The sequence below is a fragment of the Dendrobates tinctorius genome, unplaced genomic scaffold, assembly GCF_039654945.1.
Source record: "Dendrobates tinctorius isolate UK_male_01 unplaced genomic scaffold, ASM3965494v1 ptg000232l, whole genome shotgun sequence".
Lineage (NCBI taxonomy): Eukaryota > Metazoa > Chordata > Amphibia > Anura > Dendrobatidae > Dendrobates > Dendrobates tinctorius.
The window spans coordinates 20,252,605-20,829,320 of record NW_027361899.1 but is presented as its reverse complement, the minus strand read 5'-3'; the positions used below and the strand labels follow the sequence as shown (position 1 = coordinate 20,829,320).

The 576,716-nt window shown below is 46.4% G+C and overlaps 4 protein-coding genes, 1 non-coding gene and 1 pseudogene across 9 annotated transcripts; 5 read left to right on the top strand and 1 right to left on the bottom strand.

The window, feature by feature from the left end:
- The first annotated feature begins 190,257 nt into the window (after positions 1-190,257).
- TRNAS-GCU (transfer RNA serine (anticodon GCU)) lies at positions 190,258-190,339 on the top strand. Its single transcript has one exon. It is a non-coding gene; the product is annotated as a tRNA-Ser (tRNA).
- Positions 190,340-236,554: 46,215 nt separating this feature from the next.
- On the top strand, positions 236,555-301,487 carry LOC141060136 (calpain-8-like). Its single transcript, XM_073556419.1, has 20 exons — positions 236,555-236,896; positions 256,663-256,732; positions 261,751-261,869; positions 262,584-262,717; positions 263,042-263,210; positions 264,549-264,632; positions 265,263-265,348; positions 267,423-267,497; positions 270,835-270,995; positions 279,139-279,314; positions 282,940-283,151; positions 285,680-285,716; positions 286,217-286,282; positions 286,401-286,458; positions 286,607-286,671; positions 295,247-295,315; positions 295,788-295,866; positions 298,908-299,024; positions 299,649-299,707; positions 300,847-301,487. Exons 1-20 carry the CDS (start codon positions 236,660-236,662, stop codon positions 300,868-300,870), a joined length of 2,097 nt encoding a protein of 698 aa, XP_073412520.1. The 5' UTR covers positions 236,555-236,659; the 3' UTR covers positions 300,871-301,487.
- Positions 301,488-310,434: 8,947 nt separating this feature from the next.
- Positions 310,435-387,835, top strand: LOC141060134 (calpain-8-like). Of its 4 annotated transcripts, none has more exons than XM_073556417.1 (20): positions 310,435-310,579; positions 339,871-340,198; positions 346,452-346,521; positions 347,062-347,195; positions 347,464-347,629; positions 347,856-347,939; positions 348,046-348,131; positions 358,952-359,026; positions 362,833-362,990; positions 368,474-368,634; positions 370,877-371,091; positions 371,280-371,316; positions 373,644-373,694; positions 374,103-374,166; positions 374,691-374,755; positions 382,037-382,105; positions 383,790-383,868; positions 384,238-384,354; positions 386,011-386,069; positions 387,676-387,835. In XM_073556417.1, the coding sequence occupies exons 5-20, from the start codon at positions 347,513-347,515 to the stop codon at positions 387,697-387,699; spliced, it is 1,461 nt and encodes a 486-aa protein (XP_073412518.1). In that variant the 5' UTR covers positions 310,435-310,579; positions 339,871-340,198; positions 346,452-346,521; positions 347,062-347,195; positions 347,464-347,512; the 3' UTR covers positions 387,700-387,835. The 4 variants fall into 4 exon arrangements, with proteins under 4 accessions (XP_073412518.1, XP_073412516.1, XP_073412519.1 ...); XM_073556415.1 differs by lacking the exon at positions 339,871-340,198 and adding an exon at positions 346,614-346,684 and having other exon boundaries at positions 310,445-310,579; XM_073556416.1 differs by lacking the exons at positions 310,435-310,579; positions 339,871-340,198 and adding exons at positions 341,040-341,241; positions 346,614-346,684.
- A 2,396-nt stretch (positions 387,836-390,231) lies between these two features.
- LOC141060156 (calpain-2 catalytic subunit-like) lies at positions 390,232-424,329 on the top strand (annotated as a pseudogene).
- An 8,122-nt stretch (positions 424,330-432,451) lies between these two features.
- On the bottom strand, positions 432,452-570,594 carry LOC141060133 (calpain-8-like). 2 transcript variants are annotated; one of them, XM_073556414.1, is made up of 21 exons: positions 568,482-568,637; positions 475,257-475,326; positions 468,547-468,665; positions 467,987-468,120; positions 465,122-465,287; positions 464,142-464,225; positions 463,968-464,053; positions 460,103-460,177; positions 458,168-458,325; positions 457,880-458,055; positions 457,492-457,503; positions 452,572-452,777; positions 452,440-452,482; positions 451,705-451,806; positions 449,627-449,684; positions 449,465-449,529; positions 441,337-441,405; positions 439,867-439,945; positions 439,580-439,696; positions 438,257-438,315; positions 432,452-433,516 (listed from the first exon to the last, which is right to left on the bottom strand). In XM_073556414.1, exons 1-21 carry the CDS (start codon positions 568,497-568,499, stop codon positions 433,493-433,495), a joined length of 1,920 nt encoding a protein of 639 aa, XP_073412515.1. In that variant the 5' UTR covers positions 568,500-568,637; the 3' UTR covers positions 432,452-433,492. The 2 variants fall into 2 exon arrangements, 1 of the variants encoding a protein (XP_073412515.1); XR_012222667.1 differs by lacking the exons at positions 432,452-433,516; positions 438,257-438,315; positions 439,580-439,696; ... (13 more) ...; positions 465,122-465,287; positions 467,987-468,120 and having other exon boundaries at positions 468,609-468,665; positions 568,482-570,594.
- On the top strand, positions 493,319-511,785 carry LOC141060132 (zinc transporter ZIP9-like). Its single transcript, XM_073556413.1, has 7 exons — positions 493,319-493,569; positions 502,363-502,468; positions 502,800-502,976; positions 503,142-503,210; positions 509,449-509,534; positions 509,694-509,828; positions 511,079-511,785. Exons 1-7 carry the CDS (start codon positions 493,474-493,476, stop codon positions 511,316-511,318), a joined length of 909 nt encoding a protein of 302 aa, XP_073412514.1. The 5' UTR covers positions 493,319-493,473; the 3' UTR covers positions 511,319-511,785.
- Positions 570,595-576,716: the final 6,122 nt, after the last annotated feature.

Sequence of the window (576,716 nt, the reverse complement as noted above, 5' to 3'; positions counted from 1 at the left end):
AGTGTTATCTGTAGAGGACTGGAGATGTCACATAGTGAGGGGCAGTGTTATCTATGGAGGACGGGTGATGTCACATAGTGAGGGGCAGTGTTATCTATGGAGGACTGGTGATGTCACATAGTGAGGGGCAGTGTTATCTGTAGAGGACTGGAGATGTCACATAGTGAGGGGCAGTGTTATCTATGGAGGACTGGTGATGTCACATAGTGAAGGGCAGTGTTATCTATGGAGAACTGGAGATGTCACATAGTGAGGGGCAGTGTTATCTATGGAGGACTGGTGATGTCACATAGTGAAGGGCAGTGTTATCTATGGAGGACTGGAGATGTCACATAGTGAGGGGCAGTGTTATCTATGGAGGACGGGTGATGTCACATAGTGAGGGGCAGTGTTATCTATGGAGGACTGGTGATGTCACATAGTGAAGGGCAGTGTTATCTATGGAGAACTGGAGATGTCACAAAGTGAGGGGCAGTGTTATCTATGGAGAACTGGAGATGTCACAAAGTGAGGGGCAGTGTTATCTGTAGAGGACTGGAGATGTCACATAGTGAGGGGCAGTGTTATCTATGGAGAACTGGAGATGTCACATAGTGAGGGGCAGTGTTATCTATGGAGGACTGGTGATGTCACATAGTGAAGGGCAGTGTTATCTATGGAGGACTGGTGATGTCACATAGTGAAGGGCAGTGTTATCTATGGAGAACTGGAGATGTCACATAGTGAGGGGCAGTGTTATCTATGGAGGACTGGTGATGTCACATAGTGAAGGGCAGTGTTATCTATGGAGGACTGGAGATGTCACATAGTGAGGGGCAGTGTTATCTATGGAGGACGGGTGATGTCACATAGTGAGGGGCAGTGTTATCTATGGAGAACTGGAGATGTCACATAGTGAGGGGCAGTGTTATCTATGGAGGACTGGTGATGTCACATAGTGAAGGGCAGTGTTATCTATGGAGAACTGGAGATGTCACATAGTGAGGGGCAGTGTTATCTATGGAGGACGGGTGATGTCACATAGTGAGGAGCAGTGTTATCTATGGAGAACTGGAGATGTCACATAGTGATGTGCAGTGTTATCTATGGAGGACTGGTGATGTCACATAGTGAAGGGCAGTGTTATCTATGGAGAACTGGAGATGTCACATAGTGAGGGGCAGTGTTATCTATGGAGGACGGGTGATGTCACATAGTGAGGGGCAGTGTTATCTATGGAGAACTGGAGATGTCACATAGTGAGGGTCAGTGTTATCTATGGAGGACTGGTGATGTCACATAGTGAAGGGCAGTGTTATCTATGGAGAACTGGAGATGTCACATAGTGAGGGGCAGCGTTATCTATGGAGGACGGGTGATGTCACATAGTGAGGGGCAGCGTTATCTATGGAGGACTGGTGATGTCACATAGTGAGGGCCAGCGTTATCTATGGAGAACTGGAGATGTCACATAGTGAGGGGCAGTGTTATCTATGGAGGACTGGTGATGTCACATAGTGAAGGGCAGTGTTATCTATGGAGAACTGGTGATGTCACATAGTGAGGGGCAGTGTTATCTATGGAGAACTGGTGATGTCACATAGTGAGGGGCAGTGTTATCTATGGAGAACTGGAGATGTCACATAGTGAGGGGCAGTGTTATCTATGGAGGACGGGTGATGTCACATAGTGAGGGGCAGTGTTATCTATGGAGAACTGGAGATGTCACATAGTGAGGGGCAGTGTTATCTATGGAGGATTAGTGATGTCACATAGTGAGGGGCAGTGTTATCTATGGAGGACTGGTGATGTCACATAGTGAAGGGCAGTGTTATCTATGGAGGACTGGTGATGTCACATAGTGAAGGGCAGTGTTATCTATGGAGGACTGGTGATGTCACATAGTGAGGGGCAGTGTTATCTATGGAGAACTGGAGATGTCACATAGTGAGGGGCAGTGTTATCTGTGGAGGACTGGAGATGTCACATAGTGAGGGGCAGTGTTATCTATGGAGAACTGGAGATGTCACATAGTGAGGGGCAGTGTTATCTATGGAGGACTGGTGATGTCACATAGTGAGGGGCAGTGTTATCTATGGAGAACTGGAGATGTCACATAGTGAGGGGCAGTGTTATCTATGGAGGACTGGTGATGTCACATAGTGAAGGGCAGTGTTATCTATGGAGAACTGGAGATGTCACATAGTGAGGGGCAGTGTTATCTATGGAGGACTGGTGATGTCACATAGTGAGGGGCAGTGTTATCTATGGAGAACTGGAGATGTCACATAGTGAGGGGCAGTGTTATCTATGGAGGATTGGTGATGTCACATAGTGAGGGGCAGTGTTATCTATGGAGAACTGGAGATGTCACATAGTGAGGGGCAGTGTTATCTATGGAGGACTGGTGATGTCACATAGTGAGGGGCAGTGTTATCTATGGAGAACTGGAGATGTCACATAGTGAGGGGCAGTGTTATCTATGGAGAACTGGAGATGTCACATAGTGAGGGGCAGTGTTATCTATGGAGGACGGGTGATGTCACATAGTGAGGGGCAGTGTTATCTATGGAGGACGGGTGATGTCACATAGTGAGGGGCAGTGTTATCTATGGAGAACTGGTGATGTCACATAGTGAAGGGCAGCGTTATCTATGGATAACTGGTGATGTCAAATAGTGAGGGGCAGTGTTATCTATGGATAACTGGTGATGTCACATAGTGAGGGGCAGTGTTATCTATGGAGGATTTGTGGTTTCACATAGTGAGGGGCAGTGTTATCTATGGAGAACTGGAGATGTCACATAGTGAGGGGCAGTGTTATCTATGGAGAACTGGTGATGTCACATAGTGAGGGGCAGCGTTATCTATGGAGGACGGGTGATGTCACATAGTGAGGGGCAGCGTTATCTATGGAGGACTGGTGATGTCACATAGTGAGGGGCAGTGTTATCTATGGAGAACTGGAGATGTCACATAGTGAGGGGCAGTGTTATCTATGGAGGACTGGTGATGTCACATAGTGAGGGGCAGTGTTATCTATGGAGGACTGGTGATGTCACATAGTGAGGGGCAGTGTTATCTATGGAGGATTTGTGGTTTCACATAGTGAGGGGCAGTGTTATCTATGGAGAACTGGAGATGTCACATAGTGAGGGGCAGTGTTATCTATGGAGGACTGGTGATGTCATATAGTGAGGGGCAGTGTTATCTATGGAGGACTGGTGATGTCACATAGTGAGGGGCAGTGTTATCTATGGAGGACTGGTGATGTCACATAGTGAGGGGCAGTGTTATCTATGGAGGACTGGTGATGTCACATAGTGAGGGGCAGCGTTATCTATGGAGGACGGGTGATGTCACATAGTGAGGGGCAGTGTTATCTATGGAGAACTGGTGATGTCACATAGTGAGGGGCAGTGTTATCTATGGAGGACGGGTGATGTCACATAGTGAGGGGCAGCGTTATCTATGGAGGACTGGTGATGTCACATAGTGAGGGGCAGCGTTATCTATGGAGAACTGGAGATGTCACATAGTGAGGGGCAGCGTTATCTATGGAGGACTGGTGATGTCACATAGCGAAGGGCAGTGTTATCTATGGAGAACTGGAGATGTCACATAGTGAGGGGCAGTGTTATCTGTGGAGGATTGGTGATGTCACATAGTGAGGGGCAGTGTTATCTATGGAGAACTGGAGATGTCACATAGTGAGGGGCAGTGTTATCTATGGAGAACTGGAGATGTCACATAGTGAGGGGCAGTGTTATCTATGGAGAACTGGAGATGTCACATAGTGAGGGGCAGTGTTATCTATGGAGGACGGGTGATGTCACATAGTGAGGGGCAGTGTTATCTATGGAGGACGGGTGATGTCACATAGTGAGGAGCAGTGTTATCTATGGAGGACGGGTGATGTCACATAGTGAGGGGCAGTGTTATCTATGGAGGACTGGTGATGTCACATAGTGAGGGGCAGTGTTATCTATGGAGGACTGGTGATGTCACATAGTGAGGGGCAGTGTTATCTATGGATAACTGGTGATGTCACATAGTGAGGGGCAGTGTTATCTATGGAGGACTGGTGATGTCACATAGTGAGGGGCAGTGTTATCTATGGAGAACTGGTGATGTCACATAGTGAGGGGCAGTGTTATCTATGGAGGACTGGTGATGTCACATAGTGAGGGGCAGTGTTATCTATGGAGGACCGGTGATGTCACATAGTGAGGGGCAGTGTTATCTATGGAGAACTGGTGATGTCACATAGTGAGGGGCAGTGTTATCTATGGAGGATTGGTGGTTTCACATAGTGAGGGGCAGTGTTATCTATGGAGAACTGGTGATGTCACATAGTGAGGGGCAGTGTTATCTATGGAGAAATGGAGATGTCACATAGTGAGGGGCAGTGTTATCTATGGAGGACTGGTGATGTCACATAGTGAGGGGCAGTGTTATCTATGGAGAACTGGAGATGTCACATAGTGAGGGGCAGCGTTATCTATGGAGGACTGGTGATGTCACATAGTGAGGGGCAGTGTTATCTATGGAGAACTGGAGATGTCACATAGTGAGGGGCAGCGTTATCTATGGAGGACTGGTGATGTCACATAGTGAGGGGCAGTGTTATCTATGGAGGACTGGTGATGTCACATAGTGAGGGGCAGTGTTATCTATGGAGGACTGGTGATGTCACATAGTGAGGGGCAGTGTTATCTATGGAGAACTGGAGATGTCACATAGTGAGGGGCAGCGTTATCTATGGAGGACTGGTGATGTCACATAGTGAGGGGCAGTGTTATCTATGGAGGACTGGTGATGTCACATAGTGAGGGGCAGTGTTATCTATGGAGGAATGGTGATGTCACATAGTGAGGGGCAGTGTTATCTATGGAGAACTGGTGATGTCACATAGTGAGGGGCAGTGTTATCTATGGAGGACTGGTGATGTCACATAGTGAGGGGCAGTGTTATCTATGAAGGACTGGTGATGTCACATAGTGAGGGGCAGTGTTATCTATGGAGAACTGGAGATGTCACATAGTGAGGGGCAGTGTTATCTATGGAGGACTGGTGATGTCACATAGTGAGGGGCAGTGTTATCTATGGAGGACTGGTGATGTCACATAGTGAGGGGCAGTGTTATCTATGGAGAACTGGTGATGTCACATAGTGAGGGGCAGTGTTATCTATGGAGGACTGGTGATGTCACATAGTGAGGGGCAGTGTTATCTATGAAGGACTGGTGATGTCACATAGTGAGGGGCAGTGTTATCTATGGAGAACTGGTGATGTCACAAAGTGAGGGGCAGTGTTATCTATGGAGGACTGGTGATGTCACATAGTGAGGGGCAGCGTTATCTATGGAGGACTGGTGATGTCACATAGTGAGGGGCAGTGTTATCTATGGAGAACTGGAGATGTCACATAGTGAGGGGCAGTGTTATCTATGGAGAACTGGTGATGTCACATAGTGAGGGGCAGTGTTATCTATGGAGAACTGGTGATGTCACATAGTGAGGGGCAGTGTTATCTATGGAAACTGGAGATGTCACATAGTGAGGGGCAGCGTTATCTATGGAGGACTGGTGATGTCACATAGTGAGGGGCAGTGTTATCTATGGAGAACTGGTGATGTCACATAGTGAGGGGCAGTGTTATCTATGGAGAACTGGAGATGTCACATAGTGAGGGGCAGTGTTATCTATGGAGGACGGGTGATGTCACATAGTGAGGGGCAGCGTTATCTATGGAGGACTGGTGATGTCACATAGTGAGGGGCAGTGTTATCTATGGAGGATTGGTGATGTCACATAGTGAGGGGCAGTGTTATCTATGGAGAACTGGAGATGTCACATAGTGAGGGGCAGTGTTATCTATGGAGAACTGGTGTTGTCACATAGTGAGGGGCAGTGTTATCTATGGAGAACTGGAGATGTCACATAGTGAGGGGCAGTGTTATCTATGGAGGACTGGTGATGTCACATAGTGAGGAGCAGTGTTATCTATGGAGGACTGGTGATGTCACATAGTGAGGGGCAGCGTTATCTATGGAGGACTGGTGATGTCACATAGTGAGGGGCAGTGTTATCTATGGAGGACTGGTGATGTCACATAGTGAGGGGCAGTGTTATCTATGGAGGACTGGTGATGTCACATAGTGAGGGGCAGTGTTATCTATGGAGGACTGGTGATGTCACATAGTGAGGGGCAGTGTTATCTATGGAGGACTGGTGATGTCACATAGTGAGGGGCAGTGTTATCTATGGAGAACTGGTGATGTCACATAGTGAGAGGCAGTGTTATCTATGGAGGACTGGTGATGTCACATAGTGAGGGGCAGTGTTATCTATGAAGGACTGGTGATGTCACATAGTGAGGGGCAGCGTTATCTATGGAGAACTGGTGATGTCACATAGTGAGGGGCAGTGTTATCTATGGAGGACTGGTGATGTCACATAGTGAGGGGCAGTGTTATCTATGGAGGACGGGTGATGTCACATAGTGAGGGGCAGTGTTATCTATGAAGGACCGGTGATGTCACATAGTGAGGGGCAGTGTTATCTATGGAGAACTGGTGATGTCACATAGTGAGGGGCAGTGTTATCTATGGAGAACCGGTGATGTCACATAGTGAGGGGCAGTGTTATCTATGGAGGACTGGTGATGTCACATAGTGAGTGGCAGTGTTATCTATGGAGGACTGGTGATGTCACATAGTGAGTGGCAGTGTTATCTATGGAGAACTGGTGATGTCACATAGTGAGAGGCAGTGTTATCTATGGAGGACTGGTGATGTCACATAGTGAGGGGCAGTGTTATCTATGAAGGACTGGTGATGTCACATAGTGAGGGGCAGCGTTATCTATGGAGAACTGGTGATGTCACATAGTGAGGGGCAGTGTTATCTATGGAGGACTGGTGATGTCACATAGTGAGGGGCAGTGTTATCTATGGAGGACGGGTGATGTCACATAGTGAGGGGCAGTGTTATCTATGAAGGACCGGTGATGTCACATAGTGAGGGGCAGTGTTATCTATGGAGAACTGGTGATGTCACATAGTGAGGGGCAGTGTTATCTATGGAGAACCGGTGATGTCACATAGTGAGGGGCAGTGTTATCTATGGAGGACTGGTGATGTCACATAGTGAGGGGCAGTGTTATCTATGGAGGACTGGTGATGTCACATAGTGAGGGGCAGTGTTATCTATGGAGGACTAGTGATGTCACATAGTGAGGGGCAGTGTTATCTATGGAGGACTGGTGATGTCACATAGTGAGGGGCAGTGTTATCTATGAAGGACTGGTGATGTCACATAGTGAGGGGCAGTGTTATCTATGGAGAACCGGTGATGTCACATAGTGAGGGGCAGTGTTATCTATGGAGGACTGGTGATGTCACATAGTGAGGGGCAGTGTTATCTATGGAGGACTGGTGATGTCACATAGTGAGGGGCAGTGTTATCTATGGAGGACTGGTGATGTCACATAGTGAGGGGCAGTGTTATCTATGGAGGACTGGTGATGTCACATAGTGAGGGGCAGTGTTATCTATGGAGGACTGGTGATGTCACATAGTGAGGGGCAGTGTTATCTATGAAGGACCGGTGATGTCACATAGTGAGGGGCAGTGTTATCTATGGAGAACCGGTGATGTCACATAGTGAGAGACAGTGTTATCTATGGAGAACCGGTGATGTCACATAGTGAGGGGCAGTGTTATCTATGGAGGACTGGTGATGTCACATAGTGAGGGGCAGTGTTATCTATGGAGAACCGGTGATGTCACATAGTGAGGGGCAGTGTTATCTATGGAGAACTGGAGATGTCACATAGTGAGGGGCAGTGTTATCTATGGAGGACTGGTGATGTCACATAGTGAGGGGCAGTGTTATCTATGAAGGACCGGTGATGTCACATAGTGAGGGGCAGTGTTATCTATGGAGAACCGGTGATGTCACATAGTGAGGGGCAGTGTTATCTATGGAGGACTGGTGATGTCACATAGTGAGGGGCAGTGTTATCTATGGAGAACTGGAGATGTCACATAGTGAGGGGCAGTGTTATCTATGGAGGACTGGTGATGTCACATAGTGAGGGGCAGTGTTATCTATGGAGAACCGGTGATGTCACATAGTGAGGGGCAGTGTTATCTATGGAGGACTGGTGATGTCACATAGTGAGGGGCAGTGTTATCTATGGAGAACTGGAGATGTCACATAGTGAGGGGCAGTGTTATCTATGGAGGACTGGTGATGTCACATAGTGAGGGGCAGTGTTATCTATGAAGGACTGGTGATGTCACATAGTGAGGGGCAGTGTTATCTATGGAGAACCGGTGATGTCACATAGTGAGGGGCAGTGTTATCTATGGAGAACTGGAGATGTCACATAGTGAGGGGCAGTGTTATCTATGGAGGACTGGTGATGTCACATAGTGAGGGGCAGTGTTATCTATGGAGGACTGGTGATGTCACATAGTGAGGGGCAGTGTTATCTATGGAGGACTGGTGATGTCACATAGTGAGGGGCAGTGTTATCTATGGAGGACCGGTGATGTCACATTGTGAGGGGCAGCGTTATCTATGGAGCACTGGTGATGTCACATAGTGAGGGGCAGTGTTATCTATGGAGGACCGGTGATGTCACATAGTGAGGGGCAGTGTTATCTATGGAGGACCGGTGATGTCACATAGTGAGGGGTAGTGTTATCTATGGAGGACTGGTGATGTCACATAGTGAGGGGCAGTGTTATCTATGGAGGACTGGTGATGTCACATAGTGAGGGACAGTGTTATCTATGGAGGACTGGTGATGTCACATAGTGAGGGGCAGTGTTATCTATGGAGGACTGGTGATGTCACATAGTGAGGGGCAGTGTTATCTATGGAGGACTGGTGATGTCACATAGTGAGGGGCAGTGTTATCTATGGAGGGCTGGTGATGTCACATAGTGAGGGGCAGTGTTATCTATGGAGGACTGGTGATGTCACATAGTGAGGAGCAGTGTTATCTATGAAGGACTGGTGATGTCACATAGTGAGGGGCAGTGTTATCTATGGAGGACTGGTGATGTCACATAGTGAGGGACAGTGTTATCTATGGAGGACTGGTGATGTCACATAGTGAGGGGCAGTGTTATCTATGGAGGACTGGTGATGTCACATAGTGAGGGGCAGTGTTATCTATGGAGGACTGGTGATGTCACATAGTGAGGGGCAGTGTTATCTATGGAGGACTGGTGATGTCACATAGTGAGGGACAGTGTTATCTATGGAGGACTGGTGATGTCACATAGTGAGGGCCAGTGTTATCTATGGAGGACTGGTGATGTCACATAGTGAGGGACAGTGTTATCTATGGAGGACTGGTGATGTCACATAGTGAGGGGCAGTGTTATCTATGAAGGACTGGTGATGTCACATAGTGAGGGGCAGTGTTATCTATGAAGGACTGGTGATGTCACATAGTGAGGGGCAGTGTTATCTATGGAGAACTGGTGATGTCACATAGTGAGGGGCAGTGTTATCTATGGAGGGCTGGTGATGTCAAATAGTGAGGGGCAGTGTTGTCTATGGAGGACTGGTGATGTCACATAGTGAGGGGCAGTGTTATCTATGGAGGACTGGTGATGTCACATAGTGAGGGGCAGTGTTATCTATGGAGGACTGGTGATGTCACATAGTGAGGGGCAGCGTTATCTATGGAGGACTGGTGATGTCACATAGTGAGGGGCAGTGTTATCTATGAAGGACTGGTGATGTCACATAGTGAGGGGCAGTGTTATCTATGGAGGACTGGTGATGTCACATAGTGAGGGGCAGTGTTATCTATGGAGGACTGGTGATGTCACATAGTGAGGGGCAGTGTTATCTATGAAGGACTGGTGATGTCACATAGTGAGGGGCAGTGTTATCTATGGAGGACTGGTGATGTCACATAGTGAGGGGCAGTGTTATCTATGGAGAACTGGTTATGTCACATAGTGAGGGGCAGTGTTATCTATGGAGGACTGGTGATGTCACATAGTGAGGGGCAGTGTTATCTATGAAGGACTGGTGATGTCACATAGTGAGGGGCAGTGTTATCTATGGAGTACTGGTGATGTCACATAGTGAGAGGCAGTGATATCTATGGAGAACTGGTTATGTCACATAGTGAGGGGCAGTGTTATCTATGGAGGACTGGTGATGTCACATAGTGAGGGGCAGTGTTATCTATGGAGAACTGGTTATGTCACATAGTGAGGGGCAGCGTTATCTATGGAGGACTGGTGATGTCACATAGTGAGGGGCAGTGTTATCTATGGAGAACTGCTTATGTCACATAGTGAGGGGCAGTGTTATCTATGGAGGACTGGTGATGTCACATAGTGAGGGGCAGTGTTATCTATGGAGAACTGGTGATGTCACATAGTGAGGGGCAGTGTTATCTATGGAGAACTGGTGTTGTCACATAGTGAGGGGCAGTGTTATCTATGGAGAACTGGTGATGTCACGTAGTGAGGGGCAGTGTTATCTATGGAGGACTGGTGATGTCACATAGTGAGGGGCAGTGTTATCTATGGAGAACTGGTGTTGTCACATAGTGAGGGGCAGTGTTATCTATGGAGAACTGGTGTTGTCACATAGTGAGGGGCAGTGTTATCTATGGAGAACTGGAGATGTCACATAGTGAGGGGCAGCGTTATCTATGGAGGACCGGTGATGTCACATAGTGAGGGGCAGCGTTATCTATGGAGGACTGGTGATGTCACATAGTGAGGGGCAGCGTTATCTATGGAGGACTGGTGATGTCACATAGTGAGGGGCAGTGTTATCTATGGAGGACTGGTGATGTCACATAGTGAGGGGCAGTGTTATCTATGGAGGACTGGTGATGTCACATAGTGAGGGGCAGTGTTATCTATGGAGGACTGGTGATGTCACATAGTGAGGGGCAGTGTTATCTATGGAGGACTGGTGATGTCACATAGTGAGGGGCAGTGTTATCTATGGAGGACTGGTGATGTCACATAGTGAGGGGCAGTGTTATCTATGGAGGACTGGTGATGTCACATAGTGAGGGGCAGTGTTATCTATGGAGAACTGGTGATGTCACATAGTGAGGGGCAGTGTTATCTATGGAGGACTGGTGATGTCACATAGTGAGGGGCAGTGTTATCTATGAAGGACTGGTGATGTCACATAGTGAGGGGCAGTGTTATCTATGGAGAACTGGAGATGTCACATAGTGAGGGGCAGCGTTATCTATGGAGGACTGGTGATGTCACATAGTGAGGGGCAGTGTTATCTATGGAGGACTGGTGATGTCACATAGTGAGGGGCAGTGTTATCTATGGAGGACTGGTGATGTCACATAGTGAGGGGCAGTGTTATCTATGGAGGACTGGTGATGTCACATAGTGAGGGGCAGTGTTATCTATGGAGGACTGGTGATGTCACATAGTGAGGGGCAGTGTTATCTATGGAGGACTGGTGATGTCACATAGTGAGGGGCAGTGTTATCTATGGAGGACTGGTGATGTCACATAGTGAGGGGCAGTGTTATCTATGAAGGACTGGTGATGTCACATAGTGAGGGGCAGTGTTATCTATGGAGAACTGGAGATGTCACATAGTGAGGGGCAGTGTTATCTATGGAGGACTGGTGATGTCACATAGTGAGGGGCAGTGTTATCTATGGAGGACTGGTGATGTCACATAGTGAGGGGCAGTGTTATCTATGGAGAACTGGTGATGTCACATAGTGAGGGGCAGTGTTATCTATGGAGGACTGGTGATGTCACATAGTGAGGGGCAGTGTTATCTATGAAGGACTGGTGATGTCACATAGTGAGGGGCAGTGTTATCTATGGAGAACTGGTGATGTCACAAAGTGAGGGGCAGTGTTATCTATGGAGGACTGGTGATGTCACATAGTGAGGGGCAGCGTTATCTATGGAGGACTGGTGATGTCACATAGTGAGGGGCAGTGTTATCTATGGAGAACTGGAGATGTCACATAGTGAGGGGCAGTGTTATCTATGGAGAACTGGTGATGTCACATAGTGAGGGGCAGTGTTATCTATGGAGAACTGGTGATGTCAAATAGTGAGGGGCAGTGTTATCTATGGAAACTGGAGATGTCACATAGTGAGGGGCAGCGTTATCTATGGAGGACTGGTGATGTCACATAGTGAGGGGCAGTGTTATCTATGGAGAACTGGTGATGTCACATAGTGAGGGGCAGTGTTATCTATGGAGAACTGGTGATGTCACATAGTGAGGGGCAGTGTTATCTATGGAGAACTGGAGATGTCACATAGTGAGGGGCAGTGTTATCTATGGAGGACGGGTGATGTCACATAGTGAGGGGCAGCGTTATCTATGGAGGACTGGTGATGGTGATGTCACATAGTGAGGGGCAGTGTTATCTATGGAGGACTGGTGATGTCACATAGTGAGGGGCAGTGTTATCTATGGAGGACTGGTGATGTCACATAGTGAGGGGCAGTGTTATCTATGGAGAACTGGTGATGTCACATAGTGAGGGGCAGTGTTATCTATGGAGGACTGGTGATGTCACATAGTGAGGGGCAGTGTTATCTATGGAGGACTCTTGATGTCACATAGTGAGGGGCAGTGTTATCTATGGAGGACTGGTGATGTCACATAGTGAGGGGCAGCGTTATCTATGGAGGACTGGTGATGTCACATAGTGAGGGGCAGTGTTATCTATGGAGAACTGGAGATGTCACATAGTGAGGGGCAGTGTTATCTATGAAGGACTGGTGATGTCACATAGTGAGGGGCAGTGTTATCTATGGAGAACTGGTAATGTCACATAGTGAGGGGCAGTGTTATCTATGGAGGACTGGTGATGTCACATAGTGAGGGGCAGTGTTATCTATGGAGAACTGGTAATGTCACATAGTGAGGGGCAGTGTTATCTATGGAGAACTGGTGATGTCACATAGTGAGGGGCAGTGTTATCTATGGAAACTGGTGATGTCACATAGTGAGGGGCAGTGTTATCTATGAAGGACTGGTGATGTCACATAGTGAGGGGCAGTGTTATCTATGGAGAACTGGTAATGTCACATAGTGAGGGGCAGTGTTATCTATGGAGAACTGGAGATGTCACATAGTGAGGGGCGGTGTTATCTATGGAGGACGGGTGATGTCACATAGTGAGGGGCAGCGTTATCTATGGAGGACTGGTGATGTCACATAGTGAAGGGCAGCGTTATCTATGGAGAACTGGTGATGTCACATAGTGAGGGGCAGCGTTATCTATGGAGGACTGGTGATGTCACATAGTGAAGGGCAGCGTTATCTATGGAGGACGGGTGATGTCACATAGTGAGGGGCAGCGTTATCTATGGAGAACTGGTGATGTCACATAGTGAGGGGCAGTGTTATCTATGGAGAACTGGAGATGTCACATAGTGAGGGGCAGTGTTATCTATGAAGGACTGGTGATGTCACATAGTGAGGGGCAGTGTTATCTATGGAGAACTGGTAATGTCACATAGTGAGGGGCAGTGTTATCTATGGAGGACTGGTGATGTCACATAGTGAGGGGCAGTGTTATCTATGGAGAACTGGTAATGTCACATAGTGAGGGGCAGTGTTATCTATGGAGAACTGGTGATGTCACATAGTGAGGGGCAGTGTTATCTATGAAGGACTGGTGATGTCACATAGTGAGGGGCAGTGTTATCTATGGAGAACTGGTAATGTCACATAGTGAGGGGTAGTGTTATCTATGGAGGACTGGTGATGTCACATAGTGAGGGGCAGTGTTATCTATGGAGGACTGGTGATGTCACATAGTGAGGGGCAGTGTAATCTATGGAGGACTGGTGATGTCACATAGTGAGGGGCAGTGTTATCTGTAGAGGACTGGAGATGTCACATAGTGAGGGGCAGTGTTATCTATGAAGGACTGGTGATGTCACATAGTGAGGGGCAGCGTTATCTATGGAGGACTGGTGATGTCACATAGTGAGGGGCAGCGTTATCTATGGAGAACTGGAGATGTCACATAGTGAGGGGCAGTGTTATCTATGGAGAACTGGAGATGTCACATAGTGAGGGGCAGTGTTATCTATGGAGAACTGGAGATGTCACATAGTGAGGGGCAGTGTTATCTATGGAGGACGGGTGATGTCACATAGTGAGGGGCAGTGTTATCTATGGAGGACTGGTGATGTCACATAGTGAGGGGCAGTGTTATCTATGGAGAACTGGTGATGTCACATAGTGAGGGGCAGTGTTATCTATGGAGAACTGGAGATGTCACATAGTGAGGGGCAGTGTTATCTATGGAGGACGGGTGATGTCACATAGTGAGGGGCAGCGTTATCTATGGAGGACTGGTGATGTCACATAGTGAGGGGCAGTGTTATCTATGGAGGATTGGTGATGTCACATAGTGAGGGGCAGTGTTATCTATGGAGAACTGGAGATGTCACATAGTGAGGGGCAGTGTTATCTATGGAGAACTGGTGTTGTCACATAGTGAGGGGCAGTGTTATCTATGGAGAACTGGAGATGTCACATAGTGAGGGGCAGTGTTATCTATGGAGGACTGGTGATGTCACATAGTGAGGAGCAGTGTTATCTATGGAGGACTGGTGATGTCACATAGTGAGGGGCAGCGTTATCTATGGAGGACTGGTGATGTCACATAGTGAGGGGCAGTGTTATCTATGGAGGACTGGTGATGTCACATAGTGAGGGGCAGTGTTATCTATGGAGGACTGGTGATGTCACATAGTGAGGGGCAGTGTTATCTATGGAGGACTGGTGATGTCACATAGTGAGGGGCAGTGTTATCTATGGAGGACTGGTGATGTCACATAGTGAGAGGCAGTGTTATCTATGGAGGACTGGTGATGTCACATAGTGAGGGGCAGTGTTATCTATGGAGGACTGGTGATGTCACATAGTGAGGGGCAGTGTTATCTATGGAGAACTGGTGATGTCACATAGTGAGAGGCAGTGTTATCTATGGAGGACTGGTGATGTCACATAGTGAGGGGCAGTGTTATCTATGGAGAACTGGTGATGTCACATAGTGAGAGGCAGTGTTATCTATGGAGGACTGGTGATGTCACATAGTGAGGGGCAGTGTTATCTATGGAGGACTGGTGATGTCACATAGTGAGGGGCAGTGTTATCTATGGAGAACTGGTGATGTCACATAGTGAGAGGCAGTGTTATCTATGGAGGACTGGTGATGTCACATAGTGAGGGGCAGTGTTATCTATGAAGGACTGGTGATGTCACATAGTGAGGGGCAGCGTTATCTATGGAGAACTGGTGATGTCACATAGTGAGGGGCAGTGTTATCTATGGAGGACTGGTGATGTCACATAGTGAGGGGCAGTGTTATCTATGAAGGACCGGTGATGTCACATAGTGAGGGGCAGTGTTATCTATGGAGGACTGGTGATGTCACATAGTGAGGGGCAGTGTTATCTATGGAGGACGGGTGATGTCACATAGTGAGGGGCAGTGTTATCTATGAAGGACTGGTGATGTCACATAGTGAGGGGCAGCGTTATCTATGGAGAACTGGTGATGTCACATAGTGAGAGGCAGTGTTATCTATGGAGGACTGGTGATGTCACATAGTGAGGGGCAGTGTTATCTATGGAGGACTGGTGATGTCACATAGTGAGGGGCAGTGTTATCTATGGAGGACTGGTGATGTCACATAGTGAGGGGCAGTGTTATCTATGGAGGACTGGTGATGTCACATAGTGAGGGGCAGTGTTATCTATGGAGAACTGGTGATGTCACATAGTGAGAGGCAGTGTTATCTATGGAGGACTGGTGATGTCACATAGTGAGGGGCAGTGTTATCTATGAAGGACTGGTGATGTCACATAGTGAGGGGCAGCGTTATCTATGGAGAACTGGTGATGTCACATAGTGAGGGGCAGTGTTATCTATGGAGGACTGGTGATGTCACATAGTGAGGGGCAGTGTTATCTATGGAGGACGGGTGATGTCACATAGTGAGGGGCAGTGTTATCTATGAAGGACCGGTGATGTCACATAGTGAGGGGCAGTGTTATCTATGGAGAACTGGTGATGTCACATAGTGAGGGGCAGTGTTATCTATGGAGAACCGGTGATGTCACATAGTGAGGGGCAGTGTTATCTATGGAGGACTGGTGATGTCACATAGTGAGGGGCAGTGTTATCTATGGAGGACTGGTGATGTCACATAGTGAGGGGCAGTGTTATCTATGGAGGACTGGTGATGTCACATAGTGAGGGGCAGTGTTATCTATGGAGGACTGGTGATGTCACATAGTGAGGGGCAGTGTTATCTATGGAGGACTGGTGATGTCACATAGTGAGGGGCAGTGTTATCTATGGAGAACCGGTGATGTCACATAGTGAGGGGCAGTGTTATCTATGGAGGACTGGTGATGTCACATAGTGAGGGGCAGTGTTATCTATGGAGGACTGGTGATGTCACATAGTGAGGGGCAGTGTTATCTATGGAGGACTGGTGATGTCACATAGTGAGGGGCAGTGTTATCTATGGAGGACTGGTGATGTCACATAGTGAGGGGCAGTGTTATCTATGGAGGACTGGTGATGTCACATAGTGAGGGGCAGTGTTATCTATGAAGGACCGGTGATGTCACATAGTGAGGGGCAGTGTTATCTATGGAGAACCGGTGATGTCACATAGTGAGGGGCAGTGTTATCTATGGAGAACCGGTGATGTCACATAGTGAGGGGCAGTGTTATCTATGGAGGACTGGTGATGTCACATAGTGAGGGGCAGTGTTATCTATGGAGAACCGGTGATGTCACATAGTGAGGGGCAGTGTTATCTATGGAGAACTGGAGATGTCACATAGTGAGGGGCAGTGTTATCTATGGAGGACTGGTGATGTCACATAGTGAGGGGCAGTGTTATCTATGAAGGACCGGTGATGTCACATAGTGAGGGGCAGTGTTATCTATGGAGAACCGGTGATGTCACATAGTGAGGGGCAGTGTTATCTATGGAGAACCGGTGATGTCACATAGTGAGGGGCAGTGTTATCTATGGAGGACTGGTGATGTCACATAGTGAGGGGCAGTGTTATCTATGGAGAACCGGTGATGTCACATAGTGAGGGGCAGTGTTATCTATGGAGAACTGGAGATGTCACATAGTGAGGGGCAGTGTTATCTATGGAGGACTGGTGATGTCACATAGTGAGGGGCAGTGTTATCTATGGAGGACTGGTGATGTCACATAGTGAGGGGCAGTGTTATCTATGGAGGACTGGTGATGTCACATAGTGAGGGGCAGTGTTATCTATGGAGGACCGGTGATGTCACATTGTGAGGGGCAGCGTTATCTATGGAGCACTGGTGATGTCACATAGTGAGGGGCAGTGTTATCTATGGAGCACCGGTGATGTCACATAGTGAGGGGCAGTGTTATCTATGGAGGACCGGTGATGTCACATAGTGAGGGGTAGTGTTATCTATGGAGGACTGGTGATGTCACATAGTGAGGGGCAGTGTTATCTATGGAGGACTGGTGATGTCACATAGTGAGGGACAGTGTTATCTATGGAGGACTGGTGATGTCACATAGTGAGGGGCAGTGTTATCTATGGAGGACTGGTGATGTCACATAGTGAGGGGCAGTGTTATCTATGGAGGACTGGTGATGTCACATAGTGAGGGGCAGTGTTATCTATGGAGGGCTGGTGATGTCACATAGTGAGGGGCAGTGTTATCTATGGAGGACTGGTGATGTCACATAGTGAGGAGCAGTGTTATCTATGAAGGACTGGTGATGTCACATAGTGAGGGGCAGTGTTATCTATGGAGGACTGGTGATGTCACATAGTGAGTGACAGTGTTATCTATGGAGGACTGGTGATGTCACATAGTGAGGGGCAGTGTTATCTATGGAGGACTGGTGATGTCACATAGTGAGGGGCAGTGTTATCTATGGAGGACTGGTGATGTCACATAGTGAGGGGCAGTGTTATCTATGGAGGACTGGTGATGTCACATAGTGAGGGACAGTGTTATCTATGGAGGACTGGTGATGTCACATAGTGAGGGCCAGTGTTATCTATGGAGGACTGGTGATGTCACATAGTGAGGGACAGTGTTATCTATGGAGGACTGGTGATGTCACATAGTGAGGGGCAGTGTTATCTATGAAGGACTGGTGATGTCACATAGTGAGGGGCAGTGTTATCTATGAAGGACTGGTGATGTCACATAGTGAGGGGCAGTGTTATCTATGGAGAACTGGAGATGTCACATAGTGAGGGGCAGTGTTATCTATGGAGGGCTGGTGATGTCACATAGTGAGGGGCAGTGTTATCTATGGAGGACTGGTGATGTCACATAGTGAGGGGCAGTGTTATCTATGGAGGACTGGTGATGTCACATAGTGAGGGACAGTGTTATCTATGGAGGACTGGTGATGTCACATAGTGAGGGCCAGTGTTATCTATGGAGGACTGGTGATGTCACATAGTGAGGGACAGTGTTATCTATGGAGGACTGGTGATGTCACATAGTGAGGGGCAGTGTTATCTATGAAGGACTGGTGATGTCACATAGTGAGGGGCAGTGTTATCTATGAAGGACTGGTGATGTCACATAGTGAGGGGCAGTGTTATCTATGGAGAACTGGTGATGTCACATAGTGAGGGGCAGTGTTATCTATGGAGGGCTGGTGATGTCACATAGTGAGGGGCAGTGTTGTCTATGGAGGACTGGTGATGTCACATAGTGAGGGGCAGTGTTATCTATGGAGGACTGGTGATGTCACATAGTGAGGGGCAGTGTTATCTATGGAGGACTGGTGATGTCACATAGTGAGGGGCAGCGTTATCTATGGAGGACTGGTGATGTCACATAGTGAGGGGCAGTGTTATCTATGAAGGACTGGTGATGTCACATAGTGAGGGGCAGTGTTATCTATGGAGGACTGGTGATGTCACATAGTGAGGGGCAGTGTTATCTATGGAGGACTGGTGATGTCACATAGTGAGGGGCAGTGTTATCTATGAAGGACTGGTGATGTCACATAGTGAGGGGCAGTGTTATCTATGGAGGACTGGTGATGTCACATAGTGAGGGGCAGTGTTATCTATGGAGGACTGGTGATGTCACATAGTGAGAGGCAGTGTTATCTATGGAGAACTGGTTATGTCACATAGTGAGGGGCAGTGTTATCTATGGAGGACTGGTGATGTCACATAGTGAGGGGCAGTGTTATCTATGGAGAACTGGTTATGTCACATAGTGAGGGGCAGCGTTATCTATGGAGGACTGGTGATGTCACATAGTGAGGGGCAGTGTTATCTATGGAGAACTGCTTATGTCACATAGTGAGGGGCAGTGTTATCTATGGAGGACTGGTGATGTCACATAGTGAGGGGCAGTGTTATCTATGGAGAACTGGTTATGTCACATAGTGAGGGGCAGTGTTATCTATGGAGGACTGGTGATGTCACATAGTGAGGGGCAGTGTTATCTATGGAGAACTGGTGATGTCACATAGTGAGGGGCAGTGTTATCTATGGAGAACTGGTGTTGTCACATAGTGAGGGGCAGTGTTATCTATGGAGAACTGGTGATGTCACGTAGTGAGGGGCAGTGTTATCTATGGAGAACTGGTGTTGTCACATAGTGAGGGGCAGTGTTATCTATGGAGAACTGGAGATGTCACATAGTGAGGGGCAGCGTTATCTATGGAGGACCGGTGATGTCACATAGTGAGGGGCAGCGTTATCTATGGAGGACTGGTGATGTCACATAGTGAGGGGCAGCGTTATCTATGGAGGACTGGTGATGTCACATAGTGAGGGGCAGTGTTATCTATGGAGGACTGGTGATGTCACATAGTGAGGGGCAGTGTTATCTATGGAGGACTGGTGATGTCACATAGTGAGGGGCAGTGTTATCTATGGAGGACTGGTGATGTCACATAGTGAGGGGCAGTGTTATCTATGGAGGACTGGTGATGTCACATAGTGAGGGGCAGTGTTATCTATGGAGGACTGGTGATGTCACATAGTGAGGGGCAGTGTTATCTATGGAGGACTGGTGATGTCACATAGTGAGGGGCAGTGTTATCTATGGAGAACTGGTGATGTCACATAGTGAGGGGCAGTGTTATCTATGGAGGACTGGTGATGTCACATAGTGAGGGGCAGTGTTATCTATGAAGGACTGGTGATGTCACATAGTGAGGGGCAGTGTTATCTATGGAGGACTCTTGATGTCACATAGTGAGGGGCAGTGTTATCTATGGAGGACTGGTGATGTCACATAGTGAGGGGCAGTGTTATCTATGGAGGACTGGTGATGTCACATAGTGAGGGGCAGTGTTATCTATGGAGAACTGGTGATGTCACATAGTGAGGGGCAGTGTTATCTATGGAGAACTGGTGATGTCACATAGTGAGGGGCAGTGTTATCTATGGAGGACTGGTGATGTCACATAGTGAGGGGCAGTGTTATCTATGGAGGACTCTTGATGTCACATAGTGAGGGGCAGTGTTATCTATGGAGGACTGGTGATGTCACATAGTGAGGGGCAGCGTTATCTATGGAGGACTGGTGATGTCACATAGTGAGGGGCAGTGTTATCTATGGAGAACTGGAGATGTCACATAGTGAGGGGCAGTGTTATCTATGAAGGACTGGTGATGTCACATAGTGAGGGGCAGTGTTATCTATGGAGAACTGGTAATGTCACATAGTGAGGGGCAGTGTTATCTATGGAGGACTGGTGATGTCACATAGTGAGGGGCAGTGTTATCTATGGAGAACTGGTAATGTCACATAGTGAGGGGCAGTGTTATCTATGGAGAACTGGTGATGTCACATAGTGAGGGGCAGTGTTATCTATGGAAACTGGTGATGTCACATAGTGAGGGGCAGTGTTATCTATGAAGGACTGGTGATGTCACATAGTGAGGGGCAGTGTTATCTATGGAGAACTGGTAATGTCACATAGTGAGGGGCAGTGTTATCTATGGAAACTGGTGATGTCACATAGTGAGGGGCAGTGTTATCTATGAAGGACTGGTGATGTCACATAGTGAGGGGCAGTGTTATCTATGGAGGACTGGTGATGTCACATAGTGAGGGGCAGTGTTATCTATGGAGAACTGGAGATGTCACATAGTGAGGGGCGGTGTTATCTATGGAGGACGGGTGATGTCACATAGTGAGGGGCAGCGTTATCTATGGAGGACTGGTGATGTCACATAGTGAAGGGCAGTGTTATCTATGGAGAACTGGAGATGTCACATAGTGAGGGGCAGTGTTATCTATGAAGGACTGGTGATGTCACATAGTGAGGGGCAGTGTTATCTATGGAGAACTGGTAATGTCACATAGTGAAGGGCAGTGTTATCTATGGAGGACTGGTGATGTCACATAGTGAGGGGCAGTGTTATCTATGGAGAACTGGTAATGTCACATAGTGAGGGGCAGTGTTATCTATGGAGAACTGGTGATGTCACATAGTGAGGGGCAGTGTTATCTATGAAGGACTGGTGATGTCACATAGTGAGGGGCAGTGTTATCTATGGAGAACTGGTAATGTCACATAGTGAGGGGTAGTGTTATCTATGGAGGACTGGTGATGTCACATAGTGAGGGGCAGTGTTATCTATGGAGGACTGGTGATGTCACATAGTGAGGGGCAGTGTAATCTATGGAGGACTGGTGATGTCACATAGTGAGGGGCAGTGTTATCTGTAGAGGACTGGAGATGTCACATAGTGAGGGGCAGTGTTATCTATGAAGGTCTGGTGATGTCACATAGTGAAGGGCAGTGTTAACTATGGAGAACTGGTGATGTCACATAGTGAGGGGCAGTGTTATCTGTAGAGGACTGGAGATGTCACATAGTGAGGGGCAGTGTTATCTATGAAGGACTGGTGATGTCACATAGTGAAGGGCAGTGTTAACTATGGAGAACTGGAGATGTCACATAGTGAGGGGCAGTGTTATCTATGAAGGACTGGTGATGTGACATAGTGAGGGGCAGTGTTATCTATGGAGAACTGGTAATGTCACATAGTGAGGGGCAGTGTTATCTATGGAGAACTGGAGATGTCACATAGTGAGGGGCGGTGTTATCTATGGAGGACGGGTGATGTCACATAGTGAGGGGCAGCGTTATCTATGGAGGACTGGTGATGTCACATAGTGAGGGGCAGCGTTATCTATGGAGAACTGGAGATGTCACATAGTGAGGGGCAGTGTTATCTATGAAGGACTGGTGATGTCACATAGTGAGGGGCAGTGTTATCTATGGAGAACTGGTAATGTCACATAGTGAGGGGCAGTGTTATCTATGGAGGACTGGTGATGTCACATAGTGAGGGGCAGTGTTATCTATGGAGAACTGGTGATGTCACATAGTGAGGGGCAGTGTTATCTATGGAGGACTGGTGATGTCACATAGTGAGGGGCAGCGTTATCTATGGAGGACTGGTGATGTCACATAGTGAGGGGCAGCGTTATCTATGGAGAACTGGAGATGTCACATAGTGAGGGGCAGTGTTATCTATGAAGGACTGGTGATGTCACATAGTGAGGGGCAGTGTTATCTATGGAGAACTGGTAATGTCACATAGTGAGGGGCAGTGTTATCTATGGAGAACTGGTGATGTCACATAGTGAGGGGCAGTGTTATCTATGGAGAACTGGTGATGTCACATAGTGAGGGGCAGTGTTATCTATGAAGGACTGGTGATGTCACATAGTGAGGGGCAGTGTTATCTATGGAGAACTGGTAATGTCACATAGTGAGGGGCAGTGTTATCTATGGAGGACTGGTGATGTCACATAGTGAGGGGCAGTGTTATCTATGGAGGACGGGTGATGTCACATAGTGAGGGGCAGCGTTATCTATGGAGGACTGGTGATGTCACATAGTGAGGGGCATTGTTATCTATGGAGAACTGGAGATGTCACATAGTGAGGGGCAGTGTTATCTATGAAGGACTGGTGATGTCACATAGTGAGGGGCAGTGTTATCTATGGAGAACTGGTAATGTCACATAGTGAGGGGCAGTGTTATCTATGGAGGACTGGTGATGTCACATAGTGAGGGGCAGTGTTATCTATGGAGAACTGGTAATGTCACATAGTGAGGGGCAGTGTTATCTATGGAGAACTGGTGATGTCACATAGTGAGGGGCAGTGTTATCTATGAAGGACTGGTGATGTCACATAGTGAGGGGCAGTGTTATCTATGGAGAACTGGTAATGTCACATAGTGAGGGGTAGTGTTATTTATGGAGGACTGGTGATGTCACATAGTGAGGGGCAGTGTTATCTATGGAGGACTGGTGATGTCACATAGTGAGGGGCAGTGTAATCTATGGAGGACTGGTGATGTCACATAGTGAGGGGCAGTGTTATCTGTAGAGGACTGGAGATGTCACATAGTGAGGGGCAGTGTTATCTATGAAGGTCTGGTGATGTCACATAGTGAAGGGCAGTGTTAACTATGGAGAACTGGTGATGTCACATAGTGAGGGGCAGTGTTATCTGTAGAGGACTGGAGATGTCACATAGTGAGGGGCAGTGTTATCTATGAAGGACTGGTGATGTCACATAGTGAAGGGCAGTGTTAACTATGGAGAACTGGAGATGTCACATAGTGAGGGGCAGTGTTATCTATGAAGGACGGGTGATGTCACATAGTGAAGGGCAGTGTTAACTATGGAGAACTGGTGATGTCACATAGTGAGGGGCAGCGTTATCTATGGAGGACTGGTGATGTCACATAGTGAGGGGCAGCGTTATCTATGGAGAACTGGTGATGTCACATAGTGAGGGGCAGCGTTATCTATGGAGAACTGGAGATGTCACATAGTGAGGGGCAGTGTTATCTATGAAGGACTGGTGATGTCACATAGTGAGGGGCAGCGTTATCTATGGAGGACTGGTGATGTCACATAGTGAGGGGCATTGTTATCTATGGAGAACTGGAGATGTCACATAGTGAGGGGCAGTGTTATCTATGGAGGACGGGTGATGTCACATAGTGAGGGGCAGCGTTATCTATGGAGGACTGGTGATGTCACATAGTGAGGGGCATTGTTATCTATGGAGAACTGGAGATGTCACATAGTGAGGGGCAGTGTTATCTATGGAGGACGGGTGATGTCACATAGTGAGGGGCAGCGTTATCTATGGAGGACTGGTGATGTCACATAGTGAGGGGCATTGTTATCTATGGAGAACTGGAGATGTCACATAGTGAGGGGCAGTGTTATCTATGGAGGACGGGTGATGTCACATAGTGAGGGGCAGCGTTATCTATGGAGGACTGGTGATGTCACATAGTGAGGGGCATTGTTATCTATGGAGAACTGGAGATGTCACATAGTGAGGGGCAGTGTTATCTATGAAGGACTGGTGATGTCACATAGTGAGGGGCAGTGTTATCTATGGAGAACTGGTAATGTCACATAGTGAGGGGCAGTGTTATCTATGGAGGACTGGTGATGTCACATAGTGAGGGGCAGTGTTATCTATGGAGAACTGGTAATGTCACATAGTGAGGGGCAGTGTTATCTATGGAGAACTGGTGATGTCACATAGTGAGGGGCAGTGTTATCTATGAAGGACTGGTGATGTCACATAGTGAGGGGCAGTGTTATCTATGGAGAACTGGTAATGTCACATAGTGAGGGGTAGTGTTATTTATGGAGGACTGGTGATGTCACATAGTGAGGGGCAGTGTTATCTATGGAGGACTGGTGATGTCACATAGTGAGGGGCAGTGTAATCTATGGAGGACTGGTGATGTCACATAGTGAGGGGCAGTGTTATCTGTAGAGGACTGGAGATGTCACATAGTGAGGGGCAGTGTTATCTATGAAGGTCTGGTGATGTCACATAGTGAAGGGCAGTGTTAACTATGGAGAACTGGTGATGTCACATAGTGAGGGGCAGTGTTATCTGTAGAGGACTGGAGATGTCACATAGTGAGGGGCAGTGTTATCTATGAAGGACTGGTGATGTCACATAGTGAAGGGCAGTGTTAACTATGGAGAACTGGAGATGTCACATAGTGAGGGGCAGTGTTATCTATGAAGGACGGGTGATGTCACATAGTGAAGGGCAGTGTTAACTATGGAGAACTGGTGATGTCACATAGTGAGGGGCAGCGTTATCTATGGAGGACTGGTGATGTCACATAGTGAGGGGCAGCGTTATCTATGGAGAACTGGTGATGTCACATAGTGAGGGGCAGCGTTATCTATGGAGAACTGGAGATGTCACATAGTGAGGGGCAGTGTTATCTATGAAGGACTGGTGATGTCACATAGTGAGGGGCAGCGTTATCTATGGAGGACGGGTGATGTCACATAGTGAGGGGCAGCGTTATCTATGGAGGACTGGTGATGTCACATAGTGAGGGGCAGCGTTATCTATGGAGAACTGGAGATGTCACATAGTGAGGGGCAGTGTTATCTATGAAGGACTGGTGATGTCACATAGTGAGGGGCAGTGTTATCTATGGAGAACTGGTAATGTCACATAGTGAGGGGCAGTGTTATCTATGGAGGACTGGTGATGTCACATAGTGAGGGGCAGTGTTATCTATGGAGAACTGGTGATGTCACATAGTGAGGGGCAGTGTTATCTATGGAGGACTGGTGATGTCACATAGTGAGGGGCAGCGTTATCTATGGAGGACTGGTGATGTCACATAGTGAGGGGCAGCGTTATCTATGGAGAACTGGAGATGTCACATAGTGAGGGGCAGTGTTATCTATGAAGGACTGGTGATGTCACATAGTGAGGGGCAGTGTTATCTATGGAGAACTGGTAATGTCACATAGTGAGGGGCAGTGTTATCTATGGAGAACTGGTGATGTCACATAGTGAGGGGCAGTGTTATCTATGGAGAACTGGTGATGTCACATAGTGAGGGGCAGTGTTATCTATGAAGGACTGGTGATGTCACATAGTGAGGGGCAGTGTTATCTATGGAGAACTGGTAATGTCACATAGTGAGGGGCAGTGTTATCTATGGAGGACTGGTGATGTCACATAGTGAGGGGCAGTGTTATCTATGGAGGACGGGTGATGTCACATAGTGAGGGGCAGCGTTATCTATGGAGGACTGGTGATGTCACATAGTGAGGGGCATTGTTATCTATGGAGAACTGGAGATGTCACATAGTGAGGGGCAGTGTTATCTATGAAGGACTGGTGATGTCACATAGTGAGGGGCAGTGTTATCTATGGAGAACTGGTAATGTCACATAGTGAGGGGCAGTGTTATCTATGGAGGACTGGTGATGTCACATAGTGAGGGGCAGTGTTATCTATGGAGAACTGGTAATGTCACATAGTGAGGGGCAGTGTTATCTATGGAGAACTGGTGATGTCACATAGTGAGGGGCAGTGTTATCTATGAAGGACTGGTGATGTCACATAGTGAGGGGCAGTGTTATCTATGGAGAACTGGTAATGTCACATAGTGAGGGGTAGTGTTATTTATGGAGGACTGGTGATGTCACATAGTGAGGGGCAGTGTTATCTATGGAGGACTGGTGATGTCACATAGTGAGGGGCAGTGTAATCTATGGAGGACTGGTGATGTCACATAGTGAGGGGCAGTGTTATCTGTAGAGGACTGGAGATGTCACATAGTGAGGGGCAGTGTTATCTATGAAGGTCTGGTGATGTCACATAGTGAAGGGCAGTGTTAACTATGGAGAACTGGTGATGTCACATAGTGAGGGGCAGTGTTATCTGTAGAGGACTGGAGATGTCACATAGTGAGGGGCAGTGTTATCTATGAAGGACTGGTGATGTCACATAGTGAAGGGCAGTGTTAACTATGGAGAACTGGTGATGTCACATAGTGAGGGGCAGTGTTATCTATGGAGAACTGGTAATGTCACATAGTGAGGGGCAGTGTTATCTATGGAGAACTGGAGATGTCACATAGTGAGGGGCGGTGTTATCTATGGAGGACGGGTGATGTCACATAGTGAGGGGCAGCGTTATCTATGGAGGACTGGTGATGTCACATAGTGAGGGGCAGCGTTATCTATGGAGAACTGGAGATGTCACATAGTGAGGGGCAGTGTTATCTATGAAGGACTGGTGATGTCACATAGTGAGGGGCAGTGTTATCTATGGAGAACTGGTAATGTCACATAGTGAGGGGCAGTGTTATCTATGGAGGACTGGTGATGTCACATAGTGAGGGGCAGTGTTATCTATGGAGAACTGGTAATGTCACATAGTGAGGGGCAGTGTTATCTATGGAGAACTGGTGATGTCACATAGTGAGGGGCAGTGTTATCTATGGAGAACTGGTGATGTCACATAGTGAGGGGCAGTGTTATCTATGAAGGACTGGTGATGTCACATAGTGAGGGGCAGTGTTATCTATGGAGAACTGGTAATGTCACATAGTGAGGGGCAGTGTTATCTATGGAGGACTGGTGATGTCACATAGTGAGGGGCAGTGTTATCTATGGAGGACGGGTGATGTCACATAGTGAGGGGCAGCGTTATCTATGGAGGACTGGTGATGTCACATAGTGAGGGGCATTGTTATCTATGGAGAACTGGAGATGTCACATAGTGAGGGGCAGTGTTATCTATGAAGGACTGGTGATGTCACATAGTGAGGGGCAGTGTTATCTATGGAGAACTGGTAATGTCACATAGTGAGGGGCAGTGTTATCTATGGAGGACTGGTGATGTCACATAGTGAGGGGCAGTGTTATCTATGGAGAACTGGTAATGTCACATAGTGAGGGGCAGTGTTATCTATGGAGAACTGGTGATGTCACATAGTGAGGGGCAGTGTTATCTATGGAGAACTGGTGATGTCACATAGTGAGGGGCAGTGTTATCTATGAAGGACTGGTGATGTCACATAGTGAGGGGCAGTGTTATCTATGGAGAACTGGTAATGTCACATAGTGAGGGGCAGTGTTATCTATGGAGGACTGGTGATGTCACATAGTGAGGGGCAGTGTTATCTATGGAGGACTGGTGATGTCACAGTGAGGGGCAGTGTTATCTATGGAGGACTGGTGATGTCACATAGTGAGGGGCAGTGTTATCTATGGAGAACTGGAGATGTCACATAGTGAGGGGCAGTGTTATCTATGAAGGACTGGTGATGTCACATAGTGAGGGGCAGTGTTATCTATGGAGGACTGGTGATGTCACATAGTGAGGGGCAGTGTTATCTATGGAGAACTGGTAATGTCACATAGTGAGGGGCAGTGTTATCTATGGAGGACTGGTGATGTCACATAGTGAGGGGCAGTGTTATCTATGGAGAACTGGTAATGTCACATAGTGAGGGGCAGTGTTATCTATGGAGAACTGGTGATGTCACATAGTGAGGGGCAGTGTTATCTATGGAGGACTGGTGATGTCACATAGTGAGGGGCAGTGTTATCTATGGAGAACTGGTAATGTCACATAGTGAGGGGCAGTGTTATCTATGGAGAACTGGTGATGTCACATAGTGAGGGGCAGTGTTATCTATGGAGAACTGGTGATGTCACATAGTGAGGGGCAGTGTTATCTATGAAGGACTGGTGATGTCACATAGTGAGGGGCAGTGTTATCTATGGAGAACTGGTAATGTCACATAGTGAGGGGCAGTGTTATCTATGGAGGACTGGTGATGTCACATAGTGAGGGGCAGTGTTATCTATGGAGGACTGGTGATGTCACAGTGAGGGGCAGTGTTATCTATGGAGGACTGGTGATGTCACATAGTGAGGGGCAGTGTTATCTATGGAGAACTGGTAATGTCACATAGTGAGGGGCAGTGTTATCTATGAAGGACTGGTGATGTCACATAGTGAAGGGCAGTGTTAACTATGGAGAACTGGTGATGTCACATAGTGAGGGGCAGTGTTATCTGTAGAGGACTGGAGATGTCACATAGTGAGGGGCAGTGTTATCTATGGAGGACTGGTGATGTCACATAGTGAGGGGCAGTGTTATCTATGAAGTACTGGTGATGTCACATAGTGAGGGGCAGTGTTATCTATGGAGAACTGGTAATGTCACATAGTGAGGGGCAGTGTTATCTATGGAGAACTGGAGATGTCACATAGTGAGGGGCGGTGTTATCTATGGAGGACGGGTGATGTCACATAGTGAGGGGCAGCGTTATCTATGGAGGACTGGTGATGTCACATAGTGAAGGGCAGTGTTATCTATGGAGAACTGGAGATGTCACATAGTGAGGGGCAGTGTTATCTATGGAGAACTGGTGATGTCACATAGTGAGGGGCAGTGTTATCTATGGAGAACTGGAGATGTCACATAGTGAGGGGCAGTGTTATCTATGGAGGACTGGTGATGTCACATAGTGAGGGGCAGTGTTATCTATGGAGAACTGGAGATGTCACATAGTGAGGGGCAGTGTTATCTATGGAGGACTGGTGATGTCACATAGTGAGGGGCAGTGTTATCTATGGAGAACTGGTAATGTCACATAGTGAAGGGCAGTGTTATCTATGGAGAACTGGAGATGTCACATAGTGAGGGGCAGTGTTATCTGTAGAGGACTGGAGATGTCACATAGTGAGGGGCAGTGTTATCTATGGAGAACTGGTGATGTCACATAGTGAAGGGCAGTGTTATCTATGGAGAACTGGAGATGTCACATAGTGAGGGGCAGTGTTATCTATGGAGAACTGGTGATGTCACATAGTGAAGGGCAGTGTTATCTATGGAGGACTGGAGATGTCACATAGTGAGGGGCAGTGTTATCTGTAGAGGACTGGAGATGTCACATAGTGAGGGGCAGTGTTATCTATGGAGGACTGGTGATGTCACATAGTGAAGGGCAGTGTTATCTATGGAGAACTGGAGATGTCACATAGTGAGGGGCAGCGTTATCTATGGAGGACGGGTGATGTCACATAGTGAGGGGCAGCGTTATCTATGGAGGACTGGTGATGTCACATAGTGAGGGGCAGCGTTATCTATGGAGAACTGGAGATGTCACATAGTGAGGGGCAGTGTTATCTATGGAGGACTGGTGATTTCACATAGTGAAGGGCAGTGTTATCTATGGAGAACTGGAGATGTCACATAGTGAGGGGCAGTGTTATCTGTGGAGGACTGGAGATGTCACATAGTGAGGGGCAGTGTTATCTATGGAGGACTGGTGATGTCACATAGTGAAGGGCAGTGTTATCTATGGAGAACTGGAGATGTCACATAGTGAGGGGCAGTGTTATCTATGGAGGACTGGAGATGTCACATAGTGAGGGGCAGTGTTATCTATGGAGGACTGGTGATGTCACATAGTGAAGGGCAGTGTTATCTATGGAGAACTGGAGATGTCACATAGTGAGGGGCAGTGTTATCTATGGAGGACTGGTGATGTCACATAGTGAGGGGCAGTGTTATCTATGGAGGACTGGTGATGTCACATAGTGAAGGGCAGTGTTATCTATGGAGGACTGGTGATGTCACATAGTGAGGGGCAGTGTTATCTATGGAGAACTGGTGATGTCACATAGTGAGGGGCAGTGTTATCTATGGAGGACTGGTGATGTCACATAGTGAGGGGCAGTGTTATCTATGGAGAACTGGAGATGTCACATAGTGAGGGGCAGTGTTATCTATGGAGGACTGGTGATGTCACATAGTGAGGGGCAGTGTTATCTATGGAGAACTGGAGATGTCACATAGTGAGGGGCAGTGTTATCTATGGAGAACTGGAGATGTCACATAGTGAGGGGCAGTGTTATCTATGGAGGACGGGTGATGTCACATAGTGAGGGGCAGTGTTATCTATGGAGAACTGGAGATGTCACATAGTGAGGGGCAGTGTTATATATGGAGGACTGGTGATGTCACATAGTGAGGGGCAGTGTTATCTATGGAGAACTGGAGATGTCACATAGTGAGGGGCAGTGTTATCTATGGAGAACTGGTGATGTCACATAGTGAGGGGCAGTGTTATCTATGGAGGATTGGTGGTTTCACATAGTGAGGGGCAGTGTTATCTATGGAGGACTGGAGATGTCACATAGTGAGGGGCAGTGTTATCTATGGAGGACTGGTGATGTCACAGTGAGGGGCAGTGTTATCTATGGAGAACTGGTGATGTCACATAGTGAGGGGCAGTGTTATCTATGGAGGACGGGTGATGTCACATAGTGAGGGGCAGCGTTATCTATGGAGGACTGGTGATGTCACATAGTGAGGGGCAGTGTTATCTGTGGAGGATTGGTGATGTCACATAGTGAGGGGCAGTGTTATCTATGGAGAACTGGAGATGTCACATAGTGAGGGGCAGTGTTATCTATGGAGAACTGGAGATGTCACATAGTGAGGGGCAGTGTTATCTGTGGAGGATTGGTGATGTCACATAGTGAGGGGCAGTGTTATCTATGGAGAACTGGAGATGTCACATAGTGAGGGGCAGCGTTATCTATGGAGAACTGGAGATGTCACATAGTGAGGGGCAGTGTTATCTGTGGAGGATTGGTGATGTCACATAGTGAGGGGCAGTGTTATCTATGGAGAACTGGAGATGTCACATAGTGAGGGGCAGTGTTATCTATGGAGAACTGGAGATGTCACATAGTGAGGGGCAGTGTTATCTATGGAGAACTGGAGATGTCACATAGTGAGGGGCAGTGTTATCTATGGAGGACGGGTGATGTCACATAGTGAGGGGCAGTGTTATCTATGGAGGACGAGTGATGTCACATAGTGAGGGGCAGTGTTATCTATGGATAACTGGTGATGTCACATAGTGAGGGGCAGTGTTATCTATGGAGGACTGGTGATGTCACATAGTGAGGGGCAGTGTTATCTATGGAGGACCGGTGATGTCACATAGTGAGGGGCAGTGTTATCTATGGAGAACTGGAGATGTCACATAGTGAGGGGCAGTGTTATCTATGGAGGACTGGTGATGTCACATAGTGAAGGGCAGTGTTATCTATGGAGAACTGGAGATGTCACATAGTGAGGGGCAGTGTTATCTATGGAGAACTGGAGATGTCACATAGTGAGGGGCAGTGTTATCTGTGGAGGACTGGAGATGTCACATAGTGAAGAGCAGTGTTATCTATGGAGAACTGGTGATGTCACATAGTGAGGGGCAGTGTTATCTATGGAGGACTGGTGATGTCACATAGTGAAGGGCAGTGTTATCTATGGAGAACTGGTGATGTCACATAGTGAGGGGCAGTGTTATCTATGGAGGACTGGTGATGTCACATAGTGAAGGGCAGTGTTATCTATGGAGAACTGGTGATGTCACATAGTGAGGGGCAGTGTTATCTATGGAGGACGGGTGATGTCACATAGTGAGGGGCAGTGTTATCTATGGAGAACTGGAGATGTCACATAGTGAGGGGCAGTGTTATCTATGGAGGACTGGTGATGTCACATAGTGAAGGGCAGTGTTATCTATGGAGAACTGGTGATGTCACATAGTGAGGGGCAGTGTTATCTATGGAGAACTGGAGATGTCACATAGTGAGGGGCAGTGTTATCTATGGAGGACGGGTGATGTCACATAGTGAGGGGCAGTGTTATCTATGGAGAACTGGAGATGTCACATAGTGAGGGGCAGTGTTATCTATGGAGGATTAGTGATGTCACATAGTGAGGGGCAGTGTTATCTATGGAGGACTGGTGATGTCACATAGTGAAGGGCAGTGTTATCTATGGAGAACTGGAGATGTCACATAGTGAGGGGCAGTGTTATCTGTGGAGGACTGGAGATGTCACATAGTGAGGGGCAGTGTTATCTATGGAGAACTGGAGATGTCACATAGTGAGGGGCAGTGTTATCTATGGAGGACTGGTGATGTCACATAGTGAGGGGCAGTGTTATCTATGGAGAACTGGAGATGTCACATAGTGAGGGGCAGTGTTATCTATGGAGGACTGGTGATGTCACATAGTGAAGGGCAGTGTTATCTATGGAGAACTGGAGATGTCACATAGTGAGGGGCAGTGTTATCTATGGAGGACTGGTGATGTCACATAGTGAGGGGCAGTGTTATCTATGGAGAACTGGAGATGTCACATAGTGAGGGGCAGTGTTATCTATGGAGGACTGGTGATGTCACATAGTGAGGGGCAGTGTTATCTATGGAGAACTGGAGATGTCACATAGTGAGGGGCAGTGTTATCTATGAAGGACTGGTGATGTCACATAGTGAGGGGCAGTGTTATCTATGGAGGACTGGTGATGTCACATAGTGAGGGGCAGTGTTATCTATGGAGAACTGGAGATGTCACATAGTGAGGGGCAGTGTTATCTATGGAGGACTGGTGATGTCACATAGTGAGGGGCAGTGTTATCTATGGAGAACTGGAGATGTCACATAGTGAGGGGCAGTGTTATCTATGAAGGACTGGTGATGTCACATAGTGAGGGGCAGTGTTATCTATGGAGAACTGGAGATGTCACATAGTGAGGGGCAGTGTTATCTATGGAGGACTGGTGATGTCACATAGTGAGGGGCAGTGTTATCTATGGAGAACTGGAGATGTCACATAGTGAGGGGCAGTGTTATCTGTGGAGGATTGGTGATGTCACATAGTGAGGGGCAGTGTTATCTATGGAGAACTGGAGATGTCACATAGTGAGGGGCAGTGTTATCTATGGAGAACTGGAGATGTCACATAGTGAGGGGCAGTGTTATCTATGGAGGACTGGTGATGTCACATAGTGAGGGGCAGTGTTATCTATGGAGAACTGGAGATGTCACATAGTGAGGGGCAGTGTTATCTGTGGAGGATTGGTGATGTCACATAGTGAGGGGCAGTGTTATCTATGGAGAACTGGTGATGTCACATAGTGAGGGGCAGTGTTATCTATGGAGAACTGGAGATGTCACATAGTGAGGGGCAGTGTTATCTATGGAGGACTGGTGATGTCACATAGTGAGGGGCAGTGTTATCTATGGAGAACTGGAGATGTCACATAGTGAGGGGCAGTGTTATCTGTGGAGGATTGGTGATGTCACATAGTGAGGGGCAGTGTTATCTATGGAGGACTGGTGATGTCACATAGTGAGGGGCAGTGTTATCTATGGAGAACTGGAGATGTCACATAGTGAGGGGCAGTGTTATCTATGGAGAACTGGAGATGTCACATAGTGAGGGGCAGTGTTATCTGTGGAGGATTGGTGATGTCACATAGTGAGGGGCAGTGTTATCTATGGAGAACTGGAGATGTCACATAGTGAGGGGCAGCGTTATCTATGGAGAACTGGAGATGTCACATAGTGAGGGGCAGTGTTATCTGTGGAGAACTGGAGATGTCACATAGTGAGGGGCAGTGTTATCTATGGAGAACTGGACATGTCACATAGTGAGGGGCAGTGTTATCTATGGAGAACTGGACATGTCACATAGTGAGGGGCAGTGTTATCTATGGAGAACTGGAGATGTCACATAGTGAGGGGCAGTGTTATCTATGGAGAACTGGAGATGTCACATAGTGAGGGGCAGTGTTATCTATGGAGGACGGGTGATGTCACATAGTGAGGGGCAGTGTTATCTATGGAGGACGAGTGATGTCACATAGTGAGGGGCAGTGTTATCTATGGATAACTGGTGATGTCACATAGTGAGGGGCAGTGTTATCTACGGAGGACTGGTGATGTCACATAGTGAGGGGCAGTGTTATCTATGGAGGACCGGTGATGTCACATAGTGAGGGGCAGTGTTATCTATGGAGAACTGGAGATGTCACATAGTGAGGGGCAGTGTTATCTATGGAGGACTGGTGATGTCACATAGTGAAGGGCAGTGTTATCTATGGAGAACTGGAGATGTCACATAGTGAGGGGCAGTGTTATCTATGGAGAACTGGAGATGTCACATAGTGAGGGGCAGTGTTATCTGTGGAGGACTGGAGATGTCACATAGTGAAGGGCAGTGTTATCTATGGAGAACTGGTGATGTCACATAGTGAGGGGCAGTGTTATCTATGGAGGACTGGTGATGTCACATAGTGAAGGGCAGTGTTATCTATGGAGAACTGGTGATGTCACATAGTGAGGGGCAGTGTTATCTATGGAGGACTGGTGATGTCACATAGTGAAGGGCAGTGTTATCTATGGAGAACTGGTGATGTCACATAGTGAGGGGCAGTGTTATCTATGGAGGACGGGTGATGTCACATAGTGAGGGGCAGTGTTATCTATGGAGAACTGGAGATGTCACATAGTGAGGGGCAGTGTTATCTATGGAGGACTGGTGATGTCACATAGTGAAGGGCAGTGTTATCTATGGAGAACTGGTGATGTCACATAGTGAGGGGCAGTGTTATCTATGGAGAACTGGAGATGTCACATAGTGAGGGGCAGTGTTATCTATGGAGGACGGATGATGTCACATAGTGAGGGGCAGTGTTATCTATGGAGAACTGGAGATGTCACATAGTGAGGGGCAGTGTTATCTATGGAGGATTAGTGATGTCACATAGTGAGGGGCAGTGTTATCTATGGAGGACTGGTGATGTCACATAGTGAAGGGCAGTGTTATCTATGGAGAACTGGAGATGTCACATAGTGAGGGGCAGTGTTATCTGTGGAGGACTGGAGATGTCACATAGTGAGGGGCAGTGTTATCTATGGAGAACTGGAGATGTCACATAGTGAGGGGCAGTGTTATCTATGGAGGACTGGTGATGTCACATAGTGAGGGGCAGTGTTATCTATGGAGAACTGGAGATGTCACATAGTGAGGGGCAGTGTTATCTATGGAGGACTGGTGATGTCACATAGTGAAGGGCAGTGTTATCTATGGAGAACTGGAGATGTCACATAGTGAGGGGCAGTGTTATCTATGGAGGACTGGTGATGTCACATAGTGAGGGGCAGTGTTATCTATGGAGAACTGGAGATGTCACATAGTGAGGGGCAGTGTTATCTATGGAGGACTGGTGATGTCACATAGTGAGGGGCAGTGTTATCTATGGAGAACTGGAGATGTCACATAGTGAGGGGCAGTGTTATCTATGGAGGATTGGTGATGTCACATAGTGAGGGGCAGTGTTATCTATGGAGAACTGGAGATGTCACATAGTGAGGGGCAGTGTTATCTATGGAGGACTGGTGATGTCACATAGTGAGGGGCAGTGTTATCTATGGAGAACTGGAGATGTCACATAGTGAGGGGCAGTGTTATCTATGGAGAACTGGAGATGTCACATAGTGAGGGGCAGTGTTATCTATGGAGGACGGGTGATGTCACATAGTGAGGGGCAGTGTTATCTATGGAGAACTGGTGATGTCACATAGTGAGGGGCAGTGTTATCTATGGATAACTGGTGATGTCACATAGTGAGGGGCAGTGTTATCTATGGAGGATTTGTGGTTTCACATAGTGAGGGGCAGTGTTATCTATGGAGAACTGGAGATGTCACATAGTGAGGGGCAGTGTTATCTATGGAGAACTGGTGATGTCACATAGTGAGGGGCAGTGTTATCTATGGAGGACTGGTGATGTCACATAGTGAGGGGCAGCGTTATCTATGGAGGACTGGTGATGTCACATAGTGAGGGGCAGTGTTATCTATGGAGGACTGGTGATGTCACATAGTGAGGGGCAGTGTTATCTATGGAGAACTGGAGATGTCACATAGTGAGGGGCAGTGTTATCTATGGAGGACTGGTGATGTCACATAGTGAGGGGCAGCGTTATCTATGGAGGACTGGTGATGTCACATAGTGAGGGGCAGTGTTATCTATGGAGAACTGGTGATGTCACATAGTGAGGGGCAGCGTTATCTATGGAGAACTGGTGATGTCACATAGTGAGGGGCAGCGTTATCTATGGAGGACTGGTGATGTCACATAGTGAGGGGCAGTGTTATCTATGGAGAACTGGAGATGTCACATAGTGAGGGGCAGTGTTATCTATGGAGGACTGGTGATGTCACATAGTGAGGGGCAGTGTTATCTATGGAGGACTGGTGATGTCACATAGTGAGGGGCAGTGTTATCTATGGAGGATTTGTGGTTTCACATAGTGAGGGGCAGTGTTATCTATGGAGAACTGGAGATGTCACATAGTGAGGGGCAGTGTTATCTATGGAGGACTGGTGATGTCACATAGTGAGGGGCAGTGTTATCTATGGAGAACTGGTGATGTCACATAGTGAGGGGCAGTGTTATCTATGGAGAACTGGAGATGTCACATAGTGAGGGGCAGTGTTATCTATGGAGGACTGGAGATGTCACATAGTGAGGGGCAGTGTTATCTATGGAGGACTGGTGATGTCACATAGTGAGGGGCAGTGTTATCTATGGAGAACTGGTGATGTCACATAGTGAGGGGCAGTGTTATCTATGGAGGACGGGTGATGTCACATAGTGAAGGGCAGCGTTATCTATGGAGGACTGGTGATGTCACATAGTGAGGGGCAGCGTTATCTATGGAGAACTGGAGATGTCACATAGTGAGGGGCAGTGTTATCTATGGAGGACTGGTGATGTCACATAGTGAAGGGCAGTGTTATCTATGGAGAACTGGAGATGTCACATAGTGAGGGGCAGTGTTATCTATGGAGAACTGGAGATGTCACATAGTGAGGGGCAGTGTTATCTATGGAGGACGGGTGATGTCACATAGTGAGGGGCAGTGTTATCTATGGAGGACGGGTGATGTCACATAGTGAGGGGCAGTGTTATCTATGGATAACTGGTGATGTCACATAGTGAGGGGCAGTGTTATCTATGGAGGACTGGTGATGTCACATAGTGAGGGGCAGTGTTATCTATGGAGAACTGGTGATGTCACATAGTGAGGGGCAGTGTTATCTATGGAGGACTGGTGATGTCACATAGTGAGGGGCAGTGTTATCTATGGAGGACCGGTGGTTTCACATAGTGAGGGGCAGTGTTATCTATGGAGGACCGGTGATGTCACATAGTGAGGGGCAGTGTTATCTATGGAGAACTGGTGATGTCACATAGTGAGGGGCAGTGTTATCTATGGAGGATTGGTGGTTTCACATAGTGAGGGGCAGTGTTATCTATGGAGAACTGGTGATGTCACATAGTGAGGGGCAGTGTTATCTATGGAGAACAGGAGATGTCACATAGTGAGGGGCAGTGTTATCTATGGAGGACGGGTGATGTCACATAGTGAGGGGCAGTGTTATCTATGGAAACTGGTGATGTCACATAGTGAGGGGCAGTGTTATCTATGAAGGACTGGTGATGTCACATAGTGAGGGGCAGTGTTATCTATGGAGAACTGATAATGTCACATAGTGAGGGGCAGTGTTATCTATGGAGAACTGGAGATGTCACATAGTGAGGGGCGGTGTTATCTATGGAGGACGGGTGATGTCACATAGTGAGGGGCAGCGTTATCTATGGAGGACTGGTGATGTCACATAGTGAAGGGCAGTGTTATCTATGGAGAACTGGAGATGTCACATAGTGAGGGGCAGTGTTATCTATGAAGGACTGGTGATGTCACATAGTGAGGGGCAGTGTTATCTATGGAGAACTGGTAATGTCACATAGTGAGGGGCAGTGTTATCTATGGAGGACTGGTGATGTCACATAGTGAGGGGCAGTGTTATCTATGGAGAACTGGTAATGTCACATAGTGAGGGGCAGTGTTATCTATGGAGAACTGGTGATGTCACATAGTGAGGGGCAGTGTTATCTATGAAGGACTGGTGATGTCACATAGTGAGGGGCAGTGTTATCTATGGAGAACTGGTAATGTCACATAGTGAGGGGTAGTGTTATCTATGGAGGACTGGTGATGTCACATAGTGAGGGGCAGTGTTATCTATGGAGGACTGGTGATGTCACATAGTGAGGGGCAGTGTAATCTATGGAGGACTGGTGATGTCACATAGTGAGGGGCAGTGTTATCTGTAGAGGACTGGAGATGTCACATAGTGAGGGGCAGTGTTATCTATGAAGGACTGGTGATGTCACATAGTGAAGGGCAGTGTTATCTATGGAGAACTGGTGATGTCACATAGTGAGGGGCAGTGTTAACTATGGAGAACTGGTGATGTCACATAGTGAGGGGCAGTGTTAACTATGGAGAACTGGTGATGTCACATAGTGAGGGGCAGTGTTATCTGTAGAGGACTGGTGATGTCACATAGTGAAGGGCAGTGTTAACTATGGAGAACTGGAGATGTCACATAGTGAGGGGCAGTGTTATCTATGAAGGACTGGTGATGTCACATAGTGAGGGGCAGTGTTATCTATGGAGAACTGGTAATGTCACATAGTGAGGGGCAGTGTTATCTATGGAGAACTGGAGATGTCACATAGTGAGGGGCGGTGTTATCTATGGAGGACGGGTGATGTCACATAGTGAGGGGCAGCGTTATCTATGGAGGACTGGTGATGTCACATAGTGAGGGGCAGTGTTATCTATGGAGAACTGGAGATGTCACATAGTGAGGGGCAGTGTTATCTATGAAGGACTGGTGATGTCACATAGTGAGGGGCAGTGTTATCTATGGAGAACTGGTAATGTCACATAGTGAGGGGCAGTGTTATCTATGGAGGACTGGTGATGTCACATAGTGAGGGGCGGTGTTATCTATGGAGGACGGGTGATGTCACATAGTGAGGGGCAGCGTTATCTATGGAGAACTGGTAATGTCACATAGTGAGGGGCAGTGTTATCTATGGAGAACTGGAGATGTCACATAGTGAGGGGCGGTGTTATCTATGGAGGACGGGTGATGTCACATAGTGAGGGGCAGCGTTATCTATGGAGGACTGGTGATGTCACATAGTGAGGGGCAGTGTTATCTATGGAGAACTGGAGATGTCACATAGTGAGGGGCAGTGTTATCTATGAAGGACTGGTGATGTCACATAGTGAGGGGCAGTGTTATCTATGGAGAACTGGAGATGTCACATAGTGAGGGGCAGTGTTATCTATGAAGGACTGGTGATGTCACATAGTGAAGGGCAGTGTTAACTATGGAGAACTGGAGATGTCACATAGTGAGGGGCAGTGTTATCTATGGAGTACTGGTGATGTCACATAGTGAGGGGCAGTGTTATCTATGAAGGACTGGTGATGTCACATAGTGAGGGGCAGTGTTATCTATGAAGGACTGGTGATGTCACATAGTGAGGGGCAGTTTTATCTATGGAGAACTGGTAATGTCACATAGTGAGGGGCAGTGTTATCTATGGAGAACTGGAGATGTCACATAGTGAGGGGCGGTGTTATCTATGGAGGACGGGTGATGTCACATAGTGAGGGGCAGTGTTATCTATGGAGTACTGGTGATGTCACATAGTGAGGGGCAGTTTTATCTATGGAGAACTGGTAATGTCACATAGTGAGGGGCAGTGTTATCTATGGAGAACTGGAGATGTCACATAGTGAGGGGCGGTGTTATCTATGGAGGACGGGTGATGTCACATAGTGAGGGGCAGCGTTATCTATGGAGGACTGGTGATGTCACATAGTGAGGGGCAGTGTTATCTATGGAGAACTGGAGATGTCACATAGTGAGGGGCAGTGTTATCTATGGAGAACTGGAGATGTCACATAGTGAGGGGCGGTGTTATCTATGGAGGACGGGTGATGTCACATAGTGAGGGGCAGCGTTATCTATGGAGGACTGGTGATGTCACATAGTGAGGGGCAGTGTTATCTATGGAGAACTGGTAATGTCACATAGTGAGGGGCAGTGTTATCTATGGAGAAATGGAGATGTCACATAGTGAGGGGCGGTGTTATCTATGGAGGACGGGTGATGTCACATAGTGAGGGGCAGCGTTATCTATGGAGAACTGGTAATGTCACATAGTGAGGGGCAGTGTTATCTATGGAGAACTGGAGATGTCACATAGTGAGGGGCGGTGTTATCTATGGAGGACGGGTGATGTCACATAGTGAGGGGCAGCGTTATCTATGGAGGACTGGTGATGTCACATAGTGAGGGGCAGTGTTATCTATGGAGAACTGGAGATGTCACATAGTGAGGGGCAGTGTTATCTATGAAGGACTGGTGATGTCACATAGTGAGGGGCAGTGTTATCTATGGAGAACTGGTAATGTCACATAGTGAGTGGCAGTGTTATCTATGGAGGACTGGTGATGTCACATAGTGAGGGGTAGTGTTATCTATGGAGAACTGGTAATGTCACATAGTGAGGGGCAGTGTTATCTATGAAGGACTGGTGATGTCACATAGTGAAGGGCAGTGTTAACTATGGAGAACTGGTGATGTCACATAGTGAGGGGCAGTGTTATCTGTAGAGGACTGGAGATGTCACATAGTGAGGGGCAGTGTTATCTAAGGAGAACTGGTGATGTCACATAGTGAGGGGCAGTGTTATCTATGGAGAACTGGTAATGTCACATAGTGAGGGGCAGTGTTATCTATGGAGGACTGGTGATGTCACATAGTGAGGGGCAGTGTTATCTATGGAGGACTGGTGATGTCACATAGTGAAGGGCAGTGTTAACTATGGAGAACTGGTGATGTCACATAGTGAGGGGCAGTGTTATCTAAGGAGAACTGGTGATGTCACATAGTGAGGGGCAGTGTTATCTATGGAGAACTGGTAATGTCACATAGTGAGGGGCAGTGTTATCTATGGAGGACTGGTGATGTCACATAGTGAGGGGCAGTGTTATCTATGGAGGACTGGTGATGTCACAGTGAGGGGCAGTGTTATCTATGGAGGACTGGTGATGTCACATAGTGAGGGGCAGTGTTATCTATGGAGAACTGGTAATGTCACATAGTGAGGGGCAGTGTTATCTATGAAGGACTGGTGATGTCACATAGTGAAGGGCAGTGTTAACTATGGAGAACTGGTGATGTCACATAGTGAGGGGCAGTGTTATCTGTAGAGGACTGGAGATGTCACATAGTGAGGGGCAGTGTTATCTATGAAGTACTGGTGATGTCACATAGTGAGGGGCAGTGTTATCTATGGAGAACTGGAGATGTCACATAGTGAGGGGCGGTGTTATCTATGGAGGACGGGTGATGTCACATAGTGAGGGGCAGCGTTATCTATGGAGGACTGGTGATGTCACATAGTGAAGGGCAGTGTTATCTATGGAGAACTGGAGATGTCACATAGTGAGGGGCAGTGTTATCTATGGAGAACTGGTGATGTCACATAGTGAGGGGCAGTGTTATCTATGGAGAACTGGAGATGTCACATAGTGAGGGGCAGTGTTATCTATGGAGGACTGGTGATGTCACATAGTGAGGGGCAGTGTTATCTATGGAGAACTGGTAATGTCACATAGTGAAGGGCAGTGTTATCTATGGAGAACTGGAGATGTCACATAGTGAGGGGCAGTGTTATCTGTAGAGGACTGGAGATGTCACATAGTGAGGGGCAGTGTTATCTATGGAGAACTGGTGATGTCACATAGTGAAGGGCAGTGTTATCTATGGAGAACTGGAGATGTCACATAGTGAGGGGCAGTGTTATCTATGGAGAACTGGTGATGTCACATAGTGAAGGGCAGTGTTATCTATGGAGGACTGGAGATGTCACATAGTGAGGGGCAGTGTTATCTGTAGAGGACTGGAGATGTCACATAGTGAGGGGCAGTGTTATCTATGGAGGACTGGTGATGTCACATAGTGAAGGGCAGTGTTATCTATGGAGAACTGGAGATGTCACATAGTGAGGGGCAGCGTTATCTATGGAGGACGGGTGATGTCACATAGTGAGGGGCAGCGTTATCTATGGAGGACTGGAGATGTCACATAGTGAGGGGCAGTGTTATCTGTAGAGGACTGGAGATGTCACATAGTGAGGGGCAGTGTTATCTATGGAGGACTGGTGATGTCACATAGTGAAGGGCAGTGTTATCTATGGAGGACTGGAGATGTCACATAGTGAGGGGCAGTGTTATCTGTAGAGGACTGGAGATGTCACATAGTGAGGGGCAGTGTTATCTATGGAGGACTGGTGATGTCACATAGTGAAGGGCAGTGTTATCTATGGAGAACTGGAGATGTCACATAGTGAGGGGCAGCGTTATCTATGGAGGACGGGTGATGTCACATAGTGAGGGGCAGCGTTATCTATGGAGGACTGGTGATGTCACATAGTGAGGGGCAGTGTTATCTATGGAGAACTGGTAATGTCACATAGTGAGGGGCAGTGTTATCTATGGAGAACTGGTGATGTCACATAGTGAGGGGCAGCGTTATCTATGGAGAACTGGAGATGTCACATAGTGAGGGGCAGTGTTATCTATGGAGGACTGGTGATTTCACATAGTGAAGGGCAGTGTTATCTATGGAGAACTGGAGATGTCACATAGTGAGGGGCAGTGTTATCTGTGGAGGACTGGTGATGTCACATAGTGAAGGGCAGTGTTATCTATGGAGGACTGGAGATGTCACATAGTGAGGGGCAGTGTTATCTATGGAGGACTGGAGATGTCACATAGTGAGGGGCAGTGTTATCTATGGAGGACTGGTGATGTCACATAGTGAAGGGCAGTGTTATCTATGGAGAACTGGAGATGTCACATAGTGAGGGGCAGTGTTATCTATGGAGGACTGGTGATGTCACATAGTGAGGGGCAGTGTTATCTATGGAGAACTGGAGATGTCACATAGTGAGGGGCAGTGTTATCTATGGAGGACTGGAGATGTCACATAGTGAGGGGCAGTGTTATCTATGGAGGACTGGTGATGTCACATAGTGAAGGGCAGTGTTATCTATGGAGAACTGGAGATGTCACATAGTGAGGGGCAGTGTTATCTATGGAGGACTGGTGATGTCACATAGTGAGGGGCAGTGTTATCTATGGAGGACTGGTGATGTCACATAGTGAAGGGCAGTGTTATCTATGGAGGACTGGAGATGTCACATAGTGAGGGGCAGTGTTATCTATGGAGGACTGGTGATGTCACATAGTGAGGGGCAGTGTTATCTATGGAGGACTGGTGATGTCACATAGTGAGGGGCAGTGTTATCTATGGAGAACTGGTGATGTCACATAGTGAGGGGCAGTGTTATCTATGGAGGACTGGTGATGTCACATAGTGAGGGGCAGTGTTATCTATGGAGAACTGGAGATGTCACATAGTGAGGGGCAGTGTTATCTATGGAGGACTGGTGATGTCACATAGTGAGGGGCAGTGTTATCTATGGAGAACTGGAGATGTCACATAGTGAGGGGCAGTGTTATCTATGGAGAACTGGAGATGTCACATAGTGAGGGGCAGTGTTATCTGTGGAGGACTGGAGATGTCACATAGTGAAGGGCAGTGTTATCTATGGAGAACTGGTGATGTCACATAGTGAGGGGCAGTGTTATCTATGGAGGACTGGTGATGTCACATAGTGAAGGGCAGTGTTATCTATGGAGAACTGGTGATGTCACATAGTGAGGGGCAGTGTTATCTATGGAGGACTGGTGATGTCACATAGTGAAGGGCAGTGTTATCTATGGAGAACTGGTGATGTCACATAGTGAGGGGCAGTGTTATCTATGGAGGACGGGTGATGTCACATAGTGAGGGGCAGTGTTATCTATGGAGAACTGGAGATGTCACATAGTGAGGGGCAGTGTTATCTATGGAGGACTGGTGATGTCACATAGTGAAGGGCAGTGTTATCTATGGATAACTGGTGATGTCACATAGTGAGGGGCAGTGTTATCTATGGAGAACTGGAGATGTCACATAGTGAGGGGCAGTGTTATCTATGGAGGACGGGTGATGTCACATAGTGAGGGGCAGTGTTATCTATGGAGAACTGGAGATGTCACATAGTGAGGGGCAGTGTTATCTATGGAGGATTAGTGATGTCACATAGTGAGGGGCAGTGTTATCTATGGAGGACTGGTGATGTCACATAGTGAAGGGCAGTGTTATCTATGGAGAACTGGAGATGGCACATAGTGAGGGGCAGTGTTATCTGTGGAGGACTGGAGATGTCACATAGTGAGGGGCAGTGTTATCTATGGAGAACTGGAGATGTCACATAGTGAGGGGCAGTGTTATCTATGGAGGACTGGTGATGTCACATAGTGAGGGGCAGTGTTATCTATGGAGAACTGGAGATGTCACATAGTGAGGGGCAGTGTTATCTATGGAGGACTGGTGATGTCACATAGTGAAGGGCAGTGTTATCTATGGAGAACTGGAGATGTCACATAGTGAGGGGCAGTGTTATCTATGGAGGACTGGTGATGTCACATAGTGAGGGGCAGTGTTATCTATGGAGAACTGGAGATGTCACATAGTGAGGGGCAGTGTTATCTATGGAGGACTGGTGATGTCACATAGTGAGGGGCAGTGTTATCTATGGAGAACTGGAGATGTCACATAGTGAGGGGCAGTGTTATCTATGGAGGATTGGTGATGTCACATAGTGAGGGGCAGTGTTATCTATGGAGAACTGGAGATGTCACATAGTGAGGGGCAGTGTTATCTATGGAGGACTGGTGATGTCACATAGTGAGGGGCAGTGTTATCTATGGAGAACTGGAGATGTCACATAGTGAGGGGCAGTGTTATCTATGGAGAACTGGAGATGTCACATAGTGAGGGGCAGTGTTATCTATGGAGGACGGGTGATGTCACATAGTGAGGGGCAGTGTTATCTATGGAGAACTGGTGATGTCACATAGTGAGGGGCAGTGTTATCTATGGATAACTGGTGATGTCACATAGTGAGGGGCAGTGTTATCTATGGAGGATTTGTGGTTTCACATAGTGAGGGGCAGTGTTATCTATGGAGAACTGGAGATGTCACATAGTGAGGGGCAGTGTTATCTATGGAGAACTGGTGATGTCACATAGTGAGGGGCAGCGTTATCTATGGAGGACTGGTGATGTCACATAGTGAGGGGCAGCGTTATCTATGGAGGACTGGTGATGTCACATAGTGAGGGGCAGTGTTATCTATGGAGAACTGGTGATGTCACATAGTGAGGGGCAGCGTTATCTATGGAGAACTGGTGATGTCACATAGTGAGGGGCAGCGTTATCTATGGAGGACTGGTGATGTCACATAGTGAGGGGCAGTGTTATCTATGGAGAATTGGAGATGTCACATAGTGAGGGGCAGTGTTATCTATGGAGGACTGGTGATGTCACATAGTGAGGGGCAGTGTTATCTATGGAGGACTGGTGATGTCACATAGTGAGGGGCAGTGTTATCTATGGAGGATTTGTGGTTTCACATAGTGAGGGGCAGTGTTATCTATGGAGAACTGGAGATGTCACATAGTGAGGGGCAGTGTTATCTATGGAGGACGGGTGATGTCACATAGTGAGGGGCAGTGTTATCTATGGAGGACGAGTGATGTCACATAGTGAGGGGCAGTGTTATCTATGGATAACTGGTGATGTCACATAGTGAGGGGCAGTGTTATCTATGGAGGACTGGTGATGTCACATAGTGAGGGGCAGTGTTATCTATGGAGGACCGGTGATGTCACATAGTGAGGGGCAGTGTTATCTATGGAGAACTGGAGATGTCACATAGTGAGGGGCAGTGTTATCTATGGAGGACTGGTGATGTCACATAGTGAGGGGCAGTGTTATCTATGGAGAACTGGAGATGTCACATAGTGAGGGGCAGTGTTATCTATGGAGGACCGGTGATGTCACATAGTGAGGGGCAGTGTTATCTATGGAGAACTGGAGATGTCACATAGTGAGGGGCAGTGTTATCTATGGAGAACTGGAGATGTCACATAGTGAGGGGCAGTGTTATCTATGGAGGACTGGTGATGTCACATAGTGAGGGGCAGTGTTATCTATGGAGAACTGGAGATGTCACATAGTGAGGGGCAGTGTTATCTATGGAGAACTGGAGATGTCACATAGTGAGGGGCAGTGTTATCTATGGAGGACGGGTGATGTCACATAGTGAGGGGCAGTGTTATCTATGGAGAACTGGTGATGTCACATAGTGAGGGGCAGTGTTATCTATGGATAACTGGTGATGTCACATAGTGAGGGGCAGTGTTATCTATGGAGGATTTGTGGTTTCACATAGTGAGGGGCAGTGTTATCTATGGAGAACTGGAGATGTCACATAGTGAGGGGCAGTGTTATCTATGGAGAACTGGTGATGTCACATAGTGAGGGGCAGCGTTATCTATGGAGGACTGGTGATGTCACATAGTGAGGGGCAGCGTTATCTATGGAGGACTGGTGATGTCACATAGTGAGGGGCAGTGTTATCTATGGAGAACTGGTGATGTCACATAGTGAGGGGCAGCGTTATCTATGGAGAACTGGTGATGTCACATAGTGAGGGGCAGCGTTATCTATGGAGGACTGGTGATGTCACATAGTGAGGGGCAGTGTTATCTATGGAGAACTGGAGATGTCACATAGTGAGGGGCAGTGTTATCTATGGAGGACTGGTGATGTCACATAGTGAGGGGCAGTGTTATCTATGGAGGACTGGTGATGTCACATAGTGAGGGGCAGTGTTATCTATGGAGGATTTGTGGTTTCACATAGTGAGGGGCAGTGTTATCTATGGAGAACTGGAGATGTCACATAGTGAGGGGCAGTGTTATCTATGGAGGACTGGTGATGTCACATAGTGAGGGGCAGTGTTATCTATGGAGAACTGGTGATGTCACATAGTGAGGGGCAGTGTTATCTATGGAGAACTGGAGATGTCACATAGTGAGGGGCAGTGTTATCTATGGAGGACTGGAGATGTCACATAGTGAGGGGCAGTGTTATCTATGGAGGACTGGTGATGTCACATAGTGAGGGGCAGTGTTATCTATGGAGAACTGGTGATGTCACATAGTGAGGGGCAGTGTTATCTATGGAGGACGGGTGATGTCACATAGTGAGGGGCAGCGTTATCTATGGAGGACTGGTGATGTCACATAGTGAGGGGCAGCGTTATCTATGGAGAACTGGAGATGTCACATAGTGAGGGGCAGTGTTATCTATGGAGGACTGGTGATGTCACATAGTGAAGGGCAGTGTTATCTATGGAGAACTGGAGATGTCACATAGTGAGGGGCAGTGTTATCTATGGAGAACTGGAGATGTCACATAGTGAGGGGCAGTGTTATCTATGGAGGACGGGTGATGTCACATAGTGAGGGGCAGTGTTATCTATGGAGGACGGGTGATGTCACATAGTGAGGGGCAGTGTTATCTATGGATAACTGGTGATGTCACATAGTGAGGGGCAGTGTTATCTATGGAGAACTGGTGATGTCACATAGTGAGGGGCAGTGTTATCTATGGAGAACTGGTGATGTCACATAGTGAGGGGCAGTGTTATCTATGGAGGACTGGTGATGTCACATAGTGAGGGGCAGTGTTATCTATGGAGGACCGGTGGTTTCACATAGTGAGGGGCAGTGTTATCTATGGAGGACCGGTGATGTCACATAGTGAGGGGCAGTGTTATCTATGGAGAACTGGTGATGTCACATAGTGAGGGGCAGTGTTATCTATGGAGGACTGGTGATGTCACATAGTGAGGGGCAGTGTTATCTATGGAGAACTGGTGATGTCACATAGTGAGGGGCAGTGTTATCTATGGAGGACTGGTGATGTCACATAGTGAGGGGCAGTGTTATCTATGGAGGACCGGTGGTTTCACATAGTGAGGGGCAGTGTTATCTATGGAGGACCGGTGATGTCACATAGTGAGGGGCAGTGTTATCTATGGAGAACTGGTGATGTCACATAGTGAGGGGCAGTGTTATCTATGGAGGATTGGTGGTTTCACATAGTGAGGGGCAGTGTTATCTATGGAGAACTGGTGATGTCACATAGTGAGGGGCAGTGTTATCTATGGAGAACTGGAGATGTCACATAGTGAGGGGCAGTGTTATCTATGGAGGACGGGTGATGTCACATAGTGAGGGGCAGTGTTATCTATGGAAACTGGTGATGTCACATAGTGAGGGGCAGTGTTATCTATGAAGGACTGGTGATGTCACATAGTGAGGGGCAGTGTTATCTATGGAGAACTGATAATGTCACATAGTGAGGGGCAGTGTTATCTATGGAGAACTGGAGATGTCACATAGTGAGGGGCGGTGTTATCTATGGAGGACGGGTGATGTCACATAGTGAGGGGCAGCGTTATCTATGGAGGACTGGTGATGTCACATAGTGAAGGGCAGTGTTATCTATGGAGAACTGGAGATGTCACATAGTGAGGGGCAGTGTTATCTATGAAGGACTGGTGATGTCACATAGTGAGGGGCAGTGTTATCTATGGAGAACTGGTAATGTCACATAGTGAGGGGCAGTGTTATCTATGGAGGACTGGTGATGTCACATAGTGAGGGGCAGTGTTATCTATGGAGAACTGGTAATGTCACATAGTGAGGGGCAGTGTTATCTATGGAGAACTGGTGATGTCACATAGTGAGGGGCAGTGTTATCTATGAAGGACTGGTGATGTCACATAGTGAGGGGCAGTGTTATCTATGGAGAACTGGTAATGTCACATAGTGAGGGGTAGTGTTATCTATGGAGGACTGGTGATGTCACATAGTGAGGGGCAGTGTTATCTATGGAGGACTGGTGATGTCACATAGTGAGGGGCAGTGTAATCTATGGAGGACTGGTGATGTCACATAGTGAGGGGCAGTGTTATCTGTAGAGGACTGGAGATGTCACATAGTGAGGGGCAGTGTTATCTATGAAGGACTGGTGATGTCACATAGTGAAGGGCAGTGTTATCTATGGAGAACTGGTGATGTCACATAGTGAGGGGCAGTGTTAACTATGGAGAACTGGTGATGTCACATAGTGAGGGGCAGTGTTAACTATGGAGAACTGGTGATGTCACATAGTGAGGGGCAGTGTTATCTGTAGAGGACTGGTGATGTCACATAGTGAAGGGCAGTGTTAACTATGGAGAACTGGAGATGTCACATAGTGAGGGGCAGTGTTATCTATGAAGGACTGGTGATGTCACATAGTGAGGGGCAGTGTTATCTATGGAGAACTGGTAATGTCACATAGTGAGGGGCAGTGTTATCTATGGAGAACTGGAGATGTCACATAGTGAGGGGCGGTGTTATCTATGGAGGACGGGTGATGTCACATAGTGAGGGGCAGCGTTATCTATGGAGGACTGGTGATGTCACATAGTGAGGGGCAGTGTTATCTATGGAGAACTGGAGATGTCACATAGTGAGGGGCAGTGTTATCTATGAAGGACTGGTGATGTCACATAGTGAGGGGCAGTGTTATCTATGGAGAACTGGTAATGTCACATAGTGAGGGGCAGTGTTATCTATGGAGGACTGGTGATGTCACATAGTGAGGGGCGGTGTTATCTATGGAGGACGGGTGATGTCACATAGTGAGGGGCAGCGTTATCTATGGAGAACTGGTAATGTCACATAGTGAGGGGCAGTGTTATCTATGGAGAACTGGAGATGTCACATAGTGAGGGGCGGTGTTATCTATGGAGGACGGGTGATGTCACATAGTGAGGGGCAGCGTTATCTATGGAGGACTGGTGATGTCACATAGTGAGGGGCAGTGTTATCTATGGAGAACTGGAGATGTCACATAGTGAGGGGCAGTGTTATCTATGAAGGACTGGTGATGTCACATAGTGAGGGGCAGTGTTATCTATGGAGAACTGGAGATGTCACATAGTGAGGGGCAGTGTTATCTATGAAGGACTGGTGATGTCACATAGTGAGGGGCAGTGTTAACTATGGAGAACTGGAGATGTCACATAGTGAGGGGCAGTGTTATCTATGGAGTACTGGTGATGTCACATAGTGAGGGGCAGTGTTATCTATGAAGGACTGGTGATGTCACATAGTGAGGGGCAGTGTTATCTATGAAGGACTGGTGATGTCACATAGTGAGGGGCAGTTTTATCTATGGAGAACTGGTAATGTCACATAGTGAGGGGCAGTGTTATCTATGGAGAACTGGAGATGTCACATAGTGAGGGGCGGTGTTATCTATGGAGGACGGGTGATGTCACATAGTGAGGGGCAGTGTTATCTATGGAGTACTGGTGATGTCACATAGTGAGGGGCAGTTTTATCTATGGAGAACTGGTAATGTCACATAGTGAGGGGCAGTGTTATCTATGGAGAACTGGAGATGTCACATAGTGAGGGGCGGTGTTATCTATGGAGGACGGGTGATGTCACATAGTGAGGGGCAGCGTTATCTATGGAGGACTGGTGATGTCACATAGTGAGGGGCAGTGTTATCTATGGAGAACTGGAGATGTCACATAGTGAGGGGCAGTGTTATCTATGGAGAACTGGAGATGTCACATAGTGAGGGGCGGTGTTATCTATGGAGGACGGGTGATGTCACATAGTGAGGGGCAGCGTTATCTATGGAGGACTGGTGATGTCACATAGTGAGGGGCAGTGTTATCTATGGAGGACTGGTGATGTCACATAGTGAGGGGCAGTGTTATCTATGGAGAACTGGTAATGTCACATAGTGAGGGGCAGTGTTATCTATGGAGAACTGGAGATGTCACATAGTGAGGGGCGGTGTTATCTATGGAGGACGGGTGATGTCACATAGTGAGGGGCAGCGTTATCTATGGAGAACTGGTAATGTCACATAGTGAGGGGCAGTGTTATCTATGGAGAACTGGAGATGTCACATAGTGAGGGGCGGTGTTATCTATGGAGGACGGGTGATGTCACATAGTGAGGGGCAGCGTTATCTATGGAGAACTGGTGATGTCACATAGTGAGGGGCAGTGTTATCTATGGAGAACTGGTAATGTCACATAGTGAGGGGCAGTGTTATCTATGGAGAACTGGAGATGTCACATAGTGAGGGGCGGTGTTATCTATGGAGGACGGGTGATGTCACATAGTGAGGGGCAGTGTTATCTATGGAGAACTGGTGATGTCACATAGTGAGGGGCAGTGTTATCTATGGAGAACTGGTAATGTCACATAGTGAGGGGCAGTGTTATCTATGGAGAACTGGAGATGTCACATAGTGAGGGGCGGTGTTATCTATGGAGGACGGGTGATGTCACATAGTGAGGGGCAGCGTTATCTATGGAGAACTGGTAATGTCACATAGTGAGGGGCAGTGTTATCTATGGAGAACTGGAGATGTCACATAGTGAGGGGCGGTGTTATCTATGGAGGACGGGTGATGTCACATAGTGAGGGGCAGCGTTATCTATGGAGGACTGGTGATGTCACATAGTGAGGGGCAGTGTTATCTATGGAGAACTGGAGATGTCACATAGTGAGGGGCAGTGTTATCTATGAAGGACTGGTGATGTCACATAGTGAGGGGCAGTGTTATCTATGGAGAACTGGTAATGTCACATAGTGAGTGGCAGTGTTATCTATGGAGGACTGGTGATGTCACATAGTGAGGGGCAGTGTTATCTATGGAGAACTGGTAATGTCACATAGTGAGGGGCAGTGTTATCTATGGAGAACTGGTGATGTCACATAGTGAGGGGCAGTGTTATCTATGGAGAACTGGTGATGTCACATAGTGAGGGGCAGTGTTATCTATGGAGGACTGGTGATGTCACATAGTGAGGGGCAGTGTTATCTATGGAGGACTGGTGATGTCACAGTGAGGGGCAGTGTTATCTATGGAGGACTGGTGATGTCACATAGTGAGGGGCAGTGTTATCTATGGAGAACTGGTAATGTCACATAGTGAGGGGCAGTGTTATCTATGAAGGACTGGTGATGTCACATAGTGAAGGGCAGTGTTAACTATGGAGAACTGGTGATGTCACATAGTGAGGGGCAGTGTTATCTGTAGAGGACTGGAGATGTCACATAGTGAGGGGCAGTGTTATCTATGAAGTACTGGTGATGTCACATAGTGAGGGGCAGTGTTATCTATGGAGAACTGGAGATGTCACATAGTGAGGGGCGGTGTTATCTATGGAGGACGGGTGATGTCACATAGTGAGGGGCAGCGTTATCTATGGAGGACTGGTGATGTCACATAGTGAAGGGCAGTGTTATCTATGGAGAACTGGAGATGTCACATAGTGAGGGGCAGTGTTATCTATGGAGAACTGGTGATGTCACATAGTGAGGGGCAGTGTTATCTATGGAGAACTGGAGATGTCACATAGTGAGGGGCAGTGTTATCTATGGAGGACTGGTGATGTCACATAGTGAGGGGCAGTGTTATCTATGGAGAACTGGTAATGTCACATAGTGAAGGGCAGTGTTATCTGTAGAGGACTGGAGATGTCACATAGTGAGGGGCAGTGTTATCTATGGAGAACTGGTGATGTCACATAGTGAAGGGCAGTGTTATCTATGGAGAACTGGAGATGTCACATAGTGAGGGGCAGTGTTATCTATGGAGAACTGGTGATGTCACATAGTGAAGGGCAGTGTTATCTATGGAGGACTGGAGATGTCACATAGTGAGGGGCAGTGTTATCTGTAGAGGACTGGAGATGTCACATAGTGAGGGGCAGTGTTATCTATGGAGGACTGGTGATGTCACATAGTGAAGGGCAGTGTTATCTATGGAGAACTGGAGATGTCACATAGTGAGGGGCAGCGTTATCTATGGAGGACGGGTGATGTCACATAGTGAGGGGCAGCGTTATCTATGGAGGACTGGAGATGTCACATAGTGAGGGGCAGTGTTATCTGTAGAGGACTGGAGATGTCACATAGTGAGGGGCAGTGTTATCTATGGAGGACTGGTGATGTCACATAGTGAAGGGCAGTGTTATCTATGGAGGACTGGAGATGTCACATAGTGAGGGGCAGTGTTATCTGTAGAGGACTGGAGATGTCACATAGTGAGGGGCAGTGTTATCTATGGAGGACTGGTGATGTCACATAGTGAAGGGCAGTGTTATCTATGGAGAACTGGAGATGTCACATAGTGAGGGGCAGCGTTATCTATGGAGGACGGGTGATGTCACATAGTGAGGGGCAGTGTTATCTATGGAGGACTGGAGATGTCACATAGTGAGGGGCAGTGTTATCTGTAGAGGACTGGAGATGTCACATAGTGAGGGGCAGTGTTATCTATGGAGGACTGGTGATGTAACATAGTGAAGGGCAGTGTTATCTATGGAGAACTGGAGATGTCACATAGTGAGGGGCAGCGTTATCTATGGAGGACGGGTGATGTCACATAGTGAGGGGCAGCGTTATCTATGGAGGACTGGTGATGTCACATAGTGAGGGGCAGTGTTATCTATGGAGAACTGGTAATGTCACATAGTGAGGGGCAGTGTTATCTATGGAGAACTGGTGATGTCACATAGTGAGGGGCAGCGTTATCTATGGAGAACTGGAGATGTCACATAGTGAGGGGCAGTGTTATCTATGGAGGACTGGTGATTTCACATAGTGAAGGGCAGTGTTATCTATGGAGAACTGGAGATGTCACATAGTGAGGGGCAGTGTTATCTGTGGAGGACTGGTGATGTCACATAGTGAAGGGCAGTGTTATCTATGGAGAACTGGAGATGTCACATAGTGAGGGGCAGTGTTATCTATGGAGGACTGGAGATGTCACATAGTGAGGGGCAGTGTTATCTATGGAGGACTGGTGATGTCACATAGTGAAGGGCAGTGTTATCTATGGAGAACTGGAAATGTCACATAGTGAGGGGCAGTGTTATCTATGGAGGACTGGTGATGTCACATAGTGAGGGGCAGTGTTATCTATGGAGGACTGGTGATGTCACATAGTGAAGGGCAGTGTTATCTATGGAGGACTGGAGATGTCACATAGTGAGGGGCAGTGTTATCTATGGAGGACTGGTGATGTCACATAGTGAGGGGCAGTGTTATCTATGGAGGACTGGTGATGTCACATAGTGAGGGGCAGTGTTATCTATGGAGAACTGGTGATGTCACATAGTGAGGGGCAGTGTTATCTATGGAGGACTGGTGATGTCACATAGTGAGGGGCAGTGTTATCTATGGAGAACTGGAGATGTCACATAGTGAGGGGCAGTGTTATCTATGGAGGACTGGTGATGTCACATAGTGAGGGGCAGTGTTATCTATGGAGAACTGGAGATGTCACATAGTGAGGGGCAGTGTTATCTATGGAGAACTGGAGATGTCACATAGTGAGGGGCAGTGTTATCTATGGAGGACGGGTGATGTCACATAGTGAGGGGCAGTGTTATCTATGGATAACTGGTGATGTCACATAGTGAGGGGCAGTGTTATCTATGGAGGATTTGTGGTTTCACATAGTGAGGGGCAGTGTTATCTATGGAGAACTGGAGATGTCACATAGTGAGGGGCAGCGTTATCTATGGAGAACTGGTGATGTCACATAGTGAGGGGCAGTGTTATCTATGGAGAACTGGAGATGTCACATAGTGAGGGGCAGTGTTATCTATGGAGAACTGGTGATGTCACATAGTGAGGGGCAGTGTTATCTATGGAGGATTGGTGGTTTCACATAGTGAGGGGCAGTGTTATCTATGGAGAACTGGTGATGTCACATAGTGAGGGGCAGTGTTATCTATGGAGGACGGGTGATGTCACATAGTGAGGGGCAGCGTTATCTATGGAGGACTGGTGATGTCACATAGTGAGGGGCAGTGTTATCTGTGGAGAACTGGAGATGTCACATAGTGAGGGGCAGTGTTATCTATGGAGAACTGGAGATGTCACATAGTGAGGGGCAGTGTTATCTGTGGAGGATTGGTGATGTCACATAGTGAGGGGCATTGTTATCTATGGAGAACTGGAGATGTCACATAGTGAGGGGCAGCGTTATCTATGGAGAACTGGAGATGTCACATAGTGAGGGGCAGTGTTATCTGTGGAGGATTGGTGATGTCACATAGTGAGGGGCAGTGTTATCTATGGAGAACTGGAGATGTCACATAGTGAGGGGCAGTGTTATCTATGGAGAACTGGAGATGTCACATAGTGAGGGGCAGTGTTATCTATGGAGAACTGGAGATGTCACATAGTGAGGGGCAGTGTTATCTATGGAGGACGGGTGATGTCACATAGTGAGGGGCAGTGTTATCTATGGAGGACGAGTGATGTCACATAGTGAGGGGCAGTGTTATCTATGGATAACTGGTGATGTCACATAGTGAGGGGCAGTGTTATCTATGGAGGACTGGTGATGTCACATAGTGAGGGGCAGTGTTATCTATGGAGGACCGGTGATGTCACATAGTGAGGGGCAGTGTTATCTATGGAGAACTGGAGATGTCACATAGTGAGGGGCAGTGTTATCTATGGAGGACTGGTGATGTCACATAGTGAAGGGCAGTGTTATCTATGGAGAACTGGAGATGTCACATAGTGAGGGGCAGTGTTATCTATGGAGAACTGGAGATGTCACATAGTGAGGGGCAGTGTTATCTGTGGAGGACTGGAGATGTCACATAGTGAAGGGCAGTGTTATCTATGGAGAACTGGTGATGTCACATAGTGAGGGGCAGTGTTATCTATGGAGGACTGGTGATGTCACATAGTGAAGGGCAGTGTTATCTATGGAGAACTGGTGATGTCACATAGTGAGGGGCAGTGTTATCTATGGAGGACTGGTGATGTCACATAGTGAAGGGCAGTGTTATCTATGGAGAACTGGTGATGTCACATAGTGAGGGGCAGTGTTATCTATGGAGGACGGGTGATGTCACATAGTGAGGGGCAGTGTTATCTATGGAGAACTGGAGATGTCACATAGTGAGGGGCAGTGTTATCTATGGAGGACTGGTGATGTCACATAGTGAAGGGCAGTGTTATCTATGGAGAACTGGTGATGTCACATAGTGAGGGGCAGTGTTATCTATGGAGAACTGGAGATGTCACATAGTGAGGGGCAGTGTTATCTATGGAGGACGGGTGATGTCACATAGTGAGGGGCAGTGTTATCTATGGAGAACTGGAGATGTCACATAGTGAGGGGCAGTGTTATCTATGGAGGATTAGTGATGTCACATAGTGAGGGGCAGTGTTATCTATGGAGGACTGGTGATGTCACATAGTGAAGGGCAGTGTTATCTATGGAGAACTGGAGATGGCACATAGTGAGGGGCAGTGTTATCTGTGGAGGACTGGAGATGTCACATAGTGAGGGGCAGTGTTATCTATGGAGAACTGGAGATGTCACATAGTGAGGGGCAGTGTTATCTATGGAGGACTGGTGATGTCACATAGTGAGGGGCAGTGTTATCTATGGAGAACTGGAGATGTCACATAGTGAGGGGCAGTGTTATCTATGGAGGACTGGTGATGTCACATAGTGAAGGGCAGTGTTATCTATGGAGAACTGGAGATGTCACATAGTGAGGGGCAGTGTTATCTATGGAGGACTGGTGATGTCACATAGTGAGGGGCAGTGTTATCTATGGAGAACTGGAGATGTCACATAGTGAGGGGCAGTGTTATCTATGGAGGACTGGTGATGTCACATAGTGAGGGGCAGTGTTATCTATGGAGAACTGGAGATGTCACATAGTGAGGGGCAGTGTTATCTATGGAGGATTGGTGATGTCACATAGTGAGGGGCAGTGTTATCTATGGAGAACTGGAGATGTCACATAGTGAGGGGCAGTGTTATCTATGGAGGACTGGTGATGTCACATAGTGAGGGGCAGTGTTATCTATGGAGAACTGGAGATGTCACATAGTGAGGGGCAGTGTTATCTATGGAGAACTGGAGATGTCACATAGTGAGGGGCAGTGTTATCTATGGAGGACGGGTGATGTCACATAGTGAGGGGCAGTGTTATCTATGGAGAACTGGTGATGTCACATAGTGAGGGGCAGTGTTATCTATGGATAACTGGTGATGTCACATAGTGAGGGGCAGTGTTATCTATGGAGGATTTGTGGTTTCACATAGTGAGGGGCAGTGTTATCTATGGAGAACTGGAGATGTCACATAGTGAGGGGCAGTGTTATCTATGGAGAACTGGTGATGTCACATAGTGAGGGGCAGCGTTATCTATGGAGGACTGGTGATGTCACATAGTGAGGGGCAGCGTTATCTATGGAGGACTGGTGATGTCACATAGTGAGGGGCAGTGTTATCTATGGAGAACTGGTGATGTCACATAGTGAGGGGCAGCGTTATCTATGGAGAACTGGTGATGTCACATAGTGAGGGGCAGCGTTATCTATGGAGGACTGGTGATGTCACATAGTGAGGGGCAGTGTTATCTATGGAGAATTGGAGATGTCACATAGTGAGGGGCAGTGTTATCTATGGAGGACTGGTGATGTCACATAGTGAGGGGCAGTGTTATCTATGGAGGACTGGTGATGTCACATAGTGAGGGGCAGTGTTATCTATGGAGGATTTGTGGTTTCACATAGTGAGGGGCAGTGTTATCTATGGAGAACTGGAGATGTCACATAGTGAGGGGCAGTGTTATCTATGGAGGACTGGTGATGTCACATAGTGAGGGGCAGTGTTATCTATGGAGAACTGGTGATGTCACATAGTGAGGGGCAGTGTTATCTATGGAGGACGGGTGATGTCACATAGTGAGGGGCAGCGTTATCTATGGAGGACTGGTGATGTCACATAGTGAGGGGCAGCGTTATCTATGGAGAACTGGAGATGTCACATAGTGAGGGGCAGTGTTATCTATGGAGGACTGGTGATGTCACATAGTGAAGGGCAGTGTTATCTATGGAGAACTGGAGATGTCACATAGTGAGGGGCAGTGTTATCTGTGGAGGATTGGTGATGTCACATAGTGAGGGGCAGTGTTATCTATGGAGAACTGGAGATGTCACATAGTGAGGGGCAGTGTTATCTATGGAGAACTGGAGATGTCACATAGTGAGGGGCAGTGTTATCTATGGAGGACGGGTGATGTCACATAGTGAGGGGCAGTGTTATCTATGGAGGACGGTGATGTCACATAGTGAGGGGCATTGTTATCTATGGATAACTGGTGATGTCACATAGTGAGGGGCAGTGTTATCTATGGAGGACTGGTGATGTCACATAGTGAGGGGCAGTGTTATCTATGGAGAACTGGTGATGTCACATAGTGAGGGGCAGTGTTATCTATGGAGGACTGGTGATGTCACATAGTGAGGGGCAGTGTTATCTATGGAGGACCGGTGGTTTCACATAGTGAGGGGCAGTGTTATCTATGGAGGACCGGTGATGTCACATAGTGAGGGGCAGTGTTATCTATGGAGAACTGGTGATGTCACATAGTGAGGGGCAGTGTTATCTATGGAGGATTGGTGGTTTCACATAGTGAGGGGCAGTGTTATCTATGGAGAACTGGTGATGTCACATAGTGAGGGGCAGTGTTATCTATGGAGAACTGGAGATGTCACATAGTGAGGGGCAGTGTTATCTATGGAGGACGGGTGATGTCACATAGTGAGGGGCAGTGTTATCTATGGAGGACGGGTGATGTCACATAGTGAGGGGCAGTGTTATCTATGGATAACTGGTGATGTCACATAGTGAGTGGCAGTGTTATCTATGGATAACTGGTGATGTCACATAGTGAGGGGCAGTGTTATCTATGGAGGACTGGTGATGTCACATAGTGAGGGGCAGTGTTATCTATGGAGAACTGGAGATGTCACATAGTGAGGGGCAGTGTTATCTATGGAGGACGGGTGATGTCACATAGTGAGGGGCAGTGTTATCTATGGAGGACTGGTGATGTCACATAGTGAGGGGCAGTGTTATCTATGGAGGACTGGTGATGTCACATAGTGAGGGGCAGTGTTATCTATGGAGAACTGGAGATGTCACATAGTGAGGGGCAGTGTTATCTATGGAGAACTGGAGATGTCACATAGTGAGGGGCAGTGTTATCTATGGAGGACGGGTGATGTCACATAGTGAGGGGCAGTGTTATCTATGGAGGACGGGTGATGTCACATAGTGAGGGGCAGTGTTATCTATGGATAACTGGTGATGTCACATAGTGAGGGGCAGTGTTATCTATGGAGGATTTGTGGTTTCACATAGTGAGGGGCAGTGTTATCTATGGAGAACTGGAGATGTCACATAGTGAGGGGCAGTGTTATCTATGGAGAACTGGTGATGTCACATAGTGAGGGGCAGTGTTATCTATGGAGGACTGGTGATGTCACATAGTGAGGGGCAGTGTTATCTATGGAGAACTGGAGATGTCACATAGTGAGGGGCAGTGTTATCTATGGAGAACTGGTGATGTCACATAGTGAGGGGCAGTGTTATCTATGGAGAACTGGTGATGTCACATAGTGAGGGGCAGTGTTATCTATGGAGGACTGGTGATGTCACATAGTGAGGGGCAGTGTTATCTATGGAGAACTGGAGATGTCACATAGTGAGGGGCAGTGTTATCTATGGAGAACTGGTGATGTCACATAGTGAGGGGCAGTGTTATCTATGGAGGACTGGTGATGTCACATAGTGAGGGGCAGTGTTATCTATGGAGAACTGGAGATGTCACATAGTGAGGGGCAGTGTTATCTGTGGAGGATTGGTGATGTCACATAGTGAGGGGCAGCGTTATCTATGGAGGACGGGTGATGTCACATAGTGAGGGGCAGTGTTATCTATGGAGAACTGGAGATGTCACATAGTGAGGGGCAGTGTTATCTATGGAGGACTGGTGATGTCACATAGTGAGGGGCAGTGTTATCTATGGAGAACTGGAGATGTCACATAGTGAGGGGCAGCGTTATCTATGGAGGACTGGTGATGTCACATAGTGAGGGGCAGTGTTATCTATGGAGAACTGGAGATGTCACATAGTGAGGGGCAGTGTTATCTATGGAGGACTGGTGATGTCACATAGTGAGGGGCAGTGTTATCTATGGAGAACTGGAGATGTCACATAGTGAGGGGCAGTGTTATCTATGGAGGACTGGTGATGTCACATAGTGAGGGGCAGCGTTATCTATGGAGGACTGGTGATGTCACATAGTGAGGGGCATTGTTATCTATGGAGAACTGGAGATGTCACATAGTGAGGGGCGGTGTTATCTATGGAGGACGGGTGATGTCACATAGTGAGGGGCGGTGTTATCTATGGAGGACGGGTGATGTCACATAGTGAGGGGCGGTGTTATCTATGGAGGACGGGTGATGTCACATAGTGAGGGGCGGTGTTATCTATGGAGAACTGGTGATGTCACATAGTGAAGGGCAGTGTTATCTATGGAGGACGGGTGATGTCACATAGTGAGGGGCAGCGTTATCTATGGAGGACGGGTGATGTCACATAGTGAAGGGCAGTGTGATCTATGGAGAACTGGTGATGTCACATAGTGAGGGGCAGCGTTATCTATGGAGGACGGGTGATGTCACATAGTGAGGGGCAGCGTTATCTATGGAGGACTGGTGATGTCACATAGTGAGGGGCAGCGTTATCTATGGAGAACTGGAGATGTCACATAGTGAGGGGCAGTGTTATCTATGGAGGACTGGTGATGTCACATAGTGAAGGGCAGTGTTATCTATGGAGAACTGGAGATGTCACATAGTGAGGGGCAGTGTTATCTATGGAGGACTGGTGATGTCACATAGTGAAGGGCAGTGTTATCTATGGAGAACTGGAGATGTCACATAGTGAGGGGCAGCGTTATCTATGGAGGACGGGTGATGTCACATAGTGAGGGGCAGCGTTATCTATGGAGGACTGGTGATGTCACATAGTGAGGGGCAGCGTTATCTATGGAGAACTGGAGATGTCACATAGTGAGGGCAGTGTTATCTATGGAGGACTGGTGATGTCACATAGTGAAGGGCAGTGTTATCTATGGAGAACTGGAGATGTCACATAGTGAGGGGCAGTGTTATCTGTGGAGGATTGGTGATGTCACATAGTGAGGGGCAGTGTTATCTATGGAGAACTGGAGATGTCACATAGTGAGGGGCAGTGTTATCTATGGAGGACTTGTGATGTCACATAGTGAAGGGCAGTGTTATCTATGGAGAACTGGAGATGTCACATAGTGAGGGGCAGTGTTATCTATGGAGGACTGGTGATGTCACATAGTGAGGGGCAGTGTTATCTATGGAGAACTGGAGATGTCACATAGTGAGGGGCAGTGTTATCTATGGAGGACTGGTGATGTCACATAGTGAGGGGCAGTGTTATCTATGGAGAACTGGAGATGTCACATAGTGAGGGGCAGTGTTATCTATGGAGGACTGGTGATGTCACATAGTGAGGGGCAGTGTTATCTATGGAGAACTGGAGATGTCACATAGTGAGGGGCAGTGTTATCTATGGAGGACGGGTGATGTCACATAGTGAGGGGCAGTGTTATCTATGGAGGACGGGTGATGTCACATAGTGAGGGGCAGTGTTATCTATGGATAACTGGTGATGTCACATAGTGAGGGGCAGTGTTATCTATGGAGGATTTGTGGTTTCACATAGTGAGGGGCAGTGTTATCTATGGAGAACTGGAGATGTCACATAGTGAGGGGCAGTGTTATCTATGGAGAACTGGTGATGTCACATAGTGCGGGGCAGTGTTATCTATGGAGGATTGGTGGTTTCACATAGTGAGGGGCAGTGTTATCTATGGAGGACTGGTGATGTCACATAGTGAGGGGCAGTGTTATCTATGGAGAACTGGTGATGTCACATAGTGCGGGGCAGTGTTATCTATGGAGAACTGGTGATGTCACATAGTGAGGGGCAGTGTTATCTATGGAGGACGGGTGATGTCACATAGTGAGGGGCAGCGTTATCTATGGAGGACTGGTGATGTCACCTAGTGAGGGGCAGCGTTATCTATGGAGAACTGGAGATGTCACATAGTGAGGGGCAGTGTTATCTATGGAGGACTGGTGATGTCACATAGTGAAGGGCAGTGTTATCTATGGAGAACTGGAGATGTCACATAGTGAGGGGCAGTGTTATCTATGGAGGACTGGTGATGTCACATAGTGAGGGGCAGTGTTATCTGTGGAGGATTGGTGATGTCACATAGTGAGGGGCAGTGTTATCTATGGAGAACTGGAGATGTCACATAGTGAGGGGCAGTGTTATCTATGGAGAACTGGAGATGTCACATAGTGAGGGGCAGTGTTATCTATGGAGGACGGGTGATGTCACATAGTGAGGGGCAGTGTTATCTATGGAGGACGGGTGATGTCACATAGTGAGGGGCAGTGTTATCTATGGAGGACTCTTGATGTCACATAGTGAGGGGCAGTGTTATCTATGGAGGACCGGTGATGTCACATAGTGAGGGGCAGTGTTATCTATGGAGGACTCTTGATGTCACATAGTGAGGGGCAGTGTTATCTATGGAGGACTGGTGATGTCACATAGTGAGGGGCAGTGTTATCTATGGAGGACAGGTGATGTCACATAGTGAGGGGCAGTGTTATCTATGGAGGACTGGTGATGTCACATAGTGAGGGGCAGCGTTATCTATGGAGGACTGGTGATGTCACATAGTGAGGGGCAGTGTTATCTATGGAGGACTGGTGATGTCACATAGTGAGGGTCAGTGTTATCTATGAAGGACTGGTGATGTCACATAGTGAGGGTCAGTGTTATCTATGGAGAACTGGAGATGTCACATAGTGAGGGTCAGTGTTATCTATGAAGGACTGGTGATGTCACATAGTGAGGGGCAGTGTTATCTATGGAGAACTGGTAATGTCACATAGTGAGGGGCAGTGTTATCTATGGAGGACTGGTGATGTCACATAGTGAGGGGCAGTGTTATCTATGGAGGACTGGTGATGTCACATAGTGAGGGTCAGTGTTATCTATGGAGAACTGGAGATGTCACATAGTGAGGGTCAGTGTTATCTATGAAGGACTGGTGATGTCACATAGTGAGGGGCAGTGTTATCTATGGAGAACTGGTAATGTCACATAGTGAGGGGCAGTGTTATCTATGGAGGACTGGTGATGTCACATAGTGAGGGGCAGTGTTATCTATGGAGAACTGGTGATGTCACATAGTGAGGGGCAGTGTTATCTATGAAGGACTGGTGATGTCACATAGTGAGGGGCAGTGTTATCTATGGAGAACTGGTGATGTCACATAGTGAGGGGCAGTGTTATCTATGAAGGACTGGTGATGTCACATAGTGAGGGGCAGTGTTATCTATGAAGGACTGGTGATGTCACATAGTGAGGGGCAGTGTTATCTATGGAGAGCTGGTGATGTCACATAGTGAGGGGCAGTGTTATCTATGGAGAACTGGTGATGTCACATAGTGAGGGGCAGTGTTATCTATGAAGGACTGGTGATGTCACATAGTGAGGGGCAGTGTTATCTATGGAGAACTGGTAATGTCACATAGTGAGGGGCAGTGTTATCTATGGAGGACTGGTGATGTCACATAGTGAGGGGCAGTGTTATCTATGGAGAACTGGTAATGTCACATAGTGAGGGGCAGTGTTAACTATGGAGAACTGGTGATGTCACATAGTGAGGGGCAGTGTTATCTGTAGAGGACTGGAGATGTCACATAGTGAGGGGCAGTGTTATCTATGAAGGACTGGTGATGTCACATAGTGAGGGGCAGTGTTATCTATGGAGAACTGGTGATGTCACATAGTGAGGGGCAGTGTTATGTATGGAGGACTGGTGATGTCACATAGTGAAGGGCAGTGTTAACTATGGAGAACTGGAGATGTCACATAGTGAGGGGCAGTGTTATCTATGAAGGACTGGTGATGTCACATAGTGAGGGGCAGTGTTATCTATGGAGAACTGGTAATGTCACATAGTGAGGGGCAGTGTTATCTATGGAGGACTGGTGATGTCACATAGTGAGGGGCAGTGTTATCTATGGAGAACTGGTAATGTCACATAGTGAGGGGCAGTGTTAACTATGGAGAACTGGTGATGTCACATAGTGAGGGGCAGTGTTATCTGTAGAGGACTGGAGATGTCACATAGTGAGGGGCAGTGTTATCTATGAAGGACTGGTGATGTCACATAGTGAGGGGCAGTGTTATCTATGGAGAACTGGTGATGTCACATAGTGAGGGGCAGTGTTATGTATGGAGGACTGGTGATGTCACATAGTGAAGGGCAGTGTTAACTATGGAGAACTGGAGATGTCACATAGTGAGGGGCAGTGTTATCTATGAAGGACTGGTGATGTCACATAGTGAGGGGCAGTGTTATCTATGGAGAACTGGTAATGTCACATAGTGAGGGGCAGTGTTATCTATGGAGAACTGGTAATGTCACATAGTGAGGGGCAGTGTTATCTATGGAGAACTGGAGATGTCACATAGTGAGGGGCGGTGTTATCTATGGAGGACGGGTGATGTCACATAGTGAGGGGCAGCGTTATCTATGGAGGACTGGTGATGTCACATAGTGAAGGGCAGTGTTATCTATGGAGAACTGGAGATGTCACATAGTGAGGGGCAGTGTTATCTATGAAGGACTGGTGATGTCACATAGTGAGGGGCAGTGTTATCTATGGAGAACTGGTAATGTCACATAGTGAGGGGCAGTGTTATCTATGGAGGACTGGTGATGTCACATAGTGAGGGGCAGTGTTATCTATGGAGAACTGGTAATGTCACATAGTGAGGGGCAGTGTTATCTATGGAGAACTGGTGATGTCACATAGTGAGGGGCAGTGTTATCTATGGAGGACTGGTGATGTCACATAGTGAGAGGCAGTGTTATCTATGGAGAACTGGTGATGTCACATAGTGAGGGGCAGTGTTATCTATGGAGGACTGGTGATGTCACATAGTGAGGGGCAGTGTTATCTATGGAGAACTGGTGATGTCACATAGTGAGGGGCAGTGTTATCTATGGAGGACTGGTGATGTCACATAGTGAGGGGCAGTGTTATCTATGGAGAACTGTAATGTCACATAGTGAGGGGCAGCGTTATCTATGGAGAACTGGAGATGTCACATAGTGAGGGGCAGTGTTATCTATGGAGAACTGGTGATGTCACATAGTGAGGGGCAGTGTTATCTATGGAGGACTGGTGATGTCACATAGTGAGGGGCAGTGTTATCTATGGAGAACTGGAGATGTCACATAGTGAGGGGCAGTGTTATCTATGGAGAACTGGTAATGTCACATAGTGAGGGGCAGTGTTATCTATGGAGGACTGGTGATGTCACATAGTGAGGGGCAGTGTTATCTATGGAGGACTGGTGATGTCACATAGTGAGGGGCAGTGTTATCTATGAAGGACTGGTGATGTCACATAGTGAGGGGCAGTGTTATCTATGGAGAACTGGAGATGTCACATAGTGAGGGGCAGTGTTATCTATGAAGGACTGGTGATGTCACATAGTGAGGGGCAGTGTTATCTATGGAGAACTGGTGATGTCACATAGTGAGGGGCAGTGTTATCTATGGAGAACTGGTAATGTCACATAGTGAGGGGCAGTGTTATCTATGGAGAACTGGTAATGTCACATAGTGAGGGGCAGTGTTATCTATGGAGAACTGGTAATGTCACATAGTGAGGGGCAGTGTTATCTATGGAGGACTTGTGATGTCACATAGTGAGGGGCAGTGTTATCTATGGAGGACGGGTAATGTCACATAGTGAGGGGTAGTGTTATCTATGGAGAACTGGTAATGTCACATAGTGAAGGGCAGTGTTATCTATGGATAACTGGTAATGTCACATAGTGAGGGGCAGTGTTATCTATGGAGGACTGGTGATGTCACATAGTGAGGGGCAGTGTTATCTATGGAGGACTGGTGATGTCACATAGTGAGGGGCAGCGTTATCTATGGAGGACTGGTGATGTCACATAGTGAGGGGCAGTGTTATCTATGGAGAACTGGTAATGTCACATAGTGAGGGGCAGTGTTATCTATGGAGAACTGGTGATGTCACATAGTGAGGGGCAGTGTTATCTATGGAGGACTGGTGATGTCACATAGTGAGGGGCAGTGTTATCTATGAAGGACTGGTGATGTCACATAGTGAGGGGCAGTGTTATCTATGGAGAACTGGTAATGTCACATAGTGAGGGGCAGTGTTATCTATGGAGAACTGGTAATGTCACATAGTGAGGGGCAGTGTTATCTATGGAGAACTGGTAATGTCACATAGTGAGGGGCAGTGTTATCTATGGAGGACTGGTGATGTCACATAGTGAGGGGCAGTGTTATCTATGGAGGACTGGTGATGTCACATAGTGAGGGGCAGTGTTATCTATGGAGAACTGGTGATGTCACATAGTGAGGGGCAGTGTTATCTATGAAGGACTGGTGATGTCACATAGTGAGGGGCAGTGTTATCTATGGAGAACTGGTAATGTCACATAGTGAGGGGCAGTGTTATCTATGGAGAACTGGTAATGTCACATAGTGAAGGGCAGTGTTATCTATGGAGAACTGGTAATGTCACATAGTGAGGGGCAGTGTTATCTATGGAGGACTGGTGATGTCACATAGTGAGGGGCAGTGTTATCTATGGAGGACTGGTGATGTCACATAGTGAGGGGCAGTGTTATCTATGGAGGACTGGTGATGTCACATAGTGAGGGGCAGTGTTATCTATGGAGGACTGGTGATGTCACATAGTGAGGGGCAGTGTTATCTATGGAGAACTGGTGATGTCACATAGTGAGGGGCAGTGTTATCTGTAGAGGACTGGAGATGTCACATAGTGAGGGGCAGTGTTATCTATGAAGGACTGGTGATGTCACATAGTGAAGGGCAGTGTTAACTATGGAGAACTGGTGATGTCACATAGTGAGGGGCAGTGTTATCTGTAGAGGACTGGAGATGTCACATAGTGAGGGGCAGTGTTATCTATGAAGGACTGGTGATGTCACATAGTGAGGGGCAGTGTTATCTATGGAGAACTGGTTATGTCACATAGTGAGGGGCGGTGTTATCTATGGAGGACGGGTGATGTCACATAGTGAGGGGCAGCGTTATCTATGGAGAACTGGAGATGTCACATAGTGAGGGGCGGTGTTATCTATGGAGGACGGGTGATGTCACATAGTGAGGGGCAGCGTTATCTATGGAGGACTGGTGATGTCACATAGTGAAGGGCAGTGTTATCTATGGAGAACTGGAGATGTCACATAGTGAGGGGCAGTGTTATCTATGGAGGACGGGTGATGTCACATAGTGAGGGGCAGTGTTATCTATGGAGAACTGGAGATGTCACATAGTGAGGGGCAGTGTTATCTATGGAGAACTGGAGATGTCACATAGTGAGGGGCAGTGTTATCTATGGAGGACTGGTGATGTCACATAGTGAAGGGCAGTGTTATCTATGGAGAACTGGAGATGTCACATAGTGAGGGGCAGTGTTATCTGTAGAGGACTGGAGATGTCACATAGTGAGGGGCAGTGTTATCTATGGAGAACTGGTGATGTCACATAGTGAAGGGCAGTGTTATCTATGGAGAACTGGAGATGTCACATAGTGAGGGGCAGTGTTATCTGTAGAGGACTGGAGATGTCACATAGTGAGGGGCAGTGTTATCTATGGAGGACTGGTGATGTCACATAGTGAAGGGCAGTGTTATCTATGGAGAACTGGAGATGTCACATAGTGAGGGGCAGTGTTATCTGTAGAGGACTGGAGATGTCACATAGTGAGGGGCAGTGTTATCTATGGAGGACTGGTGATGTCACATAGTGAGGGGCAGTGTTATCTATGGAGAACTGGTGATGTCACATAGTGAAGGGCAGTGTTATCTATGGAGGACTGGTGATGTCACATAGTGAGGGGCAGTGTTATCTATGGAGAACTGGAGATGTCACATAGTGAGGGGCAGTGTTATCTGTAGAGGACTGGAGATGTCACATAGTGAGGGGCAGTGTTATCTATGGAGGACTGGTGATGTCACATAGTGAGGGGCAGTGTTATCTATGGAGAACTGGTGATGTCACATAGTGAAGGGCAGTGTTATCTATGGAGAACTGGAGATGTCACATAGTGAGGGGCAGTGTTATCTATGGAGAACTGGTGATGTCACATAGTGAGGGGCAGTGTTATCTATGGAGAACTGGTGATGTCACATAGTGAAGGGCAGTGTTATCTATGGAGAACTGGAGATGTCACATAGTGAGGGGCAGTGTTATCTATGGAGGACTGGTGATGTCACATAGTGAGGGGCAGTGTTATCTATGGAGAACTGGTGATGTCACATAGTGAGGGGCAGTGTTATCTATGGAGAACTGGTGATGTCACATAGTGAAGGGCAGTGTTATCTATGGAGAACTGGTGATGTCACATAGTGAAGGGCAGTGTTATCTATGGAGAACTGGAGATGTCACATAGTGAGGGGCAGTGTTATCTATGGAGGACTGGTGATGTCACATAGTGAGGGGCAGTGTTATCTATGGAGGACTGGTGATGTCACATAGTGAAGGGCAGTGTTATCTATGGAGAACTGGAGATGTCACATAGTGAGGGGCAGTTTTATCTATGGAGGACTGGTGATGTCACATAGTGAGGGGCAGTGTTATCTATGGAGAACTGGAGATGTCACATAGTGAGGGGCAGTGTTATCTGTAGAGGACTGGAGATGTCACATAGTGAGGGGCAGTGTTATCTATGGAGGACTGGTGATGTCACATAGTGAAGGGCAGTGTTATCTATGGAGAACTGGAGATGTCACATAGTGAGGGGCAGTGTTATCTATGGAGGACTGGTGATGTCACATAGTGAGGGGCAGTGTTATCTATGGAGAACTGGAGATGTCACATAGTGAGGGGCAGTGTTATCTATGGAGGACGGGTGATGTCACATAGTGAGGGGCAGTGTTATCTATGGAGGATTTGTGGTTTCACATAGTGAGGGGCAGTGTTATCTATGGAGAACTGGAGATGTCACATAGTGAGGGGCAGCGTTATCTATGGAGAACTGGTGATGTCACATAGTGAGGGGCAGTGTTATCTATGGAGAACTGGAGATGTCACATAGTGAGGGGCAGTGTTATCTATGGAGGATTGGTGGTTTCACATAGTGAGGGGCAGTGTTATCTATGGAGAACTGGTGATGTCACATAGTGAGGGGCAGTGTTATCTATGGAGGACGGGTGATGTCACATAGTGAGGGGCAGCGTTATCTATGGAGGACTGGTGATGTCACATAGTGAGGGGCAGTGTTATCTATGGAGGACGGGTGATGTCACATAGTGAGGGGCAGCGTTATCTATGGAGGACTGGTGATGTCACATAGTGAGGGGCAGCGTTATCTATGGAGAACTGGAGATGTCACATAGTGAGGGGCAGTGTTATCTGTGGAGGATTGGTGATGTCACATAGTGAGGGGCAGTGTTATCTATGGAGAACTGGAGATGTCACATAGTGAGGGGCAGTGTTATCTATGGAGAACTGGAGATGTCACATAGTGAGGGGCAGTGTTATCTATGGAGAACTGGAGATGTCACATAGTGAGGGGCAGTGTTATCTATGGAGGACGGGTGATGTCACATAGTGAGGGGCAGTGTTATCTATGGAGGACGAGTGATGTCACATAGTGAGGGGCAGTGTTATCTATGGATAACTGGTGATGTCACATAGTGAGGGGCAGTGTTATCTATGGAGGACTGGTGATGTCACATAGTGAGGGGCAGTGTTATCTATGGAGGACTGGTGATGTCACATAGTGAGGGGCAGTGTTATCTATGGAGGACGAGTGATGTCACATAGTGAGGGGCAGTGTTATCTATGGATAACTGGTGATGTCACATAGTGAGGGGCAGTGTTATCTATGGAGGACTGGTGATGTCACATAGTGAGGGGCAGTGTTATCTATGGAGGACGAGTGATGTCACATAGTGAGGGGCAGTGTTATCTATGGATAACTGGTGATGTCACATAGTGAGGGGCAGTGTTATCTATGGAGGACTGGTGATGTCACATAGTGAGGGGCAGCGTTATCTATGGAGGACTGGTGATGTCACATAGTGAGGGGCAGTGTTATCTATGGAGAACTGGAGATGTCACATAGTGAGGGGCAGTGTTATCTATGGAGGACCGGTGATGTCACATAGTGAGGGGCAGTGTTATCTATGGAGAACTGGTGATGTCACATAGTGAGGGGCAGTGTTATCTATGGAGGACTGGTGATGTCACATAGTGAGGGGCAGTGTTATCTATGGAGGACTGGTAATGTCACATAGTGAGGGGCAGTGTTATCTGTAGAGGACTGGTGATGTCACATAGTGAGGGGCAGTGTTATCTATGGAGAACTGGTGATGTCACATAGTGAGGGGCAGTGTTATCTATGGAGGACTGGTGATGTCACATAGTGAGGGGCAGTGTTATCTATGGAGAACTGGTAATGTCACATAGTGAGGGGCAGTGTTATCTATGGAGGACTGGTAATGTCACATAGTGAGGGGCAGTGTTATCTATGAAGGACTGGTGATGTCACATAGTGAGGGGCAGTGTTATCTATGGAGGACTGGTGATGTCACATAGTGAGGGGCAGTGTTATCTATGGAGGACTTGTGATGTCACATAGTGAGGGGCAGTGTTATCTGTAGAGGACTGGAGATGTCACATAGTGAGGGGCAGTGTTATCTATGGAGGACGGGTGATGTCACATAGTGAGGGGCAGTGTTATCTATGGAGGACTGGTGATGTCACATAGTGAAGGGCAGTGTTATCTATGGAGAACTGGAGATGTCACATAGTGAGGGGCAGTGTTATCTATGGAGGACTGGTGATGTCACATAGTGAAGGGCAGTGTTATCTATGGAGAACTGGAGATGTCACATAGTGAGGGGCAGTGTTATCTATGGAGGACTGGTAATGTCACATAGTGAGGGGCAGTGTTATCTATGAAGGACTGGTGATGTCACATAGTGAGGGGCAGTGTTATCTATGGAGGACTGGTGATGTCACATAGTGAGGGGCAGTGTTATCTATGGAGGACTGGTGATGTCACATAGTGAGGGGCAGTGTTATCTGTAGAGGACTGGAGATGTCACATAGTGAGGGGCAGTGTTATCTATGGAGGACGGGTGATGTCACATAGTGAGGGGCAGTGTTATCTATGGAGGACTGGTGATGTCACATAGTGAAGGGCAGTGTTATCTATGGAGAACTGGAGATGTCACATAGTGAGGGGCAGTGTTATCTATGGAGGACTGGTGATGTCACATAGTGAAGGGCAGTGTTATCTATGGAGAACTGGAGATGTCACATAGTGAGGGGCAGTGTTATCTATGGAGGACTGGTGATGTCACATAGTGAAGGGCAGTGTTATCTATGGAGGACTGGAGATGTCACATAGTGAGGGGCAGTGTTATCTATGAAGGACTGGTGATGTCACATAGTGAGGGGCAGTGTTATCTATGGAGGACTGGTGATGTCACATAGTGAGGGGCAGTGTTATCTATGGAGGACTGGAGATGTCACATAGTGAGGGGCAGTGTTATCTGTAGAGGACTGGAGATGTCACATAGTGAGGGGCAGTGTTATCTATGGAGGACGGGTGATGTCACATAGTGAGGGGCAGTGTTATCTATGGAGGACTGGTGATGTCACATAGTGAAGGGCAGTGTTATCTATGGAGAACTGGAGATGTCACATAGTGAGGGACAGTGTTATCTATGGAGAACTGGTAATGTCACATAGTGAGGGGCAGTGTTATCTATGAAGGACTGGTGATGTCACATAGTGAGGGGCAGTGTTATCTATGGAGAACTGGTGATGTCACATAGTGAGGGGCAGTGTTATCTATGAAGGACTGGTGATGTCACATAGTGAAGGGCAGTGTTATCTATGGAGAACTGGTGATGTCACATAGTGAGGGGCAGTGTTATCTATGGAGGACTGGTGATGTCACATAGTGAGGGGCAGTGTTATCTATGGAGGACTGGAGATGTCACATAGTGAGGGGCAGTGTTATCTGTAGAGGACTGGAGATGTCACATAGTGAGGGGCAGTGTTATCTATGGAGGACGGGTGATGTCACATAGTGAGGGGCAGTGTTATCTATGGAGGACTGGTGATGTCACATAGTGAAGGGCAGTGTTATCTATGGAGAACTGGAGATGTCACATAGTGAGGGGCAGTGTTATCTATGGAGGACTGGTGATGTCACATAGTGAAGGGCAGTGTTATCTATGGAGAACTGGTGATGTCACATAGTGAGGGGCAGTGTTATCTATGGAGGACTGGTGATGTCACATAGTGAGGGGCAGTGTTATCTATGGAGGACTGGAGATGTCACATAGTGAGGGGCAGTGTTATCTGTAGAGGACTGGAGATGTCACATAGTGAGGGGCAGTGTTATCTATGGAGGACGGGTGATGTCACATAGTGAGGGGCAGTGTTATCTATGGAGGACTGGTGATGTCACATAGTGAAGGGCAGTGTTATCTATGGAGAACTGGAGATGTCACATAGTGAGGGGCAGTGTTATCTATGGAGGACTGGAGATGTCACATAGTGAGGGGCAGTGTTATCTATGAAGGACTGGTGATGTCACATAGTGAGGGGCAGTGTTATCTATGGAGGACTGGTGATGTCACATAGTGAGGGGCAGTGTTATCTATGGAGGACTGGAGATGTCACATAGTGAGGGGCAGTGTTATCTGTAGAGGACTGGAGATGTCACATAGTGAGGGGCAGTGTTATCTATGGAGGACGGGTGATGTCACATAGTGAGGGGCAGTGTTATCTATGGAGGACTGGTGATGTCACATAGTGAAGGGCAGTGTTATCTATGGAGAACTGGAGATGTCACATAGTGAGGGGCAGTGTTATCTATGGAGAACTGGTAATGTCACATAGTGAGGGGCAGTGTTATCTATGAAGGACTGGTGATGTCACATAGTGAGGGGCAGTGTTATCTATGGAGGACTGGTGATGTCACATAGTGAGGGGCAGTGTTATCTATGGAGGACTGGAGATGTCACATAGTGAGGGGCAGTGTTATCTGTAGAGGACTGGAGATGTCACATAGTGAGGGGCAGCGTTATCTATGGAGGACTGGTGATGTCACATAGTGAAGGGCAGTGTTATCTATGGAGAACTGGAGATGTCACATAGTGAGGGGCAGTGTTATCTATGGAGGACTGGTGATGTCACATAGTGAAGGGCAGTGTTATCTATGGAGGACGGGTGATGTCACATAGTGAGGGGCAGTGTTATCTATGGAGGACTGGTGATGTCACATAGTGAAGGGCAGTGTTATCTATGGAGAACTGGAGATGTCACATAGTGAGGGGCAGTGTTATCTATGGAGGACTGGTGATGTCACATAGTGAAGGGCAGTGTTATCTATGGAGAACTGGAGATGTCACATAGTGAGGGGCAGTGTTATCTATGGAGGACTGGTGATGTCACATAGTGAAGGGCAGTGTTATCTATGGAGGACTGGAGATGTCACATAGTGAGGGGCAGTGTTATCTATGGAGGACGGGTGATGTCACATAGTGAGGGGCAGTGTTATCTATGGAGAACTGGAGATGTCACATAGTGAGGGGCAGTGTTATCTGTAGAGGACTGGTGATGTCACATAGTGAGGGGCAGTGTTATCTATGGAGGACTGGTGATGTCACATAGTGAAGGGCAGTGTTATCTATGGAGGACTGGTGATGTCACATAGTGAAGGGCAGTGTTATCTATGGAGAACTGGAGATGTCACATAGTGAGGGGCAGTGTTATCTATGGAGGACTGGTGATGTCACATAGTGAAGGGCAGTGTTATCTATGGAGGACTGGTGATGTCACATAGTGAATGGCAGTGTTATCTATGGAGGACTGGTGATGTCACATAGTGAAGGGCAGTGTTATCAATGGAGAACTGGAGATGTCACATAGTGAGGGGCAGTGTTATCTATGGAGGACTGGTGATGTCACATAGTGAAGGGCAGTGTTATCTATGGAGAACTGGTGATGTCACATAGTGAAGGGCAGTGTTATCTATGGAGAACTGGAGATGTCACATAGTGAGGGGCAGTGTTATCTGTGGAGGATTGGTGATGTCACATAGTGAGGGGCAGTGTTATCTATGGAGGACTGGAGATGTCACATAGTGAGGGGCAGTGTTATCTATGGAGGACGGGTGATGTCACATAGTGAGGGGCAGAGTTATCTATGGAGAACTGGAGATGTCACATAGTGAGGGGCAGTGTTTTCTATGGAGGACTGGTGATGTCACATAGTGAATGGCAGTGTTATCTATGGAGAACTGGTGATGTCACATAGTGAAGGGCAGTGTTATCTATGGAGAACTGGAGATGTCACATAGTGAGGGGCAGTGTTATCTGTGGAGGATTGGTGATGTCACATAGTGAGGGGCAGTGTTATCTATGGAGGACTGGAGATGTCACATAGTGAGGGGCAGTGTTATCTATGGAGGACGGGTGATGTCACATAGTGAGGGGCAGTGTTATCTATGGAGAACTGGTGATGTCACATAGTGAAGGGCAGTGTTATCAATGGAGAACTGGAGATGTCACATAGTGAGGGGCAGTGTTATCTATGGAGGACTGGTGATGTCACATAGTGAATGGCAGTGTTATCTATGGAGGACGGGTGATGTCACATAGTGAAGGGCAGTGTTATCAATGGAGGACTGGAGATGTCACATAGTGAGGGGCAGTGTTATCTATGGAGGACGGGTGATGTCACATAGTGAGGGGCAGTGTTATCTATGGAGAACTGGTGATGTCACATAGTGAAGGGCAGTGTTATCAATGGAGAACTGGAGATGTCACATAGTGAGGGGCAGTGTTATCTATGGAGGACGGGTGATGTCACATAGTGAGGGGCAGTGTTATCTATGGAGGACGGTTGATGTCACATAGTGAAGGGCAGTGTTATCAATGGAGAACTGGAGATGTCACATAGTGAGGGGCAGTGTTATCTATGGAGGACTGGTGATGTCACATAGTGAATGGCAGTGTTATCTATGGAGAACTGGTGATGTCACATAGTGAAGGGCAGTGTTATCTATGGAGAACTGGAGATGTCACATAGTGAGGGGCAGTGTTATCTGTGGAGGATTGGTGATGTCACATAGTGAGGGGCAGTGTTATCCATGGAGGACTGGAGATGTCACATAGTGAGGGGCAGTGTTATCTATGGAGGACGGGTGATGTCACATAGTGAGGGGCAGTGTTATCTATGGAGAACTGGAGATGTCACATAGTGAGGGGCAGTGTTTTCTATGGAGGACTGGTGATGTCACATAGTGAAGGGCAGTGTTATCTATGGAGAACTGGAGATGTCACATAGTGAGGGGCAGTGTTATCTATGGAGGACGGGTGATGTCACATAGTGAGGGGCAGTGTTATCTATGGAGAACTGGAGATGTCACATAGTGAGGGGCAGTGTTATCTATGGAGGACTGGTGATGTCACATAGTGAAGGGCAGTGTTATCTATGGAGAACTGGAGATGTCACATAGTGAGGGGCAGTGTTATCTATGGAGAACTGGAGATGTCACATAGTGAGGGGCAGTGTTATCTATGGAGAACTGGAGATGTCACATAGTGAGGGGCAGTGTTATCTATGGAGAACTGGAGATGTCACATAGTGAGGGGCAGTGTTATCTATGGAGGACTGGTGATGTCACATAGTGAAGGGCAGTGTTATCTATGGAGAACTGGAGATGTCACATAGTGAGGGGCAGCGTTATCTATGGAGGACGGGTGATGTCACATAGTGAGGGGCAGCGTTATCTATGGAGGACTGGTGATGTCACATAGTGAGGGCCAGCGTTATCTATGGAGAACTGGAGATGTCACATAGTGAGGGGCAGTGTTATCTATGGAGGACGGGTGATGTCACATAGTGAGGGGCAGTGTTATCTATGGAGAACTGGTGATGTCACATAGTGAGGGGCAGTGTTATCTATGGAGAACTGGTGATGTCACATAGTGAGGGGCAGCGTTATCTATGGAGGACGGGTGATGTCACATAGTGAGGGGCAGTGTTATCTATGGAGAACTGGAGATGTCACATAGTGAGGGGCAGTGTTATCTATGGAGGACTGGTGATGTCACATAGTGAGGGGCAGTGTTATCTATGGAGGATTTGTGGTTTCACATAGTGAGGGGCAGTGTTATCTATGGAGGACTGGTGATGTCACATAGTGAGGGGCAGTGTTATCTATGGAGAACTGGTGATGTCACATAGTGAGGGGCAGCGTTATCTATGGAGGACGGGTGATGTCACATAGTGAGGGGCAGTGTTATCTATGGAGAACTGGAGATGTCACATAGTGAGGGGCAGTGTTATCTATGGAGGACTGGTGATGTCACATAGTGAGGGGCAGTGTTATCTATGGAGGACTGGTGATGTCACATAGTGAGGGGCAGTGTTATCTATGGAGGATTTGTGGTTTCACATAGTGAGGGGCAGTGTTATCTATGGAGGACTGGTGATGTCACATAGTGAGGGGCAGTGTTATCTATGGAGAACTGGAGATGTCACATAGTGAGGGGCAGTGTTATCTATGGAGGACTGGTGATGTCACATAGTGAGGGGCAGCGTTATCTATGGAGGACTGGTGATGTCACATAGTGAGGGGCAGTGTTATCTATGGAGAACTGGAGATGTCACATAGTGAGGGGCAGTGTTATCTATGGAGGACTGGTGATGTCACATAGTGAGGGGCAGCGTTATCTATGGAGGACTGGTGATGTCACATAGTGAGGGGCAGCGTTATCTATGGAGAACTGGAGATGTCACATAGTGAGGGGCATTGTTATCTATGGAGGACTGGTGATGTTACATAGTGAGGGGCAGTGTTATCTATGGAGGACTGGTGATGTCACATAGTGAGGGGCAGTGTTATCTATGGAGGACGGGTGATGTCACATAGTGAGGGGCAGTGTTATCTATGGAGGACTGGTGATGTCACATAGTGAGGGGCAGTGTTATCTATGGAGGACGGGTGATGTCACATAGTGAGGGGCAGCGTTATCTATGGAGGACTGGTGATGTCACATAGTGAGGGGCAGCGTTATCTATGGAGAACTGGAGATGTCACATAGTGAGGGGCAGTGTTATCTATGGAGGACTGGTGATGTCACATAGTGAAGGGCAGTGTTATCTATGGAGAACTGGAGATGTCACATAGTGAGGGGCAGTGTTATCTGTGGAGGATTGGTGATGTCACATAGTGAGGGGCAGTGTTATCTATGGAGGACTGGTGATGTCACATAGTGAGGGGCAGTGTTATCTATGGAGAACTGGAGATGTCACATAGTGAGGGGCAGTGTTATCTATGGAGAACTGGAGATGTCACATAGTGAGGGGCAGTGTTATCTATGGAGAACTGGAGATGTCACATAGTGAGGGGCAGTGTTATCTATGGAGGACTGGTGATGTCACATAGTGAGGGGCAGTGTTATCTATGGATAACTGGTGATGTCACATAGTGAGGGGCAGTGTTATCTATGGAGGACTGGTGATGTCACATAGTGAGGGGCAGTGTTATCTATGGAGAACTGGAGATGTCACATAGTGAGGGGCAGTGTTATCTATGGAGGACGGGTGATGTCACATAGTGAGGGGCAGTGTTATCTATGGAGGACGGGTGATGTCACATAGTGAGGGGCAGTGTTATCTATGGAGGACTGGTGATGTCACATAGTGAGGGGCAGTGTTATCTATGGAGGACTGGTGATGTCACATAGTGAGGGGCAGTGTTATCTATGGAGGACCGGTGGTTTCACATAGTGAGGGGCAGTGTTATCTATGGAGGACGTGTGATGTCACATAGTGAGGGGCAGTGTTATCTATGGAGAACTGGTGATGTCACATAGTGAGGGGCAGTGTTGTCTATGGAGAACTGGAGATGTCACATAGTGAGGGGCAGTGTTATCTATGGAGGACGGGTGATGTCACATAGTGAGGGGCAGTGTTATCTATGGAGGACGGGTGATGTCACATAGTGAGGGGCAGTGTTATCTATGGAGGACGGGTGATGTCACATAGTGAGGGGCAGTGTTATCTATGGAGGACGGGTGATGTCACATAGTGAGGGGCAGTGTTATCTATGGATAACTGGTGATGTCACATAGTGAGGGGCAGTGTTATCTATGGAGGACTGGTGATGTCACATAGTGAGGGGCAGTGTTATCTATGGAGAACTGGAGATGTCACATAGTGAGGGGCAGTGTTATCTATGGAGAACTGGAGATGTCACATAGTGAGGGGCAGTGTTATCTATGGAGGACGGGTGATGTCACATAGTGAGGGGCAGTGTTATCTATGGAGGACGGGTGATGTCACATAGTGAGGGGCAGTGTTATCTATGGATAACTGGTGATGTCACATAGTGAGGGGCAGTGTTATCTATGGAGGACTGGTGATGTCACATAGTGAGGGGCAGTGTTATCTATGGAGAACTGGAGATGTCACATAGTGAGGGGCAGTGTTATCTATGGAGAACTGGTGATGTCACATAGTGAGGGGCAGTGTTATCTATGGAGGACTGGTGATGTCACATAGTGAGGGGCAGTGTTATCTATGGAGAACTGGAGATGTCACATAGTGAGGGGCAGTGTTATCTGTGGAGGATTGGTGATGTCACATAGTGAGGGGCAGCGTTATCTATGGAGGACGGGTGATGTCACATAGTGAGGGGCAGCGTTATCTATGGAGGACTGGTGATGTCACATAGTGAGGGGCAGTGTCATCTATGGAGAACTGGTGATGTCACATAGTGAGGGGCAGTGTTATCTATGGAGGACGGGTGATGTCACATAGTGAGGGGCAGCGTTATCTATGGAGGACTGGTGATGTCACATAGTGAGGGGCAGCGTTATCTATGGAGAACTGGAGATGTCACATAGTGAGGGGCAGTGTTATCTATGGAGGACTGGTGATGTCACATAGTGAAGGGCAGTGTTATCTATGGAGAACTGGAGATGTCACATAGTGAGGGGCAGTGTTATCTGTGGAGGATTGGTGATGTCACATAGTGAGGGGCAGTGTTATCTATGGAGAACTGGAGATGTCACATAGTGAGGGGCAGTGTTATCTATGGAGGACGGGTGATGTCACATAGTGAGGGGCAGTGTTATCTATGGAGGACGGGTGATGTCACATAGTGAGGGGCAGTGTTATCTATGGAGGACGGGTGATGTCACATAGTGAGGGGCAGTGTTATCTATGGAGGACGGGTGATGTCACATAGTGAGGGGCAGTGTTATCTATGGATAACTGGTGATGTCACATAGTGAGGGGCAGTGTTATCTATGGAGGACTGGTGATGTCACATAGTGAGGGGCAGTGTTATCTATGGAGGACCGGTGGTTTCACATAGTGAGGGGCAGTGTTATCTATGGAGAACGGGTGATGTCACATAGTGAGGGGCAGTGTTATCTATGGAGGACGGGTGATGTCACATAGTGAGGGGCAGTGTTATCTATGGAGGACGGGTGATGTCACATAGTGAGGGGCAGTGTTATCTATGGAGGACGGGTGATGTCACATAGTGAGGGGCAGTGTTATCTATGGAGGACTGGTGATGTCACATAGTGAGGGGCAGTGTTATCTATGGAGGACGGGTGATGTCACATAGTGAGGGGCAGTGTTATCTATGGAGGACGGGTGATGTCACATAGTGAGGGGCAGTGTTATCTATGGATAACTGGTGATGTCACATAGTGAGGGGCAGTGTTATCTATGGAGGACTGGTGATGTCACATAGTGAGGGGCAGTGTTATCTATGGAGAACTGGTGATGTCACATAGTGAGGGGCAGTGTTATCTATGGAGGACTGGTGATGTCACATAGTGAGGGACAGTGTTATCTATGGAGGACCGGTGGTTTCACATAGTGAGGGGCAGTGTTATCTATGGAGGACCGGTGATGTCACATAGTGAAGGGCAGTGTTATCTATGGAGGATTGGTGGTTTCACATAGTGAGGGGCAGTGTTATCTATGGAGAACTGGTGATGTCACATAGTGAGGGGCAGTGTTATCTATGGAGGACCGGTGATGTCACATAGTGAGGGGCAGTGTTATCTATGGAGGACCGGTGATGTCACATAGTGAGGGGCAGTGTTATCTATGGAGGACCGGTGATGTCACATAGTGAGGGGCAGTGTTATCTATGGAGAACTGGTGATGTCACATAGTGAGGGGCAGTGTTATCTATGGAGGACCGGTGATGTCACATAGTGAGGGGCAGTGTTATCTATGGAGAACTGGTGATGTCACATAGTGAGGGGCAGTGTTATCCATGGAGGACCGGTGATGTCACATAGTGAGGGGCAGTGTTATCTATGGAGGACTGGTGATGTCACATAGTGAGGGGCAGTGTTATCTATGGAGGACCGGTGATGTCACATAGTGAGGGGCAGTGTTATCTATGGAGAACTGGTGATGTCACATAGTGAGGGGCAGTGTTATCTATGGAGGACCGGTGATGTCACATAGTGAGGGGCAGTGTTATCTATGGAGGACTGGTGATGTCTCATAGTGAGGGGCAGTGTTATCTATGGAGGACTGGTGATGTCACATAGTGAGGGGCAGTGTTATCTATGGAGGAATCGTGATGTCACATAGTGAGGAGCAGTGTTATCTATGGAGGACCGGTGATGTCACATAGTGAGGGGCAGCGTTATCTATGGAGGACTGGTGATGTCACATAGTGAGGGGCAGCGTTATCTATGGAGGACTGGTGATGTCACATAGTGAGGGGCAGTGTTATCTATGGAGAACTGGTGATGTCACATAGTGAGGGGCAGTGTTATCTATGGAGAACTGGAGATGTCACATAGTGAGGGGCAGTGTTATCTATGGAGGACGGGTGATGTCACATAGTGAGGGGCAGTGTTATCTATGGAGGACGGGTGATGTCACATAGTGAGGGGCAGTGTTATCTATGGAGGACGGGTGATGTCACATAGTGAGGGGCAGTGTTATCTATGGAGGACGGGTGATGTCACATAGTGAGGGGCAGTGTTATCTATGGATAACTGGTGATGTCACATAGTGAGGGGCAGTGTTATCTATGGAGGACTGGTGATGTCACATAGTGAGGGGCAGTGTTATCTATGGAGAACTGGAGATGTCACATAGTGAGGGGCAGTGTTATCTATGGAGAACTGGAGATGTCACATAGTGAGGGGCAGTGTTATCTATGGAGGACGGGTGATGTCACATAGTGAGGGGCAGTGTTATCTATGGAGGACGGGTGATGTCACATAGTGAGGGGCAGTGTTATCTATGGATAACTGGTGATGTCACATAGTGAGGGGCAGTGTTATCTATGGAGGACTGGTGATGTCACATAGTGAGGGGCAGTGTTATCTATGGAGAACTGGAGATGTCACATAGTGAGGGGCAGTGTTATCTATGGAGAACTGGTGATGTCACATAGTGAGGGGCAGTGTTATCTATGGAGGACTGGTGATGTCACATAGTGAGGGGCAGTGTTATCTATGGAGAACTGGAGATGTCACATAGTGAGGGGCAGTGTTATCTGTGGAGGATTGGTGATGTCACATAGTGAGGGGCAGCGTTATCTATGGAGGACGGGTGATGTCACATAGTGAGGGGCAGCGTTATCTATGGAGGACTGGTGATGTCACATAGTGAGGGGCAGTGTCATCTATGGAGAACTGGTGATGTCACATAGTGAGGGGCAGTGTTATCTATGGAGGACGGGTGATGTCACATAGTGAGGGGCAGCGTTATCTATGGAGGACTGGTGATGTCACATAGTGAGGGGCAGCGTTATCTATGGAGAACTGGAGATGTCACATAGTGAGGGGCAGTGTTATCTATGGAGGACTGGTGATGTCACATAGTGAAGGGCAGTGTTATCTATGGAGAACTGGAGATGTCACATAGTGAGGGGCAGTGTTATCTGTGGAGGATTGGTGATGTCACATAGTGAGGGGCAGTGTTATCTATGGAGAACTGGAGATGTCACATAGTGAGGGGCAGTGTTATCTATGGAGGACGGGTGATGTCACATAGTGAGGGGCAGTGTTATCTATGGAGGACGGGTGATGTCACATAGTGAGGGGCAGTGTTATCTATGGAGGACGGGTGATGTCACATAGTGAGGGGCAGTGTTATCTATGGAGGACGGGTGATGTCACATAGTGAGGGGCAGTGTTATCTATGGATAACTGGTGATGTCACATAGTGAGGGGCAGTGTTATCTATGGAGGACTGGTGATGTCACATAGTGAGGGGCAGTGTTATCTATGGAGGACCGGTGGTTTCACATAGTGAGGGGCAGTGTTATCTATGGAGAACGGGTGATGTCACATAGTGAGGGGCAGTGTTATCTATGGAGGACGGGTGATGTCACATAGTGAGGGGCAGTGTTATCTATGGAGGACGGGTGATGTCACATAGTGAGGGGCAGTGTTATCTATGGAGGACGGGTGATGTCACATAGTGAGGGGCAGTGTTATCTATGGAGGACTGGTGATGTCACATAGTGAGGGGCAGTGTTATCTATGGAGGACGGGTGATGTCACATAGTGAGGGGCAGTGTTATCTATGGAGGACGGGTGATGTCACATAGTGAGGGGCAGTGTTATCTATGGATAACTGGTGATGTCACATAGTGAGGGGCAGTGTTATCTATGGAGGACTGGTGATGTCACATAGTGAGGGGCAGTGTTATCTATGGAGAACTGGTGATGTCACATAGTGAGGGGCAGTGTTATCTATGGAGGACTGGTGATGTCACATAGTGAGGGACAGTGTTATCTATGGAGGACCGGTGGTTTCACATAGTGAGGGGCAGTGTTATCTATGGAGGACCGGTGATGTCACATAGTGAAGGGCAGTGTTATCTATGGAGGATTGGTGGTTTCACATAGTGAGGGGCAGTGTTATCTATGGAGAACTGGTGATGTCACATAGTGAGGGGCAGTGTTATCTATGGAGGACCGGTGATGTCACATAGTGAGGGGCAGTGTTATCTATGGAGGACCGGTGATGTCACATAGTGAGGGGCAGTGTTATCTATGGAGGACCGGTGATGTCACATAGTGAGGGGCAGTGTTATCTATGGAGAACTGGTGATGTCACATAGTGAGGGGCAGTGTTATCTATGGAGGACCGGTGATGTCACATAGTGAGGGGCAGTGTTATCTATGGAGAACTGGTGATGTCACATAGTGAGGGGCAGTGTTATCCATGGAGGACCGGTGATGTCACATAGTGAGGGGCAGTGTTATCTATGGAGGACTGGTGATGTCACATAGTGAGGGGCAGTGTTATCTATGGAGGACCGGTGATGTCACATAGTGAGGGGCAGTGTTATCTATGGAGAACTGGTGATGTCACATAGTGAGGGGCAGTGTTATCTATGGAGGACCGGTGATGTCACATAGTGAGGGGCAGTGTTATCTATGGAGGACTGGTGATGTCTCATAGTGAGGGGCAGTGTTATCTATGGAGGACTGGTGATGTCACATAGTGAGGGGCAGTGTTATCTATGGAGGAATCGTGATGTCACATAGTGAGGAGCAGTGTTATCTATGGAGGACCGGTGATGTCACATAGTGAGGGGCAGCGTTATCTATGGAGGACTGGTGATGTCACATAGTGAGGGGCAGCGTTATCTATGGAGGACTGGTGATGTCACATAGTGAGGGGCAGTGTTATCTATGGAGGACTGGTGATGTCACATAGTGAGGGGCAGTGTTATCTATGGAGGACTGGTGATGTCACATAGTGAGGGGCAGTGTTATCTATGGAGGACTGGTGATGTCACATAGTGAGGGGCAGTGTTATCTATGGAGGACTGGTGATGTCACATAGTGAGGGGCAGTGTTATCTATGGAGGACTGGTGATGTCACATAGTGAGGGGCAGTGTTATCTATGGAGGACTGGTGATGTCACATAGTGAGGGGCAGTGTTATCTATGGAGAACTGGTGATGTCACATAGTGAGGGGCAGTGTTATCTATGGAGGACTGGTGATGTCACATAGTGAGGGGCAGTGTTATCTATGAAGGACTGGTGATGTCACATAGTGAGGGGCAGTGTTATCTATGGAGGACTCTTGATGTCACATAGTGAGGGGCAGTGTTATCTATGGAGGACTGGTGATGTCACATAGTGAGGGGCAGTGTTATCTATGGAGGACTGGTGATGTCACATAGTGAGGGGCAGTGTTATCTATGGAGAACTGGTGATGTCACATAGTGAGGGGCAGTGTTATCTATGGAGAACTGGTGATGTCACATAGTGAGGGGCAGTGTTATCTATGGAGGACTGGTGATGTCACATAGTGAGGGGCAGTGTTATCTATGGAGGACTCTTGATGTCACATAGTGAGGGGCAGTGTTATCTATGGAGGACTGGTGATGTCACATAGTGAGGGGCAGCGTTATCTATGGAGGACTGGTGATGTCACATAGTGAGGGGCAGTGTTATCTATGGAGAACTGGAGATGTCACATAGTGAGGGGCAGTGTTATCTATGAAGGACTGGTGATGTCACATAGTGAGGGGCAGTGTTATCTATGGAGAACTGGTAATGTCACATAGTGAGGGGCAGTGTTATCTATGGAGGACTGGTGATGTCACATAGTGAGGGGCAGTGTTATCTATGGAGAACTGGAGATGTCACATAGTGAGGGGCAGTGTTATCTATGAAGGACTGGTGATGTCACATAGTGAGGGGCAGTGTTATCTATGGAGGACTGGTGATGTCACATAGTGAGGGGCAGTGTTATCTATGGAGAACTGGTGATGTCACATAGTGAGGGGCAGTGTTATCTATGGAGAACTGGTGATGTCACATAGTGAGGGGCAGTGTTATCTATGGAGGACTGGTGATGTCACATAGTGAGGGGCAGTGTTATCTATGGAGGACTCTTGATGTCACATAGTGAGGGGCAGTGTTATCTATGGAGGACTGGTGATGTCACATAGTGAGGGGCAGTGTTATCTATGGAGGACTGGTGATGTCACATAGTGAGGGGCAGTGTTATCTATGGAGAACTGGTGATGTCACATAGTGAGGGGCAGTGTTATCTATGGAGAACTGGTGATGTCACATAGTGAGGGGCAGTGTTATCTATGGAGGACTGGTGATGTCACATAGTGAGGGGCAGTGTTATCTATGGAGGACTGGTGATGTCACATAGTGAGGGGCAGTGTTATCTATGGAGAACTGGTGATGTCACATAGTGAGGGGCAGTGTTATCTATGGAGAACTGGTGATGTCACATAGTGAGGGGCAGTGTTATCTATGGAGGACTGGTGATGTCACATAGTGAGGGGCAGTGTTATCTATGGAGGACTCTTGATGTCACATAGTGAGGGGCAGTGTTATCTATGGAGGACTGGTGATGTCACATAGTGAGGGGCAGCGTTATCTATGGAGGACTGGTGATGTCACATAGTGAGGGGCAGTGTTATCTATGGATAACTGGAGATGTCACATAGTGAGGGGCAGTGTTATCTATGAAGGACTGGTGATGTCACATAGTGAGGGGCAGTGTTATCTATGGAGAACTGGTAATGTCACATAGTGAGGGGCAGTGTTATCTATGGAGGACTGGTGATGTCACATAGTGAGGGGCAGTGTTATCTATGGAGAACTGGAGATGTCACATAGTGAGGGGCAGTGTTATCTATGAAGGACTGGTGATGTCACATAGTGAGGGGCAGTGTTATCTATGGAGAACTGGTAATGTCACATAGTGAGGGGCAGTGTTATCTATGGAGAACTGGTGATGTCACATAGTGAGGGGCAGTGTTATCTATGGAAACTGGTGATGTCACATAGTGAGGGGCAGTGTTATCTATGAAGGACTGGTGATGTCACATAGTGAGGGGCAGTGTTATCTATGGAGAACTGGTAATGTCACATAGTGAGGGGCAGTGTTATCTATGGAAACTGGTGATGTCACATAGTGAGGGGCAGTGTTATCTATGAAGGACTGGTGATGTCACATAGTGAGGGGCAGTGTTATCTATGGAGGACTGGTGATGTCACATAGTGAGGGGCAGTGTTATCTATGGAGAACTGGAGATGTCACATAGTGAGGGGCGGTGTTATCTATGGAGGACGGGTGATGTCACATAGTGAGGGGCAGCGTTATCTATGGAGGACTGGTGATGTCACATAGTGAAGGGCAGTGTTATCTATGGAGAACTGGAGATGTCACATAGTGAGGGGCAGTGTTATCTATGAAGGACTGGTGATGTCACATAGTGAGGGGCAGTGTTATCTATGGAGAACTGGTAATGTCACATAGTGAGGGGCAGTGTTATCTATGGAGGACTGGTGATGTCACATAGTGAGGGGCAGTGTTATCTATGGAGAACTGGTAATGTCACATAGTGAGGGGCAGTGTTATCTATGGAGAACTGGTGATGTCACATAGTGAGGGGCAGTGTTATCTATGAAGGACTGGTGATGTCACATAGTGAGGGGCAGTGTTATCTATGGAGAACTGGTAATGTCACATAGTGAGGGGTAGTGTTATCTATGGAGGACTGGTGATGTCACATAGTGAGGGGCAGTGTTATCTATGGAGGACTGGTGATGTCACATAGTGAGGGGCAGTGTAATCTATGGAGGACTGGTGATGTCACATAGTGAGGGGCAGTGTTATCTGTAGAGGACTGGAGATGTCACATAGTGAGGGGCAGTGTTATCTATGAAGGTCTGGTGATGTCACATAGTGAAGGGCAGTGTTAACTATGGAGAACTGGTGATGTCACATAGTGAGGGGCAGTGTTATCTGTAGAGGACTGGAGATGTCACATAGTGAGGGGCAGTGTTATCTATGAAGGACTGGTGATGTCACATAGTGAAGGGCAGTGTTAACTATGGAGAACTGGAGATGTCACATAGTGAGGGGCAGTGTTATCTATGAAGGACTGGTGATGTCACATAGTGAGGGGCAGTGTTATCTATGGAGAACTGGTAATGTCACATAGTGAGGGGCAGTGTTATCTATGGAGAACTGGAGATGTCACATAGTGAGGGGCGGTGTTATCTATGGAGGACGGGTGATGTCACATAGTGAGGGGCAGCGTTATCTATGGAGGACTGGTGATGTCACATAGTGAGGGGCAGCGTTATCTATGGAGAACTGGAGATGTCACATAGTGAGGGGCAGTGTTATCTATGAAGGACTGGTGATGTCACATAGTGAGGGGCAGTGTTATCTATGGAGAACTGGTAATGTCACATAGTGAGGGGCAGTGTTATCTATGGAGGACTGGTGATGTCACATAGTGAGGGGCAGTGTTATCTATGGAGAACTGGTAATGTCACATAGTGAGGGGCAGTGTTATCTATGGAGAACTGGTGATGTCACATATTGAGGGGCAGTGTTATCTATGGAGAACTGGTGATGTCACATAGTGAGGGGCAGTGTTATCTATGAAGGACTGGTGATGTCACATATTGAGGGGCAGTGTTATCTATGGAGAACTGGTGATGTCACATAGTGAGGGGCAGTGTTATCTATGAGAACTGGTAATGTCACATAGTGAGGGGCAGTGTTATCTATGGAGGACTGGTGATGTCACATAGTGAGGGGCAGTGTTATCTATGGAGAACTGGTAATGTCACATAGTGAGGGGCAGTGTTATCTATGGAGAACTGGTGATGTCACATAGTGAGGGGCAGTGTTATCTATGGAGAACTGGTGATGTCACATAGTGAGGGGCAGTGTTATCTATGGAGGACTGGTGATGTCACATAGTGAGGGGCAGTGTTATCTATGGAGGACGGGTGATGTCACATAGTGAGGGGCAGCGTTATCTATGGAGGACTGGTGATGTCACATAGTGAGGGGCAGTGTTATCTATGGAGGACTGGTGATGTCACATAGTGAGGGGCAGTGTTATCTATGGAGAACTGGAGATGTCACATAGTGAGGGGCAGTGTTATCTATGAAGGACTGGTGATGTCACATAGTGAGGGGCAGTGTTATCTATGGAGAACTGGTAATGTCACATAGTGAGGGGCAGTGTTATCTATGGAGGACTGGTGATGTCACATAGTGAGGGGCAGTGTTATCTATGGAGAACTGGTAATGTCACATAGTGAGGGGCAGTGTTATCTATGGAGAACTGGTGATGTCACATAGTGAGGGGCAGTGTTATCTATGGAGAACTGGTGATGTCACATAGTGAGGGGCAGTGTTATCTATGAAGGACTGGTGATGTCACATAGTGAGGGGCAGTGTTATCTATGGAGAACTGGTAATGTCACATAGTGAGGGGCAGTGTTATCTATGGAGGACTGGTGATGTCACATAGTGAGGGGCAGTGTTATCTATGGAGGACTGGTGATGTCACAGTGAGGGGCAGTGTTATCTATGGAGGACTGGTGATGTCACATAGTGAGGGGCAGTGTTATCTATGGAGAACTGGAGATGTCACATAGTGAGGGGCAGTGTTATCTATGAAGGACTGGTGATGTCACATAGTGAGGGGCAGTGTTATCTATGGAGAACTGGTAATGTCACATAGTGAGGGGCAGTGTTATCTATGGAGGACTGGTGATGTCACATAGTGAGGGGCAGTGTTATCTATGGAGAACTGGTAATGTCACATAGTGAGGGGCAGTGTTATCTATGGAGAACTGGTGATGTCACATAGTGAGGGGCAGTGTTATCTATGGAGAACTGGTGATGTCACATAGTGAGGGGCAGTGTTATCTATGAAGGACTGGTGATGTCACATAGTGAGGGGCAGTGTTATCTATGGAGAACTGGTAATGTCACATAGTGAGGGGCAGTGTTATCTATGGAGGACTGGTGATGTCACATAGTGAGGGGCAGTGTTATCTATGGAGGACTGGTGATGTCACAGTGAGGGGCAGTGTTATCTATGGAGGACTGGTGATGTCACATAGTGAGGGGCAGTGTTATCTATGGAGAACTGGTAATGTCACATAGTGAGGGGCAGTGTTATCTATGGAGAACTGGTGATGTCACATAGTGAAGGGCAGTGTTAACTATGGAGAACTGGTGATGTCACATAGTGAGGGGCAGTGTTATCTGTAGAGGACTGGAGATGTCACATAGTGAGGGGCAGTGTTATCTATGGAGGACTGGTGATGTCACATAGTGAGGGGCAGTGTTATCTATGAAGTACTGGTGATGTCACATAGTGAGGGGCAGTGTTATCTATGGAGAACTGGTAATGTCACATAGTGAGGGGCAGTGTTATCTATGGAGAACTGGAGATGTCACATAGTGAGGGGCGGTGTTATCTATGGAGGACGGGTGATGTCACATAGTGAGGGGCAGCGTTATCTATGGAGGACTGGTGATGTCACATAGTGAAGGGCAGTGTTATCTATGGAGAACTGGAGATGTCACATAGTGAGGGGCAGTGTTATCTATGGAGAACTGGTGATGTCACATAGTGAGGGGCAGTGTTATCTATGGAGAACTGGAGATGTCACATAGTGAGGGGCAGTGTTATCTATGGAGGACTGGTGATGTCACATAGTGAGGGGCAGTGTTATCTATGGAGAACTGGAGATGTCACATAGTGAGGGGCAGTGTTATCTATGGAGGACTGGTGATGTCACATAGTGAGGGGCAGTGTTATCTATGGAGAACTGGTAATGTCACATAGTGAAGGGCAGTGTTATCTATGGAGAACTGGAGATGTCACATAGTGAGGGGCAGTGTTATCTGTAGAGGACTGGAGATGTCACATAGTGAGGGGCAGTGTTATCTATGGAGAACTGGAGATGTCACATAGTGAGGGGCAGTGTTATCTATGGAGAACTGGAGATGTCACATAGTGAGGGGCAGTGTTATCTATGGAGAACTGGTGATGTCACATAGTGAAGGGCAGTGTTATCTATGGAGAACTGGAGATGTCACATAGTGAGGGGCAGTGTTATCTATGGAGAACTGGTGATGTCACATAGTGAAGGGCAGTGTTATCTATGGAGGACTGGAGATGTCACATAGTGAGGGGCAGTGTTATCTGTAGAGGACTGGAGATGTCACATAGTGAGGGGCAGTGTTATCTATGGAGGACTGGTGATGTCACATAGTGAAGGGCAGTGTTATCTATGGAGAACTGGAGATGTCACATAGTGAGGGGCAGCGTTATCTATGGAGGACGGGTGATGTCACATAGTGAGGGGCAGCGTTATCTATGGAGGACTGGTGATGTCACATAGTGAGGGGCAGCGTTATCTATGGAGAACTGGAGATGTCACATAGTGAGGGGCAGTGTTATCTATGGAGGACTGGTGATTTCACATAGTGAAGGGCAGTGTTATCTATGGAGAACTGGAGATGTCACATAGTGAGGGGCAGTGTTATCTGTGGAGGACTGGAGATGTCACATAGTGAGGGGCAGTGTTATCTATGGAGGACTGGTGATGTCACATAGTGAAGGGCAGTGTTATCTATGGAGAACTGGAGATGTCACATAGTGAGGGGCAGTGTTATCTATGGAGGACTGGTGATGTCACATAGTGAAGGGCAGTGTTATCTATGGAGAACTGGAGATGTCACATAGTGAGGGGCAGTGTTATCTATGGAGGACTGGTGATGTCACATAGTGAGGGGCAGTGTTATCTATGGAGGACTGGTGATGTCACATAGTGAAGGGCAGTGTTATCTATGGAGGACTGGTGATGTCACATAGTGAGGGGCAGTGTTATCTATGGAGAACTGGTGATGTCACATAGTGAGGGGCAGTGTTATCTATGGAGGACTGGTGATGTCACATAGTGAGGGGCAGTGTTATCTATGGAGAACTGGAGATGTCACATAGTGAGGGGCAGTGTTATCTATGGAGGACTGGTGATGTCACATAGTGAGGGGCAGTGTTATCTATGGAGAACTGGAGATGTCACATAGTGAGGGGCAGTGTTATCTATGGAGAACTGGAGATGTCACATAGTGAGGGGCAGTGTTATCTATGGAGGACGGGTGATGTCACATAGTGAGGGGCAGTGTTATCTATGGAGAACTGGAGATGTCACATAGTGAGGGGCAGTGTTATTTATGGAGGACTGGTGATGTCACATAGTGAGGGGCAGTGTTATCTATGGAGAACTGGAGATGTCACATAGTGAGGGGCAGCGTTATCTATGGAGAACTGGTGATGTCACATAGTGAGGGGCAGTGTTATCTATGGAGAACTGGAGATGTCACATAGTGAGGGGCAGTGTTATCTATGGAGAACTGGTGATGTCACATAGTGAGGGGCAGTGTTATCTATGGAGGATTGGTGGTTTCACATAGTGAGGGGCAGTGTTACCTATGGAGGACTGGAGATGTCACATAGTGAGGGGCAGTGTTATCTATGGAGGACTGGTGATGTCACAGTGAGGGGCAGTGTTATCTATGGAGAACTGGTGATGTCACATAGTGAGGGGCAGTGTTATCTATGGAGGACGGGTGATGTCACATAGTGAGGGGCAGCGTTATCTATGGAGGATTGGTGATGTCACATAGTGAGGGGCAGTGTTATCTATGGAGGATTGGTGATGTCACATAGTGAGGGGCAGTGTTATCTATGGAGAACTGGAGATGTCACATAGTGAGGGGCAGTGTTATCTATGGAGAACTGGAGATGTCACATAGTGAGGGGCAGTGTTATCTATGGAGAACTGGAGATGTCACATAGTGAGGGGCAGTGTTATCTATGGAGGACGCGTGATGTCACATAGTGAGGGGCAGTGTTATCTGTGGAGGATTGGTGATGTCACATAGTGAGGGGCAGCGTTATCTATGGAGAACTGGAGATGTCACATAGTGAGGGGCAGTGTTATCTGTGGAGGATTGGTGATGTCACATAGTGAGGGGCAGTGTTATCTATGGAGAACTGGAGATGTCACATAGTGAGGGGCAGTGTTATCTATGGAGAACTGGAGATGTCACATAGTGAGGGGCAGTGTTATCTATGGAGAACTGGAGATGTCACATAGTGAGGGGCAGTGTTATCTATGGAGGACGCGTGATGTCACATAGTGAGGGGCAGTGTTATCTATGGAGGACGAGTGATGTCACATAGTGAGGGGCAGTGTTATCTATGGATAACTGGTGATGTCACATAGTGAGGGGCAGTGTTATCTATGGAGGACTGGTGATGTCACATAGTGAGGGGCAGTGTTATCTATGGAGGACCGGTGATGTCACATAGTGAGGGGCAGTGTTATCTATGGAGAACTGGAGATGTCACATAGTGAGGGGCAGTGTTATCTATGGAGGACTGGTGATGTCACATAGTGAAGGGCAGTGTTATCTATGGAGAACTGGAGATGTCACATAGTGAGGGGCAGTGTTATCTATGGAGAACTGGAGATGTCACATAGTGAGGGGCAGTGTTATCTGTGGAGGACTGGAGATGTCACATAGTGAAGGGCAGTGTTATCTATGGAGAACTGGTGATGTCACATAGTGAGGGGCAGTGTTATCTATGGAGGACTGGTGATGTCACATAGTGAAGGGCAGTGTTATCTATGGAGAACTGGTGATGTCACATAGTGAGGGGCAGTGTTATCTATGGAGGACTGGTGATGTCACATAGTGAGGGGCAGTGTTATCTATGGAGAACTGGTGATGTCACATAGTGAAGGGCAGTGTTATCTATGGAGAACTGGTGATGTCACATAGTGAGGGGCAGTGTTATCTATGGAGGACGGGTGATGTCACATAGTGAAGGGCAGTGTTATCTATGGAGAACTGGTGATGTCACATAGTGAAGGGCAGTGTTATCTATGGAGAACTGGTGATGTCACATAGTGAGGGGCAGTGTTATCTATGGAGGACTGGTGATGTCACATAGTGAAGGGCAGTGTTATCTATGGAGAACTGGTGATGTCACATAGTGAGGGGCAGTGTTATCTATGGAGGACTGGTGATGTCACATAGTGAGGGGCAGTGTTATCTATGGAGAACTGGTGATGTCACATAGTGAAGGGCAGTGTTATCTATGGAGAACTGGTGATGTCACATAGTGAGGGGCAGTGTTATCTATGGAGGACTGGTGATGTCACATAGTGAAGGGCAGTGTTATCTATGGAGAACTGGTGATGTCACATAGTGAAGGGCAGTGTTATCTATGGAGAACTGGTGATGTCACATAGTGAGGGGCAGTGTTATCTATGGAGGACGGGTGATGTCACATAGTGAGGGGCAGTGTTATCTATGGAGAACTGGAGATGTCACATAGTGAGGGGCAGTGTTATCTATGGAGGACTGGTGATGTCACATAGTGAAGGGCAGTGTTATCTATGGAGAACTGGTGATGTCACATAGTGAGGGGCAGTGTTATCTATGGAGAACTGGAGATGTCACATAGTGAGGGGCAGTGTTATCTATGGAGGACGGGTGATGTCACATAGTGAGGGGCAGTGTTATCTATGGAGAACTGGAGATGTCACATAGTGAGGGGCAGTGTTATCTATGGAGGATTAGTGATGTCACATAGTGAGGGGCAGTGTTATCTATGGAGGACTGGTGATGTCACATAGTGAAGGGCAGTGTTATCTATGGAGAACTGGAGATGTCACATAGTGAGGGGCAGTGTTATCTGTGGAGGACTGGAGATGTCACATAGTGAGGGGCAGTGTTATCTATGGAGAACTGGAGATGTCACATAGTGAGGGGCAGTGTTATCTATGGAGGACTGGTGATGTCACATAGTGAGGGGCAGTGTTATCTATGGAGAACTGGAGATGTCACATAGTGAGGGGCAGTGTTATCTATGGAGGACTGGTGATGTCACATAGTGAAGGGCAGTGTTATCTATGGAGAACTGGAGATGTCACATAGTGAGGGGCAGTGTTATCTATGGAGGACTGGTGATGTCACATAGTGAGGGGCAGTGTTATCTATGGAGAACTGGAGATGTCACATAGTGAGGGGCAGTGTTATCTATGGAGGACTGGTGATGTCACATAGTGAGGGGCAGTGTTATCTATGGAGAACTGGAGATGTCACATAGTGAGGGGCAGTGTTATCTATGAAGGACTGGTGATGTCACATAGTGAGGGGCAGTGTTATCTATGGAGGACTGGTGATGTCACATAGTGAGGGGCAGTGTTATCTATGGAGAACTGGAGATGTCACATAGTGAGGGGCAGTGTTATCTATGGAGGACTGGTGATGTCACATAGTGAGGGGCAGTGTTATCTATGGAGAACTGGAGATGTCACATAGTGAGGGGCAGTGTTATCTATGAAGGACTGGTGATGTCACATAGTGAGGGGCAGTGTTATCTATGGAGAACTGGAGATGTCACATAGTGAGGGGCAGTGTTATCTATGGAGGACTGGTGATGTCACATAGTGAGGGGCAGTGTTATCTATGGAGAACTGGAGATGTCACATAGTGAGGGGCAGTGTTATCTGTGGAGGATTGGTGATGTCACATAGTGAGGGGCAGTGTTATCTATGGAGAACTGGAGATGTCACATAGTGAGGGGCAGTGTTATCTATGGAGAACTGGAGATGTCACATAGTGAGGGGCAGTGTTATCTATGGAGGACTGGTGATGTCACATAGTGAGGGGCAGTGTTATCTATGGAGAACTGGAGATGTCACATAGTGAGGGGCAGTGTTATCTGTGGAGGATTGGTGATGTCACATAGTGAGGGGCAGTGTTATCTATGGAGAACTGGTGATGTCACATAGTGAGGGGCAGTGTTATCTATGGAGAACTGGAGATGTCACATAGTGAGGGGCAGTGTTATCTATGGAGGACTGGTGATGTCACATAGTGAGGGGCAGTGTTATCTATGGAGAACTGGAGATGTCACATAGTGAGGGGCAGTGTTATCTGTGGAGGATTGGTGATGTCACATAGTGAGGGGCAGTGTTATCTATGGAGGACTGGTGATGTCACATAGTGAGGGGCAGTGTTATCTATGGAGAACTGGAGATGTCACATAGTGAGGGGCAGTGTTATCTATGGAGAACTGGAGATGTCACATAGTGAGGGGCAGTGTTATCTGTGGAGGATTGGTGATGTCACATAGTGAGGGGCAGTGTTATCTATGGAGAACTGGAGATGTCACATAGTGAGGGGCAGCGTTATCTATGGAGAACTGGAGATGTCACATAGTGAGGGGCAGTGTTATCTGTGGAGGATTGGTGATGTCACATAGTGAGGGGCAGTGTTATCTATGGAGAACTGGAGATGTCACATAGTGAGGGGCAGTGTTATCTATGGAGAACTGGAGATGTCACATAGTGAGGGGCAGTGTTATCTATGGAGAACTGGAGATGTCACATAGTGAGGGGCAGTGTTATCTATGGAGAACTGGTGATGTCACATAGTGAGGGGCAGTGTTATCTATGGAGGACGAGTGATGTCACATAGTGAGGGGCAGTGTTATCTATGGATAACTGGTGATGTCACATAGTGAGGGGCAGTGTTATCTATGGAGGACTGGTGATGTCACATAGTGAGGGGCAGTGTTATCTATGGAGGACCGGTGATGTCACATAGTGAGGGGCAGTGTTATCTATGGAGAACTGGAGATGTCACATAGTGAGGGGCAGTGTTATCTATGGAGGACTGGTGATGTCACATAGTGAGGGGCAGTGTTATCTATGGAGAACTGGTAATGTCACATAGTGAGGGGCAGTGTTATCTATGGAGAACTGGTGATGTCACATAGTGAGGGGCAGTGTTATCTATGGAGAACTGGTGATGTCACATAGTGAGGGGCAGTGTTATCTATGGAGGACTGGTGATGTCACATAGTGAGGGGCAGTGTTATCTATGGAGGACGGGTGATGTCACATAGTGAGGGGCAGCGTTATCTATGGAGGACTGGTGATGTCACATAGTGAGGGGCAGTGTTATCTATGGAGGACTGGTGATGTCACATAGTGAGGGGCAGTGTTATCTATGGAGAACTGGAGATGTCACATAGTGAGGGGCAGTGTTATCTATGAAGGACTGGTGATGTCACATAGTGAGGGGCAGTGTTATCTATGGAGAACTGGTAATGTCACATAGTGAGGGGCAGTGTTATCTATGGAGGACTGGTGATGTCACATAGTGAGGGGCAGTGTTATCTATGGAGAACTGGTAATGTCACATAGTGAGGGGCAGTGTTATCTATGGAGAACTGGTGATGTCACATAGTGAGGGGCAGTGTTATCTATGGAGAACTGGTGATGTCACATAGTGAGGGGCAGTGTTATCTATGAAGGACTGGTGATGTCACATAGTGAGGGGCAGTGTTATCTATGGAGAACTGGTAATGTCACATAGTGAGGGGCAGTGTTATCTATGGAGGACTGGTGATGTCACATAGTGAGGGGCAGTGTTATCTATGGAGGACTGGTGATGTCACAGTGAGGGGCAGTGTTATCTATGGAGGACTGGTGATGTCACATAGTGAGGGGCAGTGTTATCTATGGAGAACTGGAGATGTCACATAGTGAGGGGCAGTGTTATCTATGAAGGACTGGTGATGTCACATAGTGAGGGGCAGTGTTATCTATGGAGAACTGGTAATGTCACATAGTGAGGGGCAGTGTTATCTATGGAGGACTGGTGATGTCACATAGTGAGGGGCAGTGTTATCTATGGAGAACTGGTAATGTCACATAGTGAGGGGCAGTGTTATCTATGGAGAACTGGTGATGTCACATAGTGAGGGGCAGTGTTATCTATGGAGAACTGGTGATGTCACATAGTGAGGGGCAGTGTTATCTATGAAGGACTGGTGATGTCACATAGTGAGGGGCAGTGTTATCTATGGAGAACTGGTAATGTCACATAGTGAGGGGCAGTGTTATCTATGGAGGACTGGTGATGTCACATAGTGAGGGGCAGTGTTATCTATGGAGGACTGGTGATGTCACAGTGAGGGGCAGTGTTATCTATGGAGGACTGGTGATGTCACATAGTGAGGGGCAGTGTTATCTATGGAGAACTGGTAATGTCACATAGTGAGGGGCAGTGTTATCTATGGAGAACTGGTGATGTCACATAGTGAAGGGCAGTGTTAACTATGGAGAACTGGTGATGTCACATAGTGAGGGGCAGTGTTATCTGTAGAGGACTGGAGATGTCACATAGTGAGGGGCAGTGTTATCTATGGAGGACTGGTGATGTCACATAGTGAGGGGCAGTGTTATCTATGAAGTACTGGTGATGTCACATAGTGAGGGGCAGTGTTATCTATGGAGAACTGGTAATGTCACATAGTGAGGGGCAGTGTTATCTATGGAGAACTGGAGATGTCACATAGTGAGGGGCGGTGTTATCTATGGAGGACGGGTGATGTCACATAGTGAGGGGCAGCGTTATCTATGGAGGACTGGTGATGTCACATAGTGAAGGGCAGTGTTATCTATGGAGAACTGGAGATGTCACATAGTGAGGGGCAGTGTTATCTATGGAGAACTGGTGATGTCACATAGTGAGGGGCAGTGTTATCTATGGAGAACTGGAGATGTCACATAGTGAGGGGCAGTGTTATCTATGGAGGACTGGTGATGTCACATAGTGAGGGGCAGTGTTATCTATGGAGAACTGGAGATGTCACATAGTGAGGGGCAGTGTTATCTATGGAGGACTGGTGATGTCACATAGTGAGGGGCAGTGTTATCTATGGAGAACTGGTAATGTCACATAGTGAAGGGCAGTGTTATCTATGGAGAACTGGAGATGTCACATAGTGAGGGGCAGTGTTATCTGTAGAGGACTGGAGATGTCACATAGTGAGGGGCAGTGTTATCTATGGAGAACTGGAGATGTCACATAGTGAGGGGCAGTGTTATCTATGGAGAACTGGAGATGTCACATAGTGAGGGGCAGTGTTATCTATGGAGAACTGGTGATGTCACATAGTGAAGGGCAGTGTTATCTATGGAGAACTGGAGATGTCACATAGTGAGGGGCAGTGTTATCTATGGAGAACTGGTGATGTCACATAGTGAAGGGCAGTGTTATCTATGGAGGACTGGAGATGTCACATAGTGAGGGGCAGTGTTATCTGTAGAGGACTGGAGATGTCACATAGTGAGGGGCAGTGTTATCTATGGAGGACTGGTGATGTCACATAGTGAAGGGCAGTGTTATCTATGGAGAACTGGAGATGTCACATAGTGAGGGGCAGCGTTATCTATGGAGGACGGGTGATGTCACATAGTGAGGGGCAGCGTTATCTATGGAGGACTGGTGATGTCACATAGTGAGGGGCAGCGTTATCTATGGAGAACTGGAGATGTCACATAGTGAGGGGCAGTGTTATCTATGGAGGACTGGTGATTTCACATAGTGAAGGGCAGTGTTATCTATGGAGAACTGGAGATGTCACATAGTGAGGGGCAGTGTTATCTGTGGAGGACTGGAGATGTCACATAGTGAGGGGCAGTGTTATCTATGGAGGACTGGTGATGTCACATAGTGAAGGGCAGTGTTATCTATGGAGAACTGGAGATGTCACATAGTGAGGGGCAGTGTTATCTATGGAGGACTGGTGATGTCATATAGTGAAGGGCAGTGTTATCTATGGAGAACTGGAGATGTCACATAGTGAGGGGCAGTGTTATCTATGGAGGACTGGTGATGTCACATAGTGAGGGGCAGTGTTATCTATGGAGGACTGGTGATGTCACATAGTGAAGGGCAGTGTTATCTATGGAGGACTGGTGATGTCACATAGTGAGGGGCAGTGTTATCTATGGAGAACTGGTGATGTCACATAGTGAGGGGCAGTGTTATCTATGGAGGACTGGTGATGTCACATAGTGAGGGGCAGTGTTATCTATGGAGAACTGGAGATGTCACATAGTGAGGGGCAGTGTTATCTATGGAGGACTGGTGATGTCACATAGTGAGGGGCAGTGTTATCTATGGAGAACTGGAGATGTCACATAGTGAGGGGCAGTGTTATCTATGGAGAACTGGAGATGTCACATAGTGAGGGGCAGTGTTATCTATGGAGGACGGGTGATGTCACATAGTGAGGGGCAGTGTTATCTATGGAGAACTGGAGATGTCACATAGTGAGGGGCAGTGTTATTTATGGAGGACTGGTGATGTCACATAGTGAGGGGCAGTGTTATCTATGGAGAACTGGAGATGTCACATAGTGAGGGGCAGCGTTATCTATGGAGAACTGGTGATGTCACATAGTGAGGGGCAGTGTTATCTATGGAGAACTGGAGATGTCACATAGTGAGGGGCAGTGTTATCTATGGAGAACTGGTGATGTCACATAGTGAGGGGCAGTGTTATCTATGGAGGATTGGTGGTTTCACATAGTGAGGGGCAGTGTTACCTATGGAGGACTGGAGATGTCACATAGTGAGGGGCAGTGTTATCTATGGAGGACTGGTGATGTCACAGTGAGGGGCAGTGTTATCTATGGAGAACTGGTGATGTCACATAGTGAGGGGCAGTGTTATCTATGGAGGACGGGTGATGTCACATAGTGAGGGGCAGCGTTATCTATGGAGGACTGGTGATGTCACATAGTGAGGGGCAGTGTTATCTGTGGAGGATTGGTGATGTCACATAGTGAGGGGCAGTGTTATCTATGGAGAACTGGAGATGTCACATAGTGAGGGGCAGTGTTATCTATGGAGAACTGGAGATGTCACATAGTGAGGGGCAGTGTTATCTATGGAGAACTGGAGATGTCACATAGTGAGGGGCAGTGTTATCTATGGAGGACGCGTGATGTCACATAGTGAGGGGCAGTGTTATCTGTGGAGGATTGGTGATGTCACATAGTGAGGGGCAGCGTTATCTATGGAGAACTGGAGATGTCACATAGTGAGGGGCAGTGTTATCTGTGGAGGATTGGTGATGTCACATAGTGAGGGGCAGTGTTATCTATGGAGAACTGGAGATGTCACATAGTGAGGGGCAGTGTTATCTATGGAGAACTGGAGATGTCACATAGTGAGGGGCAGTGTTATCTATGGAGAACTGGAGATGTCACATAGTGAGGGGCAGTGTTATCTATGGAGGACGCGTGATGTCACATAGTGAGGGGCAGTGTTATCTATGGAGGACGAGTGATGTCACATAGTGAGGGGCAGTGTTATCTATGGATAACTGGTGATGTCACATAGTGAGGGGCAGTGTTATCTATGGAGGACTGGTGATGTCACATAGTGAGGGGCAGTGTTATCTATGGAGGACCGGTGATGTCACATAGTGAGGGGCAGTGTTATCTATGGAGAACTGGAGATGTCACATAGTGAGGGGCAGTGTTATCTATGGAGGACTGGTGATGTCACATAGTGAAGGGCAGTGTTATCTATGGAGAACTGGAGATGTCACATAGTGAGGGGCAGTGTTATCTATGGAGAACTGGAGATGTCACATAGTGAGGGGCAGTGTTATCTGTGGAGGACTGGAGATGTCACATAGTGAAGGGCAGTGTTATCTATGGAGAACTGGTGATGTCACATAGTGAGGGGCAGTGTTATCTATGGAGGACTGGTGATGTCACATAGTGAAGGGCAGTGTTATCTATGGAGAACTGGTGATGTCACATAGTGAGGGGCAGTGTTATCTATGGAGGACTGGTGATGTCACATAGTGAGGGGCAGTGTTATCTATGGAGAACTGGTGATGTCACATAGTGAAGGGCAGTGTTATCTATGGAGAACTGGTGATGTCACATAGTGAGGGGCAGTGTTATCTATGGAGGACGGGTGATGTCACATAGTGAAGGGCAGTGTTATCTATGGAGAACTGGTGATGTCACATAGTGAAGGGCAGTGTTATCTATGGAGAACTGGTGATGTCACATAGTGAGGGGCAGTGTTATCTATGGAGGACTGGTGATGTCACATAGTGAAGGGCAGTGTTATCTATGGAGAACTGGTGATGTCACATAGTGAGGGGCAGTGTTATCTATGGAGGACTGGTGATGTCACATAGTGAGGGGCAGTGTTATCTATGGAGAACTGGTGATGTCACATAGTGAAGGGCAGTGTTATCTATGGAGAACTGGTGATGTCACATAGTGAGGGGCAGTGTTATCTATGGAGGACTGGTGATGTCACATAGTGAAGGGCAGTGTTATCTATGGAGAACTGGTGATGTCACATAGTGAAGGGCAGTGTTATCTATGGAGAACTGGTGATGTCACATAGTGAGGGGCAGTGTTATCTATGGAGGACGGGTGATGTCACATAGTGAGGGGCAGTGTTATCTATGGAGAACTGGAGATGTCACATAGTGAGGGGCAGTGTTATCTATGGAGGACTGGTGATGTCACATAGTGAAGGGCAGTGTTATCTATGGAGAACTGGTGATGTCACATAGTGAGGGGCAGTGTTATCTATGGAGAACTGGAGATGTCACATAGTGAGGGGCAGTGTTATCTATGGAGGACGGGTGATGTCACATAGTGAGGGGCAGTGTTATCTATGGAGAACTGGAGATGTCACATAGTGAGGGGCAGTGTTATCTATGGAGGATTAGTGATGTCACATAGTGAGGGGCAGTGTTATCTATGGAGGACTGGTGATGTCACATAGTGAAGGGCAGTGTTATCTATGGAGAACTGGAGATGTCACATAGTGAGGGGCAGTGTTATCTGTGGAGGACTGGAGATGTCACATAGTGAGGGGCAGTGTTATCTATGGAGAACTGGAGATGTCACATAGTGAGGGGCAGTGTTATCTATGGAGGACTGGTGATGTCACATAGTGAGGGGCAGTGTTATCTATGGAGAACTGGAGATGTCACATAGTGAGGGGCAGTGTTATCTATGGAGGACTGGTGATGTCACATAGTGAAGGGCAGTGTTATCTATGGAGAACTGGAGATGTCACATAGTGAGGGGCAGTGTTATCTATGGAGGACTGGTGATGTCACATAGTGAGGGGCAGTGTTATCTATGGAGAACTGGAGATGTCACATAGTGAGGGGCAGTGTTATCTATGGAGGACTGGTGATGTCACATAGTGAGGGGCAGTGTTATCTATGGAGAACTGGAGATGTCACATAGTGAGGGGCAGTGTTATCTATGAAGGACTGGTGATGTCACATAGTGAGGGGCAGTGTTATCTATGGAGGACTGGTGATGTCACATAGTGAGGGGCAGTGTTATCTATGGAGAACTGGAGATGTCACATAGTGAGGGGCAGTGTTATCTATGGAGGACTGGTGATGTCACATAGTGAGGGGCAGTGTTATCTATGGAGAACTGGAGATGTCACATAGTGAGGGGCAGTGTTATCTATGAAGGACTGGTGATGTCACATAGTGAGGGGCAGTGTTATCTATGGAGAACTGGAGATGTCACATAGTGAGGGGCAGTGTTATCTATGGAGGACTGGTGATGTCACATAGTGAGGGGCAGTGTTATCTATGGAGAACTGGAGATGTCACATAGTGAGGGGCAGTGTTATCTGTGGAGGATTGGTGATGTCACATAGTGAGGGGCAGTGTTATCTATGGAGAACTGGAGATGTCACATAGTGAGGGGCAGTGTTATCTATGGAGAACTGGAGATGTCACATAGTGAGGGGCAGTGTTATCTATGGAGGACTGGTGATGTCACATAGTGAGGGGCAGTGTTATCTATGGAGAACTGGAGATGTCACATAGTGAGGGGCAGTGTTATCTGTGGAGGATTGGTGATGTCACATAGTGAGGGGCAGTGTTATCTATGGAGAACTGGTGATGTCACATAGTGAGGGGCAGTGTTATCTATGGAGAACTGGAGATGTCACATAGTGAGGGGCAGTGTTATCTATGGAGGACTGGTGATGTCACATAGTGAGGGGCAGTGTTATCTATGGAGAACTGGAGATGTCACATAGTGAGGGGCAGTGTTATCTGTGGAGGATTGGTGATGTCACATAGTGAGGGGCAGTGTTATCTATGGAGGACTGGTGATGTCACATAGTGAGGGGCAGTGTTATCTATGGAGAACTGGAGATGTCACATAGTGAGGGGCAGTGTTATCTATGGAGAACTGGAGATGTCACATAGTGAGGGGCAGTGTTATCTGTGGAGGATTGGTGATGTCACATAGTGAGGGGCAGTGTTATCTATGGAGAACTGGAGATGTCACATAGTGAGGGGCAGCGTTATCTATGGAGAACTGGAGATGTCACATAGTGAGGGGCAGTGTTATCTGTGGAGGATTGGTGATGTCACATAGTGAGGGGCAGTGTTATCTATGGAGAACTGGAGATGTCACATAGTGAGGGGCAGTGTTATCTATGGAGAACTGGAGATGTCACATAGTGAGGGGCAGTGTTATCTATGGAGAACTGGAGATGTCACATAGTGAGGGGCAGTGTTATCTATGGAGAACTGGTGATGTCACATAGTGAGGGGCAGTGTTATCTATGGAGGACGAGTGATGTCACATAGTGAGGGGCAGTGTTATCTATGGATAACTGGTGATGTCACATAGTGAGGGGCAGTGTTATCTATGGAGGACTGGTGATGTCACATAGTGAGGGGCAGTGTTATCTATGGAGGACCGGTGATGTCACATAGTGAGGGGCAGTGTTATCTATGGAGAACTGGAGATGTCACATAGTGAGGGGCAGTGTTATCTATGGAGGACTGGTGATGTCACATAGTGAAGGGCAGTGTTATCTATGGAGAACTGGAGATGTCACATAGTGAGGGGCAGTGTTATCTATGGAGAACTGGAGATGTCACATAGTGAGGGGCAGTGTTATCTGTGGAGGACTGGAGATGTCACATAGTGAAGGGCAGTGTTATCTATGGAGAACTGGTGATGTAACATAGTGAGGGGCAGTGTTATCTATGGAGGACTGGTGATGTCACATAGTGAAGGGCAGTGTTATCTATGGAGAACTGGTGATGTCACATAGTGAGGGGCAGTGTTATCTATGGAGGACTGGTGATGTCACATAGTGAAGGGCAGTGTTATCTATGGAGAACTGGTGATGTCACATAGTGAGGGGCAGTGTTATCTATGGAGGACGGGTGATGTCACATAGTGAGGGGCAGTGTTATCTATGGAGAACTGGAGATGTCACATAGTGAGGGGCAGTGTTATCTATGGAGGACTGGTGATGTCACATAGTGAAGGGCAGTGTTATCTATGGAGAACTGGTGATGTCACATAGTGAGGGGCAGTGTTATCTATGGAGAACTGGAGATGTCACATAGTGAGGGGCAGTGTTATCTATGGAGGACGGATGATGTCACATAGTGAGGGGCAGTGTTATCTATGGAGAACTGGAGATGTCACATAGTGAGGGGCAGTGTTATCTATGGAGGATTAGTGATGTCACATAGTGAGGGGCAGTGTTATCTATGGAGGACTGGTGATGTCACATAGTGAAGGGCAGTGTTATCTATGGAGAACTGGAGATGTCACATAGTGAGGGGCAGTGTTATCTGTGGAGGACTGGAGATGTCACATAGTGAGGGGCAGTGTTATCTATGGAGAACTGGAGATGTCACATAGTGAGGGGCAGTGTTATCTATGGAGGACTGGTGATGTCACATAGTGAGGGGCAGTGTTATCTATGGAGAACTGGAGATGTCACATAGTGAGGGGCAGTGTTATCTATGGAGGACTGGTGATGTCACATAGTGAAGGGCAGTGTTATCTATGGAGAACTGGAGATGTCACATAGTGAGGGGCAGTGTTATCTATGGAGGACTGGTGATGTCACATAGTGAGGGGCAGTGTTATCTATGGAGAACTGGAGATGTCACATAGTGAGGGGCAGTGTTATCTATGGAGGACTGGTGATGTCACATAGTGAGGGGCAGTGTTATCTATGGAGAACTGGAGATGTCACATAGTGAGGGGCAGTGTTATCTATGGAGGACTGGTGATGTCACATAGTGAGGGGCAGTGTTATCTATGGAGAACTGGAGATGTCACATAGTGAGGGGCAGTGTTATCTATGGAGAACTGGAGATGTCACATAGTGAGGGGCAGTGTTATCTATGGAGGACGGGTGATGTCACATAGTGAGGGGCAGTGTTATCTATGGATAACTGGTGATGTCACATAGTGAGGGGCAGTGTTATCTATGGAGGATTTGTGGTTTCACATAGTGAGGGGCAGTGTTATCTATGGAGAACTGGAGATGTCACATAGTGAGGGGCAGTGTTATCTATGGAGAACTGGTGATGTCACATAGTGAGGGGCAGCGTTATCTATGGAGGACTGGTGATGTCACATAGTGAGGGGCAGCGTTATCTATGGAGGACTGGTGATGTCACATAGTGAGGGGCAGTGTTATCTATGGAGAACTGGTGATGTCACATAGTGAGGGGCAGCGTTATCTATGGAGAACTGGTGATGTCACATAGTAAGGGGCAGCGTTATCTATGGAGGACTGGTGATGTCACATAGTGAGGGGCAGTGTTATCTATGGAGAACTGGAGATGTCACATAGTGAGGGGCAGTGTTATCTATGGAGGACTGGTGATGTCACATAGTGAGGGGCAGTGTTATCTATGGAGGACTGGTGATGTCACATAGTGAGGGGCAGTGTTATCTATGGAGGATTTGTGGTTTCACATAGTGAGGGGCAGTGTTATCTATGGAGAACTGGAGATGTCACATAGTGAGGGGCAGTGTTATCTATGGAGGACTGGTGATGTCACATAGTGAGGGGCAGTGTTATCTATGGAGAACTGGTGATGTCACATAGTGAGGGGCAGTGTTATCTATGGAGAACTGGAGATGTCACATAGTGAGGGGCAGTGTTATCTATGGAGGACTGGAGATGTCACATAGTGAGGGGCAGTGTTATCTATGGAGGACTGGTGATGTCACATAGTGAGGGGCAGTGTTATCTATGGAGAACTGGTGATGTCACATAGTGAGGGGCAGTGTTATCTATGGAGGACGGGTGATGTCACATAGTGAGGGGCAGCGTTATCTATGGAGGACTTGTGATGTCACATAGTGAGGGGCAGCGTTATCTATGGAGAACTGGAGATGTCACATAGTGAGGGGCAGTGTTATCTATGGAGGACTGGTGATGTCACATAGTGAAGGGCAGTGTTATCTATGGAGAACTGGAGATGTCACATAGTGAGGGGCAGTGTTATCTGTGGAGGATTGGTGATGTCACATAGTGAGGGGCAGTGTTATCTATGGAGAACTGGAGATGTCACATAGTGAGGGGCAGTGTTATCTATGGAGAACTGGAGATGTCACATAGTGAGGGGCAGTGTTATCTATGGAGGACGGGTGATGTCACATAGTGAGGGGCAGTGTTATCTATGGAGGACGGGTGATGTCACATAGTGAGGGGCAGTGTTATCTATGGATAACTGGTGATGTCACATAGTGAGGGGCAGTGTTATCTATGGAGGACTGGTGATGTCACATAGTGAGGGGCAGTGTTATCTATGGAGAACTGGTGATGTCACATAGTGAGGGGCAGTGTTATCTATGGAGGACTGGTGATGTCACATAGTGAGGGGCAGTGTTATCTATGGAGGACCGGTGGTTTCACATAGTGAGGGGCAGTGTTATCTATGGAGGACCGGTGATGTCACATAGTGAGGGGCAGTGTTATCTATGGAGAACTGGTGATGTCACATAGTGAGGGGCAGTGTTATCTATGGAGGATTGGTGGTTTCACATAGTGAGGGGCAGTGTTATCTATGGAGAACTGGTGATGTCACATAGTGAGGGGCAGTGTTATCTATGGAGAACTGGAGATGTCACATAGTGAGGGGCAGTGTTATCTATGGAGGACGGGTGATGTCACATAGTGAGGGGCAGTGTTATCTATGGAAACTGGTGATGTCACATAGTGAGGGGCAGTGTTATCTATGAAGGACTGGTGATGTCACATAGTGAGGGGCAGTGTTATCTATGGAGAACTGATAATGTCACATAGTGAGGGGCAGTGTTATCTATGGAGAACTGGAGATGTCACATAGTGAGGGGCGGTGTTATCTATGGAGGACGGGTGATGTCACATAGTGAGGGGCAGCGTTATCTATGGAGGACTGGTGATGTCACATAGTGAAGGGCAGTGTTATCTATGGAGAACTGGAGATGTCACATAGTGAGGGGCAGTGTTATCTATGAAGGACTGGTGATGTCACATAGTGAGGGGCAGTGTTATCTATGGAGAACTGGTAATGTCACATAGTGAGGGGCAGTGTTATCTATGGAGGACTGGTGATGTCACATAGTGAGGGGCAGTGTTATCTATGGAGAACTGGTAATGTCACATAGTGAGGGGCAGTGTTATCTATGGAGAACTGGTGATGTCACATAGTGAGGGGCAGTGTTATCTATGAAGGACTGGTGATGTCACATAGTGAGGGGCAGTGTTATCTATGGAGAACTGGTAATGTCACATAGTGAGGGGTAGTGTTATCTATGGAGGACTGGTGATGTCACATAGTGAGGGGCAGTGTTATCTATGGAGGACTGGTGATGTCACATAGTGAGGGGCAGTGTAATCTATGGAGGACTGGTGATGTCACATAGTGAGGGGCAGTGTTATCTGTAGAGGACTGGAGATGTCACATAGTGAGGGGCAGTGTTATCTATGAAGGACTGGTGATGTCACATAGTGAAGGGCAGTGTTATCTATGGAGAACTGGTGATGTCACATAGTGAGGGGCAGTGTTAACTATGGAGAACTGGTGATGTCACATAGTGAGGGGCAGTGTTATCTGTAGAGGACTGGTGATGTCACATAGTGAAGGGCAGTGTTAACTATGGAGAACTGGAGATGTCACATAGTGAGGGGCAGTGTTATCTATGAAGGACTGGTGATGTCACATAGTGAGGGGCAGTGTTATCTATGGAGAACTGGTAATGTCACATAGTGAGGGGCAGTGTTATCTATGGAGAACTGGAGATGTCACATAGTGAGGGGCGGTGTTATCTATGGAGGACGGGTGATGTCACATAGTGAGGGGCAGCGTTATCTATGGAGGACTGGTGATGTCACATAGTGAGGGGCAGTGTTATCTATGGAGAACTGGAGATGTCACATAGTGAGGGGCAGTGTTATCTATGAAGGACTGGTGATGTCACATAGTGAGGGGCAGTGTTATCTATGGAGAACTGGTAATGTCACATAGTGAGGGGCAGTGTTATCTATGGAGGACTGGTGATGTCACATAGTGAGGGGCGGTGTTATCTATGAAGGACTGGTGATGTCACATAGTGAGGGGCGGTGTTATCTATGGAGGACGGGTGATGTCACATAGTGAGGGGCAGCGTTATCTATGGAGAACTGGTAATGTCACATAGTGAGGGGCAGTGTTATCTATGGAGAACTGGAGATGTCACATAGTGAGGGGCGGTGTTATCTATGGAGGACGGGTGATGTCACATAGTGAGGGGCAGCGTTATCTATGGAGGACTGGTGATGTCACATAGTGAGGGGCAGTGTTATCTATGGAGAACTGGAGATGTCACATAGTGAGGGGCAGTGTTATCTATGAAGGACTGGTGATGTCACATAGTGAGGGGCAGTGTTATCTATGGAGAACTGGAGATGTCACATAGTGAGGGGCAGTGTTATCTATGAAGGACTGGTGATGTCACATAGTGAAGGGCAGTGTTAACTATGGAGAACTGGAGATGTCACATAGTGAGGGGCAGTGTTATCTATGGAGTACTGGTGATGTCACATAGTGAGGGGCAGTGTTATCTATGAAGGACTGGTGATGTCACATAGTGAGGGGCAGCGTTATCTATGGAGGATTGGTGATGTCACATAGTGAGGGGCAGTGTTATCTATGAAGGACTGGTGATGTCACATAGTGAGGGGCAGTTTTATCTATGGAGAACTGGTAATGTCACATAGTGAGGGGCAGTGTTATCTATGGAGAACTGGAGATGTCACATAGTGAGGGGCGGTGTTATCTATGGAGGACGGGTGATGTCACATAGTGAGGGGCAGTGTTATCTATGGAGTACTGGTGATGTCACATAGTGAGGGGCAGTGTTATCTATGAAGGACTGGTGATGTCACATAGTGAGGGGCAGTTTTATCTATGGAGAACTGGTAATGTCACATAGTGAGGGGCAGTGTTATCTATGGAGAACTGGAGATGTCACATAGTGAGGGGCGGTGTTATCTATGGAGGACGGGTGATGTCACATAGTGAGGGGCAGCGTTATCTATGGAGGACTGGTGATGTCACATAGTGAGGGGCAGTGTTATCTATGGAGAACTGGAGATGTCACATAGTGAGGGGCAGTGTTATCTATGAAGGACTGGTGATGTCACATAGTGAGGGGCAGTGTTATCTATGGAGAACTGGTAATGTCACATAGTGAGTGGCAGTGTTATCTATGGAGGACTGGTGATGTCACATAGTGAGGGGCAGTGTTATCTATGGAGAACTGGTAATGTCACATAGTGAGGGGCAGTGTTATCTATGGAGAACTGGTGATGTCACATAGTGAGGGGCAGTGTTATCTATGGAGAACTGGTGATGTCACATAGTGAGGGGCAGTGTTATCTATGGAGAACTGGTAATGTCACATAGTGAGGGGCAGTGTTATCTATGGAGAACTGGTGATGTCACATAGTGAGGGGCAGTGTTATCTATGGAGAACTGGTGATGTCACATAGTGAGGGGCAGTGTTATCTATGGAGAACTGGTAATGTCACATAGTGAGGGGCAGTGTTATCTATGGAGAACTGGAGATGTCACATAGTGAGGGGCAGTGTTATCTATGGAGGACTGGTGATGTCACATAGTGAGGGGCAGTGTTATCTATGGAGAACTGGAGATGTCACATAGTGAGGGGCAGTGTTATCTATGGAGGACTGGTGATGTCACATAGTGAGGGGCAGTGTTATCTATGGAGAACTGGAGATGTCACATAGTGAGGGGCAGTGTTATCTATGAAGGACTGGTGATGTCACATAGTGAGGGGCAGTGTTATCTATGGAGGACTGGTGATGTCACATAGTGAGGGGCAGTGTTATCTATGGAGAACTGGAGATGTCACATAGTGAGGGGCAGTGTTATCTATGGAGGACTGGTGATGTCACATAGTGAGGGGCAGTGTTATCTATGGAGAACTGGAGATGTCACATAGTGAGGGGCAGTGTTATCTATGAAGGACTGGTGATGTCACATAGTGAGGGGCAGTGTTATCTATGGAGAACTGGAGATGTCACATAGTGAGGGGCAGTGTTATCTATGGAGGACTGGTGATGTCACATAGTGAGGGGCAGTGTTATCTATGGAGAACTGGAGATGTCACATAGTGAGGGGCAGTGTTATCTGTGGAGGATTGGTGATGTCACATAGTGAGGGGCAGTGTTATCTATGGAGAACTGGAGATGTCACATAGTGAGGGGCAGTGTTATCTATGGAGAACTGGAGATGTCACATAGTGAGGGGCAGTGTTATCTATGGAGGACTGGTGATGTCACATAGTGAGGGGCAGTGTTATCTATGGAGAACTGGAGATGTCACATAGTGAGGGGCAGTGTTATCTGTGGAGGATTGGTGATGTCACATAGTGAGGGGCAGTGTTATCTATGGAGAACTGGTGATGTCACATAGTGAGGGGCAGTGTTATCTATGGAGAACTGGAGATGTCACATAGTGAGGGGCAGTGTTATCTATGGAGGACTGGTGATGTCACATAGTGAGGGGCAGTGTTATCTATGGAGAACTGGAGATGTCACATAGTGAGGGGCAGTGTTATCTGTGGAGGATTGGTGATGTCACATAGTGAGGGGCAGTGTTATCTATGGAGGACTGGTGATGTCACATAGTGAGGGGCAGTGTTATCTATGGAGAACTGGAGATGTCACATAGTGAGGGGCAGTGTTATCTATGGAGAACTGGAGATGTCACATAGTGAGGGGCAGTGTTATCTGTGGAGGATTGGTGATGTCACATAGTGAGGGGCAGTGTTATCTATGGAGGACTGGTGATGTCACATAGTGAGGGGCAGTGTTATCTATGGAGAACTGGAGATGTCACATAGTGAGGGGCAGTGTTATCTATGGAGGACGGGTGATGTCACATAGTGAGGGGCAGTGTTATCTATGGAGAACTGGTGATGTCACATAGTGAGGGGCAGTGTTATCTATGGATAACTGGTGATGTCACATAGTGAGGGGCAGTGTTATCTATGGAGGATTTGTGGTTTCACATAGTGAGGGGCAGTGTTATCTATGGAGAACTGGAGATGTCACATAGTGAGGGGCAGTGTTATCTATGGAGAACTGGTGATGTCACATAGTGAGGGGCAGCGTTATCTATGGAGGACTGGTGATGTCACATAGTGAGGGGCAGCGTTATCTATGGAGGACTGGTGATGTCACATAGTGAGGGGCAGTGTTATCTATGGAGAACTGGTGATGTCACATAGTGAGGGGCAGCGTTATCTATGGAGAACTGGTGATGTCACATAGTGAGGGGCAGCGTTATCTATGGAGGACTGGTGATGTCACATAGTGAGGGGCAGTGTTATCTATGGAGAACTGGAGATGTCACATAGTGAGGGGCAGTGTTATCTATGGAGGACTGGTGATGTCACATAGTGAGGGGCAGTGTTATCTATGGAGGACTGGTGATGTCACATAGTGAGGGGCAGTGTTATCTATGGAGGATTTGTGGTTTCACATAGTGAGGGGCAGTGTTATCTATGGAGAACTGGAGATGTCACATAGTGAGGGGCAGTGTTATCTATGGAGGACTGGTGATGTCACATAGTGAGGGGCAGTGTTATCTATGGAGAACTGGTGATGTCACATAGTGAGGGGCAGTGTTATCTATGGAGAACTGGAGATGTCACATAGTGAGGGGCAGTGTTATCTATGGAGGACTGGAGATGTCACATAGTGAGGGGCAGTGTTATCTATGGAGGACTGGTGATGTCACATAGTGAGGGGCAGTGTTATCTATGGAGAACTGGTGATGTCACATAGTGAGGGGCAGTGTTATCTATGGAGGACGGGTGATGTCACATAGTGAGGGGCAGCGTTATCTATGGAGGACTGGTGATGTCACATAGTGAGGGGCAGCGTTATCTATGGAGAACTGGAGATGTCACATAGTGAGGGGCAGTGTTATCTATGGAGGACTGGTGATGTCACATAGTGAAGGGCAGTGTTATCTATGGAGAACTGGAGATGTCACATAGTGAGGGGCAGTGTTATCTGTGGAGGATTGGTGATGTCACATAGTGAGGGGCAGTGTTATCTATGGAGAACTGGAGATGTCACATAGTGAGGGGCAGTGTTATCTATGGAGAACTGGAGATGTCACATAGTGAGGGGCAGTGTTATCTATGGAGGACGGGTGATGTCACATAGTGAGGGGCAGTGTTATCTATGGAGGACGGGTGATGTCACATAGTGAGGGGCAGTGTTATCTATGGATAACTGGTGATGTCACATAGTGAGGGGCAGTGTTATCTATGGAGGACTGGTGATGTCACATAGTGAGGGGCAGTGTTATCTATGGAGAACTGGTGATGTCACATAGTGAGGGGCAGTGTTATCTATGGAGGACTGGTGATGTCACATAGTGAGGGGCAGTGTTATCTATGGAGGACCGGTGGTTTCACATAGTGAGGGGCAGTGTTATCTATGGAGGACCGGTGATGTCACATAGTGAGGGGCAGTGTTATCTATGGAGAACTGGTGATGTCACATAGTGAGGGGCAGTGTTATCTATGGAGGATTGGTGGTTTCACATAGTGAGGGGCAGTGTTATCTATGGAGAACTGGTGATGTCACATAGTGAGGGGCAGTGTTATCTATGGAGAACTGGAGATGTCACATAGTGAGGGGCAGTGTTATCTATGGAGGACGGGTGATGTCACATAGTGAGGGGCAGTGTTATCTATGGAAACTGGTGATGTCACATAGTGAGGGGCAGTGTTATCTATGAAGGACTGGTGATGTCACATAGTGAGGGGCAGTGTTATCTATGGAGAACTGATAATGTCACATAGTGAGGGGCAGTGTTATCTATGGAGAACTGGAGATGTCACATAGTGAGGGGCGGTGTTATCTATGGAGGACGGGTGATGTCACATAGTGAGGGGCAGCGTTATCTATGGAGGACTGGTGATGTCACATAGTGAAGGGCAGTGTTATCTATGGAGAACTGGAGATGTCACATAGTGAGGGGCAGTGTTATCTATGAAGGACTGGTGATGTCACATAGTGAGGGGCAGTGTTATCTATGGAGAACTGGTAATGTCACATAGTGAGGGGCAGTGTTATCTATGGAGGACTGGTGATGTCACATAGTGAGGGGCAGTGTTATCTATGGAGAACTGGTAATGTCACATAGTGAGGGGCAGTGTTATCTATGGAGAACTGGTGATGTCACATAGTGAGGGGCAGTGTTATCTATGAAGGACTGGTGATGTCACATAGTGAGGGGCAGTGTTATCTATGGAGAACTGGTAATGTCACATAGTGAGGGGTAGTGTTATCTATGGAGGACTGGTGATGTCACATAGTGAGGGGCAGTGTTATCTATGGAGGACTGGTGATGTCACATAGTGAGGGGCAGTGTAATCTATGGAGGACTGGTGATGTCACATAGTGAGGGGCAGTGTTATCTGTAGAGGACTGGAGATGTCACATAGTGAGGGGCAGTGTTATCTATGAAGGACTGGTGATGTCACATAGTGAAGGGCAGTGTTATCTATGGAGAACTGGTGATGTCACATAGTGAGGGGCAGTGTTAACTATGGAGAACTGGTGATGTCACATAGTGAGGGGCAGTGTTAACTATGGAGAACTGGTGATGTCACATAGTGAGGGGCAGTGTTATCTGTAGAGGACTGGTGATGTCACATAGTGAAGGGCAGTGTTAACTATGGAGAACTGGAGATGTCACATAGTGAGGGGCAGTGTTATCTATGAAGGACTGGTGATGTCACATAGTGAGGGGCAGTGTTATCTATGGAGAACTGGTAATGTCACATAGTGAGGGGCAGTGTTATCTATGGAGAACTGGAGATGTCACATAGTGAGGGGCGGTGTTATCTATGGAGGACGGGTGATGTCACATAGTGAGGGGCAGCGTTATCTATGGAGGACTGGTGATGTCACATAGTGAGGGGCAGTGTTATCTATGGAGAACTGGAGATGTCACATAGTGAGGGGCAGTGTTATCTATGAAGGACTGGTGATGTCACATAGTGAGGGGCAGTGTTATCTATGGAGAACTGGTAATGTCACATAGTGAGGGGCAGTGTTATCTATGGAGGACTGGTGATGTCACATAGTGAGGGGCGGTGTTATCTATGGAGGACGGGTGATGTCACATAGTGAGGGGCAGCGTTATCTATGGAGAACTGGTAATGTCACATAGTGAGGGGCAGTGTTATCTATGGAGAACTGGAGATGTCACATAGTGAGGGGCGGTGTTATCTATGGAGGACGGGTGATGTCACATAGTGAGGGGCAGCGTTATCTATGGAGGACTGGTGATGTCACATAGTGAGGGGCAGTGTTATCTATGGAGAACTGGAGATGTCACATAGTGAGGGGCAGTGTTATCTATGAAGGACTGGTGATGTCACATAGTGAGGGGCAGTGTTATCTATGGAGAACTGGAGATGTCACATAGTGAGGGGCAGTGTTATCTATGAAGGACTGGTGATGTCACATAGTGAAGGGCAGTGTTAACTATGGAGAACTGGAGATGTCACATAGTGAGGGGCAGTGTTATCTATGGAGTACTGGTGATGTCACATAGTGAGGGGCAGTGTTATCTATGAAGGACTGGTGATGTCACATAGTGAGGGGCAGTGTTATCTATGAAGGACTGGAGATGTCACATAGTGAGGGGCAGTGTTATCTATGGAGGACTGGTGATGTCACATAGTGAGGGGCAGTGTTATCTATGAAGGACTGGAGATGTCACATAGTGAGGGGCAGTGTTATCTATGAAGGACTGGTGATGTCACATAGTGAGGGGCAGTTTTATCTATGGAGAACTGGTAATGTCACATAGTGAGGGGCAGTGTTATCTATGGAGAACTGGAGATGTCACATAGTGAGGGGCGGTGTTATCTATGGAGGACGGGTGATGTCACATAGTGAGGGGCAGTGTTATCTATGGAGTACTGGTGATGTCACATAGTGAGGGGCAGTGTTATCTATGAAGGACTGGTGATGTCACATAGTGAGGGGCAGTTTTATCTATGGAGAACTGGTAATGTCACATAGTGAGGGGCAGTGTTATCTATGGAGAACTGGAGATGTCACATAGTGAGGGGCGGTGTTATCTATGGAGGACGGGTGATGTCACATAGTGAGGGGCAGCGTTATCTATGGAGGACTGGTGATGTCACATAGTGAGGGGCAGTGTTATCTATGGAGAACTGGAGATGTCACATAGTGAGGGGCAGTGTTATCTATGAAGGACTGGTGATGTCACATAGTGAGGGGCAGTGTTATCTATGGAGAACTGGTAATGTCACATAGTGAGTGGCAGTGTTATCTATGGAGGACTGGTGATGTCACATAGTGAGGGGCAGTGTTATCTATGGAGAACTGGTAATGTCACATAGTGAGGGGCAGTGTTATCTATGGAGAACTGGTGATGTCACATAGTGAGGGGCAGTGTTATCTATGGAGAACTGGTGATGTCACATAGTGAGGGGCAGTGTTATCTATGGAGAACTGGTAATGTCACATAGTGAGGGGCAGTGTTATCTATGGAGGACTGGTGATGTCACATAGTGAGGGGCAGTGTTATCTATGGAGGACTGGTGATGTCACAGTGAGGGGCAGTGTTATCTATGGAGGACTGGTGATGTCACATAGTGAGGGGCAGTGTTATCTATGGAGAACTGGTAATGTCACATAGTGAGGGGCAGTGTTATCTATGAAGGACTGGTGATGTCACATAGTGAAGGGCAGTGTTAACTATGGAGAACTGGTGATGTCACATAGTGAGGGGCAGTGTTATCTGTAGAGGACTGGAGATGTCACATAGTGAGGGGCAGTGTTATCTATGAAGTACTGGTGATGTCACATAGTGAGGGGCAGTGTTATCTATGGAGAACTGGAGATGTCACATAGTGAGGGGCGGTGTTATCTATGGAGGACGGGTGATGTCACATAGTGAGGGGCAGCGTTATCTATGGAGGACTGGTGATGTCACATAGTGAAGGGCAGTGTTATCTATGGAGAACTGGAGATGTCACATAGTGAGGGGCAGTGTTATCTATGGAGAACTGGTGATGTCACATAGTGAGGGGCAGTGTTATCTATGGAGAACTGGAGATGTCACATAGTGAGGGGCAGTGTTATCTATGGAGGACTGGTGATGTCACATAGTGAGGGGCAGTGTTATCTATGGAGAACTGGTAATGTCACATAGTGAAGGGCAGTGTTATCTATGGAGAACTGGAGATGTCACATAGTGAGGGGCAGTGTTATCTGTAGAGGACTGGAGATGTCACATAGTGAGGGGCAGTGTTATCTATGGAGAACTGGTGATGTCACATAGTGAAGGGCAGTGTTATCTATGGAGAACTGGAGATGTCACATAGTGAGGGGCAGTGTTATCTATGGAGAACTGGTGATGTCACATAGTGAAGGGCAGTGTTATCTATGGAGGACTGGAGATGTCACATAGTGAGGGGCAGTGTTATCTGTAGAGGACTGGAGATGTCACATAGTGAGGGGCAGTGTTATCTATGGAGGACTGGTGATGTCACATAGTGAAGGGCAGTGTTATCTATGGAGAACTGGAGATGTCACATAGTGAGGGGCAGCGTTATCTATGGAGGACGGGTGATGTCACATAGTGAGGGGCAGCGTTATCTATGGAGGACTGGAGATGTCACATAGTGAGGGGCAGTGTTATCTGTAGAGGACTGGAGATGTCACATAGTGAGGGGCAGTGTTATCTATGGAGGACTGGTGATGTCACATAGTGAAGGGCAGTGTTATCTATGGAGGACTGGAGATGTCACATAGTGAGGGGCAGTGTTATCTGTAGAGGACTGGAGATGTCACATAGTGAGGGGCAGTGTTATCTATGGAGGACTGGTGATGTCACATAGTGAAGGGCAGTGTTATCTATGGAGAACTGGAGATGTCACATAGTGAGGGGCAGCGTTATCTATGGAGGACGGGTGATGTCACATAGTGAGGGGCAGTGTTATCTATGGAGGACTGGAGATGTCACATAGTGAGGGGCAGTGTTATCTGTAGAGGACTGGAGATGTCACATAGTGAGGGGCAGTGTTATCTATGGAGGACTGGTGATGTAACATAGTGAAGGGCAGTGTTATCTATGGAGAACTGGAGATGTCACATAGTGAGGGGCAGCGTTATCTATGGAGGACGGGTGATGTCACATAGTGAGGGGCAGTGTTATCTATGGAGAACTGGTAATGTCACATAGTGAGGGGCAGTGTTATCTATGGAGAACTGGTGATGTCACATAGTGAGGGGCAGCGTTATCTATGGAGAACTGGAGATGTCACATAGTGAGGGGCAGTGTTATCTATGGAGGACTGGTGATTTCACATAGTGAAGGGCAGTGTTATCTATGGAGAACTGGAGATGTCACATAGTGAGGGGCAGTGTTATCTGTGGAGGACTGGTGATGTCACATAGTGAAGGGCAGTGTTATCTATGGAGAACTGGAGATGTCACATAGTGAGGGGCAGTGTTATCTATGGAGGACTGGAGATGTCACATAGTGAGGGGCAGTGTTATCTATGGAGGACTGGTGATGTCACATAGTGAAGGGCAGTGTTATCTATGGAGAACTGGAGATGTCACATAGTGAGGGGCAGTGTTATCTATGGAGGACTGGTGATGTCACATAGTGAGGGGCAGTGTTATCTATGGAGGACTGGTGATGTCACATAGTGAAGGGCAGTGTTATCTATGGAGGACTGGAGATGTCACATAGTGAGGGGCAGTGTTATCTATGGAGGACTGGTGATGTCACATAGTGAGGGGCAGTGTTATCTATGGAGGACTGGTGATGTCACATAGTGAGGGGCAGTGTTATCTATGGAGAACTGGTGATGTCACATAGTGAGGGGCAGTGTTATCTATGGAGGACTGGTGATGTCACATAGTGAGGGGCAGTGTTATCTATGGAGAACTGGAGATGTCACATAGTGAGGGGCAGTGTTATCTATGGAGGACTGGTGATGTCACATAGTGAGGGGCAGTGTTATCTATGGAGAACTGGAGATGTCACATAGTGAGGGGCAGTGTTATCTATGGAGAACTGGAGATGTCACATAGTGAGGGGCAGTGTTATCTATGGAGGACGGGTGATGTCACATAGTGAGGGGCAGTGTTATCTATGGATAACTGGTGATGTCACATAGTGAGGGGCAGTGTTATCTATGGAGGATTTGTGGTTTCACATAGTGAGGGGCAGTGTTATCTATGGAGAACTGGAGATGTCACATAGTGAGGGGCAGCGTTATCTATGGAGAACTGGTGATGTCACATAGTGAGGGGCAGTGTTATCTATGGAGAACTGGAGATGTCACATAGTGAGGGGCAGTGTTATCTATGGAGAACTGGTGATGTCACATAGTGAGGGGCAGTGTTATCTATGGAGGATTGGTGGTTTCACATAGTGAGGGGCAGTGTTATCTATGGAGAACTGGTGATGTCACATAGTGAGGGGCAGTGTTATCTATGGAGGACGGGTGATGTCACATAGTGAGGGGCAGCGTTATCTATGGAGGACTGGTGATGTCACATAGTGAGGGGCAGTGTTATCTGTGGAGAACTGGAGATGTCACATAGTGAGGGGCAGTGTTATCTATGGAGAACTGGAGATGTCACATAGTGAGGGGCAGTGTTATCTGTGGAGGATTGGTGATGTCACATAGTGAGGGGCATTGTTATCTATGGAGAACTGGAGATGTCACATAGTGAGGGGCAGCGTTATCTATGGAGAACTGGAGATGTCACATAGTGAGGGGCAGTGTTATCTGTGGAGGATTGGTGATGTCACATAGTGAGGGGCAGTGTTATCTATGGAGAACTGGAGATGTCACATAGTGAGGGGCAGTGTTATCTATGGAGAACTGGAGATGTCACATAGTGAGGGGCAGTGTTATCTATGGAGGACGAGTGATGTCACATAGTGAGGGGCAGTGTTATCTGTGGAGGATTGGTGATGTCACATAGTGAGGGGCAGTGTTATCTATGGAGAACTGGAGATGTCACATAGTGAGGGGCAGTGTTATCTATGGAGGACGGGTGATGTCACATAGTGAGGGGCAGTGTTATCTATGGAGGACGAGTGATGTCACATAGTGAGGGGCAGTGTTATCTATGGATAACTGGTGATGTCACATAGTGAGGGGCAGTGTTATCTATGGAGGACTGGTGATGTCACATAGTGAGGGGCAGTGTTATCTATGGAGGACCGGTGATGTCACATAGTGAGGGGCAGTGTTATCTATGGAGAACTGGAGATGTCACATAGTGAGGGGCAGTGTTATCTATGGAGGACTGGTGATGTCACATAGTGAAGGGCAGTGTTATCTATGGAGAACTGGAGATGTCACATAGTGAGGGGCAGTGTTATCTATGGAGAACTGGAGATGTCACATAGTGAAGGGCAGTGTTATCTATGGAGAACTGGTGATGTCACATAGTGAAGGGCAGTGTTATCTATGGAGAACTGGAGATGTCACATAGTGAGGGGCAGTGTTATCTATGGAGGACTGGTGATGTCACATAGTGAAGGGCAGTGTTATCTATGGAGAACTGGAGATGTCACATAGTGAGGGGCAGTGTTATCTGTGGAGGACTGGAGATGTCACATAGTGAAGGGCAGTGTTATCTATGGAGAACTGGTGATGTCACATAGTGAGGGGCAGTGTTATCTATGGAGGACTGGTGATGTCACATAGTGAAGGGCAGTGTTATCTATGGAGAACTGGTGATGTCACATAGTGAGGGGCAGTGTTATCTATGGAGGACTGGTGATGTCACATAGTGAAGGGCAGTGTTATCTATGGAGAACTGGTGATGTCACATAGTGAGGGGCAGTGTTATCTATGGAGGACGGGTGATGTCACATAGTGAGGGGCAGTGTTATCTATGGAGAACTGGAGATGTCACATAGTGAGGGGCAGTGTTATCTATGGAGGACTGGTGATGTCACATAGTGAAGGGCAGTGTTATCTATGGAGAACTGGTGATGTCACATAGTGAGGGGCAGTGTTATCTATGGAGAACTGGAGATGTCACATAGTGAGGGGCAGTGTTATCTATGGAGGACGGGTGATGTCACATAGTGAGGGGCAGTGTTATCTATGGAGAACTGGAGATGTCACATAGTGAGGGGCAGTGTTATCTATGGAGGATTAGTGATGTCACATAGTGAGGGGCAGTGTTATCTATGGAGGACTGGTGATGTCACATAGTGAAGGGCAGTGTTATCTATGGAGAACTGGAGATGGCACATAGTGAGGGGCAGTGTTATCTGTGGAGGACTGGAGATGTCACATAGTGAGGGGCAGTGTTATCTATGGAGAACTGGAGATGTCACATAGTGAGGGGCAGTGTTATCTATGGAGGACTGGTGATGTCACATAGTGAGGGGCAGTGTTATCTATGGAGAACTGGAGATGTCACATAGTGAGGGGCAGTGTTATCTATGGAGGACTGGTGATGTCACATAGTGAAGGGCAGTGTTATCTATGGAGAACTGGAGATGTCACATAGTGAGGGGCAGTGTTATCTATGGAGGACTGGTGATGTCACATAGTGAGGGGCAGTGTTATCTATGGAGAACTGGAGATGTCACATAGTGAGGGGCAGTGTTATCTATGGAGGACTGGTGATGTCACATAGTGAGGGGCAGTGTTATCTATGGAGAACTGGAGATGTCACATAGTGAGGGGCAGTGTTATCTATGGAGGATTGGTGATGTCACATAGTGAGGGGCAGTGTTATCTATGGAGAACTGGAGATGTCACATAGTGAGGGGCAGTGTTATCTATGGAGGACTGGTGATGTCACATAGTGAGGGGCAGTGTTATCTATGGAGAACTGGAGATGTCACATAGTGAGAGGCAGTGTTATCTATGGAGAACTGGAGATGTCACATAGTGAGGGGCAGTGTTATCTATGGAGGACGGGTGATGTCACATAGTGAGGGGCAGTGTTATCTATGGAGAACTGGTGATGTCACATAGTGAGGGGCAGTGTTATCTATGGATAACTGGTGATGTCACATAGTGAGGGGCAGTGTTATCTATGGAGGATTTGTGGTTTCACATAGTGAGGGGCAGTGTTATCTATGGAGAACTGGAGATGTCACATAGTGAGGGGCAGTGTTATCTATGGAGAACTGGTGATGTCACATAGTGAGGGGCAGCGTTATCTATGGAGGACTGGTGATGTCACATAGTGAGGGGCAGCGTTATCTATGGAGGACTGGTGATGTCACATAGTGAGGGGCAGTGTTATCTATGGAGAACTGGTGATGTCACATAGTGAGGGGCAGCGTTATCTATGGAGAACTGGTGATGTCACATAGTGAGGGGCAGCGTTATCTATGGAGGACTGGTGATGTCACATAGTGAGGGGCAGTGTTATCTATGGAGAACTGGAGATGTCACATAGTGAGGGGCAGTGTTATCTATGGAGGACTGGTGATGTCACATAGTGAGGGGCAGTGTTATCTATGGAGGACTGGTGATGTCACATAGTGAGGGGCAGTGTTATCTATGGAGGATTTGTGGTTTCACATAGTGAGGGGCAGTGTTATCTATGGAGAACTGGAGATGTCACATAGTGAGGGGCAGTGTTATCTATGGAGGACTGGTGATGTCACATAGTGAGGGGCAGTGTTATCTATGGAGAACTGGTGATGTCACATAGTGAGGGGCAGTGTTATCTATGGAGGACGGGTGATGTCACATAGTGAGGGGCAGCGTTATCTATGGAGGACTGGTGATGTCACATAGTGAGGGGCAGCGTTATCTATGGAGAACTGGAGATGTCACATAGTGAGGGGCAGCGTTATCTATGGAGGACTGGTGATGTCACATAGTGAAGGGCAGTGTTATCTATGTAGAACTGGAGATGTCACATAGTGAGGGGCAGTGTTATCTGTGGAGGATTGGTGATGTCACATAGTGAGGGGCAGTGTTATCTATGGAGAACTGGAGATGTCACATAGTGAGGGGCAGTGTTATCTATGGAGAACTGGAGATGTCACATAGTGAGGGGCAGTGTTATCTATGGAGGACGGGTGATGTCACATAGTGAGGGGCAGTGTTATCTATGGAGGACGGTGATGTCACATAGTGAGGGGCAGTGTTATCTATGGATAACTGGTGATGTCACATAGTGAGGGGCAGTGTTATCTATGGAGGACTGGTGATGTCACATAGTGAGGGGCAGTTTTATCTATGGAGAACTGGTAATGTCACATAGTGAGGGGCAGTGTTATCTATGGAGAACTGGAGATGTCACATAGTGAGGGGCGGTGTTATCTATGGAGGACTGGAGATGTCACATAGTGAGGGGCGGTGTTATCTATGGAGAACTGGTGATGTCACATAGTGAGGGGCAGTGTTATCTATGGAGAACTGGAGATGTCACATAGTGAGGGGCGGTGTTATCTATGGAGAACTGGTGATGTCACATAGTGAGGGGCAGTGTTATCTATGGAGGACTGGTGATGTCACATAGTGAGGGGCAGTGTTATCTATGGAGGACTGGTGATGTCACATAGTGAGGGGCAGTGTTATCTATGGAGGACGGGTGATGTCACATAGTGAGGGGCAGTGTTATCTATGGAGGACCGGTGGTTTCACATAGTGAGGGGCAGTGTTATCTATGGAGGACCGGTGATGTCACATAGTGAGGGGCAGTGTTATCTATGGAGAACTGGTGATGTCACATAGTGAGGGGCAGTGTTATCTATGGAGGATTGGTGGTTTCACATAGTGAGGGGCAGTGTTATCTATGGAGAACTGGTGATGTCACATAGTGAGGGGCAGTGTTATCTATGGAGAACTGGAGATGTCACATAGTGAGGGGCAGTGTTATCTATGGAGGACGGGTGATGTCACATAGTGAGGGGCAGTGTTATCTATGGAGGACGGGTGATGTCACATAGTGAGGGGCAGTGTTATCTATGGATAACTGGTGATGTCACATAGTGAGTGGCAGTGTTATCTATGGATAACTGGTGATGTCACATAGTGAGGGGCAGTGTTATCTATGGAGGACTGGTGATGTCACATAGTGAGGGGCAGTGTTATCTATGGAGAACTGGAGATGTCACATAGTGAGGGGCAGTGTTATCTATGGAGGACGGGTGATGTCACATAGTGAGGGGCAGTGTTATCTATGGAGGACTGGTGATGTCACATAGTGAGGGGCAGTGTTATCTATGGAGGACTGGTGATGTCACATAGTGAGGGGCAGTGTTATCTATGGAGAACTGGAGATGTCACATAGTGAGGGGCAGTGTTATCTATGGAGAACTGGAGATGTCACATAGTGAGGGGCAGTGTTATCTATGGAGGACGGGTGATGTCACATAGTGAGGGGCAGTGTTATCTATGGAGGACGGGTGATGTCACATAGTGAGGGGCAGTGTTATCTATGGATAACTGGTGATGTCACATAGTGAGGGGCAGTGTTATCTATGGAGGATTTGTGGTTTCACATAGTGAGGGGCAGTGTTATCTATGGAGAACTGGAGATGTCACATAGTGAGGGGCAGTGTTATCTATGGAGGACTGGTGATGTCACATAGTGAGGGGCAGTGTTATCTATGGAGGATTTGTGGTTTCACATAGTGAGGGGCAGTGTTATCTATGGAGAACTGGTGATGTCACATAGTGAGGGGCAGTGTTATCTATGGAGGACTGGTGATGTCACATAGTGAGGGGCAGTGTTATCTATGGAGAACTGGAGATGTCACATAGTGAGGGGCAGTGTTATCTATGGAGAACTGGTGATGTCACATAGTGAGGGGCAGTGTTATCTATGGAGAACTGGGATGTCACATAGTGAGGGGCAGTGTTATCTATGGAGGACTGGTGATGTCACATAGTGAGGGGCAGTGTTATCTATGGAGAACTGGAGATGTCACATAGTGAGGGGCAGTGTTATCTATGGAGAACTGGTGATGTCACATAGTGAGGGGCAGTGTTATCTATGGAGGACTGGTGATGTCACATAGTGAGGGGCAGTGTTATCTATGGAGAACTGGAGATGTCACATAGTGAGGGGCAGTGTTATCTGTGGAGGATTGGTGATGTCACATAGTGAGGGGCAGCGTTATCTATGGAGGACGGGTGATGTCACATAGTGAGGGGCAGTGTTATCTATGGAGAACTGGAGATGTCACATAGTGAGGGGCAGTGTTATCTATGGAGGACTGGTGATGTCACATAGTGAGGGGCAGTGTTATCTATGGAGAACTGGAGATGTCACATAGTGAGGGGCAGCGTTATCTATGGAGGACTGGTGATGTCACATAGTGAGGGGCAGTGTTATCTATGGAGAACTGGAGATGTCACATAGTGAGGGGCAGTGTTATCTATGGAGGACTGGTGATGTCACATAGTGAGGGGCAGTGTTATCTATGGAGAACTGGAGATGTCACATAGTGAGGGGCAGTGTTATCTATGGAGGACTGGTGATGTCACATAGTGAGGGGCAGCGTTATCTATGGAGGACTGGTGATGTCACATAGTGAGGGGCATTGTTATCTATGGAGAACTGGAGATGTCACATAGTGAGGGGCAGTGTTATCTATGGAGGACGGGTGATGTCACATAGTGAGGGGCGGTGTTATCTATGGAGGACGGGTGATGTCACATAGTGAGGGGCGGTGTTATCTATGGAGGACGGGTGATGTCACATAGTGAGGGGCGGTGTTATCTATGGAGAACTGGTGATGTCACATAGTGAAGGGCAGTGTTATCTATGGAGGACGGGTGATGTCACATAGTGAGGGGCAGCGTTATCTATGGAGGACGGGTGATGTCACATAGTGAAGGGCAGTGTGATCTATGGAGAACTGGTGATGTCACATAGTGAGGGGCAGCGTTATCTATGGAGGACGGGTGATGTCACATAGTGAGGGGCAGCGTTATCTATGGAGGACTGGTGATGTCACATAGTGAGGGGCAGCGTTATCTATGGAGAACTGGAGATGTCACATAGTGAGGGGCAGTGTTATCTATGGAGGACTGGTGATGTCACATAGTGAAGGGCAGTGTTATCTATGGAGAACTGGAGATGTCACATAGTGAGGGGCAGTGTTATCTATGGAGGACTGGTGATGTCACATAGTGAAGGGCAGTGTTATCTATGGAGAACTGGAGATGTCACATAGTGAGGGGCAGCGTTATCTATGGAGGACGGGTGATGTCACATAGTGAGGGGCAGCGTTATCTATGGAGGACTGGTGATGTCACATAGTGAGGGGCAGCGTTATCTATGGAGAACTGGAGATGTCACATAGTGAGGGCAGTGTTATCTATGGAGGACTGGTGATGTCACATAGTGAAGGGCAGTGTTATCTATGGAGAACTGGAGATGTCACATAGTGAGGGGCAGTGTTATCTGTGGAGGATTGGTGATGTCACATAGTGAGGGGCAGTGTTATCTATGGAGAACTGGAGATGTCACATAGTGAGGGCCAGTGTTATCTATGGAGGACTTGTGATGTCACATAGTGAAGGGCAGTGTTATCTATGGAGAACTGGAGATGTCACATAGTGAGGGGCAGTGTTATCTATGGAGAACTGGAGATGTCACATAGTGAGGGGCAGTGTTATCTATGGAGGACTGGTGATGTCACATAGTGAGGGGCAGTGTTATCTGTGGAGGATTGGTGATGTCACATAGTGAGGGGCAGTGTTATCTATGGAGAACTGGAGATGTCACATAGTGAGGGGCAGTGTTATCTATGGAGAACTGGAGATGTCACATAGTGAGGGGCAGTGTTATCTATGGAGGACGGGTGATGTCACATTGTGAGGGGCAGTGTTATCTATGGAGGACGGGTGATGTCACATAGTGAGGGGCAGTGTTATCTATGGAGGACTCTTGATGTCACATAGTGAGGGGCAGTGTTATCTATGGAGGACCGGTGATGTCACATAGTGAGGGGCAGTGTTATCTATGGAGGACTCTTGATGTCACATAGTGAGGGGCAGTGTTATCTATGGAGGACTGGTGATGTCACATAGTGAGGGGCAGTGTTATCTATGGAGGACTGGTGATGTCACATAGTGAGGGGCAGTGTTATCTATGGAGGACTGGTGATGTCACATAGTGAGGGGCAGCGTTATCTATGGAGGACTGGTGATGTCACATAGTGAGGGGCAGTGTTATCTATGGAGAACTGGAGATGTCACATAGTGAGGGTCAGTGTTATCTATGAAGGACTGGTGATGTCACATAGTGAGGGGCAGTGTTATCTATGGAGAACTGGTAATGTCACATAGTGAGGGGCAGTGTTATCTATGGAGGACTGGTGATGTCACATAGTGAGGGGCAGTGTTATCTATGGAGAACTGGTGATGTCACATAGTGAGGGGCAGTGTTATCTATGAAGGACTGGTGATGTCACATAGTGAGGGGCAGTGTTATCTATGGAGAACTGGTGATGTCACATAGTGAGGGGCAGTGTTATCTATGAAGGACTGGTGATGTCACATAGTGAGGGGCAGTGTTATCTATGGAGAGCTGGTGATGTCACATAGTGAGGGGCAGTGTTATCTATGGAGAACTGGTGATGTCACATAGTGAGGGGCAGTGTTATCTATGAAGGACTGGTGATGTCACATAGTGAGGGGCAGTGTTATCTATGGAGAACTGGTAATGTCACATAGTGAGGGGCAGTGTTATCTATGGAGAACTGGTAATGTCACATAGTGAGGGGCAGTGTTAACTATGGAGAACTGGTGATGTCACATAGTGAGGGGCAGTGTTATCTGTAGAGGACTGGAGATGTCACATAGTGAGGGGCAGTGTTATCTATGAAGGACTGGTGATGTCACATAGTGAGGGGCAGTGTTATCTATGGAGAACTGGTGATGTCACATAGTGAGGGGCAGTGTTATCTATGGAGGACTGGTGATGTCACATAGTGAAGGGCAGTGTTAACTATGGAGAACTGGAGATGTCACATAGTGAGGGGCAGTGTTATCTATGAAGGACTGGTGATGTCACATAGTGAGGGGCAGTGTTATCTATGGAGAACTGGTAATGTCACATAGTGAGGGGCAGTGTTATCTATGGAGAACTGGTAATGTCACATAGTGAGGGGCAGTGTTATCTATGGAGAACTGGAGATGTCACATAGTGAGGGGCGGTGTTATCTATGGAGGACTGGTGATGTCACATAGTGAGGGGCAGCGTTATCTATGGAGGACTGGTGATGTCACATAGTGAAGGGCAGTGTTATCTATGGAGAACTGGAGATGTCACATAGTGAGGGGCAGTGTTATCTATGAAGGACTGGTGATGTCACATAGTGAGGGGCAGTGTTATCTATGGAGAACTGGTAATGTCACATAGTGAGGGGCAGTGTTATCTATGGAGGACTGGTGATGTCACATAGTGAGGGGCAGTGTTATCTATGGAGAACTGGTAATGTCACATAGTGAGGGGCAGTGTTATCTATGGAGAACTGGTGATGTCACATAGTGAGGGGCAGTGTTATCTATGGAGGACTGGTGATGTCACATAGTGAGAGGCAGTGTTATCTATGGAGAACTGGTGATGTCACATAGTGAGGGGCAGTGTTATCTATGGAGGACTGGTGATGTCACATAGTGAGGGGCAGTGTTATCTATGGAGAACTGGTGATGTCACATAGTGAGGGGCAGTGTTATCTATGGAGGACTGGTGATGTCACATAGTGAGGGGCAGTGTTATCTATGGAGAACTGTAATGTCACATAGTGAGGGGCAGCGTTATCTATGGAGAACTGGAGATGTCACATAGTGAGGGGCAGTGTTATCTATGGAGAACTGGTGATGTCACATAGTGAGGGGCAGTGTTATCTATGGAGGACTGGTGATGTCACATAGTGAGGGGCAGTGTTATCTATGGAGAACTGGAGATGTCACATAGTGAGGGGCAGTGTTATCTATGGAGAACTGGTAATGTCACATAGTGAGGGGCAGTGTTATCTATGGAGGACTGGTGATGTCACATAGTGAGGGGCAGTGTTATCTATGGAGGACTGGTGATGTCACATAGTGAGGGGCAGTGTTATCTATGGAGGACTGGTGATGTCACATAGTGAGGGGCAGTGTTATCTATGAAGGACTGGTGATGTCACATAGTGAGGGGCAGTGTTATCTATGGAGAACTGGAGATGTCACATAGTGAGGGGCAGTGTTATCTATGAAGGACTGGTGATGTCACATAGTGAGGGGCAGTGTTATCTATGGAGAACTGGTGATGTCACATAGTGAGGGGCAGTGTTATCTATGGAGAACTGGTAATGTCACATAGTGAGGGGCAGTGTTATCTATGGAGAACTGGTAATGTCACATAGTGAGGGGCAGTGTTATCTATGGAGAACTGGTAATGTCACATAGTGAGGGGCAGTGTTATCTATGGAGGACTGGTGATGTCACATAGTGAGGGGCAGTGTAATCTATGGAGGACTGGTGATGTCACATAGTGAGGGGCAGTGTTATCTGTAGAGGACTGGAGATGTCACATAGTGAGGGGCAGTGTTATCTATGAAGGACTGGTGATGTCACATAGTGAAGGGCAGTGTTATCTATGGAGAACTGGTGATGTCACATAGTGAGGGGCAGTGTTAACTATGGAGAACTGGTGATGTCACATAGTGAGGGGCAGTGTTAACTATGGAGAACTGGTGATGTCACATAGTGAGGGGCAGTGTTATCTGTAGAGGACTGGTGATGTCACATAGTGAAGGGCAGTGTTAACTATGGAGAACTGGAGATGTCACATAGTGAGGGGCAGTGTTATCTATGAAGGACTGGTGATGTCACATAGTGAGGGGCAGTGTTATCTATGGAGAACTGGTAATGTCACATAGTGAGGGGCAGTGTTATCTATGGAGAACTGGAGATGTCACATAGTGAGGGGCGGTGTTATCTATGGAGGACGGGTGATGTCACATAGTGAGGGGCAGCGTTATCTATGGAGGACTGGTGATGTCACATAGTGAGGGGCAGTGTTATCTATGGAGAACTGGAGATGTCACATAGTGAGGGGCAGTGTTATCTATGAAGGACTGGTGATGTCACATAGTGAGGGGCAGTGTTATCTATGGAGAACTGGTAATGTCACATAGTGAGGGGCAGTGTTATCTATGGAGGACTGGTGATGTCACATAGTGAGGGGCGGTGTTATCTATGGAGGACGGGTGATGTCACATAGTGAGGGGCAGCGTTATCTATGGAGAACTGGTAATGTCACATAGTGAGGGGCAGTGTTATCTATGGAGAACTGGAGATGTCACATAGTGAGGGGCGGTGTTATCTATGGAGGACGGGTGATGTCACATAGTGAGGGGCAGCGTTATCTATGGAGGACTGGTGATGTCACATAGTGAGGGGCAGTGTTATCTATGGAGAACTGGAGATGTCACATAGTGAGGGGCAGTGTTATCTATGAAGGACTGGTGATGTCACATAGTGAGGGGCAGTGTTATCTATGGAGAACTGGAGATGTCACATAGTGAGGGGCAGTGTTATCTATGAAGGACTGGTGATGTCACATAGTGAAGGGCAGTGTTAACTATGGAGAACTGGAGATGTCACATAGTGAGGGGCAGTGTTATCTATGGAGTACTGGTGATGTCACATAGTGAGGGGCAGTGTTATCTATGAAGGACTGGTGATGTCACATAGTGAGGGGCAGTGTTATCTATGAAGGACTGGTGATGTCACATAGTGAGGGGCAGTTTTATCTATGGAGAACTGGTAATGTCACATAGTGAGGGGCAGTGTTATCTATGGAGAACTGGAGATGTCACATAGTGAGGGGCGGTGTTATCTATGGAGGACGGGTGATGTCACATAGTGAGGGGCAGTGTTATCTATGGAGTACTGGTGATGTCACATAGTGAGGGGCAGTGTTATCTATGAAGGACTGGTGATGTCACATAGTGAGGGGCAGTTTTATCTATGGAGAACTGGTAATGTCACATAGTGAGGGGCAGTGTTATCTATGGAGAACTGGAGATGTCACATAGTGAGGGGCGGTGTTATCTATGGAGGACGGGTGATGTCACATAGTGAGGGGCAGCGTTATCTATGGAGGACTGGTGATGTCACATAGTGAGGGGCAGTGTTATCTATGGAGAACTGGAGATGTCACATAGTGAGGGGCAGTGTTATCTATGAAGGACTGGTGATGTCACATAGTGAGGGGCAGTGTTATCTATGGAGAACTGGTAATGTCACATAGTGAGTGGCAGTGTTATCTATGGAGGACTGGTGATGTCACATAGTGAGGGGCAGTGTTATCTATGGAGAACTGGTAATGTCACATAGTGAGGGGCAGTGTTATCTATGGAGAACTGGTGATGTCACATAGTGAGGGGCAGTGTTATCTATGGAGAACTGGTGATGTCACATAGTGAGGGGCAGTGTTATCTATGGAGAACTGGTAATGTCACATAGTGAGGGGCAGTGTTATCTATGGAGGACTGGTGATGTCACATAGTGAGGGGCAGTGTTATCTATGGAGGACTGGTGATGTCACAGTGAGGGGCAGTGTTATCTATGGAGGACTGGTGATGTCACATAGTGAGGGGCAGTGTTATCTATGGAGAACTGGTAATGTCACATAGTGAGGGGCAGTGTTATCTATGAAGGACTGGTGATGTCACATAGTGAAGGGCAGTGTTAACTATGGAGAACTGGTGATGTCACATAGTGAGGGGCAGTGTTATCTATGAAGTACTGGTGATGTCACATAGTGAGGGGCAGTGTTATCTGTAGAGGACTGGTGATGTCACATAGTGAGGGGCAGTGTTATCTATGGAGGACTGGTGATGTCACATAGTGAGGGGCAGTGTTATCTATGGAGGACTGGTGATGTCACAGTGAGGGGCAGTGTTATCTATGGAGGACTGGTGATGTCACATAGTGAGGGGCAGTGTTATCTGTAGAGGACTGGTAATGTCACATAGTGAGGGGCAGTGTTATCTATGGAGGACTGGTGATGTCACATAGTGAGGGGCAGTGTTATCTATGGAGGACTGGTGATGTCACAGTGAGGGGCAGTGTTATCTATGGAGGACTGGTGATGTCACATAGTGAGGGGCAGTGTTATCTATGGAGAACTGGTAATGTCACATAGTGAGGGGCAGTGTTATCTATGAAGGACTGGTGATGTCACATAGTGAAGGGCAGTGTTAACTATGGAGAACTGGTGATGTCACATAGTGAGGGGCAGTGTTATCTATGAAGTACTGGTGATGTCACATAGTGAAGGGCAGTGTTATCTGTAGAGGACTGGAGATGTCACATAGTGAGGGGCAGTGTTATCTATGAAGTACTGGTGATGTCACATAGTGAGGGGCAGTGTTATCTATGGAGAACTGGAGATGTCACATAGTGAGGGGCGGTGTTATCTATGGAGGACGGGTGATGTCACATAGTGAGGGGCAGCGTTATCTATGGAGGACTGGTGATGTCACATAGTGAAGGGCAGTGTTATCTATGGAGAACTGGAGATGTCACATAGTGAGGGGCAGTGTTATCTATGGAGAACTGGTGATGTCACATAGTGAGGGGCAGTGTTATCTATGGAGAACTGGAGATGTCACATAGTGAGGGGCAGTGTTATCTATGGAGGACTGGTGATGTCACATAGTGAGGGGCAGTGTTATCTATGGAGAACTGGTAATGTCACATAGTGAAGGGCAGTGTTATCTATGGAGAACTGGAGATGTCACATAGTGAGGGGCAGTGTTATCTGTAGAGGACTGGAGATGTCACATAGTGAGGGGCAGTGTTATCTATGGAGAACTGGTGATGTCACATAGTGAAGGGCAGTGTTATCTATGGAGAACTGGAGATGTCACATAGTGAGGGGCAGTGTTATCTATGGAGAACTGGTGATGTCACATAGTGAAGGGCAGTGTTATCTATGGAGGACTGGAGATGTCACATAGTGAGGGGCAGTGTTATCTGTAGAGGACTGGAGATGTCACATAGTGAGGGGCAGTGTTATCTATGGAAGACTGGTGATGTCACATAGTGAAGGGCAGTGTTATCTATGGAGAACTGGAGATGTCACATAGTGAGGGGCAGCGTTATCTATGGAGGACGGGTGATGTCACATAGTGAGGGGCAGCGTTATCTATGGAGGACTGGAGATGTCACATAGTGAGGGGCAGTGTTATCTGTAGAGGACTGGAGATGTCACATAGTGAGGGGCAGTGTTATCTATGGAGGACTGGTGATGTCACATAGTGAAGGGCAGTGTTATCTATGGAGGACTGGAGATGTCACATAGTGAGGGGCAGTGTTATCTGTAGAGGACTGGAGATGTCACATAGTGAGGGGCAGTGTTATCTATGGAGGACTGGTGATGTCACATAGTGAAGGGCAGTGTTATCTATGGAGAACTGGAGATGTCACATAGTGAGGGGCAGCGTTATCTATGGAGGACGGGTGATGTCACATAGTGAGGGGCAGTGTTATCTATGGAGGACTGGAGATGTCACATAGTGAGGGGCAGTGTTATCTGTAGAGGACTGGAGATGTCACATAGTGAGGGGCAGTGTTATCTATGGAGGACTGGTGATGTAACATAGTGAAGGGCAGTGTTATCTATGGAGAACTGGAGATGTCACATAGTGAGGGGCAGCGTTATCTATGGAGGACGGGTGATGTCACATAGTGAGGGGCAGCGTTATCTATGGAGGACTGGTGATGTCACATAGTGAGGGGCAGTGTTATCTATGGAGAACTGGTAATGTCACATAGTGAGGGGCAGTGTTATCTATGGAGAACTGGTGATGTCACATAGTGAGGGGCAGCGTTATCTATGGAGAACTGGAGATGTCACATAGTGAGGGGCAGTGTTATCTATGGAGGACTGGTGATTTCACATAGTGAAGGGCAGTGTTATCTATGGAGAACTGGAGATGTCACATAGTGAGGGGCAGTGTTATCTGTGGAGGACTGGTGATGTCACATAGTGAAGGGCAGTGTTATCTATGGAGAACTGGAGATGTCACATAGTGAGGGGCAGTGTTATCTATGGAGGACTGGAGATGTCACATAGTGAGGGGCAGTGTTATCTATGGAGGACTGGTGATGTCACATAGTGAAGGGCAGTGTTATCTATGGAGAACTGGAGATGTCACATAGTGAGGGGCAGTGTTATCTATGGAGGACTGGTGATGTCACATAGTGAGGGGCAGTGTTATCTATGGAGGACGGGTGATGTCACATAGTGAGGGGCAGTGTTATCTATGGAGGACCGGTGGTTTCACATAGTGAGGGGCAGTGTTATCTATGGAGGACCGGTGATGTCACATAGTGAGGGGCAGTGTTATCTATGGAGAACTGGTGATGTCACATAGTGAGGGGCAGTGTTATCTATGGAGGATTGGTGGTTTCACATAGTGAGGGGCAGTGTTATCTATGGAGAACTGGTGATGTCACATAGTGAGGGGCAGTGTTATCTATGGAGAACTGGAGATGTCACATAGTGAGGGGCAGTGTTATCTATGGAGGACGGGTGATGTCACATAGTGAGGGGCAGTGTTATCTATGGAGGACGGGTGATGTGACATAGTGAGGGGCAGTGTTATCTATGGATAACTGGTGATGTCACATAGTGAGTGGCAGTGTTATCTATGGATAACTGGTGATGTCACATAGTGAGGGGCAGTGTTATCTATGGAGGACTGGTGATGTCACATAGTGAGGGGCAGTGTTATCTATGGAGAACTGGAGATGTCACATAGTGAGGGGCAGTGTTATCTATGGAGGACGGGTGATGTCACATAGTGAGGGGCAGTGTTATCTATGGAGGACTGGTGATGTCACATAGTGAGGGGCAGTGTTATCTATGGAGGACTGGTGATGTCACATAGTGAGGGGCAGTGTTATCTATGGAGAACTGGAGATGTCACATAGTGAGGGGCAGTGTTATCTATGGAGAACTGGAGATGTCACATAGTGAGGGGCAGTGTTATCTATGGAGGACGGGTGATGTCACATAGTGAGGGGCAGTGTTATCTATGGAGGACGGGTGATGTCACATAGTGAGGGGCAGTGTTATCTATGGATAACTGGTGATGTCACATAGTGAGGGGCAGTGTTATCTATGGAGGATTTGTGGTTTCACATAGTGAGGGGCAGTGTTATCTATGGAGAACTGGAGATGTCACATAGTGAGGGGCAGTGTTATCTATGGAGGACTGGTGATGTCACATAGTGAGGGGCAGTGTTATCTATGGAGAACTGGAGATGTCACATAGTGAGGGGCAGTGTTATCTATGGAGGATTTGTGGTTTCACATAGTGAGGGGCAGTGTTATCTATGGAGAACTGGTGATGTCACATAGTGAGGGGCAGTGTTATCTATGGAGGACTGGTGATGTCACATAGTGAGGGGCAGTGTTATCTATGGAGAACTGGAGATGTCACATAGTGAGGGGCAGTGTTATCTATGGAGAACTGGTGATGTCACATAGTGAGGGGCAGTGTTATCTATGGAGAACTGGGATGTCACATAGTGAGGGGCAGTGTTATCTATGGAGGACTGGTGATGTCACATAGTGAGGGGCAGTGTTATCTATGGAGAACTGGAGATGTCACATAGTGAGGGGCAGTGTTATCTATGGAGAACTGGTGATGTCACATAGTGAGGGGCAGTGTTATCTATGGAGGACTGGTGATGTCACATAGTGAGGGGCAGTGTTATCTATGGAGAACTGGAGATGTCACATAGTGAGGGGCAGTGTTATCTGTGGAGGATTGGTGATGTCACATAGTGAGGGGCAGCGTTATCTATGGAGGACGGGTGATGTCACATAGTGAGGGGCAGTGTTATCTATGGAGAACTGGAGATGTCACATAGTGAGGGGCAGTGTTATCTATGGAGGACTGGTGATGTCACATAGTGAGGGGCAGTGTTATCTATGGAGAACTGGAGATGTCACATAGTGAGGGGCAGCGTTATCTATGGAGGACTGGTGATGTCACATAGTGAGGGGCAGTGTTATCTATGGAGAACTGGAGATGTCACATAGTGAGGGGCAGTGTTATCTATGGAGGACTGGTGATGTCACATAGTGAGGGGCAGTGTTATCTATGGAGAACTGGAGATGTCACATAGTGAGGGGCAGTGTTATCTATGGAGGACTGGTGATGTCACATAGTGAGGGGCAGCGTTATCTATGGAGGACTGGTGATGTCACATAGTGAGGGGCATTGTTATCTATGGAGAACTGGAGATGTCACATAGTGAGGGGCAGTGTTATCTATGGAGGACGGGTGATGTCACATAGTGAGGGGCGGTGTTATCTATGGAGGACGGGTGATGTCACATAGTGAGGGGCGGTGTTATCTATGGAGGACGGGTGATGTCACATAGTGAGGGGCGGTGTTATCTATGGAGAACTGGTGATGTCACATAGTGAAGGGCAGTGTTATCTATGGAGGACGGGTGATGTCACATAGTGAGGGGCAGCGTTATCTATGGAGGACGGGTGATGTCACATAGTGAAGGGCAGTGTGATCTATGGAGAACTGGTGATGTCACATAGTGAGGGGCAGCGTTATCTATGGAGGACGGGTGATGTCACATAGTGAGGGGCAGCGTTATCTATGGAGGACTGGTGATGTCACATAGTGAGGGGCAGCGTTATCTATGGAGAACTGGAGATGTCACATAGTGAGGGGCAGTGTTATCTATGGAGGACTGGTGATGTCACATAGTGAAGGGCAGTGTTATCTATGGAGAACTGGAGATGTCACATAGTGAGGGGCAGTGTTATCTATGGAGGACTGGTGATGTCACATAGTGAAGGGCAGTGTTATCTATGGAGAACTGGAGATGTCACATAGTGAGGGGCAGCGTTATCTATGGAGGACGGGTGATGTCACATAGTGAGGGGCAGCGTTATCTATGGAGGACTGGTGATGTCACATAGTGAGGGGCAGCGTTATCTATGGAGAACTGGAGATGTCACATAGTGAGGGCAGTGTTATCTATGGAGGACTGGTGATGTCACATAGTGAAGGGCAGTGTTATCTATGGAGAACTGGAGATGTCACATAGTGAGGGGCAGTGTTATCTGTGGAGGATTGGTGATGTCACATAGTGAGGGGCAGTGTTATCTATGGAGAACTGGAGATGTCACATAGTGAGGGGCAGTGTTATCTATGGAGGACTTGTGATGTCACATAGTGAAGGGCAGTGTTATCTATGGAGAACTGGAGATGTCACATAGTGAGGGGCAGTGTTATCTATGGAGGACTGGTGATGTCACATAGTGAGGGGCAGTGTTATCTATGGAGAACTGGAGATGTCACATAGTGAGGGGCAGTGTTATCTATGGAGGACTGGTGATGTCACATAGTGAGGGGCAGTGTTATCTATGGAGAACTGGAGATGTCACATAGTGAGGGGCAGTGTTATCTATGGAGGACTGGTGATGTCACATAGTGAGGGGCAGTGTTATCTATGGAGAACTGGAGATGTCACGTAGTGAGGGGCAGTGTTATCTATGGAGGACTGGTGATGTCACATAGTGAGGGGCAGTGTTATCTATGGAGAACTGGAGATGTCACATAGTGAGGGGCAGTGTTATCTATGGAGGACGGGTGATGTCACATAGTGAGGGGCAGTGTTATCTATGGAGGACGGGTGATGTCACATAGTGAGGGGCAGTGTTATCTATGGATAACTGGTGATGTCACATAGTGAGGGGCAGTGTTATCTATGGAGGATTTGTGGTTTCACATAGTGAGGGGCAGTGTTATCTATGGAGGACTGGTGATGTCACATAGTGAGGGGCAGTGTTATCTATGGAGAACTGGTGATGTCACATAGTGCGGGGCAGTGTTATCTATGGAGAACTGGTGATGTCACATAGTGAGGGGCAGTGTTATCTATGGAGGACGGGTGATGTCACATAGTGAGGGGCAGCGTTATCTATGGAGGACTGGTGATGTCACCTAGTGAGGGGCAGCGTTATCTATGGAGAACTGGAGATGTCACATAGTGAGGGGCAGTGTTATCTATGGAGGACTGGTGATGTCACATAGTGAAGGGCAGTGTTATCTATGGAGAACTGGAGATGTCACATAGTGAGGGGCAGTGTTATCTATGGAGGACTGGTGATGTCACATAGTGAGGGGCAGTGTTATCTGTGGAGGATTGGTGATGTCACATAGTGAGGGGCAGTGTTATCTATGGAGAACTGGAGATGTCACATAGTGAGGGGCAGTGTTATCTATGGAGAACTGGAGATGTCACATAGTGAGGGGCAGTGTTATCTATGGAGGACGGGTGATGTCACATTGTGAGGGGCAGTGTTATCTATGGAGGACGGGTGATGTCACATAGTGAGGGGCAGTGTTATCTATGGAGGACTCTTGATGTCACATAGTGAGGGGCAGTGTTATCTATGGAGGACCGGTGATGTCACATAGTGAGGGGCAGTGTTATCTATGGAGGACTCTTGATGTCACATAGTGAGGGGCAGTGTTATCTATGGAGGACTGGTGATGTCACATAGTGAGGGGCAGTGTTATCTATGGAGGACTGGTGATGTCACATAGTGAGGGGCAGTGTTATCTATGGAGGACTGGTGATGTCACATAGTGAGGGGCAGCGTTATCTATGGAGGACTGGTGATGTCACATAGTGAGGGGCAGTGTTATCTATGGAGAACTGGAGATGTCACATAGTGAGGGTCAGTGTTATCTATGAAGGACTGGTGATGTCACATAGTGAGGGGCAGTGTTATCTATGGAGAACTGGTAATGTCACATAGTGAGGGGCAGTGTTATCTATGGAGGACTGGTGATGTCACATAGTGAGGGGCAGTGTTATCTATGGAGAACTGGTGATGTCACATAGTGAGGGGCAGTGTTATCTATGAAGGACTGGTGATGTCACATAGTGAGGGGCAGTGTTATCTATGGAGAACTGGTGATGTCACATAGTGAGGGGCAGTGTTATCTATGAAGGACTGGTGATGTCACATAGTGAGGGGCAGTGTTATCTATGAAGGACTGGTGATGTCACATAGTGAGGGGCAGTGTTATCTATGGAGAGCTGGTGATGTCACATAGTGAGGGGCAGTGTTATCTATGGAGAACTGGTGATGTCACATAGTGAGGGGCAGTGTTATCTATGAAGGACTGGTGATGTCACATAGTGAGGGGCAGTGTTATCTATGGAGAGCTGGTGATGTCACATAGTGAGGGGCAGTGTTATCTATGGAGAGCTGGTGATGTCACATAGTGAGGGGCAGTGTTATCTATGGAGAACTGGTAATGTCACATAGTGAGGGGCAGTGTTATCTATGGAGGACTGGTGATGTCACATAGTGAGGGGCAGTGTTATCTATGGAGAACTGGTAATGTCACATAGTGAGGGGCAGTGTTAACTATGGAGAACTGGTGATGTCACATAGTGAGGGGCAGTGTTATCTGTAGAGGACTGGAGATGTCACATAGTGAGGGGCAGTGTTATCTATGAAGGACTGGTGATGTCACATAGTGAGGGGCAGTGTTATCTATGGAGAACTGGTGATGTCACATAGTGAGGGGCAGTGTTATCTATGGAGGACTGGTGATGTCACATAGTGAAGGGCAGTGTTAACTATGGAGAACTGGAGATGTCACATAGTGAGGGGCAGTGTTATCTATGAAGGACTGGTGATGTCACATAGTGAGGGGCAGTGTTATCTATGGAGAACTGGTAATGTCACATAGTGAGGGGCAGTGTTATCTATGGAGAACTGGTAATGTCACATAGTGAGGGGCAGTGTTATCTATGGAGAACTGGAGATGTCACATAGTGAGGGGCGGTGTTATCTATGGAGGACTGGTGATGTCACATAGTGAGGGGCAGCGTTATCTATGGAGGACTGGTGATGTCACATAGTGAAGGGCAGTGTTATCTATGGAGAACTGGAGATGTCACATAGTGAGGGGCAGTGTTATCTATGAAGGACTGGTGATGTCACATAGTGAGGGGCAGTGTTATCTATGGAGAACTGGTAATGTCACATAGTGAGGGGCAGTGTTATCTATGGAGGACTGGTGATGTCACATAGTGAGGGGCAGTGTTATCTATGGAGAACTGGTAATGTCACATAGTGAGGGGCAGTGTTATCTATGGAGAACTGGTGATGTCACATAGTGAGGGGCAGTGTTATCTATGGAGGACTGGTGATGTCACATAGTGAGAGGCAGTGTTATCTATGGAGAACTGGTGATGTCACATAGTGAGGGGCAGTGTTATCTATGGAGGACTGGTGATGTCACATAGTGAGGGGCAGTGTTATCTATGGAGAACTGGTGATGTCACATAGTGAGGGGCAGTGTTATCTATGGAGGACTGGTGATGTCACATAGTGAGGGGCAGTGTTATCTATGGAGAACTGTAATGTCACATAGTGAGGGGCAGCGTTATCTATGGAGAACTGGAGATGTCACATAGTGAGGGGCAGTGTTATCTATGGAGAACTGGTGATGTCACATAGTGAGGGGCAGTGTTATCTATGGAGGACTGGTGATGTCACATAGTGAGGGGCAGTGTTATCTATGGAGAACTGGAGATGTCACATAGTGAGGGGCAGTGTTATCTATGGAGAACTGGTAATGTCACATAGTGAGGGGCAGTGTTATCTATGGAGGACTGGTGATGTCACATAGTGAGGGGCAGTGTTATCTATGGAGGACTGGTGATGTCACATAGTGAGGGGCAGTGTTATCTATGGAGGACTGGTGATGTCACATAGTGAGGGGCAGTGTTATCTATGAAGGACTGGTGATGTCACATAGTGAGGGGCAGTGTTATCTATGGAGAACTGGAGATGTCACATAGTGAGGGGCAGTGTTATCTATGAAGGACTGGTGATGTCACATAGTGAGGGGCAGTGTTATCTATGGAGAACTGGTAATGTCACATAGTGAGGGGCAGTGTTATCTATGGAGAACTGGTAATGTCACATAGTGAGGGGCAGTGTTATCTATGGAGAACTGGTAATGTCACATAGTGAGGGGCAGTGTTATCTATGGAGGACTGGTGATGTCACATAGTGAGGGGCAGTGTAATCTATGGAGGACTGGTGATGTCACATAGTGAGGGGCAGTGTTATCTGTAGAGGACTGGAGATGTCACATAGTGAGGGGCAGTGTTATCTATGAAGGACTGGTGATGTCACATAGTGAAGGGCAGTGTTATCTATGGAGAACTGGTGATGTCACATAGTGAGGGGCAGTGTTAACTATGGAGAACTGGTGATGTCACATAGTGAGGGGCAGTGTTAACTATGGAGAACTGGTGATGTCACATAGTGAGGGGCAGTGTTATCTGTAGAGGACTGGTGATGTCACATAGTGAAGGGCAGTGTTAACTATGGAGAACTGGAGATGTCACATAGTGAGGGGCAGTGTTATCTATGAAGGACTGGTGATGTCACATAGTGAGGGGCAGTGTTATCTATGGAGAACTGGTAATGTCACATAGTGAGGGGCAGTGTTATCTATGGAGAACTGGAGATGTCACATAGTGAGGGGCGGTGTTATCTATGGAGGACGGGTGATGTCACATAGTGAGGGGCAGCGTTATCTATGGAGGACTGGTGATGTCACATAGTGAGGGGCAGTGTTATCTATGGAGAACTGGAGATGTCACATAGTGAGGGGCAGTGTTATCTATGAAGGACTGGTGATGTCACATAGTGAGGGGCAGTGTTATCTATGGAGAACTGGTAATGTCACATAGTGAGGGGCAGTGTTATCTATGGAGGACTGGTGATGTCACATAGTGAGGGGCGGTGTTATCTATGGAGGACGGGTGATGTCACATAGTGAGGGGCAGCGTTATCTATGGAGAACTGGTAATGTCACATAGTGAGGGGCAGTGTTATCTATGGAGAACTGGAGATGTCACATAGTGAGGGGCGGTGTTATCTATGGAGGACGGGTGATGTCACATAGTGAGGGGCAGCGTTATCTATGGAGGACTGGTGATGTCACATAGTGAGGGGCAGTGTTATCTATGGAGAACTGGAGATGTCACATAGTGAGGGGCAGCGTTATCTATGGAGGACTGGTGATGTCACATAGTGAGGGGCAGTGTTATCTATGGAGAACTGGAGATGTCACATAGTGAGGGGCAGTGTTATCTATGAAGGACTGGTGATGTCACATAGTGAAGGGCAGTGTTAACTATGGAGAACTGGAGATGTCACATAGTGAGGGGCAGTGTTATCTATGGAGTACTGGTGATGTCACATAGTGAAGGGCAGTGTTATCTATGAAGGACTGGTGATGTCACATAGTGAAGGGCAGTGTTAACTATGGAGAACTGGAGATGTCACATAGTGAGGGGCAGTGTTATCTATGAAGGACTGGTGATGTCACATAGTGAAGGGCAGTGTTAACTATGGAGAACTGGAGATGTCACATAGTGAGGGGCAGTGTTATCTATGAAGGACTGGTGATGTCACATAGTGAGGGGCAGTGTTATCTATGGAGAACTGGAGATGTCACATAGTGAGGGGCAGTGTTATCTATGAGTGACTGGTGATGTCACATAGTGAAGGGCAGTGTTAACTATGGAGAACTGGAGATGTCACATAGTGAGGGGCAGTGTTATCTATGGAGTACTGGTGATGTCACATAGTGAGGGGCAGTGTTATCTATGAAGGACTGGTGATGTCACATAGTGAGGGGCAGTGTTATCTATGAAGGACTGGTGATGTCACATAGTGAGGGGCAGTTTTATCTATGGAGAACTGGTAATGTCACATAGTGAGGGGCAGTGTTATCTATGGAGAACTGGAGATGTCACATAGTGAGGGGCGGTGTTATCTATGGAGGACGGGTGATGTCACATAGTGAGGGGCAGTGTTATCTATGGAGTACTGGTGATGTCACATAGTGAGGGGCAGTGTTATCTATGAAGGACTGGTGATGTCACATAGTGAGGGGCAGTTTTATCTATGGAGAACTGGTAATGTCACATAGTGAGGGGCAGTGTTATCTATGGAGAACTGGAGATGTCACATAGTGAGGGGCGGTGTTATCTATGGAGGACGGGTGATGTCACATAGTGAGGGGCAGCGTTATCTATGGAGGACTGGTGATGTCACATAGTGAGGGGCAGTGTTATCTATGGAGAACTGGAGATGTCACATAGTGAGGGGCAGTGTTATCTATGAAGGACTGGTGATGTCACATAGTGAGGGGCAGTGTTATCTATGGAGAACTGGTAATGTCACATAGTGAGTGGCAGTGTTATCTATGGAGGACTGGTGATGTCACATAGTGAGGGGCAGTGTTATCTATGGAGAACTGGTAATGTCACATAGTGAGGGGCAGTGTTATCTATGGAGAACTGGTGATGTCACATAGTGAGGGGCAGTGTTATCTATGGAGAACTGGTGATGTCACATAGTGAGGGGCAGTGTTATCTATGGAGAACTGGTAATGTCACATAGTGAGGGGCAGTGTTATCTATGGAGGACTGGTGATGTCACATAGTGAGGGGCAGTGTTATCTATGGAGGACTGGTGATGTCACAGTGAGGGGCAGTGTTATCTATGGAGGACTGGTGATGTCACATAGTGAGGGGCAGTGTTATCTATGGAGAACTGGTAATGTCACATAGTGAGGGGCAGTGTTATCTATGAAGGACTGGTGATGTCACATAGTGAAGGGCAGTGTTAACTATGGAGAACTGGTGATGTCACATAGTGAGGGGCAGTGTTATCTGTAGAGGACTGGAGATGTCACATAGTGAGGGGCAGTGTTATCTATGAAGTACTGGTGATGTCACATAGTGAGGGGCAGTGTTATCTATGGAGAACTGGAGATGTCACATAGTGAGGGGCGGTGTTATCTATGGAGGACGGGTGATGTCACATAGTGAGGGGCAGCGTTATCTATGGAGGACTGGTGATGTCACATAGTGAAGGGCAGTGTTATCTATGGAGAACTGGAGATGTCACATAGTGAGGGGCAGTGTTATCTATGGAGAACTGGTGATGTCACATAGTGAGGGGCAGTGTTATCTATGGAGAACTGGAGATGTCACATAGTGAGGGGCAGTGTTATCTATGGAGGACTGGTGATGTCACATAGTGAGGGGCAGTGTTATCTATGGAGAACTGGTAATGTCACATAGTGAAGGGCAGTGTTATCTATGGAGAACTGGAGATGTCACATAGTGAGGGGCAGTGTTATCTGTAGAGGACTGGAGATGTCACATAGTGAGGGGCAGTGTTATCTATGGAGAACTGGTGATGTCACATAGTGAAGGGCAGTGTTATCTATGGAGAACTGGAGATGTCACATAGTGAGGGGCAGTGTTATCTATGGAGAACTGGTGATGTCACATAGTGAAGGGCAGTGTTATCTATGGAGGACTGGAGATGTCACATAGTGAGGGGCAGTGTTATCTGTAGAGGACTGGAGATGTCACATAGTGAGGGGCAGTGTTATCTATGGAAGACTGGTGATGTCACATAGTGAAGGGCAGTGTTATCTATGGAGAACTGGAGATGTCACATAGTGAGGGGCAGCGTTATCTATGGAGGACGGGTGATGTCACATAGTGAGGGGCAGCGTTATCTATGGAGGACTGGAGATGTCACATAGTGAGGGGCAGTGTTATCTGTAGAGGACTGGAGATGTCACATAGTGAGGGGCAGTGTTATCTATGGAGGACTGGTGATGTCACATAGTGAAGGGCAGTGTTATCTATGGAGGACTGGAGATGTCACATAGTGAGGGGCAGTGTTATCTGTAGAGGACTGGAGATGTCACATAGTGAGGGGCAGTGTTATCTATGGAGGACTGGTGATGTCACATAGTGAAGGGCAGTGTTATCTATGGAGAACTGGAGATGTCACATAGTGAGGGGCAGCGTTATCTATGGAGGACGGGTGATGTCACATAGTGAGGGGCAGTGTTATCTATGGAGGACTGGAGATGTCACATAGTGAGGGGCAGTGTTATCTGTAGAGGACTGGAGATGTCACATAGTGAGGGGCAGTGTTATCTATGGAGGACTGGTGATGTAACATAGTGAAGGGCAGTGTTATCTATGGAGAACTGGAGATGTCACATAGTGAGGGGCAGCGTTATCTATGGAGGACGGGTGATGTCACATAGTGAGGGGCAGCGTTATCTATGGAGGACTGGTGATGTCACATAGTGAGGGGCAGTGTTATCTATGGAGAACTGGTAATGTCACATAGTGAGGGGCAGTGTTATCTATGGAGAACTGGTGATGTCACATAGTGAGGGGCAGCGTTATCTATGGAGAACTGGAGATGTCACATAGTGAGGGGCAGTGTTATCTATGGAGGACTGGTGATTTCACATAGTGAAGGGCAGTGTTATCTATGGAGAACTGGAGATGTCACATAGTGAGGGGCAGTGTTATCTGTGGAGGACTGGTGATGTCACATAGTGAAGGGCAGTGTTATCTATGGAGAACTGGAGATGTCACATAGTGAGGGGCAGTGTTATCTATGGAGGACTGGAGATGTCACATAGTGAGGGGCAGTGTTATCTATGGAGGACTGGTGATGTCACATAGTGAAGGGCAGTGTTATCTATGGAGAACTGGAGATGTCACATAGTGAGGGGCAGTGTTATCTATGGAGGACTGGTGATGTCACATAGTGAGGGGCAGTGTTATCTATGGAGGACTGGTGATGTCACATAGTGAAGGGCAGTGTTATCTATGGAGGACTGGAGATGTCACATAGTGAGGGGCAGTGTTATCTATGGAGGACTGGTGATGTCACATAGTGAGGGGCAGTGTTATCTATGGAGGACTGGTGATGTCACATAGTGAGGGGCAGTGTTATCTATGGAGAACTGGTGATGTCACATAGTGAGGGGCAGTGTTATCTATGGAGGACTGGTGATGTCACATAGTGAGGGGCAGTGTTATCTATGGAGAACTGGAGATGTCACATAGTGAGGGGCAGTGTTATCTATGGAGGACTGGTGATGTCACATAGTGAGGGGCAGTGTTATCTATGGAGAACTGGAGATGTCACATAGTGAGGGGCAGTGTTATCTATGGAGAACTGGAGATGTCACATAGTGAGGGGCAGTGTTATCTATGGAGGACGGGTGATGTCACATAGTGAGGGGCAGTGTTATCTATGGATAACTGGTGATGTCACATAGTGAGGGGCAGTGTTATCTATGGAGGATTTGTGGTTTCACATAGTGAGGGGCAGTGTTATCTATGGAGAACTGGAGATGTCACATAGTGAGGGGCAGCGTTATCTATGGAGAACTGGTGATGTCACATAGTGAGGGGCAGTGTTATCTATGGAGAACTGGAGATGTCACATAGTGAGGGGCAGTGTTATCTATGGAGAACTGGTGATGTCACATAGTGAGGGGCAGTGTTATCTATGGAGGATTGGTGGTTTCACATAGTGAGGGGCAGTGTTATCTATGGAGAACTGGTGATGTCACATAGTGAGGGGCAGTGTTATCTATGGAGGACGGGTGATGTCACATAGTGAGGGGCAGCGTTATCTATGGAGGACTGGTGATGTCACATAGTGAGGGGCAGTGTTATCTGTGGAGAACTGGAGATGTCACATAGTGAGGGGCAGTGTTATCTATGGAGAACTGGAGATGTCACATAGTGAGGGGCAGTGTTATCTGTGGAGGATTGGTGATGTCACATAGTGAGGGGCATTGTTATCTATGGAGAACTGGAGATGTCACATAGTGAGGGGCAGCGTTATCTATGGAGAACTGGAGATGTCACATAGTGAGGGGCAGTGTTATCTGTGGAGGATTGGTGATGTCACATAGTGAGGGGCAGTGTTATCTATGGAGAACTGGAGATGTCACATAGTGAGGGGCAGTGTTATCTATGGAGAACTGGAGATGTCACATAGTGAGGGGCAGTGTTATCTATGGAGAACTGGAGATGTCACATAGTGAGGGGCAGTGTTATCTATGGAGGACGGGTGATGTCACATAGTGAGGGGCAGTGTTATCTATGGAGGACGAGTGATGTCACATAGTGAGGGGCAGTGTTATCTATGGATAACTGGTGATGTCACATAGTGAGGGGCAGTGTTATCTATGGAGGACTGGTGATGTCACATAGTGAGGGGCAGTGTTATCTATGGAGGACCGGTGATGTCACATAGTGAGGGGCAGTGTTATCTATGGAGAACTGGAGATGTCACATAGTGAGGGGCAGTGTTATCTATGGAGGACTGGTGATGTCACATAGTGAAGGGCAGTGTTATCTATGGAGAACTGGAGATGTCACATAGTGAGGGGCAGTGTTATCTATGGAGAACTGGAGATGTCACATAGTGAGGGGCAGTGTTATCTGTGGAGGACTGGAGATGTCACATAGTGAAGGGCAGTGTTATCTATGGAGAACTGGTGATGTCACATAGTGAGGGGCAGTGTTATCTATGGAGGACTGGTGATGTCACATAGTGAAGGGCAGTGTTATCTATGGAGAACTGGTGATGTCACATAGTGAGGGGCAGTGTTATCTATGGAGGACTGGTGATGTCACATAGTGAAGGGCAGTGTTATCTATGGAGAACTGGTGATGTCACATAGTGAGGGGCAGTGTTATCTATGGAGGACGGGTGATGTCACATAGTGAGGGGCAGTGTTATCTATGGAGAACTGGAGATGTCACATAGTGAGGGGCAGTGTTATCTATGGAGGACTGGTGATGTCACATAGTGAAGGGCAGTGTTATCTATGGAGAACTGGTGATGTCACATAGTGAGGGGCAGTGTTATCTATGGAGAACTGGAGATGTCACATAGTGAGGGGCAGTGTTATCTATGGAGGACGGGTGATGTCACATAGTGAGGGGCAGTGTTATCTATGGAGAACTGGAGATGTCACATAGTGAGGGGCAGTGTTATCTATGGAGGATTAGTGATGTCACATAGTGAGGGGCAGTGTTATCTATGGAGGACTGGTGATGTCACATAGTGAAGGGCAGTGTTATCTATGGAGAACTGGAGATGGCACATAGTGAGGGGCAGTGTTATCTGTGGAGGACTGGAGATGTCACATAGTGAGGGGCAGTGTTATCTATGGAGAACTGGAGATGTCACATAGTGAGGGGCAGTGTTATCTATGGAGGACTGGTGATGTCACATAGTGAGGGGCAGTGTTATCTATGGAGAACTGGAGATGTCACATAGTGAGGGGCAGTGTTATCTATGGAGGACTGGTGATGTCACATAGTGAAGGGCAGTGTTATCTATGGAGAACTGGAGATGTCACATAGTGAGGGGCAGTGTTATCTATGGAGGACTGGTGATGTCACATAGTGAGGGGCAGTGTTATCTATGGAGAACTGGAGATGTCACATAGTGAGGGGCAGTGTTATCTATGGAGGACTGGTGATGTCACATAGTGAGGGGCAGTGTTATCTATGGAGAACTGGAGATGTCACATAGTGAGGGGCAGTGTTATCTATGGAGGATTGGTGATGTCACATAGTGAGGGGCAGTGTTATCTATGGAGAACTGGAGATGTCACATAGTGAGGGGCAGTGTTATCTATGGAGGACTGGTGATGTCACATAGTGAGGGGCAGTGTTATCTATGGAGAACTGGAGATGTCACATAGTGAGGGGCAGTGTTATCTATGGAGAACTGGAGATGTCACATAGTGAGGGGCAGTGTTATCTATGGAGGACGGGTGATGTCACATAGTGAGGGGCAGTGTTATCTATGGAGAACTGGTGATGTCACATAGTGAGGGGCAGTGTTATCTATGGAGGATTTGTGGTTTCACATAGTGAGGGGCAGTGTTATCTATGGAGAACTGGAGATGTCACATAGTGAGGGGCAGTGTTATCTATGGAGAACTGGTGATGTCACATAGTGAGGGGCAGCGTTATCTATGGAGGACTGGTGATGTCACATAGTGAGGGGCAGCGTTATCTATGGAGGACTGGTGATGTCACATAGTGAGGGGCAGTGTTATCTATGGAGAACTGGTGATGTCACATAGTGAGGGGCAGCGTTATCTATGGAGGACTGGTGATGTCACATAGTGAGGGGCAGTGTTATCTATGGAGGACTGGTGATGTCACATAGTGAGGGGCAGTGTTATCTATGGAGGATTTGTGGTTTCACATAGTGAGGGGCAGTGTTATCTATGGAGAACTGGAGATGTCACATAGTGAGGGGCAGTGTTATCTATGGAGGACTGGTGATGTCACATAGTGAGGGGCAGTGTTATCTATGGAGAACTGGTGATGTCACATAGTGAGGGGCAGTGTTATCTATGGAGGACGGGTGATGTCACATAGTGAGGGGCAGCGTTATCTATGGAGGACTGGTGATGTCACATAGTGAGGGGCAGCGTTATCTATGGAGAACTGGAGATGTCACATAGTGAGGGGCAGTGTTATCTATGGAGGACTGGTGATGTCACATAGTGAAGGGCAGTGTTATCTATGGAGAACTGGAGATGTCACATAGTGAGGGGCAGTGTTATCTGTGGAGGATTGGTGATGTCACATAGTGAGGGGCAGTGTTATCTATGGAGAACTGGAGATGTCACATAGTGAGGGGCAGTGTTATCTATGGAGAACTGGAGATGTCACATAGTGAGGGGCAGTGTTATCTATGGAGAACTGGAGATGTCACATAGTGAGGGGCAGTGTTATCTATGGAGGACGGGTGATGTCACATAGTGAGGGGCAGTGTTATCTATGGAGGACGGTGATGTCACATAGTGAGGGGCAGTGTTATCTATGGATAACTGGTGATGTCACATAGTGAGGGGCAGTGTTATCTATGGAGGACTGGTGATGTCACATAGTGAGGGGCAGTGTTATCTATGGAGAACTGGTGATGTCACATAGTGAGGGGCAGTGTTATCTATGGAGGACTGGTGATGTCACATAGTGAGGGGCAGTGTTATCTATGGAGGACCGGTGGTTTCACATAGTGAGGGGCAGTGTTATCTATGGAGGACCGGTGATGTCACATAGTGAGGGGCAGTGTTATCTATGGAGAACTGGTGATGTCACATAGTGAGGGGCAGTGTTATCTATGGAGGATTGGTGGTTTCACATAGTGAGGGGCAGTGTTATCTATGGAGAACTGGTGATGTCACATAGTGAGGGGCAGTGTTATCTATGGAGAACTGGAGATGTCACATAGTGAGGGGCAGTGTTATCTATGGAGGACGGGTGATGTCACATAGTGAGGGGCAGTGTTATCTATGGAGGACGGGTGATGTCACATAGTGAGGGGCAGTGTTATCTATGGATAACTGGTGATGTCACATAGTGAGTGGCAGTGTTATCTATGGATAACTGGTGATGTCACATAGTGAGGGGCAGTGTTATCTATGGAGGACTGGTGATGTCACATAGTGAGGGGCAGTGTTATCTATGGAGAACTGGAGATGTCACATAGTGAGGGGCAGTGTTATCTATGGAGGACGGGTGATGTCACATAGTGAGGGGCAGTGTTATCTATGGAGGACTGGTGATGTCACATAGTGAGGGGCAGTGTTATCTATGGAGGACTGGTGATGTCACATAGTGAGGGGCAGTGTTATCTATGGAGAACTGGAGATGTCACATAGTGAGGGGCAGTGTTATCTATGGAGAACTGGAGATGTCACATAGTGAGGGGCAGTGTTATCTATGGAGGACGGGTGATGTCACATAGTGAGGGGCAGTGTTATCTATGGAGGACGGGTGATGTCACATAGTGTGGGGCAGTGTTATCTATGGATAACTGGTGATGTCACATAGTGAGGGGCAGTGTTATCTATGGAGGATTTGTGGTTTCACATAGTGAGGGGCAGTGTTATCTATGGAGAACTGGAGATGTCACATAGTGAGGGGCAGTGTTATCTATGGAGAACTGGTGATGTCACATAGTGAGGGGCAGTGTTATCTATGGAGAACTGGAGATGTCACATAGTGAGGGGCAGTGTTATCTATGGAGAACTGGTGATGTCACATAGTGAGGGGCAGTGTTATCTATGGAGGACTGGTGATGTCACATAGTGAGGGGCAGTGTTATCTATGGAGAACTGGTGATGTCACATAGTGAGGGGCAGTGTTATCTATGGAGGACTGGTGATGTCACATAGTGAGGGGCAGTGTTATCTATGGAGAACTGGTGATGTCACATAGTGAGGGGCAGTGTTATCTATGGAGGACTGGTGATGTCACATAGTGAGGGGCAGTGTTATCTATGGAGAACTGGAGATGTCACATAGTGAGGGGCAGTGTTATCTATGGAGAACTGGTGATGTCACATAGTGAGGGGCAGTGTTATCTATGGAGGACTGGTGATGTCACATAGTGAGGGGCAGTGTTATCTATGGAGAACTGGAGATGTCACATAGTGAGGGGCAGTGTTATCTGTGGAGGATTGGTGATGTCACATAGTGAGGGGCAGCGTTATCTATGGAGGACGGGTGATGTCACATAGTGAGGGGCAGTGTTATCTATGGAGAACTGGAGATGTCACATAGTGAGGGGCAGTGTTATCTATGGAGGACTGGTGATGTCACATAGTGAGGGGCAGCGTTATCTATGGAGAACTGGAGATGTCACATAGTGAGGGGCAGTGTTATCTATGGAGAACTGGAGATGTCACATAGTGAGGGGCAGTGTTATCTATGGAGAACTGGAGATGTCACATAGTGAGGGGCAGCGTTATCTATGGAGGACTGGTGATGTCACATAGTGAGGGGCAGTGTTATCTATGGAGAACTGGAGATGTCACATAGTGAGGGGCAGTGTTATCTATGGAGGACTGGTGATGTCACATAGTGAGGGGCAGTGTTATCTATGGAGAACTGGAGATGTCACATAGTGAGGGGCAGTGTTATCTGTGGAGGATTGGTGATGTCACATAGTGAGGGGCAGCGTTATCTATGGAGGACGGGTGATGTCACATAGTGAGGGGCAGTGTTATCTATGGAGAACTGGAGATGTCACATAGTGAGGGGCAGTGTTATCTATGGAGGACTGGTGATGTCACATAGTGAGGGGCAGTGTTATCTATGGAGAACTGGAGATGTCACATAGTGAGGGGCAGTGTTATCTATGGAGGACTGGAGATGTCACATAGTGAGGGGCAGTGTTATCTATGGAGAACTGGAGATGTCACATAGTGAGGGGCAGCGTTATCTATGGAGGACTGGTGATGTCACATAGTGAGGGGCAGTGTTATCTATGGAGAACTGGAGATGTCACATAGTGAGGGGCAGTGTTATCTATGGAGGACTGGTGATGTCACATAGTGAGGGGCAGTGTTATCTATGGAGAACTGGAGATGTCACATAGTGAGGGGCAGTGTTATCTATGGAGGACTGGTGATGTCACATAGTGAGGGGCAGCGTTATCTATGGAGGACTGGAGATGTCACATAGTGAGGGGCGGTGTTATCTATGGAGGACGGGTGATGTCACATAGTGAGGGGCGGTGTTATCTATGGAGGACGGGTGATGTCACATAGTGAGGGGCGGTGTTATCTATGGAGGACGGGTGATGTCACATAGTGAGGGGCGGTGTTATCTATGGAGAACTGGTGATGTCACATAGTGAAGGGCAGTGTTATCTATGGAGGACGGGTGATGTCACATAGTGAAGGGCAGTGTGATCTATGGAGAACTGGTGATGTCACATAGTGAGGGGCAGCGTTATCTATGGAGGACGGGTGATGTCACATAGTGAGGGGCAGCGTTATCTATGGAGGACTGGTGATGTCACATAGTGAGGGGCAGCGTTATCTATGGAGAACTGGAGATGTCACATAGTGAGGGGCAGTGTTATCTATGGAGGACTGGTGATGTCACATAGTGAAGGGCAGTGTTATCTATGGAGAACTGGAGATGTCACATAGTGAGGGGCAGTGTTATCTATGGAGGACTGGTGATGTCACATAGTGAAGGGCAGTGTTATCTATGGAGAACTGGAGATGTCACATAGTGAGGGGCAGCGTTATCTATGGAGGACGGGTGATGTCACATAGTGAGGGGCAGCGTTATCTATGGAGGACTGGTGATGTCACATAGTGAGGGGCAGCGTTATCTATGGAGAACTGGAGATGTCACATAGTGAGGGCAGTGTTATCTATGGAGGACTGGTGATGTCACATAGTGAAGGGCAGTGTTATCTATGGAGAACTGGAGATGTCACATAGTGAGGGGCAGTGTTATCTGTGGAGGATTGGTGATGTCACATAGTGAGGGGCAGTGTTATCTATGGAGAACTGGAGATGTCACATAGTGAGGGGCAGTGTTATCTATGGAGGACTTGTGATGTCACATAGTGAAGGGCAGTGTTATCTATGGAGAACTGGAGATGTCACATAGTGAGGGGCAGTGTTATCTATGGAGGACTGGTGATGTCACATAGTGAGGGGCAGTGTTATCTATGGAGAACTGGAGATGTCACATAGTGAGGGGCAGTGTTATCTATGGAGGACTGGTGATGTCACATAGTGAGGGGCAGTGTTATCTATGGAGAACTGGAGATGTCACATAGTGAGGGGCAGTGTTATCTATGGAGGACTGGTGATGTCACATAGTGAGGGGCAGTGTTATCTATGGAGAACTGGAGATGTCACATAGTGAGGGGCAGTGTTATCTATGGAGGACGGGTGATGTCACATAGTGAGGGGCAGTGTTATCTATGGAGGACGGGTGATGTCACATAGTGAGGGGCAGTGTTATCTATGGATAACTGGTGATGTCACATAGTGAGGGGCAGTGTTATCTATGGAGGATTTGTGGTTTCACATAGTGAGGGGCAGTGTTATCTATGGAGGACTGGTGATGTCACATAGTGAGGGGCAGTGTTATCTATGGAGAACTGGAGATGTCACATAGTGAGGGGCAGTGTTATCTATGGAGAACTGGTGATGTCACATAGTGCGGGGCAGTGTTATCTATGGAGGATTGGTGGTTTCACATAGTGAGGGGCAGTGTTATCTATGGAGGACTGGTGATGTCACATAGTGAGGGGCAGTGTTATCTATGGAGAACTGGTGATGTCACATAGTGCGGGGCAGTGTTATCTATGGAGAACTGGTGATGTCACATAGTGAGGGGCAGTGTTATCTATGGAGGACGGGTGATGTCACATAGTGAGGGGCAGCGTTATCTATGGAGGACTGGTGATGTCACCTAGTGAGGGGCAGCGTTATCTATGGAGAACTGGAGATGTCACATAGTGAGGGGCAGTGTTATCTATGGAGGACTGGTGATGTCACATAGTGAAGGGCAGTGTTATCTATGGAGAACTGGAGATGTCACATAGTGAGGGGCAGTGTTATCTATGGAGGACTGGTGATGTCACATAGTGAGGGGCAGTGTTATCTGTGGAGGATTGGTGATGTCACATAGTGAGGGGCAGTGTTATCTATGGAGAACTGGAGATGTCACATAGTGAGGGGCAGTGTTATCTATGGAGAACTGGAGATGTCACATAGTGAGGGGCAGTGTTATCTATGGAGGACGGGTGATGTCACATAGTGAGGGGCAGTGTTATCTATGGAGGACGGGTGATGTCACATAGTGAGGGGCAGTGTTATCTATGGAGGATTGGTGATGTCACATAGTGAGGGGCAGTGTTATCTGTGGAGGATTGGTGATGTCACATAGTGAGGGGCAGTGTTATCTATGGAGAACTGGAGATGTCACATAGTGAGGGGCAGTGTTATCTATGGAGGACGGGTGATGTCACATAGTGAGGGGCAGTGTTATCTATGGAGGACGGGTGATGTCACATAGTGAGGGGCAGTGTTATCTATGGAGGACTCTTGATGTCACATAGTGAGGGGCAGTGTTATCTATGGAGGACCGGTGATGTCACATAGTGAGGGGCAGTGTTATCTATGGAGGACTCTTGATGTCACATAGTGAGGGGCAGTGTTATCTATGGAGGACTGGTGATGTCACATAGTGAGGGGCAGTGTTATCTATGGAGGACTGGTGATGTCACATAGTGAGGGGCAGTGTTATCTATGGAGGACTGGTGATGTCACATAGTGAGGGGCAGCGTTATCTATGGAGGACTGGTGATGTCACATAGTGAGGGGCAGTGTTATCTATGGAGAACTGGAGATGTCACATAGTGAGGGTCAGTGTTATCTATGAAGGACTGGTGATGTCACATAGTGAGGGGCAGTGTTATCTATGGAGAACTGGTAATGTCACATAGTGAGGGGCAGTGTTATCTATGGAGGACTGGTGATGTCACATAGTGAGGGGCAGTGTTATCTATGGAGAACTGGTGATGTCACATAGTGAGGGGCAGTGTTATCTATGAAGGACTGGTGATGTCACATAGTGAGGGGCAGTGTTATCTATGGAGAACTGGTGATGTCACATAGTGAGGGGCAGTGTTATCTATGAAGGACTGGTGATGTCACATAGTGAGGGGCAGTGTTATCTATGAAGGACTGGTGATGTCACATAATGAGGGGCAGTGTTATCTATGGAGAGCTGGTGATGTCACATAGTGAGGGGCAGTGTTATCTATGGAGAACTGGTGATGTCACATAGTGAGGGGCAGTGTTATCTATGGAGAACTGGTGATGTCACATAGTGAGGGGCAGTGTTATCTATGGAGAACTGGTGATGTCACATAATGAGGGGCAGTGTTATCTATGGAGAGCTGGTGATGTCACATAGTGAGGGGCAGTGTTATCTATGGAGAACTGGTGATGTCACATAGTGAGGGGCAGTGTTATCTATGGAGGACTGGTGATGTCACATAGTGAGGGGCAGTGTTATCTATGGAGAACTGGTAATGTCACATAGTGAGGGGCAGTGTTATCTATGGAGGACTGGTGATGTCACATAGTGAGGGGCAGTGTTATCTATGGAGAACTGGTAATGTCACATAGTGAGGGGCAGTGTTAACTATGGAGAACTGGTGATGTCACATAGTGAGGGGCAGTGTTATCTGTAGAGGACTGGAGATGTCACATAGTGAGGGGCAGTGTTATCTATGAAGGACTGGTGATGTCACATAGTGAGGGGCAGTGTTATCTATGGAGAACTGGTGATGTCACATAGTGAGGGGCAGTGTTATCTATGGAGGACTGGTGATGTCACATAGTGAAGGGCAGTGTTAACTATGGAGAACTGGAGATGTCACATAGTGAGGGGCAGTGTTATCTATGAAGGACTGGTGATGTCACATAGTGAGGGGCAGTGTTATCTATGGAGAACTGGTAATGTCACATAGTGAGGGGCAGTGTTATCTATGGAGAACTGGTAATGTCACATAGTGAGGGGCAGTGTTATCTATGGAGAACTGGAGATGTCACATAGTGAGGGGCGGTGTTATCTATGGAGGACGGGTGATGTCACATAGTGAGGGGCAGCGTTATCTATGGAGGACTGGTGATGTCACATAGTGAAGGGCAGTGTTATCTATGGAGAACTGGAGATGTCACATAGTGAGGGGCAGTGTTATCTATGAAGGACTGGTGATGTCACATAGTGAGGGGCAGTGTTATCTATGGAGAACTGGTAATGTCACATAGTGAGGGGCAGTGTTATCTATGGAGGACTGGTGATGTCACATAGTGAGGGGCAGTGTTATCTATGGAGAACTGGTAATGTCACATAGTGAGGGGCAGTGTTATCTATGGAGAACTGGTGATGTCACATAGTGAGGGGCAGTGTTATCTATGGAGGACTGGTGATGTCACATAGTGAGAGGCAGTGTTATCTATGGAGAACTGGTGATGTCACATAGTGAGGGGCAGTGTTATCTATGGAGGACTGGTGATGTCACATAGTGAGGGGCAGTGTTATCTATGGAGAACTGGTGATGTCACATAGTGAGGGGCAGTGTTATCTATGGAGGACTGGTGATGTCACATAGTGAGGGGCAGTGTTATCTATGGAGAACTGTAATGTCACATAGTGAGGGGCAGCGTTATCTATGGAGAACTGGAGATGTCACATAGTGAGGGGCAGTGTTATCTATGGAGAACTGGTGATGTCACATAGTGAGGGGCAGTGTTATCTATGGAGGACTGGTGATGTCACATAGTGAGGGGCAGTGTTATCTATGGAGAACTGGAGATGTCACATAGTGAGGGGCAGTGTTATCTATGGAGAACTGGTAATGTCACATAGTGAGGGGCAGTGTTATCTATGGAGGACTGGTGATGTCACATAGTGAGGGGCAGTGTTATCTATGGAGGACTGGTGATGTCACATAGTGAGGGGCAGTGTTATCTATGGAGGACTGGTGATGTCACATAGTGAGGGGCAGTGTTATCTATGAAGGACTGGTGATGTCACATAGTGAGGGGCAGTGTTATCTATGGAGAACTGGAGATGTCACATAGTGAGGGGCAGTGTTATCTATGAAGGACTGGTGATGTCACATAGTGAGGGGCAGTGTTATCTATGGAGAACTGGTGATGTCACATAGTGAGGGGCAGTGTTATCTATGGAGAACTGGTAATGTCACATAGTGAGGGGCAGTGTTATCTATGGAGAACTGGTAATGTCACATAGTGAGGGGCAGTGTTATCTATGGAGAACTGGTAATGTCACATAGTGAGGGGCAGTGTTATCTATGGAGGACTGGTGATGTCACATAGTGAGGGGCAGTGTTATCTATGGAGGACGGGTAATGTCACATAGTGAGGGGTAGTGTTATCTATGGAGAACTGGTAATGTCACATAGTGAAGGGCAGTGTTATCTATGGATAACTGGTAATGTCACATAGTGAGGGGCAGTGTTATCTATGGAGGACTGGTGATGTCACATAGTGAGGGGCAGTGTTATCTATGGAGGACTGGTGATGTCACATAGTGAGGGGCAGTGTTATCTATGGAGAACTGGTAATGTCACATAGTGAGGGGCAGTGTTATCTATGGAGAACTGGTGATGTCACATAGTGAGGGGCAGTGTTATCTATGGAGGACTGGTGATGTCACATAGTGAGGGGCAGTGTTATCGATGAAGGACTGGTGATGTCACATAGTGAGGGGCAGTGTTATCTATGGAGAACTGGTAATGTCACATAGTGAGGGGCAGTGTTATCTATGGAGAACTGGTAATGTCACATAGTGAGGGGCAGTGTTATCTATGGAGAACTGGTAATGTCACATAGTGAGGGGCAGTGTTATCTATGGAGGACTGGTGATGTCACATAGTGAGGGGCAGTGTTATCTATGGAGGACTGGTGATGTCACATAGTGAGGGGCAGTGTTATCTATGGAGAACTGGTGATGTCACATAGTGAGGGGCAGTGTTATCTATGAAGGACTGGTGATGTCACATAGTGAGGGGCAGTGTTATCTATGGAGAACTGGTAATGTCACATAGTGAGGGGCAGTGTTATCTATGGAGAACTGGTAATGTCACATAGTGAAGGGCAGTGTTATCTATGGAGAACTGGTAATGTCACATAGTGAGGGGCAGTGTTATCTATGGAGGACTGGTGATGTCACATAGTGAGGGGCAGTGTTATCTATGGAGGACTGGTGATGTCACATAGTGAGGGGCAGTGTTATCTATGGAGGACTGGTGATGTCACATAGTGAGGGGCAGTGTTATCTATGGAGGACTGGTGATGTCACATAGTGAGGGGCAGTGTTATCTATGGAGAACTGGTGATGTCACATAGTGAGGGGCAGTGTTATCTGTAGAGGACTGGAGATGTCACATAGTGAGGGGCAGTGTTATCTATGAAGGACTGGTGATGTCACATAGTGAAGGGCAGTGTTAACTATGGAGAACTGGTGATGTCACATAGTGAGGGGCAGTGTTATCTGTAGAGGACTGGAGATGTCACATAGTGAGGGGCAGTGTTATCTATGAAGGACTGGTGATGTCACATAGTGAGGGGCAGTGTTATCTATGGAGAACTGGTAATGTCACATAGTGAGGGGCAGTGTTATCTATGGAGAACTGGAGATGTCACATAGTGAGGGGCGGTGTTATCTATGGAGGACGGGTGATGTCACATAGTGAGGGGCAGCGTTATCTATGGAGGACTGGTGATGTCACATAGTGAAGGGCAGTGTTATCTATGGAGAACTGGAGATGTCACATAGTGAGGGGCAGTGTTATCTATGGAGGACGGGTGATGTCACATAGTGAGGGGCAGTGTTATCTATGGAGAACTGGAGATGTCACATAGTGAGGGGCAGTGTTATCTATGGAGAACTGGAGATGTCACATAGTGAGGGGCAGTGTTATCTATGGAGAACTGGAGATGTCACATAGTGAGGGGCAGTGTTATCTATGGAGAACTGGAGATGTCACATAGTGAGGGGCAGTGTTATCTGTAGAGGACTGGAGATGTCACATAGTGAGGGGCAGTGTTATCTATGGAGAACTGGAGATGTCACATAGTGAAGGGCAGTGTTATCTATGGAGAACTGGAGATGTCACATAGTGAGGGGCAGTGTTATCTGTAGAGGACTGGAGATGTCACATAGTGAGGGGCAGTGTTATCTATGGAGGACTGGTGATGTCACATAGTGAAGGGCAGTGTTATCTATGGAGAACTGGAGATGTCACATAGTGAGGGGCAGTGTTATCTGTAGAGGACTGGAGATGTCACATAGTGAGGGGCAGTGTTATCTATGGAGGACTGGTGATGTCACATAGTGAGGGGCAGTGTTATCTATGGAGAACTGGTGATGTCACATAGTGAAGGGCAGTGTTATCTATGGAGGACTGGTGATGTCACATAGTGAGGGGCAGTGTTATCTATGGAGAACTGGAGATGTCACATAGTGAGGGGCAGTGTTATCTGTAGAGGACTGGAGATGTCACATAGTGAGGGGCAGTGTTATCTATGGAGGACTGGTGATGTCACATAGTGAGGGGCAGTGTTATCTATGGAGAACTGGTGATGTCACATAGTGAAGGGCAGTGTTATCTATGGAGAACTGGAGATGTCACATAGTGAGGGGCAGTGTTATCTATGGAGAACTGGTGATGTCACATAGTGAGGGGCAATGTTATCTATGGAGAACTGGTGATGTCACATAGTGAAGGGCAGTGTTATCTATGGAGAACTGGAGATGTCACATAGTGAGGGGCAGTGTTATCTATGGAGGACTGGTGATGTCACATAGTGAGGGGCAGTGTTATCTATGGAGAACTGGTGATGTCACATAGTGAGGGGCAGTGTTATCTATGGAGAACTGGTGATGTCACATAGTGAAGGGCAGTGTTATCTATGGAGAACTGGTGATGTCACATAGTGAAGGGCAGTGTTATCTATGGAGAACTGGAGATGTCACATAGTGAGGGGCAGTGTTATCTATGGAGGACTGGTGATGTCACATAGTGAGGGGCAGTGTTATCTATGGAGGACTGGTGATGTCACATAGTGAAGGGCAGTGTTATCTATGGAGAACTGGAGATGTCACATAGTGAGGGGCAGTTTTATCTATGGAGGACTGGTGATGTCACATAGTGAGGGGCAGTGTTATCTATGGAGAACTGGAGATGTCACATAGTGAGGGGCAGTGTTATCTGTAGAGGACTGGAGATGTCACATAGTGAGGGGCAGTGTTATCTATGGAGGACTGGTGATGTCACATAGTGAAGGGCAGTGTTATCTATGGAGAACTGGAGATGTCACATAGTGAGGGGCAGTGTTATCTATGGAGGACTGGTGATGTCACATAGTGAGGGGCAGTGTTATCTATGGAGAACTGGAGATGTCACATAGTGAGGGGCAGTGTTATCTATGGAGGACGGGTGATGTCACATAGTGAGGGGCAGTGTTATCTATGGAGGATTTGTGGTTTCACATAGTGAGGGGCAGTGTTATCTATGGAGAACTGGAGATGTCACATAGTGAGGGGCAGCGTTATCTATGGAGAACTGGTGATGTCACATAGTGAGGGGCAGTGTTATCTATGGAGAACTGGAGATGTCACATAGTGAGGGGCAGTGTTATCTATGGAGGATTGGTGGTTTCACATAGTGAGGGGCAGTGTTATCTATGGAGAACTGGTGATGTCACATAGTGAGGGGCAGTGTTATCTATGGAGGACGGGTGATGTCACATAGTGAGGGGCAGCGTTATCTATGGAGGACTGGTGATGTCACATAGTGAGGGGCAGTGTTATCTATGGAGGACGGGTGATGTCACATAGTGAGGGGCAGCGTTATCTATGGAGGACTGGTGATGTCACATAGTGAGGGGCAGCGTTATCTATGGAGAACTGGAGATGTCACATAGTGAGGGGCAGTGTTATCTGTGGAGGATTGGTGATGTCACATAGTGAGGGGCAGTGTTATCTATGGAGAACTGGAGATGTCACATAGTGAGGGGCAGTGTTATCTATGGAGAACTGGAGATGTCACATAGTGAGGGGCAGTGTTATCTATGGAGAACTGGAGATGTCACATAGTGAGGGGCAGTGTTATCTATGGAGGACGGGTGATGTCACATAGTGAGGGGCAGTGTTATCTATGGAGGACGAGTGATGTCACATAGTGAGGGGCAGTGTTATCTATGGATAACTGGTGATGTCACATAGTGAGGGGCAGTGTTATCTATGGAGGACTGGTGATGTCACATAGTGAGGGGCAGTGTTATCTATGGAGGACTGGTGATGTCACATAGTGAGGGGCAGTGTTATCTATGGAGGACGAGTGATGTCACATAGTGAGGGGCAGTGTTATCTATGGATAACTGGTGATGTCACATAGTGAGGGGCAGTGTTATCTATGGAGGACTGGTGATGTCACATAGTGAGGGGCAGCGTTATCTATGGAGGACGAGTGATGTCACATAGTGAGGGGCAGTGTTATCTATGGATAACTGGTGATGTCACATAGTGAGGGGCAGTGTTATCTATGGAGGACTGGTGATGTCACATAGTGAGGGGCAGCGTTATCTATGGAGGACTGGTGATGTCACATAGTGAGGGGCAGTGTTATCTATGGAGAACTGGAGATGTCACATAGTGAGGGGCAGTGTTATCTATGAAGGACTGGTGATGTCACATAGTGAGGGGCAGTGTTATCTATGGAGGACCGGTGATGTCACATAGTGAGGGGCAGTGTTATCTATGGAGAACTGGTGATGTCACATAGTGAGGGGCAGTGTTATCTATGGAGGACTGGTGATGTCACATAGTGAAGGGCAGTGTTATCTATGGAGGACTGGTAATGTCACATAGTGAGGGGCAGTGTTATCTGTAGAGGACTGGTGATGTCACATAGTGAGGGGCAGTGTTATCTATGGAGAACTGGTGATGTCACATAGTGAGGGGCAGTGTTATCTATGGAGGACTGGTGATGTCACATAGTGAGGGGCAGTGTTATCTATGGAGAACTGGTGATGTCACATAGTGAGGGGCAGTGTTATCTATGGAGGACTGGTGATGTCACATAGTGAGGGGCAGTGTTATCTATGGAGGACTGGTAATGTCACATAGTGAGGGGCAGTGTTATCTGTAGAGGACTGGTGATGTCACATAGTGAGGGGCAGTGTTATCTATGGAGAACTGGTGATGTCACATAGTGAGGGGCAGTGTTATCTATGGAGGACTGGTGATGTCACATAGTGAGGGGCAGTGTTATCTATGGAGAACTGGTAATGTCACATAGTGAGGGGCAGTGTTATCTATGAAGGACTGGTGATGTCACATAGTGAGGGGCAGTGTTATCTATGGAGAACTGGTGATGTCACATAGTGAGGGGCAGTGTTATCTATGGAGGGCTGGTGATGTCACATAGTGAGGGGCAGTGTTATCTATGGAGAACTGGTAATGTCACATAGTGAGGGGCAGTGTTATCTATGAAGGACTGGTGATGTCACATAGTGAGGGGCAGTGTTATCTATGGAGAACTGGTGATGTCACATAGTGAGGGGCAGTGTTATCTATGGAGGGCTGGTGATGTCACATAGTGAGGGGCAGTGTTATCTATGGAGGACTGGTAATGTCACATAGTGAGGGGCAGTGTTATCTATGAAGGACTGGTGATGTCACATAGTGAGGGGCAGTGTTATCTATGGAGGACTGGTGATGTCACATAGTGAGGGGCAGTGTTATCTATGGAGGACTGGTGATGTCACATAGTGAGGGGCAGTGTTATCTGTAGAGGACTGGAGATGTCACATAGTGAGGGGCAGTGTTATCTATGGAGGACGGGTGATGTCACATAGTGAGGGGCAGTGTTATCTATGGAGGACTGGTGATGTCACATAGTGAAGGGCAGTGTTATCTATGGAGAACTGGAGATGTCACATAGTGAGGGGCAGTGTTATCTATGGAGGACTGGTGATGTCACATAGTGAAGGGCAGTGTTATCTATGGAGAACTGGAGATGTCACATAGTGAGGGGCAGTGTTATCTATGGAGGACTGGTGATGTCACATAGTGAGGGGCAGTGTTATCTATGGAGGACTGGTGATGTCACATAGTGAGGGGCAGTGTTATCTATGGAGGACTGGTAATGTCACATAGTGAGGGGCAGTGTTATCTATGAAGGACTGGTGATGTCACATAGTGAGGGGCAGTGTTATCTATGGAGGACTGGTGATGTCACATAGTGAGGGGCAGTGTTATCTATGGAGGACTGGTGATGTCACATAGTGAGGGGCAGTGTTATCTATGGAGGACTGGTGATGTCACATAGTGAGGGGCAGTGTTATCTATGGAGGACTGGTGATGTCACATAGTGAGGGGCAGTGTTATCTGTAGAGGACTGGAGATGTCACATAGTGAGGGGCAGTGTTATCTATGGAGGACGGGTGATGTCACATAGTGAGGGGCAGTGTTATCTATGGAGGACTGGTGATGTCACATAGTGAAGGGCAGTGTTATCTATGGAGAACTGGAGATGTCACATAGTGAGGGGCAGTGTTATCTATGGAGGACTGGTGATGTCACATAGTGAAGGGCAGTGTTATCTATGGAGAACTGGAGATGTCACATAGTGAGGGGCAGTGTTATCTATGGAGGACTGGTGATGTCACATAGTGAAGGGCAGTGTTATCTATGGAGGACTGGAGATGTCACATAGTGAGGGGCAGTGTTATCTATGAAGGACTGGTGATGTCACATAGTGAGGGGCAGTGTTATCTATGGAGGACTGGTGATGTCACATAGTGAGGGGCAGTGTTATCTATGGAGGACTGGAGATGTCACATAGTGAGGGGCAGTGTTATCTGTAGAGGACTGGAGATGTCACATAGTGAGGGGCAGTGTTATCTATGGAGGACGGGTGATGTCACATAGTGAGGGGCAGTGTTATCTATGGAGGACTGGTGATGTCACATAGTGAAGGGCAGTGTTATCTATGGAGAACTGGAGATGTCACATAGTGAGGGACAGTGTTATCTATGGAGAACTGGTAATGTCACATAGTGAGGGGCAGTGTTATCTATGAAGGACTGGTGATGTCACATAGTGAGGGGCAGTGTTATCTATGGAGAACTGGTGATGTCACATAGTGAGGGGCAGTGTTATCTATGAAGGACTGGTGATGTCACATAGTGAAGGGCAGTGTTATCTATGGAGAACTGGTGATGTCACATAGTGAGGGGCAGTGTTATCTATGGAGGACTGGTGATGTCACATAGTGAGGGGCAGTGTTATCTATGGAGGACTGGAGATGTCACATAGTGAGGGGCAGTGTTATCTGTAGAGGACTGGAGATGTCACATAGTGAGGGGCAGTGTTATCTATGGAGGACGGGTGATGTCACATAGTGAGGGGCAGTGTTATCTATGGAGGACTGGTGATGTCACATAGTGAAGGGCAGTGTTATCTATGGAGAACTGGAGATGTCACATAGTGAGGGGCAGTGTTATCTATGGAGGACTGGTGATGTCACATAGTGAAGGGCAGTGTTATCTATGGAGGACTGGAGATGTCACATAGTGAGGGGCAGTGTTATCTATGAAGGACTGGTGATGTCACATAGTGAGGGGCAGTGTTATCTATGGAGGACTGGTGATGTCACATAGTGAGGGGCAGTGTTATCTATGGAGGACTGGAGATGTCACATAGTGAGGGGCAGTGTTATCTGTAGAGGACTGGAGATGTCACATAGTGAGGGGCAGTGTTATCTATGGAGGACGGGTGATGTCACATAGTGAGGGGCAGTGTTATCTATGGAGGACTGGTGATGTCACATAGTGAAGGGCAGTGTTATCTATGGAGAACTGGAGATGTCACATAGTGAGGGGCAGTGTTATCTATGGAGAACTGGTAATGTCACATAGTGAGGGGCAGTGTTATCTATGAAGGACTGGTGATGTCACATAGTGAGGGGCAGTGTTATCTATGGAGGACTGGTGATGTCACATAGTGAGGGGCAGTGTTATCTATGGAGGACTGGAGATGTCACATAGTGAGGGGCAGTGTTATCTATGAAGGACTGGTGATGTCACATAGTGAGGGGCAGTGTTATCTATGGAGGACTGGTGATGTCACATAGTGAGGGGCAGTGTTATCTATGGAGGACTGGAGATGTCACATAGTGAGGGGCAGTGTTATCTGTAGAGGACTGGAGATGTCACATAGTGAGGGGCAGTGTTATCTATGGAGGACGGGTGATGTCACATAGTGAGGGGCAGTGTTATCTATGGAGGACTGGTGATGTCACATAGTGAGGGGCAGTGTTATCTATGGAGGACTGGAGATGTCACATAGTGAGGGGCAGTGTTATCTGTAGAGGACTGGAGATGTCACATAGTGAGGGGCAGTGTTATCTATGGAGGACGGGTGATGTCACATAGTGAGGGGCAGTGTTATCTATGGAGGACTGGTGATGTCACATAGTGAAGGGCAGTGTTATCTATGGAGAACTGGAGATGTCACATAGTGAGGGGCAGTGTTATCTATGGAGGACTGGTGATGTCACATAGTGAAGGGCAGTGTTATCTATGGAGAACTGGAGATGTCACATAGTGAGGGGCAGTGTTATCTATGGAGGACTGGTGATGTCACATAGTGAAGGGCAGTGTTATCTATGGAGGACTGGAGATGTCACATAGTGAGGGGCAGTGTTATCTATGGAGGACGGGTGATGTCACATAGTGAGGGGCAGTGTTATCTATGGAGAACTGGAGATGTCACATAGTGAGGGGCAGTGTTATCTGTAGAGGACTGGTGATGTCACATAGTGAGGGGCAGTGTTATCTATGGAGGACTGGTGATGTCACATAGTGAAGGGCAGTGTTATCTATGGAGGACTGGTGATGTCACATAGTGAAGGGCAGTGTTATCTATGGAGAACTGGAGATGTCACATAGTGAGGGGCAGTGTTATCTATGGAGGACTGGTGATGTCACATAGTGAAGGGCAGTGTTATCTATGGAGGACTGGTGATGTCACATAGTGAATGGCAGTGTTATCTATGGAGGACTGGTGATGTCACATAGTGAAGGGCAGTGTTATCAATGGAGAACTGGAGATGTCACATAGTGAGGGGCAGTGTTATCTATGGAGGACTGGTGATGTCACATAGTGAAGGGCAGTGTTATCTATGGAGAACTGGAGATGTCACATAGTGAGGGGCAGTGTTATCTGTGGAGGATTGGTGATGTCACATAGTGAGGGGCAGTGTTATCTATGGAGGACTGGAGATGTCACATAGTGAGGGGCAGTGTTATCTATGGAGGACGGGTGATGTCACATAGTGAGGGGCAGTGTTATCTATGGAGAACTGGAGATGTCACATAGTGAGGGGCAGTGTTTTCTATGGAGGACTGGTGATGTCACATAGTGAAGGGCAGTGTTATCTATGGAGAACTGGAGATGTCACATAGTGAGGGGCAGTGTTATCTATGGAGGACGGGTGATGTCACATAGTGAGGGGCAGTGTTATCTATGGAGAACTGGAGATGTCACATAGTGAGGGGCAGTGTTATCTATGGAGGACTGGTGATGTCACATAGTGAAGGGCAGTGTTATCTATGGAGAACTGGAGATGTCACATAGTGAGGGGCAGTGTTATCTATGGAGAACTGGAGATGTCACATAGTGAGGGGCAGTGTTATCTATGGAGGACGGGTGATGTCACATAGTGAGGGGCAGTGTTATCTATGGAGAACTGGAGATGTCACATAGTGAGGGGCAGTGTTATCTATGGAGGACTGGTGATGTCACATAGTGAAGGGCAGCGTTATCTATGGAGAACTGGAGATGTCACATAGTGAGGGGCAGTGTTATCTATGGAGGACTGGTGATGTCACATAGTGAAGGGCAGTGTTATCTATGGAGAACTGGAGATGTCACATAGTGAGGGGCAGCGTTATCTATGGAGGACTGGTGATGTCACATAGTGAGGGCCAGCGTTATCTATGGAGAACTGGAGATGTCACATAGTGAGGGGCAGTGTTATCTATGGAGGACGGGTGATGTCACATAGTGAGGGGCAGTGTTATCTATGGAGAACTGGTGATGTCACATAGTGAGGGGCAGCGTTATCTATGGAGGACGGGTGATGTCACATAGTGAGGGGCAGCGTTATCTATGGAGGACGGGTGATGTCACATAGTGAGGGGCAGTGTTATCTATGGAGGACGGGTGATGTCACATAGTGAGGGGCAGTGTTATCTATGGAGAACTGGTGATGTCACATAGTGAGGGGCAGCGTTATCTATGGAGGACGGGTGATGTCACATAGTGAGGGGCAGTGTTATCTATGGAGAACTGGTGATGTCACATAGTGAGGGGCAGCGTTATCTATGGAGGACGGGTGATGTCACATAGTGAGGGGCAGCGTTATCTATGGAGGACTGGTGATGTCACATAGTGAGGGGCAGTGTTATCTATGGAGAACTGGAGATGTCACATAGTGAGGGGCAGTGTTATCTATGGAGGACTGGTGATGTCACATAGTGAGGGGCAGTGTTATCTATGGAGGACTGGTGATGTCACATAGTGAGGGGCAGTGTTATCTATGGAGGACTGGTGATGTCACATAGTGAGGGGCAGTGTTATCTATGGAGGATTTGTGGTTTCACATAGTGAGGGGCAGTGTTATCTATGGAGAACTGGAGATGTCACATAGTGAGGGGCAGTGTTATCTATGGAGGACTGGTGATGTCACATAGTGAGGGGCAGTGTTATCTATGGAGAACTGGAGATGTCACATAGTGAGGGGCAGTGTTATCTATGGAGGACTGGTGATGTCACATAGTGAGGGGCAGCGTTATCTATGGAGGACTGGTGATGTCACATAGTGAGGGGCAGTGTTATCTATGGAGAACTGGAGATGTCACATAGTGAGGGGCAGTGTTATCTATGGAGGACTGGTGATGTCACATAGTGAGGGGCAGCGTTATCTATGGAGGACTGGTGATGTCACATAGTGAGGGGCAGCGTTATCTATGGAGAACTGGAGATGTCACATAGTGAGGGGCATTGTTATCTATGGAGGACTGGTGATGTTACATAGTGAGGGGCAGTGTTATCTATGGAGAACTGGTGATGTCACATAGTGAGGGGCAGTGTTATCTATGGAGGACTGGTGATGTCACATAGTGAGGGGCAGTGTTATCTATGGAGGACGGGTGATGTCACATAGTGAGGGGCAGCGTTATCTATGGAGGACTGGTGATGTCACATAGTGAGGGGCAGCGTTATCTATGGAGAACTGGAGATGTCACATAGTGAGGGGCAGTGTTATCTATGGAGGACTGGTGATGTCACATAGTGAAGGGCAGTGTTATCTATGGAGAACTGGAGATGTCACATAGTGAGGGGCAGTGTTATCTGTGGAGGATTGGTGATGTCACATAGTGAGGGGCAGTGTTATCTATGGAGAACTGGAGATGTCACATAGTGAGGGGCAGTGTTATCTATGGAGAACTGGAGATGTCACATAGTGAGGGGCAGTGTTATCTATGGAGAACTGGAGATGTCACATAGTGAGGGGCAGTGTTATCTATGGAGGACTGGTGATGTCACATAGTGAGGGGCAGTGTTATCTATGGATAACTGGTGATGTCACATAGTGAGGGGCAGTGTTATCTATGGAGGACTGGTGATGTCACATAGTGAGGGGCAGTGTTATCTATGGAGAACTGGAGATGTCACATAGTGAGGGGCAGTGTTATCTATGGAGGACTGGTGATGTCACATAGTGAGGGGCAGTGTTATCTATGGAGGACGGGTGATGTCACATAGTGAGGGGCAGTGTTATCTATGGAGGACGGGTGATGTCACATAGTGAGGGGCAGTGTTATCTATGGAGGACTGGTGATGTCACATAGTGAGGGGCAGTGTTATCTATGGAGAACTGGAGATGTCACATAGTGAGGGGCAGTGTTATCTATGGAGGACTGGTGATGTCACATAGTGAGGGGCAGTGTTATCTATGGAGGACGGGTGATGTCACATAGTGAGGGGCAGTGTTATCTATGGAGGACGGGTGATGTCACATAGTGAGGGGCAGTGTTATCTATGGAGGACTGGTGATGTCACATAGTGAGGGGCAGTGTTATCTATGGAGGACTGGTGATGTCACATAGTGAGGGGCAGTGTTATCTATGGAGGACCGGTGGTTTCACATAGTGAGGGGCAGTGTTATCTATGGAGGACCGGTGATGTCACATAGTGAGGGGCAGTGTTATCTATGGAGAACTGGTGATGTCACATAGTGAGGGGCAGTGTTATCTATGGAGAACTGGAGATGTCACATAGTGAGGGGCAGTGTTATCTATGGAGGACGGGTGATGTCACATAGTGAGGGGCAGTGTTATCTATGGAGGACGGGTGATGTCACATAGTGAGGGGCAGTGTTATCTATGGATAACTGGTGATGTCACATAGTGAGGGGCAGTGTTATCTATGGAGGACTGGTGATGTCACATAGTGAGGGGCAGTGTTATCTATGGAGAACTGGAGATGTCACATAGTGAGGGGCAGTGTTATCTATGGAGAACTGGAGATGTCACATAGTGAGGGGCAGTGTTATCTATGGAGGACGGGTGATGTCACATAGTGAGGGGCAGTGTTATCTATGGAGGACGGGTGATGTCACATAGTGAGGGGCAGTGTTATCTATGGATAACTGGTGATGTCACATAGTGAGGGGCAGTGTTATCTATGGAGGACTGGTGATGTCACATAGTGAGGGGCAGTGTTATCTATGGAGAACTGGAGATGTCACATAGTGAGGGGCAGTGTTATCTATGGAGAACTGGTGATGTCACATAGTGAGGGGCAGTGTTATCTATGGAGGACTGGTGATGTCACATAGTGAGGGGCAGTGTTATCTATGGAGAACTGGAGATGTCACATAGTGAGGGGCAGTGTTATCTATGGAGGACTTGTGATGTCACATAGTGAAGGGCAGTGTTATCTATGGAGGACTGGTGATGTCACATAGTGAGGGGCAGTGTTATCTATGGAGAACTGGAGATGTCACATAGTGAGGGGCAGTGTTATCTGTGGAGGATTGGTGATGTCACATAGTGAGGGGCAGCGTTATCTATGGAGGACGGGTGATGTCACATAGTGAGGGGCAGCGTTATCTATGGAGGACTGGTGATGTCACATAGTGAGGGGCAGTGTCATCTATGGAGAACTGGTGATGTCACATAGTGAGGGGCAGTGTTATCTATGGAGGACGGGTGATGTCACATAGTGAGGGGCAGCGTTATCTATGGAGGACTGGTGATGTCACATAGTGAGGGGCAGCGTTATCTATGGAGAACTGGAGATGTCACATAGTGAGGGGCAGTGTTATCTATGGAGGACTGGTGATGTCACATAGTGAAGGGCAGTGTTATCTATGGAGAACTGGAGATGTCACATAGTGAGGGGCAGTGTTATCTGTGGAGGATTGGTGATGTCACATAGTGAGGGGCAGTGTTATCTATGGAGAACTGGAGATGTCACATAGTGAGGGGCAGTGTTATCTATGGAGGACGGGTGATGTCACATAGTGAGGGGCAGTGTTATCTATGGAGGACGGGTGATGTCACATAGTGAGGGGCAGTGTTATCTATGGAGGACGGGTGATGTCACATAGTGAGGGGCAGTGTTATCTATGGAGGACGGGTGATGTCACATAGTGAGGGGCAGTGTTATCTATGGATAACTGGTGATGTCACATAGTGAGGGGCAGTGTTATCTATGGAGGACTGGTGATGTCACATAGTGAGGGGCAGTGTTATCTATGGAGGACCGGTGGTTTCACATAGTGAGGGGCAGTGTTATCTATGGAGAACGGGTGATGTCACATAGTGAGGGGCAGTGTTATCTATGGAGGACGGGTGATGTCACATAGTGAGGGGCAGTGTTATCTATGGAGGACGGGTGATGTCACATAGTGAGGGGCAGTGTTATCTATGGAGGACGGGTGATGTCACATAGTGAGGGGCAGTGTTATCTATGGAGGACTGGTGATGTCACATAGTGAGGGGCAGTGTTATCTATGGAGGACTGGTGATGTCACATAGTGAGGGGCAGTGTTATCTATGGAGGACGGGTGATGTCACATAGTGAGGGGCAGTGTTATCTATGGATAACTGGTGATGTCACATAGTGAGGGGCAGTGTTATCTATGGAGGACTGGTGATGTCACATAGTGAGGGGCAGTGTTATCTATGGAGAACTGGTGATGTCACATAGTGAGGGGCAGTGTTATCTATGGAGGACTGGTGATGTCACATAGTGAGGGACAGTGTTATCTATGGAGGACCGGTGGTTTCACATAGTGAGGGGCAGTGTTATCTATGGAGGACCGGTGATGTCACATAGTGAAGGGCAGTGTTATCTATGGAGGATTGGTGGTTTCACATAGTGAGGGGCAGTGTTATCTATGGAGAACTGGTGATGTCACATAGTGAGGGGCAGTGTTATCTATGGAGGACCGGTGATGTCACATAGTGAGGGGCAGTGTTATCTATGGAGGACCGGTGATGTCACATAGTGAGGGGCAGTGTTATCTATGGAGGACCGGTGATGTCACATAGTGAGGGGCAGTGTTATCTATGGAGAACTGGTGATGTCACATAGTGAGGGGCAGTGTTATCTATGGAGGACCGGTGATGTCACATAGTGAGGGGCAGTGTTATCTATGGAGAACTGGTGATGTCACATAGTGAGGGGCAGTGTTATCTATGGAGGACCGGTGATGTCACATAGTGAGGGGCAGTGTTATCTATGGAGGACTGGTGATGTCACATAGTGAGGGGCAGTGTTATCTATGGAGGACCGGTGATGTCACATAGTGAGGGGCAGTGTTATCTATGGAGAACTGGTGATGTCACATAGTGAGGGGCAGTGTTATCTATGGAGGACCGGTGATGTCACATAGTGAGGGGCAGTGTTATCTATGGAGGACTGGTGATGTCTCATAGTGAGGGGCAGTGTTATCTATGGAGGACTGGTGATGTCACATAGTGAGGGGCAGTGTTATCTATGGAGGAATCGTGATGTCACATAGTGAGGAGCAGTGTTATCTATGGAGGACCGGTGATGTCACATAGTGAGGGGCAGTGTTATCTATGGAGGACCGGTGATGTCACATAGTGAGGGGCAGCGTTATCTATGGAGGACCGGTGATGTCACATAGTGAGGGGCAGCGTTATCTATGGAGGACCGGTGATGTCACATAGTGAGGGGCAGTGTTATCTATGGAGGACCGGTGATGTCACATAGTGAGGGGCAGTGTTATCTATGGAGGACCGGTGATGTCACATAGTGAGGGGCAGTGTTATCTATGGAGAACTGGTGATGTCACATAGTGAGGGGCAGTGTTATCTATGGAGGACCGGTGATGTCACATAGTGAGGGGCAGTGTTATCTATGGAGGACTGGTGATGTCTCATAGTGAGGGGCAGTGTTATCTATGGAGGACTGGTGATGTCACATAGTGAGGGGCAGTGTTATCTATGGAGGAATCGTGATGTCACATAGTGAGGAGCAGTGTTATCTATGGAGGACCGGTGATGTCACATAGTGAGGGGCAGTGTTATCTATGGAGGACCGGTGATGTCACATAGTGAGGGGCAGCGTTATCTATGGAGGACCGGTGATGTCACATAGTGAGGGGCAGTGTTATCTATGGAGGACCGGTGATGTCATATAGTGAGGGGCAGTGTTATCTATGGAGAACCGGTGATGTCACATAGTGAGGGGCAGTGTTATCTATGGAGAACTGGTGATGTCACATAGTGAGGGGCAGTGTTATCTATGGAGAACTGGTGATGTCACATAGTGAGGGGCAGTGTTATCTATGGAGGACCGGTGATGTCACATAGTGAGGGGCAGTGTTATCTATGGAGAACCGGTGATGTCACATAGTGAGGGGCAGTGTTATCTATGGAGGACCGGTGATGTCACATAGTGAGGAGCAGTGTTATCTATGGAGAACTGGTGATGTCACATAGTGAGGGGCAGTGTTATCTATGGAGGACTGGTGATGTCACATAGTGAGGGGCAGTGTTATCTATGGAGAACTGGAGATGTCACATAGTGAGGGGCAGTGTTATCTATGGAGGACTGTTGATGTCACATAGTGAGGGGCAGTGTTATCTATGGAGAACTGGTAATGTCACATAGTGAGGGGCAGTGTTATCTATGGAGGACTGGTGTTGTCACATAGTGAGGGGCAGTGTTATCTATGGAGGACTGGTGATGTCACATAGTGAGGGGCAGTGTTATCTATGGAGGACCGGTGATGTCACATAGTGAGGGGCAGTGTTATCTATGGAGAACTGGTGATGTCACATAGTGAGGGGCAGTGTTATCTATGGAGGACCGGTGATGTCACATAGTGAGGGGTAGTGTTATCTATGGAGGACCGGTGATGTCACATAGTGAGGGGCAGTGTTATCTATGGAGGACCGGTGATGTCACATAGTGAGGAGCAGTGTTATCTATGGAGAACTGGTGATGTCACATAGTGAGGGGCAGTGTTATCTATGGAGGACTGGAGATGTCACATAGTGAGGGGCAGTGTTATCTATGGAGGACTGTTGATGTCACATAGTGAGGGGCAGTGTTATCTATGGAGAACTGGTAATGTCACATAGTGAGGGGCAGTGTTATCTATGGAGGACTGGTGTTGTCACATAGTGAGGGGCAGTGTTATCTATGGAGGACTGGTGATGTCAGATAGTGAGGGGCAGTGTTATCTATGGAGGACTGGTGATGTCACATAGTGAGGGGCAGTGTTATCTATGGAGGACCGGTGATGTCACATAGTGAGGGGCAGTGTTATCTATGGAGAACTGGTGATGTCACATAGTGAGGGGCAGTGTTATCTATGGAGGACCGGTGATGTCACATAGTGAGGGGTAGTGTTATCTATGGAGGACCGGTGATGTCACATAGTGAGGGGCAGTGTTATCTATGGAGGACTGGTGATGTCACATAGTGAGGGGCAGTGTTATCTATGGAGAACTGGTGATGTCACATAGTGAGGGGCAGTGTTATCTATGGAGGACTGGTGTTGTCACATAGTGAGGGGCAGTGTTATCTATGGAGGACTGGTGATGTCACATAGTGAGGGGCAGTGTTATCTATGGAGAACTGGTGATGTCACATAGTGAGGGGCAGTGTTATCTATGGAGGACTGGTGATGTCACATAGTGAGGGGCAGTGTTATCTATGGAGGACTGGTGATGTCACATAGTGAGGGGCAGTGTTATCTATGGAGGACCGGTGATGTCACATAGTGAGGGGCAGTGTTATCTATGGAGAACTGGTGATGTCACATAGTGAGGGGCAGTGTTATCTATGGAGGACCGGTGATGTCACATAGTGAGGGGTAGTGTTATCTATGGAGGACCGGTGATGTCACATAGTGAGGGGCAGTGTTATCTATGGAGGACTGGTGATGTCACATAGTGAGGGGCAGTGTTATCTATGGAGAACTGGTGATGTCACATAGTGAGGGCCAGTGTTATCTATGGAGGACTGGTGTTGTCACATAGTGAGGGGCAGTGTTATCTATGGAGGACTGGTGTTGTCACATAGTGAGGGGCAGTGTTATCTATGGAGGACTGGTGATGTCACATAGTGAGGGGCAGTGTTATCTATGGAGGGCTGGTGATGTCACATAGTGAGGGGCAGCGTTATCTATGGAGGATTGGTGATGTCACATAGTGAGGGGCAGTGTTATCTATGGAGGAATGGTGATGTCACATAGTGAGGGGCAGCGTTATCTATGGAGGGCTGGTGATGTCACATAGTGAGGGGCAGCGTTATCTATGGAGGACTGGTGATGTCACATAGTGAGGGGCAGTGTTATCTATGGAGGACTGGTGATGTCACATAGTGAGGGGCAGTGTTATCTTTGGAGGACTGGTGATGTCACATAGTGAGGGGCAGCGTTATCTATGGAGGACTGGTGATGTCACATAGTGAGGGGCAGTGTTATCTATGGAGGACTGGTGATGTCACATAGTGAGGGGCAGTGTTATCTTTGGAGGACTGGTGATGTCACATAGTGAGGGGCAGTGTTATCTATGGAGGACTGGAGATGTCACATAGTGAGGGGCAGTGTTATCTATGGAGGGCTGGTGATGTCACATAGTGAGGGGCAGCGTTATCTATGGAGGACTGGTGATGTCACATAGTGAGGGGCAGTGTTATCTATGGAGGACTGGTGATGTCACATAGTGAGGGGCAGTGTTATCTATGGAGGACTGGTGATGTCACATAGTGAGGGGCAGCGTTATCTATGGAGGACTGGTGATGTCACATAGTGAGGGGCAGTGTTATCTATGGAGGACTGGTGATGTCACATAGTGAGGGGCAGTGTTATCTTTGGAGGACTGGTGATGTCACATAGTGAGGGGCAGTGTTATCTATGGAGGACTGGAGATGTCACATAGTGAGGGGCAGTGTTATCTATGGAGGACTGGAGATGTCACATAGTGAGGGGCAATGTTATCTTTGGAGGACTGGTGATGTCACATAGTGAGGGGCAGTGTTATCTATGGAGGACTGGTGATGTCACATAGTGAGGGGCAATGTTATCTTTGGAGGACTGGTGATGTCACATAGTGAGGGGCAGTGTTATCTATGGAGGACTGGTGATGTCACATAGTGAGGGGCAGTGTTATCTATGGAGGACTGGTGATGTCACATAGTGAGGGGCAGCGTTATCTATGGAGGACTGGTGATGTCACATAGTGAGGGGCAGTGTTATCTATGGAGGACTGGTGATGTCACATAGTGAGGGGCAGTGTTATCTTTGGAGGACTGGTGATGTCACATAGTGAGGGGCAGTGTTATCTATGGAGGACTGGAGATGTCACATAGTGAGGGGCAGTGTTATCTATGGAGGGCTGGTGATGTCACATAGTGAGGGGCAGCGTTATCTATGGAGGACTGGTGATGTCACATAGTGAGGGGCAGTATTATCTATGGAGGACTGGTGATGTCACATAGTGAGGGGCAGTGTTATCTTTGGAGGACTGGTGATGTCACATAGTGAGGGGCAGTGTTATCTATGGAGGACTGGTGATGTCACATAGTGAGGGGCAGCGTTATCTATGGAGGACTGGTGATGTCACATAGTGAGGGGCAGTGTTATCTATGATGGACAAATGATGGCATGGTGTGAGGGGCAACATTATGTAAGAGGACTTGAGATGTCACAAAATGAGGCACAGTGTAATCTATGGAGACTTTTGTTGTTATCATGCAATTTTTGGGAAGGTCTGCCCAGATGGGCAAAGCTGGTGAGGATCCCGGGCAGAACAGGCTATGGCAATGCCCGGCCGTCACATTCATAGATAGTGGTGACATATTTTGCGCCACAAATCTTACTCCAGTCCCTGACTGTAAGAAGATTTGCTGAAGTCATTAGGTGGCATGCTCCTCTTAATGATTTTGGTGCATTCTCCTCTACCTTACTGCCCGGACATGGCCCACTGCACAGCGGGTCCCGATTTTTGCAATGGGAGACTCATTTCCTAGATGACATCATTACTTTGGCTTCAGACTAAAGTTTGTACACACATCACCATAATCTGAAAATCTTTCCAGTGATTCCTCCCTATTATGACAATCTTCTAATAAATGGAATCCATAGCGAATGGTTTCCATGCGCAGATGCAGATGTCCATGTCGTCTGTAAGATGTTATTTGATTAAAGTGCCTCGTTAAGAAGCAGCTTTGAGGGTGGGGAGGTACGAGGCGCATGAGGACAATCACTCCCATTAGAGCCACTATTACAGTATACAGTATATTAGTTCCTATAGGACACAATGACCAGGACAGATTTTTACAGGTTTCTGCTGACAGAAAGCAGAGATCTTGAACACCCTAAGGCTACATCCACACGGTCAGTAACCGGCAGCGGTTTAGGCGCAGAGCCTGACCGCTCCGTCCAGAGTGCTGCTGGCTATTGAATGCAGGTGATTCCGCATGTGATCACTGAACCGTACGGAATCACCGCGTCCTATACATTGCATTGATGAGATTTACCTTGTGGAGACTCGCGTCTCTGCAAGATAAATAGACATGCTGCGGTCTGGAAAGAGGTGCCGCATGTGCGTCACCGCAGGGAGGGATGTTTTGGGTTGTCATTATGATTTAAAAAGAGAAAACACAGTAGTCTGACAATAAATGGCTTCACCCAACCACTAACAATGTGTGGAGAAAAAGTTTTATTGTCATCATTCATATTGTCTGAATAAAGGCCAAGAAAGCAAAAATTCTGCCGGGGTGTGTAAACTTTTGAGTACAACTGTATATATACAGTACATGCAGTTTGCTAAAAAGCTTCACTTTTTGCAAAAAAAAATATTTTTGCTTTTACTCTCTGTGCTTAGGAGCCTTAACTGCTGTTTGATTCTTTAATGGAAAGACTATGATTTTTATTGGCACCATTTGGGATGCATAATTTTTTTAAATCTCTTCTTGTTTACATTTTTATAACACAGGATGAAAAACAATAGCTATTCTGGCTTTTTTCCTCTTTTTTTTAACAGTATTCGATATCCAAGATAAATAATGAAATAGTTTTTTTTAGTGCAGGTTATTACAGGTGCAAATATACCAAGTTTTGTAGTTTTTTGGGGGGGAATTTGTTTTTGTTTGTTTTTTTGTTTTTTTTACTATAATAAACATTTTTTTTTAAACTTTAACATGAATTTTTTCCTTTACCAAAAACAGCCATGGACAGTTGTAGGATGTCACTCAAGGTGCTAGGATTCCACTGGAAGTTCAGGCTCGTCTCTTGCTGGTCTTTTAGAAGCTGCTACGGGACAGTTTAGTAGGTATAATCACCTCTGCTTGATGCTGACCATGTTTTTGACACTATATACCACGGGACAGGTTCCCTTTAAGTTTTTCACATTTTTTTTCAAGGTGTTCTATTTCTTTAAAAAAACAAAACGAAAACAGACTTTATACTTTCAGAAACCTCTACCATATGTATAAAGTCTCAAGATACAAGTTCACTTCCATGTGGAAAGGAAGGACTGGGGAGATCTGTCTCTGGATGTTATTAGTCAGTCCCAAGAATTCTCTTCTCTCTTCTTCTAATTGATATTCTTTGTTGAGACTTATGGACATCTTCGAGGGATCAGAACGAGACGGCTCATTCCACAGACAGAAAGCAGATGACCCTTCTTAAAATAAGAAGAACCGTCTGGATCAGGAAGGAAGCTCAGATAAAGTGTGTGGACTGCACGGGGAACCTTGGGATTCTGGGACTAGGAGGCACCGAGTCGTCTTCTGTAACTTGTTTCCTTGTTGTAATTAATTAAAAAAAAATAACAACCCAGTAATGTATAAGGGTGCAGAGGTAACAGGAGTACAGAGGTAACAGGAGTACATGAGTGTAGAGGTAGGAGGAGTACAGGGGTGCAGAGGTAACAGGAGTATAGGGGTGCAGAGGTAACAGGGGTACAGAGGTAACAGGAGTACAGGGGTGCAGAGGTAACAGGAGTACAGGAGTGCAGAGGTAGCAGGGGTACATGGGTGCAAAAGTAACAGGAGTACATGGGTGCAAAAGTAGCAGGAGTGCAGAGCTAGCAGGAGTACAGGGGTTTAGAGGTACAGTAACAGGAGAACCTGAGTGTAGAAATAGGAGAAGTACATGGGTGCAGAGGTAGCAGGAGTACAGGGGTTTAGAAGTAACAGGAGCTCATGAGTGTAGAGGTAGGAAGAGTACATGGGTACAGAGGTGTGTAGAGGTAACAGGCGTACAGGGGCGCAGAGGTAGCAGGAGTATAGGGGTGCAGAGGTAACAGGAGCACAAGAGTGCAGAGGTAACAGGGGTGCAGAGGTAACAGGACTACAGAAGTGCAGAGATAACAGGTGCAGAGGTAGCAGGATTACATTGGTGCAGTGTTAACAGGAATACAGAAGTGCAGAGGTAACGGGTGCAGAGGTGGCAGGATTACATTGGTGTAGAGGTAACAGGAGTACAGGGTTGCAGAGGTAGCAGAAGTACAGGGGTGCAGAGGTAGGAGGGTTTCACAGTGGTAGCAGTATAATTGTTGCCTCCTGAAGGGCCCGATAGCTGCCATTGTAGTTGGGTCGCCCTCCCAGGGCTGTGGGGTACTCGGTACCGGGCCGGTGTCAGCGGGATGTGTCACAGCAGCGGTGACCCGGTCCATGGCCCTGGGCGCCCAAGTATTAGGGGAGATTGAATGGTGTAATGTAGTTAATAGTTAGTGACGCCACCTGTGGTGTTCGGCAAGTGAGATGTTAAGCTGACGCTGCATGCAGATCCACTGGGACTGATGGTATGGTGCAGCAAAGATGTAAAAGCTCCCCACAGGTGAAGCTGTAGTCCCAGGGCAGTGTAGATGTGGTTGGCACGGGGATGTAGCAGTGCCGGAAGGGTAGAAATCAGACAAAGACACAGCGGGGTGCAATTTCTGTACCTTTACTTGATAAATGCAGTCCAGGGTCCTGATTACAGATGGTACTGGAGCAGGCTAGCTTGGAAGTAGCTCAGGGATTCTCTCTCAGCAGATGGGCAGTGCAGTCTCCTTCTTAGAGCTTATTTGAGTGAAGTACTCCTAGTACTGAGTTACACTGAAGTTCCTCCTAATTCTCTTCTACTAGCACTCCTCGTATGGCAGACAGCTGTTCCTCTCTTGGCTCACTCCGTGCTGTTGTGCCACCGAGTCTTAGATGGGGGTAGGGCATTTACAGCCTCCTACTCCTCTGGTGTCTGTTGCAGGACCATTAGTATCCGTACAACCGTGGAGACCAGGCTCCAATTCATGCACTCTCGCTGTGAGGGAGCTCTCTGTTGTCAGCTCAACCTTCAGCTTCTCTCCACATGTCTACACACGTGGCCTTCCTCACACTAACTGACCACTCCTTCCTCTTGGCCCTCAGAGAGCACTCCTCCCTTCAATTCCGGTTCAGAGTCCCCGCTGCTGGCCTGGAGTGGAACTGTGTTGCATGTATAGGTTAACTGCGAGAGAGACCCTTCACTGCTTCCAAGCCTGGCATTACCCTCTTGGGAGGAAGGCAAAGCCACTGTGGCGGCCATACTCCTGGGGGCGCCACATTCCCCCTAGTGCAAGTCAGCACTCCTGGGCTGATGAAAAACATATGAAAAACATATAAACATGTAAACAGTATGAAGGTTACAAGATTTGAAAAGTGAAAAATGTACAAAAACCACAAGCTCCAAAAACAGTCCTATGATGACAAGTCCAAGCATCAATGTCCATGGTCCATTCCTGGGCAAATGGTGAACTATATACAAGTTGGTGACCACACAAGTTCTGTGGTACAATGTCCATAAAGCAAAACTGGCAAATTCCAAAGGAAACTCTTACAGATTACCTGTAGGCACAAAACTTGAAAACAGTTACATATATATACAATTTCAACATTTACATTTGCTTTGCTATATACGATATCTAATGGGCGGTATACCTTGTGTAGTATGGGTAGACCTGCGTAATACTGGTGTAGTGTTTAATGTACTGGATACACTACTGGTGGTTCTGCATGGCACAGGGATACTAGATTGTCTGCGAACTCTTAGACTCACCAGGGGTATAACGGATTCACCATTGGCAGGGCGAGGGTTCTATGGCTCCACTGCTGGTATGGCATCTGCTACCTGAACTTCTTGATTTTCAGAGTTCTCAGGAGTCACTTCTTCTTGTACTACCAGTTGGGGAAATGTCAACACTGGCACCACTATAGCGTCATTTACTTTAGTCCAATTTGCAGGGAATTCTCCAAGTATGGTGCTGACCTTTTCTTCTTCTGTGGGTTGGATGTTATCTTGTTCTTCCATTCTTTCTTTCAGCTGATCAGGGCATAATTTCAAATGATCTCTTGATATTGCTGTTGATGTTTCTCCTCCATCTTTACTAATAAGGCACACCTTGGTATTGTCAAAGTTTGAGAGTAGAATGGTATAGGGTTCAGCTTCCCATTGGTCATCCAATTTATGCAGTCTTCTTTTCCTCTTGAGGACTTGTTCTCCTGGTGACAAGGGAACTGCAGCTGCACGCTGATTGCAGTTCCTTTCTTGCTTTTGCCTTACCTGAGCTAAACTCTTTTCCACACATTCTTGTACTCTTCTGTACTGTTGCTGCCTCTCTGTATCCCAGTCAGCATCTGGTGATGTTACTTCAGGTGTCAGGACTCCCATGTCCAAATCAATAGGCAGTTTACCAGGCCTCGCTCTCATTAGGTAGGCTGGAGTGCAGTTGGTGGAATTCACAGGAATGTGGTTGTAGAGGTCTACCAGATCTGGCAACTTGTCTGGCCACAGATTCCTCTCCTCCAAAGGCAAGGTCTTCAGCAGGTCGATCACCACCTGGTTCATCTTCTCACACATGCCATTGGTCTGTGGATGGTACGGGGTTGTCCTGATCTTCTTACAACCGTACAAGTTACAGAATTCCTGGAACACTTCTGCCTCAAAAGCGGGACCTTGATCTGTAAGCACTTGCTCAGGATATCCATGTGGTCTACAGAAGTGCTGTTGAAAGGCTCTGGCTGCTGTCCTGGCTGTTTGATCTTTGACAGGCACAACTACCAGGAATCTTGAGTAGTGGTCCACGATGGTAAGAGCATAGATGTAGCCCGACCGGCTTGGGACCAACTTCACATGGGTCACTATTGGCTGCAGAGGAGCTCTCTGGCTGTTTCGATCCTTTCTGCGCAGGTTACATTGTCCACACTCCCGGCACCACCTTTCAATGGCTTTCCTCATACCAGCCCAGTAGAATCTCTCCCGGAGAAATGCTTCCAACTTCTTCCATCCGAAGTGGCCAGCTCCATTGTGGTATGCTTCCAAGACCATTGATGCCTCTCTCTTTGGGATTATCACCTGCCAAACCAGCTCATGAGTGCGGGCACTGATACTCCTCCGACACAGCTTTCCTTCATAAATGAACAGCCGGCCTCTCTCTTTCCACAACTGCTGGGTTTCCTCAGGAGCATTCGACTCTGGGTGTGAGTCAGCTTGTGACAGTAGCTTCTTCACCAGGTGGACTGCGGGGTCACCATCCTGCGTTTCTGCCCAGTCATGATGGGGCAATGGATTTAGGGTGACCTCTTTCAAGCCAGACCTTCTGTTTCTCACTCCTTGAGCACGTTGGGCTGCAATTGGCTGGTGGCATCCTGGACAGCGCATCAGCATTGGCATTCTTGTGCCCTGCCCAGTACTTGATGGTAAACTCATAGTTAGACAGCCGAGCCATCCATCGCTGTTCCAGTGCACCTAGTTTTGCAGTGTCCAAGTGAGTCAATGGGTTGTTGTCCGTGAAGATGGTAAACTTGGCTGAAGCTAGGTAATGCTTGAATCTCTCAGTCACAGCCCAGACTATGGCGAGGAACTCCAGCTTGAAGGAACTGTAGTTGTCTGGGTTCCTTTTGGTGGGACGAAGCTTCCTGCTGGCGTAGGAGATCACCCTTTCTTTGCCATTCTGTACCTGCGACAGTAGTGCTCCAAGTCCCACGTTGCTGGCATCAGTATACAACACAAAGGGTTTGTCATAATCTGGGTAGGCCAGAACTTCATCTCCTGTGAGAGCCATCTTCAGTCGGGTGAAGGACCTCTCCAACTCCTCAGTCCATTCAAATGTGGAATTCCTCTGTTTGGCTTTCTTGGACTGCCCCACCAGAAGATTTTGCATCGGAGAGGCTATTTCAGTGAAGCCTTTGATGAACCTTCGGTAGTAGCCTACCAACCCGAGGAATTGGCGTACTTCATGGAGGTTGCTGGGCTTTTGGCCAGTCCTGGATGACTGTGAGTTTGTCCGGATTTGGTGCCACACCTTCTGCACTCACTACATGACCGAGGTACTGTACCTTGGGCTTCAGGAGGTGGCATTTGGAAGGCTTCACCTTTGGGCTAAAATTGGACAAGGCTTCAAACACTTCAGCCAGGTGCTCCAGATGGTCTTCATAAGTCTTGGAGAAAACAATGACATCATCAAGGTACAACAGGACTGTCTCAAAGTTCATGTGTCCCAGGCAGCACTCCATCAGCCGTTGAAATGTCCCTGTGGCAGTGCAGAGCCCGAATGGCATGTAGTTGAACTCACAGAGACCCACTGGAGTGGTAAATGCTGTTTTCTCCTTGTCTGCCTCTGCTACGGGAACCTGCCAATACCCACTAGTGAGATCCAAGCTGGAAAAGTTGTTAGCAGTTTTAAGTGCAGCTAATGATTCCTCAATTCTGGGTAACTGGTAGGCATCCTTATGTGTAATGCTGTTAATTTTCCTGTAATCAACACACATTCTCATGGAACCATCCTTTTTCTTTACAAAAACTATTGGAGCTGCCCAGGGGCTACAACTGTCTCTGATAACCCCAGCTTCCTTCATCTCTCTCAACATCCCTTTTGCACATTGGTATTGTGTTGGGGGTATAGGCTGGTACCTTTCTTTAATGGGTGGATGATCTCCAGTGGGGATATGATGTTGAACCCCTTTTGCCTGCCCAAAATCTAGTGGGTGTTTACTGAATACCTGCTCACATTCTTGTGTCACTCTGTAAACCCCATTTTTCTGGTATGAAGGTGTAGAGTCAGTCCCCACCTGCAGTTGCTGGCACCACTCCTCCATCTGCTTCACAGAGCCGTTGTCCGCCACCTGATCGGATGAGACGAAGGGCTCTGCTGCCTGCAAAGAGTTGTTATTAACAGTGAGCAGCTTCGCAACTGTGGCGTACCAAGGTATTGTGGCCTCCTCCTCCCCACAATTCAAAAGGCATACAGGTACTCTCCCTTTACGTACATCAATCACCCCTCTGACTGTCAGGATAGTGGGCCTGCTATCAGAATATACTGGCTCTACCAATGCCTGGTAATCTTTCCCTCTGAGGCCTATGGCTGCCCGACACCAAATCAACATTTCACATCTGGGGGGTATTGCAATGGGGAAAGCATCACTCACTCTGACGCTACCAATTTCTCTGCCAGAGAGTTCTACCTGCTGTCTTTGCATCAGGGCCTTGATCTCCTTCTGCAGGACTCGTTGTTCACTGGAACCAGCAGTCTCAGCCACCTGTTGCAACAAGACAATAACCTAGGAAAGACAATTTTCAATTACATTTGTACCAAGAGTCATCATGGGATTACATTCACATCAATAAATATCCACAACTATCAAACCTTGAGATTTTAACTCCACCCTTCCCACTTTAACAGTAATTTCTTTACATCCCACTTGTGTTAAAGACTGACCATTACTGGCAACTACTGTTAGTTCACCAGTTGGGCCACGGGTGAGTTCAGAATCAACCCAATACCGCTTGTAGAGGATATAGGGTATAGTGGTCACCTGGGAGCCAGTGTCCAGCAAAGCATTCATGGGGATGCCGTCAATCACCACAGAAAGGACCGGTCTCCCTCCAACATACTTGGCTCGTCAGTTCCTTGGGCCTTGTGGTCCTACTCCTGGGGGTTGGCCCTCTGCCCCAGGGGTTGCTCCTTTAAAGGACAAAATCTTGCAAGATGACCTGCCTTGTAGCAGCAACGACAGATGGGACGTCCGTCCTGGTCATAGCGGTCGTTTTTCCTTCCTCTGAGTGGCGGGGTTCTCCTCCTCCGGAGCCACGGGACATCCTCTGGACTGGAAGCAAGCTGGATCTTCTCTTTGGAGGACACCTGCAGGGACTGCACGGTTTTAGTAAGTGCAGCCATACCCCTGGTCAACTTCTGGACCTGAAGACGCCGCTCTTCAGTTGGATCTTTATCCAGAGCCTGTGCATCAGCCTCCACAGGGATGGAAGGAAAAGATGTTGCTTTCTGGTGGTAGGTGATCGCTGGGCGCCTAGGGGTCGCTGGACGGCTGTCAGTTGATTTTTGCAGGACCCGAATAGCCCTGTCCTTAAAATCAGCAAAGTCCAGATCAGGGTTTTGCAGGGTTATGATGCGCAACTGCCTCCTGTGGGTACTGGATAGGAGTCCTTCAATGATCTGCTCCTTTAACAGTTTATCTTCCTCCTTCACACTGTCAGGATCAACTTGCTTAACTGCTCGCAGCGCCTCCTGCAGGTTACGAGCATAGTCCCTTATACTGTCCTGCGTTCTCTGCTTACATCCAAAGAATCGCATCTTGATTTCAGCTGCAGTGCGAGTGTCAAAGGTGCTTCTCAGCTTGGCTAGAATCTTTTTAACAGTCTCTTTGTCAGTGTCCTGCCAGGCTTTCACCTCTGTCTGTGCTGCACCCGTTAGCTGTCCAATAAGGATGTTCACTTTCTGGCTTTCAGACAGAGGGTATACTTTAAACAAACTGCACAGTCTCTCTTTAAATTCACTCAGGGTATGTGACTCACCCGGGTACTGCGGTAGCCAGGCCGCTCCCGGAAGGTAGGGCATAGACAGCGGCATTATGGGGACCGCTGCAGCGGGCGCTACTCCTTGCCGTGCTGAGGGGTTGGCAACGGCGTCCGCCGCTGCATTGCTGCTTGGCACAGACATTCTCTTCCCCCCCTAGTGACCATTAGCCAGGGCCGGGGGTTGAGTGAGCTTACCGGCGGCCGCTTCGCAGGCCCAATGCTCCGGGCTGTCAGTGGATCGCCCCCCCAGGGCTGTGGGGGTACTCGGCACCGGGCCCGTTGGTCTCAATGGGAGTTGTCACGGAAGCTGTGGCCCAGTCCGTGGCCCTGGGGCTCCATTGCAAAAGGGGGGTGAAAGAACAATGAAATAGAATTGATGAATAGTTTGTGACGCCACCTGTGGTGTTCGGCAAGGGAGATGTTAAGCTGACGCTGCATGCAGATTCTCTGGGACTGGTGGTGTGGTGCAGCCAAGATGGTGAAGCTCCCCACAGGTGGAGCTGTAGTCCCAGGGCAGTTTAGATGTAGGGGTAGAAGAGAGGCACAAGCGGGGTAGTAGCTGGTACCCAGGTGTAGCAGTGCTGGGTGTGTTGGTGCATGAATCAGTGGAGGACACCAGGGCTTGTAGTTCCAAAGCTTTACTCACAGTCTGTAGTACACACAGGTGCCTGCCTCCGTACCCTGTCCTCCGGGTCAGAGACTCAGTCAACCTCCAGGCCAGATGGAATGCTCCCTTCCAATGCTCCGCCAACATGTACCTTTCTGAACATCTCCTTATATAGCGCCTTTGTTGTGAAGTACTCCCAGTACTGAGTTACACTGGAGTGCCTCCTGACAGATGTTCCCAAGAACTCTACTTGTACGGCAGACAGCTGTAGCCTGCTTCGGGGACTTCTCCTGAATCTCGGCTCACTATCAATGTTTCTGTTGTGCCCCCAAGTCTTAGATGGGAGTAATGCATTTACAGCCCACTACTCCACCGGTGTCTGCTGCAGGACCATTAGCATCCATACAACCTCGGGGACCGGGCCCCGGCCTTGCGCTTAGAACTTCTAGGCAGGGTTCTCTCCTAACCCACGTCCTTTGTTCCCTTTTACTCCTTCGTTCCATGCTAATCTCTCCTTCTCCTGGAAGATCAGGTTTCAGTTCAATGTCTTTCTCCTTCTTTCCTTTCCCGTGCCAGCAGACCAAGGTCACTGGGGTCTGCTGCAGCACCTCCTTCCTCCATCCCTCTCCCAGGGATCTTCTTTCCTCACTCTCTCATACTGACTGACCGACTGACTGACTGAAATTCTAAACCTTCCCCCTCTTTTATGCATTCTAAACTCCACCCACCTCCCAGCACGATTCGTGTTCCAAGCAGGGAGCCACCAAAGGTGCTCTGCTACACTCCAAGCAGGGTGCCGCAATGTGGCTTTGCTGAACTACCGTGTTGTGTGGGATGCGAGCGTTGGAGCGTGGTCAGGAGCCTCCAACTCACCTGGATTGTGGGGCACCACACCTCAGGAGGAGGTTCAGTACCTCTGTGGCGACTGAGCCTCAGGGGCGCCACATAGGCCTCAGCTCCTCCCCTTCTCACGTGCTGTCCTCTCTTCCCGCGCGGCACTTCGCTTCTTCGCGCTCTGTGACAGGCTCCGCCCACAAAGGCCTGCCCCTTTTCTTCCCGCGCGCCAATCAGTGGGATAATGGCGGCAATGGCGCCAATTTCGCACACAGTCTATAGCACGGAACAGTCTCTGGCACACAGGGCCCGGGGGGGGTACCGGGTTCCGTAATCCTGTTCGTGACGCCAAGTTGGGCCGGTGTCAGTGGGATGTGTCACAGCAGCGGTGACCCGGTACGTGGCCCTGGGCGCCCAAGTATTAGGGGAGATTGAATGGTGGAATGTAGTTAATGGAATAGTTTGTGATGCCACCAGTGGTGTTCAGCAAGTGAGTTGTTAAGCCGACACTGCATGCAGATCCACTGGGACTGATGGTATGGTGCAGCAAAGATGTAAAAGCTCCCCACAGGTGAAGCTGTAGTCCCAGGGCAGTGTAGATGTGGTTGGCACGGGGATGTAGCAGTGCCGGAAGGGTAGGAATCAGACAAAGACACAGCGGGGTGCAATTTCTGTACCTTTACTTGATAAATGCAGTCCAGGGTCCTGATTACAGATGGTACCGGAGCAGGCTAGCCTGGATGCAGCTCAGGGATTATCTCTCAGCAGATGGGCAGTGCGGTCTCCTTCTTAGCGCTTATTTGAGTGAAGTACTCCTAGTACTGAGTTACACTGAAGTTCCTCCTAATTCTCTTCTACTAGCACTCCTCGTATGGCAGACAGCTGTAGCCGCTATTCCTCTCTTGGCTTACTCCGTGCTGTTGTGCCTCCGAGTCTTAGATGGGGGTAGGGCATTTACAGCCTCCTACTCCTCTGGTGTCTGTTGCAGGACCATTAGTATCCGTACAACCGTGGAGACCAGGCTCCAGTTCATGCACTCTCGCTGCGAGGGAGCTCTCTTTCCTCAGCTCAACCTCCAGCTTCTCTCCACACATCTACACACGTGGCCCTCCTCACACTAACTGACCACTCCTTCCTCTTGGCCCTCAGAGAGCACTCCTCCCTTCAATTCCGGTTCAGAGTCCCCCCTGCTGGCCTGGAGTGGAACTGTTTTGCATGCATAAGTTAACTGCGAGAGAGACCCTTCACTGCTTCCAAGCCTGGCATTACCCTCCCGGGAGGAAGGCAAAGCCACTGTGGCGGCCATACTCCTGGGGGCGCCACATAGTCCTCCTGTGAAGCCCAGCCTGGGGTTACAATTCATAGCAGAGCATCAGTTTCACTATACACCACCGTGCCATAATATTGCAGTTTGCAGTATAAGTGACCCAGCGATCACAGGTTCGTGTTCCCTGAGATTACATAAAAATTAATGATATAAAATATATTGTAAATAAAAAAACTATTTTGTGAAATAGTAAAAAAAAAATGAAAACGCCCAAATTGTTTCTTTTTTTTGTCGTCTTGTTTCCTTCAAAAAATGTCAGAAAAAGTGATCAAAACTGCAAAACATATTTCAAAATCGCATCAATATAAAATGCAGCTCAGCAAAATCAAGCTCTAACACAGGTCAATCAACAAGAGAAGTAAAATGTTGATCAAAACAAAATGTTTTTTTTTTCTTTTGCAAAATTTAGATTTTTTTTTTAAACCACTAAAATATAAATAAAATGTATGTTTGGTAATCGCACTGACATGATATATCATGCTGCCAGCTCATTATTACAGTGCTATGAATAAAAAAAACAAAACCATGGAGGAATCACACGTTTTTTTCTCAATTTGGAATTTTGTTCCCCGATTTTAGTTCATTATATGGTAAAATTAATGGTGTTAATAAAAACTACACGTTGTCCGTCAAAATAAAACCCTTACACTGCTATGTAGATGGGAAAAATAAAAAAAATTAAGAATTAAAATTTGCCAGGTCTTGAAAGATCTGCATAATTTCTGGCAAGTGTATTGAGACTTTTAGATTGGACGTTCAATCTGGATAATAATATTAATCTTTTTTCCTAAGTTGCTGATGTAATCAGAGGAGTGAGGGGAACGGCTCACAAGAACTTACAAGCTCAGCAAATAGTTTTTTTCCAGCCTGGTGACTGCTTACAATAGAAGGGAGCAGATTCTGCAAAAAAAAATTAGGAAGGGACATTAGGGCACAGTAACATTAGTGAGGAAATAGACTGTCTAATGAAATGTGTTTTTAGGGCACACCTAAAACTGTGGACGTTAAGTATGAATTAGATTGCCTGAGGTAGAGCATTCCAGAGTACTGGCGCAGCACGAGAGAAGTCTTGAAGACATGAGTGGGAGGTTTGGATTACAAGATGTTAGTCTTAGATGAGTTGCGGATTGGAGAGCATGTGTAGACTGATATAAAGAGATGAAAAGCGAGATAAATGGTGGTGCAGAACTGTGGAGAAGATGGGTAGGATGGTAGACAGGGATGAGTAGGAGATATAGGGCAGTGCAGATCTGTGGAGAAGTTGAGTAGGTTTGTAGACAGAGATGAGTGAGGAAAAGTTGGAAGGTGCAAAGCTGTGGACGACTTTGTGGGTGAGAGTGATACGTTTATGGTGTATTTTAAAGAGGATGGGTACCCAGTGCAATGACTGGCAAAGGGTGGAGGCATTGGTGTACTGGCTGGACAGAAATACAACCCTGGCTGCTGTATTCAGGATAGAAAGCCCCCTAGGGAATGAATGGCGCATGCACTCAGTGAGTTATTCTAATGTGGATAAAAGTGTCTTGTGCTGCCTAATAGTGTGGATAGGTGACGACTTACCTTCACTGGATAATTCCTTTATATCCTGTGTGCAGCACTGCATTTATAGTTCTAGCTACACAGCATTGTTTTCCTGTACTGCCACCTAGTGGTTCAATCTGCACTAAAGGCCATTGAAGCACTTAGCCCATGGGAAGAGAGTTAGGGGATAGAGAAATACTGCCACCTTGTGGTACAACATGATTTAATGGCCGATACAACTATACGAAACAAAAATATAAGATCTTGAGCGAGGACTTAGATTGTTTGTAATTTCTTTATTTCTATAGTGTATATTACAATCCTACTGTGATCAGTAAGAATAATCTGTGGCAGCACATACAGTCGGTGTGCGCAGCACAAATCACCCAGCTGTATGTCTGTGAGAATGCTGCCAGGGGGAGGGGTAAGAGATGACGAGGTGGCCGAGTGGTTAAGGCGATGGACTGCTAATCCATTGTGCTCTGCACGCGTGGGTTCGAATCCCATCCTCGTCGCAAGGTTTTTTGTTTTTTTTTAAAGTTTATTTTACATAAAACTGCCTAATACAGGATGAAATAGAGATTGAAGCTAAAAACACGGAAGAAAAATCATTGCTAAAGAGAGAAAAAAACAGTCCAAAGGTAGAAAGGTGTTTCTTTCAGGACAGCGTAAAATAAAATTTAAATGAAAATCCAGACGAATGAAAAGTGATCTATAAAATATTAATGGACTGCTGAGGAACATCAGCAGGGATCTGTACCGGAAACAGTGCGCACGGCAGGGATCTGTGATGGGAGCAGTGGGAGCCGCAGGGGTCTGTGATGGGAGCAGTGGGACCACAGGGATCTGTAATGGGAGCAGTGGGACCACAGGGATCTGTAATGGGAGCAGTGGGACCACAGGGATCTGTGATGGGAGCAGTGGGACCACAGGGATCTGTAATGGGAGCAGTGGGACCACAGGGATCTGTGATGGGAGCAGTGGGACCACAGGGATCTGTGATGGGAGCAGTGGGGACAGCAGGGATCTGTACCGGGAGCAGTGGGGACTGCAGGGATCTGTAATGGGAGCAGTGGGGACCGCAGGGATCTGTAATGGGAGCAGTGGGGACCGCAGGGATCTGTACCGGGAGCAGTGGGGACCGCAGGGATCTGTACCTGGAGCAGTGGGGACCGCAGGGATCTGTACCGGGAGCAGTGGGGACCGCAGGGATCTGTAATGGGAGCAGTGGGGACCGCAGGGATCTGTACCGGGAGCAGTGGGGACTGCAGGGATCTGTGATGGGAGCAATGGGGACCGCATGGATCTGTGATGGGAGCAGTGGGACTACAGGGATCTGTGATGGGACCAGTGGGACCACAGGGATCTGTAATGGGAGCAGTGGGGACCGCAGGGATCTGTAATGGGAGCAGTGGGGACCGCAGGGATCTGTACCGGGAGCAGTGGGGACCGCAGGGATCTGTACCGGGAGCAGTGGGGACAGCAGGGATCTGTGATGGGAGCAATGGGGACCGCATGGATCTGTGATGGGAGCAGTGGGACTACAGGGATCTGTGATGGGACCAGTGGGACCACAGGGATCTGTAATGGGAGCAGTGGGGACCGCAGGGATCTGTAATGGGAGCAGTGGGGACCGCAGGGATCTGTACCGGGAGCAGTGGGGACTGCAGGGATCTGTAATGGGAGCAGTGGGGACCGCAGGGATCTGTACCGGGAGCAGTGGGGACTGCAGGGATCTGTGATGGGAGCAGTGGGACCTGCAGGGACCTGTAATGGGAGCAGTGGGGACCGCAGGGATCTGTACCGGGAGCAGTGGGGACTGCAGGGATCTGTGATGGGAGCAGTGGGGACCGCAGGGATCTGTACCGGGAGCAGTGGGGACCGCAGGGATCTGTACCGGGAGCAGTGGGGACCGCAGGGATCTGTACCGGGAGCAGTGGGGACTGCAGGGATCTGTGATGGGAGCAGTGGGACCACAGGGATCTGTACTGGGAGCAGTGGGGACTGCAGGGATCTGTACCGGGAGCAGTGGGGACTGCAGGGATCTGTACCGGGAGCAGTGGGGACCGCAGGGATCTGTAATGGGAGCAGTGGGGACCGCAGGGATCTGTAATGGGAGCAGTGGGGACCGCAGGGATCTGTACCGGGAGCAGTGGGGACTGCAGGGACAGTGGGGACTGCAGGGATCTGTGATGGGAGCAGTGGGACCTGCAGGGACCTGTAATGGGAGCAGTGGGGACCGCAGGGATCTGTACCGGGAGCAGTGGGGACTGCAGGGATCTGTGATGGGAGCAGTGGGGACTGCAGGGATCTGTGATGGGAGCAGTGGGGACCGCAGGGATCTGTACCGGGAGCAGTGGGGACTGCAGGGATCTGTACCGGGAGCAGTGGGGACCGCAGGGATCTGTACCGGGAGCAGTGGGGACTGCAGGGATCTGTGATGGGAGCAGTGGGGACTGCAGGGATCTGTAATGGGAGCAGTGGGACCACAGGGATCTGTATCGGGAGCAGTGGGGACTGCAGGGATCTGTACCGGGAGCAGTGGGGACTGCAGGGATCTGTACCGGGAGCAATGGGGACTGCAGGGATCTGTGATGGGAGCAGTAGGCACTGCAGGGATCTGTGATGGGAGCAGTGGGGACCGCAGGGATCTGTAATGGGAGCAGTGGGGACTGCAGGGATCTGTGATGGGAGCAGTGGGACCACAGGGATCTGTAATGGGAGCAGTGGGGACCGCAGGGATCTGTACCAGGAGCAGTGGGGACTGCAGGGATCTGTACTGGGAGCAGTGGGGACTGCAGGGATCTGTGATGGGAGCAGTGGGGACTGCAGGGATCTGTACCGGGAGCAGTGCGCACGGCATGGATCTGTGATGGGAGCAGTAGGCACGGCAGGGATCTGTGATGGGAGCAGTGGGGACCACAGGGATCTGTAATGGGAGCAGTGGGGACCGCAGGGATCTGTAATGGGAGCAGTGGGGACCGCAGGGATCTGTACCGGGAGCAGTGGGGACTGCAGGGATCTGTGATGGGAGCAGTAGGCACGGCAGGGATCTGTGATGGGAGCAGTGGGACCACAGGGATCTGTAATGGGAGCAGTGGGGACTGCAGGGATCTGTACCAGGAGCAGTGGGGACTGCAGGGATCTGTACTGGGAGCAGTGGGGACTGCAGGGATCTGTGATGGGAGCAGTGGGGACTGCAGAGATCTGTACCGGGAGCAGTGCGCACGGCATGGATCTGTGGTGGGAGCAGTAGGCACGGCAGGGATCTGTGATGGGAGCAGTGGGGACCACAGGGATCTGTAATGGGAGCAGTGGGGACCGCATGGATCTGTACCGGGAGCAGTGGGGACTGCAGGGATCTGTGATGGGAGCAGTAGGCACAACAGGGATCTGTGATGGGAGCAGTGGGACCACAGGGATCTGTAATGGGAGCAGTGGGGACCGCAGGGATCTGTACCAGGAGCAGTGGGGACTGCAGGGATCTGTACTGGGAGCAGTGGGGACTGCAGGGATCTGTGATGGGAGCAGTAGGGACTGTGGGAATCTGTACTGGGAGCAGTGGGACCGCAGGGATCTGTACTGGGAGCAGTGGGGACCGCAGGGATTTGTGTTAGGACTGATTCTTTTTAACCTCTTTATTAATGACCTTGTGGATGGGATTGAGAGAAGAGTGTCAGTCTTAGTCTTTGCTGACGGCACCAAACTATGTAGGACATTAAAATCTGACCTTGACATTACAATATTACAAAATAAACTGGATAAAATGTCTGAATGAGCAAACACTTGGCAAATGGAGTGTAATGTAGATAAATGTAGAGTAATGTGTGGCGCTCCTGAGGGTTCAGTCGCCACAGAGGTACTGCACCTCCTCCTGAGGTGTGGTGCCCCACCATTCAGGTAAGGTGGAGACCCCTGACCACACTCCAACACCTGCATCCCACACAATATCCCCTTAATGTCCAATGACGGACACAGTCCGTCATTGGACATCTCCCCTGCTTTGATGAGGGCTCCGGCGCTGAGCCCACATCAAAGTCGGGACATGTCAGCTGTTATGAACAGCTGACATGTGCCCGCAATAGGCGCGAGCGGAATCGCCGTCCGCCCGCACCTATTAACTAGTTAAATGCCGCTGTCAAAGCTGACAGCGGGCATTTAAATAACATTTCCGTCCGCCGGGCCGGAAATGACCTCATCGCCGACCCCCGTCACGTAATCGGGGGTCGGCGTCATGTTGCCTGGACAACCAGAGGTCTCTATGAGACCTCTATGGTTGTTCCAGGCATATGGCTTTCAGCGCCACCCGGTGGTCGGTGCTGAAAGCACAGCAGAAAATCTGCTACATATGGGCGATCTATCTGTTCATCGCCCATATGTAGCAGAGCCTATCGGGTTGCGCAAGCTTCTAGCCTCCTATGGAGGCTATTGAAGCATGCCAAAAGTAAAAAAAAAAAATGTTTAAAAATAAAAAAAATTAAAAAAACCTAAAAGTTCAAATAACCTCCCTTTCGCCCCAATCAAAATAAAACAGTAAAAAAAAATCCCACATACACATATTAGGTATCGCCGCGTTCAGAATCGCCCGATCTATCAATAAAAAAAAAGCATTAACCCGATCGCTAAACGGCGTAGCGAGAAAAAAATTCAAAACGCCAGAATTACGTTTTTTTGGTCACCAAGACATTGCATTAAAATGCAATAACGGGCGATCAAAGAACGTATCTGCACAAAAGTGGTATCATTAAAAACGTCAGTCCGGCACAGAAAAAATAAGCCCTCACCTGACCCCAGATCATGAAAAATGGAGACGATACGGGTCTCGGAAAATTGCGCCAATTTTTTTTGTTTTTTTTAGCAAACTTTGGAATTTTTTTTCACCACTTAGATAAAAGAGGACATAGACATGTTTGGTGTCTATGAACTCGTAATGACCTGGAGAATCATAATGGCAGGGCAGATTTAGCATCTAGTGAACCTAACAAAAAAGCCAAGCAAAAAACAAGTGTGGGATTGCACTTTATTTGCAATTTCACCGCACTTGGAATTTTTTTCCCGTTTTCGAGTACACGATATGGTAAAACCAATTATGTCATTTAAAAATACAACTAGTCCCGCAAAAAATAAGCCCTCACATGGCCATATAAATGGAAAAATAAAAAAGTTATGGCTCTGGAAAGAAGGGGAGGGAAAAATGAAAATGTAAAACCAAAAATACCCCTGTCGTTAAGGGGTTATAGTAGTGTAGCAAAACCACATTGCGGCTCCCTGCTTGGAACACGAAGAGTGCTGGGAGGCGGGTGGACCTTAGTTAGCACCAAAAGAGCAGGATTTAGTGAGTCTGACGGAGTCAGTAAGGGAGAGAAGATCCCCAGAGTGGGATGGATGAAGGAATTGCTGCAGCCGACCTCAGTGACCTGAGTCTGCTGACACAGGAAAGAGATGTTCAGAAAGCCTGACTCTCTCCATAAGAAAGAAGGATTAGTACGAAACGCAAGGAGAGGAGGACTAAGGACTAGGGTTAGAGCAGAACCCTTTCCAAGTTCACAGCGCAAGGCCGGGGTCCGGTCCCCGAGGTTGTACGGATACTAATGGTCCTGCGACAGACACTGGAGGAATAGAAGTTGTCACCACTTTATTCCCACACAAGACTTGGGGCCACAACAGCAACGAGAGTGAGCCGGGACTTAGTAGCAAGGAGTCCCCGAAGCAGGCTACAGCTGTCTGCCGTACAAATAGAGTTCATAGGAACATCTGACAGGAGGAACTCCAGTGTAACTCAGTACTGAGAGTACTTCACTATAGGTGCAAAAGGGAGGCGTTCAGAAAAGGCACGTATGTTGCCTGAGTGTTGGAACGGAGTATTTCATCTTGCCTGGAGGTTGGCTGAGCCCCTGACCTGGAGGACACAGCACCGAGGCGGGCACCTGTACCACAACAGACTGTGAGTAAAGTTTTGGAACTACATGCCTTGGTGTCCTCCACTTATTCTTGCACCAACACACTCAGCACTGCTACACCACTGTGCCTGACACTGCACCTTCTACGTCTCCTCCCTATCTCTGCATCTACACTGCCCTGGGACTACAGCCCTACCTGTGGAGGGCCACAACATCATTGCTGCACAACACCATCTGTCCCAGAGGATCTGTCTGTAGCGTCGGCTTAACATCTTCATTGCTGAACACCACAGGTGGCGTCACGAATCATTCACTCATAAACTTTATTCCATCACTCAACCCCTTTTACAATGGACACCCAGGGCCACGGACCGGGTCACAGCTACCGTGACATCTCCCATTGAACTCCACGGGCCCGGCTCCGAGTACCTCGCCGCCCTGGGTGCGAGGGCGATCCATTTTTGGCATCACGAACAGGATGATGAAGCCTACAACTTGCAGTAACCACCGATCCACCAAACCGCTGCATGACCAGCTCTACCCTCGCCTACTGTATCCTCACCCATCCCGTTTTAGACTGTGAGCCCTCGCGGGCAGGGTCCTCTCTCATCCTGTACCAGTCGTGACTTGTATTGTTTAAGATTACTGTACTTGTATGTATACCCCTCCTCATATGTAAAGCGCCATGGAATAAATGGCACTATAATAATATATAATAATAATAATAATGGCCCACCCCCCGAGGGGCTCGGATACTGGCTTGGTATGGAGGAGTAGGAAGAAGACGCTGCCCTCAGAAGGAGGAGTGAGAGCCAGTGGCAGGAAAAGAGGCCAGGAAGGAGGAAGGACGCCAGAACGCCATATTGGAAGAAGGAAGGAAGCTTGAAGAGCGCAAGGAGGTTGAGCTGAACTTCCCCGGCGCAATGGCTGAAGGCTCCGACCCTGCTTCCACAATGAACCGCCAGCAGCTGGAGGATGAGGTTGCCGAGCTGACACACCACCTGCAGCTGAGACAGGAGGCTCTCTGGATCCTGAACTGGCAGCGCGCCCAGGAGGGGCCTACGCCCGCGGTACCTTCACCACTGGTACCCACCGTTGATGCGCTGGTCCTCCCTCAGGCAGCATCTGTGGAACCTGCAGCCGCTGCAATGCCATCAGCAGCGCCTGTCAGCATCTTCCTGCTGCAACCACCGCTGAGCGCTGCCTGCCCGGAGGAGTTACCGGAGGGCCCGGGAGCTGAGCAAGATGAAGCTGAACTCCTGCCTGGACCTAGCGCGGCTGCGCAGGTCCCTCCGGAGACCCCTGCGGACCCGGAGACGCCATTCGCTCCACCACCGTCTCCCACCTATGACCGGGCAGCTCCAGTCACCACCGCTGCCATTGGCTGCCTCCCGATGCCTGAACCGGAGCCGATACAACACCACCGGGAAGCACCAGGTATGACCGCCGCCCCTGCAGCTGGGAAGGGCTCGGGGTGCACAGCTGCTGCAGCATCCGGGCAGGTCGTGCTGGACCTGGTCTGGGACCGGGATTCTAGTCCCTGGGGGGAAACACCCGAACCCCTAGCAGTGGTGCCCCTGTTCACTGTGGGTAGAGGCAGGTCCCGGGAGAAGGAGGAGGAAGAAGAGCCCTACTGCCAGCAGACCCTTCGCCAGCTGGCAGCCGAGCAGAGGGAACGGGAACAGCGGAGACTGGCAGTGCTGGGCTCTGATATGGACCGGAAGGAGAAGGTCCGTGCTGGTCACTATGGCCCCTGGGACTCGGCAGGATGGGGTCAGGTCCTGAATGTCCACCAAGAATGGGGGATTGGCTTCATCTCAGACCCCCAGAGGATCTCTGACCTCTTATTCAGCCTGAGGGATGTAGAGTCCCACCTCCGGAGGGGACACCCAGCTCGTGACTTGCACCCGGGAGAATATGTTACCTTCACCTGGCATGAGGGGCTACGTGGCTGGTATGCCCTGAATGTGCGCCGCATACCGGAGGACTTCATAGCGGCCTACAAGAGGGAAAATGCCTATGTTCCCCCGGCAGGAATACCTCCTACTGTGGTAATTGTACCCGCCAAGGTTAAGCAAGCCACCTTTACTCCCGTACAACACCCGCTGGTACATGTCACCACCCCTGCTGTACCACAGGCAGTAGTCAAACCAGTGACCACCTCATCCAATGTGCAACCATCAACAGAAAGAGGAAAATCAGAAGTTCTCCCCTGGAAGCAGCCAAAGAAACCAGCTTCCAACACCCCAGGAGGAGACCACCACTAGAGAAACATTCTCCAAATAATTAACTGTTACCCAGGAGGGTATTAGCACCGTTGTGCCTTCTCATTTATTATGTTTTTTCTTTTTTTGATTCTAGTTTTTGCCTAGTTTTGGCAGCATTTTTATTGAACTGCAGAGATCATGGACAATGAGTGATCCACAAACTGTGTTGTAAATAGTTGCGCCTTTTTAGGTGCCCTCTCTTGGTTTTACATAGGTCTTCTATAGATAAGAACTACCTCATCATGGAACATTGCTCCAACACAAGGACACTGCAAGAAATCTCGGCTGGGAGCGGTGTCCAGCACTTTCAAGAATTATGGTTTTGATGTGAAGTATTATATAATGTGCCTTATAAAAATATTGGCAGCAATAGAACAGATTTTATATAACAATTGGTTGATAGTAACCTCTAAGTATTTGATTAGGAATGAATATTTTGCAGAATTTAGACTAAATGGTAGTACTTTAATAAAGATGAAAAATTTGAATAAAGATTTGAAAATGCAAGTGACGAACCAGGCATCGGCGGTTGTCACCTAGGGTTTAGAAGTAATAGTGAAAAGGTGAAATAAATGTGTTGATGATAATATTTGAACTGGTACCATAGCACTCTAAATTAGTAAAATAGCTTTTGATATATATTAAGCATAGATAGTTAGTTAAATTGTTTGCAACGTTCAAGGATCAGTGCCTCCCAAATTGGGACGTTTAGATAAGTGTTGTTTATCAAGCATTTCAAAAATTTTGTATGTTCCTTATTTGTAATATCTTTGTTTCACTTGCAGCCCACGGAGATGCTGTGTTTAACAGGGGGGGTATGTGGCGGCCCTGAGGGTTCAGTCGCCACAGAGGTACTGAACCTCCTCCTGAGGTGTGGTACCCCACCATTCAGGTAAGGTGGAGATCCCTGACCACACTCCAACACCTGCATCCCACACAATATAGTAGTGTAGCAAAGCACCCTTTGGTGGCTCCCTGCTTGGAACACGAAGAGTGCTGGGAGGCGGGTTGAGCTTAGTTAGCACCAAAAGAGTGGGAAGAGTTTAGGATTTAGTGAGTCTGATGGAGCCAGTCAGGGAGAGAAGATCCCCAGAGTGGGATGGATGAAGGAAGTGCTGCAGCAGACTTCAGTGACCAGAGTCTGCTGGCACAGGAAAGGGATGTTCAGAAAGCCTGACTCTCTCTGGGTCACCCCCCCAGGGCTGTGGGGTACTCTACTCGGTACCGGGCCCGATGAGCTTCAGTGGGAGATGTCACGGCAGCTGGGACCCGGACCGTGGCCCTGGGCGCCCAATGTAAAAGGAGTTGCTGCAGTGTGCTTATGGTGATGAAAGTTTATAAGTGATTCGTGACGCCACCTGTGGTGTTCGGCAATGGAGATGTAAGCCGATGCTGCAGACAGATCCTCTGGGACAGATGGTATGGTGCAGCAATGATGTTATAGCCCTCCACAGGCAGGGCTGTAGTCCCAGGGCAGAGAAGGTGAAGTGACACTTAGATGGTGTAGTGTCGGGCGCAAGGGATGTAGCAGTGCTGGGCGGGTTAGCGCAGGAATAAGTGGAGAACACCAGGGCATGTAGTTCCAAAGCTTTACTCACAGTCTGTTGCAGGTACAGGTGCCCGCATCCGTGCCATGTCCTCCAGGTCAGGAGCTCAGCCAACTTCCAGGCAAGATGAAGTACTCCTTTCCAACACTCCACCAACATATGTGCCTTTTCTGAACGTCTCCTCTTATAGCGCCTTTGAATGAAGTATTCCTAGTAGTGAGTTACACTGGAGTTCCTCCTGTCAGATGTTCCTATGAACTCTACTTGTACGGCAGACAGCTGTAGCCTGCTTCGGGGACTCCTTCTACCAAGTCCCGGCTCACTATCGTTGCTGTTGTGCCCCCAAGTCTTGTGTGGGAATAAAGTGGTCACTACTTCTATTCCTCCGGTGTCTGCTGCAGGACCATTAGTATCCATACAACCTCGGGGACCGGACCCCGGCCTTGCGCTTAGAACTTGGGAAGGGTTCTCTCTTCCAACCCTGATCCTTAGTCCTCCTATTCTCCTTACGTTCCATGCTAATCCTTCTTCCCAATGGAGAATCAAGCTTCCTTTCTCTGTCTCTTTCCTGTGCCAGCAGACCCAGATCACTGTGGCCTGCTGCAGCACTTCCTTCTTCCATCCCTCTCCCGGGGATCTTCTCTGTCTCAGTCTCTGTCCTTCTACATCCTCACTCACTGACTGCCCGAACGACTGACTGAACGACTGACTCAACTCTTCCCGCTCTTTTATGTGAATTAAACTCCACCCACCTCCCAGCACGTTTCGTGTTCCAAGCAGGGAGCCACCAAAGGGTGCTATGCTACAATCCAAGCAGGGAGCCGCTGAAGGTGCTTTGCTACACTACTTTGCGGTGTGGGGTGCAGGTGTTGGAGTGTGGCCTGGTGTCTCCACCTTACCTGGATGGTGGGGTGCCACACCTCAGGAGGAGGTGCAGTACCTCTGTGGCGACTGAACCCTCAGGGGCACGACATACCCCCCCGTTAAACACAGCACGTCCGCGGGCTGCAAGAAAACAGAAGTTGACAAATACAGGAACATACAAAATTTTTGTAATGCTAATAAAGAGTTCTTATCTAATCTTCTCAATATGAGAGGCGCTGTTGTAGAGGTGTGGGCCGACCTGGGGGGTGGTCCCTCTTCTTACCGCGCAGAGATAAAAACAGAGACACAATGGAGGCAGATTCTGGGTGCAAAAGGTCCAAGTTTATTTCACTCGCCGTCCGTCTGACGGCCTCAGAGCACACCGCACTTCCTTTACCTCACGGCCCTCCGTTTCCAGGGCCGCTTCTTACACACCGCACGTTACACTGGGGGACGTGTATGCACACACCGTCCCCTCTTCACTTGTCGACGCTCCTGACAGGTCCGTCACTGTGGCCGCCTTAGGCCCTTAAACCAACAGCGCTTCCACTGATCAGTTGTCGTGACAAATACGGTGTCTCACACCCAGTGCCTCATCCCTTCTGCGGTTCTTCCTATCAGGATCACCCCCCTGACGTTCTCTCTCCTCAGTCCCCCTGGTTTAGATTCTCCTCACAGCGCACAGACTGTCGCAGTCCTCCTGTCACTGGAGCTCCCCCTGGGGACTGGAACCTTCTGGAACCCTCCCTCAGTATTTATAGCTCTCCCGGTCCCCTGTCACTGTAACCCCGCCCCCCATGACCAACGGTTTCTAAAGCCCTAAGCTGATGTCAAGTCCTTTGCTCACACTCCTCCCTGCCATCTAATGGTCAACCCAAGGTACTGCACGTCCACTACACTTTCCTAGCTGTTTCCCCACTGTAATAACTGACACCTACCTACACGGTGCAAACCTTTCCTTCTTCACTCTGACTAGTCCGTCCGTCCGTCAGGTCACCTTCCCTACACTCTCCCTTCCTTTGTCCATTGTCGTCCTCGACAATCGTCATCCCTGCCTTCGTCGTTCTGAAGCTACACCTACATTCTGTTGTCGAACCAGCTGTTGAGCCAAACCCACTATCTGCGGGGGCCGAACCGTACTGGGAGCACTATGCTCTGAGCAGCCTACTGCTACTCACCAGTGCGCACGCCACATGACAACGACTTTCAAATTGGGCTAGGTACACCCATATTCTCTCTATGGCGTGTACCTTCCCCTACTCTCCCCTACTGTCACCTTCCACTATTCGGTACGCCATGATCGAGGTCTCTTACCTTCCAGATCATTACCAGCGCCCGCCTTCCTCCTTCAGGGGTGTCCGTGGTGTTGGGGACCTGACCTAGGACAGCTGTCTTCCTCACGTCTTCCAACTCATTTTCCTTTCTTTCAATAACATGTCATGGTCGGCGTCCCGGTCTCCCAGACCTCCTCAACTCTTAGATCCCCACCGGATCTCACACTTTCCTTTGGTCCCGCAGACCTTCCCTTACCCGGACCTGTTGCATTTTACTTTGGCATATTATACATTAAACAACTTTATAATAGCACAAGTACCCATTTTTATATATTTTATTCATTTTCTTTTGCTCATTTTCTTCAAACCAGCATTTAACAAATAAACATCACATGTTTTTTTCTTCTCCCCCCTTCCTTGGACATATGTACTCCCTCACTTCTTGACACCCCGCTTTGCCAGGCTTAATACAACCAACAACTTTAACTTCTTATATAAAATTTCCATTAACATATACATCAACTGTCCTTATGCTTTGGCACAACGGTGCAACTAAATTTCGAGAGTTCAAACCACTCCCAGACGGCTGGCAGCGAGGGGCCCCACAGCCGTGGAGCGCCCGGGGTATAGGGAGTGTCCTAGGAGTTCTTACTACGGGGGTTCACGGCCCTCTGGCTCAGCAACCACAGCTACCGCGTAGTAGCCACGGGGGCAGTACTCCTTGTAGTACGACACCCAGTCCCCCTCATGTAGAGCCCGGCCGTGACGAATAGATGCCACATTAAGATAGACCTTTTGTGCAGTCTCATCCCGGATAAAACCGTATCCTCTATCGATGTTAGTGTATACCTGCCGTCCCCGGGATCTTTCCACCGCCATGCCAGCCTCCCCCTTTGAGTGGAGCAGGGTCCATACCTCCTGCTCCCGAACTTTCTTTTGTTTGATCACCTCTGCGACCCAAACGGAGGGTGACGTGCCAGTTCCAGAGTCCGGTGGGCGGGACTTCGCTGTAAAAGCGCGTGGGGCAGAGGCGGCCGATGATATCTGCGGCCCAGCAGCCGCTGGGGCCGGGTGGCGGATGAGGACAGCCGGGTCCTTGAGGGCTGGAGTTACAGGGCCTGTCAAACAGGCCGCAGCCGGTTCTAACGCTGGCATAACCGCGGCCGCAGGGTAGGTCGCATCCAAAACTTCTAACGGAGCCGGAGTAACGGCCGGTTCCAACAAGGCAGCTGCTCTTGGCAAGGGGAGCGCAGCAGCGTCTTCTTCGGATGAACGCCGCACTGGTAGCTACGGGCAGGGTAGCTCAGGGACATGAGCGGGGGCCTCGCTCAGTTCCGCATACACCACGGGGCCCGTGGTAACTAGGCCTTCCGGTGCGCAGGGGCCCGCGTGCTGCAGCAGAATGGTGGGGGCCGCCTGCGGAGGCACTGATAGGGCCGGGGGTACTCTCACCTTCCCCGGCGCTGCAGCCTCCGTCCCATCATCACGCGGTGGCCCCCGCAGCCTCCGTTCCTTGCTCCACTGTCCGGCGGGCCTTTCCTCCGGACTCGGGGGCTTCGCTGCGAAGTCCTCTGCTGGTATTGGTGGCGGCCGCTCTCGATGACTCCGCTCAGGCTCCGCTCCCCAGCTCAGTATTCCACTGCTCACCCGTGGCTCTGAGGGCGACTTCTGGCACAGCTCCATCTCCCGCCTCCATTGCCACTAAACCGTCCGTTGGGCAGCAATCGAATGGCGCCAGACAGCTACAGCCAAGCTTTTCTTCTGTGCCACTCCTCCTGCTGGGTGGGGCATCGGCAGGCCTTTCCACCCATCTGCCAGGGTCCAGTACATGGGAGCGTCGGCCTCCGGGCACATACTGCTGTCCACGGGGGTACATTGGAGGGGGTCCCAGTCCATTCAACACGACTGCAAACACCCGGACCTTTCCCCTGCGCTGTAGTAATGTCGCCATCTTGCGCAGCTCCTGATACCGCCCCGGATCTTCTGTCAGCACCACGGAGTCACCACAGCGCTCCCAATTTGTAATCCACAGGTAAGCCAATTGTAATCCACAGGTATTTATTATCCAAGCAGCACAGTCCAAGTCCTTCTCCATCCTTTAAGGCAGGCCTGCCGCAGAAGATGATGTATTAGTGGCGGCGATCCTGCTGACTACGCCAAATGTAGAGGTGTGGGCCGAGCTGGGGGGGTGGTCCCTCTTCTTACCGCGCAGAGATAAAAACAGAGACACAATGGAGGCAGATTCTGGGTGCAAAAGGTCCAAGTTTATTTCACTCGCCGTCCGTCTGACGGCCTCAGAGCACACCGCACTTCCTTTACCTCACGGCCCTCCGTTTCCAGGGCCGCTTCTTACACACCGCACGTTACACTGGGGGACGTGTATGCACACACCGTCCCCTCTTCACTCGTCGACGCTCCTGACAGGTCCGTCACTGTGGCCGTCTTAGGCCCGTAAACCAACAGCGCTTCCACTGATCAGTCGTCGTGACAAATACGGTGTCTCACACCCAGTGCCTCGTCCCTTCTGCGGTTCTTCCTATCAGGACCACCCCCCTGACGTTCTCTCTCCTCAGTCCCCCTGGTTTAGATTCTCCTCACAGCGCACAGACTGTCGCAGTCCTCCTGTCACTGGAGCTCCCCCCTGGGGACTGGAACCTTCTGGAACCCTCCCTCAGTTTTTATAGCTCACCCGGTCCCCTGTCACTGTAACCCCGCCCCCCATGACCAACGGTTTCTAAAGCCCTAAGCTGATGTCAAGTCCTTTGCTCACACTCCTCCCTGCCATCTAATGGTCAACCCAAGGTACTGTACGTCCACTACACTTTACTAGCTGTTTCCCCACTGTAATAACTAACACCTACCTACACTGTGCAAACCTTTCCTTCTTCACTCTGACTAGTCCGTCCGTCCGTCAGGTCACCTTCCCTACACTGTCTCTTGAACGTTGCAAACAAGTTATGCTACCTAATTTAAAGTGCTATTTCAAGCATTATCACTTCTTCTTACACGTCTTCTACTTTCTTTTATTAACCCTAATTGACAACCGTGGATGCCTGGCTCGCCACCTGCATTTTCCAAATCTTCATCTTTATTCAAATTTCTTTATTAAAACATTCCTATTAGTCGTTGCTATTAACTAGATTCTATATAAAAGCTATTCTCTATTAATACTATTGGGACGCCCTCACACCCAGGGCTGTGGGGTACTCGGTACAGGGCCCGGTGGATCTCAATGGAAGTTGTCACGGTAGCTGTGACCCGGCCCGTAGCCCTGGGCGCCCATTGTAAATGTTCAGTGTGAATGAATAAGTCGTGACGCCACCTGTGGTGTTTGGCAATGAAGGTGTTAAGCCGACGCTGCAGACAGATCCTCTGGGACAGATGGCGTGGTGCAGCAAAGATGTTATAGCCCTCCACAGGCAGGGCTGTAGTCCCAGGGCAGTGTAGGTGAAGTGACACGTAGATGGTGCAGTGTCAGGCGCAGGGGATGTAGCAGTGCCGGGCAGGTTGACGCAGGAATAAGTGGAGGACACCAGGGCATGTAGTTCCAAAGCTTTACTCACAGTCTGTTGTGCATACAGGTGCCCGCATCCGTGCCGTGTCCTCCAGGTCAGGAGCTCAGCCAACTTCAAGGCAAGATGAAGTACTCCTTTCCAACACTCCTCCAACATATGTGCCTTTTCTGAACGTCTCCCTCTTAGCGCCTTTTAGTGAAGTACTCACAGTACTGAGTTACACTGGAGTTCCTCCTGTCAGATGTTTCTATGAACTCTACTTGTACGGCAGACAGCTGTAGCCTGCTTTGGGGACTCCTTGCTACCTAGTCCCGGCTCACTCTCATTGCTGTTGTGCCCCCAAGTCTTGTGTGGGAATAAAGTGGTGACAACTTCTATTCCTCCGGTGTCTGTCGCAGGACCATTAGTATCCATACAACCTCGGGGACCAGACCCCGGCCTTGCGCTTAGAACTTGGGAAGGGTTCTCCTTTAACCCTAATCCTTAGTTCTCTTCTTCTCCTCACGTTCCGTACTAATCCTTTTCTTCTTATAGAGAATCAGGCTTTCTAACAATGTTCCTTTCCTGTGCCAGCGGACCCAGATCACTGAGGTCGGCTGCAGCACTTCCTTCATCCATTCCACTCAGGGGATCTTCACTTCTCCTCTGACTCTGTCAGACTGACCAAATCCTAAACTCTTCCCGCTCTTTTGAGTGCAAACTAAACTCTACCCGCCTCCCAGCACGCTTCGTGTTCCAAGCAGGGAGCCACCAAAGGGTGCTTTGCTACACTACTATGTTGTGTGGGTTGCAGGTGTTGGAGTGTGGTCAGGTGTCTCCAACTTACCTGAATGGTGGGGTACCACACCTCAGGAGGAGGTGCAGTACCTCTGTGGCAACTGAACCCTCAGGGGTGCCACATAAGCTGATCAGCAGCACTCAATGTCAGGCAGCAGCCGCAAAAGCAAACAAGATTGTGTTGTGTATAAAAAGAGATAAAATTCCGCGATTCCAATGTATTATTATCCCTTTTTATATCACTTTTGAGGCCACATCTAGAATATGAGATTCAGTTTTGGTCTACACACATTTTAAAAAGGATATTCAGAAGTTAGATTATATGTGATGGAGGCCTCTCCTATATTACAAGGGATGGTGCCGCTCATATGATGAGAGGTTGGAAAAGTTGGGCTTGTTTAGCTTAGAAAAAAGTACATGTATAAATATATGTGTGGTCAGTATAGAGGACGGCACATGATTTATTCCTACCAAGGACCGTACTGAGGACCAGGGGGCGCTCATTACAGGTGGAAGAAAGGTGATTCCAGCAGCTAAATAGGAAAGGGTTCTTTACAGTTAGAGCAGTCAGACTAAAGTTGTATGTGAGTGGCTAACGAGAAAAATTCACATAGTGTACTCCCTCATTAGTTTTCTCAATGAGATCAGAGGGTGCATATAACTTTTACCTATATTTATGGGCACCTTAGCACTTAATTACTTTACTTCTACTTGGTAGGAAATTTTACTTTCTCTCAAAAGTTCAAAAAAGTTCCATTCAAAATTTTTTTTAACTTGGTGTAAACGCTGCTAATCTCCTGAATCCAGCTGGTTTTATTTTGTTCCCACTCCTTTCCATTCCTGAGATATGGCCTCCGCTTCCCTAAATATAAATCTAGTCTGCTTAGCCAATGGGGTGTGGTCCTCATGAAAACTCTAATAGAGGAATGTTAATGACCACACCTCATTGACTATAAAGCATTACTTTTATATACAGGGAAGACAGAGCCATATATCAGGAACAGAGAGGCTCAGGAATAAAAGAAAAACATCGCCGGATTCAGGAGAACAGTAACATAAAGAGAAAAATTTATGGCAAGTGACAACTACTCCATTTTACAAAAATTCTAGCTTTAGGTTTGGAAAAACATGACTGATTTCTTCCAGAAACAGCGCCACACCTGTCGACAGGTTGTGTGAGATATTGCAGGTCATCTCATTTTGTTTCATTGGATCTGAGCTTCAATACCTCATACAGCCTGTAGACAGGAGGGGCGCTGTTCCAGATATAAAGCAGTCATGTTTTTCTAAAGTTGGGAAACCTCTTTAGGTAACAGAGGTGATTTGATGCCAACAGATCACATCTTTTATTATTACTGGGGTCAATGCAGGTTGTAGCTTTCGTGAAGAGATGGGCTTTAGGTGTAAGGAGGGTACAGAGGGTACAGAGACTGGTTTATGCCCCATATTCCCTACAGACGTCCCTGAGAAGCTGGTACATTTAGTATGGTATACTGCGGAATGTAATGTATATTTGATATGTCTGATATATTTATTATTTCTTATAATGTTGTGTAATGCCTAGTATGTATACATATTATTATATGCCTACAATGCTGCTATACTGTGCAACACAATGTGCATATGTTATGTGTAGAGCAAGTGTAGGAATCAGATTAGCCCACTGCAGGGGGCACGATAGGTTAAGATAGGATCTAAGTTAGGAGGGGCCAACTAGGAGTAAGTTAGTGAGCTCCCTGGGTATTAGAAGGGGCTGGGAGCCCGGCCAGGGCAGTTGTGCCCCGCAACATTGAAGCAGAAGAGCCCAGCTCATCCAGGGCCTAAAAGCAACGGTCACACGGGTGATGGAGGAATACAGGGCAGCATTAATATAGTGACAGCTAATTATGTGGGATCAACTCCAAATGTCCAGGGCGAAACGGACAGGAAACCCCTGAAGCGAGTTAGGCTGACCAGACAGAATGCTGCGGTACTGGAGGTGACGGCACGACCCTGCGATATTCCTGGAGGAGTAAGGGACAGCAAAGGGAAAGCAAAGGCTATATTGTGTGAAGGAGTCTTGTGCTGTACCTGGGACTAATCTGGATGAGCTGAGAAAAGAACTGAGTAAAGTTGTTTGTTTAAAAATGGATTTGAACTCTGCCTGTCTTTGCATGATACTTGAAGGAAGAAACCCTCAGCAGACCAGAGAGGACCTATTCTAGGTGTATATATGTATTCTATCTATTCTATTGTAAGCTGTCAATGTGATTTTATTGTATAGCCGCATATGAATTACCGGCTTTTCAAAGGACACCGGTGTGTATTTCTCACAAGTCACACGGATGGTCCATGTGGTGTGCGATTTTTTTCTCGCACCCATAGACTTGCATTGGCGAGTCTCAGCCAATATATGGTGCAAATCGCAGCATGCTGCTATTTCGCCCGCACGTATAAAACGGCCGAGAAAATAACGGATGATGGGAGCTGCACCATAGATTAACAGCCGTCCGAGTGCTATGCGATTTTTTTTCTCACATAGCACTCGTCCTTATTCCTCTCTAGTGTGACTCCGGCCTTAATGTCATTAAGTCATATTGAGTGATTGTGTTCGGGTAATCCCAAATTACAAAGCTGAAGATGAAAGGGTCATTTACAAAAAAAAAAACAACCCACATCTATACCTGAATAACCACAAGGGGGCAGCACAGAAGAAAACACATATAGTCTAGTTCAACCACTACATGATCATGTTTTCTTTAACAATAATAAATTTGAAGTTTCATTCCTTGTATTTTGGCTTTTCTACACACAATTTGGTTTTTCCAAATGTACTCACTTTTCTAAACTTTTTGTCAGGTTAAGTCATATTTTATATTTTGAGTCTTCTAAGTACCTTTCTAAATGGAGTGTATCAGCCCAAACTGACAGTAAAAAGCACACAGCTTTGTAGGGGATATAGTCACTATAATAATCGGACCATTAGTGTTTTAATGGCTGCCTCCGGTCTGGAAAAACTAAAATATAATCTAATATGCTAATTAGAGTGCTCAGTGCACAGTGGATGGGGGACATGGGCTTCAATGGAATGGGCATAAGGTGAGTATAACTTTGTTTGCTATTTTTAAATAAAAACTAATTTGTAAAACAGGGTGTTGATTTTTATTTCAAATAAAGGACTTTATGGACGCCTCTGCATTACTAACCACTGGGCTTGATGTCACCTGACAATACAAAGGTGACATCAACCTCACAAATATGAACCCCACTTGCCACCGCTACAGGGCAAGTGGGAAGAGCAGGGCAAAGTGCCAGAATTGGTGCATCTAATAGATGTGCGCTTTCTAGTGCAGCTGCGGACTGCTATTTTTAGGATGGGAGGGGTCAATATCTATGGCCTCTTACCAGCCTGAGAATACCAGCCCCCAGCTGTCAGCTTTAGCTTGGCTGGTTGTCAAAAATGGGGTGGATCCCAAAGCGTTTTTTAAAATTATTTATTTAAATAATTTAAAAACACATTTGGGACCCCTCTATTTTTGATAATAAGCCATGATAAAGCTGACAGCTGAGGGTTGCAGCTCGTAGCTGTCAGTTTTGCTTGCAGTGGTTATCAAAAACAGAACAGACCCCACGTCATTTTTTTTTTAAAGTAATTAATTTATAATTCAGGAACCGGCTGCTGAATATGTTGAATACACCCATCAGTGCTGGCTGCTCTCGCTGTTATCAGTGACAGCAGGTGTATGCTGATGGGAGTAGTACTCACATCAGCAGGCGCCTCTGTGACCAGCGGTAAACTATTTTACTGCCGGTTACAGCTGCTGACATGCTGTTATCTGTGGAAACTGAAGCTCTCTAACCGATGGTAACAATCTTACCACCAATCAGAGCTGCTGGTGTTTCTTGTGCTGTCATGCAGATGAGAGCATGGGAAACATCCGATTTTCAGGGAGCTGAACCCGAACAGTATCACGGACTTCCAGAAGTCCATGTTCGGGTGTCCGTGCTCGAACAGTAGGTGTTCGGTACATACTCCGAACTTTAGTGTTCAGGTTCGCCCACCACTAATCGCAATAAATGAGACTTTATGAGTTTGTTCAAGGCCAAATATATAGCTGGAGAAGAGTAGAGGTCCCAGGACAGAGCCTTGAGGGACACTAAAAGAAAGAGGGTGGGGTGAGGAGGTAGTGTGGGAATGGGAGATGCTAAATGTGCAGTTAGTGAGGTATAAGGACATCCAGGAGAGAGCAAGGTCTTTGATGCGTAAAGCTAAAAGCGATTTCTACTTGTATAATTTCCCTAGATTGTCCGTAATAACTCAGTCACTTCCAAAAGCTTTTAAGAACTGCAGGAACGTGCCTGTCCTTTTTTTTGGAGAATAATTTTTGTTTCGTTTTGTTTCTTTTTACCTACGGAAACAAAACCTAAGTATGTTTGTATGTGTATCGTATCTGTCAGCATGAAAATTGAGACTTTCCTAAATTGAAAAGCTGACAGATCCCTGGCGCCTGTTATTCCAAGCATCTTAGATATATCGGAAACTTGTTGGTGAGTCCAGCAAATCGTTTCCTAAGGAGGTGACAATTTTGACAAAGGATGGAGAAGACACATCTGGTTAGAAAAGAAGGTGACTGACCATGACAAATTTAAAAATGTGTGGTATAGTCTGCCATGGAAGATGAAGGAGACAGTGGGTTATTGCAGAGGCTGCTCATATGTCAGTAGTGTGGTGGAAGAGAGGCCATTCTGGGTTTTAGGCTTCTCAGCAGGGATGGGTTTTCAGTTTGCTTTTGAAGTCAGTCTTCTAGGGTGGAGAAGAGTCTGGATATTGCATTCCAGAGCATGAGGAAGTGGGTCGCCCTCCCAGGGTCGTGGGGTACTCGGCGCCGGGCCGGTATCTGGGGAACGTGTCACAGCAGCGGTGACCCAGACCGTGGCCCTGGGCGTCCAAGTCAATAGCGGGGATATGGATGGTAGAATGTAGTTAGATAGCTCGTGACGCCACCTGTGGTGCTCGGCAGACAGATCCTCTGGGACAGATGGTGTTGTGCAGCAATGGTGGTATAGCCCTCCACAGGCAGGGCTGTTGTCCCAGGGCAGTGTAGATGTGGAGACACTTAGATGGTGTAGTGTCCGGCGCAGGGGATGTAGCAGCGCTGGGCGGATGGACGCAGGAAGGAATGGAGGACACCAGGGCATGTAGTTCCAATGCTTTACTCACAGTCCGTAGCGCCCGCTTCTGTTCCGTGTCCTCCGGGTCAGAGACTCAGCCAACCTCCAGGCAAGATGGAACGCTCCCCTCCGAACTCCGCCAACTCATATGCCTTTCCTGAACGTCTCCTCTATTGCGCCTTTTAGTGTGAAGATCTCCAGTACCGTGGTACTCTGGAGTTCCTCCTGACAGATGTTCCTAAGAATTCTACTCGTACGGCAGACAGCTGTAGCCTGCTTCGGGGACTCCCTTCTCCTGAGTCCTGGCTCTCTATTCAATTGCTGTTGTGCCCCAAGTCTTAGATGGGAGTAGTGCATTTACAGCCAACTACTCCACCGGTGTCTGCTGCAGAACCATAAGTGTCCATACAACCTCGGGGACTGGGCCCCGGCCTTGCGCTGAGAACCTATAGGCAGGGTTCCTCTTCTAACCCACGTCCTCTCTGTTCTCTCTACTCCTTTGTTCCGTACTTGTCTCTCTCTTTCTTATGGAAGCTTAGGTTTCAGTTCTACGTCTTTCTCCTTCTTTTCCTTTCCCGTGCCAGCTGGCTCAGCTCACTGAGGCAGCTGCAGCACTCCTTCCTCCATCCCTTCTTCCAGGGATCCTCACTCCTGTCTGGGTGACTTCCTACCCGACTGACCTTCTGTCAGACTGACCTGTCATCCTACACTTTCCCACTCTTTTATGTATCTTAACTCCACCTCCACCCACCTACCAGCACATCCAGTGTTCCAAGCAGGGAACCACCAAAGGTGCTCTGCTATTCTCTGAGCAAGGAGCCGCAATGTGGTTGTGCAGAACTACCCTGTTGTGTGGGGTGCGAGTGTTGGAGCGTGGAAAGGAGTTCCCAACTTACCCAGATGGTGGGGCACCACACCTTGGAGAGAGGAAGGTGCAGTACCTCTGTGGCGACTGAGCCTCAGGGGCGCCACAGAAGCACTGGAGAAATCAGCTGTGTAGGGGGCAGAGCAAAGAGGGAGGTCTTGCAAAGATTACCTGTGAGAAGGTGTAACAAGGGGGGATCCTGGGGTGGTAGTTCGGACCGAGCTCACCCACTAAACACAGTCTATATACACCTCGGTCCCCTTGTACATGCACCACAGTACTGACCCAGCCTTTCCCCAAGGGGTTACCATATCTTCCTTCTGATCACAGCAGTCTAGGTAATTAAGAGTCCAGGGATGCAGCTGTATTCCAACAGGGAAAACGTAACTTTTTATTGGATAGGGATGAAGGATGGACATAAAAGACAAATACAACACAGGCTTTCCTGCTCTGTCCCTGACGTTTGCTGCAGTCGTACCCACAACGGCCACAGCAGCCAAAGTCCGCAGTAATCCGCTTGCTGGAATCTGGGCGCCTGAAACCCGTTCAGCAAAGGCCCTTCCAAAGTCCTGAGAGCCTGTGTTGCAATCCTCTAGTCCGTAAAGGTTCTTGATCCGGGCCAGCAGATCTCTCCCATCCAGGAGTCTGGCAATGCCCCTCTTACATTCTACGTCTGCCCTGGTCGACGATCCAGGCAGAACTCCTCACTGACTGGAACAGCAGCTTCCTCTATGCCCACATTTTAACCTACAAATCTCCCTAAGCTAACAACGGTAATTTAAAGGGGAAACGCCCCACATTTCACAATACAATACAGGTGCAACATATGGTGGTATGGGTCGCCCTCCCAGGGCTGTGGGGTATTCGGTACCGGGCAGGTGTTGGCAGGATGTGTCACAGCAGCGGTGACCCGGTCCATGGCCCTAGGAGCCCAATTAATAGGGGAAGTTTGAATGGTGGAATGTAGTTGATTAAAGGAATAGTTCGTGACGCCACCTGTGGTGTTCGGCAAGTGAGATGTTAAGCCGACACTGCATGCAGATCCTCTGGGACTGATCGTGTGGTGCAGCCAAGATGGTGTAGCTCCCCACAGGTGGAGCTGTAGTCCCAGGACAGTGTAGATGTTGGGGTAGAGGAGAGGCACAGGCGGTGTAGAAGCTGGTACCCCGATGTAGCGGTACAGGGTGTGCTAGCGCAGGAATAATTGGAGGACACCAGGGCATGTAGTTCCAAAGCTTTACTCACAGTCTGTAGTACACACAGGTGCCTGCCTCCATGCTGTGTCCTCCGGGTCAGGGACTCAGTCAACTTCCAGGTCAGATGGAATGCTCCCTTCCAACACTCCGCCAACATGTGCCTTTCTGAACGTCTCCTCTTATAGCGCCTTTGGTGTGAAGTACTCCTAGTACTGAGTTACACTGGAGTTCCTCCTGACAGATGTTCCCAAGAACCATACTTGTACGGCAGACAGCTGTAGCCTGCTTCGGGGACTCCTTACTCCTGAGTCCCGGCTCACTATCCAAGATGCTGTTGTGCCTCCAAGTCTTAGATGGGAGTAGTGCATTTACAGCTCACTACTCCACCGGTGACTGCTGTAGGACCATTAGTATCCATACAACCTCTGGGACTGGGCCCCGGCCTTGCTCTTAGAACTTCAAGGCAGGGTTCTCTCCTAACCCACGTCCTCTGTTCCCTTTTACTCCTTCATTCCGTACAAGTCTCTCCTTCTTATGGAAGGTCAGGTTTCTGTTCAATTTCTTTCTCCTTCTTTCCTTTCCCGTGCCAGCAGACCCAGACCACTGAGGTCTGCTGCAGCACCTCCTTCCTCCATCCCTCTCCCAGGGATCCTCTCTCCTCACTCTCTCCTACTGACTGACTGACTGCCCTGAAATCCTAAACCTTCCCGCTATTTTATGTATTCTAACTCCACCCACCTCCCAGCACGTTTCGTGTTCCAAGCAGGGAGCCACCAAAGGTGCTCTGCTACACTCCAAGCAGGGAGCCGCAATGTGGCTTTGCTGAACTACTGTGTTGTGTGGGATGCAGGTGTTGGAGCGTGGTCAGGAGCCTCCAACCTACCTGGATGGTGGGGCACCTCACCTCAAGAGGCGGTGCAGTACCTCTGTGGCAACTGAATCCTCAGGGGCGCCACAGGTACACACATTGCAAACGTAAAATGCATAACATATTTATAAAAATATTCAGAATTGAGAGTCCTCAGTGGTTGATACCTTTTAATGGCTAACTGAAAAGATGGTAACACATTGCAAGCTTTCGAGACTACTCAGGTCTCTTCTTCAGGCATAGACTAATACAAAATCTGAAGAGTCACATATTTATGCACAATACAACACAGAAAAAATGCAATGGATAAGACAAGTGATGTGAAGCAGAACTATCAGTATGGGAGAGGGAGAAACATAAATATTGGACTAGTACATAGATAAGGAGTCCGGATGTTTTATAGTGGTATCAACCACTGAGGACTCTCAATTCTGAATATTTTTCTATCTACTGGCTAACACGGTACAAAGATATACATCTTTCCTGTAACATATTTATAGAAAGTTCATGGGCGGGAACCACACGGATGGAGGGGAGAGCGCAACTGAGAAGACCGGCCACCTCCTTACCAAGGTATCGGGAGATTTGGTCAGACAAGTATGATCATGTGGACTAGAGAGTATGTGTGCAGGGGTAATGGGAGATTAGGTCATAGATGTAAGGAAGGGACAGGTTGAGGAATGTAGATTAGGTGGGTAGAAATATCATCAGGTTAAGTCTGAGATGTGTGGATTGAACAGTTTATGCATCAGAGAATATGAGTGGGGAGGTAAAAGGAGATTAGATCAGAAATGTATTGAGGGGACATGTTATGGACTGGATAGTAAAGAGGACCTGATACTCTGTCAAACGTGGACAGTTTTTGCTATTTTATTTCCGTTGCTTTTCTGAGTTTTCTGTTTTGTTTTTTTTTTTTGTCTTTTATAAATTTGCTATCTGTTTCAAGAGATATGTGCCTTTTCATTTAGAGTAAATCTTTGACCAAGGGAACATGGTTCACTGTGTTATAATGCAGTGTAACCTCATGACTCACCCCCTTGGTAAAAAACATAAAAAGTAGCACTAAATAAAAAGGCCCCTATCTCTGGAACCTTATGGTGGATTTACAACAGACAAGAAAATGGAAAACTCAAAGGAGAAGCAGGAATAAAATAAGAGCAAAAACTGGACATTTTTGATCTGGTGATAGATCCTCGTTAAATGTTGGGAGGAGATGGGAGATTGTGGCAGAAATGTTGAGTTTTAGGATGGAAAAAAAAGAATATGGCTGAGAGATACTGTGAAATTTTGGACAGCAGAGAGTTGACATCTCGGCCACAGAGGTAAATTTTAATGTCATGAGTATAAAAGTGGAAGTGTTTGTAAATATTCTTTAAGTTTTGAACCATGAGGAAATCAGGTCACTCACGAAAATAAAGGATCCCTGATGCACAGATAAATCCTGGTAGTACTGCAAGAGTTCAAGAAGAAAATCCACAAAGGGTCCTAAAAAATCCATCTTTATTAAGTTTACATTAAAATTCAAAAAATTTAAAACCGCAGACGCATTTCTGACATACAACCTTACTCATTGCACACCAATATATATATATATATATATATTATAGTGTACATAGCCATCATGCACTTAGTAAGGGTCAGAGGCCCCCTCAATAGCAACCTTAAAAAATAAAAAAAATGCAAAATTGATGCACATATCAACAGGGTTTGTATATGGGAAATCTTGTATGTTTGCATGGGTTTCTAAATGAGCTGCGGTTTTCTGCTTTCATCTGTCAAGGAGGACTCTTTCCAGGAATATTAGTTGTGTAATGGTCCGGGGACAGTTAATCCATAGATTTCTACTGATATGAAAGCTGAGACGTAGAAGCATTAACCTATGGCATCTGGACTATAATATATGAGGGACTCCTTCCCCGGGGATTGTCACTATAACTAACTGTTCTTGGAAGGGAAATATACTTGGCATCTTGACAGTTATATATGATTTATCAAGGAGTTTATGGGCCGATACTCCTGTTCCCAATGATAGGAAATCACCCGTATCATACTTTCCCATTAGTGTATCGAAAATGAGAAATATTGGAGTACTCATGAAAAAATGCAAAGTAATCCAGGTGCATAGCTCATGCTTGGGACAATAATTGTATATACCCGGGGTGCTGATTGCTAGACAGCACCCCGGGTACACTTTGTCGTGGTCAGGGTATTTAGATATAAAATGGTGAAGCAAAGTAATCTTTAAACTGCTAAGCTCATAAATCAAGACCAGATTGATGTCTATGGTGGTCTCTGATCCTTTGGTGGTAACCCTCACCCTCCCTTTGGGACATGGACACTATTTGATGCTCTCAACATATAGGAGAGGTGGACACAAATGCCCTGGCTTCTACACTGAACTTTATGTAATGGAAGCAAAAAAATGTACAACTCTATTAAAAGTTATAGCAAACATCCAGCAGCCCCTGTGATTACTGCTCCACCTTCAAGAGACGCCCGGATGCCTTTCTTGATAAATATAACATTACAGGTTATGGGTTTTAGATTCTGTGATGGGACATTGAGCAAGGAGACTCATCTGACTGTTGTGAGGAGTCAGCTTCAGCTGAGTCGACTTTTCTTTAGAGTGGACCCTCTGGGTCGTGGCACCCACCCACCACCGAGGGCGAGCTGACCTTGTGAGGAACCACCCCTTATACAGGGAGTGTCAGGGGCAAGACCAAGGGGGTGAGCCACCACAACTGCTGGGACCAGACGGCCAGCTCAAGGAAGACACAATGTGAGTGTCTGACGACCAGGGACATGCAGGAAACAAGACAAGACAAGACGTAAGTTCAAGGTATCTTCATTAAGGAAAACTTCAGGGTAACATCAGGTGCAAAACGTGATAACACAGGGAAAACACAGCAAGGTGCGTGCGAGAGCGCGCCAAGGTCCTTGGCATGGTACGTGCTAGATGGCATGCCTGGGTACAGGCAAAGGCACGATGACGTCGGACTCCGGACAGCAGGCAACGATCAACAGGGTCATCAGGTTCCGGAACTCTGATGGCGATCGGCAGGATCCGGGCATCCAGCAAGCAAACCAGGGTTCAGGCAAGGAGGCACAAAAGTGTTCAAAACATGGTGCGTGTTAGGGAACACACCAGGGTCCGAGGCAAAGTTCAAAGCAGGGTGCGTGCTAGGGGCACACCAGGGTCCAGGGCAAGGTGCAAGGCAGGGTTCAACACACTAGGCATGGTGCGTGTATAGGAGACATGCCAGGGTTCAAGGTCCAAGGCCCTGGGCGCGCTTAGGAAGCCGCCAGGATTCAAGATTCAAGGTCCTGCGCGTGCCAGAGGCATGCCAGGGGCACGGTACAAAGAGTGGTCCTGGCCGTGCTAGGAGGCACGCCAGGGTACATGGTTAGCGGCAGGTCCCACACGTGCTAGAGAACACGTTGTGCTTTGAAGTTCAGGACAGCTGTCCTGCGCGTGCACAGGGGCACGCCAGGGTCAGGGTTCAAGACAAAGAGCAGAGCACAGAGCAAGGTACAAGCAAGATTCAAGACAGGTCACAGAACTCAGAACACGACAGGGAGACAAGGCTCAGGACAGAGCAAGGAAAGCAAAAGACTTGTGCAAGAGTAGCACGAAAACGCACAGTGCGAGAAACATCATGAGTGCAAGGGAGCATGGAAACCATGACTGGGGCACCGGCAGGCGGTACCGGCTGGAGGCACAGGCAGGCGGGCACGACTAGAGGCGGCATGGCTGAGGCACAGACAGGCGGAAACCACAATAGCACTGGACGGCGAGCACAGCTGAGGCACACAGGCGGGCACGACTAGAGGCAGGCACGGCTGAGGCACAACAGGCAGGCACGGGGCCACCAGGCGAGTGCAAGAGGGTACGCAGCCACAAGGCAGGGCTAGGCAAAGGTACAGGACAGAGACGCGTGCGAGACAGCACGGCAAAGCCTGGTACGAGAGGTGCAGGAGCGCACGAAAAACAGAGACTAGACACAGAATTCAAGACATGGTCCTGCGCATGCAGAGGGCATGCCAGGGGCAGAGTTCAAGGTAAGGTCCTGCGCATGCAGAGGGCACACCAAGATCAGGGTTCAGGACAGAGACATAGAACTAGCAGCCGAGCGTAGGCCGAAGCCCAGAGCCGGGTCAAGGCAGAGCCTTGAGACTAGACACGGAACACAGGATGAACAACAAGGCAAGGAAGAGCTTAGGCAAGACATAGCGAAACAGGCTGAGGCAGAGAACAGCGAAAGTACTACAAGGCAAAGCAAGGCAAGGACAAACATGGCACGAGAGACAACACAAGACATGGCACGAGACAAGAGACAGAGTACAAGCACAGAGTGTGTGCAGAGATGCACGACAGGGCAGAGTGCAGGGGCACAGAATAAAGGGAGCGACCGAGCAGACCAAGCAGCCATGCAGGGAAGCAACACGATACTCAGGCCCCGACCATAGGAAAGGGCGTTCTGATATAGCATCATAGCACCTGAACTTCCGGGTCACCACCAGGAAAGGACTTCCGGTTCAGATCCTCCTGGGTCATAGAGAGCGTTGCTAGATCAGACTGGCTGGACCATAGAGAAGGTCACATGATCAGGGGCTCCAGGAATACACAGGATTGCAGAATCAGCCAGTGCTGGAACATAGGAAAGGTCATATGATCAGGGGCTCCAGGAATACAGAGGATTGCAGAATCAGAGCAGAGATGGATGGTTACCTAGCAGCGGCGTGCAGCCATGAGGTAAGGCGCGTGTGCACACTGCTCCAGGCGTCTTGCAGCACAACAGTCACGAGGTGCGTGTGCACATTGCTTCCAGGGGTCTTGCTGCATAAGACATAACGGGCATGATAGCTCAGTGCACGTGCACACTACTCCAGAAGTCATGCTGCATACCAGACATGGCCAGCATGATAGTTCGGTGCGCGTGCACACTGCTCCAGGCATCTTGCAGCACAACAGTCAGGAGGTGCGTGTGCACACTGCGAGACCCGTGGGGCGCCCGCAGGGACCTGGACCTGGGGACAATGAGGCATGACAGGCATGACAATGGGGATCATGCAGCGCAAGCAGCATGGCCGGCATGACGGGCATGACAACTGTCGTATGTGGAGTCTAGAATGAATTTTTCTTCTAATATGGAGATTTTAGCATCGGCCTCCTGGAGTTTTTGCCTTTCTCAGGATCAACATGTTAGGTTATAGGTTGAAAATAATGGACTTTAGTCTACTGTACCTTCAACATTAAAAACTACACTGAAACCTCTTCTGGGTTGGATAGTGTCAACCCAGGGTCATCTCGGAGGGTGGATGGTAAAGTCCCCCTATTTCCACAGGGTGGTGGCATGTAATCTACTTATATTCCTGCATAAAATGACTATTATGGTCTGGGCTCGGGCACAAAACCTATTTTCTTGGACGAGTGCTATCCGTTTTCATGGATAGCACTCGCGCCGATGGTGTTCTACAGGGCTATGCACATGTCCGATTTCTTCCTAGGTCCTAGTGATCTACAGAAAAAATCGGATCAAAATTGGCAATGCAAGTCCATGGGTCCATGAAAAAAAATCGTATCACTCTAAGATGATATCCAAGTGTTGTCCAAATTTCATGGACTGACAGAAAGGACAAGGTGGAAAACTTTTATTTTATTCTCTCCATGTACAAAAAAAATTGATGACACTTGGACCACACTCTAATGAAAGTCTGATCAGAATAACTGGCTCATTTTTCACATTTGTGGAGAAATCAGTTGTGTGAACCCACCGTCTCTCATTACGGATTCATTTATTTCATGCCCATTCTTTGTCTGAACGAATGAATGTGGCATTAAGCTCAAACCTCCCCTCTTTACATATGCCTATACAATTCATTGAGTGCTTGTCTATGGCCCAGTTTACCCAGGTTAACAAAACAGTATGGGGACAGATCAATCGTATACAATCGTTCTATCTAGAGACGGTCAAATCTTTTGAAATTCGCATTCACCAGGCTTGGCCAATATTTATTAAAAATTTGATTTGCAATAAATGCATTTGCAGGTACTATAACTGGCTTTAATACATGTGCACAACTCTCTGAGGTTTCCTAGGACTGTAGCCAAACCCTTACTAAGCCTTAGTAATGTCAAAGTGACCTCACCATACAAACAGATTGTATCACGTAGTAATCAATAATCCATTTAATAGCACAGTGCACTGTCAGACTTTTTCATGTATTTTTTTTTGTCATAATAAAGTACAAAAATGATCTCTCAGTGATTTAAAATTAGACAGAATGTTCTATGCAGAACAGTAACTCAAGCTGACAATGTCACTGTCAGAGGTAACATCATCCTGCAGTAACTGAGAGGAGTGATGTGACAAATATTCCATAACATCCTGAGCTTCTTACTCACTAGTACATTTTCCAGATAGAAAGGAGGCCAATTATGGCCAGCGTTTGTTAGTACTATTGCACGGTTGGCTAGTGATGGTGGTTCTTCTGTTACTGCCAGCAGCTCCAAAGATATTAGACATAGTATGAAGTGGTAAACTAGAGTCCGATGGGGCTGCCCCCTGCATGTTGGTCAGATGTATGGCCCCTTTTAGCATTTTAAATCCTATGATCCCATAACAACATGCAAGTTACACCCCTCCCCCATTATGTAGTAATGTCCCCCATCTTGGGCTCCTTTCTAGTAGATATGTCCCCTATCCTGAGTCCATCCTAGTACATATATATATCTTCCATCCTAGTGTATATCTCTCGTCCTGGCTCCATCCTGGTATACATAAATATGTCCTCCATCCTGGTGTACATAAATATGTCCTCCATCCTGGTGTATGTGTTCCCCATCCTGATATAAATATGTCCGTTATCCTGGGCCCCATCCTGGTATATATATGTATATGCTCCATCTTGGTATTTACAGTTAAGGAAATAATTATTTGATCCCTTGCTGATTTTGTAAGTTTGGCCACTGACAAAGACATGAACAGTCTATAATTTTAAAGGTAGGTTATTGTTAACATTGAGAGATAGAATATCAAAATTAAAATGCAGAAAATCACATTGTATAAATTATATAAATTTATTTGCATTTTGCAGTGAGAAATAAGTATTTGATCCCCTACCAACCATTAAGAGTTCTGGCTCCTGCAGACCAGTTAGACGCTCCTAATCTACTCATTAGGTGCATTAAAGACAGCTGTCTTACATTGTCACCTTTATAAAAGACTTCTATCCACAGACTCAATTAATCAGTCAGACTCTAACCTCTACAATATGGGCAAGACCAAAGAGCTTGGTAGGGATGTCAGGAACAAGATCATAGACCTGCACAAAGCTGGAATGGGCTACAAAACCATAAGTAAGATGCTATGTGAGACGAAGACAACTGTTGGTGCAATAGTAAAAAAAATGTAAGAAATATAAAATGACTGTCAATCGACATCGATCTGGGCACCATGCAAAATCTCACCTTGTGGGGTTACCCTTAATCATGAGGAAGGTGAGAGATGAGCCTTAAAACTACACGGGGGGAACTTGTAAATGATCTCGAGGCAGCTGGGACCACAGTCACCAAGAAAACCATTGGTAACACATTACACCGTAAAGGCATATGCTGCCTATGACCCAAAAAACACCATCCCCATTGTTGAGCATGGAAGTGGAAACATTATGTTTTGGGATGTTTCTCTACTAAGGGCACAGGACTACTTCACCACATCAGTGGGAGAAAGGATGGAGCCATGTACCATAAAATCAGGAGTGACAACCTCCTTTCCTCCGCCGGGGCATTAAAAATGGGTCGTGGCTGGGTCTTCCAGCAAGACAATGACTCCAAACATAGAGCCAAGGCAACAAAGGAGTGGCTCAAAAAGAAGCACATTAAGGTCACAAAGTGGCCTAGCCAGTCTCCAGACCTTAATCCCATAGAAAACTTATGGAGGGAGCTGAAGCTCCGAGTTGCCAAGCGACAGCCTCAAAATCTTAATGATTTAGCGATGATCTGCAAAGAGGAGTGGAGCAAATTCCTTCTGATATGTGCGCAAACCTCATCATCAACTACAAAAACGTCTGCCTGCTGTGCTTGCCAACAAGGGTATTGCCACCAAGTATTAAGTCTTGTTTGCCAGAGGGATCAAATACTTATTTCTCACTGCAAAATGCAAATAAATTTATATAATTTATACAATGTGATTTTCTGGATTTTATTTTTGATATTCTATCTCTCTATGTTAAACTTAACCTACCATTAAAATTATAGACTGTTCATGTCTTTGTCAGCGGGCAAACTTACAAAATAAGCAAGGGATCAAATACTTATTTCCTTCACTGTATGCACCTTTTCCTGGTAAATGTATCTCCCATCCTGCTACGAATGTCCCCCATTCTGCCGCTGTTCTTTAATGCATAGGAAAAAAATGATTCTTTTAACCTTCTTTCCGCTTCCCCCACTGCGCGGCATCCTCTTCTAAAGCTGGCAGCTGACTTCAACGTGCAAGCGACGGGAGCATATGTCACCAGTCACATGCACACCGACATCAGCTGCTGGCCTTTGATTGGCCAGCAACATGCATTGGAGCACACAGACCCAGTGGGTCTCTGCACCACAATATACTTAAGGATGCACACCCAGTTGAAGTTTGCGCTGGTGTCGGCGGGCCCTTCACCCGCATGGGCCTGGTCGTGGTTGTGACCTCTGTGATTGCAATCATTACTCCCTTGGTGGTATGGGTTTTTGTTTGTTTTCAACTACCCCATCCAATCCATTGTTACTTTGTCTTTTACCATGCATTTTGTATACCACTAAAATTAACGTTTGACAATCTATTTTATCCAAATTACTCAATCCCTGACAAAAAGGTCAGAATTAGTGTTGAGTAATACCTTCCGATATCGGGAAATATCGGATCGGATTGGATCGGACCGATACCCCAAAAATATCGGATATCGCCGATCCGATACCGGAAACCAATGCAAGTCAATGGGACACAAATATCGGAATGAAAATAAACCCTTACTTTCCTTGTAGGTTAATTCTACATGAAGGAAAGCAACTAAGAATAATGTAGAATGTATTGGGGGAGGTGGAGGAAACATTAAAGGCATAGAGTTTTAGCCCAATCAAATGGAATAGCAGGAAATAATTTTTTTTTTAAGACGTTCGGAGTTACAAAGATATTGACTATGTTAAGCTTTTTTATATTTTGTCAGATATTTATGTTTCACTACTTCCATGCTCTTCACCTTCATTTTTACTTCTCCCACACTTTCTCCTTCATCATCCTCTTCAGGGTCATCTTTTTGGTCTTCTTCGGGGTGGTCTTCAGGGTCGTCCTTTTCGGGGTCATCATCTTCTTCGGGGTGGTCTTCAGGGTCGTCGTCTTTAGGGTCATCGTCAGGGAGATCCAGAGTGATTACCAAAAACCATTTCAAAAAGCTTGAACTTGGAAATGTAGCAGAAGGTACAAGAAGGCTGAGGAACTGCTGAGAACCAGCTGATGGTACTGGAACCTGGATGGGTAGCCGAAGGTACAAGAGCCAATGGATCTACCGAGGACCAGCTGCTGGTACTGGAACCCGGTTACTAAGCAGGAGGTACCTGTGCCAGAAAGCACTACCAAGGACAAGCAGATGTTGGTGGAACTCGGATACCGAGAAGGAGGCACCTAAGCCAAAGTCTCTGCCTGGAACCAGCTGACGTTACTGGAACCCAGGGGAACATATTCAAGATTGACTTCCAAAGAACCAGCTAATGGTACTGGAACTCATATAGGCAGCAGAAGGTACACATGAAAAAAAAAGTTGCAAGGCCGCGAGCTGGCCGGAGTTACCGAACCCACAGTCCTACAGGGGGAGCTTGTCCTATTGGCACTACGGAACCAGCCTTCATTGCCATATCCCGCAGCCCACAGAGGAAGCACCTAAACTTGCAGGCACCATAGAGTCGGCTAACCCGACCGCAACATGACAGTACAACGTATTGGAGGCAAAGTGACGTTGACACTGCCCGGAAATAGCTGGAGTGCTGGAACCAGGCTGGGCAGGAGGGAGTACCCGTGCCAAAGACACTTCTGAGCAGCAACTGACGGTGTTGGAGCCCAGGGTAAATAATAGAAACCAGTGGAGGCAGAGGACTAATTGGCGCAAGTTTAATATCTGTAGTAGTGTGACTGTGGACAGAGCAGGAGAAATTGCCGGACACACAGCAGGGGATCAGCTGACGTTACTGAACCCCAATAACACTGGAGCATGTGTTGACTGTGCAGATGGCACTTATGAGCAGCAACTGGCTGTGCTGGAGCCCAGGGATTACAGTTCAGGTGGTAGAAACATGAACACAACAGGAGACCTGGATACTGTTGCCAACCAATTATTTAATATGGAAGAGGACTGGCAAATTCCTACGAGATCCAGGCCTTGTTCATTTTCAGAAAAGTAAGCCGGTCAACGTTATCGGAGGATAGACGCATGCGGCGGTCTGTTAGTACACCACCTGCGGCACTAAAGACGCGTTCCGATAATACACTAGCAGCAGGGCAAGCCAGCACCTCCAATGCATACTGGCTAAGCTCTGGCCATGTATCCAGCTTAGAGACCCAAAACTTGAAGGGGGAAGAGCCATGTGGGAGAATACTGAGAGGGCAAGACATGTAGTCTGTCACCATCTGACGGAAACGTTGCCTCCTGCTGACTGGAGCCGTCTGTGATGGTGTAGACATTTGTGGCGGTGACACAAAACTTTGCCACATTTGGGTCATACTGGTCTTGCCTTGTGTTGAGGCACTGCTTCTGCTCCCTCTTTGTGCAGAGCTTCCTCCACTGCCTCGACGCACTGAGCTGCTTTGTAAAGCACTAGCAGCACTGCTCTCGGGTGGAATGGAGAACATGATGGAATGCACCAGTGTGTCTTGGTACTCCCGCAATTTTACGCTCCCGGTTCAACGGTGTTATGAGGCTTTGTAAGTTGTCCCTGTAGCGAGGATCTAGGAGGGTGTACACCCAATAATCAGCCATGTTGAGAATGTGGGCGATGCGGCGGTCGTTTCTCAGGCACTGCAGCATGAAATCAACCATGTGCTGCAGACTGCCAACTGGCCAAGAAACGCTGTACCCTGCTTGAGGCGTCATCTCTGCCTGCTCTGCATCACCCCACCCTCGCTCTACATACTGACTACTAGAGCATTGTGTACCTCCCTCCTCTGGAGAAATGTCTTCCTCCTCCATTGACTCCTCCTCATGCTCCTCACAAAGTGTCCCCTGCCTAGGCCTTTGTGAGGAACCACATTGTGCAGACTGTCCAGAAGCAGATGGCATTTGTGACTCCTCATCCTCCATCTCTTCCACAACCTCCTCCTTTAGTGCTTGCAGTGTTTTTTTCAAGCAGGCAGATAAGGGGGTGTGATAAAACACTCCGGGATCGCCTTTGCTGGGGTCAAAGGTCACATGCGTTCAGCATGAAACTCAGGCGCAGAGCCGGGATTCGGGTATAACTGACACTGGGTCAGGTTTATTAAAGGTGAAAGCAATACATAAAGGAAATAAAACATAAAACAAATCCTTGCCTGTCCGGCACTAACTAAACAAGGTGCAAGCTAACTACCAACTGGCGGGCTTCTCCCATCCAGCCAAACCACAGTTGCAGTGGGCACTGCTTTCACTCACGTGTGTCTCTCACACAGACAGGCTCTCTGTGTTCCCAGGCTGAGACACTCACACAACCACCTGGCATCCTTTTATATCCGCCTCCCATTATTCATTAGTCACCAGGTGAGATACTGACCAGACTAGTCCACATAGGAAAGGTATCTGGGCGAGATATACCTGCCCTCATCCACTATTCCCACATGATTGTTACAGGGGATAGTCATGCTGACTAGTGCATCATCTGCACTCGCCATCCATGTGGAATCATCGAAGGCACGCAAAACGTGGCAGATGTCCTTCATAGAGGCCCACTCAGTGGTGGTGAAGTGTGAACGGCGCGCAGTGTGACTTGTTTGCGCCTGATGCAGCTGGTACTCCATTACTGCTGCCTGCTGCTCACACAACCTCTCCAACATATGTAACGTTGAATTCCACCTGGTGGGTAGGTCAAATATGATGCGATGTTCCGGAAGGCGGAATCGGCGCTGCAGACCTGCAATGCGTGATCTTGCCATGCTGGAACGCCGCAAGTGAGCGCACTCTATACGGACCTTGTGCAGCAGTGCATCAAGACCCGGATAGTCCCTCAAAATGCTCTGCACGACCAAGTTTAGCACATGTGCCAGACATGGGATGTGACTGAGGTTGCCTAGCCCCGAGCTGCCACCAGATTTCAGCCATTGTCACACACACTACCATGCCTGGCTGGAGATTCGCTGGCACAAACCACACGTCGCTCTCCTGCTTGATGGCATTCCAGAGCTCCTGCGCGGTTTGGTTTCGATTCCCCAAAGAAATTAATTTCAATACGGCCTGTTGACGTTTGGCCATCGGCTGTGCTCATATCGGTCGTAACAGGTAAGCGTTCACGGGTCCATGTGGAGGTAGACTGTGACGGCTGCTGCAGCGCTGATTCAGAGGAACTGGAGTATGAGGAGGAGTCAATGTGTACAGACTGGATTCCTGCAATCCTTGGAGTTGGCAGAACACGTACAGCGCCGCTCTCAAGATCTGTACCCGGCTCCACATTTACCCAATGGGCAGTGAGGGAAAGATATTGTCCCTGTTTACTGGTCCATGCATCGGTGGTCAGGTGGACCTTGCTACTGACGGCGTTTAGTAGCGCATGTTTAATTTTTCCCTCCACATGCTTTTGCAGGGCAGGGACGGCTTGCCTGCTGAAATAAAAGCGGCTGGGCACGTTGTATTGTGGGACAGCCAATGCCATGAAGTTACGGAAGGTGTCAGTCTCCACCAGCCTGAATGAGAGCATTTCAAGGGACAGTAGTTTTGCAATGCCAGCATTCAGAGCCTGTGCTCGGGGGTGGTTTGCCGAGTATGGGCGCCTTATCTCCCATGCCTGTGCTACCGATGGCTTTAGACTGGCCTGGGAGTGTGAGGATGACAGGGAATGTGGTGCTGTGGGTGGAATGACACTGTGTCTCTGTACAACAGTGCCAGAGGTTCTTCCATGGCGATCCTGTGAGGAAGCCGAACCAGCTGTGTGTGAGCTGGAGGAAGAGGCTACAACACGAGCTGAAGAGGTGGTAGGTCGCGCTGTAGGTTGGCCTAGGTCTTCAGTGTGTCTTTGTAACTCCACCACGTGCTTGGTCCGCACATGTTTCCACATATTTGTGGTATTGAGGTTGCTGACACTTTTCCCTCTTTTCACTTTCTGATTACACAGCTTGCATTTGGCAAAGCAAATATCATCTGCAACTGTGTCAAAAAAGGACCAGGCACTGCAAGTCTTGGGAGCACCCGTTTTGGGTTTTGGAAGAGGCATGCTCCTAATGGGTGCCGAAGTGGAGGCTACAGGCAACCGAGTCTGCCCCCTCCCTCTCCCTCCTTTTTTGGACTTTCCGGGAATCTCTTCCTCAGAGCTGCTCCCACCACCTTCCTGTACCTCACGCCATGATAGGTCAAGGACCTCATCATCTACACTCCCCTCTTCAAACACCTGCTTCTCCTGGGTTGTCTCGACAGCATAGTACACACCAGAAAGTGGCACCTGAGTCTCATCATCAGATGCGTACTGAGGTGTGCTGACCATAGGCACTGGCCCACCCGCCTCTTCAGATTCAGAGAGACAAAGCTGTTGCACATCACTGCATACTACCTCTTCTTCAAATTCTCGAATGCTGCTTGGCTGGCCCCCTCTTTCCAAGCCAACAGATTCAGAGAACAGAAGTAGAGATGGCTCCTGTCCAGGGCTCTCTGACTGCCTGGGCAATTTGGCAGGTGGTGAAGAGACAGATGGGTGCTCTTCAGTGCTCTGGACCTGAGAGGATCTGGAACTAATTGAAGTCGATGCGTTAGCTGCCATCCATCCGACAATGGCTTCAATTTGTTTGTCCTGCAGCAGTGGGGTACGGCGAGGTCCTACAAATCTGCGCATAAAGGACTGTTCCCTAGGAAAACTGGGGGATGCTGAGTCACTGGTGCCCACAGCAGGCACAGAATCCCCACGTCCTCTCCCTGCTGAAACTCCACGACCACGTGCCTTACTCTCTACCTTTATCATCTTGGTAGACTGATAAAGATAGGCAGAAAAGTACTAAGGGCTTAGTGTGCTTATTCCTGAACAGCTGCTAACAGGTATAAGAAACACTAATTTTATAAAGTGTGGACTAGACTTTAATATGAGCTAATGTGGCCTACACAACTGTAAAGTGGAGCGTTTGGTGAACTTTATTAACTTTTTTTTTTTCACAAAAAGACACTGGATGTGCCCAAAGATGTAAAACCGATAGTATCACAAACTTTTTGTAGCTATTACAATGCAGATTACAATTACAGATTACAATTACAATGTAACCTACAATGCTATAGATGAGGCTCCAAAAAATAGGCTAATACTAATCTGGCTGGGGCTACAGGGCACAAACCAGCAGAAAGGCTCCTCTATCTACTCCTATATAGTGTTTGCAAATATTCTAGCTGGATACGGATGGAACCACACTAATACGAGAAATCTGGAAAAATGAGCAGCACTAATGCAAAAAAGGACAATGTATGAGGCAGTGACGCACACTGAGCGGACTACAACCGGAGGTGGTTGCAGAACACACTACAGCATGAGCTGCACTCACACAGACCTCACAGACAGCCGTAAACAGCGCTGCAAGGCAAAAGAAAGCTACAGCGGTTGATAAAGTAGCCTGGGTAAAGCACAATATAGCAAATCGCTAGGTCACACTGTCCCTCAGAAGAGCAGCGTCCTATCCCTAACTGAATTCACAGCAGAGTGAACCCAAAATGGCGGCGGCGGCTTTTAGAGTGCATCATGACATCATTTCAGCAGCCGATCACAGCCATGCCAGTAGTTACATGCCTAACATGCATAACAGGATGTGCCCATACTTCTTAGGTTCCTCATTGGCTGAATAAAATCAAACTGCCTCATTGCATTATGGGAACTTCCGATTCCGGTATTCGATATACTAAAAGTATCGTAACTCAGTATCGGAATTCCGATACCACGAATATCGGCCGATACCCGATATTGCAGTATCGGAATGCTCAACACTAGTTATAATAAGAATTGGTACATGTACAGAAAACAAAAACTGGCAGCAGGTAACAGTATAGGTGCGGCATGTATGGTTGTTAAATTGGACTAGTAAAACAGGTGTGCAAAAACAGACATGCGCAGACAAGGCTATGTTCATACTGTGCTTCACTTTCATGTCAGTGGCTTTGACGGGGCTTACGTCTGAAGCTCTGGAAATCAGGTTTCGGGTGTATGACCTGACAGGGTCATTGAGTATAATAATGATCCAGAGTTACTGTGTGCTCTCGCTGACATCATTTCTGTCATTCAACTGCGCCCCAGAGACCTACCTCAAATAGGCGAATATGACCAAAAATGCTGCCAGACAGAGAACAAACACAGAGGTTCCATCTGGATCATTCCAGTCAATGGCCCCTTCTGCGCATCCGCTTGAAACCTGTTTTACAGGTCTTCAAACGTAAGCTCCATTTATATGATGTTAAAACATAGTAAGAACATAACCTAAGGAATGCATTTTTTTTTAAACAAATTTCCCTATATTTTCAGCAAAATTCAACTCCTCCCCATGATTGACAATATAAGAAATGCTAGTTAGGTATACAACCAAAAAGCCAGCCCCTGCAATAGAGTTCTATATGGATGTAAAATTTGACTAGTAAAACAGATATGCAAAAAAAATTTTTGAAACATGCATACTATGTGACTTAACGGTCTCAGTCAAATGTCTGGATTTTGAGGAAATATATTTTGCATTTTCAAAAAACAATTAGTCTTTCCTCCACAAAAACTATTCCATAAGAAATGCAAAAACAGTCTCTGACTGACACTTATTTCAGATTTTTATTTCTATAAAAACTTGCTGGCATACTGCTGCTTTCTTGTACATTAAGTTTGAAAAAAAAAAAAAAACGTGTATCGTAATTGCAATTCAAATGCTGCAGAACAGATGCCAATTATACTATATCACTAATTAATCACATTGCTGCTGTTGGCACTTTCCCTGCTGTATCTCTCTTTCCCCTTCCAATGAAATCTCTGTAGTATTCACAGACTATTACACTCATGTTCTTCAGTGCTGCAGTTTTGCTGCATATTTTAGGGCTTTCTCTTTCTACTGCTATCGCTGATCTGTGAACTCATACAAACTCTATCTAAACTAAAATTACCTTAAAATGGCTGCACTCCCTTCCTCAGCTTTATACAGGTTGTAATAGTCCTTCCTGATTGGCTGCACTATACTTTGTGATGCAGTTACGCCTGATGTCATGTCAGTCTTATGTTACTGATGCAGTTGTAAGGAGGTTGACCAGATCACGGGTACTTGCATGCCGGGTCTGGAACTAAAATGGCTGCATCCTCTGTTTCCAGGGGGAAGCCTGAGAGAGGCGGACCTTCCCGTGCTGCAGAAGGGAAGGAGGAGAGAGACAGAGCTTCCTGCTCACCCGGGAGAGATGGGAAAGCACGCACAGCAGCAGAGGGATGAAAGGGAGAAGCGTGCCAAAAAGGTAAGTCTGGTGCCGGCGCAGAGCAGTGCGGAGGACAGTGCAGAGAGCAGCGCACAGAGTAGAGACCAGCGTGCTCTGCTTCCCCCACCAGAAAGTACCAGTGTGGCGATGGGCTGTATAGAAGGAGCCCCTGGTGCCTGCAAAGCGAAGTCCTGCCAGCAGAGCGGAGCCGTGCCAGCAGAGCGGAACAGAGCGGAGCCGTGCCAGCAAAGCAGAGCAAAACCGAGTGCCATACCCGGCATGATAGTGAGTACTGCACACACTCTGCCCAAGAGTGACCGCAAACTTGACAGACCCCTGCATACAGGTCCACCATTTGTGGATAACCGACTGTCAGCTCCCCGTTACCCTCCACGCTAGGAGGTGACCTTAGTGAAGGCAGAGACTGCACTGTAAGTGTGACGCAGAGAGAGACAGACGGCTAGGACAGAGCCTCGCTACGAAGGACTTGTGTACACCGCAGAGCGAAGTCCCATTCCAGTGGTTCCCCACACTAGCATCATGGTGTGACTGGCCTTGCATAACGACCCGCCGATCGGTCAGTCACGAGACCAACAAACACAAACAAGGGGACACCGGGGACACAATTACAATGGTGGGCCCTATGATAGGGAATGGGGAAGTGGACACCTCCTGTACTCTCCTAAGGAAGAGCCCTGAATTCTCACATTCCCTATACAGGTTCTTTCAACCTGTCACCGACCAGCATACCTCAGTCCCTCACTTGCCCTGCACCTATGCCTTACTAGGGAACTGGCAAGTGCAGACACTGGTCCTCACCGCAGGGAAAATAACAGACAGGGAAAAATCAACAAACTTAGCTTGTTCTGCAGTCATGCACCGGACCGCAGAGAAAGGAATCCGAAGACAGCTTCCAGCAGGAAAACCACTTCTCCAGATAAGCTGCAAACACCACTGCTCAAGGTAGCTTCTCTCCTCTGAACGGTTCTCTTCCAAATGACTAGTATTACCAACAAGGAGCTAAGCACCTGACCTCCTTTTATAGGAAGCAGGGGGTTGGTCACCACCTGCTGGCTAATTAAGCATGAAGTAACACCAGCGGCCACCGGGGGGGAAAACCAGCAGCAAAGCAACTACAGTTTTAGTAACCCCAGCGGCCACTGGGGACAAAAGGAAGAAGCTTTCTATAAGAATCCAGACTCTGCCACGGATCCAAAAATAGATTGTGACAACTAGACTCAGTACCATGCTAGATACGTTTGAGCACGGGAAATCATCCTGCCTCCCAGAGACCTTACTGAGACGTCACGTGCCGCTGTTGTCGGTGCCATCTTGGAACCCCGAGGAGCTGTACCCAAGAAGATTAAAGGCTGATAAGTTTCACCTCTTTGTTACTGAACTTTTGTTCATCCCTGACCTAACCTGCCACTCTCCCAGTTCTGCCCCATTCCTTACCATCACCCTACAATCTCTCACTCCCTGCGTGGAGTACATTCCCCTGTAAATAAACCTGTTTAACCCTTGTTCTGCCTCCCCGTGTGTGACTGTATCCCACGTTCCTGCTAGAACATTACATTTGGCGTACTCGGCAAGATGCAGTCTCCGAACACAGGGGTGGCAGACTAAGCGGTTGGGGGAGCTCCAAGGGCCAGTACACCACTGGGGACAATATTGAACAATCTCTCTAAGTTCAATCGGAATAATACTATGCTGTGGAGTTGGATACAAGAAACAAATGCTGCCACACCATGACCAGATTACATATTACCACCACATAGTAAGCAAATACCACCACATATAGGGACAAATACTACCACACCATGGCCAGACCACATAAAAACCACATAGTGACTGAATAATACCATATAGAAGGGAAAAATACCGTCACACCATCACTAGATCACATATTAACACTACATGGTGACCGATTAATACCATATACAAGTGATAAATACCGTTACACCATGATCAGATTGCATATTACTAGTGACCAAATAATACCACATACAAGGAACAAATACCACCACATCATGACCAGACCACATATAACCACCACATAGAGACCGAATGTCACGGGGTCCTTCTCCGATACCACACAATCCACAGAGCGAGGGAAGGGTGAACAATCCCAAGACCTTTATTACAGGCAAAATTAGAAGGTCCATAAACAATCCACCACACTGAGGATGCAATATTCCAGAACAAGAATGCAGTCCAGTAACAGGATAAAATATCCAGGGAGACGAGATTCCAAAACTCTAGCACCAGAGGATAAAATGGGTCCTTCTCTCTGGGGTGCAGTCTTCACGAAGCTCTCCACACAGGAACTGACTTGTCCACCTCCTCTCCTCCCCACCCCCTTCCTTGTGTACAGCTTCTGTCCTCCCCAGCCCCTCCTTATGTCCAGGGGTAGTCAGACAGGTTGAGGAGACAAAGGAGCCTTGGGGATTAAGGAACCACAGGGGGTCATCAAGAGACAGACAAAGTCAGGCTACAGACGCACAAGGCAACAAGAAAAACACTATGAAAATCAGTGAAACAGAAATATGCACAAAATGATATCCACCATCACACCGAATAATACCATATACAAGAAACAAATACTGCCATACATGACCAGATCACATAGTTACCAAATAATACCACATACAGGGAAGAAATACTGTCACACCATGAAATGACCACATATTACCACTACATAGTGACCGAAATACCACCACATACAAGAAACAAATACTGCAACATCATGACCAGATCACATATTAGCACTACATAGTGATCGAATGCCACCACATACAGGGACAAATACCAACACACCATGTGCCGACCACACATTATCACCATATAGCGACTGAATAATACCACAAACAAGGAACAAATACTGTCACACCATGACCAGACCAAATATTGCCACCACATAGTGACCGAATAATACCACATGCAAGGAAGAAATACAGTCATTATAACCAGACCACATATTACCACCACATGCAAAGAAACAAATACTATCACACCATGACCAGATCACATATTACCAACACATAGTGATAGAATACCACAACACCATGTCTGGGTCACATATTATCATCACATAGTGACCGAATAAGAATAATAAGAATAACACCATATACAAGGAACAAATACCACCACACCATAACCATACCACATACTACCACCACATAGTGACCAAATAACACTACATATATGGAGAAATACCACCGCACCATGACCAGACCACATATTACCACCACATAGTGACCAAATAATACCACATATAAGGGACAAATACCACCCTATCATGACCAGATCACAAATTACCACCACATAGTGACCAAATAATACAATACTGATCATTAAAAAAAATCACAATGCTAAGATTTCCGTATGTGCCATTATACACAGGACCTCTGTACATAGTATACAGTGTATAGGATAAGTGTACAGGTAATACAGTGATCACCAGTGACATTGTATACAGGAACTCTGTATATAGTGTAGAGGTAATACAATGATCATTGGTGACATTATACACAGGAGCTCTGTATATAGTGCCAGTATACAAGTAATACAGTGATCACCAGAGACATTATGCACAGGAGCTCTGTATATAGTGTCAGTGTACAGATAATACAATGATCAACGGTGACATTATGTACAGGAGCTCTGTATATAGTGTCAGTGTAAGGTAATACAGTGATCACCAGTGACAATACACACAGGAGCTCTGTATATACTATATAGTGTATAATGGAAGTGTACATGTAACATTGACTCACCAGTGACGTCTCTAGTTGAAGATACTCATATTTGCTTTTTTTCTTCATCCAGCACAGACTGCCACCACTTCTTCCAGCCAGGCCTCATCTCTGCAGAAAATAATGCAGATATCTAGAGCAGCCCTTCCTGTTAAGAATGGGTCACCGAGGAGGATGGCAGGAACAGACTAAGCCACCAGGAAACCAGAGAGGTTGGTAACTGAGCGGATTGCAAACCCCTGATCCTATCAACAAAACTAGCAGTAGCCATGGAGCGTTCCTATGATGCCCTAGACGCTTCGTCACAGCCGGAGAACTAACCAAGCCTAAAGCCAGAAAGGTGAAATCTAAACTGCCCCGGAGCAGATCCCCAAAGGAATAGATAGCCCCCAAACATATATTGTCGGTGAGACAAGTTGAAGCACAGACACAGACAGAAAAATAGACTGAGCAAATGGTGAGGCCCAAGCTGTCTAGATAGGACAGGACAGAAAAGACACTGTCTGCAATCACGCAAAAACCCTGAAAAATCCAACACATCTGATATACAAAAAACCTGAGGCCGCACGACCTCACCCCCACTATATCAGCACTCTGGTGTAAACTGGGAGCAAAGCAAAGAGATACCAATATAACAGGGGACTGAAAAAACACACAAGCTGCAAAATATGGAGTGGTGCCCAGCGCTACCCCCATCAGGGAGTACGCTGAAACCTGGCAGCAAAGCAGAAAGCAAACAAAAGTACAACCAAACTAGATGCAAAGGATTAGCAAAAGAATCACTTAACTGAACATGCAGATCAGGCAGGAGACAGAGAAACTCCAAAAGCACAAGGAGAAAAAATCACCAGCAACCACCAAGGGTAGTCTGCTCAATTATATGCTCCCAGCCAGAAATCCCAGGTTCCCAATTATCATCGTCAGGTGGGGAACTTCCATCAATCTCCACTACTCCCAGTAACCACCAGAGGGAGCAGAGGAAGCTCCGGCTCAGAAGTCCGAGCCAGGGAATTTACAACACCTTCCTTAGTACATTCCCCACTTTTTCCCCAACTTCTACACTACCTCAGATGAAGTCATGGATCTCCAATGACTTTTGCACCCCAGTCGCAGACTGGTCAAACTAGGCGATGGTGTCGTTTTTAGTCTCATGCATTAATCTTCCATTATTGCAGTCTGTGATACCTTTGTCGTGGTTTCTGTGCCTGCTGTGGCTACTGCTGCTGATGTTACAGTTTTTGGAAATGTAGAGACTTCAAGTTGGGTCTCCATCTGGTGGGTTGCCTGTAGTGGAAGGTGTGTCAGAGGCCTCTTATACTGTTTCTACTCTGTGGAAATTAATGCCTCTATAGTGGTGTGTGACAATAATTTTTGAAATGTAGAGACTCCAAGTTGGGTCTCCATCTGGTAGGTTGCCTGTGTAAGAAGGGCTCCCAGACAGGCAGGCCTGAACTTAATTTCACTCAATACCTGTGTTACTTTCCTTACATTTTCCTACCAATAGTACTGTATGAAACTGATGTTTGTGGCATTTGAGTGTGGCTGAAAAAAAAATTTGGAGCTTTTGCATGAGGTATTGGAGCTCCCAGCTAAGAAGGCTTACACCGTTCCCTAAACCACCAGGTCCTCATTGAAACTTCAGTTCCAAGCTGTAGATGCTGATCCAGACCCTAATACCTCATGCATGGCCCATAGCTGACTGATGCTGTGCCATTTGCAAATTTCTACTGTGGGTCAATTAATGCCACTTGTCATGGTGACTGCCCCTAATTTTAGTTGATAGGGAAGCCTTTTGTCACCCCTTAAGGTGTTATGTATACATTTGGTTTGGCCTCCCATTTTAACTTAATGTGGTTCGGGTACGTTGTCGAACTAAGTGGCAAACATGTTTGGCGAATGGAACTGAACCTTAAAAGGTTCGCTCATCTCTAGTTTTGACCAGACACAGCTACTGTATATATAGTTTTTATGCTCCAGGCCCGGGCAGATTTTCCATTTCTTTTGTGTGTATAACTTTCTACTGTACCTGTAGCTCCCATGATAGTGACCTTTTGTCCAGCTCGGTAGTCTTGTGCACATATTTACACTCTTGTGATTAAGCTTCCAGATTTGCAGTCTCCTCCCAGCAGTACAGGAGCCGGACTGACAGGCACCTGGTCCCTTATTTATACCTCCGCCTGCTGCTCACAGCAAGTCACATTCTATAGACTTGACCCTCAAGAGTGAAGGCATCATGTCAGGGGCCGCAGCAAAAGTTGCCAAAAACAGGGCTGTAGCTGACGGTCTCGGTACAAACCAGAACCCGGTCAAGTACTTACATCAGGACTACGAGGAGCTGCGGGCGCAGTGCCTGGCATCCAAGACTCTTTTCAAAGATGACCAGTTTCCTGCTTGTGTATCTGCCCTGGGCTACAATGAATTAGGACCAAACTCTGCAAAAACCAAAGGAATTGTGTGGAAGAGACCAACGGTAAGAAGCACTGATGTCATGTATATATATATATACACATACATGTAATATACACATTTACACATTGTATGTTAGTGCTGTCCTTACAGATGATAATGCACACGGGAATATTATTGTCAAAAGACACAAAAATAGTAGAAAATATGTGCGTGTGACATTTTTTTTTTTTTTACTACATACGGTGTGCATTTTACAGGCCTTTCACCAGACACCTATTTCTAGATAATTATCAGTACTGTAAGAGAAAGTTCACACTGATTTATTTATTTTTTTACATGAATTTTAAGGCCGATCTACATCAAATCCACATCAAAAACCCCCTTCAAATAGACTTTGAATACTCTTTCTGAGAATTTTGAAGTACCGGTAGATCTTCTTCAAAATCCATTTTGTAAAACTGTGTGTGAACATAAGCTAAAGATAGATGCAAAAGAGGTTTTGCCATAAAAAATAATTTCCTTTTTTTTTTTTTTATAATTAAAGCTCTTGAGCCCATTCTCAGGTACATATAATAATTTACATAAATGAGAACAGAACAAACCATAAAAAAGGACTAGGAAAAATGCACGAGAATTGTAACAGTGTGTGAAGATATCTTACGAGTGGTAACATTATTCTATTTTTCTGGTGTTTGTTTTCCGTAGGGAAAAGACCCTTTTACGCTAAGCCTATGTGCACATGACTTCTTTTTCAGATGGATTCCGCCTTGGAAACCACCCATTTGAATAACCCCTATGTGACAATTTATGACGAGAGTGTTCTAGTTCCGGAGACAAATTGATTTTATTCTTACAATTTCTTGTGATACGTGTAAATTCACCTACCAGAATCGACGTCACTGTATGTCTGGGATGGCTACTGCTTGCATGTAAAATGGTGGTACCTGATAAAGGTAGATGTAGAAACTGTCACGTCGCTGTCAGACTCAGGGCCTGCTGTTCCGGCTCCGGCCACTAGGAGGTGCCGGACAGGCACTTCGCCGCCAGACTCGGGGCCTGCTGTTCCGGTCTCGGTCACTAGGAGGCGCCGGGCCGTCACGTCGCCGTCAGACTCGGGGACTGCTGTTCCTGCCTCGACCACTGGGAGGCGCCGGTGGTTCGCCTCAGGGGGAGGGTGGTGACAGAGAAGAGGCCCCTGCGCAGGCATCTGGTGGCTGCAGGCTCCGCCCCCCTGTCAAACATGTAGGGCTTACTGCATGTCTGTCTGGCCTGGTCCTGGGGGCGGTCCTGGTTACATCATCAGTCCGGGAACCTGTGAGGGATGACCTGATCCCTCAAATACCTTGGGACTGGTCTTGCAAGCCGCCGGATATATTCTTGGTTCCCCTGTGTGCTACTGTGTAATTTGCTATAGTTAAACTCTGACCTCAGCCTGGATTTCTGACCATTCTATTGTCTGCCGGTTTTGTACCTCTGCCTCTATTCTGATATTTTGACGCTGACCTGTGCTTGGATTCCCGACTCTCCTTCTGCTGATTTTGTACCTTGCTGCCCTCCTGGTTTTACTGACCCTGGCCTGGAATTTTTACTCTTCTTCTGTCTGCTGATTTTGTACCTCTGCTGCCCTCCGGCCTCCGACTACTGCTTCCTGACTTTGATTACGGGTTTTAGTTTTGACCCCTTGGTGGCTGTCCTGCTCTGGTCCACTGCTCAACCAGACAGCCACCCGGGCCTTGCTACAATTCCAGATCCCTGTATAGGGGTTGAGGGTCTCGGGGTTACTCGGGGTGCTGTTCCTACTGCAGCCCAGATTCGCAGACGGCCGTCACATTATATCCGGCCACAAAAAAACGCTTTTTGTATATGTCCATCATATATAAAAGCAGTCTCCTGAAGTTTTTTTTTCTTCCTTCTTCTGCCTGAGCTGATTGCTTGGCCTAACACCTGCTCCAGTGCACAGCCTGAAGGAACACTCCCATCTTCCTGTACCAGCATGCTGCAGCCTGGAGACTTCAAGGGAAATGCTGAGCGTCAGAAATCCACATTCCTGGGACGTCGGCCTCTGGGCAGCTCTGGTCGTGCTGTCCCAGAGGCTCAGGTATTGCCCGCAAATGCGGCTAAACTTTTGTTACCCGTCTCACTCATTTTCTAAGAAATCTGTGTGTGAAGGCCTATGTGGATTGTGGTTCTGCAGGCAACTTCATGGATTTTTTGCTTGCTAGGAAACTTGGTGTACCTTTGCTAAGACTTAATGCCCCTATTCAAACCACTGCGACTAATGGTACATCCATTATCCAGGGTGGAGTGGAATTTGTTACTACAGAAATTGCTATGTAAGTGGGGGCATTACACACAGAACATATGTCGTTTTTTTGTTATTCACAATTTATCACATGCAGTTGTTTTAGGTATGCCATGGTTGCGCCAGCATAATCCTATTATTGATTGGCACCAAGGGGATATCGTGCGCTGGAGTCCACAGTGTCAGAATCACTGTATGTCGCTGTCAGTGAACTAAATTAAAATTAAAACACCCTTTATATGATATGCATTCAGGGACTATGAGGATGTCTTTTCCATAGTGGAGTCTGAGAAATTACCTCCTCATAGAGAGTATGACTGTCCTATAGACTTGGTTCCAGGTGCTCGTCTCCCTAAGGGGAGAATATTTAATCTCTCTGGTCCAGAGCGTGAAGCGATGAATGACTACATAGCAGACAGCTTGCAAAAAGGTTTTATTAGACCCTCCACTTCACCTGTAGGGGCTGGGTTTTTCTTTGTAGAAAAAAAAGATGGTGGACTCAGACCTTGTATTGATTATCGTGAGCTGAACGCTATTACTGTAAAAAATCAGTATCCGCTTCCACTCATCCCTGATCTGTTTAATCAGCTACTGGGAGCCCGTTGGTTCACTAAGCTTGATCTCCGGGGAGCTTACAATCTTGTCCGCATAAGAGATGGAGATGAGTGGAAAACAGCGTTTAACACGCCCCTTGGTCATTTTGAGTACCTTGTTATGCCGTTTGGGTTAAGTAACGCACCTGCCGTGTTCCAACACTTTGTGAAGGATATCTGTGGGGTATATGCAGTGGTTTATTTGGATGACATCCTGATCTACTCCGCTGATGTTCTTACACACGCGCAACATGTCCGTTCTGTGCTCCAGAGACTTAGAGAACATTCTCTTTTTGCCAAGTTGGAAAAGTGTGTTTTTATGGCTGAGGAGGTACAATTTTTGGGGTACATGATTTCTGCTAAGGGGTTTCGCATGGATCCTGCCAAGATCCGACCCATTAGAGAATGGGTGCAACCCAAAACTCTAAAAGCGCTGCAGCAATTCTTGGGATTTACAAATTATTACCGTAAATTCATCAAAGGCGTCTCTGAGATCGCCAAACCGCTCACGGATCTGACCTGGAAGGGGGCAGACGTGGTTAATTGGAAGCCTGAGGCACTTCAGGCATTTTCTGTTTTAAAAGATTGTTTTTCTGCCAACCCAATATTAATTCAGCCTGATCTAGACTGCCCCTTTGTGGTAGAGGTTGATGCCTCTGAGGTTGGAGTAGGGGCAGTGCTTTCCCACTCAACTCCATCCATGTGCCTTCTTTTCCCGAAAATTCTCTCCTACTGAGAAAAATTATGATATAGGGAATCGGGAATTGTTGGCCATAAAGTGGGCCTTCGAAGAATGGCGCCACTTCCTCGAAGGTGCTAAACACAAGGTTACAGTGATCACGGATCACAAGAACCTGACCTACTTGGAGTCAGCTAAAAGACTGAATCCTAGGCAGGCTAGGTTGGCTTTGTTCTTCTCAAGGTTTAACTTTGTGAACACGTTTCGTCCAGGGACTAAAAATGTAAGGGCTGATGCCCTCTCTCGGAGGTTCTGCCCCTCACAGGCTGAGGACTCGGAACCAGTTCCAATACTGGCCAATGGGATCGTGGTGTAGGCCGTGTCTCTGGACCTTCTGGAGGAGATCCGTAGGTCCTCAGAGCCAGTCCCGGACACGACGCCCCCCCCAGAAACTGTTCGTTCCAGCCCCATTTCATCTACAAGTTCTGAAGGAGTCACATGACTCTGTCCTGGCAGGCCATCCTGGTGTTAATAATACTGCCTGACTAGTGACCAGGAACTTTTGGTGGCCGACGGTCGTGAAGGACTGTAAAGATTACGTTTTAGCTTGCGAAACTTGTGCTCATGCTAAGTCTCCCCATAATCGGCCTGCCGGCTGGCTCCAGTCTTTGCCCGCCCCAGAGAGTCCATGGACCCACATCTCCATGGACTTCATTACTGACCTGCCGCCCTCAGAAGGGAAGACATGTATCTGGGTGGTGGTGGACAGGTTCAGTAAGCAGTGCCATTTTGTTCCCCTCTCTGGACTACCTAATTCAGAAACCTTAAGTAAATTGTTCGTCATTCATGTAATACGACTGCACGGCACTCCTGTGAATATCGTGTCCGACCGAGGTACCCAGTTCGTTTCTAAATTCTGGAAGGCATTCTGCAAACGCATTGGCGTTGAATTATCTTTCTCCTCCGCTTACCACCCTGAGACTAATGGACAAACTGAGCGTGCCAACCAAGCCCTAGAGCAGTATCTTCGCTGCTATGTCTCTGAACACCAATCGGATTGGGTGGAACATCTCCCGTTAGCCGAATTCGCCCTAAATAACCAATACCAAGAATCCATCAAAACCACCCGGTTCTTCTGCAATTATGGTTTACACCCACTTTTTGGTTCATTTTCGGCTAAGATGTCGGAGCTCCCGGGGGTAGAGAAATCCATACATCACTTAAAGACCATCTGGTCGGAGGTGAACTCAAACTTGAAAGGCTCCCAGGTCAGACAGGCTTCGGCCGCAAATAAACGGCGGTCCAAGGGGCCGCACCTGGGAGTTGGGGACAAAGTTTGGCTGTCTACCAAAAACATTAAGCTTAAGGTACCATCTGCCAAACTGGGCCCCAGATTTATTGGTCCCTATGAAATATTAGAGGTAATTAACCCGGTAGCCTTTCGTTTAAAGCTCCCTCAGTCTTTCAAAATACCCAATGTTCTCCACAAATCCCTCCTCAAGATGCACCGCTCCCCAATTCATCCCGTCCAGTCCCCTCCTCCTCCAGTTTAGGTCAAGGGTGCCTTGGAGTACGAAGTCCAGGGTATCCTTGATTCCCGTTTGGTGAGAAAGTCCGTGCAATATTTGGTGCATTGGAAGGGCTATGGTCCAGAGGAGAGGTCCTGGGTCCCCGCTGGTGACATCCATGCCAAGGGGTTAGTTAGACGGTTTCACCTCCTTCATCCTGACAAACTAGGTTTTGAGGGTCCGGAGGCCCCTTTTGGAAGGGGGGTACTGTCACGTCGCTGTCAGACTCAGGGCCTGCTGTTCCACTCCGGCCACTAAGAGGCGCCGGACTGACACTTCGCTGCCAGACTCGGGGCCTGCTGTTCCGGGCTCGGTCACTAGGAGGCGCCGGGCCGTCACGTCGCCGTCAGACTCGGGGACGGCTGTTCCTGCCTTGACCACTGGGAGGTGCCGTGGTTCGCCTCAGGGTGAAGGTGGTGACAGAGAAGAGGCCCCTGCGCAGGCATCTGGTGGCTGCAGGCTCCGCCCCTCTGTCAATCATGTAGGGCTTACTGCATGTCCGTCTGGCCTGGCCCTGGGGGCGGTCCTGGTTACATCATCAGTCCGGGAACCTGAGGGATGACCTGATCCCTCAAATACCTTGGGACTGGTCTTGCAAGCTGCCGGATATATTCTTGGTTCCCCTGTGTGCTACTGTGTAATTTGCTATAGTTAAACTCTGACCTCAGCCTGGATTTCTGACCATTCTATTGCCTGCCGTTTTTGTACCTCTGCCTCTATTCTGATATTTTGACGCTGACCTGTGCTTGGATTCCCGACTCTCCTTCTGCTGATTTTGTACCTTGCTGCCCTCCTGGTTTTACTGACCCTGGCCTGGAATTTTGACTCTCCTTCTGTCTGCTGATTTCGTACCTCTGCTGCCCTCCGGCCTCCGACTCCTGCCTCCTGACTTTGATTACGGGTTTTAGTTTTGACCCCTTGGCGGCCGTCCTGCTGTGGTCTACTGCTCCTGTGAACAGCTACCCCCTGGGCCTTGCTACAATTCCAGGTCCCTGTATGGGGGTTAAGGGTCTCGGGGTTACTCGGGGTGCTGTTCCTACTGCAGCCCAGATTCGCAGATGGCCGTCACAGAAACAAGCTGATCGCATGAGCCCTCCAATTGTGGGTCTAAAAAAGAAATAGAAGTTGTATTGGCAGAATATGTGAAAATCAAATTGCAATGGTTGTTATTAAGGTGTTGGACAAATTCTGGTATGGTAGATACAATACCCCCCCCCCCCCGTCCATATTAGCAGAATATCATCTATGTATCTCCAATACCAGAATATAGAAGGAAGAAACGGGTTATCATGACTAGACAAATAATTTTCCTGCCAGTAAGCCATAACTAGATTGGCTAAAGAGGGCGAATGTTTAGCGCCCATGGAAATTCCCCCTGTGTTGTAAAAAGAAAATTTGTCGTCATGAGAAATTGGGTAACTTGAATCACCTACATGCACAAGTCTTCTGAATAATCTCTGTGTCAGATGATATCCCAGGGCTTCTAATGCTATGTCCTGCAGTATGGAGGTATAAAATGCAACCACGTCGCGGCTCCATGAGAAATCATCTGTCCAAATTATGTTGGCAAATTGGTTCAATATATCTCTAGAGTCTTTTAAAAACCCTGTTTTTTTGGGATAAAGGTTGAAAAAGAGAATCTAACCACTCACTGAGGTGTTTCGATGCATTATTGGAATAATGGATTGATCCTCCATGAGATAATCCCTCTGCGTAACTCCCAAAGAGACACCATCCTGAATGATTTTAGTGATGTCTTTTTGGACATTGGGCGTTGGACCATGCATTAATTTTTGGTAGACAGATATATTCTCCGATAGAAGTTTACCGTAATTAGAGAAAGATAAATGCTGGTATCCAATACTACCACCATATCTCCTTTATCCGCCATTCTTATGGTGATGTCTGTTAATTTTTTAAGATCCTGCAATGGATTTGATTGTTTAGAAGATACATTGGCATGATGTTTTCGAGGTTTGGGATGGATAGACAAATTTTTGAGCTGTCTCTCCTCTCAATCACATTTTGGAAACCTTCCATATAGTCCACTCTTGACTGTATGCGATAGAAAAAGGTTTTTTTTTTTTGTATTAAAATATGTCGCCTCAACCAAAGAGTGGGTTTGTTGTAGATTTTTTAGATTCAGTAATGCCATCTGTTCTGAAAAGAAAAGACCCTGAAATTCATTCACAATGTTATTATTGTCTGCAGCTTTAACAGTCAACTTATCAGATGCAAAAAAAAAATGTTTCCTAACCGTGAGGTTACGTATAAACCGATTAATGTCCATTATAGTATAAAATAAATTGAAATTTCTGTCTGGAACAACGTTCAAGGCCAATACTTAAGTTTGTACATCTTACATTTATGATAAACTTAAAACATTTGAAAAAGTTTTTGTGGTTAAAGGTTCCTTTTGCGGCGAGTCGCCATGCCTATGGCACTTGGAATGTTTGCGTCCGCAACGTCTGTTACGTTTTTTAAATTTCTGTGATTTTTAGTTTTGCGGAAATTAAGAAAGATCACCATGAAAATTTGTATCATTGGAGTTGCCATCAGAAGAGTCCTGGTCAGAGGAGCTAAAGCTTGCGTGCATACCCAATGGAATGGGAGTATGTGGTCTGGTGTTCTTTAATATAGATTTAGGTGTTTTCGATGATGTAGACCATCTGCCCCATTCATAAACTTGTTTTTTAGTATAGTCATTGGTATCCCAGTGAAACTTGGATTTCTTACGAGTCATAATAATATCCTCCAATTTAGACATATTATGTTTGATTCTTTGTATGGAACTGATATAATCTGGATTTATTTTCTATTGTTCCATATTAGATTTGGTGGCAATTTTTTTGCATTCAAGAAACTGGATTCACATCTTTCTTTTCCTTGAAAAATTTTCGCCTGAGTTTAAAAGATGTCGTGTGCACATAGCCTTGTCATGCTGTGATGGTCTTTGGTATGGAAGGGGGGCCTCAAACTGTCTCTGGAGCTGGGACCCTAACTATCCCTGTCCTGGGGTTCTCTTGAAGGTAGAGAGGCCAAAGTCTTTGATCTTAATATGCTCCTGTTAAACCCTGATCTGTCCTCCCCCCCACCCCATGATGGATGGGACAGAATTGTAATGTAAACAAGACACAAAGACAAACCAAGGATAGCAGAAAACCTCTATTATACAAAAGCACTGACCAAAAATCGGGAGGAAGATAGGGACAGGGAGCAATAAACTAAATGGAAACAGGGACCAGGAGATAAACACAACATATTACATCAAACCTCAGATCACTTCTACAGCAACTCTTCGCCAACCACTTAGGTTTAGTACACAGCAAAGGAAGACAAATCTTTCACCGGTGGTGACAAGACAAATTGGCCAGTTTATATAGGAAGAGGAAATGACCAGATCAGAAGCAGCTGAAATGGAGCTGCATGTCTCTGACCAGCATAGAAAGAGTCGTTAACCTCTTCAGCACCAGAAGAAACTAAATGTATTTAATGGGATACAAATCACAACATCTCTAAAGAAGACCTGCAATTCATTACCCAACATGATCATCTAACTCCAAGTCTTCCAAGAGGATGTGACACCCTCATGATAAGCATACACGTTTTTGGAAAAACTCTTTTGCAGTTTTAGATGCAATTTTTTCTATTTCTTTTCTAGACAAAGCCGTAAGCCATAATTCTGGCTATGGCTGAAAAAAGAACTGCATTAACTAGCTTCAGTAAAAACTGCCAGTCTGTTACTTCTCCTTAAGATGAAAAAAAGCATAAAAATTGTGCAATGTGTCCCATGAATTTGGATTCTAATCCCCACATACTTATCATTAGCATCACACCCTCTTACATTGAGCTTCAGGCTCAATTCCTCATGTCATCCTCCCCCTTAGGCCATGTTCAGATGTGGCAGATTTATTTTTTGATGTCGATTCTGCACCTAAAAATCAGCAACTTAGTACAGTAAAAAGAAAATAGTTGGATTTAAAAAACAAAGCCAAACTGTTTTGGAAAAATGGAGAAAACCTTGGCAGATATTAAAATAAAATTTACAAATAGTGATAGTGGTTTGACTCTTGTCTCTCAATAAAATTAATACCTTTTTTTGCAGAGATCTGATGTGCCAGTCATGAGGCATCACGTGTAGAAGCCATATGCAAATCAGACTGGAAGTGCACTTGGGGGGTGTCAATGCACTTAGGACAAGCTATCCACATGCATTAACGTGCCCCCAATGCACATCCTGTCCTTTGCCCTAGTATTCTGATTAATGACACATCGAATCTCTGCAAAAAAGCTGTCATTTTTATCGAAGCACAAGATTCTGTACAGCCATACAACAACTATTTTTTTTTCTTCTGAAGACTAAATTCACACAGGACACATCAGTCGCTTTTTGCACTTTTTTTTTTTTCCGAGATTTTGCAACCACAAATTTATTGTTAGTCTATGACTTTGCATTTGGAATGGATGTTTCATAGCTTTCAATGCGCCTTAAAAACTGGATAAAAAAAACATCTACAAAAAAAAAAGTCTAGGCATTTTAAATATCATAGGCGAACAACTTCAAAAAGCTTTTGATGCAGTTTTATTGGATTTTTTTTTTTCAAAGAGATTTTTGATCCGCTCAAAAAAAAAAAATCGCTTAAAAATACTTGAAAAAATCTTTCTTCCAATTTCTATTGTAAAACCACTTTTGCTGCTCATATGTTCAGTGTTATGAGCATTTTTTTTTTCCTACTTCATGTGCACGTTCAACTCTAATGCTCCAGTAAAACCAAATTCTTCCAAAACTTTAAGGCTGTGTGCACACGCTGCGGAATCTGCTGCGGATTGATCCGTGCGGATTTTCAAAATCCGCAGATAAATCCGCAGGTCAAAAGACCTGCGTTTTATCTGCGGATTATCCTGCGGTTTGGCCCTGCGGTTTTACCATCTCCACAATGGAGGAGATGGCAAACCGCTGCGGAATCCACAGAAAGAATTGACATGCAATTCTTTCTGCGGTTTAGAAACCGCAGAAAATCCGCCCGGAAAATTCCGCAGCTTCTGCACAGCGGTTTCCATTTCTCATAGGGAATAATTGTACTGTACACCGCAGCAGAAACTGCGGATCCGCAGGGCCAAATCCGCTGTGGATCCGCAGCAGAATCCGCAGTGTGTGTGCACACACCCTAAAACTTTTCTGGAAATGGAAAACTCATCAAAAAACTCCCCGAAGAAAGGACATTTCCTTGATTAAATCTTTGTGTGAACTTTTCCACGACTTTTCAATGTTTGCCAGAGCAAAGTGTTACCACTCTCCAATCAGCTACGACAGGAAGAGGTGACGTCCTGTGGATCTCTAAGGCCGCTTCTTGTTGTCCTTCATATGTAAATTTACCTCCCAAGTGCAGAGTTTTTGGTGGACGATTTTGAGAATATTTGATCAGTCCCATCATATTTAATGAACCCCAATGAGCATTGCTGCAGTGTAAAGCATTGAGCAGGAATTCAAGACGCAGGAGGAGGGTTTTTGACTACTTCACACTCGCAAAACAAAGTCAATATATTTTATTGTGATATGCTACAGTACCAAAACACTTGACAGGCGCCATTTCACATCACAGCCACCGGGCGGACACGTATAGCATAAACATCTCCTGACAGAGTACTGTAAAATCACGCTTTTCTTACAAGCTGGCCCTCTTGTTTGCAATCAGCTCGGGATATGCTGAACCAAGAGTAAGGGAAGGAAGGACACTTCTGAACATTTTACTATTGCAGTTTCAGGCGGTGTCTGCAGTGGTAATGTGCCAAGTACAGGATGCAGATAATAGTAGGAGACTGAATTATTGGGTGTTTTTGGGGTGCGGTTGATAGCACAGATTTCCTGCATCCAGTAACTTGATAAGGAATGTTTCTTGGCAGCAGCAAACACTACAATGGAGAAGGTTCTCCTCCTGGTTTTACTTTCATGACTGGTGTATATTGTGGTTGTATCCTCTCATTGATTTTCAGATCAAAAGGACAGGGGGCTCAGTAATTTGAATAAACCTTTTGAGACTAGTGGTCGATTTCCACAACTTCAAGGCTTTTAAATGGCCAATAATCACATTGGACCCTCAGTAGCCTTACTTAAAGGGTTTATTCCCATCTTCATACATGCATCTTTTCAGAGAGAACTGCTAAAAAGGAACACTTTTTCAATTTACGGCTAATTAAAATTTTCAGCCGTTCTTGAGATATTAACACTTTTTTTTCTTTTGTTTATAACTCATTGCCTAGGAGACCGACCGCCGCTGCTGGCTAGCTTGTAAACATTGCGCGGAAGCTGTCTGGATTAGGAGGCAGCGATCCTGACCAACTTCAAAATAGCTTCCATAGAAAAGAGCTTGGAAGCACTGCGCATTTAGAAAAGAGCTTGTAAGCCCAGTGCACGTTCTGCTGGGAAGCAACGGTGGTCGGTCTCCACGGCAACAACCTGTAAACAAAAGAAAAGTGTTAATATTTAAAGAACGGCTGAAAAATTTTAATAAGCAGTAAATTGCAAAACTGCTTGTTTCTAAAAACTCTATCCAAAAATGATCATTGATAAAAATGGGAATAACCCTTTTAAACACACACTAAATTCAGCCGACCAATTTTATCAGGCCGACAGCATGTATGAAGCAGGCTCAGGAGCTGATCCCGCTCCATTCAGTGTCTTGTACAGCCAACTCCTATATTTTAGTTGCTTTGATCATAGCTAGCTGTCATTTGTGACAGCAACATTTAAGAGGCTGCAAATAGGATGCCAACAGCATTGACATGGCAGGAAGGTGCCCACTCCAGGCCCTGGAGCCCAGGATGCCATATTAAACAATGCATCACAATATTACATCTGTACAGATGACCTCAGGTTCACATCTCTTAAGAAACTAACAAAAAGAATATAGAACGCCATGAAAAATACGTGGGGAAAAAAAGGACAATTTCATATCATTGTAATATTCATATCAGGATGTTATTAAAATGTAAAAAATAATAAAAAAAAATAACAAGTTTGTTATCGCCATGCTCAGAACGGTACGAGCTAATAACATATAATACTTATCCTATATAGTAAACGCCATAACAAATGAAAAAAAAAAATCTAAATGTAACAATTTGGTCATTTCAGCTTCCAAATAATTGGGATTAAAAGATTAAAAACTCAAACAGACCCCCAAATAAGTGACGATAAAACTACAGCTCGTACAGCGCAAAAAAAAACAAGAAGTCGTAATGCAGACAGATAAAAAAAAATGGAGCTTTTGGGGGAAAGGAGGAAAAATCAAAAGTGGAGAGGGGCCCACTGGGACTATGTTCCCCAAAGACCCGCATGAACCTCGGGAAAGCCCTGCAAAATGACCCTTAGGCTACGTCATCACAATGAATTTTGGGGGCGTTTTCGACACTGCGTATTTTCACTGCATCGAAAACACTGCGTTTTTCAATTCCAGCAAAGTGGATGTGATTTATAGAAAATCTCCTGCCCACATGCGAGAAACTCGGACGAGTCTCGCATGCTAATACCCGGCACTGCCGCCGCCACTTGCATCGGATCGTGTGGCCGCATAGCAATACATGCAGCGGCACACTCCGCTCCAGAGTGCCGGGTATTAACATACGAGACTCGGCCGTGTTTCTCGCATGTGTGATCCCGGCCTAAACTGGTGTACGGTGCGAGTTTCAGATTCACGACATGTCAATTTCTCTTGTGTCTACCCTGAATTTCATGTGTAGGTTTTCCCCATAAATTAAAATTGCATCAAATGTGGCAAATTTGCAGGTAAAACACACATGTAATCTGCCCATAACTGTATCAATAAAGTTTTGTCAAAGCCAAATAGCGGGAAGTATCAAAAACAAAGCAGCTTTATTTAAAAGATGACAAACCAAAAATAGACAAAAAACGCAACATCAAAAATGCTAAAAAAAAAAAACAAGTGAAAAATGCGATGAAAAAAACACAAGTCACCTAATTTATCTAATAGGTATTTCTGCAACATCCAAACTCATCAAATACAAGGGCACAGGCAGACGTCTGTATAAATCAGACCTGGATGGAAACACAGTGCACGGACTGGCCAGTGGCTCAGCCCACCTGAGCGTGACAGTTTCATGCCTTTCTATGCAGCTGTCATGCTCGGGTCGGGAGAGCTGACGACCAGTCTGTTCACTGCAATCCCATTTTGATCCAATTAGGTACCTAAACGCAGTTCGGCAGGAACGGCCGGCAATCCTCGTACGTAGGTGAAGGTGTAGTCATGAATATCCCAAAATGGCAAATATTTCATTGAGCATGTTGGATTTCATCATGCCCGATCCTTTCTTCTCACTGGAGGTGTCTGGTGTTGGCCAATGGAGTAATCGGTAATCCATAAGATCTGTGTTCGGGGACACCACAAAACTGTCAGAGGTCTCCTTTAAGTCTCTGCACTCTAGAATTCTAGACCTCAAACACATGTAAAGCTGCACTAAGCTTCACTATAGCAATAATGAGCACGGGGAATAGCAGATCCGGTCATAGAGGATTTGTGAGTAATGGCCCTTTAAATCGGGAAACGTTCTCCTTCATCTATTTATACCAGGCATTACTTTCTGTGCATGGACACGGGATATATGGCGGCTCTATGTATAGTTGCTTTATGGTGGGGTATTTCAGGCATGGTACATTGGACAGTTTTACTGGCATGGTAAAGGCCGGTTATAGCCTCCTGTGCCCCCTCCTCCACAACCCACCACTCAGGATATCATTCTGGAAGGAAAGATCAAAGACATTGTGGGGGATTACTGCAGTAAAGGTAACAAGTGCTGGTGGTGTCCGGGTATCAAAGGGAATCGGCCATTGTCTGTTCTTATAATACAGCAATTTGAATTTCCATAGCAGTCTGGTAATGATAGGGTTAAGTACGCTACACCTTGTTATTATTCACTACAGCCCCTCTGGTAATGGGCATTTCTATTTTTGAAGAAACTTAATGTCGGCCATAGGAGTGTGAATCCATAATGGTCACACCCCGAGGCGTTGGCGCCACCACTGATGGCGGCAGAGCCTGGCACCCGTAGGTCGTGACCTCCGTGCAGAAAAATAAAAGTTATAGCAGCTTTATTTGGATATCGTATGGCACTATTATTGGATGGGTTTTATTTGTTTGCTGTATATTGGTATTATTTAAGCTCTGTACGGTATTATTTATTGTGCCTAAGCCATTTACTAACCCTTTAGTGGTGTGGCCAATTAATTTTCCTCCTTTTGTTTTTTCCGCCCTCTTTTTTTTATCTTTCCATCTTTCCACTTGGAGATTCGAACGACGCCATTCACTTTACCATATAGAGTGAGGTGAAATGGTGAAACAAAGGCCATTCTGCTCTGCCATCCATTCTTGGGTTTCGTTTTCGCTGTCTATTAAAAATAAGCTGATAACACGATTCTCCAGTTCAGAATGATTATGCCAATACCAAATCTGTATAGTTTATTATTACTATTATTATCATTATTTTAGTAGCTTAAAAAAAATTCCTAAGCTTTCTAAAAAAACAATAAATAAAAAAATTGGCTTTGTCACCATTTTTTTGAGACCCGTAATTTTTCCATCTTTCCATCGCTACAGGGGTGCGGGTGCTTGTATTTTGCATACCTGGTTTCGTATTGGATGCATACATCATCTTGATTGCTTTGTGTTAGTTTTTTTTTTTTGGGGGGGGTAGGTGAGGAGACAGAAAAAAAAATAGAAATTCTGGTCTGTAGTTTTTTTTTTTACAATGACTTTATATTTTTTACATTTTATTTATTTTACGCACTTATATAGCGCCAATAATTCCAAAACGCTTTTCAGACATTATCATCACTGTCCCCATTTGGGCTCACTATCTAGATTTCCTATCTGTATGTCTTTGGAGTGTGGGAGGAAACCGGAGAAAACCCACCCAAAAAAATCATACAAACTCCTAGCTCATGTTGTTCTTGGTGAGATTTGAACTCAGGACCCCAGTGCTGCAAGGCAGCAGTGCTAACCACTGAGCCGCCATACAGTGCTAACCACTGAGCCACCCTACAGTCCTAACTTCTGAGCCACCGTACAGTGCTAACCACTGAGCCACCCTACAGTCCTAACTTCTGAGCCGCCGAACAGTGCTAACCACTGAGCCACCCTACAGTCCTAACTTCTGAGCTGCCGTACAGTGCTAACCACTGAGCCACCCTACAGTCCTAACTTCTGAGCCGCCGTACAGTGCTAACCACTGAGCCACCCTACAGTCCTAACTTCTGAGCTGCCGTACAGTGCTAACCACTGAGCCACCCTACAGTCCTAACTTCTGAGCCGCAGTACAGTGCTAACCACTGAGCCACCCTACAGTCCTAACTTCTGAGCCGCCGTACAGTGCTAACCACTGAGCCACCCTACAGTCCTAACTTCTGAGCCACCGTACAGTGCTAACCACTGAGCCACCCTACAGTCCTAACTTCTGAGCCGCCGTAAAGTGCTAACCACTGAGCCACCCTACAGTCCTAACTTCTGAGCCACCGTACATTGCTAACCACTGAGCCACCCTACAGTCCTAACTTCTGAGCCGCCGTAAAGTGCTAACCACTGAGCCACCCTACAGTCCTAACTTCTGAGCCACCGTACATTGCTAACCACTGAGCCACCCTACAGTCCTAACTTCTGAGCCGCCGTAAAGTGCTAACCACTGAGCCACCCTACAGTCCTAACTTCTGAGCCGCCGTACAGTGCTAACCACTGAGCCACCCTACAGTCCTAACTTCTGAGCCGCCGTACATTGCTAACCACTGAGCCACCCTACAGTCCTAACTTCTGAGCCGCCGTAAAGTGCTAACCACTGAGCCACCCTACAGTCCTAACTTCTGAGCCGCCGTACAGTGCTAACCACTGAGCCACCCTACAGTCCTAACTTCTGAGCCACCGTACATTGCTAACCACTGAGCCACCCTACAGTCCTAACCACTGAGAAATTGTACAGTGCTAACCACTGAGCCACACTACAGTCCTAACCTTTGAGACACCGTACAGTGCTAACCACTGAGCCAGCGTGCTGCCCTAATGTGTCAAATAATTTTATATTTTGATTGGACGTTTATTGACTCACAGATGCTGGATAGACTTATTTTTTCAATGTATTTATTTTTGGTTGAGAAAAAGGCAATGTGGGATTGAAATGTTGACATTTTCTTATTGTTTTAAAAAGTTTAATTTTTCTTTTTTTCACTTTTCATTTTTTTGATTAGTTACCCCAGGGGACTTAAACCTGTGATTGCTTGGTCTCTTGTACTATATGCTGTAATACTGGAGTATTGCATGTTATAGTAACAATCAGTCTCCTGTGAAGCCCACACTGTGGCTAATCTTCTTGGGAGTACCAAGATGGCGGCGATGGGGCTTTTGACAGGATTAAGTCCCGGGAAGGGAAAAGTGCTAATATTATTTAAGCAAATGAATGGAAATATTATTTTGACCAATGTATAAGATTTTTATTTAAGTTCCATACTTTTAGCGGTTATAATTATGCACTACTTGGTGGGAATATTGTCAGTACAACATACAGTATGTAGCAGCCGCTGACTTGGTGTTTTCGGAGAAATGGGCCTTTCTATATAAAGCTAATTTTTATGGTCTTTACAAGTGGGTGTGACTCACAGGCTAATAATGCAGAGCAGGCTAAAGTCACGCCCCCAAGGAACCCTGTGAGTCACGCCCACGCCTATATCTACGGAGCTGTATGGTGGAATTAATAACAAAACAAAAAAAAACAGTTCTGTGCGCATAAAATATCGTCGGCGGCGGCGGTTAATCACCTCTTTACACAGTACAATGTGCTGAGGAATATGATGATTTTACTGCCGGCATTAACGATCCAATCCCTTGATGAATGTGCGTTTCGCAAATCACTTGTTCATCGGGTGATTGACAGCATGTTTACACAAGCCAAGTGTTCTAACAAACCCTCGTTTCCAATTATTGGGCCGTCTCACACCAAGTATATTCTTTCACAACATACACTGCTTGTTCTCCTTTCATGATAAAGACCCGTTCACACATCCTGATTACTCTGCCGCCTGAGCAGAAAACTTTATGATATTTTTTCCAAGTAAACCACCAGTGATGAGAAAAAAATTGAATTGAAAATGTGAAATTTGATCACCAAAATGTAAATTTATTGTTAGGTGTGAACAGCAGTCCTATAGAAAAAAAATGAAAAGCGTAAGGAAGTTTAGTAGAGTCAGATGTAGCATACTGGGGAGAGATTTACTGAGCAAAAATGTGCAGTATTGTTTCCCAAATTTGTGCCAAAAATGTGCTGCTAAATTCAATATGTAATGTAGACACTTTGATGGAGATTTAGCAATAAGTTGGTAAAATTCATGCTTTTGTGAGATGTTGGAAAAGTCACAATTTGAGCCAAATTGTATCAAAACTAATCAGAAGACGTCCAAAAGCTAGATGCATGGGAGCAAAATAAAAAAAAGAAGAGTTGGTTGAAAAGTTTACAAACCCATTAATCACATAAGAATTACATTTGGAAATTGCATATCCAGAAATATATTCCAAGGCTTATTACTGGCCGTAAAAACGCAATGCTTTACCATAAATGTGAAAAGCCCAAACGCCATATGGGTGCGCAGTCACACTACTACCAGATAACACCCGAGACCAGTCTCTCCCAGAAAGGAGATAGTCCAGTCTTGTTTTTGTTTTTTTTTTAAATCAGGTTCCGAATATACAGTATGTGGGAGGTAGAAGTGTGACACCCCCATACCCACACATCTATGCATTGGATAAGTCCTAACCTCCGGCCTGACCATCAGTGCATCCACCAGGAACAGCCTTTAAAGTGCCCACTACTTGGTCAGATTTGTATAAGTCAATTCCTGTGTCGGTGGGACTGTACTAGCAAAATTTGGACAGTTGGCAAAGTATGAAACTTTCCTTTCCTTCCTCTATTCCTTACATTCTCCATTCCTTCTTTCCTTTCTTATTTCCTTCCTTCCTTCATTTCTCCCTTCTGTCTGGCCGTCTTTCTTAACTTTCTCCTTTCTTCCTCCTTTCTCCCTTAATTCTTCACTTCCGTTTTGCCATCATATTTCAAGGAAGGGGCAAGGAAGGAAAAAAGGATGGAAAGGAGGCTTCCTTCCTTCCTCCCTTTCTTCATTTCTCCCTTCTTTCTTGCTGTCTGTCTTCTTTTTCTCATTTCCACCTTCCTTCTTTTCTCTCTTAATTCTTCACTTCCTTTTTGCCATCGTATCTCAAGGAAGGGGGGAAGGAAGGAAGGGAGATTTCCTTACTTCTTTACTTTCTCCCATCTTTCTTGCTAACTTTCTTCCTTATCTCCTTTCCTCCTCACTTCTTTTCTCACTTAATTCCTCATTTCCTTTTTTTGCCATCCTTGCTTCCTTGCTTCCCTTCCTTCGTTCCCTTCTGTCCTCACTTCCTTTCTTCCCTTATTTCTACCTTTCTTTTTCCTTTCATTTCTCTATTTGTTTCTCCATTCCGTTCTACCTTCTTTCCTCCCAGTTTCCTCCCTCCCTTTCTTCCTCCTTCCCTCATTCCTTCTTTGTTTCTCCCCTCCTCCTTCCCTTCCTCTCTTTCCTCCCTTCTTCCTTTCCTTCATTTCCTTTTCCCTCCCTCACTTCCGTCTTCCTTTCTCTCTATGTAAGGTGAGCAGGTCTGGTAATGTCACATCTATCTATCTGTTGGGTCGCGTGCAGAAAGCAGCAGTGTCATGCACCTGTCCTATTCATTATCTCTAGAGGTGACGTTCTCAGCACCGCTCACCTGCCGATACTGATGTGAGCAGAATGAAATTACCCCTTCATTATGATATTCTGTAGATTCCCCCTCGATATCCTACAGCTAAGGAGTCTCATTCTGTTCAGCCCTATATGTGATTATACACACAAACTAGAAAAAAAAAAATGAGGGCGACACCTAAGGAAATTTGAGCAGTGCAATATATCAAAAATAGTAAATTATTTGGGTCCTTATCTGGTATACAAACTATTAGTAGAAAAAAGGACACAAACAATCCAGGACAAATAAGAACAGCAAAAATTACAATCCGATGAATAAATACTAATAAATGTGAATACTAGTTGTGTGAAAAACATTTTTTCCTCACTTCCAGACTTGTTTGGGCCATTTCAATATTCAGACCAGTCACCTAATATTTGCATTTAAGCAGCTTGCTCTGTATGCCTGTATATAATTTGCATGAAATTTTTGTTTGCATAGTTGGTGGCTATTTTGCTATTAGCGGCTCAAACACTAAAGTCGCCTATTTTGTAAATCATAATATGCCGCTAGTTTACTATATGCAAAATGTTATATTTCTGCAATCGTTTTTGGTTCCAGTGACCAGCTGATGGTTTTTCTGTATTTTTTTTTTTTTTGTATTTTTCAGTAATTTTTGTATGTATGCACATTATTTTTCTTCCTACATACACAATTTTTCCAGCAATGCATTTAATGTTTGAAGAGTTGAGGGGATTCTTTTTATATAAATAAATTTATACTAATTAATTAGTTATCCCCTTTTACACTTATTGGTTATTGCATTTATTGTTATTAATTCTAGATTGTTTGTGTCTTTTTTTTTCTACTGTATGTGATTATTGTTGTGATTATTATGTTTTTATACGTACAAACCATTTTCTTTATAATTTTACAGGAAATACATGAGAACCCTCAATTCATTGTAGATGGAGCGACACGTGGAGACATCCGTCAAGGAGCACTTGGTAAGTATATATAGTAGATACATCTGATAAATTGTGAATACTTTCATATTTTATCTGTTTCCCAATTAAAGGATTGCTCATATAGGGTATTTATCATCTGCTGCTGATTTATCGCTAAAATATTCATCACCACTTTAAAGGAATTGTTCGCCGCTCATCAGTCTGTCTGTGTGCCGCGTGGGGTTAAACATTCTAATTTCCTAATCATATTGAAGAAAATTTCATTGAACGCCAATAAGAAGAACGTTCCAGGCAAAACTGTAATGTTTGAGCAGCAATTAGAATCCGTGTGTCAAGCTCCGCCCCCTCGGAACCTTCAGGGTATTCATTTTGAATTTTCTTCTAATTCCTTGGCAACCTCTTGCGTATGACAGTAAAATAATGTTTCTTCCATCTCCGCTCCCTTCCCTCACCCCAAAAGGAGTAAATCTGTACCTTACAATGGTCTCTGTGAACACTACAGTCCTCTCACAGCTCTTCTTTCCCGAGGCTCAAAATGGCTGAAATACCTGGAGTATCCCACAAAATGGGCAAAAAAATGCTGGTCCTGCCATCATACGATACATATTGTTGCAGATTTCTGACAGCAGAGTGACTTCTCATGTGATTTTATATCCACTACGAAGCAGCTATTACATGTCTATGGCCAAACGTGAGTTTAGATCTGGGCTGGAGTAATGGCCCCCCATAAACAATCACATGAAAGCTGTCAGGACCAGCCAACCATTTGATGTGTACGGAGTTCATCCACCTGTCCCCTACATATGATGTCAGAGAGAGAAGGATCGGGAAGTTTTCAGGGAAGATAGGCCACTGCCAGAGCTACATGGCTGAAGCTTTTTCCTCTCTCCCCGTTAAAAATTCATGAGCGCTCACGCTGGTCAAGAATTCATGTGTATGGGGGAGTCAGATGAGATGGCTGTCTGCTGAGTGAGCGTTCACTCTGGTATTCTCATATATCAGGCCAGATTTAGATGGACCTTTCTGCTACTTCAAGCATCAGTGCCCAGGTGCGACTCTTTCCTCTGAACCCCCCATGCCACTGTCAATTCTTCAAATTCTTTGGTATTATTATCTTCATTTAATTTGTCTTAAATGAAAAAACACAAAAGAGAATGAAGCAAAAAGCAAAACATTGATCATTTCACACAAAACTCCAAAAATGGGCTAGACAAAAGTATTGGCACCCTCAGCCTAATACTTGGTTGCCCAACCTTTAGCCAAAATAACTGCGACCAACCGCTTCCGGTAACCATCAATGAGATTCTTACAATGCTCTGCTGGAATTTTAGACCATTCTTCTTTGGCAAACTGCTCCAGGTCCCTGATATTAGAAGGGTGCCTTCTCCAAACTGCCATTTTTAGATCTCTCCACAGGTGTTCTATGGGATTCAGGTCTGGACTCATTGCTGGCCACCTTAGAAGTCTCCAGTGCTTTCTCTCAAACCATTTTCTAGTGCTTTTTGAAGTGTATTTTGGGTCATTGTCCTGCTGGAAGACCCATGACCTCTGAGGGAGACCCAGCTTTCTCACACTGGGCCCTACATTATGCTGCAAAATTTGTTGGTAGTCTTCAGACTTCATAATGCCATGCACACAGTCAAGCAGTCCAGTGCCAGAGGCAGCAAAGCAACCCCAAAACATCAGGGAACCTCCGCCATGTTTGACTGTAGGGACCGTGTTTTTTCTTTGAATGCCTCTTTTTTTCTCCTGTAAACTCTATGTTGATGCCTTTGCCCAAAAAGCTCTACTTTTGTCTCATCTGACCAGAGAACATTCTTCCAAAACGTTTTAGGCCTTTTCAGGTAAATTTTGGCAAACTTCAGCCTGGCTTTTTAATGTCTCGGGGTAAGAAGTGGGGTCTTCCTGGGTCTCCTACCATACAGTCTCTTTTCATTCAGATGCCGACGAATAGTACGGGTTGACACTGTTGTACCCTCGGACTGCAGGGCAGCTTGAACTTGTTTGGATATTAGTCGAGGTTCTTTATCCAACATCCGCACAATCTTGCGTTGAAATCTCTTGTCAATTTTTCTTTTCCGTCCACATCTAGGGAGGTTAGCCACAGTGCCATGGGCTTTAAACTTCTTGATGACACTGCGCACGGTAGACACAGGAACATTCAGGTCTTTGGAGATGGACTTGTAGCCTTGAGATTGCTCATGCTTCCTCACAATTTGGTTTCTCAAGTCCTCAGACAGTTCTTTGGTCTTCTTTCTTTTCTCCATGCTCAATGTGGTACACACAAGGACACAGGACAGAGGTTGAGTCAACTTTAATCCATGTCAACTGGCTGCAAGTGTGATTTAGTTATTGCCAACACCTGTTAGGTGCCACAGGTAAGTTACAGGTGCTGTTAATTACACAAATTAGAGAAGCATCACATGATTTTTCGAACAGTGCCAATACTTTTGTCTACCCTCTTTTTTATGTTTGGTGTGGAATTATATCCAAATTGGCTTTAGGACAATTCTTTTTGTGTTTTTTCATTTAAGACAAATTAAACGAAGATAATAATACCAAAGAATTTGTGTTTTCAATCATTTTCAGGAAGAAACTGAGTATTATCTGACAGAATTGCAGGGGTGTCAATACTTTTGGCCACAACTGTAATACACATGAACTGTTCCCACTTTCCTCTCTGACATTGTAGGGAAAGGATCAAGAGCCGAGTTAGTCACAAATCAAACACTGATGAAGTGAGGTGGAGAATCTCCTCTTGTTTAATAAAGGTGTACAATACCGTTCAGGAGATTAGTGCTTGGGTAGTTCCTACACGTTGATTAGTGACACGACGTGAATATCTATACATGAATATACAGCTCTGGCAAAAATTAAGAGACCACCACATCAAATCCCTATCATGGCAGCCCAATCTCCAGACCTGAACCCCATTGAAAACCTCTGGAATGTAATCAAGAGGAGGATGGAAAGTCACAAGCCATCAAACAAAGAAGAACTGCTTACATTTTTGTACCAGGAGTGGCCTAAGGTCACCCGAAAGCAGTGTGAAAGACTGGAGGAAAGCAGCCAAGACGCAGGAAAGCTGTGATTAAAAATCATGGTTATTCCACAAAATATTGATTTCTGAACTCTTCCTGAGTTAAAACATTAGTATTGTTGTTTCTAAATGATTATGAACTTGTTTTCTTAGCATTATTTGAGGTCTGCAAGCACTGGGTTTTTTTTTTTAATTTAGACAATTTTTATCGTCAGAAAAAAATCCAAAATTTAAACCTTGGAAATTCAGAGACATGTTGTCAGAAGTTTATAGAAAAAAAGCACAATTTACATTCATATACATATGAAAAAAAGAATTTTTTTGGCACAGCCAGCTCACTGCTTTGAAGAAAACCAGGAAAAAGTCCAGCCTGTGATTGCAGTTCGCACGGAAAACGGATTGGGATAAATCCCTACATGTAATGGAAATAGTATTGTTTCTCCAGTGATCAGTCCATTGGTAGGGCAAGTTATATTTTACCCTACCGTTGGACTGATTGCTGGAGAAGTTTTTGCTGCGGTGTACAGTACGATTATTCCCTATGGGAATTAAAAACCACTGTGCAGATGCTGCGGAATTTTACGCGCGGATTTTGCTGCGGTTTCAAATCCGCAGAAAGAATTGCATGTCAATTCTTTCTGCGGATCCCGCAGCGGTTTACCGTCTCCTCCATTGTGGAGATGATAAACCGCAGGGCAAAACCGCAGGCTAATCCGCAGATAAACCTTTTGACCTGCAAATTTATCTGCGGATTTTGCAAAATCCGCGCGGATGAATCCGCAGCAGAATCCGCAGCGTGTGCACACAGCCTAAAGGCTCATTCAGACGACCCTGACGATTATTACGAACACGGACTGCTAATGCATGGACGGGAGATCCACGGCCAGTCCATGCATTGTGGTCCGATCTCGGACAGGTATGCACAGATGTCTGAATGAGCCTTAAAACGGAGCGTGCCTACTGGCAAAAATTTTTGGCAAAAGTTATCTACACCATAGTATCGGCTAATGTATACGATAGACAGGAAAACAATCTGCACAGGGGGAAGTTAGTAGACGGGGTGTATTAATAAAGATCACAGGCGATTAGAGACATGATGTGAAGATCCATACTATGTTTGGCCTAAAATTTGTCACCATAGTGAACGCATCCTGAGAATTTTCATTGGTTTAACAAACATTCTCCAATATTCTCCAAGATTTTCGAGCATTCTCTAGCATAAGTGAACATTCTGCAACATTCTCCAGCGTTCCCCAACATTCTGTTCCACCCCATCCCCTGGGTCCATATATAGGAACACCCCTACTTGTGGGCATGGTTCGTATAAGCCACTTCTCTCTCATGTAAAGCATATCCTCGAATTATGAAATTATGAACGTCCTTGTAAATTCTGGACTATTGGCAACCATGGTCAACTAACCAACTGACACCAAAGCAGCTTCTAGTTCATCTTCTTTTAAGTAATTAAAGGGTTTGTCCCCTTTCACAAAATACTGACCCTTGGTTGTAGTTTGTTATGAAAAAATAAACCAGGCGTTACTCACCGTCCCCTGGTCCACCGGTGAGTGTCTGGTGTTGGCTGCGGTGCAGATGTTACGTCGACAACACTGCGGTCAATCACTGAGTTCAGAGGCTCGGCCCATGTAGACGGAAGGTTCCGCTCACAATGGCTGCGCTCAGTGATTGACTGCCATGCCGTTCACGTGACGTCAGCGCCGCAGTCAATGCCATACATAGGGAGCAGTGGCTGAGACTCAATGGGGGATCCAGGGATCATGTGTAAAGTGCGATTTCTTTTTCAATAACAAACTGCACCTGGGGAAATGGGATTTTGTGAAAGAGGACAACCCCATTAAAAGGGGTTGTATAGGATAAAGAAGTCAGCAACGCTTTTCCAATCCTGTACAACCTCTTGGCTCTGTATAACGGATTCACGTAAATGTTGGCAGCTTTATGCACCTTCCTGGCACTGAGAATGTGGTCATAATACATTAAATACAATGTCTACACTATACAGGGGACTGCTGGCTCCTGGCTGCCGTTGCCTCTCTCACATTGGACCCGGACATCTTGGCAAGAGTTGTTCCAGAGAACCAAAGTTTTCAAAAGGGCTACGCTGGCATCTTTCACTTCCAGGTAACAGGGTCATGCTCAGGGAAATTTTCTAAAGTTCTTGCACTTCATCTTGAATGAATTGCTCTTCAATCACAGCAACCACTAGGGGGAGCTCACTGCATACTGATCATACATTGCTCCCAATGATAACTCTGTATTCAGTAAGCTCATCTGCTCCACCTAGTGGTAGCCAAGGCATTCAGTGATTCACAGTAATGCTGGCTAATTTTTGCACATGATAGATGGTCTTGTCGGTCGGGCAATCCTCATTGTGAGGTCTGATAATACTTCAGGCAGAATGTCTGACAACAGTACAGTAATGACCACAGACCATCCTGGGGAGCTCACTCAATCTCCTCTAGGCTGCTTTTATTTCTTGTACATACTGAACCTCAAGGCTAAGGCCAACCAGTCATCTCGGCTCCTCTGTACAGGGGGCTGGAGTTTGCAAACCGCTTGTGTGACGCATGCTGCTGCGCAGAGCCCAGCCTGTCGCCTCTCCTGTGCGTTAGATCCCTGTGGCCAGGCTGCATAGTCAAGTGAACCAGCAGGGGGCAGCAGAGAGCCATCAGACTCTATAACCTGAAAACTGATGTAAATGGAGCAGAATTTTGAATACAGCTGTGGATGTGAAAGTAGAACAGCGGAGTCAGATAGTTTTATATAAGATGAATAAAGCATGGATGAAGATTTAAGATTATGTTCTCTTTTCCTCTACTTTCTTCTCAATCTCAGTTCTGGCAGTACGGTGAATGGGTGGATGTTGTCGTGGATGATCGACTGCCCACAAAAAATGGGGACCTGGTGTTTGTCCATTCAGCAGAAGGGGATGAGTTCTGGAGTGCGCTACTGGAGAAGGCCTACGCCAAGTAAGTTCCATAATCATGCCACCAGTTACAAACAGTGCAGAGATGGGAAATTCTTCTCACAGTCATAGAAGAAAACGATACAATTGTGGCTGCCCGTGGCCACCAGTAGGAGGAGCTTACGAGCTTACTAAAGGCAAATTTAAGATTTTCATATGTGTTTAGCTCTCTCTAGTGGTGGCTACAAAAAGCTGGAATTTTATTTACCTCAATGGCTCCATCTAGTGGGGAATTTGAGGTACTGCAACCTAAAATTAAAACACAGGAGGGTGAAAAAGGATTGCTCTACTTATTTCATTTAATTCTACCAATGACTTGTGCTGACAGGTTGAACGGTTCCTATGAAGCTCTGACAGGAGGCAGCACAATCGAGGGTATGGAAGACTTCACTGGAGGAATCTCTGAGCAATACGACTTGAAGAAGGCTCCAGCAGACCTTTACCAAATTATTCAGAAAGCCCTTAAGGCGGAATCTTTACTTGGATGCTCAATCGATGTAAGAAGGAAATATATAATCTATAATAGCTTTAGGGGGTGTTGGTTCTCAATAAGCAGATCCAGCTAAAGTATAAAGTCATGCAGGCAGTGCATCTTGGGAAAAAATATGCAAATTAGGTCTCTTCAAGAAGGAAGTAAAATGTCTCTCTACTGCCACCTAGTGGAGGTGGCTAAAATGTAACTCCATATCTGACCCTTTAATGATGGGCAACATGACTAGATCTAGTATGAACTGCAGTTACAGTAGAAATGGCAGCTTATTACCGCCCTCTTGTGGAAAAAGCTTTGAATTACAACCTTTATAAAGTCAATACAAGTTTGCTTCATTGGCTCCTTCAACTGGACAAACTATAAAACTGCATTCATCATACAGGTTTATAGAGGAGTGAGGATGGTTCATTGTCTCCCTCATGTGGTCAAAGTGAAAAATGCAATATAATATTCACAGCACTAGTGCCCTCACATGGACAAACTATGAACTGCAGTTTGTTATACACTGCTCAAAAAAAATAAAGGGAACACTTAAACAACAGAATATAACTCCAAGTAAATCAAACTTCTGTGAAATCAAACTGTCTACTTAGGAAGCAACACTGATTGACAATCAGTTTCACATGCTGTTGTGCAAATGGAATAGACAACAGAGGGAATTATTGGCAATTATCAAGACACCCTCAATAAAGGAGTGTTTCTGCAGGTGGGGACCACAGACCACATCTCAGTACCAATGCTTTCTGGTTGATGCTTTGGTCACTTTTGAATGTTGATTGTGCTTTCACACTCGTGGTAGCATGAGATGGACTCTACAGCCTCTGGACACTGCACTGACAGACACAGCAAACCTTCTTGCCACAGCTCGCATTGATGTGCCATCCTGGATGAGCTGCACTACCTGAGCCACTTGTGTGGGTTGTAGAGTCCGTCTCATGCTACCACGAGTGTGAAAGCACAACCAACATTCCAAAGTGACCAAAGCATCAGCCAGAAAGCATTGGTACTGAAATGTGGTCTGTGGTCCCCACCTGCAGAACCACTCCTTTACTGAGGGTGTCTGGATAATTGCCAATTTCCATCTGTTGTCTATTCCATTTGCACAACAGCATGTGACATTGATTGTCAATCAGTGTTGCTTCTAAGTGGACAGTTTGATTTCACGGAAGTTTGATTGGCGTTATATTCTGTTGTTTAAGTGTTCCCTTTATTTTTTTTGAGCAGTGTATAATTATCAACTCAGATACCCCAGTTAAAAAAAATAATAAGCAGCTAATAAAATCTTTTATACATTTTTTTTTTTTTACTATATTCTTTGAAATGTATAATTTTTTTTTCAAAATAGATTACAAATGCTTATGAAACTGAAAACATTACAAGCAGGAAACTGGTTAAAGGACATGCATATTCAGTGACCGGAGCTGAGGAGGTAATGTCTAGACAGATAATGATTTTTTGTATGTGTTATTCTGTTATATGGATGCTTTTTACTCTGTAAGAGAGGGATGCATGTCTCATTGCTGCATGCACAGGGTTAGTATGGCTGCATATGGCGGTCATATAGGTTTGCATTACTTAGTGACATCTCCGAGACAGGCATATTACAGACATTCCATACTGTCTTTAACCCTATATTTTACAGGATCATCATATATAACATTAAGGCTGTGTGCACACGCTGCGGATTCTGCTGCGGATCCACAGCGGATTTGGTCGCTGCGGATCTGCAGCAGTTTTTGCTGCGGTGTACAGTAGCATAATATCCTATGGAAAAAGAAAACGCTGTGCAGACGCTGCAGAATTTTCCGCGGTTTCAAAACCACAGAAAGAATTGACATGTCCGTTCTTTCTGCGGATTCCGCTGCGATTTGCCATTTCCTCCATTGTGGAGATGAAAAACTGCAGGGCAAAACCGCAGGATAATCCACAGGTAAAACCGCAGGTCTTTTGACCTGCAGATTTACCTGCGGATTTTACAAAATCCGCGCAGCCAAATCCGCACTGCAGTCCGCAGCGTGTGCAGTGTGCACATACCCTTACCATTCTCTCTATACCGTAGGTTCAATATCGAGGAAAGACAGTGCAGCTGATCAGAGTGAGGAATCCCTGGGGAGAAGTGGAATGGACGGGAGCCTGGAGCGATGAGTGCGTAATTAATTCATCTATAGTTAATAGCTCATATTGATCATAGTCAAATAATGTAAGGTATGACTGCCACCTTGTGGTGCACTGTAGGTACTGCAGATTTGCCACGTCTTGATTTTAGAAAATTCCAAGCAGCTGATGCCTGTATTACAAATGTGTATTCCAATTTACAGAGTGGGAAAATCAGTTACCAAACCTCTGACACCGCTTATCTTCAGTGTAACAAAGTACTGAGCATGTTCTCATCCACCATCGCTGTTACCTCTATACATATTAGATCTAATCATAGAATCATAGAATGGTAGAAGGGACCTCCGGGGTCATAGTGTCCAACCCCCTGCTCAAAGCAGGATTCACTAAATCATCCAGCCTCAGTTTGAAGACTTCCATTAAAGGAGAACTCACCACCTCTCGTGGCCGCCTGTTCCAATCATTGATCACCATCACTGTCAAAAAGTTTTCTTCTAATATTTGCTATGTATCTTCTCGGCTTTGCCCACTTTATATTAACTCCTTCCCGACATCGAGCATACATTTACGCTGATATCTGATTCCATCCCTTTGATCTTTCCTAGAACATGGCAGCTGTTTTTAACAGCTGATAAGTGCCCGGAACAGCCGGAGGTGGAATCGCGATCCACCCGCGGCTATTAATCCGTTAAATGCCGCTGTAAAACTACTGCAGCATTTCTGGCCATCCGGCCCCAAATCTGCCCATCGGTGACGCCCATCATGTGATCGCAGGTCACCGATAGGTTGGCTCCTGGAGACCTCTATGGTTGTCACTGCCGGATTGCTATGTGCGCCACCTGTGGTCGGCGCTCATAGCAAGTCAGCAAATCTGCTACATACAGGTGATCTGATCAACGCCTGTATCTAGCAGAGCCGATCGAGTTGTGCCAGCTTCTAGCCTCCCATGGAGACTATTGAAGCATGCCAAAAGGTAAAAAAAAGTTTTAAAAAATATTAAAAAAATATATATAAAAGTTTCGCCCCATTCAAAATAAAACAACAAAACAATAAAAAAAATCAAACTTACACATTCTGTATTTGACATTGCTGCGTTCAGAATCGCACGATCTATCAATAAAAAAAAGGATTAACCCGATCGCTAAACGGCTTAGCGAGAAAAAATGTCAAAACGCCAGAATTATGGGGTTTTTTGCTCATCGCGATGTTGCATTAAAATGTAATAATGGGCGATCAAAAGATCGTATCTGCACCAAAATGGTATCATGAAAAGCGTCAGCTCGGCGCGCAAAAAATAAACCCTCACCCTACCCGAGATCACGAAAAATGGAGATGCTACGGGTCTCGGAAAATGACGCAATTTTTTTTTTTTTTAACAAAGTATGGAATTTTTTTTTCACCACTTAGATAATAAAGAATCTAGACATGTTTGGTGTCTATGAACTTGTAATGACCTGGGGAATCAAAATGGCAGGTCAGTTCTAGCATTTAGTGAACCTAGCAAAAATCCAAACAGAGAACAAGCGAGGGATTGCACTTTTGTTTTACCATTTCACTGCACTTGGATTTTTTTTTTCCTGTTTTCTAGTACATGACATGGTAAAACCAATGGTGTCGTTCAAAAGTGAAACTCGTCCCTCAAAAAACCCAAGCCCTCACATGGCCATATTGACGGAAAAATAAAAAAAGTTATGGCTCTGGGAAGAAGGGGAGCGAAAACCGAAAATACCTCCGGTCATGAAGGAGTTAACTGTCAGGCGAATATGGCTCTGAGGAAAGTCTCAGGAGTCAGCATTTATTTATTACCAAGCAGTTTAACAGTTCGGAATGATGGCATGCTTACAAAACAATACAGATGTATCCGTAAATTCTAGTAAATAAGCGAGAATTATTGTTTCTCCGAAGGTCAACAAGTCACGGTCTCTTGGAGTACCATCACCTCGCCTGCACATCAGCAGTGCGAATCAGTGCAAGACAGATATTTTTTCAGGAATTACAGATTAGCAGAATAATTTAATAACTAACATCTGTGTGATATAGAGGAAAAGGAATATTGGAAATATGAAAGCATTAAAAATATCCAATATTTTTTGCCTTTTTCTAGCTCCCCAGAGTGGAATTACATTGATCCTAAAGTAAGAGCAGATCTGGACAAGAGGGCAGAAGACGGAGAGTTTTGGTGAGAATTGCAACTTTCTAAAAAAACATTAGTCTCGATGTATCACTGGATTTTGCACCTTTTTCCGGTGTAAAATAAGTGGCTCTAAGGCCGGGATCACACACAGCGTAATACGGCCGAGTCTCGCAGGTTTAAACCAAGCTCTGGCGCCGGCACTCCGGAGTGGAGTGTGCAGCCGCACAGCAATACATGGAGCTGCACGCTCCGCTCCGGAGTCCTGGTGCCAGAGCTTGGTTTCAACCTGCAAGACTCGGCCGTATCTCACTGTAGTGTGACGCCGGCCTAATAGTGAGTCTTCATTTGCACCTTATTCGTTATTTACCGTATTTTTCGGACTATAAGACGCACCGGACCATAAGACGCACCACAATTTTCAGAAGGAAAATAGGGAAAAAAATAATGTGTCAAATGGGGGTCCGTCTTACAGTCCGAATTCAGCTTACTTGGGAAGGGATCCGGCACAGGTGGAGGAGTGGTCACAGGGGTCATTCAGTGGTCCAGGCTCGTGCGGTGGCGGCTCTGTGCTGGGGCAGGTTGGTTGTGCTGGTGCAGCTGGGCTGGGCTAGGCTGTGCTGATGCGGCTGGGCTGGGCTGTGCTGGTGCAGCTGGGCTGGGCTGTGCTGGTGCAGCTGGGCTGGGCTGTGCTGGTGCAGCTGTGCTGGGCTGTGCTGGTGCAGCTGGGCTGGGCTGTGCTGGTGCAGCTGGGCTGGGCTGTGCTGGTGCAGCTGGGCTGGGCTGGTGCAGCTGGGCTGGGCTGGGGCAGCTGGGCTGGGCTGTGCTGGGGAGGCTGGGCTGGGGCAGCTGGGCTGGACTGTGCTGGGGAAGCTGGGCTGGGCTGTGCTGGGGCAGCTGTGCTGGGGCTGCTGTGCTGTGCTGTGCTGGGGCTAGAGCAGCTGTCCTGGGGCAGGTGGGGTGAGGGTGGCGGCTCTCTGTGCTCCGGTGGGACGAGATCTCGTTGCCGAGATTTGAATCTCATCCCCCGATGTTATGATTGAGTCACCGTAGGAGGCAAAAACAGAAATGCTAGATAAGTCCAGAAAACCAGAGAAGTTGGCAGCTATCGGATTGCAGACCCCTGAACCTATCAACACAACTAGCAGTAGCCATGGGGGGTTCCTACGATGCCCTAGACCCCTCGATCACAGCCGGAGAAATAGCTAGGCCTAAAGAAAGAAAGGGGAAAACTAAACTGCCCCAGAGTAGACCCCAAAGCAATAGGCAGCCCCCAACATATAATGACGGTGAAGCAAGATGAAAACACTAACACAGGCAGAAAGATAGACTGAGCAAAGATGGGGCCCTATCTAGCTAGATAGAAAAGGACAGGAAGGCTGCTGTCTGCAATCCGTGAAAAACCCTATGAAAATAGGAGCCAACAGACTGACAGTGAAAAAAGCCCTGAAGACGCTAGGCTTCAAAAAAACTATGTCAGTACTCAGGAATATTCTGAAGACAGAGCTACAGGCAAAAGGAGATTCAGCTCACCCCAGCAGGGAATGGCAGAATCCAGAAAAGCAAGGAAAACAAAAACAAAACACTAATGCAAACAGGCAAAGCAGAAAAACTTAGCTTAGAGGAGCAGGAATCAGACTGGTGTCCTAGAAGTCCACAGAGAAATCACCCGCAGGGCAGAAGGGCGTCGGCAGCCTTATATCCAGTCCGTGACTCCACTCAGCCAGTCATCCTCATCAGGTTCAGGTGCCTGATAATCAGGCTCATTACCTTCCTTCACCAGAATAGGGAGTTCACCAGACCTCAGTAACGAAGGGGAAAATGAACTCACAACACCCCGAGATCTCAGGACGAGATCTGAACCTGCGCATGCGCCGTCCCCGGACTGGCGGCCATCTTCCCGGCGTCCATGTTCCTGGAGGCCACCGCAACATGGCGGCGGCCAGCAAGGGATGTGCGGGGGGCCTCCGGGCTTGGAGGAAATGCCGGCGGAGCCGCCGCCCCTGCATCGGAGCACAGCCCGCTGCCACCACCGCACTACAGAGCCCCGCGGCACCCGCACCAGCCTCCAGCCATGATCGGAGGTTAGTATATTGCGACCATAAGACGCACCCCCCACAATTTTGGGGGGAAAAAGTGCGTCTTATTGTCCGAAAAATACGGTAGTTTATGGCATCTTTAAAATTAACTTTACTCACTTTTGGTTTTCTTCCACGCTGTGGATGTGGTTTCCTTATCAAGGTGCAAACAAAGATAAAAGGCAAAAAAAATCACCGAGAAAACAGCAGCGAATATCAAGACAACAAATGTAAAGTCGCTGGAAATGATGATTTGGGGCCTTTTGGGTTTCAATTCCTATCCAGTAGGCTGAAAACTGGTAGTGACCTAAAATTTCTCACAGCTGAGGGTTTGTTACAATTATATACGGCTTAGTTTCAAAATCGTTTTATTGAAACTTTGACAGCATAGAATATAGACATCAGCGGTTAACGATTTCCTGACACCGGGGGGGGGGGGGGTTAACAGGAATCATGGTTTATACTCTGACAATTAACACACAAAAACAAAAGAAAAAGAAAAGAAACCAAACAAAAAAGAGAGAATTGGAAGAGGGGGAGGGGAATTCTTAATTGGGGATAACATCCTGGTAATTAGTATCTTTATACACTATTAATTATCAAATAATTAATGCCTCTTATATCAGTCAATAAATCAGATCTTAATTGAAACCTCAATTCCAAGCTGTAAATGCCGGATCAGACCCCGATGCCTCATGTGTGGCCCGTGGCTGACTGCCGCAGTGCCGTTTCTACTGTGGGTCAATTGATGCCACTTTTCGTTAGGTTTTGCCTCCCATTGAATTTAATGGGGTTCGGGTATATTTGGTGAACATAGGGACGTTTGGAGCACCAAACCGAACTCCAGATTGACATATTTTTTGCAGCAATCGGCACAGAAAAGAGAATTGTACTAATGAACTACTTCACTCACAGATGATTGATTAGATTGGACAGAACTACAGCAAACCCTCAGCTGTGAGAAGCATTAGGTATTAGGTCTGCTGATATTATTAATCTGACTTTCTCCATTCACTGACAGCAAACAGAGATCATACTTTAGGCCGGGGTCAGACTTGCGAGAAACTCACATGAATCTCACATCTCAATACCCGGCACTGACACTGGCACTCGGACCGGAGCGCTCAGCTGCATAGAAATACATGCAGCCGCAAACTCCGGTCCCGAGTGCCAGTGTCAGTGCCGGGTATTGAGATGTGAGATTCATGTGAGTTTCTCGCAAGTCTGACCCCGGCCTTAGAAGGATACCGTTAACTGAATGGGATGTCCTACACATCTGCATGTGATTCTGTTTGTCACGGTTGCAGGATGGCGTATACAGATTGGGTGGTGCAATATTCTCGTCTGGAGATCTGTAACTTGACTCCTGACACCCTGACCGGTAATGACCAGCAGAAGTGGAATATAACGCTATTCAACGGCAACTGGATCCGGGGGTCTACAGCAGGCGGATGTCAGAATTACCCAGGTAACATATGTCCTACAGGTGAATAGTGAGTGCAGCTCTGGGGTGTAATACAGGATGTAACTCAGGATCAGTAATGTAATGTATGTACACAGTGACTGCACCAGCAGAATAGTGAGTGCAGCTCTGGAGTATAATACAGGATGTAACTCAGTATCAGTAATGTATGTACACAGTGACAGCACCAGCAGAATAGTGAGTGCAGCTCTGGAGTATAATACAGGATGTAACTCAGGATCAGTAATGTAATGTATGTACACAGTGACTGCACCAGCAGAATAGTGAGTGCAGCTCTGGGGTATAATACAGGATGTAACTCAGGATCAGTAATGTAATGTATGTACACAGTGACTGCACCAGCAGAATAGTGAGTGCAGCTCTGGAGTATAATACAGGATGTAACTCAGTATCAGTAATGTATGTACACAGTGACAGCACCAGCAGAATAGTGAGTGCAGCTCTGGAGTATAATACAGGATGTAACTCAGGATCAGTAATGTAATGTATGTACACAGTGACTGCACCAGCAGAATAGTGAGTGCAGCTCTGGAGTATAATACAGGATGTAACTCAGGATCAGTAATGTAATGTATGTACACAGTGACTGCACCAGCAGAATAGTGAGTGCAGCTCTGGGGTATAATACAGGATGTAACTCAGGATCAGTAATGTAATGTATGTACACAGTGACTGCACCAGCAGAATAGAAATGGCCGGAGCTGAGCCTCCCACCCTCCCATACGAGGCGTGGGCGGAGGCCAACATGACGGGGGGTTGGAAGACTTGGTGGGGGAGTAGCCATTTAAATGAGAGGGGCGTTATGGGGTATATAGGGGGAGGTGGGGGACATCCCTCCTTCACAGATCCCGCTCTTTTAACGAGGAAGCAGTCGGCACTCACCATGTCAGCGGTGGACCAGGTACTGGAGCGGTTGCAGGCTGCAGCCTGGTCGCAGCCTCCGGGATGGCTGGAAGTGCATGTGGCGGGAATTATCCCCGGGACCTCCAGGCAGTCGGCCCCGTCGGCGGTGAGGGAGCGGCGCTCAAGATGGGTGAGGCTTCCGGAGTGACTCTCACCCGATTCGACTCCCTGAGCCTCACGTCGCCACAGGAGCCCCTCCCGGGACCCTCCAGACTGGGCGCAGTGCAATTCCCGCACGAACGCGCCCCGCCCTTGGAGGAATCCACAAGCTCGGCAAGGGCCCGCGGCGGTGTCCAGGCCTCCGTCTCGCTCTCAGGAGGGGGCGGAGCCGCCACGCGCCAGGTGGCACAATTTACCTGTCCCATCGGGGGGCCACGGCGGCAGCGTGCCTGCCGCGCGGCCTGCTTCCTCCTCCAGGCTGCAGTCGTCCATCGGTAGAGTTGCGGCCTGCCAGTCAGCAGGGCACACGTCACCATCCCCCAGGGGTGGGGGGCATCGGTTCCTGCGGGGGGCCGCAGCAGCGGAGGGCCCACAGCGCGGCCTGCTTTGTCAGCCGGAACCGGGAGTGTTAGTCCTCACAGCAGCGCGTCAGCGGCATGCAGCATTGCGGGGCAGGTGCCATCGACTCCCACAGACGGAGGCAGGGGGTACTTTCCAGGCATCCAGGAGGCACCACGGGGGGCCATCGACGTCTCGACACAGAATACTGGTACATTAACAGGGGACCTCGGCATGGCGACCTGGGCAGCATCGTCATCCGGGGTCCAGAAATCGGGATCCCCCCAGGGGTTCAGGCCCCATACCCCTGTACTTCCTGTGGGGAGTCTCGGAGGTCAGCAGCAAGCCGGCGAGGTCTTCATCGTCAGGCGGGATGGCGAGGATGCATCCGCGGATCCAGGTTTTCCGGCTGGAGGGCACACAGCCCCCTCGCAGCCTGGTGAGTATGCTTCTGTGTCCAATGTTTGTCATCCACTTTTGTCGTCATAATCGGTAGGGGGGGTGGTCCGTCGGCTGAATCTCTCGGTGTTGGAGGGGGGTTGGCGTTGAGTGGGGTAGCCACGGTCGGGGGTGTTAATGATATGCTCGCAGATGTGCGTAATTTGCTTTTTCGCTTGGAGCGGGGTTTTGTCGCGCCATCTCCGTTAGCAGCTTGGGTTGGGTCGCAGGCCGGGGTGCCTGCTCGGCAGAGCGGGCCAGAGCCGGCGGGGTGCAACGGTGAACCGGTGTCGGTGCAAACTGAAAAGGAGAAGGAGTGCCGTGTTCATTTGGACGACAGGGCGCATGGGGAGGTGTATGTCTGCTTTGAAGGCCCGCTGGGAGCTCATTTAAAGAAAGAAGTGAAAGAGCGCATTTGGAAGGATGAGTACGTGGAGATATTTTCCTTGTTGCCTCTTGAGAAATTCAATTTGGATAAGAGTAAGAAAGAGGATAGCAAGAAGGAGGAGCATGAAAAACGCAGGTGGCGTCTAATCCCTCAGACGTTTGTCAACTGGCAGCAAGTCTTTGCCATTTTGGCAAGCGTCATTGGGGAAAAAGCCCCTGACAATTGCTCTGCACTGTTTTGTTACCTGGACGCTATAGGGGAAGCTTACAGAGTGTATGGGGGTCAGGCGTGGCTGAGGTACGACGAGCAATTTCAGCAAAGGAAGGCCGTTCGTCCTGCTATCCGCTGGGACCAGAAAGATATTGGCCGGTGGATGCGTGTTATAGCACAAAATAAGTTTGAGAGCTCCTTTCATGGGGGGGCTGGGATCACCAGCCTGAGTAGCAGTAACTCCAGCGTTACAAGCGGAAGCGGGCTAGGGCAAACAGGGAGTCACGAGTTGGGGCTGTGCTGGCAGTTTAACGACGGCCAGTGTAAGTTTGGGGCGAATTGCAAATTCAAGCATCTCTGCTCCAACTGCAACGGCGCTTCACACGGAGCGTCCAAGTGTTTCAAAAAAGGGAAGCCCAGAGCCGGTGGTGGTAATTCGCAAGGGGGAGACTCCAGTGAATCTGGAAAGGATGGTCCCTTATCTAAATCGATATATGGACAGGGATGAAGCGGCATTGCTGTACGCGGGTTTTAAGAATGGTTTTGTTATCCCTCATCCCCCGTTCGTCATTCCGCTAGTTTTGAAGAATTTGCGTTCAGCTCTGTTGCATACCGCGGTCGTTTCAGAGACACTTGAAAAGGAAGTTTTGTTGGACCGCATGGCTGGCCCCTTTGTTTCTCCCCCGTTTCCGGACTTGGTGGTTTCCCCTTTGGGAGTTGTTCCGAAAAAGGAGCCGAATAAGTTTCGGCTTATCCAGCACTTGTCTTACCCACGCGGGAGGTCGGTTAACGATGGTATTGATCCAGAGATATGTTCGGTGGTTTACTCCTTCGATTAGGTGGCTCTGTGGGTGCGGAAGTGCGGTCGGGGGGCCCTTATGGCTAAGACTGATGTCGAATCCGCATTTCGTCTTTTACCGGTCCACCCGGATAGCATGAAGCTGCTGGGTTGCTATTGGGAAGGTATGTTTTTTGTGGACAGGTGTTTACCCATGGGATGTTTGTTGTCCTGCGCGTATTTTGAAGCCTTCAGTTCCTTTCTTGAGTGGGTTGTGCGTGATGTTTCCGGTTTCGAATCAGTCATTCATTATTTGGATGATTTTTTTGTGCGTCAGCCCAGCGGATTCATTGCATTGTCACAGTATCTTGAAAGCCATTGAGTGGGTGGCTGAACGTTTTGGAGTCCCACTGGCACCCGGTAAAACGGAGGGCCATAGTACATGCCTGCGTTTCTTGGGGATTGTCATTGACACTGTGGATTGGGAGTTCAGGCTGCCTGAGGACAAGGTAGTGGATTTGCGGGTGGAAGTGGTTCGAGCGCGCCGTTTGAAGAAAATTTTGCTGTGTGATCTCCAGTCGTTGTTGGGGAAGCTAAACTTTGCATGTCGTGTTATGCCAATGGGGTGGGTTTTTCACGTAGGCTGGCAAGCGCTACTGCGGGGATTTGTGCCCCTCATCATTTCATCAGATTGTTGTCAGAACTCAGGGCAGACTTGGCGGTTTGGGAGTCTTTTTTGGAGGGGTACAATGGCCGCTCGTTGGTAATGGCCGAGGTTGTTGGTAACGACGCTCTGGATTTGTTTACGGATGCGGCTGGCGGGATCGGCTTCGGGGCCTACTTCAGAAGTCAGTGGTGTGCGTCTCATTGGCCCGATGAGTGGATTACGGCTGGCCTGATATGCAACATCACGTTGTTGGAGATCTTTCCGATCCTCGTGGCTGTGCATTTGTGGGGGCGGGAGTTTCAGGACCAGAGCGTGCGTTTCAATTGTGACAACATGGGCATGGTGTGTGCGATTGATGGTCTTACCGCATCGTCCCCTCCAGTAGTTCGAGTGTTACAACAGTTGGTTTTATCATGTTTGTCTTTGAATGCGCATGTGACCGCGACGCACGTTCCTGGTGTTAAGAACGAAATAGCTGACTCTCTTTCTCGTTCGCAGTGGGATTGTTTCTGCTCTTTGGCGCCAGAAGCAGAGAACGAGGGTTTAGCTTGTCCGGAGGAACAGTGGAAAGTGCCTTATGGGCCACAGAGTCGCTGATTGAGTCTTCTTTGGCCCCAAAAACATGGGAGGCCTACCGGGCAATATGGCGGATGTGGGAGGAGGTTCTTACAGTCGGCCTGGTCATCGGTCCTGGGCAGGATCGGGAGGGAATTTTGTTGTCTTGGTTAGGGCGTGGCGCTACCGAGGGATGGTCTTGTGCGAAAGTCTCGCGCGTCTTGGCCGGATTGTCTTTTGGTTTTCGCTTGCGCGGAAGTCGGGATTTGACGAAGACATTTTTGGTCAAAATGGCGGCAAAGGGTTTTCGCCGCTTCAGAAGCAGGGGCGATTTGAGGCGGCCAGTATCTTTCAATTTATTGGAGGAGTTGGGCCTCATTTTGGAGTCGGTATGTTCTTTGCGTTACGAGGTTTTGTTGTTTTGTCTAGCTTTTTCGTTTGCATTTTTTGGGGCTTTACGGGTGGGGGAGCTCGTTTCGCCCAGCAAAGAGTTGATAGGCGGGTTATTGGCTAGGGATGTCATTTTGACCTTGCGAGGTGTTGAATTCTGGCTGCGGCGGTCCAAGACGGATCAGTCAGGAAAAGGCCGCCGAGTGGTGTTGGGCAGCATGCCTGGTTCTTCAATGTGCCCCGTTCAGTGCTTACAGTGTTTTTGGGAGCTTCGTCCCAGCTTGAGCGGTTCCCTGTTTCACGTCGACAGCGGTAGTCTGTCTCGGTACCAGTTTGGCGCCGTTTTTAAGAAGTCCATTCGGTTGTTGTGCCTGGACGACTCCCGCTTTGCTCCTCATTCTTTCAGGATAGCGGCAGCTGGGGGTTTGGGTCTGGCTTCTATACAGCGCATTGGTGGTTGGAAATCCAATCGGTACCGTAGTTACATTAGGCCTTAATTTCGGGGGGGGGGGGGTGGCTCGTGTTGAGCATGGGGGGGGACATAGAGGGTTACGTTCACTTGTATTTCAGATATTTTTTTATGTTAGCACTGCCTTTTTAGTTTCAGGTGTCGAGCCTTTGCTGGTTTGGATTTTTGGTCATTCCTTCGTTTATTGGAGAGCATTGCGAGCCGATGTTAGGAACAAAGGCAGACAACTGGGCTTCCCCAGGACCATGGCGGTGGTGTGGTGGCTCGGTTTCAGGGGAATGGAGTGAAGAAGGGTATTGCAGGAAATACATGAGTGCACCCAGTTGAATCGTGCACCGGACATTCTTGTTCTTCATGTCGGGGGTAACGATCTGGCGGTCCAACCTTTTTCGGGAACTGATAAAGGACATCAAGCAGGATTGCTTGCGGTTGTGGTTGTTGTACCAGGGGGTCACTATCGTCTGGTCCGAAATTGTTCCACGTAGGAGATGGCGTTCTATGAGGTCCTTGGCAAAGGTCAAAAAGGCCAGGATAAAAGTTAACAGGGCGATGTCTTCTTTGTTGTTAGGAATGGGGGAGTGGCTGTGCGACATTTTGACCTGGAAAAGGGCGAGGGTGATTTTTGGCTGGCCGACGGGGTCCATTTAAACATTGTTGGTTCTGACATTTGGGCTCTTGGTCTTCAGGAGGGCATAGAGAGGGCCATAGCATGGCGGGTTGGGGGGGTCTCGGGCCGTTGAGGTGTTCGTTGTGGCAGTTTGGAGGAGGGGGGAGTCCTTGAAGTCGGTTGGAAATTGGTTTTGGAGACTCAGTGTATAGGGTCTCCTCCGTTCAAAGGTACATTGGTGGTGATCTGGTGAAAGGTGGATGGGAGTTTCCGACAGAAGTGAGCGGATCCCCAAGTAGCTTAGTGGACAATATATCTCGGTGTGTTGGTGATCCTGAGCCTGTGGGGTAATGGCTGGGAGCAATACGATGGGTTTTGTTCACAGCATTTCGGGCTACTTCACCTAGATCTTGTGGCTTCAAGGACTCCTCCTCAGTGTTCAAGTTATTGTATTTATGTTATTCATAATATATTGTTTATTGTTTGTTGTTTTACTAAAAGGCTGCTGTGGCCATACAAATTCCAAAGAAATTACCCGTCTCTGTGTCTTGGTGAGCGGCGTAACGGTTTTTTTTATACAGGTGGGGTGGTTCGTGATGTGGAGATGCCCTGGTCTCCCCGCAGGCAAACAACTTGACAATACCAACGTCAAGTGAGTGCAGCTCTGGGGTATAATACAGGATGTAACTCAGGATCAGTAATGTAATGTATGTACACAGTGACTGCACCAGCAGAATAGTGAGTGCAGCTCTGGAGTATAATACAGAATGTAACTCAGGATCATTAATGTAATGTATGTACACAGTGACTGCACCAGCAGAATAGTGTGTGCAGCTCTGGAGTATAATACAGAATGTAACTCAGGATCAGTAATGTATGTACACAGTGACTGCACCAGCAGAATAGTGAGTGCAGCTCTGGGGTATAATACAGGATGTAACTCAGGATCAGTAATGTAATGTATGTACACAGTGACTGCACCAGCAGAATAGTGAGTGCAGCTCTGGAGTATAATACAGGATGTAACTCAGGATCAGTTATGTAAGTACACAGTGACTGCACCAGCAGAATAGTGAGTGCAGCTCTGGAGTATAATACAGGATGGAACTCAGGATCAGTAATGTAATGTATGTACACAGTGACTCCACCAGCAGAATAGTGAGTGCAGTAAAAATTTAGACATTCTAAAAATATACCATATTTATCATAGTGTGGTAGGGGCCGGGATTGGGGGGTGCACCACTGCTTACCCTGTCCGCATGACGCAGACACCAGGCGATGCAAGGACGAGGCGGAGACAGATTTCAGTTGTAACAGTTGCAGATTTACTTGTCGTCCTCCTGACGACCACAACCACGCACCGCAGCCTCTTTACAGTTCTCTGTCTCCAGGCCCGGGTACCTGCACCTTTGCTCCAGTCGAAGTAACGTCCCTGGCGGATCTTTCGCTGGGGCTGTCCTAGACCAATCTATCGCCAGTGCTTCACCTGCCCGAGGTCGTCGTCCAATCGGTACCCCCGGGGCCTCGTCTGTCCTGCGCTCCGTCGGGTCAGGGCCACACCCCTGTCTCTTTGCTGTCTGTCCTCTGGTCGAGCTCTTCTCTCTTCACCGTCTTCTACCGAGCTCCTCCCGGGACTAGCCTGTCCGGAACCCTAACCAGTTCTATTTATCCTCTCTCACACCGGGAATTCCCCTCCTGGGTTGCTATCTCCCCGCCCCCCATGACTAAGCATTTCTCAAGCCGTAAGCTGATGTTAAGTCCTAAGCTACTCCCCCCTGCCATCTTATGGTCATTTCTAGGTACTGCACTCTCCTATCCACCTTTCCCAGCTGTCACCCTTCTATCCTGTCAGTGTCCGTCTCTAGTGCACAAACCGGTCCCTCATACTTCCAGTCAAGTCTGTCCGTCAAGTCACCTTCCCCACAATAGTGTGTGCTGTCCTCATTCATGTTAGCACGGTGTGTAGTGAGACATGTAGCTAACCCACCCGTCTTCTTTAAGAAAAAAAGGCTTTAAAGTTGTAACCTTCTTTTATTAATTGTTGATGTGTCAGGAAAGGGTGAAACTATAAGATGCAATAACAGGAGCATTTCAGAATATATAACTGTACAATGCATAAAATACAGATAGTCTGCAATACAGAGTAACATGAGATAATATGCGAGTGGATGATTACCTATTTAATACAGCAAGCGTACTGATAAGCACAATTTCTTCATATACAGCCACATTTTGGACAAACCCCCAGTTTCGGATTAAGCTGGAAGAACCAGATGATGACCACGATGGAGCTTCACATGAACCTTGCTGCACAGTAATTGTTGGCCTAATGCAGAAGAATCGGAGGCGTCAGCGAAAATTAGGAGAGGACTTGCTGTCTATAGGCTATGCCTTGTACAGGGTAAGCAAAATCTGGTAAATTTACAGGATGTAATAAAGTGTCCCTGTCACATAATTTAAATGGCATCCCATCTATTCATGTATCATAACAGGCAACAGTCTGAAGCAACACAGCTACCGAGACCTGTGTCTCAACTGACAGAGAAGCTGTGTTGTTAGCTCATGTACAGGTGAGCTACCAGAGAAGGGCTGTGACAGGAGAAGAAATCTTTTTACTGATTGAGCACAAAATATTTTTTTCTCCATGCACAGTTGGATCGCCCCGTGCCAGGGCTGTGGGGTACTCGGTACCGGGCCCGCTGGTTTCAATGGGAGAGATGTCACGGTAGCTGTGACCCGGTCCGTGGCCCTGGGCGTCCATTGTAAAAGGGGAATAGAGTGGATGATGATGTTTAACGTTTATAAGTGAATGATTCGTGACGCCACCTGTGGTGTTCGGCAATGAAGATGTGAAGCCGACGCTGCAGACAGATCCTCTGGGACAGATGGTGTGGTGCAGCAATGATGGTGTAGCCCTCCACAGGTAGGGCTGTAGTCCCAGGGCAGAGTAGATAAAGAAGATAGGTGGTAAGGGAGAGAGTGTAGTGTCCGGCACCAAGATGTAACAGTGCTGAGTGGGTTGGCGTAGTAATAAGCGGAGGACACCAGGGCATGTAGTTCCAAAGCTTTACTCACAGTCTGTTGAGCATACAGGTGCCCGCCTCGGTACCGTGTCCTCCAGGTCAGGGGCTCAGCCAACCTTCAGGCAACTTTCAGGCAAGATAAAGCAGATAAAGCACTCCCTTCCAACACTCCGCCAACATATGTGCCTTTTCTGAACGTCTCCCTTTTTGTGAAGTACTCACAGTACTGAGTTACACTGGAGTTCCTCCTGTCAGATGTTCCTATGAACTCTACTTGTACGGCAGACAGCTGTAGCCTGCTTCGGGGGACTCTTTGCTACCAAGTCCCGGCTCACTATCGTTGCTGTTGTGCCCCCAAGTCTTGTGTGGGAATAAAGTGGTGACAACTTCTATTCCTTCGGTGTCTGCTGCAGGACTATTAGTATCCGTACAACCTCGGGGACCGGACCCCGGCCTTGCGCTGTGAACTTGGGAAGGGTTCTGCTCTAACCCTAATCCTTAGTCCTCCTCTTCTTACGTTCCGTATTAATCCTTCCTTCTTATGGAGAGAGTCAGGCTTTCCATCAATGTCTCTATCCTGTGCCAGTGGACCCAGGTCACTGAGGTCGGCTGCAGCACTTCCTTCATCCATCCCACTCAGGGGATCTTCACTCTTTCACTGACTCTGTCAGACTGACTAAATCCCAAACTCTTCCTGCTCATTTAGTGCCAACTAACTCCACCCGCCTCCCAGCACACTTCGTGTTCCAAGCAGGGAGCCACCAAAGGGTGCTTTGCTACACTACTATGTTGTGTGGGATGCAGGTGTTGGAGTGTGGTCAGGTGTCTCCACCTTACCTGAATGGTGGGGTACCACACCTCAGGAGGAGGTGCAGTACCTCTGTGGCGACTGAGCCTTTCTACAGCATCTCCAGCATGTGTGGTTACGATAAAGCTCCTCTGTCAGTTGAGACACAGATCATGTCCAAGTACATCAGCCAAACAGCATCATTAGTTATGTTCCATGAAATGGTGATTGTCTTTAAGCATGACTTACAGACATGAGTTTAAAATCTTTCTTAAAAGTGTCCTTTTCAGTTGAATACTAAGCAGAGAACATACCCCCCCCCAAACTTTGTGTTTGAAGCCGCAATCCAAGAGCTATTAGTAGAAATCCTAAAGGCTAAAAACACCTTTAACTTGAAACAAATATTTTAAATATTTTTTAGCGATTACCATAAGGCTATGTGCACACGTAGCGTTTTAAAACGCTTACTAAAAACCGGACTCCTTCCCAGAAATCGCGCGATTTCACCGCGATTATGATCGCGATTTTGCTGCGATTTTCGTGTGCGATATTCAAGCACTTTCCAAGCGATTTGAAGCATCGCTTGGAAAGTGATTGACAGGTTGGTCACACTCATCAAAAATAGTGTTTGACAAGTGTGACCAGGTTTTTACTATTGAGGCCGCCTATGCGGCCTCAATAGTAAAAGATAGAATGTTAAAATGCTAAAAAAAATAAAAAAATCGGTGTATATTTACCTTTCGACGTCCCGCGCTGCCATCCCGGGCCTCAGCGTTCCCAGTAATGCCTTGCGAGACCTGTGATGACGTAGTCTCGCGTTGCTATAGCGATCTCGCGAGACCGCTAGAGTCACGCGAGACTACGTCATCACAGGACCTTGCCGCAAGGCATTACTGGGAACGCTTAGGCCGGGAATGCAGCGCGGGACGCCGGAAGGTAAATATACCCCGATTTTTTATTTTTTATTCTTTTTTTACAGGGGTCTGGTACCCAGGGCCTGGAGGACAGTCTCCTCTCCTCCACACCGTGGGTACCAACCGCACATGAGACGCTTAACTTCCCGCATGGTGGGCATAGCCACATGCGGGAAGTCAGCGATTCTCATGCATTCCTATGGGTGCGGAATCGCGGCAATTCTTTGCGATGCGATTCCACCGCGGAAAAAAGCGCAGCATTAGCACAGCATGTGCGGAGTGCCATAGGAATGCATGGGGGGCGTTCTGTACACGATTTTTAAGCGTTTTCGCGCCGAAAATCGCGGCAAAAACGCTTAAAAATCGCTACGTGTGCACACAGCCTAAAGGTGTTGGTTGTCTCGTACATTTTTTGGCTTATCCACAGGATATGCTGTGTCGGCCCTACTATTGGGACCTTCATCTATCTGAATAAAGGGGCCCCTAATAGTTTCATGTGCTGTCTATAAATACCTTCCCTCCCATCTCTTTGAATAGAGGAAGGTAGGAGTCATTAGCAGCAGCACAATCAGCAATGTGAAGGAGTTGCACAGACTCTACCACTGCAAATTTGTAGAGATTTTTTAAAATTGAAGATTATTGCATGCATATATATAATTTCTACATTTAATGTTAATACTAAAAAAAATTCTAAAAATTACATTTTTGTTTTGCAGGTTCCCAAAGAGGTACTGTGAATTCTGGTACTTAGTCTGGTGATGTGGTGGTCTCTTAATTTTTGCCAGAGCTGTATATCAGAAGGATCTTATCATGTATCTCTGTATACAGGGAGCTCCCCCTAGTGCTGGCTGCAGACAGAATCTTATCATGTATCTCTGTATACAGGGAGCTCCCCCTAGTGGTGGCTGCAGACAGAATCTTATCATGTATCTCTGTATACAGGGAGCTCCCCCTAGTGGTGTCTGCAGACAGAATCTTATCATGTATCTCTGTATACAGGGAGCCCCCCCTAGTGGTGACTGTAGACAGGATCTTATCACGTATCTCTGTATACAGGGAGGTCCCCCTAGTGGTGGCTGCAGACAGAATCTTATCATGCATCTCTGTATACAAGTAGCTTCCCCTAGTGGTGACTGCAGACAGGATTTAATCATGCATCTCTGTATACAGGGAGCTCCCCCTAGTGGAGGCTGCAGACAGGATCTTATCATGTATCTCTGTATACAGGGAGCTCCCCCTAGTGGTGGTTGCAGACACAGTATATTACTATAGTGGTCACGTATTTTGTCTTTTCTCATACAGTTACAAAACCAAACAGATGTCCACGTCAATAAAGAATTTTTCCAGAAGACCCCATCAGCCGGGCGCTCCGACACTTTCATCAACATGCGGGAAGTTTCGAAACGTATGAAGTTACCGGTTGGAGATTATCTGGTTGTACCATCCACCTTCGAGCCATTTAAACCTGGGGATTTCTGCCTGAGAATCTTTTCGGAGAAAGCCGCCAAATCCCTGTACGTATAGTGACTGCACGTGTCCTTCAACTTTATGGATAAATTAGGAATCACTTAGGAGTCCAATTGCGTTAAAGAGAAATAGGGTGACACCTGTCCATAGGGTCTAGAGATGAAAACTAGGGGGAGTCATGTCCGCACATCGCAGATATTACTGGCTCCATGTGCTTTTTTGAATATCGGACGAGTGCAGGAGCTGCCAGCCATTTACTTGCGCTATTGTGGTCCATAAATTGGGCCAAAGTTGTGCACGCTGGGATTCTTCTTTTATTTACAGATGTTCAGAAAGAGACAAAAATTGTTCATCCGATCAGACGTATTGAATAAAATGGGTCAGTCCACGTCCGATTCATATGTGCGCACTGCGAGGATTCTGCAGACTGACTGCACATGGAGCGCCCTCACTCACCAGGGCTATGGGGTACTCGGTACCGGGCTGGTTGATCTTCTCAACGGGGGTTGTCACGGCAGCAGTGACCCGGTCCGTGGCCCTGGGGCTCCATTACAAAAGGGGTTGTTTCAGTGTGCTGATGGTGGTGAAAGTTTATAAGTGATTCGTGACGCCACCTGTGGTGCTTGGCAATAAAGATGCAAGCTGAAGCTGCAGACAGATCCTCTGGGACAGATGGCGTGGTGCAGCAGTGATGTTATAGCCCTCCACAGGCAGGGCTGTAGTCCCAGGGCAGTGTAGGTGAAGTGACACTTAGATGGTGTAGTGTCAGGCGCAAGGGATGTAGCAGTGCTGGACAGGTTTGCGCAGGAATAAGTGGAGGACACCAGGGCATGTAGTTCCAAAGCTTTACTCAGTCTGTTGCAGGTACAGGTGCCCGCATCCATGCCGTGTCCTCCGGGTCAGGAGCTCAGCCAACTTCCAGGCAATATGAAGTACTCCTTTCCAACACTCCGCCAACATATGTGCCTTTTCTGAAGGAGGAGGTGCAGTACCTCTGTGGCCACTGAACCCTCAGGGGCGCCACACACACACACTTTTAGCCTAAGGCCAGAAACTCCCTTTAAGGCTTTGTCATTACAGTCTCAGCTCCTGCTGTTTCCATCCACACGGGGATTAGGCAGGGCACCGCCATCTCATAGGAATGTAGTTAAAAAAACAACGAAATAGTAAAAAATAGGAAAAAAAAAGCGCACCTGAAGTAGAGAATCAGTCCAGGGTATAGATAACCACTTTAATTGGATCAACAAAATCGGGTTACAAGGCTGTGTTTCCTCATCGTATCGAGCTTCCTCAGGTAACACAATTATTTCATAACACAATATATATATTAAAGAAAAAAAATAGAAATCTTGCAATTTTCACACTGGCCCCTGGAGCTAAACTCATATTTCCTGTTCTTTCAAAAAATCCACACGTACATGAGCAGAAATAGACTGACTCAGACCAGATGTTTAGTATTGAAGCATCTAATGAGCATGTGCAAAGGTGGAGGAGAAGCAAGTGTCAGCTGTGACATTGTGAATGGTGGATCCTGTGTTATCAGTTATGTATAGAGGTGGCATCAGTCATTGTACTGGAGGAGGTGAGCTGTGGCATCACCTATTGTGAATGGCAGATTCTGTGGTATCTACTGTATATAGAGGTTATCAGTCATTGTACTGGAGGAGGAGGAGGTAACCTGTGATATCATCTATTGTGAATGGTGGATCCTGTGTTATCTGCTGTATATAGAGGTGGCTTCAGTCATTGTATAGGAGGAGGAGGTGAGGTGTGATATCACCTATTGTGAATGGTGGATTCTGTGGTATCTACTGTATATAGAGTTTATCAGTCATTGTACTGGAGGAGGAGGAGGTAACCTGTGATATCACCTATTGTGCTAGGTGGATCCTGTGTTATCAGCTGTGAATAGAGGTATTTGTCCCATTGTAATCCTGCCTCTGATGATAATGAGCATGCTGAAACCTTCCTGAAAGCACAGGAAGTTTGAGCCTAAAATAACCCTCAGTGGTGTGCGTGAAAATTGCAAAAATGATTTTTTTTTTCTCAATACAAACGGTGATATGAAAAAAATGCAAAAAATAAAGCAAAAAAAATTCATGTAAACCAAAAACCTGATTTCAACAATACGTCCATTTTCTGATCACTAGAGATGAACGAATTGTTTCACTAAACCCTTGTTCAGCGATCTGCCTGCGACCCGTCTCCTGCCGGCATCCCCGTCCCCTCCCCTGATTAGTAAGCCCTACAAATCTGAAGGGGCGTCGGCAATTCCCGTGTGCGGGAGAAGGTTCTCTCCCTGACGTGGCGGCTGGACCAGGGTCCTACCAAATGATCTGCTCCTTTCTTCTGATGACACACTCCCTATAAAGTGTGTAGGACTGAACTTCTGTGCCACGCACAGCCTGTTGATAGATATGGGGCTGTTTTTGGTAGACAGCAGCTACGTTTTGTCCTCCTGCCGGCCATACGCATTAGACCGCCACCTATTGTTCCACGCACACTTATATTGGCTGATCACGCGTAATTATTTTGTAACCTTTTGTAATTTTATTTTCTATTTTGCTTCTACCAGGGAAGTTGGTGATGTGGCAAAAGCTGATCCCTATGAGGTGAGTTACGGCGCGGCTTTATGCGTTTTTTAAAGGGAGCTTGTCAGTCCAAGCAAACAGGATAAACTATTTAAAAAGTCTTAAAGGGGATAAAGATCCTATACAAATCCCATCTTTAGTGTCCTGTCTCTGTTCTACAGAAGTTGAAGATTAATAGAATATGCTAATTAGGCTTCTTGGTGCATCCTGGGTGTGGTCAAGAGGCTTAGCGCATGATCCCACCCACTGATTTTGCATGTACCCCGCCCTCTCAATGGTGATTGACGGTACTGATTTGCCTGGACTGAGCACTGTTTGTAGAAAAACTGATGAAGTCAATGCTGTCAATCGACAGGGAATGCAAAACTGGTGGCGGAACAAGCAACCAATAACCAATGTGTCCACTATTCAGAGCTGTAGGGAAGCCACGTGCCGCCATAAAGGCCCTCGTGTATATGAGACTTTGCCAAAATCGCAGTTTAAGAAATGAAGTTAAAAGTTTTTTTCTCTTCTGTTCTCAGCCTAAAGTATCAGATAAGGACATCGACAATGACTTCAAGAACATCTTCCAGAAACTGTCGGGAGAGGTAAGAAAATCCCTTAATAATAGGGCAGCAATCTAAGCAGCTGATATTAGGCTCACCCGCCCTTTAAGAGTTTACATTTTCTTATGCACAATTTACTAATTCTTGTTTTTTGTTGCAGAAAGGTGAAGTCACAGCGAAGGATATTCAGGCTATACTGAACCGACTTTTGTCCAAGAGTAAGTGCAACGCCCGTCACTGAAAATAAGAGGAGGGTTTATAGATCATTTTATTTAAGGTGGGGATGGGGGTGAATCTCAGTCATTGTTTGGGAGTGTTACCAAGTGTTCTTTAATACACTAAAATGATTTTTTTTTTGCTTTAAAGGAACAGACTTGAAATCCACTGGGTTTACCCTGGCTACATGCAGAGAGATGATCTCCCTCATGGATGTATCCTTTACGGGACAGCAGAACTTATTAGTGCATCAGTTCTGGATTTTTGCCCTGTCTTTAGGGAAAAAAATATTCTAATGCTGACCCTCTTCTACTGCTGACTCATGAGCTTCCATGGTTACAGACTATAAACAAAAACCTGTGTAGTTTGATCCCACAGTGACTTTTTTTACATCATCTGTTTGGGGAGAGTGAGGAGACAACCATATGCGACCAGGTGCTGACAGAAGAGAGAAAATAATTATCAGAAGAGTTATCCAAGAGCCAAGGACCACCTGCGGAGAGCTACAGAAAGAACTGGAATCAGCAGGTACAATTGTTTAAAAAAACAAAACAATAAGCAATGCACTCAACCTCCATGTCCTGTATGCACGCTCACCACGGAAAGCTCCATTGTTTAGCAAAAAGTATGTTCAAGTTTTTCCTAACAACATTTAGACAAGCCTGTGACATACTGGCAGAAGTAGTATGATCAGATGAGACCAAAATGAACTCTTTGGAGGCCCTAATACACAACATGCTTGGAGGCCAAAAAGCACTGCATCGATATCACCCCATAAACACCATACTAACAGTGAACTTTAGCGGTGGGAACATCATGTTGTTGTGCTGTTTTTCAGCATACGGTGCTGGAAAACATCATATGATTGATGAAAGGATGAATGGGCAAATATACTCAGATATTCATGATAAAAATCTGTTGCCATCTACGAGGATAATGAAGATAAAAAAAAAAGGTTGGACGTTTCAGCAAGACAATGATCCCAAACACAAAGCCAAGAAAATTATCAATTGGTTTCACAGAAAGAAAATAAAGCTACTAGAATGGCCCAGCCGATCACCAAACCTGAATCCAGCAGAAAATCTATGGAGAGAACTAGAGCTCAGAGTTCATAGGAGGAGCACATGGGACCTTCAGGATGTGAGTGTTTGTGTGGAGGAATGGGCCAAAATCACATCTGAGCAATGCCTGCAACTAGTTTCTCCATACAGGAGCCGTCTTGAAACTGTCATCACCAAAAAAGACTTTTGTATGAAGTATTTATTAAATTTCAGTAAAGGTACTGTCACACTTAGTGATGCACCAGTGATCCCGACCAGCGATATGACGCGGTCAGGATCGCTGGTGCATCGCTAAGTGGTCGCTAGTGAGCTGCCACACAGGCAGATCTCACCAGCGACATAGCAGGGGTCGGGGGTCGCTACTTACCAGTCAGATGAGGCGATCCTGACGTCTTCCCGCCCGCGTCCACGCGTCGCTCGCTAGCGCCACAGGAAGCCCAGCAGGAAGCTGACGACGAGAAACTATCCAGGACGTAATCGCTCGATCAGCGGGGTTGCCGGTCGGAGGTAAGTATCAGACATAGCGATATCACTAGTAATATTGCTGCTACGTCACAAAAACTAGTGACGTTACAGCAATATTGCTAGTGATATCGCTTAGTGTGACAGGCCCTTAAGAGTGTTTGTGACGACGCAGCATTTTATCTTAATTAACCAGATGTCTATTTTCAGCAAGCCAGGAGGAATAGTGTCATGAACTCATTTTCTGCTCAACCAGTTGGGAGTTCCCCTTCCGTTCTCCCTCTGGTGGTGACAGGAGGTAGTGCGGTTGGTTTAAGTGGTAGTGATCTGCCACCTGATGAGGAAGATAACGATTGGATCTCTGGAGTATCAGACTGGATATAAGACAGCCGACGCCCTATCTGGGTGCTGGTGATCCAGCCTGCTTCTCAGGTCCTGGACTTCATCTCTCTTCCAGTCTTCTCAAGTTAAGTTTGTTTTTTGCTATTGTTCACACTTGCGCTTGTTGGTCAATTCAGTTTTTTGTGTGGTCAGCCTGCCTCTGCTGGGGCTATGCTGATATTCCACTCCTATTGATCAGTATTTGCCAATCTGCTTTTTGTCCCTTATTAGATTGGCCTCTTTTTTGCTCTATCTCAGAATATTTCAGAGTGCTGATATAGGTTTAGAAGTCTGGTGACTTCAGGGTTAATTTTGCTATCAGAAGTGTTGGACAATATTTTTGTAGGTTTTTTTTGGCAGATTGCACACAGTGTCTTTCCTTCTCTGTCCTTTTTAGTTAGCCGGGCCCCATCGTTTTCTCAGCCTATTTTCCTGCCTTTGTTTGTATTTTCATCTTGTTTCACCGTCAATACATGTGGGGGGCTGTCTTTCCTTTGGGGTCTACTCTGGGGCAGTTAGTTTTCCTCTTTTCCTGCTTTAGGCTTATGTAGTTCTCCGGTTGTGACGAGGCGTCTAGGACCAACGTAGGAACGCTCCACGACTGCTGCTAGTGTTGCGGTTAAGATCAGGGATCTGCAATCTGCATAGATACCAACTTCTCTGGTTTTCTGAGACTTAGCTTGTTCTCTTTTTTTCCTCCTTGGTTTCCCATTCATAACAAATAGACTGTTATCTATTTGTTGACTTTTGAATTTATGCGGTTTTTTTTCTTCAGTTGGCCAAGAATCTGAAATGTTGACTCTTCTTTCATTCAGTGTCATTGAGCAATGATGTTTGATGATATGTTAATTACACATTGTCCAGTCCAGCTAGTTGGTTGACTTGCAAAACAGAGGAGGAAAAACTAGACAAATAGATTACATAATCAAGCAATGTGAGTTGGTCTTATCACCATTCTTCCCCTTTACCTGTGAGTGCTGGATGAGGTACAGTTGTTAACTATAAAAAGGATAGATATACCTCTAAATACAGAGATACATCCAAAGAACCAGAGTCTGTCTACAGGACAGCAGCCAAGAAGTCATGGCTCCATCACGAGGGACACAGTTTTGTCATTCTACAGGATGCTATTGTGAGCTCATCTGTTCATTCACATTTTGTGTCCGAGGATCTCCCTCTTCTGGTGAAGGAAGGTAGTGAGGCTGATTTGGATGAAAGAAACCAAACACCTGATCTGGTGGATTGTGACTGGGTAACAGGAACTTCAGACTGGATATATGGCAGCCGACGCCCTTCTGAGTGGCTGGTGATTTCTCTGCTGGATTCTTGGAGACCAGTCTGATTCCTGCTTCCCAAAGATAAGCTTTGCTCTGCTATTGAACTTATTAGTTTTGGTTTTGTTTACCTTGTTTTTTGGAGTTCAGCCATCCCCGGCTGAGGGTGTACTGGATTCTTATTACTTGATCAGTGTTCTCTTTTGCTCTGCCTTCAGAATATTCTGAGTGCTGATATAGGGTTTGAAGTCTAGTGACTTCAGGGTCCTTTTTGCTTATCAGTTGTGTTGGTAATATTTTTAGCAGGGTTTTCTCGGATTGCAGACAGCAGCTTTTCTGTCCTGTCCTTTTTAGTTAGCTTGGGCCTCATCGTTTGCTCAACCTATCTTTCTATCTGTGTTAGTGTTTTCATCTTGCTTCACCGTCATTATATGTTGGGGGCTGCCTATTGCTTTGGGGTCTGCTCTGGGGCAGTCAGTTTTTCCCTTTTCTCTCTTTAGGCTTATTTAGATCTCCGGCTGTGACGAGGTGTCTAGGATCACCGTAGGAACACTCCACGGCTACTGCTAGTTGTGTGATAGGATTAGGGGTCTGCAATCCGCTAGTTTCCAACCTCTCTGATTTTCTGGGCTGAGCTTGTGTTTTGTTTTTTCCTCCTCGGTGACTCAATCATAACACAATCACCAGCCATACCGCAGATTCTAGGGTACTCAAAAGCAGGAAGGAATTGTTAGGGAAAAAAAAAAAGAGTGTCAGAATTTTTTTTTTTTTTGTGTATATTTTTTCCTCTTTTTCTCTAAGGCCGCAGGAGGAATATTTTTTTTTTTTTCTGATGGAATTTAAGCAATTGTCGGATCGTGTGGAGCAGCTTGCTGCTGAAGTGCGAGGAATTTCCGCCTATCTTGCTCATTCACACACTGCTGAACCAAAAATCCCCACTCCTGATGTTTTTTGGGGATCAGTCTAAATTTTTGAATTTTAAGAATAATTGTAAATTATTTCTTGCCTTGAAGCCTAACTCATTGGGGAACTGTGCGCAGCAGGTTAAAATTGTCATCTCCTTACTGCTCGGCGATCCCCAGGATTGGGCGTTTTCTTTAGTACCAGATGATCCTATTCTAACAAATGTGGATGCATTTTTTCAGGCCTTGGGGTTGTTGTATGATGAACCTAATGTGATTGATCAAGCTGAAAAGACCCTGTTGGCATTGAGCCAGGGTCAAGATTCTGCAGAACTGTACTGTCAAAAATTCCGAAAGTGGGCGGTCCTCACCACTTGGAATGATGGTGCCTTGGCAGCTCTCTTTCAGAAGGGTCTGTCAGAAACCATAAAAGATACTATGGTGGGATTTCCTGTTCCCTCTGGTCTTGACGATTCTATGTCATTAGCCATTCAGGTTGATCGGCGTTTACGTGAACGTAAAATTACACAGGAAATGCTGCCACCTGTTGAACAAATGTCTGAACCTATACAATGTGATAGAGTTTTGTCTAGGGCGCAACGTCAGGAGTTTAGAAGACGTAATAAGCTGTGTTTTTTCTGTGGAGATGCCTCTCATATTATTCCTGTCTGCCCTAAACGAGAGAGACGTTTTGCACACACATTTGCTGTAGGTGGTGTACAACCTAAGTTTCTTCTGGCAATTACTCTGATCTGCTCCCTGTCCACATTTTCCGCTAAAGCCTTTGTGGATTCAGGAGCAGCCTTGAACCTAATGGATTTGGATTTTGCTAAATGTTGTGGTTTCCCTATGACACCCCTGCGAACGCCTATTCCTTTGAGGGGTATTGATGCTACTCCGTTGGCGAAGAATAAACCTCAGTTTTGGACCCAGGTGGTAATGCGGGTCGCCCCAGACCATCAAGAAAATTGCAGATTTTTGGTGTTGCATAATTTGCATGATAACATCGTTCTGGGGTTCCCCTGGTTGCAAATCCAAAATCCAGTTTTGGATTGGAAATCTGTGTCTGTGGTGAGTTGGGGTTGTCGTTGTGCTCGTAGTGACACTCCTGTTTTCTCCACCTCTCCCCAGTCGCATGAGGTTCCTGACTATTTGGCTGATTTTTATGATGTGTTTAGTGAGAGTAAGTCTGCGTCTTTGCCTCCTCATAGGAGTTATGACTGTGCAATTGAGCTGAGTCCGGGGTGTAAATTTCCCAAGGGTCGACTTTTTAAGTTATCTGTACCCGAACATGAGGCTATGCGTTTTTATATTAAGGAGTCGTTGGAGAAGGGTCATATTAGACTATCCTCTTCACCCTTGGGTGCTGTTTTTTTTTTTGTGGCCAAGAAGGATGGTTCATTAAGGCCTTGTATTGACTATCGCTCCCTTAACAAAATTACTGTTAAATATCAGTATCCATTACCCCTGATTTCTGACCTATTTTCTAGAGTTAAAGGTGCTTGCTGGTTTACCAAGCTTGACCTCAGGGGGCGTATAATCTTATTCGCATTAGGCATGGGGATGAATGGAAGACAGCGTTTAATACTCCGGAGGGACATTTTGAGTACCTGGTGATGCCTTTTGGGCTCACTAACGCCCCTTCTGTCTTCCAGTGCTTCATGAATGATATTTTCCGGGACTTTGTGGATAAAGTTTCTGATCATCTATTTGGATGATATTTTGATCTTTTCCAGGGATTGGGACTCTCATGTGGAACATGTTCGGACTGTGTTCCGGATTTTGAGGGAAAACTCCCTGTATGTTAAGGGATCGAAATGTCTTTTTGGTGTACAGAGGATTTCATTTTTGGGATTTATTTTGTCTCCGTCAACTATTGAAATGGACCTGGCCAAGGTACAGGCCATTTATGATTGGATTCAGCCCACTTCTTTGAAGGCTCTCCAGAAGTTTTTGGGGTTTGCTAATTTTTATCGTAAGTTTATAGCCAATTTTTCTGTTATTGCTAAACCATTGACTGATTTGACTAAGAAGGGCGCTGATTTGCTGAATTGGTTTCCAGAGGCTGTTTCTGCTTTTCAGGAGCTGAAGTGGAGGTTCACTTCTTCTCCGGTTTTGCGACAACCCGATGTCTCACTTCCATTTCAGGTGGAGGTGGATGCTTGAGACTGGTGCAGGAGCTGTTTTGTCCCAAAAGGTTCCTGTAACATCTAAAATGAACCCCTGTGCCTTCTTTTCCCGAAAGTTCTCTCCTTCGGAACGCAACTATGATGTGGGCAGACGGAGAGAACAAACCAGACTTTGGAGACTTATTTGAGATGTTTTATGTCTGCTGATCAGGATGATTGGGTCTCATTTTTACCCTTGGCCGAATTTGCTTTAAATAATAGAGCTAGTTCTGCCACTTTGATGTCACCCTTTTTCTGTAACTTTGGGTTTCATCCTCGATTTTCATCAGGGCAGGTGGAGTCTTCTGCCTGTCCAGGGGTTGACACTGTGGTGCAAAGAATGCAGCAGATTTGGGACCAAGTGGTGGATAAGTTGTCTCTTTCACAGGAAAAGGCCCAGCGTTTTTCTAACCGGCATAGGACCATTGGTCCCCGGTTTAAGGTGGGTGATATGGTCTGGTTGTCATCAAAGAATATCTCTATGAAGGTGGCTTCTCCAAAGTTTAAACCTAGATTTATTGGACCTTACAAGATTTTGGAGATTATTAAGCCGGTCTCTTTTCGGTTGGCTCTTCCTGTCACATTAAAGATTCATAATGTGTTTCATAAGTCCTTGTTGAAGAGGTTTGTTGAACCAGTGGTTCCTATGGCGGCACCTCCTGACCCTGTGTTGGTTGAAAGTAACATGGAATATGAGGTAGAGAAGATACTGGATTCCCATCTGGCTAGACGGAGACTCCAGTATGTGGTTAAGTGGAAGGGTTATGGTCAGGAGGATAATTCCTGGGTCTCTGCCTCTGATATTCATGCCAAAAGATTGGTGCGTGCTTTTCATCGGGCTCATCCTGATCGGCCTGGTGAGCTCATCTGTCCATTCACCTTATGTGTCCGAGGATCTCCCTCTTCTGGTGAAGGAAGGTAGTGAGGCTGATTTGGATGAAAGAAACCAAACACCTGATCTGGTGGATTGTGACTGGGTAACAAACACTTCAGACTGGATATAAGGCAGCCGACGCCCTTCTGAGTGGCTGGTGATTTCTCTGCTGGATTCTTGGAGACCAGTCTGATTCCTGCTTCCCAAAGATAAGTTTTTGCTCTGCTTTTGAACTTATTAGTTTTGGTTTTGTTTACCTTGTTTTTTGGAGTTCAGCCATCCCCGGCTGGGGGTGTACTGGATTCTTATTACTTGATCAGTGTTCTCTTTTGCTCTGCCTTCAGAATATTCTGAGTGCTGATATAGGGTTTGAAGTCTAGTGACTTCAGGGTTCTTTTTGCTTATCAGTTGTGTTGGTAATATTTTTAGCAGGGTTTTCTCGGATTGCAGACAGCAGCTTTTCTGTCCTGTCCTTTTTAGTTAGCTTGGGCCCCATCGTTTGCTCAACCTATTTTTCTATCTGTGTTAGTGTTTTCATCTTGCTTCACCGTCATTATATGTTGGGGGCTGCCTATTGCTTTGGGGTCTGCTCTGGGGCAGTCAGTTTTTCCCTTTTCTCTCTTTAGGCTTATTTAGATCTCCGGCTGTGACGAGGTGTCTAGGATCACCGTAGGAACATTCCACGGCTACTGCTAGTTGTGTGATAGGATTAGGGGTCTGCAATCCGCTAGTTTCCAACCTCTCTGATTTTCTGGGCTGAGCTTGTGTTTTGTTTTTTCCTCCCTCCTCGGTGACTCAATCATAACAGGATGCCAGCTTAGGGGACCACGGCCCCGGCTGGAAGAATACAGATCTGCTTCATTGAGCTTTGTGAAACCATGGAGATACGGTTGGGGTAGTCATGATTTGGACCCACCGGTTGCCTGAGCCCCATGGATACATTTGTGTGGGATAAGAATGGTACCCGCCGGGTGCCTGGCTCCAGGGAGATGTTAGGAGAAGCCAGGTTGTGGCCTTGTACCTCAGTGGCCTGTCATCTTCCTAAGCTTGTCCTTATCTCCTCTCTGTGTGCATCCCACAGGTGGGGTAGTCGGCTCTGGAAGCTCTGAAGTCACATCTGCTCTTATAACGATGAGTCAGCGAATGGGTAAGACTGTACTGTGCACAATCTTGGCTATTTTGATGGGACTGTTCTATATGCTATTTGCTTATATTGTGGTTCAATAAAGTATTGTCACACCTTTTGTTGTCTGAGTAGCATTATGCCCATGGTAAAAGGAGAGCTGGCGTTTGGTGGGATAATCAATGGTCCATGCGGTTTAGGCTGGTGGACTAGATCACCCACTGACCCCCCGTGTCTCCACAGTGTTCAATACCTTTTTCCCTGTGTCATCTCTCATTTACACATATTTTAATTTCCGAACATCTGTGGTTTGATTTTCTTTGCCTGTGTCGATTTATATGGGTCGTTACCGACATTCTGGTGAGAATTTAATGTCAATAGCACCTTTAGAAATATATTTACTTAGAAAATTGGTGACGTGTTCGATATTTATTTCACCCGCTATAAGTATTCATTCCCTTTCAATGTGACGGTATTATTTATTTATCTTCAATATAAAAATAAATTGCATTTATAAATTGTGTTCTTAACTAAAACTTGACCAGATGGATGGAACCGGAACTCTCAATCTTGTAGAATTCAAAACTCTGTGGATGAAGATACAGAAATACATGGTACGGCCAATTCCTCAACGTAAATTATGCTTTAGGTGCCATTGCCCCGATCCTGCAGCTACATGCGAACTACACATCTACATGGATGAGTCAACCAGTACTAGAACCATTGGGCAAACCTAGCATATACATGTATTACAGACAGGCATTTTTTTTAATGACTCTATGTTTATCCTTCAAGAGTTTTCAGATGTTATTGCCATGGGTTTCTTCAGCCAGATCCACCCTGATAAACTGATCCGGCGGGTTAACAAAATTATTAATTATTTAATCTATTAAAGGGGGTTGTCATAGTGTCACGCAGAGAAAACACCTTTAAGTCACTAAATAATGACCCATGATGTCTCATGCATTAGCCGGAACTCCTAAATATCCCGTAAATTAGACTTTAAACGGGTTGGGCTTATCAATATATGTCTGTGAGGTATTAAGGAAGGTGAAGCTCTTTAATTTAATTTTCTGTATCCAATAGGAAATTTTTGTAAAAGCTGATAATGATAAATCAGGAACAATGGATGCCCATGAAATGAGGACCGCATTACAGGATGCAGGTGATTTTTTTTTTTCTCTACTAAATATATATACGAGGGGCGCCTGAAAACTTCGAGGCGCACCCATGAAATCTTTTTTGCATGGTCTTGTTTTGCAATGCAATATGTTATTTAGTTAGTTGAATGGTCTCATGAGCAATCTGGATTTATTTTGATTTTTTTTGTTTCCGTTACAGCATTTTATAGTTGGGTCGCAAGGCTGAAATATGGAAATGGAGTAGTTGGCAAAGTTCACACATCGGCTGTTGCAATGGCTGCAATTCCACCTTCCACCAAGGTGCTTTTTCATCTGTGGGAATAGGTGATAGTCCGAGGGAGCCAAATCAGGGGAATAGGGTGGGTGCTGAAGCAGTTGGAAACCACAGGAGTGAATTGCAGCAGCCGATGTGTGAACTTTACCAACTTCTCCATTTCCATATTTCAGCCTTGCGACCCAACTATAAAATGCTGTAACGGAAACAAAAAAAACTAAATAAATCCAGATTGCTCATGAGACCATTCAACTAACTAAATAACATACTGCATTGCAAAACAAGACCATGCAAAAAAGATTTCATGGGTGGGCCTCGAAGTTTTCAGGCGCCCCTTGTACATACTAGCTGAAGAGCCCGGCGTTGCCCGGGCATAGTAACCAACTGTGGTTAGTTATAACAAATTATAATTATATTGCACATAAAAACATTTCACATCATATATTCAACACTACAGATTTGCAACACAAATTAACTAAATGATTACCCAAGTATTGATAGTATTTTATTTACAACTCATTCAAGAGCCTTTTGATAAACAACATGTTTGGTTTTTCCTTTCGGCGCAAAGATGAACAGATTTTTGGCAGTTCCAACTCTTGAACAGATCACGTAAAGTTCACCATGAGAAAAGCATGGAGATTGCAAATCAATCCCTACTACTTTCAAGGACTGTCCCTGAGCATTGTTAATGGACATTGCAAATAGCAGTTGAACTGGAAACTGGAGGCGTTTAAAATCAAAAAACAAATCAGATGGAATGAGTGGAATTCTTGGAATGAAAATGCCCACTCCTTTGGCACATCCTGTTTCTGAGCTGTGTATCTAACCCTATCCTGTGTGATAATGTCTGCTAAGCTGTGTACCTAATCCTCTCCTGTGTGATACTGACTGCTGAGCTGTGTATCTAATCCTATCCTGTGTTACTGACTGCTCAGCCATGTATCTAATCCTATCCTGTGTTACTGACTGCTCAGCCATGTATCTAATCCTATCCTCTGTGATACTGTCTGCTGAGCCGTTTATCTAATCCTATCCTGTGTGATAATGTCTGCTAAGCTGTGTACCTAATCCTCTCCTGTGTGATACTGACTGCTCAGCCGTGTATCTAATCCTATCCTGTGTGATACTGTCTGCTGAGCCGTGTATCTAATCCTATCCTGTGTGATACTGACTGTTGAGCCGTGTATCTAATCCTATTCTGTGTGATACTGTCTGCTGAGCCGTGTAGCTAATCCTATCCTGTGTGATACTGACTGTTGAGCCGTGTATCTAATCCTATTCTGTGTGATACTGTCTGCTGAGCCGTGTAGCTAATCCTATCCTGTGTGATACTGACTGTTGAGCCGTGTATCTAATCCTATTCTGTGTGATACTGTCTGCTGAGCCGTGTAGCTAATCCTATCCTGTGTGATACTGCCTGCTGAGCTGTGTATCTAATCCTATCCTGTGTGATACTGACTGTTGAGCCGTGTATCTAATCCTATCCTGTGTGATACTGACTGCTGAGCTGTGTATCTAATCCTGTCCTGTGTGATACTGACTGCTGAGCCGTGTATCTAATCCTATCCTGTGTGATACTGACTGCTGAGCTGTGTATCTAATCCTATCCTGTGTGATACTGGCTGCTGAGCCGTGTATCTAATCCTATCCTGTGTGATACTGACTGCTGAGCCGTGTGTCTAATCCTATCCTGTGTGATACTGGGCTCCCCCTGCAGTCTGTGTCAGAGGGTGGTCTGTTTTGGCACGGTAATAAATTGTGTTATTTCCAGCTTTACAGAAGGACAAGAACACCATAGAAATGATAAGAATAATCGGCCTCAGTTACCACAACTGTCTACAAAGAAAACTGTTGCTGATAGCGACCAATCACAGCTCATTTTTCAGCTTTTAAACACCTCTGGGACAGCGTGGCGAGTTTTGAGTGGCGACTTTTGTGTTTCGACTTTTATGTGGCGAGGTTGGTGGTATGTGTGGTGAAATGTGTGCTGAGGGTGGTAGATGTGGTGATGCACGTGGTAGTGTGTGGCGCATTTTGTGTGTGTGTTCATATCCCCGTGTGTGGTGAGTATCCCATGTCAGGGCCCCACCTTAGCAACTGTACGGTATATACTCTTTGACGCCATCACTCTCATTCCTTAAGTCCCCCTTGTTCACATCTGGCAGCTGTCAATTTCCATCCAACACTTTTCCTTTCACTTTTTCCCCATGATGTAGATAGGGGTAAAATTGTTTGGTGAATTGGAACGCGCGGGGTTAAAATTTCGCCTCACAACATAGCCTGTGACGCTCTCGGGGTCCAGACGTGTGACTGTGCCAAATTTTATGGCTGTAGCTGCGACGGTGCGGATGCCAATCCCGGACATACACACATATATACACACACACACACACATTCAGCTTTATATATTAGATTTTAATCTGACTTTATAAGACCAGTAGATGACCATTTACATAACCCTTGATGACACTGGTTAAATAAATGTGACCTGTTTGGGAGACACAGTGTGGAGCAAGTGACGATAGTAGATATAATGGTCCCAGTCCTTTGAATGGCCAGATGTGGTGCTACATTCCTTGTGTAGTGGCCGCTACATGTACCCATCACCATTTTTGCCCTTTAAGTAGAGAGAGACCTTATAGTATAAGTTCAGGTGTTGGGACTTCAGACATTGAAGTTAATCAATGTTTATAGGTAAAAGATAAAAAAAATGTAATTTTGGTTTTCCTATTACTAGATAGGTGTATATGACTCTCTATCTACAGTACCTTATGTTTATCTTCTCAGGTTTTAGCCTGAACAGTACTATCCAGCATAGCATTGCCCACCGCTACACCTCCAGTGACCTCACTATCAACTTTGACTCTTTCATATCATGCATGATACGTCTGGAAACCTTATTCAGTAAGTGTAATTCTACAGCTCATACTCAATAGACTCAATACTGGATATAAATCTTGGGAGCCGATAAGCACAGATTTTATTTAGACGGCGTCCATCCGGTAAGGTGCACCTTAAGTCATGTATGGCTTTAAAATGTTTGTCTGCCCCTTGCAAAATATGGCCGAATGTTGCAGTGCACTTCTCATATCAGGCTCTGCTCATGTGTTTAGGAACCTCCCCAGTCACTAGAAAAACAATCTAGTGTAAAACAGTAAAATGTGTCTGAGAGACTGCAGCATGTGATAGGGAAAAAAGATCAGAATTGATTTCTGATTTATTTAGTGTTGCGTACAACACCAGTATTGCAGCTAAAAGAGACTAAGTGGATGGGCATGGAAAGAGAGAACATGCATTTTTATTAAAAAAAATATAATTCTGTAAAAGAAAAGTGTAGCCAATATGGTTGAAAAAAAGGAAATCATGTGCTGCGTAATAAGATCGCACAGCTATATCAACCATAACAATTAAGTGCGGTGAGTCATAAATACAAAATGTTGCTGTGTTTCTAATGGGTTAAACTGGTGGATGATGTAAATAATTTCAAAATGCTCCCTTTTAATTTGTACATTTTATTATTCTTTGCAGAAATGTTTAGTTTGTTGGATAAGGAAAACCGTGGAAGAATTGAACTTTCCCTACCGGAGGTACATCGATGATTTGTTTTCCTATTAAGAAAAGTAATGCCCTGAAACCACTTTAATGGGCTTTCCAAAAATAACATTTAGCAAATGGCCAATGCATAATCCACCGCCCACGAGATTGCATACACATTGCTGAGACATTTATAGTTTATGGGACTGAGGGAGACTGCCAAACATATCACTAATCTGTTTCTGCCAGCTCCATAGCCTGAGGGACACATCTAATTAGAGCACTCATGTTTCTCTGCCAGCTCCATGGTCTTTCCATGGACCTGATATTGACTTCTAAGTTGAACGCTTGATTGTTTTTGCCAGCTCTATGAGACTGATGGAAACTGACAACCAGAGCACTTGTCTGTTTCTCCCAGGTCTATGGACTGAGGAGTTTGGTTGGAGCAGACAGGACTTAAGTCCCCAAATCTAGATATCAGTGGAGGTCTCCCTACTATGCTATTATTAGGAAACCTCTGTAAAAGGTTATTCACAACAAGACAAATGATAAGGGTACTGTCACACTTAGCGATGTACCAGCGATCCCGACCAGCGATATGACCCGGTCAGGATCGCTGGTACATCACTAACTGGTCGCTAGTGAGCTGCCACACAGGCAGATCTCACTAGCGACATCGTTGGGGACGGGGGTCGCTACTTACCTGTCACACCAGGCGATCCTGCGTCCTCTCGCCCGTCCTGGACGTTCTCGCGCGATCAGCGATAACCAGCGGGGGAGCGGGTCGTAGGTAAGTATCAGACACAGCGATATCGCTAGCAATATCGCTATAACGTCACTAGTTATAGCGATATTGCTAGCGATATCTCTTAGTGTGACATGCCCTTAACTTTAGAATTGCTAGAGATTTAACTGCTGGGACACCAACAAACACTGATATACCTATGGGAATGCTGGACATAGGCAAGTACAGTCTCATACATAATGAATGGAACTCCATTCTAATGGGGCATTTTGCAACCCTGTTTTCATTGCGATGGTGTTTCCAACAATTAGACCACCAGTGAGCTATCCTGTGCATAAGTGATCACTTTTCCGGTTGAGAATTCCTGTTCAGAATTTTTGTGTTGTTATATTACCGTAACTTTTCATTTTGTTGATTTGGATTTATTATTATTTTTTTATTTTACAGTGGCTGTCCGCTACGCTAGTCTAGAAGATGAAGGCACTGATGGCAATGACCCACCCTCATTATGTTTAATATTTTATAAATACAACAATATTTTATAGGGCTATTTTGGATAATGTAAGCTGTTGCACTGATGGTATTGCTGTGCTAACTACTAATTGGGTGACAAACTCTGAGGAACGGTTCAGATGATTCAATAATATCTGCATAGTCTGATAATGAGTATTTAGGGTGTACTAAAAAAATGTATAGTATTTAAAAAAAAGAATATCCAAAGAAGTAAATTATAAAATGTTGGATGTTTTCAATTACCACTAGGGGGAGCTCAGGAGAATATTGAAGACAGATCTGTATAAATCTGTCGTTCAAGTCAAGAATTGTGATTCAGATATAATAACAATAAAACTTTGACTCTGTATAAAGATATTTATGGAATAAGGTGTTTACAGTAGGAGGCCAGCTCATGTTGTAACACAAACAATGGAACGTTATATGCTGCCATATTTTTACCTGGTTGTACTGTATATAAATAGATTGTAAGCTCCGTGGAGTTAGAAACGCCTTTAAGAATTCTGTAACCAAAAAATATGCGCAATCACAAGCCCACATTCACCATTAAATAAATTGCGTCGATATCAAGCCAACTCGACTTGTGCAAATTATGTATCTCTTCAGTAATAATTAAACACGTTTCATCTACGTTCATTGTGTTCGGGGTGTGAATATGGTTTTGATAGTTCTGTAGAACCTGTCATTAGATAAATTGTCGGAATCATTTGCAGCATGAATCAGAGCGCGGCTGTGTGATTGCAGCTGTGTATGTTTTACACTGAAAGGCTATGGTGTTTGAAAAGCTGCCAGGGACAACTAACTAGTTCCTGGATGGCTGCTCCCCGCCCCTCTCCTGTTGATTGACAGCTCTCTCTCAAGTGTGTACATAAGTTGCCCGGAGCTACAGCATTTAAGATTAAAATATACCGTGCTGCCATTGTGTAGCCAGGATCCAATTCATTCTGCCTCTGGCAGATTCCCTTTAAGTTTTTTCATTTTTTAAAGTGTAACTGTTTGTTCACAATAATTTTCATTCTTAAAGAATATCGCCTCCTTCCAGGGCACCTTAATTTACGTTATATGTGTTTATTTTTTTGCTAATAATTTTTTATTAGCATTTTTTACAATTGGTTTTCATTAAAAAGTTTGCAGTTTGCCTTCTATAGTCTTTGTTTCACTCTCTGTGGCTGCAGAATCAGTTAAGTGAGAATTCACCAGTGAGTTCATACTGACAGGAGTTTTTATGGCTCTTATCTTCCTCCTTCTGAGCTCCTTTCAGCTGATAAATGACAACACGAATGTTGAGTTGAACTTTACAGCGATAAGCCAGGACAGAGGAGCTAAATAGAAGAGAGATAAGGGTTATAAATTCTCCCATCAGAACAAGCTCACTCATAGATTCTCAGTTAATTCATTCTGCAGCCAGCAAACGATAATGTAACACAGAGGATATAGAAGACTCTAGGGAGGTGGACCGGTCCACAGGTACCTGCATGCTGGGTCCAAAACTTGAGAGGCTGCATCCTCTGTCCACGGGAGGAAGGATTAGGGAGGCGGAGCTTCTCCAGAAGTCTGGAGGAAGCTTGAAGGAGACTGGGCTTCCTGGAGTGACAGGAGGGTGGGGAAAGCTGAAAAGAATGCGCAGCGTCCGCAGGATAAAAGGGAAAAGCACGTGAAGCTGCAGAGCCTGGCGCCGGCAGACTTGAGTTCAGAGGGCTGCACTGAGAGCAGCCGGGATAACGGTGAGTGACACGCCCTGCCTTCCCCCCAAGAGACTTCCGGGGCAGTGACAGGCAGTACTGCACCCGATGAGTGAGAAATAGGCAGAGACTGCTGTGCAGAGCCGTGTGAAGCCGAGCCAGAGAGTGCAGAGCCATGTGAAGCCGAGCCAGAGAGTGCAGAGCCGTGTGAAGCCAAGCCAGAGGGTGCAGAGGCGTGTAAAGCTGTGCCAGAGAGTGTGGAGCCATGCAGGGCCCTGCACACGGAGCAGTAACACGCGGACCAGCGTCCACCGTCACCTGCCGCCATCAGTGGGGACCAGGGAGAGCGGGACATCCAGTGTGTGACCAGTGCCTGCCAGAGAATCGGGTGCTGTGCCCAACGTGACTTGAGTACCGGACACATGCTGCACAAGAGAGACCGTATACCAGACTGACACTTGTGCCCTGTCTGGGTCAGTAGATAGTTATGGCACACAGAATGCATGTGTTGTCATCTTAATTGTCTGCTTTCAGATTGAATGTGGGGTCTTACAGCTGGAGAAATTGGGACAAATGCAAGCAATTGTCTCTCAAATGATTTCTGATTTATCTCCAGAAGTGTACATTTTATAGCAAAAATCGAGCTGTCTCATTGCATTACATCATGGGTTCTTTCCAAATTACTGATTATCCCAAATAGCAAATTGCTATTGATCTCACATGTTCTAAATAATCATTACGCAGATAATTATTGTTTCTGGTCTAGCCTAACCTGGTTTCGATGAGACTAGGTGGATACAGAAATGAGTCTTAGGCTCCAGTCCCCGGGAGGAGCTCAAGAGGAGAGGAGCCTGTGGCAAAGTGGGTGTTGTGAGGAAAGCTCAACCAGGGGACTGAGGAGAGAAGAAGTCAGGGGGGTGGTCCTGACACGAAGTACCGCAGTACAGACGAGGTCCCGAGGGAAAGCATACTGAATTTGACGACGACAGCTGACCAGTAAAATTACTGTTGGTGTAAAGGCCTAAGGCGGCCACAGTGACCAAACTGGCAGGAACGTCACTAAGCTGAGAAAGGGACGGTGTGTGGATCTACGTCCCAAGTGAAAGTACGGTGTGTGTGTACCGGGGCCAGGAAACGGAGGGCCGTGAAGGAATTGCGGTGTGATGTCAGAGCCGTCAGTCAGACGGCGGTAAATAAACTTGGACCTGTTGCACCCGAAAACTGCCTCCATCTTGTGTCTGTATGTTACTGCGCGGTATACAGAGGGACCACCCCCCCCGGTCCAGTCCACCGACCCTACACTTGGCGTAGTCAGCAGGATCACCGCCGCTAATACGATATCTTTTGCGGCAAGCCTACCTCTGAGAGATGAAGGAGGAACTGGACTGCTTTGTTTGGATCTTAAACACCTGTGGATTACAAATCACTAACCTGTGGATTATAAATTGGGAACGCTGTGGTGGAGCTGCGGTGCTGGCAGAGAATCCGGGGCGGTACCAGGTTCTGTGCAAGATGGCGGTGTTGCTCCAATGCAGGAGAGAGATCCAGGTGTTTGCCGTCGTTCCGGATGGACTGGGACCCCCTCCAACGGACCCCTGGGGGAAGCGATATGTACCAGGAGGCCGACGTTCTCACATACTGGACCCAGGCAGATGGGTGGAAAAGCCTGCCATCGCCCCACCCAGCAGAGGGAGTGGCACAGAGGAAAAGATTGCACCGACGGGATGCGACGCTGTGGTTGTCGAGGCATCAGGCGCCTGGAGTGGCGATGGCGTCGGGAGGTCGAGCTTCGCCAGAAGACCAATTCTTCAGAGTCACGGGCAAGCAGTTGGATCTCGGGTGGAGGAGCGGAGCCCTTGCGGACCCCGCGGGAGCGGCCGCCAAAGATACCATCAGAGAGTCTCCCCGCGGAGCCTCTGAGCCTGCAGGCTAACCCCGCCGGACGGTGGGGTAAAGAACGGAGGCTGCGGGAGCCACGGGAAGATATGACGGAGGTCGCGGCGCCGGGGAAGGTGAGAGTTCCCCCGGCTCCGCCAGCGGCTCCGCAAGCAGCCCCCACCACTCAGTCGCAGCATGCGGCCCCCTGTGTCCTTGAAAGCCTGGCCAAGGAGGCCCTTACTGTCTACGCTGAGCTGAGCAGGGCCTCCGCTCCCGGCCCTGAGCGACCCCCCTCGGTAGCGCTGGTGCAGAGCCTGCCTTCGGAAGGTGCTGCTGTGTTTCCCCTTTCAGAAGCAACTTCACCCCAGAAACCGGCAGCTACTCCGGCTCTGTCTGGAACTCCGGGTGCGGCCTACCCCGCGGCCGTGACTATACCGGCGCTGGAGTCAGCTGCGGCCTACTTACCGGGTCCTGTGGCCCACTCTTTGGTAAATATGGCTGTCCCTGCCCGCCGCCCGGCCCCAGCGGCTGCTGGGCCGCTGACATCAACGACCGCCTCTGCCCCGCTTTCACCCCCGGCAAAGTCCCGCCCACCGGACTCTAGGGCCTATACCGGACCCTCCGTTTGGGTCGCGGAGGTCATAAAGAAGAAAAAAGCCAGGGAGCAGGAAATGTGGAACCTGCTCCATACATAGGGAGAGGCTGGCATGGCAGCTACACGATCTCTGGGACGGCTTGTATACACAAATATATCAAAGGGATACGGGTTTATTCGAGATCTTGCTACCGGCCAGAAAGTTTATCTAAATGTGACCTCTATTCACCATGGCTGAGCTTTGCAAGAAGGGGACTTGGTGTCCTATTATAAGGAGTACTGCCCCCATGGCTACTAAGCGATAGCCGTGCTCGCCGAACCCGAAGATCATGAGCCCCCGTAGAAAGCACTTTAAGGACACTCCCTGCATCCTGGGAGCTCCACGGCTGTGGGGTCCCTTGATACCAGCCACCAGGAGATGGCGTGGACTGTCGGGAATTCGCTGCAACGTTTATGCAGAATATGGGGACAGTTTGTGCCCTGAGTGGCAGAGAATGTTGTTGTTTTTTCCTTGTTTTGCCTGACATCAAGGGGATGCTATAAAGAAAAAGAAAAGGAGTGTCAATGTCTAAGGAAGGGGGAGAGGAAACTTGTTATGTTTTTGTGATTTTTGTTGCATGCTGGTTAAAAAAAAACAAAAAAAACAGTAAATGAAAAAAAAAGGAAAAAAAAGGGGGTACTTGTGCTATTGTAGAGTTGTTTTGCTATATAATGTCCAAAAGCAAAATGTAACAGGTCCGGGTACGGGAAGGTCTGTGTGACCGAAGGAAGTGTGAGACCAAAGGGGTCTACGAGATGAGAGGGTCTGTGTGACCGAGACGCCGACCATGACTTGTTACCAAAGAGATGGAAGATGTGAGATGGGCAAAAGTCCCAAGTCAGGTCCCTAACATCACGGACATTCCCGAAGCAGGAAGCGGGCGCTGACAATGATCTGGTAGGCGTAAGGCCTCAATCATGGCGTGCCGGATAGTGGAAGGCGACAGAAGGGGAGAGTAGGGGAAGGTACACGCCGTAGAGAGAATCCGGGTGTACCTAGCCCAACTTGAAAGTTGTCATGTGGCATGCACGCTGGCGAGTGGTGGTAGGCTGCTCAGAGCATGGTGCTCCCGGTTTGGTTCGGCCCCCGCAGATGGTGGGTTTGGCCAACCACCGGTCCGAAAACAGAAAGTAGGGGAAGTTTCAGAACGACGCAGGCAGGGACGAAGATTATCGAGGATGACAATAGACAAAGAAGGGGGAGTGTAGGGAAGGTGACCTGACGGATGGACTTGTCAGCAAGTAGGAAGGAGGGTTTACACATTTTAGGCAGATAGCAGTTATGACAGTGGGGAAATAGCTAGGAAAGTGTAGGTGATGTGCAGTACCTGGGGTTGACCACAAGATGGCAGGGAGGAGTGTGAGTTCAGGACTTGACAGCAGCTTAGGGCTTTAGAAACCATTGGTCATGGGGGGCGGAGTTACAGGGAACCGGGAAAGTTATAAATTTGACAGGAGGGTTCCAGAAAGTTCCAGTCCCCGGGAGGAGCTCAAGAGGAGAGGAGCCTGTGGCAAAGTGGGTGTTTTGAGGAAAGCTCACCCAGGGGACTGAGGAGAGAAGAAGTCAGGGGGGTGGTCCTGACACGAAGTACCGCAGTACAGACGAGGTCCCGAGGGAAAGCATACCGAATTTGACGACGACAGCTGACCAGTAAAATTACTGTTGGTGTAAAGGCCTAAGGTGGCCACAGTGACCAAACTGGCAGGAACGTCACTAAGCTGAGAAAGGGACGGTGTGTGGATCTACGTCCCAAGTGAAAGTACGGTGTGTGTGTACCGGGGCCAGGAAACGGAGGGCCGTGAAGGAATTGCGGTGTGTTGTCAGAGCCGTCAGTCAGACGGCGGTAAATAAACTTGGGCCTGTTGCACCTGAAAACTGCCTCCATCTTGTGTCTGTACATTACTGCACGGTGTACAGAGGGACCACCCCCCCAGTCCGACCCACCGACCCTACACACCCTTAGAGGACCAAAAATATCTTAAAACTACATGATTCTAATATTCAGCAAGGCGTCCATATAAACTTATAGATTTGATTCTTGTATATATTCATATGCCATATATTCTCCCCTTAACAGTCCCCCTTTGAAGATATGCAAAATCAAAATCCTAATCTCGTCGAGCCTATCGATCTGTCCTCCCGGCCTACCTATCTCAACAATACTGGAACCTAACTAACTAATCTTCACGGTATACACGAGACAACCCATCTCTAGTAGATGGACAACATCCTAACGGACTTTGCACAAGAGGAAGTCAGATCCTAGTTTCTCCCTTGCAGGTGTTCTTCAGGCAGACATATTCCGGGGGATGTGGATATGGCATTCTTCTCATGGGTTCATTGGAGTATCTTTCATATAGGGGCTCTTCAAAGTCGGCATGCATGGTCATTACTGTAGTTTCCATGGTCGTCATCATCATTTTCTTAAGGGATGGAGCTATGCAGCATAAAATTAAAACAAATATGATCAAAGCACATAAAATAACTATTGTAAACTTAATAAGTCAATAATTGCCTTTATGGCATCCCCAGTGTATTTTATAAACCGTTGTTGGTTATAGTATTGGTAGTTTATCCACTTTGCATTCTTATTTACGGGGATGGTGGGTTTAAACATAACTGCTGTCTTGTTCTCGACTTTGAATTTGTCAGGTGCCCCCTGTGTGCCCTCATTGGTATCTATGCTTCTTGGCCAAAATGTACCTTTTTTGTCAACATTCTCCCTCCAGAGTTTAGTACTTGAACCTAGTACATATAGCCCTTGGTCGTTCATTGAGGGGTTCTCAATGGTGAGGTACAGAACTATGCATCCCTCCTTGGGGCAGTGGGTGGCTGGGAAGGGTAGGCCTGGAAGGGCTCTCTGGCCTTTAAAAGGGGCTTTGGACAGGGTCATGCGGCTTAATAGGCTTATTCCCCATTTGTCCCTGAATTGTAGGGCCTGGGCTGGTTGATGTCTCCAGTCACTTTCACCAGTGTGTCACCCAACACAGTTTGAACCTTCCCCTGTTTCAGCAGTAGTGACACAGATGAATTGTGTATGTACTTAACCAGATGTCAAACTGTGCCATGGGACCTGGACATTCTACTATGAGACAGTAGTCAAATTGATATGTTACTCTTGGGGTGGAGACATTATACCAGAATGTCAGTATACCCTTCTCATGAGTGACTACCACTTGGTGACTGACTACCCCTTGGGCTAGAAAAAGGATAAGTGCCAGACAGATGAAGAGTGGCAGCCGCCACTGGACTCTGGTACCGGCATTGCCTTGCAGTGGGAAGCGTGGACCCATGGACTGCTGTGATAGTTGACAGGACTTGGAACGGGCTGTCATCTCTAGGTTCAAGGGTACGTCTGTTGAACCTCTTGGTGATGAGGGCGCAGTCATCGGACAGGATCTGGTGGGCTCCTTCTAGGTCCTCAGGATCTGGGATGGATAAAAAAAAACTTGAAAAAGCATTTTAGTCACATGTTTTTAAAACTCAGTCTGCATATAGACAACTATAGTGATCAAAATATAATCCTGAGCTGTGAATATCTACATGTAGAATCTTATAGGGCTGAGTTTTGTTGGCCCTGCTAGTGTATGTGTATTTGTGCGTGTGTGTGACCCAAGGGAAAAACTAAACGCTTATGCTATGACTCCCCTGTTTCCTGTGTAGCATCAAGTATGTAGAGTTTTGTTCGAAGCCTTAAATTTGCCTTGTTCATCCTTAGGCGTATTTCATCCTGTGTAACTTCATCTCAGGTCCATTCTTCTTTTCTTCCTTGGATACTTGCTTCTGGAGTGTCAGAACATCTTTTTCCCGGGTTTTCCCTTTTCCTCTGTTTCTGGGTCCATATTAGAGTACAGATTAAATATTTCTGTGTCAGGTGGTATCACTGCTGCTTCTTTTGCTGTTACTTCAGCTAGTCTGTTGCCCACTGCTTCCTCTGAAGTTCCTCCAGTGTGTGTGCTTTTACTTTTACCACCGCAACTCTTCCTGGCATCAAAAAGGACTCCATTATTTCTTGTATGGCTTTGTAGTGTCTGACCGGTGTTCCGTTAGCCGTGATGATGTCTCTTTCCCTCCAGATTGGTCATAGCTTCATGTAGAGTGAACCTCTTGTATGCTTCTGTCTTGTATGCTTTGGATGTAGGCAGTGGTTCTGCTGGCAGCATGTATCTTCTGTAGCTACTGCTATACCAGTGTGCGAACGGCCTTCTTGGTCTGCATACCATAAGAGCGTCAGGTCAGGATCTTCCAGGTGTTCTCTTGCCTCTAGACAGCGAGACAATCGCGTTGAGCCATTTCAGAGTCGACTACCTCTTCCACTAATGTGTCAGACACGTGGTTTTCATCCTCCGTCTTCCTCCCCCCTTTTGGTAGAGGTAGGAGAGTAGCTGGATTATAGACAGCACATCTGGAGATGGTGACGTTGTCCGGAAGCAGAGTAGGGCATTGCAGACATTGGTGTCAGACAGGTGCTTTGGGCCAGGATCTTTAAATGGTGACCCATAAGGATGTCAGAAGCTTTGTCCAGCACAGATAGGTTGCAAACACGGCTCTCATGCAGGTTGGGACTTCACGAGCCACTGGGTCAAGTCTGGGAGAGTAGTAGCCAGGAGGGCGTTGTCTTCCTATATGAAGCTGTGTTAGGACTCCAGTTACATGGTCAGGCTTCTTCATGACAAACGGACAAAACAGTTCAGTATAGCCTGGCAGTCCTAGAGCTGTGGAGATGTGATTGCAATTTAGCATATAAAACCCATTGATGCCTTCTTTGGTTAACCTTAAAATAGTTATAAAAAGGTTGCATGTGTAAAAAAGCAGTATTGGCTTGGCTGTTTTCAACACTGTAAAAAAATGGCAGTGGAATGTATCCTATTCCAAAACTCCAGAACCGTAATCATGGCTCGGGTGAACATAGAGGGGTTATGTTGTGCCCCTTGAAACATCATAGTCTAAATAAATTGCTGGCACTCATATGTGAAAGCAAACAGATTGTGGCTTGCAGCATGTAGGGGTAAACTGAAGAAGGCATTGGCCAGGTCAATCACCGTAAATCATAGAAAAATAAATAAAATTGATAAAAAAACAGAGTGTGTAGGTTTGGCACCATAGATATGTCCAGTACTATAACTTCATTGACAGCAAACAAGTCATGTATCATGCAGTACTTGATATAAATAATTGCAGATTGTGAAATGGAGGGTGGATATTGCAGTTTCCTTGGTAGCAAAGCTCCTGGCTTCGGCCCCACCTTTACAAACTGGATTTTCAGCCTGCCATTATCTTTCGGGTATCATGCCCACAGCGATTCTGGGATCAATGCCATTAGTTCAACGCCCACATAACCTACAGGTTTATCCTGTAAAAAGAAAAAAAATGCATATTTCTGTAGCAGGTAGATCAATGTTCCTGATTACACTTCTGACTGCATCGGGACCTACCAGTCATTTGAGCGGAGTATCCTCAACCTCTATCTGGGTGAGAGATGTTGTTTCCCTCTTGTATTTTTGTGGACTGTAAGAATATACGTACTTTCATGGGTTGTGGAATCAGTATGCCAGTACCCTATTAAAATCTGGAGCTCGGTGTTGATGTGTGTCAAAACTTCTTCCAACTGGGGACTAATTTGCATTTCAAATATGAGATCCAGAAACTTTTTATTACATCGGTGGAAGAAACTATCCACAGGTTCTCCTTTTCCCTGCATGACATCCTGGAGAATGGGAGGTCTGACAAACTGATTACTAGAGTATCTGTCTCCTGGTATTTCCTGGAGTCTTTGCATGAAATAGATTGTGTACGAGAGTATAAGCTTTGAGGCTTAAAATATGATGATGATGATGATGATGATGGTGATGATGATGATGATGTCCACCATATAACGATGGATACTATAGATTATCCGTCTGAACTGTTGCTTCCTGTCTTTTCCTGTTCTGTTTAATCATGTACCTCCATGTCATATTCATCTTTTTCTTCATTATTCTTTTCATAAACTACATTAATTAATAAAACTATAACAGATGCTGGACAGGATGTAGCATAAGGCGTGCCGTCTATATAAATAGTTGGAAAGAAGGTAAGAAGGTAGGGCTACTCGGATTGGTCATCTGACAGTCACAACAAGTCTCAAGATACTCTGCATTCTGCGTTTGACAGCTGGCACATGTCCAGTCATCGCGAATGTATATAAGAAGTATAAATGAATGTAATGCAGATATTGCAACTGACACATCTTCCTGTGGAAATACTTGTTTTGCATAAAATTCAGTAATCTTGCTATATTCCTCTCCTCATCCCTTTTTTCCTAACCTCCTCTGCCATCATATAAAATGCTTCAGGGTCCTGTAAGACCTCATAGTACCTGAGACTAGAACGCTGCTTTCTACTCATTAACACTTTCTTCCATTCCTTCTTATCTAATCCTCATCCCTTCAAAATCGGAGGGTTTTTAACATACATTTTCTTTCCTTGCTTCACTATGGGTCATATCTGTCTTATAGATATCGAGTGACTACTCCCACCCATTCTATCATCTGAATTCTGAATACATCTGAGGGACATGTGTGTGCGTCTTGAGACAAATTCTCACGGGGTTATGAACAGTTGGACATGTGACTGTAAAAGATGTATGTACCGTATTTTTTGCTTTGTAAGACGCACTTTTTTTCCCCCAAATTTGGGGGGAAAATAGGGGTGCGTGTTACAATGCAAACATACGTTTTTTGGGCTGCCGAGATTTCAGTGCCGAGATCTCCATCTGCGCTTGCACGGCGGCCATTTTCCAGGAAGCAAGCCACCGCGCAGGCATGGATGGAACGGCAGAGCCCCCCACGCAGCACGGGACAGAGCCCGGTGGCGGCGGCAGGCACCGGGGGACACAGCGCGGCGGCGGCAGCATCAGCACCCGAGGGACCCAGCGCGGCGGCAGCACCCGGAGGACCCAGAGCAGTGGTGGCAGCACCCCGGGGACAGAGTGGGCGGCAGCACCCCGGGGACAGAGTGGGTGACAGCACCCCGGGGACAGAGTGGGCGACAGCACCCCGGGGACAGAGTGGGCGACAGCACCCCGGGGACAGAGTGTGCGACAGCAACCCAGGGACAGACCGGTAAGCAATAAGACGCCTGGATTATAAGAAGCACCACCATTTTATTAAAAAACGTTTTTTCCTATTTTTCTCCTCAAAATTTGGTGGGGTGCGTCTTATAATCCGGAGCGTCTTATAAAGTGAAAAATACGGTATATACTCCTTATGTCCAAGTAAAAGGGGTCTTCAGTGAGCACAGTGATGTCTAGCTATCTTGAATATTTCACAAGTCTTGCGTATCCAGAAACTGCATAATCAGATAAATTGTTATAATATCTGTTTCCTCAACACTTTTGCTTGAAAACATTCCAAAAAAAGCCATCTCACAGAGAAATGTAGCAACATTAGTAAAACATTAAAAAAATAACAATAAACTTCAGATCTCACACTACCAAAAATATCTGTACAAATCAAAGCTATTACCATTCAAGGAATTCTCTCTCTATCTGAACAAGTTTTAACAACTAACCTTATAATTATAGTATGCAAAACAAAACCGGTTAACCAAGTCTCCAATTTCACAACATATATATAGAATATAAAATATAGAATGCATTCAAAAATTTTAACCACATGCTAGTACGCCTCCTGCTGGCAAATCATACACAAGACAAAAGACAGAATGAATTCAAAACTGGCACTGACATCAAATACTGCGAATCCTTGACACCAAAACACTTCACAATTTACCTATCCATATGCCAGCCTGATTTGTAGAGATGAAAAGTCTACACCTGGGCAAAACATACTTTTAGGGAGAGAGCAATCACTCAGTCACATCAACACGGTAATTGTAATTAGTATAATTACCCTTCCACCAGTATAACTTATGAACCTATGCTGCAGCTAAAACACCATCACCTTAGCCAGGTGATGTCCGGTGGGAACCCGGCAAGAAGTCACCAACCACTTAGAGGTTGGAAAATCACTCAGAGTAATCAAGCCTCTACTCCCACTTGCCCACTGGGAGAGACACAGTTCAGACTTCTGCGATCATCGGTCAAGCCAAGAGCAGGACCGGAAACAGAGTGACAGTGAATTTGCTCAGTACGTCTCCCTATCTTTTTTTTTTTCCATTTTCAGGCTGGCTGAGGTAACAATCACGTATGCAAACAACCAAAACAGCAAAGCAGAGAGGCAAAGCAGATAAGGCAGACAATTAAGGAAATTGTGACCAGGGTGGGTTTTTGGTGCTAGGACTTGTCAGATTGGTCACTGTTGTGAACTCTCTTAATTTGACTTTTGAGGCAAGGCTCCCTCTGGTGGATACTGCTGGTAGTGGAGCTGGTCAACATGATGTTAATCCAACAGCTGCAGAGGATGATTGGAGGAGTGGGGGTGGTGACTGGGAGTACATAAGCGAGCAGACTTCTCAGTGACCGCCGGTGATACTCCTTTCTGTGCTTTTTGAGGATATCTGTCTCCTGCCTGATCCTGCATTTTTCAGCTGTGTCATTTGCTAAACCCTTTGCATCTGTTTTTGCCTTGCTGTCAGGGGTCAGCTTGCTCCCCCTGGGGCTGCTGGCTCCTGCCCTGTATTTTGCATCTTGTGTTTGCTCAGTCCCCTGCTGTATTAGCCTGTTGCTTGCCACCAGTTCACACCTGAGTGCTGATATAGTGGGGGCTAGGTTGTTTAAACCTCAGTATTTTTGTACATCAGACGTGTTGGAATTTTAATTTTCTTGCGTGATTGCAGACAGTGCCTTTTCTGTCCTGTCCTATCTAGTCAGTGTGGGCCCCATCATTTGCTCAGTCTATTTTCTGTCTGTGTCTGTGCTTCATCTTGTCTCACCGACAATATATGTTTGGGGGCTGTCTATTCCTTTGGGGTCTGCTCCGGGGCAGTTTAGATTTCACCTTTCTGTCTTTAGGCTTAGTTAGTCCTCCGGCTGTGACGAAGTGTCTAGGGCATCGTAGGAACGCTCCACGACTACTGCTAGTTGTGTTGATAAGATTAGGGGTCTGCAATCCGATGAGTGACCAAGCTCTCTGGTGTTCGGATGGCATAGCCTTTTGCACTTTCCTCCTCGGTGACCCATTCATAACAGAATCACCGGCCAAAACTGCAGACTCTAGGGTACTCAAAAGAAGGAAAGAATTGTAAAAAAAAAAGTGTCAGAATTTTTTATATATTTTTTCCTCTTTTTTTCTCTGCGGCCGTAGGAGGATTTTTTCCTTAATGGAGACTAAGCAAGTGTCCGATCGTGTTGAGCAGCTCGCTGCTGAAGTGCAGAGAATCTCTGCTTATCTCGCTCAATCATCTGTTGTAGAACCAAAGATCTCTACTCCTGATGTGTTTTCTGGGGATTGGTCTAAATTTCTGCACTTTAAGAATAATTGTAAACTATTTCTTGCTTTGAAGCCTAACTCCTCGGGGAGCTTGGTGCAGCAGGTTAAAATTGTCATCACCCTACTGCGTGGCGATCCCCAGGACTGGGCCTTTTCTCTGACACCCGGAGATCCTGTTCTGGCTGATGTGGACGCATTTTTTCAAGCCCTGGGGTTATTGCATGATGAGCCTAATGCTATTGATCAAGCTGAGAAAACCTTATTGGCATTAAAACAGGGTCAAGATGCTGCTAAGTTATATTGTCAAAAATCCCAAAAGTGGGCGATCCTTACTAAATGGAACGATGATGCCCTAGCAGCTGTCTTTCAGAAAGGTCTGGCAGAATCCGCAAAGGATATTATGGTGGTATTTCCTGTCCCTTCTGGTTTTGACGACTCTATGTCGTTGGCCATTCAAGTTGATTGACGTTTACGAGAACGTAAAACTACGTGAGAGGTGGTGTCGCCTTTCAAACAAACCTCTGAGCCCATGCAATGTGATGGGGTTTTGTCTAGGGCGCAACGTCAAGAGTTTAGAAGGCATAATAAGTTGTGCTTCTTTTGTGGAGATGCTTCTCATGCTATTTCAGTCTGCTCGTTTTGCTCATTCATTTGCGATGAGCAGTGTGCAGCCTAAGTTTCTTTTGGCTGTTACCTTGATCTGCTCCTTGTCTACATTTTCCGCTAAGGCATTTGTGGATTCAGGAGCAGCTTTGAATCTGATGGATTTTGACTTTGCCAAATCTTGTTTGCTTTTGCGGCTGCTGCCTGACATTGAGCCCTCCCACTGGGCAGCACGGTGGCTCAGTGGATAGCACTGCAGCCTTGCAGTGCTGGAGTCCTGAGTTCAAATCCCACCAAGGACAACATCTGCAAAGAGTTTGTATGTTCTCCCTGTGTTTGCGTGGATTTCCTCTGGGTACTCTGGTTTCCTCCCACATTCCAAAGACATACTGATAGGGAATTAAGATTGTGAGCCCCATCGGGGGCAATGTGTGTAGAGTGCTGCGGAATATGTTAGCGCTATATAAAGATTATTATTATTTTTATTATTTACAGTACCGTCCCTTACATATCAAATTATATAGAGCCCTGTCTTTATCACATACTGTCCTCTCTTGTTAGATGTATAAAGCAATGACAGCAGATGGAGCATGGTAAAGCTTTTCTGATGGAGGCACTGATGGACTGGTCTTTTGGTCAGATGCTGCCCCGTCAGTAGTCATTTTATATCTAACAAGAGATATTCTGTCCCCGGGGCCTGTGGCTGCAAATATAGCTCTGTGAGATGCTGGATCTCTTCACCTTGCTTACAATTGGCAACGGTCGCAGATAGCTCAACTAAGCTGCCTGCCGGCACACATGTTATGAAGAATCCAGAAGAGACTTTGATTTCTTTAAGAATTCGTGTTGAATGCATACAAACAGCAGCAGGTAAAAAACACCTTCTTCAGACAAGCTGAAAGCACATGTGCCTCTAATGAAGCCAAGATGGAGACTGAGACACAGAGGGAAGAAGAAGGAAGTGACATCACACCCAGAAGAGGGAGACAGGGAGACAGAAGAGACAAACTTCATATAAAGAGAGGATTTGAGCTATGCAAAACACAGGAACACATAGCAAAAATAAAACAATATGAGAGACTGCAATACAGCATGTAAATGCACAGGACAGTCTGTAAAATGTCTCATTCATGAGGTATAACAAGAGAGGACTATGTACTTAAGAGAGGGTGCTGTTAACAAGAATACACAATATAAGGGAGGGTGCTATACATAACAAAAGATGATACTATATAATATTGAATGGCGATCCACATAGCAACCGAAGACGTTATACTGCATAATAAGGGACTGCTCCATACACAACTAGAGAGGATGCTACATAATAAGGGATGGTAAGAGGAAACTATGTAATAAAGGAAGGAGCTATACATAACAAGAAAGTACACTAAATACTACTATACATAATAAATGAGTATACTATATAATAAGGCTAAATGCCTGTATTCATGGGAATTGTTGTTGTGTTGCCCTATTATTTTTTGTCAGACAGCGTGCAGACTAGAGTTGAGCGATACCGTCCGATACTTCAAAATATCGAATCGGAATGGATCGGCCGATCTTTAAAAAAAGTATCGGTATCGCCGATGCCGATACCGGATGTCCCATTCAAGTCTATGAGACTTCCGGTATCGGAATTGGAAAAACCCTTTCCTGCCCTTGTACAGCCTCTCGGGGGTCTGTACGGGCCTTCCGGGGGTCTCTGCCGGCCTGCCGGGGGGCTGTGCCGGCCTGCCGGGGGGCTGTGTGGACTGCCCGGGGTCTGTACCGGCCTGCCAGGGGGCTGTGCCGGCCTGCCGGTGGTCTGTGCACCCTGTGGGGGTCTGTACCGGCCTGCCGGGGGGCTGTGCCGGCCTGCCGGGGGGCTGTGCACCCTGTGGGGGTCTGTACCGGCCTGCCGGGGGGCTGTGCCGGCCTGCCGGTGGGCTGTGCAGGCTCCGGGGGGGCTGTGCCGGCCTGCCGGGGGGGTTTGTGCAGGCTCCGGTAGTCTGTGCAGGCATCGTCCGATGGGACTACAAGTTCCATCGGGCGATGCCTGCTACCATGACAGTGATTGACACATTAGCCAATGATGGGACAGTAGTAGTCCCATCATCCGGCTAATGTGTTAAATGTAAAAAAAAAAAAATACTACATACATACATACTACATGCATGCTACATACATACTACATGCTACATATATACTACATGCATGCTACATACATACTACATGCATGCTACATGCATGCTACATGCTACATACATACTACATATATACTACATGCATGCTACATACATACTACATACATACTACATATATGCATCATACATACTACATATATGCATCATACATACTACATACATACTATATATACTACATGCATGCTACATACATACTACATGCTACATACATACTACATACTACATACATACTACATGCATGCTACATACATACTACATGCATGCTACATACATACTACATGCATGCTACATACATACATACATACATACTACATGCATGCTACATACATACTACATATATACTACATACATGCTACATACTATATACATACTACATACATACTACATACATACTACATATATACTACATACTACATACATACTACATGCATGCTACATACATACTACATGCATGCTACATACATACTACATGCATGCTACATACATACATACATGCTACATACATACTACATACATACTACATGCATGCTACATACATACTACATATATACTACATACATGCTACATACTATATACATACTACATACATACTACATACATACTACATATATACTACATGCATGCTACATACTACATACATACTACATGCATGCTACATACATGCTACATACATGCTACATACATGCTACATACATGCTACATACATACTACATGCTACATATATACTACATACATACTACATACATACTACATATATACTACATGCATGCTACATACATACTACATACATACTACATGCATGCTACATACTACATGCTACATACATACTACATACATACTACATATATACTACATGCATGCTACATACATACTACATGCTACATACATACTACATACATACTACATGCATGCTACATACATACTACATGCTACATACATACTACATACAGTACATGCTACATACATACTACATACATACTACATGCATGCTACATACAATACATTCATACAATACATACATAGACATACAGTACATATAACATAGAGTAACATACTTACCAATACTTGTCACATTGTTCCCCGAAGCCATTGTCTTTTACGGAATAAATATTAACATAACAAACCACAAAAATACTCACCCATGATCCGAAGCAGTCCACGAGTGTGTCCCACGACGATCTTGGGTAGAGAACTGCAGCATCAGCTGATGCTGCCACTCTCTACGGGCTGCAGGAATCCAATGACGGAAGGTAGGTATCCTTCCGCACTGTATTCCTCCGCCACTTAAAAAAAAAAAAGTCCCTAGTCTCACTTTATGGTAAAAGCTGTGTGGGAATTCCCACACAGCTTTTACCATAAAGTGAGACTAGGGACTTTTTTTTTTAAGTGGCGGAGGAATACAGTGCGGAAGGATACCTACCTTCCGTCATTGGATTCCTGCAGCCCGTAGAGAGTGGCAGCATCAGCTGATGCTGCAGTTCTCTACCCAAGATCGTCGTGGGACACACTCGTGGACTGCTTCGGACCATGGGTGAGTATTTTTGTGGTTTGTTATGTCAATATTTATTCCGTAAAAGACAATGGCTTCGGGGAACAATGTGACAAGTATTGGTAAGTATGTTACTCTATGTTATATGTACTGTATGTCTATGTATGTATTGTATGAATGTATTGTATGTAGCATGCATGTAGTATGTATGTAGCATGTATGTAGTATGTATGTAGCATGTAGTATGTATGTAGCATGCATGTAGTATGTATGTAGTATGTATGTAGCATGTAGTATGTATGTAGCATGCATGTAGTATATATGTAGTATGTATGTAGCATGCATGTAGTATATATGTAGTATGTATGTAGTATGTATGTAGCATGTAGTATGTATGTGGCATGCATGTAGTATGTATGTAGTATGTATGTAGCATGCATGTAGTATGTATGTAGTATGTATGTAGCATGTAGTATGTATGTAGCATGTAGTATGTATGCAGCATGCATGTAGTATATATGTAGTATATATGTGGTATGTATGTAGCATGTAGTATGTATGTAGCATGCATGTAGTATGTATGTAGTATGTAGCATGCATGTAGTATGTATGTAGTATGTATGTAGCATGTAGTATGTATGTAGCATGCATGTAGTATATATGTAGTATGTATGTAGCATGCATGTAGTATATATGTAGTATGTATGTAGTATGTATGTAGCATGTAGTATGTATGTGGCATGCATGTAGCATGTAGTATGTAGCATGCATGTAGTATGTATGTAGTATGTATGTAGCATGTAATATGTATGTAGCATGCATGTAGCATGTAGTATGTATTTAGCATGCATGTAGTATATATGTAGTATGTATGTAGTATGTAGCATGTAGTATGTATGTGGCATGCATGTAGCATGTAGTATGTAGCATGCAAGTAGTATGTATGTAGTATGTATGTAGCATGTAGTATGTATGTAGCATGCATGTAGCATGTAGTATGTATGTAGCATGCATGTAGTATATATGTGGTATGTATGTAGCATGTAGTATGTATGTAGCATGCATGTAGCATGTAGTATGTATGTAGCATGCATGTAGTATATATGTAGTATGTATGTATGTATGTGGCATGCATGTAGCATGTAGTATGTAGCATGCATGTAGTATGTATGTAGTATGTATGTAGCATGTAGTATGTATGTAGCATGCATGTAGTATATATTTGGTATGTATGTAGCATGTAGTATGTATGTAGCATGCATGTAGCATATATGTGGTATGTATGTAGCATGCATGTAGCATGTAGTATGTATGTAGCATGCATGTAGTATATATGTAGTATGTATGTAGCATGCATGTAGTATGTATGTATGTAGTTTTTTTTTTTTTTTAACATTTAACACATTAGCCGGATGATGGGACTACTACTGTCCCATCATTGGCTAATGTGTCAATCACTGTCATGGTAGCAGGCATCGCCCGATGGGACTTGTAGTCCCATCGGACGATGCCTGCACAGACTACCGGAGCCTGCACAAACCCCCCGGCAGGCCGGCACAGCCCCCCCGGAGCCTGCACAGCCCACCGGCAGGCCGGCACAGCCCCCCGGCAGGCCGGTACAGACCCCCACAGGGTGCACAGCCCCTCGGCAGGCCGGCACAGCCCCCCGGCAGGCCGGTACAGACCCCCACAGGGTGCACAGACCACCGGCAGGCCGGCACAGCCCCCCGGCAGGCCGGTACAGACCCTGGGCAGTCCACACAGCCCCCCGGCAGGCCGGCAGAGACCCCCGGAAGGCCCGAAATGATGGCGCATCATGATGCGCACACACCGCGCATCATGATGACGTCATTTCGGCTGTCAATCAACTTTGAACTTCCGATTCCGATGCCCGTGCCCGATATTGAAAAAATATCGGATGTCGGTATCGGAATTCCGATACAGCAAGTATCGGCCGATACCCGATACTTGCGGTATCGGAATGCTCAACTCTAGTGCAGACCCATTGAGTATGTCTTAATCTGATAAGGTATTATGAAAGACTTGGCACTCAGATAAGTAGAAATATGATGGTTTACTTACAGTGTAGTAGTACAGTGTGATGTTTCCGTCGGCAAGGACCTTCATCAGTACACACTGGTAAATTGTGCATGCACATGAACAAGCAGTGGATGCCACATCGACACTGAAATCACTAAGGACCCTTGAGGCCATACCACCAGACATTGTGTCTTTTCTACTCACAATTTCTACAAGCATTGGGTCAGATTGACCACAATTGAGTTTTGAAAGAGTGTGTGTGTGTAAACCCATGAAAGAGTTCTTTCAGAAGTGGATATAGGTTTCCCAGTACTAAGGGAACAATTCACTTTGATGTCCCTTCCTATACACAGCTTAACGTGAACCTGTCACTAGGTTTTTTCCATATGAGTTAAAGAAGTTGTCCACTACTATAACTTTTTTTTTCATAAATCTTGCTATTATGTGCCACTAAAAACATCCACCGTGTTTATTTTAGTAATATTACCTTTTATGATGCTCTAGCAGCACATCCTCAGTGCTGGCTCCAGCTCTCATGGGGTTAATCGACAACTTCATTTCTCCCGACTTATTGTGCTCTAAGGCTACTTTCACACTTGCGTTTTTTTGCACTGCGCTCCGTGCGCAGTGCAAGCGTGCATAAAAAACGAATCATGCGTTTTTTATGCGTTTTCTTGGTTTTTGTGCATGGTTTTTGAAAAAAAAAACACATGCGGTTTTTTGCGCTGACGTGCACATGACCATGCGCATGTCAGCGTTCCCATAGACTTTAATGGGTGTTTGGCTGAATTTTGTGCGCATTGTGTGCGCATGCGTTTTTTTAAACAGGTCGGACGCATAAAAAATGCAACAGGATGCATTTTGTGCGCCCGAGCGCACACTACAAAAAAACGCATACGCATGCAAATGCGCACCCATGTTAATAATAGGGAAAAACGCATGCGCAAAAATGCAGCGCAAAAAAACGCAAGTGTGAAACCAGCCTAATACTACAAGTTCCATGATTCATTGCACTGGCTTGTAAGCCAGCACCTAGCACACCCACTGCGAACCACACCCAAATCCCTCCCTCCTCTATCTTCAATGAAGCATCTTATTGTAAGGGTCTGTGCACAGGTTGTGGATTCTGCTGCGGATCCGCAACGGATTTGGCCCTGTGGATCCGCAGCAGATTCTCCTGCGTTGTACAGTACCATAATTTCAATGTAAAACAAAAAACGCTGTGCACACGCTGCGGAAACATCCGCAGCATAAACGCTGCAGGTTAATTTCTGCAGCATGTCAATTTTTTGTGCGGATTTGCAGCGTTTTACACCTACTCCACTATAGGAATCCACAGGTGTAAAAACGCAGGCAATATCCGCACAAAATCTGCACTAAATCCGCAGGTAAAACGCAGGTCATTTTACCTGCGGATTTATCAAAATCCGCACGAAAAAATCCGCAGCACATTCCGCAACGTGTGCACTAGGGTGACCGGATCTCATATGGGGGGAAAAAATGTCGGAATCTTGTTCGTCTGGACCCCACAAAACGATTCCCCTTTCCAGATATTGAGATAGCCAAAATTTCAGCTCGATCAAACGACGTTAACCCGTGCCGCTCGTCGCTCAAAGTTTGAAAAAATCCAAATTGAGGTATTTTAAGATTTAGGTATTTTGCATAGTCTGTTAGACTATAAAGAATGTGACAACAACATTGCAGAAATAGCCCTGACCAAATTTTCGAACCATTTGTGGTATTTGAATGCAGAGTTGGTGGGATTATCGTTTTTTGATCCCACCATTACAGACAATGAAAAGTTGTTAATGGCTAATAAATTGCTCAGTAGCACAGATGAACCATCAGAGCACGCTAACCTACATGAGTTGATAATTTTACATAGTTATCTAATCTATTCTAGAGCTTTTATTAAAGTAGTTTTTGAAACGTCAGAATATAATGCTCGGCATTTGCTTACAACTTGCAGGACATATTGCTTTTGTTCTTCATCTTTTGTCAGAAGGTCGTTAAAGTCGGTTACTTCCTACCTCTTTTAATTTTTCTTTCCTAACTTTTGGATTTACAACCCTAGCGTGCTCTGATGGTTCATCTGTGCTACTGAGCAATTTATTAGCCATTAACAACTTTTCATTGTCTGTAATGGTGGGATCAAAAAACGATAATCCCACCAACTCTGCATTCAAATACCACAAATGGTTCGAAAATTTGGTCAGGGCTATTTCTGCAATGTTGTTGTCACATTCTTTATAGTCTAACAGACTATGCAAAATACCTAAATCTTAAAATACCTCAATTTGGATTTTTTCAAACTTTGAGCGACGAGCGGCACGGGTTAACGTCGTTTGATCAAGCTCAAATTTTGGCTCTCTCAATATCTGGAAAGGGGAATCGTTTTGTGGGGTCCAGACGGACAAAATTCCGACATCGATTTTTTTTGGTCACCCTAGTGTGCACATACCATAACACATTGCAAGCATCAAGAGCACACGCACGAGCATGCACAAACACAGACATTGGGTATGTGCACACGTTGCAGATTCCAGTGTGGATTTTTCTGCACAGAATCCGCATCTATTGGCATAAAATGCAGATTGGTTTTTTATGCGGTTTTGATTAGTTTTTTCAGGCGGATTTGTAAGCTAAATAAAGATATGTTATTTAACAACAAAAAAAAAAGATTTGTGATGTCATTTCTGTCCAACCTCCTATTTTACATTTGTCCAACCCACACTCCATTACTCACACAGATAGATAGATAGATAGATAGATATATAGATAGATAATAGATAGATAAATAGATACATAGATATATCCATAGATATTTCCATAGATATATCCATAGATATTTCCATAAAAATATACATAGATATTCCATAGATATTTCCATAGATATATCCATAAAAATACACATAGATATTTCCATAGATATATCCATAGATATATCCATAGATATTTCCATAGATATATCTGTTCTGTCCTTACTAATGAACCAGGATTCATGCAGCTTATACAGGCAGCTAAACTGCTATAACGGGGAAACAATAAGAAGACTGTAGGTTGAATCTGTGCTTTATTGAACGTGTTGGTATGTTGGCGCGGTGAAACTACAAGTAAACATATAATACAGTCAGTATGGGGTACATAGGAATACATAATACACATAACATAGATTATCTGCGCTAATAGCTAACCAGGGGAGAGCTAACTAATCGGGGTGATCTAAAACAGGAATTAGATGTGGGAAGCGTGATTACCTATCGACGATGCTGACACAAGGGGAGTAGAGAAATGAGATCTTCACATGAAGCAGGCTTGATAGAAAATGGCAGACAGGAGAGAAGAATGGGGCTGGAATAGACAATGATGCTTTGCAAACTTAGCCAGAATACATTGTGGATTGGGGGGAAAACAAAACGAAAGTGAAATAAAATAACACTGCAGTTATTACTTTGGCCACTAGATGGAGCCAAGAACGCTAAACATTAAACTATATAGAAATCTGAACATTCTATAAATACAGCAATCATTGTATGTTGTCAAATAGACAGTTAAAGGTTGTGAATTATGTCGGAGACAGAACAATATCCATAGATATATCCATAGATATTTCCATAGATATATCCATAGATATTTCCATAGATATATCTATAGATATGTCCATAGATATTTCCATAGATATTTCCATAGATATATCTATAGATATTTCCATAGATACTACATCTATAGATTTATTCATATCTATTTCCATAGATATATTCATAGATACAGTATATCCATAGATATTTCCATAGATATTTCTATAGATATATCTATAGATATTTCCATAGACATTTCCATAGATATTTCCATAGATATATCCATAGATATTTCCATAGATATTTCCATAGATATATCCATAGATATTTCCATAGAAATATACATAGATATTTCCATAGATATATCTATAGATATTTCCATAGTTACATCTATAGATTTATTCATATCTATTTCCATAGATATATCCATAGATACAGTATATCCATAGATATTTCCATAGATATTTCTATAGATATATCTATAGATATTTCCATAGATATATGCACGCCCAGATCCAAGTGACACCCTCGGTCTCCTGTAATAAAAAGTAAAAAAATAAACAAACCGTATATTCCCTGTCCGATGCAGTCCAATTGATAACCAGTGTCCCACGACGATCTCCCCTATAGAACAGTGACATCAGGTGATGTCACTGCTCTATAGGGCCTCCCAGTGATGAACTGACAGGAGACAATGGCTCCTGCAGTCCATCACTGAGGTTACCTGAGTTTAGGATCTCACTTTACAGCAATGCTGCGTGAGAATTAGGGTTAGGGCTAGGGTTAGGGTTACGGGACCTCTTTCCCATCAGAGAGATACCTCTGCCTGTCATTTCATCTCGGGAGCCCCTGGAGAGCGGTCGCATCAGCTGATGTGGCTGCTCTCCATGGGAGATTGTCGTGGGACCCTCGTAATTAATGAATTATGGCAGAAAGGTAAGTATAGGTTGCTTTATTATTTTAATTTTATTACAGGAGATCGATGGCTTCGGGGAATTAAGTGCTTGGTGAGTCTGTACTCTATGTTATTTGTTGTATGTACTGTCTGTAATGTATGTTATATGTATGTAATGTATGTGTTGTTTTTTTTTTACATGCAACACATTAGCCGGATGATGGGACTACTACTGTCGCATCATAATAATAATAATAATAATAATCTATATTTACATAGCGCAAACATATTCCGTAGCGCTTTACAGTTTAACAGTTTCAAAACACAAGTCATAAGTAACAACTTTAACAATACAATAATTAAAGCAAAATAAGACGACCCTGCTCGTGAGAGCTTACAATTTACAATGAGGTGGGGGAGATACAAAGTACAGGTGTGTATTTACAATGATGTATTTACAATGATGGTCCAGCCATCTTGAGGGAGTGAGGGATGGATGGAGATAGAGAATGGGCTATACCTGCACACTTACACATAGAATCATTTTGATTAGTGAACGTAATAGGCCGCCCTGAACAAATGTGTTTTGAGGGAGCACCTAAAACTATGCAAATTGTGGATAGTCCTAATTTCTTGGGGTAGAGCATTCCAGAGGATTGGCACAGTGCTGGAGAAGTCTTGGAGTCAGGAGTGGGAGGTACGGATTAGTGCAGAGGTTAGTCGAAGGTCGTTTGCAGAGCACAGCTGTTGGTTAGGCCGATAGACAGAAATGAGGGAGGAGATGTAGGGGGTGCTGCACTGTGGAGAGCTTTGTGGGTGAGAACAAGTACTTTGAATTGGATCCTATAATGAATGGGCAGCCAGTGGAAGGACTGGCGAAGAGCGGACGCGTCCGAGTACCGATTAGCCAGATAGATGACCCTGGCTGCTGCATTAAGTATGGACTGGAGAGGGGATAGTCGAGTAACGGGTAGGCCAATTAATAGAGCGTTGCAGTAATCCAGGTGGAAGTGGATCAATGCTACAGTGAGGGTTTTTGTTGTTTTCATGGTGAGAAAAGGGCGGATTCTAGAGATGTTCTTTAGGTGTAAGCGGCAAGAGCGGGCAAGAGATTGTATATGGGATGTGAAGGAGAGATTGGTGTCAAATATAACACCCAGACAGCGTGCCTGCTGCCGGGGTGTTATTGTGGTACCACCCACGGAGAGGGAAATGTCCGATTTAGGGAGGTTAGTAGATAGCGGGAGCAGAAGAAGTTCAGTTTTGGAGAGGTTGTTTCAGATAGAGAGTGGACATGATGTTGGAGACTGCGGACAGACAGTCACTGGCGTTCTGTAGTACAGCGGGGGTAAGGTCGGGGAATGACATATATAGTTGTGTGTCATCAGCATAAAGATGGTACTGAAAGCCAAATCTGCTGATGGTCTGTCCAATTGGGGCCGTGTAGAGAGAGAAGAGAAGGGGGCCAAGGACTGAGCCCTGAGGTACCCAGACAGCGAGAGGAAGAGGAGATGACGTGGAGCTAGAGAACAAAACACTGAAGGAGCGGTCAGAAAGATAGGAAGAGAACCAGGAGAGAGCAGTGTCCATAATGCCTAGTGACTGGAGCCTAGAGAGTAGGAGATGGTGGTCAAGAGTGTCGAAAGCTGCAGATAGGTCAAGAAGAATGAGCAGAGAGTGGTCACCGTTACGTTTTGCTGTCAGAAGGTCATTGGTCACTTTGATGAGTGCAGTTTCTGTCGAATGTAGGGGGCGGAAACCGGACAGTGTGAGGGTCTAGAAGGGAGTGAGTGGAGAGGTAACGGGTAAGGCGGGAGTAAACTATGCGCTCCAAAAGTTTAGAGATGAAGGGGAGATTGGGGACTGGTCTGTAGTTGTTTGTGCAGGATGGGTCGAGAGTGCGTTTCTTTAGTAATGGAGTAACGATGGCGTGTCTGAAGGAGGATGGGAAAATGCCCGAGGAGAGGGAGAGATTAAAGATTGCAGTTAGGTGAGTGTTGACGACTGGAGAGAGAGACTGGAGGAGATGTGAGGGAATGGGGTCGGTAGTGCATGTGGTTGGATGAGAAGAAGAGAGGAGTCTGGAGACTTCTTCTTCTGTGATGGGATCAAATGTGGAAAGTGAGCCAGGGGAGATGCAGAAAGGGATGGGTGTCACAGCACTTGGTGGTTGAGAGCAGATTTCCTGATGGATATTATCTAATTTTTCTGTGAAGTGGGAGGCCAGGTGATCAGCACAAATGTCTGTGATAGGGACTTGTGCTTTTGGCCTGAGGAGGGAGTAAAAAGTGTCAAAAAGTTTCTTGGGGTTGTTGGCTGGTCAGGAGATCAGGGTGGTGAAGTAGGTCTGTTTGGCGAGGTGAAGGGCAGCATTATAGGTTCTTAACATAAATTTGAAGTGGATGAAGTCTTCTGGTGTGCGGGTTTTTCTCCATAGGTTGTTAGGCGTCGGGTTCCTGCAGCTGCACAGCAGGAATCCAGAGCCTCGCATTCTGTGGTCTCCCGTTCTCCATCGACTGCAGAGGAGCCTGCTCAGTGGCCGCATCGTTCCTGATGCTCTGCTCGGGCCAGCTCTGTGGGTCTGGCTGTCGCTGCCTCCTCTGGGTCAGCAATAGCAACGCAGGCTTCTCTGCAGCAAGCCACTCCAGAGGCTAAGTCCTTCCGTCGCTCCACTGAGCATGCTCAGGAGATGATCTCCCATTGGAGATCGGGAGTCACGTGCTCAGGTCCTTCTCCAGATCTGATTGGTCCATCTCAGAGATCTGGAAGGTCCCAGCTATAAAAGGGTCGCATGGCCGCTCGGCCATGCACTAGTATAGACTCTAGTTGCTAACTGTGTGAATGATGATGGATGTATGGACTTGCAAATGAATCATTAAGTTCCCCTCCCTCTGATATTATGTGTGTGGATAGGGAACTAGTGTTGGAGTCAGCGCACGGTCGGTCAGAGGAGATACGAGTCAAGCGGGGTCCCCTCTTGTCCGAGTCTGTTATAAATGAGTCACCGAGGAGGAAAAAACAAAACACAAGCTCTGCCCAGAAAATCAGAGGGGGTTGGAAACTAGGGGATTGCAGACCCCTAATCCTATCACACAACTAGTAGTAGCCGTGGAGTGTTCCTACGGTGATCCTAGACACCTCGTCACAGCCGGAGATCTAAATAAGCCTAAAGAGAGAAAAGGGAAAAACTGACTGCCCCAGAGCAGACCCCAAAGCAATAGGCAGCCCCCAACATATAATGACTGTGAAATAAGATGAAAACACTAACACAGATAGAAAGATAGGTTGAGCAAACGATGGGGTCCAAGCTAACTAAAAAGGACAGGACAGAAAAGCTGCTGTCTGCAATCCGAGAAAACCCTGCTAAAAATATTACCAACACAACTGATAAGCAAAAAGGACCCTGAAGTCAATAGACTTCAAACCCTATATCAGCACTCAGAATATTCTGAAAGCATAGCAAAAGAGAACACTGATCAAGGAATAAGAATCCAGCACACCCCCGGCCGGGGATGGCTGAACTCAAAAAGCAAGATAAACAAAACCAAAACTAATAAGTTCAGTAGCAGAGCAAAAACTTATCTTTGGGAAGCAGGAATCAGACTGGTCTCCAAGAATCCAGCAGAGAAATCACCAGCCACTCAGAAGGGCGTCGGCTGCCTTATATCCAGTCTGAAGTTCCCGTTACCCAGTCACAATCCACCTGATCAGGTGTTTGGTTTCTTTCACCAAATCAGCCTCACTACCTTCCTTCACCAGAAGAGGGAGATCCTCAGACACAAAAGGTGAATGAACAGATGAGCTCACAACACGAGTCCTTTGCTCCAACACTGCAGTTACGTCTCTCCACAGGAATCAAGGACTTTGCACCCACACCGCAGGCACCGGGGCTTCGCGCGGGGGACACTGTCTCTGCACTGGTCACTGTCTCTGCATGGACTATAGTCTCTGTACTGGGCACTGTATCTTCACGGGCTACAGTCTCTGCACGGGGGTCAGGGCGCACCTCTACTGTCACTGCAGACTCTGGTTTCACGTACTCACACGATGCAGTCTTTCTGTACCTTTCCCCCGTATGGGTCCCCTGCGCGGGCACTCTCTCTGCTCTCTGGAGCGCGGCTACCTCCTGCCCTGACTGCTGCCCAAGCTGCTCTGAGGTCTGCAGTGAGGTTGCAGTGCAGACAGGCAAGCAGCAGCTGGGTAAGAATGCCAAAGACATGCACAAGATGGCCCTCACTTTCCGACCACATGAGAAAATGACAGAGGAAGGCGGAGTAGGTGGCAACATGGACAGAGACAGCTGACATAATGGTTAGGGGCCGGTCTCGGTGCCTAAAGAGCAGCTGAGTTAGTAGCTAAGGGCTGACCGCATTGCACAGTGACATCCATCTTAATGGCTAGCTGCTGATGCACACCAAGGTCAAGGCCACGGCTAGGTGAAACTGTGCTTCCTGACATCTGGGACACCGGCATGCTATGCCCCCCTCCATACTTACCTCTCCCTGTTCCCCGCAGCTTTGGTATCTTCAGAGTCTTCTGACGTCAATAAAGTGCACCCTTTGTGCTGCGCAGTGCAAAGAGGCAGAAGACGCTGATTTTTTTAATGTATTGCACATTATATGGGGCCCATTATACTGTATTGCACATTATATGGGGCCATTATACTGTATTATTATATGGAGCACTATAGGGGGGCAATTATACTTTATGTAGTAATATATGTGGCCCATTATACTGTATAGAACATAAAATGGGGCCCATTATACTGTATAGAGTATTATATAGGTCGATTATACTGTATGGAGCATTATATGGGTTTATTTTACTGTATGGAGCATTATATGGTACCCTTAATACCATAAATAGAGTAAAATATGGGACCTATTATACTATATGGAACATACTATGCCCATTATACTGTATGGTGCATTATATGGGGCCCGTAATACTGTATGGAGCAATATATGGGGCCCATTATAGTGTATTGAGCAATATATTGTGCCCATTATTCTGTATGGAGCATTATATGGTGTTCCTTATACTGTATGGAGCACTATATGGAGCCATTATATCCTATATAAAGCAATATATGGGGCCAATTATACTGTATGGAGAAATATATAGGGTCCGCAATGCTGTATGGAGGCCTATGTGGTGCTCATAATACTATTTGGAGGACTATGTGGTGCCCATAATATTGTGTGGAGGACTTTGCTCACTTGACTGGAGACTTTTGAAAAACCCCAGAACACGCACTGTGCGCTACAAGGATTCTCTGGTTTCAGAGCTATTGTAGAATTTACAATAGATATCACTTAGGTAATGTAAGAAATTATTTGGCATTATACTATACCTATATTTCTTACCTGTGCATCATGAAACGTAGTATGTGTTAAAGGGGCCCACTGAGACTTTTTCCCGTGGCCCATGAAATCCTTGGACCGGCCAGGGCGCGGGTCACCATTCTTGAAGCCAGAACAGTGTGAACAAGTGGTCAGTTGGATAGCAGATAATGATTCCTGTATGTTTCCCAACACCACGCTATCTTCAACACAGTCCAGTCTCACTAGCTAAGAGTCTGGATCACATATTCCTTACCCTGATCCTCCTTCCTCTCACCATAGCTGCTCCCAGGAGACAAATGATTCCACACTTGGACATATATACACACTAGATAAAACCAAATCCATTTGGTTACCTTCTGGGATGGTCCAGGAGATTAGATTTTTTTATCAAACGTAATACACAATATGTTGTATATTGCATCTGCTGCCTTTCCTGCAAATTCAAATACATTGGATGTACCATCCATAAATTAAAAAAAAGGATAGCAGAACATTTATCAAACATTAATAATTAAAATGTTTCCTATTCGGGAGCTTCCAAACATTTAGTAAATGTTCATAAAGATTACACTTCACACTTTGCATTCTTTGGCTTCGAGAAAGTACATAATCCTATTCGGGGAGGTGACGGACATAAACAATTAACTATAAGAGAAGCGGTCTGGATCCTTAAACTGGATACTAAATACCCAAAAGGTATGAATATTAGAAATAACTTATTTTATATATACTAGCATATCTTTTCTTCCTGCGCCGCGGCTTTGTGACGTCGGTGTGGCATACTCCTTGTACATATTAATGCAATTTTGATTGTCGGTTGTGATTGTTTCAACTTTTCTATATATGATCTCATGTATTTGGTGCACCCTCCCAGGGCTGTGGGGTACTCGGTACCGGGCCGGTATCAGCGGGATGTGTCACAGCAGCAGGGACCCGGTCCGTGGCCCTGGGCGCCCAAGTAATGGGGGAATGTAATGGTTTGAATGAATAATTTGTGACGCCACCTGTGGTGTTTGGCAAGTGAGATGTTAGGCCGACGCTGCAAGCAGATCCTCTGGGGCTGGTGGTGTGTTGCAGCCAAGATGGTGAAGCTCCCCATAGGTGGAGCTGTAGCCCCAGGGCAGTGTAGATGTGGGGGAAGAGGAGAGGCACAAGCGGTGTAGAAGCTGGTACCCAGATGTAGCGGGGTTAGATGCATTGGCGCAAGAATGAATGGAGGACACCAGGGCTTGAAGTTCCAAACTTTACTCACAGTCTGTAGTACACACAGGTGCCTGCCTCCGTGCCGTGTCCTCCGGGTCCGGGACTCAGTCAACCTCCAGGCAAGATGGAATGCTCCCTTCCAACGCTCCACCAACATGTGCCTTTCTGAATGTCTCCTCTATAGCGCCTTTAAGTGTGAAGTACTGCCAGTACTGAGTTACACTGGAGTGCCTCCTGACAGATGTTCCCAAGAACTCTACTTGTATGGCAGACAGCTGTAGCCTGCTTCGGGGATTCTCTACTCCTGAGTCCCAGCTCACTATCCAAGTTGCTGTTGTGCCCCCAAGTCTTAGATGGAAGTAGTGCATTTACAGCCCACTACTCCACCGGTGTCTGCTGCAGAACCACCGGCCTTGCGCTTAGAACTTCTAGGCACGGTTCTTCCTCTAACCCACGTCCTCTTGATTCCCTTTTAGTCCTTCGTTCCGTTCTAATCTCTCTCTCTTATGGAAAATCAGGTTTCAGTTCAATGTCTTTCTCCTTCTTTCCTTTCCCTGCCAGCAGACCCAGGTCACTGAGATTTGCTACAGCACCTCCTTCCTCCATTCCTCTTCCAGGGATCTTCTTTCCTCACTCCTCTCTGAGTGGCTTCCTCTCTCAGACTGACCTGTAATCCTAAACCTTCCCGCTCTTTTATGTATTATAAACTCCACCCGCCTCCCAGCATGTTTCGTGTTCCAAGCAGGGAACCACCAAAGGTGCTCTGCTACTCTCTAAGCAAGGAGCCGCAATGTGGCTTTGCTGAACTACCGTGTTGTGTGGGATGTAGGTGTTGGAGCGTGGTCAGGAGCCTCCAACTTACCTGGATGGTGGGGCACCACACATCAGGAGGAGGTGCAGTACATCTGTGGCGACTGAGCCTCAGGGGCACCACATACCCCCCTGTTAAACACAGCACATCCGCGGGCTGCAAGGCAAACAAAGTTGACAACACAGGAACATACAAATTTTTGTAATGCTGAATAAACATTTCTTATACTAAACTTCCCAATGTGGGAGGTACTCATTCTTGAACGTTGCAAACAATTCTTAATTAACTATCTAAAATCTTAAGTCAAAAGTGCAATTTTAAATACAATATGTAATTCAGAGTGCTATTGTCTGTTACTCACTATCACTTCAGTATTCTTCATCAACACATTTCTTTCCATCTTTAATCCACATTTTCTACTTTCTTTTAACTCTGAGTGACAACCGTAGTGCCTGGTTCATCACCTACATTTTCAATTCTTTATTCAAATCTCCCATCTCTCTATCAAAACATTCTTAATTCTATATAAAAGCTATTTCCTAGTTACCAATACTCTTATAAGACACATCATTATCAAATACTTCACATTAAACCTTTCAACAATTCTTGTAAACGCTGGACACCACTCCCAGCCGGGATCTCTTGCAGTGTCTTTTGACTGGAGTCATACTCCAGATGAGGTAGACCTTATCTTCGCAAAGTGTCCATGTAAAGCCAAGAGAGGGCACCTAAAGAGGTGCAACTATTTACAATAGCAATTCTGGACCATTCAGTGTTCATGATCTCTATAGTTCAAATAGAAAGGCTGCCAACAAAACAGGGCAACACTGGAAAAACCAAAACTAAAACAGAATAGAAAACAAAGCACAACTATGCAAATACCCTCCTGGGTAACGAGAGTTATTTCAAGAAGCATCTTGACTAATGGTTATCCCCTCCTGGGGTTTCTGGGCTGGAACCGCTACCAGATGAGAGAAACGCATTGGCAGTCCTCAGGTATTCTTCCTCCAGTGGGGTCAAACTTGTGGTTCTCTGTACTTTTGGCACACCTTGGCACATGGGGGCAGTAGGTGGTTTCTGCCTGCAGGTCTTGATGAGATCCTCTGGGACCCGCCTGATATTCATCGCGTACCAGCTTCTCAATCCTTCATGTCTGGTGAAGGTCACATGATCTCCCGGGCTTAGGTTCCTGGCAGGGTGCCCCTTTCTCAAATGAGGTTCCACGTCTCTCCGGTTGAAAAACAGAACGGAGATTCGGCTAGGGTCATGGATAAAGCCGAACCCCCTCTCATCATTCACATTCAGGACGTGGCCCCAACCTGCTGCATCTCTGGGCCATAATGACCGGCACGGACCAGCTCCTTCCGGTCCAAATCTGGGCCTAGTACCGCTAGCCAGCGCTGCTCCCTCTCCCGGTGTTCAGCTGCCAGTTGCTGGATGGTAGCTTGAAAATTAGCCCAGTTCTCCTCATGCTCCCGTTCCTCCCGGGACCGATCCAGGTTGGTTTTGTACCGCGGCGCCACTGTCAGGGGTTCCGGTGTTTCACCCCGGGGGCTGGTATCCCGGTCCCAGACCAGATCTAGCATGACCTGGCCAGCCGCTGCGACCACGGTACACCCCAAGGCCTTCCCAGGTGCAGGGACATCAGACGTACCTGGAGCCTCCTGGCGGTGTGGTCTCTGCTCCGGTGCAGGCATGGTGGCAGTGGACGCCGGTTGATGTGATACCGGGGATGGCGGTGGAGCTAATGGCGGCTCCGGATCCACGGGGGTCTCTGTAGGGACCTGCGCGGCCACGTCAGGTTTCCGGCGGGAGCTCCTCTTCCTCCGCTCTGGCTCCCGGGGCCTCATACAATTCTTCCTGTGGCGGCAGAGAGGGGGCTCCGGATGCTGCCGGTGGTGTGATGGCGGCGGCAGGCTCCACGCAATCTGCTTGGGGAAGCTCCGGTGCAGCAGCGGCGGTTACCACAGGTGTAGGCCCCTCCTGGGCGCGCTGCCAGTTCAGCCTCCACAAGGCCTCCTGCCTCAGCCGCAAACATTGGGTCAGCCGGGCAATCTCCTCCTCCAGCTGCCGTCGATTCATCTTAGAAGCAGGGTCCGAGCCTTCAGCCATGGCGCCAGGGAGATCCACCTCCCCGCGCTCCACAGGCCTCCTTCCCTCTTCTTCCATCATGGCGTTCTGGCGTTCTTCTTCCTGTCTCGGCCTCTTTCCCGCCATTGGCTTCTGCCCCTCCTTCTTGAGGCGGCGTCTTCTTCCAGCGCCTCCATACCAAGCCAGTATATGAACCCCTCGGGGGCTGGGCCATGTTGCTGTCACATAGTAATTCAGGCAGGGGAGGCCCAAGACCGTTCGCGGTTTTTTTCCTAGGACCTCCCATATCGTCACACCCTTCTTCTCCACGCCAGCAGCCATTTTTAATGGTCATTTTACAGTGTATTAAATTGGGTCTTCTGCACATTCTCAAAAGTTTTAAGTCCAACAGATCCTAGGCACACAGAACCCGATGGCATTGGGTCTCGTCATCCTGTTCGATGGCATCAGGTCTCCTCATCCTGTTCGTGACACCAAGTTGGTGCGCACTCCCAGGGCTGTGGGGTACTCGGTACCGAGCCGGTATCAGCAAGATGTGTCACAGCAGCAGGGACCCGGTCCATGGCCCTGGGCGCCCAAGTAATGGGGGATTGTAATGGTTTGAATGAATAGTTCGTGACGCCACCTGTGATGTTCGGCAAGGGAGATGTTAGGCCGACGCTGCATGCAGATCCTCTCGGGCTGGTGGTGTGTTGCAGCCAAGATGGTGAAGCTCCCCACAGGTGGAGCTGTAGCCCCAGGGCAGTGTAGATGTGGGGGAAGAGGAGAGGCACAAGCGGTGTAGAAGCTGGTACCCAGATGTAGCTTGGTTGGATGCGTTGGTGCAAGAATGAATGGAGGACACCAGGGCTTGCAGTTCCAAAGCTTTACTCACAGTCTGTAGTACACACAGGTGCCTGCCTCCGTGCCGTGTCCTCCGGGTCCGGGACTCAGTCAACCTCCAGGCAAGATGGAATGTTCCCTTCCAACGCTCCGCCAACATGTGCCTTTCTGAGTGTCTCCTCTATAGCGCCTTTAAGTGTGAAGTACTCCCAGTACTGAGTTACACTGGAGTGCCTTCTGACAGATGTTCCCAAGAACTCTACTTGTACGGCAGACAGCTGTAGCCTGCTTCGGGGACTCTCTTCTCCTGAGTCCCAGTTCACTATCCAAGTTGCTGTTGTGCCCCCAAGTCTTAGATGGGAGTAGTGCATTTACAGCCCACTACTCCACCGGTGTCTGCTGCAGAACCATTAGTGTCCATACAACCTCGGGGACCGGGCCCCAGCCTTGCGTTTAGAAGTTCTAGGCAGGGTTCTTCCTCTAACCCACGTCCTCTCAATTCCCTTTTACTCCTTCATTCCGTTCTAATCTCTCTCTCTTATGGAAGATCAGGTTTCAGTTCAATGTCTTTCTCCTTCCTTCCTTTCCCGTGCCAGCAGACCCAGGTCACTGAGATCTGCTGCAGCACCTCCGTCCTCCATCCCTCTTCCAGGGATCTTCTTTCCTCAATCCTCTCAGAGTGGCTTCCTCTCTCAGACTGACCTGTAATCCTAAACCTTCCCGCTCTTTTATGTATTCTAAACTCCACTCGCCTCCCAGCACGTTTCGTGTTCCAAGCAGGGAACCACCAAAGGTGCTCTGCTACTCTCTAAGCAAGGAGCCGCAATGTGGCTTTGCTGAACTATCCTGTGTGTGGGATGCAGGTGTTGGAGCGTGGTCAGGAGCCTCCAACTTACCTGGATGGTGGGGCACCACACCTCAGGAGGAGGTGCAGTACCTCTGTGGCGACTGAGCCTCAGGGGCGCCACATATTGCCATTTTTGTATCCTATGACTAAGGGCGCTTCTACCGCGCAAGAAACGGGTCAGGTGGTCTTATCTTTTTAACCATGACTTGATATGCGTAATAAAAGTTTTTGATTTTACTTACGGGTTCGGTGTGCCGCGTGAAATCCCTTTTGTTTGTTCACTACTGCGGCTGTGCTCACCAGCGTGACTGGCACCCACCTGCAACTCACTGGACTCAGCCTAATTTGAACATATTCACCGCTACATTGCAAGCTTCCTGAACCTCTCTTCCTATGCCTCGATCTGATGGACGATGCTTGGTCTTGAAATGGTCATCAATTTAAAGGGAAGGTGCCGTGTTTTTTCATAATTTAATGTAAAAAAGAATTGTCCCCTAAGCTTGACTCAGTGGTGTGTATGTTTTTTTTTTTACTGTATTAATGCAGCCACTGGGGGCTGCCATCTTACCTTTCTGGCTGCTGAACGACACTTTCCATGCTCATTTACCGCAGACCCTGGGCATAAGAGACAAGAGTCGGCTCCCGACCCCTATCTGTATCATTGCAGCAGCATCAGCTGTGAACTTGGCATGCCTCTGTGGGCAGCTCAATTCACAGCTGTAGGTAAGGCCAGGCGCCATTTTATTAGAGCCCAGTGCTTTCCATTTAGCTCCATTTACACTCTATTGCAAGCCCTGGATGCTATACTGTTCCAGCACAACAGGGCTTGGATGTTCACTCTGCACATACCAGCTGCAGGAGTGGGTACAGGACGAGCTCCTGGAGACTGAGCTGCTCCTTCCAAAACACCCGACCAGCTGTAGCCCCTGCTCTTGCAAAACATAGGAGGAGCTGCTCCCTGCTCTTTCAAAACACTTGGCCATCTGCTGGACATCTAGTCATATCCTGTGTGATACTGTCTGCTGAGCCATGTGTCTAATCCTATCCTGTGTGATACTGACTGCTGAGCCGTGTATCTAATCCTATCCTGTGTGATACTGACTGCTGAGCCGTGTATCTAATCCTATCCTGTATGATACTGACTGCTGAGCCGTGTATCTAATCCTATCCTGTGATACTGACTGCTGAGCCGTGTATCTAATCCTCTCCTGTGTGATACTGACTGCTGAGCCATGTATCTAATCCAATCCTGTGTGATACTGTCTGCTGAGCCATGTATCTAATCCTCTCCTGTGTGATACTGACTCCTGAGCCATGTATCTAATCCTCTCCTGTGTGATACTTACTGCTAAGCCATGTATCTAATCCTATCCTCTGTGATACAGTCTGCTGATCCATGTATCTAATCCTCTCCTGTGTGATACTGACTGCTGAGCCGTGTATCTAATCCTATCCTGTGTGATACTGTCTGCTGAGCCGTGTATCTAATCCTATCCTCTGTGATACAGTCTGCTGAGCCGTGTATCTAATCCTATCCTGTTTGATACAGTCTGCTGATCCGTGTATCTAATCCTATCCTATGTGATACTGACTGCGGAGCCATGTATCTAATCCTCTCCTGTGTGATACTGTCTGCTAAGCCATGTATCTAATCCTATCCTGTGTGATACTGACTGCGGAGCCGTGTATCTAATCCTCTGCTGTGTGATACTGACTGCTGAGCGTGTATCTAATCCTCCTGTGTGATACTGTCTGCTTAGCCGTGTATCTAATCCTATCCTGTATGATAGTCTGCTGAGTAGTGTATCTAATCCAATCCTGTGTGATACTGCCTGCTGAGCTGTGTATATAATTCTCTCCTGTGTGATACAGTCTGCTGAGCCGTGTATCTAATCCTCTCCTGTGTGATACTGACTGCTGAGCCATGTATCTAATCCTATCCTCTTTGATACAGTCTGCTGATCCGTGTATCTAATCCTATCCCATGTGATACGGACTGCTGAGCCGTGTACCTAATCCTATCCCGTGTGATACTGACTGCTGAGCCGTGTATCTAATCCTCTCCTGTGTGATACTGTCTGCTGAGCCATGTATCTAATCCTCTCCTGTGATACTGACTGCTGAGCCGAGTATCTAATCCTATCCTGTGTGATAGTCTGCTGAGCCGTGTATCTAATCCTATCCTCTTTGATACAGTCTGCTGATCCATGTATCTAATCCTATCCTGTGTGATACTGACTGCTGAGCCGTGTATCTAATCCTATCCTGTGTGATACTGACTGCTGAGCCGTGTATCTAATCCTATCCTGTGTGATACTGCCCTCCTGAAATACTCTGTGCTGCTGTCACCCTGCTCCTCCCCCATATATCTCCCTCTGTGCCCCCATAGACCAGCGCACTGCTCTCCTGAAATACTCTGTGCTGCTGTCACGTGCTTCTCCCCCATAGACCAGCACACTGCTCTCCTGAAATACTCTGTGCTGCTGTCACCCTGCTCCTCCCCCATATATCTCCCTCTGTGCCCCCATAGACCAGCACACTGCTCTCCTGAAATACTCTGTGCTGCTGTCACGTGCTTCTCCCCCATAGACCAGCACACTGCTCTCCTGAAATACTCTGTGCTGCTATCACCCTGCTGCCAGAATCCTTGCTGCCTGCCATTCTTGGTGACTGAAGACCCCATTCCTCTCCTCAGATCCTGTCCTGGCGATGTGTGAAAGCGAGGCGACAGGGGCCTGATATATGGTGGAAGGAGCAGGGTGACAGCAGCACAGAGTATTTCAGGAGAGCAGTGTGCTGGTCTATGGGGGGCCCCCTGTTCTGTGCCAGGGATTGTACATAGAGGGATGTGTTTTATACACATGGATGGACGGTCTGCTTGTCTGCTCCACAGAAATCCAGGAAACATTTCTGCTGATTGATGACCTGTTCTGATTCAGACTTTACATGCAAAGACAGTCAGTAACTTTGCAGGCCTCATCAAAATGGCTGCTCACTGTGTTCCTAAATGTCATCCTCTCTTTTCCCTTAGCAAACACCCAGAAGGGGAGGAGAGGAGTGACACCACACCCAGAAGGGGAGGAGAGGAGTGACACCACACCCATATCAGCAGATTCCACCCATAATTACTGCAGGGCAGTAATGTGAGCTAGTTGAACACTAGGTTTTTGTGCCAAATTTCAGTAGCTGCTCCCTCTAGTGTAAACAAGTGGAAATGCCAAACGTTTTAAAATTATTTTTCATATTTTACAAAATTAAAAACAAATACTATTTTTTAAGAAAATGTAAACATTAATTCTTTACATTTTTTTCAATTGCTGAAAAAAATTTTTTTGGATGGCACCTTCCCTTTAAATGAGCGTTATGTCAACCTTGATTTCTCCTGAGAGAATTGCCCCAAAGTTGTATTTGCTTTTAATTCTGCTTTAGTCCTCTCAGGCGTATATCCTAGTCATGCTTATCATATGTGTCATTCATTTTTCCAGGCTTTTCTTACACACATAACTGTGTATAAATACCTCCCGGTTCATCCACTACAATCATCCACTATAGTGCAGAGAGCTTTACATCATGTCATGAGTTGCCTCTAAGATCGACCAAGACAGGGCCAAGGCGGCGGGTCTTGGCTCCTTCAATAACCCAATAAAATTTGCTGACCAGGATTATGAGAAGCTGAAGGCAGAGTGCCTGGCATCCAAAAAACTATTTGAAGATGAACAATTTAAAGCTGAGCAGTCTTCCCTAGGCAAAGAAAAGGAAGAGCTGGGTCCAGATTCAGAAAAGGCACAAGGGATAGAGTGGAAGAGACCAAAGGTAAGAATCTGTTCAATAATAATCTTTTAGTATACTCCTATCTGTTTAGTAGGGATAACAAGAAAAAAAAATCTTCAATATCTCATAATTTTATATACAGTAAATTCACTTATAATAAATTTCCCAAACTACTTCTTTTTCAGAGTAGCCACTTTGCTCTACTGGCACCGTATTATGGAGGAAAAAAGAGCTGAGCAGATTGATATATTACTTACTGGAAATAATTCTGTATAACTTAAGTTGTCGTAGGAGTCTAGTAGGAGGTCTCACACTGTGACACCACCCATCTTATACTGACTCAGTCCAACCAATTCTACATAGTTATCTGCTCAGCTCCTTCTACTCTATATTTTGCTGCTCACAGATAGGTCACCTGTCACGATTCTAGACCTCAGGGGTGTGCTAAAGCTGTTAGTACTTTGATTGACAGCTCAGTGTCCAGTCTGGAGCAGGGGCTTCCTGAGCTGTCAGTGTTTTGATTGTTAGTCTCGGTTGTCCAATCTGAGACTGGGAGGTGCTGGCTGTCTCCAGATGTTCATTGTCCCAAGTGACTGCCGGCTATTTAACTGGGCTGTTAGTTCCAGAATTCTGCCAGACATACATTCAGTTTTTGTGTGGTTTGTTTCTCTCTGTGTCAGGATTTGAATCTAGCAGCTCCTATGCACCAGACGCCAGCTCTTCCCTCTGAGCTATTCAGCTCGCTGGACAGTTCCGTGCTAACTGAGTGTCTACACCCTGACTTTCCAATTGGTTACCACCCAGAGTTCCTGACTGGCTCATCCTGATTCCACACCCTATTTAAACCTGTCCTTGCTCTCCTTTCCTTGCATGATTATTGAGCTACCAGCTTCCTTCCACCCGCTGCTTATTCCTTCAAAAAACACTGCTCTTCCTGATATCGACCTCTGGCTTTTCCGACTACGATTACTGCTTATTCCTTCAAACTACATTGCTGTTCCTGTGTATCAACTCCTTGGCTATCCCTGACTATGCTATGTGCTGGTGCTGCCCCTAGTGATTGCAATATCACTACTCCAAACCAGGTCAGTCCATAACACTGTGCCTTGTGATCTTTTGTTACCTGACCTTGAAGCTCGTTCTGACCATCTATGTGTTTAACCTCTTTGTTCTGATCCGTTATCTTCCTGGTATTTTCACTTCTGACCGGTACCTGACTACACCTTTGTCTCTCCTTCTGTTTATGATGTACCCTCCTGTCTTTTGACCTCGGACTCCTTGACTATCCTGACTTACGGCTTGTTCATGAGAAGTGACTCAGCTACACAGCACCATATTAATTATGACAGATCCACTGAAGATAAACAGTTTAAGTAAAACTAATACACTGAATTTTAACTAGTGCAAGTGAGGAGTAGAGATGAGCAAACGTGTTCGGAAAACGTTTGCCAATCTCAAATTTCAGTATGAACGTAGCACATTCAGATTCATGTTCACTTTCACAAGTATTTTTACGAAAAGTCGGAATAAATCGGTAACAGTTCGGTAAATCATTGCGTTTCCACTAATGCTATTGTTATTACTTTAGCTAATATAGTGCTGCTGTATGGTGAGCGGGGGGTGATGGGGGGACATGTGTGATGAAGGGAGGGGGTGTGTGAAGAGATTACAGGAGCGGTGCGTGATTTTTTTCCCCCTTAACTTTATGTGTGTTGATTCCGGCAACCAATCAGGGTGCAGAAACCATCCACATTGTCATGACACAAGGTCTTCTTTGATTGATTGCTGAAGTCACATGTCCCTGACCATATAAAAGTGGACATTTTGTTTTGCTGGCGCCATTTGCTCAGTGTCACAGTAAACCTAAGTTGTAATAAAATGGGCATAGGAGGGTCAGTAATGGGTTAACCCAGAAAAACAGTCTGGGATGAATCAATTAAATTATCCTTATATACCATACACCAAATTTTGTGTATATGGCTAACTTTATTGCTTCATCCCAGACCAGGGGTGGACAACTAATTTTCCCGAGGGGCCACATAAGAGACCTTGACTGTTGAGGAGGACTAAACAATAGCTTGAAATTAATTCTACTCAATATTAATTTATTAATATTAATTGTATCACTTAATATTGAGCAGAATTAAGTATGCTGACACCCCCCTATATATCTTTAAACCCCCCACAGCCCCTTATATACAGCATGAGCCTCGCATAGCCTCCCTATATACAGCATGAGCCTCACACAGCCTACTACATATGCGGCATGAGCCTCACACAACCTCCCTATATACGGCATGAGCCCCACACAGCCTCCCTATATAAGGCACCCACAGCCTCTCTATATACTGATTGAGCCCCACACAGTCTCCCCCATATTGCATGAGCCCCACACGGCCTCCCTATATACTGCATGAGCCCGACACAGCCTCCCCATGTACAGCATGAGCCCCACACAGCCTCCTTATATACAGCATGAGCCCCACACAGCCTCCCTATATACAGCATGAGCAACACACACAGCCTCCCCATGTATAGCATGAGCCCCAGTTTCAATATATACTGCATTGGGCCCAACACAGCTTCCACATATACTGATTGAGCCCCACACAGCCTCCCCATATATTGCATGAGTCCTACACGGCCTCCAAATATATTGCATGAGCCCTACACGGCCTCCCTATATATTGCATATTCCCCACACAGCCTTCCCATATACTGCATGAGCCCCACACAGCCTTCCCATATACTGCATGACAGTATACAGCCTTTCCATAGCCTCCCCATGTGCTGTAAGCCACCCCCATAGAATCTCAGTGTGCTGTACGTCACCCCTATAGAATCTCCATGTCCTGTACGTCACCCCCATAGAATCCCCATGTTCACCCCCATATTCATGCACATGAAAAAAAAGACACCACATACTCACCTCGGTCCCGTTCCCAGGCGCCCTCCTTCAGCTTCTGCTTTTGCTTCCAGAGCGCTGACTCTCTGGTGGTACACAGCTGACTCGATTAAATTACATCATCGTGTCAGCTGTTTCACACGCTGATTTGTGGAGGAAGTGGCTGGAGGCCCCTCCTCCACCAATGCTGGCTGCGGAGACAGCGAGCGATCTGGCAGGCACGGTGAGGCCTACGGACCTCAGGTTTCCAGGCCCACGGCTGTCTCGGTCCACAGGCTGGACTGAGACAGCCAGAAAGCCGGATGTGGCCCACAGGCTGCACTTTGCCCAGGTCTGTCCCAGACTGTTTTTCTGGGTTAACCAATTTCAGACCTTCTTATGCCCATTTTATTACAAATTAGGTCTTTTTTGGTATTTTTTTAATGTATATCAATAAAAGTCCATTTTTAAAGGGGGTTTCTTTCTCTTTATGGTTTTCCTCAACTTCCGCACAGGAAGCCGCATACACCGACAAATCTCCAGAGTGAATTATTTACTCCTCAGATTAAATCATAAAACACTGCCCTTTACCTCTCCAAACAAACTTATTTTAACACTCTCATCGCCTCACTAGCCAATAACCCTAAACTTCTCTTTGACACTTTTTATTCTCTACTCAACCCAAGAGTGCAGGCCCCAACCACGGATCTCCACACTGATGATCTGACCAATTACTTCAAAGAAAAAATTGACCATATCCGACAGGAAATTTTCTCCCAATCCCCTTATACCATGCACTGTCCTCCCTCCCCCACTGCATCTAGCTCACTCTCTGATTTTGAACCAGTGACAGGAGAAGAAGTAATCAAGCTCCTTGTATCTTCTCGTCTGACCAGATGCACCAGTGACCCTATTTCTTCACATCTCCTCCAGTCCTTTTCCCCTGCTGTCACCACTCACCTAACAAAAATATTCAACCTCTCTCTCTCTTTCCCTCATCATTTAAGCATACCATCATACATCCATTACTGAAAAATCCATCCCTTGACCAAAACTGTGCCGCTAACTATAGACCTGTCTCTAATCTTCCCTTCATATCTAAACTCCTGGAACGCCTGGTCCACTCCCGCCTTATGTGATGTCTCTCAGATAACTCTCTTCTCGACCCTCTTTATTCCGGTTTCCACTCTTTAGACTCTACTGAAACTGCTCTCACTAAAGTCTCTAATGATCTGCTAACAGCTAAATCTAATGGTCATTACTCCATGCTAATTCTCTTGGATCTTTCTGCAGCATTCAACACTGTGGATCTTCAGCTCCTTCTCACTATGCTACACTCCATCGGCCTCAAGGATACTGTTCTCTCCTGGTTCTCTCCAGGAATTGTTATAATGCATGTGCAATCTCCACTATCTATTGTATCCTTACATATCACCATATAAAAGAATTATATGCACAAGCACAATATATCTCTGATTAAGTAAGCACTGAAGTGGCCTGAATTGTTGCAGTGCATACGCTAAAAATGTGCATCTCACAAGTAATGCTATATTCAAGCATAGACCGCCATAGTGGCAATTGCTATCAGTGTATTGATGTAGTGCATACGCAAGAAAAGTGCATCTCACAAGTAATGCTATATTTAAGGATAGACCGCCTGTCACGGGGCGACTGGCCCTTCGTGACGTGGCCTGACGATCGGTCGGTCACCAAACAACAAGACAAAGCAAAGGGACACCGGGAACACAATTACAATGGTGGGCCCTTCAATAGGGAACGGGGAAGTGGACACCTCCTGCACTCTCCTAAGGAAAAGCCCTGAACTCTCCTCATGTTCCCTATACAGGTTCTTTCAACCTGTCGCCGACCAGGATACCTAGGTCCCTCACTTGTCCTGCACCTATCCCTTACTAGGGAACTGGCAAGTGCGGACACTGGTCCCACCGCTGTACTAATGAGACACGAGGGAAAATAACAGACTGGGAAAAACAACAACACTTAGCTTGCTCTGCAGTCATGCACGGGACCGAAGAGTAAGGCACCAGGACACTGCTTCCAGCAGGATAACCACTGCTCCAGATCAGCTGCAAACAGCACTGCTCAAGATAGCTTGTCTCTTCAGAACGGTTGGCTTCCAAATGAACAGTATTACCAACCATGATCTTCAGCACCAAGTGGCCTTATAAAGGGAAGTGGGAGTAGTCACCACCTGCATAGATAATTAATCACCATGCAGTAACACCAGCAGCCACCGGGGGGAAAAACCCATCAGCTGACCATCTACAGTTGTAGTAACACCAGCGGCCACCAGGGGCAAAAAAACCATATTAACCCCCGAGGGCCAGAAAGGAAAAAGGTTTATATAAGAGAGTCCAGACTCTGACACAGATCCAAAAATGGATCGTGACACCGCCATAGTGGCAATTGCTATCAGTGTATCCATAACAGCAATGTTTGTAACAAAGGGCCAATACCCTGTATCTTAAACATATTACCTGCATTTGTGCTGTCTCCACGAATAAAGCGCCAAGTGGCATACTAACACTCCTGCCCCTGATGCGCGTTTCGCTGATGCTTCTTCCTGGGGGCAGGTATATATTGTGCTCCTGCATATAATTCTTCTATATGGTGATTTGTAAGGATACAATACATTATCTTGTGGATTTACTTTGTGTAGACATACCGTATTGATTATATCTTGATTCTCAGAACCATTAGGGTGTGTGCACACGCTGCGGATTCTGCTGCGGTTCCGCAGCGGATTTGGCCACTGCGGGTCCGCAGCAGTTTTTGCTGCGGTGTACAGTACCATTATTCCCTATGGGAATAAAAAACCGCTGTGCAGACGGTGCGGATTTTTCCGCGCGGTTTTGAAACCGCAGAAAGAATTGACATGTCAATTCTTTCTGCGGATTATACTGCGGTTTGCCATCTCCTCCATTGAGGAGATGAAAAACCGCAGGGCAAAACCGCAGAGCAATCCGCAGGTAAAACCGCAGGTCTTTTGACCTGCGGATTTTACAAAATCCGCGCAGCCAAATCCGCACCCCATTCCGCAGCGTGTGCACGTATCCTTAGCGTATCATCATAGTGTGTATCCGAATTGATTGATATTATAGATTTGGCAATACATATTCCTGTGTATTTTTGTACACTGCTCTAGTTAAACTCCTGCTGTGTGTTTTATGGTTTTAGGCGCTTTGTTTTTAATCCATGTCTGTTTTATAATCATTGAAATAAAGTAATATGTTTTAAATATTTTCATTTCAAGCAACGCTTCTTGGTTTATATGTGGTGTAGTCACTACGAGATCAGTATGCTTATTTAAAATATATTTTGACAATGATATGGTAATTATACATTGGTTAATTAATGCAGAAAAAAAATAATAAAACAAGTTCAATTTTGCAGGATATAAGTGAGAATCCCAAGTTTATTGTAGGAGGGTTGGAAAATGAAGATGTAAATCAAGGGAGATTAGGTGAGTAATTAAAATTGTATGAAATATGGAAAATTGTTAAATAATTAATTGCTGGTTCCTTGCCTCCATCACATGCCTCACAACTAATAAAGAATTCCTGACGCGTACAGTTCCACCAAACCAATCGTTTGACAAGAATTACGCGGGTATCTTCCATTTTAAGGTAAATAATAATTTATGAGATTAAATTTAACGCTCTTGGGGCGCAATGCATAGTTTGTAACAGAGCCGCCACCCATCACATACTGTTCATGATACCAGTGTCTTTTTAAGTGTCGCACGGCCATTTTGAATCCCTCTTGCACCAGGACATTGATGTAACTATGCATTTCCTATGGCTTCTTATAATAAATTGATTCCAGATGGGCGCCCATTCCTTTTTTTTTTGTCTTTAGAAGGAATTTAGTTGTATTTGTATTTTTAGAATATTTACACCTATCTGACAATAGGTTAGACCTCCATGTAACCCAACGTTCAGCACTAACATAACACATTCAGTTTATATACAGTATATTAATGGAAAGTGCTGCTTTCTTGCAGTTTTGGCAGTACGGAGAATGGGTGGATGTGGTTGTCGATGACCTGCTGCCTACCAAGAATAACAAATTATTTTTTGCAAGATCCAAAACTTCTGATGAGTTCTCAAGTGCCCTCGTGGAAAAAGCCTATGCTAAGTAAGTGCAATGAAAACCAATACTACATTTACTACAAGAGGTGCCAGGGATACCAGTAGTTTATTGTCTAGCAGCCATTACTTACGCACACCAAAAAATGGACATATACTTGTTCTGTATAGATGGTTGGTGTCCCCTCAGAATCATCTCCCCTGGTGACCCCAAGAAACCTCAAAGAGACAACCTCCTCTTGAGTTCTTTTTCAAATCTATTTCTCACTTACAATTAAATGGATGCTTAAAATAATTAAAACTTTTATTTCCCACAGGATCAATGGATCATATGAAGGACTTAGATCAGGTTACCTTTTGGACTCAATGGTGGATTTCACTGGTGGGGTTGGTGAAGTATTTCCAATAGCCGAGACGCCGGGTGATTTATTCCAGAAGATCCAAAGATCACTAGCGTACAAATGCTTAGCTGCCTGTGACTCAGTAAGTTATCGAGTCTTACTTAGCATCAGTGTTTAATAAAATCAATGAGATATCTCTCTGGCACTGCTCTACAGCTCAACCCAAGTGAGCAGACATGAACTCCATTATCAGACACAGCCTGTGGACAAAAGTTTTACAAAACCTAATCTCATTTAATCCGTAAATTGATCAGATGTAGACGATCATCAAAGAAAGGTCACCTAATCACATCAACTTTTCTTTTCAGCCTCCTAAGGGGACTACTGATAGAAGTATTTTTAGTTCATCCATTGCTAAAGGCCATACATACACTATATTAAGAGCAGAACAGGTGAGGAAACTCCAACATATACTTGTCTTCAATCCTCCTGATCTTGGTAATGATAATAATCGGAGATCTGAATGTTCACTAATACATGGTGCTCTGTACTTCAAAGGTCATTTGTGATGAAAATGAGGTATCGATTTTGAAATTGAGGAATCCTTGGGGTTCTGATGAATGGAAAGGAGACTGGAGCGATAAGTAAGATCTAGATATTTTGAAATATTATTCACATTATATAATTATTGTTATTACAGCTGGCAATAGATGCAGCAAACTGGTAATGAGTGTAAAGATTAATTGCATGTGTCATTGAGGGTCCAAGCCCTAAAATTGACCACATGGGATGAGGTGTTCTATCTACTCTGCATATTTTCAGTTTACGGGAGCTGTGATTCTGACGTCAATGATTTTCAAGCCTGCACAAACAATCCAAACAATTGTTTGATCACTGCCATGTTCACATGAGCCAATGATCATGAACGAGCCTTCTTATGAATATTGGCTGCCCCTCTATGGGAGGTTTAGTCAAGGCGGCATTGATTACATCACAGATAGTGAACAGTACAGAGCTCAGTATCACAGTCAGTGCCACAAATCAGACATACGGTAGTTCCTTCCGGGTCGTGCTTTCCTTTTTGGTCTTGAATTTTACTAGTGCCAGACTCCTAACCAGTTATATGTACCCATAAAAATAAACAAATACATCATAAATTCTAATTGTATGGTTATTCTTACATATTTTCAATATTGCTTTTCCTGCCAGTTGGACCTATTTAGTTTACAGCTTTACTGGCACCAGAAATCCGTGACTCCCAGCAAGTTAAATGGAATCTGTCAGTAGGATCAACCGTCCTAAGCTGTCAATATGAGCATTCAGGTCATAGGAAGCTGAATAAAATGATATTTTGATATCTACAATCTTATTCCTTTTTATTATCTTGTTTCTTATTCCTGAGAAATGCACGTTTTTGTTATATGTAAATTACCTCTTCCAGGCTATGGGGAGGATGTGGCCTGGAAGATAACTCCACCCCCAGAGCTTACTTTAAATAAAAGGGGGAGTTACCAGTGTGAGACAAGTAACTAACACAGAACAGGAGAACTGAAATTTGTCTTCTTGCAAACACATTTTTTTGCTTCTCTCTCAGCTCTGCTGTATTACAACAATATTACAACCCTAAACACAGAAAAAAGAAACCAAGTATAAGTACCATAGAATAATTTATTAAATAATCAATAAAATACCGTATAAATACAATAAACTCTAGAGGATGCAAAACCATTTCCAAAGAATGGGAGACACCAAACACATATATATTATGTCCCCAACAAGGCTCAACACCATGCCCATAAGTAATACCGATATCATAAATAACTGCCACAACAAAGTGCATATAGTGCTAACAGCTGCCCTATACGGCGTGCAAAAAAAGGCAGAAAAACAAAGTAAAAAAACACTTACAATGGTGGACAGGGTGCAGTGATGGCTCCCCCACCGCTCCAACGCACGTTTTGCTGTATAACTTCCCCTGTCTGGAAGTGAGATGGAAGCTGAAGCTGAGAGGAAGCTACAGATGTGCCAGTTATAATCCCACACAGCTCTGCAGTGAGATGAGGAAAGAAGAGAACGGCCATTACACATCACACTGGTAGCTCCCCCTTATATTTAAAATAATCTCTGGAGGTAGATTCTCATGCAGATCAGCATCCTCATTTCTCAACAACAAGGCATCTGATATGAAACATACAGGTATCACTCTTTTCAGCATTATATAACCTGTTATTCCATATTAATAGTTTATATAGGTCAAATGTGCCGACTGATTCCCTTTAAATAGCATTTTAGACCTCAATGAGCCACGAGAAACAGATATATAATTCAATCTGGCTGTTCTTTCTTAAAGAAGTCTGTCTAAACGGGATAGATGTCATGATCCATGCTGGATCAGGACATATAAAAAGCACAGGTAACCTTTTTTTTCCCTAAGCTGTGCTTAAGGTTGGTTTTTGCCCCAGGTGGCCATTAGGATTATTGCACTGTGGTGTTGTTTGTTCTAAGTTTGCCCCCGGTGGTGGTGAGTGTAATTGCACTCTAGTTTCTTTAGTTAAGTGCACATGATTATAATGCAGGTGTGATTGCTGGCTCTGCTATAAATGAGTCACATGTGTTGCAATCACTGTTGGTGATAGTGTTCATTTCAACCATCCTTGGTGGAGGAAGGAGCTGGAGAGCGTTCCTTGCAGCACTGTCTTAGCCTGGTGTGAAAGGAGTCATAGGGGATTTCCTTGTAGCTCTGACAGAGCTTGGTGGCAGCGATTCAGGAGGAGAGCTGCATGCTGGTGGTGGACTCTGTTGCCAGGAGCAAGTGCAACAGAGTAAAGCTAAGTGGTGTCTCCCTGATTGTGTTTTTCCTCAGTGTGTATTAGTACAGCGGTGGGGCCAGTGCCTGCGCCACCCAGTTCCCTAGCAAGGGATAGGTGTAGGGTGTGCTAGGGCGACAGGTTCCTGATCGGCGCCCGGTGCGGAACCAGCATAGGGAACGTTAGGAGCGTTAGGGACACAGACTCAGGGGAGTGCAGGAGGTCTCCACGTTCCCTTTCCCTATCGCAGGGCCCACAGTTGTAACTGTTTCCCTTCCCTTTGTCTTGTTGTTTTAGTTACCGGCCTGCGAGCCGTGTCACACAGCACAGTATCACGTGCCACGTCCTATTGTTCTAGTTACCGGCCTGCTGGTCGCATCACACAGGACGGATCCACGTGACAATAGATAGCTCTGGTGCAAATCTTGCCAGAAATGTTCTAATTGCTTCATTCTGTAGAAACTGAAGTTTAATTCAATATTTAAATTACAGTGCTTGGTGAACCCTGGGTGTGGCCAACAGGCTCAGGGCATGGTTCTGACTATAGGGTTTGCATGTCTCCACCTCCCTCATGGTGATTGACACTGCCGGCCTGCCTGAAGCTTTTCTGCAGACAGCACTCACCAGAGGTGCACAAAATTTATAGATAGAATGATGAACTCCAAGTGTTCATGCATACTAATTAGAATATTTGTGTTACTGCTTCCTTGAAAAGTCGGTTTGGAATTTTGTCATCCAGTCCCATTTTTCCAACCTGACAAGTTAGGATGGCTGTAAAATCTTGATATTTACCCCTTCCTGCTGAAGCCGCTTTCACCTTCCTGATCACATCAAATTGTTCAAATTTGATATGTGACAATTTATGTGGCAATAGATTTGTAAGGCTTCAACAGATTCCAGTAACCTTATGTTAATTTTTTGTAGCAGATTGTACTTTTTGCTTGTGGATGATCAATATCATTTGTGTTTATTTCTGAAATGTCTGAAATTTGACAAACCTTTATATAAAAGTAGCAATTTCTTAAACAATGTTTTTATTAAGTTTTCAAGATAACAGAAATATAAAAAACATACATTCATATAATGTAAGTCATTTCCATATAGCATTTTGAGCATTGTACAGCAATGCAATATAGTATGATGCTATTTTCCATCATGTTTCAAAAATGAGGACACTTGAGATGAATGTAAACAATAATAAACAAAACAACCAATGGGCAAATGTAGAAACACCTGCAGGCATTTGGAAATATGAAGTTTTGAGCATAATATGAGTGAGAAAAGGGAAAAAAAAAAAAGGGTTCAAGATATAAAAAAAATTTCTATTTTAGATTTGAGTTCTAACCATTTATTCCATCTATCTCCAAATAGTTTTATTGATAGATTATTAATATAGTGAATTTTTTCATATGTGTAATGTTTGTCGACCAGCATAATCAATGTTACAACATCAGGTGATTGCATGTTGTTCCAACCTTTCGCTATAAGATACACAGCAGACATTAGAATATGAGCGACCAGAAATTTTTCTTTTTTAGACCTATAGATTCCAATAAGTAACAAGGCTAGGGCTGGATGTGGGTGGACGCGCCAGTCATATAATCGAAATTAATTGAAAAACCTTGAGCCAATATACCTTTAAAATAGGGCATCCCCAAAACACATGAAGCAAGTCAGCTTGTGATCCACATCCGCGCCAGCATAGACCAGACCCCCCCTCCAAAGTATCTGAGTCTATTCGGAGTGAGATAGTATCTATGGACCAGCTTATAATGAGTCTCAAGAATATTCATACATTTTGTGGCTTTTGCCGCTACTTTAAATGATGTTGTCTATTGGGGAATTTGTACTTGTCTCTGTAGAGTGGTTTCCCACTTTTCAAAACATCCTTTATTGGAAAAGGTGTATTTGTTGGTTAGAATATTGTATAAGGGTTTTAAGAAACTCTTGTGGCTGGGAGGTGTGTTAATTAAAAAATTGTAAATAGTATGATTAATCATGACCACTCCACATAAATTTTTCTTATACTTACAATACTCCTCTTTGAGCAGGAGATATGTCATGTACTCAGTATTGGGAACTCCAAACTTGGTTTTAACCAGTTCAAAAGGTATAACTCTATTATTAACAAGTAAATCATCAACGAACGTGATGGAGAATTTTGTCCAGCTGTCAAACAGTGGTCTCAAAGAGATTCTGACAGGCGACAAAAAAGGAATTCTCAACTGTTTAGTCGAATAGGGGTAAGCATTAAACTTCCTCCTGCACAAATGTGACCAGCAAATCATAGAAGCCCTAAGTATTGGGTTCTCTATATTTGTAATCTCTTTCCTGTGCAAGAGAAAATAAGATATATATAATAGTGGCTCTTTGTTAGGCATCAGATTTCTCTCAATTTCTGGCCATCCCATCTCGGTCTGTCCCATAAACCACATTTTTGTTAGCTCAGCCATGGTAGCAAAGTAGTATGCCTCTAAGTCTGGGAGGGCTATCTCACCATTTTCTTTGGATTTGAGCAGAGTATGTTTCCTCACTCTAGGTTTTTGGTTGTTCCATATGAATTTATTCATTTGATAGGTGAGTTTCTGTATAGATTGCATTGAAAAAGGTAAAGGAACATTTCTATAGAAAAATAATACCTTTGGGAGGCAAAACATTTTATACAGAACTATTCTACCCATCCAAGTGGCCGGGGTTTTTGACAGTTCTCTCAGCTTAAGCTCAAGAGACTGCAAAAGATATTCAGTGTTCACCTCACCCATATGTGTAAGATTACCTGTGAGCCATGTTCCGAGATATGGGATCTTAGCACAGTCCCAATTGAAAGGGTATCTGTCTCTTAGTTGCTGTTTAATGGGTGCTGGAATAAAAAGTGACAAAACATTAGTTTTCTTTATGTTAAGCTTGTAATATGAACCCGATCCAAACAGGTCTATGATGTCCCAAGTCTGTTTCAGAGAGGCAACAGGGTCTGTCAATGTGAGGATGATGTCATCCGCATATAGATTTATTTTATGCTCTAAATCTCCCAGCCGGATACCCCGTATCCTACCTGAGCCCCTTATCATTTGAGCCAATGGCTCCAGACTCAGGATGAAAATAATTGGGGACAGGGGACAACCCTGTCTTGTCCCATTTGTTATGAAAAATTTTTCAGACATGGTGCTATTGACCAGTACTGAGGCAGACGGCTGAGAATAAAGAGCTCGAATTCCCTTTATCATCTCTCCACCAAAACCCATCCTTTCAAGTACTGCGAAGGCATAAGCCCAATTGACACGATCGAAAGCCTTCTCGGCATCAAGGGCTATAAACAGACTGGGAATTGCATAAATGTAAGTGGTGCAGAACGCTTCTAGAGCTGTCAGAGGTTTGTCTATGTTTTACAAAACCCACTTGATCGGGGTGTATAAGGCAGGAAATAACATTCTGCACCCTCTCCGCTAGTATTTTTGCATAAATTTTGATATCTGCATTTAGAAGGGATATGGGTCTATAGTTTTCGATTTTTGTGGAGTCTTTATCCGCCTTAGGAATTACCACAATTGTGGCCCTCAGCATGTCTGCACTACACACACCTCTTGATTTTATGAAATTTAGGGTATTAGTTAGATACGGGACAAGATCTTTTTGAAATGTTTTGTAATACTCTATTGGGAAACCGTCAGGACCTGGAGCTTTATTACTTTTCAAATTATTGATCACAAGAGAGACCTCGCCCTCCGAAAAGGGTGTGTCAAGGAGTTCCCTCTGATCTGGAGATAAAGATCCTAATTTTACATTGTCTAGAAAATTTTTTATCATCTCTTCTGTAGGAGGGGGATTAGCCCCATTTTCCCCTATGTTGTATAAATTAGAGTAAAATTTCTCAAAGGCCAAGGCTATTTCTTTTGGTTTTTCTATAGTTAGTGAATTCTGGGATATTTTTTTAATAAGGTGCTTCTTATTTATAGGTTTGAATCTATTGGCCATACTTTTTGAAGTCTTATTGTTATTTATATAAAACCCTGCTCTGTTGAACAGAGTCTTTTTCTCATAGATGTTTATGAGAAGGTTTCTTAATTCCAGCCTGAGAGAATATAACTCGTTGTGTTTGGTAAAATTTTTATCTGCTTTGGCTAGGTTCTCTAGTTTTGTCATTTGTTCTAGTAATGTTTTTTGTTTGCGCTCTCTTTCTTTCTTTTGTCTTGAGGCCATCTGGATCAAGTGTCCCCTGATGACGCACTTATGTGCCAGCCACAAAGTTTCAGGTGTGATCTCCTGGGATTTATTCTCTCTAAAATAATCCATCAGAGTATTTATTAATGTTATATTGTCTGAGGAGTCTACAACAAGTTTGCTGTATCTCCAGTTGTAATGTCTTTGGTCTAGTGAGGAGATGCGAAGTGTCAACAGAATAGGAGCATGGTCTGACCATGTGATAGGACCAGTTTGAAAATCTACGTATTAATCTAGTAATGAGAAGCTGGTAAATATGTGGTCTATTCTGGTGTAAGATTTGTTGTGAGGGCAGAATCGGGTATATTCTTTTGAGGTGGGGTTTAAAATTTTACAGCTATCGTGTAGGTTGGAGTCTTCCAGCCACTTCTTCAGGTTTACACTCCTATAGTATGAAGCAGAGGAAGAGCAGTCAGTGTCTGGGTCTACAATACAGTTGAAATCTCCTCCCCATATAATTTGACCTTTGCTGAAGCTAGAGAGTTTTCTCTTAACTTTGTTGAGAAAATTAATTTGTCTAGCATTGGGAGTGTACACATTGACCACAGTATATTCTGTACCCTCTAGTGTGAAATTAATGGCCAGCTGTCTGCCTTTATTGTCTTTATGTACATCTGAAATTACCACAGGTAGATCCTTATGAAAGGCAATGGCTACCCCAGCTTTTCTTCTTCCTTCATTATTGGAGAAGAAAATCTGAGGATATTCTGCATTTTTGAATCTTACATTATCGATCTCCAGAAGATAGGTCTCCTGTATCATTACAATATTTGCTTTTAGTCTAGTAATCTCTCTCCACAATGCAAATCTTTTGAAAGGACTATTAAGCCCATTCACATTAAATGACAAGATTTTCAAATCCATAGTATGTCTGAGGGTGTAAATGCAATAAATGTATCAACAAGACAGAATATTTAACCTGAACATGAACCCAAGGGATATGGTATTTCTCTGGAAAGTTATTTCCAGTGCCTGCTTTGCCTGCATATAAGAACATTTAACAAACTAAGAAAACAGAAATATTACTAAATATGAATTTCTCAAGAGAAATGATGCCAAGAGAGAGGCTCTCAGTTAGCACGTGGGGGGTATAAAAGTTCAGGCCAAGAGCCAGGGTCAGCACCTACCAAGGTCTTTATCTTTTCTTTTGTGTAGACCAGGTTGATGATAGACATCTTGGATGTGGCGGAGAGTTGCTCCTCTCTTGATTGGAGGATGATGGAGTCATCATCGGAGGAATACCTAAATCCTGGAAAAATCTGGCACAATTATCAATATTAGAGAGAGCAAAAGTAGTATTCTCCTTAATGACCAACACTTTCGTGGGAAAGCCCCATCTGTATAGCACCTTGTGCTCTCTAAGATGAGTAGTAATAGGGTAAAAGTCTCTCCTTTTTTGCAATGTAGCTTTTGAAAAGTCTGCAAAGATTCTTATGTCCTCATACGGTCTTGGTAAAATAGGTGACTGCTTACTTTTTTTCAAAATGTCCTCTTTTGTCAGGTAATAGTGAAAATAAGCAATGACATCCCACGGGGCCCTCTCAGGGGCGTACTTGGATTTGGGGAGTCTGTGTATGCGTTCCATTAGAAGGTCCCCTTTGGTAGCCCCAGGGAGTAATGTATGAAGCATTTTTTGCACATAAGGATTATGATCTCTGTCTTTAATATTTTCAGGTATTCCTCTGAATTTGAGGTTAATTCTTCTACTTCTGTCCTCTTGTTCTATTAACTTTGATTTTAGAAAGGTAACCTCTTTTTCTAAGGCATAGTGTTCATCTATTAAGGTATTATGAGACTTAACCATTTCCTCCATTTTGGACTCTAAGTGATCCACTCTCTGGCCCAGACTGTCTATGTTATTCTGAAGGTTTGTATTATAACCATCTATTTGTTTTTGAAATGTCTTTGCCAGAAGGCAGATCATATTTTTTATGACTGCTTCTGAGGCTGCAGTGTTGGTAGCTTCTACCTCAGTCAGCACTTGTAGTATACTCTCAGATGCAGGGTTGTCTGAGGAGAGTGAGTCCTCTAGCTGTGATTCTTGTTGCAGCTCAGCAGAGCTGCCGCTTAATCTGCGGCTATTTTGTGAGTCAGGGGATAATTTCCTCTGTGGTGGCGTTAGAGGGGTGTCCGATATGTTAGATATATCAGGGCAGGAAGAGGCGCTTCTTATTATATTCATTTCATGTGCTGCAGCAGTGTGCGCTATTGCTGCGCTGTATTTTGTATGTTGCGTGGGAATCTGGCGTAGTGTACGCAATTTGCGTACTTGTAGCGTAGTCTCGCCTGTTTCATGGCTAGTCTCGCAATATTTTGCTTGTTTGTGCTCAGCGCTGCTTTTAAGTGTAAATTTAGCGGTCCCCTTACTAGCTGGGGTGGCGGTTTCAGCAGGGTTGGGGTCAGACTTACCCCCAGACTTGAATACAGCATGTTTCACCCTCTGTGGTGTCCTCACCCGCTGTGCGCCGCTCAGGCTGGGGCTGCAGGCTGTGGCTGCTGTGTGACAGGCGCCATCTTGACTCCTCAGCATGAGGGGAGAGCGCTCCGGTTTCTTTGATTTATCTGCTCTTTTAGTGAGCGGATCCATGTTCTGAAGGCACCGCTAGTGTCAGTGGAGCTTCCGCAACCCCTCCACGCCAGTCCTGGCTTAAAAGTCGCTTTTCTTCTCCTCTTGGCAGGCCGCCCTGGAAAGGAGCACAGAGCTCAGGCTTCCATACAGCTCAGACGCTGGCCACGCCCCCCCCCAAAAGTAGCAATTTTTAAATTTTTATTTTTTAATTATGACCTTAACACAGTTAGTCATTCTAAAAAAAGAGTTAATAAATAACATTTATCATATATCTACTTTCCATCAGCATACAGTTTTAAAAGTCCATTTTTTAGGACATAAAGCTTCAAAGTTGTTTAAACGTACAACACAAGCCCCCCCAACATGTTCCACCTTTAAAATGGCTTCATCATGGTTAAAGGGGCTTATAGCAAATGCCCCTGATGAACTTGGCTTTGTGATGAAACATGCCATTAATCTGGCTTCAGCAGGGACACTGGGATTTATACTAAGTAAGCTCCTGTACCCCTGATGAAGTCAGATCAACAGTGATACATGCCACTATTTCAGGGTCTGAATCTTGTTGTTATTGTACTAACTGCAAAATTAGGAAATCATTTTGCTGCTGTTTAAAAACATAATCTTTTTCAGAACCTGTTTTGACAAGTGATCCGTTAGTTGTTTTATATCAATCTACAATTTAACTATAGGTTTGTTATCCAGAAGGAGATCACTTATTTCTGATACACATAATTCCTAAGGGGTTTTCCTATTGTTCACAGAACTTGAAAGAAACTTTTCACAACTTGAAACACCTTGGCATTGTGAGACAGTGACCGGTGTTATATGCGAGGGTCGCTATGTGTCCCCCAGGATGCGCTCAGAGGCGTATTAGATCCGCTGGAGTGCCTTGTGTTCACAGCAGGATGCCTGTGAGCCACAAGGCAGAAAAAAAAGAAAGCATGAACCTGGTTAAGTTATTTGGACAATTAATTGTTCAGGAAAACCCGGTATGGGTGTTTTGTTTTTTTTAAACGGACTGCAAGAAGGTAATGGGGCCAGTCTGTTTCCTCCAGGCCAGATCTTGCAAGTAGCCCATGGCCACCGAGTCCAGTTTAGAGGAAAAAACCCTGCAGGAAGGGTTTGGGTGTGTCAGTTTGGAGTTTGAAACCTGTGGAGCAGTCGGCTCTGCAGAAGCTCCATCTGTGTGAGGAAACACAGAACCAGCATAGTAGCGAACTCATGGCATCCCACAACGTGATACGGTGCTGCTGTTGCCCCCAGCAACCGGACATTTATGAACGGTCTTGTTTCCCGGCTGCGATCTGGAGGATACCTTGTGCTGTACACTGCGTGAGTTGGACAATTAGACACGTTTTGCTGTGAACTGTTCCTGTGGTCCCTGGCTGTCACTCTGACCCCACCCCGCTGCACTACAGCATCAATTGAAAAAAAAATTTGCAACCCAAATTTCTTGTGCTGTAATAATATTAGTATCCTTCTATACATCAGAGGGGTTTTTATGGACCCTCAGCTACCAATCTATATTCTGGATAATATAAAACTTTTTGGGATGTCAATCCGACATGAATATAGTTGTAGGAATTCAGGGACTCTCAAGAATATCGATCGGATCTTAGCAGAGAACTGACCAAATCCAAATAAAGTGAAATGCCCCTTTCAGCCCAATTTCCTCCCCTTTTCCTACTAAATATGTTTGCACATCCAACTGAGCATGCAAATTCCTACTGGCATGCTGGAGCTGAACCTATCGCTACTTTTTGTGCGTGGGCAGCGTGACGTATGTAACTGATGCTGTAAATCAACTGAACTCAATAGATTGTCTAAAATTAAAATCCGTTTTAATTTTTTTTTCTTCGTATTCTCTCAGATCTCCAATATGGGACAAAGTGGATCCCAGAAGAAAAGCAGAACTCACCACTGATAAGGATGAAGGAGAGTTTTGGTGAGTTATCAGCGTCATATTCAACTACAGGCGCTTCTCACAAAATTAGAACATCATCAAAACGTTAATTTATTTCAGTTCTTCAAAATGTGAATCTCCTATATTCTATAGAGTCATTACACACAGAGTGATCTACTTCACGTGTTTATTTCTGTTAATGTTGATGATCATGGCTTACAGCCAATGACAACCCAAAAGTCATTATCTCAGTAAATTAGAATACTTTAGAACACCAGCTTGAAAAAATTATTTTAAAATCTGAAATGTTGTCCTACTGAAATGTATGATCAGTAAATGCACTCAATACTTGGTCGGGGCTCCTTTTCTACCAATTACTGCATCAATGCAGCGTGACATGGAGACGATCAGCCTGTGGCACTGCTGAGGGGTTATGGAAGCCCAGGTTGCTTTGATAGCAGCCTTCAGCTTGTCTGCATTGTTGGGTCTCGTGTCTCTCATCTTCCTCTTGACAATACCACATACAGTGGGGAAAAAAGTCTTTAGTCAGCCACCAATTGTGCATGTTCTCCCACTTACAAAGATGAGAGGCCTGTAATTGACATCATAGATAGAGACCACAACTATGAGAGACAAAATGAGAAAAAAAAATTCCAGAAAATCACCTTGTCTGATTTGGCAAGATTTATTTTGCAAATTATGATGGAAAATAAGTATTTGGTCATTCAAAAAAGTTCATCTCAATATTTGTTATATATCCTTTGTTGGCAATGACAGAGGTCGAAGAATTTCTGTAAGTCTTCACAAGGTTGGCACACACTGTTGGTGGTATGTTGGCCTATTCCTCCATGCAGATCTCCTCTAGAGCAGTGATGTTTTGGGGCTGTCGCTGGGCAACAAGGACTTTCAAATCGCTTCAATAGTTTTCTATGGGGTTGAGATCTGGAGACTGGCTAGGCCACTCCAGGACCTTCTTATGTTTTTTACAAAGCTATTACTTCATTGCCCTGACGGTGTGCTTGAGATCATTATCATTCTGAAAAACCCATCCACGTTTCATCTTCAATGCCCTTGCTGATGGATGGAGGTTTGTACTCAAAATATCACGATACATGGCCCCATTCATTCTTTCATGTACACGGATCAGTCTTCCTGGTCCCTTTGCAAAAAAACAGCCCCAAAGCATGATGTTGCCAGCCCCATGCTTCACAGTAGGTATGGCGTTCTTTGGATGCAACTCAGCATTCTGTCTCCTCCAAACACGACAAGTTTTGTTTCTACCAAGCAGTTCTACTTTGGTTTCATCAGACCATATGACATTCTCCCAATACTCCTCTTGGTAATCCAAATGCTCTCTTGCAAACTTCAGATGGGCCCAGACATGTACTGGCTTAAGCAGGGGAACACATCTGGCACTGCAGGATCTGAGTCCCTAGTGACGTAGTGTGTTACTGATGGTAGCCTTTTTACGGTGGTCTCAGCTCTATGCAGGTCATTCACTAGGTCCCTTCGTGTGGTTCTGGGATGTTTGATCCACTGTTGTTGTGATCATTTTGACCCCACGGGGTGAGATCTTGCGTGGAGTCCCAGATCGAGGGAGATTATCAGTGGTCTTGTATGGCTTCCATTTTCTTATTATTGCTCCCACAGTTGATTTCATCACACCAAGTTGCTTACCTATTGCAGATTCAGTCTTCCCAGCCTGGTGCAGGGCTACAATTTTGTTTCTGGTGTCCTTCATCAGCTCTTTGGTCTTCACCATAGCGGAGTTTGGAGTGTGACTGTTTGATGTTGTGGACAGGTGTCTTTTATACTGATAAGTTCAAACAGGTGTCATTACTACAGGTAATGAGTGAAGGACAGAGGAGCCTCTTAAAGAAGTAGTTACAGGTCTGTGAGAGTCAGAAATCTTGCATGTTTTTGGTGACCAAATACTTATTTTCCACCATAATTTGCAAAATAAATCTTGCCAAATTATGGATGAAGGTGGAAACTTCACACTAGCCCTCCAGCAGCTTGGATTGTGGCCTCTCCACTCTTCCTCCAGACTCTGGGAACTTAATTTCCAAATGAAATGCAAAATTTACTTTCATCTGAAAACAACACCTTGGGCCACTGAGCAACAGTTCAGTTCTTTTTCTCCTTGGCCCAGGTAAAACGCTTCTGGCATTGTCTATTGATCATGAGTGGCTGACACAAGGAATGCGACACTTGCAGCCCATGTCCTGGAGACGTCTGTGTGTGATGGCTCTTGAAGCAACGACACCAGCAGCAGTCCACTCCTTGTGAATCTCCCCCAAATTTTTGAATGGCTTTTACTTAGCAATCCTTTCCAGGCTGCGGTTATCCCGGTTGCTTGTGCACCTTTTTCTACCACAGTTTTTCCTTCCACGCAACTTTCCATTAATATGCTTGGATACAGCACTCTGTGAACAGTCAGCTTCTTTAGCAATGCAAGAACGTCAGATGGGACGGTCTGTAGGAGCGCCAGCTATGCGTGGGTATTGGTATGCAGATGGGGATCTGATGCTGCTCCAGCCGGGTGCCTCAAAAGAGGAACAATTATAGGAAAGTTGCTGAAAGACCCAGTCTGCAGGGCGCAAAGGACAGGATTCTATTGATGCAAAAAATTCTTCATTTATTAAAGAAACAATTGGAATTTAAAAGAGTCCACAATGCGTTTCAACAGAATAGATCCGTCTTCCTCAGGTGGCATTATACACTCAATGAAAAGGGGGATGTATTTAAATGATCAATATTTCTGCATTGATGTCAATTTATTTTCTTAACCTAAACCACATTTCGGAGGGTTTCAGCTTTCAAAAGAATAATTTATACAACCAATGGATGAATTTAACGTCAGGTTATAAGCTTTTATTTACATAACATGGATAAGCGACATAACTTCTGTCAGGGAGTGTATACCTTCCACATTTTTTAAGTCTTTTTAGTGGTGTTTTATCACTAATCACTACTCATTTCTTTTTTAACACTCTTTTTTAACATGTTCTTGTATTTATGTTTTGTACACTTTTTATATGGCCGTTATCAGTCTTTTAATTATCACATGTGTCTTAATTTTTTTTTAACTGTTTTAATTGCTTCTGCATTTTTATTGGTTGCTGTTCCTCCTTTTCATTGAGTGTATAATGCCACCTGAGGAAGACGGATCTATTCCGTTGAAACGCGTTGAAGACTCTTTTAAATTCCAAAGGTTTCTTTAATAAATGAAGAATTTTTTGCATCAATAGAATCCTGTCCTTTGCGCCCTGCAGACCGGGTCTTTCAGCAGCTTCTTTAGCAATGACCTTTTGTGGCTTCCCCTCCTTGTGGAGTGTGTCAATGACTGCCTTCTGGACATCTGTCAGGTCAGCAGTCTTCCCCATGATGGTGGAGCCTAGTGAAAAAGAATAAGGGACCCTTTTAAATGCTTAGGAAGCCTTTGCAGGTGTTTTTTGTTAATTATTTTAATTTACTGAGATAATGACTTTTGGGTTTTCATTGGCTGTAAGCCATAATCATCAACATTAACAGAAATAAACACGTGAAATAGATCACTCTGTGTGTAATGACTCTATATAATATAGGAGATTCACTTTTTGTATTGAACAACTGAAATAAATTAACTTTTGATGATATTCTAACTTTGTGAGCAGCACCTGCATTTCCCCTTATAAAGAGTGTCAGCGTTTGCCAAATACATCCTTAATCAATTGCCTACTTGAACCTTGGCTGAATGCTTTTCAGCTCTCTCCTAAATGAGTTTTCTGTGTTGGACTATGCTGACTTGTTAGATTTCCTTTATAAAAAGTGACCACAAAGGGCCAGTTTTTTTTTTTTTTTTGCAGGATATCCAAATCTGACTTTCTGAAAGAGTACTCAAGAGTCCAGATATGTGACACCACCATGAGTGAGGTGTGCGGTGGTGACTACTATGATTGGTGCCTGACAGAATTCAATGGAGAATGGAAACTCGGAAGCACGTCTGGAGGAAATAGCTCTCTCGGTAAGAAGGAGTGTACTCCTAAACCATATCCACCATCAAATGTGCCATATTACCAAGACATGCTACGTACACAGCAAGTCAGTGTAGTACATAAACCAGGAAGCTTAAGGGTTATTACCCCATGGAATATGTATTGCTAATCTAAGTATTTTTATGGGAAACAGTGAGTGGTGAAAGTACAGCAGTGGCGGCACATGTATTGCCCTCTCTACTTTCTTTGGAGAGAAAATAGGGAGCTGCACATGTATGACCACACTTCACAGTTTGTCTTTGGAGTGTGGGCAGAAATCGGAGAACTTAGAGCAAACAAGGAGAGAACCTACAAACTCCTTGTAGATATTGTCCTTTGGTGGGATTTGAACCCAGGACCTTAGTGCTGTATTGTCAGATAACACAGTTGGTTTTTTGTTGAAGCATATGTGGCGCCCCTGAGGGTTCAGTCGCCACAGAGGTACTGCACCTCCTCCTGAGGTGTGGTACCCCACTATCCAGGTAAGGTGGAGACACCTGTCCACACTCCAACACTCACATCCCACACACACCAGTAGTGTAGCAGAGCAACCTTTGTGGCTCCCTGCTTGGAACACAAAGAGTGCTGGGAGGTGGGTGGAGCTTAGACTGCACAAGAGAGCAGGAGAATGTTAGGAAATGGTCAGTTAGTGAGAGAAGATCCCCAGAGTGGGATGGAGCGAAGGAAGTGTTGCAGCAGACTTCTGTGAACTGGAGCTGCTGGCACAGGAAAGAGCAAGAGAAAGCCTGATTCTTCAGAAGGAAGATAGTTTAGTACGGAACGTAAGGAGAAGAGAACTAAGGTGTTGTGAGCTCATTTTCTCGTTCACCTTTGATGACCGATGAACTCCCTCTGCTGGTGAAAGGAGGTTGTGAAACTGATTTGGATGGGAGAAACCTGTCACCTGAACAGGTGGATTGCGATTGGACATCAGGAATTTCTGAGTGGTTATAAGGCAGCCGACGCCCTGTAGGGTTGCTGGTGATTTCTCTGCTCTGAGCTCTGGTCTCCAGTTCAGTTCCTGTCTTCTAAAGCTAAGTTTTGCTCTGTTATTGTTCTATGAGATTTTGTCTGATTTGCTTAGTTTTGTGTTCAGCTGCCCCGGCTGAGGCTTTGCTGAATTTCCATTTTTGTCCCTGATCGGTATAATCTCTTTTGCTCTGTCTTCAGAATATATCGGAGTGCTGATATAAGGATTCTGAAGTCTAGTGACTTCAGGGCCGTTTTTCCTATCAGACGTGTTGGAACATTTTTGGTAGGGTTTTTGCGGATTGCAGCCAGCATCTTTTCTGTCCTGTCCTATCTAGTTAGTTGGGCCCCATCGTTTGCTCTGCCTGTCTTTCTGTCTATGTTTGTGTTTTCATCTGTTTTCACCGACAATACATGTTGGGGGCTGTCTATTGCTTTGGGGTCTGCTCTGGGGCAGTTTAGATTTCCCCTTTCTTTGTTTAGGCTTATGTAGTTCTCCGGCTGTGACGAGGCATCTAGGAACACCGTAGGAACGCTCCACGGCTACTGTTGTTGTGAATAGGTTCAGGGGTCTGCAATCCGCTAGCTACCAACCTCTACAGTTTTCTGGACTTAGCTTGCATTTTTGTTTTTTCCTCCTCCGGTGACTCATTCATAACATAAGGACTAGGGTCAGAGCAGAGCCCTTCCTCAAGTTTGGAGTGCATGGTCCGGAGTCCGGTCTCCGAGGTTGTTTGGATACTGATGTTCCTGCAACAGAAACCGGAGGAATAGGAGTTGTCATCACTTTATTCCCATCTAAGACTTGGGGGCACAACAGCAATGTGTGTGAGCCGGGACTTGATAGCAAAAAGTCCCCGAAGCAGGCTACAGCTGTCTGCCGTACAAGTAGAGTTCTAAGTAACATCAAAAATGAGGAACTTGAGTTTAATTCACAACTACAAGTACTTCAGTTTAAGCGCTAGTGAGGAGACGTTCAGAGAAGGCACATGTTGGAGGAGTGCTGGAAAGGTGTACTTCACTTTGCCTGGGAGTTGGCTGAGCCCCTGACCTGGAGGACACAGCACTGAAGTGGGCATCTGTGAGCATCAGAAAAGTGAGTAAAAGCTTTGGAACTGCATTTGCCTGTGTCTGCTGCCTTCTTCCTGCGTCAACCCACTCGGCACTGCTACATCTCTGTGCCAAACACTACACCATCTACCTCAACATCTATCTACAGCTGCCCTGGGACTACAGCTCTACCTGTGGGGAGCTATTACATCTTGCTGCCTTATACCATCTGTCCCAGAGGATCTGCCTGCAGCGTCGGCTTAACCTCTTCATTGCCGAACACCACAGGTGGCATCACGAATCATCACAATAACTTTATCCCCATCACTCTACCCCTTTTACAGTGACCGCCTGAGGCCACGGACCGGGTCACTGCCACTGTGACATCTCCCATTGAAATCAATGGGCCCGGCGCCGAGTACCCCATGACCTCTGGGGCGAGTCACATATAGTTACTGGCTATATATAAAAAAAATCACAAAGCGCAAGCAAAGGCAACACTACGAATGAACATCCATGTATCGTGCACCCACACAAAAGTAACATCATTACACAGAAAGCCGAAAATACAATTTTAATTGGTAATTCAAGAAGACGTGGAACTAAAAATAATTAAAAACAATCGTTAATGGAAGGCTGCACACAAACTGAATGGAACATTAGTATTTACATTAATACGACCATTATTATTATTATGCATTTATATAGCGCCATTTATTCCATGGCGCTTTACATGTGAAAAGTGGAAATATAAACAAGTATAATAACCATGTGTAAGACAAGGGACACACACACAAGTACATAAGGAGAAGGGACCCTGCCCGCGAGGGCTCACAGTCTACAGGGATGGGTGAGGATACAGTAGGAGAGGGTAGAGCAGGTCGTGCGGTGGTTCAGTAGACCGAGGATCATTGCAGGCTGTAGGCTTGTTGGAACAGGTGGGTCTTCAGGTTCTTCCTGAAGGCTTCCGTTGATGGTGAGAGTCTGATGTGTTGCGGCAGAGAGTTCCAGAGTATGGGGGAAGCACGGGAGAAGTCTTGTATGCGGTTGTGGGAAGAAGAGATAAGGGGGGAGTAGAGAAGGAGATCTTGAGATGAGTGAAGGTTGCGTGCGGGTAGGTACCTAGAGACCATGTCACAGATGTATGGAGGAGACAGGTTGTGGATGGCTTTGTATGTCATGATTAGGGTTTTGAATTGGAGCCTCTGGGCAATAGGAAGTCAGTGAAGGGCCTGGCATAGGGGGGGAGGCTGGGGAATAGCGGGGAGACAGGTAAATTAGTCGGGCAGCAGAGTGTAGGATGGACTGGAGTGGAGCCAGAATGCTAGAGGGGAAGCCAGAGAGTAGGAGGTTGCAGTAGTCGAGGCGGGAGATGATAAGAGCATGCACTAGTGTTTTTGTGGTTTCGTGGTTGAGGAATGAGCGGATCCGGGAAATATTTTTGAGTTTGAGGCGGCAGGAGGAGGCGAGGGCTTGGATATGTGGTTTGAAAGAGAGCGCAGATTCGAGGATCACCCCAAGGCACCGAGCGTGCGGGACCATTGACATTGATGGATAGGTCTGGTGGAGGGGTAGAGTGAGATAAGGGAAAGATGATGAATTCTGTTTTGTCCATGTTCAGTTTGAGAAAGCGAGCAGAGAAGAAGGCTGAGATAGCAGACAGACATTTTGGGATTTCAGTCAGTAAGGAGGCGAGGTTGGGTCCAGATAGGTAGATCTGCGTGTCTTCGGCATAGAGGTGATACTGCAAACCATAGGATTCTATGAGCTGTCCCAAGCCAAAGGTGTAGATGGAGAACAGTAGGGGTCCTAGGACAGAGCCTTGAGGAACACCAACAGACAGGGGGCGAGGTGAGGAGGTGGTGTGTGAGAGGGAGACACTAAATGTTCGGTCTGTTAGGTATGATGAGATCCAGGATAGGGCCAAGTCTGTGATGCCAAGAGATGAGAGAGTCTGTAGCAGGAGGGAATGGTCTACGGTGTCGAAGGCAGAGGACAGGTCCAGGAGAAGGAGGACAGAGTAGTGTCGCTTGCTCTTGGTGGTTAGTAAGTCGTTAGTGACTTTAGTTAGGACAGCTTGCTCTTGGCGGTTAGTAAGTCGTTAGTGACTTTAGTTAGGACAGTTTCAGTTGAGTGATGCGGTCGGAAGCCAGATTGTGACCGGTCAAAGAAGGAAAAGGAGGAGAGGTGGGAGGACAGTTCAAGATATACATGCTGTTCCAGTAGTTTTGAGGCGTAAGGGAGAAGAGATATTGGGCGATAGTTAGACACAGAGGATGGCTCAAGGGAGGGCTTTTAGAGGATGGGTGTGATTGAGGCATGTTTGAAGCATGAGCGAAAGACACCATTTGTAAGTGAAAGGTTGAAGAGATGTGTTAGAGATGGGATGAAGACTGTGGCCAAGTTAGGGATGAGGTGAGACGGGAGTGGGTCAAGGGCACAAGTGGTGAGGTGTGATCTTGACAGAAGGGTGGAGAGCTGATCTTCTGTCATGGTGGAAAAGCTGGCTTTTGCAGAACAGGGCTGAGTGGCTAAGAGGGGCATTGGAGGCTGCGGGCCAAAGTTTTGTCTGATCGTGTCGATCTTCTGCTTGAAGAAGGAGGCAAAGTCTTCAGCAGAAATGAGAGGAGAGGGAGGAGGTGCTGCGGGACAGAGTAGAGAATTGAAAGTGTTGAAGAGCTGTTTAGGGTTGTGAGACAGGGAAGATATGAGGGATGCGAAGTAAGTCTGTTTTGCGGCAGAGAGTGTGGACTTAAAGCTGGCAAGAGACTGCTTGTATGCGCTGAAGTGCTCAATAGAATGGGTTCTCTTCGATCTCCGCTCAGCGGCCCTGGAAACCCGTCTCAGCTCTTTGGTCAGGCTGGTCAGCCAGGGTTGCCTGTTGATTGTTCGAGTTTTGCTCTGCTTGAGGGGGGCAGCCGAATCAAGTGTTGCTGTTATTGTGGTGTTATAAAAAGTGGCAGCAGCATCTGTGTCATGAAGGGAAGCTATGTCTGTAAGAGGGAGAAGGGACTCAGAGTGATTGTAAATTGAGGTGTTTGAGATTCCTGCAAGGGTGAGCGAGTTTATGGAGCGGGGGTTGCGCATTAGGAGAGGAGAGGGAGGAGAATGTCAGTAGGTTGTGGTCAGACAGGGGGAGGGGTGAGTTATTGAGATTATTGAGGGAACAGAGACGGGTGAAGATAAGGTCCATCGTGTGACCATCTTTGTGAGTGGCCGCAGAGGACCATTGAGTGAGGCCGAGAGCTGTATACCTAATACAGCAAAATACTTTCACTAAGATATCTGCAAGTTGACTCACTTTTTATTTTTTTGTGCATCATAATAAAATGGGGTTACTAAAAGTGGTTAAGCTATGCAATAGTACATTCTGCTAATATAAAATATATCATCAGTATACTACTAATAAATAATACTGATGTGTGATACATATAGTTATCTTTTTCTTTTACAGACACATTTTGGATCAACCCTCAGTACAAATTTACGCTGGAAGCTCCAGATGGTGACACCAGTAAGACGAGCCCTGTCGTTGTTTCTCTGTTGCAAAAGGATCGAAGGAAGATAAAATTTAGGGCTCAAGCTTATATTCGTCTCGGCTTCTATATATATAAGGTTGTTATTATTTTAATAACATTATTAACATTCATACTTGCTCACTTAAAGGGTATGTGCACAAGTTGCGGATTCGCTGCAGATCCGCGATTTACAGTACAATGTTATTCTATGGGGAAAAAAAATTGCTGTGCACATGCTGCGGAAAAACCATGCGGAAATGCGTTTTTTTTGCCGCAGCATGTCAATTCTTTGTGCGTATTTCACAGCGTTTTTACACCCATTCCACTATAGGAATCCGCAGGTGTAAAAACGCAGGCGAAATCCACACAAAATCCACAATAAAACCGCAGGAAATCCGCATAAAAAACTTGTGGATTTTGACCTGCGGATTCTGCCAAGAGATACAGATTCCGCACAGCAATCCGCAACGTGTGCACATACCCATAGGGATGCCCTCCAGGAGGCCATTCCACTTCCCCTCCATGTATCTTCCACTCAACTTTCCCTCCTGAATTTGCATGATAAACATTCCCCATCAAATTGGAGTATTTCAGTGTCACGTAGGAGAAAGTGTCCAGAAGTGCTGCTTTAAGAACTGTTGTCTTGGACAACTCCATCGGGAGCCCCTTTTTTCCAGGGGTGTTGAGGAAATTTGTCAACATTTGTTATGATTAGTGATTGTTTACCATTCTTAAAAGAACCCAAAATGTATTTGTTGGGTTATATTTCCTGCAAAGCCTGAGAAGGTGGAGAATGACATGGGAAACCCAAGCAGATAGCTTTGACTTTAAGACTATGTTCACATGCAGCGGTTTTTTTTGTAGACAGTTTTTTTTTTCTGGAAATAAGAAGCTGCACTTTACAGTACCAGCCATAGGTATGATATTTCAGAAATTTGTTTTTCCTGACTATAGTGTTTTCTGATTCTACAGAATGTAATTTCTTTTAGCATTTTGCAGCGGTTTTTTTTTCACCCACACAAAGCAATGAAAAAGTACCAAAAAAGCAGCAAACAGGTTTTGATATATTTTGCAGTGGTTTTGGAGAATAAACTAACTTTATTTAAATATGTACTGTAGAATAAGCGCACATATAATCTGCACCAAAATAACACAGGAAAAAAAACACCAAAAACATGCATAAAAGAATGTCCTATGTGAACAAAGAATATCAACACAAAAGACTGAACAAACAAGAAAAAACTGTTAAAGAGACACAATCTGAAACTAATCTACCAACCAGCATATTAAAACGAGTGCACACAAAGTTCTCATAAAATCTAACAATTTATTAAATATACTTAAAAAAGATTTAAATACGCAAGACATACATATACCAAAACAGAATGTTCCTAGAAGTGGCACCAGTAACATGTACAAAGTAAGAGATGTAAAGTAACACCACAGATTCCAAAAAGGATAAAGAACCCCATCTACATAATAAATCAAGGCAACTAACAAGTGTCATGACTGATACTAAATAGTTTAGTGAAAAAATGCATAAGGTAAGTACTTACACACAAGATGGTATGTCAGTGAAAGAGGAGTCTTGTACATGTGTCCTGGTCCACCTGCCCCAATGCACGTTTCACCCAGAGGCTTCGTCACGGGGCTAATAGAATCTATCAGGGTTTTTGTGGGTTTCGGTATGATTAGCAACAAGAAATGCACTGAAGACTATGTTATTCTGGATTTACCATATAGTATTTCTTGCATGTTAGGTCTAACGGCCACATTTATAGAAATAGAAAGAAAGTCAGCTCACCGAGGGGCAGGTCTGTGGGCAGGTCTCTCCTTGGTGGTATCTCTGGCTTAGAGCAGAAAGATCAGATTGTTGACAGATTCACTTTAAAGTAGAATCCTCTTCTTTTCCTGCAAGTATTTTAAAATAAAGGCTTTGAAGAATTGTTAAAGAGTTTCCAACAACCTTTTAATTTAACTCTTAAAAAGTAGATTTGATCAAAAACTACTGCAAGAAGTGACCTGAAATTGTTTTTCTTGAGGCTTAATTTCAAAACCTCTTTAAAAATGGTAAAAAAAAAATCCTCAGATCAACATCAAAGTGGATTTCCCTAAGAAATGAACAGGAAGAGTTCTCCAAAACCCTCTAATAAAATGCTTAAAAAATGTCTGGGAAAGATCTGCTCCAAAACTCCTCAAATAGCGTTGTGTGAACGTTGCCGAGTGTTATTGCCGCTGCCTCTTTCAATCCAAAGCCATGAGGACAATCTTGCTCATCTTTCATTCAGCAGACAAAACTTTTTGGTTCTGTGCATTCACTATTTGTCTCCATATTACAGGTTAGCAGTGCAGATGAATTGCCTCTGGGGAAGAAGTTCTTTCAGCACAATCAGAGTGTGTCGTCTGTAGGAGACTTCGATAATAATTACCGCGAGGCGGTAAAACGAGTTGACCTTCTTCCAGGAGATTACGTCGTTGTGCCAGCGAGCAAGACTCCAGAAGAAGAAGCTGCTTTTTACCTCCGTGTCTTCACTAAGAAACCAACCGGCGCACAGTGAGTACTGTATGCGGAAAAGACTCTTATTACCTTGGAAAAACTGATATAGCGGCACTTCCTGCTGCGGCTGTAACTTGTCACTTGTGTGGCTGGTAGGAAATCTCCTTCACTAAGAGCTAAAGGACATGGACACTTTTGCATTTTATGGATAATTTGCCTGCTCTGCTCTTTTTTTTCTAATTTAGGGAACCAGGGCGCAGCATACTGACAGATATATTTCAGGTAATATTGATATTTCTTGCTGGTCTGGGCCTAATGCATCAAACTGTGATAGAGGAAGAAGTCACCTCTGTCATCGCCACGTATCGTGGGGCATTCTGAGACATTGTCTACTCCAAATTAAATTTTAAAATCTAAGTACATGTACATAGAGAGCCACACTGACATGCTTAGTATCAGAATAGAACTCCTTTATTACATCATTTGGTAACTCTTTATATAGGTTAATAATAGTCATACATTGTAACAATATAATTGGCTCACCTTATCTATATTATATGTGTTGGCATTAGCATACACACTTCTAATGGGCTAAAGTTAACACTACTGACACCCAGCTTTTGCGTTTAGGAGTGGATCTTTGCTTGGTTTTACTTCTCTGTTATGTCTTAAGGTACTTGTTACAGAACCACTCAGCACCCAGAATATGTTGTGCAGTTATATGTATATATAATAGGCTCCATGTGAGATGCATGTCCCTAATGCATCAGCAGTGTCCGCCCTCCCCCCACCTTTGTAATTCCTACAGTAAACATCCGCAGGCTCCGGCCACCTGCGGCTTTTGTAATGCATGTCTGGCCTGACGCTTGTCTATTGGCCGGCCCTCTGTATCTGTGTGATATATTCTGTGTCCTGTGAGTAAAGTGTTGTCAGACTGGAAATACATGGATAAGCAGTGATCTTTTATATGCGCCCATGCACTCAGAGGAATTCAAGCCAGCGTCCTTCATTCAGATTCCAGCCAACACAGAGTGGACCTCCGAAAACACGGGGTGGTACTGAAAGAGGTACCCCAGCTTGGATGACCCCGTTACAGTACTGTCACACTTAGCGATGCACCAGCGATCCCGACCAGCGATATGACGTGGTCAGGATCGCTGGTACATCGCTAAGTGGTCGCTAGTGAGCTGCCACACAGGCGGATCTCACCAGCGACATCGCTGGGGACGGGGGTCGCTACTTACCTGTCACACCAGGCGATCCTGCGTCCTGCCGCCCGGCTCCACGCATCGCTCGTCGTCACAGCAGGAAGCGCCGCAGGAAGCTGACGACGAGAAACAGTCCAGCCTGTTCTCGCGCGATCAGCGATAACCAGCGGGGGAGCGGGTCGTAGGTAAGTATCACATATAGCGATATCGCTAGCAATATCGCTATAACGTCACAAGTTATAGCGATATTGCTAGCGATATCTCTTAGTGTGACATGCTCTTTAGTCTTTAGACAAAGACATTCCTAAACCTCCCACCCCTTATATACACTCCATCTTGCAAGGAAGAAGATGCATGTACAAAGAAATCCAAATGGGGTGAAGATAGATAAATATAAATCTTGCTCTCACATTTCATTGCCTGGATGGGACATTTGTCAATATACACAAAGAAAAACCAATACAATGTTGTGTATCCACTAGAAACTAAACCTACAAACATGATACACAACTGAGAATTATAGAAATAATCATGTTTATTGATTAATAAATATAGGACAATTTGTGAAATATTTACAAACTGCAATAGGGGGAGAGCAACTTAAACAGATGGAAAATATGCGGGGTGATAAAGTATATGCACCAAATTGTATAAACAAGAGTGTAGAAATTCTTTCAAGTATCAATAATACATATAAAATTCACTGAACATCAAAATTACAGTACTATGATAAGAAGTGCAATACCAATATATGTATATAATTTGTAGATAGGGATAGTTACTGCCAAACATATACACCAAGTAGGTGTCCTCACATAAATAGATCTAACTTGAGTATAATAGTTAAAAATCACAAGTGTGACACTAGCCAAGTAAAGTACAACCAAAGTGCAAGAGTATATGAAATGCAAAGTGCCAGAGTGCAAACGTGCAAAATAGGGGAGGATAATGGCAGTATACATACCCTTGTCAAAGCTCAGGCGAAACGCGCGTCGGGCAGAGCGGGCTGCTGCGGGGATTTACCTTTGGTTAGTATACTGCCATTATTCTCCCCTATTTTGCACTTTTGCATTCTGGCACACTTGTGATTTTTATTGCATTTTGTAAATATTTCACAAATTGTCCTATATTTATTTATCAATAAACATGATTATTTCTATCATTCTCAGTTGTGTATCACGTTTGTAGGTTTAGTTTCGGATGTAAGAAAATAGGAGATATTGCATGATTATATAGAACTTGAGGAAGTCTGTGAAATCACCAGTGGGTCACCAGTTAGTTCAGTCCTCAAGGAAGGTGATGGGTCGTCTAGACTGAATACACTTTGTGGACAGAGCTGCAGAATAAGCTGCTGATATTACACGTGGGAAAATTAACATTATTTTTTTTCTAAATTTCCAGCCTGTCCTTACTCCAGAGACAGATTCTGAATTTGACATTGTGAAAGATGAGGTATCTACTTACCGTATCTATCTATCTATCTATCTATCTATCTATTATCTATCTATTAATCTACCTATTATCTATCTATTATTTATCTATCTATTATCTATTAATATATCTATCTATTATCTATCTTACTATCTATCTATTATTTATCTATCTATTATCTATTAATATATCTATTATCTATCTTACTATCTATCTATTATTTATCTATCTATTAATCTATCTATTATCTATTAATATATCTATCTATTTATCTATCTATTATCTATTAATCTATCTATCTATTATCTATCTATTTATCTATCTATCATCAATCTATCTATCATCTATCTATTTATCTATTTATCTATCTATCTACCTATCGCAGACCACTGTATTATACTATCCCATTGTATTCTATATATTCTATAGTTACAGAAAGGTGAATTCAATGAGAATGAAGTGAAGGACATGCTGAACAAGATGTTAGCAAAATGTAAGTTATGTGATGCCGGATGATTCTCTCTATTTCAAGGCGAGTAAATCTAACACCAAACTGACAAGTGCAAGAGTATATGATTTTGACACTAGGAACCAACAGCCAAAGAAGAGGAAGAACTATAGTGTCCTCCCTTACAGGGCTTAATTGTCAGTGCCACTGCTAGCATGCATGCTACTTATGACGCTTATGCCAGTTACTGTCATCTTTAGTCACTAATATTGAGCAAAATGTAACATAAAGTCACTGCTGGGTGGCCATTAATGTTCGAAAAAATGGAGTCACTGTATGATTTTTGCTTTTATTTGAAGTATTGTGGGTGCACTTAATAGTGGATTTAATAATGCTCACATCAACTGCTAAGCAGAGCCCAAATAATAATTCTATACAGTGACCGAATAACATGCCGTACGGCTCCAAAATGAGTAAAAAATGCTCATAAAATACCTGTGCATAAAGGCAGATTATATGTTGAGGTCCGAGGCTTCCTGTAAAGAAATCTATCACGTCTCTGTGTGCAGATCCTGAGCTCAAGTCATCTGGACTCACTGTTAAAGCTGTCCAAGATCTGATCAAACTCATGGATGTATCCTTCTCATATACCCAGTAAGAGTTTTGGTTTATTTGAACGCCCCTACGATTGAATATGAAGGCTTGAAAAAGGTTTTAGGTCTCTGAAATGTGACAAAGCAAGAATAGTTTTGTTTCTCAAAGGAGGAGAAGAAGCTTAACTCCTTCCTAACACATGTTGGGAGTGTGATTATTGATTGGCATTGGTAGATGCCTGCTGTATTACACAGCCAGCATATGCTTGTCACAGAGAGATCAGAGCTAAGATAAACTCTTATTTCTGCCATGAATCTTTTAAATGCAGTTACCAATCTTTGACAGAGGCATTTAAGGTTCATGATCTGGGGACGTACCTTACCATGCATCTATTGGCCTCCACCTCAAGGCGATTGTGGGGTTGTGAAGGTTTGGTATGGCAGCCAGGGGACCTGATGAAGGTCACCATACCTGCCATGTCGTTACTCCTATCAAGCTTCCATACAAGGTCGTAATTTTTTTTAGATTCTGCAAACTACATTTGCAAATAATGGTATCAAAATTTTTTGCCAGTACAATTAGCCTCCATATGTGTGCATATTGAGTAATTGGCTAAACATGGATAAATAAGGTTGCTCTTAGTAGTGTGATGCCACACGCAGAAGGTAGACGCTGAAACATACGTTGTGGTTTTTCTGGTTTTGGCACCACAGTCCTGCACTGGTACCTATTTTGCTCCAACTTGTTTTTGCCCTGCTTAGATTTGTCTATGTCTTCTTATGTGATGGATCTGAGAATAACTATATACAAATTATACGATTGGAAGAATTGACTTAGGGAAATAGATAATTTAGATAGTACCATACAGTATTTTTTCATGTAGGATTGTGGGGCCACATAGTGGTTTCCCAATTCTTTTACTTGTTTCTTTTTAATCAGTGTTTTGTGATTTTTCTATTTACAATAAAATACTGATAACATTATTTACCAATGTGGTTCTGTTATGCATTTGTTTTCTATATGATCTATCTGGCTCTGTGTACGGAACCGTTTGGTTTGTCCATGTGTAAAGTCTATTTTGACATACTTGCAATGTGACTGTGGACACATTTGAAAATTGTTGTACTGCAGTATAAAGAGCAAGTTTTCAAATAAGATGAAAAAAAAAAAAATGATTACAAAAAATCAAATCACCCACCTCATTAAATCAAATACGGTGTGAGAAGAGGACCAAAATCCGACGCGTTTCAGAATTCCTTTATCAGGAATGGTACTCAGTGAATCTGGATGGGCTCAAATACCTGAGGTGGCCTTTTCACACCGTACTGCCCAGTCTCACAACAGACCTCCTTGTACTCACTAATCAGAAACCCTATAAATACCAGCCGTTATGGATGAGCGTTTAACCGATTTAACAGATGTACATATTCACCATTTTATTGCACAAATAATCAAGTGCTGACCCCATGACTGCCCCAAAATAGGGACTCAAAATAACCACTTATGGCCATTGCAGAATCATCATTCAGGCAAGTATGATCCGTTACTTGTTGTCTCAACAAATAGCCACTCAACGTATTAGTGCCACATGGCGTGGAAGGGTGGCCTCAAGCTAAATTTTGCTCACCAGTCCAAGTTTAGTTCTAGACTGATTGTAAGCAATGCCTGAAAAGATGGACTTTTGGTTCTTACCGTAAAATCTCTTTCTTGGAGCCTTCATTGGGGGACACAGAATACCATGGGTGTATGCTGCTGCTGCTAGGAGGGTGACACTATGCAAAAACAATAAAATTAGCTCCTCCCCGGCAGTATACACCCACCGACAGGCACCAAGCACCTCAGTTGGTGAAAAAGCAGTAGGAGAAGCAACGAGAAAAAACTCGAACCATATGTACCAACCCAACAGGGGACTCTAAGACCCAACACGGTACAACTGAAACAGGGAGGGTGCTGTGTCCCCCAATGAAGGCTCCAAGAAAGAGATTTTACGGTAAGAACCAAAAATCCATCTTTCTTTATCGCCTTATTGGGGGACACAGAATACCATGGGACGTCCCAAAGCAGTCCCAAGGGTGGGAACAGCAAAAAGGAACGAAAGTAACCGAAAGGCTCAGGTCGGCCGGTGAGCCACCGCCGCCTGCAGAACCTTCCTACCAACCACAGCATCAGACGAGGCCTGGGTATGAACCCTGTAGAACCTCGTGAAGGTGTGCAAAGATGACCAGGTTGCAGCCTTGCAAATTTGCATGGCCGAGGCCTGGTGACGAGCAGCCCACGAAGCCGCCACAGCCCGGGTGGAATGAGCCTTCTGGAGCGCGCTAAGAACGAGGTTGAGATCCCACGGGTCTATTGGCGAATGATGAGGGGGAGCCACGTGGGAAACCCCTTGTAGAAAGGTCTTGACCTGTGGTAGAGAAGCTAGCTCTCTTTGGAAGAGGATAGAGAGAGCGGAAACCTGGCCCTTGAGCGTACTGAGGGACAGACCAGCGTCTAACCCAGCTTGAAGAAACCCTAGGATAGACGGGATAGAAAACGACATTGGGAAGACTCTTCTATCATCGCACCAACGGAAAAAAGCCTTCCAGTACCTATAGTAAATGCGGGAAGAGGCTGGTTTCCTGGCTCTGATCATAGTTTGAATAACCTGACTGGACAGACCTGATTCCTTTAGAATTGCGGTCTCAATGGCCATGCCGTCAAACTCAGAGACTGAGAATTCTCGTGGTAAAGGGGGCCTTGCGAGAGAAGGTCTGGACGGTCCGGAAGCCTCCAGGGAACGTCCGCGAGCATGTTGACCAGTTCCGCGTACCAAGGCCGTCTTGGCCAATCTGGAGCAACTAGAATCACTGGTACGCCTTCCGATTTTATCTTTTTGACCACCCGAGGGATCAATGCCAGAGGCGGGAACAGATACGGAAGTTGAAACTGGGACCACGGAGTCACCAGTGCGTCGCATGCGACGGCTAGAGGGTCCCTGGACCTGGCTACGAACTGCGGCACCTTGTGGTTCATCCGAGATGCCATGAGATCGACATCCGGGGTGCCCCAACGGTCGCATATCTGAGAGAAAACCGCGGGGTGCAGGGACCATTCGCCGGACGCTAGGCCCTGGCGACTCAGAAAGTCGGCTGCCCAATTTTCCACCCCTGGAATATGGACGGCGGAGATTGTCGGAACGTAACGTTCTGCCCAGCGGAATATCTTGGCCACTTCTGACATTACCTGTTTGCTGCGCGTACCCCCCTGATGGTTTATGTACGCCACGGCCGTGGCGTTGTCCGACTGAATGCGGACCGGCTTGCCGGAAAGGAGGGGCTGCCAGTGAAGAAGGGCCAGGAAAATCGCCCTGATCTCCAAAAGATTGATTGGAAGGAGAGACTCCTGTGGCTTCCAGCGTCCTTGGGCCGCTTTCTGATGGAACACGGCTCCCCATCCTAGAAGGCTCGCATCGGTGGTGATGATTTGCCACTGAGGCGGAAGGAAGGACCTCCCTTGGAGAACTGACGCTGGCCGTAGCCACCAAGTGAGAGACTGCCTCACTCTGAGAGGAAGCCGAATAGGACGGTCCAAGGACATCGTGGTCTTGTCCCAGGCTGAAAGCAGAGACAGCTGGAGAGGGCGAAGGTGATACTGCGCAAAGGGCACTGCCTCCATGGAGGCCACCATCTTCCCCAGGACCTTCATGCCGAACCGAATGGGAATGGGAGCAGGCCTCTTGAGAGTTTTGATGCACTTGGACAGAGTTGTAAATTTTTCCTTTGGAAGAAAAACACGGGCTAGCTCCGTGTCGAATTCCATACCCAGAAAGGTCAGACGCTGGGTGGGGACCAGAATGGACTTCTCCTTGTTGACTAGCCAACCTAGGCGGCTGAGAGTGTCCAGGGTTATCTGAAGGCTCCGGAGACAGTCCTGGCGAGACGAACCCTTGATCAAAAGATCGTCCAGATAAGGGATGATGAGGATCCCTCTGGAGCGAAGGATGGCCATCACAGTCGCCATCACCTTCGTGAAAACCCGGGGCGCTGAAGCCAGGCCGAAAGGAAGAGCTGTGAACTGAAAGTGGTCTCCCTGAAACGCAAATCGAAGATACTTCTGATGTTGCACACATATTGGAATGTGGAGATAGGCATCCCGAATGTCCACCGAGCAGAGAAATTCCCCGGGCTCCATGGAAGCAATCACCGACCGAAGAGACTCCATCCTGAAATGAAGAATCTTCACGTGGCGATTGAGCAATTTGAGGTCCAGAATAGGACGAAGAGAGCCGTCTTTCTTCGGGACTACAAAGAGATTGGAGTAGAACCCGGAAAACCGTTCGTCTGAGGGAACGGGAACAATGACTCCGGCGGAAAGAAGGGAGGAAATGGCCTGCAGAAAACCCGGAATCTGGGCCCGCTGTCGCGGAGGCCGAGACCGGAAAAACCGTCTGTTCGGGAGTGAAGCAAATTCGATTTTGTAACCGGATGCGACGAGTTCTCTGACCCAAGCGTCGTCTACAACGGACAGCCAAGCATCCGCGAAAAAGGAAAGTCTGCCGCCCACCCTGGAAGAAATTCCAGGTGGGGGTGACCCGTCACTTAGACGAAAATCTGCCGGAATTGGCTCCTGCAGATCTGGAATATTGTCCTCTAGATCTCCAGCGAGGAGCGGGTTTGTAGGAAGGTTTCCTCTGATCCCGCTCCCTGGTGGCAGGCGGCCGATCCTGTTGAGTGGCTCTCTCCGTGGCAGAGAAGGGACGAAAAGGCCTGAATGGTCGAAACCCCCTTCTGTTGAAGGGACATTTTGGTCGAGACTGGGGAAGCGAAGTACTTTTGCCTCCAGTGGCATCGGAAATTATCTGATCCAGCTTTGCTCCAAAGAGCCTAGAGCCATGGAATGGCAGATTGGTAAGCGACTTTTTCGAAGTAGTGTCCGCATTCCATGACTTTAGCCAAAGGACTCGGCGTACAGCTACTATGTTGCTGTTAGCCCTTGCTACGCAGCCGGCCGCGTCCAAGGAGGCGGCCAAAAGGTATTTTCCCGCCTGGTTAATCTGATCTGCAAGATCTGCCAATTCGTCTTGAGGAGCTGACGCTAAGATGCCTCTGCGAAGGATTTTTGCCCAAGCGGAAATGACCTTCGCCACCCAGGCGGATGCGAAAATAGGGCAGAGAGAGGCGCCAGATGCCTCAAAGATAGACTTAGCCAGAGATTCAATCTGCCTGTCAGTAGGATCTTTGAGCGACGCCCCGTCTGGCAGAGAGAGCACCGTTTTAGAGGCTATCCGGGATACTGGAGGATCTACCTCTGGAGCCTTGGACCACTTTGAGAGCAGTTCTGCGTCAAAGGGGTACAGAACGTCCAAATACTTGCGGCCTGAGAAACGTTGTTCAGGGCGCTCCCAGTGTTTGGCTAAGGTAGTATTGAAATCGTTGTGATTGGGAAAGGTTCGGGACGGATGTCTGGCTCGTCTAAGGACAACCGAGCTTTCCTGAGCTGGAGCCTCATCCTGTTTAAGTTTTAGTGTTTGGAAGATAGCTGCAAGAAGACTATCGACCATGTCCCGCGTTTTAGAAACGCTGTTCCCCTCAGAGCTAGCTTCCGAATGAGAATCATCGCCTGACTGAAGGCTGTCATCTGAGGAAGGAGAAGGAGGCCTGGAAGCGGAAGGGCCCTGCGAGCTCGAGGACGAAGTGGACAGAGCCCGCTTCCTAGAAAACCTTCCCCGTCTGTCTCTCTGAAGGTCGCGGTCAGGTGCGGACGACTCACCCCGAGAGGTGGTCGGGGCAGAGGTGGCTGAGGATAGCTGAGGTAATCGTTCTAAAACCTGGACCAGCGACTGTGATACTTTTGTCAAGTCAGAAACAGACTGTGACATTGTAACGGCCCACTCCGGGGGGAGAGAGGAGGGAAGAGCGCCCTCCGCCCGGGACTCTGTGCGCTCCTGAGATGCTGACATATTGGAAGGACTGCAGGGGGGGCAGAATGGAGACGACTGACCCGATGCCCACTTCTTTTTACAGCGCGCACAGGCGTAATAGATAGCGGTGGGCCTGAAGCAGAGATCCCCTGAAGGGGTGGGCATAAGTAGACTGCACTGAATGGCCGCAGGATTTAATGAATAACTGCCGAGGAGAGCTAATCCTTGCCTCAGAGCAGAGCCTACCGAGATTCTGTGAGCAGCAGAAAACGCTGAAGTGTCCCCCAAACAGCGCAGGAAGGAGTGAAACAACCAGGAAATCCTTGTGCTGGAGGCTGGGGGCGGAGCTTAGCGGCCGCTCCATGACTGGTTAACAGCGAAGGAGAGGGCATGGCCGAAGGAGGAGGCTGGCATATGAAACGAAAAGGAGCCCTGTGATGGGCTAGTAAAGGCGCGCTGAAAAGAGCGCGCTCAGGAAGGGAGGAGGGAGCACAGCGATGAGGAGACTGTGAGGGAAAGTGAAAGTGAAGACGCCGCAGCCCCATGCCAGCGCCGACATAACGGAGCTGATCTGACAGTGGCCCTGGGAAGTCTGCCTCCCCTGCTTGTGACGCTGTGTGGTGAGTGGAGGAATCCCCAGTGTCTCCCTGGGAGTGAGAAACAAGCGGCGTGAGCGCGCGGCAGGCAGAGAGGGCGGGAAATTCAAAAATTGTGGACCTGAAATCACAAAGGTACAACTTCTGCCATTCACGGAGGTTATGCGGGGCCGGAGGGAACGTACAGGCACTTACCTGACGTCCCTGAAGAGGATGACCACAGGGGCCCACGGGGAAACGGCAGGCCGCTGGGGGGAAGGGAGTCCTCTGTACCCGCATCCTGCAGAAGATGGCTTGAAACACCTGCGATCGCCGTCTTCCTCTCAGCCCTGTCCCGAGAGAGGGGTGAGGAGGGGGATTCGGCAAGGACTAGCCACCTGTCCACAACCCTTATCACCGGAAGGCGAAAGGGAAAAGTCCTGCCTGCGGTACTGAGAGTTGCGATGTGGATGACACCACACTGCTCGCTCAGCCGCATGATATGGGAAATCAGGGTGACAACTACACCCTGTTTCCCGATGGAAAATAACCTAAAAGACAAAAGAGGGAAAAATTAAAAAGTTCAGACTAAACCTGAAAAGAAAAATGCGGATCTGGGGAGATCCCGGTCCGCCTCCTATAGACACTAAGCACAAACTGAGGTGCTTGGTGCCTGTCGGTGGGTGTATACTGCCGGGGAGGAGCTAATTTTATTGTTTTTGCATAGTGTCAGCCTCCTAGCAGCAGCAGCATACACCCATGGTATTCTGTGTCCCCCAATAAGGCGATAAAGAAATATTCTCTGTTTGACTGATGGAAAAAACCTTAACTGCAGCATATTATCCAGGTGGACAATAGTAAGACCTTGAGCGTAGATGAGTTCAAGAAGACCTGGCTGAAGGTGGACAACTACTGGGTAATGGTATCTTTTTCTTCTTTTTTTTTTCCATGTGGAGTCAAAAAAACAGAATTTAAATAAATGTGGTTTTGAAGAACACACGATTTTGAGGCTATTTGATGCAATTTTTTTTATACCTTTTTAGTGAATTTTTAATGCGTTCTTAATTATAATATGGTATACTTTTATACGCTGCGGATATTTTTGTGCTTTTTTTTGCAGCAAATATCTAGCCAAAAAATAATTTAAAAAAAAAAGTGATTAAAAACAAAGGAACGATTCATGTGAGGAAAACACATCAAAGGATTGACATTTGTTATTTTTTTTTACTGCATGGGGAAAAAAACATCAACATGTAAACCATAGATATGTTTTATCATTTCAAAGAATTTGAAACTTGATGCAAACAAGTTTGAAAAACAAAAATTGAAAGTTGGTTTAAAAATAAATGTAAAAAAACATAAAAAAAGAAAAGTTTTTTTTCACTTTTTTCACTGTCTTTGGCTAGTTTCACATTTGTGCTTTATAGCGCTGCGACGGCCTGCGCATGGCCGCCGCTAAGCCCCGCCCCCTGCCGGCTCCCTGCCCGCCCCATCCGGTCATCGCCTCCTACTAGCGTACATGGGCGCTTGCGATCTGTGCACCCTATCTTTAGCATAGGGTGCGCAGTTCATGCGCTGGCTGTGCGCTAGCAGGATTTTGCCGTGCGCTGCGCACTTTAGAAGGTGCGCCGTGCGCGCCGAAATGCAACATGCTGCGTTCGGCGCACACGGCGCACCTTCAAAAGTGCGCAGCACACGGCAAAATCCTGCTAGCGCACCCTATGCTAAAGATAGGGTGCGCAGATCGCAAGCGCCCATGTGCGCTAGTAGGAGGCGATGACCGGATGGGGCGGGCAGGGAGCCGGCAGGGGGCGGGGCTTAGCGGCGGCCATGCGCAGGCCGTCGCAGCGCTATAAAGCGCAAATGTGAAACTAGCCTATGTGTATGTTTGTTTTCTACAGTTGATTCAATAGTCAGATTAGGAAAGTTTTTTCAGTCACACACAATTCAAAAATGTAGATGTTACTTCTTTGTCTGGGTGGGGAATAAAAGCAGATATAAAGAAACAGCATCATGTGCACTGCGGGTATGTTTTCCATTAGAAATAAATGGTAAACTTAGTGAAACTTTTTTCAGGTGGATTTTGGAGTAGAATCCACATTAGGACATACTCAGACAGTTTTTTGATGTGCATGTTTCCATGAATTCCACCCCAAAATCCACATCAAGAATTACTTCAAATTCACTTGCCACAGGCTGCCAATTTAATTGAATGGAATAATGCACCCACAGTGTATATTTTTGCGTCATGTGATACAAAAAGTGTCATGTCAATTGTTTGCCAAATTTTCAATCTGTAAATTTCCAAACAATGTGCAATGAATGTGGTATCTTTAGGTGAACACATCAAAGATGTATAAAAAAAAATAGTGCAGAAATAAAGAATCAATAAATGCATTAACACTTCTTACTTAAAAAAAATGTATGTTCTTAGAAAGATGTGTCAAAATTACGAAAGCTGCTCATTGGTCAAAACTGAGCCTGAAAAATTTGTATCACAAGAATAAGGGAACGTCCCCTAAGATGATGAAGGCTATTCTCAGCTTACAGGAGACAACAGCTAATGGTGAATATGATGTTCTGCTTCTTTTTCCTTTTAGCGCATTTTTCAGTCTGCGGACGATGACAAAAGTGCCACTGTCTCTGCCACCCAATTCCGAAATGCTATGAAACAATCAGGTACCCAACACTACAAAATAAAATAAAAAAAATCACTGCATAATTTATGATTTACGAAGGCTTGTCCTGGGCAGGCCATGAATAATGTGATCCTAGAAGACCCCTTTAAGATGCACTACATGTGTGGCATCTAAGAACCTTGATACTCTACGGCTACCAGCTCGTGAGTAGGAAATATGGCCTTCCTAAAGCCATGATGAAACTTTCTGAGGGTCTCATGGTTTAAACAAGTGCAGAAAGAGTTATACAATGTTTTATCACGGTTTTCGAAATCACATCTTGCAGTCTATTGGAAACCTCTACCATATGATTTATTACTGTGGTTACTCCTGCAGATTTTCACATTCTTTTCTTTTTCCTATTTTTCAGGCTTTAACTTTAATATCTCGATCCTAAATGCCATAGTGGATAAAGTCGGCCCTGACAGCCTGAAACTGGACTTTAATATATTTATTTCCATCGTAGCAAATCTGGAGACCTTGTTCAGTGAGTTGCATAGTTTATTTTCCATATATACAGAGATGATTGGCGTTACATAGATGACGTCTTTCTCTTCCGGCTGAAGTTACAAATTGCTTTTACAGAAGATTCCGTCTCCTTTGCCAAACGGTGATTGACTGGCATATAGTACTACCTCTATAAAAATAGGTTATTTAGTAGCTGTAGTATTATATTATAATGTGTCCCAGATGCGGTAGAAAACTATAGTTCACACCTTACTTGCTGCAGAACATCATAATACAGACCTCAGCTGCTGCAGAACATCATAATGAACATCTCAGTTACAGAGAAACATTAAAGTATACAGAACATCATAATATGTAGTTTAGATACTGCTGACATACTGTTGTGGGCCCTTTAGAAAAGTCAATCAGCCAAACAGTGGACAACATTTTTCCTGAGGCCGATTTTACATCTTGTGGGGTCTCGTAGAAAACATATTTTTAGCAATCACATAGTACTGAAAAAATAAAGAACATTTTAATAACTTATCTATTGCATACATATTGTCCATCGATTGTCACTGGGCGTTCCGGGAGCACTGAAGCTCCCTAGCTCCTCCCCTCTGCTGCTGCTGACTGATGAGCTAGGCACCGCCTCCATTGTGTAGGCCGCATTGATGCTTTACACTATTAGTCACACCAATTGTCACGATCCATTTTTGGATGGGTGGCAGCTCTGGTTCCACTATGATTTAATTGTAACTTTTTTCCCTTCAGATCAGCAGGGGTTAATGCCAATTTCCCTTGATGAAACTGCAGAGTTACTAGGTCAGCTGATGTGGGTGGTGACCTCTCCCACCATTCTTTAAATAGTTACCTGATGCATCAGCTGACTGTCGGTGATAGAGCAATCTGTGTTGAGCAAGCCTGGAGTAAGGAGCTCTCTGGTTGTATTGGTGAATCTGCTGGTTCCGTGGAGTTCGTGGTCATGGTGCCTTTCTTCTGCTGTGCGGTGCTTTGCAGCAGAGATAGTTGTTTAGCTAAGTGTTGTGTTTTTACCTCGGCTGTCTCGTGCTTGTCACTGTCCCCTGTGTTGCACCATCTGTAGTGGTGATGCTAGCGCCCTTGCCGGCCAGTGCACTAGCCAGGGCAGTGTGAGGTCACAATGAGGGACGAAGTTTGTGATGGCGGTGGGGGGAAGGACCCACTTAGGGTGTTATGGGAGTGCAGGGACAGGCTCAGGTTCAAACTCAGGAGGTGTCCATTCCTCATTCCCTATCAGCAGGGCCTTCCTCTCCCCTTTACCATCCCATTGTATGTGTTGTGTCATCCGCTGGACTGACCCCTGTTGGGTCATGACATATCGTGACACCAATTCATTGCAGAGAGAAGGTTTTAGGGTAGCTATACAGCAGAAGAATCAGGACTCTTTCTGGATTTCAGGAACGTCCAGTGGACTCTTGTCTGTAATTGCAGAACATAAGGGATCAAAACTTTATTTCTCTTTTTTTCAGTGCCCATATTTATAACAGGACGTATGTAGCTCTGGCAGCAGCGTGATGGGGCAAATCTGCTGATAGATCCACTTTAAAAATATACAATGGTCACATGTCAGCTGCCAGAGTTAGTGATAAGAGAAAACATGGTCGATCACATAGCACATCAATCTGATAATTAATTATATTACTTTTCTTTACAGAAATGTTTAACTTGATGAATCCTAATCAAGGAGGATCAATTAATCTGTCTTTAGATGAGGTGAGAAGAACAAATTCTAATGCTAGTATTATATATTTTATGAAAAATAGTTCCATCAATAGTGTCAGACTTAGAATTCACAGGCTCTCGGACACATTCACTAGTTACGTCTCAGAAAAGACATATCTCCATCAAGTTCAACCAAAGGCTGTGAGTGAAGGAAAAGGGTCGACGTTCACATCACTTCTTTGCTTCACAAGACAAAATTTCCATTGGTCTGATATCTGTAACAACCTCTCCAGTGGTCTTTTGATGTGCTGCTCAAACTCGTACCTTGATGGGCCTGCTACATTCAGAGTGGTGGAGCAACTGGCCATATTCCATTGTTCGGTGGTTGGAGTGCCAGTCGTACCATAAAGTTAATTGGCTTTGGAGGTCACAGGTTTCTTAGAAAGTGCCAAGATGAATTACAAAATAGAAGAAGGGCAGAGGCAATAGAGGAAAATAGAGGAAGCCTCCTCATTAGTGATGAGTGAGTATACTCGTTGCTCGGGTTTTCCCGAGCATGCTCGGGTGTCCTCCGAGTATTTTGGCGTGCTCGGGGATTTAGTTTTTGTCAATGCAGCTACATGATTTGTGGCTGCTGGACAGCCTGAATACATGTAAGGAATGCCTGTTTGTTAGGAATTCCCACATGTATTCAGGCTGTCCAGCAGCCGCAAATCATGCAGCTGCGTTGACAAAAACTAAATAGCACGCCAAAATACTCGGAGTACAGTACCCCCGAGCATGCTCGGGAAAACCCGAGCAACGAGTATACTCGCTCATCAATACTCCTCATAAATTATTTGCTTGGAAAGATTCGCAGTATTTTTTAGCCCATTTTCTATCACAAATTATAGTAAATCTGCTGGGACACATACAGTTCTCGGTAAAGTCTCCAAAGTGTATTAGAAAGTTGTAGAATGTTTCACATCACAATAACTAAGTGTTTGTTATAATATACTAGTAAATTCTTTTAAGAGAAATATATAATCAGAAAACATCTTTTTTATATTAGAGATTTTTACTTGTATTTTTTTCCTTTAGATAATGAAATTTTGCAATTTTCACATAAAAATAATCCTGATAGTAGATTCAGGCTTCCTGAGCCAATACTGCAGCCGTGTATCTTTTACTTGGAAACTCTGTAGGATCCACCATTCACAATGAGTAGAGTGACAGTGCAGTTTTTCACACTTCTTTCACTTTTACCTTTGCCCAGATCAGAGCGTGATTAGAAAATACTTCAATGAGTCAGAGCCAGACTAATACTGCTTATGGCCATGCAGTTGTGGATAAAAACAGGACATATGAGTCTATTAGGTGAAAATTTCAGAGTTTCAGGATTGTTTTCAATATAGAAAATGAAATGGAAAACTGTAAAAATATTTTAAAAAATAAAATATATATATTTATTATTAATTCAGATTTACACAATAGACAACTTTCTGACACATTGCCATTTAACATACAGAATGATAACCATAAGCCATGATAGGCGCTGAAGTGTTACTGGATCCACTGTCAACTGAGCTGGGTGCTGCTGGCACCGGTCAGGTGGTGATACTAATTACACCTCCTATATAATTATTTTATAATTTATGTTTTGTTTTTTTTCTCACAGTGGCTTCTTGCAAAATTGGCCTAAGAATGGACTCACAGCTACAATGACGAGAATTCAGGAAACATGCTGCGCCTAATATTTCAATAAGCATGGCCAATAAATCTTATTAAATTTAGTGTAATCCAAAAAATGAATATTTCAATAAATTCTGCAGAACATTCTCTTGAGTGATCTGAATGTCTTGTCATCATCATTAGGTGTCATATAGTTTTCTTGCTTGGACAAAAAATAGTTTACATATTCACACAATGACCAACTAAAATGGTCAATGACATGGGATAATCCTCCGCTCGACCATCAAATGATAAAACCATGTTGTTTATTGGAAAGGTTAAAAACAAGGTGGATCTATCAATAAACGAAAACGGATGCGTTTCTGGCAAAAAGTCCTCAATCGGTTCCGGCACCCATTGGTTACACCTTTTTCAGTATTGTGATCCTCGCAACGTGGTGAGCTCAAAGCCGTAGCAATTTCTTAAAATGGACAATGATCTGAGATCCTTTACTTTAGCATCAACTTTTAGGAGAGGTATGAAAAGCTTAGCTTCCTTAGCCTGGAGCAAAGATTTAGTTTTTCTTTACCAAGTCAGACTTGTTTGTTTTTTCACTGTACTCTTCTACAGTCCTTCTTGCTTCTTGCTGTGAAAGTGCGAGATCTTGTGTGCTTTTGCAAGATCGAATTCAAGTTGAGTTTCCTGAAATCTACCATTTATACAGTTTAGGAAGCCTAAAAAGTCTGATACTGCAGAGCGTTGTAAAATAGACTGTTGGGTACTTCTGGTTACTCTCCGTTTTACCCCAGCCACATAGCTGGAAATTATTTGGACATTAAAGAGGCAATATTTGCAATACAGAACTCCATACATTTCCAATTGACTCCATGGGGAACTCAAAATATTATACACATTTTTTCCAAGCAATTAGAGGCTGTTTAATTAGTTGATTTGCTTAGATTTATTCTCTGAAAATCGAATTTTCAGGGGAACGTCAGCAAAATTGGAAAACTCAAAATTTGAAAAGATCCTCTCATCTTTACTACTAACAGTTGGTCACACATCTTTTCCCACTCCAGATGATAGTCAAATTCACAGTTTTTGAACTTTGAAGTTTTATACCAATAGTTAACAAATAAACTTTTCCACATGTCTACTTTACATTAGAATTATTGACGAGAAAGCGTGTTCGCCACTGCTAGATATTCGATCGAGCATCAAGGAGCTCGGGCAAGCTCATTACTTGATTACATGAGCACCATCTGATATACAGCTAATGAACATGTGGAGACTGCCCGATATACACGGTAATGCCGTAGCCATGTCGGATACTAGAATTACTGTGATTGGCCGGCCACATCGCGTCATGCGGTTTTATATAAGACCCGGTGATGCAATGCTCAGCACACTGTGTTCAGGAGGCATTTGAGGGAGAGCGTATTTTAGAGCAAGGATATAGTCAGGGTCTAATCTTGTTATTGCAGTACTTGTATACTGTTCCATCAGCATTTATACAACATTTTCCGGGCTAAATATTTTCCATTCTGTAGTAACACCGCTGTTACCTGCATTCAGTTGAGGATAAATTTAGGATTAGAGACATCTAGGCAGTGTTTATTATTGCCATTGCGATATTTGTACATTGCTGCTGCACCGTTAAAAGAAAAGTCCAATTCAGGATGATATACAATGGGGGAAATAAGTATTTGATTTTGTAAGTTTGCTCACCGACAAAGACATGAACAGTCTATAACTTTAAGGGTAGGTTAATTTTAACATTGAGAGAGAATATCAAAAAATAAATCCAGAAAATCACATTGTTTAAATTATATAAATTTGTTTGCATTTTGAGTGAGAAATAAGTATTTTATCCCCTACCAACCATTAAAAGTTCTGGCTCCTACAGATCAGTTAAACTCTCCTAATCAACTCGTTACCTGCATTAAAGACAGCTGTCTTACATAGTCACCTTTATAAAAGACTCCTGTCCACAGACTCAATCAGTCAGACTCTAACCTCTACAACATGGGCAAGACCAAAGAGCTTTATAAGGATGTCAAGGACTAGATTATAGACCTGCACAAAGCTGGAATGGGCTGCAAAACCATAAGTACGACGCTAGGTGAAAAGGAGACAACTGTTTGTGCAATAGTAAGAAAATGGAAGAAATACAAAGTGTCTGTCAATCGACATCAATCTGGGGCATCATGCAAAATCTCACCTCGTGTGGTATCCTTAGGATGAGCGAATAGCTTCGGATAAGTGCTTATCTGAATAGCTTTAGCGGTTTCCGAATAGCTGTATCGGGAACCCAGGTACCTGGAGCGCTCCCAATCATCACCGGCTTGGCGCGGCAGCTGCATGTGTCGCGGCTGTGTGACAGTCACAACACACACATAGAGAGCCCAAGAAACAGGCTCACCATGCATGTGTTGTGACTGTCACACAGCCGTGACACATGCAGCTGCAGTGCCGAACCACTGATTATTAGGAGCACTCCAGGTATCCGGGTTCCTGATGCAGCTATTCGTAAACCATTCGTAAACCACTAAAAAAGTTGATCATGAAGAAGGTGAGGCACCGGCCTAAAACTACACGGGGGGGAACTTGTTAATGATCTCAAGGCAACTGGGACCACAGTGACCAAGAAAACCATTGGTAACACATTACGCCGCAAAGATTTAAAATCTTGCAGTGCACGCAAGGTCCCCCTGCTCAAGAAAGCACATGTGCAGGTCCATCTGAAGTTTGCCATTGAGCACCTGGATGATTCTGTGAGTGATTGAGAGAAGGTGCTGTGAGACAAAAATTGAGGTCTTTGGCATTATCTCAACGCGCCATGTTGGGAGGAAGAGAAATGCTGCCTATAACCAAAGAACACCTTCCCCACTGTCAAGCATGGAGGTGGAAACATTATGTTTTGGGGGTGTTTATCTGCTAAGGGCACCGGACCACTTCACCGCATCAATGGGAGAATGTATGGAGCCATGTACCGTAAAATCCTGAGTCACAACCTCCTTCCCTCCACCAGGACATTAATAGTGGGTCATGGCTGGGTCTTCCAGCAAGGCAATGACGCAAAACATACAGCCAAGGCAGCAAAGAAGTGGCTAAAAAAGAAGCACATTAAGGTCATGGAGTGGCATAGTAAGTCTCTAGACCTTAATCCTATAGAAAACTTATGGAGGCAGTTGAAACTCCAAGTTGCCAAGTGACAGCCTCAAAATCTTAATTGTTGTGAATTCCCTTGCTCGGACTTCTGAGCCAGAGCTCCCTCTGGTGGTTACTGGGAGTATTGGAGCTGGCCAGTTTGATGGGAGTTTGTCATCTGACGACGATGATTGGGAATCTGAGATTACTGGCTGGGAGCATATAAGTGAGCAGGCTTCCCTTGGTGGTTGCTGGTGATTTCCTCCTTGTTCATTTTGAGTTCTTCTGTCTCCTGCCTGATCTGCATGGTTCAGTTAAGTGATTCTTTCGCTAATCCTTTGCATCTAACCTGGTTGTGCCTTTTTTTTTGCTTTCTGCTTTGTTGCGAGGGTTCAGAGTGCTCCCTTCTGGGTGCAGCGCTGGGCCCCGCTCCATATGTTACAGCTTGTGTCAGTTTGTTCAGTCCCCTGTTATATTAGTATCTTCTGCTTTGCTTCCAGTTCACACCAGAGTGCTGATCTAGTAGGGGTGAGGTCGTGTGGCCTCAGACTTTTTGTATATCAGATGTGTTGGATGTTTTAGGGTTTTTGCATGATTGCAGACAGTATCTTTTCTGTCCTGTTCTATCTAGACAGTTTGGGCCCCACCATTTGCTCAGTCTATTTTCTGCCTATGTTTGTGTCTCATCTTGTCTCACCGACAATATATGTTTGGGGGCTGTCTATTCCTTTGGGGATCTGCTCTAGGGCAGTTTAGATTTCACCTTTCTGGCTTTAGGCTTAGTTAGTTCTCCAGCTGTGCAGAGGCATCTAGGGCATCGTAGGAACGCTCCACGGCTACTGCTAGTTGTGTTGTTAGGATCAGGGGTCTGCAATCCGTTGAGTTACCAACCTCTCTGGTTTCCTGGTGGCTTAGTCTATTCCTGCCATCCTCCTCGCTGACCCATTCATAACACTTAATGATTTAGAGATGATCTGCAAAGAAAAGTGGACCAAAATTCATCCTGACATGTGCGCAAACCTCATCATCAATACAAAAAAGTCTGACTGTTGTGCTTGCCAACAAGGGTTTTGCCACCAGGTATTAAGGGTTCAAATACTTATTTCTCACTGCAAAATGCAAATTAATTTATATAATTTATACAATGTGATTTTCTGGATTTTATTTTTGATATGCTATCTCTCAATGTTAAAATTACCCTACCCTTAAAGTTATAGACTGCTCATGTCTTTGTCAGTGGGCAAGCTTACAAAATAAGCAAGGTATCAAATACATATTTCCCCACTGTAAATTTCTTTTCCCTATTAATACTGGAAAGTTTGCAGGCATATATACAGTAACTAATTTAAAATGCGCAAGGCATGCGGTAAGGGACAGGGAAGTGGACGCGCTGCAGATGGTGTATGCCAAGGCCGAGGCTGTGGGACAGGTGAAACAGTGCCTGCTGCAGAAGCACAACAGATGAGACCTAGCTTCCTGTCCCACTTTGCATGGGGGCTCAGGACACCACTCTTGAAGCCAGAACAGTGCAAACAGATGGTCAGTTGGATGGCAGATAATGCTTCCAGTATGTTTCCCAGCACCACCCTGTCTTCCACATGGTCCAGTCTGGCCAGCCAAGAGTATGGACCACATAATCCTCACCCTGATCCTCTTTCTTCCCACCACAAAGAGTCCCAGGAGACAAGTGATCCTACACTCAGATGCTCCTAGGAACTATTTAAATTTAAATTTATTGATTCTGAGCTCTCGCCCTGTGTGTTTAAAGGGGACATGAGGAGATCATTTGTAGTGATGCCCAAATATTTGAGCAGCCACAGTTAGAAAAAGAGGAACAAGAGATGGCTGCCTACGCTACAGATGGTGCTACCCACATCAACTTCATCCAGTCTGTTCAGTGTGGATGGGCTGAAGAGGAGGAGGAGGAGAGGGAGCATGAGGAGATGGAGAGTCGTCCTCCTGGTGGGGACATGGAAGTCTTGTTTGTTGGAAGTCTGGCACACATGACTGACTTTATGTCCCACTGCTTTTCCCATCCATGTCCCTCACGTTATATGCATTTTGGCTAATGATTACTGGTTGTTCACGTTTCTTGACCCACGGTACAAGGAGAACTTTCCGTCTCTCCTTCCTGCTGCTGAGTCGGCTAGTAAAATGGTGCAATACCAGTAGGCCCTAGTCAAACAATTAGTACAGAGATTCCCATCTGGCAATGCCGGTGGCAGAGGGCATAGATCCTTGGGCAACCAAGGAGGAAAGACAAGGAAGACACACATCAGGTCCAAGAGAAGCAGGGGAACCGCTGCCACCTCACCACCACCTAAGCTGTTGCATCTGCCCCAACCATCTCTTTCCCCATTATCTTGTAGATTGTAAGCGCGCAAGGGCAGGGCCCTCTCTTTTCTGTACCAGTGTATCATTGCAGGTTTGTTCATTGTAAATTATATTTGTATTTTGTATGTAAACCCATCTCACATGCAAGGAACTATGAAATCAACGGTGCTCTAAACTGAAATAATATTTTTAATAATAATAATTTTTCCATTTGGGGAGTACAAAAAGCTTTGCATTTTTCTAAATGAAGAAATGATAACGCTTTCATAAGCCGTCCAAAAATTATCCCATTAATAGGGAGACAAAACAGGTGCAGTGTATTGTTTTGAATTTGAAGGATTAATGGCCTCTCAACTAGAAGTGAAAAAAATTATCCATTTTTGGTGTTCTCAACTGATTTGCTAATCACAAAACTTTGAATGTGAAGAATTTCTGTGTTGTTGTCAAGCATTTCCAAAAATTAGCCCTATTTCAGAGATGTGTCTTGAGGGTACAAAAACAAGAGAGTAGATTTCCCATCATCAGTAGTACTGTTTAACACTATAAAACACAGTTGAGATGACAGGGAATGGCATGGCTATGTAGTGGCTGTCGGAGTAGCACTGTAGAGAGTTAGGATGGGGTAGAACAGGAGATGCGGCATTTTTGGGCCCCGGCAGCAGCAGTGCAGTCTAGCACTATAGTGGGCAGTGAGGAGGTGTTTGGCTGGAGTGGCTTTGAAGTGGCTGTGGCAGGAACAACATGGTAGAGAGTTTTGGGAAGGCGCGCCATACATTGCTTGGAAGTTTAGGACTAAAAAATTCAGCCCTAGCAGCAGTACTACTGCAAAATAGATGACAAGATGGACAGTGAGTATATGCCCAGCAGAATGTGGTCCATTGCTAATGGCAGAAGCATCAGTTTATGTTACACTGGGATTTACGATCTGACAACTTGAGGCACCAGTTGGATTGCAATACTAGTATTTGTGTATTTGATGATTTTTTTTGTTGGTATAATTCCCCTATAAAAAAGTTTACCATTCAGTCTCCAACCCCTGACGAAGCAAGTTTATGCAAAACTCACTTCGGATGTGTAGGGAAAATGGTAACATTAGGTTTGTTACCTTCTTTGCCTCTTTTTTAATCAAGATTTGTCTGTTATTTGTTGTTTGTAATTGTTAGTCTATTATCCCATGTTCAAACTGTATATTTGCCTTCTGCACGGTTATCCTGTCACATGGTGTAATAACCGGTATATGCTGAAATAGGAAATTGTACATATTTATTTATAGTCATTCACACATCATACGGTCTACTCTTGTCTGACTTTATCCTTTTATGTTCATCTGTGTTAATGCATTCATTTTTTTAAGGTTATTTTTATTAATTTTAAAAAATAGTTTTAAGTGATAGATTTTTATTTTCAGATTGTTTCTTGATTGAGTCTTATTTATTTTGTTGCTTATTATTCCTGTGTTTAGGCATGTGACCTTTACCTTTTAGGAGTTGATTTATTGGTGTCAGTAATAGAAAAAAGGATATTACAAAGATATGATAACAGAACCAAGCTCATTACAAAGATACAATAATGGAACCCAAAGTACCGTAAATTGCAAAAATATTTGTGAATTCTTGGAAAAAAAAGGGTGTGGATTGGAAAATTAGAAAATCCCACTGAACACAATGTTTTCTACTTACATAAAAGTCTAATTACAAAGTAGTGCATACATAAGGCATTAACTAAATTTGATGGCAAGTACTTCAAAGCATCAGTGATCATATCTGCATAATTTGCATTTAATCACATCTGAATAGAAATGTATCCACTTCGATGTAAAATATATATATATGTGGTGCCCCCAGGGGTATGGTCGCCACAGTGGCTTTGCCTTCCTCCAGGGGAGGGTAATGCCAGGTTTGGAGGCAATGATGGGTCTCTCTCGCAGTCAATCTATGCACGCAACACAGTTCCACTCCAGGCCAGCAGGGGGAACTCTGAAGCGGGATTAAGGGAAGGAGTGCTCTCTGAGGGCCAAGAGGAGGGGGTGGTTAGTTAGTTAGTCTGCGGAGGGTGAAGTGTGCAGACGTGTGGAAGGAGCGCTGAGATAGAGCGGAGAGGACGAGCTCATCTCTGGAGAGAGCGCATGAACTGGAGCCTGGTCTCCACGGTTGTATGGATACTAATGGTCCTGCAACAGACACCAGAGGAGTAGGAAGCTGTAAATGCCCTGCTCCCATCTAAGACTTGAGGGCACAACAGCAGCTTGGATAGTGAGCCGGGACTCAGGAGAGAGGAGTCCCTGAGAGAGGCTACAGCTGTCTGCCGTGCAAGTGAGGTTCTTGAGAACATCTGTCCGGAGGAGCTCCAGTGTAACTCAGTACTGGGAGTACTTCATTCAAATAAGCGCTAGTAAGGAGACTGCACAGCACATCTGCTGAGAGAGAATCCCTGAATTGCTTCCAGGCTAGCCTGCTCCAATACCATCTGTAATCAGGACCCTGGACTGCAGTTACCAAGTAAAGGTACAGAAATTGCACCCCGCTGTGTCTTGCCTGCTTCCTACCTTTCCGGCACCGCTACATCCCCATGCTGACCACATCTTCACTGCCCTGGGACTATAGCTTCACCTGTGGGGAGCTTTTACATCTTTGCTGCACCACACCATCAGTCCCAGCGGATCTGCATGCAGCGTCGGCTTAACACCTCCCTTGCCGAGCACCACAGGTGGCGTCACGAACTATTCATCTAACTACATTCCACCATTCACAACTTTCCCTCTTAATTGGTCGCCCAGGGCCATGGTCTGGGTCACCGCTGCTGTGACACATCCCGCTGATACCGGCCCGGTACCGATTACCCTACAGCCCTGGGAGGGTGACCCAACTTGGCATCACCAACAGGATTACAGAGCCCGGTACCACCCGGGTCCTGTGAGCCATAGACTGTGTTTGTGTAAAAGACTGTGTGTGAAATTGGCGCCAATTGCCACCAATTGTCGCCATTGCCGTGCTGCTTGGCGCGCGCGGGAAGAAAAAGGGGCAGGTCTTCGTGGGCGGAGCCTGCCACAGAGCGCGAAGAAGTGAAGTGCCGTGCGGGAAGAGAGGACAGCGCGTGAGAAGAGGAGGAGCTGAGGCCTACAGCCCGGAGCATCAGGCCTGCGAAGCGGTCACCGGCGGACGCCATTGCCAACCCCGCAGCGACGCAAGGAGGAGCACCCGCCGCAGCGGTCTCCATAATGCCGCTGTCTATGCCCTACATACCGGGAGCGGCCTGGTTACCGCAGTACTCGGGTGAGTCACATACCCTGAGTGAATTTAAAGAGAGACTGTGCAGTTTGTTTAAAGTCTACCCTCTGTCTGAGAGCCAGAATGTGAATATCCTGATTGGACAGCTAACGGGTACAGCGCAGAGAGAAGTGAAAGCCTGGAAGGACACTGATAAAGAGACTGTTGCAAAGATCCTGGCCAAGCTGAGAAGCACCTTTGATACACGCACTGCAGCTGAAATCAAGATGAGGTTCTTTGGCTGTAAACAGAAGGCGCAGGACAGTATAAGGGACTATGCTCTCAACCTGCAGAAGGCGCTGCGAGCAGTTAAGCAAGTTGATCCTGACAGTGTGAAGGAGGAGGATAAGCTGTTAAAAGAGAAGTTCATTGAAGGACTCCTATCCAGTACCCACAGAGGACAGTTGCGTATCATAACCCTGCAAAACCCTGATCTGGACTTTGCTGATTTTAAGGACAGGGCTATTCGGGTACTGCAGGAATCAACTGACAGCCGCCCAGCGCCCCCTAGGCGCCCAGCGATCACTTACCACCAGGAAGCAACATCTTTCCCTTCCATCCCTGTAGAGGCTGATGCACAGAAACTGGATAAAGATCCAACTGAGGAGCTGCGTCTTCAGGTCCAGGAGTTGACCAAAGGGATGGCTGCACTTACCAAAACCGTGCAGTCCCTGCAGGTGGCCTCCAAGGAAAAGATCCAGCTTGCTTCCAGTCCAGAGGATGTCCCGTGGCTCCGGAGGAGGAGAACCCCGCCACTTCGAGGGAGGAACAACGATCACTATGACCAGGACGGACGTCCCATCTGTCGTCGCTGCTACAAGGCCGGTCATCTTGCAAGATTTTGTCCTTTAAACGAGCAACCCCTGGGGCAGAGGGCCAACCCCCAGGAGTAGGACCACAAGGCCCAAGGAACTGGAGAGCCAAGTATGAGGGAGGGAGACAGATCCTTCCCGTCGTGATTGACGGCATCCCCATGAACGCTTTGCTGGACACTGGCTCCCAGGTGACCACTATGCCGTACGTTCTGTACAAGAGGTACTGGGCTGATTCTGAACTCACCCGTGGCCCAAATGATGAACTAACAGTAGTTGCTAGTAACGGTCATACCTTGCCGCAGATTGGATGCAAGGAAATTACTGTTAAGGTGGGGCGGGTAGAGCTAAAATCACAAGGTCTGATAGTTGTTGATATTGATCGACGTGAATGTAATCCCATGATGACTCTTGGTACAAATGTAATTGAAAATTGTCTTTCCGAGGTTATTGTCTTGTTGCAACAGGTGGCTGAGACTGCAGGTTCCAGTGAACAACGAGTCCTGCAGAAGGAGATCAAGGCCCTGATGCAAAGACAGCAGGTATAACTCTCTGGCGGAGAAATTTGGGTCGCCCTCCCAGGGCTGTGGGGTACTCGGTACCGGGCCAGTATCAGTGGGATGTGTCACAGCAGCGGTGACCCGGACCGTGGCCCTGGGCGCCCAAGCAATGGGGAGATGTAGTTAATGGTAGAATAGTTCGTGACGCCACCCGTGGTGTTTGGCAAAAATGGTGTTAGGAAAAAGGCTGCATACAGATCCACTGGGACAGATGGTGTGGTGCAGCAATGATGTTATAGCCCTCCACAGGTGGGAGTCGGCTAGATTTTGGTCTTATGTTCGCCCAAATTTGGTTTAATGTGAGCGGTTGTCATCATGTTAGTTTAAGGTTTCAATTTTTTGGTGTTTTTTATGCTTTGTTGCAGGGCTTGATCAACCTCTCGCTTGGATAATGGGCCATTCGTATGTGTTCTGGGCAGCTATTTGAGCTGCAGTTCGGGCAGATGGGCGTCAATTAGGTTTCCCTCGTGAGACAGTGGTGCTGCGTTGGATCGGAAAGAGGGGGATGGTGTGGAGGCAGTTTCTTCCGGAATTTCATCGTTTCGCCCGTCTGGACCGTGTTCCTAATGTTGTTGTCATTCATTTGGGCGGTAATGACCTGGGTTCGAGGCCATGTAGGGAGTTGATTAAGGATATAAAATTTGACATGTTGAGGCTCTGGGCCGAATTTCCGAAGGTGGTGGTTATTTGGTCCGACATTGTGTTTCGTAAAGTCTGGAGGGGAGCTCGGTCCGTGGAAGGGGTAAACAGAGCAAGGATAAAGGTGAACAAGGCCATATCTCGTTTCATGGCAAGGAATGGGGCTGTGGTGGTTCGCCACTCAGCTCTCGAATCGGGTGAAGGTGGTTTCTGGAGGTCAGATGGGGTGCATCTGAATGCGGTGGGGACTGACTTGTGGTGCCTGGACTCCCTGTGGGGGAATTTATGTGGACGGGGTGAAGTAATCCCGTGGAATGGATGGATAAACAGGGGACCCGTCATGGGTTCGGTTTGGCAGGGTTGACTACGGTATGCCTCCGAGCTGGTGTTGAACGGCTGGGGGTAAGACTCAACCTGGGGCCAAGGTGGAACTTTATGGGAACTGGTGGCTTTAAGACTTTGGGGCTTCGAGGAACACCTCCTATGGGAAAAATTTGTTTGGCTTGGAAATGTTAAAAAATAAATGTTTCTAATACTTGTTAATAAAAGGCTGCTGTGGCCATTAAATCCATTTCGTGACTGGTGTATTTAATGGGGATTGTGTTTTGAAATAATTGGTGGGGGGGTATTTGTCCATGGGTAGTGGTAGGTGTCTGAGCTCACATGAATCACGATTACCCTCATGTCAAGAAAAGCCGTACGGGGCTCCTAGCCTCACCGGAAGGCTGACATGACAGGGTATAGTGGGAATAAGGAAGCGTACAGGATCTGAGATAGCAATAGGGTCAATCTATTTGGGAGGCGGGTTTGAGGAGTTGGGAGTTTTTTGCTTTAGCCTGGTGAAACGAATGAGGAGGGTTTTATTTGGAAAAAGGGGATGGACTTAAGAAAGAGGGGGTGGAAGATCAGTATATAGGATATGGCCATTTTAGTTTGTGAACCATTTTTAGGTACCCCCGGCTGAGAGGAAGAAGCTCCCACCCACCCGCCCTTTATGTAGGGGGTAGGGGAGAGAGATTGCCGGGTTATTGTTGGTACGAAGTAATTTTCATTATTTTGGTTCGATTCGAATGTTTCCCAGATTCTGAGTGGCATGCCTGATGTACTCTTAATTTTTTATTATTTTGTGATGGCAGCGGGGCGTGGGGGGAGGTCCTCGAAGTCGGTGGATCGGTGGAATGGTGAATTGGTGGGGGGGGATCTTAACAGGTCCTGGACTCCCTGTGGGGAAATTTATGTGGACGGGGTGAAGTAATCCCGTGGAATGGATGGATAAACAGGGGACCCGTCACGGGTTCGGTTTGGCAGGGTTGACTACGGTATGCCTCCGAGCTGGTGTTGAACGGCTGGGGGTAAGACTCAACCTGGGACCAAGGTGGAACTTTATGGGAACTGGTGGCTTTAAGACTTTGGGGCTTCGAGGACCACCTCCTATGGGAAAAATTTGTTTGGCTTGGAAATGTTAAAAAATAAATGTTTGTAATACTTGTTAATAAAAGGCTGCTGTGGCCATTAAATCCATTTTGTGACTGGTGTATTTAATGGGGATTGTGTTTTGAAATAATTGGTGGGGGGGTATTTGTCCATGGGTAGTGGTAGGTGTCCGAGCTCACATGAATCACGATTACCCTCATGTCATGCATTGCTCCATAGTCTAACATTGGTCCGAGTGCAATCTGATAATGCATTGGATAGCACTTGGCCGTGTTGTACGCTCGTGTGAGCGAACCCTTACAGATCCATTTTAAAGAACCGAGATGAGCTAAACTGAGGTGCAGTAATCGTAGGGATTTGAACATGATTCCAATAGTCTTATTTTTGTGCATTGCATCCTCTGTGTCATGTTTCCCCCTTTTAGGTCCTGTACTAGGTATAAAACAGTGAATTGGTTTTTTGTTCGTAGTGTTCCATTAACTAATTTTTTTTCTCTAAAACATAATTTTGTTAAAGAATTAAGAGTTTCTGTTGCGTTTCTGTTGTTATGTTTCGTGGGCTGGGCTTGACAACTATTCTATACCTAGAAAACAATATGGGCTGGTTTATGCTTGCTAACAAAATAAATGTTTAATTTTTCAGGAATTAAAGACAAACCCCGTGTTTATTATAGGAGGCGCGGAGCTTGAAGATAGCAATCAGGGAAAATTAGGTGAGTGGATCTGATATCAGAAGAAAAATGGAAAGCTAAACACATATAAAGGGAATCTATCAGCAGGTTTTTGCTATATAATCCGGAAACAGCATCAGATAGGGCCTGAATCACAGATTTCAAGGTTGTGTTATATATTAAATAGCTGTGTGCTGTTGATTACTTACAATGGCAGTTTTATCACTAGGAGATTATCATTGCACTGACAAGCTTCCTGTGCCAAGTAGTTCCAACCACACCCCCTCCTCTGATAAGCAGCTTACTGTCAATAGACAATATATTTACAAAGCTGTGGTGTGGGTGGGATTAGCTTTCTCAGCTCTGCTTTATACTACATCTAAGAACTCAAAACTGCTGCACCAAGTAAACTAAGTGACACATCATTGGAATCAGGGTCTCTCTTCCTACATTATACTGCTCTCAGGTGAGGTAGCAATAACCTGGTAACAGATTTCCTTTCAAGAGGACCTGTCATCAGGTCAAAAGTGCCCACTTTCTGCTGCTCCCTTGAGTATTCAATTTTTTTTGTTTCTTTGTTTGTTTTTTTTAATCCTTCCTACAGTTCCAGAGATAAGGGTCTTATAATTTAGTGCTAAATGTTATGGTTTTAATCAAGTGGGCGTGGCTCACAGGGAAATTGTGCAGATTGACCTAAAGATATGCCCCCAAATAATCCTGAAAGACACGCCCCCTTAGTAATAAAATTTAATAATAAATTAATAATAAATAATAATAATAAACTTAGTAATAAAAAAAATTAGCGCTAAGCAAAAAGACCCATATCTCTAGAACTGTTCGTGGATTTAAAAAAAAAAAAAAAATATTTAGGGGAGCAGCAGGATTAAAATAAGAGCATTAACTGGAAACATTTTGCATCTGTACAAAAAATAGGTGATAAATGTTGTTCGTAAGTGCATCTGGATGTGTTAAAAAAAATGTTCCTGTGCTGATATAGTATTATAAGTGTGACCCTGCCAGGTACTGACTGGGGCATTTGAAATTACAGAAGCCCATGTTGTCCCCGTCCCCATGAACCAGATGGGATATATTACTAATATTACCCTGGATGGAAGAAAGGAAGACTTCCTACAAGACCAATATTTCTAATGATACCCGTGGCCTGCTGCGGTGACGACTTTGTGCTCTGTCACAACTCTTAACAGTATGGGTGTCTTGAGAACACGAATTCTGTTAACAACGTAACAGATAAGGCGGCCCACAAATAGACAGGCCCTTCTGGCATTTGCCAGATGGCCAGTCCGGCCCTGGACCCTGCTATGTACTGCGTAATGGATGTGTCCGACCATGCAGGAATATGGTCCGAATATACCACAGCTCTTGGGTAGGGGAGGACTCATAAGAAATTACTGACAAGACAACAGGGGATCGCAGCTGATAAAACATTTCCCTGCCTGTGTTATCACAGGAGTGAGTGTTTTCTGTGAATTCCATCTCCTTGGTAAAAACCATAAAAATTTGCACTAAATAACTTGATGCATATCTCTGGAATTGTATGGTGCATTTAAAAAAATAAAATGGAATATCGAGGGCAGCAGCACACATAAAGTAAGGGCAAAACCTGGACACTTGTGACCTGATGACAGGTCCTCTATAAATTTGAAAACTGTTGTTAGTGGCACAGGCTCGACTCCTGAGCCCATATCATAAACATTTCATGTATGGCAAATTGTGAAAACAGTTTTCTGCCATGGAGAGGGAAGGGGTCATATGCGTTAGAAATTTCTGTCATGACTATTTCTTCTCACAGGCGATTGTTGGTTCCTCGGCTCCATCGCATGCCTCACAACAAATAAAGATTGCTTGTCCCGTGTAATTCCACAAGACCAAAGTTTTGACAAGGAATATTCCGGAATCTTCTGTTTTGAGGTAAATTATTTATGGAACAAAATATAAAGAAACCACCGGAGCACTAAATGGAGGAGGACATGACTTTGGGAGGGGTGGATCTAAAACTCCTGCAGCTTTCTATAGCGGTGTAGATTTTAAGCAAGAGTGATGTTGCTTTATCACGAAGGAGCACAATATGTTTGTGCCTGGTGTGTTACTGTGAGAACGGTGGGGCTTATATAGAGAAGGTAACTCTGTCTCTCTCCCTCTTTCTCTCACCAGATGAACTGGAGAAAACAAGTCTGCAGTATCAGGGAGTATAATACCGGGGTTATCACCTCACATTACAGATGATAGGAGCACATTCACCTCACCGTGTATTAGTGTAGTATCAGCTCCTACATCATATATGGTATCAATATTACCTCAGAAATTCATGTTCCCTCATGTGTTTTCTACAAGTTACCTCACACACTGCAGAGGCCGCTCCTGTGTGACCTCCCTGCAGACATGGCTGATATACTACTCCACATTCACCTCAGACATCGTGTACTAGTGTAGTATCAGCTCCTACTTTATATATGGGATCAATATTACCTCAGAAATTCATGTTCCCTCATGTGTTTGCTACAAGTTACCTCACACACTGCAGAGGCCGCTCCTGTGTGACCTCCCTGCAGACATGGCTGATATACTACTCCACATTCACCTCAGACATCGTGTACTAGTGTAGTATCAGCTCCTACTTTATATATGGGATCAATATTACCTCAGAAATTCATGTTCCCTCATGTGTTTGCTACAAGTTACCTCACACACTGCAGTAAACCTCTCCTGTGTAACCTCCCTGCAGACATGGCTGGTATACTACTCCACATTCACCTCAGACATCGTGTACTAGTGTAGTATCAGCTTCTACATCATATATGGGATGAATATTACCTCAGAAATTCATGTAGCAGCCATGTTCCCTCATATGTCTGCTACAAGTACCTCACACAATGCAGAGGCCACTCCTGTGTGACCTCCCTGCAGACATGGCTGATATACTACTCCACATTCACCTCAGACATCGTGTACTAGTGTAGTATCAGCTCCTACTTTATATATGGGATCAATATTACCTCAGAAATTCATGTTCCCTCATGTGTTTGCTACAAGTTACCTCACACACTGCAGTAAACCTCTCCTGTGTAACCTCCCTGCAGACATGGCTGGTATACTACTCCACATTCACCTCAGACATCGTGTACTAGTGTAGTATCAGCTTCTACATCATATATGGGATGAATATTACCTCAGAAATTCATGTAGCAGCCATGTTCCCTCATATGTCTGCTACAAGTACCTCACACAATGCAGAGGCCACTCCTGTGTGACCTCCCTGCTGGCATGGCTGGTATACTACTCCACATTCACCTCAGACATCGTGTACTAGTGTAGTATCAGCTTCTACATCATATACATCATATATGGGATCAATATTACCTCAGAAATTCATGTAGCAGCCATGTTCCCTCGTGTCTGCTACAAGTTACCTCACACAATGCAGAGGCCACTACTGTGTGACCTCCCTGCAGACATGGCTGGTATACTACTCCACATTCACCTCAGACATCGTGTACTAGTGTAGTATCAGCTTCTACATCATATACATCATATATGGGATCAATATTACCTCAGAAATTCATGTAGCAGCCATGTTCCCTCGTGTCTGCTACAAGTTACCTCACACAATGCAGAGGCCACTCCTGTGTGACCTCCCTGCAGACATGGCTGGTATACTACTCCACATTCACCTCAGACATCGTGTACTAGTGTAGTATCAGCTTCTACATCATATATGGGATGAATATTACCTCAGAAATTCATGTAGCAGCCATGTTCCCTCATATGTCTGCTACAAGTACCTCACACAATGCAGAGGCCACTCCTGTGTGACCTCCCTGCAGACATGGCTGGTATACTACTGCACATTCACCTCAGACATCGTGTACTAGTGTAGTATCAGCTTCTACATCATATACATCATATATGGGATCAATATTACCTCAGAAATTCATGTAGCAGCCATGTTCCCTCGTGTCTGCTACAAGTTACCTCACACAATGCAGAGGCCACTCCTGTGTGACCTCCCTGCAGACATGGCTGGTATACTACTCCACATTCACCTCAGACATCGTGTACTAGTGTAGTATCAGCTTCTACATCATATACATCATATATGGGATCGATATTACCTCAGAAATTCATGTAGCAGCCATGTTCCCTCGTGTCTGCTACAAGTTACCTCACACAATGCAGAGGCCACTCCTGTGTGACCTCCCTGCAGACATGGCTGATATATCTCACATTACTGCTGTATTGCACAGAGTCTTCTCGAGATTGGGGTGCTGGTGGCTGCATCATATATAAAAAGCAGAATAAGAGATACATCCTGTTTTTACATATTTATATGATCTTTGTCATATTTTAATTATGAATAGCAATAAAGATTTTTTGGAACTTTCTAAAAGCTTCATTTCTTTTTGTGTTTTACTAAAAAGTGTGGCACATATTGAATTTTTTTAATCCATGTAAATAATCTTAACATGCAAATAAAAAAAATAATCCAACCCAAAAATAAGCAGCCATGCAGCAGCCTCAAGTGAGCCTTCGGTAGAGACAACTGTTCTGCATATACACTCACTGGCCACTTTATTAGGTACACCATGCTAGTAAGGGGTTGGACCCCCTTTTGCCTTCAGAACTGCCTCAATTCTTCGTGGCAGAGATTCAACAAGGTGCTGGAAGCATTCCTCAGAGATTTTGGACCATATTGACATGATGGCATCACACAGTTGGCGCAGATTTGTCGGCTGCACATCCCTGATGCGAATCTCCCGTTCCACCACATCCCAAAGATGCTCTGTTGGATTGAGATCTGGTGACTGAGGAGGCCATTTGAGTACAGTAAACTCATTGTCATGTTCAAGAAACCAATCTGAGATGATTCGAGCTTTATGACATGGCGCATTATCCTGCTGAAAGTAGCCATCAGATGTTGGGTACATTGTGGTCATAAAGGGATGGACATGGTCAGCAACAATACTCAGGTAGGCTGTGGCGTTGCAACGATGCTCAATTGGTACCAAGGGGCCCAAAGAGTGCCCAGAAAAAATTCCCCACACCATGACACCACCACCACCAGCCTGAACCGTTGATACAAGGCAGGATGGATCCATGCTTTCATGTTGTTTACGCCAAATTCTGACCCTACCATCCGAATGTCGCAGCAGAAATCGAGACTCATCAGACCAGGCAACGTTTTTCCAATCTTCTACTGTCCAATTTCGATGAGCTTGTGCAAATTGTAGCCTCAGTTTCCTGTTCTTAGCTGAGAGGAGTGGTACCCAGTGTGGTCTTCTGCTGCTGTAGCCCATCTGCCTCAAAGTTCGACGCACTGTGCGTTCAGAGATGCTCTTCTGCCTACCTTGGTTGTAACGGGTGGCAATTTGAGTCACTGTTGCCTTTCTATCAGCTCGAACCAGTCTGCCCATTCTCCTCTGACCTCTGGCATCAACATGGCATTTCCGGCCACAGAACTGCCGCTCACTGGATTTTTTTTCTTTTTCGGACCATTCTCTGTAAACCCTAGAGATGGTTGTGCGTGAAAATCCCAGTAGATCAGCAGTTTCTGAAATTCTCAGACCAGCCCTTCTGGCACCAACAATCATGCCACGTTCAAAGGCACTCAAATCACCTTTCTTCCCCATACTGATGCTCGGTTTGAACTGCAGGAGATTGTCTTGACCATGTCTACATGCCTAAATGCACTGAGTTGCCGCCATGTGATTGGCTGATTAGAAATTAAGTCTTAACACACAGTTGGACAGGTGTACCTAATAAAGTGGCCAGTGAGTGTAAGCCTATGTAGTTTATATGTGGAATTTTAAATGCTGTCTTTTCACAAAATGTTATCTGATATGATATAAATATGTTTACAAAATAGCTAAAAAGAGCAAAAATGTCTACAAAATGCCATTTCTTGGTGACAACACTTACTCCTTATAAATCTTACTCCTTAGACCGGAGTCTTAGCCTCTCACATTGCCAAATCAGATCTCATACTTTGCACTGACGAGGGGCAGCACTGTGAAACACAGTGTCTGCAAATTGAGATTCTGGTTTGGCTTTTATCCTAAGTCATATTGCAAGGCTCGTTGAAGGGGCAATACTGACTTTTAGTATCGCTGCTTCCATCAGGTGGCGCTAGAGTTCAAGTCCTCTTTGAGGAGACCATTTGTATATTTAATTTCCCAGAGGAGCATGCATTGCTTTCAAGTCTCCTCACTCTGACATGCCAGGCTTGACGTGTAACTCTCCACAAGGATAAATGTTACCTCTTAGACCCCAAACCTTACACTCAAAACGGTTGTAGCACTTTGCAGATTAATCACTATACAAACGGACATCACAGTGAGAATCCATCGCTTACTCCATTAGTCAAAAAGAAAAGGATTTCTAAGTGTAAAACCACTGGCTAATTCGAATTTTCAATAGTAAAAAGGTTTGGACCATGAAATAACTCAATTATTAGCACTACTAGAACACATTCAATGTAAATGTGTCACCATAAAGTTATGTTTTCTTGCAGTTATGGCAGTATGGACAATGGGTGGAAGATGTTGTCGATGATAAGCTGCCTACCAAGAATAACAAGCTCATTTTTGTAAAAATCCAAAACTTCTGAAGAATTGTGGAGCGCCCTTCTGGAAAAAGCTTATGCTAAGTAAGTGCAATAAAAATAAATACTAAAAATCTGGAAAAATTTAAAGTAGATGTTTCATGTAATATCTGAAAAATTTAGTCTGAATTCCAAGACGGCCCAGAATGTGAAAAACAGACTAGAACCAAGTCAAGAAGTGAATTTGTGGTCCAAAAATGAACAGAATCAAAGTTCTCCATATGATCTCCTTATTTCACTCAAACCCCACAAAACCATCGAAAGACCTAGCAGAAAAAAAAATTCCAAAAAGTAAATTTAGATGGCTGACCTTACACAGCAATCAGGGATTTGAAGCTCTTTCCACAGTACAAGCAATAAAAGTTTTCTGTGAAAAAAGTGAAACAAATATATATTCCAAAAGTATTCAGTTTTCTGGCTAAATAACCAAATCCATTAATGGATCATTAAAGGGATTATCTCACCAACCAGAACACAGGATAAGGGTACCATCACATTTTGCAATGCACCAGCGATCCTGACCACGATATGACCCGGTCAGGATCGCTGGTGCATCGCTAAATGGTCGCTAGTGAGCTGCCACACAGGCAGATCTCACCAGCGATGCAGCAGCGGTCGGCAGTCATTACTTACCTGTCAGACGCGGCGATGAAGACATCCTCCCGCCCGCGTCCACGTGTTGCTCGTAGGCACCAGCAGGAAGCCCAGCAGGAAGTGGCTGACCAGAAACGGCCCAGAACGTTTTCGCACGATCAGCGATAGACAGCGGGGGAGCCGGTCGGAGGTAAGTATGACACTTAGCGATGTCGCTAGCAATATCGCTGCTGCGTCACAAAATCAGTGACGCTTAAGCGATATTGCTAGCGATATCGCTAAGTGTGACGGGGTCTTAAGGAATAGATTTAGGATGTGCAAGAGAACATGTCTTATATCGGAAAAGAGTGGTAGTGCTCTTACGTGACCACCACCCCATTCACATTTATGGGTCTGTTATAGCTGTGTGTTCTGACTCAAAGGCCGGGGTCAGACTTACAAGTGTGATGCGAGAAACTAGCGCGAGTCTCTCGCATCAATAGCCGGAACTCAGGCCGGAATGTGCGGCTGCATAGAAATACATGCAGCTGCACACTCCGGTATGAGTGCCGGGTATTGATGCGAGAGACTCCCGCGAGTTTCTCGCATCGTACTTGCAAGTGTGACCCCAGCCTAAGTCAGATTATGGGATTATCAGTGAGACCAAATTATGGGACTTGGCCCTCTCAGTCTCAAGCGCATTGTGAGCATAAACAATTCTGTTTATTAACCATGTGAGCAAGATTCATACACCACTTGTAGACAAATGTAGCTCCGATTGGAAATTTGCATCAGCTGCTCTCTTCTAACAAGCATTTTGAAATTTTGCCAGTATTTTGTCTTTTCTCAATGAACTACGCATAACACACAGTTTCTCAAAAAATATAGAATATGGGGGAAAGTATTAACCTTTCTTTATCAGTTTACCCCTATTGTAAATGGTATATCCTTTACCACAGGGTATTGAGCATGAGTGATTACCATTCCCATAATGGAGTGGTGGTCACGAATAAGCGCTACTGCTCCATTCAAACAGGGAACACAGGACCCCTTGTAAACTCACCGAAAATACATTTATAAATCATAGGTGATAATCTCGTTAATGGAAACTTCTATTTCCGAGGTCAAGTTATCCCACAAGAGGATCCACCAGTGGGCCCAGGCTCTGAGATAATAGACCTCTATGGCTCAGAAGAAGCCAGCCCCAATTGGATCAAGTGATTTGACCCTTGGGTGTACTTACTGTGGGATGATTCACAAACCTGATCATGTGGGTAACATCTCTTTTTCCTTGTAGAAAGCAGTAATAAAACTGTATTGACTACAGGATCAATGGATCGTATGAAGGCCTTGATGCAGGTTATGTTTTGGAATCATTGGTGGATTTCACCGGTGAGGTTGGGGAAGTATACAAAACAAAGTTTGCTCCAAACGATTTGTTTGAAAAAATTCAAAGACGACTATTGGAGAAATCCCTAGTTGGCTGTACCTCAGTAAGTTAAGAGTGTTAATTTGCGATAGTGTTCAGTAAAATCAATGCATTCTGTGACTAGACCTCACCTGCAATCCCAAACTTAACCTGTGGACAAAATTGTCAATTTCTTGAAAAAAAATTAAAAAGTAGATTCCATAGATAATGAAAATCACATTTGTGTTGAATTTTTAAGAATTTGCTGAACCTGAGAATTTCAATAATTTGCAAATCATATAAAATAGCTGGAAACATATATACAAAAGAAGACATCTGATGTAAATAGGTAAAATACAAGGAGGAGTCAGATAACTTTCAAAAAGCAAATACGGTAAATCAGGCATAGGATGAGAGTCTGATATATGAAGCGTAACTGGAATGAATAAAATGCAAATAAAGATGAAACGCTCTAAAAAAAACTAGTTGATGAGGCAGATACAAAGGTGTCCAATAGTCTATAATAATAATAATACATTTTATTTCTATAGCGCCGACATATTCCGCAGCACTTTACATTTCAGAGGGGATTTGTACAGACAATAGACATTACAGCATAACAATAATCACATAGATTAGAACAAATACCAAGAGGAGTGAGGGCCCTGCTCGCAAGCTTACAATCTATGAGGAAAGAGGGAGACACGAAAGGTGGGTGGTAACAGTTGCCCTGATTGTATGGACCAGCCATAATGTTACGTGTGTAACAGTACAGACACAGAGGGCTAATGGATGCATAAAGCATGTGGGAACATGATGCAGGGAACCTGGTTATGGTAAAACTTTTGGCTGTGTAGATTAGATAGATTAGGTTAATATGTTGAGGCGATAGGCCAGTCTGAATAAATGCGTTTTCAGGGCACGCTTAAAATTGTGGGGATTGGGGACTAATCGTATTGACCTGGGAATTGCATTCCAAAGAATTGGTGCAGCACATGTAAAGTCTTGGAGACGGGAGTGGGAGGTTCTGATTATTGAAGATGCTAACTTCAGGTCATCAGCAGAACGGAGGGCGCGGGTAGGGTGGTATACTGAAACTAGTGAGGAGATGTAGGGTGGTGCTGAGCCATGGAAGGCTTTGTGGGTGAGGGTAATAAGTTTATACTGAATTCTGGAGTGGATGGGTAGCCAGTGTAATGACTGGCACAAGGTAGAGGCATCGGTGTAACGATTGGTGAGGAATATGATCCTGGCTGCAGCATTCAAGACAGATTGGAGAGGGGAGAGTTTGGTAAGAGGGAGACCGACTAGAAGAGAGTTACAATAGTCGAGACGAGAATGAATAAGAGAAACAGTAAGAGCTTTTGCAGAGTCAAAAGTAAGAAAAGGTCGAATTCTAGAAATTTTTTTGAGGTGCAGATGACAAGAGCGAGCCAGTGATCGAATGTGGGGGGGCAAAGGAAAGCTCGGAATCAAGTATGACCCTAAGACAGCGGGCATGTTGCTGGGGAGTAATAGTGGAACTACACACAGAAATGGCAATGTAGGGTATAGGTACATTAGTAGAGGGAGGAAACACAAGGAGTTCAGTCTTTGACAGGTTCAGTTTCAGATATAGTAAGGACATGATGTTAGACATAGCGTTTAGACAATCGCCGGTGTTTTCTAGAAAGGCTGGCGTGATGTCAGGAGAAAAAGCATATAATTGGGTGTCATCAGCATAGAGATGGTACTGGAAACCAGATCTACTGATTGTTTGACCAATAGGGGCAGTGTACAAGGAGAAGAGGAGGGCGTCTAGAACCGATCCTTGAGGAACCCCAACAGTAAGGGGAAGGTGAGAGGAGGAGGAACCGGCAAAAGATACAGTAAAGGAGCGGTCAGAGAGATAGGAGGAGAACCAGGAGAGAATGGTGTCCTTGAGGCCAATGGAGCGGAGCATAGTGAGGAGGAGCTGATGATCCACAGTGTCGAATGCTGCAGAGAGATCCAAGAGAATTAGCATGGAGTAGTGACCATTTGATTTAGCTGTTAGTAGATCATTAGAGACTTTAGTGAGGGCAGTTTCAGTAGAGTGTAAAGAGCGGAAACCGGATTGGGGAGGGTCAAGAAGAGAGTTATCAAAGAGATAGCAGATAAGACGGGAGTGGCCCAGGCGTTCCAGGAGTTTAGAGATGAAGGGAAAATTAGAGACAGGTCTATAGTTAGCGGCACAGTTTTGGTCGAGGGATGGTTTTTTAAGTAGTGGATGTATGATGGCATGCTTAAATGAGGAGGGAAAGATACCAGAAGAGAGAGAGAGGTTAAATATTTTGGTTAGGTGAGGGGTGACAGCAGGGGAAAGGGACTGGAGGAGATGTGATGGAAATGGGTCACTGGTGCAAGTGGTTGGGCGGGAAGATGCAAGGAGCCTGCTTACTTCTTCTGTGACTGGTTCAAAATCAGAGAGTGAGCTAGATGCAGTGGGGGAGGAAGGACAGTGCATGGTATGAGGTGATTGGGAGATAATTTCCTGTCGGATCTGGTCAATTTTTTCTTTTAAGTAATTGGCCAGATCGTCAGCTCGGAGCTCCGTGGTTGGGGCCTGTACTCTTGGGTTGAGTAGAGAATGAAAATTGTCAAAGAGACGTTTCGGGTTATTGGACAGTGAGGTGATGAGGGTGTTGAAATAGGTTTGTTTGGAGAGGTGAAGGGCAGTGTTGTATGTTCTAAGCATAAACTTATAATGGATGAAATCTTCGTGTAGATTGGATTTTCTCCACAGACGTTCGGCGAACCTGGAGCACCGCTGCAGGAAACGTGTTTGGAGGGTATGCCAGGGTTGTCGCCATCTGTGTTGTGGTGTTCTATTTATAGGGGGTGCAAATTCATCCAGGGCACTTTGAAGTGTTTCATTGTAATGCTTCAATGCAGAATCAGGACATGAGTCTAGGGGGTTAATACATTTAAGACAATGAGCTGTACATCCAACCTGAAAACTACAATGAAGATAGCCAGAGTGATGAGAAAATTATATTTTAAATATGCAGTAATTTAATAACATAATACTGTGGGGTTACAAAAATTCTTAAAAACTGCATAGTGCATGAAATGTAATATTAAATTACTATGGACAAAGAATCCAATAGTAAAATCACATCAGAACACAGGATAGCAGCAGACTCAGAGTGCATGCATAGGGTATACCTGAGTGCAAAACTGCTATAGACTCCTGCATAGTGCATGTTGTATATTTATCTAAAATACAATCCCGACGCGCATTTAGTTGTTACTTCTTCCAAGGAGCTATAAGAAGCTGTGCTCTGTTCTGACTGTTATCTGCTAATCAGCTCAAATTGGCCCACCACTGGCCTGCCACCAACAATTGTAGGTTATATCTAACACATCACATATTGTAGCGCAGTCAGTCAGTAGGGACCATTATAGCCTGTATAAAAACAGAATCAGGGAATGCAGCAGCCATTCTTTGGTGAATCTGGATAGTGAGAGGATGTCATAACTCACAGATTAGCAATAAAGCTAGGGAAAGATATAAAACACTGAATAAACTGTACCGACTGGGTGTGACAGCACAGCAATGAAGGAAATTTAGTGTGTGAGGAAAAGGCAATAATATCATACATATTTTTCAGGGCTATTGGAGGATTTGCAGGACTTTTGATTTGCATTAAATCAAATTGCCGTGCTTCAATTTCCCTGGAAAATTTTGAAACCCAAATGATTTGCTTGTCTTTAACCGTTCCTTATTCTAATCTCATAAAACCATTATAATATTCAGATCTAGTTGTTAAAATAGTTGGAAAAGTTGCTCATGCAAGTGAAATGTACTGGGCCATAGATTTGGAAGTTTATTGACATTTCATTCAACTCTACTCACCAAGGTCAACGTTGCTCAATCTTTTAAATTTTTCTTTGCAGTTTGGGGATTCCAAAGCAAAATTTTTAAGTGAGACTATCGTCAGAAGTCATATATACTCGATAACCAGAGAAGAGGAGGTGATGAAATGCCAACACATTCTAGACTTGAGTGGCATTGAGAGGTCTTTATGTTCACTAATATATGATGCTCTGTTCTCTGAAGGTCACTTCTGGTGAAAATAAAGCACAGCTCATCAGAGTGTGGAATCCCTGGGGTTACAGTGAATGGACCGGAGTGATAAGTATGGTCGGTTCTGTGTGTGACTGAAGTTAGCCAGTTGTGATTTTCATTTTTCTTCTCATTCTCTCACGTTCTAATGAGTGGAACAATGTGGATCCCAAGATAAGAGAAGAACTTAACACTAAGAAAGATGAAGGAGAATTTTGGTGAGTAGTCAGTTTGTTCCTATAAATCATGCCTATCTGTTGCCACCTTGTCCAATGTCTTGCCAGTTGCATTAATAAACAATTGCTTACTGAAAGAACGTCTGCTACTGTATGTAAGTCCACTTGCCCCTAAAGAAATGTATCTACTTTATTTGGACAATTCCAATTTGATAGGTACTTGATATTACAAGGTGTCTTCCTGCTAGGACCCACAGCAATCAGCTGGGTTCTTTGAGGAAAGCTAGCAGTAAGAGCTCGATTCATCAAAGCTTTTACCCCAGAATACTGGAATAAAAAGCATTGAAAAGTTGCAAAATGTTGTCACCATTAGAGGCTGGGCTAAATATTTGCAGATTGTGGCGACTTTCTCTCAGCTCCAACAAAAGTAGGTAGAGCTGGGGTGGGACAAGGGCATTGCAACACCTGTTTGCCAAATTCATGACAAGTGGTGGTGTTCCTTATTATTAATTATTATTATTATTATTAATATTTATTTATATAGCGCCATTGATTCCATGGTGCTGTAAATGAGAAGGGGTTACATAAAAATTACAGATATCACACAGTAAACAAACTAACAATCACAGACTGACATAGACTGGAGAGAGGACCCTACCCCTTCGGGCTTACATTCTATAGGATGGTGGGGAAGGAGACAGTAGGTTGGGGGGTTGCAGCAGCTCCAGTGATGGTGAGGCGGTGGCTCCAATAGTGGTGAGGGGGCAGCGGTGATCATTGCAGGCTGTAGGCTTTCCTGAAGAGATGGGTTTTCAGGTTCCGTCTGAAGGATCTGAGTGTGGTTGATAGCCGGATGTGTTGGGGCAAAGAATTCCAGAGGATGGGGGCTATTCGGGAGAAGTCTTGGAGGCGGTTGGGTGTGGAGCGAATAAGTGTGGAGAGAAGGAGGTCTTGGGAGGAACGGAGATTACGTGAGGGAAGATATCGGGAGATTAATTCAGAGATATATGGAGGAGACAGGTTATAGATGGCCTTGTAGGTCAGTATTAGTACTTTGAGTTGGATACTCTGAAGGAGTGGGAGCCAGTGAAGAGATTTGCAGAGGGGAGAAGCGGAGGAGTAGCGAAGAGAGAGATGAATTAGTCGGGCAGCAGAGTTAAGGATGGACTGGAGAGGTGTGAGGGTGTTAGCAGAGAGACCACAGAAAAGGATGTTGCAGTAGTCGAGGTGGGAGATGATGAGGGCGTGCACAAGCATTTTAGTAGAGTGAGGGTTGATGAAGGGATGGATTCTGGAAATATTTTTGAGCTGGAGGCAGCAGGAAGTGGAGAGAACTTGGATGTGTGGTTTGAAGGACAGGGCAGAGTCAAGGGTTACTCCAAGGCAGCGGACCTCCGGTACGGAGAAAGCGTGATGTCGTTAATTGTTATAGATAGGTCAGGTAAGGAAGATCTGTGAAATAGGGGAAAGATGATCAGTTCAGTTTTGTCCAAATTCAGTTTGAGGAAGCTGGAGGAGAAGAACGAGGATATGGCTGATAGACACTCCGGGATTTTGGAGAGCAGAGAGGTGACGTCTGGGCCAGAGAGGTAGATCTGAGCATCATCGGCATAAAGGTGGTACTGGAATCCGTGGGACTTTGTGTTGCCCCAGGCCAAGTGTATAGATTGAGAAGAGTAGGGGTCCTAGAACAGAGCCTTGGGGAACTCCAACCCTAGTCCACATATGAAGTAAGAAGCCACACACCACTTGTCAGGAGCACCTCATTCAATAAGAGGAGTCGCCTCTTTATGTATCAGGAGTGTCTGACTCCAGGAAGCCATCTCATGAACAACTATTAATGAGGTTTTGCTCACATTTGCATAAAAAAAAAATCAGTCCCATTCTCAGCAAGAAAATTGGGACGATTTTTTCCGCACTTGTCATCCGTGTGCTCTCTGTATACAATCCGTTTTTTTTTAAAGAAAGTATTAATCATTTACAGGATCATTTATAGTTTCCTATCCTACAGAGCTGTAATGTATCAGTAAAAATTGTATACCATACTGATGGTCCGTACTGCATCCTATTTTTTTCTTACACCCATCAGATTTCGGAGTTAAATAGCAGCATGATGCAATTTTTTTCTCACGCCGAATACAGCTGAGAAAAAAATATGCAGATCTGTACTGCCTCATTGAATAACATTGGTCCGAGTGCAATTTTTTCTCACATTGCACTCTTCCAATTTATATGGCAGTGTGAGAAAACTCCGAATCAGGAGCATCTAACAAGTGTCCTGTGCCTCGCCACAAATCTTACTATAGTCACAGACACCACCACTCATGAATTTGATGAGCAGGATTCACCCCCATCCCTCTTCAGGTTTTCCCACTTTGTTGGAGCTTGTTGAAAATTGTTTGAGAGTGCCATAATTTGGAAAATTTTTGCACAGCTTTATGCTGCTTCAAAATATTATGATCAAAGATTTTTACTCCAAAATTCTGCCACAAAAGCTTTGATGAATCAGGTCCTCTGTATTTACTTTTCCTGTAGCTCCATCTCAGAAAAAATGAAAATTTTCACAACATTTTAATTAATGGCTTGTGTTTATTCATGGACCCAGTAGGTCTACAGGTGAAAGAAACGCACGTTTTAGCCACTCTGTTTTTTGTCCAAGAGATGAGGACCCTGAACAGCGCACCCTCTGTTTTAGCTTAAAGAGGTCCTGAGTTTTCTAAACTGGAAAACTCTTTTCTAATGTGACCTGCTGTATTGTAACGGATTCAAGAGGATTGAAATGAATAAGAAAATGCTCACACAAGAATTGAATTTACTTAAATTGATTTACTTAATAAATAATAATAAACAGTGTAAACAATAAATAAAACAAACTTTACATACATTACATTATTAAGGTAGAAAGTCCATCCGTCTGAGTGTCCATCTCTCCCTTATCTCAGTATTGTCTCTGTCACTTCTCCCCTCTGCTCTCTGTGTGTGTCCCCCCCTGTATATCTGTGTGCTCTTTTATGTGTATATTCTTCTTTGATGTCAACAAGATATGAGTACTGGACACTAAAACTGCTTCCAATTAGGGTAAACATCTCCTGGGAAAGCTCTATAAAACTAACTCTCATATTTGGATGTCAAAGGTCCTTTTGTTAGAAGATGAATGTAAATGACCTGGTCATTTGCATTCCTTTGTTTGGAAGATAAGTGTTAAGATAATAAAAATCAGTTATTTGCCCTTTTTGGACTGTTTGAACACGTTTCAATTATCTGACCTTCAGGAAGGTTTTGGTCTATATATACCGTATAGACGAAAAGTTTGGACACACCTTCTCATTCAAAGAGTTTTCTTTATTTTCATGACTATGAAAATTGTAGATTCACTCTGAAGGCATCAAAACTATGAATTAACACATGAGGAATTATATAATTAACAAAAAAGTGTGAAACAACTGAAATTAAGTCTTATATTCTAGGTTCTTCAAAGTAGCCACCTTTTGCATTGAATACTGCTTTGCACACTTTTGGCATTCTCTTGATGAGCTTCAAGAGGTCGTCACCGGAAATGGTCTTCCAACAGTCTTGAAGGAGTTCCCAGAGATGCTTAGCACTTGTTGGCCCTTTTGCCTTCACTCTGCGGTCCAGCTCACCCCAAACCATCTCGATTGGGTTCAGGTCTGGTGACTGTGGAGGCCAGGTCATCTGGCGTAGCACCCCATCACTCTCCTTCTTGGTCAAATAGCCCTTACACAGCCTGGAGGTGTGTTTGGGGTCATTGTCCTGTTGAAAAATAAATGATGGTCCAACTAAACACAAACCGGATGGAATAGCATGCCACTGCAAGATGCTGTGGTAGCCATGCTGGTTCAGTATGCCTTCAATTCTGAATAAATCCCCAACAGTGTCACCAGCAAAGCACCCCCACACCATGACACCTCCTCCTCCATGCTTCACGGTGGGAACCAGGCATGTAGAGTCCATCCGTTCACCTTTTCTGAGTCGCACAAAGACACGGTGGTTGGAACCAAAGATCTCAAATTTGGACTCATCAGACCAAAGCACAGATTTCCACTGGTCTAATGTCCATTCCTTGTGTTCTTTAGCCCAAACAAGTCTCTTCTGCTTGTTGCCTGTCCTTAGCAGTGGTTTCCTAGCAGCTATTTTACCATGAAGGCCTGCTGCACAAAGTCTCATCTTAACAGTTGTTGTAGAGATGTGTCTGCTGCTAGAACTCTGTGTGGCATTGACCTGGTCTCTAATCTGAGCTGCTGTTAACCTGCGATTTCTGAGGCTGGTGACTCGGATGAACTTATCCTCTGCAGCAGAGATAACTCTTGGTCTTCCTTTCCTGGGGCGGTCCTCATGTGAGCCAGTTTCTTTGTAGAGCTTGATGGTTTTTTCCACTGCACTTGGGGACACTTTCAAAGTTTTCCCAATTTTTCGGACTGACTGACCTTCATTTCTTAAAGTAATGATGGCCACTCGTTTTTCTTTACTTAGCTGCATTTTTCTTGCCATAATACAAATTCTAACAGTCTATTCAGTAGGACTATCAGCTGTGCATCCACCAGACTTCTGCACAACACAACTGATGGTCCCAACCCCATTTATAAGGCAAGAAATCCCACTTATTAAACCTGACAGGGCACACCTGTGAAGTGAAAACCATTTCCGGTGACTACCTCTTGAAGCTCATCAAGAGAATGCCAAGAGTGTGCAAAGCACTAATCAAAGCAAAAGGTGGCTACTTTGAAGAACCTAGAATAAAAGACATATTTTCAGTTGTTTCACACTTTTTTGTTAATTATATGATTCCACATGTGTTAATTCATAGTTCTGATGCCTTCAGAGTGAATCTACAATTTTCATAGTCATGAAAATAAAGAAAACTCTTTGAATGAGAAGGTGTGTCCAAACTTTTGGTCTGTGCTGTGTATATATATATATATATCTACTATATAATTGTCTAATTCTGTCTGTCTGTCTGTCTGTAATGGAAATCCCGCCTCGCTGATTGGTCGCGACCTAACTGCCGTGACCAATCAGCGTCAGTTGCTTAGTCGTCACGGCAACACGGCCGCATCGTTTATTGTACAGGCACATTACAGCTGTTAAAGGCATCACTGCTGCGTCACTCATTACACAGGCACAGTCCTGTACATATTCTGGAGTACAATAAATTAAGTAACAGCAGAACAGTGACTGCAGCTCTGGGTGTAACTGGAGTACAATACATTAGGTAAGATCTGAACAGTGACAGCAGCTCTGGGTGTAACAGGAGTATAATACATTAGGTAAGAGCAGAACTGTGACTACAGCTCTGGGTGTAACTTGCGTACAATACATTAGGTAACAGCAGAAAAGTGACTGCAGCTCTGGGTGTAACTGGAGTACAATATATTAGGTATGATCTGAACAGTGACTGCAGCTCTGGCTGTAACAGGAGTATAATACATTAGGTAAGAGCAGAACGGTGACTGCAGCCCTGGGTGTAACTGGAGTAAAATACATTAGGTAACAGCAGAAAAGTGACTGCAGCTCTGGGTGTAACTTGCGAACAATACATTAGGTAACAGCAGAACAGTGACTGCAGCTCTGGGTGTAACTTGCATACAATACATTAGGTAAGATCTGAACAGTGACTGCAGCTCTGGCTGTAACAGGAATAAAATACATTAGGTAAGAGAAGAACGGTGACTGCAGCTCTGGGTGTAACTGGACTACAATGTATTAGGTACAAGCAGAACAGTGACTGCAGCTCTGGGAGTAACTGGAGTACAATACATTAGATAACAGCAGAACAGTGAAAGCAGCTCTGGGTGTAACTGGAGTACAATACATTAGGTAACAGCAGAACAGTGACTGCAGCTCTGGGTGTAACTGGACTACAATACATTAGGTAAAAGCAGAACAGTGACTGCAGCTCTAGGTGTAACAGGAGTACATTAGGTAACAGCAGAACAGTGACTGCAGCTCTGGGTGTAACTTGAGTACAATACATTTGGTAAGATCTGAACAGTGACTGCAGCTCTAGCTGTAACAGGAGTATAATACATTAGGTAAGAGCAGAACGGTGACTGCAGTTCTGGGTGTAACTAGAGTACAATACATTAGATAACAGCAGAACAGTGACAGCAGCTCTGGGTGTAACTTGCGAACAATACATTAGGTAACAGCAGAACAGTGACTGCAGCTCTGCCTGTAACTGGAGTACAATACATTAGGTAACAGCAGAACAGTGACAGCAGCTCCGGGTGTAACAGGAGTATAATACACTAGATGGTGGCCCAATTCTATCGCATTGGGTATTCTAGAGTCTCTGTTAAAATAAAAAATAGTTATAAAAATAGTTATATACTCACCTTCCGACGGCCCCCGGACTCTGTCCCGCCTCTCACCATGCTCTTCCGGTCCCAGTAATGATTAGCGAGAAGGGCCGGAGATGACGTCACTCTCGCGAGAGCACTACGTCATCAGCGGTGTTTCTCGCAAAGCATTACTGGGATCGGAAGATGCCGGGAGCGTGGTGAGAGGAGGGACAGAGTCCGGGGGCCGTCGGGAGGTGAGTATATCACTATTTTTTATTTTAACAGAGACTCTAGAATACCCCATGCGATAGAATCGGGCCACCATCTAGTATATATATATATCTACTATATAAATGTCTAATTCTGTGTCTGTCTGTCTGTAACGGAAATCCCGCCTTGCTGACTGGTCGCGGCCGTTAGGCCGCGACCAATCAGCAACAGCTGCTTAGTCGTCGCGGCAACATGGCCGCATCGCTTATTGTACAGGCACATTACAGTCGCCATCTAGTAATATATATATATATATATATTAAACCATATCAATATTTAGTAAAATAATTAATTGGAGTGTTGAAACCAGTAAAAATAACTCGTACTATATACCTGCTATATACTCCTTATTCAATAATGCCGCTTTTCTCTCTATTTATATAGTTTCCATCCAAAAAGTGTTTTTGAGAAATTTAACTTTTTGAAAATCTGTAAAAATATAGTTTTGATTCTTTGCAGGATGGCTTTTCCTGACTTTCTGAAAGAATATGAACGAGTGTAGCTATGTAACATCAACCTGAGTGAGGTGTGCTGCGGTGACAACTATAAGTGGTGCCTGGCAGAATTCAATGGAAGCTGGAAAGAAGGAAGCACAGCTGGAGGGAATAAAGATTTGGGTACAAAGCGCTATACTGCCAAACCTCGTCCGCCACCATCAAACATTCATATGTAAGGGAGTGAATGGCGAGAACTGTACTTGTGAGGCCACCTCTCTATTCCCAGTGTCTTACCTGGGATGAACCAGTTAAAGACTAAAAATAATAATTTAAAAACCCTATGACTTAAAGAGTCTATTTTGTAAAACTTCTATGTAGGCATTAAATGGGTTGTCACAACATCTTTAATGGGTATAATTGCAAAATTCTTGTAAAAAAATAACTTAATTAATTTACCTCTTATTAAAAACCTTCTTCGCAAAAATGATGGCATTTTCAATGTAAAAATTTACTGCTCATTGCCAAGATTAACGGCCACTTCTTCTGTTTATCTGAGTTGACATGTTTCCTAGACAGGTATTGCATGCATGCGAGCCGTAATGTGCAGTTCTGAAGCTGGCCAGATCACTGGATCCAGCCCACCGCAGTGACCCTGGGCTGTGCCGATGCTGCAGATGCAAAGCTACTTCTCTTTAAAGAATGGGAAAGCACATAGATCAGACCTTAAGGAGCGCACTGTTCCTAAGCAAGCAGGAAGCCGGAAGGCAGAATAGTGGTGTGCTCCTGAAGAAAAAAAGATTAGAAAAGAGGAGGAAAATGGAAGGGAGTAATACATCCAGGATTGGGCAACACACTGGATTTGTTTGTCGCCTGTTAACATAAAGGCATATAGGTTGGCATCAGTGTGCACAAAACAGCTGTTTGCAAAATTGTTTAATTTTTTTATTTTTGTATGCATCATAGCTGTAATCTGCTTTTTAGGGTCAAATTTTCTAATAAACTTGGATTGCTCTTTTACAGACAAATTTTGTATCAACCCTCAGAATTGGATCACACTGGAAGCTCCGGATGGTGATACCAGCAAAAAGTGTCCGATTGTTGTGTCCCTCACACAGAAGGATCGAAGGAAAATAAAATATGAGTGTGCTGCTTTCCTTTACTTGGGTATTTATATATTTAAGGTTTTTATGCTTTTCATTAGTTTTATAGTTTTATTCATATTGCTAACTTTTATGGAATGAGATAGATCAAAGCATCCAAAAAAACACGTTGACTAAATTTTTTCCCCATAGCGTTCACACTTTTTCAGGCCACAGCCCTTCCACATCACTTGTCAGTATTTTCTGTGACCCCGAATGTGGTTTTGGATGCTATCACTCTGTCATGAAATGGATCAACCTGGCATTCCGCAAAAAAAAAAAAAAATCCTTAAGTGCAGCTTTCTGGAAGGTTTCGGCTTTAATAAGTCTCCACTTTTTCCAGAGGCATTGAGAGTTATCTAGTATTTTATGGATTTTATTAATTGCATACCTCCCAACCAGCCCAGATCTCTCTGGACATTCCCAGATTTGGGATTTTGGTTTTCAACTGCATATGTATGCTCAGGATGTAGATACACTTGAAGACAATAGTGGAGCATGGAGCGGCTTCCTGCTCCAACAATCAACTTGTGTCTTTCGTCTTCGTGTATAAGGCTCAGTGAAGAAGGTACTATCATCTTGCTAGATTGCACCTGCTGTCCTGAGCCACAGAAGGCTCTGACTGAAGCAGACCTAGAAGGGCATCATAATGTTGGTGGGGCAAGTTTGGGCATTATATTGAGTGTTAGGGGGAACTGTGGGAGCATTATACAGTGTGTGGAGGACATCTTGGGTTATCATACTGTATGGGGCACATACTGTGGGGGCACTTTGGGGCATTATATTTGAGGTCACTGTTGGGGTATAATGTATTCAAGGCTAAATGGATTAATTATAATATATAGGGGTCACTGTGAGGGCCTCATACTGTGGGAGTGAATGCGTTGTGAGGGCATTGCACTGTGTGTGGAGAGAGTTCTGTGGGGGCATCAAACCTCAAGTTTGCTACTCTTGTTAGTTTACATTTCCTAATGTGTGAAAAATATAATCATTGTGTTAGGCGTCATGGAAAGACTCCAAAGAAAGGTTCAGTGTTTCCGGTTTACCAAGAGAGTTGCTTTAATTTTCAATTTCCACTGTATCTCTACTACAAAAAGTGAAGTAGGAACCCAATATGTAACTCATGTTAGCATCCTGACTTCAACTTATGGCAGAGCCATGAGAGCCATACCAGATCTGCAAACAAGGTCAGACTCCATTGCCTTTCATAGAATTCATCAGGGTTCCATTGAGGTTTCAGTATAATTGCAAGAGAGGCAATGGACGTTATGCCATTCTTGCCTGCATCTTACATCAATTTATTTCAATGGCCACTGCTGCGTAAACGTATAGCCAGGCACAACTTCCATCAAGAATAATCAGCTGGATTGCTGACGGTAAAGTGATCGCTGCCGCCACTCTTAGGCTATGTGCACACGTTGCAGATTCTGCTGCGTCATACAGTACCATTGTAAGCAATGGAAAATAAAAAACACAGTGCACACGGTGCAGAATTTTCCGCTTAGATTTGCTACGGTTTCAAAACCGCAGCATGTCAATTCTTTGGGCGGATTCCGCAGCGGTTTAGCACCTGATCAATGACAGGTGTCAAACCGCAGGGGTAAACCGCAGGCTAAACTGCAGAAAATCTGCAGATAAACCGCAGGTCTTTTGTCCTGCGGATTTTCCCAAATCTACGCAGAAAAATCCGCAGCACCTTCAACTACGTGTGCACATAGCCTTAGTGGTACTTCACACTAAGCGAGATCGCTAGTGAGATCGCTGAAGCGTCACCGATTTTGTGACGCAACAGTGACCTCGCCATCGATCTCGCTACGTGTGACACTTAGCAGCGACCAGGCCCCCGGTGCGATGTCGCTGATCGTGCTCGAATGTCCTGGGCCATTTTTTGATCGCTGGTGTCCCGCTGGCCAGCATGCATCACTGTGTTTTACACCGACGAGCGATCTCGTTAGCCACTCAGAAATCATGGACGTAGGCGGGAGTCGTCAGAATCGCTGCTGTGTGACAAGGTCCCAACGACCGCCGAGATCGTTGCTGTGTCGTTGGGTAAATCTGACTGTTTGGCAGCTTACTAGCCATCATTTAGCGACGCACCAGCGATCCTTACCAGGTCGTATCATTGTCGGGATCGCTGGTGCATCGCTTAGTGTAACAGTACCCTTATATAAAGGCGTTGTCTGCCATGAGTCAAAGTGTTTAAAAAAAACATAGATTGGACACCATTACTTTTTGGAGACATTGATAGTGTTTTTGAATCTTTCTAAGTACCATAATTCTAAAATCTTTCTCCCTCTCACCCCAAAGATACAACTCTTTGTTTCTATATTTTTGATTATGTGGCCTATATATAACAGGCTAATCCTTCGGATGAAATTCCTATGGGAAAGGAGTTCTTCCAGGACCATAACTATGTGGAATTCAGTGAATTTGGTTCCATGCGTGATAAGTCAAAAAAAATTGAGCTTCTTTCGGGGGATTATGTCATTGTGCCAGCGACCTATAACGCATCAGATGAAGCTGATTTTTACCTTTGTATCTTCACCAAGAAACCAACCAAAGCACAGTGAGTACTGTATGCAGAAATAATTACATTACTTGGGAATAACTCCTATAAATTAAAATTATGTTAGGATCGTAAATTAAAAGGGATTTTAAACCCAAAACGTTAATCTGGCCATACGTAGTAAATCATATGTCATAGCTGCAATCAACATTTTTAAAAAATATCTATTTTATTTATGGAAATATTGCTATTTTTTTTATCGAGCTCTAGCCTCAATTTTGGCAAAATTGGCAACAGGAAATAGAACCATATTAGTTGACATCTTTGAATTGTCTTCTCAGGAAAACAGTTACTTTGTTAATGACAATTTCTAAGACACTAATTCAGGGGTGATAACTAACATAGCTGTACTTATTATTCGCCCCCCTAGCTTCTGACTTAATATGATATAGTTGGCAGAAAATGTTTACTAGGAGTTAAGGAACATGACCACATTTGCTTTTTATGAGTGACTCTCATGATCTACCTATACTTTTGCTTTATTCTAGGGAAGCAGAAGGCGGGGTGCAGGCAAATATATGGCAGGTAAACGGTTATATCTTTATGTCTAATACAGTGCCTTAAGATAGTATTCATACCCAGTGAACTTTTCCTCATTTTTCAGTTTACACCCACAAACTTAAATGTATTTTATTGGGATTTTATATGATACCAACACACACAAAAAAAAGTTTACCTCACTTGTGTTGGCTGATGGGACTACTATTCCCATCAGCCTACATCTGCTGCCACTAATAACAGCAAGAGGAAGCGGTGGCTGATGGGAGTATTCACCAGCTGCCACCTGCTCTATAACTAAATAATTAAATAAAAGACGCTTGGGTTCCCGCCTATTCTTGATAACCAACTTTACTAATGCTGACAGATGAGGGGGGGTCATACTCGGGTGGACCTTTACGTACTATTCCAACAGGTAAAGATTTCCTTATGGTATGTTGTTTTTCAATGTTAACATTTATACCTATGTATCCTGTTTGGTTTTACTGTTCAAATTTGGGATAGATGCTATGTATATTTAATCATGCCGTCGTAGTTATGTTTAAGTCACCTTTATCCCTATTTTGTCCATCCATCCCTTGTATGCCCCACTTGGTTGCCTTTGTGCTACTATGATCATGTCTGACTCAATTCCCTTTTCCTTGTCCCCTGTTCATGTTACAATAAAGATTCAATTTTTTATATCTTTTGTAAACATTTAGTCTTTTGGACTTTTTTGATCGTTTGTTTTTCTTGTGATAATGTTCATGTTTTTTGTGTGGCGCCCCCAGGAGTATGGTCGCCACTGTGGCATTGCCTTCCTCCTAGGGAGAATGATATCATGCCTGGAAGCAATGATGTCATGCCTGGCAGTTAACCATAACATGCAACACAGTTCCCACTCCGGGCCAGCAGAGGGAGCTCTGAACCAATACTAGGGGGAAGAGCTTCTTTCTGGGGGCCAGGAGGGGAAATTGGTCAGTTAGTGTGAGGAGGGCGTCGTGTGCAGACGTGGAGGAGAAGAGCTGGGGAGACTGAGGAAAGTGGAGAGCTCAGTCCCAGTGATAGCGCATGATCTGGAGCCTGGTCTCCAAGGGTGTATGGATACTAATGGTCCTGCACCAGAAACCAGAGGAATAGGAAGCTGTAAATGCCATATTCCCACATAATCCTCGGAGGCACAGCAGCGACGGGTGAGCCAAGAGAGATAGAAGGCTACGGCTGTCTGCCATGCGAGTGGAGTGTGGATAACATCAGAAAGGAGGAACTCCAGTGTAACTCAGTACTGGGAATACTTCATAGAGAGCGCTATCAAGGAGACTGCACAACCCATCTGCCAGAGTGACTCCTGATTTGCTTCCAGGCTAACCAGCTCCTGTGCCATCTGTACTCAGGACCCTGGACTGCATTTGCCAAGTAAAGGTAAAGAAACTGCAACCTATTGTGTCCTTTCCTTCTTGCTGCAACCTCCCCGGCACTGCTACATCTCTGTGCCTGACACTGCACCTTCCTTCCCAACACCCACCTACACTGCCCTGGGACTACAGCCCTGCCTGTGGAGGGCTATAACATCATTGCTGCACTACACCATCTGTCCCAGAGGATCTGTCTGCAGCGTCGGCTTAACATTTGCCGAACACCACAAGTGGCGTCATGAATCATCTATTCATAAACTTTATTCCATCACTTCACTCCCTTACATGGATGCCCAGGGCCACGGACCGGGTCACCGCTACTGTGACACTTCCCAGTGAAATACCGGCCCGGTACCGAGTACCCCACTGCCCTGGCGGGCGATCTATTTTGGCGTCACAAACAGAATTAACGGAGCCCGGCATCCCCGGGTCCTGTGTGCCAGAGACTGTGTTTGGTGCTATAGACTGTGTGCGTAATTGGCGCCATTGCCGCCATTATCCCGCTGATTGGCACACGCGGGAAGAAAAGGGGGCAGACCTTCGTGGGCGAAGCCAGCCGAGAAGCGCGAAAGGATAAGAGCGCGTGGGAAGTGAGAAGCTGAGGCCTGCAGTTCCGGCGCCCCCTGATCCAGCCTAGGAGCGGCATCCGGTAAGCCAGCGCAACCCAGCGGCCTGGCCCACGTTAACTAGGGGGGAGAGAAAATGTCTGAGGACAACGCCAATGCAGCGGCGGACGCTCTCACTAACCTCCCAGCGCCGCCAGATGCAGGGTCCAGTGCAGCTGTGGCTCCAACAGCGCCACTGAATCCGGCAGCCAACGCTGCCTCCAGGGCACCGCAGGAATCAGTGCCCACCACAGCGGTCCCCATAATGCCGCTGTCCATGCCCTATATACCGGGAGCAGCCTTGCTACCGCAGTACTCGGGTGAGTCACATACCCTGAGTGAATTCAAAGAGAGACTGTGCAGCTTGTTCGAAGTGTATCCCCTGTCTGAAAGTCAGAAAGTGAACATTCTTATTGGGCAGCTAACAGGTGCAGCGCAGAGAGAAGTAAAAGCCTGGCAGGACACTGATAAAGAGACTGTTAAAAAGATTCTGGCTAAGCTCAGAAGCACCTTTGACACTCGCACTGCAGCAGAAATAAAGATGAGATTCTTTGAATGTAAACAGAGCGCAGGACAGTATACGGGACTATGCTCTTAACCTGCAGGAGGCGCTGCGAGCCATAAAGCAGATGGATCCAGACAGTGTGAAGGACGGAGACAGACTGTTAAAGGAGCAGTTTATTGAAGGACTCCTATCCAGTACCCACAGAGCACAGCTGCGCATTATAGCCCTGCAGAACCCTGACTTGGATTTTGCAGACATCAAGGACAGGGCTATCCAGGTGCTGCATGAACCAACTGTCAGCCGTCCAGCGCACCCTAGGCGCCCAGCGATCACCTACCACCAGGAAACATCTTTCCCCCTCAGCCCTGTGGAGGCTGATGCACAGACTCTGGACAATGAACCATCTTAAGAACTGCATCTTCAGGTCCAGGAGTTGACCAAAGGTATGGCTGCACTTGCAAAAACCGTGCAGTCCCTGCAGGTATCCTCCAAGAAGATCCAGTTGGCCTCCAGTCCAGAGGATGTCTCGTGGATGCGGAGGAAGAGGATCCCGCCACTCCGAGGCAGGAACAGCGATCGCTATGACCAGAACGGACATCCCATCTGTCGTCACTGCCACAAAGCAGGCCACCTCGCAAGATTGTCCTTTAAACGAGTAACCCCTGGGGCAGAGGGCCAACCCCCAGGAGTAGGACCACAAGGCCCAAGGAACTGGCGAGCCAAGTATGTTGGAGGGCGACCGGTCCTCCCAGTGGTGATTGATGGCATCCCCATGAACGTTTTGCTGGACACTGGCTCTCAGGTGACCACTATGCCGTATATCCTTTACAAGCGGTATTGGGCTGACTCTGAACTTACCCGTGGCCCAACTGATGAACTGACGGTAGTTGCTAGTAGTGGTCAATCTTTACCGCAGATAGGATGTAAAGAAATTACTGTTAAAGTGGGTCGAGTAGAGTTAAAATCTCAAGGTCTGATAGTTGTGGATATTGATCGACGAGAATGTAACCCAATGATGACTCTAGGTACCAATGTGATTGAAAATTGTCTTTCCGAGGTTATTGTCTTGTTGCAACAGGTGGCTGAGACTGCTGGTTCCAGTGAACGAGTCCTGCAGAAGGAGATCAAGGCCCTGACAGCAGGTAGAACTCTCTGGCGGAGAAATTGGCAGAGTCAGAGTGAGTGATTCTATCCCAGTTGCAATACCCCCCAGATGTGAAATATTGATTTGGTGTCGGGCAGCCATAGGTCTCAGAGGGAAAGACTACCAAGCAGTGGTAGAGCCAGTGTACTCTAATAGCCGGCCCACTGTCCTGACAGCCAGGGGGGTAGTTGATGTTCGCAAAGGGAGAGTACCTGTACGCCTCTTGAATTGTGGGGAAGAGGAGGTTATAATACCTCGGTATTCCACAGTTGCTAAGCTGCTTACTGTCAGTAACAACGCAATACAGGCAGCAGAGCACTTGGTCTCATCCGACCAGGTGGAGGACAATGGCTCTGTAAAGCAGCAGGAGGAGTGGTGTCAGCAACTGCAGGTGGGGACTGACTCCACCCCTTCATACCAAAAGAGTGGGGTTTACTGAGTGACTCAGGAGTATGAGCAGGTATTCAGTAAACACTCTCTAGATTTTGGGAAGGCAAAAGGGGTTCAACACCATATCCCCACTGGAGACCATCCACCCATAAAAGAAAGGTACCGGCCTATACTCCCAACACAATACCAGTGTGCTAAAAGTATGTTGCGAGAAATGAAGGAAGCTGGGGTGATCAGAGACAGTTGTAGCCCCTGGGCAGCTCCAATAGTATTTGTGAAAAAGAAAGATAGTACCATGAGAATGTGTGTTGATTACAGAAAAATTAACAGCATTACACATAAAGATGCCTACCCATTACCCAGAATTGAGTAGTCATTAGCTGCACTTAAAACTGCTAACTATTTCTCCACCTTAGATCTCACTAGTGGGTATTGGCAGGTTCCCGTGGCAGAGGCAGACAAGGAGAAAACAGCGTTTACCACACCAATGGGTCTCTGCGAGTTCAACTACATGCCATTTGGGCTCTGCATCGCTCCAGGGACATTCCAATGGTTGATGGAGTGCTGCCTGGGACACATGAACTTTGAGACAGTCCTGTTGTACCTTAATGATGTCATTGTTTTCTCCAACACTTATGAAGACCATCTGAAACACCTGGCTGAGGTGTTTGAAACCTTGTCCAACTTTGGCCTGAAGGTGAAGCCTTCCAAATGCCATCTCCTGAAGCCCAAGGTTCAGTACCTCGGTCATGTAGTGAGTAGTGTTGAGCATTCCGATACTGCAAATATCGGGTATCGGCCGATATTCGCTGTATCGGAATTCCGATACCGAGTACCAATATTTTTACAATATCGGATACCGAAATCGGAAGTTCCCATAATGCAATGAGCCACTGTTGTGGCTGTGATTGGCTGCTGAAATGATGTCATCATGATGCGCGGTCTGTGCGGGCCTGCCGGGGGTCTGTGCGGGCCTGCCCAGGGTCTCTGCGGGCCTGCCGGGGGTCTTTACGGGCCTGCTGGGGGTCTGTGCCGGCTGCCGGGGGTCTGTACGGGCCTGCCAGGGGTCTGTGCCGGCTGCCGGGGGTCTGTGCGGGCCTGCCGGGGGTTGTGTGTGTGTGCAGGCATCGTCCAATGGGACTACAAGTCCCATCGGGCTATGCCTGCTACAATGACAGTGATTGACACATTAGCCAATGATGGGACAGTAGTAGTCCCATCATCCGGCTAATGTGTTGAATGTAAAAAAAAAATATACATACTACATACATACTACATACATACTACATATATACAACATTCATACAACATACATAGTACATACTACATATATACTACATTCATACAACATACATACATAGTACATACTACATATATACTACATTCATACAACATACATACATGCATACTACATACACACTACATTCATACAACATACATACATGCATACTACATACTACATATATACTACACTCATACAACATACATACATACATGCATAGTACATACTACATATATACTACATTCATACAACACACATGCATACTACATACATACTACATATATACTACATTCATACAACATATATGCTACATTCATACAACATACATACATACTACATACATACATACATACAACATGCTACAGACATACATACTACAGACATACAACATACATACTACATACAATACATTCATACAATACCTACATATAGACATACAGTACATATAACATGGAGTACATACTCACCATCACTAGTCACTTTGTTCCCCAAAGCCAGTGTCATCTATAAAAAAATATAAAAAAAACAAACAAGCGATATACTCCCTGATCTGCAGAAATCCACGAGTGTCCCACGACGATCTCCTGCAGTGCATCACTGAGAGGTTACCATAGTTCACTGGTCTCATTTTATGGCAAAAGCTGCGTGGGAACTTTCTCACACAGCAATGCCAAAAGTGAGACTAGGGACTATTTTTTTACAGTGGCGGAGGAATAGAGTGCGGAAGGATACCTACCTCCAGTCATTGTATTCCTGGGGCCCCTAGAGAGTGGTCGCATCAGCTGATACTGCTCTTCTCCACAGGAGATAGTCGTGGGACACTCATGGATTTCTGCGGATCAGGGAGTATATCGCTTGTTTGTTATTTTCATATTTTTTATAGATGACACTGGCTTCGGGGATCAAAGTGACAAGTGATGGTGAGTATGTACTCTATGTTGTATGTACTGTATGTCTATATGTATGTATTGTATGAATGTATTGTATGTAGTATGTATGTAGTATGTATGTAGTATGTATTTTGTATGTCTGTAGCATGTTGTATGTATGTATGTATGTTGTATGAATGTAGTCTATATGTAGTATGTATGTAGTATGCATGTATGTTGTATGTATGTAGTATGTATGTTGTATGAATGTAGTATATATGTAGTATGTATGTAGTATGCATGTATGTATGTTGCATGAATGTAGTATATATGTAGTATGTATGTAGTATGTAGTATGCATGTATGTATGTTGTATGAATGTAGTATGTATGTAGTTTTCATGTATGTATGTTGTATGAATGTAGTATATATGAAGTATGTATGTATGTTGTATGAATGTAGTATATATGTAGTATGTATGTAGTATGTATGTATGTTGTATGAATGTAGTATGTATGTAGTATGTAGTATGCATGTATGTATGTTGTATGAATGTAGTATATATGTAGTATGTATGAATGTTGTATATATGTAGCATGTATGTATGCTGTATGAATGTAGTATATATGTAGTATGTATGTATGTTGTATGAATGTAGTATATATGTACTATGCATGTATGTATGTTGTATGAATGTAGTATATATGTTGTATGTACTGTATGTAGTATGTATGAATGTTGTATATATGTAGTATGTATGCTGTATGAATGTAGTATATATGTAGTATGTATGTAGTATGTATGTATGTTGTATGAATGTAGTATATATGAAGTATGTATGTAGTATGTATATTTTTTTATTTTTTTTTTTACATTCAACACATTAGCCAGATGATGGGACTACTACTGTCCCATCATTGGCTAATGTGTCAATCACTGTCATTGTAGCAGGCATAGCCCGATGGGACTTGTAGTCCCATCGGACGATGCCTGCACACACACACAACCCCTGGCAGCCCGCACAAACCCCCGGCAGGCCCGTACAGACCCCCGGCAGGCCCGCACAGACCCCCGCCAGCCGGCACAGACCCCCGGCAGGCCCGCACAGACCCCTGGCAGTCCGCACAGACCCCCGGCAGCCGGCACAGACCCCCGGCAGGCCCGCACAGACCCCCGGCAGGCCCGCACAGACCCCCGGCAGCCGGCACAGACCCCCGGCAGGCCCGTACAGACCCCCGGCAGGCCCGCACAGGCCCCCGGCAGCTGGCACAGACCCCCGGCATCCCGCACAGACCCCCGGCAGGCCCGCACAGACCCCCGGCAGGCCCGCACAGACCCCGCCCGCACACACAGACACGCACAGTGTCCGCCCACGCACCGCCCACACTCTTCCCCCCTCCCGAACAGGATGTGCAAGTAAAGAAAGGGGTTTTTTTAATTCCGATATTTCTGTCCCATTGACTTGAATGGGACTTCCGGTATCGGAATCGGCGATACCCAATACTTTTTGGGTATCGGTCTGATCCAATCCGATACTTCACGGTATAGAATGGTATCGCTCAACACTACTAAGGACGTTTTCAGATGACCACTTCCCTTTAAAGGAATATTCAATGAGTGATTGTTACACCTTCATGGTAGAAACAGACTACATTATGCATTGAAATGTGGACAGCTTTTATAACATACAGATGTGTAACTCTACAGTCTATCATGCGGTTATATCACAGGTCTCTGCTGCAAAGGGGTAAAGATATAAGGGGTGCTAAGAAAGAAGTCACATCCTGGTGCCTGGAGGTGACGGAAGGGCTGTAAGCCACATAAGAAGACACCAATATAACAGTTGGTACATATACGTGGGAGTCCTATAGTTAATTTTTGTAGTCATGAGATAGGCCACGAAGGACAATTTTTGCACGGATGACTGCTTCAGCACAGAGTGTGAGATAAGCTAATCGAATTCATGTCATAATTTTTAAAAATTTGCTGAACCCACCGATATTTAACAATTTGATATTCGATTCACGCGAATCACCTAAATCTGCCACAATTTTACACATTGCAGAACATTGCATCAGCTGGAGAAAGATGGCATGACCTCAGGTGTGGCTGTTCTTGCTTGCCCATAATGCTTTATAGCTATGACATCACATGGTATAACACAATCAAGACAGACTATCACAGCCTGTATAAAAGCAGAGGCAGGGAATGCAGCAGCCATATGGTGATGAATTTGGATTGTCAGAGAACCACACAGCTTGCCTTTTAGCCATAGAGATAGGAAGAGAAAGCCATAAAACACTGATAAAATGTATAGATAGTGTGTGAGGAAAAGGAAAACAATGCATTTATAGGAGAGTCACTGTGTTACCGGTTACAATCCGCTTGCTCATGCCATACATGTTGGTGTCATGTTGACATTGCTAAGGCTAGGTTAGCGTTAAAGAGTTTGAATAACATCTTAGGAGACCTATAAATGCTCTTTCAGGGCAATTGGAGGATTCGGAGCGCTTTTACTTTGCCAAAAAACGAATTTCCTGGACAAATTCAGTGAAGCTAGCAAATCCAAATTTTGAGAGATTCGCTCATCTCTAGTATGTGCTCGTGTGTTTCTCCATGTGTAGCTGTATTTGTGCGTGTGGACAGGGCCCTATGTCTGCGACAGATTGAAATTTTTTATGCTTTTTTTTTCCTTCTTCTTTCAAATCAGTCCAGTACAGATCCACTGTGGGGAGAACAGAGATGACAACAGTCAATGGTTGGTGACAGACAAGTAGTAATTTTTGTTGCCATAAAGACATTGACTTGTGTGGCTCATCCATGACATTACATTAGTCAAGAAGGAAATATGACATTTCTTCCACTCGTTGGTAAAAATTTTGTAGAACCAAGCCATTATTATACACTAATTTAGGCCTAAACAGCGCCACTATTGTTCTTAGGCTATGTCTGGTATTGCAGCTCATCATTTACTTAAATACTGGTCACAGCCTGTGGCCACATTCCTACCTTCAGTATTTGGTCAGTATTTTACATCAGTATTTGTAAGCCAAAACCAGGAGTGGGTGATAAATACAGAAGTGATGACAGGTTCTATTATACTTTTCCTCTTATTCTTCCATTCCTGATTTCGTCTTACAAATACTGATGTAAAATACTGACGAAATACTGAATGTGTGAACGTGGCCTTTGGACAACAATGGCACAATTTTTAACTTAAAAAAAGTGGAAAGCGGGTCTTATTCTTTGGCAAACAGCACCACACCTTTCCACAGGTTCTACCTGGTATTGCAACTAAGCCCAACTGAAGTGAATGGGGCTGAATGGCAACACCACTTCCAGGTATGTTTTTTCTAATCCTATACAACACCTTTAATCTCAGATGCCCCCTCTAATGATATTCCTCACCCTCCCTCCACCTCTTGTACAAATAGATGATGGACATACTGTAGTCAGTGTTAGTAAAGACAGACATTGGAAATATATGGAGACGAAGGAGAATCATCACTACAGAGTGGGCCCAGGAGATGAGCCATCACCCACCTCAAATTGCAGTGATCAGAATCGGCTGTGATCGCTGCTGTTTAATCCCTTGGATGCTGCGGGTGCGATTGAGAGCAGCATCTAAATGATTAAACTGGAAGTGGTTTCCTCTGACACCCCATCGAATACCTTTCCATCCCATAACACGATGATAGGGTGCCGACGTGCTTCCATCATAGCTAGCGATCTACTATCTACCAACTTTAGACCAAAACCATATTAAGGACAAAAAACCCATAAGAATGGAAATTGATGACATAGGATACATACATAAGTAACAATATATAATATGGGTTTAACTTGATAGGATCAATAGGGACAATCGCATATAACATATAAATATCCACCAGAAAGAGAAGCGATCAAAAAGTCCAAGAGACTCGGTATTGGAAAAGGTAATGTAAAGGTCCACCCATGTATTACCCCCCCCCCCCATGCACTTTTCGGCAAATGGCCTTTCCCTTGCGTTGGGGGGGGGGGTTACATACATGGGTGGACCTCTACTTGCTGTCCTAACAGGTAAAGTTTTACCATTGTCTATTTGCATATAATGATAATGTCTATATCAATATAACCTGTTTGGGCATTTTTTACTATTTGGGATTGGCGCAATGTATCATCTAATACTATATTGCAACATTGCTTTAGTTATGCCTTATCCCTTTTTAGTCCCTTTATCCCATGTATGCCCCAGGTGTTTGCCTTTGTGCTGCTATTGTCAATCTTGACTCAATTTCCCCCTTTTTCCTTGTCCCTGTTCACATTTCAATAAAGTGTTTATATTATCTTTTCCAATACCGAGTCTCTTGGACTTTTTTTGATCGCTTCTTTTTCTGGTGGATATCTACCAACTTTGTAATCTACAATACACTGCAATACAGAATTAGTGCAGTGTGTTACACCTACGATCAAGTGAAGACACTGTTATGTCAGGCTCAAGTCTAAGGCTGGGTTCACACGAAGCAGAACTCTCGCGGAAATTACCGCGAGAGTTCCGGAATTCCATTCCGCGGGAAAATCGCATTTTAAATTCCCGTGATTTTTCCGCGGAAAAATTAGCATTTTGCAAGCGTAATTAGCTTGCAAAATGCTAGCGTTTTCCAAGAGATCTGTAGCATCGCTTGGAGAACTGATTTACAGGTTGGTCACACTCGTCAAACATAGTGTTTGACGAGTGTGACCAACTTTTTACTACTGAGGCTGCCTATGCAGTATCAGTAGTAAAAGATAAAATGTAAAAAAATAATAAAAAAAATAAAAAATGGTGTTATTCTTACCTTCCGACGTCCCGCGCAGCCGTTCCCAGTAATCCTTTGCGAAAATGCCCACGATGACGTAAGTTCTCGCGGGATCGTGATGTCTCGCGATGAAGTTGCGTGAATGACCGCGAGACTTCGCGATCCCTCGAGAACGGACGCCATCGCGGGCATTTTTGCAAAGGATTACTGGGAACGGGAGCGTGGAGAGAGGCGGCAAGGCTGCGCGGGACGTCGGAAGGTGAGAATAACAATATTTTTTATTTTAAATTCTATTTTTTACAGGGATATGGTGCCCAAAGCCCGGAGGACAGTCTCCTCTCCTCCGGACCGTGGGTACCATCCGCAATTGTTCTGCTTACTTTTCTCATGGTGTGCACAGCCACATGCGGAAAGTAAGCAGAACAATGCATTCCTATGGGTGCGGGATCGCCACGATTCCGCAAAATTAATGAGCATGCTGCGTTTTTTACCGCGAAGCGATTCCGCCACGGTAAAAAACGCAGCATTAGCACAGCATTGCGGAATCCCATAGGAATGCATGGGATGCTTATTTTTTTTGTTTTCGCGGCAAAATAGCGCGGTTAAAACCGCCGCGGAAACGCGAAAAAAAGCGACGTGTGAACTCAGCCTAAAGGGCCTCTCTGACCTTTCCCGACGCCTGCGCACTGCAGTACTTTGCTCTACCCTGAACAGGGCAGATAAGTATGCCTGTGCAGGAGCGCGGTACCGGGGAGTCATGAAGCAAGCAGGAGGGTGGCATCGCAAGATGGGAGGTGCCGGACCCGGACCTGCGACACCCATCGAACTGGACCGCCCAGCAAGTGAGTATAATAAAACTTATTTTTCTTCTATTGCAGGTCGGGTAGGGGGCTTATCTACAGCATTATAGAATGCTGTAGAGAAATGTGGCGCCCCTGAGGGCTCAGTCTCCACAGAGGTACTGCACCTCCTCCTGAGGTGTGCTGCCCCACCATCCAGGCCAGGTGGAATCACCTGACCACACTCCAACACCTGAACCCCACACCACAAAGTAGTGCAGCAAAGCACCTTCGGCGGCTCCCTGCTTGGAGTGTAGCATAGCACCCCTTGGTGGCTCCCTGCTTGGAACACGAAACGTGCTGGGAGGTGGGTGGAGCTGAGTTTAGTTTGCACTAAAAGAGCGGGAAGAGGATAGGATTTAGACAGTTAGTCACAGGAGTCTGACGAGGTCAGTCTGTGAAAGGAGATCCCCTGTGTGGGACAGAGGAAGGAAGTGCTGCAGCCGACCTCAGTGATCTGGGTCCGCTGGCACAAGCAAGGAACATTGAAAGAAAGCCTGACTCTCCATAAGAAGGAAAGGATTAGTACGGAACGTGAGGAGAATAAGAGAACCAGGACCAGGGTTAGAGAAGAACCCTTCCCAAGTTCTAAGCGCAAGGCCGGGGTCTGGTCCCCGAGGTTGTATGGATACTAATGGTCCTGCAGCAGACACCGGAGGAATAGAAGTAGTGACCACTTTATTCTCACACCAGACTTGGGGGCACAACAGCAACGTGTGTGAGCCGGGACTAGGTAGTAAGGAGTCCCCGAAGTAGGCTACAGCTGTCTGCCGTACAAGTAGGATCCTTAGGAACATCTGACAGGAGGGACTCCAGTGTAACTCAGTACTGTGAGTACTTCACTAAAAGGCGCTAAGAGGGAGATGTTCAGAAAAGGCACATATGTTGACTGAATGTTGGAAGGGAGTACTTCATCTTGCCTGGAAGTTGGCTGAGCTGAGCTCCTGGCCTGGAGGACACGGCACGGATGCGGGCACCTGTACCTGCAACAGACTGAGTAAAGCTTTGGAACTACATGCCCTGGTGTCCTCCGCTTATTCCTGCGCCAACCCGCCCAGCACTGCTACATCCCTTGCGCCCGACACTACACCATCTAAGTGTCACTTCACCTACACTGCCCTGGGACTACAGCCCTGCCTGTGGAGGGCTATAACATCACTGCTGCACCACATCATCTGTCCCAGAGGATCTGTCTGCAGCGTCGGCTTACATCTTCATTGCCGAACACCACAGGTGGCGTCACGAATCACTTATAAACTTTCACCACCATAAGCACACTGAAACAACCCCTTTTGTAATGGAGCCCCAGGGCCACGGACCGGGTCACTGCTGCCGTGACAACTCCCGTTAAGATGATCAACCAGCCCGGTACCGAGTACCCCATAGCCCTGGTGAGTGAGGGTGCTCCAGAAGCCCTGAAAGGCAGTGGCCGTAAATCGCATAGGACAAACCAGGCGACAGGTTCCCTTTAAGTCCAGTATGGTGGCTCAGTGGTTAGCACTGCAGCCTTGAGGGTCCTGGGTTCGAATCCCACCAAGGACAACATCTGCAAGGAGTTTGTATGTTCTCCCCGTGTTTGCGTGGGTTTCCTCCGGGCTCTCTAGTTTCCTCCCACATTCCAAAGACATACTGATAGGGAATCTAGATTGTGAGCCCCAATGAGGACAGTGATGATAATGTGTGTAAAGCACTGTGGAATTAATAGCGCTATATAAATGAGTAAAATAAATAAAATAAGGTCAAAATTGCCACTGCTACAAAGGGGTTAAAAAGAAAATTTTAGAAATGTTTGGACAAAACATGTAAAAAGCAATGTTTGTAAAAAGACTATATGCATAAGATTACCTCAGATAATGATAGACTGATGTTTCCATCCTTATCTGTGTCCAGGATGTTAAACATTTCTGAAGAGAAAGGAAAAGTAGAAAAAAAAACTATGATAAAAATGTGATAATACTCAATGCCAGTCTGCAGCTACCTGGTGTAAAGGCTTCATAGAAATTGGATAAAAACGTAATATTATGACCAATTTTCACCATTTATCGCTAAACTCTGGGCTGCTTAACAGATTTTTTTTTAACTGTCCAATGTGATGAGAAAAAGCCACAGATAAAAAACACATATGCAGTTTTAGTGTGTTTCCACCTGCGGAAAAGCAGTAAGTAGGTATGTAATCTGCACATGACTTTATCAATAAGGTTTTATAGTACTGTGTAACAAGGAATTTCCAAAACAAAGCAGTTATTTAAAACATGATATACAAAAAAAGAGTAAAAAACAGCAGTGGAAAAATCGCAATAAACATGCAGGTAAAAAACATAATAAAAATGCAAGTTCAGGGGCGTAACGATCGCGGTTGCAGGATGTGCAACCAGGCCTGAAGATGGAGGGGGCCCACCGACGCCAGTGCATATTTCAGCAGGATGCGTATTTGAGGACATACATCCAGCTGAAATGCATTGCAGTGCAAAGTCCCTGGACGGCAACACGCACCACGGGCCAATCAGAGGCCAGAAACTGACATCGGCGTGCAAGTCACTGGCTGTGCATGGCAGTGATGCCATGCGCTGCCCGTCACTTACACACTGAAGTCAGGTGTCGGCTTCAGAAGAGGACACCGCATGGCATGGGAATGGAGGAAGGTGAGTAGAATTAGCTAATTGCTTTTATGTGTCACAGAACAGCAGCAGGACAGGGATATATATACCAGGATTGGGGGCATATACCAGGATGGGGGATATATATATATATAATATACCAGGATGGTAGACATATATTCCAGGATGGGCCCAAGAGGGTGTCATACAAACCAGAATGGGGGACATATATACCAGGACGGGCCAAGGATTTAGAACATGTATACCAGGATAGGGAACATAAATACCAGCATGGGGACATATATACCAGGATGGGGACATATATACCTGGATGAGCCTAGGATGGGAGACATATATTCCAGGAAGGGGCCCAGAATGCAGGACAGATACAACAGGATGGGGTACATTCTACTATGACGGGGCCCAGGATGGAGGACATAATTACATAATGTAGAAGGGCAACATGTATGTCCTTATAGGATTTAGAACATTACAAGGGCCCATACATCTGACAATTTTGCACTGGGGCCCATCGGACTCTAGTTACATCACTGGTAGTGTCACTACTTACTAAACAAGGTCTCCAAGCGGATCATGCAGGCAATGAAGTCTTCAAAGTTGATATTCAGTTCACCGGAGACGCAACGCTGGACAATAACTTCCTGAATCCGGTTATTAAGGTTAAAGCCTAAAAGGAAAACCCGGATAATTTTGTCATCAATGTATCTTGAGCTCAACAGTCAGTTGATAATTCTCTCTTGCTGTTCATCCCCGCAACCCACCCCCTTAATCCCTGCACTTGGCATTACTCAGTTTGTTCCTTCAACTTTGTATTATTTCACAAAGTTTTGTAGTCACCCGCTTTGAGTAGGGCGCTCCGCATTTCATGGGCATCGATGGTTCCAGAGAAGTTGGCATCGGCTTCCAGGAAGATTTTCTGTGATACAAATTAGTAGTAAATTTACTTACAACTAGAACAGGTAGGTGTTATCTATTTTATTTTTAGTGCCAAAGTAACGGAATGAGGGTCTGGTGCCCAATGGTTAGTTGCAAAAATTTTGTAAAAATTACATTTTTTTCACTATAAGTAATGGCGGTGACATCCAAGATTTAAAAATGTTTTGTTTCCCCTGTGTATTGGGTCTGACTTACTGGAAAAGTGTAAGGTGATACCGATCGCAGCAGTCACGTAACTATGGACAGATTGTCACTGGACAATATGGCGGTGCTAAAACTGGCCAGCTACATGAGATTACTGTTGGCAGAAAGCCCTCTTTCTCGACTCCCCATATACAAGACTGCAGAAGCAGACTCTTATTTCTCAAAAAAGCAAAAGGATCGGGGACCATAATTAAAACAACCGATTCCTTCTCTCCCCAAAAATCTTCTGTTGGGGAGAGTTGGGAGACCCATACACATTTGATGGTCGGCCTATCCCGAAAAGGTTCACATGACTTTCATACAATGTGGGTGAGGTTCTTAAAGAAGACCAGTCGCCAGGTCAAAACTGTTAATATTGTTTTATTCCCGCTGCTCCCCTGAGTGTTACGTTGCTTCTTCTTTCTTAAAAATCCACCACAGATCCAAAGATATGAGTCTATATATGTAGTGCGGTCAAAACACTATTTTTTATAGTCTTTACCAAGGGGGTGTTGAATATGTGAGCCACACACCCTTGTAAAAGAAAAACAAACATAAAAATATCATTAAATAAAAAAGCCCATATATGTGGAAATGTATGGTGGATTTTTAAGGGAAAAAAAACAATACTCAAGGAAGCAGCAAGGATAAAACCTGGCCATATCTGATGCGATGACAAGGTCCTCTTTAATGAACTAATGAACCTAAGGGTGGTCATCAGAGCCTTTGTATTACCATTAATAGGGGGAGGAGATCCCCCTCACAAAACATTAGGACATGCCCAAAAAATATGGATGTCATAAAAGGGGGTCTTCCGCTTTGGACCTTCCTTTATAATCCATATCAGTCAACTCCTAAGTAGAAGCCCCATGTCTTGGGGACATAATTCGACAATTACATGCCTGCCCACTCATCTGAATGGTTGGCATGTTGTAATCTTTGTACGAGTTAAGGCCCAGCGTCGCTGCTCCTGATTGCTGGAGGGACTGTCTTGTGACAGCTCACCAGCGATCAGCCTAACGATGTCCCAGTGATCCCATCATGTCGGATCGTTGGTGGGATCAGTGGGACATCGTTATGTGTAAAGGGGGCTTTAGATTCACAGTGATCAGATGATTGAGGTTGTCCTCGTCTTCCTGATAAAACAATTTACACTTCTCGGCCACATAAAGAACAGTATAGAAATACCATGTAGTGCTCGAGCTTCCTCCACAGGATTTTATACTCTTCGTGGCTCAGTGTTCCGGTGTTGTCCACCTTTGATTCCAGAGTTAAGGTTGTCTTCATGTATAGTCGCCCCCCGTGGTCCATGAACAAGATGAACAAGGGGATTACAGAGACACTAACACACAAACTTTCACTTTTGTATTCCAACAGATGCCAACTCCAAGTGACTTATGTCACAAAACAGAAAAAGTTAATCTATTATATAAAGCTCAAAGTGTGTATGTATGTATGTGTGTGTGTATGTCCGGGATAGGCATCCGCACCGTCGCAGCTACAGCCACAAAATTTGGCACAGTCACACGTCTAGACCCCGAGAGCGTCCTAAGCTATGTTGTGAGGCGAAATTTTAACCCCGCACGTTCCAATTCACCAAACAATTATGCCCCTATCTACATACTGGGGGAAAAAGTGTGTGCGCGTCAAGCCCCGCCCCTCATTATGATGTCATAAAGGTTGACTATGGGATGGAGGATGTGTGATGGGTATATGGGCACGGGACTATGGGATGGAGGATATGTATGATGGGTATATTGGCACGGGACTATGGGATGGAGGATGTGTGATGGGTATATGGGCACTGGACTATGGGATGGAGGATATGTATGATGGGTATATGGGCACGGGACTATGGGATGGAGGATATGTATGACGGGTATATGGGCACGGGACTATGGGATGGAGGATATGTATGATGGGTATATTGGCACGGGACTATGGGATGGAGGATATGTATGATGGGTATATGGGCACTGGACTATGGGATGGAGGATATGTATGATGGGTATATGGGCACGGGACTATGGGATGGAGGATATGTATGACGGGTATATGGGCACGGCACTATGGGATGGCAGATATGTATGACGGGTATATGGGCACAGGACTATGGGATGAAGGATATGTACGATGGGTATATGGGCACAGGACTATGGGATGGAGGATATGTATGATGGGTATATGGGCACAGGACTATGGGATGAAGGATATGTACGATGGGTATATGGGCACAGGACTATGGGATGGCGGATATGTATGACGGGTATATGGGCACGGACTATGGGATGGAGGATATGTATGATGGGTATATGGGCACAGGACTATGGGATGGAGGATATGTATGACGGGTATATGGGCACAGGACTATGGGATGAAGGATATGTACGATGGGTATATGGGCACAGGACTATGGGATGGAGGATATGTATGACGGGTATATGGGCACAGGACTATGGGATGAAGGATATGTACGATGGGTATATGGGCACAGGACTATGGGATGAAGGATATGTACGATGGGTATATGGGCACAGGACTATGGGATGGAGGATATGTATGACGGGTATATGGGCACGGGACTATGGGATGAAGGATATGTATGATGGGTATATGGGCACGGACTATGGGATGGAGGATATGTATGACGGGTATATGGGCATGGGACTATGGGATGAAGGATATGTATGATGGGTATATGGGCATGGGACTATGGGATGGCGGATATGTATGATGGGTATATGGGCACAGGACTATGGGATGGAGGATATGTATGATGGGTATATGGGCATGGGACTATGAGATGAAGGATGTGTGATGGGTATATGGGCACTCGACTATGGGATGGTGAATATGTATGATGGGTATATGGGCATGAGACTATGAGATGAAGGATGCGTGATGGGTATATGGGCACTCGACTATGGGATGGCGAATATGTATGATGGGTATATGGGCATGAGACTATGTGATGGAGAATATGTATGATGGCTATATGGGCATGGGACTATGGGATGGAGGATGTGTGATGGGTATATGGGCACTCGACTATGGGATGGAGGATAGGTATGTTGGGTATATGGGCATGGGACTATGAGATGAAGGATGTGTGATGGGTATATGGGCACTCGACTATGGGATGGAGGATATGTATGATGGGTATATGGGCATGGGACTATGAGATGAAGGATGTGTGATGGGTATATGGGCACTCGACTATGGGATGGTGAATATGTATGATGGGTATATGGGCATGAGACTATGAGATGAAGGATGCGTGATGGGTATATGGGCACTCGACTATGGGATGGCGAATATGTATGATGGGTACATGGGTATGGGACTATGTGATGGAGAATATGTATGATGGCTATATGGGCATGGGACTATGGGATGGAGGATGTGTGATGGGTATATGGGCACTCGACTATGGGATGGAGGATAGGTATGTTGGGTATATGGGCATGGGACTATGGGATGGAGGATAATTGTAATTTGTTATAACTATCCACAGTTAGTTACTATGCCCGGGCAGCGCCGGGCTCTTCAGCTAGTACTAATATATACTCTCTTAATATACTCCAGCTTTCACAACTGCAGTCACGTAGTTCTTGAAGCTTGTAGGATCTTCTGTCATGGTGCTTTCACATTGAGTTTTGCCACATGTTCCTTGGTGCCATCAGGGCTTACATCCGAAGTCCCTCTACCCCCCGGCAAAATGGGATTCAGGCATATGCGGCAACAGGGGCTATAAACTATAATGGTGCCGATAGAGTGAACGTGCGGTGCATCATTTTCGTGCGCATACGCCTACTGGAGGTGAACACCATGAAGGGACCACCAAGAGTGTGATAAAACTCAATGTGAAAGCTTAGGCTGTGTGCACACGCTGCGGATTTTGCTGCGGTTCCGCAGCGGTTTTGGCCGCTGCGGACCCGCAGCAGTTTTTGCTGCGGTGTACAGTACCATGATTCCCTATGGGAATCAAAAACCGCAGTGCAGACGGTGCGGAATTTTCCGCGCGGATTATCTGCGGTTTTCAATCCGCAGAAAGAATTGACATGTCAATTCTTTCTGCGGATTCTGCTGCGGTTTGCCATCTCCTCCATTGAGGAGATGAAAAACCGCAGGGCAAAACCGCAGAGCAATCCGCAGGTAAAACCGCAGGTCTTTTGACCTGCGGTTTCACCTGCGGATTTTACAAAATCCGCGCGGATGAATCCGCACCTAATCCGCAGCGTGTGCACACAGCCTAAAGCTCCCTAACCAGTAAGGAACCATCATGGCCTTGGATGGCACGGAGCTGCCTCACCCTCTTACTGTGCCAGTGATGTCTATGTAAGGGCTGTCTGTTTGACTCAGACCACTTTGACTAAGCCATCCCTCTTCTCTATTAGCGGTAACCTCATGTGGTGCACGGCAGAGGGTGGTCTATAATCTGGATGATGGTGGCCAAGCTTTTTGTCACAATGAGCCTCTTCCCCCTCTCCAAATAACACATGCACAAAGTCACCCAATAAAGATGTAAAAAAAAAAAGTAACAGTCGGAAATAATTTTTCTCGATGCCCTGTGAATATTGGATAGTTGGAGATGGGCTGTTGGAGACAGGGCTGATAGCGAATCCCAAATATGAACACATCGGAAAGGGTAATGTGACGAATGATGATTTGGTGGTGGATGTTTTGTGCACCTAATCCTCAATCATGAAGAAGCAGCAATAACGTGAAAAGAACAGTCTATTACTAATACTAATGAGGTGAATAACTATATACAAAGAGTAGGTAATTGGTGGTCACATTTACACTCACAGTTGAAGGTTGACCACGTATACAGACAGGCAGATCTCTGTGAGATACTTGTCGAATCCATTCAGCTCACTGGTTCTCAGGCCGTCGCTTTGGTAATCCTCACTCAGTTTTCCTTACTTAGGACTGAGCTGTGCTTCTCCTCTGAGGCAGGTTGTTTCCTCCTGGAGGTGTAATAGGAGGCCTTCCAATCTGAAGGATGTCAGCTCCCCTACTTTTACACGAGTCCCTTTCAGACCCAGCTGTCAGGGGGAGATCAACATCTCCTCTTTGCAGTCTGCCTTCCTGTACTGACCTCTCTCCTGTGACTCTTAGGCTGTGTTCACACAGCGGTTTTTTCACGGTTTTTCCCATGGATTTGCCAAAAAATCCGTGGGAAAAACGCGAAAAAGAAGCTTCCCATTCATTTCTCTGCATTTTGCACTTTTTGTGCACACTGATGCGTTTTTTTACTGCGAAAAAAACGCATCGCGGTAAAAAATGCAGCATGCTCATTAATTTCGCTTTTTTTCCGCGTTTCTGGCTTTTCCCATGTGTCTAGAAATCGCGCGGAAAAAAAACGCAAAAAATTGGTGAAAACGCGCAGCAAAAAACACGCGGTTTCTGGGAAGGGAGTCCTGTTTTTCAGCAGAAAGTTTCTGCTACGTGTGCACTTAGCCTTACAGCTGCAGCCATTAGCTGACTGCCAGGGGAGCTTGTTCCAGCTCTTTCCAAAAATGTATTCAAAACAAGCAGAGCTGAGTCAAGTAAACACGCCCCTGAGTGGGAAGATTAACCCTTTCAGTGCTGCCTGTCAGCAAGTATCACAATATGCTACAACATACAGTTTACACAGAATCACGGTATTTACATGGAATACACTGGTATCCCAGGGAGATGTCTGCTTTTGTGGGATACACACAGGGCCGGTTTTAGACAAAGTGGGGCCCTAGGCAAAAGTTTAAAGTGGGGCCCCAAATGGTAACATTGTAAAAACACACATTTAGGTTACAATACATAAGCAGGATGCGGATACAGGTGGCAGAGGGGCCTGGAGCCAGTGCTGGCACTGTGGTCCCCATATTCAGGGGCTTTATATCAGCCAATGGGTCTTCCACTAATAGCATTACACAGGAGCATTGCTAGGGTCAGAAAAGATTGGGGGGCCCAACCCCAAGACAAAGCGTTGTCCCCCAACCCCCTCTTAAAGGGAATCTGCCACCTACTTTTGGCGGGCTATTTAAATGAGGTCGGTCCGGTCCAATGGTTGGTCCGGTCCAATGGGCGGTGTTTCCGATCTTTGCTGCCTCCCCATCCTTTGCCGCCGGCCGCAGTTTTTTCATGAATAGGATTAGGTGTCCGCCATATTTTGCGTGTGCGCTAAGCATTCTTGGCTCGTGCACGTGCAGTAAGCTTTGCCCAACTGCGGGCAAAAATGAAAAGCCTGACTGCGCATGCGCCAGTTAACTAAGCCCCAGAAGTATTTTGCTGTGTTCCTGGGCCCAATTAAGCGGCACATGCGCAGTCAGGCTTTTCGGCTTTGCCCGCAGTTGGGCAAAGCATACTGCGCATGCGCGAGCCAAGAGTGCTTAGCACATGCACGAAAAATGGTGGACACCTACTCCTATTCATGAAAAAACTGCGGACGGCTGCCAAGGATGGGGAGGCGGCAAGATCGGAAACACCACCCATCGGACCGGACCGACCTCATTTAAATAGCCCTCCAAAAGTAGGTGACAGATTCCCTTTAATTTGTTTTTTTAACACTGCAGATAACACAGCAGGGCTCCCAACTGTCCTGGATCCATCGGGACAGTCCAATTTTGACACTCCCACCCGCTATCCCGGCCGGGATTGCAGTTTTCCCGCGCTGCGAATCAGCCACCATGCCCACCTGTCGTTTCAGAAGGGGCTGTGTACCGATCGCCATATAATTCCCTCTATGCACAACACACTCCAGAACAGAAGCCCTCCCTGGCTCACAAGACCAGTCATATGACTGTGACCTCATCCTATGTAACACCAGAGATAGCAGAGATAACTCTCGGAGAACAGATAATATAGTAGATGTCACCTGTAGTCCTATGTAACACCACAGATAATCTTACTCTGAAACGCTATGGCTATGTTCACATGCATTTTTTTCAGTAGCCAAAACATGTTCTATTGGCAGTAAAAATGTTGCATTCAAAACACCTGTTTTTCAGCTTGTTTCTGGTGTTCTTTACACTTTTTTCAGCTTTTTTTAAAGTGAATGTTTGCTTTGTCTACAGTATGTTAATGGCCACGTTCACACGTTCAGTATATGCAAGTCAAAACCAGGCGGGTGAGAAATCCAGAAGTGGTGACGTGTTTCAACTATACTTTTCCTCTGATTGCTCCACTGCTGTTTCTGCATTACAAATCCTGATGTGAAATCCTGACCAAATACTGAACGTGTAAATGAGACTTAATAGTTTAATTCACCAAAGACACTTAAAAAATTGCAGCGAAAAATGCCGTTGAAATATCTGCAGTTTTTTTTTTATTCTTTCATTGCTTTCTACGGGTGAAAACACACTGAATGAAGTGACAAGCTGCAGATTTAAGCGCATGCAGGAGAATTCGGAAATCTCATATGTTTCGCTGGCACTTTATAAAGCAGCTTTTGACCGTGTTCATATGCAGAATTTCTGCAGCTTTTTCTTCTGCAAATAAGAAGTTTACGGCATTTTATAGCACAAGAAAAGACTGAGATTTTCCGAGATCTCCTCACACCCTTTTATTTTCTCCTGACTGAATTTCACAACTGCAGCGTTTTTTAAATCCGCAGCGTGTCTCTTCTTTCAGCAATTTTTTTTCACCCGTAGAAAGCAATGAAAAAGTTTAAGAAAAGCTGCAAATGTCGCAACGTTGTTTTCGCTGCGTTTTTGATGAATAAAACAAACTTTATTAAACATGTACTGTAGACAAAATGCACATTGTAAAATAAAAAACAGCAAAGCTCTTAGGGTCTGTGTCCACAGTCAGTAAACTCTGGATGCTGCGTACATCTGCAGCATCCAACCCGCAGCATCCAGATGTTACAGCATAGTGGGGGGGATTTCTAGAAATTCCATGTCCACTATGCGTGCACATACTCCCGCACCTCACCCGCAGAGACGGACATGCAGCGCGACTCTCCAGACCGCAGCATGTCAATTTATCTAACATAGATGCGAGTCTCTGCAAGAGAAATCTCACCCCTACGATGTATTGGGTGCAGTGATTCTGCACGGTTCAGTGACCACTCGTGGAATCACCTGCGTTCAACAGATGGAGCACATGTCCGCTGCGTCCAAAGTGCTGCCATTTCCGGATCGTCTGCACATACCCTAAAAAATGGGCATTTTGAAAGCAGTGTTTTTACTGCCAAGAGAGCCGACTTTGGCTGCAAAAAAAATGCACCAAAAACGCTGATTCCTATGCACACCTGTACTATATATACGTATGGTTTACCCTTATTATTTCACATGGGAATTCATTTATTTCTATATAATAAATCCCCTGATTCAGCAGACTATATCCCTGCCTTGTGTCATTCGGACAGCAGTGACAGGAGGTCGCCCTGTCACATTACAAGCAGTGATTAGTGACTGTGGTCAGAGCTGATGCTGATCGCTGCTGTATGTGGCTGTGAATCCTGATCCTACAGCGATCAGCACAGAGCTCCGGACCACAGTGAGAAAATCCTTGCACTCTAATGTGTTATTGCTGCTCTTACCAGGTTCTGCGGCTTCACTTTGGCATATCCATTCTCAGGACAGTGCTAGGAGCAGCCATGATCAAGACTATGGAGGAGACATACAGAGCTGCAGGCATCTCCTGGCTGTCACTGTGCTGTAATCGACCCCTCCCCCTCACTCTCAACTTTTAACCTGACTGCAGGGAGAAAGAGACAGGGGGGGCTCAAGGGGATTTGCGAGAGACGCTCCAAGACTTCAGAGCAATGCACAACATTATTCACTGTTGTACATCCTCTGGGCACTTCATAAATGGGCAGCAGATGCAGGGGGCCCCCTTTGTAGGTGGGGGCCCCAGGCATCTGCCTGGTCTGCCTGGTGGAAACGCCGGCCCTGGATACACACATAAGGGGGTCTACAGCTAAGGCCGGGATCACACATTCGAGGAATACAGCCGAGTCTCGCATGTTAATAGCCGGCACTGCCGCCGGCACTCAGGAACGGAGCGTGTGACTACATGTATTGCTATAAGGCCGCACGCTCCGCTCCCGAGTGACGGCGGCAATGCCGGGTATTAACATGCGAGACTCAGCCGTATTCCTTGCATGTGTGATCCTGGACTAATACTGAGTTCAGATGGTGCTGCATATATCGATATGCAGTGTGCTCCCCCTTCTGTCTGTGTTAGGTACATCACTTTAATGGGTGACAACTGAACAAAATAAAAACAGACACAAAATAGGAAAACTGTTAATCCATCTGAAGCTGAAATACATACATTTGTATTAATTGGTAGTTACTGAATATTTATTGCAATTATGGAAGGATACATCCAGGAGATTAATCATTTCTTTACAGGTTTTCAGACTGAAGTCATCTGACTTGATGTCATCACCTGTAACAGTGGGAAAATAGATATAGTTGCGATAGATAGATAGATAGATAGATAGATAGATAGATAGATAGATAGATAGATAGAGAAAATAACTTACGATTGGACAATATCTTGTTTAGGACACTTTTTATATCCTCTGCATTAAATTCAGATTTCTAGGAGAATTTGGAGAGAATGAGTGTTAATATTGGTGTTTTTCAAAATAGACCCCACCATCAACAGAGCTCTGTCAAATTTACTCTGCATGTATAAACATTAATGTCCATCATAATGCTTTTAAGACCACAATACCATTTGTCTAATATTCATTAATCTGATTAGTTTTTATAAAACATTTGTATAGCGGTAGGTGTTTTTTCTTATTATTATTATTTGAAATATGATATAATTTTTGATGCCTGCAGCCATCACTAGAGGGAGCTCACTACATACAGATTTATACAGCCACCACTAGGGGGAGCTCACTACATACAGATTTATATACAGCCACCACTAGGGGGAGCTCACTACATACAGATTTATACAGCCACCACTAGGGGGAGCTCACTACATACAGATTTATACAGCCACCACTAGGGGGAGCTCACTACATACAGATTTATACAGCCACCACTAGGGGGAGCTCACTACATACAGATTTATACAGCCACCACTAGGGGGAGCTCACTACATACAGATTTATACAGCCACCACTAGGGGGAGCTCACAACATACAGATTTATACAGCCACCACTAGGGGAGCTCAGCACAGATTTATACAGCCACCACTAGGGGGAGCTCACTACATACAGATTTATACAGCCACCACTAGGGGGAGTTCACTACATACAGATTTATACAGTCACCACTAGGGGGAGCTCACCACATACAGATTTATACAGCCACCAATAGGGGGAGCTCACTACATACAGATTTATACAGCCACCACTAGGGGGAGCTCAGTACATAGATTTATACAGTCACGACTAGGGGGAGCTCACAACATACAGATTTATACAGCCACCACTAGGGGAGCTCAGTACAGATTTATACAGTCACCACTAGGGGGAGCTCACTACAGATTTATACAGTCACCACTAGGGGGAGCTCACTACATACAGATTTATACAGCCACCACTAGGGGGAGCTCACTACATACAGATTTATACAGCCACCACTAGGGGGAGCTCACTACATACAGATTTATACAGCCACCACTAGTGGGAGCTCACTACATACATATTTACACAGCCACCACTAGGGGGAGCTCCCTACATACAGATTTATAGAGCCACCACTAGTAGGAGCTCACTACATGCAGATTTATACAGCCACCACTAGAGTGAGCTCACTACATACAGATTTATACAGCCACCACTATGGGGAGCTCACTACATAGATTTATACAGTCACCACTAGGGGGAGCTCACAACATACAGATTTATACAGCCACCACTAGGGGAGCTCAGTACAGATTTATACAGTCACCACTAGGGGGAACTCACTACAGATTTATACAGTCACCACTAGGGGGAGCTCACTACATACAGATTTATACAGTCACCACTAGGGGGAGCTCCCTACATACAGATTTATACAGTCACTACTAGGGGGAGCTCTCCACATACAGATTTATACAGCCACCACTAGTGGGAGCTCACTACATACATATTTACACAGCTACCACTAGGGGGAGCTCCCTACATTCAGATTTATAGAGCCACCATTAGGAGGAGCTCACTACATGCAGATTTATACAGCCACCACTAGAGGGAGCTCACTACATACAGATTTATACAGCCACCACTAGGGGGAGCTCACTACATACAGATTTATACAGCCACCACTAGGGGGAGCTCACTACATACAGATTTATACAGTCACCACTAGAGGGAGCTCACTACATACAGATTTATACAGTCACCATTAGGGGGATCTCACCAAACAAGGATTTATGCAGCCACCACTAGGGGGTGCTGTGCTTGTTACATACAAATGTATAAATGGAGTATTGCACTAGGTGAAAGCTGAATTAATCTTTATAAATTTTGCTCCTCTAACAGAAGCTGCAGAATGCTGGTGATCTATAGTATTAGTAGATCTGCAGGACATCTGGGTATTTATACAGTAATATGTATACTATGTGTCCATATTTCCCCTGTGTGTAATTGGCCTATTACAATAAATACTGGTTACCTCTTCACATGGCTCCGCTGCTCCGTTCTGATATTCTGTATCGGGGCTTACAATCCATAGCTGTTGGGGGACAGAGGAAGCAGTCACACTCAGTTTTGGTTCCTATGGCACACAAAGAAACCTCAGTTTTACAAATGGCGCATGGTAGGTGGAGGCCTTTTTACAGCTTTTGCATTAGACGTGTCTATGACCCTAGGTTGTCTTTTTAACCTTTTTTCTTCTTCGAGCATTTTTTATATAGAGAACACTTACTGACTGTTACTCAGTCATTATAATGTATCAAAAATGTAGCAATCGGTGTGATGATTAAATACGGATTAAAGGGGTTGATCAAACATATATATAGATGACCTATCCATAAATCTGAAATCATCAAGGGTCTGAAATCTAACACCCTAATCAATGGTAGCGCTCGCGGTGGCCGGATGAAAACAATAATGTACAGAGCCATTACAGCACAGCGCCATATATTGTGTAGTGGCCATTCATGGTATTGCAGCCACTAACGTATTCATTTCAATAGCAGTTGATCCGCAGTCCCCAACAATGGCCACTAGGTGGGGTATGGAGACGTTCTTTTTCGGCTCAGTACACTGTGCAAAGAGCTGATCGGTGAGAGGATCGGGCGTGGAACCACAATTGATTTCATATTGATGACCCATCTTTAGGAGAGGTCATTACTGTCTTAGTAGTGGACATCCCCTTTCAACAAAACCAGAATTCTTCTGACTTCACCTTTAACTCAATGACATTAGCGTCCACCACGTTGCCAATTTCTCTAAAATAAAATAAATAAATATATTTAAAAAAAACACAAAAATTAGTAAAAAAAAATAATACATTGAAAAAAAAAAGTGTCTTACGTACAGAGCTTCGGCATCGCTCTCCGTGAAGACGCGCAGACAGAAATCTGCCTCCTGAGCCGGATAAAAGGTTGCAGGGACAATCATGTATTTTCCGATCGGGAGCTGGAAACGCTTGGACACTTCGCGGAGGTTCGTGTAGTTGTCCGTACGACCAACGTCCTTGTACTTCTTGAAGAAATCTTTCCCCATTTGAACACTGAATGACGCCTGAAAGAAATCGTGGAGAGCACCGGTTATTGCAGACATACGGTCTCCTCTACATAAAGCTGACGCCATTTCTTCTTCTTGGGGCCAGATTCATCATTTGCATTTTTTTTTTGTCTTGCTGTGTTTGTTGACTTGTTTTTCTTTCCCAAATGCTTTAAAATGGGCAAAGAAATTAAGTTTGCACAAAATCAAAAAAAAATTTTTCCCTTGAATTTTTTTTTTTTTTGCAAAAAGTCTAAATTTGCTCAAAAATATCTGATGTACATAAAGTCACTCCCGAAGACCACCAGAGCACATTTTAGGACACTTTTTTTCCACAATGTATTCGTTTTAGATTCATCGTGATCGTGAATTTCGTCATGAACCAGACGAAAACACCTGGAAACCCCAAATGTCTCAAAAAAATGTGTTATTTATGCAAATTGTCTCTTCAGAGAGGAAGAGGAGTAGAACTCTAGCGCCACCTATTGGAAGTAGCAATCCTAAAAGTCAATATCGACCCTTTAACGAGCCTTGTTACGTGACTTAGGATAAAAGCCAAGCCAGAATCTCAATTTGCAGACACAGTGTTTCGGGCTACTTCCCCTCATCAGTGCAAAGTGTGAAATCTGGTTTGGCTGTGAGAAAAAAAAAAAAGTGAACACACATAAAATAAACTTTAAAAAAAGGCATATAATTAAAAGAAGAATTCCAAGCAAATGAAAAACAGGCAAAAAAAAAAAAAACACCAAAAAAAGGAGTGCAAAGGCAATAATGAATCAAGCCTTATGTTGCCACTTGTCTAGCAGCTCGGCAAATCAAGTTAGCCTTTAAAGTTAATGCATCCCCTTAAGACGCATGTTGAACGCAAAAATCAATCTGCTGAGATTGATTTGTTTTAGTATATCTTTATCGAATTTAGAGCTATATTTTATGAAAGATGAGTTTTGACCACTTTGAACAATTGGTTCATTTCTATCTTTCACCACTAGAAGGAGCTCACAACATACTGTTAAACACTTCAGCACCTGGCATTTTTTTTGTTTTCTTTTTCTCTTTTTATGTAAAGAGCAATAACATCCCCCCCCCCCCCCCCCCGCAGTGAAGTTTGCCATATGAGAACTTGCTTTTTTGAGTGAGGAGTTTTCAATGACACCATACACCTCACCCTCTCCTGTTTGGCTTTCCTTCCTTTTCTCCCCGGTGTTCCTCTCTGTTGTCTGTGAGTGCATATTTGTATGATTGGCATTTTTCATTTATCCCTGTACATCCTTCCTTGTTTGTCTGGTTTGTGTGTATATACACTATATATACATATATATATGCATACTATCAGTCCCTACTTCTCTTTTGGGGGAGAGGAACAGATATAGAGCCGATTCAGAAGATCAGCAAGTTACATGGCCCTCACATCTTTACCATCAGAAGTAATCAGGGGAGCAGGGATAGCTAGGGCTCCCCTAACATTAGGGACAGGGAGGAGGCCCTGGGTATTCTGATAACAGACTTCTGAAACTTTCAATATTATGCTTATATATTATGTCAGTATAAATACAGCGATAAAAAACTGCATAGAATGTTTTATTGTTTTAGCAGTTAAAAAAAATCAGAACTTCAAACAAAAATAATTTTCTGGGCTTATTTTTTGAGTGCTGATCTATATTTATATCAGTGATTGACAGCAGTATTTAAATGGTTAAACTGTAGCGAACAGATCATGTTATTGGAGATAGATGCAGGCTGTGAAACACAGCTGCCGCCTGCCCCATACAGCCCTCATGTGACCAGGTCATTAAAGGGCTATACAGCGAGTATGCGGTATGAGCTCCCTCTAGTGGTGGCTGAAGGCGGACAGAATGTTATTTCAATATTTAACTCTTTCACCTCAATTTATCAATTGTTTTTTGTTTCTTTGTTTTTACTCATTTTTGGATTTTTTGGACTTTGCACCAAATTTATCAAAAGGCCCCAAGATGTTTGTGAGTTTGGTGATATTTTTGCTCTTTTTCATCTTTTTAGAACAAAATTTGGCTTGCTGCTTTGAATAAATTTAAAAATGTATTTGAATGCGCAAATATAAAATGGATTTTGCATTCTGCTAGGGTCCCGATGTTAGGTTCCTGCAACTGCACAGCAGGAATCCAGAGCCTTGCATTCAGCGGTCTCCCATTCTCCACCGACCGCTCAGGATCCTGCACAGCAATCCTGGCGTTCCAGACGCTCTGCTCAGACCAGCTCTGTGGGTCTGGTTGTTGCTGCCACCTCTGGGCCACCAATAGTAGTGCAGCCTGCTCTGCTGCAAGCCACTCCAGAGGCTAAGCCCTCCCGTCGCGCTACTGGGCATGCTCACGAGATGATCTCCCACTGGAGATCGGGAGTCGTGCTCAGATCCTTCTCCAGATCTCATTGGTCCATCTCAGAGATCTGGAAACTTCTGGAAGGTCCCGGATATAAAAGGGTCGCATGGCCGCTCAGCCATGCGCTAGTATAGACTCTAATTGCTACTGTGTGAATGTTGATGGATGTATGGACTGCAAATGACTCATTAAGATCCCCTCCCTCTGATATTACGAGTGTATAGGGATCTAGTAATAGAGGCAGCGCCCGTCAGTGGCAAGCTACAGGCCACAGTACGCATCCTCCACAGGGCTAGCGTCCGACAGTGCGCCTGTCTGGGCATTGTCGTATTGTGGCTGGATCAGTCGCCGTGCTGCAGTCAGCAGCTCTTGTTGGCGTCCGCGGTAGCGACGCCTCACGCACGGTAGGTCTAGACGGACTTTGACCCAGAGTCTAGGGCCTAGTCCTGTGACCATATACCGTGCGTGCACACCGCTGAGACCTGTGAGGTCAACAGGCTCGGCATTTATGTTTATGCCTTAGGCGCCTCTGTGATTACAACAGAGTTCACCAGCACTCGCGGGTGACGTTCAACCCGCGTGTGACATACCGCCATACTGTGCGTCTGCCGTTATATAGCAGCAGTTTAACACCTCTGCACGGTGGACCCCGGGTGGCGAACGCACTTTCTGTTATTTAATATTTAGTGCGTTCCGCTGTCCCTAACACCCGGAGGACCATTCCGCACAAAATTTGTAACATTTCAATAAGGCGCAAATGATTATAGTCCAAAGGCACCTGTATAATGAAAACCATGCCCACAATATAGAGAATATAAAAAAATAGCAAGAACTTAAAAACTATAAAAGCCATAAGAAATTTGGTAAAAACATAAAAATTCCTCAAATGTTAACTTTTACTCAAAGAAAAGCAAAAACATGCAAAAATGATGACTATACAGAAGAGTTTTTGAAAAAAAAGTCTGACAACTATAGTGATGAAGTAAGAAATGATTCAGAGCTGAATTCTGATTCTGATTACAATAAAAGGTTACTCAGAACATTAAAGTCAAGTTTTCAAGGCCGACAGTCACTGAATGAGCACAGACCATGATGTCCACACCGGCCATGGGTCTCCTAACCCAAATTAGAGACATACACTCACTGGCCACTTTATTAGGTACACCTGTCCAACTGTGTGTTAAGACTTAATTTCTAATCAGCCAATCACATGGCGGCAACTCAGTGCATTTAGGCATGTAGACATGGTCAAGACAATCTCCTGCAGTTCAAACCGAGCATCAGTATGGGGAAGAAAGGTGATTTGAGTGCCTTTGAACGTGGCAAGATTGTTGGTGCCAGAAGGGCTGGTCTGAGAATTTCAGAAACTGCTGATCTACTGGGATTTTCACGCACAACCATCTCTAGGGTTTACAGAGAATGGTCCGAAAAAGAAAAAAAATCCAGTGAGCGGCAGTTCTGTGGCCGGAAATGCCATGTTGATGCCAGAGGTCAGAGGAGAATGGGCAGACTGGTTCGAGCTGATAGAAAGGCAACAGTGACTCAAATTGCCACCCGTTACAACCAAGGTAGGCAGAAGAGCATCTCTGAACGCACAGTGCGTCGAACTTTGAGGCAGATGGGCTACAGCAGCAGAAGACCACACTGGGTACCACTCCTCTCAGCTAAGAACAGGCATCTGATGGCTACTTTCAGCAGGATAATGCGCCATGTCATAAAGCTCGAATCATCTCAGATTGGTTTCTTGAACATGACAATGAGTTCACTGTACTCAAATGGCCTCCTCAGTCACCAGATCTCAATCCAATAGAGCATCTTTGGGATGTGGTGGAACGGGAGATTCGCATCAGGGATGTGCAGCCGACAAATCTGCGCCAACTGTGTGATGCCATCATGTCAATATGGTCCAAAATCTCTGAGGAATGCTTCCAGCACCTTGTTGAATCTCTGCCACGAAGAATTGAGGCAGTTCTGAAGGCAAAAGGGGGTCCAACCCGTTACTAGCATGGTGTACCTAATAAAGTGGCCAGTGAGTGTATATGAGATTGTTGAGTTCAGGTCAGGAGAACCACCGCTGGTCCAGTCATCACGGTCTGTGCTCGGGCCGTGAATGTCGAATGTGCAAAATCAGTCTAAAAATTATCCCGTAACTTTGTGATGGATGGATGTTCGACTGTTTGGACCTCCACCAATCCTTAGAATGGAGCTCTGAAAGGCAAAAGCATGCACACCCCCTACGATCAATCAATTTCAGATATTGTGTCTGTAGAGTGTAGAAATTACTCCAATCCTGTAGTTTGTATATATAGAGGGGGAAAGAGGAAAGGATAGGGAGAAATGTGTGCCCGGAGCGCCGTAGCTTCCATTTTCAATCGTACCTCCTTGGGAATCTGTAAGAAAAAGGATGAAGAAATCATAAACCGCGAGATTAATCTCCAAGTGGTGTCCTATCTTATACATGGTGCACAGGCTCTTCTATACATGGCAAGAAATGATGACATTTTCTATGGAGCTCTGTTTTAGGAACTTGACTCAGTATATCAGACACTTTTTTGGATATGTCACTCCCAACATTGTCCATAATTTCAAGCAGTCCCAATGCAAAATCTGTAACATGGCCCCCACCTATTGCAAAGTGATATATTTAGAGATTAGAAGTTTGGGTACCCCACTGTGGGCAGTCCTTGAGGGTCAATATATAACAGCTAACATAGGGCAAACTATGTGCCACTGTCTATGCCCGAATACTCGTATGATCCTTCTGACCTGGTATATATAGAAGCCAATGTTATATAAATTCCCGCCCTCGGGCTTCTTCCGTCTTCGTTCCTTTTGCATCAGGCTCACAATGACCGTGCTCAATGATTTATCCGTGCCCACTGCGCCGCCACCATCAGGTTCCTCCAATGTGATCAGGAATTGAGGATTGGTCCAAAAATTAGCTATTTGTGAAAGAAAGCTATTATAAGGCTGAGAAGCGTCTGATAAATGTGCACATTCAACGAAAATCTCTTTAATCCAGCAGTCAGCAATCCAGAATAAGGCGCCTCTTACGGTTTCCCTTGCACCCTCCGGCGGTGCATCCGGCGGCCCAGTTTCCTGTGAATTCTGTTAGGCACCACTGATGTTTTCCTTTGCAGCTCACATCGTCCAGATGAAGATGACATATTTCTACTCGAAAAAATTCAACCAGAAAGGAAGAAAACGGCATCCTGAAAAAAGTGCACAAAGTACAATAAGACCATCCACAGGGGTATATAGTGATGACAGCAGCCGCTCTTCCCCAGTAATCACACCCGTTCGCCCAGTATTCCCATCAGGGACCCCTCATTCTGTTGTAGTTACAGAAGTGCCACCTCACCTTGCCCCAGTAGTCGGAGCTGGGCTACACCCCCCTCCCCTAATATTCACAGCAAGGGCCCTCATTTCTCCAGTAGTCACAGAAGGGCATCCTCCACCATTTCCACGGGACCCCACATTCCCCTACTTCTCACAGAAGGCCATCTCCCTTTTTCCCCATATGGTCATATCTGGGCTTCATTTCCCCCCAATATTCACAGCAGGGCCCTTCCTTCTCCCCTAGCTCTCATAAAGCGCCACTCTTCTTTTTCTCCATGGTTATAGCCATGCTTTCCCTTCCCACAGTATTCTCAGGAGAGTGAATCATTTTTTCCTAGTAACAAAGGGCATCTACCCCTTTTCCCCTGTAGTCACTGCTGAACTTTCTTTGTCCTCCCATTATTCACAGTAGGACTTCATCTTCCTCCCTCCCCCAGTGGTCACAGCTCGGCTTTCGCCTCCCCATTACTCATTGCCGGACCCTTTATTCTACTAGTAATTCCAGGAGGGTCTCTCGCCCTTTCTCCAGTAGTCACAGCGGAGCTTCCCCTCTCTACCCTCCCAGTAGTCCTAGCAGGATAGCTGTAAGCTTAGTGCAGAAATGTTCCAATGAGACTAGCCAATATGAAGGATTTTGGGGAAGGTACTTTTTTTTTTTAAAAATTCGTTTATTAAACCATAGACAGTGTATACACCATACAAACTGGCAAATGACGAGAAATACCATATAAAGCGTATATGTTTCACAAAGCATTAATTCCAAACAGTGTATGTATACCGGTTGTTTACAGAATAAAGCATAATGTCAATTACCTCACATTAGTCTGCATGGTATTATTCCAACAATAAAGCCTGTCAGACCTCTAAACCATTACTATTACTACAAAACAACAACTACTTGCAGCCTGTGTCCACATAATGAGCTCCGTATCATGCGATATCTCCGTCCTACAAAGTGAGATGAGAGGAATTCCACCTCTCCCATATCTTCTCAAATTTACCAAGGCACCCTCTGTTTTGGTGCAGCGTACGCTCGTATAGTATAATCGAGTTCACCAATTCTATCCAGGCCCTAAGGGAGGGATCCGAACCCCCCATCCACCGCAGTGCCAACACCTTCCGTGCCATAAACGACGTCTCCCGCAAGAAAATCCCCGTATAGTGTCCCCACGTCTCGTCGTCCCACACCCCAAACAGACAAACCAATGGCTCAAGGGGAACAGGAATTTGTACCAGGGAAGTTAATAATGATGTCACCTCTTTCCAATAATGTGTTATAATTGGACACTCCCATATCATGTGGATAAAATCTGCATCTAATGTATGACATCTCAGACATTCCGAAGACTGGAACCGGCCCATCTTAAAGAGTCGAGTCGGAGTCAAATATGATTGGTTTATAATGTATAGTTGTATCATTCTATTGTTAATTGACGGCGACACCTTAGTTGGTGACTCCAGGATTTCCTCCGGCTCCTCTCCCTGTGTATCAGGAAGGGGAAGGTACTTTTTGAAGGTACTTTTCGTAATCATCACATTCACCACCACTTTTGACAAATCCAAAGAAAGAACATATCTGGGGGTTTTTGCCATCTTCAGTAGATTTTGTACATTCGTTGAACAGTTTATAACTCAACACAATTTACTCACCAGGTTTCGCCATCATCGCAATCAGTTTTAAGATCTGCCTTTATTCTTGGGACAACGTTATCCCATTCTGGTGCTCTGCGAGATGACAAAATCCTGAGTTTATACAAATGCTGTCTCATTGATTGCACAGGGAGTTTTCATTCTCACAATATGATTATACTGATATGTATTTTACTCTGAAAAATATTTACAATTTTTTTTTAAATAATAATAATGTAGGATAACAAGCGTTGCCACCCTGTCTCCACATATGATGTAGGTACAGATAGTACCGTCTACCTGTCTCTCCACATAAATGATGTAGGTACAGATAGTACTGTCTACCTGTCTCTCCACGTAAATGATGTAGGTACAGATAGTACTGTCTACCTGTCTCTCCACGTAAATGATGTAGGTACAGATAGACAGGTAGACAGTACTCTCCACATATGATGTAGGTACAGATAGTTCTGTCTACCTGTCTCTCCATGTAAATGATGTAGGTACAAATAGTACTGTCTACCTGTCTCTCCACATATGATGTAGGTACAGATAGTTCTGTCTACCTGTCTCTCCATGTAAATGATGTAGGTACAAATAGTACTGTCTACCTGTCTCTCCACATATGATGTAGGTACAGATAGTTCTGTCTACCTGTCTCTCCATGTAAATGATGTAGGTACAAATAGTACTGTCTACCTGTCTCTCCACATATGATGTAGGTACAGATAGTTCTGTCTACCTGTCTCTCCATGTAAATGATGTAGGTACAAATAGTACTGTCTACCTGTCTCTCCACATATGATGTAGGTACAGATAGTTCTGTCTACCTGTCTCTCCATGTAAATGATGTAGGTACAGCTAGTACTGTCTACCTGTCTCTCCATGTAAATGATGTAGGTACAGATAGTACTGTCTACCTGTCTCTCCACATATGATGTAGGTACAGATAGTTCTGTCTACCTGTCTCTCCAAGTAAATGATGTAGGTACAGGTAGTACTGTCTACCTGTCTCTCCACGTAAATGATGTAGGTACAGATAGGTAGACAGTACTATCTCTCCACGTAAATGATGTAGGTACAGATAGTACTGTCTACCTGTCTCTCCAAGTAAATGATGTAGGTACAGATAGTACTGTCTACCTGTCTCTCCACGTAAATGATGTAGGTACAGATAGTACTGTCTACCTGTCTCTCCATGTAAATGATGTAGGTACAGATAGTACTGTCTACCTGTCTCTCCATGTAAATGATGTAGGTACAGATAGTACTGTCTACCTGTCTCTCCACGTAAATGATGTAGGTACAGATAGTACTGTCTATCTGTCTCTCCAAGTAAATGATGTAGGTACAGATAGTTCTATCTACCTGTCTCTCCACGTAAATGATGTAGGTACAGATAGTACTGTCTACCTGTCTCTCCAAGTAAATGATGTAGGTACAGATAGTTCTATCTACCTGTCTCTCCAAGTAAATGATGTAGGTACAGATAGTGCTGTCTACCTGTCTCTCCAAGTAAATGATGTAGGTACAGATAGTTCTATCTACCTGTCTCTCCACGTAAATGATGTAGGTACAGATAGTACTGTCTACCTGTCTCTCCACGTAAATGATGTAGGTACAGATAGTACTGTCTATCTGTCTCTCCAAGTAAATGATGTAGGTACAGATAGTTCTATCTACCTGTCTCTCCAAGTAAATGATGTAGGTACAGATAGTACTGTCTGCCTGTCTCTCCAAGTAAATGATGTAGATACAGATAGTACTGTCTACCTTTCTCTCCACGTAAATGATGTAGGTACAGATACTACTGTCTACCTGTCTCTCCACGTAAATGATGTAGGTACAGGTAGTACTGTCTATCTGTCTCTCCACGTAAATGATGTAGGTACAGATAGTACTGTCTACCTATCTCTCCACGTAAATGATGTAGGTACAGATAGTACTGTCTACCTGTCTCTCCAAGTAAATGATGTAGGTACAGATAGTGCTGTCTACCTGTCTCTCCACGTAAATGATGTAGGTACAGATAGTACTGTCTACCTATCTCTCCACGTAAATGATGTAGGTACAGATAGTACTGTCTACCTGTCTCTCCACGTAAATGATGTAGGTACAGATAGTTCTGTCTACCTGTCTCTCCATGTAAATGATGTAGGTACAGATAGTACTGTCTACCTGTCTCTCCATGTAAATGATGTAGGTACAGATAGTACTGTCTACCTGTCTCTCCAAGTAAATGATGTAGGTACAGATAGTTCTGTGTACCTGTCTCTCCACGTAAATGATGTAGGTACTATCTGTCTCTCCAAGTAAATGATGTAGGTACAGATAGTACTGTCTACCTGTCTCTCCAAGTAAATGATGTAGGTACAGATAGTACTGTCTACCTGTCTCTCCACGTAAATGATGTAGGTACAGCTAGTACTGTCTATCTGTCTCTCCAAGTAAATGATGTAGGTACAGATAGTTCTATCTACCAGTTTCTCCAAGTAAATGATGGAGGTACAGATAGTACTGTCTAGCTTTCTCTCCACGTAAATGATGTAGGTACAGATAGTACTGTCTACCTTTCTCTCCACGTAAATGATATAGGTACAGATAGTATTGTCTACCTGAATCTCCATGTAAATTATCTAGATACAGATAATTATGTCTACTTAGCTCTTACTGCAAATGATATGGGTACAAGATTGTACTGGCACCCTGTCTCCACAGTGACAAAGTAACTGGTAATGTAATGGAAGGGAGATATGTGTCACTGAGCGTAATGGTGTCAGTGATGTGAAACCAGAGTATTTTGTTCCAGCACACCATGTGTTGTGAAGGTTAAGCTAAAGTTGCATATATGGGCTGGTTTTAGGTGGACCTTCATAGAGCGGGTTGGTGAGATGTCCACATTATGTCCACCTGCAGAGATAAGGTGGACAGCCATCTGCTGACAGGACCTTTGTGAAGTCACAGGCATGTAAGGAGTCACATGGTCTGGGTTTAAATAGCTGGGCTCGAGAGGCAGTCTGTGTGTTCTGTTTGGAGAGGAAAGACTCCAGAGGTGGCTCCAGGTGGAGCTGAAGACCCATGGTGGTCTGAGCGGGCGAATCCCTCAGACAATTGGACTTTACTATACCTTATCTTTTTGTTTTGCCGTTATGTCAGAAAGGCTCTGATTACTTTGTTGAACCCTGCTATGTTTTATGCTGTTCCATAAGAAACCAGCAGGTGATTTACCACAAGAAGCGTTCCTGTGTCTATCTTAGGAAGCAGCTGAGTGAGTCAACCCCTCACACCACGTAAATGATGTGCATACAGATAGTAGTTCCTCCCTCTCCCTGTAATTGATACATGCACAGATAGTACTGTTGCCCTACCTCTCCACTTAAATGATGTTGCTACAGATAATTCTGTTTCCCTATCTCTGCACATAAATGATGTAGGTAACAGATAGTACTGTCTACTGGTCTCTACATTAATGATGTGGATACAGATACTGTAATTCTGTCTCCTTATAGCTGCCTGCAAATTATGTGGTTACAAGATGGTACTGGCACATTGTCTCCATGTAAATGATGCTTTCACAGATAGTACTGCCTCCCTATCTCTCCCTGTAAATGGTGTGGGTACAGATAGTACTGCCTCCCTATCTCTCCCTGTAAATGGTGTGGGTACAGATAGTACTGCATCCTTTTCTCTTTCTGTAAATCATGTAGATAAAGTACTGCTGCCCTGTCCGTCTCTCCTTGCAAATAAGGTAGGTACAGATATTACTGCAGCCATTCTCTTGATCTATAAATTAATGTAAGCACAGATAGTACTGTCTCTTGTACTCCAATCTGGAAAAGTTGGTATCTGGCCAGACAAGGCCATAAATGCAGGGTGCCCAACTTACCGATCACTCCATGCTCCGTTCCATTCCTTATAACCCCATGGGTTTCTTACTCTGACAATCTGGACTTTATCGCCACGATAGGGAATCTGTTCATGACAAGTGACAATCCATTATCCATTTACCTTAAGGTTTAAAAGTGATAGAAAGTGTCTTTTTCCTACATTTATATGTTACCTCTTCAGCTCCGGTCAGGGAATACGCATGGTTCTTGACCACATTGGTGCTGACGACTATTTCTCCTGTTCCAGAGTCAGATTTCTGTGATAAATGATAAATATATCAGGATATGGGTCTAATACCCAATATCCAGGGATGTAGCTATAATGGGTAGGGGGTTTCAGTCGCACCCAGGCTCTGGAGCCGAGAAGTGCCCATATAGGTCCCTTTGGCTCATGTGAAGAGGTCAATACTATTAAAGACTGAGATTTTGCATTGACAAGCTTCAGCTTGCCGTTACACCACTGACAATTGTGTTTGCGGTCAAGGGTGATGAACGGGTTACAATACAGAATTACAACATTGGTTGCAGTTCTATTGATAGGATACACATTCTCTGCTTTCATTCACAAAACCAATATTTTATGTGCCTTCAGCTGCCACTAGAGGGAGCTCACTGCATGAAGATTTTCTGTAGCTCATATTGAAGTCAATAATAAATCTGTCTGCAGGGAGCTCCCCCTAGTGGTTACAGAAATTCTCTATCTTTATATTGATGTTTTCTCCTGAACTGCAAGGTTATTAGTAAATCAATATCAAGTTTGCCCATGCAATATTGAACACGTTAAATAATTATAAGTAGGGGACGACAAGGGAAAAAAAAATTGGTGCCCATTTTCTGTTGTTTCTGTTCTGGACTCAAATATTGTTTTATGTGAATGAAAAATAGTCCAGAAATTGCAACGTCTACACCATCATACAGTTGCCAAAATAATAGTGCACTACACTGTTGTAACTACCATACCCTTGAGAAATAATATAATGAGTGCCCAGTAATGCTACACAATGCCTATGGAAACATCACCATACGGTGCCTTATAATACTGCCATACAATTACGACCAACAGGAATGCCAAGCCTTGGGCACCAAGCTTTTCCTAGCACCCGCTTTAGCTACAGCAGCCAATTTCCAGCCTCACAAATCCCAGGAGACTTACGGTGCTACACGTGAGCAGGGATCTCTTCATTAAGGCTGTCTGGATGATCTGAAACAAATTCGGTGGGGCCCTATCGAAATAATAGAGTTCACCAATCCCACCGGTGAAGTCCTCCAAAGCCTCTAATGGTACACCTCCGGCAAGTGCTTCATACGACCCATTCACCCTGCAAACAGATACACATTAAAAGGAAACTCCGGCAGAAATGATGTAGCTTTTGTTGCTGTTTTATACACTGGGGGATGTATACACACTCCGTGCAATGTGGCGGATCCCCTGCCACTGTTAAGCAGGCGGTCAAAAATATAGGTAAATATAATACTGTCCCTATGTAAATGATTGTGCCAGCATATGGTATAACAATCTATCAACCTTTCCTTGTAAATGATAGTCACATATTGTACCTGCCCATACAGGATATCTGCCTTTAGTGCCTATAGTGCCTCACTGTATATGATCTAGGTACAGATAGTACTGTAGTGTCTCCTTGTGTCTCGCTGTAAATCATAGAATCATAGAATGTTAGAGTTGGAAGGGACCCCCGGGGTCATCGTGTCCAACCCCCTGCTCAATGCAGGAGTCACTAAACCATCTCAGACAGATGTCTGTCCAGCCTCTGTTTGAAGACTTCCATTGAAGGAGAACTCACCACCTCTCGTGACAGCCTGTTCCACTCATTGACTCATTGATCACCCTCACTAAATAATGTAGGTACAGTAAGTATGGCCTCCCTGTTTCTCCCTGTACATAATGTAGATTCAAATAGTACTGCCTGCTTGCCTTTTCCTATAAATAATGTAGGCACAGATAGTACTGCATCCCTGTTTCCCCCTACTAGTGTTGTAGATTCAAACAGTGCTATGTTAATAACTCTAGGTATATATTATTATTATTCATTATTATAGGGCCATTTATTCCATGGCACTTTACATGTGAAAACAAGTACAAAAGGAGAGCGTGAATGCAGCTCCAGTAGATTGCACATCTCACTGTGAATTATGTGGGTACAGATAGTACAGTTTCTCCATTTCTTTTTGTAAATGATGTAGGTATAGATAGTACTGCCTCTCTGTCTCTCCTTGTACAAGATGTAGGTACAGTTAGCACTTCCTTTCTCTAGATGTAATTTATGTACTGGGTACAAGTAATACTGCCTCCCTTTCTCTCTCTGTAAATGATGTAGGTACAGATAGTACTGCGTCCCTGTTTCTCCTTGTACATGATGTAGGTATAGAGAGTACTGTGTCCCTGTTTCTCCTTGTACATGATGTAGGTACAGAGAGTACTGCGTCCCTGTTTCTCCTTGTACATGATGTAGGTACAGAGAGTACTGCGTCCCTGTTTCTCCTTGTACATGATGTAGGTACAGAGAGTACTGCATCCTGGTTTCTCCTTGTACATGATGTAGGTACAGATAGTACTGTGTCCCTGTCTCTCCTTGTACATGATGTAGGTACAGATAGTACTGCGTTGCTGTCACTTCATGTGTAGATAATACTGCCTCCCTGTCTCTTTTGTATATGATGTAGATATAGATAGTACTGCCTCACTGTAAAATATATAAGTTCAGATAGTATTCCCTGAAAATGATGTAAGCACAGACAGTACTGGTTCCCTGTTGCTCCTATTAGTAGATAATATAAGTGTAACTCCAGTAGGTAACATGGTATCTCAGATTTTCTCTGTCAATTATGTAGGTTAAGATGGTAATACCTTTTCACCTCTTCATATAAATGATGTATAAAGTATATTGCATGCTGCTCCCCTATCTCTCACTCTGTAATGTGAGTCCAGATCATACTGCCTCCCTTTCTCTTGACATAGGTATAAATAGTATTGCCTTTCTGACTATCCCTGTAGATGATGTATGAATAGATATTACTGCCTCCCTGTGACTCATTGGCATGTAGGTATTTATATAGGTATAGATAGTACAGCCTCGCTGTAAGTGATGTAGGCACAGAGAGTACTGCCTCCCTGTTTCTCCCTACTGGTAGATACAAGCAGTGCCTGGTCACAAATGTAGTTCCAGTGGGTAGTACAGTATTTCAGACAGTCTTACCCTATGAATTATGTAGTTAATGATGATACTGCCTCCCTATTATTCCCTGTGAATTATCTATGTACTGATAGTACTACTTCCCTGTCTTTCCCTGCAAATGACGTAGGTTCAGATAATACTGCCTTTCTTTTATTCCCATTAAATGGTATAGGCACAAGTAATACTGCCTTCTTTTCTCTCACTTTAAATGAAGTAGGCACAGATAGTACTGCCTCCCTGTCACTCACTGGAAATTAAGTAGGCACAGATAGTACTGCCTCCCTGTCACTCACTGGAAATTAAGTAGGCACAGATAGTATTGCCTCCCTGTCACTCACTGGAAATGATGTAGGTACAGGTAGTACTGCCTCCCTGTTACTCACTGGAAATGATGTAGGTACAGGTAGTACTGCCTCCCTGTTACTCACTGGAAATGATGTAGGTACAGGTAGTACTGCCTCCCTGTTACTCAATGGAAATGAAGTAGGCACAGGTAGTACTGCCTCCCTGTTACTCAATGGAAATGAAGTAGGCACAGATAGTACTGCCTCCCTGTCACTCACTGGAAATGATGTAGGTACAGGTAGTACTGCCTCCCTGTCACTCACTGGAAATGATGTAGGTACAGGTAGTACTGCCTCCCTGTTACTCAATGGAAATGAAGTAGGCACAGATAGTACTGCCTCCCTGTCACCCTCTGGAAATTATGCAGGTACAAGTAGTACGGTCTCCCGTTAATGATCTAGGTACAGATAGGGATGTAGTACAATTTCTATCACATGGTAGAATTCAGAACTGCTCAGGTGATTATTTTAGGGTCTTACTTGGCATAGGCCTTCTCCAGAAGGGCGCTCCAGAACTCATTAGCAGTGGTAGACTTGACAAACAGCAGCTTACTTTTCTTTGTAGGAAGCCGATCATCCACAACTACATCCACCCACTCACCGTACTGCCAGAACTGGGGGGAACAGGTTATCGGTTATTATACAAGAGAATGTGCTAATCTTACACCTGAGTCATGGAGCTCGTCATCAATGCAGAGAGCGAGAATCTTATATTTGGTCTTGTTGTGGCAACAAGCGTTATATTATGGGATTATTTTATTTAAGTATGACGAAAAGATCATCAATGTCATTCAAACAGATGGACTCTAGAACCAAAAAAATAACCATTGTTAGATGGGACTTTTTTCGACAGGTGGGTAGTGGGTCCTCCCACAGAAATGTATGGCCACCTCTCCAATACTAACAGTGGCCTATCATTCACCTAGTGACCACCAGCTGCTAGAGTCGCCGGACCCCTATCCTGATCAGTTGATCAATGGGATGGCTACATTTAAAGGAGAGGGCGAAAGTAGAACTAAATACAACATATGATATGTTACCTTAAAGTGAAATATTCCTGCATAGTTGGTGTCAAAGCTCTGATCCACGGGGACAACGCGGCAGAGACAGTCGTCATTCAGAGTCAGAGATGCGATGGAACAGAGAAACCAGCAGTCACCTGTACAAAAAAGCCTTTTATGTGCAGCATTTTAAAGACATCAGATATACAGAACACAACATATCATATAGTGTATGCATTTACCACTATTAGATATAGTTTTAGCCCTTTTCTCCTCTCAAATATTAATTCCATGGAGTCACAACAAACCTTTAAAGCCACCCATCATAGCCAATGATGGAGGAAATAGTTCCAAACATCAGGGACCTAAAGGGAATGTATCATCGGAATATCACATATCAGCTTTTTATCACGTCTGCGTTGCAATATAGACTGAGACAAAACAAACATTTCATCTATTAAAAGGTGTGTGTTACTGACAGCTGGGTTCATTCTGTACTGTCGAAAATTACAGTAAGGCACACAGATAAAGTTCTGTATGCAGTTCCCATCACAAATCACAGTTTTTGGTGCAGGGGCAATCCTCCATCACTCTGTGGAGACTATTACAGTTTATGACATTTCTGTCAATTAACATCCATTCTACAGTGGGTACGGAAAGTATTCAGACCCCTTTACATTTTTCACTCTTTGTTTCATTGCAGCCATTTGGTAAATTCAAAAAAGTTCATTTTTCCTCATTAATGTGCACTCTGCACCCCATCTTGACTGAAAAAAACAGAAATGTAGAAATTTCTGCAAATTTATTAAAAAAGAAAAACTGAAATATCACATGGTCATAAGTATTCAGACCCTTTCATCAGTATTGAGTAGAAGCACGTTTTGAGCTAGTACAGCCATGAGTCTTCTTCGGAATGATGCAACAAGTCTCTCACCCCCGAATTTGGGGATCCTCTGCCATTCTTCCTCGCAGATCCTCTCCAGTTCCGTCAGGTTGGATGGTGAACGTTGATGGACAGCCATTTTCAGGTCTCTCCAGAGATGCTCAATTGGGTTTAGGTCAGTGCTCTGGCTGGGCCAGTCAAGAATGGTCACAGAGTTGTTCTGAAGCCACTCCTTTGTTATTTTAGCTGTGTGCTTAGGGTCATTGTCTTGTTGGAAGGTGAACCTTCGGCCAAGTCTGAGGTCCAGAGCACTCTGGAAGAGGGTTTCATCCAGGATATCTCTGTACTTGGCTGCATAAATGTTTCATTCAATTGAAACCAGTCTTCCTGTCCCTGCAGCTGAAAAACACCCCCATAGCATGATGCTGCCACCACCATGTTTCACTGTTGGGATTGTGTTGGGTAAGTGATGAGCAGTGCCTGGTTTTCTCCACATATACCACTTAGAATTATCACCAAAAATGTCTATCTTCATCTCATCAGAGCAGAGAATCTCATTTCTCATAGTCTGGGAGTCCTTCATGTGTTTTTTAGCAAACTCTATGCGGGCTTTCATATGTCTGGCACTGAGGAGAGGCTTCCGTCGGGCCACTCTGCCATAAAGGCCTGACTGGTGGAGGGCTGCAGTGATAGTTGACTTTATGGAACTTTCTCCCATCTCCCTACTGCATCTGTGCAGCTCAGCCACAGTGATCTTGGGGTTCTTCTTTACCTCTCTCACAAAGGCTCTTCTCTCACGATTGCTCAGTTTGGCTGGACGGCCAGGTCTAGGAAGACTTCTGGTGGTCCCAAACTTCTTCCATTGAAGCATTATGGAGGCCACTGTGCTCTTAGGAACCTTGAGTACTGCAGAAATTCTTTTATAACCTTGGCCAGATCTGTGCCTTGCCACAATTCTGTCTCTGAGCTCCTTAGCCAGTTCCTTTGACCTCATGATTCTCATTTGGTCTGACATGCACTGTGAACTGTGAGGTCTTATATAGACAGGTGAGCGGCTTTACAAATCAAGTCCTATCTGTTTAATTAAACACTGGACTCTAATGAAGGAGTAGAACCATCTCAAGGAGGATCACAAGGAAATGGACAGAATGCGACTTAAACATGAGTGTCTGAGCAAAAAGGCTGAATACTTATGACCATGTGATATTTCAGTTTTACTTTTTTAATAAATTTGCAAAAATGTCTAATTTTACTTTTTTTCCATCAAGAAAAACCAGGGGAAGAGTCTTGAGGAGATCATTTACATATTCCCAGTGCCTTCTGGGATAAGTGAAGAGTCTCTGCGAGCTCAACGATCACTGGGTTTTGGCTGTTGCAGCTGAAAAGAGGAAATCGGAAAACCAGGGGAAGAGTCTTGAGGAGATCATTTGCATATTCCCAGTGCCTTCTGGGATAAGTGAAGAGTCTCCGCGAGCTCAACGATCACTGGGTTTTGGCTGTTGCAGCTGAAAAGAGGAAATCGGAAAACCAGGGGAAGAGTCTTGAGGAGACTGTCGCCTGTCGGCGCGCGAATTTTGGCTCATCTTTCATCGTTTTTTAAGAAATCTCAATATGGAAGAGTCCAGGAGCCATTTGGTGAGCTGCATTTCTTGCTACATGTTCACAGACTTACCAGTGGAAAAGCCAAACTTCACATGCCACAAATGCAAGCTTGTGTCCCTGCTGGAGGAAAAGTTGCAAAATCTCGAAGAGAGGTTAGCTACGTTGAAGATCATTAAGGAAGGTGAAGAGTTCTTAGACAGAGCAGAATTATCTCTTCATGTTACAGAAAGAGAAGAAATTCGAAGTGCACCTGAAGAAACAGAGGAATGGAGACATGTGACCCAGAGAAGCAGGAGGATCAGGAGGCAGTCAGCACCCATACTGCTCAGGAACCAGTACCAGGCTCTCACGCAGGAAAACGATGAAGAAATACATCAGGATAAGACTTTGCCCACAAACAGCAACCTTGTACGCCTTCAGAGTCCTCCTGGATGGAGAAAGAAAACTGTTGTGAAGAAGAAACGGAGAGTGGTGGTCATGGGGGATTCCCTGTTGAGAGGAACAGAGGCCGCTATCTGCAGACCGGACATAACTTCAAGAGAAATGTGCTGTCTTCCAGGTGCAAAAATTAAAGATGTGTCTGACAGGATATCAGGACTCTTCAGACCTACAGATGACTACCCATTCCTGCTACTACATGTGGGGACAAATGACACCGCAAGAAACGACCTGGAAACCATCTGCAGAGACTTTGAAGACTTAGGCAAGAAAGTGAAAGAACTGGGAGCGCAGGTGGTCTTCTCTTCCATCCTCCCAGTGGATGGCCATGGAACAAGGAGGTGGAATAAGATTCTGCAGGTGAACAACTGGCTACGTCGATGGTGCCGTCAGCAACTATTTGGATTCATGGATCACGGAGTGAATTACCTTTACGATGGACTGCTTGCTAGAGATGGGGTGCACCTTACGAAGACTGGAAAACATGTATTTGGAAGTTGCCTTGCTACACTTGTAAGGAGAGCTTTAAACTAGAACAACATGGGAAGGGAAGCAAAAGACCAGAAAAAGCCATACACCTGACAAATGCTATTGAGAACTCTGCTATTAGAAGTGGAAAGGAAGAACAAAGAAAAAAGAATCTAATTAATCAAAAAATTGGAGAAAGAGAAACCAATCACAAACTAAAATGTTTCTATACTAATGCACAAAGTATGGGCAACAAACAAGGAGAATTGGAACTACTAACACAGGAAAAGAAATATGATGTCATTGGAATCACTGAAACTTGGTGGGACGATACACATGATTGGAATACAAGACTAGAAGGATACAACTTATTTGCAAGAAACAGACTTGATAAACGAGGAGGAGGTGTCGCATTGTATGTTAGAAACGCGTATATCTGCACAGAGATTGAAGCTTCAGAGACTGGGAGTTCTGTGGAAACTGTTTGAGTAAGAATACAAGGACAGAACAATGGAAAGGACACCATTGTAGGCATTTACTACAGGCCGCCTGTGCAAGCTGAAGATATGGATGAACTCTTTATGCATCAAATGGCCAAGTTCTCCAAAAAATATGACATAGTTGTCATGGGAGATTTCAACTATCCAGACATTTGTTGGGAATCTCTCTCAGGCAAAACTAACAGGTCAAGGAAATTCTTATCCTCTCTTGCTGACAACTTTATCTTCCAAAAGGTAAGGGAGAAAACAAGGGGAACTGCTACCTTGGATCTAATCCTTATAAACAGGGAGGAAATGGTTGAGGAGGTAAAAGTGGCTGGGACCCTAGGATGTAGCGACCATGCAATTTTAGAATTTTGGATAACTAGAGGAATAAGACCTGTGAAGACTCAGACGTCAAGGTTAGATTTCAGAAAGGCAGATTTTAAGGGATTCAGAAAGAGAATTGGAGGGATCCAATGGCTGGATATCCTTAAAGACAAAAATGTCCAGGAAGGATGGGAAATCTTGAAAAATGAAATTCTCAAAGCACAATTATTAACAATTCCGAAAAGAGGGAAGAATAGGAAGCATTTAAGGAAACCAGGATGGATGAACACAGAACTTAAGCACATGCTAAAAAGGAAGAAAAAAATGTTTATAAAATGGAAAGAGGGAGGCATATCTAAAGAAGAATATAATGCTGTCTGCAGAACCTGCAGGGCACAAATCAGATTAGCTAAAGCTGAAAATGAATTGAGGCTTGCAAGAGATGTCAAAAGCAATAATAAAGGATTTTGGGGATATGTCAAAAGTAAAAGAAAAGTCAAAGATGCTATAGGATTTTTACAGGATGAAAATGATGAAATGGTAAGACAGGATGTTGAGAAGGCCGAACTTTTAAATTCCTATTTTGCATCTGTTTTCTCTCAGAAAGGAAAAGTAACATCAACTGTTCTTCACTGTCCTATTAAGGGTATAGAAGAATCCAGGATATCTATAAACAGAAAGATAGTGAGGAAACACTTAGCTAACCTAAATGAATTCAAGTCTCCAGGTCCAGATGAATTACACCCCAGAGTACTGAAGGAGATAGCAGAAGAAATTTTTGAACCCCTCTCCATAATCTTTGAAAATTCTTGGAGAACAGGAGAAGTCCCAGAAGACTGGAGAAGAGCAAATGTTGTTCCTATCTTCAAAAAGGGGAAGAAGGTGGACCCAGGTAACTATAGGCCGGTGAGTCTGACTTCTATACCAGGAAAGATCTTTGAACAAATTATTAAACAACATGTATGTCAGTACCTGGATAAGAATGAAGTGATTAAACAGAGTCAGCATGGGTTTGTAACTAATAAGTCATGTCAGACTAACTTAATTTCCTTCTATGACGGAATCACTGATTGGGTGGATCAAGGAAATGCTGTAGATATAGTATATCTTGATTTCAGCAAAGCATTTGACAAAGTATCTCATACAATCCTTATTGAAAAAATGACAAAATATGGAATGGACAAGGCAACTGTTAGGTGGATTCATAACTGGCTTAGTGATCGGACCCAGAGAGTGGTCGTAAATGGCTGCACATCCAGTTGGAAGAATGTCTCAAGTGGGGTACCACAGGGCTCTGTCCTGGGCCCTGTATTGTTCAACATCTTTATCAATGATTTAGATGAAGGAATTGCGGGTAAACTGATTACATTTGCTGATGACACAAAGCTAGGAGGGATAGCTAATACTAGAGAAGAGAGAGAGGATTCAAAAAGATATAAATAAACTGGAGAAGTGGGCAGCAACTAACAGAATGGTTTTTAACAGGGAAAAATGCAAAGTACTACATCTGGGCAATAAAAATTAAAAAAGCATATACAGAATTGGAGGAATAGGGCTAAGCAACAGCACATGTGAAAAAGACTTGGGTATACTAATAGATCACAGACTGAATATGAGTCAACAGTGTGATGCAGCAGCAAAAAAGGCAAATGCAATTCTAGGATGTATTAACAGAAGCATACAGTCTAGATCACGTGAAGTCATTATTTCCCTCTACTCCTCTTTGGTCAGACCTCATCTTAGATATTAGAAAAAACTTTTTGACAGTTAGAGTGATCAATGAGTGGAACAAGCTGCCACGAGAAGTGGTGAGTTCTCGAGTCCTTCAATGGAAGTCTTCAAACAGAGGCTGGACAGACATCTGACTGGGATGATTTAGCGAATCCTGCTTTGAGCAGGGGGTTGGACCAGATGGCCCAGGAGGTCCCTTCCAACTCTACGATTCTATGATTCTATGATTCTAAGATGGGGTGCATAGTGTACATTAATGAGAAAAAAAAGAATTTTTTTGAATTTACCAAATGGCTGCAATGAAACAAAGAGTGAAAAATTTAAAGGGGTCTGAATACTTTCCACACCCACTGTATATATATATATATATATATATATATATATATATATATATAATGAAAATCCTTTGTGTTTCCCAAGAGTTCACCCTTCTTCCTCACTGTCCTGTGACTGTAGGATAACTGGCTGCAGCAGGAGCCTCCCCCCACTCAGTTCTAAAGAAACTCCACCCACAAGAACTGATCATTAGGAAATTAACCCCTAAATTCTCTGCAGCATTTCCCCAAGACTGAATGTTTCCCGATCGTGCAGAATATGCTGAAAAATAACAACAGTGAGGAGATCTTTATTTCTTACATTTATCAGCCATTTCTAGGCTGCTTTCCTTTAATTCGCTATATAGCAAGACAATGAAATTATAACACAAAAAAGGGAAATATAAACTTTCCAGTCACTGCTACACCCCCATCTCATATATATAGAATGAGAAATGTTGGGTGCAGGAAGAGAAAGTTTTCAATGTGATGAACACCACTTACCTAATGATCCCTGCCGGACATCTGCGCGACTCGCACCTTCATTAATAAACTGTGGATTGGGTTTTATTTTCTGTAAGAGATTAATAATATAAGAGCGGATTAAATTATTATTACAGCTTCCTATATTGGGTAACCCATCAGCTGGAGGAGCTTCGTCCTGACAGTTTCCTTTAGATCACGACACCAACATGAGGGAATTTCTCATACATCTCCCATAATAAATCCATTGTCAAAAAGCCGATACACCCACCAAAACCTCCCTAAATGCTGGTTAGTAATTTAATTTGGAATCCACACAGAAAAGAAGGTCGCACTTTTCGGGATGAAGAAATATCTAGCAGGTTTATTGACACATAAAATACATGTCAAGCCGGGGGAGTGACATACAGAGTGCAAGAAAGGCTGACAACGGCCGTTTCGCGCTGTTCAAGCGCTTCAACGGGTCAATAAACCTGCTAGATATTTCTTCATCCCAAAGAGTGTGACCTTCTTTTCTGTGTGGATTCCTAGGATTGTCTATTTCCAGGTCCGGCACCCGGGATTTTCAACATTTGGTGTCTGCATGTCGCATGCCAAAGTCAATTATACGGTAACAGCGGTGCCGTCCGCGCTTTTTTCTTTAATATAACTCGTCTATAGGAAGAAATGGACGGTCCTGGTGCCAGTATATGCAATAGTATCTGCAGCTGTCATCGGCTTGAGTGCACCATGCTGGTGGCCAACTAGCTACAGGTGGATCCAAAGCAGTGACCAATAACCAATGGCACTCCAATATTGCAAAACTGAAGTTCCCAGCATGGTCTGACAGCGGAGGGATCACGGGGCAAGTTCAGAATAGTAGTTTTGCAACAGCTAAATAGCCATAGATTGTTGACCACCGATCTGGAGCCACTGGTGGGCAGCTGACAAGAGCTGGTGCAACGTGTGCTCTACATGAGTCTCCAGAGCGGTAATCTCAAACCTACTCCCGGAATGCTGAGGCTATGTGTATACGGCTTTTTTTTTTTTACATGTACTTAGTGCCTTTGTGCACACTGAGACTTTTTTCAGAGTTTTTGGATTGGAAACTGAGTAGATACTCAGTTTTAAGGTGATTTGAGTTTTTCAGGAGGATTTGGAGAGTTTCTGCTTCAAAAATTACTCAAAATACTCAATATGCACATACCCACTTACCAGAGACTCTCAAAATCCTCCTCAAACACTCAAAATTCCACAAAACACTTGGAGTGGCTATGTGCGCAGAGCATTTTTGCTGAGTTTTCAGAGCAGAAACAGAGCAGAATTTTTACATATTTCATCATCAGATGTCAGCGGCGGCTTCAGCCAGGGTCACATGATGCTCACAGGCAGAGAGGCCAACAAGAGATATTTACAAAAATACTTCTATAAAAGGTTTGCATCGGTGGGGGCATTATAGAAGGTTGTGGACAACCTCTTTAATGTTGGTAATGTGTGATGCTCGACAGTAGGGAGAGCAAGAGTTAAGCTCGGGACTAGCCCAGAGAGGGAGGTGCAAAAGGGAAAGTGACAGTTTCCTGTTAGAATGTCAGAGAGGCCCCAGAGTGAGTAGTAAGAAGACCTAAGGTCCAGTGTGAGCAGTGCCGCAGCTCCTGGGTGTTGCCTGTGAGAGGAGCCCGAGAAAAAGGGTTAGTGTGATGAGGAGCAGAAACAAGGAAAGTGATCAAAAGACAGAGTGAATTACCAGAGACAGGTCATAGAAGCGGACGCATAGCTGTGTGGCCAAGAGTTTATAACTCAAAGAGGTAACTGGCCTAAGTGGGACAGAGTACGCAAGACGATGAGCGTGCCCTGGGGGGGAGAGATCCAGAGCGTCAGAAAAATAAGAGATAAGTAAAGGCCATAGTGGCAAAGTAGCTCCCCTAAGGGGAAAAAGGTTGACCATAGGTCTCTTAAAAGCTGGACTGTAGTACTGAGCCGGGCTGTGGTGAAGTAAAGAGGAAAAATAAAGGCAGATGACAAGAGAGAAAAGATGAAGGAATCTGTGTGTGGAAAATGCTCCGTATTAAAAAAGAAATGTTCGTGAAGAAATGTGCCCGCTATCTCCTGTATATAACCCTCGCCAAGTTCATGTTTATGTTAAACTCTTGGTTTCTCACCTTGCTGGCAAACCAGCAACATCAGTGACATGCAGCCTGCAAGGGCGCCCTCACGCCACAAGTCCACACACCCAGCCAGGACCCCCAACTTCATGTAACGTGCCAGGGCGTAAGAGACGCGTACTTCTCCCATGGCTACCGTCCTGTGCCACATCACAGTTAATGAGAGGAAACTGAGCGGAAACTCTCCAAATCCTCGTCCAAATGTCAAAACTCCTCAAAAACATGGAGTTTCTGCTCAGTATAGAGAGTGAAGAATGAACAAGCAACTGCTTCCAGGTATCTGAGCACTGAAGTGGTTAAAAGAAGTTACAGGAGACAGAACACGTGTGTACAGCACTGTGGTCACTTTATGGGATGCTTTTGCAGCAATTTTTCAGACCCATTTCAAGATGTCGTGTGCGCGTGTCCTAAGGCTATGTCCATATTCAGCTTTTCTAAGCATTTTAGGAGCCAAAATGTGCACGCGGAGTCTTTTTGCTGTGTTTTTTTTTTAAAGGAAACTGAGTAGAACCTCCAAGTCTTTCAGAAGCTTAGAGGAGGATTTGAAGACCTTTCTCTCAGTTTCTTCTTGGTTTCTGCTCCAAAGCCTCCAAGAAAAATTTTGTGTATACATAGCCACTAAGTGGAAAATCTCCAAATCCTCCTCCACATCTCAAAGCTCCACAAAAACATTGAGTTTCTGCTCATTTTTAGCTCCAACAACTCAGCCAAAAGACTCTGTGTGCACATAGCCTTAGAGATGTAGCTTTGCTACCGGAGGAAATTCACAAATAATGAAAGTAAGAAATAGATTATACATGTGAAATAGAATGAATACACCCAATAAGATAAAGAAAGGTCAATACAGCAGAATACTCCATTGTATAAATTTATCATTCAGTGTTTCCTCACCGAAGGTCTTTTCCACTCAAGTCCTTGAACTTTCTCTGAGTTTGGACCCAGTTCCTTGAATCCGAGAGACGACCAAGCGGCAGGAAATGTGGGATCCTCGAATAACGTTCCAGAGGCCAAGCACTGTGCCCTCAACTCCTCAAAGTCTTGGTTTAAGTATTTCGTTGGGGTCTTATTGGCACCAACACCTAAAGCTGTGGCCCTGTTCTTGGCCAGTTTAGCCGCTACGCCTGCCATAGTACCGGGCTTCTGTGTGTAGGGAGACTGATAACTATATACATACTGTATATATAGTCAGTAAACCAGGTGTAAGAAATTACCCGAGGACATAGGGGAGGAGGAAACAGCTGGAGGAATTCCTGACTAGCAGGGTATAGGGTGTGTAATTGTGGTAGTAACGTCACTGTCACATATCTGCAGAAGAGAGAAGGTCACTATTACTAATCTCCACCTTCTAAACTGATTGTCTTTTCTGTCATCCGTAAGCTGAGACTAAAATTCAGCCCTGGCAATTGAAAGCCCACAAGCCCATGCCGTCACCTACCTGCTTTCATAGATGGGGGTCTTTATTACAAATATAACCGTGCCTGATATCAGAGGAAATACAAAGTAACTGTAATTTAAATCTAATTCCAAAATTAATGACATAATTCTATATTATCATGATAATGGTTCTAAATAAATCCAGTAGACCAAGACGAATATAACCAATAATACCGCCGTACGAGGATAAATAATACTTCCACACTATGACATAATACTACCACATAGTGATCGATTAATTCCACCATACTGATCAACAAGATAATCACAGCATACAAAGATCAGTTTTACTATGATGATGATGATGATGATGATGATGACGATGAATGCTGCAATATTAGAGACAAATTAAAAAAATAATACCGCCAAGCCATAATAATTTTATTTCCATTGCAGGAAAATATTCAGCAGAACTTTACAATTTAGTGGGGACATGTACAGACATCACAAAGTAACACATAGTTTAACAGGTACACAAAGGTCAACAGTTACAGGAGGAGTGAGGGTCCTGCTCACAAGCTTACAAACTGTATAAAAATAGAGGGGCACAATGGGTAGAAGGTGCTGTTATATACAATCCAGCCATCATTATAATGGCAGGCGCGGAACTGCATAAGGAGCGCGCCTCTGACTGTGGAGCCCATCTAACAAACAACAATAAAATACTGCTAGTGCCCAGTCCCCCCCCTCACACCAGTCCCATTGGTGATGCACTAATTGGGATGCCCATGCTGGCCAATGGTTCTTAAAGGGGAAGGGTCCTGCGGACACACCTACAGGGGTTAAAACCAGGTGTCCGTGCCATTAACTTCCTCTTTCCCTCCCGGCGGACACCTGGAAGCTATTGTCCCACCCTCCCTCCCTTATAAGGGTTAATGGATGTGAATGGCCATACTAACTGGCGGATTGTATGCCTCCACATAGTAATAATGTCCTCATATGTGCCTGAACACATTAAACATGTTTCTATGCCTCTACATAATAGTAATTCCCCTTCTGAGCCGCCACGTAGTAGTAACATCTTTCCTTGCCTCCACGACATAGTAATACTGCCCCCTCTGTGTCTCCACACTTTGAGACCACTGACACTGTAAAAAAAGTGTTTGGCGACGGCTGAACCAGACTATCTGTAATTTGTCAGATGGGCAGTCTAGCCCTGTCCATTAGTATGTCTCTAAACTCTGAAGGCACCACATATACCATGATAGCTCCTAAAATCTCCCATCAGTGATCCATTCTTTACTGTGTCTTCTTTTTTTTCCTCTTTGCCTCAGGCCACAGAGCGCGGTTGGGTTGCACCCGTAGTTGTGGCTAATTCTTCTGTCTGTGGTTTTTGGCCAAGTCCCGGCACTTGCTGAGGCTCAGTCGCCACAGAGGTACTGCACGTCCTCCTGAGGTGTGGTGCCCCACCATCCAGGTAAGTTGGAGGCTCCTGACCACGCTCCAACACCTGCATCCCACACAACACGATAGTTCAGCAAAGCCACATTGCAGCTCCCTGCTTGGAGTGTAGCAGAGCACCTTTGGTGCTTGGAACACGAAACATGCTGGGAGGCGGGTGGAGTTAGACTACATAAAAGAGCGGGAAGGTTTAGGATTTGATGTCAGTCGTTCAGTCAGTGAGAGGGAGTTACTCGGTGAGGAGTGAGAAAAGAAGATCCCTGAGAGTTGGATGGAGGAAGGAGGTGCTGCAGCAGATCTCAGTGACCTGGGTCTGCTGGCACGGGAAAGGAAAGAAGGAGAAAGACATTGAACTGAAACCTGATCTTCCATAAGAAGGAAAGACAAGTACGGAACGTAGGAGTAAAAGGGAACAGAGGACATGGGTTAGAGGAAGAACCCTGCCTAGAAGTTCTAAGCGCAAGGCCGGGGCCCGGTCCCCGAGGTTGTATGGATACTAATGGTCCTACAGCAGACACCGGTGGAGTAGTGGGCTGTAAATGCACTACTCCCATCTAAGACTTGGGGGCACAACAGCAACCTTGATAGTGAGCTGGGACTCAGGAGTAAGGAGTCCCAAAAAAGCAGGTTACAGCTGTCTGCCGTACAAGTAGAGTTCTTGGGAACAGCTGTCAGGAGGCACTCCAGTGTAACTCAGTACTGGGAGTACTTCACACTTAAAGGCGCTATAAGAGGAGACATTCAGAAAGGCACATGTTGGCGGAGCGTTGGAAGGGAGCACTCCATCTGGCCTGGAGGTTGATTGAGTCCCTGACCCAGAGGACACGGCACGGAGGCAGGCACCTGTGTGTACTACAGACTGTGAGTAAAGCTTTGGAACTACGAGCCTGGTGTCCTCCATTGATTCTTGCGCCAACACACCCAGCACCGCTACATCTGGGTACCAGCTTCTACACCTCTGGTGCCTCTCCTCTACCCCTACATCTACACTGTCCTGGGGCTACAGCTCCACCTGTGGGAAGCTTCACCATCTTGGCTGCAACACACCACCAGCCCCAGAGAATCTGCACGCAGCGTCGGCTCAACATCTCACTTGCCGAACACCACAGGTGGCGTCACGAACTATTCCATTAACTATATTCCACTATTCAAACTTCCCCGATTAATTGGGCGCCCAGGGCCACGGCCCGGGTCACCACTGCTGTGACACATCCCGCCAACACCGGCCCGGTACTGAGTACCCCACAGCCCTGGGAGGGTGACCCAACTTGGCGTCACGAACAGGATGATGAGACCCGATGCCATCGGGTTCTGTGTGCCTAAGACTTAAAGTTTTTGAAGATGTGACGAAGACCCAATTTAATAGACTGTAAAATGAACATTAAAAAATGGCCGCTGGTGCAGTGAAGAAGGGCATGATGACATGGGAGGTCCTAAGAAAAGACCGCAAACTGTCCTGGGCCTCCCCTGCCTGAATTACTATGCAACGGCAACATGGCCCACCCCCCATGGGGTTCGTATACTGGCTTGGTATGGAGGAGCTGGTAGAAGACACCGCCCCAAGAAGGAGGAGCGGAAGCCAGTGGCGGGAAAAGAGCCGAGACAGGAAGAAGATCGCCAGAACGCCATCTTGGAAGGAGAAGGGAGGAGGCCTGCGGAGCGCGAGGAGGTTATGCTGGACCTCCCCGGCGCCATGGCTGAAGGCTCCAACCCAGTGTCTGAGATGAACCACCAGCAGCTGGAGGACGAAATAGCCCAGCTGACGCACCGCCTGCAACTGAGGCAGGAAGCGCTATGGACCGTAAAGCTGCAGCGCGCCCAGGAGGGGCCTACACCTGCGGTACCCGCACCACCAGTACCCGCCGCTGCTGCACCGGAATCTTTCCAGGCAGACCTTGTGGAGCCTGCAACCGCTGCCATACCACCGGTAGCGTATAGTGTTCCCCTCTCTGCCGCTACCACCGGAGGAGTTGTACAAGGCCCTGGGAGCCGAAGCGGAGGAAGAGAAGCCCCCATCCGGACCTAGAAAAGGTGAATTGATATTGAGTTGCTTCCATAGCACTTTAAATTAGGTAGCATAATTTAGAATTTAGATAGCTAGTTAAAACTGTTTGCAGCGTTCAAGAAACTGTGCCTCCCACATTGGGAAGTTTAGTATAAGAAATGTTTATTCAGCATTACAAAAAAAATTTGTATGTTCCTGTATTGTCAACTTTGTTTGCCTTGCAGCCCGCGGACGTGCTGTGTTTAACGGGGGATATGTGGCACCCCTGAGGCTCAGTTGCCACAGAGGTAGTGCACCTAGAATCATAGAATCGTAGAGTTGGAAGGGACCTCCTGGGCCATCTGGTCCAACCCCCTGCTCAAAGCAGGATTCGCTAAATCATCCCAGTCAGATGTCTGTCCAGCCTCTGTTTGAAGACTTCCATTGAAGGAGAACTCACCACTTCTCGTGGCAGCCTGTTCCACTCATTGATCACTCTAACTGTCAAAAAGTTTTTTCTAATATCTAATCTGTGTCTCCTCCCATTCAGTTTCATCCCATTGCTTCTAGTCTTTCCTTGTGCAAATGAGAATAAAGTTGATCCTTCTACAATGAGACAGCCCTTTAGATATTTGTAGACAGCTATTAAGTCTCCTCTCAGTCTTCTCTTTTGCAATCTAAACATTCCCAAATCCTGCAACCTTTCCTTATAAGACAGGGTTTGCAGACCGGTCACCATTCTGGTCGCTCTTTTCTGAACTTGCTCCAGTTTGTTGATGTCTTTTTTAAAATGTGGTGCCCAAAACTGGACACAATATTCCAGATGAGGTCTGACCAAAGAGGAGTAGAGGGAAATAATGACTTCACGTGATCTAGACTGTATGCTTCTGTTAATACATCCTAGAATTGCATTTGCCTTTTTTGCTGCTGCATCACACTGTTGACTCATATTCAGTCTGTGATCTATTAGCATACCCAAGTCTTTTTCACATGTGCTGTCACTTAGCCCTATTCCTCCCATTCTATATATGCTTTTTCCATTTTTATTGCCCAGATGTAGTACTTTGCATTTCTCCCTGTTAAAAACCATTCTGTTAGTTGCTGCCCACTTCTCCAGTTTATTTAAATCTTTTTGAATCCTCTCTCTCTCTTCTCTAGTATTAGCTATCCCTCCTAGCTTTGTGTCATCAGCAAATTTAATCAGTTTACCCTCAATTCCTTCATCTAAATCGTTGATAAAGATGTTGAACAATACAGGGCCCAGGACAGAGCCCTGTGGTACCCCACTTGAGACATTCTTCCAACTGGATGTGCAGCCATTTACAACCACTCTTTGGGTCCGATCACTAAGCCAGTTATGAATCCACCTAACAGTTGCCTTGTCCATTCCATACTTAATCATTTTTTCAATAAGGATTGTATGAGAGACTTTGTCAAATGCTTTGCTGAAGTCAAGATATACTATATCTACAGCATTTCCTTGATCCACCCAATTAGTGATTCTATCATAGAAGGAAATTATAGATATCCTGGATTCTTCTATTCCCTTAATAGGACAGTGAATAACAGTTGATGTTACATTTCCTTTCTGAGAGAAAACAGATGCAAAATAGGAATTTAAAAGTTCAGCCTTCTCAACATCCTGTCTTACCATTTCATCATTTTCATCCTGTAAAAATCCTATAGCATCTTTGACTTTTCTTTTACTTTTGACATATCCCCAAAATCCTTTATTATTGCTTTTGACATCTCTTGCAAGCCTCAATTCATTTTCAGCTATAGATAATCTGATTTGTGCCCTGCAGGTTCTGCAGACAGCATTATATTCTTCTTTAGATATGCCTCCCTCTTTCCATTTTATAAACATTTTTTTCTTCCTTTTTAGCATGTGCTTAAGTTCTGTGTTTATCCATCCTGGTTTCCTTAAATGCTTCCTATTCTTCCCTCTTTTCGGAATTGTTAACAACTGTGCTTTGAGAATTTCATTTTTCAAGATTTCCCATCCTTCCTGGACATTTTTGTCTTTAAGGATATCCAGCCATTGGATCCCGCCAATTCTCTTTCTGAATCCCTTAAAATCTGCCTTTCTGAAATCTAACCTTGACGTCTGAGTCTTCACAGGTCTTCCGCCTCTAGATATCCAAAATTCTAAAATAGCATGGTCGCTACCTCCTAGGGTCCCAGCCACTTTTACCTCCTCAACCATTTCCTCCCTGTTTATAAAGATTAGATCCAAGGTAGCAGTTCCCCTTGTTTTCTCCCTTACCTTTTGGAAGATAAAGTTGTCAGCAAGAGAGGATAAGAATTTCCTTGACCTTGACCTCCTCTTGAGGTGTGGTGCCCCACCATCCAGGTAAGTTGGAGGCTTCTGACCACGCTCCAACACCTGCATCCCACACAACACGATAGTTCAGCAAAGCCACATTGCAGCTCCCTGCTTGGAGTGTAGCAGAGCACCTTTGGTGGCTCCCTGCTTGGAACACGAAACGTGTTGGGAGGTGGGTGGAGTTAGAATACATAAAAGAGCGGGAAGGTTTAGGATTTGAGGTCAGTCGTTCAGTCAGTGAGAGGGAGTCACTCGGTGAGGAGTGAGAAAAGAAGATCCCTGAGAGAGGGATGGAGGAAGGAGGTGCTGCAGCAGATCTCAGTGACCTGGGTCTGCTGGCACGGGAAAGGAAAGAAGGAGAAAGACATTGAACTGAAACCTGATCTTCCATAAGAAGGAAAGACTAGTACGGAACGTAGGAGTAAAAGGGAACAGAGGACATGGGTTAGAGGAAGAACCCTGCCTAGAAGTTCAAAGCGCAAGGCCGGGGCCCGGTCCCTGAGGTTGTATGGATACTAATGGTCCTACAGCAGACACCGGTGGAGTAGTGGGCTGTAAATGCACTACTCCCATCTAAGACTTGGGGGCACAACAGCAACCTTGATAGTGAGCCGGGACTCAGGAGTAAGGAGTCCCCGAAGCAGGTTACAGCTGTCTGCCGTACAAGTAGAGTTCTTGGGAACATCTGTCAGGAGGAACTCCAGTGTAACTCAGTACTGGGAGTACTTCACACTTAAAGGCGCTATAAGAGGAGACATTCAGAAAGGCACATGTTGGCGGAGCATTGGAAGGGAGCACTCCATCTGGCCTGGAGGTTGATTGAGTCCCTGACCTGGAGGACACAGCACAGAGGCAGGCACCTGTGTGTACTACAGACTGTGAGTAAAACTTTGGAACTACAAGCCTGGTGTCCTCCATTGATTCTTGCGCCAACACACCCAGCACCGCTACATCTGGGTACCAGCTTCTACACCGCCTGCACCTCTCCTCTACCCCTACATCTACACTGCCCCAGGGCTACAGCTCCACCTGTGGGGAGCTTCACCATCTTGGCTGCAACACACCACCAGTCCCAGAGGATCTGCACACAGTGTCGGCTCAACATCTCACTTGATGAACACCACAGGTGGCGTCATGAACTATTCCATTAACTACATTGCACCATTCAAACTTCCCTTATTAATTGGGCGCCCAGGGCCACGGACCGGGTCACTGCTGCTGTGACACATCCCGCCGACACCGGACCGGGACTGAGTATCCCACAGCCCTGGGAGGGCGACCCACAGTTTCATGCGATCTCGGGTGGCTTCGATCCTATACTGATTAGATCCACAGACATCCACCTCACTTTCATACCTGGTAGCGATCATTAAGTATTGTACACTAGCACCTAAGGTATTGCATCTCTCTATGCATCATCTCGTAGGGTGTTATGTTCACAAACTATCTGCAGCAAATTCACAGATATCTATCATGAAGATCTTCAGCAGATCCGGTTGCCATTTTCACTTCTGCAGCCAATTTCTGTGATCTTCTGGAAAAATAACCAAATAGGCGCCAAAAAAGATGCGCCTGGAAAAACACTACCAGCGATTTCCTAAAACATCTTCTGTTTCAAAAACTCAGCAGGTACCCAGGAATCTAAAAATTAGTGAGCTTTCTAGTGGAAACCGCTTCAATAAATTCTCCATCTTCAGGCTATGTGCACGCGGGGTCTTTTTTTTAGAAATTTCAGAGCAGACACCGAACAGAACCTCCGAGTGTTTGAGGAGTTTTGAGATTTTGACGAGGCATCTTTTGCTCTATGCTAAGAATGAAAATATCACTTCTTTGAACCACTCCAGGGTTAAAAGTAGGGACATCAGAGAACATGTTTATTTTATGGGGTGCATCTTATGGGGCGACATGTGCATGTACCCTTTTTTGGGAACATTGGAACTGGTCTTTAAGGATTCTATTCTGAACCATCTTTATCCGGTAGAGCCGCCAAGAACTTCTGAAAAAGAGAATGCTAGACTGAGAGTTTCTTATGACTATATGACATTTTATGGAACCTGTGGTCACTTCAAAGAGGTTCATAAATCTAAAGGGTTCACATTTTTCTTTTGAACACTTGTGGTTAGAGGAAAATTATCACATGCAGTAAAACTTTCCATTCACCTTGTTAGTGCTTGTGTACATAACAGAGGGGGTCCCCTTTACTAGTCAGATCCAGCTACTCCACAGGAACTGGTGCATTACATGAATGGTCCATTGATGTTGTGAAAAATGGCCTCCCCTCACCCGGGCAATAAAAGTATTGCAGTGGCGATTAATTAGGGATATGAGACACTCGGGCCCCTCACTATAAAGCGTGCTAAGGGCCAGTCAGTGTCGCCAGGATCATACTGTGTAGACACGTGCTCCCTGTTGGTAACACCCATTCGTCAATTTATTCAGGAGTAATAAATGGGCACAGCACAGAGGTACAAGAAAGGATGTTCCAGAATTGGTATTTCTTGAGGAAAACCGGTATCTACTAAAATAAGTCATGTCAGGAGCGGGGGACAGATACTTGCACCCGTCCCTGTAAGGACTGATCATGTTCAGCTGCTTCTTTGGCAGCATTGATCTTCTCTTCTAAACAAGTTGTTTTTTTTAATGTTTGTTGTCCGACAGCAATGCAGGAGGTGAAAGCGTTTACTGATGGAGAGATAAAAGTCAGGGCTGGGACTGTTGCACTTTCTACCTTATAAAAACTGGAGGTTTCAACAGGATCAGTTCTAGAAAGGCATTTACGAGCCCTGGAGCCTCAGCCCAGTAAAAAATGAAGTAACTTTACTAAAAGTGAGCAGATCTATCTGGCAGCATTGCAAAGAGTTGATAAAGATTGTAAGAAACTGAGCTGCGATATGCACGGTGGACAGAATTATTAGGCAGCTTGTTTTCCACAAGCAAAAAGAGCCAAAAAATAGATTTATCTGACTCTGAAAAGTCAAAAATTTCTTACAGAGGACACAGCTCACATAGATATTGGGATTGTAACGTGGCGTGTGGCGGTAGCTGTGGGTGAGGTACTCGTCTCTTACACCTCGGCACATTGCATGAAGGTGGGGTTCTGGCTGGGTGTGTGAGCTTCGTCTATGGGGGCGCTATGGTGGAGTCATGAACGCTGACCTTAACTGAGGCAAGTGAGGTCTGCAGTTCTTTGGATATTGTTGTGCAGTCTTTTGGATGAGTCGTTGCTGCGCTCTTGGGGTAAGTTTGGTGGGCCACCCACTCCTAGAAAGTTTCACCATGTTTTCACCATTTGTGAATAATGGCTCTCACTGTGGTTCGATGGAGTCCCAAAACTTTACAACTGACTTTATAACGTTTTCCAGACTGATAGATCTCAATTACTTTGATTCTCATTTGCTCCAGAATTTCTTTGGATCACGGCATGATGTCTAGCTTTTGAAGATCTTTTGGTCTACTTCACTTTGTCAGGCAGGTCCTATTTAAGTGATTTCTTGATTGAAAACAGGTGTGGCAGTATTCAGAACTGCGTGTGGCTAGGGAATGTGAACTCAGCTTTCCAAAGATGTGATAAGCCACATTTAATTTATGTTTTAAAGGGCAATAATCACTGTTTTACACAGGGCCCTGTAGGTTTGGATTTCTTTTTACTTTAGTATTTTATAAACTGCATTTTGTGATTACTTGTGTAATCTTTGTCTAATATTTACATTTTGTTTGGTGATCTGAAAGATTTAAGTGACAAACATGCAAAAGAATTGGAAATCAGGAAGGGGGCGAACACTTTATCACATCGCTGTACAAGAGATAGCGGGTACACAGCTTGATGAACGTTTCCTTCACCAAACGGAGCATTTTCACACAGTCTCAATTTCTTCCTCTGAACTCACATGACCTCTGTCTCCAATGGTTCACCTGCCTTCACCACGACCCTGCACTACCATCCAGTTAGTAAGAGTCCTATTCACAACCTGCAGTCTGCGTCCTCTTCCCTTTTAAAGGAAATAATTTGCAAATATGGCCAGTACTTAGCTCCTCAGCTTGCTGATGCCTTTGAACTCCCCCTGGGGCATTCTCTTCATCTCACATTCTCTTTTCCATCTTAGCCCGTTACCTCTTTGTCATAAACTCAGGGCCGTACTGCTAGGTGTCCTGTCTCAGGACCCATCTCCAGTGCATCACTCTGTTCTTCGGTCACTTCCCTCTTTCCCTCTCTCTCTTTACACAGCATCACGCTATCCAATGCCTTGGTCTCCACTCACGCCAGGGACATGCATTTCATGCAGCTCTGCTGACTAGTCAGACCATAGGACTGCTTTTATTACACGCTGGGCCCTATCTATCTTTCTGATAGGATACTGTCTCTGTCCCTTCACCTTAGCCTCTCCCACTCTGGGTTGCTCCAAAATATTAACCCTAACTCTCCCTCCTGTCATAGGCATTTATTATGAGCTGTTTACAACAACTTATATGTAATGAGCTCCCTCTAGTGGTGACAGAATGAACATGACAATTTTACATTTTAAAGGATGTGGACATCTTCAGGGGGAAGGTGGGGGGGATGGTTTTCTTTTTTCTTACATTATTGTATTTAGGACTAAAAATATTTTTTTGCACTTGTGTTTTATTAATAATTTTGTACAATTGGGATTGTTTTGGCCATTTGTTTCCCTGCTCATTGCTGGCTGCAGAATGAGTTTAGCTAATAATCCATCCATCAGTTAGCTTATTCTGATAGGAAGTATGGGCTTTTTTTATCTTTTACTGACCTCCTTTCAGTTGATTTATGACCACAAACCAGATCAAAGGAGAGCTTAACATGGATGTGGTCATAAATCTGCTAAGAGGAGTTGAGAAAAACACAGATAAAAGAGTAGTAAAGTCGCCCATCAGAGTTCACTGACAGATTCTCAGTTGAGTCATTCTGCGTCCAGTAATGGTGAGAGGCTGTAGAAAGCAAACGGTGTAAGATTTTTAATGAAACCCAATAGCAAAAATTATTTTTACCGAAAAAATACATGTATTACATAAAAGCAAAACATAGTTTGGGATCTCGTGAAGGGCTTAGAGGGGGGTTGCAGGTATCGCACCTTTTATACTCCTTTTGAGACTACAAGTGGGAAAATATAATTAATATAACAGGGACCTATATCTACACTGATATAATAGGGACATGATCCTGACTCTTTTGGTGCTAGTGGTGACTCTGAAGTGACCCCTATCCCACCATATCTGCCATCACCCCCCATGACATTCCTATATGGAGTATAACAACTACTCCCATTCGCTTTATTGTCCCTGATTGTAAATCCTGCAGTATGTGTCTAGCATTGTAGAGGAATTACATGTATAATCTGTAGGGATTATATGACCTGCCCTATTTTTACGGCGCCTGTATATAAGAGAAAGAAGCCATCCTACAAGTCACTATCGACCCTTTAACGAGCCTTGCAATATGACTTAGGATAAAAGCCAAATCAGAATCTTAAATTTCCCAGAGGAGCATTGCACGGCGAATAATCCTCCTTATCTTGGCATGCCAGAGTTGGCATGTCAGTCTACAGTATACAGAAGTGATGCTTCATCTTGCTGGAAGCTCCAAAGCGGCTTCCACTCAGCATTTACCTGCAGTCACCACTAGGGGGAGCCAACAGTATATTGAGCTACAGAATATAACCACCACTGAACTGAATGGAAGCTGTGAAAGCAATGAGCTCCCCCTGGTGGTAACTGTGGGTAAACACCTGCTGGAAAGCAGAGGAATTGCTGTAAATGCTGGATCGGTGCAGATCGCTCCTCTGGGACTCAGCGGTCACTTTTTCCAGTAAAATCAATCGAGCAAGAAGTGAAGAGGTCTTCCTGTAAGACTCTTAAACATGATTGCTAACACACAAAAGAATTGTGTATGAAGAGATAAGTCATTGTTTGTCATCTCTGCGCTGCCAGTCTCTAAAGATCTACTAACAGCTAAGGCGCGGTTTACATAGTGCGTTCTCCTACGGTCACTGGGCCAGTTACATCTGAACCCCTCACAGAATGGGATTCTGGCATATTCGTCAATGGGACCCCAACATGAGCCACTGAACAGGTTTATTTACGCTAAGTGAAAGCACCATAACTATTGCCGATTCGTTCTCATTTGGACTACGGCATCCTTCTGCTGATCGGTCTCCCTCTTTCTAAACTCTCCCCTCTCCAATCTGTCCTGAATGTGGCAGCCAGGGTCATATTTCTGTCCAGCTGCTACACAGATGCCTCCACCCTGTGCCAGCCATTACACTGGTTACCCATCTGCTATAGAATCCAATACAAGCTCCCCTCACTTGCCCATAAAGCTCTCCACAGTTCTGCACTGCCCTATATCTCATACCTAATCTCCGTCAGCCACCCTATCCATTCTGCCAATGATCTAAGATTGTCTATAATCTGAACGTGAAAATCTCGTCTCCAAGATTACTCTTGTGCTGCACAAGTAAACCAGATTATATCTTAATTACCCAGACGACTGTGCTTAGCAAACCAAGCAGACTTGACTGTTTATCTGTGTGTTGGCTTTTGGATTTAAGTGTTGATTTCTGATGGGTCAAGAAAACAGACTTTTGTTTGTGTAAGCCTGGAATATTGACTTGTAAGCTGATATTTGATATAACATAGTGTGCTCTTATCCTTGATGAATAGTGAGGGCTACTGATATGCTCATTATACATTGTCTAGCCCAGATAGTTTGTTGATTTTAAAAACAGAGGAGGAAAATCTATGCAAATAGATTACATAATCAAACAAGGCAACTTGGTCGTCACCATTCTTTCCCTTATCTGTGAGGCTGGACTGAAGGACACTGGGTAAATCTAAAAATAGGCTACATGTCTCTGTATAAAGAGACTCAGAGAGAGAGAGAGAGCCAGAGATTCTGCCAAGACATATACATCCAAAGGACCAGAGACAGGACTGCAGCCAATTCATCATGGCACCATCACGAGAGACATGGATCTATCATTCCATAGGAAACAACCTAGGGGTTTTCGGCCCCGGTTGGAAGGATACAGATCTGCTCCGTTGACCATCACTGAACCATGGATATGTTTGGAGAAAGCCAGGATTGGGACCCGCTGGTCACCTGGCTCCATGGAGATGTTCAGATATCCAGGTGGTGACTCTCGTGACAACTGGCCTTGTACCTTGTATGGACTCAGTGGCCTGTCATCTTCCTACGTTTGTCGTTACCTCCTCTCTGTGTGTGTACCACAGGTGGGGTAGCAGACCCTCGGAGCTCTGACGTAACATATGCCATTATCCTGGCGGGTCAGCGGAAGGGTGAGACTCTGTAATGCGAACGATCTTGGGGTATTTTGCTGGGACTGTTCTATGTGTTATCTACCTGTTTTGTAGTTCAATAATGCATTGCCACACTGCTTTACCCTCACCCTGTGTGGTCTGAGTAGCATTATGCCCACGTTAACGGGAGAGCGGGCGTTAGGCGGGAGGGTCCCTGGTCCATGTGGTTCCGGCTAGCGGACCTGGGCGCCCAGCGACACACTACCCAGGACAATTCAGGTAATTCCAACAGTTTTAAACATGTTCTAAAAACACATCTATTCAGACAGGCCTATGACCCCACCTCAATAATCTAACCGTTCCCTGTTCTCCCTTCATAACTCGTCCTCTGTATCCTCACCCACCATGCACTCTGTAGCGCTTTGTCTCTGTACTTATACAGATGCTGGATGATGACCGTCCATGCACTGTTATTTCAATGCCCTATTGGCTGACGTACATGACAAGCCAAGTTTTACCTTTTGTGTCCCCTCGATTTCCTTATACTTATTAATCTTCTGAGCGGGCCCGCACTCCTCTTGTTTGAATAGAATTATCTATTGCAGTGTAGTATGTCATATTCTTTGTACAGGTCCCCTATGATTTGTAAAGTTCTGGGGGATATTTTGGCGCTATAGAAGTAAAATAATTATTGACAGAACATGGACAGTTGGACACATTATATTCTATAGAGATTTTCAATTATCCGGGTTTCTCTGACATTGCATGTGAATGAGGTCTACATGTCCTACACACTGAAAGCTCTTCCTAGGTGACCTTTGATTTTACTACTGGGAACAATGACACACTGATCTTCATTCTTCACCAGTTTCAATGCAATCTTGTTACAGTTTGTCACTACATCCAGCAGATGGCGCAGGTATGCAATGTTTTCAAAATTGTAGTTCCCGCAGAGCAGCCAGCAGAGGGCGCAGGGTTGCAATGTTTTAAAAAAAATGCAGTTCTTGTAGCGCAGCCAGCAGATGGCGCAGGCTTCAAAATTGTAGTTCCATTTTAAAATACCTTACAAATACACAGCTAATCAATTAAATAGAATAACAAGACATCATATAATGTTCGTGCAGACTAAGCAAAGCTAGCAAATTCAAACCAATATAAAAAATAGCTAAGTATTTAGCATTCCACACTTTCCATTTCACAGTGTATCTAGTTTTTATTCCCTTCCCTTTCCGTTCCCATCCCTTTCCCTTAGTGTCAATTCCCTTCCTCTCCTCTCCCTTTCAACCCTGTATTATTACTAAAATTCAATAAAAAATGTTTGAAACAAAATTGTAGTTCCTGTAGAGCAGCCAGCAGACGGCGCAGGTTTGCAGTGTTCATAATTGCAGTTCTTTTTGACAGCCAGCAGAGGGCGAAAGTTTGCAGGGTTTTTTTTAGTTGCAGTTCACATTTAGCAGCCAGCAGATGGCGCTGCAAGCTGAGAATTTTCCAATGATCTCACCCCCTATTGAATAAGTTGAGGCTTCAGCTTTCATTCAGTTTGTTGGCTGCAGGGTGGGAGGAGGCGACGTGTGAAGCATGAGGGAGCAGTCTGTGCCCTGTGTGCAGCCCCTCGCCTTGGAGATGAAGTGAAGCTGGGTGCTGCCTCCCTTGTGTGACTCCCTGTGCCCTCCTGCCAGCATGGATGGGCTGCTGGTTGTCTTCCTCATATCCCTGGGCATGTTCCTGGGCTGCTTTCTCTTGGGTCTGATCCCTTTAGCTGTGAAACTCTCCGAGGTGAGTGGTGTCTGCTGGCAGTGAGGGGTTAATATCTAGTGCAGAGGTTCTGGAATGTTGCCCTGCTGCTGATACAATGTATCTGTGTGTGAGGCTACAATGTGTCAATGTTATTGTAAATAGGATTTCCAGGACTAAGGCTAAGTTCACACTGCAGAATTTCATATGCAAATTTTCAGCTGCGTTTTACAGTACCAGCAAAGCCTGTGAGATTTCAGAAATCTCATGCACACACATTGGTTGTTTTTTTTGTGCTTTGCATGATTTTTTTTGGACATCGGGCACGTCACATCTTTCAGCGGTTTTCACCCATTGAAATAAATGGGTGATGAAAAAGCGCTGAACAAAATGCACCAAAATCGCAGGTATCACGTTTTGCTGCGGTTTTTTGTGCCAAATCCTGATTCTATGGAATGTCTTTTTTTTTTTTTTTTTTTTTCAACACTAAACTTTATCAGCACGCACAAGAGACAAATCTAGCATGCCACAACCGCAGCAAAAAAGCACGAGAAAAATCAAGGAAAGCCTGCTTTTTTCCTGCAGCATCTTTCCTCCCAAGAGATCAGGCTTTGCTGCAGGAAAAAAAAAATGCTATAAAAAAAACCACAGTGTCTATATTCACACATTGCAGGGTTTTTTTTCGCTTTTTTTTTTAATGCAAATTTTAAGCTGTGTTTTACAGCACCAGCAAAGTCTATGAAATTTCAGAAATCTCGTGCACACACATTTGTTTTTTTGTCATCAGTATTTTGTGCTTTGCATGAAGTCTCATCCACACACATTGGTTTTATTTTCCAGACTGATTTGGAATCCTGTTGCGTTTTTGTAAACTGCAGCATGTCCGGTCACACGACGGCACGGACGCGATGTGATGAAAACAAAATCACAGTAAGGCTGTGTGCCCACGATGCGATTTTTAAGCGGTTTTGCCGCGATTTTCGGCTTGAAAACGCTGCGAAAACGTTTAAAAATCGTGTACAGACCGCCCCCCCATGCATTCCTATGGCATTCCGCACATGCTGTGCTAATACTGCGCTTTTTTCCGCGGCGGAATCGCATCGCGGAAACAATCGCAGCATGCTCATTCTTTTGTGCAGAATCGCAAAGAATTGCCACGATTCCGCACCCATAGGAATGCATGAGAATCGCTTACTTCCCGCATGTGGCTATGCCCACCATGAGGGAAGTAAAGCGTCTCATGTGCGGTTGGTACCCACGGTGTGGAGGAGAGGAGACTGTCCTCCAGGCCCTGGGTACCAGACCCCTGTAAAAAAAAGAATAAAAAATCAAAAATCGGGGTATATTTACCTTCCGATGTCCCGCGCTGCATTCCCGGCCTAAGCGTTCCCAGTAATGCCTTGCGGCAAGGTCCTGTGATGACGTAGTCTCGCGAGATCGCTATAGTAACGCGAGACTACGTCATCACAGGCATCGCTGGGAACGCTGAGGCGCGGGATGACAGCGCGGGACGCCGGAAGGTAAATATACCCCGATTTTTTTTTTATTTTTTTATTTTTTTTAGCATTTTAACATTCTATCTTTTACTATTGATGCTGCATAGGCGGCCTCAATAGTAAAAAGCTGCTCACACTTGTCAAGCACTATGTTTGATGAGTGTGACCAACCTGTCAATCACTTTCCAAGCGATGCTTCAAATCGCTTGGAAAGTGCTTGAATATCGCACGCGAAAATGACGGCAAAATCGCGATCATAATCGCGGTGAAATCGCGCGGGAAAAAAAGCGCGATTTCTGGGAAGGAGTCCGGTTTTTAGTGTCCGGAATAAAACGCTACGTGGGCACATAGCCTAATAAGGCCAGGGTCACACATTCAGTATTTTACATCAGTATTTGTAGCCCAAACCACTTTAAGGCTAAGTGCACACGTTTCAGGAAATTTCTGCTCAAAAAGCTGAATCCCTTCCCAGAAACCGCACCTATTTTTCCGCGGCGTTTTTTGCGCGGTTTTGATGCGTTTTTGATGCGTTTTTTTCCACAGCGGTTTCAAACCGCATGGAAGAAGCCAAAACCGCGGAAAAATCCGCAAAATTAATGAGCATGCTGCGGTTTTTACCACAATGCATTTTTTTCGTGGAAAAAAACGCATCCATGTGCACAAAAAGTGCGAAATGCATAGAAATGACTGGGAAGCTTATTTTTAGCGGTTTTATAGTGAAAACCGCTGTAAAAACTGCTAAAAAACCGCTGTGTGTGAATACAGCCTAATGCATGAGCCGCTAACAATCGCCCTATAGAATATGACGAGTCCTTGTAGAAAAAAAAACATATGGCAGCAAAAATGTGTGAACTGTATGGGGACCAAACGATTACATTAGGGACCGCTCATCCCGTACAGTTTCTGCGACTTGTATAAAAGGGCCCATGTTATGACGAAGCGGCGGTGCTGGAGCAATAATGGGTGAATAAAGGAACTTTTGTTATTTTTAATCTCCCCCCCCCCCCCCCCCCCCCCATAGAAAAAAAAAATAGCAGAAAACCCTTTAAAGGTTGCATTCACATGAGACCGTATCGCTGACGGTAATTTCCCCCGTAAATCCTCCAAAAATCCACAACGAAATCAGAAAGGCAGATCTGCACCAAATTGTGAGTAGTAGGCCGTTATTCCCACATTGTGTAAATGCTGTGGGGGGGGGGGGGTCTTCGGCTGCTCTTCTTTTTTTTTTTTGTGCAGAAAATCTGCTTCCAATTGTGCATTTTTTTTCTGTAAACGCTTAAAAAATAAAAAAGCAGTAATTTTTTTTAAGGACAGCATCAAAGCTTTACTGTACTAAGAAAAAAATCTATAAAAATGTTCCTTCAAATCTGCACCAAACGCGCATTAAATAAAGTGAAAAATGCAACAAAAACCACAATGATCAGAAATTGTCTTTGCATGTTAGGAGTGCCGATAGCATGGTAGCCCCAATGCTTGCCATATTTGTGCCCCTATATACGCCTGTGTCTGGGCCTCATAGGAGATGGTTTTACCATACACTACTACAGTATTGGGCTCGGTTCACCCTATACTGCTCTTTACACCAAGCACTGCGTCAGGGGTTACTGTCGGAATCACCGGAAAACTGTATTCTGTTGCCAACCACTTAAAGGGAATCTGTCACCCTTTTTTCAACTATGAGCTGCCAGCACCGTCATCAGGGGTTTATCTACAGCATTCTGTAATGCATTCTGTAATGCTGTAGATAAGCCCCCGATGTAACCTGAAAGAGAAGAAAAACGAGTTACATTATACTCACCGGGGGGCGGTCCAGTCTTGGTCCGATGGGTGTTGCGGTCCGGTGCCTCCCATCTTCATATGATACCGGCCTCTTCTTTGCTTCCTGTAGTGGCGCAGGCGCACTGCTCTGCCCTGTTGAGTGGAGAGCTGAATACTGCAGTGCGCAGGCGCCGGACCTCTCCCGGCACCTGCGCACTGCAGGACTCTGCTCTGCACTCAACAGGGCAGAGCAGTGCGCCTGCGCTGGAGCCGCGACAGGCAGCAAAGAAGAGGACGGCATCGTATGAAGATGGGAGGCGTCGGACCAGACGCCGGGGTGAGTGTAATCTAACTCCTTTTTCTTCTCTTTCAGGTTACATAGGGGGATTATCTACAGCATTACAGAATGCTGTAAATAAGCCCTCAATGTAACCTGAAAGAGAAGAAAAACGAGTTACATTATACTCACCGGGGGGGGGCGGTCCGGTCTTGGTCCGATGGGTGTCGCGGTCCGGTGCCTCCATCTTCATACGATGCCGGCCTCTTCTTTGCTGCCTGTCGTGGCGCAGGCGCACTGCTCTCTGGACTCTCTGCACTGCTCTGGACCTCTCCTGGCACCTGCGCACTGCAGTATTCTGCTCTCCCCTCAACAGGGCAGAGCAGTGCGCCTGCGCCACGACAGGCAGCAAAGAAGAGGATGGCATCGTATGAAGATGGGAGGCGCCGGACCGGACCCCGGGTGGAGGCTTATCTTCAGCATTACAGAACGCTGTAGATAAGCCCCTGATGTTGGTGCCAGCAGCTCATATTCGAAAAAAGGGTGACAGATTCCCTTTAAGGAGCAATTCACTTGTACTTGTATGAAGCGGACGGAATAACTTTGCACATGGTCTTCACTCTTCACCTCCATCCTGGATAGCAACATTTTTGTGCACATCCGGAAAGATCTAATACTGCAGGAAGAAAAGCAAGTCTCCACAACGGCTCCATCAGCTTCACTCACGTGAATGTCTCTGGCAGGATTCCCACCAGAATAGTTTTTTAGGCGCATTGCTTAACAAACAGACAATCCCCCCATGTGTTGCGGCTGTCGAACAGCCGCGAGTCATGCAGTCGTGGGGACTCGAACATATTATTCGAGCACGCCAAAGACGCTCTGATAACACACGAGCATGCTCAGATAACACCTTATCCCAGCACATTTATTTATCACTAGGGGCGTAATGATTGCGGTCCTAGGGGTCATGACAGGACCCGTACGGGTGAGGGACCTGCCAAAGTCAATGCAAACTTCAACTGGATGTGTGTCCGCCAGGTCTGTGCGCTGCAATATACACTGACGGCCAATCACAAGCCAACACATGACGATGGGACCAAGGATAAGGGACATATATAATAGGATGGGCATGGGCCCAGGATAAAGGATATATATACCAGGATGGGAAACATATACACTAGACTGGACATATATACCAGGAAGGAGCAAAAGATGGTGGACATTACTACATAATGGGGGAGGGGGTGACACTTGGATTTAGAACGCCACAAGGACCCATGCAACAGTGCGGGGGGGGGGGGTCCAGGTCCAAATTTTGCACCAGGACCCATCGGACTCTAGTTACACCGCTGCCTGAAATCTAAAATAAATGTAAAAAAAAAAAAATATCACTGCGAAATGAAAAAAAAAAAAAAAAATGCGATATTTGCCAGAAAATGGAATACCCCTCTAAGTAAGAGTCTTTTATTTTGGTGATTGCTGCATTGAATTGCATAGTATCTAAATTAATTAATGTGCTTCTTGGCCAGATGATTGTGGCCAAGAGTCTCAGCCATGACCATGCTCTGGACTCTCAGGCCATGCACACTCGGGAAACCACAATTTGAGGGAAATTTATCAAACCTGTCTGTTAATCATAGCAACCAATCGCTGCTCGGCTTTCATTTTACCAGCACTTTTTAAGAAATGAAAGCTAAGCTCTGATTGGTTGCTATGGATGACAGACAGTTGTTGTTTTAGATGGATTTGATGACTGAGGCCTATAAGGGCCTAGAGCCTGTTTAGCAGTGAACTGTCTTTGTTGCCTATAGCAACCAATCAGAGCACAGCTTTCATTTCCTAAACAGCTCAGGTAAAATGAAAGCTGCTCTCTGATTGGTTGCTACAGGCAATAATGACAGTTTTGCTATTAAATTTGATAACGATCTATAAAGTTTCTATAAACGATCGTATGTTATAAGGCCGGGTGATAATAATCATAATAATCAGATCTGAACAGAGTGTATAATAAACCCATCCGTAGAGCGCATTACCCTGTACACCGCCATCTGTCCGTAAGGCGGTCAGGGAGCTGGAAGCATCTGTAAAATAACAAGGAGATTATTATAAAGAGCGGTGGTGGTGTATAATCTCATAATCCACCCTCCGCAGACACCGGTTGCTTATTAGCCAGGACCTCAGGGGAATATTTCACCTCGTGGGACCAAATGTTTGTTCCAAGGTTTATGTCACATTGGAACAGGTGTTATCCCGCCTGTTATGAATTTAAAGGGTGTGTATAATTTTGCAACCTGTTTTCTTTTACTGCTGCTGCAATACATCTAAACTTACAATTTTTTTAAAATTGAAAGTGTCTCGTTTTGTGTACACAGCTCCTGTGCAGACCCATGTCGCAGAATCACTTCACCTGCCTACTAACAGCGCGAGTGTGACAGTGCGCCCCTAATTTCATATTGTCATCTGTAACCTTACTGTATGAATCGGGGAACGTTGCGGGAGAGACGACCAGGAGATATTTGCTTGTGTAATAGTGGAGTGTGACAGGGCGGATTAATGGGTTTGTGTACAGTAATCAGTGGAGTGCGGATGTCAGGCCGGGCAGCGGCTCCTAATGTATACTCATCTTGGGTGATTGCCAGGTCATGACACGTGGATGGGGGGCAGATAACACATGGCTGCTGGATCAGACTCCACAAAGTTGTAGTCTGTAACCATAGTGACACACAGTTCTACAAAAATAATTCTAAATTTGCAGGGTTTTTCTTCTTTTGTTGTATGCACCGGAGTCATAAAAAGGAAGTTGCAAAAGTATACACTCCCTTTGAATGGTTTAAGGGTACATTTGCATGTATTTTTTTTTTTTGCTGCAATTTTTGGCCCAAAATCCACGTAAAAAAAAAAAAAAAAAAAATGCATTTGAATGGGTGAAGCATGTCTATAGTTCAAGTTGTGTTTTTTTTTTATTTTCTGTGTGTCGTAGAAAAAGCTTCATGTCAATATTTTAGCACGTTTTTGCATGTAAATTGCATCAACATGCACATTTTAATTGTATTTTTTCTGTGTTTTTGGGCAAGGTTTCTTGCCACATAGACACAGCAACAAACACATCCTTTTAGTACACTTTGTATTAATGATTTATAAAGTGTGTGTGTGTGTGTGTGGGGGGGGTGTTTGTTTAATTTTAGACTCCTACATCCGGTCATTTCAGAAAGTTTTCAGCTGTCTCATTATCATCACAGGCAGGATTGCAATAACAACTGATAAAAACAGAATCCATCCAACACAATAGATGAAGTCACAGCTCACCTCCTCCTCTGCAATGACTGATAACACCTCTATGTACAGTAGATAACACAGGATCCATCATTCACAATAGGTGATATCACAGCTCACCTTCTCCTCCTCCTGTACAATGACAGAAAACACCTCTATATGCAGTAGATAACACAGGATCCACCATTCACAGTAGGTGATGTCACAGCTCACTTCCTCTCCCTCCTGTCCGATGACTGATAACACCTCTATATACAGTAGATAACACAGGATCCACCATTCACAGTAAGTGATGTCACAGCTCACTTCCTCTCCCTCCTGTCTGATGACTGATAACACCTCTATATACAGCTGATAACACAGGATCCACAAATCCTAATAGACGTCACAGCTCTCTTGCTCTCCCCATCCCTTCACAAGGACCTTTTCAATGATTAGATGCTTCAATACAAAAGATAAGGTCAAGATCTGGCTATTGTGGCTATGTACATGTGGAGTTTCCTGAAATGCCACCATTGAGTTTAAATATATCGGATTAGTGCTTACTATTTGTGTGTATATAAGATTCCTGCTTGACTTGTAATTGCCTCTCACTTGATCAGTCTGTGATTTCCCACCTCTCTTGTTTAGATCCTGGAGTCTAATTACTTAGGTTTCTGTATTCAATAATTAAACTGGTTTTACCACTGGAAGCCAGCTTCCTGGATCAGTGTGATATGCAAGACATGGGACCTACAATCATGCCTGGAGCCCCCTATGTGTCCTGAGATCATCTCTGGACTCTGCTCTGAAAAATCGGCATATGGACAGAGGTTGTCCTTTCCGGCCTGTTGTGATCTGCTGGCACTGAAAACTCTGGCATCACAGTTGAGACTGAGCAAGTGATGCCTCCAATTTGCTATAAGTTCTATGTGGTGACTTCTAGTGGGAGATAATGATCCTCCTTATGTGTGTGAGATGCAGTCATTAGAATATGTCATTTTATATACAAGTAGCAGGAAACAGAATTCCTCATGAATTGCAGGTGATGTCAGGCAGCTGCTGTAAAGCCTGTGTCAATAATTGTACTTTGGAGTTGGCACCTTACAACTAGTCATAAATATGATCTGTGTCGTGGCAGGTTGTGCCCGCTCCCTCTATGCCCCTACCACTGTTTTAAAACTGTGACCAAGCAAACATGGAAGGCTGTAAAATATTTGTGCAGGAACGCTTTGCACAAAATTCAGCCACTCTTCCTTGCCGCGGTCGCGCAAACAAGTGGGGAAACTGGGCTCTGGCGATACGTGATCCCAATAGTCAGCCGCGCACCTGTCAAGTAAAAAGCTGATCATTTGGGTAATCTGGAGTAACCCTTTAGATTCCTCGTTGTTGAGCACATTATCCTAATTAATAGGCGCCATGGGTCAATCATTCGGAGCCGCCGTAATCTAATATTGAATGGCCCAGGGCGTCGTCTCTATGAAAGGCATCAAAGCTTCATTATCAAATTTGCTCTGAAGATCCGGACTGCGAAGACGACAAGTGAGGAAATCGTCCTTGTGATTATAATATAAAAGCAACTTCTATAGAACGAAGATCAAACCCGACTCTACTGTTCTCTTGGCCGAATGGACGTGCGAGATCTATCAAAGGGATTCTGAACATTTCTGACTCCTGCGTCTTTTATTTGTCCTCCCTATTGCATATAATTACTGCTCGGGGCCAATTTACTATAGCTGTCATCACCCACTTCAGTAGAAATTCGGAGATGAGCAGCTGCCATACTACCTGGCGCCATTTTTCAGTAGCCGGTAATATCTTCATCTCCAAGATTTGAAGACTTCTCCTTCAATGGAAGTCTTCAAACAGAGGCTGGACAGACATCTGTCTGGGATGATTTAGCGCATCCTGCTTTGAGCAGGGGGTTGGACCAGATGGCCCAGGAGGTCCCTTCCAACTCTACGATTCTATGATTCTAAGATATATAATTTTTTTGTATTGATCTCGTATTTGCTCCAAACAATCTCTGATTTCTGTCCCAATCTCTTACAGAAAAAGCTGCAGTTTGTGAGCGTCCTGGGCGCTGGATTACTCTGCGGGACCGCGCTGGCCATAATTATACCAGAAGGGATTGAACTGCTTGACGGCTCCTCCAAAGGTTAGAAAAACGAATGCTCCGGACTCTTTTGTTGTATCTGGGCAGGATGTTTTATCCTTCACTTGGCTGCATCCAACCACCACTAATCTTTCAAGATGTCGGAGTCGGCGCCAGCACAAACAGTCCGCGGGCCAAATCTGTGATGTGAAATATAAAATGCTATTTTTTTTTTTTTTATTTATTTATTTATTTTTTTATAGCTTTCTCATCGGATAAGAACAAGTATTAGATAACTGCTATACAAAAAATAAATTGAGATTCTACTGTAGGTTTCAGCAGTGATCTGATAAGCGGCGCCTGATGAGAATTCTCTTTCTGCTGCATTTCACAGGTTCCCCGGGGCAATGTCTCAATATTGCGCAGAATATGAACCTGACGGAGACGGTGGAGGAGGAGGTAGCCGAGATCAGTTCTGTGCCCCCGCACTTCTTCATCGGGGTCTTTCTGGTCACTGGGTTTGTCCTTATGTTCATTGTGGATCAGATCAGCAGCTACTGCTCCTATCATGGTGAGATGATTACGGTGGATTTTGTCGAGGAAGAGAAGGTCCCTTATATAGTCCTTGGTGGAATGGGAGATACAGATGTGTCGCCGTGCTTAGGGTTAATGCTTGTGTCTAGGATGGGGGCTCTGACTGCTCAGTGTTGAAATCTTGTTTGTTTTCTTTGTGCAGATCCCCGGACAGGAATGTCGGCCGGTACCAGTATAACAGCTACGCTGGGCCTGGTGATCCACGCTGCAGGTGACACATAGTTATGATATGCTTCACATATAATATTCACCTCGTTTTATCCTGTGTCATACATGTCTGAGATGGGAATGCCACTTAACACACGGACAGCTTCAGTGGCTGGGGCGTAACTGCAGTAAGTGCTTAGGGAGCCCAAAAAGTCCCTTTTGAAGGCAAGGGATGGCGGTCACAAGGGAGCGCTAGGAGGGCAGCCTGGGAGATGATGGGAGAAAAGGTCGGGTCCTAATGCAGCTCCAGCCGTGTGCCTCCAAAGGAGGATAAAGGAAAGTGGTGCAGTGAAAAACGGTCACAGGAGCCCAAAAACAGACCAAGACAAGGGAGTTCCTTCTATAACCACAACGCGTTTCGACGGTACCCAGTCTTCATCAGGTGGGAAATTCCACAAAAAGTCCCTTTGGCCTATTTAAAAAGACCAATACTATTAAAGACTTGCAATAATTAGGGGCCCCGTGGGGACTTTTGCATTGGGGCCTATGAGCTTCAAGTTACGCCACTGTTCAGAGGCTTTTGTTTTCCATAAATGCTTATATTTTAGCCTAAAAATCATTTTTGCAATTGGATCTCATTTTTAAAAATGTTCAGTTTGTGTTCTACAGCCTTTGTTTTGCACCATCTCTTGCTGGCTACAGAATGAGTCTTCTGAGAATCAGCCAGTGAGTTCATTCTGATGGAGAATTCATCACTCTTTTCTGAAATCCTTTGTGCTGAATTATGACCTCAGACCACATGATAGTTAAAGGAGTTCTCCAAGAAAGAGATACTATAGAGTTCCTGATATAATTCATGCTGCAGCCTGTCCTAGTATCATGTCAGTACTGTACAGGCTGAAGACATACAGCTCCCGAGACCTGTGTCTCAACTGACATGAGCTGTATCACACATTCCTCAGTCGGAGGCCTCGAGCACGGCTGTGATATGTGAAGTAATGTGTTGTAACCCGTGTTGTGCTCAGCGAGGAAATCTCTATCTTCATCCTCCATCACTCTCACCACATTATAGCAGTGCACACAGACTGACTTTTCCCAATGAGAAAAAAAAGAGACATTGAGGAGGATGAAGCTGGAGATAACAACACCCTTTGATCAGTGAGGAATAGATATATTTCTTTGCTTATAACAGCCCTGCTTCCAGCTGATTGAGGTATGTGTGATACATCTCATTCCATTGAGACACAGGTCTCAGGAGCTGTATGTCTTCAGTCTAACACATGACTATGACAGGTTGCCGTTTGAAATATGTAACGTACTCCATTTTATCTCCATCTCTGAGAACCCCTTTAAACTGAATCTTGATGTGGCCATAAATCCGCTTAGAGGAGCCTCAGAAAACGACAGATACGAGTTACAAGCGTTCTGTCAGTATGAGTTCACTGATGGATTCTCAGATGACGTGCTCGACAGTCTCACCAATTATCATCATCAAGGGCACAAACCCACTCTTATTGCACAACATTTCTTTATTGCTGGCTAATTTTATATATTTTTTTTTTTTTTATATTGAAATGAATTTATGCCATTTAAGGAGGTTCTCGCAGCCCTGAAAAGTGGCTGCTTCAAGATCCTGCTGCTACCAATAAAATGTTAAAATTCTGCTAAACTTCTGTAAACTATACGAGACAACAAAAACGGAGAAGTCAAGTCCTCATTTAGGGGAAACCTTGTGACAAAAGTGTCCTCTCTACTTCTCTATTCCCATGTTCGTCTTGTACGATTTAACTCCTCAGGGACAGGATATCCTTTATTTTATGGGTTACTAAACTAAAAAAAATAGTTTCCCTGTTTACTCCCAGAAGTCTGGAATTACTTACAATATTTTTTTTGTCCCATGGGCAAAATTAAAACAATTAAAAACCCTATAAGGGAATCTGAAATCAGCAGAAGGGGCTCACTCTTACGGAAACTCCATGAGAAGTGAGTGGCTACAAAGAGCATCTGTCACTAGTTGTAATGCTTAATTTCCCCCAGTGGTGGCGCTGCAGGGAATTTAAATATATTTTTGCCAGGTATTCACTGCAAATTACAACCATACAAAGTCCTATACGGCCCAATTATGAACCTGTACAAGACAGGTCTAAAAACAGCCATGGCATTAATCTTAGACAGGGCCATCCTCAAAAATGAGTGACTGCCCTAAGAGGGCACTAGTGAGGGAGTCAACTAAAAGGCTTCTGAGGTTTCTCCGCAGATTACAACTGGATTGTATGTATTTCCAAGCAATGTATGCCAGGTGCCAAATTTACATAGGTATTTGGCATCCAAGTGTACCATAATTTTACTTCTTCATGCCCTCATAGGAATTTAGACTCCATGCTCCCTTCTGCGTGTGTCATGGCCTATACAAAATAGAACTGTAATATGGCCAAGGCGCGAAGGCTTAAATCTGCTGTCCTCAAAAATGACTGACTGTCCTTGGAGGGCACTAGTGAGGAAAGCGATCATTTTGAGGAAATATAAAGCTGGGTATGGAACATGCTTCTCTAGAAAAGCGTTGATACGATTTTGTGTGACCTGAATGTTGCATATATCTACAGTTTAAATCTAAATCCAGTCCTGTGCCCAACAAAAACTACCATAATTAACCCAACCAGACCATATTCTGATATTAACAGGAATGGCCTGTTTTTCATAAATTAGGAACAATTACGTGATTAATTCACCTTTATCAGGACCGGATCCTGATAAATAGGATTATGAGAGTGGATTAATTCAGTAATGACTGCACTTACTGTTATCCCTGGGCCAGAACTCCCATCTTATTATAGCTGCCTGGGACTTACACCTTAAAGCGGCCTATTTATCTCCCTCCACACCTGAGGCTTATACAAAGCTCTTGTGATGGACGTTTTGGCTATTGTCTGTACTCAAAAAATGTACCTCTATGCCACGTACAAAATATAATTCTTATAGAAGAGAAATATTATAGTAGTTATATACTTGTACATAGGGACAGTATTATAGTAGTTATATTCTTGTACATAGGGGCAGTATTATAGTAGTTATATTCTCGTACATAGGGGCAGTATTATAGTAGTTATATTCTTGTACATAGGAGCAGTATTATAGTAGTAATATTCCTGTACATAGGGAGCAGTAAAATAGTAGTTATATTCTTGTACATAGGGGCAGTATTATAGTAGTAATATTCTTGTACATAGGGGCAGTATTATAGTAGTAATATTCCTGTACATAGGGGCAGTATTATAGTAGTAATATTCCTGTACATAGGGGCAGTATTATAGTAGTAATATTCCTGTACATAGGGGCAGTATTATAGTAGTAATATTCCTGTACATAGGGAGCAGTAAAATAGTAGTTATATTCTTGTACATAGGGGCAGTATTATAGTAGTAATATTCTTGTACATAGGGGCAGTATTATAGTAGTAATATTCTTGTACATAGGGGCAGTATTATAGTAGTAATATTCCTGTACATAGGAGCAGTATTATAGTAGTAATATTCCTGTACATAGGGAGCAGTAAAATAGTAGTTATATTCTTGTACATAGGGGCAGTATTATAGTAGTAATATTCTTGTACATAGGGGCAGTATTATAGTAGTAATATTCCTGTACATAGGGAGCAGTAAAATAGTAGTTATATTCTTGTACATAGGGGCAGTATTATAGTAGTAATATTCTTGTACATAGGGGCAGTATTATAGTAGTAATATTCCTGTACATAGGGGCAGTATTATAGTAGTAATATTCTTGTACATAGGGGCAGTATTATAGTAGTAATATTCTTGTACATAGGAGCAGTATTATAGTAGTAATATTCCTGTACATAGGGAGCAGTAAAATAGTAGTTATATTCTTGTACATAGGGGCAGTATTATAGTAGTAATATTCTTGTACATAGGGGCAGTATTATAGTAGTAATATTCCTGTACATAGGGGCAGTATTATAGTAGTAATATTCTTGTACATAGGGGCAGTATTATAGTAGTAATATTCTTGTACATAGGAGCAGTATTATAGTAGTAATATTCCTGTACATAGGGAGCAGTAAAATAGTAGTTATATTCTTGTACATAGGGGCAGTATTATAGTAGTAATATTCTTGTACATAGGGGCAGTATTATAGTAGTAATATTCTTGTACATAGGGGCAGTATTATAGTAGTAATATTCTTGTACATAGGAGCAGTATTATAGTAGTAATATTCCTGTACATAGGGAGCAGTAAAATAGTAGTTATATTCTTGTACATAGGGGCAGTATTATAGTAGTAATATTCTTGTACATAGGGGCAGTATTATAGTAGTAATATTCCTGTACATAGGGGCAGTATTATAGTAGTAATATTCCTGTACATAGGGGCAGTATTATAGTAGTAATATTCCTGTACATAGGGGCAGTATTATAGTAGTAATATTCCTGTACATAGGGAGCAGTAAAATAGTAGTTATATTCTTGTACATAGGGGCAGTATTATAGTAGTAATATTCTTGTACATAGGGGCAGTATTATAGTAGTAATATTCTTGTACATAGGGGCAGTATTATAGTAGTAATATTCCTGTACATAGGGGCAGTATTATAGTAGTAATATTCCTGTACATAGGGAGCAGTAAAATAGTAGTTATATTCTTGTACATAGGGGCAGTATTATAGTAGTAATATTCCTGTACATAGGGGCAGTATTATAGTAGTAATATTCCTGTACATAGGGGCAGTATTATAGTAGTAATATTCCTGTACATAGGGGCAGTATTATAGTAGTAATATTCCTGTACATAGGGAGCAGTAAAATAGTAGTTATATTCTTGTACATAGGGGCAGTATTATAGTAGTAATATTCTTGTACATAGGGGCAGTATTATAGTAGTAATATTCTTGTACATAGGGGCAGTATTATAGTAGTTATATTCTTGTACATAGGGGCAGTATTATAGTAGTTATATTCTTGTACATAGGGGGCAGTATTATAGTAGTAATATTCTTGTACATAGGAGCAGTATTATAGTAGTTATATTCTTGTACATAGGGGCAGTATTATAGTAGTTATATTCTTGTACATAGGAGCAGTATTATAGTAGTAATATTCCTGTACATAGGGAGCAGTATTATAGTAGTTATATTCTTGTACATAGGAGCAGTATTATAGTAGTAATATTCCTGTACATAGGGAGCAGTATTATAGTAGTTATATTCTTGTACATAGGGGCAGTATTATAGTAGTTATATTCTTGTACATAGGGGCAGTATTATAGTAGTTATATTCTTGTACATAGGAGCAGTATTATAGTAGTAATATTCTTGTACATAGGGGCAGTATTATAGCAGTTATATTCTTGTACATAGGAGCAGTATTATAGTAGTTATATTCTTGTACATAGGGGGCAGTACTATAGTAGTTATATACTTGTACATAGGAGCAGTATTATAGTAATTATTCTACTACATAGGAGCAGTATTATAGTAGTTATATTCTTGTACATAGGAGCAGTATTATAGTAGTTATATACTTGTACATAGGAGCAGTATTATAGTAGTTATATACTTGTACATAGGAGCAGTATTATAGTAGTTATATTCTTGTACATAGGAGCAGTATTATAGTAGTTATATTCTTGTACATAGGAGCAGTATTATAGTAGTTATATTCTTGTACATAGGAGCAGTATTATAGTAGTTATATTCTTGTACATAGGGAGCAGTATTATAATAGTTATATTCTTGTACATAGGAGCAGTATTCTAGTAGTTATATTCTTGTACATAGGAGCAGTATTATAGTAGTTATATTCTTGTACATAGGGGCAGTATTATAGTAGTTATATTCTTGTACATAGGGGCAGTATAATAGTAGTTATATTCTTGTACATAGGAGCAGTATTATAGTAGTTATATTCTTGTACATAGGGGGCAGTATTATAGTAGTTATATTCTTGTACATAGGAGCAGTATTATAGTAGTTATATTCTTGTACATAGGAGCAGTATTATAGTAGTTATATTCTTGTACATAGTGGTAGTATTATAGTAGTTATATTCTTGTACATAGGGGCAGTATTATAGTAGTTATATTTTTGTAGTAAAATATCTAATATGGGGATTACTACTTTAACAAGTAATAGTATTACTTTACACAAGATGTTGCAATGCATCTCCTTTTTAATCTGTTACCCTTTTTCATCATGATTAACCCATGTGACCATTTGGTAGACTCTTTGGATTTCTCAGGAGCATGTCTTCATTATGTAGCTAAGCGCTCTTCATCTTACTCCACAGCTGATGGTGTTGCTCTTGGAGCCGCAGTTGCATCTTCCCAGGTGTCGGTACAAGTCATAGTCTTCTTTGCAGTAATATTACACAAGGTAATAAAGACTTAACTGTAAAAGGGACTTATACATAAATAGCAGGCACAATAATCCATGTTTATGTCCCTTTCTTCAGCCTATTCTAGTGTGTGGTGTATGCCCGGCTTATCTTGGCCCCATCCTTTGTGTTCACCATGCATGACTTTCCCTCCGCAGGCGCCTGCGGCGTTTGGCCTGGTCTCGTTTCTTATGCATGCTGGATTGGAGAAAAAGCAAATTCAGAAGCATCTCTTGGCATTTTCAGTAGCAGCTCCGCTCCTCACCATCACGACTTATTTAATTCTAAGTCTGGTAAGTGGAAATTGAAGAACTGAAGACCGATCGGAGACAATGCAGTAGAGTCGTAACAGCCATCTGAAGGATATGGCAGCTGGCACGTCCAGGGACCATGCAGAGAACATAAGAAATAAGTTGCTGATCACTAGTGGTCCATCTGCTGGAATCATCCAAGAATGGGACACTGAAGTCCCCTTTCTATGGAGCAGTGGTCAGCCATGTACATCACCACTCCATGTATTTTGGGTGGACACTGACCTCCGTCCTGCAGGCAACGAATGGCGCGGTGGCCTGAGTGTTCGACCATCACTTCAGAGTCACGTTCGTAAGTTGGAATCTCAGCAGATGGATCCTCAGTGATCATCACCTATTCAGTGGTGTGGCTGGGATACTGCTCCAAGCTTGGTGTCCCAAAAGGTCACTGTAGTCGGTCATAGTCTGACCATGATTGTTAGGCAATCCCTGCATGTGTTGCTGCTGTCAAACAGCCACGAGACATGCAGCTGCGGGGACTCGAACATATCATTCGAGCATGCCGAAGAGCCTCGGTTAGCCCTGAGCATGCTCAGATGAGCTGCTATCCGAGCATGCTCAGGTGCTAACCGAGGCTCTTCGGCATGCTCGAATCACTAAAAGAAACATAACACAGTTGACAAACGATAGATGTATCCCAAGGAGACCTTACCACAGTCCAGTCCTCCAATGTTAACCTACCCCTAGACCACCACAAACAACAAGACCTCTATTAAAGGCAATTTGGTATTGAAGCATCTACTGAGCATGTGCAAAGGTCCTTGTGGAGGGAGGAGGAGGAAGTGAGCTGTGACATCACCTAGTGTGAACTGTGGATCTTGTGTTATTTTTTGAATATAGAGGTGTTTTCAGTCATTGTACAGGAGGAGGAGGTGAGCTGTGATATCACCTATTGTGAATGGTGGATCCTGTTATCTACTGTATAAAGATGTGGGGAGGAGGTGAGCTGTGACACCTATTGTGATTTGTGTGTTATCTACTGTATATAGAGGTGGTATCAGTCATTGTACAGGAGGAGGAGGTGAGCTGTGATATCACCTATTGTGAACGGTGACCCCTGTGTTATCTACTGTATATAGAAGTGCTAAAATATCAGGGCCACCAGGGACGACGTACGACGCGGCCAATAGATTGGTGCATCAGTGTAAAAGGAGTGAATAACGGGTTTATTATACACCAGTTTTGGATAAACCGTGAATTACCGATTCTTGTTTTTCTCCTCTTTGTCACAGACAGGGGGCTCCCTTCAGCACAGACTAAGTGCAACTGGAAACGGAATGTTGTTCTCTGCCGGAACTTTCCTTTACGTGGCGACTGTCCATGTGTTACCAGAGATTAGTGGCAGGGGGAACCATCAACACCATGAAACCTCAGAGTACAGACCCCAAGGCCTGGGACTGTTGGAGAGCCTGACGCTGGTGGTCGGAGCCTTTCTTCCGGTGCTGCTTTCCTTAGGACTTCACGATGGATGAGAATGTCTGCGGTGCCTTCCGTCATGTCTCTAGTAGATAATGCACGATAGTGACCGGTGAATGAAGTCTTCAGTCCATGGGGATGGACTTTTTGTATGATGGATTCTATTATTTTTTTTTAAGCTGCACACGTGGGGTGCTGTAGTGTAATAATGACATGTGAGGCAGTAGTCCTAAACTGACCTTATGGGGGGTAGCCAGGATGTGAGGACAGGCTCTAGAATAATGAGCGAGGACCAATACATATTTTTATTACTTTAAATCTATACTTTTATTGAATGATTTCAGACTAAGTGTGAAAAGTTTATCAAAATGAATGCGAGGGAGAAAATTGGAGGAGTTATCCATAACCATTTTGCGGCTGGAAAATTAAAGGGGACTTCTTATGGCGATTTTATTGCTGGAATTAGTGGTACAGCTGTGTAGGTCATGGAACAACAATAAAAATGATACCTGTCTTGTAGTAATCCGATGTACCAGTGCTGGGAAATCAAACTTTGAAACCACATGCAAATTAACCTGGAAGTGCATCAGGGCGTGTCGATGCACTTCCAGGGTTATTTGAATGTGGCTTAAGAGACTTCCAGTAGCAGGACATCTCGTCATCAGCTAATTGATGGGTTGCCAAAAACAATCACACCCTATCCTCAGAGGCCTTAATTTGCCAAATAGTGCGTCCATAGCCAAATTTCTCAGCAGAAATAATGTTGGCCTTCTAAATGACGGTCTCTGTGTCTTTAATTACTGATACGAGTACTAGGAGAAAAGTGATTTTGCCTGATTTTACACAGAAGATGGAATACATCAAGCGTACAACTTATAAACTGCCTAACATTTCTGTACTGACTACATGTGATATCATTAGTTTTATTACATATCTTTTGTGGGGGGGTTTTTAACTACTTCTAGACTGCCCATAGACTTTAAACATCTGGGTGGTCCACACTTTACTCTGTACTGACGTCGTAAAATGTCAGTGCAGAGTAAGCAGTTTTCAGGAAGCTGTGGGGGTAAGGAGCCAGCTACTCAGAGAAGGCAGACATGATTTATTAACATGTTTACCTTCAGGATTGCTGTGTACACAATACTGAACTAGCACTTGTGTTTATAAATTGGGTAGCACTTACAGTGCTTCCACCTCCCAACTCAGTGATTATGATTGCTGGATGTAGGAGCTGCTGGGTCCTAGGATAACTGTGGCTAATATATTATATATAATAAACATAATGTATAAATTTGTTCAAATGCCACCCAAGAAGTCACCCTTAAAGACCTTATGTGGGGAGGTAAAGTGTGTAAAATAAATTAAAAAAAGAAATCAAGAAAAAAAATGTCCAATATATAAAATAAATTAAACTTAAAGGAAAACTTTTTTTTAGCAGTCCTTTATGCTCGTAAAAAAAAAAGCTTTGAAAAATTAAGCCTTATGTATTACGAAAAAGGATAGTCAAATAACTGTTGCCTCCAATGAGAAAAAAAATACACTAAAACCCAAAAATGTGCCTGGTCAGGAACAGGGGGGAAATGCTCCGATCCTGAACTTGTTAAAGCTCTGCAAGTTGTGTGAGCTCAGTTTGCCCAGTGCTCACTTTCCCCCTGTCTGGGTGACTACCGTCAGGATACATGAGCTGAAGTGACAAAAGGAAGTTACTGCACTAATATGTAAGGTCGCTAAAATCGCTGCTTTATGTACAATTAAATTAAACAAAAGTACACGTTTCTTAATGGCATGTCCAAAACTACCCATAAAACTATACCATAATCCATACGATGAATACCACAAAAAAAAAAAAAAAAAATGGGATAAAAAGGGCTAAAAATAAATACAGAAAAAAAAATCTCATCCAGGCAAGAAATGCGGCCAGTCAAATTTTTCTACGTGCGAACATTTACCGTGAGGAGTTTAAGACCCCCTGGTTTAGGCTGTGTACTGATCTCAATAACAACTGTGTAATACCTCGTTTCGCCAGTGGTGGTGCTGCAGAGGAAAATGCCTTCTACCGGGTTAAAGTCGATCACTAATGATCTCTGCAGCAGACACCCAAGGGATGATCCTAACCATAAGGCATTTCCAAAATGGACAGCCCATTCCACTAGGAATCATTTGGTGGTGGCCATCGTTGAGCATAGTATAACGCGGGTAGCCACTTTGCCGATTGAGCCCCAAAGCCTAAGATGGTAAGTAAGATGGTGCCCTGCACGGTCAGGGGACTGGCCCCTAAACTTGGAATCCTTTTGGCTTTTGTGGGCATCCAAGATGTAAGACCAGTACCAATACGACCTTTATTCCTTTCGGAGATATTTTTGTCTCCATTACTGACTTATCTCAGGAGAAATCACCACAATCGGCTAAAAAGGTCAAATCACCCGATCACTGAAGACCACCTAGTCCTAATAAATCTGTCCAGATTGACCAACAATCGTGACACCGTGCATTCTATCTTTATTGATGTTCATCAATGTCCTCATGATTCATAGTCTGTATTAGGCCATCCTGTCAAAAATTGGTTCTGGGGACAACTCAACCCAAAACCCAATTCTAGACTTATACTTTGTTTCAGAAAATCAACATGTACCAACATGCATCTAATGCGAGTGTGTGAGGAGGAGGTGAGTTGTGACATCACCTATTGTGAATGGTGGGTCCTGTGTTATCTACAGTATGTAGAGGTGTTATCAGTCATTGTACAGGAGCGGGAGGAGGAGGTGAGCTGTGACATCACCTATTATGAATGATGGCTCCTGTGTTATCTACTGTATAGAGGTGTGATCTGTCATTGTACAGGAGGAGGAGGTGAGCTGTGACATCACCTATTGTGAATGGTGGTCCTGTGTTATCTACTGTATAGAGGTGTGATCTGTCATTGTACAGGAGGAGGAGGTGAGCTGTGACATCACCTATTGTGAATGGTGGTCCTGTGTTGTGCTTGTGATGTGAAGAAAAGAATGCTAAAAATTGTTAAAAAAAAAAATACATTTAACACAAAATATAGGCCATTTTCTGATTATACATTCTCTTTAAATACCATTTTGAGTGACTAGCTACGGAGGGGGGTAGATACGTTATTAAATTCTAAAAAAAAATTTGCCATTTTTTTCTTTAACTCCAATCAACACCTGAAAATTCTGGTCTCTGCGGTAAACCTTAACCCCCTGCTCTCAATGCTACATCCATTGTGGCCCTGGAGGATGAGAGATGAGGAGCGGTTTGTGGGGTCCTTGTAGTAAAGAGGTCACAGAAAAAGCTAAAGCGCCATTGAATATGAATGTGACGTGACGAGCTGGGGATAGCTGGGGCGCCACTGATAAGCCGTCCGTCCGTGGCGTATTTTGTCTTTTACTTGAGAGATCTCAGAATTAAAATGTTGGATGTGTCTCACCACTAAAGTATTTTTTTTAATAAAATGTGTTATAACATCACCGGTGTCAAAAATGTCTGTAGAAAAACGTCACTGTGAACATTATAGTCCCCAAGCCTGCTCTAAGTTCTCCCATCTTTAGGTGCCACATGCTGTTTTTTTTTATCCCTTCCCATTACCCAAGTACCGGTAAAGTCGTGGTCACCGGTGCTTACAAAATTCTAGTTACATAGGAGGGTAGAGAATTTTGCAATTGATCTGTGAGGGGCTTTTCTTTTGCACCCATGGGTATAGAGGGAACTTAGTTTATATTCTAACCTGGTTTCATTCGATGGAGTTGTATGAGAATATAGAAGGGATTGTAATGACTGCTGCTCGCCCCGGGTGGGTCTGAGGAGTCCCTCTGCTTCAGACTGGCACCATAAACCTTTACTTCTCCTCCTGGATAAAGAGAACCGGTCATGAAATTGATTGCAGCCTTCTATGTTTTATTCTGAAACGCTGCAGTGTTTCAAGGAAAATGTATACTTTGAAAAGCCGATCGGAGACTGTGTGCCTCAGATGTCCGGTCCAAGATACCTGTTCACTAGGGCAGGGTTCCCCAACTCCAGTCCCCAAGACCCACCAACAGGTCACGTTTTCAGGATTTCCTTAGCATTGCCAAGGTGATAATTGCTTCACCTGTACAATACAAGGGAAATCCTGAAAACATGACCTGTTGGTGGGCCTTGGGGACTGGAGTTGGGGAACACTGCACTAGGGGATTTCCACGCCGCCGCACTTCCCGAGACTGACAGGTAGGTGCGTCCGTCTAGTGGAGCAGGGTGACGAGAAGCCGCCGGGAATCTGCCTTGGAACTAGTCATCCAAGTTGCATAGATCCCAAACGGTCTATGAAAACTAAAAGGGACGCTTTGAGGCAGTCGGTGTCTGACGAAAGTGGTGGTTGAGGCTTCATGAATCTCTTGACCGGTTACCTTTTAAATTCCGCAGAAAGACTTTTCACATAGGAGCAGAGAATCCTGAAAGACCTTGGAATCCCCGCAGCACGTTCCACCCCCCAGCCCTTACAGTAGAATTGATCTGGACTACATCGGGGGTTCCAGACTTTTTTGCATCTGTTTACAGCTGCAAGATCCAAACCCACAGGTGAAGTGCACCTACAATAAAAATGACAACCCTCTCCATTCTCTGTAGGGGGAAAACTTGCATAATTAGCAGTGTCTCAACTACTTATCCCCCCCCCCCCCCCACCCAATAGCCCAATATCCCATGTAACGCTCTGGTGTCGGCTGTTATTGCAGCTAAACATCTGCTCAGTGGTCACGTTACAACACGGAGATGGGAAATTCAGCACTAGCTTGTGGCAGGTCTTTAAATAATTGAGTCAGGAAACCACAAGATGATGGGGATTTTCAAGGCCTGGGAAATAAACTGATATTTACTCACTTAAATGTTTTTTTTTTGTTTTTGTTTTTTTAATAAATAATTGAAAACTGTTTCCATTTGCCTGAAATAGTAAAAAAAAATATGAACAAAGAAACCTGTAAAAAAAAAAAAAAAAAAAAATTACTTTTCAACTTTTCCAGACCACAGTGATCGTCTTTAATAAAGGTCTCACAGCAGCCATTGGACCATGTGGTCATGTGACCTGACATCACTGTGGATCCAATTCTTTTCCAAAAATTTATTTTTTTTTTATATCTTTAGATTTCAGAGGTTTTTTTAAAAAAATCTAGGAATCCCGGCTCACCACTGTACTACTACATGATCACAGAGGAGAGCAGCAGATGATTCTGGCAATGATACCCCGTGTAACGGTGCTGAATGCTGAGTATTGTCCTCCGGCTCTATAAATGTCCGTACCAGTCTCTTCTATTCATTACTTTCATCATGGAAGGATTTCCACACAGCTGCTCATCCAGGAAAAAAAGAAAATACACACAAAAAAAAAAGAGGAGACTTCTTATTCTCCTCTTATTCTTTGATCCCATCTTGTCTCATATTAGAATCTAAAGTGGAAGAAATAGTCTTTTTCTGCCTCGGGAGATCAGACCCCTTCAGCTTTTGAGCGTACGTATTTCTAGAAGGCTGCTGTTAACCCTCTTAGATACTGCTGTCAATCCCTGACAGCGGCATTTAAGCAGCACAGTCCTGGAAATTGAAGCACGGCGTAATGGGAAAAAAAAATGGATTGCCGCCTGCTGTATGGAAATTGGGCAGTGTTGATAAATCTGTAGAGATGAGCGAATTTGTTTGGATTCGATTCTGAATACAAATGGAATCGAATGTTTTTGCAATATTCGCCGAACACATCCGAACGTCAATAGAGTCCTAGAATCACAGAGAATCATAGAATGGTAGAGTTGGAAGGGACCTCCTGGGCCATCTGGTCCAACCCCCTGCTCAAAGCAGAATTCACTAAATCATCCCAGACACATGTCTGTTCAGCCTCTGTGTGAAGACTTCCATTGAAGGAGAACTCACCACCTCTCGTGGCAGCCTGTTCCACTCATTGATCACCCTCACTGTCAAAGTTTTTTCTAATATCTAATCTGTGTCTCCTCCCATTCAGTTTCATCCCATTGCTTCTCGTGTTTCAATGTGCAAATGAGAATAAAGATGATTCTTCTACACTGTGACAGCCCTTCAGATATTTGTAGACAGCTATTAAGTCTCCTCTCAGTCTTCTCTTCTGCAAGCTAAACATTCCCAAGAGTCAATGGGAGTAGAAATTTCCGAATATGTTCAGAACCGATAATCAAACATACACTGCTCAAAAAAATAAAGGAAACACTTAAACAACAGAATATAACTCCAAGTAAATCAAACTTCTGTGAAATCAAACTGTCCACGTAGGAAGCAACACTGATTGACAATCAATTTCACATGCTGTTGTGCAAATGGAATAGAAAACAGATGGAAATTATTGGCAATTATCAAGACACCCTTAATAAAGGAGTGGTTCTGCAGGTGGGGACCACAGACCACATCTCAGTACCAATGCTTTCTGGCTGATGTTTTGGTCACTTTTGAATGTTGGTTGTGCTTTCACACTCGTGGTAGCATGAGACGGACTCTACAACCCACACAAGTGGCTCAGGTAGTGCAGCTCATCCAGGATGGCACATCAATGCGAGCTGTGGCAAGAAGGTTTGCTGTGTCTGTCAGGGTAGTGTCCAGAGGCTGGAGGCGCTACCAGGAGACAGGCCAGGACACCAGGAGACGTGGAGGGGGCAGTAGGAAGGCAAGAACCCAGCAGCAGGACCGCTCCCTCCGCCTTTGTGCAAAGGAGGAACAGGGGGAGCACTGCCAGAGCCCTGCAAAATGACCTCCAGCAGGCCACAAATGTGCATATGTCTGCATAAACGGTTAGAAACCGACTCCATGAGGATGGTCTGAGGGCCCAACGTCCACAGATGGGGGTTGTGCTCACAGCCCAACACCGTGCAGGATGCTTTGCATTTTTCACAGAACACCAGGATTGGCAAATTTGCCACTGGTGCCCTGTGGTCTTCACAGAGGAAATCAGGTTCACACTGAGCACATGTGACAGAGTCTGGAGACGCCGTGGAGAGCGATCTGCTGCCTGCAACATCCTTCAGCATGACCGGTTTGGCAGTGGGTCAGTAATGGTATGGGGTGGCATTTCTTTGGAGGGCTGCACAGCCCTCCATGTGCTCGCCAGAGGTAGCCTGACTGCCATTAGGTACCAAGATGAGATCCTCAGACCCCTTGTGAGACCATATGCTGGTGCGGTTGACCCTGGGTTCCTCCTAATGCAGGACAATGCCAGACCTCATGTGGCTGGAGTGTGTCAGCAGTTCCTGCAAGGTGAAGGCATTGAAGCTATGGACTGGCCCGCCCGTTCCCCAGACCTAAATCCGATTGAAAACATCTGGGACATCATGTCTCACTCCATCCACCGTCACGTTGCGCCACAGACTGTCCAGGAGATGGCGGATGCTTTAATTCAGGTCTGGGAGGAGATCCCTCAGATCATCCACCGCCTCATCAGGAGCATGCCCAGGCGTTGTACAGTAGGAGGTCATACAGGCACTTGGAGGCCACACACACAATACTAAGCATCTTTTCCTTGACATGAGGCATTTTCACTGAAGTTGGATTAGCCTGTAATTTGATTTTTCACTTTGATTTACATTAATTGTTAGGCTTTATTGTTCTGAACACATTCCACTATGCGATGTATAAAAATTTGCAACTGGAATATTTCATTCAGAGATATCTATCTAGGATGTGGTATTTTAGTGATCCCTTTATTTTTTTGAGCAGAGTATATTCGGCACGAATAGTGTTTGAATATGGCACAAATATTTCAAAATCCGAACAAATGCACTCATCTCTATAAATCTGCCCAACTGTTACCTTTTATGTCTATCAGAAGTAATATAAAAGGTGTCCAGCAGATGGCACTACAGCATTACTATCATTCAGCTGCTGCCTGAAAAAAATAAGCAACTAAAATCTTGGAAAGCAAAAAGCCGCAGTGTAAGTTACTGTACGGAGCAGAGCGGAGTCTGTGGTCTGCAAATCTCCTGTAATATCGAAGTACATTAGCTGTGCAGATGGAGCGCACAGCAGCGAACCGCGCACAGAGCAACTACCCCTCCGGTGGCAGCTGTGCAAACACTGAACAAGCAGGAACTACTGAGAGATTTCTACTCTACAGCGGGTACGGAAAGTAGTCACACCCCTTTACATTTTTCACTCTTTGTTTCATTGCAGCCATTTGGTAAATTCAAAAACGTTCATTTTTCCTCATTAATGTTCACTCTGCACCCCATCTTCACTGAAAAACAGAAATGTAGAAATTTTTGAAAATGTATTAAAAAAGAAAAACGGAAATATCACATGATCATAAGTATTCAGACCCTTTGCTCAGAATTGAGTAGAAGCACCTTTTGAGCGAGTGCAGCCATGAGTCTCCTTGGGAATGATGCAACAAGTTTTTCACACCTGGATTTCGGGATCCTCTGCCAGTTCCTTCACAATAGTGAGTGCAGCTCTGGAGTATAATACAGGATGTAACTCAGGATCAGTAATGTAATGTATGTACACAGTGACTGCACCAGCAGAATAGTGAGTGCAGCTCTGGGGTATAATACAGGATGTAACTCAGGATCAGTAATGTATGTACACAGTGACTGCACCAGCAGAATAGTGAGTGCAGCTCTGGAGTATAATACAGGATGTAACTCAGGATCAGTAATGTAATGTGTGTACACAGTGACTGCACCAGCAGAATAGTGAGTGCAGCTCTGGAGTATAATACAGGATGTAACTCAGGATCAGTAATGTAATGTATGTACACAGTGACTGCACCAGCAGAATAGTGAGTGCAGCTCTGGGGTATAATACAGGATGTAACTCAGGATCAGTAATGTATGTACACAGTGACTGCACCAGCAGAATAGTGAGTGCAGCTCTGGAGTATAATACAGGATGTAACTCAGGATCAGTAATGTATGTACACAGTGACTGCACCAGCAGAATAGTGAGTGCAGCTCTGGAGTATAATACAGGATGTAACTCAGGATCAGTAATGTATGTACACAGTGACTGCACCAGAATAGTGAGTGCAGCTCTGGAGTATAATACAGGATGTAACTCAGGATCAGTAATGTAATGTGTGTACACAGTGACTGCACCAGCAGAATAGTGAGTGCAGCTCTGGGGTATAATACAGGATGTAACTCAGGATCAGTAATGTATGTACACAGTGACTGCACCAGCAGAATAGTGAGTGCAGCTCTGGAGTATAATACAGGATGTAACTCAGGATCAGTAATGTAATGTATGTACACAGTGACTGCACCAGCAGAATAGTGAGTGCAGCTCTGGAGTATAATACAGGATGTAACTCAGGATCAGTAATGTATGTACACAGTGACTGCACCAGAATAGTGAGTGCAGCTCTGGAGTATAATACAGGATGTAACTCAGGATCAGTAATGTAATGTGTGTACACAGTGACTGCACCAGCAGAATAGTGAGTGCAGCTCTGGAGTATAATACAGGATGTAACTCAGGATCAGTAATGTATGTACACAGTGACTGCACCAGCAGAATAGTGAGTGCAGCTCTGGAGTATAATACAGGATGTAACTCAGGATCAGTAATGTATGAACACAGTGACTGCACCAGCAGCATACTGAGTGCAGCCCTGTACACGCCCAGGAAGAGGAGGAGCGTCTGTGCTGAGCTCTGCAGGCTGGGGTTTTGCTAAGCTCCTGGGAAGGGAGGTTTTTTTTCCTGCAAGGACTTTCCATCTGCCCCCTTCCCAGGAAAGAGGACTCTCCCTGGGACTGAGCGCCGGGGCTGTGCCCCTGGCTCCCACCCTCCGGCAAGCCAGCTGGGGGTGGGGGGCCTCATCCACCACAAGGAGGCCCAAGGCACAGCCAGCAAGTCCCAGGGATGGGGAAAAAGCGGACCCCAGGGGGCCGCAAGGCTCCAGGGTCCGGGACCCCCGAAGTGAAGGCTGTGGCGGGCCCTTCCCCCGGAGGTGCAGCAGCCGGCAGAGGTGAGGCGGGGCCCCCCCTTAACATCTGGGGCTCCAAGGTTGCGGGAGAGCCAGCTACCACCTACGCCTCCCGCATTCATGCCCACCTCTCCGAGTACGAGGAGGCCGGCAAGCAGCTCAGGAGACTCCGGGGGGAGTTGGAGGGAGCCCGGGTCATCAGTAAAAACAGGCTCCCTGCCTCAAAGAGAGCAGAGGTCACCGCCACGGTCAAGCGGCTGAAAGGGGAGATTCGGGCCCTGGAGGACAGGCGAAGTTCCATCATGGCCGGCAGCGGCCCCTTCCAGGAAAAGCTGCAGAACGAGGACCGGTTCAGGGCCATGGCCGGTGGGTCTCCTGGGGGGTCAGGAGTCCCCATCCAGGTGGAGGAAAGCGAGGAGGAGGAAGAACAAGATGGCGCCCACACCACATCCGGGCCACCTCCACCTGAAGACCTGGCGGACACCAGCGTGAGTCAGGTAACATGCAGCGGGATAGCCCCCGAGCAGGTGGCCCTCCCGCTGGACTCCAGTAACGCGGAGGAAAGCGGGAGCGAGGGGGAGGATGGAGGGAGCGGGAGTAGTTCTGAGGGGGGCTGCCTCATCCTTAAACAAGTACGGCAGACTGAATCCCCAGCACGGTTTGGCACGCTGTTGTTTGGGTATGAAGTCTGCCCGGAGGATGAGGCAACCGGGAAGAGGAGAAACAGGAGGCGCAGGCGTAAGGCCTCTGAAGGTGTGGAGGAACAACTGGTTTTTGCTCCTCTTCCTGGGGCCCCTCTGTCCCGCTGTGTGGAACCCGCTACCCACCCCGGCTCGGGCCCTGTGGTGGGTCCGCAGCGAGGGAGCGGGGAGAGAGATGACTGTTGTGACCTGACTGTCGCATCTGGTGACAGTTCAGACCAGGGCAGGGACATGGAGGTCGGTGCTGGTTGTGGTGGTGGTGTCCAGGCTCAGCCCTCAGTGGCAGGGGGGGCTGGCCTGGCACCAGGTAAAGTTGGTACAGCCAGGGCCGCACCTCCAGCGGCGAGTGCTGGGGCTTCTGGACCCCCCACGTACGGATCCGCTAAGTCTGGATCGCTAGTGGGGGTCCAGAAGCCTAGGAAGGGCGAACAAAACATCAAGCAGCAGCTGAGGCGGTGCAAAGTGCTGGTCGCTCCCATGTCGGCGCCTGTGGTGAGAGCGGGGTCTCCGGCACGTCGACCCAAAAAGGGGTCCGTGCAGGGGGCTCCGCCGCCGCTGGGCGACGAGGGGGAGTGGCCGGCCTTGCCTGTCTCAAGTGGTGGGCATGGGGTGGCGGCGGTGGTCCGTGAGGGGGGCGTGGCCTCCCCGAGTGTTGCCCGGCCTGCAAAGGCTGTGGCGTGCGGGGGGGGCATGTCCTCCTCGGCCGTCGTCCCACCCGCTGCATCTGCGTCGCCCGGGGGGGGCGTGGCCTCGCAAGGGGTCGCTGCTTTGCCCGTGGTGGCTGTGGCTGGCGGGGGGGCGTGGCCTCAGCGGTCGCGGCTCCGCCCGCTGTGCTCGCGTCACCCGGGGGGGCCGTGGCCTCGCAGGGGGCCGCGACCGGCGGGGGGGGCGTGGCCGCTGCGGGCCCGCTGCCCTGTGTCCCACCCACCCACCCTTCCAAGTAATGCTGTGCTGCCCCCAAAAGCTGGCGGGGAGTTGTCGGGGTCCCCGGCCCACCTACCTTCATCTGAGGGTGCGGGGACTCTGGCGCTCCCTGGCAAGCCGGCGGCGGGGGTGAAGAAAAGTGCAGGGCAGGGAGCGGTGCCAGTGGCCGTCCCTGCCCAGAGTAATGAAACCTCAGTAAAAGGAAAAAAAATGGAGCTGAAACCAGGAGCTGCTGTTGCTCCTAGGCCCAGCCAGGGCAGAGTGCAGGATGTCATCAGCACTGAGGCATTTAAAGGGGCAGCAGCGCTCCTGGACAGGAGCTGGAGTAGCTCCCAGCAAGAGAGCTCAGGGCCCCCAGCAGGCAAAGAGAGGAACTACACTGGTTTGGGAAATGTTAAAAATGTAAAAAATGTAAATAATGTTGCTATGTTCACCAATTGTGTGAGTGAGAGTGAGTACGAAAGCGGAGTGGACATATTTGAGGAGATGTTTGCTGAAGTGAATGGTGATATGAGTGACATGGATGAGGGAGTGAGTGCTACTGTGAATGTGGGTGAGTGTGCTGGAGTGAATGCAAATAATAAAAGAGTGAATGGGAGAGTGAGTGGGAGGACGAATGAGGGTGCTGGCACAAGTGGTGGGAGGGCTGGCCCGTCTGCCCCCCTGGCCGCAAGACCCCAACATAGTTATGCGGGGGCCGCGGCTGGGGGTCGGGGTGGTCCTCGGGGTGGTCCTGGGGGGGTCTCCTCGCCTCCGGGCTCCAGGGACGGCGCTTTGCACCACCGTTTCCTGGAGGCCCTCAAAAAAGGAGAAAGGTCGATAGTGGTAGAGGGGAGGACAGTGGACTTGTCTTTCTGGATAGAGAGACACGGCCTTGCTGCCTTCCAAAACCAAAGGGAGGGAGGGACTGTTTGGTCTCTCCCCACAGCCGGGCAGGGGCCGCCAAGGAGGAATGTGGTCCGTCTTAGGTGGGGGGGCAGTGAAGCTGTTCCACCTAGGAGCAAGGTGGTGGAGCTCCTCCTTAAGATGGGCTTCGGGGCGAATGACATCTTTGCCCTGATACATCCTTCGGCGTCCCGCTTCTTCGACGTCAGCTTTGTGCGGCCAGAGGGGCTTGAGCTCTTCTGGTCTAACTATGAGCTGGTGCGGGAAGAGCCCGGATGGCGAGACTTCGTTGCGCAAGCGGTGTCTCGCCAAAATTCCGTCAAGCGAGTGACCGTGGTCACTTGTAATGAGTCACTTGCCGGCGTGGACATTATGACGTGGCTTTCCCGTTACGGGGAAGTCACCGAGGTCCCCAAAAAGAACAGGGACGAATTCGGCATCTGGTCGGGGGGCTGGACCTTCATGGTTAAACTGAAGGTTTCCGGCGGCACGGTCACCCACATCCCTTCCTCGGCGTTCCTGGGAAGGGACAGGATCCTGGTCTTCTACCAGGGGCAACCGAAGGTCTGCCACAAGTGCGGCGACCCCACTCACTTCAGCGCTAGCTGCAAGGTACAGAAATGTGCCTTGTGTGGTGGGGTAGGTCATCTGGCCGCCTCGTGTAAAGACATTCGGTGTCACTTGTGTGGTGACCTAGGTCACCCTCTCAGCCGCTGCCCTCGCTCCTTTTCTAATGCCGCTGCAGGCCCGGCGGGAGGAGTCCGTGAGGGAGAAACCTCTGGCGGCGCTCCTGCAGCTGTGGCAGGTGGTGGCGGAGGGGAAGGGGCTGAGGGACCGGTGAGGAAGGGCAATGCCAAGGTGAGGGGCCCCGCGTATGTGCGGAGGCAAGAAAAACGCCATGGGGGTGGGGGGCAGGTGAAGTCTCGGGCAACCGGGTCGATGCCTGCTCCTCCCTCCAGGCCCGTGGCAAAAGCCTCTGAGGTCCTGAGGGAGAGTGTGGTGAGAGAGGAGATCAGGAGGATGGAGAGGGAGGATAAAGCGGCTGACTCGGACGGGTCCTCACAGTATGAAAGTGTTGATGAGGAGGTCCAGGAGCAGCCTACAGCAGCGGGTGGCAAAAGTAAACGTGCCAATCGTAACATATCGGGGGGGAAGAAGGCTGGCAAGCCTTCAAAATCTCCCCCGCCCCCGACCACCAGGGTGCGCACGGAAGGGCCCGCTGACCCCCCTCTGATTGATCTCTCCAACCGGTTCAGCGTCCTCGGAGGCTCGGATGATGGGCCGCAAGACGAGGATGCTGGGCCGGGGGTACCACCGGAGGGTCCTTCGGGGGATGGTGAGGTCCGTCCCTCAGGGGGCAGTGTTCCTCCTGGGGGGGGACAGACCTGGAACCCGGGGGCGAGGACACCGGGGGGGGTGGGATGGACACAACGGGAGCTTCCCTGAAAAGGAAGGTGTCCGACCCCTCCCCAGGAGGAGGTGATAGCAGTGGTAAGAAGTTGGCCATCCAACTTGATCACCCATGATGGCGGAACTCGCCCCGTTGACGCTGGCATCTATTAATGTTGCCAGCATAAAGTCAGATGCGGCTCGCTTCACGGCCTTTGATTTTTTCTCCCGGATTGAGGCAGAAATTTTATTCTTGCAAGAGACCAGACTAACAGACATGGGGGCCATCTATAAAGCACGGAGGGAGTGGAGGTGCGGGCCCTCATACTGGTCTCTTGCGGCCGAGCCGTATAGCGGGGTGGCAGTCCTTTTTAAGACTGCAGCTGTTGAATGCCGACGGGTTACTGAGTTGGAAATGGGGAGGTGCCTGATCCTAGATGTCTTCATGAGGGGACAAGAGCTCCGGCTCATCAACATCTACGGCCCGCAGTCCAAGTGGGACCGCAAATGTCTCTTCCTGAGGATCAAGCCCTTTCTTTTTACGAGCCGGCAGGTGGTCTTCGGTGGGGACTTCAACACCATTACGAGGTCCCGTGACCGGGGGGTCCCGGAGATCGCCTGGCTTATGATAGCGTCGCGTTGAATAGCATAGCCAGCGAAGCTCGCCTGGTGGATGTCCACATCCGGCACACCCCAGGTCACGGAGGTTTCACCTACCATAGGGGTAGCTGTAGGTCTAGAATAGACAGGTTTTTTTTGAAGGAGGACGCCATCTTTTCTGCTGTGTCCGCCGTTGAGGTGGAGTTCTCCGATCACTGTCTAATTTTCTTTTCTCTGAATGTTGCAGAGACTCATCGGATGGGAAGAGGGCTGTGGAAGCTCAATTCGTCCCTGCTGGAAGAAGCGGAGGTGAGACAATCCTTCGAGGACTTTCTTCAGAGCCAGGTACCGCTGTTGGATCTCTGTAGTAGTAAGTCAGAGTGGTGGGAGATCTTCAAAAAGCGGGTGGCGGGGTTCTTCCGTCAGCTCTCGAGCCTCAGGAGTCTGAACAGGCACCGCTTGTACCAGGCCCTGGGGAGGAAACTCGAGCAGCTTGTCTCGACTGGAGGTGACCGTGAGGAAATCTCCAGAGTGAAATCTTTGCTCAAGAGGTGTCAGTATGATAGACACACATCTTTAGTTTTTGAGAGGGACTTCGGGAAGTACCGCTCGCCCGACCCTTACAGAAACTGTAAGATGTCAGTGAATTGTAAGATGGTGACAGGACTGATCGACAGTACGGGGTCCCTGAACAGATCCAAATCAGGGATCCTGGAGGTGGTCAGATCCTTCTACTCACACCTCTTGGAAAAGAAGGATCTGGATCGGGACAGGATGTCGGCTTTCCTGGCTGAAACCGTCCCTGAGCCAGGGGGTGATCCCTCTCTTGGTGTTTTGGCAGAAGAAATCAGGGAAGAGGAAGTGAGACTGGCCATTGATGGGCTTCGGCCCAAGAAATCGCCAGGTCCGGATGGCTTAACATCTGAGTTCTATAAGACTTTTAGGGACTCCTTGGTCCCCCTCTTGACAGGGGTATTCAATGAGTGTCTCTCCTCGGGCACTCTTCCCGACTCAATGAGGAAGTCAGCCCTCATTATTCTGTCAAAGGGTAAGGATCCGTCCCGTATCGAGAATTGGCGTCCCATAGCGCTTCTCGATACGGACCGGAAGGTTCTGGCCAAGGTGCTGTTTAATCGGCTGGTGAAGTTTGCACCCCGGCTCCTGTCAGGGGCCCAGCATTGCTCTGTTCCAGGCCGCAGTACTTTTAGTGCTGTGCTCGGTGTCCGAGAGGCAGTGGAGCAGGGTAGGGCAGGTCACTGGAAGGGGTACTTGCTGTCATTAGATCAAGCGAAAGCCTTTGACCGGGTCAACCACGAGTACCTCTGGTCCGTTCTTTTGAGGTATGGTCTGCCTGGGAGGTTTGTAAAATGGTTAGAGATCTTGTACCAAGGGGCTGAGACTTTTCCGCTGGTGAACGGTTGGTCAGGTCGCCCTTTTGAGGTGGGTTCTGGGGTCCGTCAGGGCTGTCCGCTGAGCCCGCTTTTATACGTGTTTGCGATCGATCCCTTCCTAAGGAGGGTAGATCGTGGACCGTTGGCGGGAGTCGGGATGGACCAGGCGGGCTCTGGGTCCTCTCTGAGGGTGGTGGCGTATGCTGATGATGTTTCCCTTTTCGTGTCCTCGAGAGGGGAGGCGGATTGGGTCATGTCGGAGGTAGTGCGCTACTCGGAGGCATCCGGGTCCATGATCAACCGGGATAAGTGTGAAAGTCTCTGGCTGGGAGGGGGAGATCCTAGGTTTGATCTCCCGGACACCCTTCCAGGGCCCCAGGCCACCGCCAAAATTCTAGGCATCGAATTTGGCCCCGGGGATTACCCCCAGCAAAATTGGGAGGGCAGACTTAAGATCGCCGCCCAAAAGGTGGACCAATGGAAGGGTTGGTCTTTAACCCTGAGGGAAAGGGTTGCCCTGGCTAAAGGCTTTCTGCTACCTTTATTAATATACCTGGGCAGTGTGTGCATCTTGCCGGAACCTCTCTGGACACGGGTCTATAGCCTGTTCTTCCAATTGTTATGGGGGAATAGGCTTAACCTAATCAAGAGGGAGGTTACATACCGTACGAGGAGACTAGGCGGGTTGGGTATGGTCAACCCGGTGGTGTTTCTAGTAAACACCTTTCTTAAGACTAACATCTCCAACCTCTGGCTAGAGAGGGCTCCTCCGTGGGTAGTCTCCTGCAAGGGTTGGCTTTGGCCTTTCTTCCAGGAATGGGAGACAGGAGGGCAGGTGAAGGATCTACGCACACCTCATGGGCATCTCCGGGCTTACGCTACCCCGGTTCTGAAGGTGATCTGCCGGTGGGGTCTGGGAATGTGGGAAATCAGGACCATGTCGAGGCAATGCCTTGACAGGAGGGTCCTGTTGACCCATTTCCAGAAGCCCCTGGCCCTTAAGGATTGCCCAGGCCGGGATCTGGAGGTCGGGCTGGGGCTTTTAAATTCTAAGCGGATCCCCATGAAGTTTTGGGACTTGACCTGGCGTTGCTTCCACGGGAGGCTGTATGTAAAGGATAACCTGAAGTGCAGGAAATCCGATGATCGGGGTTGTCCCCGTGAGGAGTGTGGCGACGTGCTGGAAAGCATGGAGCACTTCCTGCTTCAGTGTCCCTTTAATGCAGAGGTGTACAACAGGGTGGGTGCTTCCATACGCTGGCCGCGGCTGGCGTCCCTCTCCTACGCTGAGTGGGCCTATGGAGCGTTCAGATCCCTGGGTGGCCGGGACCCGTGCACTTTATTCCTAGTCAGTGTAGTGGTTAGGTTCTACACTTGGAATGCACGGTGCCTAGTTTCGACGCGGAAAAAAACCCTCCCAAGGGATGAGGTGGTAGGAAACATCTTGGGTGACCTGGTGAAGGTCCGTTCTTTGGAGTTCGAAAGGTTGGGTGTGAGGAAGGCCTCTTGGCTTTGGAGAGGCCTCTCCTTTTAAAAACGCACTCAAGGGAGGGCTAGCTCCGTGTGAATGAGGGTAGGGATAGCATAAGTTTCACTGGGTGTGTTAGGGATAGAAGTAGGGGCAGATAGGGACAGGGAGGGACAGGCACTGAGGGACAGATAGAGAGTTAGTTATGTTAAGTTAGGTAGAGTAGGGACAGGAAGGGACAGATAGGGACAGTTTCTTTAGGGACAGAAGCAGGGACAGTCTTAGTTGTTAAGGGACAGGGTGAATGAGTTAGTGAGGGACGGGGCCTCGAGAACTCCTTTTCCTGGTGGTGGGCTAAAAGCATGCCACTCTAGTCTTTTGTTTTGGAAACATAGAGCATTAATGGATATTGGGCTTGCAGGCACTGAACTTGGGCCTGTAAGAAACGTTTTGAAGGGTATGGTGTATTTAGTAATTAATTATATTTAATTGGTGTTATATTGTATTATGTATTGTATTGTATGTTATTATGTGTTGTGTATGTGTTATTATTTTCTTTTAGTTAGAGGGCATGGGAGGGTATAGTGAGGTTGGGAGGGGGGTGAATGGGGGAGGTGAGAATGGAAAAATCAAAGGACCCCAAGTCAAGGGAAGTGGCAAGTTGAGATATACCATGGACCATGGAGGAAGAAGGCATGCTGGAGCACATCGGAGGCAAATGGTGGAGGGTTTTTTTTCTTGAGGGGCATAAAACTTTCGTGCTCCTCAAGTAGATGTGATAGGCCACGAACTGTTATGGACCTTGTGGAGTGATAGGCCATGGACGTATATGGACCTGTGGTGAGGAAAAAAGGTGGGGGGAAAAAATTAAAAAAAAAAAAAAAAAAAAAAAAAATTATAAAAAAAAATATATAATAAAAAAAATTCAAAAAAAAAAAAAAAAAAGAGGATAGGGGTGGTAAGCTCGGTGGCGGTTCTTTTTGCCAAGTTAATGGCTAAAGCTAGTTTTGAGGCAGTATGGGCCGGAAGTATTTCTTTAGTTATTTGTATATAGGTATGGGTGGGAAACGTGAATGGGGCGTGAACGGGTATGCATGAGGATGAATGGATTATATCTGGGGTTTTTTATTTTTTAAATTGTATAGTGTTGGTGGAGAGTTCCTGCTGGGGGCCTTCCAAGCTGGAAAGCTTGAGGACCACAAAGGACATTGCAAGTTTTGCACAGGCGTTGTATGTTTCTGTATGGTTTTGTCTTGTTTTTTAGTTCTGGAATGTTGTTTTTGTCTGTCTTATGTATTATGTATTGTGTTTTTGATATTTTTATAATAAAAGAGATACAGGATGTAACTCAGGATCAGTAATGTAATGTATGTACACAGTGACTGCACCAGCAGAATAGTGAGTGCAGCTCTGGAGTATAATACAGGATGTAACTCAGGATCAGTAATGTAATGTATGTACACAGTGACTGCACCAGCAGAATAGTGAGTGCAGCTCTGGAGTATAATACAGGATGTAACTCAGGATCAGTAATGTATGTACACAGTGACTGCACCAGCAGAATAGTGAGTGCAGCTCTGGAGTATAATACAGGATGTAACTCAGGATCAGTAATGTAATGTATGTACACAGTGACTGCACCAGCAGAATAGTGAGTGCAGCTCTGGAGTATAATACAGGATGTAACTCAGGATCAGTAATGTAATGTATGTACACAGTGACTGCACCAGCAGAATAGTGAGTGCAGCTCTGGGGTATAATACAGGATGTAACTCAGGATCAGTAATGTAATGTATGTACACAGTGTCTGCACCAGCAGAATAGTGAGTGCAGCTCTGAAGTATAATACAGGATGTAACTCAGGATCAGTAATGTAATGTATGTACACAGTGTCTGCACCAGCAGAATAGTGAGTGCAGCTCTGGAGTATAATACAGGAGGTAACTCAGGATCAGTAATGTAATGTATGTACACAGTGACTGCACCAGCAGAATAGTGAGTGCAGCTCTGGGGTATAATACAGGATGTAACTCAGGATCAGTAATGTAATGTATGTACACAGTGTCTGCACCAGCAGAATAGTGAGTGCAGCTCTGGAGTATAATACAGGATGTAACTCAGGATCAGTAATGTAATGTATGTACACAGTGACTGCACCAGCAGAATAGTGAGTGCAGCACTGGGGTATAATACAGGATGTAACTCAGGATCAGTAATGTAATGTATGTACACAGTGACTGCACCAGCAGAATAGTGAGTGCAGCTCTGGAGTATAATACAGGATATAACTCAGGATCAGTAATGTAATGTATGTACACAGTGACTGCACCAGCAGAATAGTGAGTGCAGCTCTGGGGTATAATACAGGATGTAACTCAGGATCAGTAATGTAATGTATGTACACAGTGTCTGCACCAGCAGAATAGTGAGTGCAGCTCTGGAGTATAATACAGGATGTAACTCAGGATCAGTAATGTAATGTATGTACACAGTGTCTGCACCAGCAGAATAGTGAGTGCAGCTCTGGAGTATAATACAGGAGGTAACTCAGGATCAGTAATGTAATGTATGTACACAGTGACTGCACCAGCAGAATAGTGAGTGCAGCTCTGGGGTATAATACAGGATGTAACTCAGGATCAGTAATGTAATGTATGAACACAGTGACTGCACCAGCAGAATAGTGAGTGCAGCAATGGAGTATAATACAGGAGGTAACTCAGGATCAGTAATGTAATGTATGTACACAGTGACTGCACCAGCAGAATAGTGAGTGCAGCTCTGGGGTATAATACATGAGGTAACTCAGGATCAGTAATGTAATGTATGTACACAGTGACTGCACCAGCAGAATAGTGAGTGCAGCTCTGGAGTATAATACAGGATGTAACTCAGGATCAGTAATGTAATGTATGTACACAGTGACTGCACCAGCAGAATAGTGAGTGCAGCGCTGGAGTATAATACAGGATGTAACTCAGGATCAGTAATGTATGTACACAGTGACTGCACCAGCAGAATAGTGAGTGCAGCACTGGGGTATAATACAGGATGTAACTCAGGATCAGTAATGTAATGTATGTACACAGTGACTGCACCAGCAGAATAGTGAGTGCAGCTCTGGAGTATAATACAGGATGTAACTCAGGATCAGTAATGTAATGTATGTACACAGTGACTGCACCAGCAGAATAGTGAGTGCAGCTCTGGGGTATAATACAGGATGTAACTCAGGATCAGTAATGTAATGTATGTATACAGTGTCTGCACCAGCAGAATAGTGAGTGCAGCTCTGGAGTATAATACAGGATGTAACTCAGGATCAGTAATGTAATGTATGTACACAGTGTCTGCACCAGCAGAATAGTGAGTGCAGCTCTGGAGTATAATACAGGAGGTAACTCAGGATCAGTAATGTAATGTATGTACACAGTGACTGCACCAGCAGAATAGTGAGTGCAGCTCTGGGGTATAATACAGGATGTAACTCAGGATCAGTAATGTAATGTATGAACACAGTGACTGCACCAGCAGAATAGTGAGTGCAGCAATGGAGTATAATACAGGAGGTAACTCAGGATCAGTAATGTAATGTATGTACACAGTGACTGCACCAGCAGAATAGTGAGTGCAGCTCTGGGGTATAATACAGGATGTAACTCAGGATCAGTAATGTAATGTATGAACACAGTGACTGCACCAGCAGAATAGTGAGTGCAGCTCTGGAGTATAATACAGGATGTAACTCAGGATCAGTAATGTAATGTATGTACACAGTGACTGCACCAGCAGCATACTGAGTGCAGCTCTGGACACACCCCAGAAGAGGAGGAGCGTCGCAGCTGAGCCTCTGCAGGCTGGGGTTTTGCTAAGCTCCTGGGAAGGGAGGTTTTTTTTCCTGCAAGGACTTTCCATCTGCCCCCTTCCCAGGAAAGAGGACTCTCCCTGGGACTGAGCGCCGGGGCTGTGCCCCTGGCTCCCACCCTCCGGCAAGCCAGCTGGGGGTGGGGGGCCTCATCCACCACCAGGAGGCCCAAGGCACAGTCAGCCAGTCTCAGGGATGGGGAAAAAGCGGACCCCAGGGGGCCGCAAGGCTCCAGGGTCCGGGACCCCTGAAGTGAAGGCTGTGGCGGGCCCTTCCCCTGGAGGTGCAGCAGCCGGCAGAGGTGAGGCGGGGCCCCCCCTTAACATCTGGGGCTCCAAGGTTGCGGGAGAGCCAGCTACCACCTACGCCTCCCGCATTCATGCCCACCTCTCCGAGTACGAGGAGGCCGGCAAGCAGCTCAGGAGACTCTGGGGGGAGTTGGAGGGAGCCCGGGTCATCAGTAAAAACAGGCTCCCTGCCTCAAAGAGAGCGGAGGTCACCGCCACGGTCAAGCGGCTGAAAGGGGAGATTCGGGCCCTGGAGGACAGGCGAAGTTCCATCATGGCCGGCAGCGGCCCCTTCCAGGAAAAGCTGCAGAACGAGGACCGGTTCAGGGCCATGGCCGGTGGGTCTCCTGGGGGGTCAGGAGTCCCCATCCAGGTGGAGGAAAGCGAGGAGGAGGAAGAGCAAGATGGCGCCCACACCACACCCGGGCCGCCTCCACCTGAAGACCTGGCGGACACCAGCGAGAGCCAGGTAACATGCAGCGAGAGAGCCCCTGAGCAGGTGGCCCTCCCGCTGGACTCCAGTAACGCGGAGGAAAGCGGGAGCGAGGGGGAGGATGGAGGGAGCGGGAGTAGTTCTGAGGGGGGCTGCCTCATCCTTAAACAAGTACGGCAGACTGAATCCCCAGCACGGTTTGGCACGCTGTTGTTTGGGTATGAGGTCTGCCCGGAGGATGAGGCAACCGGGAAGAGGAGAAACAGGAGGCGCAGGCGTAAGGCCTCTGAAGGCGTGGAGGAACAACTGGTTTTTGCTCCTCTTCCCGGGGCCCCTCTGTCCCGCTGTGTGGAACCCGCTACCCACCCCGGCTCGGGCCCTGTGGTGGGTCCGCAGCAAGGGAGCGGGGAGAGAGATGACTGTTGTGACCTGACTGTCGCATCTGGTGACAGTTCAGACCAGGGCAGCGACATGGAGGTCGGTGCTGGTTGTGGTGTTGGTGGTGGTGTCCAGGCTCAGCCCTCGGTGGCAGGGGGGGCTGGCCTGGCACCAGGCAAAGTTGGTAAAGCCAGGGCCGCACCTCCGGCGGCGAGTGCTGGGGCTTCTGGACCCCCCACGTACGGATCCGCTAAGTCTGGATCGCTAGTGGGGGTCCAGAAGCCTAGGAAGGGCGAACAGAACATCAAGCAGCAGCTGAGGCGGTGCAAAGTGCTGGTCGCTCCCATGTCGGCGCCTGTGGTGAGAGCGGGGTCTCCGGCACGTCGACCCAAAAAGGGGTCCGTGCGGGGGGCTCCGCCGCCGCTGGGCGACGAGGGGGAGTGGCCGGCCTTGCCCGTCTCAAGTGGTGGGCATAGGGTGGCGGTGGTGGTCCGTGAGGGGGGCGTGGCCTCCCCGAGTGTTGCCCGGCCTGCAAAGGCTGCGGCGTGCGGGGGGGGGCATGTCCTCCTCGGCCGTCGTCCCACCCGCTGCGTCTGCGTCGCCCGGGGGGGCGTGGCCTCGCAAGGGGTCGCTGCTCTGCCCGTGGTGGCTGTGACTGGCGGGGGGGTCGTGGCCTCAGCGGTCGCGGCTCTGCCCGCTGTGCTCGCGTCACCCGGGGGGGCCGTGGCCTCGCAGGGGGCCGCGGCTCTGCCTGGGGTGGCTGCGACCGGCGGGGGGCGTGGCCGCTGCGGGCCCGCTGCCCTCTGTCCCACCCACCCTTCTAAGTAATGCTGTGCTGCCCCCAAAAGCTGGCGGAGAGTTGTCGGGGTCCCCGGCCCACCTACCTTCATCTGGGGGTGCGGGGACTCTGGCGCTCCCTGGCAAGCGGGGGTGAAGAAAAGTGCAGGGCAGGGAGCGGTGCCAGTGGCCGTCCCTGCCCAGAGCAAGGAAACCTTAGAAAAAGGAAAAAAAATGGAGCTGAAACCAGGAGCTGCTGTTGCTCCTAGGCCCAGCCAGGGCAGAGTGCATGATGTCATCTGCACTGAGGCATTTAAAGGGGCAGCAGCGCTCCTGGACAGGAGCTGGAGTAGCTCCCAGCAAGAGAGCTCAGGGCCCCCAGCAGGCAAAGAGAGGAACTACACTGGTTCGGGAAATGTAAATAATGTAAATAATGTAAATAATGTTGCTATGTTCACCAATTGTGCGAGTGAGAGTGAGTACGAAAGTGGAGTGGACATATTTGAGGAGATGTTTGCTGAAGTGAATGGTGATATGAGTGACATGGATGAAGGAGTGAGTGCTACTGTGAATGTGGGTGAGTGTGCTGGAGTGAATGCTGGGGTGAATGCAAATAATAAAAGAGTGAATGGGAGAGTGAGTGGGAGGACGAATGAGGGTGCTGGCACAAGTGGTGGTAGTGGTGGGAGGGCTGGCCCGTCTGCCCCCCTGGCCGCAAGACCCCAACATAGTTATGCGGGGGCCGCGGCTGGGGGTCGGGGTGGTCCTCGGGGTGGTCCTGGGGGGGTCTCCTCGCCTCCGGGCTCCAGGGACGGCGCTTTGCACCACCGTTTCCTGGAGGCCCTCAAAAAAGGAGAAAGGTCGATAGTGGTAGAGGGGAGGACAGTGGACTTGTCTTTCTGGATAGAGAGACACGGCCTTGCTGCCTTCCAAAACCAAGGGGAGGGAGGGACTGTTTGGTCTCTCCCCACAGCCGGGCAGGGGCCGCAAAGGAGGAATGTGGTCCGTCTTAGGTGGGGGGGCAGTGAAGCTGTTCCACCTAGGAGCAAGGTGGTGGAGCTCCTCCTTAAGATGGGCTTCGGGGCGAATGACATCTTTGCCCTGATACATCCTTCGGCGTCCCGCTTCTTCGACGTCAGCTTTGTGCGGCCAGAGGGGCTTGAGCTCTTCTGGTCTAACTATGAGCTGGTGCGGGAAGAGCCCGGATGGCGAGACTTCGTTGCGCAAGCGGTGTCTCGCCAAAATTCCGTCAAGCGAGTGACCGTGGTCACTTGTAACGAGTCACTTGCCGGCGTGGACATTATGACGTGGCTTTCCCGTTACGGGGAAGTCACCGAGGTCCCCAAAAAGAACAGGGACGAATTCGGCATCTGGTCGGGGGGCTGGACCTTCATGGTTAAACTGAAGGTTTCCGGCGGCACGGTCACCCACATCCCTTCCTCGGCGTTCCTGGGAAGGGACAGGATCCTGGTCTTCTACCAGGGGCAACCGAAGGTCTGCCACAAGTGCGGCGACCCCACTCACTTCAGCGCTAGCTGCAAGGTACAGAAATGTGCCTTGTGTGGTGGGGTAGGTCATCTGGCCGCCTCGTGTAAGGACATTCGGTGTCACTTGTGTGGTGACCTAGGTCACCCTCTCAGCCGCTGCCCTCGCTCCTTTTCTAATGCCGCTGCAGGCCCGGCGGGAGGAGTCCGTGAGGGAGAAACCTCTGGCGGCGCTCCTGCAGCTGTGGCAGGTGGTGGCGGAGGGGAAGGGGCTGAGGGACCGGTGAGGAAGGGCAATGCCAAGGTGAGGGGCCCCGCGTATGTGCGGAGGCAAGAAAAACGCCATGGGGGTGGGGGGCAGGTGAAGTCTCGGGCAACCGGGTCGATGCCTGCTCCTCCCTCCAGGCCCGTGGCAAAAGCCTCTGAGGTCCTGAGGGAGAGTGTGGTGAGAGAAGAGATCAGGAGGATGGAGAGGGAGGATAAAGCGGCTGACTCGGACGGGTCCTCACAGTATGAAAGTGTTGATGAGGAGGTCCAGGAGCAGCCTACAGCAGCGGGTGGCAAAAGTAAACGTGCCAATCGTAACAAATCGGGGGGGAAGAAGGCTGGCAAGCCTTCAAAATCTCCCCCGCCCCCGACCACCAGGGTGCGCACGGAAGGGCCCGCTGACCCCCCTCTGATTGATCTCTCCAACCGGTTCAGCGTCCTCGGAGGCTCGGATGATGGGCCGCAAGACGAGGATGCTGGGCCGGGGGTACCACCGGAGGGTCCTTCGGGGGATGGTGGGGTCCGTCCCTCAGGGGGCAGTGTTCCTCCTGGGGGGGGACAGACCTGGAACCCGGGGGCGAGGACACCGGGGGGGGTGGGATGGACACAACGGGAGCTTCCCTGAAAAGGAAGGTGTCCGACCCCTCCCCAGGTGGAGGTGATAGCAGTGGTAAGAAGTTGGCCATCCAACTTGATCACCCATGATGGCGGAACTCGCCCCGTTGACGCTGGCATCTATTAATGTTGCCAGCATAAAGTCAGATGTGGCTCGTTTCACGGCCTTTGATTTTTTCTCCCGGATTGAGGCAGAAATTTTATTCTTGCAAGAGACCAGACTAACAGACATGGGGGCCATCTATAAAGCACGGAGGGAGTGGAGGTGCGGGCCCTCATACTGGTCTCTTGCGGCCGAGCCGTATAGCGGGGTGGCAGTCCTTTTTAAGACTGCAGCTGTTGAATGCCGACGGGTTACTGAGTTGGAAATGGGGAGGTGCCTGATCCTAGATGTCTTCATGAGGGGACAAGAGCTCCGGCTCATCAACATCTACGGCCCGCAGTCCAAGTGGGACCGCAAATGTCTCTTCCTGAGGATCAAGCCCTTTCTTTTTACGAGCCGGCAGGTGGTCTTCGGTGGGGACTTCAACACCATTACGAGGTCCCGTGACCGGGGGGGTCCCGGAGATCGCCTGGCTTATGATAGCGTCGCGTTGAATAGCATAGCCAGCGAAGCTCGCCTGGTGGATGTCCACATCCGGCACACCCCAGGTCACGGAGGTTTCACCTACCATAGGGGTAGCTGTAGGTCTAGAATAGACAGGTTTTTTTTGAAGGAGGACGCCATCTTTTCTGCTGTGTCCGCCGTTGAGGTGGAGTTCTCCGATCACTGTCTAATTTTCTTTTCTCTGAATGTTGCAGAGACTCATCGGATGGGAAGAGGGCTGTGGAAGCTCAATTCGTCCCTGCTGGAAGAAGCGGAGGTGAGACAATCCTTCGAGGACTTTCTTCAGAGCCAGGTACCGCTGTTGGATCTCTGTAGTAGTAAGTCAGAGTGGTGGGAGATCTTCAAAAAGCGGGTGGCGGGGTTCTTCCGTCAGCTCTCGAGCCTCAGGAGTCTGAACAGGCACCGCTTGTACCAGGCCCTGGGGAGGAAACTCGAGCAGCTTGTCTCGACTGGAGGTGACCGTGAGGAAATCTCCAGAGTGAAATCTTTGCTCAAGAGGTGTCAGTATGATAGACACACATCTTTAGTTTTTGAGAGGGACTTCGGGAAGTACCGCTCGCCCGACCCTTACAGAAACTGTAAGATGTCAGTGAATTGTAAGATGGTGACAGGACTGATCGACAGTACGGGGTCCCTGAACAGATCCAAATCAGGGATCCTGGAGGTGGTCAGATCCTTCTACTCACACCTCTTGGAAAAGAAGGATCTGGATCGGGACAGGATGTCGGCTTTCCTGGCTGAAACCGTCCCTGAGCCAGGGGGTGATCCCTCTCTTGGTGTTTTGGCAGAAGAAATCAGGGAAGAGGAAGTGAGACTGGCCATTGATGGGCTTCGGCCCAAGAAATCGCCAGGTCCGGATGGCTTAACATCTGAGTTCTATAAGACTTTTAGGGACTCCTTGGTCCCCCTCTTGACAGGGGTATTCAATGAGTGTCTCTCCTCGGGCACTCTTCCCGACTCAATGAGGAAGTCAGCCCTCATTATTCTGTCAAAGGGTAAGGATCCGTCCCGTATCGAGAATTGGCGTCCCATAGCGCTTCTCGATACGGACCGGAAGGTTCTGGCCAAGGTGCTGTTTAATCGGCTGGTGAAGTTTGCACCCCGGCTCCTGTCAGGGGCCCAGCATTGCTCTGTTCCAGGCCGCAGTACTTTTAGTGCTGTGCTCGGTGTCCGAGAGGCAGTGGAGCAGGGTAGGGCAGGTCACTGGAAGGGGTACTTGCTGTCATTAGATCAAGCGAAAGCCTTTGACCGGGTCAACCACGAGTACCTCTGGTCCGTTCTTTTGAGGTATGGTCTGCCTGGGAGGTTTGTAAAATGGTTAGAGATCTTGTACCAAGGGGCTGAGACTTTTCCGCTGGTGAACGGTTGGTCAGGTCGCCCTTTTGAGGTGGGTTCTGGGGTCCGTCAGGGCTGTCCGCTGAGCCCGCTTTTATACGTGTTTGCGATCGATCCCTTCCTAAGGAGGGTAGATCGTGGACCGTTGGCGGGAGTCGGGATGGACCAGGCGGGCTCTGGGTCCTCTCTGAGGGTGGTGGCGTATGCTGATGATGTTTCCCTTTTCGTGTCCTCGAGAGGGGAGGCGGATTGGGTCATGTCGGAGGTAGTGCGCTACTCGGAGGCATCCGGGTCCATGATCAACCGGGATAAGTGTGAAAGTCTCTGGCTGGGAGGGGGAGATCCTAGGTTTGATCTCCCGGACACCCTTCCAGGGCCCCAGGCCACCGCCAAAATTCTAGGCATCGAATTTGGCCCCGGGGATTACCCCCAGCAAAATTGGGAGGGCAGACTTAAGATCGCCGCCCAAAAGGTGGACCAATGGAAGGGTTGGTCTTTAACCCTGAGGGAAAGGGTTGCCCTGGCTAAAGGCTTTCTGCTACCTTTATTAATATACCTGGGCAGTGTGTGCATCTTGCCGGAACCTCTCTGGACACGGGTCTATAGCCTGTTCTTCCAATTGTTATGGGGGAATAGGCTTAACCTAATCAAGAGGGAGGTTACATACCGTACGAGGAGACTAGGCGGGTTGGGTATGGTCAACCCGGTGGTGTTTCTAGTAAACACCTTTCTTAAGACTAACATCTCCAACCTCTGGCTAGAGAGGGCTCCTCCGTGGGTAGTCTCCTGCAAGGGTTGGCTTTGGCCTTTCTTCCAGGAATGGGAGACAGGAGGGCAGGTGAAGGATCTACGCACACCTCATGGGCATCTCCGGGCTTACGCTACCCCGGTTCTGAAGGTGATCTGCCGGTGGGGTCTGGGAATGTGGGAAATCAGGACCATGTCGAGGCAATGCCTTGACAGGAGGGTCCTGTTGACCCATTTCCAGAAGCCCCTGGCCCTTAAGGATTGCCCAGGCCGGGATCTGGAGGTCGGGCTGGGGCTTTTAAATTCTAAGCGGATCCCCATGAAGTTTTGGGACTTGACCTGGCGTTGCTTCCACGGGAGGCTGTATGTAAAGGATAACCTGAAGTGCAGGAAATCCGATGATCGGGGTTGTCCCCGTGAGGAGTGTGGCGACGTGCTGGAAAGCATGGAGCACTTCCTGCTTCAGTGTCCCTTTAATGCAGAGGTGTACAACAGGGTGGGTGCTTCCATACGCTGGCCGCGGCTGGCGTCCCTCTCCTACGCTGAGTGGGCCTATGGAGCGTTCAGATCCCTGGGTGGCCGGGACCCGTGCACTTTATTCCTAGTCAGTGTAGTGGTTAGGTTCTACACTTGGAATGCACGGTGCCTAGTTTCGACGCGGAAAAAAACCCTCCCAAGGGATGAGGTGGTAGGAAACATCTTGGGTGACCTGGTGAAGGTCCGTTCTTTGGAGTTCGAAAGGTTGGGTGTGAGGAAGGCCTCTTGGCTTTGGAGAGGCCTCTCCTTTTAAAAACGCACTCAAGGGAGGGCTAGCTCCGTGTGAATGAGGGTAGGGATAGCATAAGTTTCACTGGGTGTGTTAGGGATAGAAGTAGGGGCAGATAGGGACAGGGAGGGACAGGCACTGAGGGACAGATAGAGAGTTAGTTATGTTAAGTTAGGTGGAGTAGGGACAGGAAGGGACAGATAGGGACAGTTTCTTTAGGGACAGAAGCAGGGACAGTCTTAGTTGTTAAGGGACAGGGTGAATGAGTTAGTGAGGGACGGGGCCTCGAGAACTCCTTTTCCTGGTGGTGGGCTAAAAGCATGCCACTCTAGTCTTTTGTTTTGGAAACATAGAGCATTAATGGATATTGGGCTTGCAGGCACTGAACTTGGGCCTGTAAGAAACGTTTTGAAGGGTATGGTGTATTTAGTAATTAATTATATTTAATTGGTGTTATATTGTATTATGTATTGTATTGTATGTTATTATGTGTTGTGTATGTGTTATTATTTTCTTTTAGTTAGAGGGCATGGGAGGGTATAGTGAGGTTGGGAGGGGGGTGAATGGGGGAGGTGAGAATGGAAAAATCAAAGGACCCCAAGTCAAGGGAAGTGGCAAGTTGAGATATACCATGGACCATGGAGGAAGAAGGCATGCTGGAGCACATCGGAGGCAAATGGTGGAGGGTTTTTTTTCTTGAGGGGCATAAAACTTTCGTGCTCCTCAAGTAGATGTGATAGGCCACGAACTGTTATGGACCTTGTGGAGTGATAGGCCATGGACGTATATGGACCTGTGGTGAGGAAAAAAGGTGGGGGGAAAAAATTAAAAAAAAAAAAAAAAAAAAAAAATTATAAAAAAAAATATATAATAAAAAAAATTAAAAAAAAAAAAAAAAAAAAGAGGATAGGGGTGGTAAGCTCGGTGGCGGTTCTTTTTGCCAAGTTAATGGCTAAAGCTAGTTTTGAGGCAGTATGGGCCGGAAGTATTTCTTTAGTTATTTGTATATAGGTATGGGTGGGAAACGTGAATGGGGCGTGAACGGGTATGCATGAGGATGAATGGATTATATCTGGGGTTTTTTATTTTTTAAATTGTATAGTGTTGGTGGAGAGTTCCTGCTGGGGGCCTTCCAAGCTGGAAAGCTTGAGGACCACAAAGGACATTGCAAGTTTTGCACAGGCGTTGTATGTTTCTGTATGGTTTTGTCTTGTTTTTTAGTTCTGGAATGTTGTTTTTGTCTGTCTTATGTATTATGTATTGTGTTTTTGATATTTTTATAATAAAAGAGATACAGGATGTAACTCAGGATCAGTAATGTAATGTATGTACACAGTGACTGCACCAGCAGAATAGTGAGTGCAGCTCTGGAGTATAATACAGGATGTAACTCAGGATCAGTAATGTAATGTATGTACACAGTGACTGCACCAGCAGAATAGTGAGTGCAGCTCTGGAGTATAATACAGGATGTAACTCAGGATCAGTAATGTATGTACACAGTGACTGCACCAGCAGAATAGTGAGTGCAGCTCTGGAGTATAATACAGGATGTAACTCAGGATCAGTAATGTAATGTATGTACACAGTGACTGCACCAGCAGAATAGTGAGTGCAGCTCTGGAGTATAATACAGGATGTAACTCAGGATCAGTAATGTAATGTATGTACACAGTGACTGCACCAGCAGAATAGTGAGTGCAGCTCTGGGGTATAATACAGGATGTAACTCAGGATCAGTAATGTAATGTATGTACACAGTGTCTGCACCAGCAGAATAGTGAGTGCAGCTCTGGAGTATAATACAGGATGTAACTCAGGATCAGTAATGTAATGTATGTACACAGTGTCTGCACCAGCAGAATAGTGAGTGCAGCTCTGGAGTATAATACAGGAGGTAACTCAGGATCAGTAATGTAATGTATGTACACAGTGACTGCACCAGCAGAATAGTGAGTGCAGCTCTGGGGTATAATACAGGATGTAACTCAGGATCAGTAATGTAATGTATGTACACAGTGTCTGCACCAGCAGAATAGTGAGTGCAGCTCTGGAGTATAATACAGGATGTAACTCAGGATCAGTAATGTAATGTATGTACACAGTGACTGCACCAGCAGAATAGTGAGTGCAGCTCTGGGGTATAATACAGGATGTAACTCAGGATCAGTAATGTAATGTATGTACACAGTGTCTGCACCAGCAGAATAGTGAGTGCAGCTCTGGAGTATAATACAGGATGTAACTCAGGATCAGTAATGTAATGTATGTACACAGTGACTGCACCAGCAGAATAGTGAGTGCAGCACTGGGGTATAATACAGGATGTAACTCAGGATCAGTAATGTAATGTATGTACACAGTGACTGCACCAGCAGAATAGTGAGTGCAGCTCTGGAGTATAATACAGGATATAACTCAGGATCAGTAATGTAATGTATGTACACAGTGACTGCACCAGCAGAATAGTGAGTGCAGCTCTGGGGTATAATACAGGATGTAACTCAGGATCAGTAATGTAATGTATGTACACAGTGTCTGCACCAGCAGAATAGTGAGTGCAGCTCTGGAGTATAATACAGGATGTAACTCAGGATCAGTAATGTAATGTATGTACACAGTGTCTGCACCAGCAGAATAGTGAGTGCAGCTCTGGAGTATAATACAGGAGGTAACTCAGGATCAGTAATGTAATGTATGTACACAGTGACTGCACCAGCAGAATAGTGAGTGCAGCTCTGGGGTATAATACAGGATGTAACTCAGGATCAGTAATGTAATGTATGAACACAGTGACTGCACCAGCAGAATAGTGAGTGCAGCAATGGAGTATAATACAGGAGGTAACTCAGGATCAGTAATGTAATGTATGTACACAGTGACTGCACCAGCAGAATAGTGAGTGCAGCTCTGGGGTATAATACATGAGGTAACTCAGGATCAGTAATGTAATGTATGTACACAGTGACTGCACCAGCAGAATAGTGAGTGCAGCTCTGGAGTATAATACAGGATGTAACTCAGGATCAGTAATGTAATGTATGTACACAGTGACTGCACCAGCAGAATAGTGAGTGCAGCGCTGGAGTATAATACAGGATGTAACTCAGGATCAGTAATGTATGTACACAGTGACTGCACCAGCAGAATAGTGAGTGCAGCACTGGGGTATAATACAGGATGTAACTCAGGATCAGTAATGTAATGTATGTACACAGTGACTGCACCAGCAGAATAGTGAGTGCAGCTCTGGAGTATAATACAGGATGTAACTCAGGATCAGTAATGTAATGTATGTACACAGTGACTGCACCAGCAGAATAGTGAGTGCAGCTCTGGGGTATAATACAGGATGTAACTCAGGATCAGTAATGTAATGTATGTATACAGTGTCTGCACCAGCAGAATAGTGAGTGCAGCTCTGGAGTATAATACAGGATGTAACTCAGGATCAGTAATGTAATGTATGTACACAGTGTCTGCACCAGCAGAATAGTGAGTGCAGCTCTGGAGTATAATACAGGAGGTAACTCAGGATCAGTAATGTAATGTATGTACACAGTGACTGCACCAGCAGAATAGTGAGTGCAGCTCTGGGGTATAATACAGGATGTAACTCAGGATCAGTAATGTAATGTATGAACACAGTGACTGCACCAGCAGAATAGTGAGTGCAGCAATGGAGTATAATACAGGAGGTAACTCAGGATCAGTAATGTAATGTATGTACACAGTGACTGCACCAGCAGAATAGTGAGTGCAGCTCTGGGGTATAATACAGGATGTAACTCAGGATCAGTAATGTAATGTATGAACACAGTGACTGCACCAGCAGAATAGTGAGTGCAGCTCTGGAGTATAATACAGGATGTAACTCAGGATCAGTAATGTAATGTATGTACACAGTGACTGCACCAGCAGCATACTGAGTGCAGCTCTGGACACACCCCAGAAGAGGAGGAGCGTCGCAGCTGAGCCTCTGCAGGCTGGGGTTTTGCTAAGCTCCTGGGAAGGGAGGTTTTTTTTCCTGCAAGGACTTTCCATCTGCCCCCTTCCCAGGAAAGAGGACTCTCCCTGGGACTGAGCGCCGGGGCTGTGCCCCTGGCTCCCACCCTCCGGCAAGCCAGCTGGGGGTGGGGGGCCTCATCCACCACCAGGAGGCCCAAGGCACAGTCAGCCAGTCTCAGGGATGGGGAAAAAGCGGACCCCAGGGGGCCGCAAGGCTCCAGGGTCCGGGACCCCTGAAGTGAAGGCTGTGGCGGGCCCTTCCCCTGGAGGTGCAGCAGCCGGCAGAGGTGAGGCGGGGCCCCCCCTTAACATCTGGGGCTCCAAGGTTGCGGGAGAGCCAGCTACCACCTACGCCTCCCGCATTCATGCCCACCTCTCTGAGTACGAGGAGGCCGGCAAGCAGCTCAGGAGACTCTGGGGGGAGTTGGAGGGAGCCCGGGTCATCAGTAAAAACAGGCTCCCTGCCTCAAAGAGAGCGGAGGTCACCGCCACGGTCAAGCGGCTGAAAGGGGAGATTCGGGCCCTGGAGGACAGGCGAAGTTCCATCATGGCCGGCAGCGGCCCCTTCCAGGAAAAGCTGCAGAACGAGGACCGGTTCAGGGCCATGGCCGGTGGGTCTCCTGGGGGGTCAGGAGTCCCCATCCAGGTGGAGGAAAGCGAGGAGGAGGAAGAGCAAGATGGCGCCCACACCACACCCGGGCCGCCTCCACCTGAAGACCTGGCGGACACCAGCGAGAGCCAGGTAACATGCAGCGAGAGAGCCCCTGAGCAGGTGGCCCTCCCGCTGGACTCCAGTAACGCGGAGGAAAGCGGGAGCGAGGGGGAGGATGGAGGGAGCGGGAGTAGTTCTGAGGGGGGCTGCCTCATCCTTAAACAAGTACGGCAGACTGAATCCCCAGCACGGTTTGGCACGCTGTTGTTTGGGTATGAGGTCTGCCCGGAGGATGAGGCAACCGGGAAGAGGAGAAACAGGAGGCGCAGGCGTAAGGCCTCTGAAGGCGTGGAGGAACAACTGGTTTTTGCTCCTCTTCCCGGGGCCCCTCTGTCCCGCTGTGTGGAACCCGCTACCCACCCCGGCTCGGGCCCTGTGGTGGGTCCGCAGCAAGGGAGCGGGGAGAGAGATGACTGTTGTGACCTGACTGTCGCATCTGGTGACAGTTCAGACCAGGGCAGCGACATGGAGGTCGGTGCTGGTTGTGGTGTTGGTGGTGGTGTCCAGGCTCAGCCCTCGGTGGCAGGGGGGGCTGGCCTGGCACCAGGCAAAGTTGGTAAAGCCAGGGCCGCACCTCCGGCGGCGAGTGCTGGGGCTTCTGGACCCCCCACGTACGGATCCGCTAAGTCTGGATCGCTAGTGGGGGTCCAGAAGCCTAGGAAGGGCGAACAGAACATCAAGCAGCAGCTGAGGCGGTGCAAAGTGCTGGTCGCTCCCATGTCGGCGCCTGTGGTGAGAGCGGGGTCTCCGGCACGTCGACCCAAAAAGGGGTCCGTGCGGGGGGCTCCGCCGCCGCTGGGCGACGAGGGGGAGTGGCCGGCCTTGCCCGTCTCAAGTGGTGGGCATAGGGTGGCGGTGGTGGTCCGTGAGGGGGGCGTGGCCTCCCCGAGTGTTGCCCGGCCTGCAAAGGCTGCGGCGTGCGGGGGGGGGCATGTCCTCCTCGGCCGTCGTCCCACCCGCTGCGTCTGCGTCGCCCGGGGGGGCGTGGCCTCGCAAGGGGTCGCTGCTCTGCCCGTGGTGGCTGTGACTGGCGGGGGGGTCGTGGCCTCAGCGGTCGCGGCTCTGCCCGCTGTGCTCGCGTCACCCGGGGGGGCCGTGGCCTCGCAGGGGGCCGCGGCTCTGCCTGGGGTGGCTGCGACCGGCGGGGGGCGTGGCCGCTGCGGGCCCGCTGCCCTCTGTCCCACCCACCCTTCTAAGTAATGCTGTGCTGCCCCCAAAAGCTGGCGGAGAGTTGTCGGGGTCCCCGGCCCACCTACCTTCATCTGGGGGTGCGGGGACTCTGGCGCTCCCTGGCAAGCGGGGGTGAAGAAAAGTGCAGGGCAGGGAGCGGTGCCAGTGGCCGTCCCTGCCCAGAGCAAGGAAACCTTAGAAAAAGGAAAAAAAATGGAGCTGAAACCAGGAGCTGCTGTTGCTCCTAGGCCCAGCCAGGGCAGAGTGCATGATGTCATCTGCACTGAGGCATTTAAAGGGGCAGCAGCGCTCCTGGACAGGAGCTGGAGTAGCTCCCAGCAAGAGAGCTCAGGGCCCCCAGCAGGCAAAGAGAGGAACTACACTGGTTCGGGAAATGTAAATAATGTAAATAATGTAAATAATGTTGCTATGTTCACCAATTGTGCGAGTGAGAGTGAGTACGAAAGTGGAGTGGACATATTTGAGGAGATGTTTGCTGAAGTGAATGGTGATATGAGTGACATGGATGAAGGAGTGAGTGCTACTGTGAATGTGGGTGAGTGTGCTGGAGTGAATGCTGGGGTGAATGCAAATAATAAAAGAGTGAATGGGAGAGTGAGTGGGAGGACGAATGAGGGTGCTGGCACAAGTGGTGGTAGTGGTGGGAGGGCTGGCCCGTCTGCCCCCCTGGCCGCAAGACCCCAACATAGTTATGCGGGGGCCGCGGCTGGGGGTCGGGGTGGTCCTCGGGGTGGTCCTGGGGGGGTCTCCTCGCCTCCGGGCTCCAGGGACGGCGCTTTGCACCACCGTTTCCTGGAGGCCCTCAAAAAAGGAGAAAGGTCGATAGTGGTAGAGGGGAGGACAGTGGACTTGTCTTTCTGGATAGAGAGACACGGCCTTGCTGCCTTCCAAAACCAAGGGGAGGGAGGGACTGTTTGGTCTCTCCCCACAGCCGGGCAGGGGCCGCAAAGGAGGAATGTGGTCCGTCTTAGGTGGGGGGGCAGTGAAGCTGTTCCACCTAGGAGCAAGGTGGTGGAGCTCCTCCTTAAGATGGGCTTCGGGGCGAATGACATCTTTGCCCTGATACATCCTTCGGCGTCCCGCTTCTTCGACGTCAGCTTTGTGCGGCCAGAGGGGCTTGAGCTCTTCTGGTCTAACTATGAGCTGGTGCGGGAAGAGCCCGGATGGCGAGACTTCGTTGCGCAAGCGGTGTCTCGCCAAAATTCCGTCAAGCGAGTGACCGTGGTCACTTGTAACGAGTCACTTGCCGGCGTGGACATTATGACGTGGCTTTCCCGTTACGGGGAAGTCACCGAGGTCCCCAAAAAGAACAGGGACGAATTCGGCATCTGGTCGGGGGGCTGGACCTTCATGGTTAAACTGAAGGTTTCCGGCGGCACGGTCACCCACATCCCTTCCTCGGCGTTCCTGGGAAGGGACAGGATCCTGGTCTTCTACCAGGGGCAACCGAAGGTCTGCCACAAGTGCGGCGACCCCACTCACTTCAGCGCTAGCTGCAAGGTACAGAAATGTGCCTTGTGTGGTGGGGTAGGTCATCTGGCCGCCTCGTGTAAGGACATTCGGTGTCACTTGTGTGGTGACCTAGGTCACCCTCTCAGCCGCTGCCCTCGCTCCTTTTCTAATGCCGCTGCAGGCCCGGCGGGAGGAGTCCGTGAGGGAGAAACCTCTGGCGGCGCTCCTGCAGCTGTGGCAGGTGGTGGCGGAGGGGAAGGGGCTGAGGGACCGGTGAGGAAGGGCAATGCCAAGGTGAGGGGCCCCGCGTATGTGCGGAGGCAAGAAAAACGCCATGGGGGTGGGGGGCAGGTGAAGTCTCGGGCAACCGGGTCGATGCCTGCTCCTCCCTCCAGGCCCGTGGCAAAAGCCTCTGAGGTCCTGAGGGAGAGTGTGGTGAGAGAAGAGATCAGGAGGATGGAGAGGGAGGATAAAGCGGCTGACTCGGACGGGTCCTCACAGTATGAAAGTGTTGATGAGGAGGTCCAGGAGCAGCCTACAGCAGCGGGTGGCAAAAGTAAACGTGCCAATCGTAACAAATCGGGGGGGAAGAAGGCTGGCAAGCCTTCAAAATCTCCCCCGCCCCCGACCACCAGGGTGCGCACGGAAGGGCCCGCTGACCCCCCTCTGATTGATCTCTCCAACCGGTTCAGCGTCCTCGGAGGCTCGGATGATGGGCCGCAAGACGAGGATGCTGGGCCGGGGGTACCACCGGAGGGTCCTTCGGGGGATGGTGGGGTCCGTCCCTCAGGGGGCAGTGTTCCTCCTGGGGGGGGACAGACCTGGAACCCGGGGGCGAGGACACCGGGGGGGGTGGGATGGACACAACGGGAGCTTCCCTGAAAAGGAAGGTGTCCGACCCCTCCCCAGGTGGAGGTGATAGCAGTGGTAAGAAGTTGGCCATCCAACTTGATCACCCATGATGGCGGAACTCGCCCCGTTGACGCTGGCATCTATTAATGTTGCCAGCATAAAGTCAGATGTGGCTCGTTTCACGGCCTTTGATTTTTTCTCCCGGATTGAGGCAGAAATTTTATTCTTGCAAGAGACCAGACTAACAGACATGGGGGCCATCTATAAAGCACGGAGGGAGTGGAGGTGCGGGCCCTCATACTGGTCTCTTGCGGCCGAGCCGTATAGCGGGGTGGCAGTCCTTTTTAAGACTGCAGCTGTTGAATGCCGACGGGTTACTGAGTTGGAAATGGGGAGGTGCCTGATCCTAGATGTCTTCATGAGGGGACAAGAGCTCCGGCTCATCAACATCTACGGCCCGCAGTCCAAGTGGGACCGCAAATGTCTCTTCCTGAGGATCAAGCCCTTTCTTTTTACGAGCCGGCAGGTGGTCTTCGGTGGGGACTTCAACACCATTACGAGGTCCCGTGACCGGGGGGGTCCCGGAGATCGCCTGGCTTATGATAGCGTCGCGTTGAATAGCATAGCCAGCGAAGCTCGCCTGGTGGATGTCCACATCCGGCACACCCCAGGTCACGGAGGTTTCACCTACCATAGGGGTAGCTGTAGGTCTAGAATAGACAGGTTTTTTTTGAAGGAGGACGCCATCTTTTCTGCTGTGTCCGCCGTTGAGGTGGAGTTCTCCGATCACTGTCTAATTTTCTTTTCTCTGAATGTTGCAGAGACTCATCGGATGGGAAGAGGGCTGTGGAAGCTCAATTCGTCCCTGCTGGAAGAAGCGGAGGTGAGACAATCCTTCGAGGACTTTCTTCAGAGCCAGGTACCGCTGTTGGATCTCTGTAGTAGTAAGTCAGAGTGGTGGGAGATCTTCAAAAAGCGGGTGGCGGGGTTCTTCCGTCAGCTCTCGAGCCTCAGGAGTCTGAACAGGCACCGCTTGTACCAGGCCCTGGGGAGGAAACTCGAGCAGCTTGTCTCGACTGGAGGTGACCGTGAGGAAATCTCCAGAGTGAAATCTTTGCTCAAGAGGTGTCAGTATGATAGACACACATCTTTAGTTTTTGAGAGGGACTTCGGGAAGTACCGCTCGCCCGACCCTTACAGAAACTGTAAGATGTCAGTGAATTGTAAGATGGTGACAGGACTGATCGACAGTACGGGGTCCCTGAACAGATCCAAATCAGGGATCCTGGAGGTGGTCAGATCCTTCTACTCACACCTCTTGGAAAAGAAGGATCTGGATCGGGACAGGATGTCGGCTTTCCTGGCTGAAACCGTCCCTGAGCCAGGGGGTGATCCCTCTCTTGGTGTTTTGGCAGAAGAAATCAGGGAAGAGGAAGTGAGACTGGCCATTGATGGGCTTCGGCCCAAGAAATCGCCAGGTCCGGATGGCTTAACATCTGAGTTCTATAAGACTTTTAGGGACTCCTTGGTCCCCCTCTTGACAGGGGTATTCAATGAGTGTCTCTCCTCGGGCACTCTTCCCGACTCAATGAGGAAGTCAGCCCTCATTATTCTGTCAAAGGGTAAGGATCCGTCCCGTATCGAGAATTGGCGTCCCATAGCGCTTCTCGATACGGACCGGAAGGTTCTGGCCAAGGTGCTGTTTAATCGGCTGGTGAAGTTTGCACCCCGGCTCCTGTCAGGGGCCCAGCATTGCTCTGTTCCAGGCCGCAGTACTTTTAGTGCTGTGCTCGGTGTCCGAGAGGCAGTGGAGCAGGGTAGGGCAGGTCACTGGAAGGGGTACTTGCTGTCATTAGATCAAGCGAAAGCCTTTGACCGGGTCAACCACGAGTACCTCTGGTCCGTTCTTTTGAGGTATGGTCTGCCTGGGAGGTTTGTAAAATGGTTAGAGATCTTGTACCAAGGGGCTGAGACTTTTCCGCTGGTGAACGGTTGGTCAGGTCGCCCTTTTGAGGTGGGTTCTGGGGTCCGTCAGGGCTGTCCGCTGAGCCCGCTTTTATACGTGTTTGCGATCGATCCCTTCCTAAGGAGGGTAGATCGTGGACCGTTGGCGGGAGTCGGGATGGACCAGGCGGGCTCTGGGTCCTCTCTGAGGGTGGTGGCGTATGCTGATGATGTTTCCCTTTTCGTGTCCTCGAGAGGGGAGGCGGATTGGGTCATGTCGGAGGTAGTGCGCTACTCGGAGGCATCCGGGTCCATGATCAACCGGGATAAGTGTGAAAGTCTCTGGCTGGGAGGGGGAGATCCTAGGTTTGATCTCCCGGACACCCTTCCAGGGCCCCAGGCCACCGCCAAAATTCTAGGCATCGAATTTGGCCCCGGGGATTACCCCCAGCAAAATTGGGAGGGCAGACTTAAGATCGCCGCCCAAAAGGTGGACCAATGGAAGGGTTGGTCTTTAACCCTGAGGGAAAGGGTTGCCCTGGCTAAAGGCTTTCTGCTACCTTTATTAATATACCTGGGCAGTGTGTGCATCTTGCCGGAACCTCTCTGGACACGGGTCTATAGCCTGTTCTTCCAATTGTTATGGGGGAATAGGCTTAACCTAATCAAGAGGGAGGTTACATACCGTACGAGGAGACTAGGCGGGTTGGGTATGGTCAACCCGGTGGTGTTTCTAGTAAACACCTTTCTTAAGACTAACATCTCCAACCTCTGGCTAGAGAGGGCTCCTCCGTGGGTAGTCTCCTGCAAGGGTTGGCTTTGGCCTTTCTTCCAGGAATGGGAGACAGGAGGGCAGGTGAAGGATCTACGCACACCTCATGGGCATCTCCGGGCTTACGCTACCCCGGTTCTGAAGGTGATCTGCCGGTGGGGTCTGGGAATGTGGGAAATCAGGACCATGTCGAGGCAATGCCTTGACAGGAGGGTCCTGTTGACCCATTTCCAGAAGCCCCTGGCCCTTAAGGATTGCCCAGGCCGGGATCTGGAGGTCGGGCTGGGGCTTTTAAATTCTAAGCGGATCCCCATGAAGTTTTGGGACTTGACCTGGCGTTGCTTCCACGGGAGGCTGTATGTAAAGGATAACCTGAAGTGCAGGAAATCCGATGATCGGGGTTGTCCCCGTGAGGAGTGTGGCGACGTGCTGGAAAGCATGGAGCACTTCCTGCTTCAGTGTCCCTTTAATGCAGAGGTGTACAACAGGGTGGGTGCTTCCATACGCTGGCCGCGGCTGGCGTCCCTCTCCTACGCTGAGTGGGCCTATGGAGCGTTCAGATCCCTGGGTGGCCGGGACCCGTGCACTTTATTCCTAGTCAGTGTAGTGGTTAGGTTCTACACTTGGAATGCACGGTGCCTAGTTTCGACGCGGAAAAAAACCCTCCCAAGGGATGAGGTGGTAGGAAACATCTTGGGTGACCTGGTGAAGGTCCGTTCTTTGGAGTTCGAAAGGTTGGGTGTGAGGAAGGCCTCTTGGCTTTGGAGAGGCCTCTCCTTTTAAAAACGCACTCAAGGGAGGGCTAGCTCTGTGTGAATGAGGGTAGGGATAGCATAAGTTTCACTGGGTGTGTTAGGGATAGAAGTAGGGGCAGATAGGGACAGGGAGGGACAGGCACTGAGGGACAGATAGAGAGTTAGTTATGTTAAGTTAGGTGGAGTAGGGACAGGAAGGGACAGATAGGGACAGTTTCTTTAGGGACAGAAGCAGGGACAGTCTTAGTTGTTAAGGGACAGGGTGAATGAGTTAGTGAGGGACGGGGCCTCGAGAACTCCTTTTCCTGGTGGTGGGCTAAAAGCATGCCACTCTAGTCTTTTGTTTTGGAAACATAGAGCATTAATGGATATTGGGCTTGCAGGCACTGAACTTGGGCCTGTAAGAAACGTTTTGAAGGGTATGGTGTATTTAGTAATTAATTATATTTAATTGGTGTTATATTGTATTATGTATTGTATTGTATGTTATTATGTGTTGTGTATGTGTTATTATTTTCTTTTAGTTAGAGGGCATGGGAGGGTATAGTGAGGTTGGGAGGGGGGTGAATGGGGGAGGTGAGAATGGAAAAATCAAAGGACCCCAAGTCAAGGGAAGTGGCAAGTTGAGATATACCATGGACCATGGAGGAAGAAGGCATGCTGGAGCACATCGGAGGCAAATGGTGGAGGGTTTTTTTTCTTGAGGGGCATAAAACTTTCGTGCTCCTCAAGTAGATGTGATAGGCCACGAACTGTTATGGACCTTGTGGAGTGATAGGCCATGGACGTATATGGACCTGTGGTGAGGAAAAAAGGTGGGGGGAAAAAATTAAAAAAAAAAAAAAAAAAAAAAAAATTATAAAAAAAAATATATAATAAAAAAAATTCAAAAAAAAAAAAAAAAAAGAGGATAGGGGTGGTAAGCTCGGTGGCGGTTCTTTTTGCCAAGTTAATGGCTAAAGCTAGTTTTGAGGCAGTATGGGCCGGAAGTATTTCTTTAGTTATTTGTATATAGGTATGGGTGGGAAACGTGAATGGGGCGTGAACGGGTATGCATGAGGATGAATGGATTATATCTGGGGTTTTTTATTTTTTAAATTGTATAGTGTTGGTGGAGAGTTCCTGCTGGGGGCCTTCCAAGCTGGAAAGCTTGAGGACCACAAAGGACATTGCAAGTTTTGCACAGGCGTTGTATGTTTCTGTATGGTTTTGTCTTGTTTTTTAGTTCTGGAATGTTGTTTTTGTCTGTCTTATGTATTATGTATTGTGTTTTTGATATTTTTATAATAAAAGAGATACAGGATGTAACTCAGGATCAGTAATGTAATGTATGTACACAGTGACTGCACCAGCAGAATAGTGAGTGCAGCTCTGGAGTATAATACAGGATGTAACTCAGGATCAGTAATGTAATGTATGTACACAGTGACTGCACCAGCAGAATAGTGAGTGCAGCTCTGGAGTATAATACAGGATGTAACTCAGGATCAGTAATGTATGTACACAGTGACTGCACCAGCAGAATAGTGAGTGCAGCTCTGGAGTATAATACAGGATGTAACTCAGGATCAGTAATGTAATGTATGTACACAGTGACTGCACCAGCAGAATAGTGAGTGCAGCTCTGGAGTATAATACAGGATGTAACTCAGGATCAGTAATGTAATGTATGTACACAGTGACTGCACCAGCAGAATAGTGAGTGCAGCTCTGGGGTATAATACAGGATGTAACTCAGGATCAGTAATGTAATGTATGTACACAGTGTCTGCACCAGCAGAATAGTGAGTGCAGCTCTGGAGTATAATACAGGATGTAACTCAGGATCAGTAATGTAATGTATGTACACAGTGTCTGCACCAGCAGAATAGTGAGTGCAGCTCTGGAGTATAATACAGGAGGTAACTCAGGATCAGTAATGTAATGTATGTACACAGTGACTGCACCAGCAGAATAGTGAGTGCAGCTCTGGGGTATAATACAGGATGTAACTCAGGATCAGTAATGTAATGTATGTACACAGTGTCTGCACCAGCAGAATAGTGAGTGCAGCTCTGGAGTATAATACAGGATGTAACTCAGGATCAGTAATGTAATGTATGTACACAGTGACTGCACCAGCAGAATAGTGAGTGCAGCACTGGGGTATAATACAGGATGTAACTCAGGATCAGTAATGTAATGTATGTACACAGTGACTGCTCCAGCAGAATAGTGAGTGCAGCTCTGGAGTATAATACAGGATATAACTCAGGATCAGTAATGTAATGTATGTACACAGTGACTGCACCAGCAGAATAGTGAGTGCAGCTCTGGGGTATAATACAGGATGTAACTCAGGATCAGTAATGTAATGTATGTACACAGTGTCTGCACCAGCAGAATAGTGAGTGCAGCTCTGGAGTATAATACAGGATGTAACTCAGGATCAGTAATGTAATGTATGTACACAGTGTCTGCACCAGCAGAATAGTGAGTGCAGCTCTGGAGTATAATACAGGAGGTAACTCAGGATCAGTAATGTAATGTATGTACACAGTGACTGCACCAGCAGAATAGTGAGTGCAGCTCTGGGGTATAATACAGGATGTAACTCAGGATCAGTAATGTAATGTATGAACACAGTGACTGCACCAGCAGAATAGTGAGTGCAGCAATGGAGTATAATACAGGAGGTAACTCAGGATCAGTAATGTAATGTATGTACACAGTGACTGCACCAGCAGAATAGTGAGTGCAGCTCTGGGGTATAATACATGAGGTAACTCAGGATCAGTAATGTAATGTATGTACACAGTGACTGCACCAGCAGAATAGTGAGTGCAGCTCTGGAGTATAATACAGGATGTAACTCAGGATCAGTAATGTAATGTATGTACACAGTGACTGCACCAGCAGAATAGTGAGTGCAGCGCTGGAGTATAATACAGGATGTAACTCAGGATCAGTAATGTATGTACACAGTGACTGCACCAGCAGAATAGTGAGTGCAGCACTGGGGTATAATACAGGATGTAACTCAGGATCAGTAATGTAATGTATGTACACAGTGACTGCACCAGCAGAATAGTGAGTGCAGCTCTGGAGTATAATACAGGATGTAACTCAGGATCAGTAATGTAATGTATGTACACAGTGACTGCACCAGCAGAATAGTGAGTGCAGCTCTGGGGTATAATACAGGATGTAACTCAGGATCAGTAATGTAATGTATGTATACAGTGTCTGCACCAGCAGAATAGTGAGTGCAGCTCTGGAGTATAATACAGGATGTAACTCAGGATCAGTAATGTAATGTATGTACACAGTGTCTGCACCAGCAGAATAGTGAGTGCAGCTCTGGAGTATAATACAGGAGGTAACTCAGGATCAGTAATGTAATGTATGTACACAGTGACTGCACCAGCAGAATAGTGAGTGCAGCTCTGGGGTATAATACAGGATGTAACTCAGGATCAGTAATGTAATGTATGAACACAGTGACTGCACCAGCAGAATAGTGAGTGCAGCAATGGAGTATAATACAGGAGGTAACTCAGGATCAGTAATGTAATGTATGTACACAGTGACTGCACCAGCAGAATAGTGAGTGCAGCTCTGGGGTATAATACAGGATGTAACTCAGGATCAGTAATGTAATGTATGAACACAGTGACTGCACCAGCAGAATAGTGAGTGCAGCTCTGGAGTATAATACAGGATGTAACTCAGGATCAGTAATGTAATGTATGTACACAGTGACTGCACCAGCAGCATACTGAGTGCAGCTCTGGACACACCCCAGAAGAGGAGGAGCGTCGCAGCTGAGCCTCTGCAGGCTGGGGTTTTGCTAAGCTCCTGGGAAGGGAGGTTTTTTTTCCTGCAAGGACTTTCCATCTGCCCCCTTCCCAGGAAAGAGGACTCTCCCTGGGACTGAGCGCCGGGGCTGTGCCCCTGGCTCCCACCCTCCGGCAAGCCAGCTGGGGGTGGGGGGCCTCATCCACCACCAGGAGGCCCAAGGCACAGTCAGCCAGTCTCAGGGATGGGGAAAAAGCGGACCCCAGGGGGCCGCAAGGCTCCAGGGTCCGGGACCCCTGAAGTGAAGGCTGTGGCGGGCCCTTCCCCTGGAGGTGCAGCAGCCGGCAGAGGTGAGGCGGGGCCCCCCCTTAACATCTGGGGCTCCAAGGTTGCGGGAGAGCCAGCTACCACCTACGCCTCCCGCATTCATGCCCACCTCTCCGAGTACGAGGAGGCCGGCAAGCAGCTCAGGAGACTCTGGGGGGAGTTGGAGGGAGCCCGGGTCATCAGTAAAAACAGGCTCCCTGCCTCAAAGAGAGCGGAGGTCACCGCCACGGTCAAGCGGCTGAAAGGGGAGATTCGGGCCCTGGAGGACAGGCGAAGTTCCATCATGGCCGGCAGCGGCCCCTTCCAGGAAAAGCTGCAGAACGAGGACCGGTTCAGGGCCATGGCCGGTGGGTCTCCTGGGGGGTCAGGAGTCCCCATCCAGGTGGAGGAAAGCGAGGAGGAGGAAGAGCAAGATGGCGCCCACACCACACCCGGGCCGCCTCCACCTGAAGACCTGGCGGACACCAGCGAGAGCCAGGTAACATGCAGCGAGAGAGCCCCTGAGCAGGTGGCCCTCCCGCTGGACTCCAGTAACGCGGAGGAAAGCGGGAGCGAGGGGGAGGATGGAGGGAGCGGGAGTAGTTCTGAGGGGGGCTGCCTCATCCTTAAACAAGTACGGCAGACTGAATCCCCAGCACGGTTTGGCACGCTGTTGTTTGGGTATGAGGTCTGCCCGGAGGATGAGGCAACCGGGAAGAGGAGAAACAGGAGGCGCAGGCGTAAGGCCTCTGAAGGCGTGGAGGAACAACTGGTTTTTGCTCCTCTTCCCGGGGCCCCTCTGTCCCGCTGTGTGGAACCCGCTACCCACCCCGGCTCGGGCCCTGTGGTGGGTCCGCAGCAAGGGAGCGGGGAGAGAGATGACTGTTGTGACCTGACTGTCGCATCTGGTGACAGTTCAGACCAGGGCAGCGACATGGAGGTCGGTGCTGGTTGTGGTGTTGGTGGTGGTGTCCAGGCTCAGCCCTCGGTGGCAGGGGGGGCTGGCCTGGCACCAGGCAAAGTTGGTAAAGCCAGGGCCGCACCTCCGGCGGCGAGTGCTGGGGCTTCTGGACCCCCCACGTACGGATCCGCTAAGTCTGGATCGCTAGTGGGGGTCCAGAAGCCTAGGAAGGGCGAACAGAACATCAAGCAGCAGCTGAGGCGGTGCAAAGTGCTGGTCGCTCCCATGTCGGCGCCTGTGGTGAGAGCGGGGTCTCCGGCACGTCGACCCAAAAAGGGGTCCGTGCGGGGGGCTCCGCCGCCGCTGGGCGACGAGGGGGAGTGGCCGGCCTTGCCCGTCTCAAGTGGTGGGCATAGGGTGGCGGTGGTGGTCCGTGAGGGGGGCGTGGCCTCCCCGAGTGTTGCCCGGCCTGCAAAGGCTGCGGCGTGCGGGGGGGGGCATGTCCTCCTCGGCCGTCGTCCCACCCGCTGCGTCTGCGTCGCCCGGGGGGGCGTGGCCTCGCAAGGGGTCGCTGCTCTGCCCGTGGTGGCTGTGACTGGCGGGGGGGTCGTGGCCTCAGCGGTCGCGGCTCTGCCCGCTGTGCTCGCGTCACCCGGGGGGGCCGTGGCCTCGCAGGGGGCCGCGGCTCTGCCTGGGGTGGCTGCGACCGGCGGGGGGTGTGGCCGCTGCGGGCCCGCTGCCCTCTGTCCCACCCACCCTTCTAAGTAATGCTGTGCTGCCCCCAAAAGCTGGCGGAGAGTTGTCGGGGTCCCCGGCCCACCTACCTTCATCTGGGGGTGCGGGGACTCTGGCGCTCCCTGGCAAGCGGGGGTGAAGAAAAGTGCAGGGCAGGGAGCGGTGCCAGTGGCCGTCCCTGCCCAGAGCAAGGAAACCTTAGAAAAAGGAAAAAAAATGGAGCTGAAACCAGGAGCTGCTGTTGCTCCTAGGCCCAGCCAGGGCAGAGTGCATGATGTCATCTGCACTGAGGCATTTAAAGGGGCAGCAGCGCTCCTGGACAGGAGCTGGAGTAGCTCCCAGCAAGAGAGCTCAGGGCCCCCAGCAGGCAAAGAGAGGAACTACACTGGTTCGGGAAATGTAAATAATGTAAATAATGTAAATAATGTTGCTATGTTCACCAATTGTGCGAGTGAGAGTGAGTACGAAAGTGGAGTGGACATATTTGAGGAGATGTTTGCTGAAGTGAATGGTGATATGAGTGACATGGATGAAGGAGTGAGTGCTACTGTGAATGTGGGTGAGTGTGCTGGAGTGAATGCTGGGGTGAATGCAAATAATAAAAGAGTGAATGGGAGAGTGAGTGGGAGGACGAATGAGGGTGCTGGCACAAGTGGTGGTAGTGGTGGGAGGGCTGGCCCGTCTGCCCCCCTGGCCGCAAGACCCCAACATAGTTATGCGGGGGCCGCGGCTGGGGGTCGGGGTGGTCCTCGGGGTGGTCCTGGGGGGGTCTCCTCGCCTCCGGGCTCCAGGGACGGCGCTTTGCACCACCGTTTCCTGGAGGCCCTCAAAAAAGGAGAAAGGTCGATAGTGGTAGAGGGGAGGACAGTGGACTTGTCTTTCTGGATAGAGAGACACGGCCTTGCTGCCTTCCAAAACCAAGGGGAGGGAGGGACTGTTTGGTCTCTCCCCACAGCCGGGCAGGGGCCGCAAAGGAGGAATGTGGTCCGTCTTAGGTGGGGGGGCAGTGAAGCTGTTCCACCTAGGAGCAAGGTGGTGGAGCTCCTCCTTAAGATGGGCTTCGGGGCGAATGACATCTTTGCCCTGATACATCCTTCGGCGTCCCGCTTCTTCGACGTCAGCTTTGTGCGGCCAGAGGGGCTTGAGCTCTTCTGGTCTAACTATGAGCTGGTGCGGGAAGAGCCCGGATGGCGAGACTTCGTTGCGCAAGCGGTGTCTCGCCAAAATTCCGTCAAGCGAGTGACCGTGGTCACTTGTAACGAGTCACTTGCCGGCGTGGACATTATGACGTGGCTTTCCCGTTACGGGGAAGTCACCGAGGTCCCCAAAAAGAACAGGGACGAATTCGGCATCTGGTCGGGGGGCTGGACCTTCATGGTTAAACTGAAGGTTTCCGGCGGCACGGTCACCCACATCCCTTCCTCGGCGTTCCTGGGAAGGGACAGGATCCTGGTCTTCTACCAGGGGCAACCGAAGGTCTGCCACAAGTGCGGCGACCCCACTCACTTCAGCGCTAGCTGCAAGGTACAGAAATGTGCCTTGTGTGGTGGGGTAGGTCATCTGGCCGCCTCGTGTAAGGACATTCGGTGTCACTTGTGTGGTGACCTAGGTCACCCTCTCAGCCGCTGCCCTCGCTCCTTTTCTAATGCCGCTGCAGGCCCGGCGGGAGGAGTCCGTGAGGGAGAAACCTCTGGCGGCGCTCCTGCAGCTGTGGCAGGTGGTGGCGGAGGGGAAGGGGCTGAGGGACCGGTGAGGAAGGGCAATGCCAAGGTGAGGGGCCCCGCGTATGTGCGGAGGCAAGAAAAACGCCATGGGGGTGGGGGGCAGGTGAAGTCTCGGGCAACCGGGTCGATGCCTGCTCCTCCCTCCAGGCCCGTGGCAAAAGCCTCTGAGGTCCTGAGGGAGAGTGTGGTGAGAGAAGAGATCAGGAGGATGGAGAGGGAGGATAAAGCGGCTGACTCGGACGGGTCCTCACAGTATGAAAGTGTTGATGAGGAGGTCCAGGAGCAGCCTACAGCAGCGGGTGGCAAAAGTAAACGTGCCAATCGTAACAAATCGGGGGGGAAGAAGGCTGGCAAGCCTTCAAAATCTCCCCCGCCCCCGACCACCAGGGTGCGCACGGAAGGGCCCGCTGACCCCCCTCTGATTGATCTCTCCAACCGGTTCAGCGTCCTCGGAGGCTCGGATGATGGGCCGCAAGACGAGGATGCTGGGCCGGGGGTACCACCGGAGGGTCCTTCGGGGGATGGTGGGGTCCGTCCCTCAGGGGGCAGTGTTCCTCCTGGGGGGGGACAGACCTGGAACCCGGGGGCGAGGACACCGGGGGGGGTGGGATGGACACAACGGGAGCTTCCCTGAAAAGGAAGGTGTCCGACCCCTCCCCAGGTGGAGGTGATAGCAGTGGTAAGAAGTTGGCCATCCAACTTGATCACCCATGATGGCGGAACTCGCCCCGTTGACGCTGGCATCTATTAATGTTGCCAGCATAAAGTCAGATGTGGCTCGTTTCACGGCCTTTGATTTTTTCTCCCGGATTGAGGCAGAAATTTTATTCTTGCAAGAGACCAGACTAACAGACATGGGGGCCATCTATAAAGCACGGAGGGAGTGGAGGTGCGGGCCCTCATACTGGTCTCTTGCGGCCGAGCCGTATAGCGGGGTGGCAGTCCTTTTTAAGACTGCAGCTGTTGAATGCCGACGGGTTACTGAGTTGGAAATGGGGAGGTGCCTGATCCTAGATGTCTTCATGAGGGGACAAGAGCTCCGGCTCATCAACATCTACGGCCCGCAGTCCAAGTGGGACCGCAAATGTCTCTTCCTGAGGATCAAGCCCTTTCTTTTTACGAGCCGGCAGGTGGTCTTCGGTGGGGACTTCAACACCATTACGAGGTCCCGTGACCGGGGGGGTCCCGGAGATCGCCTGGCTTATGATAGCGTCGCGTTGAATAGCATAGCCAGCGAAGCTCGCCTGGTGGATGTCCACATCCGGCACACCCCAGGTCACGGAGGTTTCACCTACCATAGGGGTAGCTGTAGGTCTAGAATAGACAGGTTTTTTTTGAAGGAGGACGCCATCTTTTCTGCTGTGTCCGCCGTTGAGGTGGAGTTCTCCGATCACTGTCTAATTTTCTTTTCTCTGAATGGTGCAGAGACTCATCGGATGGGAAGAGGGCTGTGGAAGCTCAATTCGTCCCTGCTGGAAGAAGCGGAGGTGAGACAATCCTTCGAGGACTTTCTTCAGAGCCAGGTACCGCTGTTGGATCTCTGTAGTAGTAAGTCAGAGTGGTGGGAGATCTTCAAAAAGCGGGTGGCGGGGTTCTTCCGTCAGCTCTCGAGCCTCAGGAGTCTGAACAGGCACCGCTTGTACCAGGCCCTGGGGAGGAAACTCGAGCAGCTTGTCTCGACTGGAGGTGACCGTGAGGAAATCTCCAGAGTGAAATCTTTGCTCAGGAGGTGTCAGTATGATAGACACACATCTTTAGTTTTTGAGAGGGACTTCGGGAAGTACCGCTCACCCGACCCTTACCGAAACTGTAAGATGTCAGTGAATTGTAAGATGGTGACAGGACTGATCGACAGTACGGGGTCCCTGAACAGATCCAAATCAGGGATCCTGGAGGTGGTCAGATCCTTCTACTCACACCTCTTGGAAAAGAAGGATCTGGATCGGGACAGGATGTCGGCTTTCCTGGCTGAAACCGTCCCTGAGCCAGGGGGTGATCCTTCTCTTGGTGTTTTGGCAGAGGAAATCAGGGAAGAGGAAGTGAGACTGGCCATTGATGGGCTTCGGCCCAAGAAATCGCCAGGTCCGGATGGCTTAACATCCGAGTTCTATAAGACTTTTAGGGACTCCTTGGTCCCCCTCTTGACAGGGGTATTTAATGAGTGTCTCTCCTCGGGCACTCTTCCCGACTCAATGAGGAAGTCAGCCCTCATTATTCTGTCAAAGGGTAAGGATCCGTCCCGTATCGAGAATTGGCGTCCCATAGCGCTTCTCGATACGGACCGGAAGGTTCTGGCCAAGGTGCTGTTTAATCGGCTGGTGAAGTTTGCACCCCGGCTCCTTTCAGGGGCCCAGCATTGCTCTGTTCCGGGCCGCAGTACTTTTAGTGCTGTGCTCGGTGTCCGAGAGGCAGTGGAGCAGGGTAGGGCAGGTCACTGGAGGGGGTACTTGCTGTCATTAGATCAAGCGAAAGCCTTTGACCGGGTCAACCACGAGTACCTCTGGTCCGTCCTTTTGAGGTATGGTCTGCCTGGGAGGTTTGTAAAATGGTTAGAGATCTTGTACCAAGGGGCTGAGACTTTTCCGCTGGTGAACGGTTGGTCAGGTCGCCCTTTTGAGGTGGGTTCTGGGGTCCGTCAGGGCTGTCCGCTGAGCCCACTTTTATACGTGTTCGCGATCGATCCCTTCCTAAGGAGGGTAGATCGTGGACCGTTGGCGGGAGTCGGGATGGACCGGGCGGGCTCTGGGTCCTCTCTGAGGGTGGTGGCGTATGCCGATGATGTTTCCCTTTTCGTGTCCTCGAGAAGGGAGGCGGATTGGGTCATGTCGGAGGTAGTGCGCTACTCGGAGGCATCCGGGTCCATGATCAACCGGGATAAGTGTGAAAGTCTCTGGCTGGGAGGGGGAGATCCCAGGTTTGATCTCCCGGACACCCTTCCAGGGCCCCAGGCCACCGCCAAAATTCTAGGCATCGAATTTGGCCCCGGGGATTACCCCCAGCAAAATTGGGAGGGCAGACTTAAGATCGCCGCCCAAAAGGTGGACCAATGGAAGGGTTGGTCTTTAACCCTGAAGGAAAGGGTTGCCCTGGCTAAAGGCTTTCTGCTACCTTTATTAATATACCTGGGCAGTGTGTGCATCTTGCCGGAACCTCTCTGGACACGGGTCTATAGCCTGTTCTTTCAATTGTTATGGGGGAATAGGCTTAACCTAATCAAGAGGGAGGTTACATACCGTACGAGGAGACTAGGTGGGTTGGGTATGGTCAACCCGGTGGTGTTTCTAGTAAACACCTTTCTTAAGACTAACATCTCCAACCTCTGGCTAGAGAGGGCTCCTCCGTGGGTAGTCTCCTGCAAGGGTTGGCTTTGGCCTTTCTTCCAGGAATGGGAGACAGGAGGGCAGGTGAAGGACCTACGCACACCTCATGGGCATCTCCCAGCTTACGCTACCCCGGTTCTGAAGGTGATCCGCCGGTGGGGTCTGGGAATGTGGGAAATCAGGACCATGTCGAGGCAATGCCTTGACAGGAGGGTCCTGTTGACCCATTTCCAGAAGCCCCTGGCCCTTAAGGATTGCCCAGGCCGGGATCTGGAGGTCGGGCTGGGGCTTTTAAATTCTAAGCGGATCCCCATGAAGTTTTGGGACTTGACCTGGCGTTGCTTCCACGGGAGGCTGTATGTAAAGGATAACCTGAAGTGCAGGAAATCCGATGATCGGGGTTGTCCCCGTGAGGAGTGTGGCGACGTGCTGGAAAGCATGGAGCACTTCCTGCTTCAGTGTCCCTTTAATGCAGAGGTGTACAACAGGGTGGGTGCTTCCATACGTTGGCCGCGGCTGGCGTCCCTCTCCTACGCTGAGTGGGTTTATGGAGCGTTCAGATCCCTGGGTGGCCGGGACCCGTGCACTTTATTTCTAGTCAGTGTAGTGGTTAGGTTCTACACTTGGAATGCACGGTGCCTAGTTTCGACGCGGAAAAAAACCCTCCCAAGGGATGAGGTGGTAGGAAACATCTTGGGTGACCTGGTGAAGGTCCGTTCTTTGGAGTTCGAAAGGTTGGGTGTGAGGAAGGCCTCTTGGCTTTGGAGAGGCCTCTCCTTTTAAAAACGCACTCAAGGGAGAGCTAGCTCCGTGTGAATGAGGGTAGGGATAGCATAAGTTTCACTGGGTGTGCTAGGGACAGAAGTAGGGGCAGATAGGGACAGGGAGGGACAGGCACTGAGGGACAGATAGAAAGTTAGTTATGTTAAGTTAGGTGGAGTAGGGACAGGAAGGGACAGATAGGGATAGTTTCTTTAGGGACAGAAGCAGGGACAGTCTTAGTTGTTGAGGGACAGGGTGAATGAGTTAGTGAGGGACGGGGCCTCGAGAACTCCTTTTCCTGGTGGTGGGCTAAAGCATGCCACTCTAGACTTTTGTTTTGGAAACATAGAGCATTAATGGATATTGGGCTTGCAGGCACTGATCTTGGGTCTGCAAAGGAAAGTGTGTGGTGGCAAGCCAAAACAAATATGGTAATAATGTTATGTGGTGTATATGTAGATATATATTGTATATTTGTATTTTTGTGTATTATACATACTTTCTTTTGTTTTAGTTAGGAGTGCATGGGAGGGTGTAGTGAGGTTGGGAGGGGGGTGAATGGGGGGTGAGAATGGGAAAAGAGGACCTTTATCCGAAGGGAAAGTGGATGGACAAATCGTGGAAAGGAAAAGAAGAATGGACCACGTGGTAAATAGCATAGGTTTTGGGTGGAGCCGGGTGAGGGTTTTCCTCTTGGAGCATAAACTGTTTTTGCCAAGAGATAGATGTGATAGGCCATGAACATTGATGGACCTTGTGTGTTTCGTGTAATGGGCCATGGACTTTTGGACCTTGGGTGTGGTGGGGGGATGATAAATAAAAAAAAAAAAAAAAAGTATATAAAAAAAGGAAAAAAAATTATTAAAATTTAAAAAAAAAAAAAAAAAAAAAATTTCCGTAGAGGTGTTAGGCTGGTGCTGGGGTTTTGCCAGTATAAGTGGCTATGGGTTTTTTTTTTAAGGCAGAAGGGCCGGAATATGTTTTTTTTTTTTTTTTTTTCTTTATTACTTGTATATAGGTATGGGTGCAAAGCGCGAATGGAGTGTGAAAGGGTGTGCGTAGGGGATGAATGTGTTACATAGGGGTTTCTTTATTTCAAGTTGTATAGGGGTGGAGGGATCCTGCTGGGGCCCTCTAGGCTGGAAAGCCTGGGGGATCAGGTAAAATTGCGAGGTTTGCACAAATATTTATGTCGGGAGCATTGTTTGTCTGCTATGTATTGTGTTTTGTATTATGTAGTCTGTTATGTATTGTGTTTTTTATACTTTTATAATAAAAAAGAGCTACAGGATGTAACTCAGGATCAGTAATGTAATGTATGTATACAGTGTCTGCACCAGCAGAATAGTGAGTGCAGCTCTGGAGTATAATACAGGATGTAACTCAGGATCAGTAATGTAATGTATGTACACAGTGTCTGCACCAGCAGAATAGTGAGTGCAGCTCTGGAGTATAATACAGGAGGTAACTCAGGATCAGTAATGTAATGTATGTACACAGTGACTGCACCAGCAGAATAGTGAGTGCAGCTCTGGGGTATAATACAGGATGTAACTCAGGATCAGTAATGTAATGTATGAACACAGTGACTGCACCAGCAGAATAGTGAGTGCAGCAATGGAGTATAATACAGGAGGTAACTCAGGATCAGTAATGTAATGTATGTACACAGTGACTGCACCAGCAGAATAGTGAGTGCAGCTCTGGGGTATAATACATGAGGTAACTCAGGATCAGTAATGTAATGTATGTACACAGTGACTGCACCAGCAGAATAGTGAGTGCAGCTCTGGAGTATAATACAGGATGTAACTCAGGATCAGTAATGTAATGTATGTACACAGTGACTGCACCAGCAGAATAGTGAGTGCAGCGCTGGAGTATAATACAGGATGTAACTCAGGATCAGTAATGTAATGTATGTACACAGTGACTGCACCAGCAGAATAGTGAGTGCAGCTCTGGGGTATAATACAGAAGGTAACTCAGGATCAGTAATGTAATGTATGTACACAGTGACTGCACCAGCTGAATAGTGAGTGCAGCTCTGGGGTATAGTACAGTAGGTAACTCAGGATCAGTAATGTAATGTATGTACACAGTGATTGCACCAGCTGAATAGTGAGTGCAGCTCTGGGGTATAGTACAGGAGGTAACTCAGGATCAGTAATGTAATGTATGTACACAGTGACTGCACCAGCAGAATAGTGAGTGCAGCTCTGGGGTATAATACAGGATGTAACTCAGGATCAGTAATGTAATGTATGTACACAGTGACTGCACCAGCAGAATAGCGAGTGCAGCTCTGGGATATAATACAGGATGTAACTCAGGATCAGTAATGTAATGTATGTACACAGTGACTGCACCAGCAGAATAGCGAGTGCAGCTCTGGGATATAATACAGGATGTAACTCAGGATCAGTAATGTAATGTATGTACACAGTGACTGCACCAGCAGAATAGCGAGTGCAGCTCTGGGATATAATACAGGATGTAACTCAGGATCAGTAATGTAATGTATGTACACAGTGACTGCACCAGCAGAATAGTGAGTGCAGCTCTGGAGTATAATACAGGCTGTAACTCAGGATCAGTAATGTAATGTATGTACACAGTGACTGCACCAGCAGAATAGCGAGTGCAGCTCTGGAGTAAAATGACACAGATTTCACACTATGCTGATAACAGCAGAACATTTATTGGTTGGATAATTATAAAATAAAGATCTGTAAAATCATCTCTTTTGTTATAAGCTCCTAAATAAATATTAATACAAAATCATAATTCACAATCCTGTATCAAAGTCCATAATGTAATAAATCAGACATTCACTAATGGTTCAGATAACGTTATATCCACATGTATTACTGTGCTGTGGAATAGTCTATGCAAACCCAGGACGGCTGCACAAGAGAACAGTAGATGATGTCACTGAACCCCGATAATCATATTGCCAGCACATATTGCTGCCTCACCTTTCAACCTCTGTGATCGCCACCAATCTGGAGAATGAAGGGACCGCAGCGCTCTTTCCCCTGAACTTTTACCCCAGGCAGCAGGTGCTGTGAAGAGGCTCCTATGCAGAGGAAACACTGGGAAGGAGGCCGAGCGCTGCAGATCCGTCCATTCTCAGGTCCTGGAAATCAGATCCCTAACGATCCTAGCAATATGTCATCTCTCACTACCTCTTTAATTGCAGTCACACCTTATTTTCAGGTTATATTATCCGAGTCCTGTGCGTCAGGAATACTGATCACTTCAGTGCACATAAAACAGAAAAACCTAATTGAGTTTTTACTAAGATTTAGCTCATTTCAATAGTGCATATACAATGTCTAATAACATCTAAACCTTGATGTGTACCATATATATGTGTTATGTACTACCTATAAATAGGAAATATAATGTACTGCAGTGCTCATTATTGTCCACTAGATGTCAGTATGTAAGGTTATAGCCTAAAATACAACCGTCTCACTTTACAGCCTGCAGCGAAACAGAGTTAGATTTTAAAACAGTGTGGAGTATAATTATTGCAGCGTTCATTATTGTCCACTAGATGTCAGATTAGGCTGTAAACTAAAGAGAACCGCCTCGCTTTACAGCCTGCAGTGAAACGGAATGATATCACTAGAAGGGAGTGTGGACATATGGAACCACAGCCGTGTCCACTAGATGTCAGTATATCAGGCGGTAACATAATAATACTGTACTCGCGTACATACATACGGCTCGTCGATAGGTTTGGCTCCGGCTTGCAGTAATTACTGCTCTTATTTGTAGGGTTTTGTTTGTGCTGAAAACGGTTCAATACAAATCAATGGTGACGGCGGCACATACAGTAAATAACAGCATAGAAGCCATTATAACACAACACAGGATGAAAACATTACAAAGTCTCTCTGGGAAATCTAAAGGCTATCAGTATCCTATGTGTGTGGGGGGGGCGACCTGCTGATTAAAGGGCTGCAGCCCCTACATTCATTACCAGCCGCAGCTGGTGGCCTTCCGTGGTACTGCAACCCGGGACGCCATAGTCCCGTTCCAGTTACAGGGACTGATCTGCTGTAAAAAAAACAAAAAACGGCATAAGCCTTGGATACTCCATCCAGCATGGTCCAATCCAGTCCTCCATGGCAGCCAGTCTCTCCTTCACGTCCGGCATCCTGTGCGCCTCCTAGACCCCAAGATGTCGCATGAGGCCCACTGACTAAGCTTCACGTGACGTCATGAGTCCTAGGAAGCGCCAGAAGCACCCAGGGTTCCAGAAAAAGTGAAGACCAGCTGCCATGGATGACCGGATTGTACCACGGACCAGGACAGCGCAAATCAAATTGCCATCATTAGCTACTAGTGATGAGCGAATGTGCCGGGATGAGGTGTTATCTGAGCATGCTCAGGTGCTAACCGAGTGACTTTAGCGAGCTTTAATATGTTTGAGCCCCCGCGGCTGCATGTCTCGTGGCTGTTTGACAGTCGCAACACATACAGGGATTGTCTAACAAAGAGGATGTCGAACAGCCGCGGGGACTTGAACATATTTTTCAAACACGGCGAAGTCACTCGGTTAGCACCCGAGCATGCTCAGATAACACCAAATCCGAACACGTTCGCTCATCATTATTGGCTACAGTTGGAATTCCCCTTTCACACTCATAACAATTAAAATCATACAAGTCATATAAACGTCTCTCCTCCCAAAACCCTTTTTTGATGATGTCAGTTGGAAGGCTATTGTTCTGAGGTATCATCCACTTATATACCAACCAGCCTCAGAGCCATTCGCTGCAACGGAGAGGAGCTGAAGTACCATACACAGCCACAATTCAGTAGGTGGCGCTGTGTCTTTAGCTGAAGTGAACAGGCTGCATATTTTTTTAAAAGGAGCTGTGTGAATTCAGCCCAAAAGGGTTTCTTCAATGATGTAAAACAGAAGACCTGAAATTGGGATTAATTGGGGTCCAATCCCCAGAGATGACACATTCATGACTAATCCTAAGGAAACGCTTCGATCTTAACATTCGGCCATCTCGACTAATCCTAAAAGTCAGAGAGTCAATATACATGACATTTTTCAGCTCTGGGTCTAAATAAAAGTTGGTGCTCTATGTGCATGGAAGTGTATGCTCCGACGATTAAAAGGTGAAAATTACTTCTCGAGGGCTCTCCCCACCTGCAAAGTTGAATCCATTTCCCGACCTCGTCACCATTCACTCCCTTAAGGGAGGCTTTTCATAAAGCTCGCACTTAGCTGGGCCTGCAGGGCCATCTGGTCGAATGTCCTGCTCTTGGTCTGCTCTCGGATTTTATCTCGCATGTGGAAGGAGGCCCTGGCGATCTTCTTCCCCTCCTGGATGGTGGCTTCCTTTTCCTTGATGAGCTTGTCACTTTTCCGGTCTTTGATCCTGATCAGATGGGCGATTTGTTTCCGCTGGTTTTCTTCGCCTTCTTCCACTTTTTGTTTTAGGATCTGGTGGGCTTTCTCCTTGACGATGTTCAGTTCACGCATCCTCTCAGATTTACTCTGTAGACTTTTTCCCAAGGAGTCTTTCGCCTGTCGAGTCTTTTGGTTGCTTACGTGGAGCAGCATCTTTTTGTGATTTATTTGCTCTTTTTCCTGCCGTTCTGCCCGCAGTTTAGCCATGGCGATCATCGCTTCTTCTCTAGACGCTTTATTTTGGATTTCCTTAATACGTTCCTCCTGGATCTGCTCGTATATATCTTGGAACCTACGCTCCTTCTGCCGCATGGACATCCTCTTAGACAGTTCCTCGGCTTTCACCTGGTTGTCCGCCACCTCCTTCAGCCGAGAATGTCGTAATTTCTCATATTCATTCTTGATTTGGATGTTTTTCTTGTCCTGAAGGTCTTTGATCATCTTAGCCTTGAAGGCTTGCAGCATCCGTTCCTCAAGTAGACGCCCGCCAGTTTCTCTGATGTCTTGCTGTCGCCTCTTCGACTGTAGATCTTCTTGCACTTTCTTCATGCCATCTTTGAGAAGAATCTTCTCTTCAGGAGTCAACATCTTCCAATCCTTGTTATTCTGAGCAGTCAGATAACGGACGGCATCAAGTTGCCAATCGAGCTTAGAGCTTCTTGGGCTTCGTCTATGGTTCTGTGGTCGGTCTGTCCAGTCGCGCTTGATCAAAGCATCTCGGATCACTTTCTCTTTGCTCCGTAGGTCGTCCCAGGCTTGCTGGGCTTGTAGCTTCCTCTGCTTTGACATCTCCTCCTCTTGGTGTCTGAGTAACATCAGGGCGGCGATCTTCTTATCTCTATAGGGCACGGATACCTTGACTTCTTTTTCCACCTTACGGGTAAGATGGCGGATTTGCTCTTCCTGGTAATCCAGGTTTCCATGGCTTAGGCTTCTTCGCATATCTCCTTCACCTCTGTGGCCCGTGGTTGCGGGGTTTGGGGAGGTAGCAAAGTTATAGGAGTCCCAACGGTTTGGAGAAGTAACAAGGTTGTAGGAGTCCCAGCGGCTCGGAGAGGAAGGCAGGGTGTAGGGGTCCCGGCAGCTTGTGGTTCTTGTGACCTCCAAGTAGTCCCAGTGATCTGGGGAAGCTGTGGTGTCTCGGTGGTTCCAGGGATTTTGGGCTCTGATGTCTCGGTGATGCCACAGCTTATGGGTTGCGGGGTCTCTGTTCTGGGTTCTGGTGTCTCGGTAGTTCTGGCTTGAGTGGTCTTGGTGGTCCTGGATTGTTGGATCTTGCTGGTTCCAGGGGTTCTGGGCTGTGGAGTCTTGGTGGTCTCGGGGATTCTGGATTTTGGGGACCTGGTGGTTCTGGATTGTGGGATTCTGTCCTACGGGGTCTCTATGTTTCTGTGCATTCGAGGTTGTGGGGTCTCTGTGATTCCGGGTTGCGGGGTCTCGGGGGTCCTGACAGGCAGTGGAGGGCTGAACGTGCTCCTGGCTAAAGGCACTTTCCATCAGACTCTTCCTCAGCTCCTGGCACTGCCTCATCTTCCTCAGCCTCTCCTTCTGATGGGCCTCATACATCTCTCTGACCTCATGACTGGAGGCCCCGGGATTTTCCTCCCTCACCTCTCCATAGGACTTGTACAGCAAATCCACAGGCCGCACTCCAAGCCGAGCACAGGCCTCCAGTGAGTGGGGGCTGGTGAGTACATACCGGCTGTCACCACCGTCCTCGAAATTAGTCAGGTCTAGATGCAGAGAGGGAGACCGTCTGCCGCCCTCCATCACCGCTCAATCCCCTGTTACTACGACGCCTCAAACGGTTGCCCAGGGTGATAAGGTGACCGCAAGAAGCTTTACTGACGTATGCAGGATACACGTTTCTAAAGCACAGCGCGCCCTCTAGTGGAAGTTGCTAAGAGCGTCGCTGCGGGTCGAGCCTTACTGCGCTTGCGCACAAGTAGATTTTCGAACGCTAGAGGGAGAACTTACGTAAGAATACATGTACTGGTTGTCTTCGACTTTGGGTGACACAGTCACCGCCATTTTGCGTGCCTCTTTAGGGATTAACGTAGCCAAAGTAATCTTCATTGTATTGTTTAACATTAATTATATCAAAATGGTCATTTTTTTTTCAAGATTCATTTTTATCAACGCTAATACAGCATTCTCCTGGAGCAGCTGCGATCATTGACTAGAATGACATTAGTTGTCAGTGATTTGTGTTCAGTATGCAAAGCTTTGCTGCCTATGCCCCACTCCTAAATACTGACCAGGACCCATTCGGAAGACCCTCATTACCAGTGCGCGCGTTTTTTAGTGTGTTTTTGCCTAGGTTTTGTACAGCAATGAAGGCTTTTTTGAGCTACGTAAAGTTAAAAAAATGTTTTATGATGTAATTTCTTGGTTCAACGCCTTTTTTATTCTGATGGAGCGGCATCAGGGTAATGGGATTAAGGCTTGATGTTAGCAGCTGTCGCTGACACCAAGTCCTAGGTTTAGTAATGAAGAGGTGACAGCCAGACACCCAGACACCATCATTACTAAACCTGTAAGTAAAGAGTTAATTAAACACACTGTCACCAACCTATGAAGGAGTGTTAACAGAATGAATCTACATAGGCTGTAACCAAACAGCAAATGGCAAAAATCAGCGTGCTTCGCCATACCTATTACATTTTTTTTTAAAAAACTGAAAAAAAAAGGCATGGGCTCCCACAAAATTTTCATAACCAGCAGAGGGAAAGCCGACGGCTGAGGGCTGATGTTAATATTCTGGGAAGGAACCAGTAATAGCCATAAAGGTTCCCAGGCTATTATCAGCTCACAGCTGTTTGCTTAGCTTTTACTGGTTAGTTTACGGGGGGATCCTAGAAAAAAATTGACATAGGGTACCCCTTTAAAATCTAACCAGCAAAGGATAGGCAGACACCTGATATTAATGCTGACATCACGTGTACAGATATCTGAAAGGACATGTACAGGTACCTGCCAGGACGTCTATGGATAGATGCTGGAACGTGTACAGGTAGATGCCGGGATGTGTACAGTACAGGGAGATGCCGGGACGTGTGCAGATACTTCCCGGGAGGTGTACAGGTAGATGCCGGGACGTGTGCAGATACCTCCCGGGATGTGTACAGGGAGATGCCGGGACGTGTGCAGATACCTCCCGGGAGGTGTACAGGTAGATGCCGGGACGTGTGCAGATACCTCCCGGGATGTGTACAGGGAGATGCCGGGACGTGTGCAGATACTTCCCGGGAGGTGTACAGGTAGATGCCGGGACGTGTGCAGATACCTCCCGGGATGTGTACAGGGAGATGCCGGGACGTGTGCAGATACCTCCCGGGATGTGTACAGGGAGATGCCGGGACGTGTGCAGATACCTCCAGGGAGGTGTACAGGTAGATGCCGGGACGTGTACAGATACCTCCCGGGATGTGTACAGGGAGATGCCGGGACGTGTGCAGATACTTCCCGGGAGGTGTACAGGTAGATGCCGGGACGTGTGCAGATACCTCCCGGGATGTGTACAGAGAGATGCTGGGACATGTACGGACACCTGTGTCGGGATGTGTACAGGTAGATGCCGGGACGTGTGCAGATACCTCCCGGGATGTGTACAGGGAGATGCCGGGACGTGTGCAGATACCTCCCGGGAGGTGTACAGGTAGATGCCGGGACGTGTGCAGATACCTCCCGGGATGTGTACAGGGAGATGCCGGGACGTGTGCAGATACCTCCCGGGAGGTGTACAGGTAGATGCCGGGACGTGTGCAGATACCTCCCGGGATGTGTACAGAGAGATGCCGGGACATGTACGGACACCTGTGTCGGGATGTGTGCAGGTAGATGCCGGGACGTGTGCAGATACCTCCCGGGATGTGTACAGGGAGATGCCGGGACGTGTGCAGATACCTCCCGGGATGTGTACAGGTAGATGCTGGGACGTGTACCAACATCTGTCGGGATGTGTAGAGGTAGATGCTGGGATATGTACGAACACCTGTCAGGATGTGTACAGGTAGATGCCAGAATGTGTACAGACACCTGTGGGGATGTGTACAGGTAGATGCTGAGACGTGTACCGACACCTTTCGTGATATATACAGGTAGATGCCAGAATGTGTACAGACATCTGTCAGGATGTGTACAGTTAGATGCTGGGACGTGTAAGGACACCTGTCAGAATATGTACGGACACCTGTGTCGGGATGTGTGCAGGTAGATGCTAGGATGTGTGCAGATACCTCCCGGGATGTGTACAGGTAGATGCTGGGACATGTACAGACACCTGTCGGGATGTATACAAGTAGATTTTGAGACGTGTACGGACACCTGTTGGGATGTGTAGAGGTAGATGCTGAGACATGTACGAACACCTGTCAGGATGTGTACAGGTAGATGCCAGAATGTGTACAGACACCTGTGGGGATGTGGACAGGTAGATGCTGAGACGTGTAAGGACACCTGCCAGAATATGTACGGACACCTGTGTCGGGATGTGTGCAGGTAGATGCTAGGATGTGTACAGGTAGATGCCGGGACGTGTGCAGATACCTCCCGGGATGTGTACAGGGAGATGCCGGGACGTGTGCAGATACCTCCCGGGAGGTGTACAGGTAGATGCCAGGACGTGTGCAGATACCTCCCGGGATGTGTACAGAGAGATGCCAGGACATGTACGGACACCTGTGTCGGGATGTGTACAGGTAGATGCCGGGACGTGTGCAGATACCTCCCGGGATGTGTACAGGGAGATGCCGGGACGTGTGCAGATACCTCCCGGGAGGTGTACAGGTAGATGCCGGGACGTGTGCAGATACCTCCCGGGATGTGTACAGGGAGATGCCGGGACGTGTGCAGATACCTCCCGGGAGGTGTACAGGTAGATGCCGGGACGTGTGCAGATACCTCCCGGGATGTGTACAGAGAGATGCCGGGACATGTACGGACACCTGTGTCGGGATGTGTGCAGGTAGATGCCGGGACGTGTGCAGATACCTCCCGGGATGTGTACAGGGAGATGCCGGGACGTGTGCAGATACCTCCCGGGATGTGTACAGGTAGATGCTGGGACGTGTACCAACATCTGTCGGGATGTGTAGAGGTAGATGCTGGGATATGTACGAACACCTGTCAGGATGTGTACAGGTAGATGCCAGAATGTGTAAAGACACCTGTGGGGATGTGTACAGGTAGATGCTGAGACGTGTACTGACACCTTTCGTGATATATACAGGTAGATGCCAGAATGTGTACAGACATCTGTCAGGATGTGTACAGTTAGATGCTGGGACGTGTAAGGACACCTGTCAGAATATGTACGGACACCTGTGTCGGGATGTGTGCAGGTAGATGCTAGGATGTGTGCAGATACCTCCCGGGATGTGTACAGGTAGATGCTGGGACATGTACAGACACCTGTCGGGTTGTATACAAGTAGATTCTGAGACGTGTACGGACACCTGTTGGGATGTGTAGAGGTAGATGCTGAGACATGTACGAACACCTGTCAGGATGTGTACAGGTAGATGCCAGAATGTGTACAGACACCTGTGGGGATGTGGACAGGTAGATGCTGAGACGTGTAAGGACACCTGCCAGAATATGTACGGACACCTGTGTCGGGATGTGTGCAGGTAGATGCTAGGATGTGTACAGGTAGATGCCGGGACGTGTACGGACATCTGTCGGGATGTACGGATACCTGTCGAGACATCTATGATTCCCTGCCGGGACATGTAGGGCCACCTCTCGGGATGTGTACAGGCAGTTGCCGGGACATGTACAGGTAGATGCCAGGACGTGTATGGATACCTGTCAGGGTGTGTACAGAGAGATGCCGGGATGTGTACGGATAACTGTTGAGACATCTATGGTTACCTGCTGAGACGCCTACGAAGAAATGCTGAGACATGTACTGTTTGTATTACCACCAGGCTCATTCTGTTATTTTAGTGATTTGCTGACATCATTTCTGTATCTCTCCCTGGTATTGTTGTATTGTGTTTATTTTTTCACAAATCATTAGGGTTTTCATAGAGTTTATTTTTTTAGGGGCAGCCATTGGGGAGCGGGGGTGCCAAACTCCGCAGTTAGGAAGGGATATGATTATGAGCTTCTTGATAAGGAGAGAAACCTTTGAGTTTTGGAGGTCGAGTGTATGGAGGCAGCAGAAGACCTGATTAACATGAACACTAGCGGTGGGGTTTTTTAGCGTCTTTAGTGGTTGTTTTTATATTTTCATCTGCAGAAGAAATTTTACAACAGCACATCCGGAACGTGCGAACGTACCCTAACAATGTATGAGAGGGAGATCACTGTCAAATCCCCTGGCCACCGCAGGCTGAGTAGATGGGGTTTTTGGTCACATCGGCAGCAGGATTTGGGGATTTTACCCCCAATGAGCTCCATTTAGAAACTGCAAAAGGCTCTCGCTGTGGTGCTGGCGGCCATCGTTCACGTAAAGGAGCTGTCTCGTTTCTGAGCGACCCATCGCTACAATTCTTGTGTGCTGTATTCCTGGCTGGACATAATATTATATATAATTGGTAGTGTCCAGCATTTTACTGTCCTATAAGTGCATTATAAAGTGGACGTATACTGCAGAGACCAGTAAGAGGAGGCAATAAAAGTACAGAAAGCTTTAGGCCAAGTGAAGCTCAGATGCATCAGCCGCAACAAAGCGCCTTTATCCAGAATTTCTGGACCATAAAATGTCCATGAAAGCTTTTTTTTGCTAATGTCGAGCATTTAGCTATGCATATGTCTACATACAGATTTACTTTTGGCTTTTGCCATAAATTCTACCCATTAATCTTCAGTAGACCCATGGAGGCCATAACACACCACCAGCCTGTGACTCCCTAGCTGTTGATGAACTACAACTCCCAGCATGTTTTAACAGATGGGTGACAATTGAGTTAATGGTGATGTCGCCAACTACGTCCTTCTTACACATCCTGAAAACTAATCCACCTCCAAGAATATACAGCTCTGGCAAAAATTAAGAGACCACTGCACAGATTTATAAAAATCAGCTTCTCTCCATGTCTGACAGCCATTCCATTCCTATGTCAGTTGAATTCCAGCCAGAGTACACCTTATTCTACTTAATGTGCTTCTGATTAGGTGATCGCCTGAACCAAATCTTATTTAACGAAGGAAAGTATAAAAAACCCTGCTGTGGTGTTCACAATCCTCGTGCAATAGGACAAGCTGGATGGCAAAACAAGTGCTAGTAATATCCCAAAAGTAATAGGAATGAAAAAATAACTTTTAACCATGCCAAAGGAGATGAAAAGAAAAGTCTTGAGTGAGGAAAAGAATGCTCATTTCTGGCTTTACTAGCAAAGGGATACAGTGAGTGTCATGTTGCCTCCATCCTTAAAATTTCTAAGACGGCAGTCCATTACAACAAGGTCAAGTAAGAGACATTGGGGACAACGAAGCTACAGACAGGTAGAGGGCGAAAACGACTCTCCATTGACCGGCATGATCGTCATATTATTCGAATGTCACTCAGCAAACGCAGGATGACATCAAGTGACAAAAGGAATGGCAAATGGCAGTAGGGGTGAAGTGCACGGCAAGAACAGTTCGTAACAGGCTCCTAGAGGCAGGGCTCAAGTCATGTAAAGCTAGAAAAAACGCCTTTCATCAATGAGAAGCAAAGGAGAGCCAGACTGAAGTTTGCCAAAGACCATAAGGATTGACCTGGAGAGGCGTACAAACCACAGTGTCTTGCACCCACTGTGAAATTTGGTGGAGGATCGGTGATTATCTGGGGATGCTTCAGCATGCCTGGAGTTGGGCAGGTTAATCTTTGCGAAGGACATATGAATCAAGCCGCATACAAGGTTATCCTGGAAAAACAGTTGATTCCTTCTGCTCAGGCAATGTTCCCCAACTCTGAGGACCGGTTTTTCCAGCAGGACAATGCGCCATGCCACACAGCTAGGTCAATCAGTGTGTGGATGA

What these genes read in the sequence shown, in the direction of transcription:
- LOC141060132 (XM_073556413.1), top strand. Translation starts at nt 493,474, where the DNA reads ATGGATGGGCTGCTGGTTGTCTTCCTCATATCCCTGGGCATGTTCCTG. An exon ending in TAGCTGTGAAACTCTCCGAG is followed by an intron (nt 493,570 to 502,362) that starts GTGAGTGGTGTC and finishes AATCTCTTACAG; the next exon opens with AAAAAGCTGCAGTTTGTGAG. An exon ending in TTGCAGTAATATTACACAAG is followed by an intron (nt 509,535 to 509,693) that starts GTAATAAAGACT and finishes TTCCCTCCGCAG; the next exon opens with GCGCCTGCGGCGTTTGGCCT.
- LOC141060133 (XM_073556414.1), bottom strand. An exon ending in CAGGAATATTTCACTTTAAG is followed by an intron (nt 468,121 to 468,546) that starts GTAACATATCAT and finishes TGTTCCCCCCAG; the next exon opens with TTCTGGCAGTACGGTGAGTG. An exon ending in AACGGAGCATGGAGTGATCG is followed by an intron (nt 460,178 to 463,967) that starts GTAAGTTGGGCA and finishes GTCATCTCGCAG; the next exon opens with AGCACCAGAATGGGATAACG.
- LOC141060136 (XM_073556419.1), top strand. Translation starts at nt 236,660, where the DNA reads ATGTCAGGGGCCGCAGCAAAAGTTGCCAAAAACAGGGCTGTAGCTGAC. An exon ending in GCAGAAGACGGAGAGTTTTG is followed by an intron (nt 267,498 to 270,834) that starts GTGAGAATTGCA and finishes TCACGGTTGCAG; the next exon opens with GATGGCGTATACAGATTGGG. An exon ending in CGGATGTCAGAATTACCCAG is followed by an intron (nt 270,996 to 279,138) that starts GTAACATATGTC and finishes CTTCATATACAG; the next exon opens with CCACATTTTGGACAAACCCC.
- LOC141060134 (XM_073556415.1), top strand. Translation starts at nt 310,478, where the DNA reads ATGCATATTTCTGTAGCAGGTAGATCAATGTTCCTGATTACACTTCTG. An exon ending in CTATATTAAGAGCAGAACAG is followed by an intron (nt 347,940 to 348,045) that starts GTGAGGAAACTC and finishes TGTACTTCAAAG; the next exon opens with GTCATTTGTGATGAAAATGA. An exon ending in AAGGATGAAGGAGAGTTTTG is followed by an intron (nt 359,027 to 362,832) that starts GTGAGTTATCAG and finishes TTTTTTTTGCAG; the next exon opens with GATATCCAAATCTGACTTTC.